The sequence below is a fragment of the Rhinolophus hipposideros genome, assembly GCF_964194185.1.
Source record: "Rhinolophus hipposideros genome assembly, chromosome: 13".
In the NCBI taxonomy this organism is placed as follows: Eukaryota; Metazoa; Chordata; class Mammalia; order Chiroptera; family Rhinolophidae; genus Rhinolophus; species Rhinolophus hipposideros.
The window spans coordinates 45,312,031-45,888,746 of NC_138059.1; the positions used below are offsets into that span (position 1 = coordinate 45,312,031).

The 576,716-nt window shown below is 38.1% G+C and overlaps 6 protein-coding genes and 2 pseudogenes across 23 annotated transcripts in view; 3 read left to right on the plus strand and 5 right to left on the minus strand.

Moving 5' to 3' along the window:
* SPIDR (scaffold protein involved in DNA repair) overlaps positions 1 to 63,548 on the plus strand; it is a 575,751-nt gene extending 512,203 nt beyond the window's left edge. For 5 of the 6 annotated variants that reach the window (XM_081070679.1, XM_081070676.1, XM_081070678.1 and 2 more), the window contains 9 exons: positions 25,385 to 25,469; positions 26,850 to 26,993; positions 27,083 to 27,142; positions 32,981 to 33,191; positions 33,927 to 34,076; positions 54,384 to 54,477; positions 55,540 to 55,654; positions 55,952 to 56,005; positions 61,968 to 63,548. In XM_081070679.1, the coding sequence (XP_080926805.1) occupies positions 25,385 to 25,469; positions 26,850 to 26,993; positions 27,083 to 27,142; positions 32,981 to 33,191; positions 33,927 to 34,076; positions 54,384 to 54,477; positions 55,540 to 55,654; positions 55,952 to 56,005; positions 61,968 to 62,123 (1,069 nt within the window). In that variant the 3' untranslated portion in view covers positions 62,124 to 63,548. The remainder of the gene's footprint in view (positions 1 to 25,384; positions 25,470 to 26,849; positions 26,994 to 27,082; positions 27,143 to 32,980; positions 33,192 to 33,926; positions 34,077 to 54,383; positions 54,478 to 55,539; positions 55,655 to 55,951; positions 56,006 to 61,967) is intronic. The other variant, XM_081070677.1, reaches the window with a different exon arrangement.
* CEBPD (CCAAT enhancer binding protein delta) lies at positions 63,542 to 64,927 on the minus strand. The gene has a single exon (XM_081070682.1). The coding sequence runs from the start codon at positions 64,761 to 64,763 to the stop codon at positions 63,942 to 63,944; it is 822 nt and encodes a 273-aa protein (XP_080926808.1). The 5' UTR covers positions 64,764 to 64,927; the 3' UTR covers positions 63,542 to 63,941.
* Positions 64,928 to 108,683: 43,756 nt separating this feature from the next.
* Positions 108,684 to 405,009, minus strand: PRKDC (protein kinase, DNA-activated, catalytic subunit). 3 transcript variants are annotated; one of them, XM_081070673.1, is made up of 87 exons: positions 404,821 to 405,009; positions 403,169 to 403,245; positions 402,974 to 403,066; positions 401,244 to 401,318; positions 400,401 to 400,509; positions 399,807 to 399,919; positions 399,604 to 399,703; positions 387,956 to 388,011; positions 387,843 to 387,873; positions 387,092 to 387,249; positions 374,790 to 374,936; positions 373,089 to 373,253; positions 372,470 to 372,638; positions 372,066 to 372,115; positions 371,322 to 371,447; positions 368,940 to 369,089; positions 367,366 to 367,481; positions 366,191 to 366,350; positions 365,391 to 365,477; positions 364,828 to 364,947; positions 364,293 to 364,452; positions 345,515 to 345,621; positions 343,381 to 343,471; positions 342,429 to 342,592; positions 341,603 to 341,755; positions 332,682 to 332,789; positions 330,121 to 330,347; positions 312,384 to 312,478; positions 310,760 to 310,859; positions 309,446 to 309,579; positions 302,787 to 303,041; positions 299,438 to 299,661; positions 298,539 to 298,747; positions 297,970 to 298,102; positions 297,346 to 297,504; positions 296,343 to 296,546; positions 285,489 to 285,674; positions 285,005 to 285,109; positions 283,875 to 284,042; positions 280,826 to 280,953; positions 270,078 to 270,282; positions 267,396 to 267,574; positions 265,622 to 265,790; positions 265,314 to 265,379; positions 264,061 to 264,133; positions 262,911 to 263,053; positions 230,509 to 230,646; positions 230,182 to 230,301; positions 226,251 to 226,394; positions 224,556 to 224,707; positions 223,830 to 223,961; positions 222,571 to 222,682; positions 213,437 to 213,561; positions 213,203 to 213,352; positions 211,881 to 212,054; positions 211,149 to 211,247; positions 209,880 to 210,087; positions 207,602 to 207,791; positions 205,962 to 206,177; positions 200,572 to 200,684; positions 198,331 to 198,462; positions 188,619 to 188,798; positions 183,572 to 183,777; positions 181,318 to 181,456; positions 179,904 to 180,092; positions 179,200 to 179,424; positions 178,441 to 178,549; positions 176,763 to 176,874; positions 151,318 to 151,507; positions 143,900 to 144,074; positions 141,026 to 141,216; positions 128,561 to 128,741; positions 127,845 to 128,005; positions 125,452 to 125,663; positions 122,870 to 122,957; positions 122,626 to 122,769; positions 118,828 to 119,032; positions 117,705 to 117,772; positions 115,633 to 115,853; positions 115,298 to 115,390; positions 113,025 to 113,114; positions 112,745 to 112,816; positions 112,468 to 112,669; positions 111,691 to 111,879; positions 111,433 to 111,564; positions 110,935 to 111,074; positions 108,684 to 110,337 (listed from the first exon to the last, which is right to left on the minus strand). In XM_081070673.1, exons 1-87 carry the CDS (start codon positions 404,972 to 404,974, stop codon positions 110,133 to 110,135), a joined length of 12,525 nt encoding a protein of 4,174 aa, XP_080926799.1. In that variant the 5' UTR covers positions 404,975 to 405,009; the 3' UTR covers positions 108,684 to 110,132. The 3 variants fall into 3 exon arrangements, with proteins under 3 accessions (XP_080926799.1, XP_080926798.1, XP_080926797.1); XM_081070672.1 differs by lacking the exon at positions 111,433 to 111,564; XM_081070671.1 differs by lacking the exon at positions 111,433 to 111,564 and having other exon boundaries at positions 372,000 to 372,115; positions 404,821 to 405,008.
* On the minus strand, positions 185,434 to 187,339 carry LOC308506874 (mortality factor 4-like protein 1; annotated as a pseudogene). The gene is made up of 2 exons: positions 187,330 to 187,339; positions 185,434 to 186,308 (listed from the first exon to the last, which is right to left on the minus strand). The product of its transcript is annotated as a mortality factor 4-like protein 1 (transcript).
* Positions 378,283 to 379,041, minus strand: LOC308506875 (small ribosomal subunit protein mS35-like; the record flags this gene model as incomplete). The annotated part of the gene is made up of 1 exon (XM_081070872.1): positions 378,283 to 379,041. The coding sequence occupies one exon, from the start codon at positions 379,039 to 379,041 to the stop codon at positions 378,517 to 378,519; it is 525 nt and encodes a 174-aa protein (XP_080926998.1). The 3' UTR covers positions 378,283 to 378,516.
* Positions 405,010 to 405,641: 632 nt separating the features above from the next.
* MCM4 (minichromosome maintenance complex component 4) lies at positions 405,642 to 423,205 on the plus strand. Of its 3 annotated transcripts, none has more exons than XM_081069771.1 (17): positions 405,642 to 405,756; positions 405,872 to 405,955; positions 406,336 to 406,500; positions 406,839 to 407,002; positions 407,103 to 407,204; positions 407,415 to 407,507; positions 407,585 to 407,680; positions 408,634 to 408,772; positions 411,407 to 411,627; positions 414,751 to 414,871; positions 416,934 to 417,193; positions 417,283 to 417,648; positions 418,002 to 418,129; positions 419,201 to 419,408; positions 420,437 to 420,665; positions 421,158 to 421,291; positions 422,111 to 423,205. In XM_081069771.1, exons 2-17 carry the CDS (start codon positions 405,886 to 405,888, stop codon positions 422,201 to 422,203), a joined length of 2,589 nt encoding a protein of 862 aa, XP_080925897.1. In that variant the 5' UTR covers positions 405,642 to 405,756; positions 405,872 to 405,885; the 3' UTR covers positions 422,204 to 423,205. The 3 variants fall into 3 exon arrangements, with proteins under 3 accessions (XP_080925897.1, XP_080925899.1, XP_080925898.1); XM_081069773.1 differs by having other exon boundaries at positions 411,407 to 411,495; XM_081069772.1 differs by lacking the exon at positions 405,642 to 405,756 and having other exon boundaries at positions 405,817 to 405,955.
* A 59,229-nt stretch (positions 423,206 to 482,434) lies between these two features.
* Positions 482,435 to 482,621, minus strand: LOC308506530 (cytochrome c oxidase subunit 7C, mitochondrial-like; annotated as a pseudogene). Its single transcript has one exon. The product of its transcript is annotated as a cytochrome c oxidase subunit 7C, mitochondrial-like (transcript).
* Positions 482,622 to 499,454: 16,833 nt separating this feature from the next.
* Positions 499,455 to 576,716, plus strand: part of UBE2V2 (ubiquitin conjugating enzyme E2 V2) — a 340,366-nt gene continuing 263,104 nt past the window's right edge. For 4 of the 7 annotated variants that reach the window (XM_081070685.1, XM_081070683.1, XM_081070688.1 and 1 more), the window contains exons 1-3: positions 499,455 to 499,498; positions 526,732 to 526,880; positions 531,167 to 531,292. In XM_081070685.1, the coding sequence (XP_080926811.1) occupies positions 499,483 to 499,498; positions 526,732 to 526,880; positions 531,167 to 531,292 (291 nt within the window). In that variant the 5' untranslated portion in view covers positions 499,455 to 499,482. Of the gene's footprint in view, positions 499,499 to 526,731; positions 526,881 to 531,166; positions 531,293 to 537,590; positions 537,748 to 540,215; positions 544,840 to 576,716 lie in introns of those variants that run through there. The other 3 variants (XM_081070687.1, XM_081070686.1, XM_081070689.1) reach the window with 3 other exon arrangements.

Sequence of the window (576,716 nt, forward strand, 5' to 3'; positions counted from 1 at the left end):
AATAGGAAATTTTTTTTCCCATGGGAAATATACTGAGTATTCAAAATCATTCATTTACAAACTTTCAGAAGCCACTCCTTTTTTAAATTGTGACTTAATATCTGATGCTTTTTTTTTTTGAGCTTGGGATTAATTTCTTTATCTTATATATTTAATTTTATTTGACATGCAATCATCCAAATAAATATTTAGAATTTTTTTTCTTTTGGAAGCTATATTCCTTCAAAACAAATTATTATCTCAGATGAGAGGAAGAGGTCTCGAGATCCGCCTGGAAGAGCGTGTTGGCTTCTTTGGTTGCGACTGGCAAACTTGCTGGGGCATCTTCCTCATCCCCAATGCCTCTGAATGAGGAAAAATAGATTTTAATTAATAAATCCGTTAGCTCTAGGCAGGCACAAGTACTAGAGTAGTTAATGCTTTAAGTGACTAGATCTTAACTGACTGATCTCAGAAGGTTTCATGAAAGAAGTGAGTGAAAACAAATGCTTTAAACACCTTGATCTGGCAGAATGAAAAGTTCTCCTCAAATTGGTAAAATGTTATCTGTGAAGACATAAAAGTAGGATTAGGAAAGATGTATGCAAAAGAGGAAGAAAGAGGGTTTATTGAAAAGATAATTCAGGGGGCCAGCCCGGTGGCTCAGGTGGTTGGAGCTCCACACTCCTAATGCCAAGGCTGCTGGTTCGATTCCCACATGGGCCAATGGGCTCTCAACCACAAGGTTGCCGGTTGGATTCCTCAACTCCTGCAAGGGGTGGTGGGCTGTTAATTGCCCTGCAACTAACAATGGCAACTGGACCTGGAGCTCAGCTGCGCCCTCCACAAGTAAGACTGAAAGGACAACTTGAAGCTGAATGGCACCCTGCACAACTAAGACTGAAAGTTCAACAACTTGACTTGGAAAAAAAAATCCTGGAAGTACACACTGTTCCCCAATAAAGTCCTGTTCCCCTTCCCCAATTAAATAAATAAATAAATAAATAAATAAATAAATAAATAAATAAAAGCTAGCTTAAGTTTATAAAAAATAAAAAAAAGAAAGAAAAGATAATTCACTTATTTTATCTATAAATCTTTAGTACCTCTTTGTGCTATGCCCCTGGCTAGTTGCTGAAGAATTGAACTATGTACTGGAATTTGGGGATTTATCCTAGACCAAAGTATATTGAGATACAAAGTCAGCTAGATAAAGCCTTAAATCCTATTATTAGGGATTCTATATTTCTCCAAGAGAAAATTAGGGCCACTATGAGTTTTTGAGACAAGAGGTAATAAAAATGAAAGTGAAGTTAAGATTATCCTACTGTTGAACCTGTAATAGATTTGACATAAAGAGAGAGATTGGGACAGGACTACAAGTTCGGAAACTTTTGCAGCACTGAGGGAAGAACCAATTGATTTTGAATTTCTGATACCTACAGACAGCTCTAGTGAGAGCCGTGGCAGATGCCAAGAGTATAAAATAGACCACTTCCTCCAAGAGCTCATAGACCAGCAGGAGAGCCCAGGAGGAGACCCAAAAAGGCACCAATGGGCAAGTGCTATGGGCTGATAGCAGCCATCTTTGAGAGAGCCTCAGAGAGTGGATTAAGATTTAGGCACCCTGGAGAGAACAGGAAAGGCCTGGGGCTAAGGACTACAATGTGGAAGGGAGGAGGACAGGCTCCATTGTCTAAAATCCTCCCCTGGGAGAAGGTTTGAAGACAAGGAGAGCACTGCTGTCTGGCCAGCTTTAAGAATAGAATAAGTGGTTGGGCACTTGGGGAGAGAGGTGCCCATTTCAAAAAATGATCCAATAAATAGTTATTGTTTAAATACCAGCTTTTGTTTCCGTGGTAACAGATAAAATACTGATAAATTTTATACTAGAAGCCAAGCTTGGTCAACGTGCTCAAAAACTAACCCAATGGTCAAGAAAAGAATGTCCCTTAGCCCTCAGACCAATCCCTAGCCACTGTACTTGTGGCCTTTGGACCCACCACTGGAGTATGCACCTAGGCCTAAAACACTTTTATTTTTTCTTGGGCCTTATTTAAGCCCCACCTTTCCATCACAGGCCAGTCTTCAGTACTCCTTCATTAGGGCTTGTATTGGCACTGTCTCCTTTGGGCTTCATTTGGCACTGTCTCCTTTGTCTCCTGCAGCAGTTACTGCTGGTTTGTCCTCCTCTTCTCCACCAGCGTACCCAGTGATCATAGTGCTGCTCACTTCAGTGCCTGTGCCCAAGGCTGTGTGGGATTTCCACCAAAGAGGTATATTTTATTGTAAATAAGAGTGACACCACAGACTTAAATTTGAATATGTCCAGTTATTTTTGTAATTATGCAAACATCAGCACTTGCATGAGGAGCCTTGGAATGGCTCCCCCACACTGGCCTGCACCATATGCCCCATTGCTCAGCTCGGAATCACCCAGACTAATAGACATACAGACCTTGTTTTGGTCATTGTTGTACCCCTTTGCATGGTATGGACAATCAGTAAAGTTTGACGTTGATGGGAAGCCTAGTGGCCAGGATTTCAGACTAGCCTGCGATCATTAGGCTCTGGAGGGCAGAAGCTGTTTCTTGCTCACCATCGTATTTCTTGTGTATAGACTCTTCTCTCACCCCCATCTTATGGAGGAGGGCTGAAACAGAGGTGAAGGTATTGGCCCAGGTTCCCCATCCAGTGTGACTGGGCATTGGACACCAAGGTGTTCAGTCACCTATGGAGACCCTTGCCTTCCTTCCAGCTGAGTATGACCCAGAGCGCACAGAAGTGCGGTAGAGGGAGTCATTAGGAATTGTTCAACACATGTTGACTGGGCTGTATTAGGGTTATCACTGAGGAGTCATTTCACATGCTCCTTTAACAGGTAATAGATGGTGGTAAGAGCTCTCCTTGGGTAAAAAATTTCAGTAGGTAATTTCCTTCCTTTGATTTTCCCTTTTCAAAAAAGTCACCATTTGGGGAATATAATCAATAATGTTGTAAAGATTTTGTATGGGGTCAGATGGACACTTGTCTTATTAGGGAGAGCACTTCATGGACTGTGTAGATGCCTGACTATTGTGCTGTACACCTGACGCTGACGCTGAATAATATGGAATGCCAGCTTTAATTTATATATTTATATATAATATATATAAAATATATAATATATAATAAATAATATATATATAAAATATATATAATTTATATATAATATATATTTTTTTAAATTATATATTTAATTATATATATAATTAAAATATTAAAATATATATGTATGTATATATATATATATATATATACATACATATACGTATATATACATACATATGGAGTGGATGTGGAGTACACAGCCACATCCACGTCACAGGATGTGGAGTACAGCACAGGGAATAGAGTGAATGGAATTGTAACAGCTGTATATAATATCAGAGGGGTAATAGATTGGGGGAGGGGGTTATCACTTTGTGAGGTGTGTAAATGTCTAACATTGTTTTGTACACCTGAAACTAATTTAAAAAGGGGGCGGGGGTATGGGAGGACACACACCAAACTGTTAAGCATGGTTGCAGTGATGATGGGATAAAAAGAAGGTAGTAAGGAGAGATCATCACGTTTTATCCTACAGGTTCCTATATTGTTTTGTTACCAGAGAGTGAGGCCTTCTTGGCACGATGTCCAGGTTCTCGGCATCTGGAGCAAAGAATTGAACGAGACACAGAAATAAAGTGCTGAAAGACTAGTTTATTAGGAGAGATAGTACACTTCAAAGAAATAGAAGCAGACCTGAGCAATAGAGAATGGCTCAACGGCCCAAGGTGGCTTTGTTACTCCAAAAGAGTTTGGAGTTGGAGCAGGCCGAGCAAAAGAAGAGGCTCAAATGGCAAAAAGGCCTAAAGGGCCAAAAGCCGGGGCTCAAAAAAGGGCTGACTGGTGAAGACTTGGAGTTTTTATCCTTTTTCCTCTAGAATGGGTGGTTCTTTTCTGGTTGTGGGACCACCTGATTGATACCTGTGATTGATAAGAAGCTATTACTGATGTAGGTGATGTTGGATCTGCTAGCAGTTACTGAGTGTGGGCCGGGATCGTGTCTCGTGAAGCTGAAGAATGGAAACGTGGACCAGGGAGAGGCAAAAAGTTTTTAAAAAGAGAATAGTTTATTAGAGGCAGGAGAAGAGGTTGTAGCTCCCGAGTGGGAGGGGGTCCCGAATGGGGGGTGCCCATGACTGAGGCAAAAACTCTTACTTTTGTACCTTCCCTTACCTGCTTGGGGAAGGGGAGCTGTTTGAAGAAAGGACTTGTTTGAAGAAGGGAACTGGCGTCTTCTAATGAAATTCCTCTACCAGGTTTGTTCTGCTTGTCCATCCTAAAGGAATTAGCAAAGTAACCCACTCTTATCTATCAGATCAGCTCTGTTTGTCAGGCCAAAAGGAATTTTATGATTAATCTCAGGGGCTTGTTACATTATGTCTTGGAGCGAAGGAGTGATTTCAAAACCTGTAGTTTTAGGATATGGCTGTCTTTTGTTTATTCCACCAGGGACCTCCCTGTCTACCTAGGGACAAGCTAACTATCCTGTATCATTACCTCATCTTTTTTAAACTGCGTAGGTGTGAGTGGCCCGTTTGATCTAGTTGGGTATCTTGTACCCATTTGTTTAAAATGAAAAGGGGAAGTTTTGGACAGTGAAGGGAGGTCTTTTGGGCAGCAATGCAGAGACCTGATGCCTATCTCTGCCTGTCTTGTTTTTCCCTTAAGAGACGTGATCCCCATGAAATGTCTATGGGAAGTTGAGGGACAAGAGGTCTGTTCTTCTGTATCTGCTTCCTGCTGGGCAGGGATGTAGAGCTGTTCCTACCTATTGGGGGAATTCATGGAACTCGCACCCTATCTGATCTCAGATGAGAGGAAGGAGTCTTGAGATCTGCCTGGAAGACCGCATTGGCTTCCTTGGCTGAGACTGCCAATTTTGCTAGGGTATCCTCTGCATCCCCAAAGCCCCTGAATGAGGAAAAATAGATTTTAATTAATAAATTCTTTAGCTCTGTAGAGCCTGTGACCATTCAACTAGTCATTTAAGTGGTGACAATTGTCCAGGAGTGGACCCAGAATGGGTTGGAAGGAACATTAGGCTTCAATTATTACAATCAACAACTATACTGGCCTGTAGGGTCCAGAATGGCTTGGGGGATATTGGGAAGTCACAGGCTTTTAAGTAGTTATCTGAGAGACATTCTGTGATTCAGGCTAGGAGCAATCTTTAGTTATAGTGAGGGAGGCTGAAAACTTTTGTAGAGAGGGAGCTCTCCCATATCTGTTTGATTTCTTTTTCAATGTGCATGTATTCGTGCCATATTAATTTAAAAGTTCTATATGGATATATGCAAACTAAATTAATCTAATTAGGAAAAATTTTAAGAGATCACCATTTCATATGTCCAGAATCTCTTTACTAATTGCTGTGGTTGAAAACCTTCTTTTACAGGGGACATTCTTAAGAATCACTCCATGATTTTGAAAAAATTGTTCCTGGTGGGTTCACGTAAGATTCTGCAAGGAGAATAAAATGTCACTGAAAGAGAATGTACTAAATCTTTAAATGAAGGATGCTCAAAGAAGCAAAAGGATGCTGCTCCTAAAGCGCACGCTATTAATTCAAGCCCTTAATCAGTTTAGAAGTACATTTTATGTTTCCCTATGGGTTTTATTGTTTTCTTTTTGCCAGCGTTTCTTACCATTAATATTTTAATTTAAAATTAAATCTTTCTATTGTCCTTTAACAGTAGGGTTCTTTATTGTCTCTTCAACAATTGTACAGGGAAGCATGTAAAACAGTAAATGAAGTTTAAATAAGCAACTCTTTTTCACGATTGTATCCCTTCATCTGATAATCAGTACTTGAACATCAATTTTTCTTGGCTGTTAATATTGCTTATGTGTTGTTTGTGTGTTCTGATGTATCTTTCTTTTGACATTACTTTTCACAGAATTTTTTATGTATCTATGCTACCCAGATACACACACCCACACCATTATTTTGCTGCTATGGTGTTCTCTAATTTAATTTGAGGGCACCTAAATGAGCACTCTGTATATAGTGGAAGTAGTCTTAACTTGTAATCAATAGATCTGGATTATACTACGGGCTATGCTGCCAATACCAGTTGCCCTGATTTGTCTGAAAATGAAAGGACTAGACTAAATAACCTTTAAGCCACTTTAGGTTTGAGGTTATTCCTTTCCCTTTCAGAGTTAGGATGGTAGGCTTTTATTTTTAGCTTTCTACACATATGTATTTTTTCCATCTGAACATTTTTCCTTAAAGGAAATAGTAAACCTGTTAATTAAATAATTTTCTTACAGATAAACTTGCAAACTTTCCATCTACATACTCAGTATGTAAGCATAATAAACATTGTCAGCATAAGAACGCCCAAACCTGTACAGAATTTTTTTTAACTTTTATTTATTTAACTGTATTTTTCCAGGACCCATCAGCTCCAAGTAGCTGTTTCAATCTAATTGTAGACGGCGCAGCTCACAGTGGCCCATGTGGGGATCAAACCGGCAACCTTGTTGTTAAGAGCACTGCATTCTAACCAACTGAGCTAACTGGCCGCCCTATAGCTTTCACTCTTACTTTAGGTCTGTGATCCATTTTTAGTTGATTTGTGTATGGTGAGAGTTAAGGGTCCAACTTCATTCCTTTGCATATGGATATTTGGTTGTCCCAACACTATTAATTGAAGATACTATCCTTATTGTGCATTTTTTTAAATATACAGATTAATTTTATTTTTTTATCATTATTATTATTTTTTAATTTATTACTTTCAGGTGTACAAGACAAGGTAATACTTAGACGTTCATCATTTATATCCCTCATACTGTGAACCCCCCTCCTCCCATCCACTATCCCTCCGACCTCACACTGAGCCATCACATTATATATATAAAATGATAGTTGGCATTCATTAATGTTTAGCTTCTGGTGTACAATGCCATGATCAGGCATCCACAGTATCCCTGAGGTGGTCTCCCAAATAGGACGCATGTCCATCGGATACCCAACAAAATCTTTACAACATTATTGAATACGTTACCCAAATTAATTTTCAAAAAATCCCTGAGGCCATTTTGTGGTTACAAGCTGCTTCCTAATCCCTTCACCTTTCCCCTTATCCCCAACCCCCCCCCTCCGCCCATCTAACAACTCTCGGTTTTTTCTTTGTGTCCTCAAAACTGTTTCTGATTAGTTCATTCACATATTTTTTTCTTTAGATTCCGCATATAAGTGAGATCATATGGTACTTGTCTTTCTCTTTCTGTTGTTGCAAATGATAAGATTTCTTTCTTCTTTATGGCTGCGTAATACTCCATTGTATAAATGTACCACAGCGTCTTAATCCAGTCATCTACCGATGGGCATTTCGGTAGTTTCCATATCTTGGCTATTGTGTAAAGTGCTGCAATAAACATAGGAGTGCATACAGATTTTTGAATTGGAGTTTTGGATTTCTCCGGGTAGATACCTAGGAATGGAATTACTGGATCATAGGGTAGTTCCATTTTCAGATTCCTGAGATACCTCCATACTGTTTTCCATAGTGGCTGCATTAATCTGCAATCCCACCAACAGTGCACTAGCGTTCCTTTTTCTCCACATCCGCGCCAGCATTTGTTGTTTGTTGATTTATTGATGATAGCCATTTTGAGTGGAGTGAGGTGGTATCTCATTGTGGTTTTTATTTGCATTTCTCTGATGGTTAGTGAGGTTGATCATTTCTCCATATGTCTTCTTGCCTTCTGCATGTCCTTTTTAGAAAAATGTCTCCTCAAGTCCTCTGCCCAATTTTTAATTGGGTTGTTTGTTTTTTTGGAGTTGAGTTGAGTAAGTTTTTTATAGATTTGTGATATTAATCCCTTATCAGATATATCATTGGCAAATATCTTTTCCCATTCAATAGGATCCCTTTTTGTTTTATTGATGGTTTCCTTTGCTGTGAAAAAACTTTTTAGTTTGATGTAATCCCACATGTTTGTGTTTTCTCTTACTTCCCTCCCGTAAGGGGATATATCAGTGAAAATCTTACTCCGGGTAATGTCCATGAAGTTTCTTCCTATATTTTCTTCTAGATATTTTATGGTTTCAGAACTTACATTTAAGTCTTTAAGCCATTTTGAATTTATTTTTGTATATAGTGTAAGGAGGTGGTCCAGCTTCATTTTCTTGCATGTGTCTGTCCAGGTTTCCCAACACCACTTATTGAACAGGCTGTCTTTACTCCATCGTACATTCTTGCTTCCATTGTCGTAGATTAGATGGGCATATAGGCATGGATTTACTTCTGGACTCTCTATTCTGTTCCATTGATCTATGTGTCTATTTTTATGCCAGTACCATGCTGTTTTGATTACTGTAGCCTTGTAGTATAGTTTGAAATCAGGTATTGTTATACCTCCCACTTTGTTCTTATTTCTCAAATTGCTGAGGCTATCCGGGGTCTTTTACGGTCCCATATAAATTTTAGGATTATATGCTCTATTTCCGTGAAAAACGTCGTTGGTAGTTTGATAGGAATTGCGTTGAATATGTATATTGCCTTAGGCAGTATGGACAATTTAACTATATTAATTCTTCCTATCCATGAACATGGAATGTGTTTCCATCTATTTATGTCTTCTTTCATTTCTATCTTCAGTATTGTATAATTTTCTGAGTACAGATCTTTTACATCTTTGGTTAGATTTATTCCCAGATATTTTATAGTCTTTGGAGCAATTGTAAATGGAATTGTTTTTTTAATTTCTCCTTCTGATATTTTATCATTGGTATATACAAATGCAACTGATTTCCAAATATTAATTTTATATCCTGCTACTTTACTAAATTCATCTATCAGTTCTAATAGTTTCTTGGTGGAGTGTTTAGGGTTCTCTATATATAGTATCATATCATCTGCATATAATGATAGTTTTACTTCCTCCTTACCAATTTGGATGCCTTTTATTTCTTTCTCTTGTCTGATTGCTGTGGCTAGAACTTCCAGCACTATATTGAATAGAAGTGGAGAGAGTGGGCAACCTTGTCTTGTTCCTGATCTTAGGGGGAATGGTTTTAGCTTTTCCCCATTGTGGGTTTGTCATATAGGGTCTTTATTATGTTAAGATATGATCACCTCTATTCCCACTTTCTTAAGGGTTTTTATCATAAAAAGTTGCTGTATTTTATCAAATGCTTTTTCTGCATCTATTGACATGATCATGTGGTTTTTATTTTTCATTTTGTTAATGTAGTGTATCACATTAATTAATTTGCGAATGTTGAACCACCCCTGCATTCCAGCGATGAATCCCACTTGATCATGGTGTATGATCTTTTTAATGTATTGCTGAATTCTGTTCGCTAATATTTTGTTGAGAATTTTTGCATCTATGTTCATTAGAGATATCGGCCTGTGGTTTTCTTTTTTTGTGGTGTCTTTGTCTGCTTTTGGGATCAGGGTGATTGTGGCTTCGTAAAAAGTGTTTGGGAGTCTTCCCTCCTTCTGGATTTTTTGGAAGAGCTTGAGGAGAATAGGTGATAATTCTTTTTTGAACGTTTTGGAAAATTCACCTGTAAAGCCATCTGGTCCAGGGCTTTTGTTTGTTGGGAGATTATTGATTACTGATTCAATTTCCCCGGTGGTAATCAGACTGTTCAGGCTTTCTGTTTCTTCTTGAGTTAGCCTTGGAAGGTTGCGCACCTCTAGAAAATTGTTCATTTCTTCCAGATTGTCAAATTGTTGGCATATAGTTGCTCATAGTAATTGCTTAAAACTTTTTTTTTGCAGATCCTTCCCTCTTAGGACTGCTTTCGCAGCATCCCATAGATTTGGGTCTTCGTGTTCTCATTCTCATTTGTCTCGAGATGTCTTGTGATTTCTTCTTTGATTTGCTGCTTGACCCATTCATTATTTAGTAACATGTTATTCAGCCTCCATGAATCGGTGTGTCTTCCTGGGTTTTTTTTTCCTGTAGTTCATTTCTAATTTAATAGCACTGTGGTCAGAGAAGACAATTGGTATGATTTCAATTTTCTTAAATTTATCAAGGCTTGTTTTGTGTCCTAACATATGATCTATCTTGGAAAATGTTCCATGTGCACTTGAGAAGAACGTGTATTCTGCAGCATTGGGGTGAAATGCTCTGAAAATATCGATTAAATACAAGTGGTCCAAAGTATCATTTAAGTCTGTTGTTTCCATATTGATTTTCTGTCTGGAGGACCTGTCCATTGTTGTCAGAGGTGTGTTGAAGTCCCCCATTATGATAGTGTTGCTGTTGATCTCTGTCTTTATGTCCATCAGTACCTGTTTTATATATTTAGGTGCTCCTATGTTAATGCATAGATGTTTACTAGGGTTATGTCCTCTTGTCGGATTGATCCCTTTATTAGTATATAGTGCCCATCTTTGTCTTCAATATGTTATTCATTTTAAAGTCTATTTTGTCAGATATAAGTATTGCAACTCCAGCTTTTTTTTTCGCTTCCATTTGCATGAAATATGTTACTCCAACCCTTCACTTTCAGCCTGTGTGTGTCTTTTGATCTGAAACGAGTCTCTTGTATACAGCATATACAAGGGTCTTGCTTCCTTATCCACTCAGCCACCCTATGTCTCTTGATTGGAGCATTTAATACGTTTACATTTAAAGTGATTATTGATAGGTACATAGTTATTGCCATTTTTAAATTTGTAGTAAATTGTTTTCATCTTTCTTCTATTTACAAAAGTCCTTTTAGTATTTCTTGCAATGCTGGCTTGGTTGTAATAAATTCTTTCAGTTTGTTCTTTTCTGGGAAGCTCTTTATCTCTCCATCAACTTTAAATGATAGCCTTGCTGGATAAAGCAATCTAGGTTGTAGGCCTTTGTGTTCCATCACTTTTGAGTATCTCCTGCCACTCCCTCTTAGCCTTCAATGTTTCTGTAGAAAAGTCATTTGATAGTCTTATGGGAGTTCCCTTGTATGTAACCTACTGCCTTTCTCTTGCTGCTTTTAAGATTCTCTCTTTGTCTTTAAGCTTTGCCATTTTAACTATAATGTGTCTTGGTGGGCCTGTTTTGGTTTATCCTGGTTGGAACTCTCTGCACTTCCTGGACTTATATGTTGGTTTCCTTCATCAGGTTAGGGAAGTTTTCAGACATTATTACCTCAAATATGTTCTCAATCCCTTGCTTCCTCTCTTCGCCTTCTGGTATTCCTATGATGCGCATGTTGTTGCGCTTGATGTTATCCCAGAGGTCTCTTAACCCATCTTCATTGTTTTTTATTCTTTTTTCTTTCTGTTGTTCAGTTTGAGTGATCTCTGCTAACTTGTCTTCTAAGTCGCTGATTCGATCCTCTGCTTCATCTAACCTGCTGGTCATTCCTTCAAGTGAGTTCTTAATTTCGGTAATTGTGTTCTTTAGTTCTAGCTGGTTGTTCGTTAAGATTTCTACATCCTTTTTTAGTTCTAACTGGTTGTTCTTTATGATTTCTACATCCTTCTTCATGTCTTCTCTAAGCTCCTTAAACATTCTTATCACCAGTGTTCTGAACTCTGTCTCTGACAGGTTGGTTACCTCTGCTTCATTTGGTTCCAGGTGTGGAGGTTTCTTCCGTTCTTTTATTTGGGACATGTTTTTTTGTCTCCCCATTCTGACTGACTCTCTGTGTTTGCTTTGATGTATTAGGAAGATCCCCTAGACCTCTTAGTTCTTGCTGGGTTATCTTATGTAGTATGTGTCCTTTATATTTGACTGGACTACTTCGTTCTTCTCCTCTGCATGTGCTCCACAGGTGGCTCATGTGTTTAGTATATTGTCCTGTTGAAGAAGAACTTTAATTGCTTTTTGCTTGTGACTAGGTGGGTTTAACTCCTAGGCAGTCTAGTGTGAAACTTGGCTCTGTCCACCGCAGGGTGTTCTGCTGGGTGAGGGTTGGCCACTTAAATGAGGTTTGGCCTCTATGGGCTCTTGTGCCTTCAGAGGATTCCCTCTGGGTATGTGACTTGTTGGTCAAACCCGGTAGTACTCTGGTTTGGTCCAGAGTTGGCTTCTGGATATGTTGAATCTTGTGCCTCTTAAGCTGGGCCCTGTTAGGGCAGTTTCAGCACAAATCAAGTTACCAAGTACAACAACAACAACAAAGAGAACAAATCAAGTACATTCACATATAAAATACAACCGACAATCCCCACTCAACATAGGCAAAGATATCAAAGAAATAAAGACAGAACAAAGCAAATCACAACAAGCAGAAAAAAAAACAACAACAAAAAAGAAGAACACCAAGCAAAGCAAAACAGAAAACAGCACCAGTCTTGGCTTAAGCCCACCAAGTAATCTCCAGGTTGTCCTCCGCTGTGCCAAAGAGTTCTCTGCCTATTGCGCAGGCAGCGCTGGTCACCTGGTGCCCAGAGTGAATTTGGGAGTGTAGATTTAAATGCGAGAGGCTGAGGGGTCTGGATGACAGTTTTCAGAGAGACCGTGCAGTTTCTGTCCTTTCCTGCACAAATGCACGCTGAGAGTAGCTCCACCAGCCCTGTGCCCAGTACTCCTGAGTCTTAGGGCCCTCCTTCCGTGGGTGTGTGGGAGGGGGCGGGTGGGAGATCTCTAAGCTGCTGAAAGCCGGGAGCTGTGTCTGCCGCTTACTGCTGAACTCAAGGAGTGCTTCCGCGGTTGCCCTTGCCCCGCCCCAGGCCAGCCAGAGAGGGTGGGGGCTGGGGATGGAGAGGTCTTCTCTCTCCCAGGCCAGCTAAGTTATACTCCTCCCGCAGGCCCGAAAAGGTGGTGGCTGGGGGTGTGGGAGTCTCCTCTCTCCTCTTCCAGCAAAAATCCCCTCCTCCCAGCCTCTTCCAAAGGTCAGAGCTGACTGCCAATCTTCTCAGCGCCTGAGCACAGACGCCCCTCTGTAATCTGACACTACTCCTCAGTTCAGGGGTCAGTTTAAGTCTCTGGAAGGGCGGGGGGAGGATTCGAAAAGTGGGGTGAGGGGCCCAGGTGTGGTGTCTGAGTTCTTTGTCTGCCCTAGGGCCCACGAGCTGCACGCCCCGGCAGGAGCGATCAGCTGTGGGACGCAGGGAAAGAGCCCACCTCCTGGACCCTGTGCTCTCCACTGTACCCTGGGCTCCCGTGGGACTCTAGAGCACCGGGTGCTGCCTGCCACTGCTTTTGTGGGCACGCTGCAGGGCCGTGGCTCTACCGTGGGGGGTGGGGAGAGCGCGGCGCGTTTCCTCTTGTCCTCCTCGCTTCTCCCCTCCTCGCCCAACTAGCGCACCCCAAAGCAAACCTTCCACGAGTCTGCGCTACATCCTGGGTGCCGGGCAGCGGTCGCCGTCAGGCCTCGGCTCGCCATGAGGGGGGTGGCGCGCTTCCACTTCGCTGTCCTGCCTCCTCCTCTGCTTGTAATCAGCGAGCACCTTCAGGTAATTCCTCCACCAGTCTCCCCGCTGTTCTACGTGATGAGCAAAGGACTCCTCAGGTGTTCTATATGTCCCTATTGACAGAAAATCTCAGGGAGGATTCAAAAAGAGCACCCTGCTGCCGCCATTCCCATGACGTCACTTCCTTATTGTGTATTTTTGTCAAACATCAGTTCACTGTGTATGCATGATGCACGGATTTATTTTGGGGCTCTCAATTGTATTCCATTGATAGGTATGTCCATCCTTATATAAGCAAAACCTTGATTACTGTAGCTTTGCTGTAAGTTTTGAAATTAAAAGAACTTGGTTCTTCTTTTTCATATTGTTCTGGCTATTCTGGGTTCCTTGCATTTTCATATGAATTTTAGGATCAGCTTGTCCATTTCTTCAAAAAAATAAGGCAATTAAAATTTTGAAAGGGGTGGTATTGAATTTGTAGAACAAATTTAGGAATATTGTCATTTTAACAATCAATATTAAGTCATCTTATCTATGTACATGGGATCTTTCCATTTATTTAGGTCTTTAATTTCTGTCAACAATTTTTTATAATTTTCAGTGTACAAGTCCTACAGTTTTGTTAAATTTAGACCTATGTAGTTTATTCTTTTATCCTATTATAACTAGCATTGTTTTACTTTTATTTTCAGATTGTTCTTTGCAAATGTACAGACATACAACTGGTTTTTGTATGTTGATCCTGTATCCTGCTGCCTTGCTGTACTTGTTTATTAGATTCAATAGTTTCTTTAGTGGATACCATAGGATTTTCGGTATACAAGCCCATGTCAACTGCAAATAGCAATAGTTTTACTTCTTTTTTTTTTTTTAATCTGGATGTCTTTATTTCGTTTTCTTGCCTTGTTGCCTGTTTAGAACTGCTAGTATAATTTTGAATAACAGTGATGAGAGTGGAAATCCTTGCCTTGTTCCTGATAAGGAAGAAAGTATTTAGTCTTTCACCATTAAGTATGATTTTAGCTACATATTTTTTATAGATGCCCTTTATTAGGTTGCAGCAGTTCCCTCCTGTTCCTAGTTTGAGTGTTTTTATCATGAAAGGTAGTTGGATTGTGTCTGTTGAGATAATCATGATTTTTGTTCTGTATTTTATTAATATGGTATATTATATTGATTGACTTAAAATATTCAGCCAACCTCGCTTTTCTGCAATAAATTCCATTTGGTTAAGGTGCATAATCCTTTTTGTATGTTGCTCAAGGTCACCCATAGGTGAGAGTTTATGGGCTTCTCAGGTCTTTCATGAGCCTGTGCATAGCCCTGTACAGGTGTAGTCTCCTAGATTCACAGGTCTATGTTTTAGAACTTTACCCTGTTATTGCCTCCCTAGGCAGCAGAGATGTTTAAACAGTTGACACTGATATAAATGCCGGGGGTGGGGGTGGCAGTTATGGTGGAGCATCGGCAGTACCCAGTGGGTGAGTTCTGAGGTCATATAAAGAAAAACCTCGTGAATAGCGTTTTCCAGGGAACTGCCAGATAGGTCAGGTGATGGCAGTTACCTTGAAATGAGGCTTTGAAGGAGATCCAAACCCATTTTATCAGTCTTCCACAGTGGAAGATTAATTTAGTACAGTGCGTAGAATACATTGGAAAGAAAAATCTCAAAGCAGAGATCAGGTTCACAGTTCTTTCCTAAATTCCAGTGGAGATAAATGCACAGATTTTTGGTAATAGCACTGGAAATGGAGAGGAACCTTCCAACCTTATTTCATCAAGAAGGAATTGGTAGGGGCAGCCAGGTAGCTCAGTTGGTTAGAGCGTGGTGCTCTTAACAACAAGTTTGCTGGTACCATCCCCAACATGGATCACTGTGAGCTGTGCCCTCCACAACTAAATTGAAACAACTACTTGCCTTGGAGCTGATGGGTCCTGGAAAAACACACTTAAAACAAATAAAAGTTTAAAAAAGAAGGAATTGGTAAATGTTTACAATGTAGCTATTTAATATAACGTTTTTTCTTTTCTGACAACCCAAGTTCACCACTCTGTAACCAACTGAGCTAACCAGCCACCCTGAGAATTTTTATACGAGTTTATTTGAGCCAAACTGATGACAGTGCTGGGGAGCAAGATCTCAAATGCTCTGGAGAAGCAGTTTTGCAGCTTCTTTTATACATTTGTAATTAAAAAGGGAATGTAAGGGAAGTTACATGGAGGTGGGAGTAGGCAAGGCGGGGATTGGATTACAGGATAGTTAACAAGATTATATACTCTCTTGAGTGTAGTTATGGCTTATTTCAAAGGTGTGTTAACCTAGACCACAGAAACAATGGACAGAGTTGCTTAAGGCAAAGATGAGCCTTTCACTAAAGAAGTTATATGCCTGCTGTGTGAGTACTCACCATAACCTGCCCAGTTAGGAATTTATGATCACATCACCTGTGAGGTTTCTTTCCATAGAACCCCTTTTTTTCATCCAAACCACAATTGAAGTATCTCCTTGTAAGTTCTTCTAATAACATGGGTTCTAATAATCTAGATTGTCATCTTTTTAACAGAGTATTTTGTAAGGTAAAATAAACTCTAAAAAAACTTTGGAATAGTTACATTTTAGGGAGATAAAATCTATTTTCCTAATTATTGTTTCCTCAATCACTTTGTTCCAGAGTGTCTTTGTTACTGTGAACTGTCAATTAATTTTATTAGTGATTCTAATCAAAGATAGAAATCATGACCTTCATTTTTATTTTAGAGGAAAAGTATTTTCTGAAATTTGAGATCTTAGTCCCAAGCATACAAATTATGACCAGGATTTATACTCTAAGACTTCAACTATTCATTTCCTTATATATTTAGTTGCTTTGCTTCAAATCTGCTTGATGGTAAATGACATTCACTGGGCACCAAGGGAAACAGGAAAATGTAAAAGTCACTTGGGTGGAGCTACCATTTTTCATATGCCATACACTGTGCTGTGTATATGTGTTATGCATAATCCTCAAAATAACTTCTCAGAGCATTATCCATTTAAATTAGAGGAGGAAATAAAGCTCATGAACAGTAAATATTTTACTCTGTACCCACTTTGAAATGGCCCTACAGCAAATTCTGCTTGTATTACAACATGCTGAAGACATACATAGTCTAGCTTGATGGTCCATGGGGTGGGGTTGGGGGCTATGGGATGTGGTGCCCAGTGCTTGATTAAGAAATAAACCATTATCCCTTCCCTTCTGTTACTCTCTTTGACTGAGGTGGGATGGAGGTTGGGGGAAGGCATGAGAACCTCCCCACTGCAGGTTGCTGCTCCGATGAGACATATGAGGTGTGAATTTTAAATTTGTGAACTCATTCTAGAAAAAGTGTTCCATACCTCATTTTTGAATATCACTATGGTCACATTCAAAGAACTCCCCTTGGGAAGCTATGCACTGACACCAGCAGCTGGTCCAACTTTCGGAGCAGTTTTGGAATTCTTTCTGGAATGGCCATCAGAGCTGTCATACTGTTACCCTTTATATTCTGAATGTCATCCGAATGTCTTCCTTTCAATATTTCCTTTATGTTGTCATGCAGCAGCCTAACCATCTGTCCCCTCGTGCCTATCCCTAAAGAAAGAAGAGTCTGTGAGACTGATCCTTTCAGGGACTTTGCTTCACCTTTGTGCTTACACCTCATATCTCTCTGTTTGGCCCCCAAAAGATGGTTGGTCAGCCAATGACAGGTAAGATTCCTCATGGAAGGAACAACCCAAGCCAGGCACAACCACACGGGGACCACCAGAAGAATTCACGAGGTCGATAGAGGTGGGCACAGCCCTCCACCTTCCCTCGGCTAAGGAGAGCTTCTGCCTATGTGGCTCTCTTCCTTCCCACAACCTGCTTGGGAAGTGAGTCAATGATGTGATAACATCAGTTCTCCTTCCATTCTTAACAATAAGTTTCAGCATAAAGGATGTGTCCCTGGGGAGGCACATACCATAATTGTTAAGAATACTGGGACTTTCAATTCCGGCTGTTTGCAGGCAAGGGTGATTGGTTTGAATCAGTTTTCTGGTATGATGTATGAGACTCACAGACCGTTGAGAAAACAATGCTACTTCCTTGTGTGTACATCAATAAAAGCCACAAGGTGGCCCAATTAGTGGCTCTCAGTCCTTTGAAGCTGGGAGACCCTTGGTCCCCTGTTTCATAACTTTCTTGATTTCTGTTTCTTTCTTAACCCTTCACCGCCCCTTCTCATTCTCTCACTGCCTGTGTTGTGCTGGATGGGACACCTTTATCCTCAGGTGAAGAAAGAAGTCACTGGGGGGTCAGATCAAGTGAGTAGGGAGGGTGTTGCAATACAGTTATTTGTTTACTGGCTAAAAACTCCCTCACAGACAGTGCCATGTGAGCTGGTGCATTGTCGTGATGCAAGAGTCATGAATTGTTGGTGAAAAGTTCAGGTCGTTTTCATCTAACTTTTTCATGCAGCCTTTTCAGCATTTGCAAATAGTAAACTTGGTTAACGGTTTGTCCAGTTGGTACAAATTTATTATGAATCATTTCTCTGATATCAAAAAAGGTTAGCAACATAGTTTTGAATCTTGATTTGGACTGACGGACTTTTTTGGTTGTGGAGAATCAGCTGACTTCCATTGTGCACTTTGACGTCTTGTTTCAGGGTCATATTCGTACACCCATGCTTCGTCACCAGTGATAACATGGCCCAAAACATCATCTTGCGTCTCCAAAAGGTCTTGGCAAACTTTGACTCTCCTTTGCTTTTTGTTCATCACTGAGCTCCTTCGGGACCATTTTTGCACACACCTTTCTCATGCCAAGAGCTTCAGTTAAGATTTTCCTAACTGTTTCACTATCGATGTTTACTTAGTCTGCTATGCTTCTCACAATCAGCCGACAATTTTGATGCACAATTTGACAAATTTTTGCAATGTTTTCATCAGTTCTGCACATTACTGGCCGCCCTGACCTTTCTTCATCACTGACATATTCTCTCCCCTCAGAAAAACATTTAATTCACTTAAACTCTGCTGTTATTCTTCATGGCATTATCCCCATAAACTTGGACTAACATGTCCCTGATTTCACTTCCACTTTTGCCAAGTTTAACAAGAAATTTAATATTTGTTTGTTGCTCTAATTCAAGCTCAGACATTCTTGCAATGGCACGCAAAAACACACAACAATAATGAACACCACTCAGCAAGACATCGCCACATGTCCACATGAACACAGCTGTGAGACACTGATACACCAAGGTCATGAAACCTTACCGAGATGTTAGTAGTGCTGCTAATGTAAACACATGGTGGCAAGTTTGCGTATGTTCAGAAAGACCTCGTATACTCAGAAATGAGTTTCAGAACTGGGTGCTAACCTTGCTTCCTGTCCAAGTAGTAGGTGGAAAATGTCCTGTGCTGCTGTCTTTCTATCATCATTGTTTTCTCCCTGAAGCCATTAATGAAGCAAGTACAGGTTGGTTTATTAATTAGGTTGAAGCCTAGTCACTTGGTAAAGGGTAGTTTGTGTTTTCTTCTTTATTATTTGACATGCCAATGTAAATTATTTTGATAGGACTAACAGGTTCAGTCTTTGAAAAAATATATATAAAGGGAGGCTACTTGATATGTGAAGTTGTGATAATAGAATAGATTGTAAGGAGGCAAGCTTTTTTTTCAAGTATCAGAGCACACTTGTAATAATGTTTGGTTAAAACAAAATTGTATATATCAAGAAATATGGCATTGGGCGGCCGGTTAGCTCAGTTGGTTAGAGCTCAGTGCTCTTAACAACAAGGCTGCCGGTTCGATCTCCGCATGGGCCACTGTGAGCTGCTCCCTCCACAACTAGATTGAAACATATACTTGACTTGGAACTGATGGGTCCTGGAAAAACACGCTTTAAAAAAAAAAAAAAAATATATATATATATATATATATATATATATGGAGTGACAGATTTTGTGTGGAAATGTGAGTGTTCCTACCTCTACACTAGTGAGTGAGTAGATCATGTGATACTTTTGAAATAATAGGTATTATTACCTGGGACATGAGAAAAGACCAAGAACTGTTTGCAAAGTACCAGATAGCAATACGTTGCAGGAGTTCCTTATTTCCAATGCAACTGTGTGTGTATGTGTAATTTCCTGATGAGGCAGCACTGTGCAAAACTACTACTGTGCAAAGAAGTAGTTTTATAGAAAGTTGTGCTAGAAAATATTTTTATATTCCAAATCTTGAGGATAGAGTTGAGATTAGGAAAGACTTTTTAAAAAAATATATAACTAGGAGGTATCCGATAAAATGTGAGGCATTCCAGAGTTACAAATTTACATAATTATGTAAATTTAAACAGTAATTCAAAGGAGTAGTGCAAAAGGCTTTATTTCAGATGTGTGTTGATTTCCTTTTTTTAGTTTTTCCAACTATCTACAATTTGAAAAGTGTTTTCCTGAAATTCAGTGAACTAACCTTGGGAAATGTTTAGTAGTTTTACACACCTATAAGGTAGTGTGGAGTCTTAGCAGAGAATGGTCTCTGGGATTAGAATGACTGTTTTTATGCCCACTTTGGCTATATGACCTTGGGCAAGGTACGTCTCCACACAGGTGATTAAAGAGCTTCTTGGGGACATGCTTACAAGTACTGAGATGTGGAGCCAGCAAGTGGTACATTCACAGTGAATATAATCATCCCAGCAGTATTATTGAAAAGCTGTTTTACCATATATATTCTGTTGTTTTGTAATATCTTGCACCATCACAATAAAAGGTTTAAATCTGAAATTGCTTCTCAAAATTCAACCATCAATCAGGACAGCCTGTTCTGAAAGCTGTCCACATCTTCATACAGATGTTTATCTAAACTCAGGTGAAAGTGACGTATTTTTCTTGGGTTTCTAAACGATGTTCTCTTTAGCTTCCATAAACATGGGGTGTCTGCACACAGACTTTTTGTCTCTGAAGAGCTGCTATGTAGGGCCGGCCTACTCAGGGCCATACACCTACTCCAATGTGTCAGCAGAGTTTGTCCAGGCAGCAGCATGCGTGGCTCAACCAGGGCATGGAGGGCACAAACATGGAGGGAACCTGGAACTAGTGTCCCACATCCTGCCTATCATGACTCAGGAAAAGGAAGAGCAGGTATACCAAAAGAGGAGTACTGAGGATTATCTAGCTTTCCCCTGGCCTCTCTTTCCTCCTTTCTTCCAGCCCTCATACTGCTTATTGGGTCCTGTGTAAGCTTTCCAGTAAAGATGATAGCATTACTATCAGATTGCAGAAGTCCCCAGTCTTGTTTCCTGACAGCTTGGAGATTCAACTGAATAAGACCTGCTAGGAAAGGGAATAAGGATAATGTTTGTTGTAGCAAAATCATTAAGCAGAGCTGAGGAAGGTATAACACTGGAAGTATTTCAAGTCAGGGTTAGCATTCTCCTTGCTAGAGACCACTGACTTAATTATACTTTTAAAAATAACAGCTTTATTGAGATGTAATTTACATATCATAAAATTTACCCTTTTAAAAGTATACTATTCTTTGGTTTTCATATTCACAAAGTTGTGCAACCATCATCACCATCTTATTCCAGAACACATTTATAACCCCATAGTGAAACTCCATACCCATTAGTCACTGACAGACACTAATATGCTGTCTGTCTCTATGCATTTGCATATAATGAGCACTTCATATAAATGGCAACATACAAACTGTGGCCTTTTGTGCTTGACTTCTTTCGATTAGCATAATATTTTCAAGGTTCATCCATGTTTCAGTACTTCATTCCTTTCTATGGCTGCCTGATAACCCATTATACCAGATTTGTTTATCCATTCATCACTTGATGGACAGTTGCGTTGTTTCCACTTTCTGTAGTACTGCTATTAATATACAAGCTCTAACAATTAACTTCGTGAACTTTCCACTGTGCACTTACATTGGCAGCACTTTACAAAGCTCAGTAAGGTTTCATAACCTTCATATATCAGTGTCTCACAGCTGTGTTCATGTGGACGTGTGGCAGTGTCTTGCTGAGTAGTGTTCATTATTGTTGTTGAGTGTTTTTGTGTGCAGTCGCGAGAATGTCTGAGCTTGAATTAGAGCAACAAACAAATATTAAATTTCTTGTTAAACTTGGCAAGAGTGGAAGCAAAATCAGGGACATCTTAGTCCAAGTTTATGGGGATAATGCCATGAAGAAAACAGCAGTGTTCAAATGGATTAAATGTTTTTCTGAGGGGAGAGAATGTGTCAGTGATGAAGAGAGGTCAGGTAAGCCAGTAATGAGCAGAACTGATGAAAACATTGCAAAAGTTCATCAAATTGTGCATCAAAATGCTGGCTGATTGTGAGAAGCAAAGCAGACTAAGTAAACATCGATAGAGAAAAAGTTAGGAAAATCTTAACTGAATCTCTAGGTATGAGAAAAGTGTCTGAAAAAATGGTCCCGAAGGAGCTCAGCGATGAACAAAAGTAAAGGAGAGTGGAAGTTTGCCAAGACCTTTTGGAGAGGCAAGATGATGTTTGGGGCCGTGTTATCATTGGTGATGAAGCATGGGTGTAAGAATATGACCCTGAAACAAGGCGTCAAAGTGCACAGTGGAAGTCAGCTGATTCTCCACGACCAAAAGTTCCCGTCAGTCCAAATCAAGTCAAAACTATGTTGCTAACCTTTTTTGATATCAGAGAGATTATTTGTAACGAATTTGTACCAACTGGACAAACTCTTAACTAAGTTTACTATTTGCAAGTGCTGAAAAGGATGCGTGAAAAAGTTAGATGAAAACAACCTGAACTTTTCACCAACAATTCATGGCTCTTGCATCACGACAATGCGCCAGCTCATATGGCACTGTGTGTGAGGGAGTCTTTAACCAGTAAACAAATAACTGTATTGCAACACCCTCCTTACTCACTTGATCTGGTCCCCAATGACTTCTTTCTTTACCTGAAGATAAAGGAAATATTGAAAGGAAGACATTCAGATGACATTTAGGACATCAAGGGTAATACGACGACAGTTCTGATGACCATTCTAGAAAGAGTTCCAAAACTGCTTTGAAGGGTGGACTAGGCACTGGCATTGGTGCATAGCTTCCCAAGGGGAGTTCTTTGAAGGTGACCATAGTGATATTCAGCAATGAGGTATGGAGCACTTTTTCTGGGATGGGTCCATAAACTTAATTGTCAGATCTCATATGCAATTTTTGCATGAACATAAGTTTTCAGTTCCCTTGAGTGGGATTGCTGGATCACTGCCAAACTTTTCCAAAGTGACTGCCAAATTTACCATCTCACCAGCATAATGATACATTTTAATCATTGATTATCTAATCTTGTTAGGTTCCCAAGGTTTCCACGCCTCCTACCAATTTGTTAATAATCTCCTGGTCCATTTGGTAATCTTTACTCTAGTAGACCAAACCTCTTTGAAGGAAATGCATTTCGGTATCAAGGCAAAAGCTTGATTAATTCAAAGCTGTATTTTGGTTGTATGAGGTGACATAAAAGTATACAAGGTGACATAAACTACCTTCTGGAAGACACTAATGTTTCCTCTTAAATTATATCTAAACTGTTTTTCCAACTAGCATAAAATCTGATTCTAGATTAATTAAATGAACAAGAGAGATTAGGCAAAATAAAAACCTGTTAGAAGCCATGGGTTCCTTCAAAGAAAAATAAAGGCTTATGAAAAATTCTCAAATGGAAGCATTGAGGGTTAACTTGCTGTGTGACAGATGCCAGTGTTGTGTGCTACTTCACTGCGTACTGTGCAGGGCAAAGTGAGACTGGGAGAGGAGTAGGTGGCCCTGCTAGCACAGCCTGCCCAGTCCCACATACCTTCACTCCTTTATCCAAGGGTTACGCACCTCTTTTGTGGCAGATCTGAATGCTAAGGATTCCACAGAGAACAGCCACACATAGCTTGCTCTCAAGAGGCTGGCATTCTTGTGAGAATACAAGCAACAGTAACCAAGCAAGCTGATTTCAGATGGCAATAGGCCCTGGGAAGGGAGGATGAGATGGGGTTTCTAGGTAGGCAGGAACCACCTCAGACTGACAGGAAAGACCCTTCCACCCCCTAGACATAGCCTGTGGCCCTGCAGGGATGTGATACCACACATGCAAGACTCTTGGTTCCAAGTGGATTCTGACACACGATAGGGCTGTTGGGCCCTGCTTGGACATCCAGGTCAGTGATGTGAGCCTCCTCCAGTCTTATCCCAGCAACAGGGAATCTTCATGACTAAACAGCCTATTAAATGATGAAAATACATATCTAATCCCAAAGATACTTGACAATCCCACAGAAGAGAAAAGCCTGGGAAAGGGAGGTTGTGAATCTTATTTTTATACATTCATTTTGGGTCTAGGACATGTGTAGTGATGGTTTAACATTTCGTTCTTCTCTTTGAGCATTTTCACCTGTACCAAATAAAAGTAGTCATGCTTAGAAAATGAACTGTGCAACATGACTTACACTCTTCCCTTTCTCCAAAGAGAGGGGATATACTGTTCCAGTTTTCTGTCACCTATCACTTGTAACATTAATAACCAATCCTATTGCTGATAACTATTCTGTCGTTTAGTTACTTTCACATTTTTCTTTCTATGATTTCTTTGATTCTCTAGTTTCACTTTTTTTCTTTTTAATTTCCAGAACCCCCCATTCAACTGTAGCCTCCCCTATGCATAAATGCAAAGCACCTTGGGGATGAGCCTAGGGTCCTGCAGCATGTCTGCACACACCCATTCCACCCCCTACCCCACCACATACCAGCCTTTTCAGCATCACTTTTCAGTATCCAGGACAGACCAAGGAGCTCTGTCGGTCAGGATGTGCCCAGACGCTCTCCAGCACAGCTCTCCCGGGTGACTCTTATTACCATTCTTTCAATATCTCCAAGAATTCTGTGATGCCCCATGCTATAGGAAACAAAAAGTAACTTTGACCCAGGTGATACCTGTTGTGAGAAAGTTTTAAAATATCACCAGGTTCTGGTGGGGTGGTTTGCTCTGGAGTTGGCTTCAGCCTTTCGTTCCTGGGAGTAGCCTCTAGAACATCTGTGCTCTCCCATGGCATGGTTTGTGCATGACATGGATGTTTTGTAAGGAAGGTGGTGACACTACAGTAAAGGGAGCCAGCTGTCTGTGGGCAGTGGAGGGTGTATGGTGGCTATATAAGGCCTCTGAAGAAATTCTTTTTATCTCTCTGAGTCTAAATTACTGTGTTACTAGAAAGTGTAACCTTGAGCAAGTCATTTAACTTGCTGTGATTTTTATCTATACAAATAAGGTTATCATAAAATTTAATACATATCAAATGCTTAAAACAGTCTTTGGCCCATAAAAAAGTATTAAGTAATCATTAACAAGTATTATTATGCTTATACCTGGATTTTCAAGAGTTAATACCTTCCTAGAAAAGAGGATTTCTTGCTTTTCTAGGGTGATTTTGAACACACATGTACAAGGTGTGATCAAACAATACAGTGAATATTTAAATTTTTTAAATATTTTAAATATTTTTTAAATATTTTAAATATTTAAATGTATTACAGTAAAAGACACATTGCCATTAATCCCCCTCAAAATACTCTCCCTTGTTTCAAGACTTATCCCATCATTCTTGCCACTTTCTGAAGTAGTTCTGGAAGTCTTCTTTCATGAGTAAGCATCTTTCCATCCTGAAATATTCTCTATATAACCACTTTAATGGCTGTATAATATTTCATTGTACATATGTATTATAATTGAACAATCTCCTTCCTATTCTTGTAGAGTTACTTTCAAAGGTCTGTTTGTCTGTGTGTGTGCCTCTGTCTTTTCCATCTGAATTGCCACTTATCCTGAATGGTGACTCTTTGGCACTAGGGATGTTGTCTGTTAAGTAGATCTATATATGACCAGCTCATTGACAGGTGTTTAATAAGTGATGTTTGATGCTGAATACTCTTGATAGCATCTTTTCTTTCTCCAGGACAGCAGGGCTTTTCAGTTTGATTGATACCATGTGGCCTCCAGTGATGCTGAAAGCACCTGGCTACAGCGAGGCCTGTGAAGAGGTAAGCCCAGCATCTGAAGAGCTCCTCCCTGGTTGCCACCTGGTCTGTGCCAGGTGCCAAGACAAACGCCATCTACACAATCCACATCCCCAAGAAACCCAGGTCCAGTAAATATAAGCCAGGACAGGGATTCAGACTGTGGGGACAAAGGCAGGAGTGCAGTTTCCAGGCTCTCGGCCTCACGTGGAAAGGTGCTGGCTCATCAACTGTGATTGGATGGCCATCAGCTGTGGCTACTTGGCCGTCAGCTGTAACCAGTGAGCCATTGGCCACGAATATAACTGCTGTGGCTATGCTAGCAGAAAATGGGGGCTAGCAAGATGGTGGCTGGCAAGCGCGGATTGCAGGTAGCACGGCGGAGTGCAGTTAACAAGGGGTTGGTTGGTTGGCAGAGAAGCGAACGGCAGGTTGTGGATCGTGTGGCTTCTGCTTCCTGTGTCTCCAACCCAGCCGCCAGCGAGAATATAGTGGTATGAACCCCCTATCTATGGCTCCGTGGGTGTTCCGTTTTGGCCTTACCACGTCCTGCATTCTTATCTGGGGAGCGGGACCAGAGACCCCGTAGGCCGCCCTGCATGACACAGACCCACTCATCTCGTTCCAGAGCCCAAGCTCTGGTTGCTTTCCCTGATGTGCTACAGTATATTCTTTTTGAGGTTAATTTATGATGGTGTTTTTAAACTACAATCTCCAGGGTCAACAATTAGGGTCTTAGTCTCATATTGATCAAGGTGTTTTCCCCACCACCTTTCAGTCACTAGTAGAACCAACACTCAGTTACCAGTTAGAGCAGAAACTCACATAACCTAATATATAAAATCCATGGATATTTACACAGCTACCAGTGTAGCCAGAAATTTTCATTTTCCTGCCTCATCAAATTATTTATGGTAGTTGCTCACAAGTAGCAAAATTAACTGGTTTAAATATGTCCCTCTTCTCCATCTGGAGCTTATCCACTAGGCTGGCCAGTGTTGCTTTGTGCCATAGTTCCCAAAGCTGAAAACTGGGAGTTGTCTTGTTTGTGTAGTAGCTGACTTCTTAGCAGAACACTAAATAAGACTATGACTACTATGCTAGATCAGCAAAATTGTTGTCAAAAATGCCTATTTCAAGATTATGTAAGAGGAAGAAGTTTCTAAATGGTATTTTCAGTGTGCTCTGAAGAACAAATTTCTAGAATGAAATCTTGAATTGGTAATAAACTTAAAAATACAAGCTTGGTCCCAGAGATAAACAACATAATCTATTTCTTACACCAATATTTCTTATAAGCTTTCCACAGATAGTATACACCTACTTATATATTAAAGAGTATATTTTATATTTGAGTTTTTTAACACTACATTCACTTTCTACCTTTTCTTTCATTTCAAATAGGTAAAAACTCAACTGCCTCCACCTGGATTCTGTTACATCCTTACTGCTCATCCAAATCTGGGACAAATTAATATAATTGAAGAAGACCCCATTTCTAAGCTTTATCAGCCTCCAATTCCCCGCTTCTTAAGAGAAATTCTCCAGGTAACATCTTTGTTTCTAACAAGGCCTTCCATTTTTCTGTATTTGTGTACTTTGTGTGATGTTATCAATCTTTTTCAATACCTTTCCAGACTGATGATATTGGTACCCGTTGCAGTTTCTATGCCAGAGTGATTTATCAAAGACCACAGGTAATCAATCTCTCTCTCTCTCTCTCTTTCTCTCTCTCTCTCTCTCTCTCTCTCTCTCTCTCTCTCTCTCTCTCTTTCTCTCGCTCGCTCGTTAAAGATGTCATAATAAATAAGATGTTATAAAATTTATTAAAGGATCATCTCTCTTATAAATTAATGGAGTACCACATTAGAAAAGCATTTTTAATATCCAGTTCTGCATGCTTTGTGCTAAAGAGGTAATAAATCCATTCCTTGAGAAAGTGTGGACTGCCAGTCACTGTGTTAACTACCAGGGTATAGAACAACCCAAGCATAACCTTGTCCCAAAAGATTCTCAGTTCAGTAATGCTAGTTCCTGTCTGACACATATGCAGGTTGTAGAAAGGAAAGAGAAGCTGAAGCCTCATTTGTGTGGTAAATGTAGGAACCTCAGGATTGAACTCAGCCACTTCTCAGAACTAACTCTTCAACAGTTCTGGGATCCTTCAACAGTTGAAGGAAACCCTGTGGTTCCTGTGAGGCCATGGGCTAGAGGAGCTTGTTGTTTGCTTCCTTCCCACTCAATAGATCAGCTAAAAGTGGACAAGGGCAAGAGTTGTTCTTGGCAAGTTCAACATATGATGTAAGCTCTGCAAGAAGCCTCTGCTGGCCATTATCTTAGAGAGGAACATCCGTGTCTCAGTCACCTGAGAGGTATATAGAACATCCCATTTTTTCAGTCCTTGTTTTCCTTTCCTCTGTTCACCTTTTGGTCATTTGACAGTGAATTCATGCCTCTCCTAAGGAATAACAGAGTGGTCAACATTACTCACTCAACAGTGGTCCTTCTGAGCCCTCCCAGCATCTGGTAGGGGACAGGCCCCTAATAAGGACAAGATCTAGGCACCTGACGTGTCTCTTAGTTCCCACGTCTGAGGCAAACTGAAGGCTGCCTATCATCTGCAAGACACTCAATGTGTTAAGACACACCTGGCACCTGGTACATAACTGTTATTCTGAAGTGCATTCTAGGTTGTGGGGATGTGACATCAAGTAGTGGTTCACTGTGCAGGTGCCATTTACCCTGCAGATAAAATGGTGTCCTCAGGGGCATGAACAGCAATCTCATGGCTACTATGCCATATGCTCCTGCCCACAGAGCCTAATATGCCCACAGCTTTGCAGTTGAGACCAGAGGCAGAAAGTAAAGAAAGCGGGTGTCAAATGCTCATACCATAGCCAGATTTCAGCTTCCCATCCCAATGGAGGGGAACCCTAAGGCAGAAAGAGACAAACTGCAGGCCATCAGCCTTACTTGGTGAAGGAGTGCTGCCTTGGGGCTGAGAACATGGGTCTCTTCTGTCCCGAGTTTTCTGCCAAAAAATAGGCTCCCATCAGCTCAGGTACAGCCTGCCTACAAACATAGCTGTCAGTGCGTGTGTGTACCAAGGGATTAGTGATACTTAGAAACAGTCAAGGACTCGGAACCCAACCAAACAGATTCCTTGATTCACTAAAATTCTTTATACCTCCAGTATTCTGCTTTTGTGGGAAAGAGAATCACCAAAAATCAACTTCCTCAGGGAGAGAATTGAAACCAGCTAAGTCCTGGTTTCACTATGTGGTTAAGCCTACACATTCTATTCTAAACTTTTAGAATAGCACCAGGAGTAACTGAAAGAACCTGAGTGATCAAAAAAGTTTCAGTTGTCTTTCCTTTATACTAATGACTAAGTCATGAAAGTGAAAGATATTTTTTTGTATTTAACTTTTATTCTGATTATTCAAAATTCTTAGATTCACAGTAATTATAGATTCACAGCAAATTGGAAAGAAATACACAGAGGGTGCCAAAAAACTGTATACACATTTTAAGAAAGGAAAACTGTATTAAAATTATAATACTCAATAAACACCAAAAACAAAAGATGAATATACAAGTCATATTTGACTTCTGCAATTATAAGAGGTGCTCAAAGTGGTTACCATCAGCGTCCAGACACTTCTGATTACAGTGAACTACTGCTTCAGCAATGTTGACCAAAGTGTCCACTTGTATACATTTTTTATTGGCACCCCCGGTGCATATGCACCCTCCTCCATGACAATATCCCATACCCACTGTAACCATAGTGCAATATCAAAACCAAGAAACAGCACAATCTATGGAGCTGTGTCAGATCTCAGCAGTCATACATACATGCACATGTGTGGGTGTCTACAGGTATATGTACCTTTATGCAATTTTGTCACATGTGTAGCCTTGTATAACCTCCACCACAATCAGTATACTTGACCATACCCCAGACTCCCTCATGTTCCCCTTATTGCCACACCCACCCCTTTCCTCATCCCTGACCCCTAGCAATTACTAATCTGTTCTCATTATAGTTATGTTATTTTCCGATGGTTACATAAATAGAACTATGCAGTATTAGTTTACTAGGCCTGCTGTGCAAAGCACCAAAAATGAGATGGCTTATGACTTCACTCACATGTGAGATATAAAACTGAAAACAACAAACGAGCAAGACAAACAAACAAAAACTCATAGACACAGACAACAGTTTAGTGGTTACCAGAGGGTAAGAGGGGAGGGTGGTGGTAGAAGAGAGTAAAGGGGGTCAAATATATGGTGATGGAAGGAGAACTGACTCTGGGTGGTGACCACACAATGCAATATATAGGTGATGTATTATAGAAATGTACACTTGAAACATATAATTTTACTAAACAATGTCATCCGATAAATTTAATAAAAATTTAAAAAAAACAGATTTATTGTCTCACTCTTCTGGAGACTAGAAGTCTGAAATCAAGGTGTCAGCAAGACCATGCTTCCTCTGACAGCTCTAGGGGATTTCTCTTTCTTTCCTCTTCCAGCTTGTGGTGTTTACTGGCAATCCTTGGCTTTCCTTGGCTTGTAGATGAATCACTCCAACCACATAGCCATCTTCACCCTATGTGTGATCATATGATATGGTCTTCCCTCCATGTTCAAATTTCTCCTTTTTATAAGGATATCAGTCATATTAGATTAGGGCTCACTGTAATGATGTCTTAACTGGTTAAATTTGTAAAGATCCTATTTCCAAAGAAGATAACATTCTGAGTTACGGGAGTTAATGTTTCAATAGATCTTTTTGGAAGGGCACAGTTCAACACATAACAGCTTCTTCTGAGATTGGCTTTTTTCATTTAACATAATTCTCTACAGATTCATCCAGAGAGTGAATAATGTTGAACATCTTTTCAGGTGTTTGTTAGCCATCTGTATATTCTCTTTAGTGAAACGTCTGTGTGTGTCTTTTACCCATTTTCTGACTGGATCGTTTGTTTACTGTTGAATTTTTAAAGTTCTTTATATATTAAACTATATAAAAAGCCTTTGTCAGATACATAATTTATAAATATATCTCAGGGTCTGTAATTTGTCTTTTTATCCTTTCAACGGGTTTTTGCAGAGCAAACGTTTTTAATTTTTGTGTGGTCAAATTTATCAACTTTTCCTCTTATGGAGCCAAGTTCTAGGTTCAGTTTATCTTTTATGTTCTTTTCTACAAGATTTAGAATTTTATGTTGAACCCATGATACATTTCAAGTTGATTTTTGTGTAAGGCGTGTGGTTTAGGTCAAGGTCCATTTTTTTTCCCCAGTGCATGTCCACTTGTTCCAGCGCTAATTGTTGATAGGCTATTCTTCCTCCATTGAATTGTTTTTGCAATTTTGTCAGAAATTAATTGGGTATTTTTCTGTAAAAGGCATCTGCTTTTAATAAAATTTTAACAGTAAGATTGATAGTACTGCTTTGAATTAATTGGTTATTTGTGTCTTTTTACAGAGGATATTATTGTCACTGACTTTGTTCATAACCCAATGGTAAAGATAATTTGATAGTTAATTTCAAAGGAAATTAGACCATTTTGGTTTCATAAAGAGATTGAAAAAGAGACAGTAGTTAATTCCAGGGTATTTATAAAGAATATCTAAAATCTTTTAAAGACTGTCAGGAGAACTGTCTACTTCAGATAATCTTATGGAAATACTCGTAAAACTTTGCCCTTTCTATCTACCATTTTTTAAAATGTGATTTTGCCACTTGTTCCCAAAAAATCCTTTATATCTCTATAGTCCAATACAGGATCATATATTACACTTAGTTGTCATGTCTCTTTCATTTCCTTCAAATGGAACATTTCATCATCTTTACTTATCTTTTATGACCTTGACATTTTTGAAGGACAGACGAGTTATCTAATTGAGTGTTCCTCCATTTAGATTTGCCTGATGTTATATCATGAATAGATTCAGGTTATGTGTTTTCAACAGGAACACCACATAAAAATACTATGTTCATATCAGGAGGCACAGAGTTGATTTATCCCAGTGCTGTGATATTTTATCAATTGATGAAGATGGTATTTTTCCGGTTTCTCCGCTCTAAAGTTAACTAATAGTATTTCATAATTATGAATTAATAACTAGCAAATATTTTTTGAAAGGTACATTGAGACTATATAAATATCCTATTATCAATCTTTACCTACTCGTTTTTAACATTCATATGATTCTTGCCTGAATTATTACTCTGATAGTGGTCAAATGGTAATTTTCTTATTCCTTTTACATTACATAGTTGGCATTTGGATCATTTTTCATTTCCCTTTTCATTTCCCTGATTTATCTATGTATTCACTTATTTATATCAATATGGATGAGTGGATTCAGTTTTTATTCAGTGAGTTATAATTTGTTACTGTTTATTTTGATGCTCAAATTTTCCCATATTCAGGTTGGCTAATTATCTCCCAAAGGTCCCACCTCCTATTACCATTACATTGCAGGTTAGGACTTCAACATATAAATTTGGGGGAGGGAAGACTTATAAACATTCAGTTTATAACAATTCCTAACCCTTAGGAAATTTACATCTAGCAGGAGAGAAAAATGTATATGTACTAAATACGACGTCAGACAATTAAGTTCGCAAACTTATCGTAGTAAAAAGTGCTCCATACCTCATTGCTGAATATCACTATGGTTAGCTTCGAAGTACTCTCCTTGGCAAGCTATGCACCGATGCCAGCACCTAGTCCACCCTTCAGAGCAATTTTGGAATGGCCATGAGTGCTGTTGTCGTATTACCCTTGATGTCCTGAATGTCAAAAAAATATCTTCCTTTCAATATTTCCTTTATCTTCGAGTAAAGAAAGAAGTCATTGGGGGCCAGATCAGGTGACTAGGGAGGGTATTCCAATACAGTTATTTCTTTACTAGCTAAAAACTCCTCACAGACAGTGCCATGTGAGCTGGTGCATTGTCATGATGCAAGAGCCATGAATTATTGGTGAAAAGTTCAAGTCATCTAACTTTTTCATGCAGCCTTTTCAGCACTTGCATATAGTAAAGTTGGTTGACTGTTTGTCCAGTTGGCACAAATTAATAATGAATAATCCCTCTGATACCAAAAGAAGGTTAGCAACATCGTTGTAACAAGTTCGTGAACTTCATTGACCTTGTATAAAACAATTCGGTAATTAGTATTGTAGGTGTACAAACATGGGACCAGGAGGCAAAGAACAATGAATTTGTCTTGAGTAAGTTAGAGGACAAGTACAATAGTGATGGGAGGTCAGATCGTATCACAGCAAAAGAGCCCTTTAAACAGGTGCAAGGTTGGAACTCACAGGGCACAGTCATGTAAGTGGGACCTAGTGACCAAGACGTGCAAAGTCTATTGTATGTTTTAAAATATTTGTTGAAATGGTATCTAATAATGTTACTATTAATAATAGTCATATAAGATTATAGCTTTTAGAAAATAATTTTGGATATAGGAATAGCTATTAAGTTAATAGTCTTGACTGTGTTTTGTAGCTAAACAGTTTGCTTCTTCTGGAGCGAAGGCAGATTTGGCTGACAGTGACTGATGTCACCCTACAAATGCAAGATGAAAATAACTCTGGCCTCCCGAAAACCATGCCGGTCTGTGTGACCTCCTCATGTGTGCTGGGCCAAGAAGTCTTAGAAGTACTAGCCGAGGCTGCCGTTCATAGCTTCTTCTTCAGAGATGCTCTCCGAGACAGCGGTATACTTTCTTCTTGACAGCTTTGATCCAGTGGCAACTGATAGATGCCATAAAATGGCATTGTGGCCTCTAGATATCTCTGTCTTGCTCTGAAACTGCTGACCCCTTCTCTAAGCTCACTGCAGACTGGCATGTGGAATGGAATAGCCATGATACCAGCCTCATGATACTAACCTCTCATGGCCACCTGGACAGAACTAGAACCCCTTAAAGTGTTGACATACCCTGTGAGAGATTTCATTAGTTACTCAAGGGCTGTCTTTTGGTAGCACAAAGGTACAGAAACGACTTAAAGCCATTGCCTGAAACATCACTTTTTAAAAGGAAAAAAGCTACAAATTATAAACATATACACTTAAATAAGTCAGTCCTTTTTTTCCAGGAATCAAACTAGGATCCTGCCTCAACTCTGTGTGTGTGTGTGTGTGTGTGTGTGTGTGTGTGTGTGTGTGTGTGTGTGTGTTTTATTTTGAGGCATAATTTATATACCACAAGATTCACCTTTCTGAATTGAATTTTAATCTAGCATGTATGATTTTTTTCAGCTCAGCACATTGGCGGCTTTGAGGCTTCCTTTCTACACAGTGGGTGTGACTATGGACACAACAGATGGACCCCACAGCTATGCCCCTTTGCCCACATGACTCATAGGAGGCTGGCAAAGGATACTGTTTACTGGCAGGAGAACTTGCTTTTGTCTTCAGTGCTTCAATAATCTGGTGTCTCTGTTGGCAGGTCAGATTTTTTGTGTTGAACGAACTGTCCTGCTTCCAAAGCCCATTCTGGATGTGACCTCTGGTGATCACTCCTGTGAGCTACCTGGCCCTGTGATGCTTGATGAACTGGATTCTGTCACTCGGGTCAACTCCATTTGCAATGTTCAAGGTGGGTAGTTAATCTTGTTGGAAATGGTATTTATATATTTTTAAATATCAAACTTATTTTATATTCATTTACTCATTTATTCAACAAGTATTTGTTGAATGCCTGACATGGTCCAGACATTGGATCTATAAGGAACCAAATCAGAAGAGGGATTTATAGTCTATATTGAAAGATATCAGTCAGTTACGCATAAGGCCACATATAGAATTATAGCATCCAAAGTACTCCAGATGCTGATTAACAGCACCTCAGTTTGTCTGGGAGGTCACCGAAGTCTCCCTCAATAGGAGCCTTGGGCCTGATCTGAAGGATAAGAGGCAGCTAATTAGGTGAATGGATGGGGGCAGAAAGAATGTCTGGTGAGAAGAAAAAAAAAGGACTCATAAAGGCTGCTAACAGGATAGAGTAGGTAAACACTAGAGTTTGGAAAGAGGCAAGAAAGTCATCTGGATGGAGAGAGTGACCTGAGAAGAGGCTGGAGGGGCCAGCTCATGCAGTGGAGTGGGCAGCATTGTCAGGAGTGTGCTCTGTCATCTTGACAGGGAGACCGCATAGCCTAATTTCAGTCTCTGCAGAGCAGAGTGGAGGGGCTGGGGCCTTGGGTAGTAGCCAATGGGAGGGAGAGCACCAGTCTAAAGGAGTGAGAAAAGGGAGGTTAACAAGTAAATCCAGGAGTAGACTTAGGTAAGAGAGCGTTTGACAGGTTGAGTAATGAATTTGGTAAGAGGGAGCAAGGCATACATGTAGGGTGAGAATGTACATGATGAACTCTAAGATTCTGGCTTAGATGAACAGGTAATGGTAGTGCTGTTCAATGAAGTGGGACATGGTGGAAGAGACCAGCTTTGAGGGGATAACCTTAGTTCTGTCGAGGAGAGTTTGAGAGGGAGATTTTTCAATAGCTGGTTGAATATAGAGTCTGGAGATGAAAATAGCATTAATACATTTTTCTAACTTTACAAATCTTTTAGTAATAAAAATAATACACGTCCATTCAAACTAGTGAAATATGAATAAAAAGGAAGGTAACAATCTACCACCACGCACCCACCATGTTACACCCTAAGCACAAGAGGACACATGTCTGCCCCCTTCAATGGGAACTTCTATGACTTTGCAAAATGGGATGGTTATTCTGTCACTTGCTTTCCTCAATACTCTTTGCAGGGATGACCATCCAGGTAGTAGAGAGAGATCTAACTCAAGATATTAATAGTCACATAATATTACCTCATATGAATAAACTGTCCCTCCAGTAATGGACATCCAAGGTGTTCCTCTGTTTTGCAATTATAAGCAAGGTTGAAAAGACATCTTTCCTTTTATCAGTCCCTATTTATTTCTGTGCAGGAGGATTTCAGGGTCATAGGGCTCATGTATTTTTTTAACCAACTTTATTGAGATATAATTTATGCTACAGTTCACTCATTTAAAATGTTTTGGTATAGTCACAGAGTTGTGCAACCATCACTACAATCTAATTTTACAACATTGTCATCATTCCAAAACTCAACCCCTTGACCATTGTTAGTCACTCCCCACTATGTTCTCCCCTTCTTTACTCCTCTACACCGTGGTCTTATGAAAGCACTGATCTACTTTCTGTCTCTATAGATTTGCCTTTTATGGATATTTCACATACATGAAATCATACATTATATGGTCTTTCGTGATTGGCTTCTTTCACTTAGCATAATGCTTTCAAAGTCATCCATGATGTAGCATGTATCAGCACTTCATATTTTTTTTATGGCTGAATGTTGCATTTTATGGATGTATCATAATTTATTCATTCATCAGTTGATGGATATTGGGTTGTTTCTACTTTTTTGTAAACAATGCTGCTAGGAATATTTGTGGACCAGTTGTTTGAACACCTGTTTTCAAATTTTGGGTATGTATCCAGGAATGGAATTGCTATGTTCAACCTTTTTGATGAAATGCTACTGGTTTTTGTATCCTTAATATTAAAAGATATTACTAAATTAATTTCCAAAACGTGTAAAAATTTACACTTCCAAAAGTAATGTCTAAGAGGACTTGTTTCTTCCACCCTTGCCCACCACTAGATTTCTGAATCTTTTATGATTTTTATGAACAGCAAAAACTGTGATCCTATTGTTGCTTTAATTCACATTCCACTGTGTATTTGTGAGATTTAGCATTTGTTTATTGTGTTGAGGTCATTTGGATTTTTTCCTTCTGTGCATCTCCTTTTAAGATTAGTACCAAACCATAAGGTTGTGATTTGATGTGAAGAAGTGAAAGCAGTATAGCCTGGCGGTCATGAAGAAAGCAGACTCTAACAAGTCACCTGTCATCTGGGCCTCCATTTTCTCATCTGTAAAACAGGAATAATAGTATCAAGCATTGTTGAGGATTAAATAAGATAATATACATGACTCTTTTGGGGTTTGAAGCACTCCACTAGTGTTAGTGGAGAAGATAAACATCTCAATGCTTCCAGTCCCACAGATAGGGATAGCTGGCTGAAGGCTAGATGGCTAGAGCCAGCGACAGCAGTGGGTGGGTGGCCTTGGGACAATCAGGATTTTCAGGCAGAATTGGTAAAGGCCTTCAGAACAGGTGGGAGGGCCTATGAGACAACCATAAAGGTGCCCAGAGCAGTTGTAAAAGCTTCATGTGCTGGCGGAAACGTAGGGCCATCATGGAACGGCTGGTTCTGTCTTGTTCTGCTTTCCCCGTCCATGCTAAGGAGGCTATATGATCAGATTTTTGTCTTAAATGAAGCAATTCTTTCAGTACCATAGATAGGCTATGATGCAAAGCAGGGATTGGTTGTTGGCAGGAAGATGAAGTGCTCAGACCAAGAGTCTATGGAGGCCGAACATCCAGACTGTGTGTGGCCACTTTTCTGAGCCCAGCTGCCCCATGCCCCAGAGTTGATGCACTGTGCATGGTCCTCAAGAGCTTGCCCACAGCCTGCTATCATAGAGACTTGCCTTCCACCTTCATTCTCCTAGTTGGTTGCTACCTGTTCTCCCATCCCCCTCACCTTTGTCAGCCCAGGTTTGTTCAAGGGCTCAGAGGAGAGAAAACGATGAGGAAACAGCACCCCAGTGGTGTTCTGTGACTCACATATGAAAGTCACTGCCATGCTCCACACCACTTAGGCTGTACGGGAGCCTGATAATTGTGAGAATCACCACCAGCTATAGGACCGTTGTATGAGAAAATACCATGTTTCCCCGAAAATAAGACCTACCCGGACCATCAGCTCTAATGCATCTTTTGGAGCAAAAATTAATATAAGACCCAGTATTATACATGTATCATATCATATTATGAAAGACCCGGTCTTATATTAAAATAATACCGGGTCTTATATTAATTTTTGCTTCAAAAGACGCATTAGAACTGATGGTCCGGCTAGGTCTGATTTTCAGGGAAACAGTATGTACCTGAAGAGCTAGCTTTCAAAGGAGAGTTTGGTACCTAACCCGTTCCTAACTATAGCCAGTGAGTACTGCAGAGATGCCAAAAGAGGAAAATGTGTAGATATTTGTGGGGAGAGAAGACCTGATTTTTCTAGTTTCTGCAGAACTTCATATTTTAAAAAAATAATTTAGAGGTGGGATTTACAAAACATAAAATTAACCATTTTAAAGTGAGCAATTAGGTGGCATTTAGTCCATTCACAAAGTTGTGCAACCACTTCCTATTTTATATTCTGTCTTTGACATCTTAATGTCTTTGAAAACAAAGTGTCATTCTAGTTTTTAATAACAGCTTAATTGAGATATAATTCACATATCATGAAATTCATTCTTTTAAAGTATACAACTCAGTGATTTGTAGTGTATTTACACAGTTGTGCAACTATCCCCACTAACTAGTTCCAGAATATTTTCATCACCCAAAAAGGAAACCCTGTGTCCATTAGCAGTCACTCCCCACTCTGCCTAGTCTATGGCAACTACTAAATCTACTTTCTGTCTCTATGGATTTGCCTATTCTGGACATTTCATGTGAATGGAATCATGTGATATGAGTTCTTCTGTTTCTGGCTTCTTTCACTGAGCAGAACATTTTCAAGATTCATCTACATTATAGCATTTTTCAATCAGTATACCATTCTTTTTATGGTGGAATATTCCATCATATGGACATACCACATTTTGTTGATCCATTCATCAGTCAGTATCTATTTTTTTGATATATTATTAACGGTGAATATTTATGTAAGCCTTCTGATTGGACATATATTTTCTATTCTTTGGGGTATATTTCTATTGTTTTTATATAGTTATCATATTGACCATCATCATAAATAGAAAATGGTGTAAAAGTAAAATTAGGAAGACTATATAACACCTCCATGCTTGAGGAAAGGCATCTACAGAAAGTAACCACATCCAAACAGAACTGCAACTAAACAGGTTTAGGCATTCTGAATCTAAACAAGATGACCAAAGGGCAATTTCAGGAAAATATAACCAAGATGAGAGAAATCCACTAGTCCATTGTAACCTCTCTGGAGAGGGCCACCATTAGTAGAGGATCTTCATGGAACCTTGAAAAGGGGAACTCACAGACAAGAATTTGGCTATTTTGCCAGTACTGCCTTTGAGGGAACACCTGGGCTTCTCTAGCTGCCAAGTACTCTGAGTTGTAGAGACAGAAAGCTCTCAGCTTTCTGGCTTCACAACATGGCACACTCAAAAATTTCCCATCCTCCCCTATTCTCTCAATCACCAGATGCACAGCTGACTCCTTAGTCTCAAGCATCTTGGTCATCAGGTAGAAAGCACCATCAGGAGAGGCTGCTGGTTTGCACTTAAACAGTGCTACTGAGACCCATTGCTGCATTTCACACATCATTCCCTTTATCCTCTCTCACGAAGGTGTGCCTGGGCTTAGCTATTGGAATACTGAAGGAGCTTTATTCTAGGTGGACAGTTACAGCCTTGCATGTCATTGCACAGTGGACCATGCCTGGTGGCAGCTGCCAGAACACTGATGAAGCTCAGGGTTCACTTCACTCCAAACAGAACCTTCATGTAGAGGATGAGGACTAAATATTTGTTAAGTAAACAATAGGCAATTTGATCTATCACAAAGCTCTATTTCTGGTAGCATGAGACAAACTTAAATGGCCCAGGGATAACAGGTTTTCAGCCTCTTAAGCACCTAAGCATATGAAGGAGAGCTGCCTAGGATCCTGTACATAGGCTGTGTACTGGAAATGATATCCTGCCTCCAATTCTTTGTGGACTTTACTAAATGTATCACTTCGCTAAAGTGAGGGATGCCCTGGGGACAGGGTCTGCTGTCATCAACCTTAATGGAAAACATCCGCATGGGTACTGGTGTGGTGCCCGCATGCCTGACACACTGAAGGAGCAGAGCAGCTGCAGCTTCCCATGCCCATTCCACCTGGCTGCATCACAAACACCAAAGTGTTGCTATCTGGGTTTGTGCTTTTATTCCAGGGCTTTATCAGTGTGTGTGCATTGCTGATACCATGGTTCTTGCTTCCATTATGCAGTGAAAAGGGCATATCAATTATAAATGACCTTCCCCAGCTGTCCATTGCTCATTCTGCTCTCATTCCAACTTAAAGCCAAGAATTCAGTAAATAGAGTGTTTTTTTCCTGTGGTTAGAATTTCCTAAGGTGTTATTAGTGGAGAAAGAGAATGGCATTTCTAAACAGTAGAGCAAACAGGTTCCGGTTGGCTTATGTATTTCCCTTGTATTAAGATGAAAAGTTATTTTCTTATAAATTGGTGGGATCACCATTTCTAATTAAGCCAGTTCTGTTAGGTACTTTTTCCTTTCTCAATCACGTAATAAATATATTTAAAGCATTTTATTTATCTTTAGGTCTTTTTAAATAGAGAACCATTGGAGTACCTCAAAGCTCCTTCCCATGAAAGTTCTGTGTGAAGATTGAGGGTGGTGAGCAGGGAGGAGGTGAATGCCAGGAGGGGAGGCAGCCTGCAGGGCACATGGTACTGAACACTGCACCACTGGTTTGTCAGTCGGAAGTTCTAGGCCTCTTGCAACAACTCAGTTAATAAATGTTCTAGGAAACACAGGTTGCTCCAGTGGCCTAAGTATTGTGGAAGGGCTTTAAGTGTCAGCTGTGCCCAGCTAGTCCAACTATGGCCATCAAGGCCAATATCAGGGAATTCACCTTCTCTAAGCAACACAGGGCACTGTGTTGACCAGGGGGAATTTCTCTGGAAATTCTAGCTAGAATGGCCAGGGTTACGGCCCAAGGGAGCCAGGGCCCTTAAACCCAGGGAAGCCAGGGTTCACGTCTTATGTTTTATAGTTCTGTTGGTTTTGACAGTTGTATACTATCATGTAACCACAACTATCATACAAGATAGTTTTGCCTTAAAAATCTCCTGTGCACCACCTATAATGCTTCCTTCCCTATCCCCCCCACCTCAAACCTCTGGCAACTACAATCTTTTTACTGTCTCCATAGTTTTACCTTTTCCAGAATGTGATATAGTTGGAATCAGACAAGCCTTTTCAGATTGGCTATCTTTCATTAGTAATATGTATTTAAGACTGGTTCTTCCGTGTTTTTTCTTAGCTTGATAGTGCATTTCTTTTCAGTGCAGAATAATAATATTCCATTGTTTAGATGTACCACAGTTTATTTCTCCATTCACCTACTGAAGGATATCTTGGTAGCTTCCATGATTTAGCAATTATGAATAAAGCTATTATAAACATTTGTGTGTGGGTGTTTTTGTGGACATATTTTCAACTCATTTAGGTAAATATCAATGAATGCAATTGCTGGATCATATGGTAAGACTATGTTTAGTTTTGGAAAAAGTTGCCAGCTTTATCTTCCAAGGTAAGGTAAGTATTCCATTTTGCATTCCTACCAGCAATGAATGAGAGTTCCTATTGCTCCACATCCTCACCAGCATTTGGTGTCTTTGGCCCATTTTTAATCAGGTTGTTCATTTTCTAATTGTTGAGTTTTAAGAGTTCTTTGTATATTTTGGTCCTTTATCAGATACTTTTTGCAAATATTTTCTCCTAACCTGTGACTTGTCTTTTCATTCTTTTACCAGTATTTTTTGCACATCAGAAGATTCCATTTTAACGAAGTCACACATCAATTTATTTTTTCATGAATTGTGCTTTTGGTTTGGTATCTGAAAACTCATTGTCAAACCAAGACCATCCAGACTTTCTCCTTACTTCTAGGAGATTTTTGGTTTTACATTTTACATTTAAGTCTGTGGTTCATTTTGAGTTAAATTTGATGTAAGGTCTTTTTCAAGATTCATTTTGTGTGCATGTATATCCAGTTCTTCCAATACTATTGTAAAGACTGTCCTTTCTCCATTGAAATGTCTTTGTTTCTTGTCAAAGACTATATTTATGTGTCTATTTCTAGGCTCTCTATTCTGTTCCACTGATTTATTTATTTCAACAGTACTACACTGTCTTGATTACGGTGGCTCTATTGTATGTCTTGAAGTTCAGTATTGTCAGTCTTCCAACTTTGTTATTTTTCTTCAGTATTGTCTTGGCTATTCTAGATCTTTTTGCTTTCCATATAAACTTTAAAATCAGTTTGCTTATATCCACAAAATAACTTGCTGGGATTTTGATTGAGATGGTCTTGAATGTGAAGATCAACTTAAGAAAAATTTACAGCTTAGTACTGTTGAGTCTTCCTATCCCTGAACATAGAATATTCATCTATTAATTTAAATTCTTGATTTCTTTTAGCAGAGTTTTGTACTTTTTGTAGTATAGATCTTGAAGGTATTTTGTTACATTTATACCTAAGTATTTATTTTACTGCTAATGTAAATGATGTTGTGTTTTGAATTTCAAAGTCCATTTTTTCATTGTTAGTATACAGAAAAGTAATTGACTTGGTATTTTACTTTGTAATCCTACAGCCTTGCTACAATTGTTTCATAGTATTAGTTTTTTTGTTGGTTCTTTGGAATATTCGACGTAGAAAACTATGCCATCTGTGAACAAGGCCAATTTTTCTTCCTTGTTTTCCTTTCCAATTTTTTCTGTGGTATATATGTATATATATATACCACATGTTCTTTATTCAATCATCTATCGAAGGACACTTTGGTTGTTTCTATGTCTTGGTCACCATAAATATGCTGCAATGAACATCAGAGTACGTACATCTTTAAGAATAAATGTTTTCAGATTTTTGGGTGGATATCCAGAAAGGGATTGCTGGGTCATATGGTAATTCTATTCTGAGTTTTTTGAGGAACCTCCACACTGCTTTCCATAGCTGCTGCACCACTCTACATTCCCACCAACAGTGTATGAGGGTTCTTTTTTTCTCCACAGTCTCTCCAACATTTGTTATTATTTGTCTTGTTCATGATAATCATTCTGACAGTGATATCATCTCATGGTGATATCTCATTGTGGTTTTGACTTGTACTTCTCTAATAGCTAGTGAAGATGAACATTTTTTTCATATATCTGTTGGCTATTTGTATGTTTTCTTATGAGAAGTATCTGTTCATGTCCTCTACCCGTTTTTTAACTGGACTGTTTGTCTTTGTGTTGTTGAGTTGTATAAATTCCTTAAATATTTTGGATGTTAGCCCCTTATCGGAGGCATTGCTTGCAAATATCTTCTCCCATTTGGTTGGTTGTCTCTTTGTTTTGTTTATGGTTTCTTTTGCTGTGCAGAAGCTTTTTAATTTGATATACTCCCATTTATTTATTTTAACTTTTACTTCGCTTGCCTTTGAGGTCAAATTCATAAAATTCTCTTTGACCCAAGGTCCATAAGTTTAGTACCTATGCTTTCTTCCATGCGGTTTATTGTTTTAGGTCTTATGTTTAGGTCTTTGATACATTTTGAGTTAATTTTGGTATATGGTAACAGCAGTCTAGTTTCATTCTTTTGCACATGACTTGCTAATTTTCCCAGCACCATTTATTGATGAGGCTTTCTTTTCTCCATTGTATGTTTTGGATCATTTGTCAAAAATTATCTGTCCATATGTATGTGGGTTTATTTTGAGTTTTCAATTCTATTCCATTGATTTGTGTGCCTGTTTTCTGCCAATACCATGCTGTTTTGATTATTGTTGCTCTGTAGCAAAAGCTGATGTCAGGGAGTGTGGTACCTCCAGCCTTATTCTTTTTTCTTAGGATTGCTTTGGCTGTTCGGGGTTTTTTGTGATTCCATACAAATCTGATGATTTTTTTGTTCTATTTCTTTTAAAAATGCCATTGGGGGCTATCATCAATAAATCAACAAAGAACAAGTGCTGGCAAGGATGTGGAGAAAAGGGATCCCTCGTGCCCTGCTGGTGGGATTACAGATTGGTGCAGCCACTATGGAAATTAGTATGGAGGTATCTCAAAAAACTGGAAATGGAACTACCTTATGACCCAGCAATTCCACTCCTCGGTATCTATCCAGAGAAATCCAAAACACTAATTCGAAAAACTTATGCACTCCTATGTTTTGCAGCACTATTCACAATAGCCAAGACATGGAAACAACCAAAATGCCCATTGGTAGACGACTGGATTAAGAAACTGCAGTACAAACATGGATGGATCTAGAGAACATTATTTTAAGTGAAATAAGTCAGAAAGAAAAAGACAAGTACCATATGATCTCACTTATATGCGGAATCTAAAGAAAAGAATAAGTGAATGAACTAATCAGAAACAGTTTTGGGGACAAACAGGAAAAAACCGAGAGTTTTTAGATGGGCTGGGGGTGGGGGATAAGGGGAAAGGTGAAGGGATTAGGAAGCAGCTGGTAACCACAAGATGGCCTCAGGGTTTTTGAAAATTAATTTGGGGAACGTATTCAATAATGTTGTAAAGATTTTGTTGGGTATCCGACGGACATGTGTCCTATTTGGGAGACCACCTCAGGGATACTGTGGATGCCTGATCATGGCACTGTACACCAGAAGCTAAACATTAATGAATGCCAACTATAATTTTATATATATAATGTCATGGCTTGGTGCGAGGTCGGAGGGATAGTGGATGGGGGTAGGGGGGTTCATAGTGTGAGGGATATAAATGATGAACGTCTAAGTATTACCTTGTCTTGTACACCTGAAACTAATAAATTTAAAAAAAAAAGAAACTGCAGTACATTTATACAATGGAGTATTACTTAGCCATAAAGAAGAATGAAATCATACCATTTGCAACGATATGGATGGACCTAGAGAACATTATGCTAAGTGAAATAAGTCAGACAGAGAAAAGACAAATGCCGGTCATGTGTTAGAAAACTGCCTCAGCTTCTGTATGTCTGGAAAGGTATTTATGCCTCCTTCTTATCTAAAGGATATCTTTGCTGGATATATTATTCTTGGTTCATAATTTCTCTCTTTCAATAGTTTGAATATTTGATTTCACTCCCTGCTGGCTTGTAGAGTTTCTGCTGGAAAAGTCTAATGACAGTCTAATAGGCTTTCCCTTATAGGTTACTGCTGTTTATTTCCTTGACTGCCTTAAGAATTCTTTCTTTGTCATTAATTTTTGACAGCTTCAACACAATGTGCCTTGGAGTAGGCCTGTTGGGATTGAGGTAATTAGGTGTTCTTTTTGCTTCTTGGATTTGAGGATCTAGCTCTTTCCAAAGGTTTGGGAAGTTCCCATCAACTATTTGTTTAAAGAGACTCTCTGTTCTCTTCTTCTGGTATGCCCATTATTCTTATATTGCTCTTTGTGATGGAGTCAGAAAGTTCTTGTAGAATTCTTTCATTTCTTTTAATTCTCAAATCTCTCTCTTCTTCCATTTGTGTCATTTCCAGATTTCTAGCTTTGATATCACTCATTCTTTCCTCCATCTGGTCAGCTCTATTACCTAAGCTGGCTATTTTCATTCTTCATTTCTTTTATTGAGTTCTTCATCTCCAAAATTTCTATTTGGATCTTTTATTTAATTTCACTCTCTTTGGTGAAATATTTATTTTGTTCTTTGATTGTGTTTCTGAGTTCATTAATCTACCTGTGTTTTCTTGCATCTTGTTGAATTTTTGCAGAATTGCAATCTTGAATTCTCTGTCATTTAAATCATATATTTCCATGTTTTTAAGTTCACTTTCTGGAGAGTTTTCATTTTCTTTCTGACCCATCGTGGTTATTCGTGGCAATTGATGAATTCTTATTTGTCTTCCTGGACATCTACAGAAGAGGGTTCTGTAGCAGATCAATATGAAGAGGTCTTTCTTTTAGGTGTTGCTGGAATGTTTTATTTTCTCTCCTGCTGCAGCTTTTTATCTTCTCTCACTCTGTAGCATCTTATTTTCTCTTTTGCTGTTTCGGCTTCTCGAGCTATGGAAGGTGGGCTTCTCTCCTGTGCACAGGTCACCTGGGTCTCAGGGCACTGCGTCCATGGGAGAGTGTGGAGTGTGATAGATTTCCGAGCTTCTGGAATCCTGTTGCTGCCCCTGCAGCATGATGCCTGTGTGTCTCAGGGGCTCTGGTTGTGCCTGTATCTATCCACCCAGAAAGGTGGGGGCAGGGTGGGCTGTGAGAGGTGGTTGGTGCATTTTTGGCTCCAAGCAGTGTCGACTACCAGCCCACAGCTGTCTCACCCCGAAAGCTCTTTCCCTCTCGCTGGAATTAGTCAGGCTATAGATATTCTGTTCTTTAATCTGACAGTGCTCCGGTTTCTTCTGGAGCCCACTTCTAACACCAGGAGGGTGAGGGTGGGGTGATACCTGGGAGGGTAGGGGGTGAGTCAGGCAGGCTCTGTTTTTTGTTTTCTGTTTTCTGCCTAGCAGTTAGGGCTTAAACCACAATTCTCATCCGAGGTCTCTGCCGGAACAGTGAGTTCAGCCATATTATATGCTAATCACTCAGGCAGGACTATGAGCCACTGGGAGTGTGCCTGCAGCCTGAATTCTTCCCTCTCCCAAAACTGCAACGAGCTCTGGACTGCGTCCTGCAGCCCACAACCCAAATCTCTGCACTTTTCCCTTCCATCTTCCCCTTCTCACCCAATTTGCTCACCTTCAGTTGATTTGATGCTTGGATCTCTCAGACGTGCTTGTTTGTTGCTTAAGTTATCCGTTGTTGAATTATAGCTGTTCAATTTGTTGTAATTTCTAGGGGAGATTTCAAGAAGCACTCCTCACACTGCAATTTCTGTGACATAATCCATCTCTCCCAATTCTTAATCATCACATGTGGATGTGGGGCTAGCCTGTTCCTCATCTCCACCCTTCCTACCAGTCTCCATGTGGCTTCTTCTTTATATCCTTAGTTATAGGAGTTCTGTTCAGCTAGCGTTCAGATGGTTCTCAAGAGTGGTTTTATAATTTAGTAATAATTTTGATATGGTGCTGGGAGGAAAGAAGCATGGTGTTTACCTATTCTGCCATCTTGACTGTAATAGTGGGTTTTTGTTTGTTACGTTTTGTTTTGTTTTTTAATCCTTCCTTGCTGTTCTATCATTTTGCTTCATATATTTTAACAGTCTGTTGTTAGGCTCATACACATTAAGGATTGTACATCTTCTTAGTGAGTTGATCCCTTTAACATTATTTAATGCCCTTCTCTATCCCTGATAATTTTCCTTGCTCTGAAGTCTGATTTATCTGAAACTAATATAGTTTCTCCTGCTTTCTCTTATTAGTGTTAGCAGAGTATATTTCATTCCCTATACTTAAAAAACAATTTTTTTTTTGTTATTAGTCTCAGGTGTACAAAACAACATAATGATTAGACATTTACACAGCTCACAAAGTGATTACCCCAACAAGTCTACCTCATTCCTTCTACTTTAAATCTCTGTGTGACTTTATATTTGAAGTGGGTTTCTTGTAGACAACATAGAGTTGGCTCTTTTTTATTTTTATTTACCCACTCTGATAGTCTCTTTTAATTTGTGTATTTAGACCATTTACATTTAAAGTAAATATTTATATAATTGGATTAATACCTATCATATAATTGTTTTCTATTCACTGCTCATTTCTTTTTTGTCTTTCACTCTCTGTCTTTTCTCATTTTAATTGAGCATTTTATATCATTCCAATTCCCCCTCTTTTTCAGTATATCAGTTATACTTATTTTTAAAAAATTTTAGTGGTTGCCCAAGAATTTGTAGTATGCATGTACAACCAATCAAGTCCCCTTTCAAATAACACTATCCTGCCTCAGTGTTAGTGCAGGTACTTTATAACAGGATTCTCAATTCCTCTCTACCATCCGTTGTAACATTGCTACCATTCATTTCACTTACCCATAGGTATAATCACTAAATACGAATACTTTGCTGTTATTATTATTTAAGCAATTACCTTTTAGTTCAATTTAGAGTAACAAATGTAAAAGATTTTGTATTACCTTCATTTATTTATTCTCTAATACTCTTCCTTTACTTTATGTAGATCCACTTCCTGACCTATATCATTTTCCTTCACATAATCATCATTTTAATGTAGAGTTCCCTATGGGTCTGTCTCTAAAGCTGTCCCATGGATGAATCAGGTAAATAGACTGTTATCACAGAACGATTTAACTAGGGATTAAGAGAAAACAAAGCCCCAGATGCAAAATATCAAAGTTTGGCCCAGCCTCCCATGCAGGACCACCCTAGCTATGACAGAGGCTCGGTGGTGACCAGTTCCCATTGATGGACAGGGACACAGATTCCCTTTTCTGCTCTTCAGCCACCTGTGGGCTAGTGAGACTAATGTCTTCTCTACTTTGTGAAGTAACAATGACAGACACCCCCTTCTCAGCCCATCAGCCTTTCCCTGCTTTGCCTGTCCCTGTCCCAGAAAGTTCAGTGATAGCTTGTCCAAAGTATAGCCCAAGCAGGTACTTTCACCATCTGCAGTAAATCAGCACTGGGAATTGTGTAGCGCTCAGCAGCAGCTAAATTAGCTGGGCATCAGGGTCTCTGGTAGTGGCCTGGACTTTGCAGAACATTGAGCATTTTCCCTGAGCAGCGCTTGAACAAATTCAGAGCATAACTCACTCACTGAGACTAACATCTGTCCATCTGCCCTAGTGGAATGCTGTAAGCGATCCTAGGAAATGGATCCTCGATGAAGAATGGCGCTCCCTCCTCTTTACTTCATTTCCCTTCCTTTCTCTTCCCTTCGCTTCCCTTCATTTGAGTTAACAGGCCTGCACCTCACTCCCCAAACACCGGCTTCGAGAGTATGTAGGGATTATTTCCAGTTTATTTTCCGGGTTGAAAAAGTTTTTCAGCATTGATTTTATCTTCTTTGCATTGTTCACCACTTTTTTATATGTCGCTTGCTAGTGGACGGTGGTCTCGCAAATACACTCCTTGGGAAGCAGTGGCAAAGTCCTGTCTTCAAACCAGGTTTCAGCCTCTAGCTAAAAGAAAAAATTTCTTTCAGTTAGCAAAAAGGGTGGAAGGGTGTGGCAGAGCTAACAGTCACTGAAGAAAATTTTAAACCAGGCTTACAGTGCCAAAAAACCCCAGACTGATCAGAGCACGTAGCAGCTGAGTGCCCCTGCTGGAAAAGAAGGAAAGACTGAAGCACTTCCCATTTGAAAGAAGCTTCTTAAAACATGTATTAATATGTGCTATATCTTTCCCAAACCTAGTTTTAAGAGATTTCTGTAAATAAGACAAGGAAAGTAAAGGGTTTTAATAGCAAATCAAGTCAAACGATGGCATCACACTCATCAAACTTTTAACAAAAATTGTTTTTGTTTTTTTACTTCTGATTCTCATTTAAGTGAATGGTCTAGTTACTAACAGTTTAATAGTACACTAGCCAATCATCCGTTGGAATTCATTTGGGTTACCAGAAGGGATTTCCAATGATGTGTAGATCCCAGATGAAATCTATTTCCTCAACACGTACACTAATTGGAAGGAAATTGCTTAATCCCATATAAATGCAAATGCTATTAACACTCAGGTATTTTAGGGTAAAAGGAAACTTTGCTTGATTAGTCTTCTTTTTATTAATTCAATTAGCAGGCACTGACCAAGTATTGCTATGAGCTGGGCTCTGTGCTAGGCATGGATGCCCGTGGGATGGGAGCCACTCATTTCTCCGCCTTGGCCTTATTTATACCTCTGCCTATTTTGAATTAGTCAACACTCCTTTCTGGCTGTATTAGAAGCACTTATTGACTTTTCATCGCTTTGACTCTATCTTGATTAGATTTGCAAGGATAATTAAATTAGCTGGGCAGCCTTTTCAAAATCAAGATCTATTATTTTCATTTTTAGAAAATCATTCAAGTATGCATTACATGAATGCATTTTAATAAATCAAACCAACTTAGTTCTCATAATTTTGTTTTATCCTTTACAAATAAATTTTTTTCTAACGCTTATTCTAGTGGGTAATGAAATTCTTTCTCGCTGCCAAGAGTGAGAAAGATGACTCTTCTATTTTTCTGGAAATTTAGGTCATATCTTACTTTTAAAAAAATGTCTAATTTCACCACTTTTCAACAAAGATGGTCTGATTTGACAGTATATCTAAATGATATCTAGATGATATCTATGTTTCACATTTCAAGGAAATTAGACCATCTCAATCACCTGTTAAAAATTTGTCACTAGCTTCTCATCCCTTCCAAAATCAAGTCTAAAATCCCTAGCAATATCCTGGATAATCCTAGTCTTTCAACTTCACAAACATTTCACCTGCCTTTCCTTTATGCCTGTTTGGTCTCCACCCCCACCGCAGGGTACAGAATTGGCTTGTGCCTCCTTCCCCACCTGCAGCCTCACCTCAGGTCCCTTCTTTTAGGAAGCCTTCCCTGACCCTCAAGCCAGCCTAGAGGACCTCTCTTCTGCACCTCTGTGGGTTCTTTTCCATTTCTCAATTTAGCATTTATTTTGTGGTAATTTTTAACAGCCTGTTTTCAGCATAGTTTTAGGTTCACAGCAAAATTGAGCAGAAAGTGCAGAGATTTCCTATATGCCTCCTGCCCCCACACATGCACAGCCTCCCCCATTGTCAACATCCCCACCAGAGGGTACATTTGTTACAACAGATGAACCTATTTTTACACATCATAATGGTCCAAAGTCCGTAATGTACATTAAGATTCACTGTTGGTATTTACTTTCTTTGGGTTTAGACAAACGTATGACATGTATCCATCATTATAGTATCATACAGAATAATTTTACTGACCTAAAAAATCCTCTGTGCTCCACGTATTCATCCCTCCCTCTCCTTTAACACCTGACAACAACTGATCTTTTTACTGTTTGTATGATTTTGCTTTCTCCAGAATGTGATATAGTTGGAATCATAGCTTTTTTCAAACTGGCTTCTTTAACTAAGCAATATGCATTTAAGTTTCTGCCATGTCTTTTCATGGCTTGATAGCTCATTTCTAGTGCTGAATAATAATCCATTGTCGGGATGCACTGCAGTTTATCCATCCACCTACTGAAAGACATCTTTGTTACTTTCATGTTTTGCCAATTATAAATAAAGCTCCTATAAACATCTGTATACAAGTGTTTGTGTGGACCTAAATTTTCAACTCATTTGGGTAAACACCAAGGAGTGTGATTGCTGGACCATATGTTCAGACTATGTTTAGTTTTATAAGAAGCCACCAAACTACCTTCCAAAATAGCTGTCCCATTTTGCATTCCCACTAGTATTGATGAGAGGTCCTATTGTTTCACATCCTCACGAGCATTTGGTGTCAGTGTTCTGTATTTTGGCCATTCTAATAGGTGTGTAGTGGCATCTCATTGTTGTTTTAATTTGCATTTCCTTGATGATACATGATGTTAGACATCTTTTCATATGTTCATTTGGCATCATTATATCATGTTTGGTGAGGTGTCTGTTAAGGTCTTTGGCTCATATCTTAATGAGGTTGTTTATATTCTATTTTTATTTTATTTTATTGGAAACAGTGTGTTTCTCCAGGGCCCATCAGCTCCAAGTCATTGGCCTTCAATCTAGTTGCAGAAGGTGCACTTCAGTTCCAAGTCCAGTTGTCGTTTTCAATCTTTAGTTGCAGGGGGCGCAGCCCACCATCCCATGCGGGGATTGACCCGGCAACCTTGTTGTTGAAACCACGTTCTCTAACCAACTGAGCCATCTGGTCGCCCCAGGTTGTTTGTATTCTTATTGTTGGGTTTTAAGAATTCTTGGTATATTGTGGATAACAGATATGTCCTCTAACAGATATGTGTTTTGCAAATATTTTCTCCCCTATTTCATGATATTTTTACTCATTATTTGTTTATCTGCTTTCCCAATCAGGTGGTAATGTCCATGACAGTAGGGATTGTAGCATTTATCTTTATGTTTTTACCACTACACAGTACTGGCCCGGTGACTCGGTTGGAGTACTGACCCGGAGGCGGTTGGAGCTCCATGCTCCTAACTCCGAAGGCTGCCAGTTCTATTCCCACATGGGCCAGTGGACTCTCGACCATAAGGTTGCCAGTTCAATTCCTTGACTCCCACAAGGGATGGTGGGCTGCGCCCCCTGTAACTAACAACAGCAACTGGACCTGGAGCTGAGCTGCGCCCTCCATAGCTAAGATTGAACTTAACAACTTGACTTGGAAAAAGTCCTGGAAGCACACACTGCTCCCCAATAAACTCCTGTTCCCCTTCCCCAATAAAATCTTTTAAAAAAAAAAAAAAGAATACATGGTTTGGCAATTAAGTTCACCACCATGTGCTTATATTAGCAGCACTGTACAAACAGCTCGATAAGGTTTCAGAATCTTGATAGATCAGTGTCTCACAGCTGTGTTCATGTCAACGTGGCGGTGTCTTGCTGAGTGACATTCATTATTGTTGTTGCGTGTTTTTGTGTGCCATCGCGAGAATGTCTGAGCTTGAATTAGAGCAATGAACAAACATTAAATTTCTTGTTAAACTTGACAAGAGTGGAAGTGAAAACAGGGACATGTTAGTCCAAGGTTATGGGGATAATGCCATGAAGAAAACAACAGTGTACAAATGGATTAAATGTTTTTCTGAGGGAAAGGAACTCGTCACTGATAAACAGAGGTCAGGGCGGCCAGTAACAAGCAGAACTGATAAAAAACATTGCAAAAATTCATCGAATTGTGCATCAAGATCATCGGCTGCTGTGAGAAGCATAGCAGACCAAGTGAACATCGATAGAGAAACAGGAAAATCTTAACTGAAACTCTGGGCATGAGAAAGGTGTGTGCAAAAATGGTCCCAAAGGAGCTCACCGATGAACAAAAGCAAAGGAGAGTCAACGTTTGCCAAGACCTTTTGGAGAGGCAAGGTGATGTTTTGGGCCGTGTTATCACTGGTGATGAAACATGGGTGTACCAATACGACCCTGAAACACAGCGTCAAAGTGCACAATGGAAGTCAGCTGATTCTCTGCAACCAAAAAAGTTCCATCAGTCCAAATCAAGATTCATAACAATGTTGCCTATCTTTTTTGATATCAGAGGGATTATTCATTATGAATCTGTGCCAACTGGACATTCAGTTAACCAAGTTTACTATTTGCAAGTGCTGAAAAGGCTGCGTGAAAAGGCTAAATGAAAATGACCTGAACTTTTCCCAACAATTCATCGCTCTTGCCTCATGACAATGCACCAGCTCACATGGCACTGTCTGTGAGGGAATGTTTAGCCAGTAAACAAATAACTGTATTGGGACACCCTCCCTAATCACCTGATCTGGCCGCCAATGACTTCTTTCTCTACCTGAATGAAGATAATGAAGATAAAGGAGATATTAAAAGGAAGACATTTGGATGACATTCAGGACACTAAGGGTAATACAATAACAGTTCTACCGGCCATTCCAGAAAAAGAGTTCCAAAATTGCTTTGAAGGGTAACTAGGCACTGGCTTCGGTGCACAGCTTCCCAAGGGGAGTACTTTGAAGGTGACCATAATGATATTTAGCAATGAAGTATGTAGCACTTTTTCTAGGATGAGTTTGCGAACTTAATTGTCAGACTTTGTATTTTTCTCTCTCCTTATCAAAACAGTAGAAATAAAGATAAGGAATCCCATTATGCCTATTAAGGAGGCAAATACCTTATTTTGCCGTGTATAATGTGCTCTCATGTATAATGCACACCTATATTTTTGGCCCAAACTTTCAAGAAGAAATCTTTCATTTTAATTTTTTAATTCAAATTTTTATTTGTTTACATTTAAGTACTTTTTTTTGTATTATAAAGGAATTTTAGCATTTATTTTTTTAACATATTATGGCACAAGAGATTTTAGGTAACAAATAATTACAAAACACAAGAACAGATACATGGTACAAGAAATTTTATGTACCAATAACAAATTTACGATATTTCCGCATCATAGAAGGCCAAGAACTTTTTGTCTTTGCAAGTTCGTCGTAAGTTCAACAAAACTGATTATCATATTCCCGTGTATTGTTTTGCATACCGATATTGTTATTGATTTCTAGAGTTACCTTTTAACTCATAAGCATAAATAAAAGAATTAAAAACATTTATATAGATACGAATTAGTACTACCCATGTATAATTCGCATCCTTATTTTTCCCTCACAAACTTGGACAAATAAGTATGCATTATACACTGCAAAATACAGTTCTTAAAGTGATGTCAGCAGGCAGTGCAGTGAAACTGGCACTCTATATGGTGACAGTGTGAATCAGAAAGACCTTGTGGGTAACATTAAAATACTTTTGTATTACAGTAACAGAGAGTATGTATTTTATAAGTAAATAAATATAAAAGTATGGAACAAAAAAAAAAAAAAAAAAAAGAAAGACCTTGTGGGAAACACCTTCTAAAAGGGTTTCTATGTCTGTAATACCCATACTCTTTGACACAGTGATTCTACTACCTCCAGGAATCTATCTTAAGAAAAGGGTCTCACTACAGAAAAGGTCTCATGTAGAAAGATATCTGCTGCCTAACCGCTAAAGGAATTTGGAGATCTAAATGTCCAATATGGAGAATGGCTGAGGGAACTGTGACATATCACCTAAATGGAATATGAATAAGATAGATAAAACAATCCTTACAGTAACGATACAGCAACCTAAAAGGTAGAATGGGACATTGCACTGATGGTTTGCTTGTAGTGACTTCAATATGTGTGCATCTGGAAAAAGACTAGAAAAGATCAGGAAAAATGAATACACTTGGTAATAATATGGGCAAGTTTTAAAACATTTTGTTGTAATATTTTTTCCAATAAATGGAAATTATAAAAATCTTAGGAACATTTATATAAACTCAAAGTGAGAAAAAAAATCTAAGGCACTTCATGTTATCATCTGTGTCCTCAGGAGCAAAGAAAAGTTGGGAGTTCAGACACTGTCTCTGAGACCTTAGTTTATCTTTTGCTTGGGCCTAGGCACTGTGATAGGCGTGGATGAGAGCACTGCTTTCTCGTGGCCTACGTGTGACCTGTGTGGCAATGAGAGATTGGAACAGAGCCCAGAAGACAGGTAAGGGGCAGTGACTGGACTGAAAAAGCAGCAGCAACCCAGTCCCAGGATCCCCACTACTTTATTGTCTCAGGCCAGCTTCCCCTGCACTAGGAGCCAGGCATGTGCTCCAAGGGGGAAACTGAGTCTGCTGAGCTGCAGGGAAGAGGCCTTGGTGCACGGTGTCTTTTTTTCTTCATGACAGGGATTTTAGCTGTTCTTTGCAGCTCCTCCTATTTTAAAAGAGAAAAGAGCCAGGTTTTTGTCTTCAGCTCATTTATTATTAGTCAGAAGAAAAGAGAAAAACTTAGGGTAAACATGAATAAATAAGACACAGTTGGTAACTGTATAGCTTGTCCTTTGAGGGGCTCAAATTTTTTCCAGAGACCAATGAATAACTACATAAATAGATATTTCTTCCCTGCCGGTGTTACTCACCCACTCCTGAGGGGCCCAGGGTCTGAGGCTGGGTATAGATGCAGTTCTCTGACTAGAGTTCTCTGGCCTCCCAAATTGACTTTGTCACATGACAGATAGAAAGGGGCTTACTAATTTTCTGCTTCTTAAAAAGCAAAGGGCAGATATCTCCTTGATGCCTCCTGTGTTGGTGGCCTTATGTATTAAACAAGTCATCACTGGATCATATTTAAGAGACAAGAAGAGTGTGAATCACAGGTTTCCTTGGTAGCTATAAGGAACATAGATACTGATGATTAAAAGCAAGTTTTCCTGTTCAGGCAGATGAGAAGCCCTGACTTCCCCTTGTCTGACAGAAGGCCTTTACTTTGCTTCATGGGACTTTGTTGTCATCCTCTATGCCCAGCTTGAACGAGGCTCCCCTGCCTGCCTAAGTGTCCCTTCCCGTTACAAAGCCGTTAGCTGAAAGTTGAGGAAGCTGAGATTTATCCCTCAGGACAGGCTGAGCCCATGGCTTCTTCTGGCCAATTTCAGGAACTTGGTTTCTAAAAGTAAATCCCCCTTTTCTACCCCAGCAATCATTCATGTTTAGAAAAATGTTTCTCTACTGTTAAACTCTTCTGATTTGTGCCTTTTCAAGTCTTGTCTTCCCTTTCCAAACAACAGAGGCGTTTTTTCCTGTGGAGACTGCTCCCGTGTGGTCACCTCTCCTCTTCTCAGAAGGCACCTGCAGGTCTTCTTAGACTGCCCCTCTCGACCCCAGTGCACAGTGAGGGTCAAGGTAGGAACTGGTACAGGAGCTCATGTGAATCCCATTTTACCTCGTGGAGCCCCTTTGACTCACTGACTGGGAGAGAGTTACATGTATTGCTCTTTCCCTGGGAAAAGAGGGAAGGACTCACTCTCAGGAACACAGTCTTTCCATGTCTGTGACTTAAAAAGTCACATTTGACTTAGGACTTTGAGATTGAAGCTACTAAAGAGAAGAGGTTGTTTAGATTTAGCATTAATTTTCAGGACATGAGTATTTTTAGCATGAGCACTTACTTTAACCCAGCCCATTTCACTATTATTGCAGCTGCTGCAGAACAGTATCTCTTCACTCCTGAGGTTTGCTACCTGTGAGGATGGGGTAAGTTTAGGGATGCCCAGTCCAGGTGTGTGTCCTTATACTCTTAAGCCTTAAGCGGGTCATCCCCCAGATGAAGACCCGTGTCCCATGTACTTTCATTTACAAACAAAGCCCCACAATATAATTGTGTACAGGCTGAGTGTTTAGACTACACTGAGACATGGATAAGACTTAACGATTCATTCACTGACAAATGCCTGTGCCTGCTAGTAGGATCTTTCCTTTTTGCAATTGAGGTTATTTCCTGATCAGTTTTATAGTAGATACATGAATCTGTCCCCCTGGTTTTGAATTATGGTAAGACAGTCTTGAGATTTCAAATTCTACTTCCATGGTTTCACAGCTTCACATTAGTAGAACAGAATTATCTGAGAGACACACGTGTTTTTTTTTTTTTAGTTCTAGGTATTTCAGAGTCTGAGTATCTGGAAACTTTACGATTATTTCTTAGATCTGGTTTATCTGCTTTGAGAGTTACTACAGTGAGGCTTAGAAAAATGGTGTGCTCCTCCAAGAAAACTATAAATATATATATATACAACTTATATTTATATTTATATGTAACATATATATAAGTTATATATATGATACATATTATATATAATAAACTTATATATACATAAGTTATATAAGTTATATATTATATATATTATATATAATAAACTTATATATACATAAGTTATATAAGTTATATATATATTATATATATTATATATAATAAACTTATATATACATAAGTTATATAAGTTATATATAATATATATTATATATAATAAACTTATGTATACATAAGTTATATGTTATATATATATATATAACATATATATATGTTATAAATATATATATAACTTATAGGCCAAAGATAGTTTTTCTTGTCGTGAAATTTAGCCCTCATAAACAAGAGTGGCCTATCCTTGAGATGCCACCTCTGTCTTGTCAAAACCATTTATAAGCACCACAAATTGCTAAACCCAAGAAGAGCCCTGGGGACTGACCACTGGGTGGTTGCCAGGGCACAGCCACCCCAAGTCACAATAGGTGTCTGTGACCACTTTTGGGGTCCACATTCAGGTAACAGACTTGGGCCAGCTCATGAGGTTGTGAAAGGGGAGGCTGGTCATCTACAAAACTTTCTGATGGGTTCCCACGGCCAAATTCCAGATCTGATTCTAGCCAGAATTTGAGGCTGATTTGATCCATCCTGCGGAGGATACCCTCTCCAGCCCCTTGACATCTCCTTTTCCAGCCCCTCCTGCATCTCAGGAGGGACTGGCAGCATCAGGATATGGAGCAGCTATTTACACTCTAAACCATGACTATCAGAGTTTGGTTTAAATTGGAATGTGAATAAATCCATGAACAGAATCTTTAAGGATCACTGGTCTGACTGCGGTTCCCAGCTCTGATTTCAGGGTAGAATCGCCTGTGGAGCTCTAAAAAGAGTTTCTGGTTCCCTCCCTGGGATAAAGCCTATTGGCCTGAGCATGTCTCTTTAAAGTAACTTAATGACACCATCCCCCTTCCCCTCACCCCAGTGCTGAACAAGTGCAGCAGCTGCCAACAGGGATTGATGTTTAGACCAAACTGCAGGAGGGTTTATAAACAAGTATTCCCTGATTGTTTAAAAGTAAAATGTAAGTAAATAATTGACAAGAACTGTGCTTACTACTTTTCTCACATGTTGCCTCATTTAATTTCCCCAACATCCCAGTGGGGCAGAATCCACATTTTACTACTGAGAAAACAGAGTGCAGGACTTATGGCCACTGTTTTTGTTGGATACAGAGACACCCCACAAAGGGAAAGTCATTGTTATCCCTACATGTGACCACCTAGCAGAGTTAGAGCCAGCCCAGATTGCAGGGTGGGGGTGTGGGTGACAAGGACACTTGTGTGTGTGTTTCTGTTCTTACTGAAGTTTATATGTTTAATGGGTGACAAGTTAGTCGTACCTGTTGACCGATTCCTTGTTGCCTCATCTTTTGGTCCTTGAGGGAAGAAGGGAGGAGGAAAGAAGGGCATAGTGCTGGGTAAGTCTGGTGGATTGGAGATTTCCAAGACGGGACTTTCAACAGATGCTTAAGATAACAGATCTGGGTTATCAGAAAACATTTCTGTGGAAAATGTTGGGAGTAAATGTTGGTAAAACTCCTGCTTAAGAAGAACACATATAAAAATGAAACAAACCCCTCCCCCACCCCAACTAACCAAACTAAAACCAGCAACATTTGAGGATGATGCTCAACTCACCTGTTATTCCATGCAGCATGAAGGAACAGTGCCTTCCCTGCAGTTCATCAGGTGGCCTTGGCAGGGCCCTACCTCCCACTGAGTTCCTACAGGCTCCCCAGCAGAGTAGCCTGGTGCTTGCTCTAAGAAACCTCCAGTGATAGACAGCCTTTGGTCACCCTACCTTAGGAAACCAGAGACCAGGAGGAAGCCCTGGCAGAAATCCTCCCTCATTCGATTTCCTTCTGGCTGAGGCTGGCTTGTACCTCTCACACATTAAACTTCTCAACTATGATGCTACCGTAGGTAAAACCCTACTTATAAAGAGCTAAAAAGGGCATGTGTGTGAACCTGTGTGTACTTAAGCATGGGCTTGTGTGCACGTGTTCATGTGTGTGCACATGTGCATTGTTTGATAGCTTCAGGTGCCAACTTTGTGAATGCTCTGTTATCAGAGCTTACACCAGTAAAATTAGGGTAAATTCCAAGCCTGAGGTGCATTTTAGTAAGCTCCTTACCCCTACCCCCAGCTTTACTCACAGTGGATAATCAGAGCTTTACATCTGACCTGGAAAGTTGCTAATGGAAGAGGGGTATATAAAGGACCTGTGTGTAGACCTCAGCTATGAGTTTTCCAGTCTGGATTGTATCAGTTTTCTAAGTAAGAATGTCCATTTGCCAAAATCCCAAAAAATCACATTAAGACTCTCTATGAGAACCATAACTCCATTCCCTAGAACAAAGGTACTGCTTCTGGTTAGGATATATGAGTGTTAAGTTTTATGCCTTCACATTAATGTGGTCAAGCTACAGATGTAAAACAATGGAATTGGCTGTTATGTATGTCAGTTCTCAAAGATAACTTTATAGTTATGTGAAATTTGGAGTTTGTTTCCTCAGCTTTCAGAAAAAGAAAAGTTAAAGGAAAATATATTGTGCCTTTAAAAAACAGAGACACGTTTTACACCAATGCACATATATATTCATATGAACAGTGCATGAGTTTGCTAGTGAATGTAATTGTTTAACATCTGTTAATTTCTGCCAAACATAAAATTTATAATTTAATATCAATTTATAAATGATAGTTATTATTCAAGACTATAGCATTCAAACCTGACTTTGTTTTCTTCCTTAATGTTTTTTTCAAGTCAGAATTTTGTGCTTTTACCCCAAGTATTGAAGGAATGCCTAGGCCATCTATTTCACACACACACACACACACACACACACACACACACACGCATGCACGCACACGCACAAGGCTAACTAAAATGGTAAGAGAAAACAAAGAAGTATCTAGCTGTCCTACCCCAATCTTCCCAGCCCTGTATCATGACCTGTCGCTCTGTACCACCCTGTGCTCTCCCTTCAGACTGGCAACCTTGCAGCTGTCTTGTTCACTGCCATCTCTTCAGTGTCAGGCCCTTCATGGGCTCATAATAAACCTTCAATGAATGATTGAGGGAGTGAGCCATAAAATCGACATATGTCGTTCTATGTCACATATGAACCCAAGCCAAGTAGGAACCCAAGTAGGAAGCCTTTAACCACCATTGTCAAGTCAGATACTTTTAGCTCATCTCTTTATCTGTCTTGACCAGCAACTCTTACTCCCTTTTCACTCCATTAAACCATTTTGTTAACCTTACACTAACTTCTTACTAATTTTTTACAAATCACATTGAATAGGCTAGGTATTCCGCACCATACCTGTTTTATAGACTGGAAAATTAAAGTATCACAGTGAATTGACATTAGAGTGGTATTCACATCCCAGATTGATCCTGATACCATTTCCCCGAAAATAAGACCTCGCTGGACAATCAGCTCTAATACATCTTTTGGACCAAAAATTAATATTAGACCGGGTCTTTAATATAATATAATATAAATAATATGATACTGGGTCTTATATTAATTTTTGCTCCAAAAGATGCATTACAGCTGATTGTCCAGCTAGGTCTTATTTTCAGAAAAACACGGTACTTATTGCTTCAAAACAAACCATCTCAAAGCTCAGTGGCTTCCACATTTATTCTGTCTGTACACAGACCTGCAGTTTGGACAGTTTGGACAGCTCCTCTCTGCTCCAATAAGCATCAGCTGGTGCCCCAAATGATGGGCTGGAGTCACAGAAGGCCCCTTGGTCCCCAACCTGCAATTATGTCCTGTTGACTGGGACCTTCCCAGGCTCTGGCCAGACACCCACATAGCCTGGACTCCCTCACAGCACATGTCTGGGTCCCAAGAGAGGCAGGCAGAAGAAGCTGTGCACCTTTCCTGACCGAGCTTGGGATGTAACTTAGTGTCCTGTCCATTGCACTCTGTTCATGAGAAGCCAGTTACTGAGCCCAGCCCTGACCCAGGATGAGGGCAGTGAAGAGCCCACATTTGATGGGAGGGTACCAAGGCAGGGCACCAAGGAGTTACAGACATGTGCCTGCTTTGGCCATGTTGTCTGACTCCTCCAGCCTCAATCTCCTTTGCCATGATATATTAAAGGTGGAAGGGGTGAATTAATACATACTGAACAGAACTATTGTAGATTTGTCAATGGTCTTGCACAGAGGAGGGATGTGAGATACCACTGATACTACTTTCCAGGTGGCAGCAAAGGAGTTTCTAAGAAAACACATTACCTTTTAGGGCTTCAGTCTCCAGTAAGGCCAGAGAGGTAATTTACACCAGTGCCTTTTAGCCTCTCCTTATTTTCAGCCCCACCCTCACTCCAGGAAGAAAATGTTCGGAGATTTGATCTATAGACTCAGGAGGGCACACCACTCCTTCCCAGCCTAGTCACTTTCCCAGCCTAGTACCCAGCTGCCCAGTGCCCTGTGTTCTCATCTAAAGATGAAACTTCCCTGAGATGAATCACCATAAGATATTCATCAAACAGAATGTGAAGAAAAAGCTTTCTACAACATACCGTGTTTCTCCGAAAATAAGACCCAGCCAAACAATCAGCTCTAATGCGTCTTTTGGAGCAAAAATTAATGTAAGACCCAGTCTTATTTTACTATACTGTAAGACTGGGTATAATACAATATAATAGTATAAAATATAATATACACAATATAAAATATAATGTAATATAATTTAATAATCCTGGGTCTTATATTAATTTTTGCTCCAAAAGACTCTTGAGAGCTGATTGTCTGGCTAGGTCTTATTTTCGGGGAAACAGGATAGAAAGGGATGTTTAGCTCAGTGTAGCTCTAGAAGAAATAGTATCATATTAAGGAGGGAAGTTTAGGGCAAAGTACCAGGAAATCCTTTGATCAAGTGTTGCTAGATTGGGGAAGTGTCCCAAAGGAAGTAAGAAACAGCAGCAAGCATAATGCAGCCCCCAGGATCTCAGCTAATAAACAGGGCATATCCCCTTGTAGGTCTTCCCTCTTCTCTCAGTTCCTCTCCTAGGACAGCCAGCTGGGAGATGCTTATCATTGCATCCACTGACTAACATCAGTAAAACATATTTTAAATGTTTTTGTGTAAAAACGGGATTCTGTTATCAGAAAAAATGTAGTTATTTCATTTACCATAATAAAGAGGGCCATAATAAAGACGACAGCCCCCCCCTTTTTTTTCCTCCTTACCATGTTCTCAAACATTTGAAGAATGAAAGGTCACAGACTGGGGAAAGGGCTTTCTACTCTGCTTTTTGGTGGTGTTGGGAACAGAATGTGCAGGGCTGTGTTTGCTTTAACCAGCATGCCTTTTATCGCTGCAGAGTTATGAAGTGAAGAGTGTCCTTGGAAATGAGGTGGGGTTGTTGACTTGTTTTGTCCAGTCTATAACCACCTACCCGACTAGCTGCATCGGATTGGAGGAAATTGAGCTTCTGAGTGCAGGAAGAGCCTCTTCAGATCACCGTCAGTTGCCATAGGAATCTGTGAACTTTGCATTGTGGCTGCAAGAGTGGTGGTGGAGGTTTTGGGTAGTTATTTTTTAACTACGGGCAAAGTGAATGTATTTTATGATCTTGAAATGGAATTTAAGATTTTTCTGGGGCAAATGTTAATAAATGGTTTTGTAAATTATAAATCAAAATATTTTTTCTACTGTTACATATATTTTTATTACCTTTTTACAAACTTAGGAACATAACTGTTAAAGCTTACATTGAGGTCTTCATTTTGTATTTATCTTAGGTAATAATATTAACGTAGCAGAAAAAATTTTTTCAGTTGTAATTTTAAAGTGTTTGAATACTCTGCAAAGCTTAAACCTTTGTCCTATATTGTGATATTACTGTTCTCCTACAGTAAATGTCCAACCTAAGCATTCTGCAGTTCAATATTTTTGGGAAAATATTCTAGGGAATATGTCAGAGGTAAAATTTAGTTCTTCATATAGTGTGGGTAAGTTAACCAGTGTGATTATTGCTATACTGAACAGAGATGCAGTTAGCTCACTCTAGATAAGCCTGTTTAATCACACTGTGCAGGAAGAGCCAAGATTACAGACTGAAAAGGAGTGGGTTGTTAACATTCGCTTTGTTGGCAGAGATTTAAACATAAAACCATGAGTGAATGATCTTTGGACACTAAAGATTTTGTTTCCTCCCTTATAATGATATAATGACAGGCTATTGTTAATTAACTACGTAATATAAAGTACTGACTGAGATCAAGGAGTGCCTCGTACCCACTTTCACTGGGGGAAGGAAAAGGACTTTATTTGTCCAGATTAAGCTTTGAAACATTAAATTTAAATTACTGGGAAGATATTCGGTTTTAAGTAGCTTTGTGACTGTCCTTTTCATCTACTACATGACTATTTTGCATTCATACGCACTTTGAAAATCTACCCGAAGTTGTCCATGAGACCGAGGAAAGTGAAAGCAAAGTCCCGCGAAAGCCAAAGATGATTCAGACTTTTAGGAGAACGTGAACCCTCCTCTACCCCCTCACCCTGGGAGCAGCCAACAAAAGTTAGGAAGCTCTACAGCTGTTCTCCATAAGGCCCCTCAGATCAGCAACAGGCCCAGTCCCCTCCCTAAGTCGAAGTACTTATTTGGGAGCACCTTCCACCGGAAGGCTGCCAGCTTAACATGAATTTAGCCGTGCTTTGCTGATCTTAGGCAAGTTAAATAAAACATTTGGAGATAGACTTTGACATGCTTCAAAAGCAAAGCAGACCCTCTCTTCTAAGATGCTTGGTTTCCCCTGGGGAGGGGAGAACCACACCTGTGTCCCGCGCGGACCCCCAGGTGCCAAGTTGCACACCTGGTATTGGAATGCGCCCTTTCCCCAGCGGGGTCCTGGAGCCCCCAGTGTGCAGGAATCACTGTAAATACAGGAATCGGGAGGTTTTAAATGCTTTATTCTTACAAATACTGTAAAAATTATTATAAAAAAGTGAGCATGCTCAGTGTTTTCCTCTTATCTACAATACAAAGGGTTGTATGAAAAGTCTTTAAAAAAAAACACAAATGTACCTTAGCTGCATCAATAGGAGTAAAATGTAGAAAAAGCTACCATTATAAAAATAATTTAAGGGAAAATAAACAAGTATAGTTTCTGTCGAAGTTCAGTGGCAGTAAGTCCAGGCTGTAGCTTCCTTTCACTCACGTCCCGAAGAAACTGCAGCCGGCGCCCTGCGGCTCTCGTGGCATACGGGCAGGGCTTCGGTCTGGGCCCGTCGGGTCTGAGGTATAGGTGGTTGGTGAGTCGCCCCTCCCTCCCCCCCCTTCGGCCGCGCGTTACCGGCAGTCTGCTGTCCCGGAGGCCGGCAGGAAAGGCGGGCTGGGAAGTTGCTTGAAGAACTGCCGGAGGCCGGCCAGGTCCCGCGTAAGCTGCTCCACGCGCTGGTGCAGCTTCTCGTTCTCGGCCGACAGCTCCACCAGCTTCTGCTGCATCTCCTGGTTGCGCCGTTTGGCCTTGTCGCGGCTCTTGCGCACGGCGATGTTGTTGCGCTCGCGCCGCTGCCGGTACTCCGTACTGCCGCGATCCGGGCCCCTCTTGCCGGCGCCCTTCTCCCGGGACAGGCCTGGCGCGGGACTCGGCCCCCGACTGCAGCGCGGCGGCTCCGGCGACGTGGGTGGTGTGGGCTGCGCGGCAGCCGTCAGGCTCACCACGGTCTGCGCGCAGGCGGCCACCTGCGCGGGTAGCAGCGAGCCGGGCGCGTCGCTGTCTCCCCAGTCGGGCTCGCGTTTGAGCGGTCGCGTAGCGGCGGGGCCGGAACCTGGGGGTCGCGCGAGGCCGCCAGGCAGCAGCTCCAGGGCGCCCGAGCCGGTGCCCGTCGCACCCACCTTGTGATTGCTGTTGAAGAGGTCGGCGAAGAGTTCGTCGTGGCACAGCTCCAAGGTGGGCACGGCGGCCATGGAATCGATGTAGGAGCTGAAGTCGATTGCGCTCTCGTCGTCGTACATGGCCGGGGCAGAGGCGCCCAGCTCGGCCAGGCCCCCCGGCTCGGTCACGCGGCTCGGCTTGGCCGCCCGGCCCGGCTCGTAGAAGGGCACGGGCTCCGCAGGCCAGGGCGCGACGCGCGCCGAGCAGTCCAAACTGAAGAGGGCGGCGCTCATGGCGGCGTGCGCCCGGGCTCTGTGTTCCAACGCTGCTGTCACAGCGCGAGGCCTGGCCCGCCGCTTTTTCTAGCCCAGGCCTACGTGCAGGCCCCGCCCCGGCACCAGAGCTGCGGGGGCGCGCCGGGGCCGCCGGGAGGGGTAGAGGCGGGCCGCGGCGCCCTACCTCCACCCGGTCTTGGAGCCGCCCCTAGAATCTTCCTCCGCCGCCCTCCTTGGTACACCCCAGAGCGCCCCCCAAGCCGGGGCGTAAGAGAGGGGGCGCATGCTTCCTCCCCCGCCCTCGGCTAGAGAAACTCTGCTGGGAATGACCCTCCCTCTGCCCGCACTCCGGGTCCTTTTCTCCGTCCTATTGGTGGGATTTGGAGCCTCTTCGTCTTTCGGAGTGGGGAGTGAAATCAAAACCAGAACTTGGCCGCGGCGCGCGTGTCCCGGGCCGGTTCCCATAGTCAGAGGATAGGAGGGAGGTCGGGGGAGGGCGACTGAGGGGGAGAACAGAGCACGGGAGAATGTGGCAGATGTCGTCGTGGGGAACCCGGTCCGTTCGGCTGGGAGGGCATAGCGGGGTCTGCCTCCACCCAATCGCTCGCGAGCCTCGCACATTTCAGGGAATTCGGGGGCTTATTTAGACTCCTCCTCGGAGTTCCTGGGGTCCACCCGGCCCTGGGGGTCGAGACTCGACCTCGCGGCTGGTGCTTGCTGATAGAGGGGATGGCAGGACAGAGCGAAGGGGGAAGAGGTGTCGCGTCGCAGTGTCCAAGCCGCCGGCCACCCGAAATGCAGCCGGCTCCAGCGCGCAGAGGATGGGTCAGGTCCGGCGGCTGTTTCCGAACCCCGCAAGCCCCAAGGGCCAGAGGAACCCTCGCAGCAACCAGCGTCCTGCCATCTTGTGGCGGTACCTTGCTTCAGTCCTATTTTTAGTTCCAGGCTCTTTTTTTCTCTGTTCAACATTCCAAAAAGAAATGCTTTAAATCTAAAGCAGTCAGGTCCTCGTTAGGAGAAAGATAAGATTTATACTAGTAGATCAGACGGGGTGTTAAGCTCTTCACATTGTAAAATGCATGAAAAGACAGTATGGATTGGTTTTGTCCCTTAAGTTCCCTGAAATCTGGGGCAGGCATTTCTGGTCAACTCCATTTATTAAATCACTGTCGCTATTCAGACCTGGGCTCCGTCTCACATCTGGTCTTGGCTTAGGCCTTTCATTCACCAGACTTTGGGTCCAAACACCAAATGCTCACAAACTGCTGCTGGAGTTTCTGCAGTCAATTCCAGAGGTAATTTCTAATGATGCTCTATAGGATATTTAATAGGTTTTCTAGGACAATCATATTGCTTTAGAATTACTCAGGGTACACGATGTTGATGTTATACTATTAATTACCTGTTAAAGGTAAAACTTAGGAACATATAGTGTGTGTTTGTGCACACCTGGAGAAAAGGCCTAGGACAAATTTCATAGATCTTATTTATTTAGGAAACCATAAAAACACTGTTAAAGCCTTTCCCAATTAATTAGAAAATGAAATATACATATTTATGCGGAAGAACCATATTCTCAAAAATAATTCAGTGAGATGATTAGTACATTCAGAATAATCAGAGTAAATATATTTACTAAGACGAAGTTAAGGTTACAAGGTAATGCTATTGAAGAAAAACATGCGAATGCTCTTTGATATTTTGGGATTGAGCTTGAAAAGATGCTAGGCCTACATTTTTATAATATGTTAACCAGTAATTAAACATCACGTTTCTTTTTTTTAAGATTTTGTTGGGAAAGGGGAACAGGACTTTATTGGGGAACAGTGTGTACTTCCAGGACTTTTTCCAAGTCAAGTTGTCCTTTCAATCTTAGTTGTGGAGGGCACAGCTCAGCTCCAGGTCTAGATTCCAGTTGTTAGTTGCAGGAGTCCACCATCCCTTGCAGGAGTCAAACTGGCAACCTTGAGTTGAACTGGCAGTCCTGTGGTTGAGAGCCCACTGGCCCATGTGGGAAACTAACCGGCAGCCTTCGGAGTTAGGAGCACGGAGCTCCAACCTCCTGAGCCACCAGGCCAGCCCTGAAAATCACTTTTAGATTTAAGAATTTTCTTCCTTTTTCCAGAAAGAAGGAGAGGAGAGGTCATAGATCTGTAAAAGTGGGTTTGCTGTGAGGGCAAATTAAAGTCTTTTTTTAAAAATAATAAAACGATTTAAAGTTTCATTTGTGTGACAGTAGTTGTTCATAGGCATTTCTTGAATGTCACACCTTACTATCTTTTCCTAACTCTACTAATAATTTATTCAAGAAAAATACAAAGTTGTTCTTAAACATTTCTCATTGTTAGAGATCTGTTTCAGTTTGCGACTTCTTCAGCATTCCAGTTGGAACCTTTTGATCCCTCCATGTTTACATGGACATTCCATGTAAAAGGTGAGTTGTACATGTGGACTTTCTAAACACATCAGTCTTTAAGGAGGTTCAAAATGCTTAAAATGTGCTCTACTATTGTTCAGTGCTATCAGGATTAGAAAGTCAATTTTGGTTTTTTCCTACTCATTCATAACTCAGTTCTAATGTGGGGTCATTTTTGGATCTTCTTATGGTGTGAGAACAGATCTCCCAATTAAAATCTAAAACAATGAAAATGTTTTTTGAGCAGTGCTTTCTAAAATTTAAAAATGGTGTTTCAAGAGGAGGAAAACTTTGTTGACTTTAGCGCTCTTTTCAGATTATTATTCTCACTTATCAGATTTATACTTTTATTAACTGTCTGCTTTAGGGCTAGTTTTAACTATGGTATCTTTTCATGTGTTCTTTGTCAGAGAATAATAAGGTTACAAATACAGACTTTTGGATACACCTGATTCCCAATATATGAGTTTGAAAAAGGGAAGACAAGGGCCAAAAGAAACCCAATGGGTATCCGGAGTCACCCATCCCTCGTACTGTTAAAGCCTGTATATTTTATTAAAAACCTACCAGATGGGTAAACATTTCTGCATTAGCTTCAGCCTCCGGAATTCAAGAGGCCAAGCCTCCAGATTACAAAGCTGCCAGAGCTGAGAACAGGTGATTCTGTGGGTCAGGTGTCCAACCTGCAAAATACTTGCTAACCTTCCCAGTAATAAAAACACAAAGGAGAAGCAATTTGTCTTTTCAGCCTATATTTTTGTCAAGTGGATTAATTCTTCCCTTAGCCCACACCTATCATCCCTGCTTGCTGCCTCCCTGCCACAGCCCAGGCACCTCCTAGGTGGCACTTCAATCATGCTTGCTCACCCAGGAAGGGCACAGCAGGTTTGCACTTTCACAGTCTGTTCTCTCCATCCAATCCTTTCCTCAGGTGGTTGCCAAGAGATCTCTGAAGAGGAAGGAGCCATCACATTACTCTGTTGTGTAAAACATTTGAACGGTTCTTTACCAAGAGAATGGAGTTTCAGTTTTTAAGTATGAGCCCTCCACAGCCCACTTCTTTAAATCCGTTTCCTACCACAAACAACTGATGCCCGACTTAACTCTGAATACCCCCACTAACAGCCCTATTTGGCTCTTATGTGTGATGGTGATGGTCCTGCTTAGAGCACTCTTCCTCCCCTCTGCTACTTGGCTGGCAGAAACCTTCCATCTGCTAAAGCCCTGCTCGAATGGTGCCTCTCTGTTGCTTTCTATTTCTTACTTTAGCCAAATGAATCATTTCCTCATCTGGTTTCACAGAAAAAAAATACATCTCATATATTACCAATTTTTAAATGCACATTTTTTTCATATTTTGTTAAAATTGGGATACATATGATAATCGCTTTGGCCAAGGTATCAGTTATGATGTTTGGTATTGCCTGCATATGGGTGTCATTGCCTGGGGATGATAGTGGAGAACTCTCTTAAGAAATTCTGCATTACCACCAACTCTCTGACAACAGAGAGCAGTATTGTGTATAAAACCCAAACATCAACAATTCTGAGTTTAAAATTCAGAGAAGTGAACATGAAGAAGTCTAGGAATATCTTAAGCAATATACCTGGCTTATATTTTCTTGTTTACATATGCATAAGAATAATATATTCAATGTCTATAAATCAACGTCTAAAGGATTTTAAGTTCTTTACATGATTACAAAAGAGTGATTTTAAGAAAATGAAAGGAGCATAGTCACCAAAATGGTGGAGTAGGACTCTGTCCCTCCTCAATAACAACTGACAAAAACTGTCAGAATCAACTTTCGTAGAACTCTGGAAACTAGCCAAAAACTTACAACCAGAAGAAAGCATGATGAGGAAAGAAGCTGCTGTATTGTAATAAAAGTTCTGTGGCATTTTAATTTGCCTGCTTGCTGTTCCCCATTCTCTAGATTACTGACAGTCGTGAAAATAGCAGTGAAATCATGGTGCAGGTTGCTAGTACCAGAGGGAGCAATGCAGACTCTAGTCTCAGCAAACAGGTTACATGTTTGGACCTGTCCAGTGGCTCCCTGAGGAACTAGAGCAAGGGGTGGCATTTGAGCATTTGCTGAAAGCACTAATGGGAAAAACTACTGACTGTAGAAGTCTAGGGCAAGCAACAGAAAAACCAAGAAACCTGGGAAGGAAGTGTTTGGAAAAGGAAGTATGTGAAGAATGAGGGCTTTGAAAAGCTACTTCATATACTGAGGAGTCATGAAGTCCACATGCATGCCCAAGTTGGACTGCATGCTTAGAAAAGGGCCAAGAGACCCTGATCTTTCACTTCTGGCTGACCTTAAGGCTCCACTCATCAAATGAAAGCTAATGCAGGATTATAAACAGCTTGGCTTTAAAGGAAAACCAGTCTGCAAAAACTGGAAGAGTATTCTTTTTTTTCTCCACATACATATATGGCTAAGCAACTGTATATGCATTTTAAGAAAGTAAAAAACGATTAAAATTGTAATGCTTGATATATATCGATAACAGAAGATGACTACAAGTCATATTCGACTTCTGCAATTACAAGAGGTGTTCAAAGTGGTTACTATCAGTGTAATTTTAATAGTTTTTTCCTTTCTTAAAATGTGTATACTTCTTTTTGTACCCTCTGTGTATATATATTTTGGCTTCCAGCTTTTAAGGTAACTCTATTGTAACACTAGTTGACCATCAAGCTAATGAGACAGATTTTAATGGCTACACACAACAAAGAATACATACATTATAAAAACGGTTTTGAAAAGTCACTAAACAGACAATAACAGTCCAAAGCAAACATCAATATAAAACCAAGAGGAGAGGAGAAAATCTGATTTCCAGAATTGCCACATTATAATATTCAAAATGTAACAACAAAAATTTATGAGGCAAGCAAAAAATAAGAAAGTATGACTCATTCACAGGAAAGAAAGAAAATAATAGAAAATGTCCCTGAGGAAGTCCAGATATTGCACTTAACTAGGCAAAGACTAAATCACTTGTTTTAAATGTGCTCAAACTATCGACAAAGAATTAAAGGAAACCAGGAAAATGATGTATCATCAAATAGAGAATGGCAATACAGGTTTAGATATTATCAGTAGGAACCAAATTCTAAAGCTGAAATTAAATTAAAACTTTGCTAAAGGCTTACAACAGCAGAACTGAACAGCAGAAGAAAGACTCAGCAAACTTTACTATAGGACAATTCAAATTATCCAATCAGAGAAACATAAAAAGAAAAGAATGAAGAAAAGTGAACAGAGTCTAAGGGATTTGTGACACACCATCAAACATACCAACATATGCATAGCATAATGAGAGTCCCAGAAAGGGAGGGGGAGGGAGAGAGAGAGAAATTGGCAAAAGAATATCTCAAGAAATAATGACCAAAACTTCCCCAAATTTTATGACAGACATGAATCTACACAACCAAGAAGCCCAACAATTACCAAGAAGAATAAAGTCAAAGAGGTCCCCAAGAAAGATCATAGTCAAATTGTGAAAAGTCAAACACCAAGAGAGAATTTTGAAAGTATCAAGAGTGAAGAAGCTCATCACAAGCAAGAGATCTTCAATAAGATCAACAAACAGCCAATTTCACCTCAGACACTATGGAAGCCAGGAGTAGTGTGCTTAAAGAAAAATATGTCAACAAAGAATTTATATCCTACAGAGATGAAGGGGAAATTAAGAGATTCCCAGATAAACAAAAACTGAGGAAGTATTTTGTAGGTCCACTCTACAAGAATCCTCAAAGGGAGTCCTTCAGGCTAAAATGAAAGGACACTACAGTAACTCAAAGACATATAAAGAAATAAAGACAGGTAATGGTAACTACAGAGGTAAATATAAAAGACAGTATTGTATTTTTGGTTTGTAAACCTTTCTTTAGTTTTGGTTTTAAAAGATAAAATGCATAGGAGTAACATCAGCAACATGATGACATAAGACATTTTTCCTTTTTACCTCCCTTTTTAATCAATCACACCAACAAAAACCGCAGGACTAAAAAAGAGTTTCACCCACCAGTGTAGCTGGTATGAGACAGACAAATCTCTCAAACAGGCTACAGAAGAAGCAAAGCCAGGGAAACAAACTAAACCCCTCTCACTACTGTCAGGCAAAAATTGGGTGAGTGCTGACCTAGGCAGTCACTCTCACATGAGAGAGAACTTCCAGAAGACAGCCATCCCACAGGGAGACACCACTGGAGGAAAAAAGGAAATAAAGATAAAAAATTGGTTGCAGTGGAGGCACTAAAAGAAACTTTCCCAGTATTGCCTCCCTCTATCACCACAAAAGAAACATTGAAGTAGGTGATTTGTCTGCAGAGAAAAAGAAAGCAGTGAGTGAATGCCTAGATACCCCAATCATGCAGGAAACAGCTAGAAAAACCCATCTCTCTACCAACATCAAGAGTAATAAGTGGGAGATCCAGGTGGGGTAGGTAAATGCTGTGCTCACCTCCTCCCATGACCACATCAAAATTACAACTAAATTACAGAACAGTCAACCTGGAGAACTATCTGAAGACAAGCTGAACAAAACTCCTATAACAAAGGATGTAAAAATGAAGCCATGTAGAGACTGGTACAAGGGGTGGAAAAGTGAAACAGGCTGGTTCTACAACCATGTGTGGTGTTTGAGAATCTGTAGGGCCATCTCAGCTGAAGAGCTGCCAGCTGAGGAGCGAGGGGTCCCAGCCCCACACTGGGTACCCAGCCCAGGACTCCAGTGCCAGAAAGAGGAGTCCCTACAACAGCTGGATAAGAAAATAAATGGGGGTCCCATCCCATCCTAGTGAGACAAGGGGCTGCTAGAAACTTAGGCATCCTTTTAAAGGGTTGCACACAGTTCACTCACTCATAAGCTCCAGCAAAGTGACAGTAGCTTAAAAGGCTCCAGATACATATGGGGAGAAACTGAATTGTGTGGCTCCAAGGTGAGGGCTACCATTGTCCTTGAGTTGAACCCTTGCCACACAGTCTGGAGGGGCTGGCAGGAGCCAAATCTGAATCTGCATTAACTTGTTGAACACTGTTTCCACCACACATGATTCCCTGAGACCTCACTACACCCAACTCATGGACTGCCCTTGGCTCTTTCAGTGGCTGCCAGCTTTCTTAAAAATTCTCTATGGTCTAAAAGTCCCAGGCAAGTGGCTGCCTCAATGTTCCCTGTGCCTTTTACTGAGTAGCCCCAAGCCCAGCACAGGTGGCAGCTGCCCTCAGGTCGAAAGTTCATTTCTTCTACATGCCTCCAAGAACAGCACATGCAGCTACAAACCACATGTAATAGTTTTCTGATTCCTATCAAGTGACTCTAGCCTGGAAACAGCAGCCTGCACCTGAGCCCCTCCCAAAAAGACCTATACACAACACACCTGGTGGCCGGCTTCAGAACACAATAGAGGATCACCCAATTAGCTCCACAAATGGCACACCCAAAAGGTAGCCAGCACCAGAGCCTCACTGGGGCAAATCCTGCTCTGAGGACAGCCTCCACTGTGGTCATGACCAGTCCTCATGGCCAGTCAGCCTGAACGTCAACACAATCCACTGATGAGCCAACAGCAATTATGGCTCCACTGCAAGAGGAGAACACAAACAATCCACACAAGGAACACTTCTGGAGAACCTGACACAGGTGACCAAAGAGACTGTGCCACTGGGCCCCATAAAACAGCTACTACATAAGGCCACCCCGCCAAGATTGGGAGATGTAGCAGATCTACCTAATACATAGGAACAAACATAGGGAGTCAGCCAAAAGGAAAGCCAAAAGAAACACAAAGAAACATGTCCCAAATGAAAGTACAGGACAAAACTCCAGAAAAAGTACTAACTGAAATGTAGGCAAGCAATCTATCAGATACAGAGTTTGAAACTCTGGTTATAAGGATGCTCAATGAACTTAGGGGAAGAATAAATCAACTAAGTGAGAACTTTAACAAAGAGATAGTAAGCATAAAAAAAAGGAGATAAGAGAAAAAAAGAACCAGTTAGAAATGAAGAACACAATAACAAGAATTAACAGCAGACACAATGAAGCAGAGGATCAAAACAGGGATTTGGATGACATGGTAACAGAAAACACCCAATCAGAACAGCTAGAAGAAAAAAGAATTTAAAAAATAAGAATAAGAGACCTCTCAGAAAACATCAAGCATACCAACATTTCGTCATAAAAGTACCAGGAGAAGTGAGAGAAAAAGGGATTGAAACATATTTGAAGAAATAATAATGGAAAACTGGTGAAGGAACTAGACTTACAAGTCCAGGAAGCACAGAGAGTCCCAAACAAGATAAACCCAAACAAGCCCAAACCAAGACACATCATAATTAAAATGCTAAAGGTTAAAGACAAAGAGAGAATCTTAAAAGCAGCATGAGAACAGCAGTTAGTTACCTACAAGGAAGCTCCCATAAGACTGTCAGTTGATTTCTTGATAAACTTTGCAGTCCAGAAGAAATTGGAACAAAATATTCAAAGTGGTGAAAAGCAAGGACCAACAACCAAGACTAAATACTCTGCCAAGTAAGACTATCATTTAGAAACAAAGGAGAGATAAAGATCTTCCCAGACAAGAGAAAGCTAAAGAAAGTCATCACCACCAAACCAGTATGAAAAAATTTTTTAAAGGGACTTCTTTAAGAAGAAGAAAGGGGGGTGGGGGAAGATCATAAATATGAATAATAAACTAGCAATAACTACATACCGATCCATAATCACTTTAAATGTAAATGGATTAAATGCTCTAATCAAAAGACATAGGATGGCTGAATGAATAAAGAAAAACAAGACCCATACATATGCTGTCTACAAGTCTCATTTCAGATCAAAAGACACACAGAGACTAAAAGTAAGGGATGGAAAAAACTATTTCATGCAAATGGAAACAATAACAAAAAGCTGGGGCAGTAATACTTATATCAGATAACATAGACTTTAAAACAAAGGCTATAGGGCCGGCCCGGTGGCTCAGGCGGTTAGAGCTCCATGCTCTTAACTCCGAAGGCTGCCGGTTCGATTCCCACATGGGCCAGTGGGCTCTCAACCACAGGGTTGCCGGCTCGACTCCTCAAGTTCCGCAAGGGATGGTGGGCTGTGCCCCCTGCAACTAGAAAATGGCAACTGGACCTGGAGCTGAGCTGTGCCCTCCACAACTAAGACTGAAAGGACAACAACTTGACTTGGAAAAAAGTCCTGGAAGTACACACTGTTCCCCAATAAAGTCCTGTTCCCCTTCCCCAATAATAAATAAATAAAAAACAACAAAGGCTATAGCAAGAGACAAAGAAGGGTGTCTGCATAATAATAAAGGGATCAATCCACAAAGAGGACATAAACCTGTAAACACTTGTGCACCCAATATAGGAGCACCTAAATTCACAAGCAAATATTGACATACACAATGGGCGAGGTCGACAGTAATACAATAATTGTAGGGGACTTTAACATCCATTGACATTAATGGATAAATCACCCAGACAGAAAATCAAAGAGGAAACAGCAGCCTTAAATGACATAATACACCAACTGAAATTAATTGATATTTTTAGAGCATTTTACCTCAGAGCAGCAGGATGTATGAGTATATTCTTTTCAAGCACACATGAAACATTTTCCAGAATAGACCACATATTAGGCCACAACAAATGTCTCAATAAATTTAAGGAGATTGAAATCATACCAATGATCTTCTCTGACCACAATGGTATAAAACTAGAAATCAATTGCAAGAAAACTGAAAAACAAAAAAACACAGAAGCTAAATAACATGCTACTAAACAATTAACAGGTTAACAAGATCAAGGAAGAAGTCAAAAGATACCTTGAGTCAAATGATAATGAAAACAAAATGACCCCAAATCTATGGAACACAGTAAAAGTAGTTCTAAAAGGGAAATTCACAGCAATACATGTGAAGAAATAAGAAAAATCTTAAATAAACAATCTAACCCTACACCTAAAGGAACTAGAAAAAGAACAACAAAGCCCAAAGGGAGCAGAGGAAAGAAATAATAAAGATCAGAGTGGATATGAAAAAAAGTCTTTAAAAAAAAGATAAATGAAATCAAGAGCTGGTTTTTTGAAAAGATAAACAAAATTGATAAACTCTTAATCAGACTTATCAGAGAGAGAGAGAGAGAGAGAGAGAGAAAGAGATAGAGAGAGAGAGGACCCAAATATGCCATCAGAAATGAAAGAGGAAGAATGACAACTGACACCAAAGAAATACAAAGGAATATAAGAAAATACTGTGAATTATTATATGCCAATGAATTGGACAAACTGGAAGAAATGGATATATTCTGAGAAACAAACAATCTTCCAAGACTGAGTTAAGAAGAAACAGAGAATCTGAACCAACCGATTACTACTAATGAAATGGAGTCAGTAAAAAAAACAACAACAAAAAAATCTCCCAACAAACAAAAGTCCTGTGCCAGATAGCTTCACAGGTGAATTTTACCATTCAAAGAAGAATTAACACTATCCTTATCAAACTATTCCAAAAATTTCAAAAGGAGGGAAGCACATTTTATGAGGCCAGCATTATCCTGATTCCAAAACCCGACAAAGACATTACAAAAATATTATAGACCAATACCCTTGATGAATATAGATGCAAAAGTCCTCAACAAAATATAAGCAAACCAAATTCAGCAATACAGTAAAAAGATTATACACCATGACACCTGGCATGTAAAGTTAGTTCACTATCTGTAAATCAATTAATGTGATACCTCATATAAACAAAATGAAGGATAAAAATCATAAGATAATTTCAATAAGGGCAGAAAAAGCATTTGACAAAATCCAGCATCAACTTACTAGTATGATTAAAAACTCTCAGCAAAGTGGGAATAGACAGAACAGAAGTCAAAATAATAAAGGTCATATAAAACAAACCGACAGCTAACATCATACTTAATGGAGAAAAGCTAAAAGTGTTTTCTTTAAGATCAGGAACAAGACAATGATGTCCACTTTCACAACTTTTATTGAACGTATTAATACAGGTCCTAACCACAGCAGTGAAACAAAAAAAAGAAATAAAAGGCATCCATGTTGGAAAAGAAGAAGTAAAACTGTCATTATTTGTAGATGTCATGATACAACATATAGTGAATCCTAAATATTCCACCAAAATACTATTAGAACTGATAAATGAATTCAGTAAAGTAGCAGGATACATTAAAATTCAAAAATTGGTTGCATTTTTATACACCAATAACAAACTATCAGAAAGAGAAATTAGAAAAACAATCCCATTTACAATTGCATTTGAAAAAAAAAAACTAGGAATAAATTTAACCAAGGTGGTAAGATATTAGTACTCAGAAAATTATAAGACACTGAAGAGAGAAACTGAAGAAGATGCAAATCACTTGAAGCATATACCGTGCTCATGGATAGGAAGAATTAACATTGTCAAAATATCCATATTATCCAGAGCAACCTATAGATTCAATACAACCCCTATCAAAATACCAGTGGCATTTTTCACAGACCTAGAACAAATAATCATAAAATTTATATGGAACCACAAAAGACCCCGAATAGCTACAGCAATCTTGAGAAAGAAAAACAAAGTTGGAGGTATTACGCTACCTTGTATCAAACTATACTACAAGCGTATAGTAATCAAAACAGCATGGAACTGGAATAAAAACAGACACACACAAGTAGATCAATGGAACAGAATAGAGAGCCCAGAAATAAATCCATGTTTATTTGGTCATTTAATCTATGACAAAAGAAGCAAGAATATACATTGGGGTAAAGATACACGGAATCTAATACAACAACAACAACAAAACTGAGCTCAGAGATACAAAGAACAGATTGGTTGTTTCCAGAGGTGGGTGGGAGGTGGCAGTGGGTGAAATAGGTAAAGTTAATTTTTTTGTACTATCTATGGTGCTAGGTGGGTGTCGTGCAGGGCGGCCTGCGGGGCCTCTGGTCCTGCTCCCCACATAAGAATGCAGGATATGGCTAGGCCAAAAATGAACACCAATGGAGCCATAGATAGGGGAGTCATACCACTATATTCTAACAGCCAGAGGAGACACACGCAGTAGTATACACAGATCCGCAGTCCGCCATTCACTTCTCTGCCTGCCAACCAACCAACCAATCAACACAGCCCTGAAGTTACATCAGTAGCCAATTGGCCAACCAGTCACAGCTGACAGCCAACCAATCACAGTCGACGGTCATTCACTACCGGAGCCAGCACCTCCCCATGCAAGGCCCAGAACCTGGAAACTGCTCTCTGGGACTCTGTCCCCACAGTGGGCACTAGACTTATTGGGAAATCACTTCATAAAGTTTATAAACATCTAACCATTATGCTGTACACCTAAAACTATTACAAAATAATATTGAATGTCAACAGTAAATAAAAATAAATAAAGTTGGAGCTCTACCACTGGGTGGAGGGAGGCTAGTGGGAAACAGGCACATAAGAATTTCAAAAGGCATTAATGGGATTGTACTCAGAGGGAAATCCACCCACAAGCCTCTGAGAGTAACACTCTTGATATCTCTACCATTTCCGAGAACACCCTCTATATGTCGAATGTTAAACCCATACCTCGCCCCACTCCGTTGTTGGCTCTTTGTGCACATTCCTGAATGTGATTGCAAGATGGAGTCTGGTAGACAGGGAGCATAGGCAGAAAATAGGTCACAGTTTGCTAGGAAGAAACTACAAATTTGAACTAAAGTGCCACCTTCTGGAGAACAAAAGAGAGGTTCCCAGTAGCTAGCTTGGTGAATGGTAAAAACCAGAGAAAACATAATAATTCTGCTATAAGAGAGCAAGTAGTGTGGAGCAGATTCACCTTTACAAACACCGATGTAAAACTCATAAAATAACAATACCACAGATCATCACACGCCATCTGCTGAAGTCAGTAAGCACAGAGTGTAGGAGGTGTCTGCTACTTCAAATGTGAAAGCTCTGATGCATAACCACAGAAATATGAAAAATCAAGGAAATACAGCATAAAAAACTGTCCAGCAACTGAGTTCAAAGGCGTGGGATATTATCATCTAACTGATGAAGAATTCAGAATAGTGGTATGAACAAATTCAGCAAGTTACAAGAAAATTCAGAAGTAACTCAATGAAATCAGGAATAAAATATACGAACAAAATCAGTTATTTTCCAAAGAGATTGAAATTATAAAAAAGAACCACGTACAACATACCAAAACCTATGGGTTTTGATCATACCTCGTATGTCTGAGAGTGCTGGATCATGTGGTAGTTCTAGTTTTAATTTATTTTTCCCCTTTCTTCCGCCTCTCCCTGCCACTCTAGTTCAAGCCATTGTTTCTCAGTCTAGTTGTGTGGGACACAGTTCCCTGGCCCATGCTGGTATTATGAGACTTGTGCTCCCCCCAGCCGAGGCAGTCGGTCGCCAGTCATTAGTTGGCCGCGAACAGCAGCTCACGGCAGCTCTCACCAGCTTCCAGCTGCTCACGATGGCTGGGGCCATTCATGGCAGCACATGGTAGCCCACAGCAGCCCACAGCAGCTCACGATGGCTGCCGGCCACTCATGGTGGCCACTGGCCACTCATGGAAGCACTGGTGGCACACAGTAGCCCACGGCAGCACACAGCAGCCTGCAGCAGCTCACTCCAACTTTCAGCTGCTCACGGCAGCCCAGCTCCAGAGAGAGCTATTGGTTCACAATCTTAGCTGTAGAGGGCTCAGCTCACTGGCCCATGTGGGAATTGAACCGGCGATCTCAGCATTTAGGAGCCCGATGCTCCAACCACCTGAGCGAATAGGCCAGCCCCTAGTTTTAATTTTTTGAGGAAACTCCATATTGATCAAAAATTGTGGTGAATGTTTAAATTAAAAAATATTACAGTAAAAGACACATTGTCATTGATCCCCCTCAAAAAACTTCCTTGCTTCTAACACACTTATCTCATTGTTCTAGCGACTTTCTGAAGCAGTTCTGGAAGTCCTCTTTTGTGTCTTTGTCGTGACTGCTGTGACTGCCTCTGTGTCCTAAATCTATTCAAAACGTGTCGGAAGCCATAGAAATCCCCAGGCCTTGCCTAGGCAGAACTTCCTGGTCACAAAACCCAAAGCCCGCGCGCGCCAAACCCAGAGCCCGCGCGCGCCAAACCCAGAGCCTGCCCATTTCCTTGTACCTCATACGGCATCGCCCTGTCCTAGCCTATCAGCCCGCGACAAGTACCTCGCCACCCTATGACATAGCATATCCCACCCCCATCTGACATAGCTATATATATAACCCGCCATCGTAATAAAATTTTGAGGCTTGATCAGATCCCTGTCTTGCCTCCATTCTTCGCGTCTCCTGTCTCCCCTTTTTTTTTCATCCTCAACAGGTTTCTTCCCCTCGTCCCACGTTGTATTGTCCTGCCGGTCGGGACATTTTGGCGCCCAACGTGGGGCCCGAGGTACGAAGATTCTATGAGGACACCTACTCTGGAAACCGCCGCGGCCCCCCCCCCTCCCTGAGCCTCCACGGGCTGGCTTCTTTCGAGCCCACGCAGTTTTCACTCGTGGGACAAGACTCGAGGGCCTCCCCGGCGCGAGTGTGGCTTGTTTCGAGCCCGTAAGGGACAAGACTCGACAGCCCCCTCGGCAGTAAAAAGGCTCGTTTGGAGTTCACGAGGTATTCACCCGTAAGAAAAGACTCCAAGTTTGCCCGACGTTGGAGTAGCCGCCCAGCGAAGGACGAGAGATTGGTGAGTAGGTGATTGACATGGGACAGGAGTTGAGTTCACATGAACTCTTCCTTAAGGGTATTAAGGAATCTCTCAAGATGCGGAGAGTTAAGGCTAGAAAAAAAGATTTACGTGAGTTTTTCAGTTTTGTCTCTGATATCTGCCCCTGGTTCCCCCAAGAAGGAACGATTGATCAAAAATATTGGAAGAGAGTTGGAGACTGTTTTAATGATTACTATCGGGTTTTTGGACCCAACAAGGTCCCTGTATCGGCATTCTCATATTGGAATCTGATTAATGATATCCTAAAAATACATTCCTCAGACCCAGATGTTAGAGAGATCTTACAGACAGGGGAAACAGTCCTAAAAGAGAGTTCCCGCCCCCCTTCTGTCTGCCAATCTGTTTCAATAGACATGCCAGAGGAACCTAAAAAACAAGCTGATAATCAGGAAGCCTCTGCCTTAGAGAATCACCCATTAAAAGACCCCCCTAAAATCTACCCTTCCCTTTTGGCCTTTAATAATCAGGACCAGCTCTCCCCAAGAGACCAGATAGATTTAGAGGAACAAGCTGCCCGCTATAATAAAAAAGAAGATCCCTGGGGCCTCGCCGCGCCAACCTTGCGCGCCCCTTCACAAAAAATACATACCCCTCCCCCTTATGTCCCCCCTCAGGAACTCCCAACATTCTATAACCCAGTCTTAAACCCAAACCCACCCCTATTCCCTCAAGACACCCTAGTTCAAAACACCCCATCCTTAACCGATCCCATTAGGCAGGCAAAAATATCTTTAACCCAAGAAATTTCTTCTCTTAGAGAGACACTCCAACAAAAACGCGAACATATGCAACTCCTAAAGGAGCTGCATGCCCTTGAAAAAGAACTTAAAACCTTAATGCCTAACCAAAACCCTGAAAAACCTCAAAAAGGCCCAATACTTAATAAAAAGACCCTAATGACCTTTCCAGTTACCCGCAGCCAAAACCGTGGCCCACCCTCTCAAGAGGATACAATGGAAGAGACTGACAATGAACCCCCCGACTCTCATAATCCCCCCTCGGCCGATGAGGCCTCTGACACAGAAGACCCAGAAGATAACACTCCCAACTCCAATGATCCCACTGGCCAAAAATATCACCGGCTAGGCATCAAACATATTAAAGATTTAAAAGGTGCAGTAAGCTCTTATGGCCCGACAGCGCCCTACACCTTGGCAATTCTTGAAGGTCTCAGTGACCGTTGGCTCACACCCAATGATTGGTTTAAATTAGCTCGTGCCACTCTTTCTGGGGGGGACCACGTCCTCTGGCACACAGAGTTTAAAGAAAACTGCCGAGAGATAGCACAGCGCAATAGTGAAAATAGAACAACAAGATCATGGACTCGGGATAAATTACTAGGAGAAAAACCCTATCATACCAATGAAATCCAGGCAACTTTTCCCCCGGGGCTGTTAGCTCAAATTCAGAACGCTGGTCTCAAGGCGTGGCGCCGCCTACCTCCAAGAGGCTCCGCTACCACCTCCCTGGCAAAGATTCGTCAGGGCCCCGAGGAGCCATATTGTGAGTTTATCAGCAGACTCACCGACGCCGCCGAACGGTTGGTCGGAGAAGGCGAGAACGACAGCGCCTTTGTTAAACATTTAGCCTATGAAAATGCTAACCCCACTTGCCAGGCAACCATTCGCCCCCACCGTGGAGGCAACCTTGCTGACTACATTAAACTATGCTCAGGGGTTGGAGCCTCCCATACCTTGGGACTCGCTATCGGAGCCGCCCTCCGAGACTTTGCCTCAAACAAGCCTCCTAATCAACAATCTAGATTATGTTTCTCCTGTAAACAACCTGGACACTTTAGTCGAGATTGCCCAATAAAAAATAGAGGTCCACAACCCCAAAATTCATCACAGCCCCCACCGACACCCTCCAGACCAATGCCTTCCACCGTGTGCCCAAGATGTCGACGGGGCAAACATTGGGCCTCTGATTGTTATTCTAAAACAGATATTGAAGGTATCCCCCTTTCCAGGAAACCGGGAAACCCCAGTCGGGGCCAGCCCCTGGCCCCTCCATCGGGACACAACCTAGGGGCTGTCAGGTTTGTTCCCCAACAACCAAGTCCTCAGATCCTCCCAGCTCAAGTGTCGGTTCCCTCCACCGGGCTACCCCCGGAAGCGCAGGACTGGACCTCTGTGCCGCCGCCGACTCAATACTAACCCCAGACCAAGGGGTCCAACTCGTTCCCACCACCACGACGGGACCTATGCCCCCGGAAACATTTGGACTTATATTGGGACGGGGCAGCTCTTCCCTCGCCGGCCTGAATATAATCCCAGGAGTCATAGATAATGATTATACAGGACTCATACAACTCTTAGCCTCGGCCCCTCTGGGCCCTGTATCCATAGTAAAAGGCCAAAGGATAGCACAGCTTGTGCTTCTCCCATTAGACACCTCTAATAAACAATATCTGACACCAAAGAGACGGGAGTCCGCCTTCGGCTCCTCAGATGCCTATTGGATACAACAGGTCACTTTAGAGAGGCCACTTTTAACCCTGTACTTAGATGGAAAAAAATTTCAAGGTTTAATAGACACGGGAGCGGACGCAACAGTCATCTCAGATAGATACTGGCCTTCAACATGGCCCTCTAAAGCCTCATATACCCATCTACAGGGCATAGGACAATCAGCCAATCCCAGACAAAGCTCTAAAATACTCTCATGGGAAGACGAAGAGGGCAATACTGGTAAGGTCCAGCCATATATTATTTCTGGAATTCCCATTAATCTGTGGGGCCGTGATATCCTATCACAACTCAAACTTATCATGTGCAGCCCCAACGAAATAGTTACTCAACAGATGCTTAACCAAGGCTATCTCCCTGGACAGGGACTGGGAAAAGCTGGTCAAGGGATAAAAAATCCCCTCTCTATAAAGCCCAACCCTAACCGACAAGGATTAGGCAGTCAGGATTTTTCCTAGCGGCCATTGATCCTCCTGCACCCCATGCGGAGAAGATAAAATGGAAAGATAATTCCCCCGTTTGGGTGGACCAATGGCCACTACCTGAGGAAAAGTTGTCCGCAGCTTCTCGGTTAGTGCAGGAACAATTAGCGGCAGGACATATAGAACCAACTACTTCGCCATGGAATACACCCATTTTTGTTATTAAAAAGAAGTCTGGGTCTTGGCGCCTCCTTCAGGATCTCAGAGAAATTAATAAAACCATGTTCTCCATGGGAGCCCTCCAACCAGGCCTCCCTTCCCCGACAGCTATCCCAGCTAACTATCACAAGATTATTATAGACCTTAAAGATTGTTTCTTTACCATTCCTTTACACCCCCTGGACAGAGAGCGTTTCGCATTTAGCCTGCCTGTAACCAACTTCAAGGGTCCTATGCAGCGCTTTCAGTGGAAAGTCCTCCCACAAGGCATGGCCAATAGTCCCACCCTATGCCAAAAATTTGTGGCACAAGCTGTGGATCCTGTTAGAACACAATGGCCCACTATTTATATTATTCATTATATGGACGATATCCTTCTAGCAGGAAAGACCACCACAGAGGTACTCCAATGCTGCCAACACTTAACTCACAATCTTACCACTTATGGACTCCAACTTGCCCCCAATAAGATCCAGCTCAAAGACCCCTACTACTATCTGGGATTTGAGCTACATAATCAGTCCATAACCACCCAAAAAGTCCAACTTAAAACTAGTCATTTATACACTTTACATGACTTTCAAAAATTTTTGGGAGATATTAACTGGCTTCGACCATACTTAAGGCTCACTACAGGAGACCTCAAGCCCCTCTTTGATATTCTTCAGGGAGACTCAGACCCTCTCTCCCCTCGAGAGCTGTCGCCTGAGGCAAAGGGCTCTCTTCAATTACTAGAAAAGGCAATTCAACAACAACAAGTCACCTTTCTATCATACAAACAGCCCTTCTCCCTCATTATTTGTGCAACCCCTCATACACCTACTGGGGTCTTATGGCAAGATAATCCCCTCTTCTGGGTTCATTTACCCTCCTCCCCGTCTAAGGTCCTAGTCACATACCCATCCCTGGTAGTCAAACTTATTAAGATAGGAAGAGAAAAAAGCCGACAACACTTTGGCAGGGACCCTGATCAGCTCATTCTCCCTTACACTAAAGAACAGCTTAATTGGCTAACCCAAAATAACGATGACTGGATCATTTCCCTTACATCATTTCAGGGCAAGATAGATAATCATTATCCCCCTAATAAACTCCTACAGTTCTCCAGACTACATCCCTTTGTTTTTCCAAAGATAACAGCCACTAAACCATTACAAAATGCCGCCTTGGTTTTCACGGATGGGTCTTCTTCTGGCGTAGCAGCATATGTCATTAACTCACAAAGATTTCAGGTGCAGTCTCCATTTCAGTCTGCCCAACTTGTTGAACTTTATGCCGTTATAAAAGTGTTTAAAAAACTACAGGAGTCACCCTTTAACTTGTACACTGATAGTGCCTATATCGCCCTGTCTGTGCCCCAACTAGAAACAGTGCCATATATCAAGCCCTCTACCAGCGCTGCCAAACTTTTTCAACAACTACAACATCTCATACTACAAAGACAGACCCCATTTTTCCTTAGTCATCTTCGGGCTCATACTGACCTCCCTGGACCTCTTTCACAGGGCAATGCTATAGCAGACAATCATACCCGCTTAGTATGTCCCTTAACCTTAGATCCTATAACGCGAGCCACCCAATTCCACAACTTACATCATGTCAATGCCCACACACTTCGCTTGTTATTCAAAATTACCCGAGATCAGGCTAGACACATTGTTAAAAGTTGCTCAGGGTGCATAACCTTTCTGCCTCTTCCTCACCTAGGAGTTAACCCAAGGGGCTTACTCCCTGGACAAATCTGGCAGATGGACATTACACATATTCCTGAATTCGGCCATTTAAAGTATGTACACGTAACTATAGATACCTTCAGCGGCTTCATGGTTGCCACCCTTCATGGGGGCGAGGCTACAAAAAACATCATAGCCCATACCCTCCAATGCCTTACCACACTAGGAAAACCTCAAACTATAAAAACAGACAATGGACCAGGGTATACCTCCCAGGCATTTCAAGCCTTTTGTGCTCAATTCCAAATCAAACACGTCACTGGCATCCCTTACAATCCCCAAGGCCAGGGCATTGTAGAGCGAGCCCACCAGACACTCAAAAACACCATCAACAAGTTAAAAACCACCACTGCCTATCCGACCAAAGGATCTCCTCGTAACGTTCTCAGCCATGCATTGTTTACCCTTAATTTCCTACAACTTGACGCTCAGGGAAAATCGGCTGCCGATCGCTTCTGGCACCAAGAAACAAAAAATCAATATGCTACAGTTATGTGGAAAGATCCATTAACCTCCAAATGGAACGGCCCCGATCCAGTCCTCATTTGGGGACGTGGGTCAGCCTGCATTTATGATTCTCAGGAAGGCGGCGCGCGATGGCTGCCAGAGCGTCTCGTTAAGCCTGTCAACACCCCAAATCCAAATAACACATAAAGACTCCAGGGATATCTTCCCTGAGAAAATCTCTCTCTCTTTTCACAGGACATAAAGTTCTTCATGGAGTCCTTCACTTTGACACTCTTCACATTCCTCATCATCCCCGTTTACGGAGGGTTTGGGCCCCCCGTAAGCCGCGAGCAGCTATACAGACAGCTCTATGGCAACCCATGTGACTGCCCGGGAGGCACAGTGCCCAGTGGATACCTCCGTGCCCACACCGAGGAGCCAGCCCCACAAGGACAGGTAGATTTAGCATACTTAGCATCCACTGATTGCGGTAATAAAGTAGCCTACCTCGCCTATAATCCTAATATAAAGGGGGGATTCGGACTAGGAATAGATGAAACACAATGGACCTGTACCAATAAGCCCCGCATTATTCCCCCCATTGCAGGACTACCACCGCCCTGCCCCAGCGAATGCAGCTATTTTGATCAAATGCATTCTTCCTGCTACACAACCACCCAAATTTGTACTGGCTCAGACAACCAAACTTATCTCACAGCCATGTTATTGAGACGTAGGTCCGCCACATTCGGAGGCGATTGGGACTCCACCTCCCTCTCTGACAATAACAAATATAGTCAGGCGGGCTGCAGTGGTACAATTGGAAATAAAGTCTGTTGGCCAACTAAAATGCCTGTTCACATTTCATATGGCGGAGGGCCAAATGACATATTACAAGAGACTCTTGTCACTGAGCACATTCAAAAAATACTCCACCACCTATTCCCCCCTTTAACTTACCACCCCTTGGCTCTCCCAAAATCCCGGGATATGGATTTAGACACACAAACCAACAACATTCTCGAATCCACCTTCTGGGCCTTAAATCATTCCAACCCTTCTCTTGCCCAGGACTGCTGGCTTTGCATGACTATGGGAACTCCCATACCTACTGCAATCCCCTCCAATATCACAGTAAACACACAAATCTCTAACTGTTCCCGTCTCTCCCTTCCTCTTAGAGTTCAACCTGTAGGATTTAATACCTCCCCCTGCTATCAGGGACGATTTCAAAACAACACTTTTGATGTAGATCTAGGGTTTGTCACTTTTACTAACTGTTCTGACATCATTCAAGTTAACGGAACCTTGTGTTCTAGCCCTGGACAAGTTTTCATATGTGGGAACAGCCTCGCTTACACCACGTTACCCACCAACTGGACTGGACTTTGTGTCTCAGCTAGTCTCCTCCCTGATATCTCTATTATCCCAGGAGACACACCTGTCCCTCTCCCCAGCCTAGAATTTGCCACCGGGCGCCACAAGCGTGCTATTACAGCCATTCCCTTACTCGTAGGGCTAGGAATTACTGCTGGAATAGCCTCGGGTACCGCGGGAGTAGGTGTTGCAGTCCAGTCCTACAATAAACTATCACGCCAGCTGATAGATGATGTCCAAACACTTTCTGGGACCATCAATGATCTCCAAGATCAGATTGACTCTTTAGCTGAAGTAGTCTTACAAAACCGTCGAGGCCTAGATCTTCTCACTGCAGAACAGGGAGGTATCTGCTTAGCTTTACAGGAACGCTGCTGCTTCTATGCTAACAAGTCTGGGATCGTCCGAGACAAGATCAAAAAACTACAAGAGGACCTAGTAAAAAGACGCAAAGAACTCTTCGAAAACCCACTCTGGACGGGTCTCAACGGACTTCTCCCCTACCTGCTCCCCACCCTTGGCCCCCTCCTATGCATCCTTCTCTTAATAGCCTTCGGGCCATGGGCTTTTAGGCGCATTACTGACCTCATTAAAAACCAAATCGATGCTGTTTTGGCCAAACCAATCCAAATCCATTATCAGCGGCTAGCAACAGGGGACGGCCTCGAAGAAGGCTATCTTGGCTTCCTCCCCACGGGGACGACATAATACTAAGGGTATGTCTACTCCCCCCACGAGTTGGGGAGGGGTATGGGCACCGAGGTGAGTGCAAAGCAAAGCATTTGCAAGGAAAGGGCTCGACTCACAACGGTCGGCTCCCTTTAACTTTCCTGAGAACATACCTGGTTTGCATAGAGGTTGGTATCAAAAAATCTCTACCTCTCCTCCACAAAAGATACCCAAAACCATCCAATAACGAGCTCTGCTCGTTGGAGGAACCAGGCCTCTGTTCCCTCACTCGGTCAAGGCCCACCTCCTTAAAACAAACAAAAAGGGAGGAGATGTCGGAAGCCATAGAAATCCCCAGGCCTTGCCTAGGCAGAACTTCCTGGTCACAAAACCCAAAGCCCGCGCGCGCCAAACCCAGAGCCCGCGCGCGCCAAACCCAGAGCCCGCGCGCGCCAAACCCAGAGCCTGCCCATTTCCTTGTACCTCATACGGCATCGCCCTGTCCTAGCCTATCAGCCCGCGACAAGTACCTCGCCACCCTATGACATAGCATATCCCACCCCCATCTGACATAGCTATATATATAACCCGCCATCGTAATAAAATTTTGAGGCTTGATCAGATCCCTGTCTTGCCTCCATTCTTCGCGTCTCCTGTCTCCCCTTTTTTTTTCATCCTCAACAGGTTTCTTCCCCTCGTCCCACGTTGTATTGTCCTGCCGGTCGGGACAAAAACGTTTTCCTTTCATGGTCATTTTGACTTTGAGGAAGAGCCAGAAGTCACACCATGCCAGATCCAGTAAACAAGGTGGAGGAGGACACACCATAATGGTTTTTAGTTTTGTTTGTTTTTTAAAAAATAAATTTTATTGGGGAATACTGGGGGACACTGTGTTTCTCCAGGGCCCATCAGCTCCAAGTAGTTGTCCTTCACTCTAGTTTTGGAGGGCGCAGCTCAGCTCCAAGTCCAGTCGCCATTTTCAGTCTTTTATTGTAGGGGGTGCAGCCCACCAATCCACGCTGAAATTGAACCAGCAACTTTGTTGTTGAGAGCTCATGCTCTAACCAACTGAGCCATCGGCCACCCCTTTGGAAGCTCAGCGGCAGCTCGTTGTCTTCAATTTAGTTGTAAAGGGCGCAGCTCACTGGCCAATGTGGGAATCAAACTGGCAACCCTGTTGTTCAGAGCTCATGCTTTAACCAACTGAGCCATCCGGTCACCCCATAATGTTTTTATTTGACAGAAATTGCTGTACCAGAAGCGATGTGTAACATGGAGCCTTTCTGTTGTGATCACAAAATCCGGTGAATGCTGCTGCTAAGTGCCATCTAATGGAAAGTCAGGGATCTTCAATATGCGAAGCAGCGTGTCGAACCTTCGTAACAATGTGTGACAAGTTTCAACTTGTTCAGAGCGGTCAGTCAGGTGTGAGCTATGGTTGAGAGAAAGTGTGTTTTAAAGCATGCCGTAAATCATCCTCCATTGTGACAATGCTCCATGTCACACATCGCTTCTGGTATACTGCCATTTCTGTCAAACAAAAACATTAGTTTGTCCTCATCCACCTTATTCTCTGAATCTGGCACTGTGCGACTTCCCCCAAAGTCAAAATGATTCAGGACAGTGAAGTAACCACAACAGTGCAATTAAAGACACTCACAAAAGAGGATTTCCAGAACTGCTTCAGAAAGTGGCAAGAAGATAGGATTAGTATGTTTGAAGTGAGGGGGATTAATGGCAATGTGTCTTTTACTGTAATATATTTTTATTTAAACACTCACCATATTGTTTGATCACACCTCATATATGCACTCCCATGTTTATTGCAGCAATATTTACAATAGCCAAGATATGAAAACAACCTAAATGTCCATCAGTGGATGAATGAATAAAGAAGATATGGACTATATGTACAATGAAACACTATTCAGCCATAAGAAAAAGGAAATCTTACTATTTACAACAACAACTATCTTGACATTATGCTAAATGTGATAAGTCAGACAGAGAAAGATAAATATTGTATGATATCTCTTGTATGTGGAATATAAAAAAAATTGAACACACGAAAACAAGAGAGTGGAATGGTGGTCTGTGCTCAGGTGCTGGGAAAATTGGCAACCAGCTCTGACCTTCAGAAGAGGCTGGAAGGAGGGGATTTTCGCTGGACCAGGAGAGAGGAGACTCCCACACCCCCAGCCACCACCTTTTCGGGCCTGCGGGAGGAGTGTGATGTGGCTGGCCTAGGAGAGAGAAGACCTCTCCATCCCCAGCCCCCACCCTCTCTGGCTGGCCTGGGGCGGGGCAAGGGCAACCGCGGAAGCACTCCCTGAGTTCAGCAGTAAGCGGCAGACGCAGCTCCCAGCTTTCAGCAGCTGAGAGATCTCCCGCCCGCCCCCTCCCACACACCCACGGAAGGAGGGCCCTAAGATTCAGGAGTACTGGGCACACGGCTGGTGGAGCTACTCTCAGCATGCATTTGTGCAGGAAAGGACAGAAACTGCACGGTCTCTCTGAAAATTGTCATCCAGACCCCTCAGCCCCTCGCATTTAAATCTACACTCCCAAATTCACTCTGGGCACCAGGTGACCAGCGCTGCCTGCCCAATAGGCAGGGAACTCTTTGGCACAGCGGAGGACAACCTGGAGATTACTTGGTGGGCTTAAGCCAAGATTGGTGCTGCTTTCTGTTTTGCTTTGCTTGGTGTGTTTTTTTTTTTTCTGCTTGTTGTGATTTGCCTTGTTCTGCCTTTTTTTCTTTGATATCTTTGCCTATGTTGAGCAGGGATTGTCGGTTGTATTTTACATGTGAATGTACTTGATTTGTTTTCTTTGTTGTTGTTGTACTTGGTAACTTGATTTGTGCTGAAACTGCCCTAACAGGGCCCAGCTTAAGAGGCACAAGATTCAACATATCCAGAAGCCAACTCTGGACCAAACCAGAGTACTACCGGGTTTGACCAACAAGTCACACACCCAGAGGGAATCCTCTGAAGGCACAAAAGCCCATAGAGGCCAAACCTCATTTAAGTGGCCAACCCTCACCCAGCAGAACACCCTGCAGTGGGCAGAGCCAAGTTTCACAACTAGACGGCCTAGGAGTTAAACCCACCTACTCACAAGCAAAAAGCAATTAAAGTTCTCTTCAACAGGACAATATACTAAACACACGAACCACCTGTGGAGCACATGCAGAGGAGAAGAACGAAGTAGTCCAAGTCAAATATAAAGGACACATACTACATAAGATAACCCAGCAAGAACTAAGAGCTCTAGGGGATCTTCCTAATACATCAAAGCAAACACAGAGAGTCAGTCAGAATGGGGAGACAAAGAAACATGTCCCAAGTAAAAGAACAGAAGAAACCTCCACAACTGGAACTAAATGAAGCAGAGGTAACCAACCTGTCAGAGACAGAGTTCAGAACACTGGAGATAAGAATGTTTAAGGAGCTTAGAGAAGACATAAAGAAGGATATAGAAATCATAAAGAACAACCAGTTAGAACTAAAAAAGGATGTAGAAATCTTAACGAACAACCAGCTAGAACTAAAGAACACAATTACCGAAATTAAGAACTCACTTGAAGGAATGACCAGCAGGTTAGATGAAGCAGAGGATCAAATCAGCGACTTAGATGACAAGTTAGCAGAGATCACTCAAACTGAACAACAGAAAGAAAAAAGAATAAAAAACAATAAAGATGGGTTAAGAGACTTCTGGGATAACATCAAGCGCAACAACATGCGCATCATAGGAATACCAGAAGGCGAAGAGAAAAAGCAAGGGATTGAGAACATATTTGAGGTAATAATGTCTGAAAACTTCCCTAACCTGATGAAGGAAACCAACATACAAGCCCAGGAAGTGCAGAGAGTTCCAACCAGGATAAACCCAAACAGGCCCACACCAAGACACATTATAGTTAAAATGGCAAAGCTTAAAGACAAAGAGAGAATCTTAAAAGCAGCAAGAGAAAGGCAGAAGGTTACGTACAAGGGAACTCCCATAAGGCTATCAAATGACTTTTCTACAGAAACATTGAAGGCCAGGAGGGAGTGGCAGGAGATATTCAAAGTGATGGAACACAAAGGCCTACAACCTAGATTTCTTTATCCAGCAAGGCTATCATTTAAAGTTGATGGAGAGATAAAGAGCTTCACAGAAAAGAACGAACTGAAAGAATTTATTACAACCAAGCCAGCATTGCAAGAAATACTAAAAGGACTTCTGTAAATAGAAGAAAGATGAAAACAATTTACTACAAATTTAAAAACGGCAATAACTATGTACCTATCAATAATCACTTTAAATGTAAACGGATTCAATGCTCCAATCAAGAGACATGGGGTGGCTCAGTGGATAAGGAAGCAAGACCCTTGTATATGCTGTATACAAGAGACTCATCTCAGATCATAAGACACACACAGGCTGAAAGTGAAAGGTTGGAGGAAGATATTTCATGCAAATGGAAGTGAGAAAAAAGCTGGAGTTGCAATACTTATATCTGACAAAATAGACTTTAAAATGAAGAACGTATTAAAACACAAAGATGGGCACTATATAATAATAAAGGGATCAATCCGACAAGAGGACATAACCCTAGTAAACATCTATGCACCTAACATAGGCGCACCTAAATATATAAAACAGGTACTGATGGACATAAAGACAGAGATCAACAGCAACACTATCATAGTAGGGGACTTCAACACACCTCTGACAATAAGGGACAGGTCCTCCAGACAGAAAATCAATATGGAAACAACAGCCTTAAATGATACTTTGGAAAAAAAAAATTTAAATGATACTTTGGACCACTTAAATTTAATCGATATTTTCAGAGCATTTCACCCCAATGCTGCAGAATACACGTTCTTCTCAAACGTGGAACATTTTCCAAGATAGATCATATGTTAGGACACAAAACAAGCCTTGATAAATTTAAGAAAATTGAAATCATACCAATTGTCTTCTCTGACCACAGTGCTATGAAATTAGAAATGAACTACAGGGAAAAAAAACCAGGAAGACACACCAATTCATGGAAGCTGAATAACATGTTACTAAATAATGAATGGGTCAAGCAGCAGATCAAAGAAGAAATCAAAAGATATCTTGAGACAAATGAGAATGAGAACACGACGACCCAAAATCTATGGGATGCTGCGAAAGCAGTCCTAAGAAAGAAGTTCATAGCACTGCAGGCCTACCTAAAGAAACAAGAAACATCACTAATTGACAGTTTATCTTCACACTTGAGGGATCTGGAAAAAGAACAGCAAAATAAGCCCAAAGGGAGCACAAGGAAGGAGATAATAAGGATCAGAGCAGAAATAAATGAAATAGAAACCAGAAAAACAACACAAAAGATCAATGAATCCCAGAGTGGTTCTTAGAGAAGATAAACAAAATTGACAAACCTTTAGCCAGACTCATTAAAAAAAGGAGAGAGAGGACCCAAATTAATAAAATCAGAAATGAAAGAGGAGAAGTGACAACAGACACCACAGAAATACAAAAAATTTTATGAAATTACTATGAGTAACTATATGCCAACAAATTTGACAATCTGGAAGAAATGGACAATTTCCTAGAGGCTCACAACCTTCCAAGGCTAATTCAAGAGGAAACAGAAAGCCTGAACAGTCTGATTACCACCAGGGAAATTGAATCAGTAATCAATAATCTCCCAACAAACAAAAGCCCTGGACCAGATGGCTTTACAGGTGAATTTTTCAAAACATTCAAAAAAGAATTATCACCTATTCTCCTCAACTCTTCCAAAAAATCCAGAAGGAAGGAAGACTCCCAAACACTTTTTACGAAGCCACTATCACCCTGATCCCAAAAGCAGACAAAGACACCACAAAAAAAGAAAAGTACAGGACGATATCTCTAATGAACATAGATGCAAAAATTCTCAAAAAAATATTAGCGAACAGAATTCAGCAATACATTAAAAAGATTATACACCATGATCAAGTGGGATTCATCCCTGGTATGCAGGGGTGGTTCCACATCCGCAAATCAATTAATGTGATACACCACATTAACAAAATGAAAAATAAAAATCACATGATCATATCAATAGATGCAGAAAAAGCATTTGATAAAATACAGCAACCTTTTATGATAAAAACCCTTAAGAAAGTGGGAATAGAGGAATCATATCTTAACATAATAAAGGCCATATATGACAAACCCACATCTAACATCATACTCAATGGGGAAAAGCTAAAACCATTCCCCCTAAGATCAGGAACAAGACAAGGTTGCCCACTTCTCCACTTCTATTCAACATGGTGCTGGAAGTTCTAGCCACAGCAATCAGACAAGAGAAAGAAATAAAAGGCATCCAAATTGGTGAGGAGGAAGTAAATTATCTCTATATGCAGATGATATGATATTATATATAGAGAACCCTAAAGACTCCACCAAGAAACTATTAGAATTGATAGATGAATTTAGTAAAGTAGCAGGATATAAAATTAATATTTGGAAATCAGTTGCATTTGTATATACCAATGATAAACTATCAGAAGGAGAAATTAAAAAAACAATTCCATTTACAATTTCTCCAAAGACTATAAAATATCTGGGAATAAATCTAACCAAAGATGTAAAAGATCTGTACTCAGAAAATTATACGACACTGAAGAAAGAAATGAAAGAAGACATAAATAGATGGAAACACATTCCATGTTCATGGATAGGAAGAATTAATATAGTTAAAATGTCCATAATGCCTAAGGCAATATACATATTCAATGCAATTCCTATCAAACTACCAACAACGTTTTTCACAGAAATAGAACATATAATCTGAAATTTATATGGGACCATAAAAGACCCCGGATAGCCTCAGCAATCTTGAGAAATAAGAACAAAGTGGGAGGTATAACGATACCTGATTTCAAACTATACTACAAGCCTACAGTAATCAAAACAGCATGGTACTGGCATAAAAATAGACACATAGATCAATGGAACAGAATAAAGAGTCCAGAAGTAAATCCATGCCTATATGCCCATCTAATCTACGACAGTGGAAGCAAGAATGTACGATGGGGTAAAGACAGTCTGTTCAATAAGTGCTGTTGGGAAACCTGGACAGACACATGCAAGAAAATGAAGCTGGACCACCTCCTCACACTACATACAAAAATAAATTCAAAATGGCTTAAAGACTTAAAAGTAAGATCTGAAACCATAAAATATCTAGAAGAAAATATAGGAAGAAACTTCATGGACATTACCCGGAGTAAGATTTTCACTGATATATCCCCTTACGGGAGGGAAGTAAGAGAAAAATTAAACATGTGGGATTACATCAAACTAAAAAGTTTTTTCACAGCAAAGGAAACCATCAATAAAACAAAAAGGGATCCTACCGAATGGGAAAAGATATTTGCCAATGATGTATCTGATAAGGGATTAATATCACAAATCTATAAAAAACTTACTCAACTCTACTCCAAAAAAACAAACAACCCAATTAAAAAATGGGCAGAGGACTTGAGGAGACATTTTTCTAAAAAGGACATACAGAAGGCAAGAAGACATATGAAGAAATGCTCAACCTCACTAACCATCAGAGAAATGCAAACAAAAACCACAATGAGATACCACCTCACCCCAGTCAAAATGGCTATCATCAATAAATCAACAAACAACAAATGCTGGCGCGAATGTGGAGAAAAGGGAACACTAGTGCACTGTTGGTGGGATTGCAGATTAGTGCAGCCACTATGGAAAACAGTATGGAGGTATCTCAGTAATCTGAAGATAGAACTACCCTATGATCCAGTATTTCCACTCCTAGGCATCTACCCGGAGAAATCCAAAACTCCAATTCAAAAATCTGTATGCACTCCTATGTTTATTGCAGCACTTTACACAATAGCCAAGATATGGAAACAACCAAAATGCCAATCGGTCGATGACTGGATTAAGAAGCTGTGGTACATTTATACAATGGAGTATTACGCAGCCATAAAGAAAAAAGAAATCTTATCATTTGCAACAACAAGGATGGATCTAGAGAACATTATGTTAAGTGAAATAAGTCAGAAAGAGAAAGACAAGTACCATATGATCTCACTTATATGCGGAATCTAAAGAAAAGAATATGTGTATGAACTAATCAGAGACAGTTTTGGGGACACAAAAAACCGAGAGTTGTTAGATGGGCGGTGGGGAGGGGGTTGGGGATGGGGGGAAGGGTGAAGGGATTGGGGGGCGGCTGGTGACCACAGGATGGCCTCAGGGTTTTTTGAGAATTACTTTGGGGAACTTATTCAATAGTGTTTGGGGATTTTGTTGGGTGTCTGATGGACATGTGTCCTGTTTGGGAGACCACCTCAGGGATGCTGTGGATGCCTGGTCATGGCATTGTACACCAGAGGCTGGACATTAATGAATGCCAACTATAATTTTATGTGTATAATGTGATGGCTCGGTGTGAGGTCGGGGTGGTGGTGGATGGGGGGAGGGGGGTTCACGGTGTGAGGGATGTAAAAATAAAATAAAATAAAATAAAACTTAAAAAAAAACAACAACAAAAAACAACAACAAAAAAAAAGAAAAAAGAAAAATATAGTAGGAAAATATAGAAATTAATGGAAAATGGTGTGCTTTGTTAACCACCTGTAAGAATGTTACAATGAAGCTACCTCAATTGGTCAGTTTCCTTCACTGAAAGAGCTGATTGGGGGCAGTGTTCAAAGTACATTGACTAATTTTAGCATACACTACTGTGTCAATAAGGCATTCCTATCAATGTTTGAAGAGGGGACTGGATGGAAGATGTTTATTCTGTATGGCCAGAGAAAATATTATACTAGGAAAAACCATGGACTAGGAGTTAGCAGACGGGAGTTCAGATCTAAGACCTCTTAATTTTTTGACGTTGTATATGTCACAAAGGTTTCGAAATATTGGTTTCCTAATCTGCAAACAAGAATATAATTCTCTTATTTTATAGATGTGATAAATGGGTGGCATAATATAATGTGTATCACTTCTGATGGTTTAGTCATTTGAAGTAATATCAGACTTTCACATGACTGTATATTTTTATGACTGCAGGGCCAAATGAATTCCTCCATGTCTAAAAAAAAAAAAAAAAAAAGATTAACCAAAAATGACAAACATTTAGTTAGACTGACCAGGAAAAGATAAAAGACTCAAATTACTAAAATCAGTAAGAAAGTGGGAAGGTTTTGGACATTACCAAGATGTCAGAGTATGAAACCTTGGATCTCTTTCCCTCCATAAATATACCAATTTAGCAATAATCCACGGACAAATTCCCTATGTGAAGAAAGGCCCTTGTATCCCAGGAGAATAAAAAAAACAAACTCAGTATGGAGATTTAAGACTATCCTTTGCTGGAGATCCTGCCCTTGGCACAGCACCGTATGCTTAGGAAGAGATCTCTGACTCCCAGATTTATCCAGTTAAGAAAAAAATTTGATTCATGTATTCAACGCCCCAACTTTTCTGAATAAATTCTCAAGAAGATTGCCTTCTGTAGTGCCTATCTTCGAATGCTGAAGAGTCAGGAACAGTCTAGGAGTAGAAAAGTGGTGGTTGTTTGGGTTGATAGACATCATTGATCCTCCCTCCACTCAGCACAGAGTGAGAAAATAAAAATTTCTAGCTCTCAGCTCACCTCTTGGGGAGGGAAATCCTTGACCTATGCATCCAGCACCCCAAATTCTCTGATGCATCCTAAAGAAATAGCATTTGTCTCCCCAGTCTTGCAGCTCTGAAGCATCTGAAAAAGTCTACACAACTAGGGGAGAATGGAGGTAGGAGCTTGGGCTTGTAAACACCATAGACACTACCTCTCCCAGCTCAGTACAGAGGGAGTAGAAAAATACCACAGATGCCACAGAAGGAGTATGCAAAAATGCCTGTCTTTCAGTTCTTCCTGGAAGGTGCTAAACTATATACTTTTCCAGCCTAGCCTGGGTGTCTAGTTTCTAATGTGCCTGCATCTAGGTGCTGACTGCATCCTTCTGTTTGGGACACTGACTGGTCTTGTTATACTCTCAAATATTAGGAGTCACTAAGAAAAAAGGAGGCATGGACAGTAACAAAACTTTGAGAGACAACTATAAGCTTGGGCTGAGCTGACCACTGAGGTTCATCTCCTTCATGAAACCATTCTGTAAAAACAATGAGAGGTGGCTCTTCTGTCTAATGCACAGAAACAAACATAAAGTCGAGAAAAATGAAGAAACAAAGGAATATATTCCAAATAAAAGAACAAGATAAATATCCATAAATAGATATTAATGAAATGGAAATAAGTGCCTTACCTGATAGAGAATTCTTAGGAACAATTATAAAGAGGCTCACTGAGGTCAGGAGAGCAATGCATGAACAAAGTGATAATTTTAACAGAAAAAAATTAAAGTATGAAACAAAAATCACAAATTAGAATGTAAGAACTAAACTAAAAAAGTTCAATAGAGGTATTCAAAAAACTAGATCAAGCAGCAAAAGTGATCAACTAATTTGAATACAGGACAGTAGAATTTATGCGAACAGAAGAGCAAAAAGAATAAAATGAAAAAGAGTCAATAAGGGACCTATGGGACACCATCAAACAAAGTAATATATGTATTATAGGGGTTCCAGAAGGAGAAGAGAGAAAAGGGCAGAAAGATTATTCAAATAAATAATAATTGAAAACTTCACTAAACTGAGGAAAAACAGACCCCCAATCCAGAAAGCCCAGCCATTTCCAAATAGCATGAACCCAAAGAGACCCACACCAAGATATGTTATAATTAAAATGTCAAAAGTTAACGACAAGGAGAGAATCTTAAAAGCAACAAATGAAAAGCAACTTGCTACATACAAGAGAATCCCAATAATATTATCTGCAGATTTTTCAGCTGAAATCTGAAGGGAGTAGTTCAGTATATTCAAAGTGCTGCAATAAAAATACTGCCAATCAAGAATATTAAATGCAGCAAAGTTATCCTTCAGAATTGAAGGAGAGATAAAGAGTTTTCCACTCAAACAAAAACTGAATGAATGTATCACCACTAGACAAGCCTTACAAGAAATGTTAAAGGGTGTTCTTCAAACTGAAACAAAAGGACACTAATTAGTAACAGGAAAACACATAAAGTATAAAACTCATTTGTAAAAGTAAATATATAGTTAAATTCAGAATTCTCTAATGTAATAGGGATTTATAACTGTAGTATAAAGGTTAAAAAACAAAAGTATTAAAAATAGCTGTAAATACAATAATTTGTTAATGGATAACAATGTAAAGTGATGTAAGTGGTGACATCAAAAACAAAATTTGGGGGTAAGAGAGCTTTTGTATGTCTTTGAAGTTAAGTTATTATGAACTTAAAATAGACTACTATATTTATGTAAGCCTCATATTAATTACAAGTCAAAAGCCTATAGGTTCATAAGTAACCAAACTTTACACCTCAAAATACTAGAAAAAGAACAAACTAAGCCTAAATTTAGCAGAAGAAAGGAAATACAGATCAGAGTGGAAAAAATTGAAAAAGAGACTAAAACGTCAATAGAAAAGATCAATAAGCTGACGGGTTTTTTTTAAAGATAAAATTGACATATTGTTAGCTAGACTCACCAAGAAAAAAAGAGCACTCAAATACATAAAATCAAAAAAGAAAGAAGAGACATTACACCTGATATCACAGATATACAAAGGATCATAAGAGATCATTATGAACAATTACACACCAACAAATTGGATAATCTGGAAGAAATTAGTAAATTCCTGAAACATACAACTTACCAAGACTGAATCAGGAAGAAATAGAAAATTTGAATAGACCAGCAAGGATACTGAATTACAGGTAACCCCCATATAACATGGCTGTTAGTTTCCTAAAATGCTGTGTTATCGAATCCGTGTTATGCAAAACAAAGAACTAGTACAAAAAAGGGGATTAGGTTCCAAAAATTTTAAAAACATACTATTATATTTTTATAATTAAGAGAAATATCTTTATTAAAGCAATCAAATTTCATCAAAAGTATAACGTTAATATGTATTAAATAATGTTTTCTTTGTCATCACTACTAAGCATCATTAATCGAGGTTGTTTTCTTTTTGACAAAATATCTTCATCCTCTGATCTTAATACTCCATGAGCAAAATGGATTTAAAATTCTAATAAATTTTAAAATTCTGCAGTCAAATCTGATACAACATCCATGCTTGAATGAAAAATTTCAAATGAGATATCTTTTGCTCTTAAAAGCTCTTATTATGCTCAGTGTTGTTCAGGGATTTCTCTAATTCTCAAACCTTGTTAGAGTGAAACTGTATTCTAGGATGCTGTGTTGTTTGAGGGTTTTCCCCAATTCTCAAATGGTGTTATAGAAATGCCATGTTGAGGGTAAGGGGGTGGGGGGTGGGTGATGAGGGTAAGGGGGATCAAATATATGGTGATGGAAGGAGAACTGACTCTGGGTGGTGAACACACAATGGGATTTATAGATGATGTAATACAGAATTGTACACCTGAAATCTATGTAAATTTACTAACAATTGTCACCCCAATAAATTTAATAAAAAAAATGAAATGCCGTGTTATACGGAATTACCTGTATTAATCAAAAATCTCTCAACAAATAAAGTCCAGGACTGTCGCGTCCAGCGCAACACGGGCAGTGAGGGTGAGAGAAGAGGCATCTTGGGTTAAGTTTTTAAGAAAGAAACAAACAGAGACTTAATGCAGTTAAATCTCTCCGAAGGCCAGGGGTCTCTCAGTCTCAGAGGACTGGAGCCCAGAATAAGGCCGACTGAACGTTTTTATTGATAGGTATACAAATACAAGAAAGGAACATTGTTTCTTACATGGTCTGTGAGACTCATACATCATAGCAGAAAAATGTTTATTCCAATCACCCTTTGTCTGTAAACAGCCGAAGCACAAGGTCCCATGATGTCTTATCTAAGGTATATACCTTCTCAAGGTCAAGTCTCTCATATTGTAACAGCTCCGTTGAGATAAGTGGAGAGAACTGATCTTTGTTGTCCTCGTGACTTCTCTCACAAACAGGTGCAAGGGAAAAGCCAGAGCCGGCAACAGACTTTCCCAGGCAGGGGGAAGGGGAAACAAGGCCCCTTCCCATATTTGTCTAAGGCAGCTCATTGGGGTTCCGCCTGGCTTAGGTTGTACCTCCCGTGAGATATCTTACCCGTCTTTGGCTGCAAACGATCTTTTGGGGACCAGACAGAGAGACATAAGGTATAAACACAAGGATGGAACAGAGTTCCAGAAAGGCACAGTCTTACAGACTCTTCTTTCCTTAAGGAAAGACACGGGGGGACAGTTGGCTAGGCTGTGTGTGACTACACAGGACCAGATGATTCACTAGTGAATTCTACAAAATATTTAAATGAGAATTAATGCCAATCATTCTCAAACTATTCCAAAAAGTAGAAGAGAGAATATATCCAAACTGGTTTTACAAAGCTAGAATTACCCTGATAACCAAAACCAGACCAGACAAGGACACTACAAGAAAAGAAAGAAAGTTATAAGCTAATACCCCTGATGAACATAGATGCAAAAACTTCAACAAAATATTAGCAAACCAAATTCAGCAGTGTATTAAAAGGAATATATTAAAAATCTTTTTAAAAAAAGCAAAACATAAGCTTTTTTTAAAATTTATTTATTGGGGTGACAATTGTTAATGAAATTACATAATTTCAGGTGTACAATTCTGTATTACATCATCTATAAATCCCATTGTGTGATCACCACCCAGAGTCAGTTCTCCTTCCATCACCATATATTTGATCCCCCTTACCCTCATCTCCCTCCCCGCACCCCCTTACCCTCTGGTAACCACTAAACTATTGTCTGTGTCTATGAATTTTTCTTTCTCATTTGTTTGTCTTGTTCTTTTGTTGTTTTTGGTTTATATACCACATATCAGTGAAATCATAGTGTTTTCTGCTTTTTCTGTCTGACTTATTTCGCTTAGCATTATACTCTCAAGATCCATCCATTTTGTCACAAATGTGCCTACATCATCTTTTCTTACCGCCGAATAGTATTCCATTGTGTATATATACCACAACTTCTTTATCCATTCATCTATCGAAGGACATTTTGGTTGTTTCCATGTCTTGGCCACCGTAAACAAAGCTGCAATGAACATTGGAGCACACGTGTCTTTATGTATAAATGAAAATATAAGCTTTTAGTAGCCTAAAAGGCAGTAAAAAAAAAAAAGTCATTTAATTTTGAATGGATGTTACCTTTATCCTAAAACACACCATCCATCCTTGCTCTACTCTTTGCTCTTCCTCACCACTGGCTTTGTTTATACTAATGACCAAAACTAGTTCACCACTCCTTGTAGTGATGCTGGAAACCTCTATAGTACCTCTTTTCAGGAAACTTTCAAACTTGCATCCAAAAGAAAAAAAAAGATAACTGTGTTAATGTACTTTACTATGTCTGGTCTTTTAAAAAAGCCTTCTTGGTTTTTTTTTTGTGTGTGGTTTTTTTTAAATGCAAATATGGAGGTAGCTGCCTGTAGCCTGAGAAACAGTAGGCTAATGTGGATTTCTGGCAATGCAACTTTGACACAAATAAAGTGATCCATTTACATAGCTGTTGTCATGGAGTCAAAGGAGTTTATTTGAACAATGTGGAGGAATGAAAATCAAGATTCCCCCAAACTGTCAGCATTGTGCTTTCAGAAGTTTCTATCTACATCATTTCCTAAAGCATTTTGTGAGCCATTTCACCCACTCAAAGTCCCTAGAAAGAGAAATCTGTTAGCACTTGAAGAAGAACTCTCAATTCCCTTTAACTGAGTAGCAGGGGGACAACAGTAACTTAGATTAAAAATTGGGGTGTAGGACAGAATTAATCCAATAAATTCTTTTAAGTCATAGTCAGAGATGAATTTTACACCTAATGACTTTTTTATGTGACAATAAGAGGTTGGAGTACCATGAAACTAGTGTAAATCTTAATTTTACTATCAGAATTTCAAAGGTTATTCTATATCATTTTCTTAATAAATAAAATACGTTCATTCCCAAGAACCCTAAATGAAACATATTAAATTCTATTAATCTGTCAACAGATTATAATATAACGCAATATAAGAAAACTAAATGCAATTGAGTAACCCCCAAAATACAGAAAAGAAACCCAAATTGGTGAAAACAAGGAAGCAGAGAGAACATCGTATTTTGCACCTAACTCTCCCTTTTCCCTGTGATTCTCAAATGCTTGATAAACTGTAATAGCAAACACCTGTGTGGTCCCAGAGGGATAACAATTGTGTATTGTGACTGTACCATAGAAAGGTCTCAAAGGCCAAGTTAAATTCATGCCTTGATTCAGTAAATCAATGAGGTGATAGCCTTGTTGACCTACATTGTTTTCAACCTTTGAGAACTAGTCAACCATTAAGTGTCCATCATATTATTATCTACCTGTGACCAAAGACAATTCTTTTCAGAATTGCAGTCAAAATAGATACAAGTACAAGGAGGTGAGAAAGCTGTTAAAGGAGTTATTGTAGAGAATTTGTTTGAGCTCTGCTGTCCAGTATAGTAACCACTAGCCTCATGTGAATAGTAAAATTAACTATAGTTGATCCTCATTATTTGAAGATTTTGTAAAAATTCAAAAATTCACTTACTAAAATTTATTTATAACCCACATATTAATACTAACAGTGCTTTTGTGGTCATTCATTCACACACAGAGCAGCAAAAAATTTGATGTGCACATGTTCCCAGTAGAGGTCGAACAAGACGAAGCTCTGCCTTATTGTTTCACCTCTTATACTGTGAAAAAGTGTCTTTTTTTTGCAGCCTGTTAGCACTTTTGTTGGTGATTTCACTGTTTAAAATGGCCCCCAAGCATAGTGCTGAAATGCTTTCTAGTGTTCCTAAGCACAGGAAGAAGAAAATGCATGTGTTAGACAAATTCTGTTTAAGCACAGTAATAATGTTTTTGGCCATGAGTTCTAGGTAAATATTGTATATATATAAATATATATTTCATATATTTATATATTATACATATTTTATATACATATTATACATATTTTATACACATTATATATATATATAGTATATATATAATGGTACCAAAAAATGTACACACATTTAAAAGAAAACTATACTAAAATTGTAATACTCAATATATACCAATAACAAAAGATGATAAAAGTCATGTTTGACTTCTGCAATTACAAGAGGTGCTCCAAGTGGTTACCATGAACGACCAGACACTTCTGATTATGGCGAACTACTGCTTGAGCAATGTTGAAAAAAGTGCCCACTTGTATACTTTTTTTTGGCAACCCCAGTGTATGAGGTATGACAATTGTTCACGAACTTTCCACCGTGCACTTACACTGGCTGAACTGTACAAACAGCTTGGTAAGCTTGATATAACCTTGGTATATCAGTGTCTCACAGCTGTGTTCATGTTGATGTGTGGCAGTGTCTTGATGAGTGGCATTCATTATTGTTGTTGCATGTTTTTGTGTGCTGTCGCAAGAATGGCTGAGCTTGAATTAGAGCAATGAACAAACATTAAATTTCTTGTTAAACTTGGAAAGAGTGGAAGTGAAATCAGGGACATGTTAGTACAAGTTCATGGGGATAATGCCATGAAGAAAAATGGCAGTATACACACGGATTAAATGTTTTTCTGAGGGGATAGAATGCATCACTGATGAAGAGAGGTTAGGGTGGCCAGTCACAAGCAGAACTAACAAAAACATTGCAAAAATTCGTCAAATTGCGCATCAAAATCATGGGCTGACTGTGACAAGCATAGCAGACCAAGGAAACATTGATAGAGAAACAGGTAGGAAAATCTTAACTGAAACTCTTGGCATGAGAAAGGTGTGTGCAAAAATGGTCCTGAAGGAGCTCAGCGATGAACAAAAGCAAAGGAGAGTTGAAGTTTGCCAAGACCTTTGGGAGAGACAAGACGATGCTTTGGGCCATGTTATCACTGGTGATGAAGCATGGGTGTACCAATACAATCCTGAAACAAAGCCTCAAAATGCACAATGGAAGTCAGCTGATTCTCCATGACCAAAAAAGTTCCATCAGTCCAAATCAAGAGTCAAAACGATGTTGCTAATGTTTTTTGACATCAGAGAAATTATTCACTATGAATTTGTACCAATTGCACAGTTAACCAAGTTTACTATTTGCAAGTCCTGAAAAGTCTGCATAAAAAAGATGAAAGCGACCTGAACCTTTCGCCAATTCATGGCCTTTGCATCCAGACAATGCACCAGCTCATACAGCATTGTCTGTGAGGGAGTTTTTAGACAGTAAACAAATAACTGTATTGGAACACCCTTCCTACTCACTTGATCTGGCCCCCAATGACTTCTTTCTTTACCCAAAGATAAAGGAAATATTGAAAGGAAGACATTTTGTTGACATTCAGGATATCAATGGTAATACGATGACAGCTCTGATGGTCATTACAGAAAAAGAGTTCCAAAATTGCTTTGAAGGGTGGACTAGGCACTGGCATCGGTGCATAGCTTCCCAAAGGGAGTACTTTGAAGGTGACCATGATGTTATTCGATAGGCAATGAAGTATGTAGCACTTTTTCTAGGATGAGTTCAGGCACTTAATTTGTGACCATATGGTCACATATGGTCTTCTTGATTGATTATCCCTTTTATCATTGTATGTCCATCTTTGTCTCTGGTTTTATGTCTATTTTGTCTGCTACAAGTACGGATACACCCACTTTCTTTTGGATATCATGTGCTTGGAGTATCATCTTCCACCCCTTCACTATGAACCTACGTTTGTCTTTGGAGCTGAAATGGGTCTCCTGAAGACAGCATATATTTGGGCTTTGTTTTTTAATCCATTCAGCTATTGTGTGCTTTTTGATTGGTGAGTTCAGTCCACTTACATTTAGGTTATTGATATATGTGAATTGACTACTGCCATTTTGTCTTTTGTTTTATTTGCTCTATATCACCACTGTTTCTTTTCCCTTGTGTTTCCTGTGCTGTTTTAGTTTGGTAGTTTTCTGATGTTTTCCTTTTTCCTCCTTTTTTGTTTCTTGTCTCTGATGTAGATTTTTGTTTTGTGGTTGTGGTTACCATGAAGTTTATGTAAAATGTCTCACAGATAAAAGTCTTTTCTTCTGAAAGCATTTTATCTTCACTTGCCTACAAGCTGTGGGTATTTTTCCTCCTTCCCTTTTATGTTTTCATTCTCATTAATTATCCCTTTTACTGTGTTTGTTAACAAATTGAAGTAGCTATAGTTATTTTTAATGATTTTTTCCCCTTTAACCTTTATGCTATAATTGTTTAACAGTCTATTTTGTAATAGAGTTGCAGCTGTCTGATTCTATCACCTTACTAAGAGTTTTTATACTTTTGCCTTTTCATTTCTGGTAGAAGAGTTCATTTCAGCATTACATGCAAGGTAGGTCTTCTGGTGGTGATCTCCTTCAGCTTTTGTCTAGAAAAGTCTTTATTTTTTCTTCATATCTAAAGGACAACTTCTCTGGATAGATTATTCTTGGCTGGAAAATTTCTTTTAATATTTTGAATATGTCATTTCATTCTCTTCTGGCTTATAGAGTTTCTGATGAGAAATCTGATGATAGCCTGATGGGGCAGTTCCTTTATAGGTTGCTAACCCTCACCCCCACTCCAGCGCCTTCTAGAATTCTTTATTATTGATTTTTGACACTTTTAAAATAGTTTGTCTTGGAGAAGGTCTTTTTGCATTGTTAGCATCTTGTACTTCTATGTCCAGTTTCTTCCCCTGATTTGGGAAGTTCTCGTTTATTAGTTCTTTAAGTCGGCTCTTTTCCCTTCTTCTCTTCTCCTTCTGGGATACATATTATCTTTATAATGTCCTATCTAATGAGCTGGATGGTTTTAGTAGAGGGTTTTCTTTTTTCCTTTGAATCTTAGTTCTCTCTCCTCTTCTACTTGAACCATTTCTGGATTTCTATCTTTAAGTTTGGTAATTCTCTCTTCCATATAGTCTGCTCTATTTCCAGTGCTTTTTAATGCACTCTTCATCTCATTCATTGAGTTCTTCAGCTCCAGATTTTTTGTTTTGTTTTGTTTTAACCTCTTTGGTATAGCACTCCTGTTCATTAATTTTGTTCCTGAGATTAAACTGCCTTTATGAGTTTCCTTGTATCTCACTGGGTTTCTTCATGATAGGGATTTAGAATTCTCTATCATTTAGATGAAAATCTTGTGACTTTGAGTTTGGTTTCTGGCAGAAATTTTTAGTTTCTCTTACTGGAGTTAACTCTAGTTACGTTTGAGAGTCATCCACCACTTTCCACTATCTCTGCCAGAGGTGTTGCAGGTGCCCTTTTCCTTGCTGTTTTTGCCTCTGGGGTTGCTGGCACCTTGCTGATGCATATTGCTGGCATTGCAGGTATCGTTGCATTCTGCATTTCTGTCAGGGTTACAGGGATGGGTGTGAGACTTAGGAAACTCTTGTGGCAGGAGGATGGGGTGTGTGGGGGGAAGCTGGTGTCCTGAGCCCTACCACTGCTGTTGCCTGGTTCTCTGTGGCTGTTGGCACTGCTGTGGCCAGGAGGCTGGAGTCACATGGAAGACCTCTACTGTAGTTACCAAGCTCTCTTGTGGTGTGGCACTGCAGCAACAGAGGGAGGAACCCAGGTACAGGAGCCAATGCCACTGCTGTCCTTTGCCTTCACTGGGTCCATGGCGTGGGGGCTGAAGTCTCAGCCCCATCTTCAACACTGCTACGGCATTCACTAGGGCTTCAGGCTCATCTGCCACAGCCACCAAGGAACTGGGTTTATAGTCACCATCCCTTGCCATTTCCCCAATTTCGCCTCCTCTATGCATTCCAATCCAGCCACCTTCAGATGCACAGATGTGTGGATATCTCAGGCACCCTATTATGATAAGCAAAGCAATCTTTGTTGAGTTGTAGATGTCCCACTCTTTGAAAAGGAAAGAAAAAGGGAGCACCTCATTCTGCTGATTCTGATGTCACTCATAAAGTGTTGTTTTAAAGAGTTAATCTAGAGAATAACTCCTGATCCTGATCCTGAGGGCCTGGTTACAGGCACTCTCTCCTAGTACCAGTGACCTTCTCACTGAACATTGTGGACTGTTGTTTACAAGTATTACCTTCCTCAGTTGTAAACTCTTTGGCAGTTGGGCTCTCATACAGTGCATCTTTGCACCTTGCCCAGTGATCTGCAAATAGTAGACATGATTTTATCGTGTTGATTGTGTGTAATAGTGCAGGCACTATTAGATAGTCAGACACAGTGATTATGACATTGCCCTGTCCTAAAGGAAATCATGACAGAGTTACTTTTAGTTTGATAAACTATTCAAATTAATATTCGTAAGCATGGATTTATTCAAGTCTTCTTCATTGAGTTTAAATATGAACCTTCCTGGATTATTTTGGGGTTGAAAATGAAATGTTTGTTTCATATGCAACCTGAATATGTCAAAATATGTTTACAGTGTAAATATTACCATTCAATATATTTGCAAAACTTAATAGCTGTACCTAATATAAGCATACATATAAGTAAGTCCAATATTACACAGTGCATTTTAAATTTACTTGTTATGTTTTAATAAAACTTCGCTCTCTTTTTCAGGCCTGTCTCGCCTCCTTGGGATATAGCACTAATAATGTACTTGAGCCACATTGCTCTATTTCTGTAAGATGTGGTGTGAGGTAAAGAAAATCAATCAATCTGTCCACCTCTGGGAAAAAACTCTCTGCTTGCCTTTGAACTCTTACATTTCTGATAAAGTATGTGGCTCCTACCTTTAAAAAATGCTTAATAATTTAATAAAATACCTAATAAAATATTAATATTATTCATATTTACTTATAATCAGTAGAGATGTCTTCTTTTATTTTTTGGTTTTCAAACCAAATATTTTTTTAAAATATTAAATTTGGGGTGACATTGGTTAATAAAATAAGTTTCAAATGTGCAATTCTATTATACGTCATCTGTATACTGCATTGTGTGCTTACTACCCAAACTCTAGTCTGTCACCGTATATTTGATCCCCCTTACCCTCTTCATCCTCACCTCAACCCTTCCCCTCTGGTAACCATCCTTCTGTCCTCTATGAGCCAATACAATATCTTTTTTTCAGCAAGAATCACAGGGTTGAAGTTTGGACTACAGGTATGATTCAGACATGCAGTCCCTAAGTGTGTGATAAGGACATTTACCATCCTGATTAATTGTGCAAATATCTTATGAATGCTGTATACTGTAACTTTCTTTTTATTGCACTCTCATAGGTTCTGATGGAATTTTCAAGCCAACAGCTTTGAAATCAGACTCATACACAGTCATATGATAATAATGAACTTTTACTGACAAGAAAAGTAGTTGTTAAAAAACAGGGTTTCCCATGACATGGGACTCTAATTAATGAATATATCCCACATTATCAGGATTCAAGTGAAAATTATGGTTAATCAGTTGTTACAGAAAATGACATATTACAATGAACTCAACTCCAAAGTTTGTTTGGTTGTTTTTATGCTATAGAAAAAACCCCACAAAACTTGTGTATATTGGTTTTCATATACATGATCACTTATTTTTCCTTAAAGATGAAATTTCTTTGGTTGAATAGATACCATTTGTTGAGAACATCAAGGTTTATTTTTAATGTCATAATGCATTCAACCTGTAATTATCAGAATAAATTTGCCAAGTAATATAACAAAATATAAGATGAACATTTTGCTTTTGAAACTGCGTAAGAGCTTTCACACCATTTTGTGAAAAAAAAACCTTTAATGTTCCATATTCTTAAGATTATTATTTCTCAAAATCACACAAAAGTTTCCAAATATAAGTGTTTGAAGAAAACAATAATAAAAAGTTCAAAGCCAACCTGAAAAACGTTCCAGGTGTGTGGAAAATTAAAGGAAGGGCATATTTACACTTCGTAATTTGATCTTGCTGTTTTAGAATGCATCTTTTTTCTTCAAATGAGGGATTCATTTCAAATAGGGATTTATTTGGTTTTTCTAGAATTGAAACGCTTAGTGTTATCCCTATATTATACCTGGAATTTGTGAAGTTACCCTGACTCTATCTATCTTCTTGTTGTGGATCAAAGTGGCAAAAGTGAGTTCTAAGACCAAGTTTTTGAAAAATCTCTCCTAAATAGTTTTTCTTCTGGAGAACAGTTCTATCATAAAACGTTAATACTAGAAGAGAATAAAATGAAAGGAAAAAAATCTACAAAAATATCCTAAAATATCAAATGCAATCATTTCTAAATATAATAAGCCATAATCATAGTTTTACCTGTTATTATTCTGTACTAATATAACGTAACAACATATCAGTTAAGCTCTTTGCTTTATTCTCACAAAGTCTTAGTGATGAAGTCTGGGTGTTATTTCCAATGTGCCATGATTACCAACGAGGACACTGAGTGGAATGTTCACATTTATAACATTTATTTTAGTATATGTGCTGCCGAAGCGAGCACTCATTTATAACATTTATTAAGATAGCTGGTTTACCTAATCTTTATAGCTGTATAAGCCTGGATATATATTTTTCTATTAAAATTCTATTATAACCCTAACCTAATCTTTGATTATAACCTAATCATTCATTCATATTGATATACATGTATTCGTCATGATGTTGATTAAACTTCTGCTAGAAGATTGTATCACTAAATAGACTCTCTTTAATGCTTCAGGAAAATCAACTCATTGAAAATTTAAGAGATTCTTTGAACACTTTCACGTTTTTTATCTTCTGACTTCCACGGATCTCACATCCAGGGCTCCCATCCTTCCCAAGTCCTGCCAAGGATGTTAGGGTCTGTTGCCTGGTCAATCAAGCACTTCACTTGAGCCTCTTCTGAAAGTCCACTCTCTGGTTCTTGGGCACGAATGTTGTCATCTTTGTTTCCTCGTGCTACAGCCATATAATCTTCAAAGGCAAGTACCTTCTCATGGCCCAGAAATAACTCATCACTGGAAAAAAAAATTAAACAAGAACAAAAACACAAATCATGCATTATTTTTCCTTCTTTGCCTGCATTCCTAGTTATCAAACATTCCGTCTCATCACTTATAGAATATTTTCTGCTGCTCATAACCTTGAAGTCAAGAGATTCAATTTATAGAGAAACAGAACATGAATAATGCTGCTATTAATGTTTGTCTACAAGGTTTTGTGCAGACATTGTTTTCATTTCTCTTAGATGTATACTGAAGGCCAACTGCTAGGTCAAATGATAATTCTATGTTTAACTTTTTGAGAAACTGCCATTGTTTTTTCATAGCAACTGCATGATTTTACATTCCTACCAGGAATGTATAAGGGCTCCAATTACTACACATCCTCACCAACACTTGTTATATTTTTTTATTAATGGGTGTGAAGTGGTACTTCATTTGCATTTCTCTGATGACTACTGATGTTAAGCATTCATTTGTAAAATGAGAATAATAGTTCTAACATCATAGGCTAAATGTAAAGTTCTCAGTACTTTATACAGCATTTAGTAATTCTTCAGTAAATGGTACCATCTAGTGTTCTGATTGTTTTTCCACAAATAATAATCTTACCAAGTAATAACTGCTGGATTGGCACCTGCTAACTTTCTTTTAGCATAATATATTTTCTGCCGGGGATACCAATTTTTTTCGGTTACATTTATTTCTTGAATCCATGATCCCCCTTTTTTCAGCATTTTCTGTTCAAAATTCTAAAGGAAAAGAACATGATTATTTCTGCTTACTGTAACAGTATATATGATCACATTCAAACAGATTAAACAAGTAATGATCTTAAACAACTATCTCTATAACTGGGGAGAACTCAGTAGCTTTTTATACAAATTCTAATGGTAATACACACAACAATGACCATGATCTTGAGGGACTGCAGTTAGGCTTCAAATATCACTCCCTATGTAAAGGACACTACTGCTAGGCTTCGTTCTTTTGGGCTGTATTATGAAAAACTCTTTGAGATTTAAGAAAACACTGTCTTTATGATCACGAAAAACCTCATGCAGAACAGATTTAAAAATAAAAGTTGTCTCCACGAGAGATGGAATCCACCATCACCAATAGGTCCATATTTCCTCTCCTAGTTAGAAACACATTCAATTGAAACAAGTTTTCTCCAAATAAAAGTATATTCCTTATCTGGCTTTTAGGCCAAATGACCCCAAATGTTAATTTCAAGAAATGCTGTAAAAATAAAGTAAATATTTTAGGAAACACAATTTGATGCATTTCCATCATATAAAAGTAGATGCCAGATCAATTCCTGGTACACTGTAATAAAAGTAAAAAAGTACATATAAACAACCCTACTTTCCAGTCGAAGGAAGGTTCCTTTACAAATACGTCCATGGTGGTAGTAAGCAGGTCAGGGTATGAGCGGAAGGCTCTCAGTGCATGCACCATGACACTGTAAATAACACCTGTTTCTTTCATTGGTAACATCAGATTGATAAATTGGCGAGTTAGACGAAAAGGCATCAACTCAGGGACTGGCAGAAACTAAACAGAAAAAAATTCATGCAAGAAATAGAATATGTGAAGTAAAAATCTCAAAGTAACAGGCACAAACAAAATATCCTCCCACAGTTATAATTCGTGAGAATATGAACTCCTCTTTTCTTGAAATCAGCTATACAGATATAAATTTACTATGTATAAGAGTAATTACACAATCATCCTTGCAATGCAAAAACCTATGTGCATAGGACCACACAGCCTGCAGAGATTTAGAAGTGCAATTTAAAACACTCAAGAGTTTAATGTCAGAGAAAACATTTGTATTATATATACAAGACATTTTGCTTATGGGGTTTCATAAAAACTTCCATATAGTTCTCCTTATAGGAACACATTTTATACTTAGCTTTGATTAAATAACCAATCACACCCTCCATAAGCTGACTGAAAAAAATGAAGTTGAAGTTGAGAATATCCCTTTCTGCGAGAATATCAAATTTAATGACCATGACAAAACTGACCTAACTGACATGTCATTTCTTCTTTAAAACTATTCATTTCCAGAGGGTGTTACAAAGTCCTATGACAATTCCAAACTAGCCAAGAACAATGAGAGCAAGAAGAGCATACCTGAGTAGCTGATCCAAATGCATGTCCAAAGTCAATTCCGATCATTCCGCCTGTCTCCATGCTTATCATGAAGTTGTTCAGATGTCTGTCTCCGATACCCAGAATCCAGTGGCTAATGCACATCAGAGCATGAGAGCTAGCAAAGTGGGTGCGGAGCACCAGAAAGGCCTCAGGGCCCATGCTCATCTTCAGAAAGGCCCGCCTGGGAGAGGGAGACACAAACTCTGTGGTCTGTGCTATGCAACCAGCTGGCTGATAAAGTCAGAAGTATACTTACTTTAAAAGACCAGCAGGCACTTTACTTTCTCTTTTTCTGAAAGATGTGACTGTTTCAGTACGACTAGCTCCCCTATGATTTAATTACAGGAAACATCTGATTACAATAAACTTCTCATGATTGGAAATTTAAAATTCTTTGTTTATACTGAAACTCAAATAACAAATAACTAGATTTTGATGATCTCTCTGAGGCAAAACTTTCTAAGAAACAAAAGTATATATGCAACTTTGAGAAGCATGAACTAATCAGTAAAAAGAAAAAATCAAAACAAACTTACTTATACATTAGCATGTAAGCACCAACACCATACTTTCCAGACATCTTTGTCAGCCAGTCTCTATATTCAAACAGTGGTGCTTTGGGATTACTAACCAATAGGAAAAAGGGAATAAGCATTAGGAAGATATTTAGCATGATGATTTCAGAAACAAAGACCATCAAGAAAAATAGTGAAGAGGCAGGGAAAAATAAATATGACTTTTAATTGTATTTAGTATTAACGCTGAACCCATGTTACTCTGGATCTAGAGTATCAATATATCATTATTAATTCTTAATTACTACTAAAGAAACCAAAGCTATTTCCTATGTAAAAATCCAGGTACAAAACAATCAGATACAATAATTTTCCCATTTCATACAGAGAGGAACAAGATGACCTGAGCATAAGTGTTTATGACTTAGGCATATGGTTCTAAAAATTTGATCCTAGAAAAGAACCATAACAGGATGACAATACTACATGCAACTTCTTTAAAGTAGGCAAGAAATGTTAAGCCATAGTACTATTACAAACAAAAAGACCACAAATTATATAGAAGACAGATTAAGTCTGCTCTTGTCATTACTTAAAACATTGCCATACTCTTTTTAACTGTTTCCAGTATGCAGATACATACAAAATCTATGTTAAGAATATTTTCTTAGATGACAATGGATTTGAACTGAATTTAAAAAGCTGTTCTTAATAATGATTCATAGGCAAAAGGCAGTAACTGGGCAGTTAGAAACAATGTGATACTTGTTTAGCCACTTTTGAGTTTATATAAAAAGCTTTAACAAATTTTTCTTAAAATCTAAAGATAGAACAATTTCACAACATATTACTTAGCAGTTCAATCACTTAAGGTGAATCTTTTCTGAGGTGCTACTATGTTAATTTCACAAATAGGCCACTTGATTTTCACCTAAACTCTCTACTTTCAACTGGGATGAAAATCTTTAGTTTGGAGAACTACATGTAAATTAAGAAAAAAATAGCAATGTTTATTAGTAATGGAGGTTAGAAGTGCTTTGTTTTAAAAAGGTAGTGTGGAAGTAATTTATGAAATTCTGTATTTGAAAAGCACCTTAAACTCTATTGATACTGTTTATCTTATGCATTTTACATTACTATCCCATGTTGCAAATAGAGGCATGAGAACAAGGGAAAGACAAGTCACTTGTCCACGATTCCCCTTGTGAGTTAGGACCACTGTGAGTTAGCACCAGACCAAGCTCTGAATTTTCTGACTCCGGGAAGTACTGTAGATCAGTTTCCCTGTCTTCCAGAGAAGGCAGAAACAATTCTAGGCAAAGGAGTCAAATGACTGGAATTAAAAGTTGGTAAACATTGTCCTATTGAGCAAACTCCACAAATAAGAGTTTGAAAAGAATATGATTAATTTTACAGAAATCATTCCTGACTGATGAAAATATCACGTAAATACTTTCAGGAAAGAATGAGTACAATGAAGAGAAATAGGCCTTAAAGCTATTTGTTAATATTTCCCCTTCCTTTATTCTATAGCTTGTCATTAAAACTTGTCGACTCCTTCTATAGCTTGTCATCAAAACATGTCAACTCCTCCTTTAAAATGTCTTTCAATCTTGTGCTTTTTTCTTTACAGAAACAAAAAACCCTTCTGATTAAAAAATACATGTTCATTGGAGAAAAGTTTGAAAATATAAAAGGATAAAGAAAAATAAAAAGCACCTATATCATGACTTAAATTAATCACTAATAATCCTAGTTATACCACTTAGATGCTGGGTGACTTAAGACAAGTTACTTAACCTTTCTGGGCCTCAGCTTCCTCATCTGTACAGAGGTGATCTTACCTTGTAGATTTTTGTAAGAAATACAATGACTTCATACATATCAAGAACTGAGACTAGTGTCTAGCACACAGAAAATGTTTAATGAAATGTTAGCTATTTATCTTATTATCTTATTAGTTACTTGTATGTTCTATTTTCTTCAAGGTTTTTTTTTTTTTCCCCAAAGTTAATACTTTTTTAAACATTGTGGTAAAATATATGCAACTGCTGTTTAGAACCTGCTGTTTAGGTGAATTAGTTTATTCACCTAACCAGAAGCACATTAAAGACTAGGCCAGGATTTGGCTGAGAGCACCAATTAAAAGGGGCTCTAAGATGTCACCGGAAACATGAGGTGGAGGAAATTGAATTTCCAACAACTCTCCTCAGAGAATGTTAAAACTAGGCAGCAACAGGCTGGCTGGAATGGACTTGGGCAGAACTAGAGAAAATATTTAGACTCCATATTACCTTAGGTAAGCTGCTTTCTCCTCTTGTGACATGTTACTCAAAAGAAGTTCCTTTAAGGTAAGAGTATTTTCAATCCATTCAATTAATCCTAATCTGAAAAGGAGAATAAAAGGTATATGAATACAAACCTAAACTGCTTTCTTTAAGATAAAAACCGTTAAGTTTAGTAGTGTTTATCAGTTCTGTTTAGTCTGTGTTATTGTGAAACCTAAACCACTAAATTGTCAAGTAACCGCCAACCTCATCTTGACAAAACGAAACAAAGGATTTGGCCTAGTGTAAAATTTCCATTCATATAAATTTACCCTAAAATGACAATGCCCATGTGGTCATACCTGGAGGTCATGGGTATTACGTGGTATGTCTTTAACTGCATGTTTCTCTGACTACAGGCGGCATCTCGGGAAAGAAGGACATTCATGACCTCAAAGAGCTGCTCAATGCGTTGGTCCTGCCGCAAATCTTCACCCCCCTTCACAAGGAAAGGATATTCTCTCTCATCATGGCCTCGGATGATGATACGCTTTGGTTTTCGGATAGAAGCCATTATTTTTATCTTTAACAATTAAAAAAAAATTTTTTTTAGGTGCAGCCTGAGAAATTAAGAGAATAGCCCATCATATCATCATCAAAAAAGTAAGGCTGGTTGGCACACATTCCTCAAAGAGACCGCTCTTTGAAGACAGTCAGGTGACAAAAAAATAGAGAACCTAGTCAGTGAAATATTTCTGTAACCTGTTCATACCTGTAATGTGTGCCCACAGAATTTCATACTCCTGGTTACAAATAATTCCTTATAAATGTAGATATCCTTAGCAACAAGCAACATACAACATTAACTTTCTACTTAATTTTACATATATTTTATAATAGATACACACACATATAGTCTACTCTTCAAGTTTATTATATCCTTAAATATAATTGATGTTAAAATATTGGAAACATACTAAGAAATTCAATAACAGGATCATAAAACTACATGAGGTCTGACAATTAAGTTCGCGAACACATTCTAAAAAAAGTGCTACATACTTCATTGCTGAATATCACTGCAGTCACCTTCAAAGTACTCCCCTTGGGAAGCTATGCACCAATGCCAGTGCCTAGTCCACCCTTCAAAGCAATTTTGGAACTTTTTTCTGGAATGGCCATCAGGGCTGTCGCTGTATTACCATTGATGTTCTGAATGTCAACAAAATGTCTTCCTTTCAATATTTCCTTTATCTTCAGGTAAAGAAAGAAGTCCTTGGCGGCCGGATCAGGTGAGCAGGGAGGGTGTTCCAATACAGTTATTTGTTTACTGGCTAAAAACTCCCTCACAGACAGTGTAGTGCGAGATGGTACACTGTCGTGATGCAAGAGCCATGAATTAATTGTTGGTGAAAAGTTCAGGTCGTTTTCATCTAACTTTTTCACGCAGCCTTTTCAGCACTTGCAAATAGTAAACTTGGTTTGTCCAGTTTGTACAAATTCATAATGAATAATCCCTCTGGTATCAAAAATGGTTAGCAACATCGTTTTGACTCTTGATTTTGGTCATGGAGAATTGGCTGTGCACACCTCCGCTGTGCACACCTCCATTGTGCACTTTGACACTGTTTCAGGGTCGTACTGGTACACCCATGCTTCATCACCAGTGATAACATGGCCCACAACATTGTCTTGCCTCTCCAAAAAGTCTTGGCAAACTTCGACTCTCCTTTGCTTTTGTTCATCGCTGAGCTTCTTCAGGACCATTTTTGCACACACCTTTCTCTTGCCAAGAGTTTCAGTTATGATTTTCCTAACTGTTTCTCTGTTGATGTTTACTTGGTCTACTATGCTTCTCAGTCAGCCCATAATTTTGACACACAATGCGATGAATTTTTGCAATGTTTTCATCAGTTCTGCTTGTTACTGGCCACCCTGACCTCTCTTCATCAGTGACACATTCTTTCCCCTCAGAAAAACATTAATCCATTTTGTACACTGCTGTTTTCTTCATGGCATTATCCCCATAAACTTGGACTAACATGTCCCTGATTTCACTTCCACTCTTGTCAAGTTTAGCAAGAAATATGATGTTTGTTTGTTGCTCTATTCAATCTCAGACGTTCTTGCGACGGCACAGAAAACCACGCAACATCAATAATGAATGCCACTCAGGAAGGCACCGCCACAATCAACATGAACACAGCTGTGAGAGACTGAAATACCAAGGTCATGAAACCTTACCGAGCTGTTTATACAGTGCTGCCGATGAGTGCATGGTGGAAAGTTTGCAAACATAATTCTCACACCTCGTATATTTGAGAACAACAGGGGAAGTTAACTGCCTTTAAAGACAAATATTCTCATAAGAAGTAAATGCCACATACTAAGAATCCTAACTATGGTGACCAGGGTCACAAACACCAGCACCTACCCGCTCATCAAATCCAGCGATTCGTGCATGGTATTCTGGCACTGGCTTTCCTTTGCCATCATACTGACCTAAGACAAAACAAAGAAGCCTTACTTAGATAATAGTTTGTTACAGAACCCTGTATTTTAAAACATATGTGCTGACCTAATTAAGAAAAGCTAACCTAACATGATAAAATGTTTTTCCCTAAAAGTTTTCATTTAAAGAAAATGGACTTTTAAAAAAGTGCTATTATTTCTCAATTTGACTAACGGAAGTTATCTTTTTATTCTAATGGAGCAGACAAATTCCAAACAGGAAAAATAATGCATTGAGCTAGAACACTGTATTATTTCAGAGAATCAAACTACATATTGGGAGGCTTACATTTTCAATTTTTTTTTTTTTTTAGTAAGAGTTTATTTGAGCCAAATTCATGACAATTGCCGGGAAGCAAAGTCTCGACAGACTGAGAAAATGCTCCCGACATTTTCAATGTTTTTATCGAAATGACCTGTGTATGCAATGCACAGCTGTTAATAATAAGAAAAGTGTTTTTCCAAATATGTTTCTTTATATACACTGGAATGAGAATATGAGTAATGACAATGAAACATTTTTTCTGTCTGGCAAATTACAGGGCGATGAACATGGAATACAGAATGAATGCCTTTGAAAATTCATGCTGTGTTCACGTCTGACAACTTGCTGTGTGTCTCCATTCTTTATGTCACAATTCTTTTTCATGAAGGTAAGTCATTTACCTTGTCACTGTAAATGTGACCAACATGTACATCCCAGGAAATGATTTGCATCTATACCTACATTATATTTCCGAGGAAAAGTTATTCAGGAGCAAAGCATGAGTATGTTTAGAGGAAATTACAAGTTACCTTTATTATTAGAAATCTGAATACTTGTTGTCATAATCAGGAATATGGAATCAGGAATAATTAAGAAAACTATAATCTAATTAGACATTGGGTAAAGTATACTAATTCACAGTAATGATAAAAAATATAGTGAAATTTTAAATCTTTTAAAAAAAAAATAACAGTAACTGTCAAGATCCTGAAATTATTTTAGAAATCAAAAGTTCTTGCAGTATTCTCCTTAGTTTTGTCACTCCTAAAGGTTCACTTACCAGGAATCTCCAGCTCATTTCTCAAGAATTCTATTCTGAAGTCACTCATCCAAGGTGAGCATTCTTTCAGATTCCCAGGTGGCTTTGAGTCTTTGCACATTTTTAAAAGTAGTGAGTTGGCAATGTTGTTGAAGTCACAGAGCTTCATTCCAGGTAGCTTAGAACCTCTTCTCCCAAAGTGTTTATCGAATTCTTTTCCAAAAGCCTGAAATTAATAATAATTTACCTTATAATAATGTAATAATAATTTACACTTACCTTAATATTAGTGTTTACGGGAAATTTGAACTTTGGAAAAGTTTCTAGGCTTACGAATGTTTATAATAAATAAGTATCCAATTATGTAAGTTTTTCCTGTGCTTTCACAATTTATAGTTTTGCTTTCCTTGAATGTTTCAGTACTCTAAAACACCCGAAGCCTGTCTTTTGTTTGTTTGTGTTTCTTTGAAAAGATAGAAAGCATATAGTTGGTAGTGACTTCTAGCCATAAATTATAATAAGTGCTTTAAAAACCTGGAAAAGTCATTTACCCTTCCTGCGCCCATTGTCTAGTTACTGAGCTACATCATTATGATAGCAGGGGTAATCAGGAACCAAGCACACACACAAATGGAGTAATTCAGTTAAAAAGAAGAGTCCATAATTATTTATCACAGCTGACGAGAAAAATATTAGAATGCTACTTTCCTTAGTAAGCCATTATTTGGATCATAATCCAGTACAAACATTATAAAATTACACAAATTTATATTTCTAAAAGCAATTATTAGAAGTACTTTATCTTGGAACATAGCAAATATTTCTTCGTATTAGTCTCTACTCAAATATTTAAATTATAATACCGATATAAAAATAATAAACAAAAAATAAAACTCAAGAGTATTAACAGTGACTTAAATAGTTATCAAGAATTATCCAATCATCTTTAATTAGAAATGTTTACCAAATTTAGAACTAACTCCACAACATAAATCTGGTATAAATGAAATATATGTTCTACGTTAAGTCAATCTACTACAGGAAAACTGACATATATAAAACAAATTTCTTCTTTAGTCTATAAATGAATTGAAAGTACAAAAACAATCTGAAATTTTTAGAATATGTGGACAGATTGGCTATTTCCCAAACATAAACAGCACAAACAATATATCTGAATGGCATAATGCCCTTAAAGATTCTTGAAAGTGAAATTTGGGGCAATTCTGTTTTGGTAGATTATTTTAATTAATGCGAATTGTGTGTTGATTTGGTACAAAGCATAAAGTCCTGGATTGATTTTCCAAGGCACTAAAAAGTAACCTCAAGATAAGTATCATGCCTGGGAGGAATAATGGAGGTAGGTTTCCACCTCTCTGACACTGTCCCTTGATTAGGGTTGGATGCAGCTGTGCTCAGCAACAGCTGGGAAGAATAGTGGTCTATACTAATAGATTTTCACCCCAGAGCCTTATGGTATCAGCATGCAGGAAAAGGAAGTGGCCATGAATTCAAAGGGACAACATGCAGACTTTTCTAGGGGCTATGCATAATTGCTCAACATGAGACAATGAAAAGGATTGCTGCAGACATTCTCACATTGGTTGAGAAGACAGACAGGTAGCAAACTACCCTGTTTCCCCGAAAATAAGACCTAGCCGGACCATCAGCTCTAATGTGTGTTTTGGAGCAAAAATTAATATGAGACACGTTCTTATTTTATTACAAGACTGAGTCTTACAATAATATAATATAATGTAATGTAATATAATGCCGGGTCTTATATTAAAATATAAGACCTGCAAAGCTGAAAATCTGGGCCTTTACAGAAAAAGTGTGCCTAGAAGTTTCTTAAACCACTGGTTTAGGGAAAAAAAACCATGAACACCTTTCCAAATATAGTATTCTATAATTTTATAAATTTTATTAATACTAGTACATTTACAGCATGTGTATTTCCTGTTCTGAGACTCTTGCATACTTAATGTGTATAGTACTATGAAACAGATTTGATATGTTATACATGTCATAAAATACATGTCATAAAATGAAATACAGAGGCTTATGGTTTTATCATCTCTTTTAGGATACATTGTTGGTCACATTTAGGTAATGATAGTCCTATACATTCCTACATTCATTCATACCTTTAAAACTACCTTAAGTACGCATGACCCAATAAAGTCTACCTGTACTTCATCTAATACCATTCATTCATCTAATTAAAGATGCCTGTTTCACACTAGGCAGTATGCAAGGTGGAAAGAAAAGATGAGTAAGACAAACTCCCTGTTCACAAGTCTGATTTGAGAGGCATAAATGAAAGGGAAAGTTATAAACATGGTTTTCCACTCCTGATTTCCCCACAAGCACTTGTACACTGATATTCACAGCAGCACTAATTATAAGAGCTAAGAAGTAGAAACACCCGAAATGTCCACCAGTTGATGAAAAGATAAACAAAATGTGGCATATCCACACAGTGGAATAATATTCAGAAATAAACAGGATGAAGTACTGACATTTTACAACATAGATGAACTCTGAAAACATTATGCTGAGTGAAAAAAGCCAGGTCACATATTGTACGATTCCATTTAAAGGAAATGTCCAGAACAGGCAAATCTATAGAGACAGAAGTAGTTTAGCGGTTGCTTGGGGATGGCAGGAGAGGGGAATGAGGAGTAACTGCTAACAGGTGTGGGCTTTCTTTTTAGGAGTGATGAAAATGTTCAAAAATTGATGTGTTGATGTTTGCACAACTCTGTGAATATAATAAAAAGTATAGCAGTGTACATTTGACATGTAGGGTATGTGAATTATATCCTAATAAAACAATTATTTAAAAAAAACACAAAAAAAACAGAAGGGACAAATATCCTCTTTTGCACTAGAGACTGTGCAACTTGAGAACTCTAGCAATATTAGTATCAGGACTTCTTTATGCTCTTTAACTTCCTGATGTTTAATGAACACAGGTCGTTTGATCAAAACTGGAAAAAAACAATCAGTGTGATGGATGCTAAGAGAGGCGCATCAGTGCTTAGGCAACAGAGAGGAAGGAGCTCCTAATTCTTCTTGGCCACAGTTAAGGAGGAGGTTCAGAGAAGGATCTAAAGGAGAAATGACGCATAAGCCACATCTCTAAGGTTGAGTTCTCCAGATGGACAAGGGAGAAAAGATAAACTTATACAGAGGGAGCAACAGGGATAAGGAATGGCGGTGTAAAGCCTGGACATTTCCAGGCTCATTTAGATCTCCACTTGTTCCAAGAGGCTTTTCCTGATTCCTTCCAAACTGAGGTGTATTCTCTTTCTTCCCACTCTAGAGCAACTTTAAAAATAGATCTCACATTTATTACATTTTTCCTTATGCCACAGTTCTCTATATAGTATTTGTCAGAAATCCCTTTGAATTCAGGAACTGGGTCTGTCTTCTCTCTGTATTTCCTGTAGCAACCAGGAGTGTGTCTTGAACAGAGAAGGGCTCATAGCATAAATAGTTAACTTATATAAAAAACACATATTTTCTTGATCCAATATTCAAATCACTGAGAAAAACATTAAATTATATGTAACCTTCATATCTAAGAATCTGAGCATGAAGGAATGTAATAAACCCCCAAGGTTTTACCTATTGCCCCACTTACCACTACTTGACCTAAAAATATGCCATTAATATCTCATAGAAACCATCAGATCTAAAGGAAGTTTACAAATCCGACATTTAAAACCAGATTTGTTAACAAACCAGCAAATATAAGTACAGATCTTAACTATGATTCTGTTATCATAATGGCAGGTTGATATTCACCCATACCTGAATAAACTTCCTTCTAAAAGCCCCAAGGCCTGGAGCCTTTGGGTCTCCCAAGGCTGCATACATTCTTTCATACATCTTCTCAATGTTGTTTTTATTTACAGGTTTTTTTGCTAATTCAATCTTGATGTCATCAGTCCAGTCCTATGCCAAAAAAAAAAAAAAAAAAAAAAGAAGAAATCAAGCTAGACTGTAAGAAGGTTTTATCCAAGTTCTATGTTTTATTTGCTAGAAGGTATATTACCTTAAAGAGCATTTCAGGATTTGAGAGTTGTTCTAGGGCATTGATAAAATCTTGAATCACTCCTCCTTGATCCAACTTAATTTTAATCCTATAAAAAATTACCAAGTTTAGGTCATCAAATGTCTTCCACAGATCAAGGCCTATAATTTGTAATTATTTTATTTATAGTTATATATAAAACTATATGTAACCAATTACATAGTCTAGGAAGGAGCAATTTAAAAATTCTATCCAATATTAGATGAAGGACAAAGTATGTACAGTAGTATTCCCTCTTATCTGCAGTTTCCGTGGTATAAGTTACCCATGGTTAACTGCAGTCTGAAAATATTAAATGGAAAATTCCAGAAATAAACAATTTGTAAGTTTTAAATTGTATGCCATTCTAATAGTGTGATGAAATCTCGTGCCATCCTGCCCGGGACATGAATCATTTGTCTCCAGCATATCCTCCCCACTTCATCTCATCACTTAAGCATTATATGAGTATCATCTCACATTATCACTAGAAGAAGGGTGAGTATAGTACAATAAAATATTTTGAGACCATATTCACATAATCTTTATTACAATATAATGCTGTAACTATTATTTTGTTATTGTTGTCAACCGCTTACTGTGCCTAATTTATAAATTAAACTTTATTACAGATATTTCTGTACAGGGGAAAAAAATACAGGTAACCCCCATATAACACAGCACCTCTATAACATGGTTTTACTCTAACACGGTTCAAGAATTGGGGAAAACCCTCGTACAACACAGCATCCTACAACACGGTTTCACTCTAACATGGTTTGAGAATTAAGAGAAATTCCCGAACAACATGGACCATAATAAGAGCTTCTAAGAGCAAAAAATATCTCATTTGAAATTAGGGTAATCCTCTAATAACACGGAACGTAATAAAAGCTTTTAAGAGCAAAAGATATCTCATTTGAAATTTTTCATTTGAGTGTGGATGTCGTATCAGATTTGAGTGCAGAATTTTAAATTATTAGAATTTTATTTTCTTTAATTTTTTTTATTTCTTTATTTTGGGAAGGGGAACAGGACCTTATTGGGGGAACAGTGTGTACTTCCAGGACTTTTTCCAAGTCAAGTTGTTGTCCTTTCAATCTTAGTTGTGGGGGAAGCAGCTCAGTTCCAGGTCCAGTTGCCATTGTTAGCAGCAGGGGGCACAGCCCACCATCCCTTTTGGGAGTCGAACCGGTAACCTCGTGGTTGAGAGCCCTCGCTCCAACCAACTGAGCCATCTGGCACTGGCCCATGTGGGGATCAAACCGGCAGCCTTAGGCATTAGGAGCACAGAGCTCCAAATGCCTGAGACACAGGGCAGGCCCCAAAATTAGAATTTTAAATCCATTTTGTTCGTGGAGTATTAAATTCAGAGGATGAAGATATCTTGTTAAAAAGAAAACGCCCTCAGTTAATGGTGCTTGGTAGTGATGATGAAGAAAATATTGTTTAATAAATATTAATGTTATACTTTTGGTGAAATTGCTTTAATAATTTCTCTTTATTATAAAAACATAATAGTATGTTTTTAAAATTTTTGGAACTTAATCCCCTTTTTTGTACTAATTCTTTGTTTCATATAACACAGATTCACATAACACGGCAAGTTTTAGGAACCTAATAACTGTGTTATACAGGGGTTACCTGTAGTATGTATAGGGTTGGGTACTATGTGCAGTTTCAGGCATCCACTGATGGTCTTGGAACATATCCCTCATTGATAAAGAGGGACTACTATATATTCTATAAAGATAAAAAATAAACCTTGCAAATAATGTCAACATTTTGATGTACATAATTTGATACATACAGTTCCTGAAGTTACATTATGAAAGAAAAGGGCCACTTTCTTGATACACTTTCAAACCTTTATCTTTCTTTAAAAAAAAAAAAAATCAATTACGTTGCAGTTGACTCTGTTGAGAGACCAGGGGGTAGGCAGGGCACCAGCATTGGCAGATGGTGTGTGCACAGCCAACCCATTGATAAACCGTGACAAAAGCTATGCCTTACTCTGTTATCTTCTCAGAAACAAAACACTAAATAATAAGGCAAATCAGCTCATGACAAAAAAAGCTCTTGTCAGAGAATGTCAACTAAAATACCGTGCGTTTACAAAGTATTCTTGCAAAAGTAATAGACCATCGCTAGGTGTGTCAACTATCTGTTTATAAATCAATTGAAGAAGTGAAAAGGATGACACTTCAGGCAGTCTACTGAATTCTAATTAAGAGAGGGGCTTCCCATATATTTTCAATTAAAGAAAAATATCAGGAACTCATTTTGAAAAGCGTCTCATCTAGTTTGTTTCAACCAACAAATTACTATTAGCATAAGGGTAGTAGGTTTCATGAATATTCTCAGATGAAATGTTATTTAAAAACAAAATTCTATAATAACATACCCAGGTTAGACACATTCAGCAAACAGATGTCTACAATTTTTTATTCTACAGTGACAGCTCTAATTAATTTGAAGACAAATATAAACTTCCATGAGTTTGCTTTTACCATACACATTTTTTATAACCTGTAGTATTTTATCAACCTAATTTCTAATATCACCTTGCCACAAACTCCTTATTCTTCTGACCAGCAGAAGTATCTTTGAAGGAATAGCTTTCACTGCTTATTATGAATGGGTAGACAATCGCCTGTGGATAGTTATCAGCAATCTCTTCCACAGTGTGCTGGATGGCGACAGCTTCATCTTTGTCCAGTAAGGCCACCAGGTGGCTGATCCAGCCAATGAATTGCCAGCAAGGAATGGAAAAAATCTAAAACACAGAGAGCTGTAACTTAATAACGAACAAAACATTTAACATTGTTTTATTATAAAAGTAATGTGTCCAATATAAATGTGTGTGTGTGTGTGTGTGTGTGTGTGTGTGTATATATATATATATATATATATAAAATTAGAAGTATGAAAACAGACAGAAGTATAAAATAAACTCTTTTCTCCTTCAGCTTTCTCAGTTCCTATTCCACTGAGAACCATTCAACTCTTCCAGATGTTTTCTATGCATGTGCACACATATCCTTTCTTTATAAGAATGGAATCAGAATAAACATACTATTGCTGGTTTTTCTTAGATTTACCTCATTCCTTTTAACAGCTTTTTAGTATTCCATTTTATTTAACTACTGCTTTATAATGAAATTTTAGGGTATTTTCCAATTTTTGCTATTATAGATAACGCTACAGTGGACATCCCTATGTTTATCTCTTTGTACTTGTGCTATATACACATAGGGTAAATTCTTAGAAGTAAAATTACTATTTCAACATTAACAACTATAAAAAACATTGCTAGGTTTCCTTCCAAAAAGATTTCTCAAATTTTCACTTCTAAAAGTGAATCAGACTAACTACTTTCCAAAATCCTTTCCAACACTGAACACCATCAATTTTTTAAAAATTCATTGTCAATCTGAGGAGTGAAAAATATCTAATTTTAAATTTTCATGTTTCATTATTAATGAGGCTCAACAGTCTGTTTATTTGCCTTACATATGTTAATCACGTATGAATTCCTTTGACCATTTCTACTGGTCTATTTATTTTGTAGAGCAGAGGTATCAACTCTGTCTCTAATATGTATTGAAAATATTTTTCTCTTAGTTTTTTTTTTTTTTTAACTTTGTATATAGTATATATTTTTTCTGAACAGAAGTGTCAAATTATTTTCCTTTATGGCTTCTGGTTTTTGTCTCTTTACTCCAAGAACAACTTCAACATTTGTTCTTATTCTCCTCTAATGCTTTTTAAAGTGTTAATTTTAAGATAAAATCTGATTTACTTGGAATATTGGTATAAGGAGTGAACTTGAGAAAGCTTCCTAACTTCATCTGTAAAATGAGGAAAGAACAGGGTATGTGAGGATAAAATCCATCAGTCCACATAGCTAACCAGGGGCCTCAATAAAGGTTAGCTGCCCCATCTCAAGTGTCTCCCTCAGTGTCACAATAACATTGACTGAATATTCTTATTTTTTCACAAATTTAAAATGCTATCTTTTTATATATATATAAAATATTCAGAAAAAACAAAAATGAAGAAAAACATATATTACTGCATTTCTGAATTTACTTTAATTTTCTAAGAGCTACTGAAAAAATCCCCACCATTCCAAATCCACAAGAGGGTCAGAGCGTGGTAAAGGCCTGACAGGCACTGAATCTCCACAGCACGGAGATCAGCATTGTTTAAAAACGTATTATATAAAGCTAACAGAGTACTACATCACCCTTTTTGAAATATTACATTACCAAGTCAAAGCTTGGCCCTATTTTCCAGTTAAACATCTATAAAAGTCATTAAGGAGCCTTTCAGATGGCATTTATGACAGGAAGGCCACTTTTATAGAAGTGGCCTAAGTGACAGGAAGGCAGCAGGGGGAGGCAGTCCTGTGTGGGGTGAGGACAGCAGGGACATACAAGGGGTGGGCAGAACATGTGGGAGACTGCGGGCTGCTCCTGAGTGCCCCCACACATTAGCTGCTCACTGTGAATTTGGAGACCTCAGGTTCCCTGTGGACATGGTGCTGTTGGCAGGCATTACAGTCACTGGGGAGAGGATACCAGCTGAAACATACCCCTTTCTCCCTGGGTTAAATAATACACTGAGCATAGATAGGTACTAACAGATGCTACAGAATACAGTTTAGTCTTTATGGATAGCAAACTGCTACACAAAATTCCCAAATATATCTCCTCTTCTATTTCTTGGAGTCCCTATTCAGACATAGCATTATCAACACTTATTGAGGAAAATGGGTAAATATGAAAACTCCTTTATACATGTTTTAAATTACATATGTTCTTGGAATACAGCAAAATTCATTGCTGGTTAGGAAAAGCTATAATATATGCATTACACACATTAATGTGGATATAAATAGGAATATGTCTTTAAGTTCTGTAAAGTTCCCTTTCACTAGAATAAAAATACTAACCTCTTTAGTCATTAGGCTCAGGGTCTCCTCTGGATACTGCTCTATAATCTGCAGTAGTCTGGGAAACTTCAGCCTGGCTTCATTGGAATGTAATTTTAAAGATTTCAACATTTTGTCCACCACAAGGACTGCGTATGTCTGTAGTTCTAAGGACTCGATAACTAACAAGGACAGGAAAAAAGAAAATGGTCAACATATACACTAAGACATAAATTATAAATTTAACAAATGATTATATTTTTGCTTGTATCCTGAGTACATCATTGTTTTTTTCAGATCAACACCAGACACAATCTTGGACTATATGTAAAGGTTTCTATCTTAAAGCTAAACTTTTCTATTAGATTATCCATTTTGCATGAAGCAGTTTGTTTCCTGGGTTGGTAACAAAAGGGGCAAATGCTGGTTATTGAATTTATTCCAAGGCAGGAGGCGCAACACGTAAGTTGAATATCAATACCAATAATACCAAAGCAACAAGCAAAATATGAAAGTATAAATTAAGCAAATGGAAAGACTGACAATAGCTTGACTCCTGGATAGAAGAGATAGCACGTCATGTTGCTTGTAGAAGTCATCCCCTTCTTAAAAAGACGTTTCTCAGAATTTGTCATTTAAAACAATCACACAAGTAGGAAACCAAAATGTGTGTAAAATTCATTAACACTTTATGCTAACATACTGTGGCAAACTAATTTTTTTCTTTTGTGATTCACCTGATGAAGTCTCTTCTTCCTTGCGGAGCTGTTGGTCACAGAAATCCACCAGCGTCATATAAGCATTTATTACTCCAGTTGCAGGCTGCTGGCCGCCAGTGGAAGGCCAAGCCTCCTCCTCAACTGTCCGCACGGCCTCGGTAAAGTAATGGAATGCTCTCTGGTTCAGCCCAGTGACGACCTAGAATTCACAGAGATCTCAGAAAACCTGTCAGTATGACTGAAGCTTTCTGTAAGAACTCTATTTTCTACTTATGATGATAAAGGAAGAATATTTGTGATTTGTTAGCCATAAAATAACACAGAAAGCTGGCTAACTGGAAAAGGGAGTCTGCTCTGATTGTGAAATAGTAAGCAATTCCAGTAAGATCCTGAGCATGTAAAATACAACCAAACAAAAAAGAATAAACCAACTGCGGAGCAAACAGTCCGCTAGTCACACAGAGCTGGCACCAGTAGATCATGCATCCCTGTAAAGAATTTAAAGAGTTGAAGTTGGCACCTTATGCACAACATCCTGCAGAGACTGGAGGAAGAAGGCAAGGCTACATAACTAAAGTGAGGTGGGCCATAGTCAGATGAGAAGCTGGTAACTATGAAAAATACAAAATCATTTTTAAAAGGTAGGCAAAGCAGGAGCTAAACAGAAAAGTGAGAAAGGCTGATTTGTCCCACAAACTAGTCCCACCATGTCTGAATGGTGACCGCTGGTGAAATTCCATTAATAAAATTCATTCCAATAAAAATTTCTCATTTTTAATACTAAAAAAATTTGTATAATTCAAATAAACAGGAAACACATGGAGGATGTCAATTTTCCAAAGAATAAACTTGACTGTGAATACCTGTCAAACATATTTTAAAAACACTAATGCCCATGATTTTCTTTAATTATCCCTTTTTAGTCTTCAAGGTCCAGGTTAAACTTGACCCTGCCTAGGATCCAAAAATGATAGCTCTCTCATCTTCGTTGCCCTCGAGTATTTAGCCTTATTCCTTACATGTAGTAAATGAAGTCATCAACAACTATTTTCAGACTGGGAGTAAATTTCCACAATGTATTCTTTTGTAAACTGTTTATTCAAACAACATACTGTATTATAAACCGTTGAATAAATCTTCATTTTAAGTAATTGTTGAAAAGTAATAAAATGAAACAAAGCAGAATAAAGGAATTTCAGAGCTTTATACTTTCCCCCAAAGCTGTAATATCTTTCTTGTTTGGTGCTTCACTTAACAGCTTGAGAATACCCCAATATTGGCAATCAGACATTGTCATTTGTAATCAAGCAAAAGGGACAACTATTGAGAATTCCCACAAACTGGAGTGTATCACAAAACTAAACCTTAAAGATTTAGTTTAAGATTTAAACTAAAAATCTTAAGATTTAGTTTAAGATGAATATATGCAAATGTTCATCTTAAAGAATGTACACCTTTCCCTTTGCAAATATCTTTTTCTGCAGTTTTGATTCAATGATTTTTCTGATCTCTGATTTTTAAAATTTTATTTTCCTACTTTTTAAAGATTTTATTGGGGAAGGGGAACAGGACTTTATTGGGGAACAGTGTGTATTTCCAGGACTTTTTCCAAGTCAAGTTGTCCTTTAAATCTCGGTTGTGGAGGGCATAGCTCGGCTCCCCGTGCAGTTGCCCTTGTTAGTTGTGGAGGGCATAGCTCGGCTCCCCGTGCAGTTGCCCTTGTTAGTTGCAGGGGGCGGAGCCTACCATCCCCTGTGGGAGTCAAGGAGTTGAACCGGCAACCTTGTGGTTGAGAACCCACCAGCCCATGTGGAAATCTAACCGGTAGCCTTCAGCATTAGGAGCACGGAGCTCCAACTGTCTGAGCCACTGGGTGGGTCCTATCTTTTTTTTTTTAAGTGTGTTTTTCCAGGACCCATCAGCTCCAAGTCAAGTAGCTGTTTCAATCTACTTGTGGAGGGAGCAGCTCACAGTGGCCCATGCAAGGATTGAACCGGCAACCTTGTTGTCAAGAGCACTGTGCTCTAACCAACTGAGCTAACCGGCTGCCCTCTAAAATTTATTTTTCAATTACAATTGACATACAGTATTATGAGTTTCGGGTGTATAACAGTGATTAGACATTTATATACCTTTCAAAGGGATTGCCCTGATATGTTGACTGCCCACCTGACACCATACATAGTTATTACAATGTTTCAACTAGATTATCTATACTGTACATTACATCCACATGACTATTTTGTAACTGGCAATTTGTACCTCTTAATCCCTTTAACCTTTTATGTCCATCCTCCCAACCTGTCAAATCTGGCCAGTACCAGGTTGTTCACTGTATCTGAGTTTGTTTCTATTTTGTTTGCTCATTTATTATTTTTTTTGGATTCCCCATATAAGAGAAATCATAGGGTTTTGTCTTTCTCTGACTTACTTCACTTAGCATAATGCCCATGAGCTCCATCCACGTGTACAAATGGAAAGATTTCATTCTTACTTATGGCTGAGTAATGTTCCATTCTGTATATGTACTACATCTTCTTTATCCATTCATCTATCAATGAACACTTAGGTTGTTTCCGTGTCTTGGCTATTATAAATAATGCTGCAATGAACATAAGGGTGCATATACCTTTTAAATAGTTTTCCACAGTGGCTGACCAATGTACAATCTAACCAACAATGCACAAGGGTTCGCTTTTCTCCACATCCTCACCAACACTTGTTTGAGCCATTCTGACAAGTGTGAGGTGATATCTCATTGTGGTTTTAATTTACACTTCCCTGATGATTAATGATGTTGGGCACCTTTTCATTAAGTAAACTGGCCATCTGTATGTCCTCTTTGGAGAAATGGCTATTCATATCCTCTGACCATTTTTAAATAAAATCGTTTGTATTTTGGTGTCAAGTTGTATGAGTTCCTTATATATTTTGGATGTTAAGCCCTTATTGGATGTATCATTGGCAAATACCTTCTCCCATTCAGTAGACACTTTTATTTTGTTGATGGTTTCCTTTGCAGTGCAAAGCTTTTTAGCTTGATATAGTCCCATTTTTGCTTTTGATGTATTTGCCCTAGGAGACATATCCAAAAAAATATTGCTAAGACCAATGTCCCAACAACCTTTATTGAAGACTATTGTTACCCCACTGTATATTCTTGCCTCCCTTGTCATAGGTTAATTGAACATACAGGTGTGGATTTCTGGGCTCTATTGTTTCACTGATCAATGTGTCTGTTTCTATACCAGTACCATGTTCTTGTGATTACTACAGCCTTGTAGTATAGTTTGGTATCAGGTAACATGATACCTCAAACTTTGTTCTTTCTCAAGATTGTTTTGGCTATTCAGGGTCTTTTGTGGTTCCATATAAATTTTAGGATTACTTATTCTAGTTTGTGAAATGTGCCATTGGTATTTTGATAGGGATTGCATTGAATCTACAGATTGCTTTGGGTAGTACGGATATTTAACAATGTTATTCTTCCTCTCTATGAGCATGGGATAGCCTTCCATTTATTTGTATCTTCTTCAGTTTCTTTCTTCAATGTCTTAGACTTTTCCGAGTACAGGTCTTTTACTGCCTTAGTTCAATTTATCCCTAGGTATTTTATTCTTTTCAATAGTTATAAATGGGGTTGTTTTCTTAATTTCTCGGATAGTTTATTGGTGTATAAAAATGCAATTGATTTGTGAATAAATATTATGTATCCTACTACTTTACTGAATTCATTTATTTGTTGTAATATGTTTTGTGTGTGAAATCTTTAGCATTCTCTCTATATAGTATCATGTCATTTGCAAATAATGACAGTTTTACTTCTTCCTCTTCAACTCAGACGCCTTTTATTTCTTTTCCTTGTGTTTGCTGTGGCTAGGACTTCCAATACTATGTTGAATAAAAGTGGTGAGAGTGGACATCCTTGTCTTATTCCTGATCTTAAGGAAAAATCTTTCATCTTTTCACTGTTGAGTATGTTACTTGTGGGTTTGTTGTATATGGCCTTTATTATGTTGAGGTATGTTCCCTCTAGCTCCACTTTGCTGTTTTTATCATAAACGAATGTTGGATTTTGTCAAATGCTTTTTCTGCATCTATCAATACAATATGATTTTTATCCTGTTTATGTGGTGTACCACCTTAATTAATTTACAAATAGTCAACAAATGTTGCATTTCTGGGAAAAAAATCCCACTTGATCATGGTGATGATCTTTTTAATGTATTGCTGAACACATTAATGTATTTGGTAATATTTTGTTGCCAATTTCTGCATCTATGTTAATCCGGGATATTGACCTGTAATTTTCTTTTTTTGTAGTATCTTTGATGTTGGTATTAGGGTAATACTGGCCTTGTAAAATGAGTTTGGAAGTTTTCCTTTTTCTTAAATTTTTTTTTTTTGGAATAGTTAGAGAAGAATAGATATTAATTTTCTGGATGTTGGTAGAATTCACCAACATGAAGCAATTTAGTCTAGGACTTTTTTTTAAAGATTTTATTGGGGAAGGGGCACAGGATTTTATTTGGGAACAGTGTGTACTTCCAGGACTTTTTTCCAAGTCAAGTTGTCCTTTCATTCTTAGTTGTGGAGGGCGCAGCTCAGCTCCAGGTCGTGTTGCCGTTGCTAGTTGCTAGTTGCAGGGGGCGCAGCCCACCATCCCTTGCGGGAGTCGGTTCTGGCAATCTTGTGGTTGAGAGGATGCACTCCAACCAACTGAGCCATCCAGGAGCTCAGTGGCAGCTCAGCTCAAGGTGCCGTGTTCAATCTTAGTTGCAGGGGGAACTGCCCACCATCCCTTGCGGGACTAGAGGAATCGAACTGGCAACCTTGTGGTTGAGAGCCCACTGGCCCATGTGGGAATCGAACCAGCAGCCTTAGGAGTTAGGAGCATGGAGCTCTAACCGCCTGAGCCACCGGGCCAGCCCATGGTCTAGGACTTTTGTTGGTTGGAAGTCTTTTCATTACTGATTCAATTTCATTACTAGTTATCAATCTGCTCAGATTGTCTCTTCCTGATTCAGTCTCAGAAGATGTATGCTTTTAAAATTTATCCATTTCTCCCATGTTGTCCAATTTGTTGGCACATAAATGCTTGTAGAATTTTCTTATAAACTTTTTGCACTTCTGTGGTGCAAAAAGTTGCATTTCTGTGGTGTTAGTTGTCACTCTTCTTTCATTTCTCATTTTATTTATTTGGGTCCTCTATTCTTGATGAGTCTGGCTAAAGATTTATCAATTTTGTTCATGTTTTCAAAGAACTAGCTTTTAGCTTCATTGGCCTTTTCTATTGTTTTTGACTATTTCTGCTCTGATCTTTATTATTTCCTTCTTTCTAATCAGTTTGGCTTTATTTGTTCTTTTACTACTTCCTTTAGGTTTAAGTTTAGCTTGTTCACTTACGGTTTTACTTGTTTCATGAGGAGAGTTGTATTGCTATGAATTTTCCCCTTAGAACTGTTTTTTTGCTGTGTCCCCTAGTTTGGGTCACTGCATTTTCATTTTCTTTTGTCTCAAGGTATCTCAATTTCCTCCCTGTTGTTAACCCATTATTTGGCAGCATGTTGTTTAGACTACACGGTGTTTGTGTTTTTCAGTTTTCTTCTTGTATCTGATTTCCTGTTTCATACTATTGTGATTACAGAAGATGCTTGATATTTCATCTTAAATTTATCGAGACTTGTTTTGTGGCTAAACATAAAGTCTATCATGGAAAATGTTCTATGTACACTTGAAAAGAATGTATATATTCTGCTATTTTAGGGTAAAATGTTTTGTTATTAATCCATCTGGTTCAACGTGTCACTTAAGACCACTCTTTTTTTTTTTTTTTTTTTTTTTTTTTTTTTTTTAAATTAATTTTATTGGGGTGACAATTGTTAGTAAATTTACATAGATTTCAGGTGTACAATTCTGTATTACATCGTCTATAAATCCCATTGTGTGTTCACCACCCAGAGTCAGTTCTCCTTCCATCACCATATATTTGATCCCCTTTACCCTCATCACCCACCCCCCACCCCCTTACCCTCTGGTAACCACTAAATTATTGTCTGTGTCTATGAGTTTTTGTTTCTCATTTGTTTGTCTTGTTCTTTTTGGTTTATATACCACATATCAGTGAAATCATAGGGTTCTCTGCTTTTTCTGTCTGACTTGTTTCACTTAGCATTATTCTCTCGAGATCCATCCATGTTGTCACAAATGTTCCTATATCATCTTTCCTTAACGCCGAATAGTATTCCATTGTGTATATGTACCACAACTTCTTTATCCATTCATCTATCGAAGGACATTTTGGTTGTTTCCATGTCTTGGCCACCGTAAACAAAGCTGCAATGAACATTGGCGTACACGTGTCTCTATAGAGAAATGCTTTTATATTTTTGGGGTAGATACCCAGGAGAGCGATTGCTGGGTCATATGGTAATTCTATTCGTAATTTCTTGAGGAACCTCCACACTGCCTTCCATAGCGGCTGCACCAGTCTGCATTCCCACCAACAGTGTATGAGAGTTCCTTTTTCTCCACAGCCTCTCCAACACTTGTTACTATTTGTTTTGTTGATGAAAGCCATTCTGACTGGGGTGAGGTGATATCTCATTGTGGTTTTCATTTGCATTTCTCTGATGATTAGCGATGTTGAGCATTTTTTCATATAAGACCACTCTTTCAGTGTTCATTTTCTGTCTGGGTAATCTATCCATTGGAGTCAGTAGGGAGTCTCTACTGTTGCTATAATACTGTCAATCTCTCCCATTACATTCTCAATATTTGCCCCTACATTGGGTGCATAGATGTTATACCCTCTTGTTGGATTGATACCTTTAACATTATGTAATGCCCTTCTTTGTCTCTTGGTATAGACTTTAAATCTATATTGTTGGATATAGTATTGGAACATTAGCTTTTTTGTTTTCATTTGCATGAAATCTTTTTCCATCACTTTTACTTGTAGTCAGTGTGTGTTGTGTCTTTTGATTTGTATCGAGTCTCTTTTACACAGCATGTATATGGATCTTATTTTTGTACCCATTCAGCCATCCTATGTATTTTGATTGGCACATTTAGTCCACTTACTTACCTTTAATTAGTGATAAGTATGTAGTTATTAGCATTTTAGTAATTAGTCTGATTATTATTATATTTCTGTCTTTCTTGTTCTTTCACTCTCTTCTCTTGTGTGTTGATTACTTTTTATAGTGTTATTTTTGGATACCTTTCTGTTTATTCCTTGTATATCTCTTATAGATTATTGGTTTGTGGTTACCATGTACTTCATATATAACAAACTATGCTTATAACAGTCTACTTTAAGTTGATACTTACTCAAGTTCGAACACATTCTAAAATCACATTTTTACTCAACCCCACGTTTTTGTCATCATATTTTACCTTAGTGTGTGTATATCCCTAACAATAATTTGTTATATTTACACCGTTATATTTCCTACCTTTGTACTAGCTTTATAATTGGTTGATCCGGAGTTTTTACTAAGCGCTTGCCTTTGTCAGTGAGATTTTTTTCTGTCCTATATTTTGTATTTATTTTTTATCTTTTCTACTTAAAGAAGTCCCTTTATCATTTCTAGGAATGCTGGCTTAGTAGTGATGAATTTATTTAGCTTTTGCTTACCTGGAAAACTATCTATCCTTCTATTCTAAAAAATAACGTTGCTGGGTATTGTTTTGTTTTGTTTTCTCATTAAACTTTGTTTGAATGGGTCTCAAAATTCTGTGACAGAATTTTGGTCAAGTTGTTTCCATTCAAAAGTACTAATTTTAAAAACTAATAATTTCAAAAGTCACACACAAAAAACAAACGGCCCACAAAACATTCTCTTTTCCTTCGAAGGATTTACGATGCACTGTCATCATTAACCTGTCTTTTACTATTAAACTTAAATGGCCAATTGAAATAAACAGTTCTGAAACTGTTTTTCCACCACTGACTAAGACTGGCATGGCAGGTATTGGGGATAATATTCATTTAGCCTTCTGAGCTTTCTGGGCAGACTTTGCGACCTTACCAGATCCAGTTGCCTTCTTGTCCACTATTTTGATGACACCCACAGCAACTGTCCGTTTCATGTCATGAACAGCAAAATGATCCAGAGGAGGGTAGTCAGAGAAGCTCTCAACACACTTAGGCTTGCTAGGAACCACATCAATGATGGCAGCATCACCAGAATTAAAAAAATTTGGGTCACATTCCAGTTTTTCCCCAGGCTAATGATCAACCTTCTTCAGCTCAGCAAATTTACAAGCAATGTGAGGTGTATGCCAATTGAGCACAGGTGCATATCTGACACTGATTTTGCCTAGATGGTTCAGGATGATCACCTGAGCCGTGAAGCTAGCTGCTTCGATTGGTGAGTGATTTTTGCTGTCACCAGCTACAAACATCTTTGACTGACACATTCTTGACAAATTCGCCATTATGAACATCTTTGACAGACACATTCTTGACATTCAAGCCCAAACTGTGCCCAGGAAGAACTTCACTCAAAGCTTCAAGGTTTACTCCAACAGACTTTACTTCGGTTGTAATGTTGACTGTGGCAAAGGTGACCACCATGCTAGCTTTGAGAACACCATTCTCCACTTGGCCCACAGGGACAATACCAATACCACCAATTTTGTGGATATCCTGAAGGGGCAGACACAAAGGCTTATCAGTTGGATAAGTTGGTAGCAGGATGCAATCCAGAGCTTCAAGCAGCATGGTTCCACTGGCATTGCCATCTTTACGGGTGACTTTCTGTCCCTTTAACTAAGGCACGTTAGCACGTGGTTCCAGCATGTTGTCACTATTCCAACCAGAAATTGGCACAAATGCTATTACGTCATGGTTACAGCCAATTTATTCTTTAAAGTAGATGCTGACTTCCTTAATGATTTCCTCGTATCTCTTCTGGCTATAAGGCGGCTTAGTGGAATCCATTTTGTTAATGCCAAAAATTAGTTGTTTCACACCCAGTATGTAAGCCAGAAGGGCATGCTCACAGGTCTGCCCATTCTTGGAGATACATGCTTCAGATTCACCAACACCAGCAGCAACAATCAGGACAGCACAGCCTGAGATGTGCCTGTAATCATGTTTTTGATAAAGTCTCTGTATCCTGGGACATCAGTGATGGTCACGTAATACTAGCTGGTCTCGAATTTCCACAGACAGATATCAATAATGATACCACACTTACGTTCAGCTTTCAATTTATCCAAGACCCAGACATACTTGAAGGAGGCTTTTTCTATCTCAGCAGCCTTCTCAAATTTTTCAACGGTTCTTTTGTCGATCCCACCACGTGTAGTTCAGATGACCAGTAGTGGTAGACTTGCCAGAATCTACATGTCTAATGATGACGATATTGAAGTGTGTGTTTACTTTTTCCATTTTGGTCAGATTTAGTGGTGGTTTTCATTGTACCTGTGTTCTGGAGGCAAACTTGTTGGGAAACAACTGAGTAGAGCAATTGTGGTTTAGGTTTTGACTTTTCATCACTTTGAATATTTCGTGTATTGTATTTTGCCATGTATAATGCACTTTTTTTTTTTGCCCAAATTTGTGAGGGAAAAATAAGAATGTGCATTATACATGGGTAGTACTAATTCTGTATCTATATAAATGTTTTTAATTCTTTTATTTATGTTTATGAGTTAAAAGTGTAACTCTAGAAATTAATAGTGATTATCTGTATGCAAAATAATACCCTGGGATATGATATTCGGTTTTGTTGAACTTACGATGAACTTGCAATGACAAAGAGTCTTGGCCTTCTATGATGTGTAAATATTACAAATCTGTTACTGGTACATACAATTTCTTGTACCTTATATTTGGTCTTGTGTTTTGTAATTATTTGTTACATAAAATTTCTCATACCACAATATGTTAAAAAATAAACGCTAAAATTCCTTTATAATACAAAAAACAAGTACCTAAATGTAAACAAATAAAAATTTGAATTAAAAAATTAAAACGAAAGCTTTCTTCCCTGAAAGTTTGAGCCAAAAACATGGGTGAGCATTATGCACAGCAAAATATGGTAATTCCCTTTTGGCTCGCAAAGTTTGTCAAAAAAATCATCTGATGGTTTCTATGGGCACTACCTTGTATATAAATAGCTGCTTTTCTCTTGCTACTTTATGATTCTCTTCATCTTTATTTTTTGCATTTTAATTATGATGTATCTCGGTGTGGAGCTCTATGGGTTCATCTTATTTGGAACTATCTGCACTTCCTCAACTTACATGTCTATTTCCTTTACCAGGTTAGGGAAGTTTTCAGTCACTATTTCTTCAAATAGGTTTTCATTCTCTTTCTCTCTCTCGTCCTTCTAAGAACCCTATGATATGAATGTTGGTTCCCTCAACATTCTTCGTTGTCCCAGAAGTCACTTAAACTATCCTCATTTTTTAAAAATTCTGTTTTCTTTTTCACTGTGTCAAATGGGTATTTCCTGCTACTTTCTCTTCCAGATAACTGATATGATTCTTTACTTCATCTAATCTGCTGTTGATTCCCTCTAGTGTATTCTTCATTTTAGTTATTGTAGTCTTCAGTTCTGAGTTCTCGTTGGTTCTTTTTTCTCTTCTATATCTTTGTTGAAGTTCTCACTGAATTTACCTATTCTTCCTCCAAGTTCACTGAGCATCTTTATAACCAGTGTTTTGAACTCTTTACCTAGTATACTGTTTCCATTTCTTTTAGATTTGTCTCATTTTGGCTGACTCTGTTTGTTTCTATGTACTAGGTAGGTCTGCTACATCTCCCATTCTAAAAAGAGTGGCCTTATGTAGAAGGTGTCCTGTGAGGCCCAGTGGTGCAGTCTCCCTGAACAAGGCACTCCAAGGGTGTCCACTGTGTAGGTTGGGTGTGCCTTCCTGTTGCAGTTGGGCCTCAATTGCTGCTGGCATGTTAATGGGTGGACTGACCCTCAGGCTGACTGGCTGTGAGGGTCATCTGTGACTCTAGTGGACAAGCTATTGTGTAGGGGCTGACCCATCAAGTAGGAGTCACTTTAGTGACCAGTGCCAGCTGAGGTTGCCCATAATGTATGTTGGTTGTTGAGCAAGTTGGTTGGGGCTCTGGCGAAGTCTGAGGCTGGTCACTGGGTGTGTCAGGTCTGGAGCCTTTTGGGAAAGCCTCTGGTGTGGGAAAAGGTCAACCACAGCTTGTGCTAGGCTTGGGCCTGCTTGGTAGGAGCTACGAATTGGTCTGCAGTTGGCTACTGCTTGTGCTGGGCTTGGAGGTGCTTTGGAGAGCTGAGCCAGCCGTTTCTTGTGCTGGACTTGGGAACTTTTGTTGGGCACTGTGAAGTAGGCTGAGGATGGCTGATGCTTGTGTTAGGCTTGTGGCCTAGCTGAAGCTATGCTGCAGCCCAAGACTTGCCACTGCTTATGCCAAGCTTGGGGCCACCTGGGAGATACAGTGTAAGCTGAAGCTGGTCACCACTTGTGCTGGGCTTGGGGCTGCTTGGCAGGAGCTACAATACACTTTGAGGTTGGCTGCTGCTAGTGTGCAGCATGTGTACTTTTGAGAGTCTTCTGCATGAGCTGAGGCTGCCAACAGTCTTGTGAGATTTGCAGAATTTTGGGAGACTGCAGAGTGAGCTAGGCAGGCTGCTGGTGTAGAGGAGCTGTTGGAAGAATCCAGATCTGGTAAATGAGCTGGGTGGGTCCTGGGGTCACGGGGAAACACTAGGATAGGGAGAATGTTCTTAGCCGGGTGAATGGACAGTACAGATTTGGCGTCCGCCTGTACTGGGCCAGTTGGGTGGGAGGAGAGTTCAACAAAATAACAATGGCATGCCTACCAGTGCTTCTGTCCCCTGAGAGAGTTCCCCATTCCCCACCCTTCCAGTTCTCGCCCTGAATTTAATCAGTGTAGTCCCTCCCTATGTATCTCTGGCACTTTTTGAGCTGCTGCCCCTGCGATGGAGTTTACAGCAAGTTTGTGCATGAGCCCTTAAAAAAGCATCATCTTAATCTCCCACAGCCATTTGTCTCTCTCAACATAATCCCCTCTGCTTTTCAAAGCTAATTGTTATGGGGACTCCTCTTTCTGGCGCAGCTGCCCCAGGTTGGGGAGCCTGGTGTGGGACTGGGACTCCTTGCTCCTCAGGGAAGACCTCCGAAGCAATCTATCCCTCCCTCCCTCCTATTTATTAATGGCCATACCATTAAGTATATACCTGCCTCATCTCCGTCCCTCCTATCTGTCTTGATGTGGCTTTTTCTTTATATCCTTAGTTACAGAAATTCTGTTCTGCTAGTCTTCAGGTGGTACTCAGTGATAATTGTTCTGTAATTCTGTTATAATTTTGATGTGATCATGGGAGGAGGCGAGCTCATTTTACCTACTCCATTATCTTTACTCCACTTTCTATCCATTATTTCTCTCATGTGGCCAGAAGTTTGCACATTAAAGACATATAAAACACAAACATAAAAAGCTCATTCTTCTGGTATACATACCTTTTCTGTATTCTCTGAAGTGGCTCCAGAAAGCTCCAAGATTCTTCTAGCCTTGCTTTCCTCGATTTCAGCAAGGCAGGTTGGCTGACTGTTGAGAGCATTAGCTATGATCTTGTAAGTTGTACCCAAAAGAATGCTCTGGTCACAGAAAGCCAGAATATTTTTGCTTAAGTAGCTTGATGTGTTCTCACCTGTTGGATTAAAAACACACATACACACACACAAGATTTTTTCAGAAATAAATTAATATCGTAAATGAAAAAAAAGCAATCCATAGTATTCAAAGGTTGTTTTCTATTAAGAGATTAACTAAAGTAAATCTTGAAGGTAGAAGAACTGACTTCAAACATTGGTTAGGGAATTTCTTGAACTCACATTAATGAAAAATATGCTTTGTTAGAAGTGACCATATCAAAATTCACAGAGGCTAAGCAATTAAAACACTGATTAATTTTTGTTCGATCATCATTCTGCATTTTGTCAAACCACCTAATTCTGTTACAAATAATTGAAAATGGCTCTTTTTAATGCATTTTTAACACATTAATAACCCAGAGAGAATTTTTAAATTGATACTGTTACCTGTTACTGATAAAGCAACAGAGATTTGTGCCTTTAAAGTTTTGGTTCTTCCCAGACAAGAAAAGCTGAAGGAGTTCATAATTACTGAACCAGTATTATAAGAAATTTTAAAGGGATTTCTTTAAGAAGTAGAAGAAAAAGAAAACCCCAAAAATATGAATAAGAAAACATCACAAAAAAACCCACCTCTCCCTGACAAAGGCAAACATGTAATAAAAGCAGGACACTGACAAACACTAAAGCTAGTATAAAGGTTAAAAGGCAAACATAGGAGAATCACAAAGTAAAAAGTAACGAAAAAAACATAAACAAGGAAGGGATGAGTAAAAATGGTAGCGCTTTTTAGAATGCAGTTGAACTTAAGTGACCATTAACTTAAAATAAACTGTTATAAACATAGCTTGGTATATATATATCTATATATCTATATATCTGTATCTATATATCTATATATCTATATATCTGTATATATAGATATCTATCTATATATGTGTCTGTGTATACATATATATATATATATACTATAGACATCTATATCTATATACGTGTATAGATATAGATATATAGCACATGGTAACTACAAATCAAAAATCTGTAAGAGATACACAAGAAATAAAGAGAAAGGAATCCAAACACAACACTACAGAAAATCATCAACATAGAGGAAAGCAAGAGAATAAGAAAAGAACAGAGGAGAACTACAAAAACAATCAGAAAACAACAAAATGGCTATAAGTACATACCTATCACTAACTACTTTAAATGTCACTGATTAAATGCTCCAATCAAAATGGATATGCGTTTGATAATGGATATGATAAATGAATGGATAAAGATGTGGTATGTATACACAATGGACTATTATTCAGTCATAAAAAATGAAATCTTACCATTTGTAACAACATGGATAGATGGTATTATGCTAAGTGAAATAAGTGATAGAGAAATACAAATACTGTAAGACTTCCCTTATGTGTGGAATCTAAAAACCAAAACAAATGAAAAACAAAACAGAAACAAACTCACAGATAGAGAATAAACTGGTGGTTGCCAGATGGGAGCAGGGTTGGGAGGCTGGGTGAAAAACGTGAAGGGATAAGAAGTACAAATTGGCAGTTACAAGACAGTCATGAGGATGTAAAGTACAGCTTAGGGAATATAGTCAATAACATTGTAATTAGATATGGTGTCAGATGGGTACAAGACTTATGGGGGGCGATTACTTCGTAAGTTATAGAAATGTCTAACCACTATGCTGTACACCTGAAACTAATATGATATTGAGTATCAACTGTAATGGAAAAAATAAAATTAAAAAAAAATGTCCCGTTTTACATCTTACTGTGTGGCTCTGGGAATAGATATCGCCCAGCTCTGGTCAAGTCTGAATCTTAGCTTGAGGAGGTGCGAGAAGGGGTCATAAAAAAGAAAGAGCAGTCTCTTAGCAAGTCCCATCAACCACACCACCCTGCTCATTCATAGGATGTCATAGGATGTCATAGAATTGTCATGGGATGACAATTTTCTGCCAGATTTCTCTGAGATACATGATTGTAACTACTGGCTCTGCTTATTTCACAGGGTGTTACGAACAACAAACATACTATAACTGTTATAACTACTGTAACAATAGAATTGTTTTTGAGTATTGTTATGTTAATATCAGCACACTCCTGTAAAATAATTTAAGGAGTTGTAACAGTGATTTTCTGATTCTGGGTTGAATATGGAAAGACTGCTTCTCCTGTTTGCATATTTACTGAGGCTAATACTCTGATGTGATGCCTTGTCCCGCTGAGGAGTCAAATTTGGGGATATGGCTGGGAGCATGTTCAATAATGGCTCTACTATGTACCCTTGGACATGGCAACAGAGCAGGCGTACCAGGTCCAAAACCCACACAAAAAATGTTTTTCTCCCCTCAGTGGTAAAGTCTGCATCATTATAAAAAGAAAAGAACTGAGAAGGAAAGAGATTTTTCATGTTTAATTTTTTACAATGTAGTTCTGTACGTAAACATCAAGTTTTCAAAATAATTAAACTATTAGACTCATAATTTGGCTAAGTATTAAATTATTTTTCAATTTTATAAAGAAATAAAAACTCCAATGTCATATTCAATAGTAATACTAGGATACAAAGTAACTTGGCTCCAAATACTTAATGTAATTATAAGAACATAAAGATTTCATTCCCAAATGTTAAAGAAGCACAAAGCATAGTTTTAGAAGACAGACAGATACAAAATAAAATAGCATTCTTTAACTTATATAGATAAGAACAGTCTAATACCCAATAAAGAGATTGTTTTCAACACAGTAAGAATCTGCTCAGGACGATTCTGGGTCTGGCACCGGCTGTGGCTGAGTCGACAGTAGCTCTGCACCCATTTTACCTGCCAATCATCTCTTGTTTTTGACTCTTTATGTAGCTCCTTCAGTAGTTTCATGGCAAGAGAGAAACTATTCTGTATGATAGGAGACAAAATAGCACGATGTCATAAAAAAGATAATTCTAAAAATACAATTTTTTACAAAACAAGTGTTATTTTTAAATTGGTCTGCTTCCCTTTGTGTATGAAACAATTCACCTTAGAGCAGCTAATCCATGTCCTTAGTTTAAATTATGTGGATGTCTTTTTATTTATCATGGGGCTATAATTCACATAAAGTGTACAACTCAGTGTCTTTCACTATATTCAAAAGTTGGGCAACCATCACTACTGTCTAATTTGAGGACATTGTCATCACTTCAAAAAGAAACTCTGTTCATTAGCATTAATTCTCCATTCCCCCTAGCCATTGGAAACCACTAATCTACTTTCTGTCTCCATGGATCTGCCTACTCTGGACATTTCATATAAATGGAATCAGAAACTATGTGGTGATTTTGTGTCTGAATTCTTTCACTTAGCATAGTATTTTCTAGGTTCATCCATGTATAGTATGTATCAGCACTTCATTCCTTTTTTATGGCTGAATAATAATTACATGGAAATACCTCATTTCATTCATCCATTCATCTATTGATAGACTTTCAGATTGTTTCTACTGTTTGGTAATTTTGAATAATGCTACTACATGAATATTTGTGTACAAATTTCTTCATGCACGGATGCTTTCATTACTCTTGGGTTTATATCTAGGAGTGGAATTGCTAGGTCAAATGGTAATTCTATGTTTAACTTTTTGAGGAACTGTCAGACTTTTTTCCACATTGGTTTTACCATTTTACATTCCCACCAGCAATGTATGAAGTTTCAATTTTTTCCATCTTCTTACCAACACTAGATATTGTTTCTTTGATTACAGCCATCCTATTGGGTGTGAAGTGGTAGCTCACTGTGGTTTTGACTTGTATTTTCCCAGTAACTAATAGTGTTGATCATCTTTTCATGTGTTTTTTGTTCATTTGTATGTCTTCTTTGGAGAGATGTCTATTCAGATCCTTTGCCCATTTTTCATTTGGGTTGTTTGACTTCCTGTCATTCATTTGTAAGGAGTTCTTTATGTATTCTGTACAGTAGATCCTAATCAGATATATGACTTCCAAATATTTTCTCCTATTTTTTCCCATACTTTCTTGAGTGTCATTTGAGGTACAGAAGTTTTTAATTTTAATGTACAATTTATCTTTTTAGTTTGGTTGCTTGTTATGTGAATATCTTTTAAATCTACACCTCTAATTATCTCCCAAGCTTCAAAAGACATTTTTATCAGACCTGTGCCTTCCTAATTACTACCCTTTCAGCCATCCAGGCTAAAAATCTGAGTCATCTCCAACTGCACTGCACCCTCTCCATCATTTCCTATCATTGCAGGTCTTCTTGTATCTACTTTTATAGAACATCTCTCATTGGTTTCATTCTCACCACTTCTCTAATTTAAGACTTCGTAGTATGTCTGTTTTTTTCCCTTAGCAGTTAATGTTCCACATAACTTTTAACTTAATCGGCATGCTTGAAAAACCTTCAATGATTTTACAAGTCCTACAGGATAAAGTCTTCAGTCATTACTTCAAAATTGAAATGCTTTATGATCTACGTCGCACCAGCTATCAGGAGACCCCCACAATCTCTCTACTGAGAGCAGACTCTGCAATTCCCAGTTTGTCACTTTTATGATTTTGTTTGAATATATCTTACACCTCTAATACCCTTGTAACCTCTCTTAAGTCCAAATCCTACCATTTCCAGAAAGTCCAGTCCAGATGCCTCCTTCTCCATGAAGCCTTTCTAGTCCAGGCAGAATTTCTTTTTTCCTTGTGCTTTTCTAGCATTGTTAACATCTCTTCTTCACCCATCTCATGCTGTTTTTGGTTACTAGTGTAGTTCTTGCTCTGTCACTAGACAGTGATCATGAGGGCAGGGACAATATCTTTCACCCTTAGAATGGTGGATACAGTTTCTTAGCTACACCATGATCCTTATCATTATCCAAAATTCCCTCACCATCAAATTCTTAAACTCAAATCATCCCATTCTGACCACAAACTTGCTCTTTTACTCACCAAATTCCAGCTATGCTTGCTTTATAACCTACTTAAGATCTCTGGTAACTTTACCTGCCTTCTTTGTGCTTTCACTTCCCTCCATGTCCAAATAAGCAAGCCAATCATTCCCACCATTCTCTTAGCAATATTTTTAAATCATTAGCCTTTAGGTATCATTTGTCAGGTGTCACATTTACCTGGAAAAATGACACTCTGGGTTAATCATAGAGCATGCCTTCTCTGCTCCTACACTTAGAGATTCACTGGAGACAACACCAACCAGGTTCAGTGCTGTCTGACAATCCATTTTTAATGTGTTGGTCAGCTTTTCCCACCACAGTCCAGAATAATCTCCAGCCTCCTCACGTTCCTCAATTCTCCTTCCTGCTCAGTCTCTGCAGTTGACTTCACTTCCCACTTCTCAGAGAAAACAGATGAGATTTCCTACTCTTCCTCACATTGAAGCCCATTCTTCCTTCCTGCCCTCTATTATGATAGAAGATTCACCTTTGCACTGAGTCCTGTCTCCGCCATCCTCCACAAGGAATCTCATTTCACCAATGATTCCTCCTCTGTATGTCCAATCTCTTCCCATCTATTAGTTCCTTTCACTAGGATTTAAACATCTCCTGTTCTTCTATTCTAAAAAAAATAAAATTTTTCCCTGAACCCCACTTGCTCCTCCTTGTCATGGCTTTTTCAGGAGTGGCCTGTGCTCACTGTCCCCATATCCTTACTTTCATCCATTCCTCTATCCACTATAATCTGACTTCTTTTACTCCATTGAAATGGTTCTTACCAAAGTCAACACCAACCTCCTTCTTTTAAATGTAAAAACACTTTTCAATCTTTTCACACCTTCACTCTCTTTGGTAACTGACACTGATGATTTCTGGCCCCTCCCTTTTGGTCTCACAGTCCCTTGATCATCCTCTAATCTTGTTATTCAGTTTCAGTTCCTTTGCAGTCCCTCCTCCTGTGCTCACCCCATAACTGTTGGTCTGTTTTGGGAACTGTCCCTGGTTACCTTATCCACTCCCGTGGTTTCAATGACTATCTACATGCTGATCACATTCAGATCTCTACTACTAGCATAACTCTTTTTATTCAGAGCTTCAAATTTTTTATGCACAAATTATCTAATGGAAATCACAACTTGCGTGTCTTAAAGGCCTTGCAAAATCAACATGTCTTGAACTGAATGTATCACCTCCCCCACAAACTACTCTTCCTCCTGCATTCTCATCCACCCAGATACTCAGGTCAAAACCTGTGCTGTAGATCACACTTTTTCCTCCCAAACAGAACTAGTCACCATGTCTCATTTGAGCAAGGTTCCTCATTTTCCTTAAATCTGTCCACTTAGCTCCATTTCCTTGACCTTTAACCTAGATATGGCCACCATCATCTCTCACATGGATTATATAAAAGCTTGCTTTCTCAGATCCTTTCTTCTTATTACAACCAGAATACATTTTAAAATTGCCATCTGATCACCTTGATCACAGGGTTTTCTTGCACAAAGGTGCACAGCCCTTTAGTAGGGGCTAAAATTCAAACTTCACTCCACTTAGGAAATTAAGCACTCTAGGTCATTGCTGGGTTTTGTATGTTATTCCCTCTACCCTATTTCACCTTTCAGTTCCCAACTTAGACATTACCTCCTACTGCAGGAAACTTTCTTCCCATAAGGCTGGGTCAGGTGTCCATCCTATGTGATTGTCTTTTAACATTATGTATTATAATTGTCCATTTGTCTATATTTTGTTCAATATGGTATCTCCAGCACCTAATGAAGTGCTTGGTAACAAAAAGAGGCAAAACTCACATTTCAGTTCTGCTACTTTTGAAGTTTTGAAGAGTATGGGCAGTAAATTCAAATAAACTAAGTTTTATGTCATTTTCAGACTTGAATTATTCTTCTCTCCACCTCCAACACTACTGGTATTGAATAGCTATTTACCCATATTTATATGTGAATATATTGTTGAAAATCTCTGAAAAGCCAATGTGCTATATGGAATTTTGGCTATCCTGATGATTTTCACATATTTCTATGTACTCGAAATCCATTTTTACCCTTCTCCTCTCTCATCATGTTCCCCTTGAATCCCAGTTTGGAGAACTTTGAGCAGCAGTAGGGAGCAACCTTTGTCTCTCCATCCAAAATGAATATCCTCATAGAAACGGCACCAGTGAGGTGGGCTTCTTCTTGAGTTATCCTCTGGAACTTACCACAAATTGAACATCTATAATTCAACAAAGGATTCTCTGCTCATCACACAACAGCTAAGAGAAACGCAGGAGGATTACCTGAAGGTAGGCAAACTGGGCGAGCAGGGGAAGAGGGAAGGGAGAAGTGTGGAGACTGGCCCGCATCCCTGGCTGTGGAAACGTGGGGCCCCAGGACACAGACAGCAGATTGCAGCAGCCAAGTGTGGGCTCCCTCCCTGCACCCCACAGTCCTGCCGAGAGATCAGCATAGAGAACAGCAGTGCCCAGGGTTCAAGGCAGAAACCTCAGCTAAGAACTGCAGCAGTGCTCTCTCAGTCAGACAGAAAGCAAAGAAAACAACATACCTAGACCCCCTCCCCGCACTCTCCCACAGCTCTCCCACCCCCACCATTCCAGAGCTTTAAGCTAGTCCCAGATCAGGAAGGAGTAGAGTCAGATTACAGAGGAGCTGCAGCCCTCAAGAACTGAAAAGAGCTGGTTTGCAGCTGTGACTTAGGGAAGAGGCTGGGATGAATGTGACACTGTTGGTGGGCTGGCCAGAGAGACAAAAACCACTGACTGCCTACCCAGCCTGCACCTTCGCTGGGCGGCTCCCCGCAGGACAATTAGAGCTGCTGGCTGAGACACATGCAGTGGTCATTAGCATCTGGCAGAGGCAGCCGTGGGCTTTCAGAAGCTTAAAAATCTTACGCCATTTACATCCCCTGAGGGGAAAGGTGCCCTAAGACCTCGGAGACCTGCGCACAGGGAAGAAGTGCACCTCCCGGCGGCTGGCTGTGGTGCTTTCAGCATGTGCTTTGTGCAGGCAAGAGCAGAAAATTCACTGACTTGTAAAAACTACCAACCACACCCCATAGCCTCACCCATCAAGAACTGCATTGCCAACGGCACCTTGAGCTGAGCTGCCGCTGAGCTCCCGGATGGCTCAGTTGGTTGGAGTGCGTCCTCTCAACCACAAGGTTGCCGGTTCAACTCCCACAAGGGATGGTGGGCTGCGCCCCCTGCAACTAGAAACGGCAACTGGACCTGGAGCTGAGCTGTGCCCTCCACAACTAAGACTGAAAGGACAACAACTTGACTTGGAAAAAAAAGTCCTGGAAGTACACACGGTTCCCCAATAAAGTCCTGTTCCCCTTCCCCAATAAAGTCTTTAAAAAAATATTTAAAAAAAAAAAAAAAAAAAGGACTGCATTGCCAGTGTCACTCTGGGTACCAGGTAGCCAGCTCTGCCTCCACAAGACGCAGAGGAGTTTTTGCACAGCAGAGGATAACCTGGAGGTAGCTTGGTGGACTTAAGCCAAGACTGGTGTTACTTTTTTAATTAGTATAATTTTTTTTAGTCATATGTATGTATGCATTTATATATATATATATTCCCCCCTTTTTCTCTCTTTTCTTTTTTCTTTTCCTTGCTCTACTTTTCCCCCTTCTTTCTATTTTTCTGTATTGATTTTTTTTTTTGGTGTTGCTATTTTTTGGGGGGATTGTTTTTCGTATTTTTGAGTGTGTTAAGTGTTGGTTGTTTTCGTATGTGAGTGTATTTTGGTTGTTGTTGGTATTGTTGTGCTTGTTGGTTTGTTTTGTTCTGAAATCACCCATGAGGGTCCAGCCCAAGAGTCACCAGAATCAACACACCCAGAGGCCAACTCCAGAGCATTGCTAGGTTTGACCTACAAGTGACAGACCCAAAGGGATTTCTCTACAGACACAAGAGCCCATAGGGGCCAAACCTCATATGAGGGGTCCACCCTCACACAGCAGCTCAATCACTGTGGGCATAGCCAATTCTCACAGCTAGTCAGCCTAGGAGTCAATCCCACCCACTGAGAAGCCAAAAGCAACTAAAGTTCAACTTCAACAGGAAAACACACACAGCACAAGGGATACCTCTAGAACACATGCACAGGAAAATAGGGAGCCTGTGCAATTCAGATATAAAGGACACACATTACATAAGTCCACCTAGTAAAATGAACATCCTGACTTCCTTCTGAAAGTCACATGTACCCCTCCTTAGCTGTGTGCCTTGGATGGCCTCTCCTGCTGCAATCAGAACTTATGAGACAGTGGGAGACAATGGCTGGTGCCTTCTGGGGAAAAAGAAAAAAAATTTTTTTGGTAGGAATTAGAGAGAAACTGTACATAATTAATTCCTGGAAGATGTGGTGTGGAAGAAGATATAAAACATCCACATTCATTTCCAACAACGAAGAGTGAGCATGGAGCTGCCAGAGAATGCCGCTATGTAGAATCTGAGGACTTGAACCAATACGGTGGAAGAAAGAACCAAAGGAGAGAAAGCAGGTCCTTGAAAGCTGGCTGCTTTAGACTTCACATTTATGGGTACTGATAAATAGCCTTTATTCATTTAGGTTGCTTTGGGTTGGATTTTCTATTATTTGTAATATAGAGATTCCTAACTGATACGACACCCATCTCAAAGACAGATTTATAAATGAGCACTTAAACTTACAAGGCCGAAATATTAATTATTTATACTAGAATAACATTCTTTGCTTTATAACAGCATTCAATATAGGGTCACTAAAAGAGCAAGCTCCCCTAAAATATTCAAATATGATTTGATAAATTTAAATAGTTATATGCAGCTTTTAAGCAAAGCATAGTAGTTATATTAATAAATAATCTTATTATCAAATGATAGTTTTCCACAAACTAAACCTCAATATAATTTGTAATCAGCTGGCAAGCATTCATTTTTGTTAAAGAATATCAAATATATTAGGTTTATTTTCTTTTTCAATAAGAGAAAAATAACCATTTTGAAATGATTAACAAATAAATAAAAACTTTAGAGGCTTTCTGAATAATTTTAAGTAAGTGTTTCCTTAGTTTATTTTCTGATACAGAGAAAAAATACAACTCAATTATCCTAACGCTTCAGATTTTAAAGAAAAGCTAAATTTTAAAAAGCTAATTTAAGAAACTACTGTGGTACAATAAACATAAATATGAGTACCTACCTGCTTTCTTGCACTCTCTATCATCTTCATTTTCATGGAAAACTTACAGCTCTTAACCAGAGAACAAACATTTTCTTTCTGCTCCTGTACTTCCATCCTGTCATTGGAATCTCCATCTCCATCGATGTTCATACTATAATCATCTGGAAGAAGAGCAAGTTTCTCCTCTATTTTACTAAGAAAGAAACATCTACACAAAACAAAGAAGAATGAGAATTAACACCTCATGAAAGAAATTTTTGACATATAGGAAACTACGGAATAGCATTCACAGACAGAAATTCTACAGTTAGAGTTTTGCTCATTTTTTGGACTGTAAATGTACACTGTAGGCACTGGATTTAATCTCCATTTTAATTAACTAATTCTTTAAACATAATCAAGGATATTTCAATGGAATTTTCCAGATATCATTTATTGCCTTCACCTCCACAAAATAAAGCCTTTAAACTCACAATTTTCTCTCATCATGAATGGGTAATACACTCTGTGTTGGGTCAAAAACCATTTTTTTCCTTATATCTCCAAATCTAAAGACCTATTCCCAAAGATAAAAAATGTAAAGCAGCAAATAGGTTATAGTTACTAAAAATATTACAAGATAAGGCTACATTGCTATGCAATTATTTTATTTATATAATAATTTACATATGACTTTGTTGTAGTGCTTTTATTTTAATTATTTCCATTGTCAGTAACACAAGCAAAGGACCTTAACACACAAAATTCACCCTTGATCAAAAATCAACTTACTTTCTGTTCATCCAGGAACTAATTTCAAACTAGCATGTCTCATATATCTTTTTCTTTTGTTTCTTAGGTCATTCCAAAGATACAAGCCTCACTAATGATCTGTCTGGTTCTGTGATCCTCACCCCCTATGCAACACACAAGGGGCCCCTCCCTCCCAATAGCTGCTACTGTTTTTTAAGCTTTCAATTTTTAATTGTAAGAATAAACAAGCGAAAGTGGTATAAAATCAGCACTTAATAAATATTTGAAGAAATAATTAATGAATGAAACATGTTCTACTACCAGTATGAATTAAGTGCCTGGGCTCAAAGAAAGGGAAGGTGGGATAACGAGGGGATGTGGATAAGCTTTTGCAAAATGAGGTGGACTTTTTCCTGGGCTTTGAAAGATGTACTCAATTTCAGGTGGTAGAGGAGGTTAAGAAAGTTTCAGATAGAAGGAACAAATTAAACAAAGGTAGAGAAGTCTTATAGTAAGTACATAGCATGTTCTTGTATCAGATTGAGGAGAATGGAGTCAGGAAAAGAATCATCTCTCTAAAAAAACAAGAGTTCTGGTTCTAGTGTGAGCCCCCTACAGCCTGTCTTTCTGCTGAAAAAAAACAAGAAACTCTGGATAAAACACAAAATACAACCACCGAGTAACTCTGAGAGAAAATAAAAAAGCAGACTTTATGTACAGGGAAGTCAAAATTGGGAGATAGTATTGCTATTGGGATGAGTTTCCTGTATTTTCTTTCATTTTCCAGTTTTTCCATGAGAGTAAAAACACTCGGAGAGTGGTGTGGCAACCTGAGTAACTAAAATTCTGGATAGAAACCCTATTGCATTGTGTCTAGAGAAACCTGGAAAGCTTAGGCAGACCAAAGATTATAATGGGAGTCTTGGAGCGGAAAAAAACCATAGAAGGGATCCTTTAATTCTGTATATGAAGCCACACAGTTTTCAGTTTACCTGGAAGTATGCATATGCAGGACTGATCAAAACAGTTGAAGGAAAGGCTTGAAAACGGAACTGAAATTTGAACCAACAAAAGCAAGACAGAGTCTACTATGCAAATCTAAGTGGGATCATTGCTTACTAAAGTAAAATAATCTACATTCTCCTGAGAATTATAAAAGAACTCAGAGACTACACGAGATAATATTCACACTTTCTAAGACACAACCCAAAATTAACTGATATACAAAGAATGAGGAAATCATATCCATTGTCAATGGAAGACAGTCAACGCATGCCGACTTGAAAATAACCCAGATGTTGGAATGATCATATAAGGACCTTAAAGCGGTTATTTTAACTATACTACAAGAGGTCAAGACAAATACACATGATAAATGAAAAAGCAGGTATCTCAGTAAAAAGTATAAAAAGAGCCAGATGGAAATTTTACAACTAAAAAACACAATACCTGAAATAAAAAAATTCACTAGGTAAATTTAAAGAGGAATGAAGACAACAGAGAAAAATGACAGTGAATTTGAATACAGATCAATAGGAATGAATTAACCTGACAAATAAAGAGAAAAAAGACTGAATAAAAATGAACAGAGCTTGGGGTGGCTGGTTGGCTTGTCTGGTTAGAGCACGGTGCTTTTAACAACAAGGTTGCCAGTTCCATCCCCACATCAGCCACTGTGAGCTGTGCCCTCCACAATTAGATTGAAACAACTACTTGCCTTGGAGCTGATGGGTCCTGGAAAAACACACAAAAAAAAAGTTAAAAAAAAAAATCTTAAAAAAAGAAATGAACAGAGCTTAAGAGATCCAGGGGACAAAGTCAAAAGGTCTAATATACATGTAACTGGCATCCCACACAAAGAGAGAAATTGTGGCAAAAAAGTTTTTTGAAGAAACAATGACAGATTTGTCCCAAGTCTGGTGACATAAATGTACAGATTCAAGAAGCTCAGTGAACCTCAGACAGGACAAATCCAAAGAAAACCATACCTAGACACATCATAATGTAAACAGTGATAACGAATGATAAAGAAAAAAACATCTTGAAACCAGATAAAAAAATATAATACATCACATACAGTTTGAATAATCATGACGTTCTCTTCAGAAACTTGAAGGCAAATATACTGCTGAGGCGGAAAGGGGATCCACCCTGAATTCTATATCCAGAGAAAACATTCTATATCCAGGAATGACAGTAAAATAAAGATATTGTCAGATAAAGGAAAACTAAGAGAATTCATCACACACAGACCTGCACTATAATAGCTACAGGAAAATTTTCAGCTGAAGGGAACTATCAGAGGAAATCCTGGATATTTAGAAACATGAGCATCAGAAATGATACGTATAAGAATTTTTTCAAGGACAACCAAGATGGTGCAGTAAGTAAATATTGTTTACCTTCTCTCACAACCACATCAAAATTACTCTGAGGGGTGGCCAGATACCTCAGTTGATTGGAGTGCGTGCTCTCGGCAACAAGCCTGCTGATTTGACTCCCAGAGGGGATGGTGGGCTTTGCCCCCTGCAACTAAGATTGAACAAGGCACCTTGAGCTGAGTTGTTGCTGAGCTGCCGAAGGGCAGCCAGGTGGCTCAGTTGGTTAGAGCACCGTGCTCTCAACAAGATTAATGGTTCGATTTCAGGAACGGATGCACCTCCTATCTGCACCTACGATAGAAGATGGCACCTTGAGCTGAGCTGCCGAAGGGTTGCTGGATGGCTCAGTTGGTTCGAGTGCGGGCTCTCAACAAGGTTGCTGGTTTAACTCCCACAGGGGATGGTGGGCTGCGACCCTGCAACTAGGATTGAACATCGCAACTGGACTTGGAGCTGAGCTGCACCCACCACAATTAAGATTGAAAGCACAACTTGACTTGGAGCTGATGGGTCCTGGGGAAAAACACACTGTTCCCCAATAAAGTCCTGGAAATACACACTGTTCCCCAATAAAGTCCTATTTGCCTTCCCCAATAAAAATCTTAAAAAAAAATTACAACTAATCTACAAAACAACCATTATTGAGAATTTCCTAAAATCAAGCTAAACTTGATTTCAACCCCATAGCAGTTGAAGGCTTTCAATAAGGACTTGCAGAAAAAGCCACCTCCAGACTGGTAGGAAAGTCAGAGACGTGGCACAGGGTGGTCTCACACCCACATGTGACCATTAAAGATCGGGAGGGCTATTTTGGCTGTGGGGGATCCCCCAATCCCTAAAGGAGTGAGAGATCCCAGCCCCACCCCAGCCCAGGGTTCCAGTGTAGGGGAGAGAAGTCCCCATAGTTTTTGGTTGTGAAAAACAGCAGAGATTGTGACTGAGTGAGACAGTGTGGCTACACTCAGAGGCACTCCTCTTAAAGGGACTGCACGCAGACTTACCCACCAACGGAATCACTCACTTTGAGCTCCAGTGCTGGGGCAGCTAGAAAGGCGGCAGGTACATATGGTGGGGAACTGAGTTGTCTGGCTGGGATGGGGCCTGGAGAGGCAGCTTTCTCCTGGACAGAGCAGCTGGCAAAGGCGATTGTTTCTTTGTTGTGCCCTCCCCCTTCCTGGCATGAGAACGCAGGTGACCGCCATTTCTGAGCCTCCGCCATTCATTCGCCCTGCCCTGGCAATTTGAGACCTGGCCCTGCCCAACTTTTGGGCACTCAGATTGCTTGTAGTGGCTTTTTCATGCAGACCATTTGCCTTGGCTCAAGCTGTTTCCTAGGGTCTCTCAAAGGTTTGCGGAATCCAGACAAGCAGCATTTGGCTTGAGCATGTCCTATACCTCTGGCTGAGCAGCTCTAAGCTGGCACTAGTGGCAGCTGGCCTTGGTTAGTGGCTTGGCTTCTCAAGGCGCTTCCAAACACAACATGAGCAGCAGACATCTGCAGATTTCTTTCCGGCTCCTGCTAGGTGGCCCCGGGTAGGGTACAGGCTGTGGCTGATGTAGACCTACAGCGGATCCCATCCAAGGTGGTCCTGGAGTTGGCGCCCCCAGTGGCCAGATTCAAAATGAGCTGGAGCATCACCTAGCCATCTTCAATTCCAACACACCCAAGGGGAGGATTGGGTAGGTACCAGAGCCCTGCTGATGCAGATCCTGCTCTGTAGGATCAGCCCCTGCACAACTCTTCCACTGTAGTCAAGGCCAGTCCTCACAACCAGTGAGTCCAAAGATCAGTCCCTCCCACTGATGTACTGTTATCAACCAAGGCCCAACTACAAGAGGAGGGCACACGCAACCCACACAAGGGATGTACCTGGAGAGCATGGTCCAGGTGACCAGAAAGACTGTGCCACTGAACCCCAGAGCACAACTACTACATAGGGCCACTCTACTAAGACTGGAAGACATAGCAGCCCTACTTATACATAGAAACAATACAACCAAAATGGGGGGACAAAGAAACATGTCCCAAATGAAAGAATAGAACAAAGCTCCAGAAAAAGAACTAAGTGAAATGGAAATAAGGAATAATCAGACATAGAGTTCCAAACACTGGTTATAAGAATGCTCAATGATCACATAACATGGAGATTGAAAACATGAAAAAGAACCAGTCAGAAATAAAGTATACAACAATGAAAATGAAGACTATGTTACAGGGAATCATCAGTAGATTAGATGAAGCAGAGGATCTAACCAGCGATATAGAAGATAATGTAGCAGAAAACACCCAATCAGAAGAGCAAAAAGAAAAAAGAATCCAGAAAATTGAGTAGAGTTTAAGGGGCCTCCAGGACAATATCAGGCGTACCTACATTCACATTATAGGGGTACCAGAAGGAGTAGAGAGAGAGCAAGGAATTGAAAACCTATTTGAAGAAATAATGACAGGAAACTTCCCTAACCTGGTAAAGGAACTGGATATACAAGCCCAGGAAGCACTGAGAGTCCCAAACAAGATAAACCCAAAGTGGCCAAAACCCATAGTGGCCAACACCAAACACATCATAATTAAAATGCCAAAGGTTAAATACAAAGAGAGAATCTTAAAAGCAGCAAGAGAAAAGTAGTTAGTTACCTACAAGGGAGCTCCCATTGTCAGCTGATTTCTCAATGGAAATTTTCAGGCAAGAAGGGAGTGGCAGGAAATATTCCAAGTGATGAAAAGTAATGCCATACAACCAAGACTGCTCTACCCAGCAAGGCTGTCATTTAGAATTGAAGGACAGATAAGGAGCTTCCCAGACAAGGAAAAGCTGAAGGAGTTCATCATCACCAAACCAGTATTACGAAGACTCTTAGAGGGACTTCTTTAAGATGGGAGAGGTTAAGGACGGGTGAAAGGGAAAGGGATTAAGAAGAAAAAATTGGGTGTTATGCAGTAGTCATACGGATGTAGGTTACAGCATAAGGAATATAGTCAACAATATTGTAATAACTAGGTATGGTGCCAGATAGGTACTAGATCTATCAGGGTGATAGATGGGAACAGGGTTGGGGTCAGGGTGAAAAAGGTGAAGGCATTAAGAAATATAAATTGATAGTTAATACAGTATGAGGAATATAATCAACAATGTTGTAAAGATCATGTAAGGTGCCAGATGGGCACTGGACTTATCAGGGGGATCATGCCATAGATGGTGTTGATGCTTGACCAATGCACTATACACCTGAAGAGTTGAAGTTGAATAATATCGAATGTCAACTATAACTACATATATAGGTATACATAGTCACGGGATGTGGAGTACAACATAGGGAAGATAGTTGATGGTATTGTAACAGCTATATAAGATGTCTTCCAGCTTGGGGGTGGATTACCATTTTATGAGGGGTTTAAATGTCTAACTATTACGTTGGTTTGTACACCTGAAACTAATACAAAAACAAAAAATGAAATTAAAAAAATAAAAGACTTTTTTCTTCACAAATTCTTTCAAATACCTCAGGTACCAAAAAATGTACACAAATTTTAACAGATGTTATATATGTATTACTATTTGAAGTTGAATTGAATTACGGTAGCAATGTGCAGTATGACGTTCATTCAAAAGATGGCATTAATCAGTTGAATGCTAGCGACACCATGCAACAGGCAAGACAGTCAAAGAAAATGACGGAAGTATGGCTGTCTTTTGCACTTCCACGAATAGCTTGCCTCGATGAGGTTTTGCCAGGACAATGCGCAGGACAAAGAGGTGCAGTTGAGTTTTCCCCACATTCTCCTGACTTAACCTTCCTTGACTTCTACTTATGGGGGACCTTAAAGAATGTGTTGTACCATAGAAAACCAGCTACACTGGCATGACTTTGGGAAACTGAAATGGCATGCACAGCTATTCAAGTGGACATTTTGGTCAACGTTGCACAAAAGTAGTTTGCCGTAATCAGAAGTGTCTGGACGCTGATGGTAACCACTTTGAGCACCTCTTGTAATTGCAGAAGTCAAACGTGACTTGTATTCATCTTTTTTTATTGGCATATATTAAATATTACATTTTAATAGTTTTTCTTTCTTAAATATGTGTATACATTTTTGGGCACCCCCATATATAAAGAACTATTTAAAGCAAAAATATAATATTATCGATCAGTATTTTCACTATATGTTACTTCACACACACACATGTTATATGTTATATACATGTTACTTCTTATACACACACACACACACACATATATTCCACACTCACACAGAGGCATACCTCATTTTATTGTGCTTTGCTTTACTGTGCTTTGTATAAATTAAAGATTACAATATTTTATTAATTTCAATGGTACAACAGTGATACAACATTTATATGCCTAACTAAGTGATGACCACAAGAAGTCTAGTACTCATCCGTCATTGTAGACAGTTATTGTATTTATTGACTATATTCCCTATGCTGTAAATTACATCCCTGTGACTTATTTTATCACTGCAAGTTGGTACTTCTTAATCCATTGCCCTATTTCAGCTCATCTCTGCACCCACCTCCCCTCTGGCAAACATCAGTTTGTTCTTTTACATATCGAAGGTTTGTGGCAATCGTGCCTCAAGCAAGTCTATCTATCAGTGCTATTTTTCCAATAGCACTTGCTCACTTCGTGTCTCCGTGTCACATTTTGGTAATTCTCCTAATATTTCAAACCTTTTCATTATCATCATATTTGTTATAGGATCTGTGATCAACTGATCTTTGATACTACTCTTTTAATTGTTTTGGGGAGCCATGAACCATGCCAATATAATAAGTGGCAACTTAATAAATATGTGTTCTGACTGCTTTCCCCCATCTTTCTCCCTCTCCTCAGGCCTCCCTATTCACTGAGACACAACCATATTGAAATTAGACCAATTTATAACCCTGCAATGGCCTCGAAGTGTTGAAGTGGAAAAAAGAGTTGTACATCTCTCACTTGAAATCAAAAGTTGGAAATAGTTAAGCTCAGTAAAGAAGGCATGTAAAAATCCAAGACAGGTCAAAAGCTAGGCCTTTAGTGCCAGTTAACCAAATTGTGAATAGAAAGGAAAAATTCTTGAAGGAAATTAAAATGCTACTCCATGAACACACGAATGATGACAAAGCAAAACTACCTTATTGCTGATAGGGAGAAAGTTTCAGTAGTCTGGGAAGATCAATCTTCAACATACCCTTATACCAAAATGTGATCCAGAACAAGGCACAAACTTCTGTTCAATTCTATGAAGGCTGAAAGAGGTAAGGAAGGTGCACATGAAAAGTTTGAAGCTAACAGAGGCTGGTTTATAAGATTTAAGGAAAGAAGCGACCTCCTTAACATAAAAGTGCAAGGTGAAGCACCAAGTGCTGATGTAGAAGCTGCAGCAAGTTATCCAGAAGATCTAGCTTAGATAATTAATGTAGGTGGATACAACAGACTTTCAAGGTAGACAAAATAGCCTTATATTGGAAGAAGGTGCCATCTAGGACTTTTATAGCTACAGAGGAAAAGTCAGTGCTTGGCTTCAAAGCTTCAAAGGACAGGATGACTCTCTTCTTAGGGGCTAATGCAACTGGTGACTTTAAGTTGAAGCCAATGCTCATTTTCTTTTTTTTCTTTTTTTTTTTTTTCATAAATTTATTTATTTATTAGTTTCAGGTGTACAAAACAAGGTAATACTTAGACGTTCATCATCCATATCCCTCACACTGTGAACCCCCCTCCCCCCATCCACCATCCCTCCGACCCCACACCGAACCATCACATTATATATATAAAATTATAGTTGGCATTCATTAATGTCCAGCCTCTGGTGTCCAATGCCATGATCAGGTATCCACAGCATCCCTGAGGTGGTCTCTCAAACAGGACGCATGCCCATCGGATACCCAACAAAATCTCCACAACATTATAGAATACCTTCCCCAAATTAATTTTCAAAAACAAACAAAAAAAACAAAAACAAAAACAAAAACAAAAACAAAAAAAAAAACAAAAAAAAAAACAAACAAACAAACAAAAAAAAACCCCGAGGCCATCTTGTGGTCACCAGCTGCCTCCAAATCCCTTCACCTTTCCCCTTATCCCCAACCCCCTCCCACACACCCATCTAACCACTCTCGGTTTTTTCTCCGCGTCCCCAAAACTGTCTCTGATTAGTTCATTCGCATAGTCTTTTCTTTAGATTCCATATATAAGTGAGATCATATGGTACTTGTCTTTCTCTTTCTGACTTATTTCACTTAACATAATGTTCTCTAGATCCATCCATGTTGCTGCAAATGATAAGATTTCTTTCTTCTTTATGGCTGCGTAATACTCCATTGTATAAATGTACCACAGCTTCTTAATCCAGTCATCTACCGATGGGCATTTCGGTTGTTTCCATATCTTGGCTATTGTGTAAAGTGCTGCAATAAACATAGGAGTGCATACAGATTTTTGAATTGGAGTTTTGGATTTCTCCGGGTAGATGCCTAGGAGTGGAATTACTGGATCATAGGGTAGTTCCATTTTCAGATTCCTGAGATACCTCCATACTGTTTTCCATAGTGGCTGCACTAATCTGCAGTCCCACCAACAGTGCACTAGCGTTCCCTTTTCTCCACATCCGCGCCAGCATTTGTTTTTTGTTGATTTATTGATAATAGCCATTTTGACTGGAGTGAGGTGGTATCTCATTGTGGTTTTTATTTGCATTTCTTTGATGGTTAGTGAGGTTGAGCATTTCTTCATATGTCTTCTTGCCTTCTGTATGTCCTTTTTAGAGAAATGTCTCCCCAAGTCCTCTGCCCATTTTTTAATTGGGTTGTTTGTTTTTTTGGAGTTGAGTTGAGTAAGTTTTTTATAGATTTGTGATATTAATCCCTTATCAGATATATCATTGGCAAATATCTTTTCCCATACAGTAGGATCCCTTTTTGTTTTATTGATGGTTTCCTTTGCTGTGAAGAAACTTTTTAGTTTGATGTAATCCCACATGTTTATATTTTCTCTTACTTCGCTCGCGCGAGGGGATATATCAGTGAAAATCTTACTCCGGGTAATGTCCATGAAGTTTTTTCCTATATTTTCTTCTAGATATTTTATGGTTTCAGATCTTACATTTAAGTCTTTAAGCCATTTTGAATTTGTTTTTGTATATGGTGTAAGGAGGTGGTCCAGCTTCATTTTCTTGCATGTGTCTGTCCAGGTTTCCCAACACCACTTATTGAACAGACTGTCTTTACCCCATCGTACATTCTTGCTTCCATTGTCGTAGATTAGATGGGCATATAGGCATGGATTTACGTCTGGACTCTCTATTCTGTTCCATTGGTCTATGTATCTATTTTTATGCCAGTACCATGTTGTTTTGATTACTGTAGCCTTATAGTATAGTTTGAAATCAGGTATCGTTATACCTCCCACTTTGTTCTTATTTCTCAAGATTGCTGAGGCTATCCGGGGTCTTTTATGGTCCCATATAAATTTTAGGATTATATGTTCTATTTCTGTGAAAAACGTCGTTGGTAGTTTGATAGGAATTGCGTTGAATATGTATATTGCCTTAGGCAGTATGGACATTTTAACTATATTAATTCTTCCTATCCATGAACATGGAATGTGTTTCCATCTATTTATGTCTTCTTTCATTTCTTTCTTCAGTGTTGTATAATTTTCTGAGTACAGATCCTTTACATCTTTGGTTAGATTTATTCCCAGATATTTTATAGTCTTTGGAGCAATTGTAAATGGAATTGTTTTTTTAATTTCTCCTTCTGCTATTTTATCATTGGTATATACAAATGCAACTGATTTCCGAATATTAATTTTATATCCTGCTACTTTACTAAATTCATCTATCAGTTCTAATAGTTTCTTGGTGGAGTCTTTAGGGTTCTCTATATATAGAATCATATCATCTGCATATAATGATAATTTTATTTCCTCCTTACCAATTTGGATGCCTTTTATTTCTTTCTCTTGTCTGATTGCTGTGGCTAGAACTTCCAGTACTATGTTGAATAGAAGTGGAGAAAGTGGGCAACCTTGTCTTGTTCCTGATCTTAGGGGGAATGGTTTTAGCTTTTCCCCATTGAGTATGATGTTAGCTGTGGGTTTGTCATATATGGCCTTTATTATGTTAAGATATGATCCCTCTATTCCCACTTTCTTAAGGGTTTTTATCATAAAAGGTTGCTGTATTTTATCAAATGCTTTTTCTGCATCTATTGATATGATCATGTGATTTTTATTTTTCATTTTGTTAATGTGGTGTATCACATTAATTGATTTGCGGATGTTGAACCACCCCTGCATACCAGGGATGAATCCCACTTGATCATGGTGTATGATCTTTTTAATGTATTGCTGAATTCTGTTTGCTAATAATTTGTTGAGAATTTTTGCATCTATGTTCATTGGAGATATCGGCCTGTAGTTTTCTTTCTTTGTGGTGTCTTTGTCTGCTTTTGGGATCAGGGTGATAGTGGCTTCGTAAAAAGTGTTTGGGAGTCTTCCTTCCTTCTGGATTTTTTGGAAGAGCTTGAGGAGAATAGGTGATAATTCTTTTTTGAACGTTTTGAAAAATTCACCTGTAAAGCCATCTGGTCCAGGGCTTTTGTTTGTTGGGAGATTATTGATTACTGATTCAATTTCCCTGGTGGTAATCAGACTGTTCAGGCTTTCTGTTTCTTCTTGAGTTAGCTTTGGAAGGTTGTGCGCCTCTAGAAAATTGTCCATTTCTTCAAGGTTGTCAAATTTGTTGGCATATAGTTGCTCATAGTAATTTCTTACAATTTTTTGTATTTCTGTGGTGTCTGTTGTCACTTCTCCTCTTTCATTTCTGATTTTATTAATTCGGGTCCTCTCTCTCCTTTTTTTAATGAGTCTGGCTAAAGGTTTGTCAATTTTGTTTATCTTCTCTAAGAACCAACTCTTGGATTCATTGATCTTTTGTATTGTTTTTCTGGTTTCCATTTCATTTATTTCTGCTCTGATCCTTATTATCTCCTTCCTTGTGCTCCCTTTGGGTTTATTTTGCTGTTCTTTTTCCAGATCCCTCAAGTGTGAAGATAAACTGTCAATTAGTGATGTTTCTTGTTTCTTTAGGTAGGCCTGCAGTGCTATGAACTTCCCTCTTAGGACTGCTTTCGCAGCATCCCATAGATTTTGGGTCGTCGTGTTCTCATTCTCATTTGTCTCAAGATATCTTTTTATTTCTTCTTTGATCTGCTGCTTGACCCATTCATTATTTAGCAACATGTTATTCAGCCTCCATGAATTGGTGTATCTTCCTGGTTTTTTTCCCCTGTAGTTCATTTCTAATTTCATAGCACTGTGGTCAGAGAAGACAATTGGTATGATTTCAATTTTCTTAAATTTATCGAGGCTTGTCTTGTGTCCTAACATATGATCTATTTTAGAAAATGTTCCATGAGCACTTGAGAAGAACGTGTATTCTGCAGCATTGGGGTGAAATGCTCTGAAAATATCGATTAAATCCAAGTGGTCCAAAGTATCATTTAAGGCTGTTGTTTCCATATTGATTTTCTGTCTGGAGGACCTGTCCCTTGTTGTCAGAGGTGTGTTGAAGTCCCCTACTATGATAGTGTTGCTGTTGATCTCTGTCTTTATGTCCGTCAGTACCTGTTTTATATATTTAGGTGCTCCTATGTTAGGTGCATAGATGTTTACTAGGGTTATGTCCTCTTGTCGGATTGATCCCTTTATTATTATATAGTGCCCATCTTTGTCTTTTAATATTTTTTTCATTTTAAAGCCAATGCTCATTTTCTGTTCCTAGGGCCCTTAGGAATTATGATAAATCTGTTCTGCTTATAAATGGAACAATGTCTAGATGACAGCACATCTGTTTATAACACAATTTACTGACTATTTTAAGCCCACTATTGACACCTACTGCTCAGGAAGAGATTCCTTTCAAAATATTACTACTTAATGACTGTGCACCTGGTCACCCAAGAGCTCTGATGGAGTTGTGCCATGAGATTAATTTTGTTTTCATGCTGGCTAACACAATGTCCATTCTGCAGTTGATGTTTCAAGGAGTAATGTCAATTTTCAATACTTATTATTGAAGAACTATATTTCATAAGCTATAATTGATATAGATAGTGATTTCTCTGATGGATCTGGGCAAACCAAACTGAAAACCTCCCGGAAAGGACTCATCATTATAGATGCCATTAAGAACATTCATGGAAAGAGGTTAAAATATCAACATTAAGAAGACTTTTGAAAGAGACTGATTCCAAGCCCGATGAGTGATTTTGAGGGATTCAAGACTTCAGTGGCGGGAGTAACTGCAGATGTGGTAGACATAGCAAGAAAACTAGAATTAGAAGCAGAGCCTAAAGATGTGATTAAGATGCTCAAATCTCATCATAAAATTTTAATGGATTAGGAGGTGCTTCTTATAGATAAGTAAAGAAAAAGGTTTCATGAGATGGAATCTACTCCTAGTGAAGATGCTGTGAAGATTGTTGAAGTGACAAAAATGACTTAGAATATTATATAAACTTAGTTGAGAAAGCAGTGGCAGGGTTTCAGAGATTTGACTCCAATTTTGAAAAAAGTTCTACTGTGGGTAAAATGCTGTCAAACAGCATGACATGTTATAGAGAAATCGTTCATGAAAGGAAGAGTCAATTGATGTGGCAAACTTCATTGTTGTCTTATTTTAAGGAATTGCCACAGCCACCCCAACCTTCAGCAACCACCACCTTTATCAGTTAGTGGGCATCAGCATTGAGGCAAGACCCTCCATCAGGAAAAAAATTATAACCTGCGAAAGCCTTAGATGATGGCTAGCATTTTTAGCAATAAAGTACTTTTAAATTAAGGAACGTACATTGTTTGTTTAGACATAATGCTATTGTACACTTAATCAACTATAGTATAGTGTAAACGTAACTTTTATATACACTAGGAAACCAAAACATTCATGTGACTTACTTTATTGCAATATTCGCTTTACTGCAGTGTTCTGGAACTGAATGCAGTATCTCTGAGGTTTGCCTGTATATCAATATATTATTACTTTGACCAAATGACAAAAAGAACATTTCATCATGAAGATATAGCAATTATCAATGTATACGTGCTTAATAATAGAGTTCAAAATACAGTAAGGAAAAATATACAGAATTAGAGAAAAACAAAATGCATAATTGTAGGAGGTTTTGAAATCCCTGTCTCAGCAGTTGATGGAAGTAGGCAAAAAAAAAATCAGTAAAAATATAGAAGCTCTGAAAAACACCAGACCATTCAATCTAATTAAACTTATCGACATTACTTCTAAGAACTGCAAAATATACAGTATATTCAAGTGCACATTCTACATTTATTAAAACAGACCATACACTGGGCCATAAAACAAGTCTCAATAAACTTAAAAAGATTGAAACCATACAGAATGTGGTTTGTGACCGCAATGTAATTAATTTGGAAATCAACAATAAGAGGGACAGAAAATTCACCTACTGGGAAATTAAAACAGTTCTAATGTTTACATGGATCAAAAAGAAATCACATGAAAATTAGAAAGTATTTTGAACTTAATGAGTGTAAACAAAACATATCCAAATTTACAATACGTAGCTAAAGTGGTGCTCAGAGAGACATGTATGACTTTAATGTTTATACTAGGGGAAACAGTATAAAATCAATGATTAAAGTTTCCACCTTAAGAAATTAAAAAATAAGAGCAACATAAGTTTAAACAAAATAGAAGGAAGAAAATGGAAATGGATGAAATAGAAAACAGATAAATAAAGAAAATAAGCAAAGGCAAAAGATGGTCCTTTGAGAAGATCAATAAAATCGACAAACCTCTATAGCCTGACTGATCGAGAAAAAAAAGAACCGAAATCAACACTATCAGGAATGAAAAAGGGGTTTCCACCATAGATAGTACAAATAATAAGATATGAGCAACATTATGCCAACAATTTGACAACTTAGACGAAATGGAAAAATGTAATGAAAAATACAACTTTAAAAAACTGACAAAAAATAGAAAATTTAAATAGCCCTGTATTTATTGAAGAAATTACATGTATTACCAAAAATAGTCCCCAAAGGAAAAACTCCAGGCCTATATAATTCCACTGGTGAATTCTTTCAAATATTCAAGTAAGAAATAAGAAGGATCTTACATAAACTTTTTTTAAAAAAGAGAGAAGGGAATATGACTGAACTCATTTTATGAGGATGGCATAATCCTAATACATAACAAAACCCTACAAAGACACTACAAAAAAGGAAATTACAGACCAACATCCCACTAGAACATGGATTTTAAAATTCTTAACAAAATGTTAGCAAATTCAAGAATGCATATAAGGGATTATTATCACCACCCATAGTTTACCCCAAGAATGAGATATTTGTTTCATATTCAAAAAGCAATTAATGTAATCCACCATAAACACAATAAAGAAATGACATCAAAATGAAGAGACACGGGCTGTTCTCGAATTCAGTTCCCCCCCACAAGAAAACCAACTAACAACTACTCATGAACAAGACACTATTGTCAAAAGTCCTAGAACACAGTGGGTAAGGCTTAACCACACTTAAGGCTTAACCACTCTTGTACCACAGAGACTGAGATGGCCTATGCCCCAGGCTGTCAAAGAACTGCACTCAGAGCCCCTCACCCCACCCAAGCCTACAGTTTCTTAAGTGAAAAAAAGAGAGCCAAAGATAAACATCCAGCTATACCTCAGTGGTGTGAGTCATTATCTGGTAGGCCCACTTAGATCTAGGGCTCCTATCTTGGCAGACTGATTGCCCAAGTAGAAATCCTAAGCAATAGCTCTATTCATTTGCATAGCCAGGATGGTGGCCCATTCTGTCCAGGGAACTTGGCAGGGTGTAGATCTGCCTGATTTGAGAACCCAAAGAATGAGACTTGCTAGCCTTGGAGCTAGCCTTGGAGTGTGTTTTACCGCTCTGTCCAGGCAGGGAAGCTAATTTATAGTTCCACCTATTGCTGATTGTAGCTCCTGGCCCCCAACTGACCCGCAAACCTGGAGCACCTTGGAAGCTGCTTAGCCCAGTAGCCCTAAAGCAGACAGCCTAGCCAGTGAACATAAGGTACCATATACTAACAAAGGGGTCAATTGATCAAGAAGATATAACATTTATAAACATTTATGCACCCAACATCAGAGCACCTATATAAAGCAAACACTAACTGAATTACAAAAAAAAAAAAGAGAAAGAAAAAAATAAGCAGCAATACAATAATAGTTGAGGACTTTAATATCCCACTCTCAACAGTGGATAGATCATCCAGACAGAGAATCAGTAAGGAAACAGCAGATTTGAATGACATTGTAGACCAAATGGACCTAACACACATATACACAATAAAGGAGGAAAACAATACGATCAATTAAATAGACAACAAAAGCATTTGACAAAATTCAACACGCATTCATGACAAAACAAAAATCATTCTCAGAAAACCAGTATACGTGCAGCAAATAATTGGAAAATACAACTGAAAAAAACAACCCTCCACAAACAAAAGTGCCGAAAATGATAAAATATTTAGGAACAAATCTAACCAACAAATCTAAGATATCCATATCGAAAAAGTACAAATCATTGAAATTAAAAAGGACTTAAATAAATAAAGACATATTACATTCATGATTTGGAGAACTCTATATTGTTAAAGTGGCAATTCCTGAAGTTGATATACAGTCAATAAAATCCCAAGCAAATTCTCAGTTTTTGTTGGTGAAAATTGACAAGCAGAATCTAAAATGTATATATAAATGTAAATAATCTAAAAACAAAGTAATTTTCATAAAAAAACAAAGTTGGAGAACTCACCCTATCTGATTCAAGTTTTACTATAAAGCAATAGTAATGAAGAGAGTTCATTATTGTGAAAAGATATACATACCGTGTTTCCCCGAAAATAAGACCTAGCCAGACCATCAACTCTAATGCGTCTTTTAGAGCAAAGATTAATATAATACCCCGTCTTCTGTAAGACGGGGTATTATATTACATTATACTATATAAGATTGGGTCTTATAGTAAAATAAGACGGGGTCTTTTATTAATTTTTGCTCCAAAAGACGCATTACAGCTGGTGGTCCAGTTAGGTCTTATTTTCGGGGAAACACGGTATAAATGAACACAACAGACTATTCAAAAATAGACCCTACACAAATACTGTCATTGATTTTCAAAAAAGGTGCCAAGGCAATTTCATTATGAAAAGTAAGAGTTTTGAATAAATGGCACTGAACAACTAGATATCCATATGGAAAAAGTGAATATCTACTTTACACCATCTACAAAAATTATCTTCCACTGGATCATAGACCTAAATGTTAAGAACTAAAACATTTCAGAAGAAAACATATGCGAATAATTTTACAAGATGAGTCTGGAATTATCAGTTTGAAGGAGATCCTGTTAACCAAATCTGAGACAATTTGAACATGAAATAAATTAGGACAATAATGGATTACATTCCATTAAATAACATTGGAATCCATGATTCTATATTATTAATTAAAATTGAAGTAAATGAATAAATAAATAGATGGGGGAGAAGGAAGGGCTCTTCTTTATAAGATATAGACTGATAAACATGGAACAAGTGGGAAATTCATCATCTTGCAACCAATCATTGACAACACTGGTTTAAGCAAAGACTCAACAACAGATATGAAAATACAGAGAGCTAAGTCTTATGACAAGCAATATATATATGCACGTCTCAAAGCATCTCCCACACTGTTTATTAGTTGCAAAGGAAAAAAACAGAAATTTCCACTGGAGAGACCAGACAGTATTTTACTTAGACAATCAAAATTACTGTCACCAGTAAAAGGAAGATGGACACTGTGCTTCAAGATGTGATATCCTGAGAAGAATACTTCACTTAAGTAGTATTATGGCTACGGATGTATTATCTGAATCTAATAGTGAGGATATATAGACAAATCCAAACTATGGAACCATCCTCAAAAGTGTCAATGTCATGCAAGATGGCCGAGGAATTGTTCCAAATTAAAGGAGACTAAAAAGATGTATCAACTAAATGCAGTGTATAATTCTGGACTGGATCCTGTCTTAGAAGGGGAGAAAATACTTTAAAGAACATTAACGGGACAACTGACAAAACTGAAATTGGAACTGCAGATTAAAAATGAAAACAGTCAAGTTATTACTGTACTGTACATTGATAAATTAAGAGGTAAGGAGATGACATTTATGCAACTTATGCTCAAATAATTCAGAAAATAAATATGTATATGTGGAGAGAGATAATCAAAAAGCTAATGTGGCAGAACAGTGGGGAGACTCATGGAGGAATTACCTGAAGGTGCGCGCTGATTGCGAACAGGGGAGGAGGCAGGACAGCAAAGTGGAAGGGCGTCCCCCACCCACGGCGGAGCCGAGGCCAGACGGTGACCCGGCGGCTCCCAGGACGGAGTGGAGACTCGTGGAGGGTTTGCTCTGGGGTGCGCTACTTGGGCGAGCTGGGGAGGAGCGAGGAGGGTGAGAGGAAACGCGCCGTGCTCTCCTCACCACCTACGGTAGAGCCGCGGCCCTGCAGCGTGCTCACGGCAGCAGAGGCGGGCAGCACCCGGGGCTCTAGAATCCCACGGGAGCCCAGGGTCCAGGAGGTGGGCTCTTTCCCTGCGTGACACAGCTGATAGCTCCCGCCAGGGCGGGCAGCTTGTGGGCCCTAGGGCAGACAAAGAACTCAGACATCACACCTGGGCCCCTCCCACCGCTTTTCGAACCCCCCCCCCCCCCCCCCCCCCCCCCCCCGTCAGACTTAAACTGACCCCTGAACTGAGTAGTGTCAGATTACAGAGGCGGTGACCCAGCTGGCCTGGGAGAGAAAAGACCCCTCCATCCCCAGCCCCCACCCTGTCTGGCTGGCCTGGGGCGGGGCAAGGGCAATGGCAGAAGCACTCCCTGAGTTCAGCAGTAAGTGGCAGACGCAGCTCCCAGCTTAAGGACACATACTACATAAGATAACACAGCAAGAACAAAGAGCTCTAGGGGATCTTCCTAATACATCAAAGCAAACACAGAGAGTCAGTCAGAATGGGGAGACAAAGAAACATGTCCCAAATAAAAGAACGGAAGAAACCTCCACAACTGGAACAAATGAAGCAGAGATAACCAACCTTTCAGAGACAGAGTTCAGAACACTGGTGATAAGAATGTTTAAGGAGCTTAGAGAAGACATAAAGAAGGATATAGAAATCATAAAGAACAACCAGTTAGAACTAAGAAAGGATGTAGAAATCTAACGAACAACCAGCTAGAACTAAAGAACACAATTACCGAAATTAAGAACTCACTTGAAGGAATGACCAGCAGGTTAGATGAAGCAGAGGATCAAATCAGCGACTTAGAAGACAAGTTAGCAGAGATCACCCAAACAGAACAACAGAAAGAAAAATAATAAAAAACAATGAAGATGGGTTAAGAGACCTCTGGGATAACATCAAGCGCAACAACATGTGCATCATAAAAATACCAGAAAGCGAAGAGAGGAAGCAAGGGATTGAGAACATATTTGAGGTAATAATGTCCGAAAACTTCCCTAACCTGATCAAGGAAACCAACATACAAGCCCAGGAAGTGCAGAAAGTTCCAACGAGGATAAACCCAAACAGGTCCACACCAAGACACATTATAGTTAAAATGGCAAAGCTTAAAGACAAAGAGAGAATCTTAAAAGTAGCAAGAGAAAGACAGAAGGTTACATACAAGGTAATTTCCATAAGACTATCAAATGACTTTTCTACAGAAACATTGGAGGCCAGGAGGGAATGGCAGGAGATACTCAGAGTGATGGAACACAAAGGCCCACAACCTAGATTGCTTTATCCAGCAAGGCTATCATTTAAAGTTGATGGAGAAATAAAGAGCTTCCCAGAAAAGAACAAACTGAAGGAATTTATTACAACCAAGCCAGCATTGCAAGAAATACTAAAAGGACTTCTGTAAATAGAAGAAAGATGAAAACAATTTACTACAAATATTAAAATGGCAATAACTATGTACCTATCAATAATCACTTTAAATGTAAACGGATTAAATGCTCCAATCAAGAGACATAGGGTGGCTGAGTGGAAAAGGAAGGAAGACCCTTGTATATGCTGTACACAAGAGACTCACCTCAGATCAAAAGACACACAAAGGCTGAAAGCGAAAGGTTGGAGTAAGATATTTCATGCAAATGGAAGCGAAAAAAAAGCTGGAGTTGCAATACTTATATCTGACAAACTAGACTTTAAAATGAAGAACATATTAAAAGACAAAGATGGGCACTATATAATAATAAAGGGATCAATCTGACAAGAGGACATAACCCTAGTAAACATCTATGCACCTAACATAGGAGCACCTAAATATATAAAACAGGTACAGATGGACATAAAGACAGAGATCAACAGCAACACTATCATAGTGGGGGACTTCAACACACCTCTGACAACAAGGGACAGGTCCTCCAGACAGAAAATCAATATGGAAACAACAGCCTTAAATGATACTTTGGACCACTTGGATTTAATCGATATTTTCAGAGCATTTCACCCCAATGCTGCAGAATACACGTTCTTCTCAAGTGCACATGGAACATTTTCCAAGATAGATCATATGTTAGGACACAAAACAAGCCTTGATAAATTTAAGAAAATTGAAATCATACCAATTGTCTTCTCTGACCACAGTGCTATGAAATTAGAAATGAACTACAGAAAAAAAAAACCAGGAAGACACACCGATTCATGGAGGCTGAATAACATGTTACTAAATAATGAATGGGTCAAGCAGGAGATCAAAGAAGAAATCAAAATATATCTTGAGATAAATGAGAATGAGAACAGGACGACCCAAAATCTACGGGATGCTGCGAAAGCAGTCCTAAGAGGGAAGTTCATAGCACTGAAGGCCTACATAAAGAAACAAGAAACATCACTAATTGACAGTTTATCTTCACACTTAAGGGATCTGGAAAAAGAACAGCAAAATAAACCCACAGGGAGCACAAGGAAGGAGATAATAAGGATCAGAGCAGAAATAAATGAAATAGAAACCAGAAAAACAATACAAAAGATCAATGAATCCAAGAGTTGGTTCTTAGAGAAGATAAACAAAATTGACAAACCTTTAGCCAGACTCATTAAAAAAAGGAGAGAGGTGACCCAAATTAATAAAATCAGAAATGAAAGAGGAGAAGTGACAACAGACACCACAGAAATACAAAAAATTTTAAGAAATCATTATGAGCAACTATATGCCAACAAATTTTACAATCTGGAAGAAATGGACAATTTTCTAGAGGCGTACAACCTTCCAAGGCTAACTCAAGAAGAAACAGAAAGCCTGAACAGTCTGATTACCACCAGGGAAATTGAATCAGTAATCAATAATCTCCCAACAAACAAAAGCCCTGGACCAGATGGCTTTACAGGTGAATTTTTCAAAACGTTCAAAAAAGAATTATCACCTATTCTCCTCAAGCTCTTCCAAAAATCCAGAAAGAGGGAAGACTCCCAAATACTTTTTACGAATCCACTATCACCCTGTTCCCAAAAGCAGACAAAGACACCACAAAAAAAGAAAACTACAGGCCGATATCGCTAATGAACATAGATGCAAAACTCCTCAACAAAATATTAGCGAACAGAATTCAGCAATACATTAAAAAGATCATACACTATGATCAAGTGGGATTCATCCCTGGTATGCAAAGGTGGTTCAACATCCGCAAATCAATTAATGTGATACACCACATTAACAAAATGAAAAATAAAAACCACATGATCATATCAACAGATGCAGAAAAACCATTTGATGAAATACAGCAACCTTTTATGATAAAAACACTTAAGAAAGTGGGAATAGAGGGATCATATCTTAATATAATAAAGGCCATATATGACAAACCGACAGCTAACATCATGCTGAATGGGGAAAAGCTAAAATCATTCCCCTTAAGATCAGGAACAAGGCAAGGTTGCCCACTTTCTCCACTTCTATTCAACATAGTGCTAGAAGTTCTAGCCACAGCAATCAGACAAGAGAAAGAAATAAAAGGCATCCAAATTGGAAAGGAGGAAGTAAAATTATCATTATATGCAGATGATATGATAGTATATACAGAGAACCCTAAAGACTCCACTGAGAAACTATTAGAACTGATAGATGAATTTAGTAAAGCAGCAGGATATAAAATTAATATTCGGAAATCAGTTGCATTTGTATATACCAATGATAAACTATCAGAAGGAGAAATTAAAAAAAACAATTCCATTTACAATTGCTCCAAAGACTATAAAATATCTGGAAATAAATCTAACCAAAGATGTAAAAGATCTGTACTCAGAAAATTATAAGACACTGAAGAAAAAAATGAAAGAAGACATAAATAGATGGAAACACATTCCATATTCATGGATAGGTAGAATTAATATAGTTAAAATGTCCATACTGGCTATATATTCCAATATACATATTCAACGCAATTCCTATGAAACTACCAACGACGATTTTCACAGTAATAGGACATATAATCCTAAAATTTATATGGGACCATAAAAGACCCCGGATAGCCTCAGCAATCTTGAGAAATAAGAACAAAGTGGGAGGTATTACGATACGTGACTTCAAACTATACTACAAGGCTATAGTAATCAAAACAGCATGGTATTGGCATAAAAATAGACACATAGATCAATGGAACAGAATAGAGAGTCCATAAATAAATCCATGCCTATATGCCCATCTAATCTACGACAATGGAAGCAAGAATGTACGATGGGGTAAAGACAGTCTGCTAAATAAGTGGTGCTGGGAAACCTGGACAGACACATGCAATTAAATAAAGCTGGACCACCTCCTTACACCATATACAAAAATAAATTCAAAATGGCTTAAAGACTTATAATGTAAGATCTGAAACCATAAAATATCTAGAAGAAAATATAGGAAGAAACTTCATGGACATTACCTGGAGTAAGATTTTCACTGATATATCCCCTTGCGCGAGGGAAGTAAGAGAAAAAATAAATAGGTGGGATTACATCAAACTAAAAAGTGTTTTCACAGGAAAGGAAACCATCAAGAAAACAAACAGGGATCCTACTGAATGGGAAAAGATATTTGCCAATGATACACCTGATAAGGGATTAATATCACAAATCTATAAAAAACTTACTCAAGTGAACTCCAAAAAAACAAACAACCCAATTAAAAAATGGGCAGAGGACTTGAGGAGACATTTCTCTAAAAAGGACATACAGAAAGCAAGAAGACATATGAAGAAATGCTCAACCTCACTAACCATCAGAGAAATGCAAATAAAAACCACAATGAGATACCACCTCACTCCAGTCAAAATGGCTATCATCAATAAATCAACAAACAACAAATGCTGGCGCGGATGTGGAGAAAAGGGAAAGCTAGTGCACTGTTGGTGGGATTGCAGATTAGTGCAGCCACTATGGAAAACAGTATGGAGTTATCTCAGGAATCTGAAAATGGAACTACCCTATGATCCAGTAATTCCACTCCTAGGCATCTACCCGGAGAAATCCAAAACTCCAATTCAAAAATCTGTATGCACTCCTATGTTTATTGCAGAACTTTACACAATAGCCAAGATGTGGAAGCAACCGAAATGCCCATTGGTAGATGACTGGATTAAGAAGCTGTGGTACATTTATACAACGGAGTATTACGCAGCCATAAAGAAGAAAGAAATCTTATTATTTGCATCAACATGGATGGATCTAGAGAACACTATGTTAAGTGAAATAAGTCAGAAAGAGAAAGACAAATACCATATGATCTCACTTATATGCAGAATCTAAAGAAAAGAATAAGTGAATGAAGTAATCAGAAACAGTTTTGGGGACAAAAAGGAAAAAAAACGAGAGTTGTTAGATGGGCGGGGGCGGGAGGGGGTGGAGATAAGGGGAAATGTGAAGAGATTAGGAAGCAGCTGGTGACCACAAGATGGCCTTAGTGTTTTTGAAAGTTAATTTGAGGAACGTATTCAATAATGTTGTAAAGATTTTGTTGGGTATCCGATGGACATGTGTCCTATTTGGGAGACCATGTCAGGGATACAGTGGATGCCTGGTCATGGCATTGTACACCAGAAGCTAAAGAATAATGAATGCCAACTATTATTTTATATATATAATGTGATTGCTCGGTGTGAGGTTGGAGGGATAGTGGATGAGGTTTGGGGGGTTCACAGTGTGAGGGATATAAATGATGAACGTCTAAGTATTACCTTGTCTTGTACACCTGAAACTAATAAATTAAAATAAAAAACAAAACAAAACAAAAAACAGTAACAAAGTCATAGATACAGAGAACATTTTGATGGTTGCCAGATTAGGGGTGGGGGGGTTGGAGGTGTGTGAAAAAGGGGCAGGGATTAAGAAGTACAAATTGGTTGTAAGAAAGTAGTCATGGGCATGTGGGTTATAGCATAAGGAATATAGTCAATAATATTGCAATAACTACGGATGGTGTCAGGTGGGTACTAGATTTATTGGGATGAGAGATGGGAAGGGGGTTGGGGGCAGGGTGAAAAAGGTGAAGGGATTAAGTACAAATTGGTAGTTACAAAACAGTCATGGGGATGTACAGCACAGGGAATAGTTAATAATATGGTAATAACTATATATAGTGCCAGGTGGGTACTAGGCTAGTCAGGGGGATCACTTCTTAAATTATACAAATGTCTAAGCACTATGCTGTACACCTGAAACTAATATAAAATAACATTGAATGGCAACTGTAATTGAAAAATTAAAAGGGGAGGGTGAAAGGTGAAGGGAAATAAGAGGTTCAAATTTCCACATCTAAAACAAATAAATCATGGGGATGTAATGTACAGCATAGGGAATATAGTCAATAAGATTGTGATAGCATGGTACAGTGTCAGAAGGTTGCTGGACTTATCATGGTGATCACTTCTTTAGGGATGTAAATGTTGAATAACTATTTGTACGCCTGAAACTAATATAATATGTTAACTATATTTTAATAAAAATCTTTTTTTAAAAGAAAAAAAAAGCTAATGTGGCAATATGTTAAAAAACAGTGAATCTGGGTAAAAGGTACACAGGAGACAAAGTGAGGACAAAGGACACATTGTTAACATGGAGATTATTGTTAGAACAACTTAACTCAGAAATTGTCAAGATGAGAGATAGCTAAATCAGACTTAAACGCCACATTTTTCTAAACCACAGTTTCAGAGAAAAATCATTCTGGCAATTTCGGAAATTAATCCATATTCAACTCAAAAGGATCACATCTTACCGATTTGTGATTATGTCATCCCAGATGTTCATTGGGTCCATTTTAGCATCCGGATATCTGTTTGTCCAGGTTTTCAGAAGTTGCTTAAGGAGAACTTGAGAAGATAAATTACCTAAAAATAATATTAGAGGCTGACTATATGCACAACTCAATGACAAGACCAACTTAGGAGGGCTTCATTAGTAAACAGAAATTTAATTCAAATTTCTTGTCCAAATTAAAAAACTTCCTCTGTTCTTTTACAACAGGAACACAAAGCTACGATATTAAATGTAATAAGTATATTCTGACATTAAAACTCAGTTTCTTAAGGACATAAAGTAAATACGGGAAAATAAACATACAACTTTTACATTTAGTAAATATTCACTTTATGTACAATTCGGAAATCAAAAAAGCACTGAAAACTGAAAAGGGTTTCCTGGGGTTGCAGCCAATTTTCTTGGCAAAATCTGACTTGAATGGGCCTAGGGCACAGTCTCTGTTTGTGCCATTCATATGAGTATTCACCACTTAAGCTAGAGATACATTCATTGTATTTAATTATGGAATACTGCCCCAGGCCCTGGTGTGTGCACTAGGTTACATCACCATTATCATCATCATAATATCCAAAACTATCTGACCACAAGGATTTTATAATAATAATTCCCATGAAATTTAAATTTCACATTGCTAATGTTTAAAGCTATAGTTTTCTCTTTCTGCTTGTGGAAAGCAGTGGTTAAGAACAGAAGCTTAAATCACAGTTCTAGGTGCAAAATCTGGATCTTTCACTTAGTAGTGTGGGAAAAATATTTATTCTCCAAGCCTCTATAAAATGAGGAGAAAGAATCTACATCTCATAAGGCTGTTATAAAAACTAGGTAATATAGAAAAAAGAGATTTACATAGCTCCTGGAAGATAGAGCATTTAATGAATGATAGATCATTAACATAATGTGTACTCGAAAAATAATTCACCAAATTTAAAATGGAGAACAATTAGATATGAAAACCAACTTTCATTAGCACTCTGAAAAGTATCTTTCATATTGTGTTTTCATTATTTGGGACAAAAATTAAAATTCAGATTTATAACTACGATTCGTTACTGTTACCAAGATGTACTCTCCCTTTGACTTTGGGTGGTTCCTTATAAGCACCAGGATAAAATCCACTCCTTGGTTGCAGAAAGACTTTCATAATCTAAGCACTATGGCCTGCAGCCTCACCACCCCTCAGGCCAGGACTTTCGACACCTTAGGGGATGCTGCAGCTTTCAGTCAGGCAGGCACTCTGCAAGCCCCTTTCCCTAGTACACACTCAACTCAGGCCCATCCTCCAGGAGCTTTGTGCACCCCTCTGTCCAGGGCAGGTTCTATCATGTGTTTCATGTGGGATCCTGTGCATGCTTCTGCTTAAGCAAGTATCAGATTGTGTTGGAATTAGCCCACTATTTTGAAAGCTTCTTCAAGCTGGGCAATATGTCTTATTTGGCTTTGCAACCCCAATGCTTAGAATAGTACTCGACCATTCACATTTATTTCAATAATCTCAAAATACGTATTTGTAGAATGAACTCAAGGCAGTTTCTAACCCATACATTAAGAAACACATACTTTCACTAAGCAAAAAAAGATGCTGAAACTCTTCTATAAATATATATATATATAAAATGGTAGGTTAAAAAAGTTACCTTGTTTACTTATAAAGCTGATGAACTCCTGAATTTCTATTAAAGTTTGTACAGACTGCAATTTGGTGAGTCTACTTCTGTGTAAAAGCACATCAATACTAGAATAGTTCTAGAAAAAAGGTATTTAGCATTGTTTATAAATCAACTTACTAATTTAAATTTTAATACAGTTTTCTAAAAGGTGAAATACAACAACCATACAAACACATCAGTTACACAATGTGGCTCAGAATGATTAATAATTAGGTCATAGAAGCAATTAATAAATGGTTTATGTTTTTAAAATAATTTAGGTTTTCAACTGCATTTTAGTTCATCAAAATCAATAAAATCAATACAAATGGGCTATCATTGCCTTTATTTGCCAACACTTTAAAAAAAAAAATCACAACATCCTATAATGTAAATTGCAAAGTATAGAAGCCAATTCTTCTATAAACATTCTTTTGAGTGTACTGATCAACTTCCAAAAAGTTTAAAAATAATGAAGGACAATAAATGAGTATGCTTCTATGATCAACATATGCCAATAATAAATGTTAATATATTCTATACAACACATTGATGTGAGAAAAAAAGCATTAAGATAAAAAACAGTAAAGAGAGATATCAGAAGACACTGGAAAAAACAGAATGAAGGAAATGGGTGGTATCAAATAACAAATGAAACTTTCTCCTGTTGACTTTTTTACTCATGAGTTTACTGACTCTAAAAATATCACAGAAATGGTACATTTCAGATTGGTATATCTGTATTACCTGTATAAAAATCTGAATGCAATTTTCGATATAATATTTGGCTCTCTCAACATCATTTTGTAAGATGTAAAGAAGGCTCAATTCCTGACTATAATGAAGCTCTATAATATCCTTCTGGAGCTCCTTGTTCACAGCCTCATCAATAAATGTTAGAAGGGACTGGTCATCCTCTCCTTGAAGCAGTAACTTCAGCTTGCTGCGGATCATATAAGGTAGATAGGTCTCCTAGGGAATATAAGAATATACTTGTAATTTCAGAAAGCCAGTTTTACTATGCCTAATTATTTTATTACTACCGTGTTTCCCGAAATGAGACGTAGCTGGACCATATGCTCTAATGCGTCTTTTGGAGCAAAAATTAATATAAGACCTGGTACCACGCCACGTCACACCACGCCACGCCACACACACCACGTCATATGACACCCGGTCTTACAAGGAGAGCAGCCTTGGTCAGGAATTTGTGTGACCCTGTGAGTGGGGAAGCTGTCCAGCATGCCATTTATTTTGAAAGGGTTAGATAAAAGTGGTAAGAGATTTAACAAAACTATGGAGTTTGTGAGGAGAGTCAGGTTACATAAGCATCCGAATACTTCAGAACTACTACCTCATTTTTGAAAAGTTTTATTACAACTTCATTAATTAGAAAATACCTGACTATCTAAAATATTTATTTCAGGGTCCTCAAAAATAATTCTACCCACCTGATAAAATGGTTTACTCCACATTTTATTTAGGTCTGGAGGGTTGTTACTGTCAACACTGACTATAGAACAATATGCCAGTGATTTCCACTCAGCAAGTTGGTTATAACAGTCAAGGGATGCAAGTCCCCAAAAATCTTTCTCGGCTTTTGTGGGCGCACCATCCACCCACACTTGTTTATTGAGAGCCTGGCAAAGAAAAGTTCCTAAGATTATTTTACAAAGTTGGAAAGAATACAAATGAAATATATCTGAAATAATGTAGGTAGTATAGTATTCATACTAAGGACAAACATTTTTAGGTTTATGACAAGAGGAGAGAGAAAGGAAAATAGAATTAACACTGAATGGAAAAAAAACGAAAAGAATATTATAGTAACAAATAAATATAAAAACCCTAACCAAGTTTCCTCCTGGTTCTCCTACTGAGAAACTCACCAATGAAAGCCAGTTAACAAAATGAAGACTTTAAATGACACATAATTTGATTTAAATCGATACTATGGGTTATGTACTACTTAAAAAGTTCTTAGAATGAAAATTAGAAAATAGGACATTTACAGAAAATTGCAGAGAATTTTACAACCTGAATTGCAACTACTTGCTATACATTTACACTTGGATAGCTACTGACAACTCAAAACACAAAATGTACAAAATTGAATTTATAGTTACCTTCTTCAAAGCAATTTTTGCATACCTCTTTATAAAGTTTTTACTTATTAAAGGAAAACAATCTACTCAAATAGAAATTATATAATACTAGCAAATACTGATATTACCTTACAGTTTTATAGTACTTGGTAATTTATGAAATGCTTCCTTTTATTAAATGATGTTTTCTTGGGCTGGCCCGGTGGCTTAGGCGGTTGGAGCTCCGTGCTCCTAACTCCGAAGGCTGCCGGTTCGATTCCCACATGGGCCAGTGGGCTCTCAACCACAAGTTTGCTAGTTTGACTCAAGTCCCGCAAGGGATGGTGGGCTGTGCCCCCTGCAACTGGCAACTAGATCTGGAGCTGAGCTGCGCCCTCCACAACTAAGACTGAAAGTGCAACAACTTGAAGCTGAATGGCACCCTCCGGAACTAAGATTGAAAGGACAACAACTTGACTTGGAAAAAAGTCCTGGAAGTACACACTGTTCCCCAATAACATCCCCCAATAAAGCCCTGTTCCCCTTCCCCAATAAAATCTTAAAAAAAAAAAAATGATGTTTTCTTAAAAAGAGTAAGAGATACAATAATAATTATTTCAAATTTTGGTTATTATGAAACCAGAAACCATTCTCTGCTATTTGTGTAAAATCTAAGGAATAAAGATGAAACATTATGAAGCTCTAAATTTTAAAGCTAAGTATTTCCATCCAGAGAACAAAACTGTTTAAGCAACTGACATTTGCTAGAGATCAATTTTACCTCATTATACTGCTTAGCAGCTTCAGAATAATCACCTCTGGCTTCTTCTAATAATGCATTCTGAGTGAATTGCTTTGTTCCTATCTCACTGCTAAAAATGCCACGGAGGACATCATATTCTCCAATTGATCTATATAATCTATAAAACAAACCAAAGGGAAAAAAAAGTCCAAATTAACGAACACCCAATATTTTAAAAATATTTATTATAATGAAATAATATTTAATCAAGATATCTCACATTATTTAACTAAAAGATATAGTGGGTTTTTTTTAAATAAAAATACAAAATCTTAACAATTTTGAAATTACCATTAGATTTTACTACTTTAGTCATACAGCAGGCAGAAATTAGTCTAAGGTGCATTTAAAGTGTACCTGAAATTACAGGTTCACAATGTATAAATTTTGTCATTAAATAAAATTCTTCCATGTTAATGGTACCATTACAGTAACATTGCACACATCTGTGGGTGACCTATTTGGAATCCTTGTCTGGCTCTAAAATTTGGAAGGTAGTCAAGAACCCAGAAGTGAGGAAAAATTAATCCAGTACTTAACTTATGCCATGTTTTAATCTTTGTTCTATGGACAATCTCGATTCTATTGACAAGTAATTTTCTTACAGCCTTAGTATTTGCTAGAGCATTCTTTCATCTTTTCACATTGACACAAATCTGCTTGACCCCATCAATCAAGCTTCCTCCTTTAGAATATTCTAAAGTAAGTGTTTAATGAGTTTGGTTCCTATTCATTGTAAAATTTTTTCCTTTTAAGTCTTAGCACAAATGTCATCTCTTCCTGAACCTGTAGTCACCTGACCAGCCAGAAGAGAATTGCTTCTTCTTTGGTTTTTCTGCAGTTTGGTCCCTTCCCAGATATGGAATCTCATGTATTTATATCAAAAGAACCACATCAGCTCTCTCTCAGAGCCTACTGTTCCAAATTTGGATAAAAATCTAACACATATGGCTCTTTTATTGCCCCAACACATTGAGGGTTAAAGGAAACAAATTAGAGGCAGAGGTGGGGAAGTAGGTTGTAGAATAACAGCTCACAGCCCAAGAGCCCAAGGGAAGATAGCTACAAACATTTTTTAGGAACTCAGAATAGAAACCAGCTTCGCACCCACCCTATACTGGCCCAAATTCCCTGGAATACGTATATTACAACGTGGGGAAAACAATGACTGTGACATCAAGAAAAGGGTAAATTATGTTCTCAAAACTGAAATTTTGCAAAAATAATATATACAAAAGTATGAGAAAGTATTAAAGTTTGAAAACAATGTTTAAAGTTTAGGGCTTAAAAGTGTGTGCTTACTTACTGTTCACATACATCTGAAACAATAAGATGTAAAAGCCAAGAGGCACTTTCTGAACTGCCCTAAAATTTATCTTGCTTCTACTTCATATCATGGTTAGTCATGCATATAAGTAAATACATTTCCTTCTGGTTGGCTAAGTTTTGTGAGTCTGTGAGAAATGTCTAACTCATATTTTAATTCTTCTCAGCACCTGTCACAATGCCTTACTCACTCATATTGCTCAATTAAGAAAGAAAGATACAAATTACTATAAAACAGAGAAAAGTGCAATGATTCCTGACCCTTTTACTTTTATCCCCTAGAATCTGAAGATCTAAAAATCAGCACTATAAAGTAGGTTAAATGAAATTTCAACCGAATTACATTTCAGACCAGCTACTGGCTTTAGCCAACCGAATCTAATAGGCTTCTCAGAACCAGGTACTGGCTTTCTTATGATAAAACCACAGGTAAGGGAAGAAGCGGATATAATGCAAAATGGCATAACTATAAAACAGAATTTGTTTTTCCCTAATAAATACAGTAATTGGACTAAATTGTTCCTAAAAGTTTGAATCCTGTTGAAAATAAATTTCCTCTATTCAGTTTAGCAAACCAGCAAAAACATACAAAATACGAGGAACTGTAAGTTACAGCCACACTAACAGGAAACTAAACTTAGTGGCTAATACCCTTTGCCCAAAAAGATTGTATATTGAAAAAAATTAAGGGGTGTTAAGAAATCTCTTTCCTTGTCAAGACATTCCGTGTCATGGCAACTACTCTTGACTCATGGAATGGTACACAACCTGAAAGGTTTTTCAAAAAATTTTGTAAGTGTTATTATCAACTTTATTTGTTCATTTTCTGCCAAAATAAAGCCAAGATTTTTCTGTTACTTTGGTGAAATTCTACTTTCTCCCAACAGTATGTGATGATAGAGCTTACTTAGCAAGTTCCATCCATCTGAGGACATCAGGAGGGAGGCAGGGTCTCCCCCTAACTCGTTTGGCAGGTGGTTCTTTAGGCATCAGGTGGAGCAGGGCCTCCTCAAGAAGGTGGATACCTATGGGCTGCTGCAGACTGGCCAGACAGCCAGCACTGACAGAGGCTGGATCCAGGCTCAGCAAGTCTGTGTGCTGGCAACTGATTTCCTGTGAAACCATAAACACACGTAGCTATTTAGCCTCTGATACTCTGACCATATCTTTACAAGTGAATAATTCATTTCACTAAACATAAAAGAAAGTTTAAATGTAAGTAGTGATATAACCAAAAGTTTCTCTCTGTAATTCTATTAAATGTTCCTCAACATTCAATTGGCTCAGAGGAGGAAATGACCTTTTATTTTTACACTTCCAATTCAGGGATTAATTTAAAACAAACAAAAACCACTAGCAAAATAAGACGATTTTTATCTATACTCTATATATTCAAACAACAATTGCAGTTTCCAGGAATACTAATCTTTAACAGGTGAGAAAAGTAGCTGAAACACAAAGATTTCTTGTTCAATCACCATAAAGTATGTACACTCATTTCCGTTATTCTATTCAACAGCTTTTTTTCCATCTCTTTCCACCCACTGGCTAACTTATTCGATAATATTGAATAGAGGATTTCAGGAATTATAGACCTTTACTTTGTAACTCGCAGTTTGGGAGTCCTACATACACCAAAATAATGAGGAATAAACCCCAAATCAATATAGAGAATATGAATAATTCCTCCTCAACCCACCCACATCCACATCAACCTCTTCCCATCCCCCTCACAGCTGTGCCATGAATGGACCACTTACTAAAGCCTGACCGAGTTACCACCAAAGCAACTTCAGTTCTACATGAAGGGTCTTGGAAGGATACATGTTGTCCAAAGCAAGCAAACAAACAAAAACATTTGACACTTAGAAGGAACCAGTGGTACAGGAAAGAAATCCAAATAAAATTCTATTTTAATTAATAACATAGCAAATGATCCTAAGAGTCAGATTTTGAGATAACACCATTCTAATTTGGACAGGGAAGCCCAGAATAAGTACTATTTAAAAATATAGATACGAGGTCAGACAATTAAGTTCGCGAACTCATCTTAGAAAAAGTGCTCCATACCTCAATGCTGAATTATCACTACAGTCACCTTCGAAGTACTCCCTTGGGAAGCTATGCACTGACGCCAGTGCCTAGTCCACCCTTCAAAGCAATTCTGGAACTCTTTTTCTTGAATGGCCATCTGTGCTGTTGTCATATTACCCTTAAATATCATCAAAGGTCCTGAATATCATTGAAATGTCTTCCTTTCACTATTTCCTTTATCTTCGGTTAAAGAAAGAATTCATTGGGGGCCAGATCAGGTGAGTAAGGAGGGTGTTCCAATATAGTTATTTGTTTACTGGCTAAAAACTCCCTCACAGACAGTGCTGTGAGTTGGTGCATTGTCGTGAATTGTTGGCGAAAAGTTCAGGTTGTTTTCTTCTAACTTTTTCACACAACCTTTTCAGCACTTTCAAATAATAAACTTGGTTAACTGTCCAGTTGGTATGAAATCATAACGAAAAATCCCTCCGATATCAAAAGAGGTTAGCAACATTGTCGCAACAAGTTTGTGAACTTAATTGTCAGACTGTGTGTGTCTACATATACATAGAATGTATTTTGAGCTGTGACCCCTTTAATATACTCTGTTTAAAATCAAACAGAAAACAAACAGCAACTCTGTTACACATAAAACATTTTCAAAGTATAGCATTTGTACAAAAGAAGGACTAAGAACAGCATGTTTACAGAGATCCAAGAACAAGGGTAAGTAAGCTAAGTAAGCACCTCACACAGCTTTCTCTGGTACTCAGGAGGGGCCACTTCAAAATCGCTGGCACTAAACAAAGTAACAAAATTTACCAAGTATTTTAGGAAATCATGAACATAATTTAGTAACAAAGCAAGCTCTTCCAATCCATAGGTATATAGGCCAACATTGCTCCAATTCGTACAAATAATCTTAGTAGTTGTAGTGCTCCAAACACCTGGGATATGGGTGCACCAGGGTGATCTGTGAGGATTTCAGCATACTGCGGCATCTCGTTTGTAGATTAGCTGAGTGCTCATCATCACACTGAAGTATTCCTTTATCCCTGCCACAAATTCATTAATAGCATACTCCTTGTCTGTTTCCTGGAGATTTCTTGTTAATTCGCATAATCCTATAGAATGGAATCCACATTTTTCTAGGCAGGAAGATAAAAGAGCTGTTTGTGTTGGGTAATTAAGTCCAAGTCTTCTTTACTTTAACTTCAACTCTGTTCATGAATGTTTCCTCATTTTCAACAGGCTCTTCTTCTAGGAGGCTGAGGTTTCTCACCGGTACGGTCACCATCTCCACTTCCAGGTGTTTTGTGTTTGTTCTTTTTTGTTTTCACTTTAACATTTTTCTGTTGCAGACCAGATGTCCTTTCCTGGAGCAGCCCCTCTCATCTTCCCCTCTGCATATTGCTCCTGATTAGCCTTTTGAAGTTCTCGCTGTTTCTGCATATTGGTGTCTACATATTTGAGTCCTTTGCTTTCTGGAAACCATTCATCCCAATTTTTATTCCAACCACTGTAATGTATACAGTATTTCACTTGTTTGCCCCTTATGGCAACCTTTACACACTTTGCTTCATAAAGAAGAGGCCCATGAAAACACAGACCTGAAGCTCACTGGGCTTCAGGTCTGCTTCGGTGCCATTTATAGGGATTTACTGCAGCCTCCTCGTTCTCCCACCAGATGGACTCTAAAATTAATATATTTTTAATACATGAGGGGACTGAGTAATCCCCTCATTCTGCAAATATTTATTGAGTGCCTTCTACGTTCCAGACACTATGGTGAACAATGTTGTTTCTGACTGCATGTACCTTAAGATTTATTCTATTTGCCCATGAGAACTTTTTCATGAAGTGGCTCTAATGAATAAACAACTATTATTGGGATTATCATTCCTTTGTATTTAAATGTGTACTCATAATTTAAATCAATCCGGTAAATCCATTTTCAAGATTGACTATTCTGTATGATATTGTTGAGATAATTATTTCACTTTATAAATGATTTACTAAGCAAAAAACTTGAGCCAACCAACCAATTTTACTTCTCATAAATTCCAAAACAGAAAAAAAGTAATGAAGCCTAATTTTTAAAATGTTGACTGTCTACTGGAATTAATAACAATACTTCTTGTTTTGACCTTTATCTCATTGTATTAGGTAAAGGTAGGGGCCATTTCTTTGTTTCAAATATTCCATAGTTCTTAAATAGAGATTTGCAGATAGAATATTCTCTACAAGTGTTTTTGTAAAACAATTCAAAATTTTCTACAAAGTTCAAATAAACAATGAATAGCATAAATGCAGGGCACCAAATTCATGTGTTTGCCAATCACTGACTGTGTCATGGGAAAATGGCTGAATGAATTTTTCTTCCAGTTTGAAGGATGTAGTTAAGATAGTCTGCCAAATACAGGATATGTCACACAAAAGAAACGCATTGTGGCAAGTTCTGGTAAAGCGTTGGCATCTCAAAGAGATAGCCATCCTTGCTAGAAAAATAACTAATGTGAATGTTATGCCAAACGTTAGGATTCCATGGAGTGAGAAAACAAATCATAGTTTCAGATATGAACCACAAACAGAAAGTCATAACAGCAAATGCTGCAAACTGTAGGCACTGACTTGCATTCATGTTGCTTTTTCCATGGTCAATGTCAAATAGCAAGCTCTATGGTGAGTACAAGATGTCATTTATTTACTTGGTGACAGTTAATGAGTCTCCTAAACAACAATGGAAAAAACTTGTTTTTTTAAACAAATATAGAAACAAAACGGAATTGAGATTTTAAAAATCACCTCAGAATACAATGTAAAGAGAAACTTTTTAATACTGGTTGATTCAATACAGTTACTCAAATCTTACCTTTAGTGTGGCCAGAAGAAAAACAATAAGAGAATTCTACTTGCAAATTATAAACCCATAAAAACAGAACTATTAAAAAACCCCACTATATTAATAGTTTCATGATACATCAAAAACAATAAAACAGAAATACCAAGTAGTACCTCATCTCAGGGAATCATTAACCAGTTAGTTTGCAAACTAAAGCTACTAATAAATAATATTTAAAAAATAATTTTTCAATTACTTCAGAGAGGTTACTAGTTACAAAAATACTAAAATGAACCGAAAAGATTTTGACTGAGGACTTAGTAATGATCCACATTTTGAGTGGCAAAGAAAACATTTCTTACATGAAAAGGTAGTCTTTCAGTAAGTATGTTTCAGTAGTAACTGAAAGTATGCCTACATTAAGTTCTCTGCTCAAACCATAGTCTTAGAAAGGCCTTTTCTGACACTCCATCTACGCAGTATCTATAATGGTGCACATACCTCACACTGACCAAAAGGCTGTCTTACCTGCTTCATTACTACCCTACATTACTTTAGTACTTCTATATCACTCAAGCTCTATGACATCTACTACTACTACCTCATGTTATATTCTGTATTTATTATCTGTCAGTCATCTAGAATATTCTTGGGAGGGCAGAGATCTGTGCCTCTTCATCACTGTGTCCCCACCACTTAGAACAAAGTCAGGCATGTGCTCAATCAACATCTCTTGAAGGCAGTTAGGAGGCAGGAAAGAATATGGTGAAATACTACATAAGGAAATATAACATAACAACCTGCAGGGTTTAACCAAAACACTGAAGGGATTTGTTATTAAAACGCAGAACACTTTAATACCAAGTTTGACTTCTGATTATTCTATCACATATAAGATTTTTTTAAAGTATAAACAAATTACATCTACCCATTGGGAAAAGGCAATCAAAACAGAGTAGTCTACTCTGTTAAATACCTTGTGTTTGAACTTGTGAAACAAATGGAGTTATTTTGACATAGTCACAGGAAGGCAAAGTCAACAATGCATATATTATGAAGTATGTGTGTAGACTTTTACCTGGATACAAGAGATAAAAGGTGGAAAGAAAGAGACGGTGGTGTTAAGAAAATGATTGAAGTCCTGGAGCAACTTTTGAACAATGTTGTTTTTTTCAGACATAGTCTTATATTTATCCATCTCTTTTATAATTCCAGAAAATAAGCTGCCAAAAAGCTGCTTTGCAATTATTGGGTCTCTCTGTAAAACAGTCAAAACAAAGACAAATCAGGATTTGAAGTTAAAATGCTGTAATTTACCAACTACCAGAGCTTTAATTGAAAAGTCAAACTGTTGCAAACATATCTACTAAACATTTCAATCCTATTTAGAAAGTTTTAACAGGTTAGAGTATTAACAAGGAGAGTATTTGGAATTTAACCAAATACATCTGCTTGACATATCTTTAAAAAGGCTTGATAGCGGGCCGGCCCGGTGGCTCAGGCGGTTAGAGCTCATGCTCCTAATTCCGAAGGCTGCCGGTTCGATTCCCACATGGGCCAGTGGGCTCTCAACCACAAGGTTGCCGGTTCAACTCCTCGAGTCCTCCGCTCCCTGCAACTAAGATTGAACACGGCACCTTGAGCTGAGCTGCTGGGAAGTACACACTGTTCCCCCCCAAAAAAAGTCCTGTTCTCCTTCCCCAATAAAATCTTAAAAAAAAAAAAAAAAAAAAAAAAAAAAAAAAAAAAAAAAAGCTTGATAGCATGGATTTGGGGTCCAGAGACATGAACTCAAAAGCTGGCTTTGAATGAGCCTGGGCCTTCAAATTCTTCATCTTTAAAATGGGAAAAACAGAACACATCTCATAGGGTTGTGGTAAGGATTAGCCAAGATAATGAATGCCAAGTGTTCAGTGAAGTAACTGATAAAATCCTGGAGAAAGATTAGATTTTTAGGGATTACCCTTACAACAGCATCATTGTAAAGCTTAAGATAACTGATGAGGGTGGCTGATTTGCTCAGTGGTTGAAGCATAGTGCTCATAACACAAGGTCACTAGTTTAATTCCCACAGGGGCCAGTGACCTGTGACCGCATAACTAGACTGAAAACAACAACTTGACATGGAGCTGATGGGTCCTGGAAAAACACACTGTTCCCCAATAAAAATAAAAAACAAAAAAGATAAGTGATGAGTTTCAATAAAACACCAATTGTAATTTTCAAAGTCCCATTATTATGACAATTTAAACTGTTAAAACCATCAGTAGCCATTTTTGTGTTTTTCATGTTTGGGGTACTCATCTCTAACAACACACTACCTGATCTTTTATGATTTAACCCTCACACTTCATGATCACAGGTACATTGCCCTTTATTTATGTCTGTAACACCGGTATTAAGAACAATTTCTGGAATGTAATATAGATATTTTTTTAATGAAGGCATGACTACATGAATAAGTAAAATTTAAATTACTTTGAAAAAAGCTACAACTGAATAAAAAGTGGAATCTGACTTGTTCTTTGTTTAATAAGTAATGGATTTGGCTTATAAAAAGTTATACTACTTGCTACATAAAATTTCAGAAAATACGGATTAGAAAAAGCAAAACTAGGAGACGAAAAAAAATGGCGGCGTGAGGTGAGGCTCTGTAACGCTCCCCTGGAATTTACAACGAATCGGACAACAATAACTCCACAAAGGACTCCTTGCACAGCAGACAGGCAAGACGAAGAGGCCGACTACTGAATTCACCTCCAGGTGGGTGAATCGCGCGAGCGGGGGAGGAGGGAGAGGAGAAGTGCGGAGACGGAGCTGCGCGGGCGCAGGACACAGACCTAGCTCAGTGCTTGGAGCCCGCTGCGCCCGGATCTTCCGCAACTGCGGGAGAGGGAAGGACTCGGACTGCTAGGGCTCCGCTTACGGCCCACAGGGCTGAGGGGGCAGCATACAAAACCGCTGAACCCAACGCTCGCTCATGGCAGACCTCGGAGCAAAGACTGAGGGAAGAGGGCTGAAATCGGTGGTTTAAGCCCTCACTGCCGAGCGGAGAACGGAAGCCTTAGGCACGGAGACTAGCCGCCCCCTCCCTACCCTCCCAGAGCTCGCCCCGACCCCACCTGCCCAGTGCTAGAAGCGATAAAGTAGCAGTGTCAGATCAAAGGACAGAATATTTGCTGCTCTGAGAACTGTGGACCGCAGACACAGATTCGCAGCTCAACTAGTTCCGGCAAAGGGGAGGGAGCTGTGGAAGCAGGACTGGCTGTGGTGGTGGTCGCCGCCATTGCTCTGGGCCACCTCTCACAACTCACCCCGCCCCTGGCCCCACCTATCTGGGCGGATCCCTGCAGGAGTAAACAGAACTGCTGAAACAAATGGGCTCTGAATCTGGTGCAGAAAGAGCTTTGGAACTCCAAAAGCTCTTCGCATACCTATCAACCTGTTGCAGAAGACACTTCTGTAGATGTCTAGGAAGAAAAATAGTAAATCAGTGATTGCCATGAATAACCAAGGCAACAAGATAGCTCAGAAAGAAAGTGAAAAGTCTCCAGAAAAGGAACTTAGAGATATGGACCTTTGTGATTTAAATGACAGAGAATTCAAGATCGCAATTCTGAAAAAACTGAACGAGATGCAAGAAAACACAGAAAGGCAGTTTAATGAACTCAGAAACACAATCAAAGAACACCATGAGCATTTTACAAAAGAGATTGAAATCTTGAAAAAGAACCAAATAGAATTTCTGGAGATTAAGAACTCAATAGAAGAAATTAACAATAAAATATCCAGCTTAGGTAGTAGAGTTGACCAGATGGAGGAAAGAATCAGTGACATCGAAGATAGGAACCTGGAATTTACACAGAGGGAAGAAGAAAGAGACTTGAGACTTAAAAGAAATGAAAGAACTCTACAAGAACTTTCTGACTCCATCAGAAAGAGCAATATAAGAATAATGGGTATACCAGAAGGAGAAGAAAGAGGGAAGGGAACAGAGAATATATTCAAACAAATTGTCGATGAGAACTTCCCAAACTTGTGGACAGAACTGGATCCTCGAATCCAAGAAGCAAATAGAACACCTAATTACCTCAATCCCAACAGGCCTTCACCAAGGCACATTGTATTGAAGCTGTCTAAAATCAATGATAAAGAAAGAATCCTCAAGGCAGCCAGGGAAAAGAAGACGGTAACTTACAAAGGAAAGCCCATTAGATTATCATCAGATTTTTCAGCAGAAACTCTACAAGCTAGGAGGGAATGGAACCAAATATTCAAACTATTGAAAGAGAGAAATCATGAGCCAAGAATAATATATCCAGCAAAGATCTCCTTTAGATATGAAGGAGGAGTAAAGACCTTTCCAGACATCCAGAAGCTGAGGGAATTTTCTAATACACGACCTGCACTACAAGAAATACTAAAGGAGGCTATTAGACCACCATCAACAGGGACAACTTGTGGCAACCGAAACATAAAAAGGGGGAGCGTAAAGGCCTGAACTGGAATATGGGAATAGAGAAAGTAAGCGTACTGAAGAAACTGGAATACTCTAAATATCAAACTTTCTTTTACATAAACTCAAAAGTAACCACTCAAAAAACATCCAAATCTGAAATATATACTGTAATAAAAGAAGAAACAGAGGGAAACATCATAGAATACTACCACACAGAAATAACAGACAACAACAAAAAGGCAAAGAAACAATGGAGACACAGCCTTACCAGAAAACTAAAGACAGAATGACAGGAAATCCTCACATATCAATAATCACCCTGAATGTAAATGGACTGAACTCACCAATAAAGAGACACAGAGTAGCAGATTGGATCAAAAAACTAAACCCAACCATATGCTGCCTACAAGAGACACATCTCAGCTACAAGGACAAGCATAGACTCAAAGTGAAAGGGTGGAAATTGACACTTCAAGCAAATGGTACCCAGAAAAAATCAGGTGTAGCCATAATGATTTCCGATGAAACAGACTTCAGGGTGAAAAAGATAACAAGAGACAAAGATGGACATTTCATAATGGTAAAGGGGACTATACAACAAGAAGACATAACAGTCATCAATATTTATGCCCCCAATCAGGGAGCACCGAAATATACCAAGCAACTACTAACAGAACTAAAGGGAGAAATTGACCAAAACACAATTATACTAGGGGACTTAAATACATCATTGACAGCTATGGATAGATCATCCAAACAGAAAATAAATAACGAAATCGCAGCCCTAAATGACACATTAGAGGAATTGGACATAATTGACATATATAGAGCACTTCATCCTAAAACATCAGACTATACATTCTTTTCTAGTGTACATGGAACATTCTCAAGGATAGACCATATATTGGGACACAAAATCAGCCTCAGCAAATTTAAGAAGATTGAAATCATACCAAGCATATTCTCTGATGACAAAGCTTTGAAATTGGATATCAACTGCAAAAAGAAAGCAGGAAAAAACACAAATACATGGAGATTAAACAACATACTTTTAAAGAACGACTGGGTCAAAGAAGAAATTAGAGGAGAGCTCAAAAGATACATAGAAACAAATGACAATGAAAATACATCCTACCAAAATTTTTGGGATGCCGCGAAAGCAGTTTTAAGAGGGAAATTTATATCATTACAGGCCTATCTCAAGAAACAAGAAAAATCCCAAATAAATAACCTCATGTTACACCTTAAAGAACTAGAAAAAGAAGAACAAGCGAAACCCAAGGTCAGCAGAAGAAAGGAAATAACAAAAATCAGAGCAGAACTAAATGAAATAGAGAACAAAAAGACAATAGAAAAAATTAATGTGACAAAAAGCTGGTTCTTTGAAAAGATTAACAAAATCGACAAACCCTTGGCTAGACTCACTAAGATAAAAAGAGAGAAGACACTAATTAACAAAATCAGAAATGAAAAAGGGGAAGTTATCACGGACACCACAAAATACAAAGGATTATCCAAGAATACTATGAAGGCCTATATGCCACCAAATTTAATAACTTAGAAGAAATGGACAAGTTCTTAGAAACATATAGCCTTCCAAGGCTGAATCATGAAGAACTGGAAAATCTTAACAGGCCGATCACCAGTAAGGAAATTGAATCAGTCATCAAAAACCTTCCCAAAATCAAAAGTCCTGGACCAGATGGCTTCACCAGTGAATTCTACCAAACCTTCAAAGAGGATCTAATACCAATCCTGCTCAAACTCTTCCAAAAAATTGAAGAAGAGTCAGTACTCCCTAACTCATTTTATGAGGCCAACATTACCCTGATACCAAAACCTGGTAAGGACAACACAAAAAAAGAAAACTACAGACCTATATCTCTGATGAATACAGATGCTAAAATCCTAAACAAAATTCTAGCAAATCGAATACAACAATGCATTAAAAAGATTATTCATCACGACCAAGTGGGGTTCATCCCCGGGGCACAAGGATGGTTCAACATTCGCAAATCCATCAATGTGATACATCACATAAACAAAATAAAGGACAAAAATCATATGATTCTATCAATTGATGCAGAAAAAGCATTTGATAAGATACAACATCCATTTATGATTAAAACACTTACTAAAATTGGTATAGAAGGAAAATACCTCAACATAATAAAGGCCATATATGACAAGCCCTCAGCTAACCTCATAATTAATGGTGAAAAGCTGAAGCCCTTTGCTCTACGTTCAGGAACACGACAAGGTTGTCCCCTATCACCTCTGCTTTTCAACATAGTGTTGGAAGTCCTCGCCAGAGCTATCAGGCAAGAGAAAGAAATAAAAGGCATCCAAATTGGGAATGAAGAAGTTAAATTGTCACTCTTTGCAGATGACATGATGCTATACATAGAAAACCCTAAAGACTCCACCAAAAAGCTATTAGAAACAATCAATGAATATAGTAAAGTTGCTGGCTACAAAATCAACGTACAAAAGTCCATTGCTTTCCTATATACCAACAATGAAACCTCAGAAAAAGAGATAGAAAAAACAATTCCTTTTGCAATTGCAGCAAAAAGAATAAAATACCTAGGAATAAACTTAACCAAGGATGTGAAGGATTTATATGCTGAAAACTATAAGACATTTTTGAAAGAAATTGAAGAAGACACAAAGAAATGGAAAGACATTCCGTGCTCATGGATTGGAAGAATCAACATAGTTAAAATGGCCATATTACCCAAAGCCATATACAGATTTAATGCAATCCCCATTAAAATCCCAAAGGCATTTTTTAAAGAAATAGAACAAAAAATCATCAGATTTGTTTGGAACCACAAAAGACCCCGAATAGCCAAAGCAATATTAAAAAAAAAGAACAATACTGGAGGTATCACACTCCCTGATTTTTCCTTGTACTACAGGGCTACAATAATCAAAACAGCTTGGTATTGGCGGAAAAACAGACACATAGACCAATGGAATAGAATTGAGAACCCAGAAATAAAACCACATAAATATGGACAGATAATTTTTGACAAAGAAGCTAAAAACATACAATGGACGAAAGACAGCCTCTTCAATAAATGGTGCTGGCAGAATTGGATAGCTACGTGCAAAAGAATGAAACTGGACTGCTATCTGTCACCATGTACCAAAATTAATTCAAAATGGATCAAAGACTTAAGCATAAGACCTGACACAATAAACTGCATTGAAGAAAACATAGGTACTAAACTTATGGACCTTGGGTTCAAAGAGCATTTTATGAATTTGACTCCAAAGGCAATGGAAGTAAAAACTAAAATAAACAAATGGGATTATATGAAACTGAAAAGCTTCTGCACAGCAAAAGAAACTATTGACAAAATAATGAGGCAACCAACTGAATGGGAGAAGATTTTTGCAAACAGTTCCTCTGATAAGGGGCTAATATCCAAAATATACAAGGAACTCATGAAACTCAACAACAAAAAAACAAACAACCCAATTGAAAATGGACAGAGGACCTGAAGAGACATTTCTCCAAAGAGGATATACAAATGGCAAATAGACATATGAAAAAATGCTCAACATTGCTAATCATCAGAGAAATGCAAATGAAAACCACAATGAGATATCACCTCACCCCAGTCAGAATGGCTTTCATCAACAAAACAAATAGTAACAAGTGTTGGAGAGGCTGTGGAGAAAAAGGAACTCTCATACACTGTTGGTGGGAATGCAGACTGGTGCAGCCGCTATGGAAGGCAGTGTGGAGGTTCCTCAAGAAATTACGAATAGAATTACCATATGACCCAGGAATCGCTCTCCTGGGTATCTACCCCAAAAATATAAAAGCATTTCTCTATAGAGACACGTGTACGCCAATGTTCATTGCAGCTTTGTTTACGGTGGCTAAGACATGGAAACAACCAAAATGTCCTTCGATAGATGAATGGATAAAGAAGTTGTGGTACATATACACAATGGAATACTATTTGGCGTTAAGGAAAGATGATATAGGAACATTTGTGACAACATGGATGGATCTCGAGAGAATAATGCTAAGTGAAACAAGTCAGACAGAAAAAGCAGAGAACCCTATGATTTCACTGATATGTGGTATATAAACCAAAAAGAACAAGACAAACAAATGAGAAACAAAAACTCATAGACACAGACAATAATTTAGTGGTTACCAGAGGGTAAGGGGGTGGGGGGTGGGTGATGAGGGTAAAGGGGATCAAATATATGGTGATGGAAGGAGAACTGACTCTGGGTGGTGAACACACAATGGGATTTATAGACGATGTAATACAGAATTGTACACCTGAAATCTATGTAAATTTACTAACAATTGTCACCCCAATAAAATTAATTAAAAAAAAAAAAAAAAAAAAGAAAAAGCAAAACTAAATAGCACCCATAATTATACTATATGATAGTCACTGTCATGGTTGGTCTCTTACTGTCATTTACACTTTCTTATATGGTATCTAGTGTTTGGTAACCTGCTTTTTTCACTTAACATGGGGCAGACAGATCTCCATGTCTACAACCCACTGATTTTTTTAGACTTATGTACAAATTCCTTCATTTTCGAAGGAGCTCCAAATGCTCATTCTGTTACAATAACTGCAGTAATCAAGATAAATAATGTCTTCAGAGCAATAAGATGCTGATGTTGGACATATCCTGTAATGGCTAGTTTACACGCTCCTCTTTAATTCTTAATGGCAGTCCCAGGAGAGCAGAGGAGGCCTCATCCGTTTTATTCACAATTGCATCCCACTGCTTAGAATAATCCCTGGCATACAGGAGAAGTTACTCCAGATATTAACATTTGTTGAATAAATAAAGCATTGGAATTTGAAGAATTAACAAAAATTTAAATAAACACATTCTTCCTTAAAGAATAGAAAAAAATGTAGTCATGTTTTTTCAAACAATGTTTACCATCTTATTTTTTCCAAGTACAAATGAAATCAACTGACTTGGACATGGGTTTCACAATAGTCTCAGGGTTGCTAACCTACTACTATCATTATGTACCATATCTCTCTCCAGTGTGGACAGAAATAAATCACGCTTAGGAGAGCAGGTGTCAACATTATTTTTGAGACAGTGGTATGAGCACATGTATGCAAGGCATCATAAAAACTGGGAAATAGTAGAAACAGAAAAAGCACTGGACCAGGCATCAAAACACAGAGGGCATTATCCTTGTTCCACAACTGGTGAGACATATGGCTGTGGCCATATTATCCATTCTTTTCTATCTTTCAGTTCTTTATCTGTAAATGTGTCTCATAACTGCATTAATGTCACAAAATTATTGGGAGATTCTAATAAGGGAATGTGAAAGCACTCCATAATAACCCATAATAAATAAAGGGCTGCTGTGTGATGGCAGTTACATGAAACTATACATGGAATAAAACTGCATGAAAATCACACACACACACACACAAATGCAGCAGAAAATGAACATCTGCAGTCTAGTTAATACTGTTGTACCAATTATTATAGGCCTTAATAATGTACTACAATTGTTTAAGATATCACTATTGGGGAAAGCTAGATGAAGGGTACATGGGACACTGTATTAGTTTTCTATAATTCTTTATTCCTGTCAATCTATAATTATTTATATTCAACAAAAAGCTTAAAAAACAGAAAGGGCTATGAAGATATAACCTATCATCACAATCAATATTAGTATTGAAAACTTAAGTACAATAAGATATAAGACATTGTATTTCAGTACCTAGCATAATGCTATATATTACATATTATAATACTCTTTAATTTAAAAAACTATTTCAATAAAGTCAAAGGAATCTCAATCAGGCTTTTGGGGGATAAATATCCTGTGTTTGACAAAGAATTTAGCTAGAAAACTTCATTCACTCTCAATACTTTTACATACTAATGACAGAAAAATATTTCCAATCTTCTGCTATTAAGAGAATTAATAGAGAAGTATACTGATCCTGCTGATAAACTGATAATCTGATTCCACGCTTTCCCAAAAGGATTTTATGTAAGCAATGGTTTAAGTGGCTTAGTACCTTAAAGTTTACAATGATTTTTTTACACATTCTTTTATTCTAACATGTTTGGTAAGAAAAACAGATTTCACTCTCTGACTTTATAGATGAAAACACTGTGGCTCTGAGTATTAGATCTTTTAACCAAGTCCACTGTTCAGGACAAAACAACATCTCATTTATGACATAGTGTAGCCTCAACCACTTTTCCTTGCACATAGTAGACCCCTGTTAAAACAGTTAAAAACCGTTAAAACAGTTTTTATCATTGTCAATAGAAAATGCAGTGTTTAAGGACCAACCTGGGCCACAGCTTGCAAAGGGGTGATCAGACTGCTGTATTTAATCTGAATGTCGGGAAGGTCTCCTTGGCGGTAACTTCTGTACAAAATGACTTGGGCATCGTGCTTCATTTTTAACTCACTCTTGATCTCCTATAATCATTAGAACCAAAGAAGGAAGATTTAAATTCTTACTTAAGAAAATCAGCAGTACATGAGTTATGAAACTGTCAGTACCCATTTTTAACATAAAGGTGAATTAAAGACAATTTTTTTCCAAAATGGTTTAGTCACTATGCTTCACCAGTCTATGGTAAAAGATAAATCAAAAAGAATAATCACTATGGCAGATGAACACTGAAAAGATTATTTAAACATTTATTACAAAGTAATCTGGGTATCTGTAAAATTAAGAGAACTTGATTAAAACTTTTTAAAGCCATGAATCTGAGAGCTGTATTTCCTTTTAATTACCCTTAGAATAAACGTTGGCTATAAGACCCAGCGTGATCACTACAGCCCTTCAACGTCCCAGTCCTCCAAGCCTTTGCTCCTCTACTCAGGCCAGTCTGGGCCTTCTACCTGCTCCTTAATCAGTGCCCAACCCCTGATTCTCCCCCATGCAAGGCCATGGGTACCCTTCTCATCTCTTTGCCTAAAATGTCTTCCTACAGCTTTACACTTATCACCTGGTTCCCATCTCAGATATCATCTCTTCAAAAAGGTTTCCCTCACTATCTCTTTTAACAGTTCTCTCCAGATGTGCTCATCACTTGGTTAATTTCTGACACTACATGTTACTATCTTAACTCATCTCTTTTTTTGTCTGTTGTACACACTCTACTGTAGCCTCATCAGTGCTTCTATTACACTCACCTCTATACCACCAGCATTTAGTGCCAGACATTGAGCACAATGCTCTTAACAAATAAATGACCACAAGTACATGGCCTTCGGATGCCCGATTATTTCCATTCCATTCTTAATGAGTGGTCAGCCACTTCAGATTAGAACATCTGTGTCAGAGGGAATGCACAGACTCACACAGTAAGCCATTCTGAATTTCTTAATGACTAAAAAAACCTTCATATCAGGCCAAAATATCTCCCTGCGATTTCTATCCAACAATCCTGGTTTTATCTCTTCCTTCTGCTGCCTAGTTATTGTTATTTCCTTCAGGTATGCCTATTTCGTTTTTAGGGTTTAATTAGGGGCTACTTTTGTGAACGGGCAAAACAGAAGGTCCTCCAGGTGTGGTGGGGCCAGTGAGAAGAAGTGTGAGATAATCTTGGGACAGTGATTTTGGACCCTAGTCCTCAAAAAAATAGTTGTAGTTACAGAGACAACAGAAAGATGAAAAGTATATTTTCCTTCCACAGAAGATAAAGTGAAACCATTCAAACACTTCATACTCAGATTTGGAAGTTAATTAAGTGGTTAAGGATTTAAACTGAATTAGAACAAAGATAGGGTTTTTTACTAACAATCTAGTCTTCCTTCCTTGAAAATTTTGTTGTTAACTATTGATTTGTAACTAAGATTGAAGCTATGTCTAAACAAATTATTTCACTGTTTCCACATTTTGAGAAATGTGTCTATTAATTCATAGCACACTTGTGCCTCAAATCACTGCTTTTAGCGGTTAGTTCTGGACTGTTTGCCTACCCTGCCCACCTTTTCTTTTGGGACGAACATTCCCTTCCCATCCAGGTACCTCCAGTAGAGTGGCTGGTTATAATGTGTCTTCACCGCTTCGACCATAGCTTATTGCTCTCACAGTGGCCCCTGACCTGAGGAGGATCAAGGCTCTGGCCTTGAGGTAGAGAGTGGGGCAATCCCTTCCCAGCAGCTAAAGTTGTAAGATGTAAAATTCAAGAATAATTGGTGGTCATGGTTACACCACATGGATAAAGGCAGTCTGTTCAGAAAGAAGAACAAAGCCAAGCTGCTGTGAGAGGCTAAAAGAAGGGGCCGAGATGGGGTCCTGCGAGTGCCTGTGAGCCAGGACACACCACAGATTCAGAGGATGACCCACACATTTTATTCCAAGATCCCACAACCTCATCAGTGAGTCACGAATGCCCCTTACATCTATATTAGTTGAAGGAGACATTGGTTCATAAATAACTTTAAGTTATATAGTGCTGCTTCTGTGATTTTGGTTTGTAGACCAATACTGGAACCAATATCTGGGAGGAAGCTTATTTCCTTAGTATATATATCATAGATATTTATAACCAAAATTTTAAAAAAGATACAAACCTTCTCTCGTTTTTGTTCAACAACACCTTTTTTTGCATAAATCAAACTGAGCTTTTCTTGGTCCTTTAAAAATCGTCTGCGTAATCTTAATATTTCTGTCTGATTGTCTGTACCTGAAGAATATAAGGCAGGTTTGTTACAGTTGGCCAGCTTGACAATTGCAGTTGACTTTGCCTCTTTCCCAGAATCCCCTAAAACAAGTGAGATTGTTTGCTTATCATCATTTTTCACTTTTATTTAGTTTTTCTTTTTTCTTTTTAAATAACACAAGCCTATAAAGAACTGAGAACAGCAGAGATGATAACAACTTTTGGAAGCTAGAGAACAGAAAGTTATAACTAACTCAATCCAATCCCAGTGCTGTGATGGAGACAATGGGGCCAGAACAGTGACAGCGGAGACTTGAAGCGCTCAGAGCCTGGCAGAGGCAGAGGAACTACAATGACCATGAAAACATTTGGAATTGGGAGCTGCCTTCTCCCACTTGGCCTCCTGAGTGCTGGCACCCAGGCCGTTAGCCTGCAGGCAGGAGATTGGAGATTGTGCTGCTGGATAATCAACCAGCACAAAAGAGTAGACAGAGATATAGACATATCAGGGGTTTCAATGTTTCGGTTCAGCTCGGTGAAGACCACAATAAGTACAAACTCCCAATTTGTAGCTATTCCTAATTCTTTCTTAGTGCCGCACCTGGGAACACATGCAAAAAGCCAAAAATAATCAGATAGTTTGAACAAAGCTTTCAATATGAAAAACACAAACCAAAATAAATAGGACAAGAGCAACTGTTAAAATCAGGTCATGTAGGGAAAAATTTTTTTTAAGTTATCATTTATCAGGAAGATAAGAGTAGACATTGCAACTGTGGATCAAGTACTGAAAGGATGTTGAGAGAACAAAAAAAGTGCATAGAATGTAAAGATATAACATCACAACATAAAAGCAAGGGTTAGAATATAAGGTTGAAGTTATTTCTCAGAATACAGAGCAAAAAGGAAAACAAATAGAAAATTAGGAGGATAATCCAGAAGAACTGACCTCCAAGCAATAGGATTCCAAAAAGAGAAAACTGAAATGAGGAAATCATCAACAAAATCACGCAAGAAAACATATTCCAGGACTGGAAAATATGAGTTAGCAGTTTGAAATGGCCCTAGAAAAATGGACTAAAATAGACCTGAACCAAAAAACACGTTTGGGAAATTTCCTAAAACTGGTTTAAAGAGAAGATCCTAAGAGTGTCCACAGAGAAAAGGTCCAATTCTTACAAAGGATCAACAAAGAGAATGACATCAGGTTTCTCAACTGCAACCCTGTGGAATAGGAAACTTTGATGAATTCACACTCAGAATTCTACAGCTAAATTACCTATTAGGTGTGAGTGCCACCAAAAGCAATGTATGGCATCAAAGTATCAAAAAAAGCTTACTGCTTTTGACCCCCTTTCTTAGGAAGCTATTTGAGGAGGTGTTCTACCAAAAATGAACTAAACCAAGGAAGAGGACTAAGACCCAGGAGAGGTAAACAGACCCTCAGGATGTGGAGGTGGTCTCTAGACGATAGCTAAACAGACACCTCAAGACTAAGTAGCCTAGAATGAGACAGCTCAGAGACTCCAGGAAAGATTTCTCTAAGAACCTGAAACATTTATATGTTGGGATACAATAAAACACAACTGTACAACTCACAGGAAATTTGGTGATAAATGTGTAGAAATGTAAGCATCTAAACCAAAATAATTAATGCCCTGGAAAAATTATACAAAAAGGAAAAATAATGATAGAATCATTCATAGTTCAACCACAAATAATAATTATGTATTAAAAATAAAAGGAAACTGAGAACTGATGAAATGAAGACTAAGACATAATTATATCAGAGGATGAAGGCATAGGAAGAATTCATCGTGAGTGTGTGTATGATAGATGGGAGTAAGGAACAAGAGAGGGAGCCAAATCTTCAATGTCCATAATGCGAAGCCAAAACAGAATGACTGAAAGAGGGGCTGGCCCGGTGGCTCAGGCAGTTAGAGCTCCATGCTCCTAACTCCAAAGGCTGCCGGTTCGATTCCCACATGGGCCAATGGGCTCTCAACCACAAGGTTGCCAGTTCAATTCCTCAAGTCCCCCAAGGGATGGTGGGCAGCGCCCCCTGCAACTAAGATTGAACACAGCACCTTGAGCTGAGCTGCCTCTGAGCTCCTTGATGGCTCAGTTGGTTGGAGCGCATCCTCTGAAGCACAAGGTTGCCAGTTCGATTCCTCGACTCCCACAAGGGATGGTGGGCACCCCCTGCAACTAGAAAAATGGCAACTGGACCTAGAGCTGAGCTGCGCCCTCCACAACTAAGAGTGAAAGGACAACAACTTGACTTGGAAAAAAAGGCCTGGAAGTACACACTGTTCCCCAATAAAAGTCCTGTTCTCCTTCCCCAATAAAATCTTTAAAAAAAAGAATGACTGAAAGAAAAAAAAGGTCGTAATATAAAAAGACTCATTGGAGAGATAGAAGTAAATATCAAAAACTGGCTAAAAGGGTGTAACTGGTTGCCTCTAGGATTTGGGAAACAGGTACAGAGGGTTGCCATTTCTTCTAGCAAGCTTTGGAAAAATATTTGATTCTAAACTGCATTCATATATCACTCTGATTCAAATAACTAAAGGAAACTGAAATAAAGAATTAAGTAAAATAATGCTTGAAAAGTGGTATTTTAATTAGGTTATAACTTCAAGTTTTAAAACTGTATTCCCTTTCAATGATAATAAATAGTATCATAGTAAGTATTAATTCACCATATTTTATGAACCTCCAAATGTTCTTCTTTAGGCAAGAAAATAAACACACATACTTCAAAGAAGATAGGATGTGAAATATTTTAAATCTACAAAGGTACACGGGGAGACTTAAATATATTAATTGAATTGCTATTACCATTTATTTACCTACTCAGTTTGATGACTGAGATTTTTCAAATCCTTATTAGAACTTTCAAGGAAAATGATTTGAAAAGTAGGTTTCACCTCTTTCTTAATTTCTATACATGGTCTCCCAATTCTACCTACATCATCTGTGACATTTTAATTATAAAAATGTAGACAGGGTAAAACTGTGCAACAATTTGTGCTGTGGACAATAACTGCTATCATCCCAGCAATAATTTATTTCTGAGTCTCATTTCATTCAATAAAAAATAGACTAGCCCAGAGTCAGTCACTAGCAATCACCATTAAGTTAGTTGACTGTAGACTGCCCCAAATGCACACCAGTTTTTAACATTCTACAGAAAGCTGCACATGCCGATAGGTTTGAGATGAGCAGGTGTAAAGGTCAGAGACAATTTATAAGCAATGGGAAGGTGACAGTCACCTTGGGACTTCATTTTAACTTTGGGACTTTCATAATCAAAGTTACATGAAGGACAGAGCCATGCACTCTTAGTGGATCATACACCAGTTTGATGGAAAATCCTCCGTCAAACTCAAGATTTATGAGCAAAAAAGAAGGCTAGATACATTTACCTCTCTATATTAAATTCAGAGAATTGTGCATGGCCACAGGTTTGCAACATAAAAGTGTGAAAAAGAGTGGCTGGGAGTAAGAAAACTATTTTATGTGTGTTTTTTTAGTTCCTACAATTAAATAAAAAGGAATATACCCTTGTTCCTAATTTTACTTCTATCTAAATTCATATGTTGGCATTTACCCAAGATTCTGTCTTGGGACCGTTTCTAATTTTGCATTTTCTTCCTCTGGGCTTTCACTCACTCCTAGAGCTGCAATTCTCTTAAGGAGCTAACTTTCAAACTGACCTATACCCCAGCCCTCTCTGCACTGGATCTTCGAGCTCTGCCAGCACTTCCCACTCAGCCCTCTTGGCATCTCCCCTCCCCTTTCCCATCCCATCTTCTTCCTGCCTTGATCCCAGGTCAAAGGCAGTTAGTTGCCTTTGACCTCCACCGTCAGTCCTCCTCAGGCACTCCAAATGCTGTTCCACACAAACCTCCCCAACAGAAGATCATTCAGAGACCTTGTGCTTGTCTCTGCTGGGTTAATTACCTAAAGCTTTGGTTCATTCCTAAAGCTATACCCCCACACCCTCAAGTCTGTTTTCCCAGCATTCTTTATCTTTCTTCCCAGTATGTCCTCAGCATCCGTTTAATTGGACAGCTACAAGGCACCGAGAGTCAGCTCTCAATAAATGTTCACTGAGCTGCCCTGAGTCCCTTACCCCTCCCAATACATTCCATACTTCTCTATGTCTGTCCTTGTTCATCTTCTCCCTTCCCATATGCTAAACCTCCAAGGCTAGTCTCAAAGGCCACTCCTCTTACCAGGTCTTCCCTGAGACTCTCTCTTCATTCTATACCAGGATTTAAACTCTCTGAGACTTCGCGTACACATTCTGACTCATCAAGTGATCACCTACTTATCGTCTTACTGTAAGGAGTAGAATATATGAAGGTGTGCCTCGGAACATTTGGGGATGTAAACTCTCACAGTGGCTGGGGTACGTGCTTGGCCTTGGAAGGATTGGCTACCCTCCCAAGGACCAAGAAAATATTTACAGGATGTAGAGCCTGGCCTTCTCCTTGGTACAGGTGGGCCAAGCTCTGATACATCTAATCTCATACCAAGGACTAGCCCCGGCTCCTAGCCAGATCCGAGACCAGTTCCTTGTGTTGTTAACACGTATGCTTATTGGCTCCTTGCCGCTGTTGTTAGTGAAGTCCTCAAAACCCCAGAAAGTGGAGGCGAGGAAGTAGCAGTAGTTATTGTTCCCCGGCCGCCTGGGCTGCTGCAAGGTGTTTCGCCCATGCTGATGAAGGGCTGGTGCTGTTTCTGCGCATGATGTTTCGCCCGTGCTGATAACTTTACTGGAGTGGGATTTTGCCATGCTGATGAAAGGCCGTTGCTGTTTCTATGACTCTAATTGACTGGGCCCTGGTGGTATGATGAATTGCCTCCTTGCTTGTTAGTGGTATGATAATATATTCCCATAATCTCTGTCTTGTCTTACTTTCACTTTGTAATGAAACTCTTTAACCCCTTCATCCCATCTTGTGGTTGTGTGTCTTGCGTATCGGGCCTTGAAAATAAGTCTGTGCACAGCAATCGATAATACTTATCGATACACTTACTCACCCTTATTATTCTGGAAAGTCACTAAAATAAATGGACTGAGAGCAATTTATTCAACAACTTTTCTGGAACACATAAAACTATGATTTCAACATGAGCAAAGACAATATCTACTGAATTAAATTTTAATGGGTTTAATTTTAGGTTATAAGGAAATGTGAATACCGTCAGAAGTGTGCTTTCTTTATCTAATCCTCTGCACTAATCTAGGCAGTAGGTCATTTTAAACATGTTTCAGCAACCTTACTTTACCTTTTGCTTTGTTATCCACTTTGTCCCCTGGTAGGTTCAGGTTTTTTCTCCCAAAATCAGGTCCCACTGACTTCAAGGGTGCTCTCTGTGATGTTTCACTTCTCTTGTGGGCAAACAGTAAGGAGGAAGATAAGGAATCAGATGATGAGGAGACCATATAATCCACCAGTGGGTCAATACTGCTCCCAGTAAGCCAATTAAAGGAGTTTCTTCCATCTGAAAATAGGCATGACCACAGCATGTCAGAGCATACTCAGCACTGCACAGCCCTGCCAAGTCCACCCCACACTGGGGCAGTACCAACTGAACACACAGTGAGAGAGAAGGGGGCTCATCATCCTGGCAGCACCTGGAGTGTCCACATGTTCACCTGCAATAAGTGACTGGCGACAGCTCCTCTAAGGATACAGTCATGTCACAGCAGAAGGATACCAGGTGGAGGCTCCATGAGGTTACCAGTGGGCGACCTGAGGCAGCTCAGGCGTCCAAGCCTTAGTGTCTCATTTATAAAGTAGAAAACACATCACCTGCTCCTTTAAGCAGCTGTGATCATTACAGGAATGTTTTATATCTACTATAAAGTACTAAGATCCATGATTTCTAATATTACTGTCATAAAATTTCCATTGTAATTGTTCAAATTAGTCCTACTTCTAGAACCAATAGAATGTGAAAAATTTTATATTAGGCAGGTACAAAAGTAATTGTGGTTTTTGCAATTATTTTTCACCTTTAAAACCACAATTACTTTTGTACCCACATAATATAAATGAAACATGTTGAAGTGTTTCTATAAAATGATTTAGATATTTTACTCTACAACTTGGTACTTTGATGATCAAAGGAAACAGAACCATTTCAGAAAAAGAAGTTTAATAAACTATAAACATAGTAATATTATTGGTTTAACTCTAATTGGCTTCTGAGATATGGGGTTTTAAATTTGATGCACTAAACGGATTTTTCTGTACAAAACCAAAACAGAATACACATGTACTGAAATTTTCCTGTGTTTCACAGTCAGAAATAACCCTTTTCTACTGTTTTTAAAATTGTGGTAAAATATATGTAACATCAAATCGACTATTTTAACCATTTTTAAGTATATAGTTCTGTGGCATCAAGTACATTTACATAGTGGTGCAACCATCACTACTATTCACCTCCAGAACATTTTCATCTTCTCACAACTGACTACATACCCATTAAACATAAATTCCCCATTGCCCCCTTCCCCAGACCCTGGAGACCACCCTTCTACTTTCTGTCTCTAAGAATCTGACTACTTGGGTGGCTGGTTGGAGTAGTGGTTAGAGCACAGTGCTCATAACACCAAGGTTGCCAGTTCGATTACCACATGGGCCAGTGAGCTGTCCCTCCACAACTAGATTCAAAACAACAACTTGACATGGAGCTGATGGGTCCTAGAAAGACACACTGTTCCCCAATAAAAATTTAAAAAAAAGAAAAAGAATTTCGACTACTCTAGGGACCTAAATCCTTTTCTCCTTTGACTGACATATCGTTTTTTGTGGTTCTTATCACTTTTTCCTATTAGCATTTCACTTCTCAACGATCTTACAGTAGAGGCTGCTTCCACACCTGGTGCACAGCAAGTAGGCATTTGGGTTGACTGTTACCTGTGTTTTGTGTAGGTGTGAAATCATACTGCTGTTGGGTGGCCCGTATTTGCTTCACCATTGTCCCTCGAGCTGAGAGAAATCCTTCCTGGGTCGAGGTCGGGAGAGCACCTTGGGAAGCCTGAGTCTCAATAAACATTGGAGTGAGAACAGTACTTCGCAAACGCCAGTCAGAATCAATAGTGTATTCCTGCATGTAAGAGTTTCAAATGAAATAATGGTCCTTCTTTAGCAACATGGAAATATTGCAATTTAAAATCCAATGGTACTATCAGCAAGTATGTACCATAATTTCACATATCTTTGTGGGAGGCAGCTGAAGAACATTTTCGAATTTACAAGTTTTAACTAAATAATTATTTGCCAACTAGAAAAACTAACTGGTACTAGGAGCGAAAAATCATTTTTCTACTCCTTAACATTGTGCATTACAAATAGCTTAATGACATACTCAATAATAGCACCACAATACAACTGCAACAAGTTAAATGACAACTCTTTCCTAAGTACTCACCATGTGCCCAGCACTGTGAAAGATACTAGGAAAACAAGTGCAGGCAGAACAGGGTCAGGCTGTGCTGCCCAGCAACTTGGATCAAGATAAAGTGAACTCATTTGTAAATCAGTTATTAAGGCTACTAGGAGAAGGCACAAATTGGGCATGTACTGAGTGGGTAGAAGGAGTGACAGAAGGGGGGAAAGACATTATGGAGAAGGGAAATTTAAATGAGAAGTGTGAACCATGTGAAGGGAGTGTGAGCAGAGGAGGGTATAGCAAATGTGAATGTTTCAGAAAGGAACATAGGAGTATTCCAAGTAAAATAAAAAACCCAACATCACTAATCAGTGAAATGCAAATCAAAAAACCACAATGAGATATGACCTCGCAATAGTCAGAATGGCTATTATCAGGAAGACAAAAAATAGTAAGTGTTGGTGAGGTTGTGGAGAAAAGGGAATACTTGTGCGCTGTTGGTGGGAATGTAAATTGGTACAGCCTCACTATGGAAAACCCTATAAAAGATCCTCAGAAAATTAAAAATAGAACCATCATATTCTCTAGCAATCCCACTTCTAGGTATTTTTCTGAAGGAAACAAAAATAGTAAGTCAAAAAGTTATCTGTACAGCATCTTCAATGCAGTATTATCTACAACAGCCAAGACGTGGAAGCAATCTAACTGTCCACTGATAAAGAAAATGTGGTGTTTATGTATACAAAGGAATATTATTCAGCCATAAAAAAGAAATCTTTCCATTTGTGACAACATGCATGGATCTTGGAAGGCATTATGAAAAGTGAAGTAAATCAGACCCAGAAAGACACATACCACCATACCTCACTTACAAATGGAGTCTGAAAAAAACCAGACAAAACAAAAAATTCAAACTCATAGATACAGAGAACAGATTGGTGATTGCCAGGGATGGGAGTGGGGAATGGGCAAAATGTATCAAGGAACAAAAGACATGAACCTTCAGCTATATAATAAATAAGACATAGGGATGTAATGTACAACATGGTGACTATAGTTAATACTGTGTTTCCCCTAAAATAAGACCTGGCCGGACAACCAGCTCTAATGCGTCTTTTGGAGCAAAAATTAATATAAGACCCAGTCTTATTTTACTATAATACAAGAATATAATTTTTTTCCTTGCAATGAGAACTTTTAAGATCTACTCTCAGCAGCTTTCAAATATACATTATTACCGTGTTTGCCCCGAAAATAAGATACCCCCAAAATTAATGTAAGACCCAGTCTTTTATATTATATTATATTATATTATATTATATTATATTATATCCGGTCTTATTTTACTATAATAGAAGACTAGGTATAATATAACATAACATAACATAACATAACATAACATAACATAATATAATATAATATAATATAATATAATATAATATAATATAATAAATACTGGTTCTTAATTTTTGCTCCAAAAGATGCATTAGAGCTGATTGTCCGGCTAGGTCCTATTTTCGGGAAACACGGTAATAATATATATTTGAAAGCTGCTGAGAGTAGATCTTAAAAGTTCTCATTGCAAGGAAAATAATTTGTAACTATGATGGATGTTCACTAGACTTATTACAGTGATCATTTCACAATATATACAAATATCAAATCGTTATTTTGTACCCCTGAATATGTCACATCAATTATATCTCAATTTAAAAAAAGCCATTTTAATACTATTAGAAAATGTCTGTCGACTAACAGACGGAAAGATTACAATATTTATTATTATAGAGACAAGTACTTTACCTGAAATTCACATTCTGACAGAGGATGCTCAAACACAGGGTTTAGATAATCTGGACTCATGCTGGTCATTTCAAGCAGAAAATCTGTTGCTAGACTTAAAAAGTGCATTTCTATCTTAGGAGAATATAAGGAATTTAGTGCCAACAATCGGTCCAAAGTATTTGAAGGTAACCTAGTTTCATGACTCCAGAAATTCCGAATAATTAATCTGAAAACCAAAGAAAAAAGCATATTGTTTAAATATTGGCAAACGACAAACCTACAGTGTCATGTGGAGAAGGCACAGTTTTCCATTTATATAAAGCTTAACATAGACGGGAACCACATTCAAAATTTTACAAGCAGTATAATCTGAGTTATGAATAACAATATGCATTAAAGGAAGGAAATACTTTAAAACGTTGGCATATTTAACAGATGGTGGGGACCGGGTGATTTTACTCTCATCTCTATTACCTGGGAAGTTTTCAATGATGATTATGTAATATTAAATATTCTGAAACTGAGAAAACATCTTAAGAAATTACGTATGATTCTTTACTGCATTGCTGAAACAACTGACTCTAGAAATGAGTGCCATGAAATATTAAAAATTTACACCACTTAAGAATCAGTTTATGCTTTAAAATTTATACATGCTTATAAAATCCAAATACAATTTTTAAAGGCTCAATGAATTTAAAATTCATCAGCATGGAAAATTGTTATATATTATCATACAAAAAGTTTATGGTCCTTAAATAAGTAGTACTTGGTAAAACACTCATATAACTGACTTAGGGTAGGCATTTTAGAGGAGAACAATTATCATTCATATTTCCATGTATAATTAATATTGTTTCCTTCTATTTCTAAGGTTTCAAACATTTCATTCAATATTAATATGTTTTGTCACATTAATGTTTTGTCACAATATGTTTTGTCATTAATATTAATATGTCACCTATTTGAGTTAAATGGGAAACATAATAATTACCATTACAGATTTTCTTTTTATTTTGAAATGCTTTAATTCACTGCATTAGCTGCGACAGTTTTAGCCATACCAATTTTCAAGACTTTTATAATTAATGTTACTTGTCAGGATTTGTAAGGCTCATGTGATTTAAAACATATTTTGTTAAACATTATGAATGCAATAGGCAGAGAAAATGCTAATGCCACAAATGAATTTCTATAACTGCTGAAAACTGCACTATGCGAGTCTAGAAAAAAAAGTACCCCTAAATTTATTTGTCCTGGCCTAATTATTCCAGGAGGAATACATACTGAAGCCGAAGGTTCTCATCAATCAGTCCTTGAATCAACACATCTTTCGCCAACTTAAATATTTCCTGGGAGCCATCATCTGCTTGACTTTCAGGATCTCTGGGAAAAGTAACAAAAGAACAAAACATTAATACTCCCTTGTATTACTTTTTTCCAAACCCAGGGACACTGTCCAAACTTAAAGTAAAAAAGTCTGGCTTCACCCATGGACCTTTAACTTCCAAAAATCACAGCAGAACCCATTCTCACAGTGTGTATCCTCTAAAACCCTCCTTTAGTGCCTCTGTGAGCCCATCGCCACCCATTCCTCACTGACAATATGAAGGGGCTCATGTGTGGGACAGGAGGAGTAGGTGGTGAGAGGAGGGCTTCAGATGGCTCCCTGGGAATGCCAAGAGGTCCTAGGATGGGCCCAGGTACTATGAGAAGTGGTTTAATGGTGGTCCTGAAGTATGAATATATCTCAACAGAGTTCATTTCTTAAACTTGTCAGATCTTAAAGGGATAACTATGAAAACAAATTACACTTTTAACTGAACCAATAATTTCATGCTCTGAATATTTCCCCCACATATGAGTTAAAATAAAGAAACATTTCAACATAGTAAAATACACTTGTTTTAACTGTTAATCATATGTTAAAAATATTTTATTATAATCTGTTCCAGATTGTTAAAGGCACCCAAATTCTCCCTTAAAAAATGTAATACAAAATGTCATTGTAGAGCTTACCGGTAATTATCATGAATCCACATAAGAATATTATACATTTGTTCCCTACATACTGGAGAAGGATGAGAAATAAATTCTATAACAGGATTCAGAAGTTCTAGGAGTTCTACTGGTTTCAATTTTGCCACCATCTTATAAATTATGTCCAAACACACTTTCTGTCTTTCATCATCTCTATAACAAGGGAGATTTTTAAAAACATACAAATTTAACAATTTTTATTATTATACTTTCAGATATGAACAGGTTAACTTTTTCATATTTGCGCTATTCTGCATTTCATAATTTGTTGTAATAGTTAGTACTACACTTACATAAAAATTATATTCTTAAAAGTAATTATCATGGGTTACATTATTAAAAATAAACAAATTTAACGTGATATCCTGGATTGGATCCTAGCATAGAAAAAGAACATTAGCTGGAAAAATGGAAATCCAAATAAAGTCTAATTTATTTAATAGTAACATACTAATGTTAATTTCTTAATGTTGACAAATGTATCCTGATTATGTGAGATAGGGAATTGGGTAAAAGGTATGCAGAAACTATGTGTACTGTCTTTTAACTTTTCAGTAAATATAAGATTATTCCAAAATCAAAAGTTCACTTTTAAAAAAACCCTGAAAATGTTAAACAAAATAGCTAAATATAAAAACGTTCATGATTTAAAAAATGATTTCAAGTTTTAGGCCATCTGGCATGTCACATAGGGGGACTAAATGTAGTCTGGGTCCCAGATAAGGCATACAACCTGCTTCCTTATTTTATATCTTTTCTTCCTTAAAGCACTTTACACAAAGTAGGTACTCAGTTAATGTTTAAAGAAGGGTATCAGAACACAATGACACACATTCTTTCTTACTGTCACATCACACATTTATCAGCAAATTATCACTATGTAAAAAATATGTATACAGACAAACTGGAAAAGAGTACAGAAAAATAAAAATATTGTAAGTGATCAACAGCATTCTCTTTTAACATTTACTAAAAGATTGTAATTTTGAAAATAAATGAACAATTTTAATAACAACTAAATAATGAAGCCCCTTACCTGGCAAAATAAGTACAAAACTCAAAACCATGCATTTTACATTTGATCCTTAGATAATCCCTCAGATGTAGTCTTCCAAGGTACCAGGTTAGAGGAGGCAGGATGACCAGGTTCTACCCCACCACTTTTTCCTCTCAGGTTCAAATTTAACAAATACATATGTCATGAAAACCTGTGAGTTCTTTCTGAGTTGAAGGAGACAGCTGAACAAATCAATGTTTTATGAGCCTGCTGCATCTGAAAACGAGGCTGGTTTCCTACTCACCTATGTTTCATTATTTGAATGAAATCCTTACTCTTTAACTGTAAATACAGATCTGTTATTTCCTCTGAACGACACAGCACCACTTCCAGACAGAGTGTCTTCATCACACCATGAAATTTTGGCAGCAGGAAAAACACAGTGTTCATAAACCTAACCAGTGGACACAGCCAGTGAGTAGGAGGGCAGTCTTGACCATCTCCCACAGCATGATGTTCACCAAAATCAACACCTTACCTATCGGCAAGAGGAGGGAAGTTCTTCACAACTTTATTCAAGCACACGATAAATTTGTCCTCCATTGTATTCTGATGTTGCTTCAGCTGTTTTACAATCAGTTCACATACAGATTCCGCCAGTATCTGAAACATTAAGTTTCTTTTAAAATATACAAAGGTAGAAACTTACGTTAAGTTTTTGGGAATTGGTTTATCTTGAATATTTAAGTACATTCAAAGAAGTGTTCAGTGCTATCATCCACAACAGTGTTCACAAGGTGAAGCGCCAGGAGCCAAGGGTTTGCGTTAGCCACTGAGTACCACCAGAGGTTCTGGAACTGTGAGTTCCTATGAGGCAGGCCATGGCCATGTGTGCTTTGTGCTGCTAGCACTGGAGGTATCTGGCTCACGTCTGATATCAGATCAAAAAAGATTAGTGCTTCCTTCTGACATTGAAACACTGCCAACAGGTCATTTGAGAACTTGAATTAAAATTAGTGATTAAATACTGTTCAAGACACATTTTATGATGCCAGTGTTCACGTCTCTGGTTAAATATTCACACAAACCAGAATTTTCAAGCAATTTTATGTTAACAGTCCCTATCACTGTCAATCTCCCTATACCCTACTTTCTCTTGATCACGTATTACTACCTGTTATGATAGATTTGTCTCCCCTCACCAAATGCCAGCTTCCTGAGGATGGACTTGGCCTGTCCTGTTCCCAGCTGTATGAGAGCAAAGAGGCAACCAGTGAATACCCAGCACACATAGGTGACCAACATCCGTTAAGTGTCAAAGTTATACGCGTAAAACAAAGTGAAACTAACAATATGGATAAAAGAATAAAGACAAACGTATGCACACACAAACTGATGACTAGAGTCTGTCGTAGGTGCCAAAAGCAGTTTAGTGGTTAGAATATAAGTGACTGTTACTTCTTTATGTTTTTTATTGTTTTCCCAAATTTCTACACAAAATCAACACCATTTGATATTCAGAAAAGAATTATGTGAAGCAAGTGTTTCTCATTCCTATAACACTGGAATTTAAGTCAAGAGAGATTAAACCTGTGATCTGTTGTAATTTGCTCCATACATGGTGGAAATTCAGTATATTATGAACTGATACACAACATTTATGGAGATTAGAATTATGTCATAACAAGATTATTCTGAATTTTTACAATGGTTTATTTTACAAAAATACCTGGTAAGCCCTAAAACAAATAAGTGAAGCTTGATCTTCTCAAAAGGGTCTGTTTCCTTTTAGCTTTATTTTCCTTCAAATCCAAATAAATGCCTAACTGGTGAAATGAGCGCAGTCCAATACGCTGTGTTGCAGTACCCTCAGGACCGCCTGACTTCCCCTAAGTTCTCCTCATCCAGCCTGATAGTGAATGTAGCCCAAACTTCACTTTCTTTTCTTTCAGAAGAGGAAGTGGACTGGAGATACAAATCTGGGAATAACAAACCTATAGGCAGTTTTCTTTTTATTAGGTTCAGGTGTACAAAATAACATAGTGATTAGACATTCATATACCTCAGAAAGGGTTAACCCCCAATAAGTCTATTACCCATCTGATACTGTACATAGTAATTACAATATTACAGACTATATTCCCTATGCTGTACTTTACATCCCATAACTTTTGAAATTAGTGTTGACATTCAATGTTACTTTATATTAGTTTCAGGTGAACAGCACAGTGGTTAGACATTTGTATTATTTATGAAGTGAGCCAGTAAGTCTAGTACCCATCTGACACTATACACAGTTTTTACAATGTTATTGACTATATTTCCCATACTGTTCTTTACATTCCTATGACTATTTTGTAACTACCCTGTTTCCCCGAAAATAAGACCTAGCCGGACAATCAGCTTGAATGTGTCTTTTGGAACAAAAATTAATACAACACCCTGTATTATATTATATTATATTACATTACATTATATTATATTATTAGATCTGGTCTTTTTTTAAAGACCTAGTCTTATACTAAAATAAGACCTGGTCTTATCTTAATTTTTGCTACAAAAGACGCATTAGAGCTGATTGTCCAGCTAGGTATTATTTTCAGGGAAACACGGTATCGATTTTTACTTATGTACACTTCAACTTTCTTATCCAGCAACACGACCCCCATCCAATCTAGTAACTATCAGTTTGTTCTCTGTATGTATAAGTCTATTTGTTTTGTTTGTTCATTTATTCTGTTCTTTAGTTTCCACATATAAGTGAGATCATATGGTATTTGACTTGATTCTCAGTCTGACTTATTTCACTTAGCATAATACTCCTTCGGTCCATCCATGTTATTACAAATGGTAAGATTTCATTCGATTTTATGGCCAAGTAATATTCCATTGTATATATGTACCAACTCTTCTTTATCCAATCGTCTGCTGATGGGCATGTATGTTACTTTGATTTCTTGGCTATTATAAATAGTGCTGCAGTGAACATAAAGTGGTGTATATATCTTCCAAATAAGTGTTTTGGATTTCTTTGGATAAATACCCACAAGTGGAATTGCTGGGTCATAAGGTAGTTCTGTTTTTAGTTTTTGTGGAATCTCCATACTGTTGTCCATAGTGACTGCACCAACTCACAATCCCACCAAGAGTGAACAAACGTTCCTTTTTCTGCACATCCTCGCCAACACTTAGTGTTTCTTGACTTATTGATGATGGCCATTCTGACAGGAGTGAGGTAATACCTCATTGTGGTTTTAATTTGCATATTTCTGATGATTAGTGATGACACCTTTTCTTATGTCTATTGGCAATCTTTATGTCCTCTTTGGAGAAATGTCTATTCATGTCCTCTGCCATTTTTTTATCCGTTTTTTTTTTTTTGTGTTGAATTGTATGAGTTTTCACTAAATGTTGAATAATAACCCCTTATCAGATGTATCATTGGCAAATATCTTCCATTCAGGAGGGTGTCTTTTTGTTTTGGTGGTTTCCTTTGCTGTCAAAAACTTTAGTTTGATGTAGTCTTATTATTTTTTCTTTTGTTTCGCTTACCTGAGGGGAGGTATCAGCAAAAATCTTACCAAGAGAAATGTCTGAGAGTTTACTTACTGTATTTTCTTTTAGGAGTTTTATGGTTACAGGCCTTACATTTAAGTCTTCAATGCATTTTGAGTTTATTCTTGTATATGGAATAAAAAGGTTGTCCAGTTTCATTTTATTGCATGTATCTGTAGTTTCCTCAGCAACATTTATTGAATATCTATCTTTACACTATTATGTGGCTGTTTTTATGCTAATACCATGCCGTTTTGATTACTATAGACTTGTAGTATGATTTAATGTCAGGTATTGTGATATCTTCCACTTTGTTCTTATTTCTCAAGATTGCTGTGGCTATTCGAGGTCTTTTATGATTCCACATAAATGTTAGGATCGTTCTAGGTCTGTGAAAAATGCTATTGATATTTTGACAGGGATGCACTGAATCTATGTATTACTTTGAATAATATGGACATTTTAACTATATTAATTCTTCCTATCCATGAGTATGGTATATGTTTTCATTTATTTGTATCTTTTTTAATTTCTCTCTTCAACATCTCATAATTTTCGGAGTAGAGGTCTTTTACTTCCTTGGTTAAATGTATTCCCAGGTTTTTTTTTTTCTTATGCCATTGTAAACAGGATTGTTTTCTTAATTTTGCTTTCTGATAGTTTCTTAATAATGCACAAAGATTCAACCAATTTCTGAATTTTACTTTTGTAACCTGCTACTTTACTAAATTCATTTATCAGTTCTAACAGTTTTCTGGTGGAAATTTGAGGTACTCTATATAAATTGTTACCCCGAAAATTAGACCTAGCTGGACAATCAGCTCTAATGTGTCTTTTGGAACAAAAATTAATATAAGACCTTAACCCTAATATAATAATATTATATTATATATTATTATATTACATTAATTATATTGTATTGTATTATATTATACCTGGTCTTATATTATAGTAAAACAAGACCTGGTCTTATATTAATTTTTGCTCTAAAGACGCATTAGAGCTGATTGTCTGGCTAGGTCTTATTTTCGGGGAAACATGGTAGTATCCTGTCATCTGCAAATAATGAGTTCTACTTACTCCTTTCTAATTTAAATGCCTATTTCTTTTTCTTGTCTGATTGCTGTGGCTAGGACTGCCAAAAGTATGCACTATGTTGAATAAAGGTGGTGAAACTGGGCATCTGTGAAATGTTCCTGATCCTAAAAAGACCATGTTAGTTTTTGCCTATTGAGTTTGATGTTACCTGTGGGTTTGTCATATACAACATTTATTATGTTAGATATGTTCCCTTTATTCCCAGTATTCTGAGTATTTTTTAAAATCATAATTGGATGCTGGATTTTGTCAAAAACTTTTTCAGCATCTATTAATATGATTGTATGTTTTTTATCTTTCATACGGTTTATGTGGTGTACCACATTCACTGATTTGTGAATATTTTAGCAACCTTGCATCCCAGGCATGCCACTTATCATGGTATGTGATCTTTGTTAATAGATGGCTGAATTTGGTTTGCTAATATTTTGTTGAGGATTTTTGCATCTGTTAACTAGGGATATCAGCCTTGACTTTTCCTTCCTTTTGTTTTTTGTTATTAGTTTCAGATATGTAAAGCAACATAATAGACATTTACACCCCTCACAAAGTATTACACCCCCAATCTACCAGGCTTCTAACATCGAATATAGCTGTTATAATACCACTGACTATATTTCCTATGCTGTACTTCACATCCAGTGACTATACGCTTATGAGATCGGACAATTAAGTTTGTAAACTCATCCTAGGAAAAGTGCTCCATATCTCCTTGCTGAATATCACTATGGTCAACTTCAAAGTACACCCTTTGGGAAGCTGTGCACTGATGCCAGCACCTAATCCACCCTTCAAAGCAATTTTGGAACTCTTTTTCTAAAATGGCCATCAGAGCTGTTGTAGTATTACCCTTGATGTCCTGAATGTCATCAAAATGTCTTCCTTTCACTATTTCCTTTATCTTCGGATAAAGAAAGCATTCATTGGTGGCCAGATCAGATGAGCAGGGAAGGTGTTCCAATATAGTTATTTATTTATTTACTGGCTAAAAACTCCCTCACAGACAGTGCCATGTGAGCTGGTGCATTGTTGTGAAAATGTCTGTAAAAAATGTCATTGATAATTTGATAGGAATTGAATTGAATGTATATATGCGTTAGGTATTATGGACATTTTAATAATATTAATTCTTCCTATCCATGAGCACGATACATGTTTCCATTTATTTATATGTTCTTTAATGTCTCTCTTCAATGTCATAATTTTCTGAGTATGGGACTCTTACTTCCTTACTTCCAAAAGTATTTTACTGGTTTTGAAGCAATTGTGAATGAGATTGTTTTCTTAATTTCTCCTTCTGATAACTTCTTTTTAATGCATAAAAATATGACTAATTTCTAAATATAAGTTTTGTACCCTGCTATTTAACTAAATTCATTTATCAGTTCTAATAGTTTTTTGGTGGAATCTAATAGTTTTTTAATTTCTAAATATAAGTTTTGTACCCTGCTATTTAACTAAATTCATTTATCAGTTCTAATAGTTTTTTGGTGGAATCTAAGCGTTTCTATATAGTATCATGTTGTCTGCAAATAAAGACAATTTTACTTCCTGCTGACCCATCTGGATACCTTTTTCTTGTCTGACTTTTTCTTGTCTGACTGCTAGTACTGGGTAGAACTTCCAGTACTACGTTGAATAAAAGTGGTGAAAGTGGACATGCTTGTCTTGTTCCTGATCTTAAGGGAAATGCTTTTAACTTTTCCCCATTGAGTACGATGTTACCTGAGGGTTTATTCTACATGACATTTATTACGTTGAGACTTGATCCCTTTAGTCCCAATTTAATAACAGTTTTTATCTGTTTAAATGGATGTTGGGCTTTGTCAAATGCTTCTTCTGCATCTATTGATATGATCATAAGATTTTAAAAAAAAAATATTTTATTGGGGAAGGGGAACAGGACTTTATTGGGGAAGTGTGTACAACCAGGTCTTTTTCCAAGTCAAGTTGTTGTCCTTTCAACCTTAGTTATGGGGGGCACAGCTGAGCTCCAGGTCCAGTTGCCATTGTTAGTTGCAAGGGGCACAGCCCACCATCTCTTGCAGGAATTGAACCGGCAACCTTGTGGTTGAGAGGACGCACTCAAACCAACTGAGCCAACTGGGAACTCAGCGGTTTCTCAGCTCATGGTGCCGTGTTCAATCTTAGTTGTAAGGGGCGCAGCCCACCATCCCTTGCGGGAGTCGAGGAGTCGAACTGGTAACCTTGTGGTTGAGAGCCCACTGGCCCATGTGGGAATCGAACCAGCAGCCTTCAGCATTAGGAGCACGGTGGTCCAACCTCCTGAGCCACTGTGCCGGCCCCTATCCATACAATCTTTTTCATTTTGTTAATGTGGTGTATCACATTAATTAATTTGTGGTTACTGAACGAACCCTGCATACCAGGAATGAATCTCACTTGATAGTGGCGTATCATCTTTTTAATGTATTGCTGAATTCGCGTTGCTAATATTTTGTTGAGGATTTTTGCACCTATGTTCATCTATGTTCATTAGGGATATCAGCCTTTAACTTTATTTTTTTTGTAATGTCTTTGTCTGGTTTTGGAATCAGGGTGACAGTGGCCTCGTAAAATGAACTTTGGAGTGCTCCCTCTTCTTTAATATTTTGGAACAGTTTGAGAATAGGTGTAAATTCCTTCTTTTGAATGTTTGGTAAAATACACCCCAAAACCGTCTGGTTCAGTACTTTTTTATGTTGGGAGCTTGTTGATTACTGATTTTATTTCATTAGTAGTAATTGGTCAGTCAGATTTTCTGTTTTTTTCCTGATTCAGCCTTGGAATATTGTATAGTTCTAGGAATTAATCCATTTTGTCCAGCATGTCTAATCAGTTGGCATATAGCTGCTCAAAGTATTTTCTTAAAAGTTTTGTATTTCTGTGGTGTCCATTATCGCTTCTCTCTCATTTCTGATTTTATTTATTTGGGTCCTCTCTTAAATTTGATGAATCTGGTTAAAGATTTGTCAATTTTCTTTATCTTTTCAAAGAACCAGTTTTTCATTTCTGATTTTTTTGTATTGTTTTATTTCTTCTATAATCTTTATTATATCCTTCTTGTATTCACTTTGGGCTGTTTACCGTTCCTTTTCTACTTTCCTTCCGTGTAAAGTTAGGCTGTTTATTTGAGATTTTTTTCGTTTCTTTGAGGTAGGTCTGAATTGTTATGAATTTCCTTTTTAGGACTGCTTTGGCTATGTCCCATAGATTTTTGGTCATTGTGTTTTTATTTTTGTTTGTCTCAAGGCATCTTTTCATTTCTTCCTTGATATCACTGTTGACCCATTCATTACTTAACAGCATGTTATTTAGCTTCCGTATGTATATTTTAGTTTTTTTTCTTGTAATTGATTTCTAGTTTCATAACACTGTGGTCAGAGAAGATGCTTGATATGATTGCAATCTTCTTAAATTTACTGAGACTTTTTTGTGGCGTGACATTTGGTCTATTTTGGAAATGTTCCATATGCACTTGGAAAACAATGCATGACATGATAAAAAGAAATACAGTGAATGTTTAAATTTTAAAAAATTTATTACAGCAAAAGACACATTGCCATTAATCCCCCTCACTTCAAATACACTTTCCCCGTACGTCTCTGGTGCCTCTTGAGTTGCTGCTCCTCCACCACAGCCCAGGTGACTGTTTTCAAGCGAGTGTGTGTATGGGTCCTTAAAGAGGATGTCTGGGTTTTCAGCCACCTTCTGTCTCACCTGGACACACAGACAGAGTCCTCGCTAATTTTCAGTGCCAGATACTGTAGGGACTCCTCTTCCTGGCATAGGATGTCTTGGCTGGGAAGCCCAGTGTGGGGCTGTGACACTGCCCTCTTCAGCGTGGACCAGTGCCACCAAGCTGTCCCTCCCAGTGCTCAACCACTACCTTTGGATTTGAGGTCAGCTGGTTTCATGTCTCTGCCCCACACCAGTCTCGATGTGGCCTCTTCTTTATATCTCCTAGTTATATGTGTTCTGTTCAGCTAGTCTTCATATGTTTCTTGAAGTTGATTGTCATAATTTAGGTATAATTTTAATGTGATCCTGGGAGGTCGCAGGGGTAGCATTTACTTATTCCACCATTCTAGACCTTCTCCTATAATCAGTTTTTAAAGCCATGATGCTGTAGGATCATCAGGGGAACAGTGAAATAGAAGACCACTAAAATCAGAGCTATGGAGGTGGCCCGGGAAACACATAGCTAAGGGAGAAGAAACTGTCACGGAAGTAGGACGAAAGCTGAGAGTGTCCTTGAAAATGTGACAAAAGGGAATCAAGGAGGACTTATCAACTGAGTCATTGTAAATGAACTGCAACAGAGAGACCTAGCATAAGCACCTTCTACAATGAGTGACATTGTTTTTGGAGGCTCCAAAATATATAGCATTCTATTAACATGTGAGAGGAGAGTAATGTAGCACTATACATTCTGTGACACTATTTTCAAGTGTCATGACATGTTATTTCCATGCAGTTATATATACATCTTTAATAATTATGTTTCATCGAAAACTATAGTATTCTGAATGTGTACTACGCTTAATAGTTCAATTCGGTTCTTCTCACAATGCTATAAAATGGACAGGGAATAGAAGAAGGAAAATGGTTCTCTTTAAAGCAAACTCTCCTGTTTAATAGCTGTATGAGGCCAAAGATTGGAAGTAGAAAATTTCACTAGTTTAACATAGCCCTAACAGCAGCAGGTATCTACCTGGATAATTTTCTCAAAAAAAGGAAATGCAGAGACAAGTTGAAAGGAATAAAAGCTGGTTAAATACTCATATCCTGACTTGTACATAAACAGTAAGTTACCAATCTTTAAATGTTTACCAAATTTCAAAGTGTTTAAAAAAGTCATACATCCTCTAAAACACTGAACACTGTACAGTAGAAAAGAGAATAAAATATTAATGCAGAATGCCCACTTTAGTTTCTTACAGTATAGAAGATATAAGTGTCAAGTATCATGACAAATCAAAATTGAAAAAGCATTTTAAAATTGCACAACATACTCACATTTTTTTTCTCAGTAATGTATCGAAGAATAAGTCCCAGAACTTCTGCCGCTGCTGCATATACCTCTTTATACTTTGCAAAGGACATATTATTGACCAAAGCTTGAAAGTATCTATAACAAATATAGAAAATTAATATGCAGAAAATCCACTGTTTGACATCAAATTATAAAAAATTTACTCCTCGTGACATATTAATAGCACAAACTGAGAAAATATGAAACTTAAAACGTGTTTGAATTATTTGTGTGAATATATACATGAAGATGTATTTAAGGCTCTGCTGTCATGACCAGAAAGGCACATGATAGTTGATTGACTCATACAGAACCTGCTGTAGTCAAAGCAAAACACATGCTGAATATTATAAAACTATAGTGAAAAAGGAGCTATTATCTAAGCTTATGACTTACAGACTCCCTCTTAAAGCCATCTACTATAACAGAAGACAATAAAATAAAGAGAAAGAGAGGAGCATGAGCCCACAGACTTCACAGAGGGACTTTTAACTTTGAATCCCCCAGTGGCTCTATAAGGTTTTCCCTGGAGAAAATCAAAGCTCAAACACATAACTTATGTAAAAGTAAGTGGGTTGAGCAACACATTTGTCTATGATACTAGGCGACTAGTGGGGAGGACCAACCAGACAGCGTGGTACACTTTCAAAGAAATGCAAAAAGCATGGAGGGGACATGCTAAAATTTATAAGTAACCATGATGTGAACACAGACTTTTCAAAAATCCTAAAATAGTAGGACAATGACTAGTAGGACACCTTTTAGTGATGTTACAAAATTATCTCATTAAGTCTCCTCCCTTTCACACGTCATGTCTGTATCCACTCCTGCCTCCGAAGGATCCTGATGGAGGGGAGCAAGGTGACTGCAGTTATGCCAAGGAGCGCAGTAACAGGGCAGACAGTACGAGTCCCAAGGGGTTCCTGTTCATGGTCATGATCCTATAATATATGGTCTCAAGGAGCTCATGTTGTTTTTAAGAGATAAATGTTAAAAATGTCAGTTTAGAAAATAAGAAAATATTTAACACGTCTTATTTGCCAAAATGTACATGAAAAAATTACACTAATTAAAAAAAAAACTTACCTACCTCATTCACTCCACTACTTATTAAATTTAGGTAAAAATATTTTTAACATGGGTTCTGGCCCTTAAATGTACATAATTGAACCATACTCCAGTCTGTTTCCAATTCAGAAATACTTTAACGTAAAAAGAAATCAAAGCAAAAACTGATACTTACTTTATACTCTCTATGCCACATTTCGGGTCATAGGGAGGCAAGTTATTGGCCATTACAATGCCTAATAATTGAATTCCTACTGAATTGTCTTTAGAATTAGGATCTTTACTGGAAAACTTTTCGAATATTAATCTGAAACATAAGAATAAATGTATAGATTATCGTATAATAAAGTAAGAAGCAGGAAGACAAATATAAAAATTTCTACAGCTAATTTTCAGGGTAAGAAATACTTTTTGTTTTCCCATATCTAACACTCTTCTTGCTAATACTCTGTTCACATTCAGGTTATTCTAGCTTTGGAGCATAGGCAGTTTTCTATCTTCCTATAATTATTTGACCAAACTCCCCCTTAGTTGGTAGTAAAATCTTTTGAAAGTTTTAGTTTGCCTCAGGCAGTACTAAAAGGGATCAGAGAAAAGTTCTACATTCTACTCCTGGGCTAGTACAATAAAGAGTGAAGTGTGTCCCACATGCCCAGAGGTGAACCTAGAGACAGGGCAGGGGCTACCTGGAGGCAATGACATGCTCAGAAATGCTTCTAGTGTCAAACTCTGGATGTTATGATTTTATGAATAGCAATATTATACCCTTATAAATGAATTCTATTTCAAATTATATTATTCCTTCTGTCATTTCAAGCAATTAAATTTCATTGTAATCATTATTTACAACATTTTACATTTTAAAGTTTTAATAATACTGTAAAATCTAGTAAATTTATACCTGTAAGGGATGGATAAACAATCCTTCCAGCATTCAACAAGGGTTTTTATAATTTCAAGGTTGTGACTAAACACAGCTCTTCTTTGATGAAAAACATGCTTCATTAGGAAATGAAGCAATCGATTTGCTAACACTTCATCTTTAGGAATCCCCTGAAATGGTACAGAAATTCTATATTAATATGTAGCATTTCATTCTGAAAAAGCATTGTTTAATCCAAAAGTTCATTATAAAAACAATGTGACATTCTACTGAGGAGGCTGTCTCCTTGTTAAAAACCTATGTGTGATTTTTCAGGTTCAACCTTCGGCCATTACAAAGGTGTTACCCAATAGGTCTCATAGGGGAAAATTGGTTTCCTTACACCAGGCTTGAAACACAGCCAGGACACTGCAGTCTCAAAGGGTAGTTGCAGTCAGACATTCAGGCCCCCTATTTGGTCATGCTCTTGCATATATGTGCATTCCTAGCCCAGGCACCTTCACTCCTGGGTACCTCTGCTGAAAACCCCTTAATGAGGGTAATAAGGGCAACCTTGAAAACACGCTTCCCCACTCTGACTCAGTACTCAGTGCTTTTTGACTCCTCACACTCCTTTTGTCCCTCACACTCCTTCCAACAGCAGGGTCCAATAAAACTGCTGGAACCTTTAGTGTGTGGTTCCCTCAACAGGAAGATGACCCCCAGATCTGGTGCTGATTCACTTGACCCTTGATCAGTATGCTATTTCATGGGGGGAAATGGAACACTGGAGTCAGCACTTCCTCTGGTTTTTGCCTCTTGCTTACACTATTGCAATGAGTTTTTTGATTAAAGTCTTCACTGTGACTTTCATTTTGGCTTTAATCAGCTATTCTGCCACCTAAGCAGTTCAGCTTTGTCAAGCTTAACTGCTCTCCTGACATCTAAATGAATCTTTTCCAGTGGTTCCTAAGTTAAACTAAACAGTCTCTTAATTTTTTTCAGGTTATTAAGCAGCCTATAAATTATTTTATCACATTAAAGCTGAATCTAAATTTAGTTTACTGCAAAATGAGAGGCACACCTTGACACAAACACATGTAAAAGCTCTATGTACATACATTATGTTTAATAAGGACCGTTTCCAGGATATCCTTACATGAAAACTTTTACACATTACTGTTAATGTTTTCAAACGAACAGGCAAAATTCCAACACACACAAATCTATACTGGTGAATGTCACAAGCTTGCTTAAGTAGAACAGTGTCATTCATCTAAACAAGTGTGACAGCAATCTCAACCATTATAGATCAGTCAACACTGTGTAAGTAGATAGGCTGGTAAAACAAATGCCAAAAAATCCAGGGACTTTACTCACAGCAGTTTTCAGAACCTCACATTCAGAATCTACTGACATTTATTCAACACATACTTTTAATAAACCAATTAGCTAGTATTCAAGCTCATAGCAGGTGAAGAGCAACAAACAAAACAAATACCCAAGAGCTTAAAAAAAAGTTCAGAGGAATTATTAAAAGCAGACAAAAGAGAACTAAAGCAATATGAGACCATTTAGTACAGCAGTACCAAAGCAACATGCAACATAACAATTAATGCTAAAAATGAAGACTCTAAGTCATTAAGAGGAGCTTGAATTATTTATTATATGCTCTACTTAGGATATCAGCAAAGAACTGATAGACTACTACATAAAAGATGTATCCATTCTTACTACAGGAGTAGCTAATCCTGTCCATGAAAGAACAGTAACCACTATCTCAACCACCATATAGTGAATTCCTTCTCCTCCATTGTTTTCAGAAACAATCAGCTGTAGCAAGGGGCTAAGCCAGTACTTCGCATAAGGACGAAAGACCTAGAAGAGAATTTAAAAGTCAAATATCAAAGAACTGTTCTGAATAACCAAAATATTAATCCAGAAACATATCCTCCATCAGCTAAAATTTTATATTATGAAGTGACCTAAATCCAAATTTCAACAATTACCCTGCTTAATCAGATCAGATGTTCTGTTGAATTTTCTTCTCATGGGTTCTGGAAACCACAATTCAACGGAAATGAATTCATTATTGCTGTTTTCTTTGCTTAAAACCTTTCTGATATAACTATGCTCATAGAAATCAAAATCAAAGTATTCTATATCAACTTTGTCATATCTGAATAAATGCAGCTCTAGAGAATTCTAATTTTATTTTATGCCAATGCATCAAATATATGAAAAATGAGAATATGCAAATTAGGTAGATACATGTGGCTATTTTTTTCATTTCTTCTTGTATTATGGAAATCATTCTCTTGTAGACTTCTTATACCCAAGACTCTAAAATCTAAATGAAATGTATCTATATACTAGATTCCATTTAATTTATTTTAGAAATTGCTATTCTGATGCAAAAGAACAGACTAAAGTATAAATCAAGCTATTTATTTTCTTAACCTTTGCCGCCTTGTTTTTTAAAAAAATTACGTTTCCTCAGGGATTGCTCATCTACTTTCATAGCTTAAATTGGTGTTGTATCAAGTCTTTTGTTTATCACCCATAAGTAAAAATGTTTGAACACTCTCAATGTGTGTGTATTGATTTTTCTGTCAATTATAAATACAAACTTCTTTACTATATTATTAAAAATAACTAATAGATAAATTTAAAGGTTGAAATTTGAAACAACCAAAATATCCTTCAATAGATGAATGGATAAAGAAGTTGTGGTATATATAGACAATGGAATACTATTCGGCGTTAAGGAAAGATGATATAGGAGCATTTGTGACAACATGGATGGATCTCGAGAGAATAATGCTAAGTGAAATAAGTCAGACAGACAAAGCAGAGAACCCTATGATTTCACTGATATGTGGTATATAAACCAAAAACAACAAAAGAACACGACAAACAAATGAGAAAGAAAAGAAAGACACAGACAATAATTTAGTGGTTACCAGAGGGTAAGGGGGTGGGTGATGAGGGTAAGGGGGATCAAATATATGGTGATGGAAGGAGAACTGACTCTGGGTGGTGAACACACAATGGGATTTATAGACGATGTAATACAGAATTGTACACCTGAAATCTATGTAAATTTACTAACAATTGTCACCCCAATAAATTTTTTTCTTTTTTTTTATTAAATTTATTGGGGTGACAATTGTTAGGAAATTTACATAGATTTCAGGTGTACAATTCTGTATTACATCATCTATAAATCCCATTGTGTGTTCACCACCCAGAGTCAGTTCTCCTTCCATCACCATATATTTGATCCCCCTTACCCTCATCACCCACCCCCCACCCCCTTACCCTCTGGTAACCACTAAATTATTGTCTGTGTCTATGAGTTTTTCTTTCTCGTTTGTTTGTCTTGTTGTTTTTGGTTTATATACCACATATCAGTGAAATCATAGGGTTCTCTGCTTTGTCTGTCTGACTTATTTCACTTAGCATTATACTCTCAAGATCGATCCATGTTGTCACAAATGCTCCTATATCATCTTTCCTTAACGCCGAATAGTATTCCATTGTCTATATATACCACAACTTCTTTATCCATTCATCTATCGAAGGACATTTTGGTTGTTTCCATGTCTTGGCCACCGTAAACAAAGCTGCAATGAACATTGGAGTACACGTTCTCTATAGAGGAATGCTTTCAGATTTTTTGGGTAGATACCCAGGAGAGCGATTGCTGGGTCGTATGGTAATTCTATTTGTAATTTCTTGAGAAACCTCCACACTGCCTTCCATAACGGCTGCACCGGTCTGCATTCCCACCAACAGTGTATGAAGGTTCCTTTTTCTCCACAGCCTATTGAACACTTGTTACTATTTGTCTTATTGATGAAAGCCATTCTGACTGGGGTGAGGTGATATCTCATTGTGGTTTTCATTTGCATTTCTCTGATGATTAGCGACGTTGAGCATTTTTTCATATGTCTATTTGCCATTTGTATATCCTCTTTGGAGAAATGTCTCTTCAGGTTCTCTGTCCATTTTTAAATTGTCACCCCAATAAATTTAATAAAAAAACATTAAAAAAAAAAAAGGTTGAAATTTAAAAAATAAATGTAAACCCAAGTTCTAATCTTTCTTCACAAGACAACAGAATGTTTTGAACATCCCCTTCTGGAAACCATTGCCCATTCTCAAGCTCCAGATATCATTCTCAAGCTCTAGATATGCACAATGATATGCACAATGATGATGATCATTCTCAAGCTCCAGATATGTACAAAACTCCAGGGACATCTCTCAATGATGTCTGAGAGGCACCTCGTATCCACATGTATGAATACATTCAGCAGGCTTAGTTGTCAAACCCAGCTACCAAGAAATCATCCAAAAAACAAAGACACCAATTCCTTTTTCGCTAGCCATCAAGTAAGCACTTAAAAGAATGTGAGCTAGAAATCACATGTGACCCTGAGTGTGATGGGTTGAACTGAGTTCCCCAAAAGAATGTTGAAGTCCTAACTCCCAGTAGCTGTAAGTGTAACCTTACTTAGAAATGGGATCTTTGAAGATTATCAAGAACAGTCAGTGAGGGCCTTAATTCAATGAGTGTCTTTATCAAAAGGGTAAATTTGTACTTATGAAGACAGACGCAGAGAGGGAAGACAATGTGAAGACTAATGGAGAACACGATCTACATGCTGAGAAATACCCGAGGCCACTATAAGCTGGGATAGAAGCCTGAAACAGATTCTCCCTTACAACTTTCAGAAAGAACCAACCCTACCAACACCTTGATTTCAAACTTCTGGTTTTCAGTTTCTGTTATTTAAGCCATCTGTTTTTGTGGTACCCGTTATGGCAGCCCCAGAAGTTAGAAATCAAGCATGACCCTGAGGAACATAGGCTCTACTGCGGTTTCAGGTCAGCACTCTCAACCATTTCTCAATGGCCTTGTGGCCTTCACTTCACATCTGCAGTGCTGCCTAGAAGGACTTTCTGTGGAGCCAAGTGGATCATGTCACTCTTCCTAGCACCCTTCAGTGGCTTCCTGCCACTCAATGAATGAGCTGGACCCTGAAGGCCTGGCTCAGCTTCCCTGCCCCTCAGACATGTAGCCACGCCATTCCCACTTTCCCTGTGGACCTGTGTCCATGTTCTGTGCAGTCAGTGCAGCTGTGTTTGGCTGTCAGTGGCTGTCTCTGTTCACACTGCTGCTTCCATGTAGAACGTCAACTCACACTGCTACTTTACAACACTTAGCTCACGGGCTTTCTAGAAAGTCTGTCCTAACTCCCACCAGTGGAAGAGGCTCCTTACCATCACAGTGCTACACGTAGGCCAACATATAAATTCAGCAACTATCTAAGATATTCAGGTAATTTTCATATAGAGTCAACGGGAATAATTTTACCACCTTCTTTGCTACTATGAGCCAAGAGAGTTGGCAGCTATAATGAAGTTGCTAACACATATACTTAGAAAAAGATCACTTCTAACACAACAAACGTCAATTCACATATTTTAAATGAAAATGATAAAAGAATGATGTTGAACAAATAAATAAATATGGTTGGCTAATTTATTTAGAGGAAAAAAAATGTCATGCTCTGTTCTTTTACGTCTTTCTTTGTTGTGGGTTTAAGTAGATGCATATAACTGCAAAGAATATTTAAAGACATAATAAATTACTTACTTCTTCCGTATTAATAACAAGTCTTGCTAAGAAGAGACGAATATTTAATGATACCGATGAATTTCCTAGTTTGTCATGAAGAAATTTCATCCACGGAGGAAGATTTCTTGGCACTGAACCCTGAAATGATACTCTCAAAATTACCTTTAAAAGAAGCATAAAATAACTCCATATTTTGATGAGACAATAATGACAAAGTAAAACAAGAACAACAAAATCATGCTTATTTGACATGGAATTTGATTTAGTCTTCGATATTAAATATTCATTCTTAATATGATACCAATGAATAGTTTTGAGACAATATAAGATTAGCAGAAGAAAGACCTCTTCTCCTTTAGGTAGAATCTGATTTCTCTGCATGTGCTTAATAAGGGCTGTCATGGTTGCCATACATTCATGTTGATTGAGTTCATCCATCTCTAACTCCAGGATATCATCTTGAATCATGGGGTCTTTATGCTCCTAGGAAAAGGGAAGAATCCGATTATGCAGAGTACACTGTTAAAATTTCAGTGTACATGACATTCTGATTTTTTGGGCAATATCATTAAACACACACTTAGGTAACAATGATAATTTGATAATACTATCAACTACACTTGGAATGTTTTCTTATTAAACAACTAAAAATAAACAGGACCTCATATCTTCTTTATATTCTAGGAACGTATTTCCCACCTGACCTTGTCCATGTGGTCACTCCCTAGGGGTTATACTGAAGTCATAGCATCCACGCAGACATGTGCTGCTTTGTATAAACACCAAGATCTTTTCAAATGTGCATGTCTTGGAGTTCCCAGAACCCTTAATACCTTGAAAGCAATAGTCTCATGATTCTGAGTTGACACTTGATGGAAAAAGTAGAGCTACTGAAGTATAATTATAAATGTTTATTTTTCCCTCAGCAAACTGAAAAAAGTTTTCCTTGAAAATCTTTGTAAAGTCCTTAGTTTGCCTCGAAATTTTAATTAATAGAACAAATCTCTTAAACCATTCTTGATCCTCAAATTCTCAGAAAATATAGCAGCGATAATCATTTTATAAAGGTAATGATAAACTGATGTTTGCCATACATTTACAGTAAATTAACACACACACATACACCCTAGGGTTGAATGCAATCTGTCTGGTATTTTCTAGTACAGATCACTCCCAGGAAAAAAACGACTTGAGAAATCCTAAGAGGAAATTATTGGAAAGTTAAAAGTTAGCTTGGAGCTATTAAGAGATTGCAGAGATTTAATAGAAAAAGGAATAAAAATAGCCCTAGAAAATTTTGTAATTCTATCTGCCCTGGTAGTAGGAACTATTCCAGAATGTCACTTCCCAAGATAAACAGTATTTGAAAATGTAAACTCCTCTTACAACCATTATGCCCATGGTCTATTCTCTGAAATATAATGGATAATTTCTATAAATTAGGGATTTTAGAAATTATAGGAAACAGTCATATTTTAAAAAAAGAAAAACTAAGTAACATTGAAAGAGCAAATTTTATATATAATCAGGGTTATGACATACTCAGTGAGACATAAAATCAATCATAGCAATTTTAATGTCCCTTTTTCCTTACAACTGGTAGGGTGTCAAAGAAGTTAATCACGATATTTAACTGTATTTAGATGTACTCAACATTTTTACTCAGAATCATTGTATCTCAAGATGCTCCTCACAACCAGATAAATTTTAAACTGGAGACTCAGGTCATGCAATCAGATAGAAGGCATAAGGAGTGAACCCAAGATGTGGTGATGTAAATGGCCTATAATGAAGTCTCACTGGACAATGCAACCATAATAGAACAAAGTCACACATTTTTATTAACCAGCACAGATGCATGACATAATTTTGGTGAAACTAATGAATGGGCTCCCTTTGAAGCATTCATTAAAAAAGAGAAACCAACCTTAGGCGCAACATAAAGCACATCAAATTCAACTTTAAAAACACATGACTCCTCCCTCCATCCTCAGGCAAAAAAACCACTGGGCAGATTGCAGTGGGGAGAAAGATATCTGGCAATGTCTGGGAGGCAGAGGAGAAACAGAGTGGGGTACCCACCATGTATTTGAGGGCTCACTCCAGGAACGCATCAGTATATGGTGGAGGGCAAAAGGGTCAAGGTGAAGAGGGAGTGAGTCAGTGAATATCAGAGAAACTGGAAAGGGCCAAAGTTTGAAAGAACCCTGGATGGGAATCAAATGTATCTGTGAGACCTTGTGATGTGCATGTATGGACTACGTGAGTAAATAGGTGAGTAACACAGTTCCCATCTATGTCCGTGAGAAGGCTTGCAAGCAGCTGTCTGCTATACTCTACCCACAGGAGCCAAGGCCCCTTAGAGAATCAGCCCATTCCAAGGCTGGGGCAGGGAAGAATTAGACCACCTATGAACATTACCTTGTGCCAGCAAGTTAGGAATTGCACAAAGAATGACAAGAACATGTCAAAAGAACAAAGAAGCAAGCATGAAGGGATTCTCACAGGCCAAACCTGGCACAATCTGAGCATTAAAATAAATGATAACTCACTGAATAAAATAAGAATCCAGATCACACTGATAAAAATTAAAACAAAATAAATGGGAAGAAGAGAAAGCTCTTCAGTATGGTAGAAGGCCACCTAATAAATGAAGATGTAGAGCTGGAATTAAAAAATAACCATTTTACAACTAGCATAGTAATAACTAATTTAGAGAAAAGACACCAATGAACATTAAAAACTAGTGGGTGAAAGTGGGATGAGGAATGACATCTCCCACCAAAAGGAGGTCAACATCTCTCTCACAAGAACACAGCATCGCTTTGTCATATTCCTGCTCAAATTCCTAGTCTACTATTACTAAGGAAACATTGGATAACCACTATTGTACTACAAGGCGATGGCAACTGGGTGCATGTTGTGGGATCTTCGCGCTAGAGAAGACTTTATCAGATAACAGGCAAACCCTGAGTGACATCTCTGGGTGAAGGATGCACAAGAATTCTTTGTACTACTCCTGTAAATCCTGTCGATTAGAAATTTTCCCAAAATTCAAAAACAGCATGTCACTTGTCAATGAAAAAACATTCAGCCTAACCAAAAGGTCACAAGAGTTTATTTGTGCCAAACTGACAACAGTTGCCGGAAAGCAAAATCTCAATGGATTGAGAAAATGCTCCACAAAATGGCAGTTTGCATCTTGTATTATATGTAGAATCAGAGGAACAGGGTTACATGAAATTCATTCGTGGTAGCTTAAGGGGGTGGAAGAAAGCAAAATGTGGACATCTCTGGGATTGAATAAAAGTAAATTGGAGAGACAGGTATGTATTTTATACAGCTGAGTACAGGACAGTCAAAGGTTCACTTTTTAAAGCAAATAGAGATGGTAATCAGGGGACAAGAATAATCATGAAGGATTCTGTAGTTTCCTGCTCTGGACCTTAAAAGGGATTACTGACATTCCAAGGATGTTATCTTAGGTGCAAAAAGACAATAGACAGGCTAACTTAAAGTAAGGATGGACTTTATCAAGAAAGCATCACATTACCATATAAAAACGGCTACATGAGGTGAGCTCTTGAAATCTCCCCTGGAATTTACAAAAAATTGAACAACTGTAATTCCACAAAAGACTCCCTGCACAGCAGACAGGCAAGACTAAGAGACATGCAACAGAAATTACCAAAAGGTGGGAAAATTGGGCGAACATGGGAGGTGGGAAAGGGGAAGTACTGAGAAGTAGGTAACACGGACAAAGAACACAGACCTAGGTTGGGGCTCTGAGCTCACTGCGTTCTGGAACTACCGCAGCCACGGGACAAGGAAGAACTGGGACTGCTAGTGCTCCACTTATTGCCCCAAGTCCGGACTAAGGGATCAGCATACACAGCTGAAACCAACGCTCATGGTGGCTCACAGCAGAGACCTCAGGGAAAATACTGGCGGAAGAAGGGTGAAACTAGCAGTTTAAGCTTTCACTGCTAAGCAAAAACTGGAAGGTTTAGGCACTGAACGTAGCTGCCCCCAACTCACCCTCCCAGTGCTAGAAGCATAATGGTAGCAGTGTCAGATCAAAAGAACAGAAAATTTGCAGTTCTGAGAACTGGTGCTAGAGCCACTGACTCCCAGCCCAACTACTTCCAGCAAAGGGGAGGGAGCCTTGGGTGTAGGACTGGCTGTGGTTGTGGTTGCAGAGATTGCTCTGGTCCATCTCTCACAATCCAACACACCCTTGCCCCCAATCTATCTGAGTGGATCCCTGCAGGAGTAAACAGAGCCACTGAAACACACAGGCTCTGATTCTGGAGCAGGAAGAGCTTTGGAACTTCAGAAATTCTCCACATCCCCCCATGGAGGCGGTGCCCTGTGACCCAGGCGAACTGTTCACAGAAGAGAAGCTCAGCTTCCAGTGAATCCTGCCATGGTGTGAGAAGCCAAAACAGTGCAGAGAAAATAAAACAATACAGCCTGAGAGAGAATAAAAGGTTGCAGTCGGAGAGAAAATAAAACATCCTACCAACACCTACAAGAAAACAACAGAAAGACCACTTATTTTCAACCTGTGGCAGAACCCACTCTTGTAGATGCCTAGGAAGATCATTAACTGTCAAGGCAACAAGTCAATTCAGAAAGAAAATGAAAAGTCTCCAGATAATGAACTTAAACACAGGGAAATATGTGACTTAAATGACAGAGAATTCAAGACTGGAGTTCTTAAAAAACTCAACGAGATGCAGTAAGCCACAGACATAGCTCTCTGCTTTCAAAAGCTCAGAAATATCTCCCTCCCGCCACACACACACACACAAGAAGTGCCCTAAGAATCAGGAGAACTGGACACAGGGCTGGTGGTGCTACTCTCAGTGTGCACACTTGCAGAGAAGAATAGAAACTGCACTGACTTTGTAAAAACTACCAACCAGACCCCTCAGCCCCATGCATCTAAATCTGCAGTCCCAAAGTCACTCTGGGCACCAGGTGACCAGCTCTGCCTGCACAATACACAAAGGACTCTTGGGTATAGCAGAGGATAACCTGGAGATTACTTGGTGGGCTTAAGCCAAGACTGGCGCTGCTTTTTGTTTTGCTTTCTTTTGTTTTGTCTTTATATCTTTGCCTGTGTTGAGTGGGGGTTGTTGGTTGTTTTTACATGTGAATGTATTCGATTTTTTCTTTGTTGTTGTTATTGTTGTGCTTGGTTATTTGCTTTGTTCTGAAATTACCCTACCAGGGCCCATCTTAAGAGGTACAACATTCAAGGAATCCAGAGGCCAACTCCAGACCAAACCAGAGCATTACCCGGATTGACCTACAAGTCACACACCCATAGGGAATTCTCTACAGGCACAAGAGCCCATAGAGGCCAAACCACATTTAGGTGGTCAACGCTCACATAGCAGAACACCCTGCGGTAGGCAGAGCCAAGTCTCACAACTAGTCAGCGTAGGAGTTAACCCCGTCTACTCACAATTGAAAAGCAATTAAAGATCTTCTTTAATAGGACAATATACACAGCACAAGACTCACCTTTGGAGCACACACAGAGGAGAATAACGAAGTAGTGCAAGCCAAATATAAAGGACACATACTACATAAGATAACCCAGCAAGAACTAAAAACTCTAGGGGATCTACCTAACACATAAAAGCAAACCCAGAGAGTCAGCAAGAATGGGGAAACAAAGAAACATGTCCCAAGTTAAAGAACAGAAGAAAATTCCAGAAGTGGAACCAAATGAAACAGAGGTAACCAACCTGTCATAGACACAGTTCAGAACACTGATGACAAGAATGTTTAAGGAGCTTAGAGACGACATAAAGAAGGATAGAGAAATCATAAAGAACAACCAGTTAGAACTAAGAAAGGATGTAGAAATCTTAACGAACAACCAGCTAGAACTAAAGAACACAATTACCGAAATTAAGAACTCACTTGAAGGAATGACCAGCAGGTTAGATGAAGCAGAGGATCGAATCAGCGACTTAGAAGACAAGTTAGCAGAGATCACCCAAACAGAACAACAGAAAGTAAAAGAATAAAAACAATGAAGATGGTTTAAGAGAACTCTGGAATAACATCAAGCGCAACAACATGCACATTATAGGAATACCAGAAGGCGAAGAGAGGAAGCAAGGGATTGAGAACATATTTGAGGTAATAATGTCTGAAAACTTCCCTAACCTGATCAAAGAAACCAACATACAAGCTCAGGAAGTGCAGAGAGTTCCAACCAGGATAAACCCAAAGAGGTCCACACCAAGACACATTTTAGTTAAAATGGCAAAGCTTAAAGACAAAGAGAGAATCCTAAAAGCAGCAAGAGAAAGACAGAAGGTTACATACAAGGGAACTCCCATAAGTCTATCAAATGACTTTTCTACACAAACATTGAAGGCCAGGAGGGAGTGGCAGGAGATACTCAAAGTGATGAAACACAAAGGCCTACAACCTAGATTGCTTTATCCAGCAAGGCTATCATTTAAAGTTGATGAAGAGATAAAGAGCTTCCCAGAAAAGAACAAACTGAAAGAATTTATTACAACCAAGCCAGCATTGCAAGAAATACTAAAAGGACTTCTGTAGATAAAAGAAAGAAGAAAACAATCTAACTACAAATTTAAAAATGGCAATAACTACGTACATATCAATAATCACTTTAAATGTAAATGGATTAAATGTTCCAATCAAGAGACATAGGGTGGCTGAGTGGATAAGAAAGCAAGACCCATGTATATGCTGTATACAAGAGACTCATTTCAGATCAAAAGACACACACAGGCTGAAAGTGAAGGGTGGGAGTAAGATATTTCATGCAAATGGAAGCGAGAAAAAAACTGGAGTTGCAATACTTATATCTGTATTAGAACTGATAGATGAATTTAGTAAAGTAGCAGGATATAAAATTAATATTCGGAAATCAGTTGCATTTGTATATACCAATGATAAAATATCAGAAGGAGAAATTAAAAAAACAATTCCATTTACAATTGCTCCAAAGACTATAAAATATCTGGGAATAAATCTAACCAAAGATGTAAAAGATCTGTACTCAGAAAATTATATGACACTGAAGAAAGAAATGAAAGAAGACATAAATAGATGGAAACACATTCCATGTTCATGGATAGGAAGAATTAATATAATTAAAATGTCCATACTGCCTAAGGCAATATACATATTCAACGCAATTCCTATCAAACTACCAACGACGTTTTTCACAGAAATAGAACATATAATCCTAAAATTTATATGGGACCATAAAAGACCCCGGATAGCCTCAGCAATCTTGAGAAATAAGAACAAAGTGGGAGGTATAACGATACCTGATTTCAAACTATACTACAAGGCTACAGTAATCAAAACAACATGGTACTGGCATAAAAATAGATACATAGATCAATGGAACAGAATAGAGAGTCCAGACGTAAATCCATGCCTATATGCCCATCTAATCTACGACACTGGAAGCAAGAATGTACGATGGGGTAAAGATAGTCTGTTCAATAAGTGGTGTTGGGAAACCTGGACGGACACATGCAAGAAAATGAAGCTGGACCACCTCCTTACACCATATACAAAAACAAATTCAAAATGGCTTAAAGACTTAAATGTAAGATCTGAAACCATAAAATATCTAGAAGAAAATATAGGAAGAAACTTCATGGACATTACCCGGAGTAAGATTTTCACTGATATATCCCCTCGCGCAAGCGAAGTAAGAGAAAAAATAAACATGTGGGATTACATCAAACTAAAAAGTTTTTTCACAGCAAAGGAAACCATCAATAAAACAAAAAGGGATCCTACTCTATGGGAAAAGATATTTGCCAATGATATATCTGATAAGGGATTAATATCACAAATCTATAAAAAACTTACTCAACTCAACTCCAAAAAAACAAACAACCCAATTAAAAAATGGGCAGAGGACTTGGGGAGACATTTCTCTAAAAAGGACATACAGAAGGCAAGAAGACATATGAAGAAATGCTCAACCTCACTAACCATCAGAGAAATGCAAATAAAAACCACAATGAGATACCACCTCACTCCAGTCAAAATGGCTATTATCAATAAATCAACAAACAACAAATGCTGGCGCGGATGTGGAGAAAAGGGAACGCTAGTGCACTGTTGGTGGGACTGCAGATTAGTGCAGCCACTATGGAAAACAGTATGGAGGTATCTCAGGAATCTGAAAATGGAACTACCCTATGATCCAGTAATTCCACTCCTAGGCATCTACCCGGAGAAATCCAAAACTCCAATTCAAAAATCTGTATGCACTCCTATGTTTATTGCAGCACTTTACACAATAGCCAAGATATGGAAACAACCAAAATGCCCATCGGTAGATGACTGGATTAAGAAGCTGTGGTACATTTATACAATGGAGTATTACGCAGCCATAAAGAAGAAAGAAATCTTATCATTTGCAGCAACATGGATGGATCTAGAGAACATTATGTTAAGTGAAATAAGTCAGAAAGAGAAAGACAAGTACCATATGATCTCACTTATATATGGAATCTAAAGAAAAAACTATGTGAATGAACTAATCAGAGTCAGTTTTGGGGACGCAGAGAAAAAACCGAGAGTGGTTAGATGGGTGTGTGGGAGGGGGTTGGGGATAAGGGGAAAGGTGAAGGGATTTGGAAGCAGCTGGTAACCACAAGATGGCCTCAGGGTTTTTCTTTTGAAAATTAATTTGGGGAAGGTATTCTATAATGTTGTAAAGATTTTGTTGGGTATCCGATGGACATGCGTCCTATTTGGGAGACCACCTCAGGGATACTGTGGATACCTGATCATGGCATTGTACATCAGAAGCTAAACATTAATGAATGCCAACTATAATTTTATATATATAATGTGATGGTTCAGTGTGAGGTCGGAGGGATAGTGGATGGGGGGAGGGGGGTTCACAGTATGAGGGATATAAATGATGAACGTCTAAGTAAAAAAAAAAAAAAAAAAAAAAAAATACTTATATCTGACAAAATAGACTTTAAAATGAAGAATATATTAAAAGACAAAGATGGGCAATATATAATAATAAATGGATCAATCCGACAAGAGGACATAACCCTAGTAAACATCTATGGACCTAACATAGGAGCACCTAAATACATAAAACAGGTACTGATGGACATAAACACAGAAATCAACAGCAACACTATCATAGTAGGGGACTTCAACACACCTCTGACAACAAGGGACAGGTCCTCCAGACAGAAAATCAATATGGAAACAACAGCCTTAAATGATACACTGGATCACTTGGATTTAATCAATATTTTCAGAGCATTTCAGTTGAATGCTGTAAAATACATGTTCTTCTCAATCGCACATGGAACATTTTCCAAGATAGACCGTATGTTAGGCCACAAAACAAGTCTGGATACATTTAAGAAAATTGAAATCATACCATTTGTCTTCTCTGACCACAGTGCTATGACATTACAAATGAACTACAGAAAAAAAAACTGGAAGAGACACCAATTCATGGAGGCTGAATAACATGTTACTAAACAATGAAAGGGTCAAGTAGGAGATCAAGGAAGAAATCAAAAGATATCTTGAGACAAACAAAAATGAAAACACGAAGAACCAAAATCTATGGGATGCCGCGAAAGCAGTCCTAAGCGGGAAATTCATAGCATTGCAGGACTACCTAAAGAAAAAGAGAAACATCACTAATCAGCAGTTTATCTACACACTTAAGGGATCTGGAAAAAGAACAGCAAAATAAGCCGAAAGGGAGCACAAGGAAGGAGATAATAAACATCAGAGTGGAAATAAATGAAACCAGAAAACCAGAAAACCAGAAAAACAATACAAAAGATCAATGAATCCAAGAGTTGGTTCTTAGAGAAGATAAACAAAATTGACAAACCTTTAGCCAGACTCATTAACAAAAAAAGAGAGAGAGGACCCAAATTAATAAAATCAGAAATGAAAGAGGAGAAGTGACAACAGACACCACAGAAATACAAAAAATGTTAAGAAATTACTATGAGCAACTATATGCCAGCAAATTTGACAATCTGGAAAAAATGGACAATTTTCTAGAGGCGTACAACCTTCCAATGCTAACTCAAGAGGAAACAGAAAACCTGAATAGACTGATGACCACCAGGGAAATTGAATCAGTAATCAACAATCTCCCAACAAACAAAAGCCCTGGACCAGATGGCTTTACAGGTGAATATTACAAAATGTTCAAAAAAGAATTATCACCTATTCTCCTCAAGCTCTTCCAAAAATCCAGAAAGAGGGAAGACTCCCAAATACTTTTTACGAATCCACTATCACCCTGTTCCCAAAAGCAGACAAAGACACCACAAAAAAAGAAAACTACAGGCCGATATCGCTAATGAACATAGATGCAAAACTCCTCAACAAAATACTAGCAAACAGAATTCAGCAATACATTAAAAAGATCATACACCATGATCAAGTAGGATGTATCCCTGGTATTCAATGGTGGTTCAACATCCGCAAATCAATTAATGTGATACACCACATTAACAAAATGAAAAATAAAAATCATATGATCTTATCAATAGATGCAGAAAAAGCATTTGATAAAATCCAGCAGCAATTTATGATAAAAACCCTTAAGAAAGTGGGAATACAGGGACCATATCTCAACATTATAAAGGCCATTATGATAAACCCACAGCTAACATCATACTCAATGGGGAAAGGCTGAAACCATGCCCCCTAAGATCAGGAACAAGGCAAGGTTGCCCACTTTCTGCACTTCTATTCAACATAGTGCTGGAAGTTCAAGCCACAGCAATCAGAAAAGAAAAAGAAATAAAAGGCATCAAAATTGGTAAGGAGGAAGTAAAATTGTCACTATATGCAGATGATATGATACTATATATAAAGAACCCTAAAGATTCCACCAAGAAACTATTAGAACTGATAGATGAATTTAGTAAAGTAGAAGGATACAAAATTAATATTCGGAAATCAGTTGCATTTGTATATTCCAATAATAAAACATCAGAAGGAGAAATTAAAAAGCAATCCCATTTAAAATTGCTCCAAAGACTATAAAATACCTGGGAATAAATTTAACCAAAGAAGTAAAAGATCTGTACTCAGAAAATTATAAGACACTGAAGAAGAAACAAAAGAAGACACAAATAGATGGAAGCACATACCATGTTCATGGGTAGGAAGAACTAATATAGTTAAAATGTCCATACTGCCTAAAACAATATACATAACGCAATTCCTATCAATCTACCAACGACGTTTTTTACAGAAATGGAACATATAATCCTAGAATTTATATGGGACCATAAAAAACCCCGGATAGGTTTGCAATCTTGAGAAATAAGAACAAAGTGGGAGATATAAGAATACCTGACATCAAATTATACTACAAGGCTACAGGATATCAAAACAGTATGGTACTAGCATAAAAACAGACACATAGATCAATGGAAAAGAATAGTCTAGAAATAAATCCGTGCCTATATGGCCATTTAATCTACGACAATGGAAGCAAGAATGTACGGTGGAGTAAAGACAGTCTATTCAACAAATGGTGCTGGGAAACCTGGACAGACACGTGCAAGTAAATGAAGCTGGACCACCTCCTTACAACGTATACAAAAATAAATTCAAAATGGCTTAAAGACTTAAATGTAAGATCTGAAACCATAAAATATCTAGAAGAAAATATAGGAAGAAACTTCATGGACATTACCCGGAGTAAGATTTTCACTGACATATCTGTTCCAACTCATCATAAGGTACAAATAGCAGTAGATGAGGGAGGGAGACATTATTAGCTTAATAGAAAATTATGGTAATGCACGTAAAGGGTTCTTTAGTTGGCTAGGATGTTTGCTCCCTTCAGACTCATACGTATCTAATATTGGGCATTTTCTACTCCTAATGTGTGTTACTGCTTTGATGTTACTTCTCTTGGTCCTAATTTGTAAGTGTTTATACTAGATGCAAAAAAACAAAAGACAGAAAAAAATTCGGATCATGATAGGTCAAAGATTAGAAATGATCCAGGATATATTTAATGAAGACATGGAGGATCTGACTGCCTCTCATTAGCTTAGCTTTTCTTATAAATTAATTAATAATTTGTCCTCGGCCGCCATCTAAGGTTGTATGGTCTTAGAACCATACCACTGGGGTTGGAACCATCCCCAGTGGTTCCAACATTCTGCAAGACAAACGCTGACACTAAGACTTCCTAGAGGGGGCAGCTGGTTAGCTCAGTTGGTTGAAGTGTGGTGCTCTTAACAATAAGGTTGCCGGTTCAATCACCTCATGGGCCACACTCACAGTGTGAGGGATATAAACGATAAACGTCTAAGTATTACTTTGTCTTGTGCACCTGAAACTAATGAAAAAAAAAACACAAAAAAAACTCAACCCAACCATATGCTGCCTCCAAAAAACACATCTCAGCTACAAGAACAAATATAGACTCAAAGTGAAAGGGTGGAAATTGACACCCCACGCAAATGGTACCCAGAGATAATCAGGTGTATCCATACTGATACAAGATGAGACAGACTTCAGGATAAAAAAGTTAATAAGAGACAAAGATGGACATTCAATAATGATAAAAGGGACTATAGAACACGAAGACATAATAGTCATACAATATTTATGCCACAGTCGAAAAGCACATATATATTCCAAGCAATTACTACAGAACTAAAGGGAATAATTGACTTAAACACAATTATAGTATGGAACCTAAATACATCATTGACAGCTATAGGTAGATCATCCAAACGAAAAGTAAATAAAGAAATATTAGCCCTAAATGACACATTAGATTAAATGGACATAATTGACATTTATAGAGCACTTCATCCTACATCATCAGACTATACATTCTTTTCTAGTGTACATGGAACATTCTTAAGGATAGACCATATATTGGGACATAATACTAGTCTCAGCAAATTAATGAAGACTGAAATCATACCAAACATATTCTCAGATCACAAGGCTTTGAAATTGGATGTCAACTGCAAAAAGAAAGCAGGAAAAAACATAATTATGTGGAAAATAAACAACGTACTTTTAAAGAAAGACTGGGTTAAGAAGAAATAAGAGAAGAGATCAACAGATACATAGAAACAAATGACAATGAAAATACATCCTACCAAAATTTTAGGGATGCAGCAAAAGCAGTTTTAAGAGGGAAATTTATATCATTACAGGCCTATGTTAAGAAAGAAGAAAAATCCCAGATAAATAACCTCAGGTTTCACCTTTAACAACTAGAAAAAGATGATCAAATGGAATCCAAAGTCATCAGAAGGAAGGAAATAATAAAAATCAGAGCAGAAATAAATGAAATAGAGAACGAAAAGACAACAGAACAAATTGATACAAGAAAGAGTTGGTTAGACTCACTAAACCCTTGATTAGACTCACTAACATAAAAAGCGAAGACACAAATAAGGAAAATCAGAAATGAAAGCAGAGAAGTTATCACGGATACCACAGAAATACAAAGGATCATCCAAGAATAGTATGAAGGACTATATGCCACCCAATTGAATAACCTACAAGAAATGGACAAGTTCTTAGAAACATATTGCCTTCTTAGGCTGAATCACAAAGATCTGAATCACAAAGAACTGGAAAATCTAAATAGACTGATTACCAGTAAGGAAATTGAATCAGTCATCGGGAACCTTCACAAAAGCAAAAGTCCGGGACCAGATGGCTTCACTAGTGAGTTCTAGCAAAGATTCAAAGAGGATATAATACCTGTTCTACTCAAATTCTTCCAAAAAATTAAAGAACAAACAATACCCCCTAACTCATTTTATGAGGCCAACTACCCTCATATCAAAATCTAAGGTAAGGATAACACAAAAAAAGAAAATTACAAACCGATATCTCTGATGAACATAGATGCAAAAACCCTAAACAAAATTCTAAAAAAATTGAATGCAGCAATGCATTCAAAAGCTTATACATCATGACCAAGTCAGGTTCAACCCACAGGCACATGGACAGTTCAATATATGCAAATCTATCAATGTTAAACACCACATAAACAACAAAAATCATATCAATAGATGCAGAAAAATCATTTTACAACATACAACATCCATTTATGGTTAAAACACTTAATAAAATAGGTATGGAAAGAAAAGACCTTAACATAATAAAAGCCATATATGACAAACCCTCAGCTAATCTCATAATTAATGTTGAAAAACTGAAGCCCTTTGCTCTACGTTCAGGAACATGACAGGCTGTCCCCTATCACCTCTGCTTTTCAACACGCTATTGGAAGTCCTAGCCAGATATATCAGGCAAGAGAAAGTTATAAAAGGCATCAAAATTGGGAATGAAGAAGTTAAATTGTCACTCTTTGGTGATTACATGATGCAATATATAGAAAACCCACAAAAAACTATTAGAAACAATAAACGAATACAGTCAAGTTGCCAGCTACAACATCAATGTACAAAAGTCCATTGCATTCCTACATATTAAAAATGAAATCACACAAAAAGAAATAAAACAAACAATTCCTTTTGCAATTACAACAAAAAGAATAAAATACCTAGGAATAAACTTAACCAAGGATGTGAAAGAGGTATATATTGAAAACTACAAGACATTTTTAAAAGGAATTAAAGAAGGAAAAAGTATGACATTCCGTGTTCATGGATTGAAAGATTCAACATAGTTCAAATGGTCATATTACCCAAAACAGATTTAATGCAATCCTCATGAAAATCGCAATGGTATTTTTTAAAGAAAAAAGAAAACATCATCAGATTTGTATGGAATCACAAAAGACCCCAAATAGCTAAACAATCCTAAGAAAAAGAACAATGCTGGAGGTTTCACACTCCATGACTTTAGCTTGTACTAGAGGGCAACATTAATCAAAATAGTGTGGTCTTGGCAGCAAAACAGACACACAGATCAATGGAATAGAACTGAGAACCCAGAAATGAACCCACATAAATATGGATAGATAATTTTTGACAAAGAAGCCAAAAACATATAATAGAGAAAAGACAGCCTCTTCAATAAATGGTGCTGGGAGAGCTGAAAAGCCCCACGCAAAAGAATGTAACTAGACTGCTATCTGCCACCACGTACCAAAATTAATTCAAAATGCATCGAAGACCTAAACATAAGACCTCAAAAAATAAACTGCGCAGAAGAAAACACAGGTAATAAATTTATGGACTTGGGGTTCAAAGAGCATTTTATAAATTTGACTACAAAGGTAAGTAAAATTTAAAAAAATGAATGGGAGTATACTAAACTAGAAAGCCTCTGAACTGCAAAAGAAACCATCGACAAAATAAAGAGGCAACTAACCAAATGGGAGAGGATTTTTGCAAACGCCTCCGATAAGGGGTAATATCCAAAATGTATAAGGAACTCATACAACTCAACAACAAGATAACAAACAATCCAATTTATAAATGAGCAGAGGACCTGAAGAGACAATTCTCCAAAGAGGACATACAAATGGCAAATAGACATATGACAAAATGCTCAATATCACTAATCATCAGAGAGATGCAAATAAAAACCACAGTGAGATATCACCTCACCCCAGTCAGAATGGCTATCATCAAGAAGACAAATAGTAACAAGTGTTGGAGAGGCTGTGGAGAAAAAGGAACCCCCATACACTGTTGGTGGGAATGCAGATTGGTGCAGCTGTGATGGAAGGCAGTGTGGAGGTTCCTCAAAAAATTACAAATAGAATTACCATATGACCCAGTAATCCTTCTCCTGGGTATGTACCCAAAAAGTCTGAAAACACTTATGCATAAAGATATATGTGCTCCAATGTCACTGTAGCTTTATTTACAGTGTCTAAGACATGGAAACAACCAAAGTGTCCTTCCATAAATGAATGGGTAAAGAAGTTGCGGTATATATACACAATGTAATACCATTCGGCCATAAGAATAGGTAAAATAGTAGTACCATTGGGACAACATGGATGGATCTTGAGTTTATAATGTTAAGTGAAATAAGTCAGAGAATCATATGATTTCACTGATATGTGGTATATAAAACTGAAAAAAAAAACAAAAGAATGAGATAAACAAATGAAGAAACAAAAACTCATAGACACAGACAATAGTTTAGTGCTTACCAGTGGGTAACGAAAGAGGGAGTGGGGTGTGTAGAAGAGGGTAACTCCATGGTGATATAAGGAAAAGTGATTCTGGGGGGTGAAAATACATAATGTGATATATAGATGATGTATTACAGAACTGTGTACCTGAAATCTATGTAACTTTACTAACAATTGTCACCCCAATAAACTTTAATCTAAAAAAAAAGAAAGCCTTAGGCCAAAGATGTTACTTTCTGTCGTGGCCCACCTTAGTTAGGAATTTTTATGTTCACGCCACCCTATGAGGTTATTTTTCAGTATCCTGAACTTGTCAGATTTAACCTGTGGCCCCTTTTCTGTCCACAGTTTCTCCTTTTGGTCATAAATCAATCTGAAGAATGCATTGATGACCAATCTTTTGTTTGGGTAGTGTGGTCTCAAGGTGCTAGGAAGGCTCATGTGTAGGAAGTCTTTTTATTTTTTTATTTATTTTATTTTTGAAGTGTGTTTTTCCAGGACCCACTGGCTCCAAGTCAAGTAGTTGTTTCAATCTAGTTCTAGAAGGAGTAGCTCACAGTGGCCCATGAGGTGATTGAACCGGCAACCTTATTGTTAAGAGCACCACACTTCAACCAACTGAGCTAACCAGCTGCCCCCTCTAGGAAGTCTTAGTGTCAGCGTTTGTCTTGCAGAATGTTGGAACCACTGGGGATGGTTCCAACCCCAGTGGTATGGTTCTAAGACCATACAACCTTAGATGGCGGCCGAGGACAAATTATTAATTAATTTATAAGAAAAGCTAAGCTAATGAGAGGCAGTCAGATCCTCCATGTCTTCATTAAATATATCCTGGATCATTTCTAATCTTTGACCTATCATGATCCGAGTTTTTTTCTGTCTTGTTTTTTTGCATCTAGTATAAACACTTACAAATTAGGACCAAGAGAAGTAACATCAAAGCAGTAACACATATTAGGAGTAGAAAATGCCCAATATTAGATACGTATGAGTCTGAAGGGAGCAAACATCCTAGCCAACTAAAGAACCCTTTACGTGCATTACCATAATTTTCTATTAAGCTAATAATGTCTCCCTCCCTCATCTACTGCTATTTGTACCTTATGATGAGTTGGAACAGATAAAAGAAGATTCTATTATTTCATGATCTAGAAGTTCTAATTTTTCTTCTGGCCAATTAATTACCATAGAAATGAATTCACGGGGAGGATTAGTTCAATTTACTAATACATTGCATTTTCAGTATCAATATTATAATAGGTTTCATTAACCTCAATTAATTTCCCGATGATTTCAGTATTACATCATATTCCCATTGCATTTACCGTAAATCTGGTATCATTATAATAGAAATCAGTATGACAGAAGAATTTTTTTACCGTTCCCAACAAAAACGTCTCCATCCCATATAAAATATTGTTATTGTCGGAGTGGATACGACAGGCCAGGATTGGGTGAATTCAAAATTCCGTATAGATTGGAGACATAATCATTCACCTTTTCGATTTAATATGGCCTATCTACTTTACATTGGAAGCACTCAAGTGTCTTTTGAGATTTCCAGTCTCAAGAAATATCTACTGATATTGTGAAGTGGGTTGAAGTGTGCTGCTTTTGGGCTGAGGTCCAAGGTGCTGTCACCTCCCTCGTTGCTTCAACCCTCTTACATACCTTGGTTTCTCTCTTGGGCTATCTAGTACAACCCCGAGGGCTTAGAGCACTAGATAACCAATTTTTATGTACGTGTCCCCAGATGAGTCAAATATTTAATTATAGTTTTGTTAGAATTCCCTATGGGACCACTGCACATTTAGAGGAGTACCCTCAAACACCTACACATAGATTCTTAGTCATCTAAGATTATCCCACATTCAGGCTAGAGGGAGTAGTAAATGCCCCTTATCTTCGGTGTTGAACAAGTTCAGACTCTCATTTATCCACCAAAAGGTTTTGTTCAGACTTGTAGTAAGCAATTTCATTTGAAAAGCCAAAATTAAAAACTAGCCACTCATTCTTTCTCCTGTCGCTGAGTTATCTCAATCTTGCCCTTAATCTGGGTTATCTCAACCCTTAATCTTTAATGCCACTTCCAGGACTTAAAAAAAACAAAAGAAACAAACAAAAGCAGCTCAAATAAAGTCAGGGCCTCCTACCTTAAAACCGAGAGGTCTGGAATTCCAAAAAAACTCACCCAAGTTCACCTGATGCAAAGCAGGGAGCCAGTGAGGCACAATGGGCCCCTGCTGGTACCTAGCACTGAATCCAGGTCCACAGGGTGGTCGTGGGTGGGCTTCTTTGGAATGCTGCCCACTACACCAAGTGATGGCGACGAAAAATCATCCAGTCTAAGAGAAAGCTTAAGAGAGTTTATTTGAGCCAAACTGATGACAATTGCCAGGAAGCAAAATCTCAACAGATTGAGAAAATGCTCTGCAAACTGGTGGTTTGCAGCTGACTTTACACGTAATGAAAGGAGGTGAAAATCCACTGGTGGTTGATTAAGGGGATGGGAGAAACCAAAGCTGGGAAGTCTCTGGGATTGGATAAAAGTAAATTGGAGAGACAGGCACGTGTTTCCCCTAAAATAAGATGTAGCCGGAAAATCAGCTCTAATGCGTCTTTTGGAGCAAAAATTAATATAAGACCAGGTCTCATTTTACTATAAGACGAGGTATAATATTATTAAATTAATATAATATAATGTAATGTAATGTAATAAAATAAAATTAAAAAAAAAAGAAATATAATGACACCGGGTCTTATTTTTGTTCCAAAAGACACATTAGAGCTGACAGTCTGGCTAGGTCTTATTTTTGGGGAAACAGGGTACTTATTTTACAAAAGTGGGTGCAGGATAGTTAATAGTTTGCTTTTTATAGCACATAGAGATGCAAGTCAGGGGACAAAAATATCAATGTGGGTGGCATTCTGTAGTTTCCTGCTCTGGTCCTGAAAAAGGGATTACTGACTTTCCAAGGATATTGTCTTAGGTGCCGAATGAGAATAGACAGGCTCACTTAAATTTACCTTTGTCAAGGAAGCTACAGGCCAAAGATGTGACTTCCCACCATGGCCCACCTTAGTTAGGATTTTTTATGTTCACGCCTTACTATGTGGTTATTTTCAGTTTCCTGAGATTGTCAGGTTTAACATGTGGCCTCTTTTCTATCCACATGATATGGTGCTAAGGTCCAGCTGCCTGCCGCTTGAAAAATTTAAAAATCTAGAGACAAGTTTGGTGGAAAGAAAAGCAGGTTAACTACCAAGGGATGGGATCGGACTGGACCCAGAATTGGTGAGTTCAGTCCCTCTCTCCCCAGGGAAGGTGCGGGGATGGAGCACTGCAGCCAGTCTGATCCACAGCAGCTTGTGGCAGGCTGGCCCTGGGGAGGGAATTACTGGGACCTCCCAGTAGCTGCCAAGACCTCGCTGGTCTTCGGGATTTTCCCGACTCTACCCTTCCTGATGTTGGCTGCCTATAAACGTTTAAGCTGGTGGAAAGAAAATGGTTATCTGGTTCTGGAAACAGCGGGTCAGTAAGTCTGGGAATTGTCAAATCGGAGAGCACACTGGAACTCCCTTGTCTCTACTGTCAGAGTGTCATGCAGGGTCTCAGCTCCCACTCCCCGCCCAAGAACGCAGGACACGGTAAGGCCAAAAAGGAACACCCATGGAGCCATAGATAGGGAAGTCAAACCAATATATTCTCGCTGGCGGCTGGACTGGAGACACAGGAAGCAGGATCTACATAATCTGCCTAACAGCAGTCCGCGCTTGCCAGCCACCATCTTCTTGCTAGCCCCCATTCCATTCCTGCTAGCGTAGCCACAGCCGTTATATTAGTGGCCAATGGCCTACGGGTTACAGCTGACGGCCAACTAGCCACAGCTGCTGGCATCTGATCACAGTTGATGGCCATTTACTACCCGAGCCAGCACCTTTCTATGTGAGGCCGAGAGCCTGGAAACTGCTTTTTTGGGGTTTTGTCCCCACACTCCACCCCTACAGGGTCTCGCCTCACAATCTACGCGACAAGCGTCTTCTGCGAGGGGCCCTGTGCAAGGAGCCTGGAGGTGAATGCACTATCCTGAACACAGCCAGGCTCTCTGGGCACAGCCAGGGTTTCTCAGGGCACCACCACAGTACTTCTGGGCACAGCCAGACATCCTGGGCTTCTTAGGGTACCACCTGTCTCCCCGGGCACAGCCAGGTTTTCTCAGGGGACCACCACAGTACTTCTGGTCACAGCCAGACTTCCTGGGCTTCTTAGGGTACCACCTGTCTCCCCGGGCACAGCCAGAGTTTCTCAGGGCACTGCCACTCTCTCTGGACACAGCCAGACTTCCTGGACTCAGCCAGGGCCTCAGGGCACTGCCACTCTCTCTGGGCACAGCCAGACTTCCTGGACACAGCCAGGGCCTCTCAGGGCACTGCCACTCTCTGGACACAGCCAGACTTCCTGGACACAGCCAGGGCCTCAGGGCACTGCCACTCTCTCTGGACACAGCCAGACTTCCTGGACACAGCCAGGGCCTCAGGGCACTGCCACTCTCTCTGGACACAGCCAAACTTCCTGGACACAGCCAGGGCTCTCAGGGCACTGCCACTCTCTCTCTGTGCCTCTCGGGGTACCGTGCTGGAACAACAGCGGCTCACATCAAGGTGCTTACATATTATCAATGGCGGCCAGTCAAGACACAAAAGCAAACATCAACCAGTCCCACTACATGATGGTATGTTCCCAAACAGTCAAGCGTCCATTAAATTAGGGATAGAAGGCAATTCCCCATAGTCCATAGTCATTCGCCAGGGCTGTCCTGGGGGTGAGGGATGACCTTGACCTCACCCTCATCTCCCACGGAGGACTCAGCAAGCGTTTCCTCCTGGGACTAAAAGTCCTGCATCCGGGCTGCCTCAGCAAGCAGTTCCCAGCCCACAGGGCGGCAACAACCTTCGCTTTCTCCGCTTTCTCCGGCCTCTGCTGGTTGGGGAACCATCCACGTCTTTCCACCCCTCCACGGGAATCGAGCTCTCCGGCAGCTGCTCCTCCTGGTCTTCCTCAGACTGAGCTTTCATACGCACAAACTGCTCCACTGCCCTTCGGAAAGCTTTGGCCAGCACCGTATCCTGCCGACTACGCCATGTGTCAGGCGGGGGACCCTGCTCGCTGCGCCATTTGTCGTGCAGGGTCTCAGCTCCCACTCCCCGCCCAAGAACGCAGGACACGGTAAGGCCAAAAAGGAACACCCATGGAGCCATAGATAGGGAAGTCAAACCAATATATTCTCGCTGGCGGCTGGACTGGAGACACAGGAAGCAGGATCTACATAATCTGCCTAACAGCAGTCCGCGCTTGCCAGCCACCATCTTCTTGCTAGCCCCCATTCCATTCCTGCTAGCGTAGCCACAGCCGTTATATTAGTGGCCAATGGCCTACGGGTTACAGCTGACGGCCAACTAGCCACAGCTGCTGGCATCTGATCACAGTTGATGGCCATTTACTACCCGAGCCAGCACCTTTCTATGTGAGGCCGAGAGCCTGGAAACTGCTTTTTTGGGGTTTTGTCCCCACACAGAGCCTCTCTGAGGCTAATCACCCGTATTGGTTCTGGGCGTGCTGTCTGGGCTTCGTGCCAATCTGGGCCTCTTGGAGGCCAATCCACGGTGCTGGGTTGGTTAGAGACAGATTTTACCTCTGTCTCTCCCATCGGAGTCTCTCTTAGGCTAGCACCAGTTCTGGGCTTATATGCCGTCTGGGCTTCGTGCCAACCTAGGCCTCTCTCTCTGAGGCCAATCTGTGGTGCTGGGTTGGTTAGAGACTGGGTTTTGACCCCCAGCTCCTCCTTTCAGGACGATTCGGTCCTGTGAGTACTCATCTGGTTCTGGTTTATTTGTGACTTGTTTGTTTTCTTTTAGCCTGTGTTTTCCCTTTTTTCTTTTCATTTTCTATTTGTGTTTTAAACACCAAGCTGATGTGAAGCTCTGTATCTAAACGTTCTGCAAGTCCCCTGGGTCATATATCGCCAAACGGGTCAACCTATGGTTATAAGCCAATGACAAAGCATAGTGTTTTAGTATAACACTGGTTGGCCCATGTATGTTCTGGATTCTGAGGTAAGGTAGCCTCTCAATAGGTCTTTGAATTAAGAAAATATTTGACACTAAGAAAATATTTGGTTTAATTTTGGTTAAATAAACATGCCTTTTAAGGTTATTAACATTAAATATGGTATCTTTTGTTTTACCTGAGTTTACCAAAATAAATTTGTTATCTTTGTTACAGAATTTGCCAAGATAATAGTTTGGGTAATAATTAACTTTAAAATCTCATAGAGTTAAGAACTAATAAAATGTTAACTGAAATGAGGTTCAGATAAAACTTTTCAGCAGTAATTATATGATATAGATGCTTAGATGTGGTTTCTCAGCATCTGTTGGTAACTTAAGATTTCAGTTTTACTAAGCTGTGTTAAATGACAAAAATTAGGTATTTGAACATAATGAAATGCTGAAATATTAATTATAAGATAGGTCTGAGTTCATCTATTTTTGGCTTTGTCACAGGAAACCTAAATGATAGATTAAGATCCATTAATAAGTATACCTTGTATTTTATTACAAAAGCCTTGCTTTTAAGGTTACAAAATATGTTCCTGGATTTGCCAAAGGAAATGCTAATTGCTTGCTTTGAGTTGTCAGTAAAAATTAAGGTTCTGAATTCTAATTAATATGAAAGAAAATGAGGTATGTTTTCAACGAAGATGTAAGGTATAGAAATATATTTTTGAAGGACTTGAAAGAAGTTTGTCCTAAGGACGGTTATTTATCAATGAGTGAAAGGAGACAAACAGGGACTGGGAAGTTAGAGAAGGTTTGTAAAGGAAAATCTTGAAAGAATTTTATGTATGTCTAAGCTAAATTTGATTAATTAAGTTTAAATATCAAAAATAAGCTGGTACAAAATTAGTTTTTTCTCTCTGCTAAATAAGACAAGGTTGTTAGAGTATTGGTCAGCTACTGATATTATGAAAAAGTTTTCTGCCTGAAAAGCAAAGATTATATGTATCATCAAAATAAATTTCCATGTTTTATATTGTCTTAATTATTAAGTCCTTGGTTACTAAAAAAAAAAAAAAAAAAAAGGAAACCTAAACTTAAGAACTAAGTTTTGCTAATAGTTATGTAAACTTCTGTACTTTAGGACTGCTAGAGTTCATGTGCCCTCCTGGCATCAGAGTATAGACCAGTGTAAGGAAGGTTAGTCTAATGTCTTCCCTTACCTGACAGGCTATTATAATGGTTCTGGCCCAATGTTACATCCTTGATAGAGGTCAGATTCTACAGAAGGCCAGGGAATTTGTTTAAATGTCTTTAACAACCGAGACAGGGAAAGCGAGAAAAGACAGGTACAGTGAAACTAGAGACAAGGTCAGAGACAGGCCAGATTTTTGGCTGCAGTTAATAGAAAGGCCAAAGCTAGGGTTACCTGAGGGCTACCCCGGATGCCCCAGAAGAGGTCCTCCAAAACAGTTGTTAACACCTATGCTAAACTAAAAGGGCACCGGAAGAGGGATTGTCTCTTTTTCTGAAGGGAGCAGGGACTAACTCCTTCCCTGTAAATGGCTGTGACCGAGACAGGCCTAAGTGTCCCAGCAATCCCCCAGGAGAAAGAGACCAATCTTATTACAGGGGAGGAAGTGCGGTTACCCTTGCCGTTGCGTTTAGCCTGTTAGCCTGTTAAACTTCCTGATTGATATGGGAGCCATTTATTCTGTCTTGACTGCTCACTCTAGACCTGTTTCTCTAAAACCTGCTCAGTTGTAAAGATAAATAGAGCCAGTAGATTTGGGCTCCTTTTACTCAGCCTGTTCCTTACCGTTCTTCTATACCTTAGAGGAAATGTAGAACGAGCAAATCAAACTTTAAAAAGGACTCTGGAAAAGTTTTGTCAGGAGACCTCTAAGCCCTGGCTCTCAGTGCTTTGAATTATGACCTCAATTCTGTTATTTCCTGTTATTAACTTGGAAGAGGTTCAGCAGGCACTTAGAAAATATAGGGGACCGGCACCTCCCCCAGGCCAACCCCTCTATACATGTAGTCCCAGAAAGACAGGGGACCAAGTACATTTGAAGGTCTAGAGGGGGAGGGTTCTCTAACAGACCAGTTAACTCCTAAATGGAAGGGACCCTTTACAGTTCTTCCTGAGCACCCCAATGGTTGCCAGGCTTCAGAGAGTCTGTGGCTAGGTCTACCTCCCTCGAATCAAACCTGTTTCATTTAAGTCTCCACAAGACTCCCCAGAAAGGAAGACTTGTGGAGAGCAGGATTTACGCTGACAAGGACCTTACAGCCTGCAACGTCATTCAAGGCAGGCCTCGTCTCAACATGGTCTTCCAGAAAGAACAAGGTAACACAATTACAGCCACAGATATACAAACTTGCATATTCACAGAACAGTATATTCTTCTAATACTTGCTTGTTCTACTAATACTAGCTTTTACAGGCAATTGTTCTAAGACTTTATAAAAACCGTGTGAGAAAAACCGCGCCACTGCTCTGCCATCCGTGGACAGTGGACCTCCTGATCCCAACTTTCCTGTCTCTGTGTTTTTCTTAATCTCCCAACCTTGGCCCTCAGGACTATCCCTCCTGCCTGCGCTGGATGTGGACACGGCAAAGACTCTCACCCCTGTTCCCATGGGCCAAACGAAGACCTTAAGCTCCTCTTCAAACAGAGAAGTTTATGTCATCTGGAACACAGCAATTCTCATCTACAGATGGTTATCCACCAAGGTTTCAACTTGTCCCTCCTGAGGGCTGATAACAAGCAATAACAGCAGCTATTTGACCAACTTTAAATGAAACTTTAAAAAGGACTTCTCTTGAAGTTCTTCCATAGCCCTCTCCCCGCTGTAACTGAATAGGAAAGAACTCTGGTACTCATAGGCAGGGACTATGCCTACTATCAGCAGGAAGTAGTGAGATCAGTCGTTGCCTGTTTACCTGGATTTAAAAATTGTCTTAAATAATATAGTTGCTTTGCTTTCTTTCTAGCCTTACTAATTTTATAGAAATAAAACGAACATATGATGGGGAGAATGTAAGTGAAATTCGGGAATCAATAATGTAATTAGACTTAGCTAGTTTACAGTTTGACTCACCACGTTGCTCCCTATCTAGCCACTTGTAGTTAGACTTAGTTTGCAGTAAGACGATCCTGATATTCAGCTGTTTCCTCTTTGTTTCTCCCCTCACTGATTAGCTGAAGAACTCTGTTTTGTTCCCTTTCTCAAGGCTACCTTTGTTAATCTATTTAATCAACAGAATCCTAACCTGAAAAGAACAATTTTTTAATCCTTAGGCACAGGAATCCAATTTGCAACTCCCTTGCAGTTTTTACTGGTAACATTAGCACGGTATACACACACACTTTACAAAATAAAGAATAATACGAAAAATGGACAAAGGGCACACATGGGTAAAATAGTTCTACCTACCTGCAATATCAAAACAGGTCATTTCAAAGAAAGCTAGAAAAGTCATAAAGAAATGTTGGAGAACGAGTTCCTATTGGGATGCTGATAGGCCCTTAGATGATAAAAAAGAACTTTAGAACATACACAGACTCTTGAAAGCTGGTAAAGAAAGATTAAGAGATTAGAGTACAGAGACGGAGAGAGAAAGAAATGGGTAGGGGGAGAATCAAAAAAAATGGCGGCGTGAGGTGAGCCTCTGTAACGCTCCCCTGGAATTTACAACGAATCGGACAACAATAACTCCACAAAGGACTCCTTGCACAGCAGACAGGCAAGACGAAGAGGCCGACTACTGAATTCACCTCCAGGTGGGTGAATCGCGCGAGCGGGGGAGGAGGGAGAGGAGAAGTGCGGAGACGGAGCTGCGCGGGCGCAGGACACAGACCTAGCTCAGTGCTTGGAGCCCGCTGCGCCCGGATCTTCCGCAACTGCGGGAGAGGGAAGGACTCGGACTGCTAGGGCTCCGCTTACGGCCCACAGGGCTGAGGGGGCAGCATACAAAACCGCTGAACCCAACGCTCGCTCATGGCAGACCTCGGAGCAAAGACTGAGGGAAGAGGGCTGAAATCGGTGGTTTAAGCCCTCACTGCCGAGCAGAGAACTGAAGCCTTAGGCACGGAGACTAGCCGCCCCCTCCCTACCATCCCAAAGCTCGCCCCGCCCTCACCTGCCTGGTGCTAGAAGCGATAAAGTAGCAGTGTCGGATCAAAGGACAGAATATTTGCTGCTCTGAGAACTGTGGACCACAGACACAGATTCGCAGCTCAACTAGTTCCGGCAAAGGGGAGGGAGCTGTGGAAGCAGGACTGGCTGTGGTGGTGGTCGCCGCCATTGCTCTGGGCCACCTCTCACAACTCACCCCGCCCCTAGCCCCACCTATCTGGGCGGATCCCTGCAGGAGTAAACAGAACTGCTGAAACAAAGGGGCTCTGAATGTGGTGCAGAAAGAGCTTTGGAACTCCAAAACCTCTTCGCATACCTATCAACCTGTTGCAGAAGACACTCCTGTAGATGTCTAGGAAGAGAAATAGTAAATCAGTGATTGCCATGAATAACCAAGGCAACAAGATAGCTCAGAAAGAAAGTGAAAAGTCTCCAGAAAAGGAACTTAGAGATATGGACCTTTGTAATTTAAATGACAGAGAATTCAAGATCGCAATTCTGAAAAAACTGAACGAGATGCAAGAAAACACAGAAAGGCAGTTTAATGAACTCAGAAACACAATCAAAGAACACCATGAGCATTTTACAAAAGAGATTGAAATCTTGAAAAAGAACCAAATAGAATTTCTGGAGATTAAGAACTCAATAGAAGAAATTAACAATAAAACATCCAGCTTAGGTAGTAGAGTTGACCAGATGGAGGAAAGAATCAGTGACATCGAAGATAGGAACCTGGAATTTACACAGAGGGAAGAAGAAAGAGACTTGAGACTTAAAAGAAATGAAAGAACTCTACAAGAACTTTCTGACTCCATCAGAAAGAGCAATATAAGAATAATGGGCATACCAGAAGGAGGAGAAAGAGGGAAGGGAACAGACAATATATTCAAACAAATCGTCGATGAGAACTTCCCAAACTTGTGGACAGAACTGGATCCTCGAATCCAAGAAGCAAATAGAACACCTAATTACCTCAATCCCAACAGGCCTTCACCAAGGCACATTGTATTGAAGCTGTCTAAAATCAATGATAAAGAAAGAATCCTCAAGGCAGCCAGGGAAAAGAAGACGGTAACTTACAAAGGAAAGCCCATTAGATTATCATCAGATTTTTCAGCAGAAACTCTACAAGCTAGGAGGGAATGGAACCAAATATTCAAACTATTGAAAGAGAGAAATCATGAGCCAAGAATAATATATCCAGCAAAGATCTCTTTTAGATATGAAGGAGGAATAAAGACCTTTCCAGACATCCAGACGCTGAGGGAATTTTCTAATACACGACCTGCACTACAAGAAATACTAAAGGAGGCTATTAGACCACCATCAACAGGGACAACTTGTGGCAACCGAAACATAAAAAGGGGGAGCGTAAAGGCCTGAACTGGAATATGGGAATAGAGAAAGTAAGCGTACTGAAGAAACTGGAATACTCTAAATATCAAACTTTCTTTTACATAAACTCAAGGGTAACCACTCAAAAAACATCCAAATCTGAAATATATACTGTAATAAAAGAAGAAACAGAGGGAAACATCATAGAATACCACCACACAGAAATAATACACAACAACAAAAAGGCAAAGAAACAATGGAGACACAGCCTTAACAGAAAACTAAAGACAGAATGACAGGAAATCCTCACATATCAAAAATCACCCTAAATGTAAATGGACTGAACTCACCAATAAAGAGACAGAGTAGCAGATTGGATCGAAAAACTAAACCCAACCATATGCTGCCTACAAGAGACACATCTCAGCTACAAGGACAAGCATAGACTCAAAGTGAAAGGGTGGAAATTGACACTCCAAGCAAATGGTACCCAGAGAAAATCAGGTGTAGCCATAATGATTTCCGATGAAACAGACTTCAGGGTGAAAAAGATAGCAAGAGACAAAGATGGACATTTCATAATGGTAAAGGGGACTATACAACAAGAAGACATAACAGTCATCAATATTTATGCCCCCAATCAGGGAGCACCGAAATATACCAAGAAACTACTAACAGAACTAAAGGGAGAAATTGACCAAAACACAATTATACTAGGGAACTTAAATACATCATTGACAGCTATGGATAGATCATCCAAACAGAAGATAAATAACGAAATAGCAGCCCTAAATAACACATTACATGAATTGGACATAATTGACATATATAGAGCACTTCATCCTAAAACATCAGACTATACATTCTTTTCTAGTGTACATGGAACATTCTCAAGGATAGACCATATATTGGGACACAAAATCAGCCTCAGCAAATTTAAGAAGATTGAAATCATACCAAGCATATTCTCTGATCACAAAGCTTTGAAATTGGATGTCAACTGCAAAAAGAAAGCAGGAAAAAACACAAATACATGGAGATTAAACAACATACTTTTAAAGAACGACTGGGTCAAAGAACAAATTAGAGGAGAGCTCAAAAGATACATAGAAACAAATGACAATGAAAATACATCCTACCAAAATTTTTGGGATGCCGCGAAAGCAGTTTTAAGAGGGAAATTTATATCATTACAGGCCTATCTCAAGAATCAAGAATAATCCCAAATAAATAACCTCATGTTACACCTTAAAAAACTAGAAAAAGAAGAACAAGCGAAACCCAAGGTCAGCAGAAGAAAGGAAATAACAAAAATCAGAGCAGAACTAAATGAAATAGAGAACAAAAAGACAATAGAAAAAATTAATGTGACAAAAAGCTGGTTCTTTGAAAAGATTAACAAAATTGACAAACCCTTGGCTAGACTCACTAAGATAAAAAGAGAGAAGACACTAATTAACAAAATCAGAAATGAAAAAGGGGAAGTTATCACGGACACCACAGAAATACAAAGGATTATCCAAGAATACTATGAAGGCCTATATGCCACCAAATTTAATAACTTAGAAGAAATGGACAAGTTCTTAGAAACATATAGCCTTCCAAGGCTGAATCATGAAGAACTGGAAAATCTTAACAGGCCGATCACCAGTAACGAAATTGAATCAGTCATCAAAAACCTTCCCAAAATCAAAAGTCCTGGACCAGATGGCTTCACCAGTGAATTCTACCAAACCTTCAAAGTGGATCTAATACCAATCCTGCTCAAACTCTTCCAAAAAATTGAAGAAGAGTCAGTACTCCCTAACTCATTTTATGAGGCCAACATTACCCTGATACCAAAACCTGGTAAGGACAACACAAAAAAAGAAAACTACAGACCTATATCTCTGATGAATACAGATGCTAAAATCCTAAACAAAATTCTAGCAAATCGAATACAACAATGCATTAAAAAGATTATTCATCACGACCAAGTGGGGTTCATCCCCGGGGCACAAGGATGGTTCAACATTCGCAAATCCATCAATGTGATACATCACATAAACAAAATAAAGGACAAAAATCATATGATTCTATCAATTGATGCAGAAAAAGCATTTGATAAGATACAACATCCATTTATGATTAAAACACTTACTAAAATTGGTATAGAAGGAAAATACCTCAACATAATAAAGGCCATATACGACAAGCCCTCAGCTAACCTCATAATTAATGGTGAAAAGCTGAAGCCCTTTGCTCTACGTTCAGGACCACGACAAGGTTGTCCCCTATCACCTCTGCTTTTCAACATAGTGTTGGAAGTCCTCGCCAGAGCTATCAGGCAAGAGAAAGAAATAAAAGGCATCCAAATACGGAATGAAGAAGTTAAATTGTCACTCTTTGCAGATGACATGATGCTATACATAGAAAACCCTAAAGACTCCACCAAAAAGCTATTAGAAACAATCAATGAATATAGTAAAGTTGCTGGCTACAAAATCAACGTACAAAAGTCCATTGCTTTCCTATATATCAACAATGAAATCTCAGAAAAAGAGATAGAAAAAACAATTCCTTTTGCAATTGCAGCAAAAAGAATAAAATACCTAGGAATAAACTTAACCAAGGATGTGAAGGATTTATATGCTGAAAACTATAAGACATTTTTGAAAGAAATTGAAGAAGACACAAAGAAATGGAAAGACATTCCGTGCTCATGGATTGGAAGAATCAACATAGTTAAAATGGCCATATTACCCAAAGCCATATACAGATTTAATGCAATCCCCATTAAAATCCCAATGGCATTTTTTAAAGAAATAGAACAAAAAATCATCAGATTTGTTTGGAACCACAAAAGACCCCGAATAGCCAAAGCAATATTAAAAAAAAAGAACAGTACTGGAGGTATCACACTCCCTGATTTTTCCTTGTACTACAGGGCTACAATAATCAAAACAGCTTGGTATTGGCGGAAAAACAGACACATAGACCAATGGAATAGAATTGAGAACCCAGAAATAAAACCACATAAATATGGACAGATAATTTTTGACAAAGAAGCTAAAAACAGACAATGGAGGAAAGACAGCCTCTTCAATAAATGGTGCTGGCAGAATTGGATAGCTACGTGCAAAAGAATGAAACTGGACTGCTATCTGTCACCATGTACCAAAATTAATTCAAAATGGATCAAAGACTTAAGCATAAGACCTGACACAATAAACTGCATTGAAGTAAACATAGGTACTAAACTTATGGACCTTGGGTTCAAAGAGCATTTTATGAATTTGACTCCAAAGGCAATGGAAGTAAAAACTAAAATAAACAAATGGGATTATATCAAACTGAAAAGCTTCTGCACAGCAAAAGAAACTATTGACAAAATAATGAGGCAACCAACTGAATGGGAGAAGATTTTCGCAAACAGTTCCTCTGATAAGGGTCTAATATCCAAAATATACAAGGAACTCATGAAACTCAACAACAAAAAAACAAACAACCCAATTGAAAAATGGACAGAGGACCTGAAGAGACATTTCTCCAAAGAGGATATACAAATGGCAAATAGACATATGAAAAAATGCTCAACATCGCTAATCATCAGAGAAATGCAAATGAAAACCACAATGAGATACCACCTCACCCCAGTCAGAATGGCTTTCATCAGCAAAACAAATAGTAACAAGTGTTGGAGAGGCTGTGGAGAAAAAGGAACCCTCATACACTGTTGGTGGGAATGCAGACTGGTGCAGCCGCTATGGAAGGCAGTGTGGAGGTTCCTCAAAAAATTACGAATAGAATTACCATATGACCCAGGAATCGCTCTCCTGGGTATCTACCCCAAAAATATAAAAGCATTTCTCTATAGAGACACGTGTACTCCAATGTTCATTGCAGCTTTGTTTACGGTGGCCAAGACATGGAAACAACCAAAATGTCCTTCGATAGATGAATGGGTAAAGAAGTTGTGGTACATATACACAATGGAATACTATTCGGCGTTAAGGAAAGATGATATAGGAGCATTTGTGACAACATGGATGGATCTCGAGAGAATAATGCTAAGTGAAATAAGTCAGACAGAAAAAGCAGAGAACCCTATGATTTCACTGATATGTGGTATATAAACCAAAAAGAACAAGACAAACAAATGAGAAACAAAAACTCATAGACACAGACAATAATTTAGTGGTTACCAGAGGGTAAGGGGGTGGGGGGTGGGTGATGAGGGTAAAGGGGATCAAATATATGGTGATGGAAGGAGAACTGACTCTGGGTGGTGAACACGCAATGGGATTTATAGACGATGTAATACAGAATTGTACACCTGAAATCTATGTAAATTTACTAACAATTGTCACCCCAATAAAATTAAAAAAAAAAAAAAAAAGAAATGGGTAGGGGGAGGGGAGGAGAAGCAAACACATGGAGGGCCTTCTCTTTGAATGAATGGACAACAGTGAGATTAATCCAAGCTTAAAAAAAAAAATAGTGTGAGGTGCAGGTAAAACTTAGTGAATGAGGAACTGAAGGAGACTATTATAAGCTGCTGGGACCCAAAAAGAAAAAGACTGAATTCTACTTCCAAAAATAATAATCAAAACCATTCCATACTCTACACCCTTGGTCACCGAGAATTTACTCTTTAAGAATTAAGAAAAAAAAAGAATTAAGCTATCACTTGTGAACATTGATGCAGTCAGTTGTCTTTGGTAACATCAAATATCTGAATAGCTCCTTCACTCTCTCCAGAGACTGCAACAGTCACATCAACATGAACATCCAAGTCTTTAGGGCCCTTATCTTTCTCATTGGAAATATTTAAATGTGGCTCAAATTTAAAACTCTAATCTCAGGGAGACTGGCTAATGTGAGTCAGCCCTTGGAGAGATCCTTCCTTCCTGTATTGATGAAATCAGATTGCTGATTCTACCATAAGAAAGGCTAGGGCTTAGATCTTGGAATATTCTCCAAACTAACACTATTTGCTGAGGACGACTGACAAACAGACAACTGGCTTCCTCTGTAACAAGGAAGCCCCTCCTCCTTTATAAATGCTAACAATATTCTTTAATACATAAAATATGATAACCTGTCTTCGAAGTCGACCAGTGGTAGATTTAGGGTCTTGGTATGAATAGCTCTGAACTCCAGTTGAGAAATCAAATTGACTCATTTCCTCACTCAGGCTACTGTCTGCCAAATATGACAAGGAAGATATATAATGAGGACCACCTGAAATACAAATAAAAAGAAAATACCTTTATTTAAGTATAGTAAGAAATGTATTTCTCTAAGCTCAAATGATATTAAAGGATACTGTTAACGTCCTTTTGCTTTTCTCATTATTGAACAGTTATTTATTGTCAATTTATTGCAATGGACAAAGAAATTAAGTTTAACTAGATCCAATTTTTGGATATATTAACAGAACTTCTTTCATTTAAAATTTTGATGATGTACATTTTGCCCATAAATGTGGGAAGATATTACAGAAAAATAAATAACCCTACATATGTAAGAAATTGAGAAAACTGGTCCAAAGTTTTCCTCAAATCAAAAAAACAAAGTTATCCAGAAAAAGTAAGCAGAAAATTGAAACAAAGAGTATGTGAAGAAAAAGAGAGTTAAATTTAAATAGGAAGGCCAGGGAGAAATTCCTTCAGGAATGGCATGAGACAAAATGTCATGAGTCACGGTGATATTCAGGACCAAGATTATTCCAAGATAAGGGAATATCCCATGCAAATGCCCTGTTGCAAAAGTTAGCCTGGGTGGTGCCCACAGGAACTGGCAGGGAGCCTGGTTGCTAGAGAGGAGTGAGCAGGAAGTAGTAGCAGGGAAGTGTCTAGGGGCCTTGGGCAGCTCTGTCCTGAGAGAGGTGGGAGCTGATGGGAGGTTTGTAGCAGAGGAGTGGCAGGATGGGAACTATATTTTAACACAGATTGCTAAATATATCTAAATAACATACAAACATAATCCATATGCAAACAAATAAATATCAAGCCAATCTTGCAGTTAAAAAACAAAAGTGTACCATATCTGAGCCCCCCTTGGCCACTTACAGATCTTCCCATGCAATTAAAGTTTCGCTAATTGCATTTCTTTCAAGATACAATTCCATTCACCATTTAAATATTTTTTAAACTCTGTTTCAATGGTTTTGGGTACTTAAAGTATTGTCTATTATGTAACAAATACCCACCATTAGAATCTTTCTTATAATGTTGAAAACATCCTACCTGAATCTCCATTTGCTGCTTCCCTGGCTTCTTTCCTAATTTCAATATATTTTTTCTTTCTTTCCATAGGAACCTATTAAGTAAAACAACACATAATTTAAAACTTTTTAGAATTATGCCACACGTTTTTTATTTTAGTAGCTATCTGGCCAAAAAAAAAAAAAACACCAATTATTAATTTTTAAACAAAATTTTATCAAATTTAAAAGTATTCAATTAATATCCACAATGAAAGACAGGTGAGAGACCCCTTCAGGAAAGCTTTTCCTATAGATTCCCACAGAACTCCACAGAGGCACATATCTCCTCGTCTGGGCTCTAGGACACAGTGTGTGTGTGCTAAGATCTTACAGCCTCATGCCTCAGTTATCAATAGTTTGTGCTTAACCTGTGAGCCTGTTTCCTCAACTATATGGTTATGATGTATCATAGCATCTTACAGTGCTGTTTTAAAGCTTAGAAGTAACATACAGCAAGTGTCTGAATGCTTAAGAAACTAGTGATATTATTTTTTGTTAGTTCTTTGACCATACACCTAGAAAAAAGTCTCCAATCTTGTGCCAAAAGGGCATAAGGCAGTAAGCAACCATTTATGTGAACTCGTGAACCACTAAGGCATGTCAAAGTCAGCAGCTGTGCAGAGGTACGTGAACGACAGCTCCTGGTCCAGCTCTGTTCTGCAAGCCATGGCATATGAGCTGTGGCATGCTGCCCAACTTCACATTTCCAATTGGCTGTGAAAGACTACAGCCACAATCTTTCTACCAATAGCCTAGATTGGCAGATCAAACTTTGCTTGGCTAAAATCCAGCTCGTCACATTTGCCAGAGCAAGTTTTGCAATTATCCCCATGACTTTTGTGCATGGCACCCCCATTATCCTGCCAAATAATCCAACCAGGACCAAAGGGTCATAATTCTGTGTCCAGATGGATCTCAATTTCATTGACTAGAAGAATTTACTCAGAATACAACTTCTGGGATATGTCCTAAGAGCTTATTTTATTGGCATTTTCTTTCCTTTACTAGTCAAGAAAGGGAAAATCAAGTTTGATGAATTTTGTTGTAGTTGCCTGAGATTATATCCCAGGTTGAATTACTTGAAACTACCATTTTTTTGTAGTTCAAAGCAGACTTGAATACTGGAAATTTAGTATGTTCAGCATACTATATACATTTTTTTCTTTATAAGAACTTGGTATGTTTTTTCTTTTTTATTATAACTTAGAAACATCATTGAAAAATTTCACTCACCTCAACTTCTACAGGAAATGTATAGCAGCGCTTCAGGTCTATCAGATTTTCAAAGATAAGCAAGTTCTGTTAATCCAAAGAATCACATAAATATCTGAATGGTGAAGAACATTACTGATGCTACTACAAAAATAACAGTACTTAATAACTCATGGAGAAGCACTTCAGCTTTAGGTATAAATGACGAACTAAAAGAACTACATCTACAATATTATAAGAAGATACATATTATGACATAACTTTAATTGATGTAATCTAACTTTTTAAATCCTATGATAGCAAGAGTGAACACCTTAGGAAAGGCCTACCTTTTCTGGTTTTTCACTAAAGAGAAAACCTTGGTAGAATTTTAATTCGTTGAAAACGCAGCAGATAACAGAAATGGCACAATTGTATGCAGCACAATGGTAAAGTCTTCTCCTCTCCAGCAACTGATTCTCACCAGCCATGTTCTCTGTAAACGCATCATAGCACAATCTGCAGTGTAGATCCAGGTTAAAAATTAATTCATGTAAAAGTAAAATCATTGCTCAAGTTAAACAATGCCAGACAACAGGACCTCAATTCAATTCAGTTTTTGAGTGCCAGGTTGGTGCCCAACATAGTACTAGGCACTGGGAATAGAAGACTACCAAGTCACTATATCCATTCACATATCAAGACAAAGGCCATGTCCATGGATTTCAACATAGTGCAGTAAGCATAGTGATAGCAACAATCACAGTAAGGTAAGAGATGGAAGCAAGAAGACACAAAGTAGTCCAACCTAAGGAGCCAAGAAAGGTTTTAAGAGAAAATACCAAGTTTCGAATTATAAGTTAGCCAAAGGGAAAATGTACACAGGCGTTATAAGCAGAGAGAAGAATGTCATTTATAAAAAAGGATAAGCCACATGGTGTGTTCAGAGGATGAAGTGGGAAGAAGCAGTGGTTAGCAGTGAGTGAATGGTGCAGAGAGATGCATTCCTAAAAGAGTTCGCCTGCCATACTAACAGCTTGGACTTCGTTATGTAGGACAAGGTCACCAAACCATGCCTTTGGTGATCAACTATTTTTGAAAATAGTTTTCTTGGAACACAGCCATGACCATAAGTTTACATACTGTTTATGGCTGATTTCTCAGTATAGTCTGGTAGTTGCAACTGAGACCAGATGGCCCACAAAGCCAAAAATAGTTACTATCATCAGGCCCTTTGCAGAAAAAGTTTGCCCATTCTGGTACTGTAGATGAGGGAAGTTAAACAATCAGGTATTGCAGATGTATAATCATTCTGGCAGCAGTATGACAACTCAGAGAGACAAGCCTAGCAGCAGAGAGAATAATTATGAAGCAGAGTACTGCAGTTGTTTACCAAAGACCACTAGATACTACAAAGCTGATGAAGGGGAATGAAATAACAACATTGGTTTCAGGAATACTGAGGAGATAAAGTGCACCTGATCTGGTGACTAATAGGATGTGCATGGAGGTTGGAGAGGTGAAAATGAAGGAAGAATAAAATACAATTCCCAAGTCTCTTATTTATGCAAATGAGCAGACAGTGATGTCCTTCATTGAGGAGGTAAAGTAATGATTAGGGTAGGAGGAAAGTAATGATACATTTGTTCTGGATATGCAAAATGATACACAGCAATGTCTGTGTTCAGTATGTATTTACTAAGAGGGAACTTCATTAGAAGGCTGGTTTTAGAGAAAATATATTTGATTACTTTGTGTTTTATAGACTGTCTGCTTAAAAATATTTTAAAACTCCTTTAATCTCAAATGATAGAAAAATAAAATATACTCAATCCCTTCTTACTGTAAATCATACCACTAAAAACATATAAAACTATTGAGAGGGAAAATGGTAGGAAAATGGTGAAAGGGAAAAAGGATTTTCATTCTTTATGAAAGATGCGTACAGGATAAAATGTTACCCAATAACATGCTAAATTAAAGCTTATTTAAATAGTTTGCACATAAGAAAAAACAAGAAAATTACATTACATTTAAACATTTATTCACATTATATACATGCAGAAGAATATATGTATCAAAAATTTTAAATCAAATACTCTCCAAAATTAACCAAAACCTTACTTAATAAGTGTTTTTGTAAGTTCACTTCCTTCTGTAATACATGAGCCATGGAAAACTTGATTAATTTTGGATTCCTTAGAGTGAACATCATCTTTTGGAAGACGAGAATACATCACATCTATCATCTTATAATAGCCCATCTTCTTGGTGATTTGAGTATCAAAGGTAGATTCATTTAGCTAAGAAAAGGTGTAACAAATGATTATCTTTGCTCTTATCAAACATGAAAAATATTTTATTGAATATATCAAATTTAATACTCAATGCCCTTCACATAGGAAGTAATTTTAGCAAAGACGTTAAATCACTTCAATAAGAGACAGACCAGGGTTTAAAACATGGAAATAAGTATTGATGTGTTATTCTGAGTGTGGCAGGAAATAATGCACAACGTTCAAAGAGTGAGGGTATAATAATAGCAGGTGAAAATTCAATGTTTAAAAAACAAAAATTTTCAAGTATATTAATAAATCCATATTAATAATGTGCCATTTCAGTATTTACAATATTCCCAACAACATTCTCTAGAATGTGGAATGATGCTCCCACCCACAAAAGATATCTGTGTCTCAATCCCTGGAATCTATGAATATAACTTCATAAGGCAAAAAGGGACTTTGTAAATATGATTAATGGGGAGATATATCTGGACCCTAAGTAAAATGTAACCTTGTAATAGGGATAAAGAGGGAGATCAGATAAACAGAAACAGGCAAAATAATAATGGAGGCAGAGGCTGGAGTGATGATGCAGCCACAAGTAAAGAAAGCCCAGCAGCCACCAGAAGCCTGAAGAGGCAAGGAATGGATACTCAGAACTAGTGGGGCAAGGTGGCCCTTGCAAGACCTTGATTTTGGCTCAGTGAAACTGATTTTGGACTTCTGGTTTCCAAAACTGTTAGACAATAAATTCCATTGTTCTAAGCCACCAAGTTTCTGGTAATTTGTTACAGCAGATTCAGGAAGTACACATTTTGGTACCAAGAGTTAGAGGCTACTATAACAAATGTCAAAAATATGAAGGGGCTTTGGAATTGGATGATGGGTAGAGGACAATGAATTTTAGATATACGACAGGAAAAGCACTGATTGCCTTGTAGAGACTATATAAATATCAACATAAAAGGCACTGGTAGTAAGGGCTCAGAAGAAGTGAAGAGCACGTGAGAGAAAGCAAATAGTGCCTTACAGAATAGCTCGATTGTCATAAATATCTTTTTGGTAGCAATACGGACATTAAAGTAGTTGTTGGTGAGTTCTCAGAAAATAAACGTATTTTTGCAAACTGAAGGAAAAGGGATGCTTGTTATATAGTGGTAGAAAACTTATCTGAAGAGTGTTCTATAGTTGTGCAGAAAGTAGAACTTAGAAACTATACAATTCAATATTTAGCTGAGAAGATTTACAAACAAATTTGTTGGAGGTGCTGCCTGGTTCCTTTTGTGCTGCTTATAATAAAATGTGAGGTGCCAGAGATAAACTGAGGTAAAAACTGTTAAGCAAAAAACACCAGAACTTGAAAATTTGGGAAATTCTCAGCCTATCCAGCTTGTAAAAGATGTTAACAATAGGAGATTCACTGTTAGGAAAGAGTGCTCTAGAGAGAAGACTAAGGGTATGGCTGAACAATCTTTAGCTTGTGCTGAAAAAATTAAGCATGTGACTCATGGATGCCCTCAACCATTTCAGCAGAAGCCAGGACTAGAGATGAAATTATCCACCATATACCCGTGGATGACTCTCTTGTCTAATGGAATAAATCTCCAGACATATGTAAGGGAGCCATAAGGTTTTTGAGAATGTTATACCGGAGGAAACACTGCCAGATGAAATGAAACAAGGCTGCTGTACTCCCCAAATTCTAAAGGCAAGAAACACAATAAAACTACTCAACTGTAAACATATGCTACCCTTCTAGAAAAAAAAAGGATGACTCCAAGGATAGAGCCTTTGGTCCAGAGAGCAGAGCATCAGGCCACAGAGTATTTTTCCATGGTCTTGAAACCTAACAGAATTTGCCTGGCTGAATTTTGAGATTATTTTGGAACACTAACTCTTTTCTTCCATTTTCTCCTTTTTGGAACAGGAATGTGTATAATTGTCATCCTATGCCAGTCCCACCATTATATAATGAAAGCAAACAATTCATTTTCTAGTTTCACATGTCCACAAATGGAGAGAATTTTGTCCCAAGATGGATCATACCCAGAATCCCACCCATACCTGATTTATAAGATTTGGATGATGAGATTTGGGTCTTTGAGCCGATGATATTTAAATTGAGATTGTGAACTTAAAAGTTGCTGCTGTAGTGAGTTTAGACTTTGAAGGATATTGTGATGGGATAATTCTAGTTTGCAAGCAGAAACATTTGGGTAGGTGAATTGTGTTAGGCTGGAACATGTTCTAACCGCTGGAACCTGTCAATGTTATTTTATATGACAAAAAGGAATAGACAGATGAAATTAAGTAAAGGATCTTGAGATGGGGAGATTATCCACTTGGGTCCTAAATGCAATCACATATTTATGAGATTTAACTACAGGTTGTTATCTAAAAGTAGAGGTAATGCTTCTCATGCAATAGAAACCCCTTGACTAAACACATGGCAGTTTCTAATAGCACTGATCAAGGAGATCTGTCAATTCTTATTAGTATTTAACTTAGAATAGATGCATAATACCTTTATAAATCTGGACTTCAATACATCAATGGCATCAACCACAATTTTACTAAAAAATTCTCTTAAGGCATCTAGGCTACAGTGCCACAGCAGAGTGAGGAGAGAACGGTCTACAAATGCTTGGCGAATATTTGAAAGTAGGTCATCCCTCCTGAACATTCTGTATACACTTTCCAGAAGACTGAATTGTGTGGCACAAGAGCTCCTAAGAAAAAAATAAAGTATATGAACATTCATGCTCTGAACAAATACTTTGAGTGCCTACTCCATAACAAGCAAAGTGAATACCAATGATTATGAATTCAAAAAAACTTGACAGGTTTCATCTATTTATCTACACACACAGTTTTCATCTATTTACACACATACACACACGTATATATGTATATAAATAAACAAATCATGAAATATGAGACATTTCTGTACAAACCATATTAATTTAGTCATGCCCAGATATCTTCACGACAAATTTAGGCATTAGGAAGAATTTTATTTTCATTACTTCCAAATCTGGTCTTGTTTAGAGAACATCTGGAAGGTTTTAGAAGAGTCTCAGGCCTAAAGACGGTCACATTCACAGAATCTGAAACTCATGAAATATGACTTAAAAATTCTAGTCGCTTCCTAGCAGTTGAATTACCACTCCTATTTCCTATATAGAGATATATTTATTTGGCCCTTTATTTTCTAATCTGGGAAATAAGATATTTGAATGAGGACATATAAGAATTTATCTACAAATCTATAAATCAAGATGACAGAATTAGTTTCCCCACCTATAAAAATTCAGAGGTTAGGACTAAATGATCATTAAAATCCTTCCCAGTTCTGAAATCCTGATGCTCAGAAGTGAGATATGAATTAAGGCAAAAATATTAGATTCAGAAGGCAATTCAATCATAAAATTTTAAGATTGCAGGACACTATTAGATGCTACATGGGCTTTTATAATATTCGTTTGGATACTCAGATTTAAGTTTTCTTGAGGAGCTTTCTGCTTTTGAGCACAGTAGAGATGCACAGCCCTGAAACATCCAACTAGCATAGAAAGCTAAAAGGAGGAGAAAAAAAGATTTAAAAAATCTGATTTTAAATATGGGCCAACAAATGGTTTATTGAAATGTAAATGCAAATAAGCATTAAATGTATGAATATATGCTCTATTTAACTCATTACAAAAGAAACACAAATTAAAGCAACGTTGAGAAATCCTTCCTAATCTACAATATTGGAAAAACTCCAAATATTTGACAATATACTGGCAAGACAGTGACCAAAATTACAAATTCATTTAACTGCTGACTTATGTTTAGAAATCCACTCCAAAGATATACTGACAAAATACAAAATCACATATACACAGGGATATTCACTATGTCATTATTTTTAATTGCAAAAGATTGAACACAAAAGTTCATCAGAAGACTGCTTCAAAACATTATGATACTTCCATGCAATAATGATACAGTTGTTTAAAAAAAAGGAATGAGGAGGATGTCTATGAACTGATATGGAGTGATCTATGAAGATATGAAGTGGAAAATAAGGAAGGTGAAGAGGCAGAAAAAGAATAGGAGAGGGTACAGAGAGAGAAGCAAGACTCTTGAATAGAGCTCATTATATACTTAACAACGTTGAGTCATAACTATTGTCCATATTCAAAAACATTAAGTCGAAAGAAACAATTTCTAAAATTCGAAAATTAAAATGAGCATATCTAATTGGTTTAATAATCACACATCGAGAAAACTGTATCAAGTAAATTAGGAACACAAAATTTAATGGTATGTATTTTCTAAGTAAATTATAACTAAAATGAAAATTTAAACTTCATCCTGCTGTCATTATATATATTGTAGGATAAAGCAATAAAGTTTCATGGAATGTTACTGGAAACACTATAAAAAAAAAGAAAATGAGAACTACAGTTTTTAAAAAAAGAATAAGTTAAATAATAAATCCCCATAATATTAAGATTGAAAGGGAAATATTAGTATGTTTTTCTTCCTTAAAACCAACCAAACAAACAAATAAAACACCTCTACTCTTCAGTTGTGTAAACGAGTTGTAAGAGCAGTGCGATCCAGCAGCATTAAGTTCACCTAGGACCCAGACTGTGGCCTCTAAATACCCATTAAAAAAGAACCAAGGCTCTTTGGAAAAATGGATGATTCTAGGTCAAGGTGAGCCTGAGATAATCTGTTGAGCCAAAAAGCAAAGAAAAGATACCAAAAATTAATGGATTCACGTCAAAGAACATGGAAGCCAGTGTGCAAGAACACCCACCGGCCAAAGATGAAATAATGTGAACAGCAAAAATAATAATGGCAACTGACTGAAACTTATTATATTTTTATTTTTAAAAGTTATAAAAATTAAAAAAATAGAAAAAAAATGAACCAATTTTCAGAGACAAAAGCAGCTTTTCAGTTTTCAAATTAGGGTGTAAAAGATCCTATGCATACTTTTCTTCCCTTTTTCAAAATTGTTTCTGCTTTCAAGCGTGTATTACATTTCCATATAAATATTAGCAACTGGTTATCAAACACAAAAAGAGTGTTGCTGGAATTTTGATAGAGATTGCATTAAATATATACAACAAACTGGACAGAGCTGTCATTTTAACAGTATTTAATCATACAATTCATTAGTATGGAATGGCTCTCCATTTATCTAATCTTTACTTGTTTAGTTTCCTTCAGCAGTGGGTTATACTTTTTAGTGTGCAAATCTTGCACTTCTCGTTAATCTATTCCTAAGTATTTTATTATTTTTGTTGCTATTGCAAATGGAAATTGTATTCTTAACTGTTAATTCGTTCTAATAGTTTTCTGTTGATCTTTAAGACTTTGTACATGATGCTATCTGTGAATAGACATCTTTCTTACCCAATTGGTTGCCTTTTATTTCTTTATTTAGCCTGACTGGACTGGCAAGAACCTCCAATGCTATGGTGAATAAAAAACAACAGAACTCCTTGCCTTGCTCACAAACACAGGATAAAAGCATTCAGTATTTCACAATTAAATATTTTGTAGGTCACTAGTTTGTACACATGACTTTGAGTCAGTTTTATTATAAATGGGTGTTGGATTTAGAAATAAATTTATCTGCATGATAAGTTTATCTTCATACACAGGCACAAAAATGTGGTTTTTGTCCTTTATTCTATTAATATGGCATATAGCAATTGATTTCTGGATGTTAAACTAGTAAGAAATTCGTAGGACAAATCCTAATTGAATATAGCGTGTAATACTTCTTATATATAGGTGGGTTTCTGAAGACTTTTGTGTCTATATTCATGAAAGATATCTATCTATACTTTTCTTCTGACGTTTTTATCTAGCTTTTGTTATCAGGGAGGTACTGGCTTCAAAGATAGTTGGGAAGAGTTCCTTCTTCCTCTATTTTCTTAAGACTTCATAATATGTTATTTCTTCTTTAAATATTTGATAAAAATTCACCAATAAAGCTATCTCAGTCTTCCACTGTGTGAAGATTTTAAATTATTCATTCAACTTATTAACTTGTTAAAAGTATATTCACATATTTTATTATTTCTTTAATCAGTTTTGGTAACGTGACTTCACGAATGTCTCCATTTAAATTGCTAAATTTGTTGGCAAAATGCAGGTCCTAATATTTCATTACACTTTTTTAATTTCTGAAAGGTCAGTAGTAATGTTGTCTTTCGTTCCTAATTTTCATGACTTGTACTTTCCTTTTTTAAAAAATTAGAGTTGACAATTAAGTTCAGTATGAATCTGATCCATAGGCATTACAATGTTATTGACTATATACACTATGCTGTACTTTACATCCCCATGACACTTTTAGTAACTGGCAATTTCTATTTCTAAAACCTTTAAACTTTCTCACCCATCCCCCCAAACGCACTCCCATCAGGTGACCACCAAGTGGTTCTTAGTATCTATGAGTTCGTTTTGTTTGTTCATGTTTTTTAGATTCCAAATACGCTCCTATAAGTGTAACCACACTGTATTTATCTTTTTCTCTGTCTGACTTATTTCATTCAACATAATATCTTCTACGTCCATCCATGTTGTCACAGATGGTAACATTTCACTATTTTATCGCTGAGTAATATCCCGTTGTATATATGTACCACATATTCTTACTTCATCATCTACAAAGGACACTCAGGTTACTTCTTCGTTTCCAATTCAAATGCCTCTTATTACTTCATTTTGTCAGAATGCTCTGGCTAGGACGTCTTATACTATGTTCTATACAAGTGGTTAATGTGGACGTTCTTGTCTTGTTCCTTCTGTCAAAGAAAAACCTTTCCGCTTTTCACAATTCAGTGTGTCAGCTATGGGTCTATCATATGTAGCTTCTATTATGTTGAAATATGTTCCCTCTTAATCCACTTTGTTGAGAATTTTTATCATAAATGGATGTTGAATTTTCTCAAATGATTTTTCTGCACCTATCAATATGATCATATGATTTTTAGCTTTCCTTTTTTTTTATGGTGAATCCTTCCTTTTACAAATAGTGAACCAACCGTGCATCCCTGGAATAAATCCCAGTTGACCATGGTATGCTATATTTTCAATATATTGCTGAATTCGATTTGGTAACGTTTTGTTGATGATTTCTGCATCCATGTTCATCAGGGATACAGGTGACGGTGTGCACACACACACATAATGTAGGGCAATTAGGTTTGGGAACTTGTTGCAACAACGTAGATAACTTTTATTGATATCAGAGGGATTCTTCATTATGAATTTGTACCAATTAGACAGTTAACCAAGTTTACTATTTGAAAGTGCTGAAAAGGCTGCGTGAAAAAAATTGAACACCTGAACTTTTCTACAATTCATGACACTTGCATCACGACAATGCACCAGCTCACACGGTACTGAGGGAGTTTTTAGCCAGTAAACAAATAACTGTATTGGAACACCTGCCCTACTCACCTAATCTGGCCCCCAATGACTTCTTTACCCAAAGATAAAAGAAAAATTGAAAGTAAGACATTTTGATGACGTTCAGGACAAGGGTAATGCCATGACAGCTCTGATGGCCGTTCCAGAAAGAGTTCCAAAATTGCTTTGAAGGTTGGACTAAGCGTTGGTGTCGGTGCATAGCTTCCCAAGGGGAGTACTTCGAAGGTGGACATAGTGATATGCAGCAATGAGGTATGTGGTACTTTTTGTAGGATGACTTCACGAACTTAATTGACGGACCTTTGTATTATGTTTTTTATATTACATATATGTTATATATAATATATAATATATATGTATATATTAAATGTCTTGGTATTGTTTGATATCAGGGTAATGCTAGCCTTGTAAAATGAGTTTTGGAGTCTCTGTCCACATCAATCTTTTTGGAGTAGTTAGAGAAAAACAGGTATTATTTCTTTTTTGAGTGTTTGGTAAAATTCACCGTTGAAGCCCTCTGGTCTAGGAATTTTGTAGTTTAGGGGTTTTAGATTACTGATTTGATTTCACGAGTAGTTATCCGTCTGTTCAGATTTTGTTTCTTCCTGATTCAGTCTTGGAAGGTTGTATGTTTCTGTCGATTTCTTCCAGGTTGTCCAGTTTGTTGGCATTTAACTGTACGTAGTATTTTCATACAGGCCTTTTGTATTTCTGTGGTGTCAGTTGTCACTTCTTTCTTGTCTGATTTTATTTCTTTGGGCCCTCTCTTTTTTCCTCAATGAAACTGGATGAAGGAGTATCAATTTTGTTTATCTTTTCAAAGAACCAGCTCTTGGTTTCATTGATCTTTTGTATTTGTATTTTTTGACTTATTTCATTTATTTCTGCTCTGATCTTTATTATTTCCTTCCTTCTACTCACTTTAGGCTTGCTTTGTTCTTTTTCTATTTCCTTTAGGTGTGAGGTTGACTTCTTTTTTGAGATTTTTCCTGTTTCTTGAGGTAGACCTGAATTGCCATCAATTTTCTTAATAGAACTGGTGTGGCTCTGTCCCATAGCTTTGGAGTTGTTATGTTTTCATTTACATTTGTCTCAATGTATCTGTTGATGTCATCCATGATCTCATTGTTAGCACACTCATTGTTTAGTCACTTGTTATTTAGCCTCCATGGGTTTGTGTGTTTTTCATTTTCGACTTGTAATTTATTTCCAGTTTCACACCATTGTGATCAGAGAAGTTGCCTGATACGATTTCGTTCTTAAATTCATTGATACATTTTTCTGTGGCCTCACATATACTCTATGGAGAATATTTCACGTGCCCATGAAATGAATGTATATTCTGCTGTTTTTGGATGAAATATCAATTAAGTCCATTTGGTCCTATGTGTCATTTAAGGCCACTGTTTCCTTGCTGATTTTCTGTCTGGATGATCTATCCATTGATGTCAGTGGGGTGTTAAATAAAGCCCCCTACCATTATCGCCTTACCGTCAGTCTCTCCCTGTATGTCCGTCAATATTTGCTCTATATATTTAGGTGTCCCTTAGGTGGGTCCACAGATGTTTACAAGAGTTATATCCTCTTGCTGGATTGATCCTTTTATCATTATGCAAGGCCCTTTGTCTCCTGTTACAGCCTTTGTTTAAAAGTCTGCTTTGTCTGATATAAGTATTGCTACCCCAGATTATTTTTTGTTTCCATTTGCATAAAATGTCTTTTTCCATTACTTTAATTTCAGTCTGTGTATTTTGATCTGACGTGGGTCTCTTGTAGGGAGGAAATGTACGGGTCTTGATTTTTTGATCCATTTAGCCACCCTGCATCTTTTGACTGGCCCGTTAGTCCATTTATATTTAAAATAACTGTTGATAGGTATGTAGTTCTTGCCATTTTATTGTTTTCTGATTATTTTTGTAGTTCATCTCTGTTCCTTTCTTATTCTCTTGCTCTTTCCTCTTGTATGTTGATGACTTCCTATCGTGTTATGTTTGCATACCTTTCTCTTAATTCTTCTGTATTTCTTACCGATTATTCATTTGTGGTTACCATGTGCTTCATACATACCAAGGTATGTTTATAGCAGTCTATTTTAAGTTCATGGTTGCTTAAGTTTGAACACATTGTAAGATCACTATAATCTTTACTGACCCTCTCCCTGTTTGTTTTTTTTTCATTCTGATTTACCTTTTTTGTGTGTGTTTGTGTGTATCCCTAAGTTCATTGATATAATTACACATGGTCTCCCTAATTTGGTCTTTTAACCTTTGTGCTGGGTTTATAGTTGGATGTGCTACTGCTTTTACTACGTTTTTGCCTTTGTCAGTGAGAATGTTTTTCTTTCCTAGATTTCTTATTCACGTTTTTTATCTCTCCTTTTGCTCTTAAAGAAGTCCCTTTAACGTTTCTTGTAATACTGGTTTAGTATACTGATGAACTTCTTTGGCTTTTTCTTGTCTGGGACACTATCTCTCCTTCAATTCCCGAATGATAGCCTTGCTGGGAAGACCCATCTTGGTTGTAGTTCCTGGCTTTTCGTCATTTTGACTATTTCATGCCAGTCTCTTCTGGCCTGCAAAGTTTCTGTTGAGAAATCATCTGATAGTCTTATGGCAGCTCCCTTGTAGGTAACCAACTGCTTTTTTCTTGCTGCTTTTAAGATGATCTCTTTGTCTTTAACCTTCGGCATTTTAATTATGGTGTGTCCTGGAGTGGGTTATGGTATGCCTCTTTGGGTTCGTCTTGTTTGGGACTCTTTGCACTTCCTGCACTTGTATGTCTATTTCCTTGGCCAGGTTAGGGAAGTTTCCAGTCATTAATTCTTCAAGTAGGTTTTCAATCCCTTGCTCTCTCTTCTCCTTCTGGTACCCCTATGATGCGAATGTTGGTATGATTGATGTTGTCCCAGAGGTTCCTTAAACTATCCTCATTTTGGGGGATTCTTTTTCCTTTTTGCTGTTCCAATTGGGTGTTTTCTGCTACTCTGTCTTCCAGATTGCTGATTCGATCTTCTGGTTCATCTAAACTACTGTTGAATCCCTCTAACGTATTCTGCATTTCAGTTACTGTATTCTTCATTTCTGACTTTTAAAAAATGTTTCAATCTCCATTTTTATGTTTCCTATCTCTACGTTGAAGTTCTCACTGAGTTCACTTATTCTTCTAAGTTCATTACGCATTCTTAAACCATATTTTGAACTCTGCATCTGGTGATTGTTCTCCATTTCGTTTAGTTCCTTTTGGAGTTTTGTCCTGCTCTTTCATTTGGGACAAGTTTGCCTGTCTCCTCATTTTCACTGACTCCCTGTATTTGTTTCTATTTATTTGGTAGATCTGCTACGTCTCCCAATGTTGACAAAGGGGCCTTATGTAGAAGGTGTCCTGTGGAGCCCAGTGGTGCCGTCTCCCTGGTCATCTGAGCCTGGTGCTCCAGGGGTGTCCACCTTGTAGGTTTGTGTTCCCTCCTGTTGCAGTTGAGTGTCAATTACCGTTGGCATGTCAGTCGGTCGCGTTGACCCTCAGGCTGTCTGGCTGGGGACTGGTTGTGACTACAGCGGACAAGCTCTGATGCGAGGACTGACCCCAGAGAGGGAGTCCCTTTAGCCATCGAGTCCCTGGTTCCATCGAGTCCACCTTTTGGGTGTGTCGTTTGTGAAGCTGCCTAAGTGGTGCTCTGGTGTGATCTGAAGCCTGCTACTGTGTGTGTTGGTTCTGGAGCCTCTTGGGAGTTGCTCTGGTGCAGGTCAAGGTCAGCCACTGCTTGTGCCAGAGTTGGAGCCTGTTGGTAGAAGCTACAAAGTGATCTGCGGTTGCTGGCGCTTGTGCTGTTCTTGGAGGTGCCTGGGAGAGGCTATTCTGCAAACCAAAGCCGGCTGTCACTTATGCTGGGCATGGGCCCCTTTGGTAGGCACTACGATGTGAGCTGAGGCCAGCTGCTAATTGTGCCGGGCTTGTGGCTGCTTCGTTGAAGCTATGTTCCAGACCTAGACTGCCCGATGCTTATGCTTGGGGCCTCCTGCTGGGAGTTACAGTGTAAGTTTAGAGTGGTGGCCACTTGTGCTGGGCTTGGGCCACTTAGTAAGAGCTACAGGCATGCCAAAGCCGGCCACTGCCCGTTTGGCGTTTTGGACCTTGAGAGATTTCAGGAAAGTCTGCAGCCCAAGCTGAGGCAGGCCACTTATGTGGAGGAGCCCCTGGAAGAGGCTCCGGCTAGGTGAGCTAGTTTAGTGGGGTGGGGTCTCAGGGAGCCACCAGGGCAGGGCAAATGATGTTAACCAGGTTGTTGCAGAGCTCCAATTTGATGTCCGCCTGGGTGGGAGGAGAGCTCCACCAAGGAGCAATGGCGCCTGTTAGTGTTTCTGTCCCCAGAAAGAGCTGCTCCTACCCCTGCCCCTCCAGCACTGACCCTGAAGTTAGTGAATTTAGTTCTTCCTCGTATACCCCTGGCATTTTTGGAGCTGCTGCCCCTGCTCTAAGCTGGAGCTTAGAGTGCGTGAGTTTGTGATGGTGTGAGTCTGTGTGCAGTCCCTTTAAGGCCTGTGCCTCAGTCTCCCGCCGTCCTTAGTTTTTCTCGGATGAAATCCCGTCTGGTTTTCACAGCCGCATGTTACGGGCAATGCCCCTGGTTGTGGAACTCAGTGTGGGGCTGGAACCCCACAGTCCTGAGGGGGTACCTCTGCACCTGAGAAATTACTTCCATTTCTTAATACCACATCATGAGTGTGAATCTTGCCTGTTCAGCGTGTCTGCCCCTCCTCCAAGTGTAGAGGTTCCTTCTTTGTTCTGTCCTCAGTTATTTGTTGTTCCCTAATTTAGTTATAATTCTGATGTGGTAGGAGGTTACTAGCACAGAATTTACTTATCCTGCAGTCTTGACTTGTACTTTCTTATGAACTGTGCTATCTCCTTTTATTTGTGATTATCTAGCTAACAGTTTTTAGTTTCATTTTACTTTTCCAAAGAACCAATTGTTCATTTTATTCATTTTTGTCTGCCATTTTTCTGATTTTTATTTTACAAATTTTCACTCTATTATTTCATTCCTTCTGTTTGCTTTTGGTTTACTCTTTCCTAGATCTTAAGGTGAAGATATAGACTACCGATATAGAATCTTTCTTAAGGCATTAAAAGATATAAATTCTCCTTAGCACTGCTTTAGCTGCACATCACAGATTTGGATATGCTATAATCTTATTTTATTCATATCAAAATACTATTGATTTCCTTTATTTCTTATTTGATACAAGGGTTACTTAGAAATGTGTTGTTAAATTAGTTGCTGATTGAGAAATATTTCTGATTCCTAATCTTCCTTCTGTTGTTGAGTGCTAATTTAACTTTATTATAATGAGAGAAAATGCTTAGTCAGATTTCACTCTTAAATTAATACATGTTTAATTACCTATGATATGGTCTGTCCTAAAGTATGTTCCATATGTACTCAGAAAGAATGTATATTTCCTGTAGTTATATGGAATGCTCTATAGTTGGTTAATTGTGACATTTTTTAAACATGGCAATAAAAAAGGAAGAAACTACTAAAGTCATCATGGATGAACCTCAAAAACATGGTGAAGCAGCAGCCAAATGCAAAAGGGATGATGAATTGGAAAGTGTTGATGCTTGTTTATTCTGGTTTCATTTATAGTCTTAGATTTGAAAATGTTTGAAACTTTCAAGATGAAAGTCTTTTTTTCTTACAAAAAGAAGACAGAGTTGTAAGAGTCGAATACAGTTGCCACTCAACCTTTTTTGATACAGAGAAGACAATTTTCCACATAAGTAAAGAGTATTGTTCCTGGCATCCCAAATTAGAACAGAATGACTTACTTTCTGGCAATCTTTTTGAAAGTGGATTGAAATAATTCTTCCATAATATGTTGCTGTTCCCGACAAAGAATTTCTGTCATCAACTGCAACAACATGGGACTTTGAGATAATTCCAATGCATCTAGAAACTGTATATAAAATAAAAATAATAATTATAATTTTGTTGGATTTCCATTTTTGTTTTGTTTTTAACAGTTTGAATAAAAAATAGAAAATTATAACAAATTTCTCCGATAATTAACTAATGTTAATTCTTCTGTCACTTTTATGTGCCTTCAGTGAGGTCATTTTCCTTTACCATTTCTGGCTCTTTTCTTCTGAATATTTCTGTCTTTTCTACATGATCTTCACTGATCAACAAATATCTAGGCTGCTCATCTAACACTCTCATCTATACTCTCCCATTTTTCATTTCAATGTCTGTTTGTTCTACTTTCTAGGAGATACACACAATTTTATCTTCTGTGAATTTGTTTTTTAAATTTTGCTTTTATGTATTTAACTCCAAAGAGCTCTTATTTGTTCTAGTTCATGAACACAATACCTTCTCCCATCTTTGAAGTTACTCTGTATAGTTTCTTTGATGTGTCCTAATCGCCCTTTGTTTACTCACTTCCTTTTCCTATTGGTTTGTATCATTCTTAGGGTAGAAACTTTTTGCAATGTTCAGTGACTGTATGTACATATATGTAAAGGCATTTATATTAAGAAAAAGTACTAAAGATTTAGAAACTTTGTGGATGCTACAACCATTAAGTGACAGATTATTGGGGAACATGATATTTAGATGGTACCAACATGATGGTTTCAACCCATCCATTACTTTGTAATTGCAGAAAGAACACATCATTCAACAGAGAGATGAGGTAGTTACCATCTTAACCAGGCCACAAGACTTGAGGTCACTAACAATAGGACAGTGACACTGATTGCCTCCTGATGTGCTATTGTTGTCAAAAAGATTTTCCTGAAACTCATGACTAAGCTTTAAGCTTCACTTTCAGTTTTGAGGAAATGCAGAGGTTTAGGGACAAGTTAAAAAACATCCCAAGGAAATACTCAGACAAATAGAGGACAACATCCAAGAGTAGTACTCTGGTTTCTGCCAAAATTCAATGTCATGGCAAATAAAAGGGGAAAGCGTTAAGTAGTTCTAGATTAAAAGATACTAGAGACATGACAATCCAGTGCAATCATTAATTAGACACTGGTTTGAAAAAAAGAATAGCTGAACATGGCGGCAAATGGAGAAATGTGAACATGGACTACATAAGATATTAGAGGAACATTAATTTACTCAGATATGATAATAGTATTGTAGCTTATTCTTAGGACATGCATGCTGAAGAATTTAGGGATGAAGGGCCGGCCCGGTGGCTCAGGTGGTTAGAGCTCCATGCTCCTAACTCCGAAGGCTGCCGGTTCGATTCCCACATGGGCCAGTGGGCTCTCAACACACACATACACACACACACACACACACACACACACACACACACAAAAAGGCAAAAAAAAAAAATGTAAAAAAAAAAAAAGAATTTAGGGATGAAGTATCATGATGTCTGAAACTAACTTGCAAATGTTTCAGGAAAACACACACACACACACACACACACACACACACACACACACGCTCGCATGCACCCCAAAACAAATGTAACAAGATGTTAACTGTTTTCTGTAGGAGTTGGTAACATGGATGCTTGTTGTACTATTCCTTCAATTTTTCTGCATGTTTGCAAAATTGTATAAAAAGAATACAGAGGAAAGAATCTGTGTGGAGCGTGGTGTTTATAAACTGGTCTTTCCATATGGCTGCTTGGCTTCCTCAGTGGGTCCTACACAAGAGACCTGGGAAAGTCAGAATGAAGCTGTAAGCCTTTTAAAACTAGTCTTAGAAGTCATGTAACATGACTTCTATTGCATTCTTTTTGTTGTGAGTCTTTGAAGTCCAACCCATACACAACAGGAGGAAAATCAGACTTTGTTTCTCAAAGAAAAAGTTACAGTGTATGAAAAACATGTGAGACGGGATATATTGGTATAGCCATCTTTGGAAAATACAAACTGCCACACCTATACCATATATTTATCTTTATTGTAGCATTTAGTAAAGTGTGTTTTAATCATCTGTTTTTTTCTGTTTCTTCCTTGCCTTTCTATAAGCTCTTTGAAAACAAAGATAATATCATTATTTTTACGTATTCAGACTTGGCCGAGGGCTGAATGATAGGCCACTATTCCCCCTCCAATGGTCACTGTCCTAGTTTTTCTTTGCTGGGTGAATCCCTGAATTTTAGCTGAGTATACAGTTGCCCTAAATGACAACATTTACAGCCATGCTTACAGATGTATGTGGCAAATTCCCATTTGATAAAGTCACATATCAAATTAGTAGGATTAATATGTGAAAATTCTGGATTAAGTCCTTAAAAGGAAGGAATGTATTGCCTACTACACTTCCCTAACTCTTGTTGGTTGGAAGGGAAAACAAGATAGTAGGACCTACAGCAGCCATTCTGTACAAGATAGAAGCTATGTATGAGAAATGAAGGAGAAAAAGGTAAAAGGAGACTGGGTTCTGTTTACTGTGGAGCTTGCTTAAATTGCCAATCTAGAACTATATAGAAGAGAGAAATAATCTACCACTTTATTTAAGCCACTGGTATTTCAGGAAACTTTAACTGTATATTAAATGATATGGGTGATATACACTGAATGTATCTCAAATAACCAGTACTCAAATTTTAGAAACTGAAACATATTGGCAATATTCTATTTCTTAGCTCTTTTTGGTATTATTCTGTAAGACTTATATATTATACATAAAATATTTAACAATTTAAAATTAGGGGGAAAATGAAATCCAAAAGATTTAGGTATGCATCTACGTTCACAGACATTAAGCTTTCAAAATGAATTAAATTGAATTCTTAAATTGAGAACAATTCTCTGATTTTGAATATTTCACTTAGTTCTCTTCATTAAGAAATGTAACACAAAAACAACACCATTGTTTTAATTTTACTTGGTACTACTAAAAACTAACTTTTTTCATGCAGTCCACGTAATTATTGTACCGCAGAGTTCCTGGGGGAAATTCTTCAGACTTCATAGGGAAATTAGAAACGATGAGCTTATCAAGAATCTGCTTAAGGTTCTCAAGACTGCCTCCAGTAAGATTGGTGAAGAATGGAAGAAGAATTACAGCTTGACCCTGTGGAGCAATGCACATGTATGAAATTGCACTAGTCATGACTTACAGATCCTACAGAATAAATAAAATTAGTGTTTCTAAAGATTTTGCAAACAAAGAACTGTGTAGATTCAATGAAAGACTTCAGAATGTTTTCTAAATTACATCAAAAAACAACCTAAATGCAAAGCTGTATCATGGCTTTTACTCTAGACATAAGTGGGGACCAGTCAGGGCTATATACATGTAAATAAAAAGGACACTGTATGATGGTTCTGTACGTTATTTTCCTAAACAAATACTCTAGTAGAAATATACTACATAAGTTTTGAGTGGAAAAAACATCCTGAATAACCTATGTGGTAATTCACAAATATTCCTTGCAGAACTAACTCAGAACTTCATACAGAGCTTAACAAAAACTAGGTGTTGTTTCCTGTCCCCCGAGTGGCAGGTAAGTTCCCAGATTCCCTTATACTGATATATAAGAAACTTGATAAATAACATAGAGTGGAATATTGCAAAGAAAATCCTCATGACAATCCATTAAAGACAGTTTTCAGTAAGGTCACATTTTATTACAATGTACAATCTAATTATTAAAGAACTTTAAAATTAAAGTATTTATTTTAATTATTTTCTTGACGTTAAAAATTACCAAGATATTTTATATTAAAGTATGGTAATCTCATTGTGGTTATACTTAACTTTTGGAGAGACATACTACAGTATGTGCAGATCAGATAACATGACACTGGGGGTTTCCTTCAAAGTGATGGGTGGGAGTGACTGTACAAATATACCCATGACAGATGGCTACTGAGGTTGGATAATAGGTACATGAGAGTTTACTGTGCTAGTTTCTCTGCTTTTGAATGTTTCAAATTATTCATCATAAAAAATAGAAAACACAAATATGCAAAACTATAAAACGGGAAAACAATGAAGAATGTGATCTGAACATGCATGTGTTTAATACGTACCTTTAAATGTAGACCCAATTTTGAATCATCAAGTAGAGTAGCATATGTTGTAAAGACTTCAGAGAATGCACTGTGATTTATGTTAAATGACACAAATGACTCAATCTGGAGGGGAAATAAAAACATGATACATTTCTATACTACGCATCTAATTTCCTTTAACAGTTTTCAAATTTTTAAATTATGAAATTATCTACAAATTTGTTCTTGGGCTTCAACAATGTTTCAACAAATCTTTTTCTAAAATATTTTAAACCTATCTGGTAAGACAATGCATGTAAAGGTACACTAAAAAAATAAAGTATAAGAAATGATGAGTATAAATAATGAAGTAAAATAATAGAAAAAGTATCAAGTGTAAGATAATCAGCAATTGTTCAGTAAAAATATTTTTTATTTATAAAACACCCATCAAATTTGAAAGATACAAGCTACAGAGTACAAACCAACAAACACAATTTTTTTTTAAGGTTTCTCAAAATACCTGCAAAACTTTTCCTAGTAAGGTCAGCACTGCCATTTTACTTTCAGGGGCAGAATCTCTGGCCCACCACCCATCACACTTCCTCCAGTTTTGCAGAATTGTAGTCGCAAGTTTCAGTCCTTGGTATTTCTGATTGGCCCGATCTCTGAAGCTCTGATCTAGCATACCATTCAAAACGGTGCTCACCTGAAACAATTGTGTGGTGACTGAGGAAAAAGTCTTAATAACGACTGACATACATAATTTACTTTCATTTCAAGGCTATTCTCGAAAAAATGAAGATGTTATTTCTATAATAGCTGTTAACTTCACAACTCCTCAAATGTGAGAACATGTAAATTTTCCCATAAAAGCATAATGTGGTCTCATTTATGAAATCATGTTCATATTGCTATTTCTTGTTTTCTTAGTTGGGGGCATTCTCGATGGGAAGAGGAATTGGCTCTCTTCTGTCCTCATCACCAGTATATGTGCATGTGCACATGTACATATACACATTTCCAGTCCCATCACCTTTTCAATAGTGCTTTCTATTTGGTTGGATTAATATTCAATATTCTTATCATTACGACAATGTAAACATTTTTCACAGATCATCCAAGTTGTAGTACCCATACTTTTCCTTTCTTCCATTTTGATCTCCCTGAGGTTAATACTTGTTTGCTTACTTCGCTGTTTTCAATGTGTCCATCATTATTCGTCATCAGATTCTCCCAAATTGATCTCCTCAAGACATCTAAACATATCAAGAAATCTATCAGCTCCATCTCTGTAGCAACATAGCTCCAGCTCTGGAATGTTAGTGACCTCTACCCTCTGGTTCTCTATTTAACACCCTCCAGGAGATTCATCCACTTCTCTGTGTTCAGGCCAATTTCCCAGATCCAACATCATTCCCTTTCTTGGCTCACTGCCTTATTTCAGTGAAGTATTTCCTACAGTAGCTTCCTAGTAAGAAGCAGGAAATACATTCCTTTGAGATCTGCCACAACTGAAACATTTGTATTCAACATTAACACGTAAGTGATAATCTCACCAGATTCAGAACTCCAGGTTGGAAGTCTTTCCTGAATTATGAAGAAAATTTGGCTCACGTTCCTCTAGCATCCACTTTGCTACCACAAAGACAAAAGCAATCCAATTTTTTGGTCTTTTTAATGTAATCAGGTTTTCTCCTATAGAAACTTTTCAAAATCTTTTCTAATGTAAACCCCAAACCCCCAGGGTTTTCAATTTTCAAGAAATGTGCTCCATGTGGAGCTATTTTCAAACACTATGCTGGACACTCAAAAGCCCTCTTCCATCTGAAAACTCAAGGCCTTCATTTCTTTGAAACTATCTTCAGCTGTGTTACTCAGAAAGCCCTGCCTTACCTCTGGGGCAGTGGCCCTGGTCCTGGACCTTGTAGATTGATTCCAAGATTCCTCATCTTTCTCTCCTGTTTTATCTTTTTCTTCTATTTCTGTGATAGTTCCTGAATTTTTTTCTTCTAAACCCATTTCATTTAAAATTTCTGATGCCTACAATCAATTCCCAAGAATTCTTTTTTGTTTTCTGATGTTATTTTTCAGTAGCAATTCTTGCTTCATGGATACAGTATCTTCTTTCATCTTTCTGAAGCTTTTCTTTCTACATTTCCATCTCACTGAATTAGTCTCTGCTTTAAGTGGCTTTTTCCCTGTGTGTCCGCTTTAAAAATGCTTTCCTCAGGTCTTGGTTCTCCTTGGCTGTTGGTACATATTAAAGAACTGACTAGAATCACTGTGCAGTGGGCAGGGTGCAAACTGATCTGATTGGGCAGTGATGACAATATTTTTATGTTCTCATAGGCTTGTTAACATATTCCAATATCCTGCCTGAGAGTATATACCTATAACAATCTTGTGGAAGCAATATTGGGGGAAAAGAACTAAGCCTTAAAGATCAGAATTTAGGCAGGCTTTCATTTAACTTCCCTGTATTCAAGAAGTTATCCTTACACCACAGAAACACAAAGGATCATCAGAGGCTATTGTGAACAATTATACATCAACAAATATGACAACTTAAAAGAAATGTATTCAGACAATAGTTTAGTGGTTACCAGAGGGTAAGGGGGTTGGGGGGTGGGAGATAAGGGTAAGGGGGATCAAATATATGGTGATGGAAGGAGAACTGACTCTGGGTGGTGAACACACAATGGGATTTATAGATGATGTAATACAGAATTGTACACCTGAAATTATGTAATTTCATTAACAATTGTCACCCCAATAAATAAATTAAAAAAAGAAATGTATAAATACTTAGGAAACATACAACCTACCAAGATTGAATCAGGAAGCAGCAGATATCTGAACAGACCAATTACCACTAAGGAGATTGAATCAGTCATCAAAAACCTCCCAATACACAAAAGTCCAGAACAAGATGGCTTCACAGGTAAATTCCACCAATTTAAAGAAGAACTGATGATGGTAACAGGGAGATCCAAGATGGCGGAGTAGATAAATGCTGTGCTTGCCTCCTCCCATGAACACATTAAAATTACAACTAAATTATAGAACAATCAACCTGGAGAACCATCTGAAGTCTACCTGAACAGAAGTTTTATAACTAAGGATACAAAGAAACCACATTGAGACTGGTAGGAAGAGAGGAGATTTAGAATGGGCCGGCCCCAAACCTCTCAGTGGCAGATGATAATTGAGTATTTCACCTGTGAAGGTTCTGCCTGGGAGAGTTAGGATTCCCATCCCGTAGTACTAGCAGTGCCAGGAAGAGGAGCCCCCACATTTGGCTGTGAAAAACAGTAGGGATTCCGACCATCTAGGTGAGACATAAAGCTGTGGGAAATCCAGACATCCTCTTAAAGGGCCCATTCAAGACTCACTCCCAGGCACTTACCCTAAGCTCCAGTGGAGGGGCAGTGACTCAGGAGGAGTCAGAGATATACAGGGAGAGACTGACTTGTGTAGCTACAGGGCAAGAGTTAGAGTGACAGTCACCATTTTCCCTGTGGAGAATCCTCCTGCCATGCAGCCTACAGGCAGGAGCCATCTTCCTTGTGTTAAACCCAACTCCCAAGCCCAAGGCCAAATCTGAATCTGCATTGGTCTGGTGAGCTTCTTGGGATGCGGCCCAACCCTACTTGTTCAATGCTGCAGGCACTTTATTAAGGAGCAGCCAGCTCTATTAGTATTGCACTCTTTCTTAGACAACTCTCAGGGATCTGTGGGCCCACAGTAAATGGCGACTGGTTTCAGTGTGTTCTGAGACTTTGGTTGAGTAGCTCTAGGCTCAGTACTGGCACCAAACCAAAATTTACATTAATGTGGTGAATAAAACTCATCTCACCCTGGTAACTTGAGATCCTGCCTCATTGAACTCACCTAATGCACAAGGTTTTATCAGCAGCTGAACCTTAAGGAAGCTAGCAGGTGACAGCAGGCCTTGGTGTGTCCTGGCTTTTGAGGAGCTACCACAAGCCCAGGACTGGTGGCAGTCAGCCTCAGTTCGCAGCGTAGCTTCTCCCATGCACCTCCAAGTCCTTCACAGGCAGGACTAACTGCAGATAGCTTTGAAACTCCTACCAGGTAGGCCCCAGCTGATTGTAGGCAGTGGCTGCCCTGGGCCTACATCAGAGCCCCTCTCAGGAGGCCCAAGAACCAACATACCCTCAGATCACCACAGAATACCACACAATTAGCCCACAGCAGCACATCCAAAGGGCAATCACAATAGGCACTACAGCCCACTGGGGTAAATCCTGCTCCATGGGGTCAGCCCATAAGCTGTGGACATGATGAAAAACCACAGCCAGTCAGGCTGAGCATCAATTCCACCAACTGATGTGCCAATAGGAATTAAGGCTTAAATATAGCAGGAGGGTATACGCAACCCACACAAGGGCCACTCCTGAAGCACCCAGCACAGGAGACCAGGGAGTCTGTACAGTGGGGGCCCCATAGGGCAACTACTACATAAGGCTACCCAATTGAGACTGGGAGAGATAGCAAATCTACCTAATATATAGAAACAAACTCAAGAAACAGTCGAAATGAAGAAACAAAGAAATACATCCCAAATGAAAGGAGAAAACTCCAGAAAAAGAACTAACCAAAACAGAGGCAAGAAATATATCAGATATACAGTTCAAAACAACAGATACAAGGATGCTCAAGGAATTCAGTGAAAACTTCAACAAAGAGAAAGCAATCATTAAAAAAAAAAAGGACATAGAAAGTGTAAAAAGAGCCACTCGGAAGTAGAGACTATGATGACTGAAATGAAGAACGTACTAGAAGGAATCACAGCAGACTAGATGTATAAGAAGATCGAATCAGCGAAGTGGAAGACAAGGTAGCACAAAATGCCCAATTGGAATAGGGGAAAAAAAGGACCAAGAAAACAAAATGAGGATAGTTTAAGAGACCTCTGGGATATCAAGCATTACAACATTCACTTCATAGGGGTACCAGGAGAAGAGAAAAAGCAAGAGATTGAGAACGTATTTGAAGAAATAACGATTGAAAACTTTCTTAACTTCGTGAAGGAAATAGACATACAAGCTCAGGAAGTGCACAGAATCCCAAACAAGATGAACCCAAACAGGCCCACACCAAGACACATTATAATTAAAATGGCAAAGGTTAAAAGACAAAGAGAGAATCCTAAAAGCGGCAGGAGAAAGGCAACTATAAGGTTATTTATAAGGGAGCTCCCATAAGGTCAGCTGATTTCTGAACAGAAACCTTCTAGGCCAGAAGGGATTGGCATGAAATATTCAAAGTGATGAAAAGCAATGACCTACAAACAAGAGTACTGTACACAGCAACACTATCTTTTTAAATTGAAAGATAAAGAACTTCCTCAAAACAAGAAAAAAAACTAAAGGAGTTCATCACCAATAGACAGACTTCTTTAAGATGGAAAAAAAAGATCAAAAACAAATAAAATGGCAGTAACTACCTATTGATCAACAATTACTTTAAATGTAAATGAACTACTAATGAATGCTCCAGTGAAAAGCTATATGGTGGTTGAACTGATAAGAAAACAAAACCCTTATGTGAGTATGCTGCCTAAAACTCACTTCAGACTGAGGGACACACACAGAGTGAAAGTAAAGGTATGGAAAATGATAGTTAATGAAAATCAAAATAGACAAAGAAAGCTGGGGTAGCAACACTTATACCAGATAAAACAGACTTTGAAACAAAGGCTATAACAAGGAACAAAGAAGGACCCAGTAATCCCACTTCTATTTATTCAAAGAAACCCAAAAATGCCACAGCAAGGGGACATGTGAAACCATATGTTCACTGAAACACTGTTTACAATGGCCAAGATGTGGAGGCAAGCTGGTGTCCGTCGATAGATGAATGGATAGAGAGAAGGTAGACGTGCAGGATGCTGTGCTGAGTGGAGTATGTCAGACAGAGACAGATACAATGTGATTTTGCTTATATGTGGAATATAAAGAACAAAATAAAACAACAAAACAGAAACAAACTCACAGATACAGAGAACAATTAGATGGCTGTCAGATGGGAGGGCGGTTAGGGGGTGGTGAAAAAGGAGAAAGGATGAAGAAGTACTGGTTGTTACAAAGTAGTCATGGGAATATAGGGTATAACATAAGGAACATAGTCAAAAATACTGTAATAACTTTATATGGTATCATACTGGTAGTAGATTTACTGGGGTGATAGATGGGAGGTGGGTTGAAGAAATGGTGAAAAAGGTGAAACGATTAAAAAGTGCAAAATGGTGTTATAAAATAGTCATGGGGATGTAAAGTAAAGCATTGGGAACATAGTCAATAATATTGTAGTAACTATGTATGGTGCCAAGTGAATACTAGACCAGTCAGGAGGATCACTTCTTAAATTATATGAATGTCTAATCCCTATGTTGTACACCTGAAATTAATATAAAATAATATTAAATTTTAATTGTAATTGAAAAACTAAAAAGGGGGGAAGGTGGATAAGAGGTCCATATTTGCAGGTATAAAATAAGCCATGGGGATGTAATGCACACCATAAAGAATATAGTGAATAATATTGTGATAGTGTGGTATGGTGTCCGATGGTTGCTGGACTCACTTCTTTAGGTATATAAATGTAATATAACATAGGATGTTAGCTATATTTTAATAAAAATCTTAAAAAATAAATAAAGAATCCCAATACCTTCTCAAACTCTTCCAAAACTCAGAAGAGAAGGAAACACTTTCTAACTCATTTCATGAGGTCAGCATTACCCTGATACTAAAACGAGATTAAAAAAAAACAAAAAAAAGAAAATTACAGGGAAATATCCCTGATAAACATAGATGCAAAAATCTTCAACAAAATATTAGCAAAGCAAATTTAGCAATACATTAAAAGAGTCACACACCATTACGAAGTGTGATTTATTTCGGGGACGCAAGGAAGGTTCTAGAAATTAAAGTAAACAATGAGACACACATTAATAAAATGAATAAAAATCACATGATCATCTCAATAGATGCAGAAAAAGCATTTGATAAAAATTAACATCCGTTCATGATAAAAAGTCTCAACAAACTGGGTATAGAGGGAACAAACCACAACATAACAAAAATCATATATCTCAAGTCCACAATTAACATCATGTTCAATGGCGAAAAGCTCAAAGTTTTCCTATGAAACAGGAACAATATAAGGATACTCACTCTCACCACTTTTATTCAACACGGTACTAAAAGTCTTGCCAGAGCAATCAGACAAGAAAAATAAAAGGCATTCAAATCAGAAAGGAAGAAATAAAACTGTCTCTATTGGCGGTTGACATATTATATATTATATAAAGACTGCACCAAAACCTATTAAAATTAATCTATGAATTCAGTACAGGATACAAAAATCCATTATGTTTCTATACACCAAGAACAAACTATCTAAAAAAGAAAGTAAGAAAACAATCCCATTTATAATTGCATCAAAAGGAAAATACGCAGGAATAAATGTAACCAAGGAGGTGAATGACCTGTACATCCAAAACTGGAAGACACTGATAAAACAAAATTGAAGAAGACACAGATTCCATTCTCATGGAATAGAAGAATTAAATTGTTAAAATGTACATATTACCTAAACAAATCTGTAGATTCAATGCAATCCTTATCACAATTCCAATGTCATTTTTCACAGAAAAAAAAAAATCCTAGAATTTGCATGGAACCAGAACAGACACCAAAGGAATCTTGAGAAAGAAGAACAAAGCTGGAGGCATCACACTTTCCAATTTCACACTGTTACAATGCTGAAGTAATCAAGACAGTATGGTATTGGCATAAAAACAGATACATAGATCAATAAAACAGAACAGAGTCCAAAAATATACCCACACAAAAATGGACAATGTATTAAAGAATATGCAATGGTGAAAGGATAGTCTCTTCAATAAATGTTCGGAAAAATGGACAGCCACATATAAAAGAATAAAACTCAACTCCTATCTTAAACAAAAATCAACTAAAATGTATTGAAGACTTTAATGTAAGACCTGAAGCTACAAAACTGCTAAAAGAAAAGTTAGGGGGTAGACTCTTTGACAATGAGTTTTTGGGTTTCACATCAAAAATAAACAAGTAGGCCTACATCGAACTAAAAAAGCTTCTGCACAGCAAAGAAAATCACCAACAAAATGAAAAGGTAAGTTACAGAATGAGAGGAAATACTTGCAAATATATATCTGATGAGTTAATACCAAAATTATATGAACTCATAAACTGAACAGCAAAATACCAAACAAACCAATTAAAAAATAGGCAGAATTCAATAAATCTTTTCCTAAAGACATATAGATGACCAACAAGTGCATGAAAAAGTGTTGAACATCACTAATCATCAGAGAAATGCAAATAAAAACCACAATGAGATACCACCTCACACCTGTGAGAATGGTTATTATCAGAGACAACAAATAACAAACGTTGGTGAGGAATGTGAAGAAAAGGGAACCATTGTGTACTGTTGGTGAAAATGTAGATTGGTGCAACTACTATAGAATACATTGTGGTGGTTCCTCAAAAAATTAAAAATGGAACGATCACATGATCCAGCAATTCCACTTTGGGGTATACTCGTATACCTCAAGAAAACAAGATCACTATCTAGAAAAGGTATTTGTACCCCAATGTTCACTGCAGCATTATTTACAATAGCCAAGAAAAGAAAAAAATGTAACTATGTGAATAGATGTTAATTAAATTTATTGTGGTAATTAATTCACTATATATATTAAATCAGCATGTTGTACACCATAAAGTTGTACATATATTAATTATGTACAACTGAAAATTAATTATGTTACTTGTCAATTGTGTCTCAATAAAACTGGAAAAAGAAAAAGGTATTCATTAATATGAATGGTTACAAAATAAATAAAATCAATAGCTTTCTGATATACCTCATCTTATAAAGAAAATATTAAGGGAAAATATTACACTTACATATACGTATAACTAAATAGTATCTAATATCTAAAATAGTCTTAATGTACAGGCAAGAGATAAATAAAATTATAACATTCTACATAATAGTATGACAAAAGGATTTTAGAATGTATGATTTGAATAAATGGAAACATATATCATAGAAAAAGTGGGCTTAATATTTTTTAAGAGGTCAATTTAGTTTAAATTTACTCGTTATGTAGTATATTATTAATCAAAATCCTCATATATTGTGGGAAGGGTGGTGAGAGAATTGAGAAAATGATTCTAAGTTTCACTTTGAAGAATAAACTTTCAAGTATACCTGGAAGAATTCTGATAAACAAAAATATGAAGAAGGAACACTGTCTTACTAGATGTTAAAATGTATCTTAAAATTGCTGAAATGAAAACAATGTGGTACTGGCTGAGAAGTAGATGATTATGTAACAAATTAAAATGCCCAATCTTAGAGAAATAGCATTTGAAAAAGTTAGAATCTTCAATTGGTGAGGAAAATATGCATTAGAAAATAAATGTTTGTCCAATATGTAACCATTTGGGGATAAAATGTCTTTTCTACAGTGCTCTTTGTATGATTTACATTTGTTACAAAAAGAAATTGTAAAAGTAACAAAAGAAAATATGAGCAGATTTAAAAGACAATATTGGGGTAGAGAATGCTTTTGTAAGTATGACATAAAAGACGTAAACAATGAAAAAGAAGGTAAGTTTAACTATAAAAGTTTAATTACTTCTGTATTATTAAAGAAACACTCCAAGTGAGACTGAAAGACAAATGTTCAATGAAAAAGAAGGTAAGTTTAACTATAAAAATTTAATTACTTCTGTATTATAAAAGAAACACTCCAAGTGAGACTGAAAGATAAATGGTCAATAGGAAAAAGTACTTTCCTTATACATGATAGAGAGAGATCTACTATCCTTAATATATATAAATCTCTAACAAATTAATAAGAATGTACATTCCCAACAGAAAAATGGGCTAAATAAAAAAATATAGCATACACTAGAAATACTTTGGTTTTTAAAAAAAAAATTAGTGGGAGACTACAATCAGTAAAGTTGGAGAACATGAAACTTGAGAGATAAAAGTACAAAATAAAACTGTCACTAGTATAATAACAAAATTTTTTGTTATGGTGCAAAGTATTACAAACTTTACTACACTGCTTAAAAAGAGATACTTGTATTGTGTAATAAATGGGATTCTAATCTTCACTAAAGGAAAAAAGAAAAAGAGCATCCTTGCACTCTACTACGCCTAGGGTCCCTCAGTCCAGAGATGTTTCTCCTGTCCAGAGAATCAGCCACCTCCATTCTCAAGTGGGGAAGAATGAGTTCCCCTAACCACAGAGGATGGCTAATGTTCAACTAATCCTCCACACCCTGCTCTCTCTGTACTCTAGAAGCCCAGTCTCCATGGCCTGACTCCTTTCTGAGTTCTGCAGCACAAATTAGATGCCCATCTTCCCACTGCTAAGGTCATACTGCAGCTTTCTTGGACTCTGAAGTCTGTTACCATTTGTCCTTTTGCTTTCTATCTTTCAAAGTGTTGTCACTCTTGTCTTTTCTCCTTTCCTCTGTGTCCTCTAAGATGTGCTTTTTGTTCTTAAACTGTGTCTGTCATTGTAGAGGGATTTGGGGAGGTGGAGGTAAATGCACATGGCTTTTATGCATCATCTTCAGTAGAAGTCTGAACAGTTTTAAAGTCCAAATTGTTACATTTCCTGAATGTTTGGGTCTACTACAATTTTATTTGTAACTTTAAAAAATACAAATTCCTAGTGACTAACACAAAATATTCCCATACAATGACAACAAGCACTGTTTGAAATAAAATCTTAACTCAATAGTAAATTACACAATCGTCACTTAAAAAGGTCATTCTAACAGTTAAGTTTCTTATTGTCGACAGACCAGGTTAAATTTATAAGTTTTTATAAAATCAACTGTATATTAAATATTGATCTCCAAAGGTTTAATGTAAGGGCTATAGCAGGAACATGCACAAAGTGATATCAGAATGTACAGGGCCAGCTCATGGCTGGTGGAAAAGCAAAGGCAGGCTTGGGCCTCAGGACAGCTTTATGAGCTTCAATGCCAAGTCTTGACAAAAGTCAATATTCTACATAGCTGTGTCTTGTAATATTAGGCTTAGAGATTTTTTTTGATGGGGGGGGGTCGGGGGCGTCTGAGAGATTAGAAAAAACAAAGTTTCAACATCCATTATTAAAGGATTTGTTTTGTTTCCTTTGATCTTATTTTTAAACACTGGCAAGAGCTTTAAACCTTCCAGGAAGCGACCTTGATTTGTTTTAATGATATATTTCAGGAACATAAGCATTATATTAAAAAATACTTTATTTAAAGTAAAATTTCATTACCATTTTGGGATTATCCACAGATGATTTCATGAGCTCCAATACAGCAAGATCTAAATCTTTCAACAATTCAGTGTTGATTGTGTTTGAGAACAAGCTATAAAAATACTCTCCATGACAGAAGCTGACAATGTTTCTCTGGGAGCCTCCTGTGGATGGCATGAACACCACTGCTGTGTCCAGAAGAAGACTCACAAGGCACTCACACTAAGAAGAAAGAAAAGTGTGATAAAAGACATACATACCTTAAGTGTTAAAGAAAGACTCTTTGGGTTGCTATTAATTTTGAAAGTGGAAAATCATACAGAGCCTGATATTTAAAAGCCTGGGTTCAAGTTTGAACTGTATACACTTCAATGAGCCTCCATTTTCTACGTTGCATTTTGGGAAAGAAATGTTCTCTGACTCACGTTTCTCCCAAATTTCCAGAAATCTTGTTGTTTTGAGGGGAGAATCTAGTAAGGGTGCCTTTTTAGAAATTTAAGTATGTAACTTGTTTACCTTAAGTGGACAAGGGGGCAAAGAGGTTTCTGCAACAAGAGAAAAGATGGGTAAAATGGAGTGAACACACAGTACTGGCCGGCAGGTCTCTGCTATAGCAGAGACTGTTTGAGGCCAGATCTGCAGAGTTCAAACAACGAAGACATTTTTTGTGGTGCCTCTGGAATTATCCTGCAGGGGCTCTCCCTAATCAACCACTTGAAGAATCACTAAGGATAGGGGAAGAAGAGACCACTGTGTCAACACAGTTCAGCTGTTCTCTGCCTAAAGTACTTTTGAAATCAAAACGGGATTGACAAAACCCCAACTTAAAGGAATGCTGTTCTATTCTATTAAAAAGACAACAGTAAAAAAAACAAACCTTTTAGAAAGTCAGCTTACATAAATTAAAGTACTTGTGCATCTGAGAACTTACCAAACTAAATTCACGTTTTTAAAGACACAATGCATGTGAATTGTATATTTACATCATGAAGATAGCATAGCATGTAGCTGTTTTTCCTACCAGTCCTCCGAAAGCAAAGGCCAACTCCAGAAGTCCACTGGCCAATCGCTTACAACTGGGGTCTAGTGATGGAAGGCACTGTCGTTCATGTCCAGGTGCAATGCTTTTATAAACCAGGGAAAGAAGTTTTGTGCCAATAGAATGACGCTGATCTACAGACTAAAATAAAGTCAACAATGAAATATCCAGCAATAGATATTTCATAGAAAAACAATTTTACACTCTTCATTAATTAAAAATCCATGTGAGTTAACACTGACAACTGCCTTTCAATTGTCAGGAAATTTTTCACTCAACTTTGCTTTCTGTGCTATATTTTTAATTAACGTCACCAAGCCACAAAGACACAATAGCAGTTAGTCCCTAAAGTTCTTCAGAAGGCTGCTGGAAATACTCAAATGTCCTTTATTTTATTTTCATTTATTTATAAATTTTTTATATTTACTTTCATATTTATATTCCTGGTAATACCTACATGCCTGGAGCAAGGATTTCTGTAATTCCCATTTCAGCATACTCTGTACATTAAGGATGTTTTAAAAAGACTATAAATAGACTAATATAAATAGAATAATTAGCATAATGAAGCTAAAAGAAATGTAAAAACAAACTGGCTGTGGTTACCTGAGATGGTAATATAACATGCAAAAGACCAGCTTTATGAAGTTGTTTACAAGCTGACACGATAGAAGCCAGCTCGGCCCTATCCACATAAGCATCAGGGCCACACAGGTTAACAGCACAGAGCTTCTCAATGCTGGCCATGTGAAAAAAGCAAAAAAGAAAACTTAGATAAGTGCTGATCTTATTAAATTATCAGGACACACTGAAAATACATGTGTTCTACTATAAATGTATCTACTATAAATGTATTTACCTGGCACTCAAATTCATGACATAGCCTAGAAAGCAAACACAGGCTAACACCAAACAAGGGGCCCATGCACTAATCCAGCTGTGGAAATCAACACGAGGCTAAGCCCATCCAAGGCTTATGTACTCTTAAGGTGCAGTGAAGGCAGTTGCTAAATAGATAAATTTCAAACAGATGAAATCCTCTGCACCAAACACCCACTGATGAGATCCTTTACTTGAAAAAATGGGGCTACAGAAGCAACACACATGGCTGCCAGAGCATGTTGCAACCTTAATTTCACTACAACACTGACCCTGAGCATGATCCGAATGCCCACCTCTGTGCTGTTATTTTTTCCTTGAGGTGCACCTCTAGGATGTCTTTGTATTGGGACTTCTTCAGTGCTCTCATCAGGTTCACACAAACATCGGGAAGATGATCCATAACGGGGACATCACCAATATTGAAACCTATGCTCGAGGGCTCACAAAGGGTTTTCACCAAGAGTCTCATAAGGTTTGTGTTACATAAATACTTCTCAAGATGCTGTAAAAGATGGATCGGAATAAAAACACATCTATTAGTCAAGATTTGGAGTTTCACTAAAGTATAAGGTCCATGAATCTGGAAATTTTTGCTTGGCAAGGGCGAAGATTGGCAAACTTTCTCTGTGAAGGGTCAGACAATAAATGTTTTTGGCTTTGTGGGCCATAAGGTCACTGCTGCAACTACTTAACTGCCATTATAGCATGAAAGTGGTCATGGACAATATATGAACAAATGAACCTGGATATATTCCAAGGAAACCTTCTTTACAAAAGCAGGCAGCAGGTACAATTTAGCCTATGGACCAGTTTTCCAGCCCCTGGTTTATTAGGGCAATGCTGTATCTGCCCGCAGGACAGGGCATATAGTAGGTGTTTAGTATATATTAACTGGATGTATTGACTGGAGTTTGTTTATATAACAAGCATCACAGATACATTTATAAATATTTGCTAATGCATGTTTCCTAAGGTGGATCATAGTATAAAATGCAATATCAAACAAAAATTTAGAAAAAGTATTTTGTATTTTCTTCACACAATGAGCAGTTTTATTATTTTCAAGAACAGATAACTCCCACAGCAATGGGAAGTTCTAAGACAGCAAAAACCACTTCTAATAAGTACTTTATATGTTTTTCCAGTGCCAAGTACTGACCTCAAATTAATAAAGCAGCAGGAGTGACCCTACCTTCCAGCCTTCTGGATAGATGCTGAGCAGTGTTGTGGTAAACTCCATCATACGAACGATAATTGTGCATTTGCTATAATTATATCTTTCTTCCTCTTGTGGGCTGGGTTTGTTACTTGTTGCCCCAGTGCCAAAGCACTTTTCTGCTGCCATAATATCATGCATAGCAATGCTTTCTAAAAAGAAAGCCACCGCTTTCCAAAGTAAAGACCGTGTGTCAGTACCTAGAAAACAATTACATTAAAATATTAACATGTGCTTCCTTCTAACTTCACCAAGGTTAATGTAAAATTTCTTCTTTAAATATAGGCATGATATACTTTTAGTCAAAATTTCAAAATTTTTCAAAAAAAGATCAATAAAAACTGAATAAAATGGCAGTAATTTCTTCTCATTTCAAAATTTCAGAATTAATTCCACTCAAATAGAATTCACCTTTAGACTCCTGTAATAAGAACACATTTATGGACAGTTAAGTCTTGCTTCTCAAACACTACTTGTGGGAATATAAATTAATATGATCTTTTTGAAGGGCAATTTGGCAAATCATACCAAAAGCTTCAAAACTTATGCTAATTTATATAAAATGTTAAAAAGGTTTTATGCTTTGATCTAGCACTGAAATTTTATCTGAGTGAAATTGCAGAATTGTAAAGATGTGTTTGTAAGGATGTTTATTTTAGCATTGTTCTTAACAATAAAAAAGTAGAAACAACTTAAATGTCCTTCAAAGGGGCAACAGAGAGACCAATTGTGGCAGTTATTTTCAAACAAGTGTGTATGGGCACTGGTCATCTTATACAATCAATTTCAGATCAACTCTCATATGGACTTTTTCATAAAAGTCATCAATCTGAAAACATGATTGTGCTGGTGCTCCTTTCCCATCTCCACCTCTTTCATGATTACCCTTCTCCTGTTTAACAAAAGAAAGAGATGCACCTTTCTCTTCTGCTCAATCTTACTGCAGTTTATTATCTCAGGGTATAATTAAAGTTAAAGACCTTTGGAGCCCCAAAGCAACAATTTAAAACAGTGACAAAGATGTTGAAAGAATGACTAAACGTAATGACTAAGAAATCCTTTCACAAGTCTGATGGTTTCCAAGCCTTTGTTTTCATAAAATTTAAAGAAAGTTAAACTGTCAACTGATGGATCACCAAAAATAATTTTGATGACAAGTCACCATGTATTCAAAGAACTGAGAGAAAATACATTAAAAATTAATCCTCAAACACCAAGTATCTTTGAATACAACAGACCATGGGCTGCATGACTCATTCCAACCACAAATATGTTAACTGTGCGAAAAATATGTTAACTAGGCAAAAAAACTGTGCCCTGTCGAATTATTCAAATATAGCTCTTGTTTATATGAACAAGTTTTTTTAGTAGTAAAATCTAAATAAACAAACAATAAAATTCTAACCATTTAATTTTCCTTTATATGTAACGATTATAAAAATGTTTATTATACTTATGTTGCGGTAGTAATGAATATAATGTGCTCTAATAATAAATGCAATGGTAACACATAAGAAACCTTTAAACACAGACCCTTTATTACAAAGACATAGGTAGAGTTATAAGGAAAAACACAAGCATAAAAGCATGACACCTTAGGTTAAAAAAAATGTAAGGGTGATGGAACAATAATAATAATGAGGGACTGCGCAAAATTCTCCATAAAGAAATTGTATTTTAAAGCTGATGATGTTAAATATAAAACTACTATAGTATTTAGGTTCCAAGGAATACTTTTTTTCAAGTAATGTTAACAGTTTTATATTAAAATGTCAACATTTACAACACACCAGAAAGCTATGCGGAAAACAAATTTTGGGGGTCAACTTTAAAGTTTGAATGAAGGTACACTGTTTTTAATGTCTCCCTCTCCTCACAGGGTAAATGAATAAAACTGGTTTAAAACTACTTAAAGTAATACAGACACTGATTTAGTAATATGTGTATATTTAAACTACATCAAGCTATATATACCAACATAAAAAGATGTCTAATATGTTGTTTCTTTTTAAAAAGTAAATTACAGAAAAGCACACATAATGATCCCATTAACTAAAAAATGAAAATCAGAAAAAATACACAATATGTATAACAAAATTTAGAAAAGTAAACACTAAACTACTATAGTGTTTATCACTAGGGAATGTGATTAGGGGAGAGGTTTGGCATATATTCTATGCTTTCTTGTTTAGATTTTCAAAATGAGGATATGAGATCTTCTTAAAACAATAAATTTAAGGTACTATTTGAAACTGAACAGCTGTTATTGCTGTTTTTAAGGTTTCACAAATTTTTGACCTAGCCTTCTGATAATCTCATGCTAGAATCACTATGGAGTCAGATTTTCTCAGAACAGTATAAAATCTGTTTTCCTGAACTTTAGTTTGTGTACATGTGCACACATTATACACTCCCCAATATGCCTGGCTTTATCATCCTCAAGCTAGAAGGAAAATAGCCCTAATCCTTTCTCCCAAATTTCCATAATATGGACCTTATCTCTGATGGAATTAAAGAGAGCATGGTAGTTCCTTTAGTCAGCCACCACCACCACTAGTATGGATTCCCCTTCTATATTAAAAAAAAAAACATTCTAATAAGAGAACATGTTCTGAGTGGCAAGTCTGAGGTTCAGCTCATGAGAGAGGATTTAAGTGAAACTCCAGAAAATTAACATATGCCTGCTCAGAGAATTGCAAAGCAGAGAGCACATCGGTCAGCTCCAGATGCTCTACCCTTGGAAAAATGCACCTCCCAAAAGCCATCTCCTATCCTCAGTCCCATTTAGGTCACAAAAAGGATGGAGACTGCCTACCTTCTTCTTCCCAGCATGGGCCAAGGAACAAACAGATATTCTACCTTATGTTCTGCTTCTCTGCAAACAACACTGTTATTACCATATTATAATAAAAATGCTTAATAGGAAAATGTAAGAAAAACAAAGATATGCTACATAGAAACACAGAATAAGATCCTAAAGCTTTAGGTCAAGAAAGACTCTTTTTAATATACTATGTGCAAATGAAAACCTTAAAAGGTTATTTTCATAAAAGGGTCAAGAACCTGTGGACAGGGCAAAAAGGAAGAATAGACTTTGTTTTTGTAGCCTTACTTGTGTCATCTAAATCATACTAACATCCTCATTTTGAGATTAAGTAAGAATGCAGGTAAAGCACTTTGCACAATACTAAATGATGTTGTCACCATTGTTATTGTTATTTTTGGGCAGCAGCAAACTGCCTCATCAAAAACACCACTGGCATTTTCCCCACAATGACTACAGGCAGAACTGAATACCACTAACTTAGGGGTAAGTGTTACTTACCCAAGACCTCAGGTGCTTCAAAGGTTTTCTCTTTAATGAATGTGTTGTAACACTCCAGAGCTGCCAGAAGCAAGTCCATCCACTGCAGGGCAGCTCTTAGACTGAACGGTCCTTGCATATGGCAGAGGGTTGGCTGAGCAAGGATGCCTGATGGCGGATCACAATCTCTTCCCCCACCCTCAAATATGTTTATGAGAAAGGAAGTATCTTCTTTTTTGATAATTTCTTTCAGCCATAAAGAAGGGCCTTTGTTGCCTTAAAAATGAAACAAGATTAAAACATACATATAAATAACTTACATGTAATTAAAATTATTTCATCGAATCACTATGCCTAACTAAAAACAGCATCCCTCAATAATAAAATAATAAAAAATAAAAGTCTGGTAAGTTAAAAAATGTAACCAGGGCAGAACAAGACTGGCACTACACAATATTTCAAATATAGTTTTCAATAAAAGTCCCACATAAACTATCTACTAGAGTAGTAAAATTTCAAAATGATACAGGACAATCTTTTTTTTTAACCACAGTACTCACAACTTGTTTCACTATAATTACTGCCAAGAAGATATTTCTATCAAAAACCATTTTCTTCAGTTTCTTTAAACATTATAAAAATAGTTGGCTACCATTTAAATAACTGTAAACTTCCTGGCCTTTTTTCTTCCTTTTATCTTAAATACTATTATTAGTTTTTTAAAGGAGTAATTTAAGAGAGAAACACAAAAAGAGCACTGTGAATCTTAAGTTCCTATCCTGGCTGTGCTACCGCCCAGCTGTGGTGACCTGGCCTCTCATGTCCCAGTTTCCTCATCCGTAAATGAGAATCATAATAGTATCTACCGCTGAGGTTATTACAAAAATTAATTAGTTTATATTTGAAAGTGCTTAGAGTAGCATCTACCACACAGTAAGTGTAGGGTTTATTAAATAAAAGAGTCAAATGATCTGCTTGTTAAAAGGTACTTTTCTTTTAGGTAGTCATCATTTTCTAAATTAAAGAGAAAAAAAAAATCACAAAATTTTATTTTATATTCCCTGAAATGAGAGGCTCTGAAAATGCCAAATCATTTTGAGTCTAACGAAGTTAGTGAATAATCCAAAATAGTAATGTAACTTTGACATCTTAAGAAGAAACAGTTTTTCTATTGTGTCAAAAAATACTTATGAGAAGTTCTATAAGTGAAGGATTAACATCATGTTTTCAGGGTTTGCTTTAGAAAGAAATGTTAAATGTTTCATTATTTTCACTAAGAACAAACAAAGAAAATAAAACTCTAACAATGAGTGAAAATAATAACATATTTAAATTCTATATCAAGTACTAGCTAAGAGTGATAGAATAGAAAGTAAGGAAATAAAGGACACAAAATGACTCAGTTGGTTAGAGCACGTGCTCTGGACAACAGGGTTGCGGGTTCGATTCCTGCATGGGCCAGTGAGCTGTACCATTCACAACTAGACTGAAGACAATGAGCTGCCGCTGAGCTTCTGGAGGGGAGGCTGGATGGCTTAGTTGATTAGAGCATGAGCTCTCAACAACAAAGCTGCAGGTTCAATTCCCACATGGGATGGTGAGCTGTGCCCCCTGCAACTAAAGACTGAAAATGGTGACTGGACTTGGAGCTGAGCTGCGCCCTGGAGAAACGCATTGTTCCCCAATATTCCCCAATATAATAATAATAAAAAAAGATATGCATCTCCATGTTCATTGCAGCATTATTATTTTTTTTAAAAAAAGACAGATCTAGACAAAGAACAAGACAAGGGAACACGAGTAAGGACAAAGAAAAGCCTAAGAGAAATAGGAAAGTACATTTGGAGAGCTTGGAATCTTCCCAGCTCTCTACTTCTTCTCACTCTCCTCCTCACGAGTGTGGTAATCTGTCACTCTGGCTTGTTGTGCAACATGTTCCCATTCACTGATCTCAGAAGCCCCTGAAACATGTCATAAGGACATACCTGCAGTTGGGTGTTGATGTGCCCAGCACCCCCTCTAATAGTGCAGGACCTCAGGACATAAGACCTCTGATCTAAAGAGACGCCTATCGTATCTCTTAAAAACCATTAGAGGAAAAGATACAGGAAATGTAGATGCACCACTGGAGGACACTGAAAAGGTAAGTCAAGGAATGCTCATTAATTTTATAAAAACTTTATGTTGGTAGCAGGGCAAGTTCATCTACTACTTAGTACCCTTAATTTAACAAAAACAATTCTGAGAAGTAGAGCTCATTTACTTCAATGAAAATATATGAGGTCTCAATTAGAGGCAATTGAAAGGAAGGGCAATAGAAATGTCTTGAGTCAGTCAAGTTGACATCACTAGAAATTATGTGGGCAAGAGACAGCCAAAGACCCAAATGTGAGGAAGAGTTTGCCAACAAGTAGTTCTACCCATGTAAAATATCCGGGCCTTAGTTTCCTTTAAAAATAATGGAAACATGCCCACCCCTCCACCCCACACTGACTTTACAGGACTGGTGGAAGCAAACTTTCCAAAGTTGCTTTGGAACACACAAAACAAACAAACACAAAACAAACACAAAACAAACTTTCAAAGTTGTAACCAAATATAAAATACTAATTATGCTTTTTAATCAATTCTCAAAGTTAAAAATACAAATATATATTTCTACTATATAAATACAATTATAGAGCAGTAGATAAATATATTCCATATATGATACATACTATGAATATAATGTACCGGTGGTGCCAAAAACATGTATACACATGACTTGTATTCATCTTTTGTTATCTGTATATATTATTACAATTTTCATACAATTTTTTCTTTTCTTAAAATGTGTATATATTTTTGGCACCCTCTGTAGTATGTAAAATATATATAGTACATAACATTATAATAAATTCCATAGTATAACAAAATGTAGAATTCCTTCTAAGTTTTAGAATTACATGAAATAAGTTTTACTCTTCTTCCATGAAGAAAAAGCCCCAAAGTAGTACTCCACCCATTTTCCAAAGAGAACTGGTTCTCTGTCATGATTTGTAGTGAGTGCACTATCACCTTTCTAACCCAGACACATATGCCAGAGCGTGCACTGGTTCTGGCCTAGAGCACAGTGCACTTGAAGAGAGCAAGCAGGTTCATGGGTCTGTCCTAAAGCACAGCTTCCCATGTGTAAGCGACAGAACCTGGGGTTGAACTTGCTGGAAAAAATAAAACAATACATTTATTCCTAAGAAATTTAGTAATTATCTCTAGCCTACAGGTACAGTTTATTGAAAAGCCTGGGTTCACTTCTTTCCTTTAATATCACAATGATCTGAGATCATTCAGACTTAGGAGACCAGCAATTTCTTATTAGTTATATACTGAAATAAAACAACTACATTATTTCTTTAAATATTAATAAGATTTGTAAATCTTAATTGAAAATCATGTTAACAACAATGGTGGTCATCCAACTCTTCTTTATTTCTTTTAAATGGACTAGAAAAATAAAAATATAGTGAAATAAAAAAAGATGCTGGGAAATTCCAAATTTACTTCTTCTATACCGTTTGACTATCATTTTTTTTCTTTCCTTCTGTAAATCTTTGAAAAATGTATAGCCATAAATTACCACTGTCACACAAACGATCTGTAATGATTAATGAACATTTTTTTGCATGTATTAAAAACATATTGGGCAACTCTGCCTGCGGTGTGGTGCGGAGCGGGGGCACCGGGTGGCCACGCCTCGGTGGGACCATGGAGCTTGGAGCGCAGCCCTGGTGTCGGCGGTGGCACCGTGGACCGGTGAGTGCGGGCTGCGGCCGCCCGGGCTCCCCGGTGCCGGGCCCTTCCCTGCTTGGCTCCGGGCCGCGCGGCTGCCCGGGGGAGGGCAGGCGCGGGCCGGGCCCCCGCAGCCCCGTGGCTAAGTGAAGTTGCTGCATCGCGCCTGGTGAGCTCGGGCAGGCGGCGGGGCCCACTGCGGGCCGCAGCGCCGCCCCGCGTCTCGCCGTACAGCCCCGCTGCACCCTTCTTGCTGGCTCCCAAGCCGACCGCGGCTTACCGCCGTCGCGGCCCGGCAGCCGTTCTCACCCGCGCGGTCTCCTGGCCCTCCGGCCGCGGCGCTGCCGGTTGCACGCTATCCCGCTGCGGGGCAAGCGCCCGCCATCCCGGATGCAGGTGGCGCCGGGGCCTCTGCTCAGGCGCCACGGACGACGCCCGGGGCTGCCCTGCGTCCGGCACCTTCACATCCCTCCTGGCTTCGCGCGCCTCTCCCGCGTTTCTCCCAGAACCGCGTGCCCGCCGCCCTGGGGTCCGGCCCTCTCCATCCTCGGCCTTCCCCTCCCCGCGCCTCTGCGCCCCAGGGCCCCCCGCGCCTGGTGCCCCCTCCTCCAGGGCTGCGGGCCCGCGAGGCTCCTGGCCTCGGTAGACAGGTTCGGCTCTCCGAGTGCAGGGAAGGGGGTCGGGAGACGGCGAGGGGCGCGCCGCAAGACGGGACAAGGCTGCGTGCCTGGGAGCCGCGTTGCCTGGATGGATCGTCCCCGGGAGACTTTCCTGGGCGCGGCGGCGGGGGCCGTGGCGCCTGGCTCTGGAGCCTCCTCCGCGTCAGAGCTTCAGCGAGTGGAAAACCTTTTCCTCTCTGTGATACTTACAGACAATGGCGATTTCTTCTTGATTTAGCCTCTCTGCAAGGGACAGTTCCCCAGTGGAGACCAGAGACCTTAATTATTAAGAAACTACGCGATGGGTTTAAAGATGAAGGATCATCTCATTGTCTTAGATGCCACGGGGAGGCATAGGAATTCTTTCTCACTTGGCGATTCATTTAAAATGCGCAGTTACTGCCAGCATTAATTGGTCTGCTACAGCTTCTAGGCCTTGACTCGGAGTTCAGCCTCCGGGACCGTTTCTCAACTTTTTCCTTGTGAAATGTTCCCATGGGCCAGTTCTTAGGATGCCCTCTGACCTCCTGCAGCAGTGAAATCGATCTACAGATGGCTTCTGTTGGTCCACAAATGTTTGACTGCCTTACTCTGCATAATTGCAGTTACTGGTGATGACTGTTGGTAGGACCACGTTCCTGTTGTCACAGAGCTGGAGAGGTAAACCAGAGTCCGCTGTCTGCTAACTGATGGTGAACTTGTTGCCCGGGAGCCATAGAGCATGTGCCGTGTAGCCATGCAGTGCTCACAGGTGTGTCCCAGCTGTGGCGCGCAATCTTTTACATGTCCTGTAAGCACTGTCGTTAGGTCACGGCCTTTGCCCTCACGATAGCCATCCACGCCGTCTCTGCGCCTGCTGGCCACCGTCCCGTGGATTTCGTCATCTTTGGTCTTTGAGTCCTTTTTTCTAGCACCTGGAAGCTCTGTTGGATTTTTAGAAGTTGTGCTCACTGAAGATTTTATTGCCACGCTAGAGAAGTTCCGTTTTACTTCCTCTCATAGCAGCCTCTTGCTGAGCGCCGTTACCCATCCTGTGGATGTCAACAGTCCCATGAAATTACACTGCATTATAAACGAGTGGGTGTCACTGACTGAACTGGAATCCATGGGGCTGTGTTTTATCAGTGAGATGGATGAAATGGTGTGTGTTCTTTGCACATACTAGATCCTCAAATAGTTTTTCATTGACCGCGTGTTTTGATCCAGGACCATGTAATCAGCCCAACACTATCACTATGTAATTGAAAAAATGGTCTGAGTCATTTTGCGCTACTAACATCATCGTTATTTTTCAGCTTCCCCCAAATCTGTACGTGACACATTTGCTTTTGGGTTTTGTTTGTTTTTGTTTTGCCGGTTTTGCTATGTAGTCTCGAGTTACCTAGGCAAGTTTCAGCTCTGAATTGGCTTTGTAACTCTTTGCTGGGCCGTATTCTTGCCTCAATTGAGAATTAATGCTTATGGAGAGGCACATGAATTTAAATTGCTCGCTGTGGTGCAGGGAAGGAACAATGTCTAAACACTTAGGGAAAAAAGTATCTAGTCCAAATTGAAGGATGACGTTAACCAGAAAGGTTGAAGCAGAGCGAGGGAGCAACTTATGCTTATGTTGTACCATTCTGAGGGGCTGCTGCACAGCTAAGAATGAACAGACTTTTTCATCTCTTCAAAAGTGAGATCTTAATTTGGGGGAGGGATTGTTATTTTCCAATACAGGATACAGGTCCATTTTCAAAAGAAATACAAGAACACATTTTGTGTTATAACCAATCCTATAGAATTTAAAGCGTATCTTGGTTCTCCATAATATTTGTGTCCCATTTTTGTACATCGTTTAGAATTAATTATCCTGGTTTTTGACTTAAAACCCAGAAATATACAGAAACCCTCAAATTCCTCAGTTACCTCTCTTCAGATTTTAATTGCACACAGCAAACAACATTGTTTCTAAAGGCTTTACTAAAATGTGAACTGTTCTTTGAGATTGTTTTCAGGGAGGAAATTTATTAAAATGTTACTCCTTTTAAAAAATTGGCATTGTAATTTTGAATGGTTACAAGGCTTATCAATGATAATGAAGTTCATGCCTGAGACGTAATTAAAATTTTCATAGTTTCAAAAAAAACACAAAAAAACATATTATTTGTTACATTCATCTAAAAGATGGAAAGATCACATTTTAAATTAATTATGCATGTCTAAACTACTGGTAAAGCAAAACCCATTATTTATAGGACATAAAGATCACCATACCTGGCAATAAAGGAACAAATTTATAAAAGAGTTCTATGGATTTGTGTCGACATTCTGTCTGGGGCCTCCCACAATGGGCTAAAAGCCACTGGACCACATCCAGTAAACACAATGATGCCGCAGGTGGAAATCCTCTATATGGAGAGAACACACAGTATATAAAGTGCCCCCCAATAATTCACATTTAAGTGACCCAAGAGTCTATAAACCATAAACTCAATATTGCCACACTGATATATGTGGAAACCCTATTAAAAAGCATTTAATATCTTTTTTTAATGTGTCATCATTAGAATACAATCAAAATGTCACAGGTTAAATAGGTTCTAAATACTGCTTAGCTTCATTTTCTTTTTTGGGGGGGAGGGAAAAATTTACAAGCATTTCTTAAAAGAACAACACCAAGTATTTTCATGTTTCCTTTTCATTGTACTTCAAACAAAAAGAGGTTTAAGATCTAAAGCAGTGCTTCTCAAATTGTGGTCTCTAGACCAGCTGCATCAGTATTATCTGTAAACTTGGCAGAAACACAAATTCTCAGCCCCACCTCAGACCTAATGAAACAGATTCTGACGGCAGGGCCTAGCAACCTGTATTTTAACTAGACCTCCAGGTAATTCTGATGCATGCTGAAGTCTGAAAACCAATGATTTAAAGAGATGTCACAAATTAATGTTAGAATCTGGAAGAAGCAATTTTTAAAGAGGTCATATTAATATCCAGTCCACATGGGATAATACTTTTGCAGAGTGGCAGCCACCAGCAGACACCAGAGTTCCCTGCACAGATCTGGAGAGGCTAATGCAGGGCACATTCCCATCGAGTCTGAGAATGAGAACTTGCTGGGATGGAAATGAGAGCAAAGACTGGAAACCACCGGTCAATAACACAGCCTTGGTTTTGAGCAGCTTCATTTCATAATTCTGTAATTCTATGTCTGTCAAAATCCTACTATTTCAGTATTTCAGTTCTTATATTTCAAATTTACTCCATAATAGTTCATGCATGTTGCAGTTAAATAATTCCATGTCAAATCTGTATTCGAATTACTTCAGGTAAAATAAATTCTCAGATACAAAACTAATTTCCAAATTGTATCCACTATCCCAACTGAAACAAATTCTTATCTTATGTGAGAGTTTTTCAAAAATAAAGCTTTTTTAAACATCTTTAGAAAACTTACTCTTCATACTTCCACACATTCCTTGTTCAGAAAATTAATTCTTACACATTCCTCCCAGATTCTCCTTTTTTAACTGAGAATTAGGTGTACATTGGGGGAAAATAAAAGAGAACTGAAGCAATATCACCTACCGTGGCCAACGTCGTTTTTTTGCTTCATTTAAAGAAATATGCTTTTTTTCAATGATACGCCTTAGGTGATCAATGGTATCACAACACTGTTGAATTGTACCTGTTATCAAGTACAAAAATATTATTTCCAAAGAAGACATACAACAGATTATTACTAAATTAGTATCATAGGTGTTTGATCTAATTTTTTAAATTAGAGGTAATTTTACAATGAGTTAATATATTTTCATCCCTCAGAATATAAAATTTAAATAAATGATTTACATTGCACGTCCAAACCCAAAACAAAGCACACATTTAAGACTACAGGATAGCATAGGGAACACTCACCCATACAGCAAATACCACAACTAATGAAAAACTGTTCCATCAGCGCCTCCAGCCCACCAAAGCACAGCCTCATGTAATAGTTTTGCAACGGAAGAGACTTTGCAGGTATTACAAAACCCTGTGCACTTGAATTTAAGGCTATTATTTAAGGGGTGTAAGTTACTTGACCTCCCCTTCTTCTCATGTAGGTTAAACTCTACAGCTTAATAACAAAGCTACTGTAGAAGGAGAACAGAAATAAAATAGTAAAACCATCTACAGATGTCTAGGGTTATTTAGGAAAGGAGCCTCACACAACTTATTTTAACCTCTGTTAACAGCAGTTTCCTTTCTATGTTTTTTAAATATGGCAGTGATTTTTAAAAGAGTAAATTTTCACTTGTTGAGAAAATTCACCTATATAAAAAATCTAGACAAACAAAGCAATACTAATTTATTTGATGGACTAAATTTTAAGCATTTTTGCCCATAGTAGGGTATCAAAAAGAATAATGGAGCTCAACTTGTCTTTTTAAAAAATAAACAGAAACCAAAATCTGGTAAGTGAAAGAGAAGTTCTGCCAGCACACAGCTATGTGACCTAGACCAGTTGCTTACATTGTGTGGGCCTCCGTGCCTTGACTAGTGTGGAGACTGAATGGGAAGATCTCTAAGTCTTCCAGCTCAAAAACTCCATGATGTTCCTAAGAGCTTCTGGACAAAATTTAATTATAAGGATCATCATTTATTATTTTCTTGGTTATTTTAGCCTATTTCTAACTGAATACATATTCATTACAAGATTATGATAAAGCTATTTTGACCATAAATGAAGAAATTATATATATTTATGGTCAAAATAGCTTTATCATAAACCTTATTTTCTATTTTCTAAATTATCATTTGTGAGTTGAGAGACACTAACTACATTTCAGTGGTTATTACATCCAGCGTTTTTTATGTTGTACAGTATGTATACACTTTCACAAGTGTCAATACAGCAACTGGCTGGCTTCACTGGAACTGACAATAAAATTGTCCCACCTGCCCTGGGTGGGATCACTGACTAACCAGGGATCCAACCTCAGTGGCCATCAGGGATATATGGTCTTAGAAGAGGAGAGCATGGCAGACTATTTTACAAACTGGATTTGAGGCACTACAGGGGCATATCTCCCCTTTACATGTATCACCCTGAATGGGAGACCTGAGGAAAGTACACCATCTTGGAAGGCAACAGGCTTAAACCTTGAGTGAAAAAGACTTGTGAAGCAAACAAAATTGGCATGCACTCCAAAGACCACATAAGACCTACCTAAGGATTTCTCATCTGTGTGTGCTAAGGCCAGACTTTCCATATACGTGACCAAGGCTTCAAATACAAACTGTTCTACCAGAGAGTCTTCTTCCCTGTAAAATAAAGAATAGTGATCCTCACATACGAAAACAATAAAGCAGAAATGACAAGAAAAAAAAAGGAATGTTATTAAATACATTAATTAATTTTGTTTTGTAAAATGGTTCAAATGCTTTAAAACATAGAACAACCAAAAATACTTCTCAAAGAAAACTTAAGAGTAGACCAGACAATATAAACCAAAAGAGGCAGCACTGGCTTTTTCTCTGTACATAAGTATCCCTCCCTCTACCTCCTACATCTGTGCAATTGCTCATAGCACATAACCTTACAACTGCTATTCTGACCACACTTCCACACAATTCATTCAAATTAAATGTATAGAAAAGGAGATCTGATACTGCATCCATATTCTTTTAATATAAAAGGAATATTCAAAGCTCTCAACCTATCCAAAAATAAGTCAACACCAACAGTAAACTTGAAGATTTTACAAGCATATCCAGTACATGTAAATAATTAATTCAAATAACAACATTCGTGGACCATCCATTTATACAGAGTAAACTCATGGGTAGGCCAAGGAGAGGTTAAGATCTCTCACTGAAAAATGTGTTCCTTAATAACATAAGACAGTAAATGATTAAGTACAAAATGACAAAATGACAGGTATAGGCACTAAGTCTACAGGAGTTCAGAGAAAACAAAGAGTTAAATGTTCTATTTGTGTGAAGGGCTAGGTCACTGTATCACCCACTGGGAAGGAGCACTTCTCTGTAAAAAATAAAACTAGAGCATGGTGTTGGAGGACTTAGAACAGGAATTGAAAACTGGTATTGGGTTTGGCAGGAACATTATCCTAATTTGTTTTTTAATTTGAATACCAGGAGGGGCAAGGCCTCTCAGAGTTCCACAAAGTCCACATCTACCACAATGTTGGACACCCAAATCTGACACTGAAAATAAAGGCTGTTACCAACAAATATGGAAGCAAGATGAAAAACATAGCAGGCAAACCAGCAAATCTGGAAGGTTTGTTTGGAAGAGCAATTTACAATAAGACTACAAATGTTAGAGTTGAAATGTAGAGGTCTGCAAAGGTCAAAGTACAAGTGTTTTTATCTTAGATACCAAAACCAGTTAATGTAGGGAGATAGACAAATGAAATGACAAAATGATACTCTAAAACCGTGCTCTCCAAAGAAAGGTGTGCAAAAACAGTTCTTTAGCATGCAGAAAGGAAACATAAGAACTTGCTTTTATATTATCCAACATGTAAGATCTCAGAAGATTTATCTGTCATGAAATTTTTGTCGAAGAGCCACTTAGAAAGTAATCTAACAAATTAGAGTATCCAAGAAAAAAACAAGAGAAAATGAAATCAAAGTCCAAAAAAAGAAAGAAGTAAAGGGGACACGCAAGAGGAATGTCAACGAGATCCAATTATGGAAGGCAAGCAAAAACCCAAGAAAGAGACTTATTGATAGCTATCTCCACCAGGATACACAATATAGGTTTTTCAACCTAGACGGAAGATCCAGGTAAGCCTGACCCAAATTCCTCTATTTAGGAATTTAGCCTATATACCAGGCTTACGATGATCATGTGCTTGAAGTTTTTCTACAGTTCATGTTAAGCCTGGGTCAGCTGACAGTGCTCATTTATCCCACAAGAAATAGTGCTCTGACCTGCTCCTGACAGGCAAGGTAAGGGCACTGAGAACTGAGAAGCAGAAATTAAAGGGCAGTCCCCACCCTCTGATATTTCTCCACCATTAGCTGCTGGTCTACTTCACACCATTTCTGGACAGCTCTGCTTCCTAGGACTAATGATAGACCTGGTCAAAGAAATATAATTCCTTGGAACGGGCTCCTGTAATCCTTCAGGAAAGCTGAAGCCAGTCTCCATTCAGCAGAGTCTCCCAGGTTCCTTCAATGAACAGTGAAAACACACGGCCACATCCTTTTCACAGTCTTCTCTATGCTTACTCTCTACTTTCCAAACTCAGAATTATTCCATATAGGGTACATTTTAAAATAATAAAACAAAAAAGACGGGGAATGGAACAAGTAATTTAAAACTCAGGAGAATGATTAACTCAGGCAGGGGAGGTTCTAAAATACAGAAAATACTCTATTTCTTAACCTTGGTGGTAAGTATGCAAACATTTCTTTTATCGTTTTCCATTAAATTAACACATCTTTTTAAATAAAAGTATAATTGATATATGACATATTAGTTTCAGGTGTCCTACATACTAATTCAGTATTGTATAAAATAACAAAATGATCACCACAATAAGTCTAGTTAACATCCATCACCATACAGTTACAAAAATTCTGTTCATTCTGATGAGAACTTTTAAGAACTACTCTCTTAGCAACTTTCAAATATGCAATACAGTATTCACTATAGTCACCATGTTGTTCATTACCACTGTCGTAAATTTGTTTTATAAATAGAAGTTTATACCTTTTGACCTTCTTTATTCATTTAACACAAACCCCTACTACCTGCCTGTGACAACGTTGGTGTTCTCTGTATCTGATCTCTGTATCTATGACCGCCACTTTTTTTTTTTAGATTCCACATACAAATGATATAATACATTACTTGTCTTTCTGTCTGACTTATTTTATTTAGCATAATGCCCTCAAGAGCCATCCATGTTGTCACAAATGTAAATATTTCCTTCTTTAGAGCTGAGTAATATTCTGACATGTGTGTGCGTGTGTGTATAAAACACATCTTTATCCATTCATCATCCATCAATAGACGTGGCTTCTAGGTCTCGGCTATTGTAAATAATGCTGCAGTAAACATAGGGGGTGCAAATATCTTTTTGAGCTAGTGCTTTTGATTCCATTCGCTAAATACCTAGAAGTGGGATTGCTGAATCCTATGGTACATCTATTTTTCATTCTTTGAGAAACCACAATACTGTTTTCCATAGTGGATGCACCAAATTACAACCCCACCAAAAGTGCACAAGGGTTCCATTTCTCAACAATCTTGCTATCACTTATTATTTCTAGTCTTTGTTGATAGCAGTCACTTTAACAGGTATAAAGTGATATCTCAATGCGGTTTTGATTCGCATTTCCCTGATGACAAATGATGTTGAATATCTTTGCATGTACCTACTGGTCATATATCTCTTCTTTGGAAACATGTCAATACAGATATTCTGATCTTTTTTAATCGTGTTCCTTCTTTAATTACTGTTTAGTTGTATGAGTTCTACATTAAATACATAAATTCCAAATATTTTCTTTAAGTTGTCTTTTCATTTTGTTGAATGGTTTCTTTCCCATACAGCTTATGGTTTGGTGTAATACCCCATGCTCAGTTTTAATTTTGAAGTCAGATAAAAAAAATCATTCCCAAGACTGATGTCACCCAGCTTATCATCGAGTATGTTTCTTCAAAGACTTTCATGATTTTAGATTTTGCATTCAACTCTTTAATCCATTTTGATATAACTTTTGTGTAACTGTATAAGAGAGTGATCCTGTTTCATTCTTTTGCATGTGGCAGTCCAGTTCTCACAATACCATTTACTGAAGACATTATCCATTCTCTATTGTATATTCTTGGCTAATTGTCCTAATTTAATTGACCATATATGGATGGATTTCTTTTGGGGCTCTCTGTACTCTTCTATGGATCTACGTGTCAGTTTTTACGACAATATCATACACTTGAAAATACTATACCTTTGTATTACACAGTAGTACCTCGGTTTTCTAATGACTCTGAAGACAAACATCTCAGTTTATGAATGCTGTAAACCCGGAAGTAAATGCTTCGGTTTTTGGACACACATCAGAAGACGAAATTGTCATGGGGCTTCCACTAATTGCAAGATCCTGAGGACTACCTGTTGGCTGTTTTCGAATGTTTCAGAAATCGAACACTATTCCGGATCGGATTATGTATGAAAACCGAGGTACCACTGTAGTTTGAAATTAGGAAAGTGATACATCCAGATTTATTCTTTGTTCTCAAAATTGATCGAACTATTCGAGATATTTTGTAGTTCCATACACATATTAGGACTGTTTGTTCTATTTATGTGAAAATTGTACTGGACAAATCTCTTGCAGTCAAAATAGCACATTAGGTCAACTAGGTGCTAAGCTCCTCAAAAGATCCAATCAGAATTACAAGAAAATTATGGAAAAACTATCACTGAGAACTACCTGAAGATTAGGTGAACACAATTCCTATAGCTGAAGGCCTAAACAAGAAGCCACATTGACACTTGGAGGAAGGGCACACACGCTGAACAGGCAGGATTCACACTCATGGTGTGGTATTAAGAAATGGAAGTAATTTCTTCCTTTTTTATTGCCATGTTTAAAAAATGTCACAATTAACCAACTATAGAGCATTCCATATAACTACAGGAAATATACATTCTTTCTGAGTACATATGGAACATACTTTAGGACAGACCATATCATAGGTAATTAAACATGTATTAATTTAAGAGTGAAATCTGACTAAGCATTTTCTCTCATTATAATAAAGTTAAATTAGCACTCAACAACAGAAGGAAGATTAGGAATCAGAAATATTTCTCAATCAGCAACTAATTTAACAACACATTTCTAAGTAACCCTTGTATCAAATAAGAAATAAAGGAAATCAATAGTATTTTGATATGAATAAAATAAGATTATAGCATATCCAAATCTGTGATGTGCAGCTAAAGCAGTGCTAAGGAGAATTTATATCTTTTAATGCCTTAAGAAAGATTCTATATCGGTAGTCTATATCTTCACCTTAAGATCTAGGAAAGAGTAAACCAAAAGCAAACAGAAGGAATGAAATAATAGAGTGAAAATTTGTAAAATAAAAATCAGAAAAATGGCAGACAAAAATGAATAAAATGAACAATTGGTTCTTTGGAAAAGTAAAATGAAACTAAAAACTGTTAGCTAGATAATCACAAATAAAAGGAGATAGCACAGTTCATAAGAAAGTACAAGTCAAGACTGCAGGATAAGTAAATTCTGTGCTAGTAACCTCCTACCACATCAGAATTATAACTAAATTAGGGAACAACAAATAACTGAGGACAGAACAAAGAAGGAACCTCTACACTTGGAGGAGGGGCAGACACGCTGAACAGGCAAGATTCACACTCATGATGTGGTATTAAGAAATGGAAGTAATTTCTCAGGTGCAGAGGTACCCCCTCAGGACTGTGGGGTTCCAGCCCCACACTGAGTTCCACAACCAGGGGCATTGCCCGTAACATGCGGCTGTGAAAACCAGACGGGATTTCATCCGAGAAAAACTAAGGACGGCGGGAGACTGAGGCACAGGCCTTAAAGGGACTGCACACAGACTCACACCATCACAAACTCACGCACTCTAAGCTCCAGCTTAGAGCAGGGGCAGCAGCTCCAAAAATGCCAGGGGTATACGAGGAAGAACTAAATTCACTAACTTCAGGGTCAGTGCTGGAGGGGCAGGGGTAGGAGCAGCTCTTTCTGGGGACAGAAACACTAACAGGCGCCATTGCTCCTTGGTGGAGCTCTCCTCCCACCCAGGCGGACATCAAATTGGAGCTCTGCAACAACCTGGTTAACATCATTTGCCCTGCCCTGGTGGCTCCCTGAGACCCCACCCCACTAAACTAGCTCACCTAGCCGGAGCCTCTTCCAGGGGCTCCTCCACATAAGTGGCCTGCCTCAGCTTGGGCTGCAGACTTTCCTGAAATCTCTCAAGGTCCAAAACGCCAAACGGGCAGTGGCCGGCTTTGGCATGCCTGTAGCTCTTACTAAGTGGCCCAAGCCCAGCACAAGTGGCCACCACTCTAAACTTACACTGTAACTCCCAGCAGGAGGCCCCAAGCATAAGCATCGGGCAGTCTAGGTCTGGAACATAGCTTCAACGAAGCAGCCACAAGCCCGGCACAATTAGCAGCTGGCCTCAGCTCACATCGTAGTGCCTACCAAAGGGGCCCATGCCCAGCATAAGTGACAGCCGGCTTTGGTTTGCAGAATAGCCTCTCCCAGGCACCTCCAAGAACAGCACAAGCGCCAGCAACCGCAGATCACTTTGTAGCTTCTACCAACAGGCTCCAACTCTGGCACAAGCAGTGGCTGACCTTGACCTGCACCAGAGCAACTCCCAAGAGGCTCCAGAACCAACACACACAGTAGCAGGCTTCAGATCACACCAGAGCACCACTTAGGCAGCTTCACAAACGACACACCCAAAAGGTGGACTCGATGGAACCAGGGACTCGATGGCTAAAGGGACTCCCTCTCTGGGGTCAGTCCTCGCATCAGAGCTTGTCCGCTGTAGTCACAACCAGTCCCCAGCCAGACAGCCTGAGGGTCAACGCGACCGACTGACATGCCAACGGTAATTGACACTCAACTGCAACAGGAGGGAACACAAACCTACAAGGTGGACACCCCTGGAGCACCAGGCTCAGATGACCAGGGAGACGGCACCACTGGGCTCCACAGGACACCTTCTACATAAGGCCCCTTTGTCAACATTGGGAGACGTAGCAGATCTACCAAATAAATAGAAACAAATACAGGGAGTCAGTGAAAATGAGGAGACAGGCAAACTTGTCCCAAATGAAAGAGCAGGACAAAACTCCAAAAGGAACTAAACGAAATGGAGAACAATCACCAGATGCAGAGTTCAAAATATGGTTTAAGAATGCGTAATGAACTTAGAAGAATAAGTGAACTCAGTGAGAACTTCAACGTAGAGATAGGAAACATAAAAATGGAGATTGAAACATTTTTTAAAAGTCAGAAATGAAGAATACAGTAACTGAAATGCAGAATACGTTAGAGGGATTCAACAGTAGTTTAGATGAACCAGAAGATCGAATCAGCAATCTGGAAGACAGAGTAGCAGAAAACACCCAATTGGAACAGCAAAAAGGAAAAAGAATCCCCCAAAATGAGGATAGTTTAAGGAACCTCTGGGACAACATCAATCATACCAACATTCGCATCATAGGGGTACCAGAAGGAGAAGAGAGAGCAAGGGATTGAAAACCTACTTGAAGAATTAATGACTGGAAACTTCCCTAACCTGGCCAAGGAAATAGACATACAAGTGCAGGAAGTGCAAAGAGTCCCAAACAAGACGAACCCAAAGAGGCATACCATAACCCACTCCAGGACACACCATAATTAAAATGCCGAAGGTTAAAGACAAAGAGATCATCTTAAAAGCAGCAAGAAAAAAGCAGTTGGTTACCTACAAGGGAGCTGCCATAAGACTATCAGATGATTTCTCAACAGAAACTTTGCAGGCCAGAAGAGACTGGCATGAAATAGTCAAAATGACGAAAAGCCAGGAACTACAACCAAGATGGGTCTTCCCAGCAAGGCTATCATTCGGGAATTGAAGGAGAGATAGTGTCCCAGACAAGAAAAAGCCAAAGAAGTTCATCAGTATACTAAACCAGTATTACAAGAAACGTTAAAGGGACTTCTTTAAGAGCAAAAGGAGAGATAAAAAACGTGAATAAGAAATCTAGGAAAGAAAAACATTCTCACTGACAAAGGCAAAAACGTAGTAAAAGCAGTAGCACATCCAACTATAAACCCAGCACAAAGGTTAAAAGACCAAATTAGGGAGACCATGTGTAATTATATCAATGAACTTAGGGATACACACAAACACACACAAAAAAGGTAAATCAGAATGAAAAAAAAACAAACAGGGAGAGGGTCAGTAAAGATTATAGTGATCTTACAATGTGTTCAAACTTAAGCAACCATGAACTTAAAATAGACTGCTATAAACATACCTTGGTATGTATGAAGCACATGGTAACCACAAATGAATAATCGGTAAGAAATACAGAAGAATTAAGAGAAAGGTATGCAAACATAACACGATAGGAAGTCATCAACATACAAGAGGAAAGAGCAAGAGAATAAGAAAGGAACAGAGATGAACTACAAAAATAATCAGAAAACAATAAAATGGCAAGAACTACATACCTATCAACAGTTATTTTAAATATAAATGGACTAACGGGCCAGTCAAAAGATGCAGGGTGGCTAAATGGATCAAAAAATCAAGATCCGTACATTTCCTGCCTACAAGAGACCCACGTCAGATCAAAATACACAGACTGAAATTAAAGTAATGGAAAAAGACATTTTATGCAAATGGAAACAAAAAATAATCTGGGGTAGCAATACTTATATCAGACAAAGCAGACTTTTAAACAAAGGCTGTAACAGGAGACACAGGGCCTTGCATAATGATAAAAGGATCAATCCAGCAAGAGGATATAACTCTTGTAAACATCTGTGGACCCACCTAAGGGACACCTAAATATATAGAGCAAATATTGACGGACATACAGGGAGAGACTGACGGTAAGGCGATAATGGTAGGGGGCTTTATTTAACACCCCACTGACATCAATGGATAGATCATCCAGACAGAAAATCAGCAAGGAAACAGTGGCCTTAAATGACACATAGGACCAAATGGACTTAATTGATATTTCATCCAAAAACAGCAGAATATACATTCGTTTCATGGGCACGTGAAATATTCTCCATAGAGTATATGTGAGGCCACAGAAAAATGTATCAATGAATTTAAGAACGAAATCGTATCAGGCAACTTCTCTGATCACAATGGTGTGAAACTGGAAATAAATTACAAGTCGAAAATGAAAAACACACAAACCCATAGAGGCTAAATAACAAGTGACTAAACAATGAGTGTGCTAACAATGAGATCATGGATGACATCAACAGATACATTGAGACAAATGTAAATGAAAACATAACAACTCCAAAGCTATGGGACAGAGCCACACCAGTTCTATTAAGAAAATTGATGGCAATTCAGGTCTACCTCAAGAAACAGGAAAAATCTCAAATAAGAAGTCAACCTCACACCTAAAGGAAATAGAAAAAGAACAAAGCAAGCCTAAAGTGAGTAGAAGGAAGGAAATAATAAAGATCAGAGCAGAAATAAATGAAATAGAGTCAAAAAATAAAAATACAAAAGATCAATGAAACCAAGAGCTGGTTCTTTGAAAAGATAAACAAAATTGATACTCCTTCATCCAGTTTCATTGAGGAAAAAAGAGAGGGCCCAAAGAAATAAAATCAGACAAGAAAGAAGTGACAACTGACACCACAGAAATACAAAAGGCCTGTATGAAAATACTACGTACAGTTAAATGCCAACAAACTGGACAACCTGGAAGAAATCGACAGAAACATACAACCTTCCAAGACTGAATCAGGAAGAAACAAAATCTGAACAGACGGATAACTACTCGTGAAATCAAATCAGTAATCTAAAACCCCTAAACTACAAAATTCCTAGACCAGAGGGCTTCAACGGTGAATTTTACCAAACACTCAAAAAAGAAATAATACCTGTTTTTCTCTAACTACTCCAAAAAGATTGATGAGGACAGAGACTCCAAAACTCATTTTACAAGGCTAGCATTACCCTGATATCAAACAATACCAAGACATTTAATATATACATATATAATATAGATTATATATAACATATATATAATATAAAAAACATAATACAAAGGTCCGTCAATTAAGTTCGTGAAGTCATCCTACAAAAAGTACCACATACCTCATTGCTGCATATCACTATGTCCACCTTCGAAGTACTCCCCTTGGGAAGCTATGCACCGACACCAACGCTTAGTCCAACCTTGAAAGCAATTTTGGAACTCTTTCTGGAATGGCCATCAGAGCTGTCATGGCATTACCCTTGTCCTGAACGTCATCAAAATGTCTTACTTTCAATTTTTCCTTTATCTTTGGGAAATAAGTCACTCGGAGCCAGATAAGGTAGTAGGGAGAGTGTTCCAATACAGTTATTTGTTTACTGGCTAACAACTCCCAGACAGTGCTGTGTGAGCTGGTGCATTGTTGTGATGTAAGAGCTATTTATTGCTGGCGAATAGTTCAGGTCTTTTTCATCTAACGTTTTCACAAAGCCTTTTCAGCACTTGCAAATATTAAAGTTGGTTAACTTTTTTCCAGTTGGTACAAATTCATAATGAATAATCCCTGATATCAAAAAAGGTTACCAACATTGTTGCCAGAAGTTCTTGGACTTAATTGTTATACATTGTGTGTGTGTGTGTGTGTGTGTGTGTGTATGTATAGAGTGTGACAAAAGAAATGTATGCACATTTTACGAACGGAAACAATTGTATTTAAATTGTAATGCTCAATATATACCGATAAGAAAAGATGAATACAAGACACGTGTACACATTTTCTTGATACCCCCGGTATATATGCCAGTATCCCTGAGGAACACAGATGCAAAAATCGTCAACAAAATATTAGTGCACCGAATTCAGCAATATTTTGAAAAAGATCATACACCATGATCAAGTGGGACTTATTCCAGGGATGCAAGGTTGGTTAACTATGTGTATAAACAATAGGACTCACCACATAAAAAAAAGGAAAAGATAAAAATCATATGATCATATCAATAGGTGCAGAAAAATCATTTGACAAAATCCAACATCCATTTATGATAAAAACTGTCAGCAAAGTGGCCTTAGAGGAAACATACCTCAACATAATAAAAGCCACATATGACAAATCCATAGCTAACAACATACTCAATTGTGAAAAGCTAAAATCCTTTTCTTTGACCTAAGGAACAAGACAAGAACTTCCACATTCACCACTTTTATAGAACGTAGTATAAGTAGTGCTAGCCAGAGCAATTAGACAAAATCAAGTAATAAAAAGCATGTGAATTGGAAACAAAGAAGTAACCTTCATCGGTAGATGAAGGAATAAAGATGGGATTCATATATACAACAATGGAATATTAGTCAGCCATAACATAGAGAAATGTTACCACCTGTGACAACATGGATGGACTTAGAAGGTATTAGGCATAACGAAATAAGTCAGACAGAGAAAAATAAATGTTATGTTATTTCACTTATATGTGGAATCTAAAAAAATACATGAAAAAACAAACGAAGAAACTCATAGATACTTAGAACCAGTTGGTGGTCGTTTGATGGGAAGGCATTTGAGGGGACAGGTGAGAAAGTTTAAAGGTTTTTAGAAATACAAATTGTAACTAAAAGTGTCATGGAGATGTAAAGTATTGCATAGGCTATATAGTCAATAATATTGTAATACCTATGGTGTCATATTCATACTAGATTTATCAGATAGATGCATGTAAAAAAGTGAAACTAGATTAGTTTCTTACACCATATCAAAAACAAACTCAAACAAATTTAAAGCCTTAAATGCAAGACCTGAAACTCTAAAATTCCTAGAAAGGAAAAAAAAAGGCAGCAAACTCTTTGACATTGCTATAAACCGTGTTTTTTTAAACATGTCTTCCCAGACAAGGGACTACACCAAACAAAAAAATTTTTTCATCAGTTAGGGAAACTATCAACAAAATGAAAACACAACCTACTGAATGAAAGAAGATACTTGCCACTTATATGTCTGATAAGGGGTTAATATACGAAAAGCATAAGGAACTCATATAATGTAACACTAAAAATTCTAACAATCTGATTTACAAATGGGCAGAGGATGTGAATAGACATTTCTCCAAGGAGGACATACAGTTGGCTGAATAGATATATGAAAAGATGCTCATTTCCCCATGAGGGTAATGCAAATAAAAATCACAATGAGATATGACTTCGCACAATCAATAAAGCAACAAACAAGTTTGGCAAGGATGTGGAGAACAGGGAACCTTTGTACACTGTTGGTGGGATAGCAAACTGGTATAGCCACTATGGAAAATAGTACAGAGGTTCCTCAAAAACTAATAATAGAACTACCACAAGACCCAGCAATTCCACTTCTGGGTATTTATCCAAAGAAATCCGAAAAACTAACACTATATTCACTGCAGCATTATTTACAATAGCCAAGAAACGGAAGCAACCTAACTGTCCATCGATAGATGAATAGATAAAAAAATGTGATACATATATACAATGGAATATTACTCAGACATAAAAGAGAATGAAATCCTACCATTTGTGACAAGATGCATGGACCCAGAGGGTATTACACTTAGTGAAATAAGTCAGACAGAAAAAGAGAAATACCATATAATTTCACTTATATGTGGAACCTAAAAAAGAAAATAAATGAGCAAAGAAACAGAAACAAATTTGTAAACACAGAACCAATTGCTAGTCGTCAGATGGCAGGGGTGCTTGTGGGGTGTGTGAAAAAGGTGAACAGGATTAAGAAGTACAAATTGCCAGTCATTAAAATAGTCATGGGAATGTAAAGTAGAGCATAGGGAATATACAGTCAGTAATACTGTAATAACTAGGTGATACTGTCATAAGTTCTATAAATGTCTAAACACTATGTTGTACATCTAAAATTAATATAACACTGTATGTCAACTATAATTTTAAAATAAATTTCATAAAAGAAAAATGCCATTAGAATTTTGATAGGAATTGAATTTAATCTGTAGATTGCTTTGTGAAGTATGATCATTCTTCTTCAATGTCTTTTATTAATGTCTTGTAGTTTTCACATACATATCTTCCACCTCCTTGGTTAAATTTATTCCTAGGTAGTTTGTTTTTGATGCAATTGTAAATAGGATTGTTTTCTTAACTTCTTCTTCTGATAATTATTAGTGTATAGAAATGCAATAGATTTTTGTACATTGATGCTGTATCCTGCAACTTTACTGAGTTCGGTTATTAGTTTTAACAGTTTTTGTGTAGAGTCTTTACAGTTTTCTATACACAGAGGGTGCCAAAAACATGTATACACATTTTAAGAAAGGAAAAAACTGTATTAAAATTGTAATACTCAGTATATACCAATAACAAATGATGAATACAAGTCACCTTTAACTTCTGCAACTAAAAGAGGTGCTCAAAGTGGTTATCATCAGCATAATTTTAATAAAGTTTTTTCCTTTCTTAAGATGTATATACATTTTTTTGGCACTCTCTGTATAATATGTCATCTGTAAATAGTGACAGCTTTACTATGTTTTAAATCATCTTCTGTACATATAGGTGTCACAATTTCAAAAGATTTAAAAAATAATGAAGTGACTTCAAATTCATCACTTAATACAAATGTGCATGTACATACTCAAAGCGAAATAGAGACTCTGTCTGTCTGTCTATCTATCTATCTTATTTTATAATTGCTCCCATCATCTCTATCAATTTCCACTTCGTGAGAGAAGCAATAGTGACCAAAGTCAGGTTTGTCATTATAAAATTACTTAGTAATCTTGTACCACTACTTAAAAGACCTAATTTCAGGTATAAATTTTACATTTACCTCTGTGATTATTATCTATCTCTCATTCTTTTTTCTTTTTTTTTTTTTAACAGAAGGAAGATTTATTAAAGTAAGACAAAGGTCAGCTGGGCAGAGTCTACAGGGAAACTACTACAAACTACTGCATTGAGTCTTTGGTCTCAAATTTTTTGTTTTCCTGTAGTTGGGGGTGGAGGAAGGTGCTGTAAAGCTGGTTACCTTTGCATATGTTATGTAGATCTAAGTTGGAGCCAGGAGAGTGGATCCCATACAGATGCAAAACCTCTCCAGGTCACTGCCAGGCATGCAAAGGCAAAGTAAATAGAACCACTGAAACTGGTATGCATAGTAAATGTATAGTAAACAGTCCTTAAGGTTTGGTGGAAAGGAGGAAAAGAAGGAAAAGAAAGATTTCAAAAAGTCCCAAACTAAATTATGCTTGTTAAATCGAATTATACCAGAGGTCCAAATCTCAAAATAGATTTAATGCCACCATTACAATCCCATCTTATCAATTAGGACAAGGATAGCCGGGGTGTGGGGCATTATTCAACCCACCAGTCTGCCTCTGGTCCCCAGATTCACATTGGTCCATCATGTAAAATAGTCACCCCATCATGTAAAATAGTCACCCCATCGCAAGGTCCCCCAAAGTCTCAACTCATTACACCATCATCTCAAGTCCAAATGTCACCCAAGTCTCACCAGCTCAAAAGTCCCAGATATCATCATGGAAATCACCAAAATTAGGTATAGTTGAGGTTCTAGCTAAGTAAAAGGATGGGTAGGAAGAAACTGGCATTTGCTACTCCTGTCGCTAAGGGCAGGGGCCTAATTTGCTGCCTTCCCCACCCCCATTAGACACTTCCCCATCAAAGGCCATTCTGGACTGGGGGGCACAGAGCCCCATCTGCCCTCACGCCCACCCTTGCCCAGGACTGTGAGGGCCTCAACTCGTTCTGCACAGGATTCCAATCATCACAAAACCCAAGACTCCAGTCACCCCCAGGCCCTTGCTACAGACGGACAAGTCGAGGGTAAGAGCCCGGGCAGAGGCCATCGACGCCCATCCTCGGTTGCCCTGTGGTCTCCCCTGCATCTCTACCGCCTTCTGCCGATCTCTCATTCTTAAATGCAACCCTCAAGAATGGCTGTTATCTTTCTATCTCCAGGATTTGGCACAATGTCCAGCACATAATCTTTTTCTTAAAAATTTTTTTATTAAATTTATTAGGGTAACATTGGTTAATAACATATGTTTGAAATGTACAATTTTATACTACATCATATGTATAACTGCATTGTGTGCTCACCACCCAAAGTCTAGTCTCCTTCCGTCACCATATATTTGACCCCCTTTAACCTTTGACGTCTCCCACCCACTTCCTCTCCAGTAACGACCATAATGTTGTCTGTTTCTATGAGTTTGTTTTGCTTGCTGCTTTCTGTTTTATATCCCACACATAAGTGAAACAATATGGTTCTTGTCCTTTTTCTTTCTCTTTTTTTTTTTTTTTAGAATTGGGGCTTTATAAAAAGACGAAACTTAATCATTAATTTTTAACCATTTGTACTCCTCCAAACAACCACAAAAGCTTTATTCTAATCTGATGTTTATTCCCAAAGATTACGAAATCTTGTCCTTTTTCGTCTGACTTATTTCATTCAGCATGACAGTCTCAAGATCTATGCAGGTTGTGGAAAATGACAGTATTTCACCTTTTTTCATGGCTGAGTAGTATTCCATTGTACTTCTATGCATGTACCACCTCTTCTTCTTTATCCAATCATCCACTGAAAGACACTTCAGCGGTTTCCATGACTTGGCTACCATGAATAATGCTGGGGTACATATATCTTTATAAATAAAAGTTTTCAAAGTTTTTAGGTAGATACCCAAAAGAGAGTTTGCTGGATCAATATGGTAGCTCTATACTTCCTTTTTTGAGGAACATCCAGACTGTTTCCATAGTAGCTGTACCAATTTACACTCCTACCAGCAGTGCATTAAGGGTTCCTTTTTCTCAACATGTTCTCCAACACTTGTTATTTATTGTCTTATTGAAAATAGCCTAACAGGTGTGAGGTAGTATTTCATTGTGGTTTTGATTTGCATTTCCCTTATATCTAGTGAAATTGACATCTTTTCACATTACCTGTTGGCCATTTGTAGGTCTTCTTGGGGAAAGTGTTTAGGTCCTCTAGTCAATTTGTAATAAAGTTGTTTTATTTTTATTAGATTGTATGAGTTCTTTATGTATTTTGGATATTAGCGCCATATTGTTTGCAAATACCTTCTCCCATTCAATTGGCTGCCTTTTTGCTTTGTTGATAATTTGTTTCTGTGCAAATCTTTTTAGTTTGATATACTCCCAGTCATTTATTTTTGTTTTTAATTCCCTCTCCTTTGAGGTCAAATTTATAAAACTCTCTGTGAGACCAAGGTCTGTAAGTTTAGTACTTATGTTTTCTTCTATGGATTTTATTGCTCAGGTATTGCATTTAGGTCTTTGATTCATTTTGAGTAAATTTTTGTATATGGTGTAGGATAGTGGTCTAGTTTTGTTCTTTTGCATGTGGTTTTCCAATTTTCACAGCACCATTTATTGAAGAGGCTTTCTTTTCTCCACTGTATGTTTTTGGCTCTTTTGTTGAAAATTCCTTGCCCGCATATATGTGGGTTTCTTTGCGGGTTCTCACTTCTGTTTCATTGGTCTGTGTGTCTGTTTTTCTGCCAGTATTATGTTGTGATTACTGTAGCTTTGTAATATAATTTGAAGTAAAGGAGTGAGATACTTTCGCCTTTCTTCTTTTTTCTCAGATTGCTTTGGATATTCACGATCTTTTGTGGTTCGATACAAATTTGATGATTTTTTGTTCTACATCTTTGAAAAATGCCATTGGGGTTTAATGTGGATTGCATTAAATTTGTATATTGCTGTGGGTAATCTGGCCATTTTAACTGTTGATATTTCCAATCCATGAACACGGAATATATCTTTCCATTGCTTTGTATCTTCTTTAATTTATTTTAATAGTATCTTACAGTTTTAAGTGCATAGGTTCTTCGCATCCTTGCTAAGATTCTCCCTAGATATTTTATTCTTTTTGTTGCCATTGCAAATGGAAATGTTTTTTTCATTTCCTTTTCAGTATACAGGAATGCATCAGATTTTTGTACACTGATTTTTTCTTCTGCAACTTGACGGTACTTATTTATTGTTTCTAATAGTTTTTTGCTGAATCTTTAGGGTTTTCTATATAAAGAATCATGTCATCTGAAAAAAAGATAATTTAACTTCTTCATTTCCAATTTGGATACCTTATACTTCTTTCTCTTGCCTGATTGTTCTGGCTAGGATTTCCAATACTATGCTGAATAACAGTGATGTGAGTGGTCATCCTTGTTTTGCGCTTGACCTTAGACAAAACACTTTCAGTCTTTCCCAACTGAGCATGGTATTATATGGCATATGACATTTTTAATAAGTAATGCTAAGTGTATGAAAAAACGACTGAATAAACACCACTATCATCTTAGGTCAAAGACTAATTATCTTTTCTTGAACTTTTTTTTTTTTTTAACTTTTATTTATTTGTGTTTTTTCAGGACCCATCATCTACAAGTCAAGTAGTTGTTTCAATCTAGTTGTGGAGGATGCAGCTCACAGTAGCTCATGTGGGGACAGAACCAGCAAACTTGTTGTTAAGAGCATGGCGCTCTAACCAATTGAACTAAATGGCCGCCCCTCTTTTCTTGAAATTTTGAGACAGCCTTTTCATTGTTGTCCTGGACATAAGTCTTATTCCACTCAAATCCACACTTTATATAGCCATCAGCTATTGAATTTTAGGAGGAAATCTAACCATGCCACACCCTGCTCCTACTACTCCAGGGACTTTTCATCAGTAGAGGTGACCCATGTTTCTTAAGTTGACAAAGACTCCTGGCTGGCCTCACTACGTTCCCTTCTAAGCATCAAACTCCAAGGTCTATACAAATATAAAACGTCCTTATCTCCTTATGTACATTCCTATTTATCTTTACCCCATCCCTCTGATCTGAAAAGCTTTGGCTGATTTCTATTAATCACTGAAGTCTCATCTCAAGTATAAATACTATTGGAAGCCTTCCCTAACCTACTCACACTTGGTTACATATTTCTCTTCTGTGATGCTTTTATGTATTTCTCAGCAGTTTCTGAGGTTCTTGACTGCAAACAGAATTTTAATTCATTTTTTAACCCCCCCAAAATAGCACAGCACCCAGCACACACTTACTAAATGCTTGATATATAAACATATGGACATACAAACGCCAACCCACTTTTCCAAATCACCACTAATTTAAAGAACTTGTTTTACACTCTCGTGTTATGTGCTTTACTTACCTGAATTCCCTGTAGATACTATTGAAGGCAAGTGATGCTCCTAGCCTCTTGAAAGCATTGGGATGAAGTGCAAAGCTGTATAGTCGCTTGAAAAGCGATTTGGTGTTTACGGAACTTCTTTCCTGCTGTTGCGGTGTTGTCTGCTTAATGGACCACTTGAGGAATTCTCGAATGCACCGACCACAAAAATCTCTCAAAGTACTGTCATCGGGGTCCACAATTCCATCCTAAAACAAAGCATTAAATGACAACTGAATATCCTGGCCTGTCTTGGAGCATAACTAAAATATGTTATAAAAATTTACTTAGAACACTATTCAAAAAAATAAACATTAGTAATACTAATCGGATCACCTAGAATCTAGACTAATAAATTCTTTTTGACATATCAAAAACACTATCTTTTAAAGAAATCAAGAAACTGAAAAAGCTATTAAAAAAAGAGAATAATTATGTAACAAAGTAGTCTCCCCTTTCCCTGAAGAAACAAAATGGCTACATGATAAGAATTTTTGTGGTTTATTTGACCTCATAACAGTATCTGAGATGCTTCACTTAACTGATGTTAAAGAGAATAAGACCCTTGCAAGTTCCAAAGAAATTGTACTGCTACATAAAGACAAATAATATAGAGATGTGGTTTAGAAAATATAACTTTCTACAAGAGCAGTCTGCACAAAGGTACAGTCTCTAAATACCTGAGAAAAAAACAAACAGCTCAGGACATCTGAACGTGTTTGTTTCCCTCTAGGCATCATTTCCTCTCAGAGCTATAATGAAAAAATAACATGAAAAGTGCACTGAATACTGAACTAGGGGTTCTCTCTGCCTAACATCCTTAGTTATTTGTTACTTATGTAATGCAATATCTTTCATTACAGTGTTAATTAGAATTCAAAAAAGTTAAAAATCATGGAAATGCAAACAGGTGCTACTTACTGCTTCTCAGAGCAGAGGTATATAACGTATATGTTGACATTAGGGAAATAGCAATTCTTATTAGGAGATTGATAGATGCTCTTTCACTTCAGAGTGCTGTACTACCAATTTCAAATTTTCTTCTTCACCGTTTCTTGTTTATATGCCCATATGTTTATATATCAAGTCTCAACTATCTCATTTTATGATACCATTATCTTACCTGATTTCTTTCTTTCTTAATGCTACTTTCAAGGTTTAAAAAGGGAAAAGAAATAGTGAAGACAGAAACTTCAGAATACAAACATTATGTAATGTTTGTTTTCTTGATTTATTCAGATTGAATGAGTCAATCTGCATTCAAATAAACCACAACTTAAATGTGTGTATTATAGGTAGGATTCATGGGTAGACACTGCAGAGAATTAAACCACAGACATAATTGTGTCACCATTCTAATAAAAAATGTTTAGTAACTCCTCACTGCCCCACAACATGATATGCAATTAGGGTCAATCTAAGAGTGAAAGGAGTACTGTTAATAATTACATACACACCAGGCATAATCTGGACTCTCCTGGTCAAATAGGAATGTATGGTTACCCTATATACAATGTTCTCCTATTCTGTCCCAATACACCTTTCCCAGCCATGCACAGTGCTCCAATGAAAGCAAAACTCAAAACAGACCTATTCCTCACAAACACACCAAGCACTTCGTGCCTTTATTTCCTCTATATAGATAGACGTCCCTGTCAAATTCCCTATTTCCTCTGGCTCATCTCAAACTTAACAGAAAGTAACACACAGATTCGAATTGGAATCAATTTGCAAATCCATACAAGGACTTTGGACAAACCTAATAGGTGTTTAACTGGGGCTTTTGATTCCGAAGTCAATATACAGCAAAACAAAATTATAGGATGAAATAATAGGTAAAATCAAACGATATTTAAAGGGATCAAATTTAAAGTTATCTGCACAGATTCAGAAAATTATAATAAAAAAAATGTCAAAAGACACTAAGGCTTTAGCTGACCTCACTTTTTTCTGCTCTTAGTGAACCTGTGACCAAATCCTAACAATTCTACCTCTACAGTCTAGGATACTTCTACATAAATGGTGAGCTACTGTTTCTAGGGTCCTTTAGTTCAATCTAATTGCAGGAGAAACCGGGATAAGCTCAAAATATTTCTTTTTCTCTTATTATACTATAGATATTTTAAAAAGAAGGATACTACAACTTTGATAAAAGTCCAAGAACATTCTTATTCACTTCTTCCACCCTCAACACACACACACACACACACACACACACACACACACACACACACCCTTAATACAGACGAACGAAGTCTGTCAAATTTATAAAAATTCTCCCAAAAAACAGAAAAGAAACAAAAATATGAATATTTGCGTACAGATACTTAAAAGTATCACTTAAGTAAATAAATACGGAATTCTGACCGTTAAATTACCATTTCACCAATTCTCATAAAACAAAAGAAAAAACACAGTACGATCTAGCTAAATAAATACTACATTTTGATTATTTTGACAGGTAACTTTTCTTAAAGAACTAAATATAAATCAAATGTAACTAGTCAATGGGAATAGCAGGAAAAGATTCAACCATTACTCACCAATATCGTTTCTAGTAAAGCAACAGTATCCTGACTTTCAAATTTCTTATTGTTAGTGAACCAGTGAATCAGTTGCATAACTAGTGGCGCGTATAGTTGCCTTGTCACCTGAGGAAAAAAATACATCTAGAGTTTTTCCTCATATTAAAGCAAGTTTATACTGGAAAAGAGTTCCCTTTAAATGGCAGGGGCAAAATTAAGGACAATACTACCATGGTTATATTAGTTTCCTTTCCTAATTAAATTCTATGATGAACATGTTCTTTCTATTTTCTCCTTTCTAAAAGTCCAGAAAAGGAAAATACGCATACTAAAACTCATTATTCCTTGATTAGGAGGGCAATTGGGGTAATTTTCGTTTTCTAGTATTCCTCTTTATTAATTTGTTCCTGAACGTGCATGTGGTATTCTGGATAGAGACATTACTATTACTCAACTAAAAAGTAAATAATAACTTCGTGGTTCCCTATACACTGATTTACACCCTTGCAGTGACAAAATGAAAGCCAGACCAAAGTCCTACGCATATGAATTTCAAAGCCTGTGTAATAAAAAGAAGACATTCAGGACAAAGAGGCAGCTGATTCTCCCACCCCTGCCAAAAGAACAAACTTTACAACTTGGAGATAGGATGGAAAGGATTCTGAGTTCTCAATCTAACCTTCCAGAATGTAAATAAAGTCTCTTCAGGGGCCAGATAGTACTGTGGATCTCTGACGTTTACAAACCAGGGTGTCTTCCAGGCCAGAGCTCCTTCCTTCTGAAAGGAAATACGCAGGGAAACAGAACTCACCGTTCTGGAACCTCGGGAGCTTACCCTACTGCCCTAGTCTGGTGTAACCATGTGATTATCTTGAAGAAATAAGGCAAGTTTTATTATCCTTTTTGGATCAGAGCAATTACCCAGGCAAATGTTTACAGATGTAACCATTATATATGAAGAGTAAAATGTTTGAAATGAAAGTGATGGGAAACGTACCCTATCTTTGCATCTTATACATTTCTGTGTCTCACAAGGATAGGGCTCCTACTGGAGGACTGAGAAATACAGGAGAGTTTTATTTCCCAAATGATACTCAACAATAAAGCACCTTGATATGAATTCCACCACATCAAAAATCATGTAAAATGTCTCAGTACTCCAACCAAACAACACAGAGTCCTCTTGCACCTAGATATTTTTCGATAAAAAAAAAAGTATCTTTCTAACCTTTGAAGTGATTCTCAGGATTAAACAAAATAAGAGTCTTACCTTTCAGTCTGAAAATTTAAACCGGTCTTAAAGCATCATTTTTTTTATTCAAAACAATTATAATGTTTTATTCTTAGTACGTAAGTTATGTGTGTATATATACAAACACACCTTACAAAAATAGTGTAAAATGTAGAAAACCGTCCATCTATAATCCTATATTTCAAAAGTATTAACTTTCAAAAGATTTTATTTACACACATTTAAGTATATATACATGTGTAAAAATAGACACACTATTTTGTAAACATTTTCATCTTAATTTTAAATATTTTCCACATAAATACATAAGCTGTATCAATACTTTTATGAGCTGCCTGGTATGTCATACCGTGTGTCCCCAAAAATAAGACCCAGCTAGAAAATCAGCCTAATGCATCTTTTGGAGGAAAAATTAATATAAGACCGGGTACAGTACAGTACAGTACAAGACAACACAATACAAATGTATCGGGTCTTATATTAATTTTAGCTCCGAAATATGCTTTAGAGCTGATTGTCCGGCTAGGTCTTATTTTCAGGGACACATAAGTATACGCATACACCATGATCCACTTACTCAAATCCTGTTGTTAGAATTGCAGGTATTTCTAATTTATAACTAATTTAAAGAAATCACATAAATCAGCCTCAGCTAATTTAAGAAGACTGAAATCATACCAAGCATATTCTCTGATCACAAGGCTTTGAAATTGGATATCAACTGCAAAAAGAAAGCAAGAAAAAACACAAATACATAGAGATTAAACAACATACTTCTAAAGAATGACCGGGTCAAAGAAGAAATTAGAGGAGAGATCAAAAGATACATAGAAAAAAAGGAGAAGGAAAATACATCCTATCAAAATTTTTGGAACACAGCAAAAGCAGTTTTTAGAGGGAAATTTATATCCTGCACGCCTATCTCAAGAAACAAGAAAAATCCCAAATAAATAACCTCATGTTACACCTTAAAGAACTAGAAAAAGAAGAACAAGCGAAACCCAAGGTCAGCAAAGAAATACAAAAATCAGAGCAGAGCTGAATGAAATAGAGAACAAAAAGACAATAGAAAAAATTAATGTGACAAAGAGCTGGTTCTCTGAAAAGATTAACAAAATTGAAAACCTTGGCTAGACTCACTAAGATCAAGAGAGAAGACACTAATTAACAAAATCAGAAATGAAAAAGGGGAAGTTATCCCAGACACGACAGACATACAAAGCATAATCCAAAAATACTATGAAGGACTATATATGCCACCAAATTCAATAACCTAGAAGAAATGGACAAGTTCTTAGAAACATGTAGCCTTCCAAGGCTGAACCATGAAGAACTGGAAAATCTAAACAGACCGATTACCAGTAACGAAATTGAATCAGTCATCCAACACCTTCCTAAAAGCAAATACCACCACACAGAAATAATACACAACAACAAAAAGGCAAAGAAACAATGGAGATACAGCCTTACCAGAAAACTAAAGATGCCTAAAATCAAAAGTCCGGGACCAGATGGCTTCACTAGTGAATTCTACGAAACCTACAAAAAGGATCTAATACCAATTCTGCTCAAACCATTCCAAAAAATTGAAGAAGAGACAGTAATCCCTAACTCATTTTATGAGGCCAACATTACCCTGATTCCAAAACCTGGTAAGGACAACACACACAAAAAACACTACAGACCAATATCTCTAATGAATACATATGCAAAAATCCTAAACAAAATTCTAGCAAATCGAATACAACAATGCGTTGAGAAGATTATTCACCACGACCAAGTGGGATTCATCCCCAGGGCCGAAAGATGGTTCAACATTCGCAAATACATCATTTGATAGGTATATCACATAAACAAAATAAAGGACAAAAATCATATGATTATATCAATTGATGCAGAAAAAGCATTTGACAAGATACAACATCCATTTATGATTAAAACACTTAATAAAACAGGTATAGAAGGAAAACACCTTAACATAATAAAGGCCACATATGACAAACCCTCAGCTAATCTCATAATTAATGGTGAAAAACTGAAGTCCTTTGCTCTAAGCTCAGGAACACGACAGGGCTGTCCCCTATCAGCTCTGCTTTTCAACATAGTGTTGGAAGTCCTTGCCAGAGCAACCAGGCAAGAGAAAGAAATAAAAGGCATCCAAATTGGGAATATAGAAGTTAAAATATCACTCTTTGCAGATGACATGATGCTATATGTAGAAAACCCTAAAGACTCCACCAAAAAGCTATTAGAAACAATCAACGAATACAGTCAAGTTGCTGGCTATAAAATCAACGTACAAAAGTCCATTGCATTCCTATATACTAACAATGAAATCTCAGAAAAAGAAATACAAAAAACAATTCGTTTTGCAATTGCAGCAAAAAGGAAAAAATAACTAGGAATAAACTTAACCAAGGATGGGAAGGACCTATATCCTGAAAACTATAAGACATTTTTGAAAGAAACTGAAGACACACAAAAATGGAAAGACATTCTGTGCTCATGGATTGGAAGAATCGACATAGTTAAAATGGCCTTATTACCCAAAGCAATATACAGATTTAATGCAATCCCCATCAAAATCCCAATGGCATTTTTTAAAGAAATAGAACAAAAAATCATCAGATATGTTTGGAACCACAAAATACCCCAAACAGCCAAAGCAATCTTAAGAAAAAAGAACAATACTGGAGGTATCAAACTCCTTGACTTTAGCTTGTACTACAGGGCTACAATAATTAAAACAGCATGGTATTGGCAGAAAAACAGACACATGGACCAATGGAATAGAATTGAGAACCCAGAAATAAAACCACATAAATATGGACAGATAATTTTTGACAAAGAAGCTAAAAACATACAATGGAGAAAAGACAGCCTCGTCAATAAATGGTGCTGGGAGAATTGGATAGCCACGTGCAAAAGAATGAAACTGGACTGTTATCTGTCAGCATGTACCAAAATTAATTCAAAATGGATCAAAGACTTAAGCATAAGACCTGACACAATAAACTGCATAGAAGAAAACATAGGTACTAAACTTATGGACCTTGGATTCAAAGAACATTTTATAAATTTGACTCCAAAGGCAATGGAAGTAAAAGCTAAAATAAATGAATGGGACTATATGAATCTTAAAAGCTTCTGCACAGCAAACGAAACCATCGACAAAATAAAGAGGCAACCAACTGAATGGGAGATTTTTGCAAACAGTGCCTTCAATAAGGGGCTAACATTCAAAATATACAAGGAACTCATGAAACTCAACAACAATAAAACAAACAAACCAATTGAAAAATGGGCAGAGGACCTGAAGAGACATTTCTCCAAAGAGGACATACAAATGGCACATAGACATATGAAAAAATGCTCAACATCACTAATCATCAGAGTAATGCAAATAAAAAGCACAACGAGATATCACCTCACCCCAGTCAGAATGGCTATCATCAACAAGACAAATAGTAGCATGTGTTGGAGAGGCTGTGGAGAAAAAGGAACCCTGATACACTGTTGGTGGGAATGCAGACTGGTGCAGCCATTATGGAAGGCAGTGTGGAGATTCCTCAAAAAATTACGAATAGAATTACCATATGACCCAGCAATCCCTCTCCTGGGTACCTACCCAAAGAATTTGTAATCATTTATACATAAAGACACGTGTGCTCCAATGTTCATTGCAGCTTTGTTTACGGTGGCCAAGACATGGAAACAACCAAAATGTCCTTCGATAGATGAATGGATAAACAATTTGTGGTATATATACACAATGGAATACTATTCGGCGTTAAGGAAAGATGATATAGGAACATTTGTGACAACATGGATGGATCTTGAGAGTATAATGCTAAGCGAAATAAGTCAGACAGAAAAAGCAGAGAACCCTATGATTTTACTGACATGCGGTATATAAACCAAAATCAACAAAAGAACAAGACAAACAAATGAGAAACAAAAACTCATAGACACAGACAATAGTTTAGTGGTTACCAGAGGGTAAGGGGGGTGGAGGGTTGGTGATGAGGGTAAGGGGGATCAAACGTGATGATGGAAGGAGAACTGACTCTGGGTGGTGAACACACAATGGGATCTATAGATGATGTAATTCAGAATTGTACACCTGAAATCTACGTAATTTCACTAACAATTGTCACCCCAATATATTTAAAAAATAAATAAGTAAAAAAGGTAAAAATATTTAATCAGTTGGAGTACGTTTTCTAATTTTCTTCCCAAAAAGCGTACTCAATTGAATATTTCCTTAATTTCTCTGTCTAAAAATATTATTCTAATATCGTAATTTTTCAAAGTGTTTCAGGTTAATTTTAAGTGAGATTTTGATATTTCTAAATATTTCTAGAAAATCAATGTAAAGAGCTTCCATAATCTAATGGCATTTGGAAAATTTGTTCCAGGGGGAAAAAAGATGCCAAATTATAACTTTGACCTATTAAGAATATTTTTACTATTAGTAAAAAAAAAAAAAAAGAATAAGAAAAATAAAGAAAACTGTGAGTACAGCATGCTATTTATCCCAAATAATTATTTTTAGTAGGTTATCCTCAAAATTATAATATGCATACTTAATTTTTCAAAGACATGTTAATAAAGAATTTTACCCTTCTAGATACTACAAAAACCATTAGATATTTTAACCTCTTTTTTCTTACTGTAGTAATTGTCCTATTCATATTGTCCTATTCATAAATGTGTAATTGTCCTATTCATATTAATTTAACTCTTGCTCCTCATAGTGCTATACCACGTTTCAACTGCCAGCCCCTCCAAGTCTGCTTGAGGACTTTCTCTGGGCTCCTGCTGGGTAGTCAGTCCATAAGTGTTCAGAAATAGATGCACTCCAGGACCATCCCTTAAACATCGACTAATAGGAACTAGAAATATGCCCAGCTCATTTACCTCTCTGAAATTCTGAGACATGTGCTGCTTCCCAGACTTTCTCAACAGGTTTGAGCTGCAGATGCCCCGAGTGATAACTTGATCACACAACTTCATTGGTTCCCACACCTTCCCTCACTCACTTCTCTACTCCCTACCATTGTTTCCTGATCTCGCCTTCCAAATAAACTACTTATATTAAAAAAAAAAAAATAACAGTGAAAAGTGTAATATACATTACTCTGAGTACATCACTAATAATGAAACTGTGAGATAATGGTGCAGGTCACCAAGCGTTTTGCTCTGCATACAGAGAGCCTATGCGAATCCACACTCCCACAAGCCAGGACATATAGGGCCCATTCTCCACATGCTTGAGAATAACAATACTATCAGTTTTCTAAATATTTGGCAAAAGCTGCAAAGAATATTTTAATTTTAATTTTTTTTACCAAAAAGGATGAATATTAAGTTAATTGGCCATATACACTTCTTTACGAGCTGCCTATTTTTGTTCTTTATCCATTTGCCCATTTTTAGATTTTATATCTTCAGAATGTTGCAGAAATAATTTTCCCACATTATGAATTTTAAAATTCTGTTTTGTATCATTCAGTAGTTTTATATATTTGTTAAGTTAAAACTATTACTATATTAGCATATTCTGTATGTCTGTCTTCAATATCTTGTAGGAAAATGTCCCTTCCTATGCAAACTTTACAGAAAAACAATTTTATGGATGACTTTAATGTAACAGTAACAAAATCCATCCAAGTAGCAGAACTTGAACGTTGTATACAAAAGAAAGCATTTTTGAATGCTATGATCCAACTTTACACAAATAAAACAATAAATATGCATGTTTGTAAAAATGTGTTTTGCAAAGATCTGGGGGTATATTATTTGCAGAGGATAAAGTGGCTTTTCATAAGGAATAAGAGTGGGAAAGATGTGATGATATGGATATTCACTTTAAGCTTCATGTTTCTATATTAATTTATGTACTTTATCAATGAAAAAGACCACTCTAATCCAGAGACACGAATGCTAAAATTCATCACATTTTTCTGTAATGTATTTATAGTTTGTTTTTCCTTCTAAATCTTTTTAATTTGAATTTAATTTCTCATGTTAGTCCATTACCTGATATGATTTATTAAATGATCCATTTCTTACTAACTTAATGCCCTTTCTAATAAATATACAATTTTTACATACACATGAGTCCACTTCCTAACTACTAGACACTCCCCACTGCTATATCTGTGCACTAGTTCAACCTTGTTATAATTAACATGGTTTCTTTTTAACATGTTATGGCAAGACTCCCTTTAGCACTCTACCCTTTCAAAATTTTTCTTGGCTAAGCTCAAGCAATTATTCTTTCAGATTACTTTTTATGTTTAAAATGTAATTAATTCTGGACTTTTTGCTGGGATGCTACCAAAGGCTGACTGATTTGGGAAGAGCTAGCATTTGTTCAATATTGATTCTTCTAACTCAGTTATACAACATATTCATTTTATATTCATAAAATACGTTTGCCTGGCATACTGAATTTTATTCCTAGGCATTATATATACATATTTGATGCTATCATGAATGGGATGTTGTAGACACATTTTCCAAGTGGTCAATATTAATACATGACATATATGAGAATACAGATACATGAGAATTCACCAGCTTCTCCCTTTATGAATGCTTATGGTTTATCAGTTGATACTCTTTGGCTTTCCAGATTTAAAAAAAAAACTATAGTCAAAATAATAATCCTTTCACCTTCCTTTCTAGTGTCCCTGCCCTCATAAAAATGACAGCTTGGTGAGAAGATCAGATACTAACCACTATAAATAAATAACTAAATACAGGTGAAGCTATACTGAGCAACCAACTACTCTAAGTCACAGGCACTGTTCCTGGTAGGTAATGGAGCCACTATCAACAGGTCTAACTGCTTCTCATCAAAAGCTTCTGTCCTGTCCAAAGCACAGGGCAGCATTAGTACTTCATGACTGGGAATGACTTGGCTCTGACATTCAGATAGTCATTCTTTATCATATTCAGATAATATTAAACTAATGCTAGTTTACCAGGAGCTAACAAATGCCCTTTAGGCTCACTGCTTCTGAAATCCATTTCTGTGGTAAATTTCCAGTTTTATAAAAAAATCCTATCTAATAATGATGTATCTCAATAGACTGCTGAATTGTATTCATTCGTATATATTGAAGAATTTTTCATCTATACTTATGTTTTTCATTTCATTTTCGTTTTTGTGCATGCAACCTGATATAAGGGTTATGCTAGCTTCATAAAATCAACTGAGAATTCTGTTTTTTTCTGCATCATGACACCCATAAGAATTTGTCCATAAAGTCATCAGTAATAGGCCACTTGCCAACATTTCCAATCTCTTCCATGACTACTGGCCATGGTTACATCTCTTCTTCACCCCATGAAAGACTGAGTCCCTACATGTGAGGGCGTTAGCTAACTCAGCTTTTGATGAGTATCTTAGACTCTCAGTAACCCTTAACTAGGACAGTGATTTCCAAATTTTATGGCAAATTAAAAATCACTAGGACAGCTTTTAAAAGTCACCATCCCCAGATCATATCCCTGCGGAATTAAATCAAAGTCTGGGGACAGCAGCGAGGCAGCAGTATTTTTTTAAAGCCTCCCCAGGTGATTCCAATATGAAGCAGGCTTTGATGATCACTGAACTAGACAAAACTTCAAAAAAAAAATTTTTGCAATTGTTTCAGATTCAAAATCATTCACTTACCTGATCTACATCACATGCAAGTCGAAGTAGCACAGGAAAAATTCGCTTATAGAGTTGGTACATGGGTGGGGAACCCTGACCACTTTCAGGCATTTGAGTGGCTTTTCCCAACATAAACATAACCACGCTATGTAAAAGTTCACAAGCTGCGACCTGAAATAGGCCAAAAGTTCAACAAAGTTTAAGTTTTCATGTTTACAAGAGAAGAATATTTTGAAATCATATTCAATTTAGTCCTTTAAAAGCGATCGTACTCAAATGTAAATTAACTGGAAGTAGCACTTCTTGTATAAAATTAATGCTTCTCTTCATTTTGATCTTTAACCAAGTTAAGAACTGAAACTTAAAAGCTTTAGACATTGGACTAACAGATTCATAAGAAATATATTTGAATGCTGCCATATTATAGAACTTTGCTTGATTTGTTAGTACATTTTCAACTATCTCTACTTTAGTGAATATTTGAAACACTGAAAATTTACAAATTAATATAAAAACTTGAGATTATCTGTTTCTAATCTCCCAGATTGAGGAGCTAATCAAGCACAGATTGAAAATCATTTTTAAATGCCCTTTTACAGCATTTTCTTGTATGAAGAGCTTTTGGTATATTAATGTTTTGCTTGGTTATTATCTGTTAAGATGATTTATGTTTAACTTTTATTTATCAATGACATCTACTTCTGCTAATTAGTTTTCTAATTACTATATTACAGAAAAAAAATTACTGATATTCAAATGGCTGAAATATATTATCTATTTCCTAACAAATATTATGTCTTAAAAAATAGACTCTAAATAATGAGTGAAATGAAAAATAAAGTACTTTAGTTTGTCTGTCACTAGCTGAAAGAGATAATTCTGTGACCCGAGGTAAGAATATATCCAGGTAAATGACAGGCTTCATATCTATAAATGGTACTGCAAAACTGAGTCTTTTTTCTGTGTCCCATGCTACACATTTCTTCATCATTTCATCCAAGGATGCAGCTGTTAAAAAGATTAAGAAGAATGTTTTTTTTTTCCCCATTCAAAATCTAATTGCTTTACAATTCACTTAGTGAAACCAGGGTACTTTACTATACTTTTAAGTTAAGCACTTTATTCATCTTTCCTTTTTTGCTTTATTTCAGACTTATAACTATAACATTAGAAATCACTGATACTATTTCTTAATTTAATTTAAAGTAAAATTATTATTAAACAAGTCTAACAGTCTGGGATAATTTCAAATTTCAGATAAGAGTTATTTACTAAGCTATTCTGTGGAAAAATGATACACAGTTTTATTTAAAAATCTCTTTATAACAATTATTTTCCCAATATAGTCTGTAACTTCCTAAATAACCCAAAGTTACTTGTTATTTAATATGAAATTTCAAAAGTAAAAATAAACATGAATTTCAAAAATGTTAATTATCAACAAAAACAATGTAAAAATATCCAAACATTAACAACATAAGGTTCAAAAAAGATTGACTTTGAATTCTTGACACATTTAATATAGAAAAGAAAGTCAAACTGGATTGTTTCAAGATGGAAAACATGCTTAAGAAACCAAACCAGAACATTTTGCCTTCTAGTGTACTGAATTACTCAGATTGCAGGGGCATAGTCAAAGCACTTCACTAGGCAATTATTCTTTGTAATCTTATTTGAAAATATATAAATCACATGTAAGAGCAAATATCTAACTATATCATGATTTTTACACATCCAAATTAAAGTACAAATATTATGTACAGAGGTTAATTTATTTTAAAGAAAAGTTTATTTACCTGTTACAAGATTTTTGTTTACTTGTCCTCCTAGAGTACCAAGCATTTGTACCACTCTAATCCTTATTTCTTCTAAGGATAGTGCTTCATTCTACAAATGTGAACAATTGTATTATATATGATGATAACTACGTTAAAAAATTAAAGAGAATTATGAAAGGAAAGAAAAACTATTTTACAACCCTCTCTAATGCTGATATCTCCCAATGGTTCATTATATCCCACACAATGCTGCTGTTAATTTTATTGCAAATTCATGAAAAGATGTCACATCTGTTCTAATTTCAGTTAGATGTCCATTTCCTAGGGCCAACAATTCCAAAATTTTATTAGGACACTTAACGTCTTTAAAAGACACTAAAGATCCCTAAAGATTTTGTGTGGGTTGTATTTATCAATATTTACCATATTAGAAGTTAAAACTTAGAAATTATTTAAATAGTTACTTTATTTAAAAATACTAAACTCATTACATGTTAACAAGAGAGATATTTTTAGGAAAAGTAACTATATTTTTCAAATAAATGAAAAACCTCAAAAAGTAGCACTGTTTCATATCTGTGCAATTTCTTTATTGTCTGGATCACTAGAAGACAGCTCTTGTGATCTTGTTAGGGCGGTAGTTGAAATCCGTAGAAGGCGGGAGGAGTATTTTGATAGTCTTTTTTTAGATAACTGTGATTATTCTTGATACTACACCAAAACTGAACAAGTGATAGTTTCTTAAAGATTAGTTATGTGCAATCTGAAATTTTAATTAATTTTATATACTCTATTACATTAAAATCCATTGGTTTATCTGAGTGTTAACTTTTTTTTTACCCATGCATGATTTGGTAATATATTGCTCATCCGAAATTATTGGCTCACTGTGTTATACAGACCTACCAAATATTGACTCATTTCATCATATATGCAAAAAAAATTGTTAATACTAAATGTCATCAGAAAAAAATCTAAGTATTGAGGAGCTGTCAAGTACAGGGTAATGGTTACAAGTTTTTCAAAATTTTAATTTTCACTTAACTGTTTGGGTTTTGTCATGGGCAACAAATACTCTCAGATGTTTTATTAGAAGTGACAGGCTCACTGTTTATTTTACAGAAAATGTTTGCCAAATATTGAATAGCTAATTTGTCTGCCATTTGTTCTTTCAAGTAAATACGGTGTTCAAGAAAAAAACAGATACATTAGTTCATAGCTCAAAGCATTACATAAGTGCTTTCCCTGAGGACAACTGTCACCCTTCACTACGCAGCAGACTGCATCACAGAATATTAAAAATATGTGTGTGAAAGGGTCAAGATTTAATAAAGTGCTAAGGAACAAACAGTGTTACCCATCATTATATCATAGTGCAAATGTCAACAACTAAAAATAGTTTTGGCCTTGTACAGTGACACTCAAGGGGTCCACACTTTGAGAACCACTGTGCTAGGGAATAGGGTGTTACATCTGTAAAGAAATTTTATTTGTAAAACTGGAGATATACTCAAGTAATTTTATCTTGCTTTACCATTTCTAGTTTCATTCAAGTCTCTCAATCAAATACTGTCAAAAATAATTTTTGACAATTTTTGAAGCAGGAAGAATTTATCTAGAGTTTGCATTATCAGTTCTAGGCATCACAAGTTTTTCAAATTTTAATCTTCACTTTATACCTAAAAGTTATTTTCCCTATACCAATTCAGTTTTCTCTGTTTACATAAATTAGATGCCACATCTGAAAAAACTGTCTCAAGCAGTTAACATCTAAAAAAAAAAAAAAAAAACCACAAAAGTTGGCCTGAATTGAACTTGACAAAATGATAATACTTAAGATCCAATCAGTAAATGACTCAGTCTTACATATCCATAATATCAGTATTCCTACTGCTTATTAAATATGAACCAGCTTATTTTTAATTATCCACTAAATATATTTCAAGGTAGAGATAAACAGGAAAATAAAATCAAGACAATAAACTAAATAGTTAATTTAGCTACAATTTTTGTTGATAAAAATGTATTCTACATTGTATTCTTAATTTATATTTTAAGACTAACATATTTAATGAAGACTTTTACTTTTCACAAACATTAGAATCTGATCTTTGCATTATTTAAGGTAAAGAACATACAAAGGATTTCTTACTGATGAAATGTTCTTTGTCTTTTTCAAATGCTTTAACACAACTTTACTAAATCCTTTTTGGGCAGCCCGAGAAAGTGCTGACACTTCCCAGTTATTCTTGTTCTCATCTGTCAACAAGAAACAAAAATTAATTTTAAATAGCATTCATTCATTTACTTGATGACTACTATGGTGAACACACTATATTATGGAATAAAGACAGAAAAATCCTAATTTTAATTGTGATTAAAAATTAACTTTTTAGAACAAAAATGTATTAATAGTAGTTGTCTTGGTTTTAAATATCATTATCTATAAATAGAAATATTTTTCCTTGAAAAAGTAGCTAATTACAGAGACTGGGCAGGCAACACATACTGAAAGCAATAATCAGAGGTGGTGAGGCAACAGGAAAGAAAAGTTTTGTACTCTATTTCCAAATAGTCTATTAGTTTATGATTATTTTAAAAAAAAATTTCTCCTATTTAACAGCTACACAACTATCCAAGTCAGGACACTGACCTGGAGACATTTACCCACGTTTAATCCTCAACCCCATTCAGGTTCCAGTATTGATCCCAGTAATGTACTTTGTTCAGATTTATATTACATTAGGTCTCTGTCTCTTTAGTCTCCTTTAAACTGAAACAGTTCTTCAATCTTTCCTTGAATTTTATGATTTGAACATTTTAAAAATTATACGCCAGTAATTTTGTAGACTGTCCCTCTATTTGAATTTGTCTAATGTTTTCTCATGATTAGATTCAGGTTACTTGAACCAGTTGTAACATCCTACCAGTTCCTTTATTAACTATTGAGTTGAATAAAATCTTTAACACATGTTCACTTATAGCAGAATAGTCATAATTTTACAGCTATACTGTCATTTTTCAGTAGTTCTGGAGGTGCCCAGTGGTTCTGCTGACAGAGCCAGGCAAGGTGCAATGCTGGAGAACACCTTACAGGTGGTTTAATCCCAGTCCTTCCTTTCTTGCCTCCCAGTAATGAATCCCAAGTGACAACAGAACCTTACCTAGCTTTCTGTTACTCTTGTTCCTGTCCTTCATATAACTTCATGTTTTTATTTGCTTATACCCAATAAGCTGGTCCCCGTGGATGGGAGCAATGACTGAGAATTTGGATTTATGGTCTCCTGACCATTTGGTGACCTTCTGTGGGTAGATGGTTAGAGATCTATTCTCTAATGCGCCAGAGATGAAAAGAGGATCTGGTTTTTAGGGTTTTTGTTAATTATTTTTTTGGAGCTCAACAATGTGAAGAGCCTCAAAGAAAAGACTTACCAAGAGTTTTCAGGTCAGAGCCTAGCCCGGCCAAGACCTTAAAGAAATTATGAGACTGAACAGAAAACCAGCTGAGCCCCACCTGTACTTCTGACCTACAGAAGCATGCAATAATAGATGGCTATTGTTTTAAACTGCTAAATCTGGGGTAATTTATTTCACGGCAACAGAAAAAAACACTATGAAACTTTCCATTTACTCATTTTATTTACATCTGTACACAGTCAATTTTTCCAATTTCATTCACTGGATTAAAATCTCTTTCTAGAATGATTTATTTTGATGCTGAAATAATCCCAAGTTTGCCTGACACTTTCCCATTATTCTCTGAACACTTCTTTGCTTTGTGGATGATTCAGAAAATACAATACTCTAGGTTCATCTTGTCTTTCCCCTGTCCCAGGTTACAATTAGTCATTTCTCCAAGGATTTCTGGTTCCTTTTAATGGAAAACTGACATTTAGAAGTCACAATCTGGGCGCTAACTTTGATCACTACTATTAAGGTATCACTACTTCCAAGCAGGCCCTTTAAATGGACAGAACTAGAATATATATGTGTGTTACATATACATACACACCCATGCTTCCATCTCTATTTCTACATTTATTTTTATCCATATGTGTGTGTTTGTGTATAAAACTGTTACCATTGTCACCCTGCCTGGACCCGCATATCCCACAAGGCTGCCCCATGTTGATGCCTCCCACTTTGCTCCAGCTCTGACCCAAAAACCAGGCCACGCCACAGAGCTGCCCACCTCGTGCTCCTAGGGCGCACCACAGCTACCCCAACACCCACCTTCCTATGCACCACCTAAAGGCATTAGGACTAAATACTTCAAAAGAAGAGTACGAAAGGATCTCAAATGACTCATTCACACAAAGAGAAAGCCATTTTACAACTACAAAAAGACGGAGTGGACACTTGCTAACGAAATGGTCAGAATGAATATGACTGGTAATAGCACCAACTGCCATCACGATGCTGTAAGGAGGACAAAACATCAGTTCTGGTGCTTCTGCCAAAAGACATAACGTGAATTTCATCATAAGAAAACAATCGGACGAGTCCACACTGTAAGACATTCTATAAAATAACCGGCCTGTAATCTTCAAAAATGTGAATGTTGTGAGAACTAAGAAAGGTTGAAAAATTATCCCCCATTATAAGAAGCTGAAGAGTTATGACAATTGGATGCAATGCATGGTCCTAGATTGACTTCTAGACCAGAAAACATACAGCAATAAAACAAATTAACTACACAACTGAAAAATTTGCATATGGACTCTAGATTAATGTATCCATGTTATTTCTCCTGATTTTGATAATGATACTACGGTTATGTAAAATATCCTTGCTCTTAAGAAATATACACTGGATTATAAATATCCATGATGCCTGCACCTTACAAACGGCTTAGATAAAAACATCATGTGTGTGTGTACACATACTAACACAAACACACAATCATACACACAATATATATACAGAGAAAGTACATGCAATGATATAGCATATGAACAAAATCTTAACTACTGAATGGGGGTAAGAGTATACAGGAATTATTTTTACCTACAAATGCACTGTTCTGGAAGTTGGATATGGCAAATAAAATATTAACTAAAAAAAGTGATTGTCTTTACAATTATGGACTCTGTTACTTAATTTTACTTACTCTCTGTTTTCCCTATCTTCTAATCATCTATAGCTACACATATTTATCAACAAATGAATCTTTTCCTTAAAAGAATCGTAGTAATTTCCCTCATTAATTAAAAAAAATCATCTCAAAGAGCTAACTGACCAAACTAAATTCTAAACAGCAAATAAAAGTATAACAAAAATATTTGCTACTAGTTATATTATTTTTTTAAAACTAAGTCCATGTAACTTTAATGAACTACTCAATAAGCACCATTCCTTACAGAATGTGAATTTTTTTTTCAAATTATTATTTTATTATTTGTGAACTTTAAAAGCCTAAGTAGGCTATAAATATTAGGAGATATAAGGAGTTCCAGATAGTTAAGGCCTTACCCTAAAAGATTTCATAAAGCTTGGTAGAATGAAAATGAGTAAAATGAAAAAACAGGCTTAATGCCTCATGTTTCCTATGTACCAATTATACTGAAATGAATTGGAAAGAGTACAAAAAAATCAATCAAATATATTTTGAACACGTTGGGTTCAAATTTCAGAAGTGATGACGTCGTAAGATTGCAGCCTGAGGTGACCCCATTGAAATGTTCCCTAAAATTTACAACAAATAGCACAACTATAATTCCACAAAGGACTCATTGTGCAGCAGCCATTCAAGACTATGAGACACACAACTGAAATCATCTAATGGTGGGCAAATAGGGCAATCAGAGGAGAAGTTATGGGGGAAGTGCAGAGACAAAGTAGGCGCGAGCCCAGGAAACAGACCGAAGCTCTGAGCTTCCTGCATTCCAGCGCTACCACAGACACAAGAGAGGGAATTCTAGGATTCCTCTTATGGCCTACAGTCCTGCCTGAGGGATCAGTATATAACACGGCTGACGGCACCACTCATGTTAGAGGCCTCGGAGCAAAGACGGAGGGAAGAAGGGTTAAAACAGCAGTGTAAGCCCTCACTGCCAAGCAGAGGATGGAAGACATAGGTACAGAGCCCAGCCATGCCCCCGCCACTCACCCCATCCTAACCAGCCCAGTGCTAGAAGCAGAACAGTAGCAGTGTGAGATCAAAAGAACAGATTATTGATAGTTCTGAGAACAGTGGCCTGCAGCCACCGACTCATAGCCCACCTTGTTCTAGCAAAGGGGAGAGAGTCGTGGGTGCAGGACTGGCTATGCTGGTCGTCACTGCCATTGCTCAGAGCCACCTCTCGCAACCCACCCGGCCCCTGCCACCACCCATCTGGGCGAATCCCTGCAGGGAAAACAGAGCCACTGAAACACACAGGCCTTGAATCTGCTGCAGGAAGAGATTCGGAACTTCGGAAGCTCTCCACATCCCCCTCGGAGACAGGCCCTGAGACCAAGGCCACGTGCGCACAGAGGAAAGGCCCACCTTCCAGGAAATCCCCCCACTGTGTGAGAAGCTGAAACAGTACAGAGAAAAATACAACACTACAGCATAAGAGAGAATAAAAGACTGTAATAAGAGAGAAAATAAAGCATTCTACCAACATCTCCTGGAAAGAAAAAGAAAGATCTCTTCCTACTAACCTGTTGCAGAACCCACTGCTATAGATGCCTAGGAAAAGAAATAGTAATTCATTAATTGTCATGAATAACCAAGGTAAAAGGCAGCTCAGAAGGAAAATGAAAACTCTCCAGAAAATGAACTTAACTTAAAGACATGGAATTATGGAGCTAAACAATAATGAATGCCAACTATAATTTTATATATATAATGTGATGGCTCGGTGCGAGGTCGGAGGGATAGTGGATGGGGGTAGGGAGGCCCACAGTGTGAGAGATATAAATGATGAACATCTAAGTATTACCTTGTCTTGTACACCTGAAACTAATAAATAAAGAAACAAACAAACAAATAAAGACATGGAACTATGGGACTTATATGACTTAGAATTCAAGATTGCAATTCTGAAAAAACTCAACGAGATGCAAGAAAACACAGAAAGGCAATTTAATGAACTCAGAAACACAATCAATGAAAAAAATGAACTTTTTACCAAAGAGATTGAAATTTGACAAAAAGAACCAAATAGAATTTCTGGAGTTAAGAACTCAACAAAAGAAATGTAGAATAAAATAGCCAGCTTAGGTAGTAGAGTTGGCCAGATAGAGGAAAGAATCAGTGATACCAGAGATAGAAACCCAGAAATGACATGGATGAAAGAAGGGAGAGACTTGACAGCTAAAAGAAATAAAAACTTTCTAACTCCACAAGAAAGAGCAACGTAAGAATAATGGGCATACCAGAAGGAAAAGAAAGGGAGAAGGGAACAGAGAGTATACCCAAAAATATAGTTGATGAGAATTTCCCCAATGTGTGGAAAGAACTGGATCATCAAATCCAGGAAGCAAATAGAACACCTAATTACCTCAATCCCAACAGGCCTTCACCAAGGCACATTGTACTGAAGTTGTCAGTAATTAATGGCAAAGAAAGAATCCTCAAGGCATCCAGGGAAAAGAAGACGGTAACCTACAAAGGAAGGCCGATTAGATTATCATCAGATTTTTCAGCAGAAACTCTACAAGCCATGAGGGAGTGGACTTAAATATTGAAACTACTGAAAAAGAGAAATTATGAGCCAAGAATAATATATCCAGCAAAAATAGCCTTTAGATATGAAGGAAGAATAAAGACCATTCCAGACATAGAGAAGTTGAGGAATTGTCTAACACACTACATGAACTGCAAGAAAAACTGAAGGAGGCTATTCAACTTGAAACAAAAAGGCAAAAGAATACAAAACTACGGGTAGTATTACGAAGACCCAGGAAATGGCAAGCCTACATGAAATAAGACACTATACATTTAACATGCAGAGAAAATTAGAAGAAAATAAAACCTCTTAAAAAAAATGGAGGAAAACAACAACTAGGTACTGCAGTGCAGAAATGAATTCACAGCATGAATAAGGATAATTTTAAACTACAAAAACATAAAAGGGGAGTAAGTAACCATCTGAACCAGCACAAAGAAATAGAGAAAAGAAGCATGATGGAGAAAAAGGAATACTGTAAATATGAAACTTTCCTTTACATAAACTTAATGGTAACCACTCAAAAAAAAAATCCATAACTGAAATATATAACATAAAAACAGAAACAGACGAAAAAAATCATAGAATACCGCCACACTGAAATAATGGAAAGTAACAAAAAGGCAAAGAAACAATGGAGAAACAGACTTACCAGAAAACCAATATAGCATGTCAGGAAATTCTCATATATCGATAATCACCCTAAATATACATGGACTGAACTCACCAACATAAAGGCACAGAGTAGCAGACTGGATCAAAAAAACTAAACCCAACCACATGCTGCCTCCACCTCTCAGCTATAAGGACAAATATAGACTCAAAGTATAGAGTGGAAATTGATTCTCTAAGGAAATGGTATACATAGAAAAGCAGGTGTACTCATACCAATACCGGATAAAAAAGATTTCAGTATAAAAACAGTAACAACAGACAAAGATAGACATTTCATAATAATAAAGGGGACTATATACAAAAAGAAGACATAACAGTCATCAATATTTATACCCCTAATCAGGGAGCACCGAAATATACCAAGCAACTACTAACAGAACTAAAGACAGAAATTAACCAAAACACAATTATAGTAGGGGACCTAAATACATCATTGACAGCTAAAGACAGATCATCCAAACAGAAAATAAATAAAGACATACCAACCCTAAATGACACATTAGATGAAATGGACATAATTGACATTATAGAAAACTTCATCCTAGAACATCAGACTATACAATCTTTTCTACTGTACATGGAACATTAAAAAGATAGACCCTATATTGGGTCATAAACCTAGCCTCAGCAAATTAATGAAGACGGAAATCATACATCTCTGACCACAACACTATGAAATTGGATATCAACAGCAAAAAGAAAGCAGGAAAAAAGCACAAATATGTGGAGATTAAACAATATACTTTTAAAAAAAGATGTCAAAAGTTACACAGAAACAAATAACACTGAAAATACGTCCTACCAAAACTTTCAGGATGCAGCAAAAGCCCTACTAAGAGGGAAATTTTTATCCTTACAGGCCTATGTCAAGAAAGAAGAAAAGTCACACATAAATAACCACACGTTACACCTTAAAGAACTAGCAAAAGAAGAACAAAGGAAACCAAAAGTCAGATAAAGGAGGAAATTATAAAAATCAGTAGAACTAAATGAAATGGAGAACAAGACGACAATAGAAAAAATGAATGCAACAAAGAGCTAGTTCTTTGAAAAGAATAATAAAATTGACAAACTGTTCGCTAGAGTCACTAAGATAAAAAGAGAAAAGACACTAAAAAACTAAATCACAAATGAAAGAGGGGAAAAGTTACCACGGATGTCACAGAAATACAAAGGACTATCCAACAATACTATGAAGGGCTATATGCCACCAAATTGAATAACCTAGAAGAAATGGACAAGGTCTTAGAAACATATAGCCTTACTAGGCTGAGTCACGAAGAATTAGAAAAACTAAATAGACTGGTAAACAGTAAGGAAATTGAATCAGTCATCTGAAACCGTCCCAAAAGCAAAAACTGGGACCAGACGGCTTCAGTAGTGAATTCTACCAAACATTCAAAGAGGATCTAATAACTGTGCGACTCTAATTCTTCCAATAAATTGAAGAAGAGACAATGTTCCCTAACTCATTTTATGAGGCCAACATTACCCTGATACCAAAACCTAGTAAGGATAATACAAAAAAAGAAAATGAAAGACCAGTATCTCTGATGAATAAGATGCGAAAACCCTAAACAAAACTCTAACAAATTGAATACAACAATGCATTAAAAAAATTATTCATCATGACCAAGTGGGGTTCATCCCCGGGCCACAAGGATGTTTCAACATCCGCAAATCCATCAATGTGATACATCACATAAACAAAATAAAGGACAAAAACCATGTGATTCTATCAATTGATGGAGGAAAAGCATTTTAGAAGACACAACATCTATTTATGATTAAAACACTTAATAAAATACATATAGAAGGAAAATACCTTAACATAATAAAGGCCATATATGACAAACCCTCAACTAATAACATAACTAATGGTCAAAAAATGTAGCCATGTGCTCTACCATCAGTAAAAATACAGGGCTGTCCCCTATCATCTCTGCTTTTCAACATAGTACTGGAAGTCCTAGACAGAGCAATCAGACGAGAGAAAGAAATAAAAGGCATCCAAATTGGAAATGAAGAAGTTAAATTTTCACTTTTTGCAGAGGACATGATGCTATACATAGAAAACATTTCTAAAGACTCCACCACAGAGCTATTAGAAACAACAAACGAATACAGTAACGTTTCTGGCTACAAAATGAACAAGCCATTGCATTCCTATATACTAAGAATGAAACCTCGGAAAAACAACATTAAAAAACAATTCCTTTTGCAATTGCAATGAAAAGAATAAAATACACAGAAATAAACTTAACCAAGAATGTGAAAGACATGTACACTGAAAACTGGAAGACATTTTTAGAAGAAACGGAAGAAGACACAAAGAAATGGAAAGACATTCCATGTTCACGGATTGGAAGAATCAACAGTGAAAATGGCCGTATTACCCAAAGCAATATGCAGATTTAATGCAATCTAATCAAAATCCCAATGGCATTTTTTAAAGAAATAGAACAAAAAATCATCAGATTTGTATGAAACCAGAAAAGACCCCAAATAGCCAAAACAATAGTAAGAAAAAAGAGCAATGCTGGAGGTATCACACTCCCTGACTTCTGCCTGTACTACAGGACAACAATAATCAAAACAGTATGGTACTGGCAGAAAAACACACACAGATCAATGGCACAGAATCAAGAACACAGAAAAAAACCCATATAGACAGACAATTTTCAACAAAGAATCCAAAAACATACAATGGAGAAAAGACAGCCTCTTCAATAAGTGGTGCTGGGAGAACTGGAAAGCCATGTGTAAAACAATAAAACTAGACTGCTTTCTGCCACCATCTACCAAAATTAACTCAAAATGGATCAAAAACCTAAACATAAGACCTGAAACAATAAAATGCATAGAAGAAAACATAGGTAGTAAACTTATGGACCTTGGATTCAAAGAGCATTTTTATGAATTTGACTCCAAAGACAAGGGAAGTAAAAGCTAAAATAAATGAATGCGCTATATAAAACTAAAAAGCTCTGCACAGCAAAAGAAACCATCGCAAAACAAAGAGGCAACCAACCCAATGGGAGACAATTTTGCAAACAACGCCTCCGATAAGGGACTCATATCCAAAATATATAAGGAACTCATAAAACTCAACAACAAAAAAAACAAACAATCCCATTAAAAAATGGGCAGAGGACCTGAAGAGACATTTCCATATGACCCAGCAATAGTTCTCTTCGGTATCTACCCAAAAAACCTGAAAACATTTATCCATAAATATATATGTGCTCCAATGTTCACTGCAGCTTCATTTACACTGGCCAAGACATGGAAACCAAAGTGTCATTCAGTAGATGATTGGATAAAGAAGTTGTGGTATGTATACACAATGGAACACTATTCTTCCATAAGAAAAAATGAAATATTGCCATTTGTGACAACATGGATAGATGTTGAGATTATAATGCTAAGGGAAATAAGTCAGACTGAAAAAGTAGAGAACCATGATTTCACTAATATGTGTTATATAAAGCTGAAAACAACAAAAGAACAAGAAAACAAATGAAAAAACTAAAGCACAGACAGACAACAGTTTAGTGGTTACCAGAGGGTAAAGGAAGAGGGAAATGGTAGATGAGGGTAAAGGGGATAAAATATGGTGATGGAAAGAGAACTAAGTCTGGGTGGTGAACACACAATGTGACATGCAGATGATGTATTACAGTATTGTATACCTGAATTCTATGTAACTTTGCTAACAATTCTCTCCCCAATAAACTTTAATTAGCAAAAACAAACCTATATAAAACTTCTAGAATGTAGGTTAAAAAAAAAATCATAATACTGTAAGAGACTGTTAGCCTGAGAACTGCTATCTTAAGGTCAGGGTTAACGGCCCCTGGCTTGAAACACAACCTAAGTGTAAACACAACCTGACTGTAAATTCCAAGATGTGGGCAGTGACAGCGAGGAGACAAGCGGCTCTGTAGCTTATCTTATACTCTTTGAAGCTGTGTAAATCCTGTAGTTTATCATATACTCCTTAAAGCTGTGTAAGTCCTGTAGTTTAATTACTCTGTGCCTTGAAGATGCTATATAAACCCTGGGTTTTTAGTGTTTGGGGTCCTTGTTGAAACCCGCTGTGTCGGGCAGATACTCGGACTCCAGCTAGCTGGAAATAAACCTCGCTGTGTGACTTGCATTATCGTGTGACTTCTGTTCACTTGAGGAGGGGTTGACTCCGGACCCTAACATTTGGGGGCTCGTCCGGGATCTTAGGACCCTACCTCAGGGGAACAGGACTCCCGATACCGAGGTTTATTCTGGAACCACGGTAGGAGGTTTGGCCACCTCCAATCAGGGAAGGGCTGAAACAGGCCCTCGGCCGGAGAGACTGAAACAGGTCTCTGCCCGGTCATCAGGGAAGGGCTGAAACAGGCCCTCGGCCGGAGAGACTGAAACAGGTCTCTGCCCGGTCCCAATTGAGAATTCTCACGGGAAGGAAGGAGCGGTTACGACCCTGGAGCTTCCATTACTAGAAGTCGTGGGAGACGTCCCAGACGAGAAGGTGGCTCAGCGATGTCCGCAGTGGACGCCGTTTGGACGAGCCCCCCTGGGTAAGGATCCTGAGTGTGGTGTGACTGGTGTGATTGAAACGGCGCCTGTGAATGTGGTGTGGTTGACCGGCCGGTGGGTATTGAAAAGTCCCGTGCGAAGTTGTGTATTTGCTGGTACTGTGTCTTTCGTCCTTTCCTTTGCCTTTTCTTGGTTTCTCTTTGTGACCGTTATGGGACAGGCTCAGGTAACACCTAAGACCCTGCTCCTGAGCCACTTTCCTGAAATCCGCACCAAGGCTCGTAATAATGGCATGGAAGTGAAGAAAGATAAGTTTGACACCTTCTGCTCTGCAGAATGGCCTACTTTTAATGTGGGCTGGCCTCCCCAGGGGACTTTTTCCCTAGGCATTATTAAGAAGGTCCGAGATATTGTTAATCGGCGCCATCCGGACCAATATCCCTATATCTTGATGTGGCAAGCCTTAGTAGAGAGTCCTCCCTCCTGGCTTAAACCCTTTATCCCTGAAAAGCCGGAAGATCCCCCTAAGGTCCTGACCGTTTCGGGACCCTCCCGCCAGCCAGCAGTGCCCACGGCCGGCCCGAAACCCCCGGAGAAGCCGACCCAAAGACCCATCCTGCAGGAAGGGTCAAGCATATATCCCTCCCTGATAGACTTAGATTTTGAAGGGACTCCCCCTCCCTACGCGCCTGTGGCGCTCCTCCAGCCTGAGGCGGTTGCCCCTCCCGCATCTGCTCACTCCACCACCTCCCCATCAGCTCCGGCCCCAGCTCCCCCTCCCCCAGCTCCGGCTCCAGCTCCCCCTCCCCCGGCTCCCTCTGCCCCAACCCAGAGACCAGCGAGGGGATTGAGGTCCCGCAGACACCGGGAAGAGACCCCAGAGGAGGAACCGTCTTCCTCCACCTCCGCTGAGGCACCGATTCTCCCCGTGCGAGCCCTAGGAGGGGCTGGTTCAGATGGGGAGCGAGCCTACCAGTATTGGCCCTTTTCAAGCAGTGATCTGTACAATTGGAAGGCCCAAAACGCCCCTTTTTCTGAGGATCCGAAAGGCCTAACTGACCTGTTCGAGTCTGTTATGTACACACATAGCCCGACTTGGGATGACTGCCAGCAGCTTCTTAAGACTTTATTCACCACTGAAGAGCGCGAGCGGATCCTCACCGAGGCCAGAAAAAATGTCCCTGGCGACAACGGGCAGCCAACGACCTTGCCGAACCTGATCGACGAGCGTTTTCCCCTGAATAGACCGGATTGGGACTTTGGGAACGCAGAAGGTAGGGAGCGTCTCCGAGTCTACCGCCAGACTCTTATGGCAGGTCTCCGAGCGGCGGCACGCCGCCCCACCAATTTTGCCAGGGTAAAAGCTATAATGCAAGGGGAAAATGAAAGCCCGGCCGTGTTTTTAGAACGCCTCTATGATGCTTATAGACAGTACACCCCGTTGGACCCCCTGGCAGAGGAAAACCAGTCGGCTGTAATTATGTCCTTTATAAACCAGGCTGCCCCAGACATTAGGAAAAAATTGTACAAACAGGAGGGACTGGGAGAGATGTCCATTCGGGATTTGATGAAAGTAGCAGAGAGAGTCTTCAACACTCGAGAGACTCCCGAGGAAAGGGAAGACAGAATTAGGAAAGAAAATCAGGAGTTGCAGGAACGGATTAGGAAGGAAGACAGAGAACATCAGAGTAGGGAAAACAGGAGGCAGCAGAGGGAGATGGCCAAGATCTTATTGGCAGGCGTGCAAGGCACAGTTGGGGCGGGACCGGGCCTAGCCGGACCAGCCCGACCGTGGAGATCGCGGCCCCAACTGGATAGGGGGCAGTGTGCATACTGCAAAGAATATGGACATTGGAAGAGGGAGTGCCCCAAGCGCCAAGGCCAGACCGGGCAAGGCACACGGGTTCTGCTGGCGGGAATGGACAGTGACTAGGGGGGATGGGACTCGGATCCCCTCCCCGAGTCTTGGGTAACTGCGTATGTGGAGGGGAAGCCAGTGGGATTCATGGTAGACACTGGAGCCCAGTATTCAGTTTTGAATAAGCCTACAGAGCCCTTATCTAAGAAAACCAGTTTGGTGCAAGGGGCAACTGGGTCTAAGGCTTATCGGTGGACCAGTAGGCGCCAAGTGGACTTAGGCCGCCACCAAGTGACCCACTCCTTCCTAGTTATTCCTGAATGCCCTGCCCCTTTGTTGGGGCGCGATCTCCTGACCAAGATCAGGGCCCAGATCCACTTTGAGCCAGATGGCATCAAGGTATTGGATGGCCAGGGACAGCCCCTCCATATTTTGACCCTGTCTCTTGCAGATGAACATCGCCTGTTCACTCTGCAGGACAACCCCTCCTACTCTCCCTTTACAGAATGGCCCTGTGACATGGAATATTGGCTTAAAATGTACCCTCAGGCATGGGCGGAGATAGCGGGTGTGGGACAGGCGGCCCACCGAGCACCAGTAGTGGTCGAACTTAGAGCCTCGGCCCAGCCTATCCGGATCCGCCAGTACCCCATGTCCACCGAGGCGCGGATAAGGATTGCCCCACATATTAACCGTCTACTGAAAGCCGGAATACTGAGACCTTGCCATTCTGCCTGGAACACCCCACTTCTCCCCGTAAAGAAACCGGGGGGGGAAAGATTATAGGCCAGTCCAGGACTTGAGGGAAGTGAATAAGAGGGTCGAAGACATCCACCCTACGGTCCCCAACCCTTATACTTTGCTAAGTCACTTACCCCCTTCACATGTTTGGTACACTACACCTTAGACCTGAAGGATGCATTTTTTAGCATTGCCCTGGCACCCAGCAGTCAACACATTTTTGCCTTCGAATGGCATGATGGCAATACGGGAACCCCCGGGCAGCTGACCTGGACCAGACTACCACAAGGCTTCAAAAACTCTCCTACTGTTTAATGAAGCCCTGACTCAGGATTTGGACTCGTTCCGCCAGAGCCATGATTCAGTTACGCTCCTGCAGTATGTAGATGATTTGCTCCTGGCAGCCCCCTCCGAAGCCGAGTGCCGACGGGCCACTGGAGACCTCCTCCAGGAGCTGGGGCAGTTGGGCTATCGGGCCAGTGCAAAGAAGGCTCAAATATGCAGGCAAACAGTCACCTACCTGGGATATAAGCTGAAAGAGGGAACCAGATGGCTGACAGAGGCCATGAAAGAGACTGTTCTTAGACTTCCAGTCCCGACCTCCGCCAGAGAGGTCCGTGAGTTTTTAGGAACGACAGGCTACTGCCGGCTGTGGATTCTGGGGTATGCTGAAATAGCAAAGCCTCTGTATGAGGCAACCAAGGATAAGGTCTCTTGGGCCTGGAGGCCAGACCAACAGAAGGCCTTTGACGAACTCAAGGTCGCTCTCTTGAGAGCCCCGGCCCTGGCATTGCCAGACCCCCTGAAGCCTTTTACTCTCTGTTGATGAAAAAAGGGGAATAGCGAAAGGGGTGCTAATGCAGCGTCTGGGGCCCTGGAAACGTCCGGTTGCCTATTTATCCAAGAAGCTAGATCCAGTTGCAGCAGGATGGCCCTCGTGCCTAAGGATAATCGCGGCAGTAGCCCTAATGGTGAAGGATGCAGATAAACTCACTTTCGGGCAACATTTGAAGGTGGTGACCCCCCATGCGATTGAGGGGGTCCTGAAACATCCCCCTGGTAAGTGGATGACCAATGCTCGCCTAACCCATTACCAAGGTCTCTTGCTAGACACGCCCCGAATCATCTTCGCTGAACCCACTGCTTTGAATCCAGCCACCCTGCTGCCGACCCCGGACTTGGAAGCTCCCTTGCATGATTGCCAAGAAGTCATGGCAAGAGTCACCCAGGTGCGCCCCGACCTCCAGGACACCTAACTTCCCAACAGTGAGTTGGTATGGTACACTGATGGAAGCAGCTTCATTATAGATGGTGTGCGGAGGGCAGGCGCAGCAGTAGTAGACCAAGGCGGGAACATCATTTGGAGTGCCTCGCTCCCCCGGGGACCTCAGCCCAGAAGGCAGAGCTGATCGCGTTGGCGGAAGCGCTGGAATGGGCCGAGGGGAGACGAGTGACTGTCTACACCGATAGCCGCAATGCTTTCGGCACTGTCCATGTGCACGGTGCTATCTACCGGGAGAGAGGCTTTGTTACAGCGGAAGGAAAGGTTCTGCGCAATCTCCCGGAGGTGCAGAGACTGCTGATAGCCGTGCAAATGCCCCGGGCAGTTGCTGTTGTCCACGTCTCCGGGCACCAGTCTGCCCGGACCCTGGAAGCTGAAGGAAACCGGCGAGCGGATGAAGCCGCCAAAGCAGCGGCAGTAGCTTCATCATCAGCTTTAGCACTCACCCTGCCCGCACCTGAGCTCCCGCGCCTGCCCCCGCGACCTGACTACACTCCGGAAGACCTGCGATGGATCCAGAGCCACCACTGCCCAGAGTCTGATCGGCATGGGTGGCATCGGGATGAAGAGGGAAGATTGATACTGCCGGCACAGCTAGGACTGTTTCTCCTTTCCAACCTGCACCAAGCCACCCACTTGGGAAAGAAGAAGTTGCTGACAATTCTTGAGTCTGCCCGCCTCCGTTTTCCTCGACAAGCAGCTCAGATCCAAGAGATCGTAGATCAGTGCGTTGGGTGCCAGGCCATGAAACCCAGTAGGAAAGGACCCCTACATACAGGTACAAGGGTACGGGGGAGAGCGCCGGGACGGAATTGGGAAGTGGATTTTACTGAGGTAAAGCCTGGGAGGTGTGGGTACAAGTACTTGCTAGTCATGGTTGACACATTTTCAGGCTGGGTGGAAGCCTTCCCCACGAAACGGGAGACTGCCCAGGTTGTTGCTAAGGCGTTGCTAGAGGAAATTATTCCCAGATATGGAGTCCCCGAGGTTTTAGGCTCCGACAACGGCCCAGCTTTCATCAGTAATGTCCTACAGGGACTGGCCCGAGCGATAGGGACCAATTGGAAGTTACATTGTGAATATAATCCCCAGAGCTCAGGGCAGGTAGAGAGAATGAATCGGACCCTGAAGGAGACCTTATCCAAACTGGCCATTGAGACTGGCGGGGACTGGGTGACCCTCCTAACCTATGCCATCTTCCGGGTTCGGAACTCACCATATGTACATGGGTTGACACCTTTTGAAATTCTGTATGGGGCACCGCCTCCCATTATTGTTCGTACTCTTCCAAATCATGACCCTAAGGTGGCCCCAAGTTATCTGACCAGTTTAAAGGCCCTGCAGGGGGTCCAGCATGAGATTTGGCCCCTAGTGCGTTCCCTGTATGAAATTAAAGATGCACCGAACCCGGAACATGGCATCGTTCCCGGGGATTGGGTATGGGTGAGGAGACACAGGTCCCGGACACTGGAAGAAAGGTGGAAAGGTCCTTATGTGGTTATTCTGGTTACTCCCACCGCCTTAAAGGTTGACGGCATCGGGCCTTGGGTCCATCACTCTCACGTACGCCGAGCCAACCAGCTGGAGCAGACACAAGCTGAGGAGTGGACCGTGCGGCGACACCCTGACAACCCTCTAAAGCTGCAGCTCTCTCGACCTCGGGGAAGCGCCAAGCCCCTTGCCTCAGCCGACGATGGAATGGCTGCTAGCCCTAACTCTGCTCAACATCTGGGAGAGGAGCCACGCAGGGATCAACCCTCACCAACCCCATAAGCTAACATGGACCCTAACGGACGGACAAACCCACACAACCCTTAATAGCACTACACATATTGCCCCAGTCAATACGTGGTGGCCAGACTTGTTTTTCGACCTGCGTGACATTTTTGGCACCAAACGTGGACGGCAGTATGACTACTCAGTCATGTCCAAGAGGGCCGTAATCGACACCTCTCAAGGACATAGTGCGCAAGGGTTTTGGGCTTGCCCAGGGAACTTAAGAAACAATTGGAAAACCTGTGGCGGCCCAGACCGCTACTATTGTAGTAGTTGGAGTTGTGTCACCTCCAATGACGGGCCCCAACGGTGGGACGTAGAGAACAGGGATCTAGTCAAATTCTCTTTTAGGGACCCCCACAACCGGGTACCCCAGGTACGTGTCCAATTTAACCAAGACGCGGCACGAAAAGAGCATGGTTGGTTATCAGGATTAACTTGGGGGTTCCAATTATATACAGGCCGTTGGGCATGGGCAGGCCCTCATCCCGGCGGTCTTCTAACTATTCGACTATCGGTCGAAACAATCAACACTCAGGTAGGTCCAAACAAGGTTCTGGCCCCTCTCGTCCCTACCAAGAACCCAGGTATATCAAGGGATAAGGACACCGCAGGAGGGATCGCGGGACCCCAGCCAAAGACCTCTGTAACTCCTTCGACACCTGCTACGCAGGCAACTGAAGACTCCTTGCGGAAGCTGGTGCGCACTGTATATGAGACCCTTAATGCCACCAGTCCTAACCTCACGACCTCCTGTTGGCTGTGCTATGATGTAAGGCCCCCGTTTTATGAGGCAATAGGACTTAACGCCACCTACAACGCCTCTAACAGTAAGAACCCCTCTCAGTGTTCATGGGGGGTCGTAAAGTTGGCTTAACCCTGCAACTAGTGAGCGGCAATGGGACCTGTTTAGGGAAAGTGCCCCAAGCTAAACAAAGTTTATGTGCCTCCATGAACAGCTCCCCTAGTTGGGAACGTGACACTAAGTGGTTAATCCCCAGAACTGATGGACGGTGGATATGTTCAAAGACTGGCCTCACCCCGTGCCTATCTACTTCGGTCTTTAATGCCGCCGATGAATTCTGTGTCCTAGTAACTGTGTTGCCCCGCATCCTCTATCACCCTGAGGAAAGCATATATTCGCATTGGGATGGTGACACAAGTATGAGAAGTAAGAGAGAACCCATCACTGCTCTAACCATTGCCACCCTATTCAGCTTGGGGATAGCTGGAGCCGGGACCGGCATAGCTTCCCTGGCCACTCAACAATCAGGAATGACCTCCCTAAGGGCGGCCATAGATGAGGATATAGAAAGACTAGAAACCTCTATTAGTCATTTAGAAAAGTCGCTCACTTCTCTATCTGAGGTTGTACTCCAGAATAGAAGAGGACTTGATTTATTGTTCCTCCAACAAGGGGGACTGTGCGTCGCGCTAGGAGAAGAATGTTGTTTTTATGCTGACCATACTGGTGTAGTAAAGGAATCCATGGCTAAAGTAAGAGAAGGGTTAGCTAAAAAGAAACGGGAAAGAGAAGCTCAAGAAAACTGGTTTGAGGCTTGGTTTAATAGATCCCCCTGGCTCACCACCTTAGTATCTACCTTAGTGGGCCCGATTGTCTTGCTTGTACTCATTTTAACCTTTGGCCCTTGTATATTGAACAAGCTTATTAATTTTGTAAAAGAGCGCATTAATACCGTCCAGCTCATGGTCCTCAGACAACAGTATGAGAGAGTGGCCGCCCCTGAGGACCTCTACGGCTGGCCCGCACATGAGCAAGATTGCTCATTATGAATAACAAACAGGGGGGAAATGTAAGAGACTGTTAGCCTGAGAACTGCTATCTTAAGGTCAGGGTTAACGGCCCCTGGCTTGAAACACAACCTAAGTGTAAACACAACCTGACTGTAAATTCCAAGATGTGGGCAGTGACAGCGAGGAGACAAGCGGCCCTGTAGCTTATCTTATACTCTTTGAAGCTGTGTAAATCCTGTAGTTTATCATATACTCCTTAAAGCTGTGTAAGTCCTGTAGTTTAATTACTCTGTGCCTTGAAGATGCTATATAAACCCTGGGTTTTTAGTGTTTGGGGTCCTTGTTGAAACCCGCTGTGTCGGGCAGATACTCGGACTCCAGCTAGCTGGAAATAAACCTCGCTGTGTGACTTGCATTATCGTGTGACTTCTGTTCACTTGAAGAGGGGTTGACTCCAGACCCTAACAATACTACAAGGTATTAAAGTAAAATAGTAAGATAATAAAATTGTCTTGATTCAAGAAAAAAAAATCCAAAAAAAAAACAACAAAAAAAAACAAATTTCAAAAGTTACAAACATACAAACAGTAGTACTATTATAGTTACTACATTGCCATTGTATTTAAGATATACATCACAACTCTTTTAACCTTACCGGATAAGGCTGGAGTTTTCAGATATCCATCAAGTCTGGGTAGAATGTCCTTATAATAGGGCTGAATTACTTGTTTGCTTATGTAAGCCGACCATTCCTCTAGGGCATTCAGGCCTATTTCTGCCAAAGGAGTATAGCTCAGGCCCAGATGAAAAGCCATCTATATGTTAATACAAACAAGGTTAATTGAAATGCAGGGAATTAAAGAGTTAAGAAAAAAAAACACCACCAATTAATTGTGGTTTCTCATGAATAAGCCTTTGTACTGCTAGAATGCCAGACACTGCTACAGAGAAATGGGTATATCCCAGGTCATTATTAGAAAAACAAGCACCACTACTCAATATGGTTGGTGATACACTGTAGACTTTCAACACATCGAAGGTTTAATCATCACATCCACCAGTAAGGGAAGTTCAGAGAGGCCAAAGCAAGTGTCCCTAGCACCTACTGTTACTGCCATGGCAAGACCTTGATATTATCATATTTTCTAGGAAACATAAGATTGCATGAAGATATGGATTTGCTCATCTACCTGCAATGCAGGAACATAAGCTCTAACATCAAGTTCAATGATGTCATGTGGCAGGGATAGAATAAAGGTCAAACAGGAGGCCAAAAGTTCATCCTTGTACTGCTTCATTTTAACTGATACCTTATAACAAGAAAGAAGAAAAAGACAGTGCTGTGTATCTGAATAGAGCCTATTCATTGAAAATCAATTAAAAAATACCCAATTCTCAAATACAAAAAAATGATCATGTACCCTTTATTTGACATGACCATGGTCATTTTCAAATTAAACACTGACCCCTGGGAAAAGTTCATTTGTTCAAGTACTTAATTCCCATTATATGGAAAAGCTAAAGAATCTATTAGTTTTGAGTTTTCATCACACAAATTATTTTAGAAAAATTCAAGGGACTTTTATAACATAATGGTTTCCTGTTAGTATTTTTCACTCCTTTAATCCTGAATAGAATTAAGCAAACCAATTTTTAAGTAATTAGATCATTTTTTATCACTAGGAGTTTTTCCCAACATATATTCAATTTTAAATAGCCTATGATAACACTGAATACATCATGTTAAAATTACCTCTTTACCAAATTTTGCAAATAAAGCAAAGCAAGTATACTTTTCTGGGTTTTCAGGAGACTGTTTCTGACTCTTCAAACAAACTCCCTGTCAAATAAAATAGTTAATTAGGACAATGAACAATAATCAGGTAATTCTGTATCCTAAACCAGCAGTTCCCAACTTTCCTTCTGAGGGATAAATCCATTTTCAGTTTGCCAAGGTCTTGTGCAGAGGAAAACTTGGCTCTGATAACATTTCAGGCGGAGACCAGTGAGAAACAGAGCGTGAGGTGGAAAACGGATGACTGATCAAGAGCCATAGGCCTGGCTAAGTCCATTCCCCTTTCCTCATCTTCCAATATACCCACTTAGAGCACTGAGAACTGCTCACCCTGTAATTAACCAGTCAGACTGCTCTTGACTGACTGGAGCCTTAGGTACGCTAATCCAATTATTTTCAAACTTCACCAGCCACCAGAAGGTTGAGCCATGCCCCAAATGTTTCCAATAAGTCTGGAGAGGGCATAAGATTTCCCAAGTAATGTTTGTGCTGCTGGTTCTAGTACCACACTTTGAGAACCTCTGTTAATCTAATATAATTAGCCAGGTGCTTGTAAATCAGAACAGGAAATACTATTAACTTTGTTAAGAGTATCACCCAATTGCCACTCACATTATCAGTTTTTAAAAATACAGACAATAAAATTAGATTTTCAGAACTGCAACATGCTATAATCTCATACTTTAAAATGCATTTATACATATTCATGCAATCTAAAAAAACAAAGGAATATTCAACATCTTACAAAAAACACTTACCTCAAAGTATTTTATTTTCTTGGCATTACTCACAACTATAGAAAGCAATTTGTAGAAACCACTAATGAGTGGCAACCTTGTACACTGCAAAATTAATTCATATGCTAATGAGTATACCCAGGGCTCAAAAAATTCTACATGTTTCTCAGGAAGAATCTCTCTGTAAAAACAAATTAAAAGTTCAATGTAGAAATTTTTATCATACTATTTTTACTCGTCTTTGAAATTTTAAGGGACATAATTAAAAGGTCTGATTCCATTATATAACATTTTTAAATATATGTGTCACCACGTAACAGCTTAACCTTTTGTTTCCGTCTACCTGCCCCTAAAAGAAAGGAGTCTGCAAGAAGGATCCTTTCAGAGACTTTGCTAAACCTTTGGGTTTGCACATTAGGCCTCCCTGTTTGGTACCAGAAAGATGACTGGACAGTCAATGAGGAGTAAGATTCCTCATGGAAGGAACAACTCAAGCCAGATGCAGTCATGGGGACCAACAGGAGAACCCCTGGGGTTCACAGAGGTGGGCACAGCCCCCCACCTTCCTCAGGCTAAGGAAAGCATCAGCCTCTGTGGCTGCATTCCTTCCTGAAACCTGCAAGAGAAGTAATTCAATGAGGTGCTCTCCATCTATTCATATGCATATAGGTTTTGTCCCTTGGGGAAGTTGAGACTTAGGGTCCAACTGTCTGCAGGCAAGGGTGATTGACTTGAATTGGTTTTCTATTACAATGTATAGAATTCACAGATCTTGAGATTGACTTGCTTTATTTCCTTTGCTTCCTCACCTAACTAATAAAAGTTAGTGCGCAGGTACAACCAGGTGCCACAGCCTAGACCAGGTGCCACAGCCTAGACCTTGAGGCTCTGGGTCCCTGGGCCTCTGCATTTAAATTCTATTCATGGCTACTGTCTTTTCTTAACCCTGTGCAGCCCTCCTGGCTCCCCACAACTCTCATATATTCCTTTTATTCCCTATCTGATGATCTGTAACATATAAGAATAATAACTCTAAACTGGTACATTTAGATATATTTTAAAGGTTCATATAAGAGATTTTAGATTGTAAGTCTATTGCTATTTCATTTCTTACATCTTTATAAGTGTTTTTTCCTGTATTATAGCAAGTAATTGACCATTTTCACTCTTAAATAATTAAAAATTTTTTAAAATACCTGCAAAATTCCACCAGGTTAATGAAGGCTAAAAAATCTTTGGGTTTAACAGGATGCAAATTAGCAGCTGGATCTGAAGTCGGGATCACCCAAACACCAGTAGCTCCATTTTCATCCTTAAAAATTAATTGCACCATAACATACATTGTACCATTCAATCACACATTTATTTAAGAAACAAGTGACCAAATGACTTCATAGCCGAGGCCTGATGCTATGAGGAAGGAATGCAAAAGGGAAAAAAGTACAAGTGGGTCCTGAAGAACTTATAGTTAGATAAAAATGATGGGATTTGCAGAAAACATTAAATAAAAGGATACATGGGAAGTCATAAAGTGATAAAAAAAATACAAATACAAAAATACAAAGGGAGGGGGATCATTTCTTAAAAGAGGTAGCAACGATGACTTGACAGAGGTAGAATGTCAAACCTTCCAGTTTGTAGGAAGAATAAAGACTCGGAAGTTTCAAACTAAGAAACAGAGGAATAATGAATAGTATTAAGTAATATTAATGTTAACTTAATATTAACATATTAAGTTTGTGTTATCAAATTCAGGGGTACATTTTAAACAAGTAGTTAGAAATGCAGAGCTGGAAGCTGTAAAGGAGGATAAGGTTGGAGACTAGCTTTATTTGGGAAGTGCTAACAGGTGACAAATGAGCAGCTGAAATGAAGCAAAAAAGGGCAGGAAACAGGGGAGAGCAGAAAACAACAGAAAGCACCAGGAAAGCCACTGAAGACAACGATAGACGTGTGTTCTAAAAAACAAGTTTTGTGGCTGACACAGTTCCGGTTAATTAAGTCCCTTTTGGTAAGTTTTTAAATGAAATTATTTTAGACATACACAAAGCATAAAAGGCATTAAAATACACATTGGTGTTCCCATCAACCAGCATAAAAAGTTAAACATTACAAAAGCAATAAAGTCAATGTGACAAATGGCCTTTTCCTATTTTATCCTGTTTTTAACCTCTGGAAAAACGAGATGTTCTCCACTGGGATTCGAGCCCTTTAACACCGACTAGTCTCATTACTACAGTGTTTTACCAAAACTCCTCAGAGGAGAAGAGAGCAACTCCCAGCGGGCAGCCTAAAGCCATAAAAACTGGGTATGGGAAAAATGAAGGGTGCATTACTCCTTTTCTGCCTATTGTCTATATTCTACTATCTGAAGAACACATTTAATACTTTGCACCCAGAATTTGGAATTCCTTACCTATAAATAAGAGGAATCCCAGCCTCCCCTATCCTAATACAAAGCGACCTCTGCACAAAATAAGATTTGACTCTTTACAATTGCTAAGTAATAAATAACAAAACAAGCCTGGGAAACAAGTTATACAAAAAAATTGTCTTAACATATTAAGCATATAAATTAATTTTTGAAAAATCTAGTGATGACATTTTATACACATTAGGCTATTCCAATAGAAAAGTTATCAACAACACGTATTAATGCTGAAGAAACCAGTTTCCTGCAATTCTCTACAAATCTGCTATTTTCCCCTGAATATTCATCAACAAAGAGAATGGTATAAAAATTATGCAAAATAATTATGAAAATTCTAACCTGTTGTTCCCCAACGTTCTGTTTTTCTAGTGTAAGATCCAATTTCTCAACAATCTTCAAAATAGATTTTACAAATTCATCATATAGCAAACGATTCAGAGTTTGAAGGGTGGAATTCACAAAGAATGCTTCATCCGCTAAAAGAGAATCCTTTAAATAAAGAAACATCATAAACTTAAAAATTTGTACAAATAAGTACCAGAATGAGTATTAAATAAGCATTAAAATGTACATAGATGTACATGAATATTTAGGAATTATGAAAACTGCTGTGTAAACTATAGTAGGTTTACCTGGTAGATGTCAAGATAAAATTGTAGACACCATCCTCAATTATTATTTCAGTCAGATGGTATGACTTATCAAGCCATGTAGCAAACACTAAATAAATAGTATTGAATAATATTTAGGCCAATCCTTGTCAAAACATTTACCCAATTAATTTGTGTGTCTGTGTTGTAGACTATACACACACTCTATATACGTCTATATACGTCTATATATGTGCATACGTATACATAGACACACGCACATTATACATACATACATACATACATCTGGATAAATGTCTATCTATTTAAAAGTATAATCTATCATTTCTTTAAAAGTGAAACTATTCTATCAATTCAAAAATATAGGCCAGTTATATTGCCTTTACTCAGTTAAATATTCTACAGGACTTAGCCCGAAAATATAGGGATATCTAACATCACATACCTAAGGAACAAATATTTTAGGTAAAATTATTAACATTGCTATTTTACTCAACAAGAAAACTAAAAGCGGGGCCGGCCCGGTGGCTCAGGCGGTTAGAGCTCCATGCTCCTAACTCCGAAGGCTACCGGTTCGATTCCCACATGGGCCAGTGGGCTCTCAACCACAAGGTTGCCAGTTCGACTCCATCGCAAGGGATGGTGGGCTCTGCCGGCTGCAACTAGCAATGGCAACTGGACCTGGAGCTGAGCTGCGCCCTCCACAACTAAGACTGAAAGGACAACAACTTGACTTGGAAAAAAGTCCTGGAAGTACACACTGTTCCCCAATAAAGTCCTGTTCCCCTTCCTCAATAAAATCTTTAAAAAAAAATAAAGAAAAAGAAAACTAAAAGCTTCTAAGATTTTTCACAGGACAAGAATCATCTATTGATAAAAATTGCTTTTCCTAGGCAATTAATGCTTTGTCAAAGTCTATGTTAAAATGGTGACCCTGGGCAGCTAAATGAATCAGTTGGTTAGAGCGCGAGCTCTGAACAACAGGGTTGCCGGTTCAATTCCCACATGGGCCAGAGAGCTGCACCTCCCCACACACAACTAGACTGAAGACAACGGGTTGCTGCTGAGCTTCCAAAGGAGCGGCTGGATGGCTCAGTTGGTTAGAGCGCGAGCTCTCAACAAGGAGGCTGGTTCAATTCCCTCATGAGATGGTGAGCTGCACCCCCTGTAACTAAAGATTGAAAACGGCAACTGGGCTTGGAGCTGAGCTGCGCCCTCCACAATTAGACTGATGGACCACAACTTGGAGCTGATGCGGCCTGGAGAAACAAACTGTTCCCCGATATTCCCCAATAAAATTAAAAAAAAAACAACAAAAAACGATGATAGGAACTCCTGGAATTTGGATTGAACTTACCAAAAAAAAAAAAAAAAAAAAAGGTGGCCAGAACCTGGCTTAAAAAGCAGATATTAAAGAAATATCTGCTAGAGGGGCGGCCAGTTAGCTCAGTTGGTTACACAGCGGTGCTCTTAACAACAAGGTTGCCGGTTCAATCTCCACATGGGCGGGCAACTGTGAGCTGCACTCTCTACAACTAGTTTGAAACAACTATTTGACTTGTAGCTGATGGGTCCTGGAAAAAGATACTTAAAAAATAAAAGTTTTTATTTTTTTTAAAAAAGAAACATCTGCTAGAAACATATTAGGCATAAGACATTATTCTAATCATAAATAATGTAAATAATAGCTATGCATCAATCTCCTTCATACCTATTAAATCAATTGGATTTATCTTCATTTAACAAATAAGAAGAGAATAGCTCTTTCATGGTGATAATACTGTTATATTTTTGTTTCCTAAGGGGTTGGATCTGTTAGAACAACTTAGCATCAACTATACTATACTGCTACTTGAAGCTAAAATGTGGACTCAACTACAGTAATTAATTTTAAATGAGTTCTAGGATTTTGTTCCTTTTAATTGACCTTTTTCTAGTTTCACTTTAATTATATTAATTTACACTTGATTTTTTATTACTTGAAGTACTTTTTAAAGAAACTATTTAAAGTCAGTAAAATATAGTTCTGAAATAAGACTAAAGTGTAAAATTATGCAGACTAATAAAGAAGAACCAGAGTATTTTATGGCTTTAAAATTGTCATTTTTACCATCATTTGGTCACAGCTCAGAAGATTTCTAAAAAGATCCAAATAGTCTTTGTATGTGGGAATTTTCCATTTGCCAATTCTAACTTCCCCGGATGCATTATAGTCTTCAGATTCAGACAGAGTTACCTGGGCAGGAAGACAACATGCCAAAACTTACTGATAAATTCATCACAAAATATGTACTGCTGTCATAGCTTTCTGATTTTGAAAATTTTCTAAGCTAAAAAAACTACTAGTAGGAGACTACAATTTGATTGAGGAAGACAGTATATTATGAAAGCATAACAAAAAAAGCTGAAAAAGTCATGATTCTTCTAACTAGGACTAAAACAGCGATGTGCTAACAATTATTTCAAAAACAATATCCATGGAATGTGTTGTAAAGTATTTATCTCACTTTCTTCCACAGATCAAATCTCTCATCCTATTTCCTGTAATTTCAAGTAACTAAGATATTCCTCCCATAATACACCTATTTTGTCCTAGAGTTTCAAGAGAAAACATTCCCTTTTTGTAAACAGGTATGTATAATATTAAATATATGTTTAAGGATACTTCATAACTTCGAAGTTTATTCACCTGAAAAAAATATGGAGGTATTACATCCTACATTTATCAAAATGTAAGTCAGGGCTAATAACTAAAAAGGCCACCTTTATATATTTACAGACTACAAACCTCAGCAACATTTCTAACTTTCAGTGACGAAGGACTTATTTTCAGAACATTAGCTTCAGAATTTACCTTTTGAAGTATCACTGGTTTAGAACATATTCTGATTAAACTCTGATGCACTGAAAAAAAAAATGAAAAAAGGAAGGAAACACTACAAATTACCATAACTCAACAAAAATGATAGCCATTATTTTTTTAACATAAACCTCTCATTTTTTTCTCTCTAAGTTTGTTAAAATCTTTAGTTTTACATTTTGGACTATTAAGATTAAGAAGCACAAGGAAAAGAATAACAAGATTCAAAAAAAGGATAGAAAAAAAAGGTTTTGGTCCACCAAAATATTAGGAGTTCTCCAAGAGGCATCAAAAACTACAAAATAATTTGGCAAACAGATGTTCTTTGTCTGTATCATATAACATGTTAAGCATTCATTATTCATTATCATAAAAACAAGAATGAATTCCAAACTTACCCACAGCACTAATGCAATTCCAGAGAACTGGTCCTTTTTCTGCTAAGGCTAGGAAAACTTTCACTATGGATCTACAACATACCAACTGCATTTTTGGACTATACTTTGGGAAACTGTCTATCTGTACCACCATGAGATGTTCCAGAACTGAAGTATACACCTCAGGAACCTACCAGAAATGGAGAGCAAACTAAAAGTTAGGGGAAGAGAATAAATAAATTGGGAATACAAATATTCAAAGTAAATACAACTCAATTAGACACAGATAAATGAAAAACCTGATTTGTCACTTCAATCTAAAAACTTAACATATATTATTAACATTATGATAGCATAAAAAAAGTATTAGAGTAAAACTGTCCGAATGATACATAAGGTGCAATTCTATTCCAAGTAGGAATCTTAATCTTTTAGAAAGACAGAAAAAGTAACAAATAATTTTTCCTGCTTTGGGTAATAAAAACTCAAGTTTCACGGCTCTAACTTTATTGACACAAAATACTAATTAAAAATGTCACCTTGATCATAACAGGGCCTATACTGAGTACACACAATTCCATCAAATTATTTGAAGAACTGAGATTAAATTGTGCTTATTTTAATTAACTATTCCACTTACTGAATCAAGGTAAAGCAAGACACTTGCAATAGACTGAAGGAAACTTGGCATCTGGTAAACATGGTCATCAACAGTGTCCATCTCGGTGAGGAACAGCTGCTTGCAGCGCTGAATGAGCTCTACATACATGAAGTCGACATCTTTTGCATTTATAACCTTGCAAGGCTTTAGAAAGGTAAAATGTAAATCTTTATCAATCTTATTGTTAAGCCATGTAATTACAAACTGAACATTAACAAGCTTTTTAATGGAGAAGAAATAAAGATATACAGTATATCTTGTAAGATACTTTTTAAAATAATCTGTAAAAACATTCTAAATATTTATTCATACACAAAACATCTACAGATTTTTCAACTACATTCTAGGCTCTGTTTAGATAGTAGGTATCAAAGACAAATAAGATGCAATCCCTGACTCCATGAGGCTATTCATTAAGAGGAAAAGACTGAGAACTAAATTCAAAGTTGGAATACTCTACTATACCACACTGAACACTATGCCCAGAGACACATTTATAACTCACAACCTAATAATGCTACTATCCAGCTTCAGGTTTTCCAAAGGCTCCTTTAGACTTTAGGTCTAGTCTAGCCTCCTTCAGGATCTGACTAGTTTCTCTTTTTAGAGTCCTCTCCCCTTTTCCTTGTCTATCATGCTCTAGCTACACTGTGAACAACCATAGTGAAGAAATAGAAGTTGGTCAGATCATAGTGTATGAAGTTAAAAATTCCATGCTCTCATTTACCTGTGAGCCTTCTCACATACTGCTTCTTCTGCGCTAAGTATTTTAAAGGAGCCAACAGAGACAAATGGAGATGAAGATTTTTTTTTAAAGAAAGGGGGACGGGATAATTTGGAAGCAAATGAGGAAATATCAGGGATGGAATGATACTGAAAAGCAGGAAAGAGGAACTCTGAAACAAGAGAGCAGCATTGATGGATACATTTGTAGAAACAGAGGTAGCAAATGATTTTCTCTGTAAAGGGGAAGTCACAGAGATCCACTAAGAGAGAAATAACTATAGTTATTCTCATTATTCTTAAAACATACCTTTCTGTCATTAGAATTTCTCTTTCTAAAATGTTGAGTGCTATCAACTAGAATTTTACTTAATAAATAAGAGGCAGTAAAGCACAGTGGGAAAAAAATAGTGTTTTCATTCTTCACATTTGAATTTATGTCTTGGTTCTGTCAATTATTAACTGTGTGTCCTTTAACAAGTTACTCAATGTTTCTGGGTCTCAGTTTTTTCATCTGTAAAGTGGAATACTATTCCTAAAAGCTTGTATGACAGTTATGAGGATTTGAGATAATACATATACAGAATCCTAGTACCGTGTTTCCCTGAAAATAAGACCTAGCCGGACAATCAGCTCTACTGCATCTTTTGGAGCAAAATTAATATAAGACCAGGTCTTATTTTACTGTAATATAAGACCGGGTATAATTACTATACTATACTACACTACACTATATAAGACTGGGTCTTATATTAATGTTTGCTCCAAAAGATGCAGTAGAGCTGATTGTCTGGCTAGGTCTTATTTTTGGGGAAACATGGTACATAGTAGACACTGAAAAAAAAAGTTAATAAGCAAATAATAAAATACTGACACAAGTGTGAGATGCTTAAAAATGCAATAAATTATATTCCTTTAAACATTCAAATAAAATAAGAGAAAATTAATGAGCCATACTCCCGCAAAAAGTCCATATCCACGAATTGCAATGGATAAATCCTTGCTGTTTGAATCCATGTTCCTGATGATTCCATAGAATTGCTCCATAAAGTACTGCAGCTTACTCTTATGCGTTTCTGCATCTTTTGCCACCAAAACAGAAACCTGCAATTGTATATTTACTTTTTAAAAGTATTTTAATGGCAAAACCAAGTAGTCTATACAAATGTGAAAAAGCTAGAATTATTTTATTAGATATTGTGTTTTATAGTTCATTACAGTCTCTTTCCTAAAGAACCACTGATTCAATTGCTTAGTCTCTATCAAGTTCAGGAAAGACATTCTCTTAAATAAGGCTTTATTATATATGACATATTTTTCTTAGAGAAAAGAGACTGAAAATGACCAGAGAAATGCAGAAAGAAAAGCAGATTTTGAATTAAGCCTTCCTCTTAAGAGCTCATCCGTGATTCATAAGGTGACATAGAGTTGTTGCAGGCCCAGAGTCCAGCAAGTTCAGAAGTCATTAACAGCCTGAGAGCCTCATTAAGGCAACACAAAATACAGTTCAGAACTAATAATCAGAAAGACAAATCATCTCATTTTTCAAAAAAATAGGCCACAAATGGTAAGGCTTAAATTAGGTGAGGCAAGGGAAAAAGTACTTTGACAAGCAAGTAGATCACTATTTACCAAACTGATAAGAACCTAAATGCGAGAACACAAGTGTTCTAAAAAGCATTCCTAATTTCAGCACAAAGACTTCCAAGATAAGAATGAATAGGATCCAGATAACTATCAAAGGCAGAAAAAAGGTATCTACCTTTCATTACCAACCTATCAATACATACCCTAATCCCACACAAAGCCCCACAGGTCTTAGAATATATTACTCCCATTTATTTTAGAAGGATAGGATACATACTACTTCATAGGTTTTTAAAAAGATTTTTACTAAAAAATATAGCTAACGTACAACATTCTATCAATTTCAGGTGTACACCATAGTTGTTCAACATTTATATAACTAAAAAAGTGATAACCATAAGTCCAACAATCTGACACATACCATGCTATCATAATATTATTGACTACGACTATATTCCCTATGTTGTACATCACATCTCCATGACTTATTGTTTTATACCTGGAAACCAGGACCTCTTATTCCCCTTTACCTTTTCACCCACTTTTAAAATTTTTCAATTAGAGTTAACATTCAACATTATTTTGTATTAATGTCAGGTGTACAACATAGTGGTTAGATATTTGTACGATTTAAGAAGTCATCCCACTGACTAGTCTAGTACCCACCTGGCTCTACACACAGTTATTACCGTATTATTAACTATATTCCTTATGGTTTACTTTACATCACTATTTTGTAAATACCAATTTGTATTTCTTAATCCCTTCACTTTTTTCACCCTGTCCCTCAACCCCCATCCCATCTATTACCCTGGTGAATGTAGTACCCATCTGACACTATACATAGGTATTACAATATTATTAATTATATTCCTTGTGCTATACCCTGCATCCCCATGACTACTTTGTAACAACCAATTTGGACTCCTTAATCCCTTCCTGTTTTTCACGGACCACCTCAAACCTTCTCTCATCTGTCAAACGTCAAAGTTTTCTCTGTATCTGTGTGTTTCTCTTGTTTGTTCGTTTGTTTTTTAGATTCCACATATATGTGAAATCACATTTCATCTGTCTTTCTGTGTCTGACATACTCCACTAAGCACAATACCCTCCAGGTCCATCCTTACCACCGCAAGATGGCAAGAACCCATTTCCTTCCATAGCCAGGCAACATTCCATTGTATATACAGAAGGTACCAAAAAGATATATACACATTTTAAGAAAGGAAAACTGTATTAAAATTGTAATACACAATATATACTGATAACAAAACATGAGTACAAGTCACGTTTGACTTCTGCAATTACAATTGTTGCACAAAGTGGTTACCATCAGTGTCCAGACACTTCTGATTACGGCAAACTGCTGCTTGAGAAAAGAAGACCAAAGGGTCCACTTACATACATTTTTTTTGGCACCTCCGGTATGTACCACCTCCTTTTTATCATTCATCCAAAAATGGATACCCAGGCTGCTTCCATATCTTGACTATTGTAAATAATGCTGCAATGAACATATAGACACACACATCCCTTCAAAGTAGCATTTTGGGTTTCTTTGGATAAATAACCAGTAGAATTACTGGATCCTTCTTTGTCTCTTCTTATAGTGTTTGTTTTAAAGTCTATTTGGTCAGGTATAAATATCGTTAACCCAGCTTTTTATTTTCCATTTTCATTTCCATTTTAGTCCGTGTATGTCTTTCAATCTAAAGTGAGTCTCTTGCAGGCAGCATACATATGTAAGGGTTTTGTTTTCTTATCAATTCAGCCACCCTATGTTTTTGAATGGAGCATTTAATCCATTTACATGGAAAGTAATTGTTGATATATATGTAGTTATTGCCATTTTACTATTCATATATAATTTTATTTTTCATTTTAAAGAACTCCCTCTAACAATCCTTATAGTACTGGTTTGCTGGTGGTGAACTCTTTTAGCTTTTTCTTCTCTGGGAAGCTTTTTATCTGCCCTTTCATTTTAAATAATAGCCTTGCCGGGTAGAGTATTCTTGGTTGTAGGTCCTTGCTTTTCATCACATTGACTATCTCCTGCCAATCCTTTCTGGCCTAGAAAGTTTCTTTGAGAAATCAGCTGACAATTTTATGGAAGCTCCCTTATAAATTACTAGTTGCCTTTCTCTTGCTACTTTTAGGACACTGTCTTTTTTTTTTTTTTTTTTTTTTTTTTTTTTTTTTTTTTTAATCTCAATAATTCCTTTATTTTGATTTTAAATTAATCATTTGTGGACAACTCTGGAAGTGGTTAGAAATGACTTACAGATATACTTTAAAATACTAAATTGACAGCTAAATAGAATAGAATGTTTCTTAGAGCACTCCTCATTTTGTCACTTACTCCAATTAAACTCAAGATCCTTATACCACATGTCTTTCCCAAGCTGTTGAAGTTCTAACTGGGGAATCGAGAGATGAATATATTTAAATAAGTAATCTCCATTTCCACTTTTCTGCAAATTTGGGTTTAGAGAAATATGCCCTAGCAAATTGAAAGTAGGATACTAAACAGACTTGAAATCAATATAAAGTGATCCCAAAATTGAGGGATGGAACCAACTTTTTAGGTTAGAAAATATTCCCAAGGAGCTGTTTCTAAACAGAATTGGCATCTGGGAAAATGCATTGGGTAGACAGCAGTTATGTAAACAAAACACTGGGTTCTAGTCCTAGCTTCCCAAGTAACCAAAATCATAACTCACAAGCAACCAGTAAGTGCTAACTAGGAGGAAAACAAATGTAGCAGTTGACATAATAACTACAAATATATATATATATATATATATATATATGATGATATATATATATAATGTATTATATGTAAATACTAAAGTTATGACAGAAATAAAATCAAAACACTTTAGAACCAGAAGAAATCAGAGATCTGATCAGTCTAACTGCCCCAGGGTACAATAAGAAATTTGTGAATAATCATTGCCATTGTGCATTAGTACGAAAGGAATTTTAACTCTGAAGTAAAACAATGTTTTTTTTTAACATTTTCAACTTTATATCAAATTAGGTAACAACTACATATAGATCATAAAATCAATAAATCAAGCAGATTTTTCTACATAATTCATGTCAGATTTAATAGTCTCTTCACTGATTCTTTGTACTGAGAAAGGGTATTTTCATTGTCCCCCTCACTTTTAAGACTAACAACAGACTTTTTGTAATCTTCCACTTCTTTAGTACCAAGGAGCTCTTCTTTATTTACTTCCATATTTTTGTCTGCAGCTTTAATTTTGAGAAGTGTTTCCAGGATATTTTTTTCTGAGGAGCTATTTTTCCATATATACTCTTCCATGTCTTCTTCAGTCTTATTTTTTTCCCATTCTTCAGTTTTCCAAGATTCATGGTATAAAACTGTTAGCAGATACATTGCATAATCATAATTCTGTCTCTTTAAAGGGCACCTATCTGTCCTGATGGTAAGCACATCTGTGGTCTTGCAGTATCGCTCTCCTACAAGTTTAATAAGTTTCTTCTTTGCATGATCATCTAAATTCAAACTGGAAAGTTTAACCCTTAAGGTTACTACTCGTGCTTTGGGGTTTCGAACAGATGGTAGGACACTGTCTTTGTCTTTAACCTTTGCCATGTTAATTATAATGTGTCTCGGTGTGGGCCTGCTTGGGTTCTTGTTTGGGACTCACTGCACCTCCTGGACCTATATATCTATTTCCTTTACCAGGTTAGGGAAGTTTTCAGATTTTATTTCTTGTGTAGTTTCATATTTTATTTCTTTATGTGTGCTTTCCTGTTATATCTGAGCATTGATTGCTAGTGGCATGTCAGTGGGTGGGACTGACCCTCAGGCTGATTGGTGTGGGGTTTGGCGATGTCTAGAGCTTACCAGCTGCTGTGAGGGGGTGCTTAACCACATGGAGCAAGATTCGCCCCAGTGGGCTCTGGTGCCTATTGAGACCACCCTTTGGTGTGCCACTTTTCGGGCTAACTGGGTAGACTATCAGTGGATGAAGCTAACCTCCAAGTATGTTGGTTCTTGGGTTTCTTAGGAGGGACTCTGGTGTATGCCCAGGTCAGCCACTACCTGTGACTGGCAGGGGACTACCTGATAAAAGTTACAAAGAGATCCACAGTTGGCTGCTGCCTGTGCTGGACCTGAAGGGGCGTGGGAGAGGCCACGATGTGAACCGAGGATTGCTGCCACCGGTACTGGGTCTGGAGTAGCTCTGAAAAAAGCCAGGACACACTGAGGACTCCTGCATGTTGCTGGCTCCCGTAAGATGCAGCCTCTGATATATAGTTGGGAGTGGCGGGGTCTCAGTGAGTCACCAGGGTGGAGCAAGTAGAACACAACAGACCAGTTCAGTTTCAGATTTGGCCATCTGTATGGGAGAGGGCTCAACACAGAGCCCTCCCAGCTGCACAGCAGTAGATCCCCACGCAGGTAATGTGGCAACTATCTTCCAGCCTTTGCTGGAAGCCACACACTTCAGTCTGCACCCCCCATATGTCTCCTACGCACAATCCCTCCCAGTCATTGTTCCTCCGCTGGAGCCCAGGGTGAGTGCCTGTGAGCAAGTCGGTGCACACCCTTTACATGGATGTCTGGGTTTCCCACGGCCTTCCATTCCACCCTGACAGTAAGCATCGCTAGCTTTCTTCATAGCCAGATGTTGTAGCGGCTCCTCTTCCTGACACAAGTACTTCAGGCTGCAGATCCTCGAGAGGGGCTTGCTCCTTCCTTGCTCCTCCATAGGGTACCTCTGTGGCCAAGACATCCCTTCCAATTTTTTTACTTGCCACATAAGATTTCGGGCCAACCTGTTTTCTACCTCCACCTCTCATACCAGTCTTATCATGGCTTCATCTTTATATCCTTAGTTTTAAAATTTCTGTTCAGCTAGATTTCAGATAATTCAGCCAGTTGATTGTTCTATAATTTAGTTGTAATTTTGATGTGTTCACAGGACGAGCAAAGCACAGTGTTTATCTACGCCACCATCTTTGATCATTTCCCCGTAATTTCTTTTTTCCAAACATATAAACAATATTACTCAAAAAGTAACCAACCATCTTATTTAATCAAAGAACAGTTTTTCATTTTATGAATACACTATATTTATGAATTTAAACTGTTTCTAATTTTTTATCATCGTACTTTGAACAAGCATCTTTTTTGTGTATTTTTATCTAATGTTTTTTGCTTATAATAGCAAAAACTTAGAAATACAATTACCAACAGTAGAGAATAAGTTAAAACACTCTGGCTCATGAACATGATATACATCAACTATGTTGCCATTGAAAATTAATCTCACTGTGGTATCAGGAAAACATTCAACACAGTGGAAAACCTTAAGGCTCCTGAAATTATTAATAATACTCCTTTATGTCAAGAAATCATTCTTTCTACCTCCTCATTCCTTCCTTCTGAGTAAGGAGAAAGCAAAAGGGAGACAAGAGGGAGGGACAGAGAAAGGGAGGTGGGCCTAAAAGCATCACCACAAAAAATCGTGATTTTTGTCTTGGTGGTAGGATTTCAGAAGATTTTAATAGTCTTCTTTGTACTCTCCTATGTTTTAATTATACCGTGTTTCTCAGAAAATAAGACCTAGCCAAACCATCAGCTCTAATGCGTCTTTTGGAGCAAAAATTAATGGGTCTTACATTAATTTTTGAACCAAAAGACGCATTAGAGCTGATGGTCCGGCTACGTCTTATTTTAATAAGACCAGGTCTCATATTTTTGGGAAACATAGTATGCAACTAACCTATGATGTTCTTCATAAGAATTTTATATAAAGCTATTGAATGAAAAAGTAAAAATGTCTTTCCCATAGGAGTAAGGTTTAAATTTAAAAATGCAGCACATGTACAGTCAAAACAATAATGGAAAAGAAAAAATGGCTGGAGTACATCCACTACCTAATTTCAGGATTTAACATAAAGGTAGAATAATGACTATAATGAGGTATGATTTAAAGATAGACAAAAAGATAAATAGAACAAAAATAAGAGTGCATAAATAAATCCCCACATATATGGTCTATTGACTTTTAACAAAGGTACCAAGATAAGTCAATGGAAAAAGAAGAGGCTTTTGAATATGTGATACTCAAACCAACAAAACAGGAAGGGAAACTCAACTTCAAACCTTACTTTACACCATACACACAAAAAAATTCAAAATAGATTACAGACCTAAGTGTAAATGCTAAAAACTATAAACTACAAAACGTCCTGAAGAAAATAATTTTTAAAATTTCTGCACCCATGGGTAGGGAAATATTTCTTAGGGCATAGAAAGGAGGAATTAGTTGGAAAATTGGTAATCTAGACTTAAGCAAACTTTAAAACTTCTGCTCTTTGAAAGATGCTGTTAAGAAAATGAAAAGATGAGCATCATGAGAGTGAGACCACTGCTTTCAATTTCCGATAAATCTGTAACTAGTCAAACATCTATAATCCAAGAAACATCACTCTGTTCAACATACTAGGACACCTAGGAGACCCACACATTGGTACACTGAAAGATGAGCATATTGGAACACATAGGGGAGGCAGGATGAGGGAAGGACAGGGATAGTGCCTGTATATGTGCTCCTCTGTCCACCATGGCTGAGCCCATGGCCCCAGTGAACAGAGCAGCGGTGGAGGAGAAAGGGTGTGGTCCCCACAACATGAACTATGGAGGACGGTAAGGGGGCAGCAACTTTTTTGGCACCTGTCAATCTGGCTCCCACCCCAATCATGGCAGTGCTCACATCACCAGAAAGATTGGTAGCAGTGGTGGAGAAACACACAGTGCAGTTCCAATGGCCATAAGGAACCAGGTAGCAGCATGATTAGCTTGTGAATCGGGCTCCCCCCTCACCTGCTACATCCCCCCACCAAGATGGTGGTACCCCAAGACCCAGGCGAACCAAACACAGCAAAGGCACCCACCACAGCGGTCACCAGGCAGCAACTCCCAGGACCACAGCGATGCCCCTCTCATCCTGATCCCGAAGGCACAAGCAGCACAGGTTAGATACAACAAAAATGTGCACTATTGCACCCAGTAACATATGGTCCTGTACACAAAGACCTGTACACAAAACAGGTCTCAATACATTTAAGAAGAATGAAATCATATCAAGCATCTTTTCTGACCATAATGGTATGAAACTAGAAATCAATTACAAGAAAAACGATGGAAAAAAATCACAAATACGTGATTAAACAACATCCTACGAAACTATTGGGTCAATGAAGAAATAAAAGAAATCAAGAGGTAAATGAAAATGAAAACAGGATATACCAAAATCTTTGGGGTGACGCAAAAATGAAAAGAGGAAAATTTACAGCCATATAGGCTACCTCGAGAAATAAGAAAAATCTCAAACAAGGTAACACTGCACCTTAAAGAACTGGAAAAATGTCAATAGAATAATAAAATTCAGAGTGGAAATAAATGAGCCAGAATAAAAATAGAAAAGATTAATAAAATGAAGAGCTGGTTCTTTTATAAACAAAACTTACAAATCCTTAGCTAGACTCACAAAGGAACAAAGAGACAAGACACAAATAAGTTAAATCAGAAATGAGAGAGAAGTTACAACAGATACCACAAAAATACAAAGAACCATAAAAGAATAGTATGAAAGGCTGTCACCAAATTAAACAATCTAGGAGAAATAGACAAGTTATTAGAATCATACAATCTTCCTAGACTGAATTACGAAGAAATAAATATCTTGAGGATACTGATCGTCAAGGAAATTGAAATACTAATTAAAAACTTCCCAAAAAGCAAAAGTCCAGAACCAGACTGCTTCCGTGGTGAATTCTACTAAACATTCAAAGAAGATTTAATACCTATCTTTCTTAAACCCTTCCAAGAAACTGAAGAGAAGGGAATGCTTTTCAATTCTTTCTACAAGGCCAACATTATTACCCTGATACCAAAACCAGACAGGGACAACACAAAAAACAAATTACAGGCCAACATCTCTGATGAACATAGATGCAAAAATCCTCGATAAAATACTAGTAAATCAAATACAATGATGCATTAAAATGATCATATGCCACAATGAAGAGGGATTCATTCCAGGGATGCAAAGATGGTTCATCATCTACAAATCAATTGTAATAAACCACATTAACAGAATGAAGAATAAAAAAACGCACATCATCATCTCAATACATGCAAAAAAACCCACATTTGACAAGATACAACATTCATTTGTGATTTTTTTTAAAATAAGAGCTCTCAATTAATGGGTATGGAAGAAAAGTACCTCAACATAACAAAGGCCATATTAACAAACCCACACCTAATCATATTTAACAGTTAAAAATTGAAAGTTTTTCCTCTAAGATGAGGAAAAAGACAAGGATACCAATTTTTGGCACTTTTATTCAACATAGTACTTGAAGTCTTAGCCAGAGCAATTAGGCAAGAAAAATAAATAAAAAGGATCCAAATTTGAAAGGAACAAATAAAACTGTCACTATTTGCAGATGACAAAATTTTACACATAGAAAACCCTAAAGAGTCAGTCCACCAAAAAAATATTAGAAATAATAAACCAATACAGTAAATTTGCAGGATACAATACCAATATACAAAAACCTGTCATTTCTACATGACAATGAACTATCTAACAATGAACTACCAGAAGGAGAAATGAAGAACATTCCATTTATAATCACAACAAAAAGAATACTTAGGAATAAACGAAGGTGAAAGACCTGTACACTGAAAACTACAAAACACTGCTGAAAAAAATGGAAAAAGACACACATAAATATAAAGATATGTCGTGTTCACAGACTAGACAAATTAACCTTGTTTAAAACGGCTACATTACCCAAAGCAATCTACAGATTCAATACAATCCCTATCAAAATCCCAAGAGTATTTTTCAAAGATGTAGAACAAAAAATACTAAAATCTACTAAAATACTAAAATAATAAAACCACAAAAGACTCCAAATAGCCAAAGAAATCCACAGAAAAAAGAACAAAGCTGGGTGTACCACACTCCATGATTTCAAATAATACTACAAAGCAGCACAAAAACAGACAAATAGACCAATGGAACAGAATTGAAAGCCCAGAAAAAAAACCACACATATATGGGCAGCTATTCTACAACAAAGGAGCCAAACACATACAATGGAGAAATGATAGTCTCTTCACCATACACAAAACTTAACTCAAATGAATTAAAAGCTTGCATGTAATGTCTGAAACAATAAAATACATAGAAGAAAACATTGGCACTAAGCTTCTGGACATCAGTCTCAGTGGGCTTTTTGTAAATTTGACTCCAAAGGCAAGGGAAAGAAAAAGTAAACAAATAAGACTACACCAAACTAAAAAGCTTTTGCCCAGCAAAAGAAACCATCAACAAAAGAAAAATGCAACCAACTGAATAGAAGATTTTGCATATGATATTTCTGATAAGGAGTTAATATATAAAATACAAGTATAAGGAACTCATACAACCCAACAATGAAAAAACACCCCAAGCAACCCAAATAAAAAATGGGCAGAGGATTGGAATACACATTTTTTTAAGGAATCCACATACAGACATATGAAAAGATGTTCATCACCAGTTACCAGGGAAATGCAAATCAAAACCACAATGAGATACCACATTACACCTGATGGCTATTATCAGAAAGACAAGAAATAACAAGTGTTGGAGAGGATGTGGAGAAAAAAAAACTCCTATATACTGCTGGTGGGAATGTAAATTGGTACAGCCGCTATAGAAAACAGCATGGAGGTTCCTCAAATATTAAGAATAGAACTACCAAATGACCTAGCAATTCCTCTTCTGAGTATTTATCTGAAGACTATGAAAACACTAATTTGAAAAGATTTATGATCTCTATATGTTCATTATAGCATTATTCACAACAGCCAAGTTATGGAAACAACCTAAGTGTCCACTGACGAATGAATAGATAAAAATGTGGTATATATACACAAAATGGAATACTATTCTACCATAAAAAAAGATAAAATATTGCCATTTATGACTCTACCATAAAAAAAGATAAAATATTGCCATTTATGACAACATGGATGGATCTTGATGGTATTATGCTAAGTGAAATAAGTCAAACGTAAAAGGACAAAAACCATGTAATTACAACTCATGTGGAATAAAAAACAAAAAGCAACAAACAAAACAAAACAAAAACTCAGAGATACTGACAACACAATGAGGATTACCAGAGCATAAGTGGGAGAGTGAAATGGGTGAAGGGGGTGAAATATATGCTAACAGATGGAAAGTAGACTTTTGGTGGTAAGCTTGCAAAAAAGCACACATGTATCAAATTATAATGTTGTATATCTGAAATTAAGATAATGCTCTTAACCAATGTTACCCCAATGGAAAAAAAACAAAATGAAAAGGCAACCCACAGAAGAAAAACTATTTCCAGTATTTTTAGAACAGGACTTGTATCCAAATTATGTAGAGAACTCTTATAACTCATTAATAAAAAAGACATACAAATAATTTTAAGATGAGCAAAACATGAATGAATACTTCACAAAATAAGATATAAGTATGGCTAATAATCACAGGGGAAAAAGATAATCATCAACTGTCAGCATGAAAATTCAAATTAAAACCACAGTAGGATAACATCATACACCCAATAAAAGGTCTAAAATTAAAAAGACCAACAATACCACGAGTTGATAAGGATTTGGGGTGAATGGAACTCTCATGCATTACTGATGGAAGTTAAAACATGGAACCAACTTGGAAAAGAGTTTAGCAGTTTCTTATAAAGTTTAATATATACCTACGATGTGACACAGCAATTCCACTTCTAGGTTTTTACTCAAGAGAAATGAAAACATATGTCCACAAAGGTACTTGGTCATGAAAGTTCTTAACTTAAAATAGCCCAAAACTGGAAACCACCAAACATCCAAAAACAAACAATGATATGTCCCTAGAATGGAACACTATCTGTGCCACACCTCAAATTGGTCTTCATGGACTAGCTTGTGAATTTAACTACCATTTATAACATTGCTCCAAAAAAAATTTATATTGTGAATCTTCAATGTTTTCCTTCAGACAACCCAAGCAGTTTAATTCCATAACACCTATCCTGAACAGCAGGTATTTCCAGATACCTTTGGATGCTCAGAACCATAATCACGAACACATTCTCATTAGCCAACTGTGAAACGTTTCCAAATTTGCAGGCTCAAAATCTGCAATCACATCCTATCTAGATGGAAAATACACAAAAGCAAATAGACTCTCCTTGTTCTTGAAGTAATATGAAACACAAGCATCTTATCTTAACAAGACAGCTGACCCTCACCTCTAAGAGATATGTTTTCTTACCCCCACCTGGCTGCCACTGGCCCAAAGAAACCCTGATCTCCCAGGCCTTCCTTCCTTCCATCTAATCACTGTCACTTCTGTCGAATCTTGGATCTTAGGCCCTAATGAGATCTAGTAGTATCTTCATAGCTTTCTTTCAGTCCTGCTGTTATCCACGCAGTTGATCAATAACCAAGCTTTTTTCTTTAAATACTACAGAAGCTAATGGGTCACCTTTTATTTATTTTTCAAATGTGCAAGCACAAGATTAGAATTTAATATTTTGCATGGAAAAAATATTTTTAAATGTAAGTGAAATTTTAGTACCTGTTTCAGAAAAGATTCCAGAGCTGAATTTGCACCTCTTTTCAATTCTATGTTTGTATGGTTACACCATTTTGACAGTACTTCAAATAAAGAAACGTAGTTTTCCAAAAGGCAGGTGCTAAATTGAGCTGCATGCAGGGTAAATAAGCACAAGCCAGCTGCAATTGCAAAACCCATTATATTTAAACTAGAAACACAAAAGGCACAACAAAGAACTAAGAAAGCTTCAGGCATATGTCAAAAATAAAACTGTTCATGAAGATATACAGTATAATTACACTGTAATGACCTAGGGATCCTAATCAGAGCTTTAATGCCACCATCCCCCATTTGAATCAATAGGCTCATGATTTGGCAAATGAATCCCCAAAGTTCAAAAACAGGACCAGAGTTTATTTAGATAAAGTCAGAATCAAATCTTCTGGATCCCCTAAAGATGCTCTAAAGCAATATTTTTTAAATCATGTAATCTAAGTGTGACCATCTCCACCAAAATTTTTGTGCTACAAAGTCTCCAAAAGCCTCCCTGCAAATAGCTGCGAGTGACACATCACAGATGTTATCACACTTACTTTTTTCTGTTTTTTAGTTAGACAAACAGCTTTATTGCCTCTTGGCCTCTGAATCAGGACATGTGAGCCACACTTAATGTAACTTTCATTTGCAGTTTAAGCAAATTTACTCAAGACATTAATTTAATCTACCTCAATAAATATAGAAATATTCTACCTCAATAAATACAGAATCTTACCTAAGGGCACTGCATATCTCTTCAGATCAATCTATTTAAAAAGAAAATGTATCATTAATGTTTGACAATCACAAGTCTCAATTGCAAAAGAATTAGAATAATATTGATCCCACCTGAGGACGAATGGCCTTTAATGCAAAATCAAAAATCTCCCTTGAAGTCTGGGGATCTGAGAGAAAAAAAACACCAAAAAGAAACCTATTACAACTCATAACAGTATCACGTGACTTGACAATAGCTTTATTTCAGACAGCTCGACATCTATATTTAACCCCAACAGTTGTGAATTCAGGAGTAACGTCTTCTATCATTCAGTTCAGCTAGAGAGCTGTAAGGTATTAATGCCACAATTATTACTGCAGTAAAATAGGAAGAAAGTCTGGAATAACAAAGATACAAATTTATATTCAACTCATCACTCAAAAGCTCTGTTAGATTCTCTCAGTCTCAGTTTTCTTATCTGTAAAAAGAGGCACATATACTTTCTTTTAGAGTTGTTTGGAGGATTAAACAAGGCCAAACACATTATTATTCTTTCAACACTCCGAAGCATTTTATTCGTATTTGTAATTCCCATAATGTGGCATATACTATCATCACATAGTATATGCCACATTATGGGAATTACAAATATGAATAAAATGTGATCTTTGACTTAGTAAACTTATTACCTAAAAAGGAAGATAGAACAGGAAACCAACTATAATCTGAGGCTCTTATCCTGGCCTGAATGACATCACAATTACTTACATAACTGTCTCCCACCAGTATTTACTGCAGCTGTCCAGAAATTATGCTTTATTCATCACTGAGTTCTCTGCCCTTCCTTGTAACAGTGACTTGCAAACAGCAGAGGTTAAAGAATTATTTGCTTGATTGCCAGGATCAATACATTTGAAAAAACAGGACACAGAGGCAGAAGGGGTAAGAGAGAGTTTAAGATTAGAGAAACATCAGCATGTTTGGAGGTTAATGCCATAAAAGAGATACAAGAAAGCTACTCTGGCATTCAATACACAGAAAGATTTCTTCTGACTGTCAGTATTCCAGACAGGCTTTACAGACACCCTAGCACTTGAGCTGGGCCTAAAAGGATAAGTACTAATTGGGGAAAAGGTCATTCTAATATAAAGTGACACTGTAAATATAGGTGTGCAGACACAAAAACACCAGGCACCTGTCAGTGCACAGTTGTATTGGAATGAGTGGACTTGGTGGACCCAGTGAAGCCCAGGTATTCAAGGGCCAGAGCTCTCAGTAGTGGGAATGTACAATATCCCAGCTTCACACCTTTTCCCAGGTTCTGGCCACCCACAGTCCACTTTCCTGTGTCCACCTCTCCTTTCCAATGGAGAGCTCCCGACAAGCATGCGCTTGTATCTATTTTTTCAATGTGGTAAAATACATGTAACAACATTTATCATTTTAACTACGTGCATAATTCAGTACCATTAAACATAGTCACATTACTGTGTGCCACTACCTATACCCAAAACATTTTCTTTATCTCCAACAGAAAGGCTGTCCCCACTAAACACTAACTCCCCTCCACACTTCCCCCCAGCACTTGGTAACCTCTATTCTATATCAGACAAAGACACTACAATGAAAGAAAACTACAGGCTGATATCTCTAATGAACATAGATGCAAAAATCCTCAACAAAATATTAGTGAACAGAATGCAGCAATACATTAAAAACATCACACACCATGATCAACTGGGATTCATTCCTGGTATGCAAGTGTGGTTCAAAATCTGCAAATCAATTAATGTGATAAACCACATTAACAGAATGAAAAATAAAAATCACATGATCATATCAATAGATGCAGAAAAAGCATTTGATAAAATCCAGCAGCCATTTATGATAAAAACTCTTAAGAAAGTGGGAATACAGGGAGCATATCTAAATATAGTAAAGGTTAAATATGATAAACACATAGCTAACATCACACGCAATAGGGAAAAGCTAAAACCATTCCCCTTAAGATCAGGAACAAGGCAAGGTTGCCCACTTTCTCCACTTCTATTCAACATAGTGCTGGAAGTTCTAGCCACAGCAATCAGACAAGAAAAAGAAATGAAAGGAATCCAAATTGGTAAAAAAGAAGTAAAATTGTAATTATATGCATATGACATACTATATAGAGAAAACACTAAAGACTCCACCAAAAAACTATTAGAACTGATAAATGAATTTAGTAAAGTAGCAGCATAGAAAAGAAATATTCAGAAATCAGTTGCATTTGTATATAACAATAATAAAATATCAGAAGGAGAAATTATGAAAACATTCCCGTTTAAAATTGCTTCAAAGACCAAAGAAGTGAAAGATTATAAAGACACTGAAAATTATAAGACACTGAAGGGAGAAATTAAAGAAGATACAAATAGATGGAAACACATAGGAGGCTCATGGGTAGGAACAATTAATATAGCTAACTATCCATACTGCCTAAGGTAATATGCAGATTTAACACAATTCCTATCAAACTATCAAGGACATTTCTCACAGAAACAGAACATATAATCCTAAAACTCATATGGAACCATAAAAGACCCCGGGTAGCCTCAGCAATCAAGAGAAATAAAAGTGGGAGTTATAACGATACCTGACATCAAATTATACTACGAGGCTACAGCAATCAAAACAGCATGGTACCAGCATAAAAACAGACACATAGATCAATGGAACAGAATAGAGAGTCCAGAAATAAATCCATGCCTATGTGGTCATTTAATCTACGTCAATGGAAGCAACAATTTACGGTGGGGTAAGGACAGTCTATTCAATAAATGGTGCTGGAAAACCTGAATAGACACACGCAAAAAAATGAAATGGACCACCTCCTTACACCATATACATATATAAATGGGACTACAAACCTTTCTCACAGCAAAGGAAACCATCAATAAAACAAAAAGGGATCCTACCGAATGGTAGAAGGTATTTGCCAAGGATATATCCAATAAGGGGTTAATATCCCAAATTTATAAAAAAATTCACGCAACTCAACTACAAAAAAACAAATAACCCAATTAAAAATGGGCAGAGGACACGAAGAGACATTTTTCTAAAAACGACACACAGATGGCAGACAGACATGAAAAAATGCTCAACCTCACTAATCATTAGAGAAACGCAAATAAAAACCACAATGAGCTACCACCTCACCCCAGTCAATAAATCAAGGAACTACAAGTGCTGGCAAGGATGTGGAGAAAAGGGAACCCTTGTGCACTGTTGGTGGGATTGCAGATTCATGCAGCTACTATGGAAAACAGTATGGAGGTATCTCAAAAATCTGAAAATGAGACTACCTTATTATCCAGCAATTCCATTTCTAGGCTCCATCTGGAGTAATCCAAAACTCTAATTCAAAAAAATGTATGCACCCCTATGTTTACTGCAGCACTATACACAATAGCCAAGACATGGAAACAAATGAAATGCCCATCAGTAGATGAATAGATTAAGAAATTGTGGCACATTTATACAATGGAGTATTACGCAGCCATAAAGAAGAAATAAATCTTACCTTTGCAACAATATGGATGGACCTAGAGAACATTATGTTAAGTGAAATAAGTCAGACAAAGACAAATACCATATGATCTCACATACATGTGGAATCTAAAGAAAAGAATAAACGAACTAATCAGAAATAGTCTCAGAGACACAGTGGAAAAACTGAGGGTTGCTAGATGGGAGGCGGGGGTGGGGATTCGGGGGAAGGTGAGAAGATTAGAAAGCACAGTCATTAACCACAAGATTGCCACAGGGATACGAAAGTCAATTTGGGGAATGTAATCAATAATGTTGTAAAGATTTTGTAGGGTATCCGATGGACACTTGTCTCATTAGGGAGACCACCTCAGGAATGATGTAGATGCCTGATCACTGCACTGTACACCTGAAGCTGAACAATAATAAATGTCAACTACAATTTATGTATATATGTGCATATGTATGTGTGTGTGCATATATATACGTGTGTATATATATATACGGTTACAAGAAGTGGATTACAGCATTAGGAATAGAGACAGTGGAAATGTAATGGCTGCATGCGATCAGAGAGGTAGTGGATGGGGGCAAGGGGTTGTCACTGTATAAGGGATATAAATGATAAATCTCTATTACATTGCATTGTACATTTGTACACCTGAAACTAATAAAAGAAATGTTAAAAAATGATTTTTCGTAGATACAAATTTATTCTAAAATTTATACAGATAAGTACAGGTCTTGTAATACTAAAATGATTCTAAAAACAAGACAACAATGGGAGGACTCTACTCAACATTAATGCTTACTATATAGTTAACAGCGCAAAGACAATGGTGTTGGCAGAGGCATAGCTACATAGACCAAAGGAATAGAATAGAGAACTCAGAAACAGTCCACACAAAGGCACAAAAACAATTCAGCAGTGACTTGGCAATAATTTCATGGATATGACACCAAAAGCACAGGCAACAAGAGAAAAAAAAAACATACACTAGACTTCATCAAAATAAACTTCTGCATATCAAAGGACACAATAAACAGAGTGAAAAGGCAACCCATCCAATGGGAAAAACTAATTGCAAATGATGCATCTGATAAGGAATTTATATCAGAATATACAAAAAACTCCTACAACAAAAAGTCAAACATTCAAATTCAAACACAGGCAAAGGGCTTGAAAAGATATTTCTCCAACAAAAATATATAAATAACCAATAAACAGGGGCAGCCGGTTAGCTCAGTTGGTTCGAGAGCGGTGCTCTTAACAACAAGGTTGCCGGTTCGATCCCCACATGGGCCAGTGTGAGCTGCACCCTCCACAACTAGATTGAAACAACTACTTGATTTGGAGCTGAGGGGTCCTGGAAAAACACACTTAAAATAAATAAAAGTTTAAAATCAATCAATCAATCAATAAACAAACAAACATAAAAAAAAAAAAAAAAAAAAAAAAAAAAAAAAAAAAAACCAATAAACACATGAAACGACACTCAATATTACTAGTCATAAAGGAAAAGCAAATCAAAACCAAAGACTCCACTTCATTCCCACTACTATGGCTATTATCAAAAAAACAGAAAATAGGACAAAGAGGGTCCAAAATGGTGGATTAGGGAAACGCTATACCTACTGCATCCCAGGTTCACACCAAAATTACAAATAAGTTACAGAAGAATCAACTTCAAAAATCATCTGAAGACTAGCTGAACAGAACACCTATAACTAAGGACATAAAGAGGCAGAGACATGGTAGAAGGGGCAGACACATGAAATGGGTTGACCCAAATAGACAGATAGTGGTTGAACACTGGAGGGACACCTCAGTGGCAGAGATCCCCCTGGAAGGCAGAGGGGTCCCATTCACACACCGCAATCCCCAGCCCAGGGGACCTGTGTCAAGAAGAGGAGTTCCCATAACCATAACATCTGGCAATGAAAATCAGCGAGGATGCTGTCTGCACATGCCAGTGAGACGGACACCTTCTTGAAGGGCCTGCACATAGATTCATTTGCTTACAAACATTTACCTGGTCTCTGGTAAAGGGGTGGCAACTAAAGAGGCACCAGAGACAAAAGGGGAAAGGCCGAGTTGTGTGGATTCAGAGAGAAAGCTGGAAAAATAGCAGCCATTATCTTTGTGTGGAGCCAGACGCACGTGTAGCCTACAGAAAGGCGCCATCTTTTCTGTCTTGAACCCTTCCCCAAACGGCGAAATATGAGACCACACTGTTCTGGTAAAATCCATGCATGTACATCACCTTGGTTATACCCCAGGTACCCAACCCACAGAACCAGTACTGCATCTCCCAGTGCACTCAGCTACAGAGTGAATGGCCCCGTGCATCAAGCTGTGGAAGGCTTTTACAGCAGTGTAAGCCCACGCCAGACCAGGGAACTTTTGGTGGTGGAGAGTGAGCGACAACCTGCTTCACAGCCTCTCCTGGGCAACTCTCAGAGATCTGCGAGCCTGAGGCAAGCAGTGGCTGGCTGAGGTGTCCTCAGAATGTTTTGAATAGTCACAGGTCAGGCACTGCCTCAAAATAAGCAGTGGCAAGTGAATCTGCATTAAACTTGTAAAAAGCACAGGCCACACGTCGTGACTACCTGAGACCCAGCCCAGTGAGTCACGCATCACCAAAGGCACTCTCAACACAAGATCAACCAATCTGGCCTGCACACCTCAGGAAGCTCTTTCAATGGCTGCTCCTTACAGAAAGCTCCCAGATAGCAGTAAGCCTAGAAGGCCATGGGCCTTTTGCTAAGCTGCCCCAGGCCCAACACTGGTGGCAGCTGGCCTTGGTTCACAGTGGGTCCACCCCAAACACCTCCAGGCCCAGCACAGGCAGCAGCCAACCACATATTGCTTTGTGACTTCTACCAGGTAGCTGCAGGCCAGTAAAAGGCAAGGCTGAAATTGGCCTGCACGGGAGCCCCTCCTAAGAGACAACAGAACAACACACCCATAGGCCAGCTTCAGACCACATCAGAGCACTACCTGGTGAGCCCAACAAGCGGCACATCCAAAAGGTGGTCTCAACAGGCACAAGAGCCTGCAGGGGAGAATCCATTTCTGATGGATCAGCCCACACACAGCAGCTCATATACTGTGATTGGAATAGCCAATCATCACAGTCAAACTGGGAGTCAATCCCACCCACTGACATGCCTAAAGCAATCAATGCTCCACTACAACAGAACACACATAACACACTCAAGAAATACTACTGTAACACACGCACAGTAGACAGAAAGACTGCACCATTGGACCACAAAGAACAAATACTACGTAAGACGACCCAGCAAAGACTGAGAGACATAGGAGATCGACCTAAGATACAGAAGCAAACACAAAGAGGCAGCCAGAATGAGGGAACAAAGAATCATGTCCCAAATAAAAGAATAGGAGAAAACTCGAGATATAGATCTTAATAAAATGGAGGCAACCTACCTACCAAAGACACTTTAAAACACTGGTTATAAGAATGCTTAAGGAATTTAGAGAGAATTCAACAAAGAGCAAGCATAAAGAAGGCCATAGAAACCATTTATAAAAGGTCAGAAATAAAGAATACCTAACTCAACAACAAAGACAAACAATCCAATTAAAAAATGGGTAGAGGACCAACACACATTTCTCCCAAGACATATAAACGACCAACAGATATATGAAAAATGCTCAACTTCACTAGCTATTAGGGAAATGCAAATCAAAACCACAATGAGCTATCACCTCACAGCTGTTAGAATGGCTATCATCAACAAGACAAATAATGGCAAGTGTTGTAGAGACTAAGGATAAAAAGAACCCTCATATACTGTTGGTGGGAATGTACACTGGTATGGCCGCTATGGAAAACAGTATGGAGGTTCCTCAAAAAATTAAGAATAGAATTACCATATGACTCAGCAATCCCTCCTTGGTGTCTACCCAAAAAATCTGAAAACATTGATCCATAAAGATGTATGTACTCCGATGTTCATTGCAGCATTATTGACGAAGGCCAAGACATGGAAACAACCAAAGTGTCCTTTGACAGAAGATTGGATAAAGATGTGGTATATATACACAATGGAATATTACTCTGCTCTAAGATGAAATACTGCCATTTGCAAAAACATGGATGGATCCTGAGATTACTATGCTAAGCAAAATAAATCAGACAGAAAAAATTGAGAACCATATGACTTCACTCATATGTGGGATATAAAACTGAAAGCAACAAAGGAACAAGACAAAAAAACAAAAATTCATAGACAGACAACTGTTTAGTGGTTACCAGAGGGTAACGGGGAGGGGGATAGTAAAAGAGTGTAAAGGGGGTCAAATATATGGTTATGAAAGGAGAACTGACTCTGGGTGGTGAGCACACAATGTGATATATAGACGATGTATTATAGAATTGTATACTTGAAATCTATGTAATTTTACTAACGATTGTCACCCTGATAAATTTAATCTAAAAAAAGGTAATTTTTAAAATCAGTAATCTAAGATTACATTTAGGAAAAAAAACTAAAAAAAGAGTAAATGAAACCCAAAGTAAGCAGGGGGTTAAAAAAGAATACCTGAAATGAAGAACACACTAGAAGGAATCAATAGCTGATTTGATTAAGCAGAAGATCAAATCAGTGAATTAGAGGACAACACAGTAGAAAACACCCAATTGGAACAACAACAACAAAAAAGAACTAATAAACAAAAAAAACCAAAAACAAAACGAAAATAGTTTAAAGGACTTTTAGGCCAACACAATTTATATTGTAGGAGTGACAACATTTATATTGTAGGAGTATCAGAAGGAAGAAGAGAGAGAGCAAGGGATCAAGAACCTATTTGAAGAAATAATATGTTAAAAACTCTTACCTAAAAGGGAATAGAGGGGACATATATCAACATAATAAAGGCCAGATATGACAAACCCACAGTTAATATCACACTCAATGGGGAAAAGCTAAAAGCATTTGCCTTTAGATCAGGAACAAGACAAAGATGCCCACTTTCACCACTTTTATTCAATATAGTACTGAAAGTCCTAGCCACAAAATCAGACAAGAAACACATAAATAAATAAAAGGCATCCAAATGGGAAAAAAAAGATGTAAAATTGTCATTATTTGTAGATGACATACTATATAGAGAGAACACCAGATTCCACCAAAACACTATTAGAATTGATAAATGAATTTAATAAAGTAGGAAGATACAAAATTAATATTCAGAAATTTGTGGCAGTTTTATACACCAATAACAAAAACAGAAAAAGAAATTTTTTTTAAAAATCCCATTTACAATTGCATCCAAAAAACTAAATTTAATCAAGGAAGTAAAAGACTCATACTCAGAAAATTATAAGACACCGAATAAGAAATTAAAGACAGAAATAAATGGAAATATATACTATGATCATGAATAGGAAGACAATATAGTTAAAATATCCATACTTCCCAATGCAATCTATAGACTCAATGCAATCCCTACAAAATGCCAATGACATTTTTCACAGAACTAGAACAAATAATCCTAAAATGTATATGTAACTGTAAAAGACCCCAAACAGCCATGGCAATTCTGAGAAAGAAGAATAAAGTTGGAGTTATCACGCTACCTGATATGAAATTATACTACAAAGCCATAGTAATCAAAACAGGATAGTACTGTCATAAAAACAGACACATAGATCAATGGTACAGAAAACAAAGCCCATAAATAAATCCATGTATATATGGTCATCTAATCTACAACAAAGGAAGCAAAAGTTTACACTGGGGTAAAGACAACAGTCTATTCAATAAATGGTGCTGGGAAAACTGGACAGACACATAAAAATATAAATGAAACTGGACAACACTGTTACGTCACATACGAGAAGAAACTCAAAATGGATTAAAAACTTAAACTTAAGAGCTGAAAACATAAAACTCCTAAAAGAAAACATAGGAAATAAACTCTCAGACATTTCTCTGACTAGTATTTTTACCAATATATCTCCTTGGGCAAGGGAAATAAAATAAAAAATAAATAAATGGGACTACAAACCTTTTTCACAGGAAAGGAAACCATCAACAAAACAAAAAGACATCCTACCGAATGGGAGAAGATATTTGCCAATGATACATCTGATAAGGGTTTAATATCCAAAATCTATGTTAAGAAAAAGCTCACATAACAAAAAACACAACCTATCCAATTAAAAAATCGGCAGATGACCTAACTAGACATTTTTCTCCAGACACACAGATGGTCAATGGACACCTGAAAAGACGCTCAACATCACTAATCATCAGAGAAATACAAATAAAAACCATAATGAGATATTACCTCCCACCTGTCAGGATGCCTACCATCAATAAATCAAGAGTTGGTGAGGATGTGGTTAAAACGGAACCCCTGTGCACCTTTGGTGGGAATGCAAATTGGTGCAGCCACTATGGAAAACAATATGGAGGGTCTCAAAAAATTAAAAATACAGCTACCTAATGACCCAGCAATTCCACTTCTGAGTATTTATGCAAAGAAATCCAAAATAGTAATTGAAAAAAATATATGCACCCCTATGTTTACTTCAGCGCTGTTCACAATAGCTAACACATGGAAATAACCGAAATTCTCACCAATAGATGACTGGATAAAGAAATACTAGTACATTCATAAAATGGAGTATTACTCTGCTATAAAACAGAATGAAATCTTACCATTTGCAACAACAAGGATAGACAAAGAGAATTTTATGCTAAGTGAAATAAGTCAGACTGAGAAAGACAAATACCATGTCACTTATATGTGTAATATAAAGAACAGAATAAACAAATTAAAAAAACAGGCATAGACTCATAGATACAGACAACTGATGGTTGCTAAATAGGAGGGAATTCAGGGAATGGGTGAGAAAGTTGAAGGGATTAGACAGTATAAATGTGTATTCACAAAATAGTCACAGGGATGTGAAATACTGTATGGAAAATATAGTCAACCAGGCTGTAAAAACTATGTATGGTGTCAGATGTGTACTAGAATTATCGCAGGAATCACTTAATAAATTATATAAATTTGTAATTCACATAATTTATATAACCACTGTGTTGTATACCTGAAACCTATAAAAGAATATTGAATGTTAACTTAAAAAAATATGTACATATATATATATACATACATACATATATACATACACATATACATATAGTCACAGGATGTAAAGTACAGCATAGGGAGTATAGTAACTAGTATTTTAATAGCTATTTAAGGTGTCAAATGGGTAGTAGACTAATTGGTGTTATCACCCTGTGGGGTGTGTAAATATCTAATCACTTATGTTGTTTTGTATAACTGAAACTAATTAAATTAAAAAAAAAAAAAAACAGAAACAGAAAATAACCCGTACTGGTGAGGATGTGAAGAAATTAGAACCCTCATGCATTGCTGGTGGGAATGTTAACACAGTATAGCTGCTGTGGAAAACAGGCAACTCCTCAAAAATTCAATATAGAATTACCAAATGATTAAGCAATCCAACTTCTGCATATATACTCCCCCCAAAAAGAAAGTAGGGACTGCAACAGATATCTGCACGCCCAATTTCCAGCAGCATTATTCACAACAGTCAAAATGAAGCAACCCAAGTGTCCACCGATGTATGAATGGATAAACAAAATGTAGTATGGTCATACAATGGAATATTATTCAGCCTAAAAAAACGAAAGAAATTCTGACACACATTACAACATAGATGAACCTTAAAACATTATGCTAAGTGAAACTACATAGAAAATTACATATTATGAGTCTGTTTTTATAACCTTGAAATGACAAAAGTCGAGATAGAGATAGATCAGTAGTAACTGCAGGAGGAGCGGGGAGAAAGAGAGGAGAGGTGAATGTGGCTATAAACAGTTAGCAGGAAGGATCGTTGTGGTGATGGGACTATTCACTATCTTGACTGTGGTGGTGCATACAGAGACCTACACATGATAAAATAGCACAGAACTAAATACACACATAAATGTATGCATAAAAACCTAGCAAAATCTGAATCAGATCGGTAGATTTTATCAATGTCAATATCCTGGTTGTGCTACTATACTATATCACCAGCAGAAATAGATAAAGGACATATGGAATCTCTCTGTATTATGTCTCACAACTGAATGAGTCCAAAATTGGCTTAAAAGTTCTAAAAATAAACAAGCAATTCATTTAGATCTACAGTTTTTGAATAAAAAAAGAAAATCAAGTGGAATCAAGCAATACCTTCTTCCATGGATTTAGTAAAGTTACACATAAGTGATGACAATCCCTTTAGACATCCTGCCACAACAGGTAGTTTGGGCTCTCTTACTGTTGATGTCATCTAAAAGGAAAGTTTTATGAAGTTACCATTAAAAAAGAAAAAAGGAAAGTTCTATGAAGTTACCATTAAAAAAGGAAACACAATATCATAAAGCATATCATACCTGGGTCTTAAGTTCACCCAGAAAAGCCCGGAAGAGTTTTTCTGAATTATTTATCATCTCAGTAGGTTGAACTTCCCCTAATACTCCTAGGAGCTCATATATTTTTTCTAAAACTGAAAAATAAGTTAAATAAATAACGGCCTAAAAGTACGTTTAAATAAATTAAATAAACAAAAAATGCATAAATAGGAAAATGAGCACATGAAACTAATATAAAAATAAAATAAAAATTAAAAACAAAGAAAAGGAGAGGATGTTTATTTCAACAGTAATTTCACAATAAGACATACAAAATATCTAGTTTTATACACTGTAATCTTTCTTGTTAAATTTTATGAAAATCTAGTATTATAAACTAAATTATACTTGACACATGGTATGAGATTTATATTTAAAGAAATCATTTTGTAAACATTAAAATTTTTGGACGCAACATTGTTTTTGTTTGGTTTCATTTTGGCTTATTTTCAGCAAAAAGGATTCATCTGTAAAACATAAATACCTTGGTAGAGAAAAACATAAGTTTCACACTAGTAATTTTTCTAATGTTAATTTGTTAAAACATTTTTAAAATAACACTTAAATACATCTCACCTGTATCTGGTATTCTTGTTTTCAATGCAAGCTCTTCATAGAATTTGCTAAATAATTCTCCAACTCTAAATTCATCCATGTGTCTAGAACTTCTCAAAAGTTGAAGTAACTAAAAGAATACAAATTATCATTGTCTAAAGAGAAAAATAATGAAAAGGCATTATCTACCTAAGTGACTCTGTATACAGCAATGTTCCAGAATCATGTGTCTCTAAAGGATTTATGCTTGGTGTCTCAGGACTCTTATCTAGCCCGATTATTTGGGAGGTAGATGGTAAGGTGGATAGTGGGAGAAAAGAGGGGTTACGAAGCAAGAGAGGTTGTAAACTTAATTTTACTTTCCCAAGAAACCAATAACATGAGTAGAACAATTCTCTTGGACACGCTTAAGATAAGGACTAACAAGACCCAAAGGAATTCTAAAACAGAGATGCAGCTGAGAGATACAGGTAAGAGTGAATCCCAGTGACCACTTAAATAAAACATACAGAGCCATCCCCGTAGTAAGGTTTTAAAAAAAATCTCAGAGACATAATGAAGTGAATTTTGGCAATTCTCAGTAATTTTAAGAGTAAGTGTAATGAGACTAGGGAGAAGCAGTAAATTTCTTAGTTATATTTCCCCTTCATTCCCATCAAGGGGATGAACCCAAAATTCTTCATTTGCTATCCAGAAGAGTCTGAAAGCAAAATACCAAAGTATTGTTGGGTGATGATTGGAAAACGTGCATCTTATCCACTCATTCATGTGATTAGAGCCTATCATCCAATATCTCTCAACCCTAAATTCCAATTTTGTTTTTTTAAGTTATGTTTAATATATGTACTTAGAATATTAAATTACCTTAATAAGAAGGTCTAGGGCCGGAATTTTACATTTAGCAGTTTTATCTTTTGTGTAAACACTGGTACAAGTATTCTGGGTTTTAAAAGAAAACATAGCAAAATCATCAAAGAGATTTTAGTTCTCATAACTAAGACTTAACAATAGCTAAAACTACATCTCTGAGAGGAGCAATACCAATACATGACACGACAAAATATCTAGCTGTTAAAAGTATAACTTTAGAGTATATAAACATACAGATTAAAAATTACTGAAAACATTGATGCAATATGCAATGATAATATCAACAATAATCACACAAACACAAAGTAAACAGAGACTTCAGCAGGATAAAAAAAAAGTAAAAGTTACTCCTCCTTATATACTTCCCATAGCACTTGTTGCCATATACCAAGAAAGAAAGAATGAAGAATAAAAAAGGTAACTAAATCAATTCGGAGAAGAATGTCTGGAACTTTATAAGAAAACAGTGTAATCAATCAAGCAGGAGCTTTGAACGGAGGCAACCTAGCTCCAAGACTGAGGTGCGTTTCTTAACTTCTAAGTCTCATTTGTAAACTAGAGATGAACAACACTTAACAGAGACTTGGTAAAAATTAAATGACAAACTGTACATTAAAGAACTTTGTAAACTATGAAATACTCTATAAATGTGACTCCTACCATTAAGATAATGTTATCAAATATTAAGATTCCAATCAAAAAAGATCAGAACTCAAGAGAATAAAATCAAACCCATTTAAAAAGACTGATTATAATTAAAATGCTTTATATGTTAGAGCTACTTAACCAGTATGTTAGATCTAATTTATAAAATAACTTCCTATTAAATTACCTCAAATTGAATACATACTTATTCTTCTTCAACTCTTAGCATCCAAGAACTAGAAGCAAATTTAGGACCAATAAACACAACTTACCTTGAGATATGGCAGTTGTTGAAAGTAAAAATAAGTCTGAGAAAGAACAACTTAATTTATGAGTACTAGTTCTATAGTAAGTTATGAAGAAACCAGTGGAGGGGAGGCTGAAAGAAAATGGGAGGTACAGGAGAAGCAAACTTTTAAGACTGCTATCAAAGAGAACACATGAACTACAGGAAATGTTAATCTTACCCAGCCGACATTTCTTTAAGACTGTTTTTTAATTACCAGATGGGGTGGGGGGGTAGGGTGAAAAAGTTGAAGGGATTACAAAGTAAAAATTGATAGTTACAAAATAGTCACAGGGATGTAAAGTATAACAAGAAACGTAATCAATAATACTGTAATAACTATGTATAATACCAGATCGGTACTAGACTTATGGTGGGAATCACTTCATAAATTATATAAATATCTAATTAATACAATATACACCTGAAATTAATAAAATATTGAATGTCAACTATAATTTAAAAATTTAAAAATTATCATAATAAAATTAAAAAATAAAACTTTTTAAAAGTATTCTGAAATCTCCCCACAATTCAAAATTCCAATTTATTATGACTTTTAATAAAAGGTCTTATTTATCCCATGTGCAAAAAGTTATCAAAATAGTTACATAAAAGTTATCAAAATAGTTTGACAAGGGCCAAAAAAAAGCCCACTTCATTTCTAACACCATCAAGCAGAAATAAACTCCCCAATGAGAAAGGCAGAAATAAAATAAAAATCTAAGTTTAACTTACACCATAAGTTAAAGTGGATATTGGTATATAATGAGGTATGTTTTTTCCTCCTTACCTTAATATCGAGAGAATAAGGTATAATCCTCTGACCAATTTTTTCTAAGAAAATACATAAAAATTTTAGGACTTCTTCTCTACAATCACGAAACTACAATAAAAGAAATATACATTGTAGTAAATATGGGTAAGAATAAGTCACTCCAACAAAAAGGAATATACAAGAAAAGCAAAATGAAACTCTTCAACTTACTTCATCAATGCCTAGTGATTTCCGAACAAATCCAAGCAAACCAAAATCTTTGGAAAAAACTAAGGAAGTCTGTAATGCTAGACAAAAAAAAAAAAAGAAAAAAAAAGTAAGAGAGCTACCAAAAAGCACTCCATAAACCCACCCTAAAGGGAATGCATGTTTCTCAATTGAGAAAGCTTTATAAATGATAAAACGCAAACCTAAGGCTGTCGTATTTACACAAGGAAAAGGGGGAAATTCTAGATGTTCCACAGAGATGCATGGGTATATCACAACTGTAAATTTGCTAACTTTACATGGCAAATAAAATTAAAGTTGTAAATAGAATTAAGATTGTTAAATCCGCTAACCTTAAAATGGGGATATTATGAGGTGGGCCCAATATAATCACAGGAGGCCCTTACCACAGGAGGGAGGAAGAGATATGGGAAGACGAGAGGAGAGATTCCAAGCAGAAGAGTTTCCATGACTCCCTATTGCTGGCTTTGAAGATGGAGGAAGGGGGCTGTGATACAAGAAATGTGGGTGGCTTCTAGAAGGAACATCAGCAAGGAAAAAGGGACCTCTGTCCTACAAATGCAAGGACCTGAATTCTGCTAAAAACCTGAAGGAAAAAGAAAATGAACTCTCCCTCAAAGTCTTCAGAAAGCAAAGTAGCCCTGCCTGATACCTTCGTTTTAGCTTGGTGAGACCAGTGTTGGCTTCTGACTACAGAATTTTAAGATTAACAAAATTGTGATGTTTTAAACCACTAAGTTTATGGTATTTGTTACAGCAGCATTAGAAATCTAATGCATTCCTCTATAATCTCTCAAGTGAAAGGACATACTGAATATTCAGAGTAAACTTGGAACAGCTTTACAAACAAGTTACTAAAGGAACAATAAGGAATGCTAACTTAGAAACCTTGAGGCTAGAAAGCATTTACATAATGTTGTTAGTTTTTAAATTTTTTCCCCATTAATATATCCTTGACAATAGATAGGTAGCATATATATAGCATATTGTTTGAGGTGTTGTTTACATAGTATCTCCACATATTCAGCAAAGACCTCTTAAGAAGACAATTTCTCTTATCTTTATGACAAGACACAACATGGAGGTCTGCATATTTGTGCTTTTAAAAAGGAATATCGGAGTTTTCAAACAGTGATCTACATTGAAAGTGCTGAAAACAGGCACTTTTACTACAGAGAGGAAAAAAACTTCTTTTAGGCATTGCTAAAAGGTTAAAAGAACAGCATGTCTTTCCAGTTACATTTCTTCAATGCTTCTCAAAACCAGGAACAGCAAAAATAAGGGTTTGGAAAAGGTACTGGTGGGTTTAGACGAGATTAAGGGGAAAGAATACTTTCCTCTTGTTCTGTCTCCCCGCTTGGTATAGCAATGGTTGACGAACCTAGGGTATTTTCACCAACTTTGGTTTTAAAACCTTTTCCTGTGCTGTTAAAAAAGGCAGTATAACAAATCACTTTTTATACACAGCCACAAAAATTATGATGACCCAGAATCAAATGATTGCACTTCAAAATACCGTTAAATATACCCACTGTTAGAGAAACACTGGGCTGTTAAGCTCCAGCAAACTCGGAAACCCCGAAATGCGCACACGCCTCGGGACCCTCCTCGGCGCGGCCCGGCCCGATACCCACCCAGCACCGCGGGGTCGGTGTTCAGCACACACTCCTGCCCCACATCCCGGATCAGCCGATAACTGGCCATCGCAGCGCTGCAACGGTCGGCAGCAGACAAGGACTCCTGTAGCTGCAGCAGGGAGCCCTGCACGCCTGACCTTGAATCAGCCATGACGCACGGCACCACGCGAGCATACACTCGGCTTTGGCCCGGAAATACCAGAGGTAGGAATCGCGGGAACAGGGACAGGGTTCCGGGGGCGGGGACGGGGACGGGGCTTGCGGGGGCGGGAACCTTCCATGACACTATCGCTGGAGGGTCCTCCCTGTAGGAACAGCAGCTTAGAAGTGAATTAAGATACTGGCAGGTTTATGAATGTGTTGCAAATAATACACTTAGCATGCATAAAGTGAAGCTTAGTGAAAAAGGAATGCGACGGTTTGACCACCGGAAATAGATGGGGCGGACAGTGGGAGTTGCTTTACTAACGGCAGAAAAAGTTAGAGTCTTGGGTCGAGATCTACAGTTTCTACCTTGATAAAGAGTGAAAAATGCACTTGGGATGTCTTTAGAAATGAAAATGCTTAAGTGGTAAAGAACTACATTTTCCTTGGCCAACACAACAATGAAAACCAACCTCAGTGAATATGGTCTGGTTAGACTCCCCAGATTTCCCGCGAAACTACGGTCCAGTAGGGGATCAAACCAACTGAACGGAGGCGGGCACCCAGAGAGGTAGGAGTTCCTGTTCCGTCCCCCCTGTCGGTGGGCTGTGGCACCTTCCGGAGGAGGAGCCATGCGAGAGCGTCGCTTTGATTGGTGGAGCGCCGCCGAGGGCGGTGAAGAAGGTGCCGCCGGCGCGAAACCTGGGCTTCACTGTTGCAGTCTACGAGTGGGACCTACCGAGTGCATCGAGGAGCTCCACGTGCGACGGAAACAGCGGCCTTTCTCCGGTAACTGCGCGCGGGTGGGGAGGGCGCAGCGCTGTGCCCTGCAAGAATGTCTGTGCGGCGGAGTGGAGGAAGCCGGGAGCCGACGCGGCACGAGCCTGTACTCTTTGTCGTGCAGGTATCTAGAGCACCATGTCGTCCCCAGCGTCGACCCCTGGCCGCGGTGGCAGTCGGCGTGGTAGGGCCACGCCAGCGCAAACACGTAAGTCTTCTATGGCATGTCCGTCCCGCCACTCAACCCCCCCTTAAGTTTCCGTCTTCTCTGGTCATTTCCCGCCATCGCTGAGAGACCTTGGCCAATGCGCAAGTCTCCAGGTCCCGCCCTCTTGCGGACTGCGAGAGGCCTTGTTCATGGCCCTGCCCATGCCCTTCTCGTTCTAGTGTGCAGAGACTTTCTTGTGAGGCAGACATCGCTGAACGCCCATTAAATTTTGATTGATTAAACATGTCTGTCCTCATTTGCCTCGGTTTTGTTTGATTTGTATTTGTTCGGTACTGAATTAAACCATCCCAAGAGAAAGACAAATCCAGGATGATGAACAATGGGAATTGATGATCTTTTTCTGTTTTGTGTGTCACAAGCTCGAAGTGAGGATGCCAGGTCATCTCCAACTCTGAGACGTAGAGGCGAGGATTCTACCTCCACAGGAGAGCTACAGCCCATGCCTACCTCACCCGGAGCTGACTTGCAGACACCTGTCGCACAGGACACATTGTTTTCCAGCCCTCCTCAGATACATTCTTCAAGTGTGTTTCTGAACATCAGTATACTGTTCCTAATAACAGATGATGCTTCAGCTGGTCAGATTGCTGGTTTGTTGATGGGTAGTTGATGTAACTACATGAGCTAGTATGTTCACCAGTAGAACAGTGATAGTACACGTTAGGACTTAGTGAGCAAAGAAACTTGGTTCTTTTTTTTATACAACATTTAATATGCCTCAGAATCTTAACCTCCATGTTACAATAAACATTCAATTTGCTATTGTATTTAGTTGACATAAATTATCAGCTAACATGCTATAGTTTCAAGATTGATGTGCTACCAGAATTTCATTGTAAACTTTAAATTTTTGTTTTTATAGCTATTCCTCTTGACTTTGATGCTAGTTCACCACTGACATATGGCACTCCCAGCTCTCGAGTAGAGGGAACCCCAAGAAGTGGTGTCAGGGGCACACCTGTGAGGCAGAGGCCTGATCTAGGATCTGCACGGAAGGGCCTGCAGGTGGATTTGCAGTCCGAAGGGGTGAGTGAGTATACAGTACAGTCTTCTGATAGCTTTATTTTGGGAACATAAAATTGGTAATTCCCCATTAACATGGTTCTGTCATATTTTTTCTGTATAGCCAGCAGCAGAAGATATAGTGGCGAGTGAGCAGTCTCTGGGCCAAAAACTTGTGATTTGGGGAACAGATGTAAATGTGGCAACATGCAAAGAAAATTTTCAGGTGACCTATATATGTTTAAATTCATATGCTTCAGGCTGAAAATACTGGGAGAAAGTGTTTATAACCTATGTCTATGTAGCCATGATAAATACGTAAGGGTAGGTTTTTAGATGGCTTAGAATTGTTGATGTTTTTCTAGTTTTCAATAGTGACATATTCGTAATATATTTTGAATAGTTGCTTATTCCTAAATGCATTTCTCTTATCAAGAGATTTCTTCAGTGTTTTACTGACCCTCTGGCTAAAGAAGAAAATGTTGGCATAGATATTACTGAACCTCTGTACATGCAGCGACTTGAGGAGGTAATCGTATATTCTTTTAAATTCAAATTATGCATTTCAAAACAATTAGAATGTAACTTGTTCATTTTATCTTACAGATTAATGTTATTGGGGAGCCATTCTTAAATGTAAACTGTGAACACATAAAATCATTTAACAAAAATCTGTACAGACAGCTCATCTGCTACCCACAGGTAAGAATTTGGCTTTGATGAGTTACAGTAAACATCTACAACATCTGAAGAGTTTTTGGATAGCAAAATTTCCTGGGTGGTAACAGGGAATTTGCCTCCAAAGCAAAAGAACTTCTTTAGAAAATCATGTGTATTCTCCTTTAAGGTAAGCATTTTTTCACACTTTAACATTTCTAAAATTGAGATGTGTGTTACTGTCAGTAATACATCCTAGTTTAATTGGCAGTGTTTCTTCATAGTACAAAAAGTAATGGTGAATCTTTCAATTGACAGCTTTTGGGGTTTGATGAAGTAATGCATCTTAAGTGGAAATATTTTATAACTGCATCACATACTTGTGCCATCTCTAACAGAATACTGTTAGACCATAACCATACGGTGGTCTTTTTTGGGGGTGGAGGGGCTTAAAGTTTTATTGATGATGTATCAGCTATGTTAATTCTAGCTATAGGCTTTGGAGGCACGCTGACTTGGTTTTAAATCTTGACTTTTCTGTTTAATAGCTATGTAACCTGGGTCAAGTTGCTTAGCCCTCCCAGAGACTGTTTCTTCACCTGCAAAATGGGGAACAAGTGTTAACAAATTTGAATAAAATGATTATGATTTAATCTATTTTGGCATTTCATTGTGGAGAAAAAGTAAGACATGAAAGTATGTGCTCAAAATCCTTGTTACGAATTATTAATAAAAACCTAAAATATGCCAGTACATAGTGAAGGCACTTTCATATATATAATCACATTTAACCCCAATGAGAGCATACAGAGGTAAGATAAGATAGTTCACTGTGCCCAAGGTTTGTAAATGGCATATGTGCGATTGTATAGGGTAACGCTTTTGGATTATGCCATGTGTTTTAGCTTTTACACTTTGCTCGTATGAAATGCTTTATTTGTATTTAACCCTAAGAGGGGAATACAAACACAGGTTGGAATCATCATTCATTTCTACAGGAGGTTATCCCAACTTTTGATATGGCTGTCAATGAGATCTTCTTTGACCGTTACCCTGACTCAATCTTGGAACATCAGATTCAAGTAAGACCATTCAATGCATTGAAGACTAAGAATATGAGAAACCTGAATCCAGAAGGTAATATTTTTAATAGCAGGAAAATACCTTACATAAAAACAAACAAGACTTTATTTCATTAAGAAACTTGAAAAGAATTGGTGATGGATTAGAAATTGACAAAATAATAGCAGATTCAGTTACCACTGTATGATTATAAACCCACCATACCTTTTTTAACTTAACTGAAGTTATTACTGTATAATTATAAAGTCAGACAATTAAGTTCTCGAACTTATCCTAGAAAATGTGCTACATACCTCATTGTTGAATATCACTACGGTCACCTTCGAAGTACTCCCTGTGGGAAGCTAGGCACCAACGCCAGCGCCTAGTCCATCCTTAAAAGCAATTTTGAAACTCTGGAATGGCCATCAGAGCTGTGGTTGTATTACCCTTGATGTCCTGAATGTCATCAAAATGTCTTCCTTTCACTATTGCCTTTACCTTCAGGTATTGGGGGCCAGATCAGGTGAGTAGGGAAGGTGTTCCAATACAGTTATTTGTTTACTGGCTAAAAACTCCCTCACAGAGAGCACCATGTGAGCTAGTGCATTATTGTGATGCAAGAACCAGGAATTGTTGGTGCAAAGTTTAGGTCATATTCATGTAACTTTCACACAGCCTTTTCAGCACTTGCAAATAGTAAACTTGGTTAACTGTCCAGTTAGTAAAAATTCATAATGAATAATCCTCATATCAAAAAAGGTTAGCAATATCATTGCAACAAGTTCATGAACTCAATTGTCAGACCTTATATATACTTACATAAATATGTAATTATTGACAATTCTCTATCTTAAGGTGAATTTATTCAAATATAATAATTTTACAGTTATTAAGTAGGTGCTTTTTCAGAACCACTGTAGGAAACAAATACAAATATGATCCTTGCTCTAGAGCTTAATCAAGAAATAAATCTAGTTGGGAGTAAAAAAAAGAAGAGGTAAAATAACTGAAAACCAATGCAGGAGATGTCTAAGCCCAGGGAGAGAAAGAAAGCACTGGGCCCAAATGGGAAGAGTTCATGGTGAAATAGAAATTGGGGTTACAGTTAGGATTTAGAAACACATGAAGTAATTATCTCCAGACAGCAGACTGAAGGAGTCTAAAGAGCTTTGAATTCCAACTTAATCTAGACATTTTTTTTTTTTTATTTTAAAGTCAGTAAGGAGCCACACTGGAAAAAGATTTGCCACTCTTGAGAAGTTCATGGTGGGTCTAGTGTGCAAACTATGTTGTGGTTCAGTTAGGAGACTTTAACAGCTCAAATATGGGGCAGCAGAATCCTAAGCTAGATAGCAGCCATAGGAGTAAAAGTATAGAACAAACAATGTTTGCCTTCATATGCCTCATATGAATAATATGCCTCATATGAAGATTGAGGTATAAAAGCTGTAGAGTGAATATTGCTCTAGGTAAGTGTGTAAAAGACACAAATTTCAGTAAAAATAAGATAGCCAATAAACATGAACAAATAGTATTAAACTATTTATTAAAGAAGTGTAATTTTTGTTTTTCTCTTATGAAACTGGCTCCAGACATTATGACAGGGATTTCTGGTGGGGACACTGGAAGAGGTAGAGCTCTTTGGGTAAGAGTGTTGTAGTTTTCAGAGACAGCTTTGTTACACAGAGAATTCCAGAGTAAGATGAGAAATTACTAATTGCCACGTACTCAACTAATTTCAAAATTGTTAGCTTTTACATTTATTTTGTAATCTGTTACAAAAGTTACATTTTAAAGTTAAAGGATTAGTGGAAAGAGGAGCAAAGAAGATTTATGGGAGGACAAGATCAAAGGAAAGGCCTTGGGAATCACCAGTGCTTAAGAAATGGGATGATCTACAAGGCCAGCAATAGCTAACTACATGGCATGTTGACTATAAATAGCAGTGTAACTTCTTTAGAACCAGCAGTGGGAATTAGTTGGGGAAAAAGTTGTCAGGAAAGGTCCAAATTATAGAGGAACCATAAACAAGAGTGCAAAATACTCCACGTAGGGCCTTTCTTATATAGATGGTGATGATTGGCTACGTTATATAGTGCTCATTCTCTGTCAGGTACTGTTATTAGGCTTGATGTATGCTGACTCTTAATCCTCAACAACTCTATGAGGTATGTACTCTCGTTACTCCCATTCTATAGATGAGGTACAGAGAGGTTAACGGTGTCCCCAAGGTCACAGAGGTTCTTAGTCCAGTCAATGTGGCCCTAGAGCCCATGCTTTTCACATAGACTGCGATAGCAGGACTTACATGAGGCACAGTAAGTCAGCTATGAAAGGCCATGGGACAAAATAGGCAAAAGCATAGAGTTTCTAATCCAAAAACAGAAAGTGAAGCCAGATAAGAGGTAGATAAGAAAGAAGATGGTGGGATGCCTGTGGGTCAGGGGCCCACTGGGTTTGAGAGGAAGGCAGACCTGGACACGGGAAGGGCATTCTAGTCCAGACCCAATGAAGTGTTCATGCCCTGGCCACAGCACCTACCTGTGACCCCACCTAGTCCCGGGTACTCTGCACCTCCAGATAAGGTTTTTCTGGGCTTGACAGCAGACCCAGACCTGCCCTGACAAATCCAGCTCTGGGCGATACCGTGTCTGCCTGCGCTGTGGACAGTAGCTAACGGACAAACCTACCTCTCTCCCCCCACAGACATTGACCAACTCATCGCCATCAGTGGCATGGTAATCAGGACGTCCCAGCTGATTCCAGAGATGCAGGAGGCCTTCTTCCAGTGCCAGGTGTGTGCCCACACAGCCCGGGTAGAAATGGACCGCGGCCGCATCGCCGAGCCCTGTGTGTGCGAGCGCTGCCACACCACCCATAGCATGGCACTGATACACAATCGCTCTGTGTTTTCCGACAAGCAGATGGTATGTGGCCTTCCTGTGTGTGCTGACTGGCCGCCTCTGTGGCATGTTTTGCCTTTTTTTCTGCCTCTCTGGACTCTCAAAAAGCTAAATATAACTTGTCCACTCTTGAGGCCCTAAATCCTTGCTTCCTAAGTGGCATTCAATTACTTCATTCCTTCTCTGACCGTGTAGGTTTTGTTAAGAGGGTTGTGGGCTGGATACTTGGATCACTCCTAAGGCTTCGGCTTTGGCATGGTAGTGTCCCTGTTTTATTGCCAGTGAGCACCAGTTCATTTTATACTCAGACAGAATGCATTCTTCCACTATAAACAACTTAAGTTTAATGTTTATAAGTTAACAGATCAAATTAGTCTCTGATTTATTAAAATTTAACATGAGATGCCTCTATAGGAAATATGTAAGGTTGTAAATTTTTAACATGTCAGATTAAGAGTACATAAACATTTAAGATCTGTAAAAATTATTTAATTAGGTTCTGTAATTTTGCAACTGTTCCATTGGTAAAGAATGGGTTGATAAATTTTTCTCACAAATTTTATTTGTATAGGAACTTTGACCTTTTACCTCTCTAATCACGAAATTTTTATTATGAAATTATTAAAATAACAAGTGGGGAAAGGCAGACAAATCATGTATTTACTGTGATTGTAATGGTGTAAAAGTATCCATAAGGATGAGGACTTTTTTTGTTGCAATGTTTAAAAATTTTTTTTAATGTTAAGTAGCAAGAATGTGGTCAAAATACTGCAAAAGGTAATTTCCCTTATTGGGGGTTAATAAAATTACTAGCAAATGTAAAAACATGTTGTAATGACAAGCAGGTAAAAGAAAGGGGAGGGACATGCTAGAATAGGACTTAATGAATTTATTTAGCTGTATCTAATCTATTGAGCAATGTGCAATAGCAAAAGACAAAGGTACTTGAGAGAATGTGCTAACGACAGAATGTAAAGGTGGTTAAGACTGAACTATATATCGATAACAATGTCATGTCAAAGGAGTATACATACATATAAGTTTAAGAGATCTCAACTATGTTTACTATTGATAAAAAAATCACTTGACTAAATACACAAATAACATCAATAAGAATATCCAAAAGCAGTAATAAACTTTATAGGATAGCAACTATTACTGTAGATGCCAAAAGCTCACCAAACTGTAGGAAAAACAATACTGAAACAGTCAGGAATCAAAACCTTGCCAGGTCTGCAGCAGAGAGAAACTCAGGCATCTTCCACTGCTGCTTACTAGTTCCCCAGAATGTTGCTGTTTTTTCTGGAAGTTAGGGCATCTCTTGATGCTACAAGCTTCAAGCTGCATAAAAGTTTCCAAAATGCTAACAAGTTCTTAAGGCTAACCATGGGGAACAACACTGGAGAGGTTGGGAACCAGCCAGACCTCACCAGGTCCGCAGCTGGAAATCAAGGCTACTCTGAGTGATGTAAGCTGCATGTTTTATACGAGTCTTCAAACTGTTAGAATGAAGAATCACCAATCACAAATGACGAAGTTACACTGCCACCTGAGATCTGTCTTATATATTTTTTCAGATGTACCCTAGAGCCAAGCTCCTTGTTCCTGCCTCCCCTTCCAGGAATGGCCAGTTCCTGTGATAAGAATATTACTTATCCGCCTGAAGGGCCAGTTCATTCAGACAAACAACACCTGCTGTTCTCACCTGGGACCATCAGCCCAAGGCCTTCCAGTCTGGCAACATACCTATCACATCATTCTAATATAACTTAGTTACTTCTCCACCTCATTTGCTGATGTGGGCAAAACAGACAGAAAGCAGCATCCTCCCATATCTCTCCTGATGGGAACGAAACAAGGGAGACATTTTCTTAGCCCGAAGCTAACCAATACCTCACATGCAGTCTGTCATGGGTGGGAACCCCATATGCAGTCTCATGTGGGAAAAGGAACAAAAGCTAACCAATACCTCACGTGCAATCTCTCGTGGTGAAACAAAACCTAACAGACAAAAGCTTACATCAGCCAATGAAGGCAAATTTTCCACAACATATTCCTACACATGTTCAGTGTTAATACCAACCAAATAATTGCAAATAAAATTAACATGTAAATGTTTAATATTGGTACAAATTATTGGAACAAATGTGTCTCAGCTCATGCCAGCATGGTGCTATGAACTGGACATAAAAAGGTTCCCAAGGAGCTTGTAGTGTATATTCTTTGAATGCTCTAAAGACTCCCATACTGACTTAGAATAAAACCTATATCTTAGAGTAGTCTCCAAGCCCGCATGGACTGTCATTACCCACAGCACACCCTTGTACCCACACATCTTGCTGGCATTGTCTCAACTATTTCTTTGTTCATGGATCATCAGCCAAGCTCAAGCCTGACTCAGGACCTTTGTACTTATGTTCTTTCCATTGAGAACACTTCCTTCTTTCCCAACATCCTTAGTCCTGTGCCCAGAGGTCACCTGATTTAAGAAAGGCCTTCCCTAACCTTGCTTTATGAAAAGCATCTCCTGCACATCCATTCCCTGTACTGCTTACTCTTCTGTGTTGCATTTGTTACTGTCAGATCTGTTACATGCTCACTTGTGTGTTATCTGTCCCTCCACTCTGACAGAAGAAACTTTGTTCATTGCATAGTCCCCAACATCTAGAACAGTACTCAAAAGAGGTGGTCAGATGAATGGATGTAATTAGGTAAATAGGCAGGTATTTGTGAGGTGCATGCAGTGACTAGCAGAGATGCACAGAAATGCTTAACCATGAACCTGAAAAATGTGCTTCCCACCTAGGAAATCTACTAGAAGTAACTTCTAAAATAATTAGAAAGTAGATAAACATTTATGCAAAGATAACCCACTACAACCTTAAAAATGGTATTTTAAAAAAGCACTTAAATTGTGCCTCCCCTCCCCCAAATAGGGATATGTTTAAATAACATCCTCACAAAAAGCATGTTCATGTCACATTAAAAGCTTTTTAAACTATCTGGAGATTAAAACAACGTTTTGAAAAGTAAAGATGCTAAGCATCAAAAATAGTTATTTCTCATTGGTACAAAGACTTGCAGCTTTTGTATCCGTTAGGCTTTCTTCATTTCCTGAGTTCCTATTTTTCACTGCTCTTCTTTCAGATCAAGCTCCAAGAGTCTCCTGAAGATATGCCTGCAGGGCAGACACCTCACACTGTCCTTCTTTTTGCTCACAATGATCTTGTTGACAAGGTTCAACCTGGGGACAGAGTGAATGTTACTGGTAAGAATGTAGGTTGTATTGATGCCATAATCTTGCTTTTAATGACAACTTTTAGTCAGTTCTTTGACTTTGTCATGAATTCATTGGCATGGGGCAATGTCCTGCCTCCAGCATCATTTCAGGGCTTGAGAAGATGGGGTGTAGTGCTTTAATCACCTTTTTAACATCAACACAGAATGTTTCGGTGCATTGTTTTTGCAGTCTTGCTATCGGTATTCCAAAGATATGTGTGTATCTTGACTTGATAGTGTTGGTATCTTGAGAAAACAGCTTCAGACAAGGTTGGTATTGGCAGGATTTGAGCTTTGCCAACAGCTCCAGGAAGTAGCACTTACAACTCTAGAATTTTAAATAATTTTCTACTTATTTCCTAAATGCATAGCTAAAGGTTAAATTTTATTATAGGAAAGAAAAGATCATAGCACCTTGCTTCCAAACTAGGAGTTTATGATATTTTTAGAGATGAGGAAGCTGAGATTCATAGAAGTGTATATTAACATATCTAAGATTCTGGTAATTTGTGGCATTAGGAGTCATCCTCTCATCTTTTTCCACTGCACCACATGAATATGCCAGTGTTTCTTTCCATGCTTCGTAGCAGTGTGGGCATTTGGTTTCGTGGGAGTGGGAATAGTTTGTGTTTATGAGGATTGTAGTTCTTTGTTAGAGGGCACTACGAGAATTGAATCCACAGAGTGGCTAAGGCTTCTGGGGCAGTCCATCTGTTCCATTCAGTGAGTCAGGACTTCTTATCCTGTGTCTTCCCCAGTATGAAATCCAGCAATTGTCACTAGCAATCTCAGTTATAGAAGTTAAAAATTTGAAAGATTTGTCATCTTTAGTGAAAGAGATATGCAATCTTTATTCTGCCATCCTACTGCTCCGAAAGCCTCAATAAAGTATTTAACCCAATATTTTAATTTCCTCAACTGCAAAGTGGAATTAATGTGATGATACGTGTAAAAGTATTTGTGGGAAAGGGGCTATGAAAAATGCTGTATACGTGTAAAATAAGTATTAGTGCCGTTTTGTGAATATAAATCCTTGTAGGCACCAATAAAGATAGCTGCTTTAAACATAATAAACATAGTCATCCATCTTCAATCTGTCTTGGCGTGAAGAATAGTGTGTATTCTAAGATTGTTACATATGTTTTCAAAAAGAATTACATTGACCTGTTAAACAAAAGGACAAGTGATATCTGGTGGCATGTTGTGAAAGCTTTTAGGGAAAGATTGGATATTTTCTCCTCAAAAAGCAGTAGGAAACCGAATTGTCCTGGAGTTCAAGGGTTCTAATTTGAAATTCAAAAACGGTAAACATCCGGCATCAGTTTTGGAAATTTTTGTTCTTGGAAAACGGATGAGTTGTTTCAGTTGAAGGGTTGATTGTTCATCTATTTCTTATAATGTCCTTAAATTACATTATTTGGAAAGCAAAGAGAGGCATGAGCATTCACCTAGAAATACCTCCTATTGTGAACAAAATATAGTCATTTTTCCATTACCATATCTTCACCTTTGACTCAGTAGATTGTCTTATTGTGTGTGAAATAATTTGTGAGTGATTTTTTAAAAGTTTTTGCGATAGTATTTTAGTAGCATTTTGTTCCAGTCAAATAATTGCTAAGTAGATTCTATACACTCAGCTTAAGGGAAATGAAAGTATTTCAAAATACTATTCACTCTACACAGCCATGAGCCAAGCATTGTGCTGGAAGCAAAATAATTTGATTTAAACCTCAAAATGATTATGTGCAATGTGATTATTTATGTTCATATAGGTGAGCAAGGTCACAGAGCTAACAACTGGTCCCAGGCGAACACATTTTTAGCTCTGTCTTTTTCAGAAACCTGTGTTCTTTCCAACTTATTCTGTCCCCTTTAGCAGAGAACCTTACAATGTAAGCCTAAGTCCTTCACTCGAGGAGTTCCATGAAGACAATGTGTGTGGAGCTCACCTCCAATGCCAGCTGTCAGCTCTCAGAGCTGCCTGTTTTCTGTGCTAGTTTGCTGAGCCTGTCAGTGGAAGATAAAAGTATGTTTCTTGGTTTTGCCCTCAGGCATCTATAGAGCTGTACCTATTCGAGTCAATCCAAGAGTGAGTAATGTGAAGTCTGTCTACAAAACCCACATTGATGTTATTCATTATCGAAAAACTGATGCAAAACGTCTGTATGGCCTTGATGAAGAAGCAGAACAGAAACTTTTTTCAGAGAAGCATGTGGAATTGCTTAAGGAACTTTCCAGAAAACCAGACATTTATGAGAGACTTGCTTCAGCTTTGGCTCCAAGCATTTATGAACATGAAGATATAAAGAAGGTAACAATGGATTTTTATATTTAAATTATATTTTAGTCTGTAGTAATATAGTTTAAACAATGTCTGTTTAAACATGTTTGTTTGTTTAGGGAATCTTGCTTCAACTCTTTGGCGGAACAAGAAAGGATTTTAGTCACACAGGAAGGGGCAAATTTCGTGCTGAGATCAACATTCTGTTGTGTGGTGACCCTGGGACCAGCAAGTCCCAGCTGCTTCAGTATGTGTACAACCTGGTCCCCAGGGGCCAATACACATCTGGGAAGGGCTCCAGTGCGGTTGGCCTCACTGCATATGTAATGAAAGACCCTGAGACGAGGCAGCTTGTCCTGCAAACTGGTGCCCTTGTCCTCAGTGACAATGGTATCTGCTGTATTGATGAGTTTGACAAGATGAATGAAAGTACAAGATCAGTATTGCATGAAGTCATGGAACAGCAGACTCTTTCCATTGCAAAGGTAAGTCACATTCTCCATCCATAAACATGGACACATTTAAAATGTGTGGACACTTGAAATAAAGCATTTGTGGAACTGTGCAGTATTATCTTAATTCTAAACTGTAGGAAACTGGCAAATACCTTCCATTAGATTTCAGCTAAATCTGAGTATTTTCTACAGGATACTCTTTGATCTTTTTTGTTGAACTAACCCACTAATGTGAGGTTTTCATTGAACTTGAGTTTGTCCTAAATCTCATGGTACTACTTGGTGACTAGAGACATGGCAGAGGCCATGCCAGGCAAAGAAGACTCACACAGTTCCTGCCAGCATCCAGGTGAGGCTTCTAACTGCACTGTTTTCTCTGATAGGCTGGGATTATTTGTCAGCTCAATGCACGCACCTCTATCCTGGCAGCAGCAAATCCTATCGAGTCTCAATGGAATCCTAAAAAAACTACTATTGAGAATATCCAGCTACCGCACACATTATTATCAAGGTATGAAAACATTTTTATAAAACAGATGTTCTTACTTTGATCATTTGTAGAGTTTTCAGGGTGAGATTAAGCAAAGGAAATAATAATATTCTGCAATTGATACTATATACTCTTTACTCTTAATACAAAAGTTTTCAAATTTGGTTGGTCAAGTGTTTTCATTGCAAGGACAGTGTGTTTCTCTTCTCAGCTATGGGTAGCACCTTAACATTCATTTGTTTTTTGAAGCAATTAGGACATTCACCTTGACATTATTTTCAGAAGCATGTCACTCACTACTTACTCGATCTTAGTCTTAAAGCCACTATTGAAAACAAACCGCTATACTCTGTTCTACAGAGAATAGCTTCACATGGTAGATAAGGTTTTAAAAAATTAAATTTGTTCAAGTGGAATCGTAACCCACAGTTTCTCATCCCACTGCCCAAATACTGATGTATTTCACAAAATTAGTTTAGATTTTAATTACTTCTTTTTAACCAAATACAGAAGGTGCTAAAAAAAATGTATATGTATTTTAAGAAAGAAAAACTATTAAAATTGTAATTTTCAATATATACTGATAGCAAAAGATGAATACAAGTCACTTTTGTCTTCTGTAATGATAAGAGGTGCTCAAAGTGGTTATCATCAGCGTCCAGACACTTCTGATTACGGCGTACTACTGCTTGAGCAACGTTGACCAAAGTGTTCACTTGTATACATTTTTTTGGCACCCCTGGTAGTTTTTTTCCCCAAACAGTTGAACATATTTTCATTTGTATCGTCTAGCCTTCAAAATTATATTAACATTTCCTTCAGGGGAATTCTAATTCTTAGACTCAGCTGTTCAATGACCACCTGTTTTCTGGGCAGACCTAAGGGCCAGGAGAGCGGTCGCCTGCTGGGGACAGCAGGGTGGATTACAGTGATCTGTAGGCAAGCTGACAGAAGACACTTATTCTCCCTCAGCAGCCCTGACTGAACACATGTTCACTGTACATGCCTAGGTGGTCCAAGAGACATAAATTATGTTTGTCGGTATATTGGTGTCCCAACTAGGAAAACAGTGTTTTTACAATATTTTCTCAGGTTTGATTTGATCTTCCTCATGCTGGACCCTCAGGATGAAGCCTACGACAGGCGTCTTGCACACCACCTTGTCGCTCTGTACTACCAGAGCGAGGAGCAAATGGAGGAGGAGTTCATGGACATGGCCGTACTGAAGGACTACATTGCTTATGCTCATAGCATGGTCATCCCTCGGTTGAGCCAGGAAGCCAGCCAAGCTCTCATCGAGGTAACACACATCCATGTTTAAAGCATGAGAAAATGTTTTACTGAGCCTGTCGCCAAAAGCCTTAATGTAACTAGCCAGTCATCCTCTTAAAACAGTAATTATTTTGTTAATACTGTTTTGTATAACTACTTTTCCTCCTTTATTGCAAAATTAACTTTTCTGAATGTAAAAATGGGTAAAGGATTTATTTCTGTAGGTTGTACACATTTTATATTAAATCCTTATAAGCATAGTGAATTTAAGATCAGAATTAGGAGTTGAAATATTGGTGATATTATTTAGTAACTCTAACTCGAGATAAGTCATCCAATTTCTCTGAGTTTCCGATTGCTTGTTTCTAAATAATAAAATGAATTACAGTATTTTATGTTTACTTTTCGGCATCCTTTTACATGGGCAGCAGTGCATGATGACACATAATTAGGTTATTCAAACCTTGTGATAGGAAGGTTTGCTGGTGTTTTGATGGGCTTTGCATCATAATGAAGCTCCCAAAAATTGCTCAGATGAAAGTTAGATAATAACATTTTTTATTTTTGGTTTTGATTTTCCATATTTGATTTTCCATTGTATCATTTTTGAGGATTGCTCAAAATAAAATTTTACTACCTATATATAAGTTTAATAAAACTTACTTTTGTATCGTCCCAATAATCCTTTTTGTGTACAGTACCTTGTTAAATGGATCCCCAGCAGGGATAAACACCAGTCGGTACCTGAGGACCTTTTTCAGAAGGGCACCCTGATTAGTCCTCTGCTCTAACTGTAGCCTGCGCCTTTTCCAACACACCATATCCTCTTGAGGGCCAGGCTCATGCACTTCACTGCCCATTCCCATTCTTCATTCTTCAAAGTTACGTCAGATATCGCCTTCTTGATGAGTTTCAAGGCACAAAGCTTGATCTTACTAATTCTGCTCTGTATCTACACATGGCAGCCACGCAGGAGTCTGTTAACCTAAATGTTCAAAGTTCAACCATGAAACAAGTTATTACCAAAGAATTTTGGTTTTTTCCTACCTACACTAGGCTTATGTAGACATGAGAAAGATTGGTAGTAGCCGAGGAATGGTTTCCGCGTACCCTCGACAGCTGGAATCATTGATTCGCTTAGCAGAAGCCCATGCTAAAGTACGATTTTCAAGCAAAGTTGAAGCAATTGATGTCGAAGAGGCAAAACGCCTGCATCGGGAGGCTCTAAAGCAATCTGCCACTGACCCCCGGACTGGCATTGTGGACATATCTATTCTTACTACAGGTTTGTTATTTGCATTAAACATAAAAACATACGAAAATTATTTAATATGTAAATAATTGATATTTCACATTTAAACTAACAATTCAGTCATTTGAAGCAGAGGTTCTTAACCTTTTTTGGATCAGAGCACCTTTGAGAATCTGATAAAAGTTGTGAGAAAAACACATAACAACTTACGAGAAAAATATACACTAGTGCACATACAGTGTTGTATCTAATTTCAAAGGTATTCTGTCTTCTCTAAGCACTCGTGTCATACCATTTTTAAGAAGTGATTCGTTTCTTAATGAGTACGGTCTGCTATTCAGATTATGTGGACTATGTTTCAGTGGAAAGTAGCAGCTATTGGCTCATAGAAAATTGGAAACAATTCAGAATTCGTGATTTTGAATGTGTTTTGGCATTCAGCCACTGTCCCCTAACCTTTATATAAATTTGAAACATTTCACTTCCTTATAGCAGAAATATTTTCATTAATATCTTTTAAATCAGGAATGAGTGCCACCTCTCGTAAACGGAAAGAAGAGTTAGTGGGAGCATTGAAAAAACTTATTTTATCTAAAGGCAAAACACCAGCTCTAAAATACCAGCAACTTTTTGAAGATATTCGAGGACAATCTGACATAGTAAGTATTTATATGTATTTTTTATGTAATAGAGTTTTTTCCTTTAATATTGCTTTCAAGGTTTTTCTTATTTTTTCTTTCATTTATTTAAGTAATAAATGTACATAAAGATAAAGAAGAAAAGTAAGATCATCCATAAAACCATGATCAAGAAATAATCATGATTAAAATTGTGTTAATACTCCTTTCGTAATTTTTCTATGTGTAAATGTACACATGTAGTCTTTACTTTGAAAAATGGACATAAATCAGTTACATTTATATTGTGTTGTAACTTGCTGTTTCTTTTTAAATTAACAATTAATACTGTTTCATAACATTCATAATGGTTGAGTAACATTCTATTGTATACATGTTCCATCATTTACTTAACGGGTTGTTGGATATTTAGGATTTTTGCAGTTTTTTGCTATTATAAATAGTGTTGCGATCACACATCTTAATAACTATCAAATTTATTATATAAATTTGGGGGATAAAATACTCAGGTGCCCTTTTGTGAATAAGTAAAATTGAGTTGTTCAGTGAAAAGAACTCCAATGGCCAAAACCAGCCCTTTGCCTGCTATCATAATGCTCCTTCACTTACGTGTTGTCTGTAGCTGCCTTGGCACAGTAGGGGCAGAGTTGAGTAGTTGCCAAGCCTATGGAATTTATCATCAGGCCCTTTACAGGAAATGTTTGCCACTCCTGAGTTAGAATATAAGAAATGAATGTATAACTGTGATGACTTCAGGTTCTTTAAATTGAAATCATTGTATGTATACCAGATAAGGAAGTACTTGGCATGTAAAATATTTATTTCTCCTCTTCCCCAAAGGCAATAACCAAAGATATGTTTGAAGAAGCATTGCGTGCCTTGGCTGATGATGACTTCTTGACAGTAACTGGGAAAACTGTTCGCTTGCTCTGAAGCTCTTGTGAGCAGTGCTGTGTGTTCTGCTTGTCTGCACTTCCTTGCATACATGTGTGGCATATGAGCTTCCACTGCTGCCATTACTGGAAATAGATTCTTTAAAGTCATTATTTGGCTCCATAAAAATTTTCTAACCTGGGTACAATTTTAGTAGTGAAGTGTGTATAGTCATTTTCTAAAACATTTTAAGTAAAAATACCATGCCAATTTACAAACATACAGTAGAGATTATTTTCTTGAAGTGCCATTTCTTCATCAGAATTTTAGTGTGTATTTATATGCAGACAGAAGGATGTCAGTCTTTTTTGAAGATGAAGTCTGAGTCATACATTTTGTGCTAGACTTTCTAATGGCAATCATATGCTTTAGGTTATTATAATATGCAATAAGACTTAGCCAGGGCACATCATTCAGAGTGAGGTAATGAAAGACCAGAGCCTTCTCTCTGTTACACCTCTCAAGCGTAATTACCTCTAGAGGCTAGTTCTCATGGCTACTATAAGATCAAAAATGGATGGTTGGAAAGGATTACATTCTAGGTTAACTTTTACTACTTTATCCTAATGTGTTAAACTTTTTCGTAAATAAATGACAGACTAAGTAATAAATACTTGTTTATCAGGCATTATTTTTAATTAAGTAAAAAGCTTTAATAAATACTATATTCATGGAAATTCATGATTGTAAATACTTGGTAAATCATCAAAGAAAGTATATGATGAATTCCATTTTATTCAAAAATTATTTCAATCCTAGTAGTCATTCTTATAAAACTATAATCTGAAATTTTATATGGAAATACTACTATAATAAATAATCCCTGAAACATTTAAGTCATTGTATGAGTTAAAACTTTTTTATAACTTAGAGTCAACATTCACGGGTAACATTCATAGAAAATCATAGATCTAATTGAATGTTTAAATAGCATTAAAATGTTATTTTATTAAATGTATTAGGGTGACACTGGTTAATAAAATCACACAGGTTTCAAGTGTACAGTTCTGTAATATATCATCTCTATATTGCATTGTTGTTCACCACCCAAAGTCAAATCTTCGATCAGCATGTTCTACCTTACACACCACCCTTTTCCTCCTGGTAACCACTATACTATTGTCTGTATCTGAGTTTTTGTTTGTCTTATTCATTTGTGGCTTTCAGTTTTATATCCCACATATGAGTGGAATCATACGGTTCTGTAATTTTCTTTCTGAATTACTTAACTTAACGCATGATAATCTCAAGATCCATCCATGTTGTCACAAATGGCAGTATTTCTTTTTTTTTTTATTTATTTATTAGTTTCAGGTGTACAAGACAAGGTAATACTTAGACGTTCATCATTTATATCCCTCACACTGTGAACCCCCCTCCCCCCATCCACTATCCCTCCGACATCACACTGAACCATCACATTATATATATAAAATTATAGTTGGCATTCATTAATGTTTAGCTTCTGGTGTACAATGCCATGATCAGGTATCCACAGTATCCCTGAGGTGGTCTCCCAAATAGGACGCATGTCCATCGGATACCCAACAAAATCTTTACAACATTATTGAATACCTTCCCCAAATTAATTTTCAAAAAAACCCTGAGGCCATCTTGTGGTTACCAGCTGCTTCCAAATCCCTTCACCTTTCCCCTTATCCCCAACCCCCCCCCCCACACCCATCTAACAACTCTCGGTTTTTTCTTTGTGTCCCCAAAACTGTTTCTGATTAGTTCATTCACATAGTCTTTTCTTTAGATTCCATATATAAGTGAGATCATATGGTACTTGTCTTTCTCTTTCTGACTTATTTCACTTAACATAATGTTCTCTAGAACCATCCATGTTGCTGCAAATGATAAGATTTCTTTCTTCTTTATAGCTGCGTAATACTCCATTGTATAAATATACCACAGCTTCTTAATCCAGTCATCTACCGATGGGCATTTCGGTTGTTTCCATATCTTGGCTATTGTGTAAAGTGCTGCAATAAACATAGGAGTGCATACAGATTTTTGAATTGGAGTTTTGGATTTCTCCGGGTGGATGCCTAGGAGTGGAATTACTGGATCATAGGGTAGTTCCATTTTCAGATTCCTGAGATACCTCCATACTGTTTTCCATAGTGGCTGCACTAATCTGCAATCCCACCAACAGTGCACTAGCGTTCCCTTTTCTCCACATCCACGCCAGCATCTGTTGTTTGTTGATTTATTGATGATAGCCATTTTGACTGGAGTGAGGTGGTATCTCATTGTGGTTTTTATTTGCATTTTTCTGATGGTTAGTGAGGTTGAGCATTTCTTCATATGTCTTCTTGCCTTCTGTATGTCCTTTTTAGAAAAATGTCTTCTCAAGTCCTCTGCCCATTTTTTAATTGGGTTGTTTGTTTTTTTGGAGTTGAGTTGAGTAGTTTTTTATAGATTTGTGATATTAATCCCTTATCAGATATATCATTGGCAAATATCTTTTCCCATACAGTAGGATCCCTTTTTGTTTTATTGATGGTTTCCTTTGCTGTGAAAAAACTTTTTAGTTTGATGTAATCCCACATGTTTATTTTTTCTCTTACTTCGCTCGCGCGAGGGGATATATCAGTGAAAATCTTACTCCGGGTAATGTCCATGAAGTTTCTTCCTGTATTCTAGATATTTTATGGTTTCAGATCTTACATTTAAGTCTTTAAGCCATTTTGAATTTGTTTTTGTATATGGTGTAAGGAGGTGGTCCAGCTTCATTTTCTTGCATGTGTCTGTCCAGGTTTCCCAACACCACTTATTGAACAGACTGTCTTTACCCCATCGTACATTCTTGCTTCCATTGTCGTAGATTAGATGGGCATATAGGCATGGATTTACGTCTGGACTCTCTATTCTGTTTCATTGATCTATGTGTCTATTTTTATGCCAGTACCATGCTGTTTTGATTACTGTAGACTTGTAGTATAGTTTGAAATCAGGTATCGTTATACCTCCCACTTTGTTCTTATTTCTCAAGATTGCTGAGGCTATCCGGGGTCTTTTATGGTCCCATATAAATTTTAGGATTATATGTTCTATTTCTGTGAAAAACATCGTTGGTAGTTTGATAGGAATTGCGTTGAATATGTATATTGACAAATGGCAGTATTTCATCTTATGTCTATGTAATACTCAGTTGTATATACCACATCTTTACCCAATCATCTGTAGAAGGACACTTCAGTTTCCATGTCTTGACCACTATGAATAATGCTGCAACGAACAAGAGAGTACATACATCTTTATGGATAAATGTTTTCAGATTTTTTGGGGTAGATAGAAGAGGGATTGCTGGGTCATATGGTAATTCTATTCTTAATATTTTGAGGAACCTCTATACTGTTTTCCATAGTGGCTGTACCAGTTTACATTTCCACCAGCAGTGTATGAGGGTTCCTTTTTTTTGACCTCTCCAACAACACTTGTTATTACTTCTCTTGTTGATAATAGCCCTTCTAACAGATGTGAGGTGATACCTCATTGTGGTTTTGATTTGCATTTCCCTAATAGTGAAGTTGAGCATTTTGTCACATGTCTCTTGGCCATTTGTATGTCTTAATGTTGAGGTCATCTGACCAAACTCTTACATTTTTATGAATCATTATCTGTGCTGTCCTTGGCAAGTGTGCAAAAACATATTTTGAAGGAGATAGTGATTAGGTTCGGGCGTCACCAAAGGTACAAAGCCGACAGCCCACCAAGTGGCTTTACTAGTGAGGTTTCCTCAGTGAATTTACTGTGTAGGAGATGCTTTTATATATAATCCTTAACCACTATAGGATCAGTTCTTTCCTTTTTACAAATGAAGAAAGCAAGAAGTCTCATATCTTGCCTGAAGTCCCAAAAAAAAAGCAAGAAATTAAAACAGTTGCATCATCTGACTTTAGAACTTAATTTAACTATGCCATGCTCAGGCTGCGCTCAGGCTACAACTTGGGTTTATAACTGTTTAATGCTTTTGAATATACTGCTTACACATCCAAAATCTTGCAGAAAATGTGGTCTGGTGCCTGTCACATAGGGTGCACTTTATAAATGTTCCATTGAGTAGAGAAGTTTGTTGAATTAGTCTTCCAACCACTTGGTTTTCAGATTTGAAATCAGTTGTTTTCACAACTCTGGAGTTTCTGAGAGATAACTGGCCCTTAAGTCATATTTGAGCTTGCCACTGACAACCTGTGAATAGCACACAATATGGAAATCACACATTATGTAGGGTTTTGTGAGGCCAAGTTACATGAAAGTGATTAGAAAATTCCTATGGCCACAATGAACAAGAGCTCTCCTGAGTTAACCTAAATTGCATATTGAATAATGTCACCAAAAAAAGTCCCTTCCACAGTTTTAAAACTTCTAATTTAAGAACAGCATTGCTGCTACTAGGCAGCTAGAAGTAGAGGTGTCAAAGTTCTAGAGCTGATTCCTTAATACAGTACAGTTCTGTAGAGTTACAGAATTGATGCAGAAATTAAAGATGGCTTTTGTTTTCCCTCCAGATTAAATTCTTAGCATAGAGTAATGGCTAGAATGTTGGAAGCTATCTTTGAAATTTAAAAATGTAAATAATATCCGAAACTGCTTGGTAAGTAGCATATACTCAAATACTTGTTGACTAAGATGTTTTCTCCCTGAAGTTTATACATTAGTAATATTTTTGTAAACCTTGCAATTCAATTCCAAGATGGAAGGTCTACATAACTACAAGTGAAGTGTATGTATAGTTTGAATTTAAGGGAAATTTTAATTGAATGAAAATAATGTGGCTGTCTTGTTGCTGGCAGGTTCCATTGTAGTGAATCTCAGTTTAATTTGATGAATTTCGTGTTCACATTTGTAACCTGCCCAATGGTCTGTAGGTCTCCAAGAGCAGGGACAATAATATCCCCTCAGTGCTGTGCCTGGGCATAAATGATAGTTGTGCAGAGAATTGACTCCTATGAAGGGAGAGTTAGGGATATAGGAGTTACGAGGGCATTCTTGAAACCTGAAATCTCAGGATGCGGAGTGGAAGAATAAGAGGATGTGTTCAAATTAGAGCTCTGCCCCCTAAATTCATGTTTCCTTTGATGGTGTGCCACATGACTCGGAGCACACCACATACTTCAGGAGTGCTGGACAGGAAAGATGGACAGCCTCTGCCTTGGGCTGAAGATCATCTTATCCATTTGTACAAGGTGGTTTATGGTGTAAAGAATCACAAATACCTGTTTCTGAATTATTTCTGATGGTGATGCCTGCATTTCCAGAATACAGTTTTTTAAATACATACTTTTGTAACAAGTGAAATGCTTGCCCTCTCTGACTTCATCTTCTTCAAGCCTGCTTTGTTCCCATGGCCTTCAGGTTAATAGCTTCTGCTTAGTCTTACATATAGACATGCTAACCATTAGAGGAATTCTGCTAGCAGCTTGAGTTTTACGAAAAAAAAAAACAACAAACAAAAAGAACCCTTACCAGAAGGTGCCTCTCCCAAGAATATAAGGAACGTGTGTGCAAAAATAATGATTGTTTATCAAAGATATGCAGGGACCTATGACAAGACTCACATCAAGTAGGAGTCAATAGACTAAGAACAAAGGTTTCACAATTTCCCTTGCATGTTTATGGGTGCCCAGATGTCTGGTCATCAATCTTCTCTTGCCTCTCCTATTTCCCGCTTCCTTTGACAAAAGAAGCCTGAATTCTGTAATCTCTTAAAATGGTTCTTGAGGATGCTAGTCCTACATCTCAGCTTGCTAGCTTTCTGAATGAAATAACTTTCCTTGCCCCAACACCTTGTCACTTCTCTTACTGGCTGTTGTGCAGTGAGCAGTATGAGCTTGGACTTGGTTACACTTTTATGCAATAGAATATGCCTTTATTTTAGTACTTTATGAGAGACTGAGTATACAAAAGGACAGTAGCCAGACCGTATATAAAAGAACTTTGCAGCAACCTGCCCCAGAAACCAATTTCTCATCTGTAATAAACAGCCCAGGAAACCAGCCTGGTGTAAATCTGACTTGGAGAAAGCCAGATTGCTATTTCTAGTTATAATCCAGGAAACTAAACAATAACTTCTGTAACAATCAACCCAAAATGACCAAGACTTGAGTAATAACTGCTATCTTCCCTAATTTTTTTCCTGATTCCAACTTAGGACCAACAAGAGAAAGTCAAATATGCTCCCCTAATAAATCACAGCTCCTCTATAGCTTCCCCTCACCAACAGCCTCCAGTCAGGGCATAAGTAGCTGAACTTTCCCCTTTTTTCCATCCTTCCCTTTTCTTCCTCTGCCTGCTTTTGAGTCTCTGCCAAAAGAAAGTGACAGTGGATGACTCCCCTGCTATTGACCAGAGAAAAATTCTGAGCTCTTCTAAATTAAATTACAGCAGGCCAAAGAGTGAGAGAAAAAGTAGTTAGCCTATGTAATAGCTGTGGGCCAATTAACAAAAGACTGCTCACATTCCTAAATGTTTATTGGAGCCTCGAATCAATTTCCAGTCTTCTATTAGCAGACTACTAGATGCTACTGCATCCTGCATGTGTATGAACTTTCAGGACTTGCCTGTAACCAAATGTAAATATTTCTTACTGTGTACCTACACCATAGAACTGCCCCTGCTTCACCTTTTTCTATACCCCGTATCTTTAGCCAATGTAAATTCTTTCAAAACATCTTATATCTTTCTTCCCCAAAACATGTATGAGAGCACCCATTAACTTCAGGTGGTGTGTTTTGCCTTTGGATACCCCTGGTCATTCGCAGAACGTGAAAGAATTCACAAGGCTCAAAAGGAATTGAAGTTAGAAAATTCAAGAAGAAAGGCACCAGCAGAGAGGTTGCTGGAGGCAGACAACTGCACCTAACTATTGTATTGGCTAGCTTTTTCTTACATAGGAAAGGGTAAGTAAATTTCCTTACAGCAGGAGATGTAATGTATAGATTTAGGTCATTTGATTGACATGTTGGTTATATAACTAATTTTTCCTTTGCATGCTCTTACCCAGCATACAGAAAAACAGACAGGGGGCCAACCCATAATGTTAATTTTATTTTAATTGTGTTATAATGAGGCTAAAGTTCAGATAGTGGCTAGGTTTCAGCAGTTTGTGCATGTGTTTAAACTAGATCATTCCGGTTAGGATTTTATCTCCTCTTTCTAAGAGTGTTTGGGCAGCTTGATTAATCTCTAGGGACTGAGCCTGGGTGGTTCCTGGGGAGGGGATACAAGCCTGGGCAGTCGCCCTTTGGACTCACTTTTATTAACTCTTTTTTGCCTCATCATGGTGTATGTATGCACTAGTCTTTTCCACTCAGTCCTGTTGCTGGTGGTTTGGACTTCATCCCCCAGGACCTGGTCCTTTTCTGGCTAGCAGTTGGCTCAACAAAACTTTTCAATAAAACATTTTTGGCATTAAAAGTTTAACACTAGAACAATCTCTGAATAACCTTTGCCTTTCTCGTTTGGTTGGTCTTTGCTTATTTCCACCTATTATTTAAAGGCTCACATAATTTGCCTTTTGAAAAAAAGTTAAAGTATGCTATTTTTCTTATTCATAGAATTTAATAGACTCCATTTTAATGGAACTTATTACAAAAACTACAAGGGCAAAAGGGAATCCTACACATATTCTTGGTGGAGGGGAGTGGGGGTGAGAATTACATAAATATGCCATGTTTGTATTTGGATTATAATTTTAAAAACATTTAAACCCACATGCACATATATTTAACCAATATACTTATTCATATAGGTGGATACATTTACAGTAATGTATGATTCAAAGACATTTTATAGGGGCGGACGGGTGGCTCAGTTGGTTAGAGTGCAAGTTCTGGGCAATGGGGCTGCCTGTTCAATTCCCACGGGGTCCAGCCAGCTGCGCCCTCCACAACTAGAATGAAGTCAATGAGCTGCCGCTCAGCTCCCGAGTGTCCAGATGGCTCGGTTGGAACACGGGCTCTCAACCACAAGGTTGCCGGTTCAACATACACACTTCCGGAACAGTACAATAAAGTTCTGTTTCCCCTCCCCCAATAAATAAATTTTTAAAAGACATTTTACAGAAAAAGATTATTTTTAGTTCAAGGTGACAATGAACCCAGAGCCTTTAAAAGGTCAGACTGCTCCCTCTGGTTCCTTTCCTCTGAGTGGCCTCAAAGTGTAAATTTCCACACAATGGTAGTTCATTCTCCACAAGCTCCCAGAGCCTACCCTGGAAGCATGTTCAATGGTGTCTTTTTAGATCCCTTCATCCTCCCCTGGGACTCATCTTCTGTCCAATCCCTTTCTTCCCAATTCCTTCCTGTCTTGTACCTCTCTTCTCTTCTGCCCTGTCTCCACAAAACTCAGGTGCTGGGAGGGTTGGAGTGATATTCCAGTTCATTGGAATTCCAACTCGTTGGACCGCTATTCCATCTCATTACATTGAAGTAGCTGATTGCCTCCCTGTCCTGCTCTTTCTTTGCTGTGTCTCATATTAACAATTACAGTGTAAGAACGATTTCTAAAACAGGCTAAAATGTTGTTTGTAGTGAAGTCCCCAGTCTTTGGTAGTATTTGCTATATTTGAGATCAATTAGACAAGATGAGCCCCCTGTTTTTCCCCAATAAAATAGCTTCAGCCTTTAGATTGTAATATCTAATTAGGTGAAATTTGCTGCTGGTAAAACTCAAGAGTCTTCATTTCATCTTCTACCACTTAGATGTCTTATTACTTCTAGCATGGCCTCACTGTTCTTTTATTGGAATTTCAAAAGAAAGTGTGCAACCTAATGTTTTTGAGCACTCTAAACAATATGCATAATTTTGCAAAAATGAAAGTCTTTTCTTAGAAAATTATATTGTCGTAAACAGATGAAAAAAGGTTTTAAAATCAATTTAAAAATTGCAGATAGCATCTGTCATGACAATTTTTATAAGCTATCTACTGTGATTACTTGGACTTAAAGATTACAGTAAAAGAATTTCTGGAACATGATAGTTTCTATTTTATCAGAAGCATTCTGAACATTTGAGATACCAGAGGGTCAAACTCAAGCTCATTGAAGCTTTATTATGAAACCTATTCTCCCTGAATCATGGAACTTTGGAAAGGACTAAAAGCTGTAGAGAATGAAACAATTGTTTAATTGGCAAAATGCTCCTTCTCAGGACTTTTTGCATTATTACACTGAAACCATATTAAACTCAAGAATAAAGTTTAATGACTGTTTTTATAAGACTTTTGAATATTAATAGAGAATACAGGAAAGGCAGGCAAAGAAATAAAAATTATGGACAATCATAAAGAAAAAAATTAGAACCAGATACTGTACATATTTTTTTATTCAGTAAATGACCAGAAATATAACAATGGTACCTTATAACCCAAACCAAATGGCTCTCAGTGGCTTTATCACAGAACCTAAAACTACCAAGTCATTCATGCATAAGTAAAACATTGAAGTTTGCTGTCAAAATGCAAAATATCTCGAAGGGGTTATACATCAAACCACTATCAAATATGAAATTTTACTTTGAGTTTCTAAGTTAGATGAGGCTAAAGAAGAAAAGATACCAGACGGGCAAATTTCCAAGTATGTTAAACAATTTGCTTACTTATTCTCAATACAAATTTTCAGATTCTACATAATCATATGTAAATTCTAATTCTCATGGACAAGGAATCAATAGTGTAATTAAATGGGCTATAAATGTGGAGTAGCAGGTGCTTTTCAAACTTCAGTGATTCTTTTTAAACAAAGGTTAATGTGTTAAATTATTCTATTGCTTAGTTGCTGTTACGAAAGAAAACAAATTTATCCACAAAGGAAAGACTTATTCATGGTGTTGATAAGCCTGTTTGGTTAAAATAATATTACTTAGTTTTTACATCTTGTATCCTTTGCATACTAATATTATAACTAGATATGAAGGTGGCTTAGATAAACTGAAATACATCAATAAAGACTGAAATGCATATTAACTGAAATACATCAATAAAGTCTAAAAATTACTGAAATGCATCAATAAAGAGCAAAATAGAATCTTTTTCCACTTTGTTCAACTCCAGTGCCATTTAGAAGTAGAGCTCTATGTCCCCGAATTACCAAATAATACTCTGGGTAGCAGCTGGAGCAGTCTAAGAGAGATGAGGCATCCAAATAGCACATAGGGGGCGGCTGGATGGTTACAACACAAGCTCTGAACAACAGGGTTGCCGGTTTGATTTCCTCATGGGCTAGTGAGCTATGCCGTTCACAACTAGATTGAAGACAACGATCTGCCACTGAGCTTCCAGAGGGATGGCCGGATGGCCCTGTTGGTTAGAGTGTGAGCTCTCAACAACAAGGTTGCTGGATCAATTCCCACATAGGATGGTGGCCTGTGCCTCCTGAAACTAAAGATTGAAAACAGTGACTGGACTTGGAGCTGAGCTGCGCCCTTCACAACTAGATTGAAGGACAACGACTTGGAGCTGATGGGCCCTGGAGAAACACACTGTTGCTCAATATTCCCCAATAAAAAAATTTAAAAAACAAAAAATCATGTAACGCTTAGAAGACTTCTCAGTCAGCTGCACACTTTTTCCCCTTAAGCCAGAGTAAGGGACATCATCTATTGCCTGCAGAAACATTTATTTCTGTTTATGTAGCTGCCCACTTACAGTCCTTTGACAACTCCCACAGGCTTCTTAATAAGATCCGGTGTTCTTAGCATGGCCGAGACCCTCACCCAGTTCTCCAACTCTATATTCTGTATGTTTGTGTTCCTCTAAAATTCATATGTTGGAAACTTAATGCTCAAGATGATAGTACTTACAAGAGAGACATTTGGGACATGATTGCACAGCCCTTGTGAATGGGATTGTGTCCTTATAAAGGAGAAATGTCCTTGCCCCTTTCTACCATCTGAGAACACAGCAAGAAGTCAGCAATCTGCAACCCAGAAGAGGGCCTTCACCAGATATTGAATCTGCCAGTGCCATGATCCAGGAATTCTCAGCTTCCAGAACTATGATAAATAAATTTCAGTTGTATATAAGCTACCCACTCTGGTATTTTGTTATAGCAGCCAAATGGAGTAAGACACCTACTTTCCCTCATGTACAACCCTCCCCCGCACCCGCCCATGCTTCTGGATGTGTGGCAGTACCCTAGACTCACAAAGCTCCCCCTCACTCTATGCTTCTGTGTAAAAATGCCATTCGTCCTCTCTGACAACTATTGCCTTATTTGTCCTACAAGATACAGGCCAAGATGCCCTCAGGGACCTTCTCTAGGTGCACAGGTCATCCTGCACCTACTTCTACAATGACCCTTTCTCTGCATTGCAGTGCTTTATTTATCTGCTACTGTGGCATCTTTTCTCCCCAGAGCCTAGTGCAGAAAAAAGAGTCTGTGTCATCAACAAAAGTGGAATAAATACATAAATACAACTATAACACACATGTAGTCTCATGAACTTTACTGAAATTCAGCTCAAAGAATATAAACAATGCTTCATGTTGTTAAAATGTAGCTTTTCAAAGAGGGTATAATCAAGACACTGACAATATGTGTTGGGATCTGATGTCACAGAAATGGCAGCATGAGGAGTGCTTCTTGAAATCACCCCTGGAAGTTACCACAAATTGCACAGCTATAATTTAACATAGGGTTCCCTGTACAACACACATGTGACAGACCCGCACATCGAAACACCTGAAGGTGGACAAATTGGGCAAGTGGGGAGTGGGGTAGGGGTAAGTGCAGCGACTTGGGCTGCAAGGCTGGCAGGCCACAGACCCAGCGCTCACTGCAGTCCGAACCTTATGATAATCTTAGGAGAGAGAAGAATTCAGGCTGAAGGCACATCCCCTGTGGCCCACAGTCCTGCCTAAGGGATCAGCATATAAAACGGCTGAACCGACCATTCACAACAGATATCTTGGGTGAGAACTACGGTTTCATCTCTCACTGCGAGGCAGAAAACAGAAAACAAAGACATGGAGACTGGCCGCCTCTCCCTCAACCCTCCCAGAGCTCACCGCACCTCCACCCTCCTAGTGTTAGAAGAGGGCTCCAGAAAAAATGTGAGCAGTGTCAGATTAAAGAACAGAATATCTACAGCACTGAGAACTGCAGCATCAGTACTGCAGCCACAGACTCACAGAGCAAATAATTCCAGCTACAGGAAAGGAACTGTAGGGGCAAAACAATAGTGGGCTGGGAGTTGCCATTGTTCAGAGTTGCCTCTCACAGGTCACCTATTTTACCCCTCCCCTTTCTGGGTGGATCCATGCAGGGGAAGCCAGAGCCACTGAGACACACAGGTTCTACATCAGGCTGCAGGGGCAGCATTGGGATTACAGAAGTTCACAGCTCTTATCACCCAGCACATCTCTCAGAGGCAGTGTTCTGAAACCCAGGTCCACACAGAGGAGAAGCCCACCTTCCAAGGAACCCGACATCACATAAGAAGCCGGAACTGTACATGACAAAAAAAAATAATAACACTACAGCGTGAGAAAAAACAAAAGGCGGCAGCAGGAGAGAAAACATTTTAGCAACGCCTGCTTAAAGCAAAAGAAAGCCCTCTTCCTAGCAACCTTCTGATATTGCAGAACCAACTTCTGTAGATGACCAGGAAGACAAATAATAACACATTAATTGCCATGAATAACCAGAGCAACAAGTCAGCTCCGAAAGAAAATGAAAACTCACTAGAAAAAGAACTTGGGAATATGTGATTTAAATAGAGAATTCAAGATTGCAGTTCTGAGAAAACGAGATGCAAGAAAACACACATAGGCAGAAACAATAAAAAATGAACTCAGAAACGCAATCAAAGAACAAAACGAATGTTTCACTAAAGAGACTAAAATTTTAAAAGAGAACCAAATAGAATTTCTGGAGATAATAAAAGAGATAAAGAATGAAATAGCCAACTTAGGAAATACAGCTGACCAGCTAGAAGAAAGAATTACTGATATTGAAAATAGAAATCTGGATTGGTGCAGCCTCTATGGAAAACAGTATGGAGGTATCTCAGTAATACCTCCATACTGATCCAGTAATTCCACTCCTAGGCATCTATCCGGAGAAATCCAAAACTCCAATTCAAAAATCTGTATGCACTCCTGTGTTTATTGCAGCACTATACACAATAGCCAAGACATGGAAACAACCGAAATGCCCATCGGTAGATGACTGGATTAAGAAACTGTGGTACGGAAAAAAAAAAAAAAAAAATGGCGGCGTGAGGTGAGCCTCTGTAATGCTCCCCTGGAATTTACAACGAATCGGACAACAATAACTCCACAAAGGACTCCTTGCACAGCAGACAGGCAAGACGAAGAGTCCGACTACTGAATTCACCTCCAGGTGGGTGAATCGCGCGAGCGGGGGAGGAGGGAGAGGAGAAGTGCGGAGACGGAGCCGCGCGGGCGCAGGACACAGACCTAGCTCAGTGCTCCGAGCTCGCTGCTCCCGGATCTTCTGCAACTGCGGGAGAGGGAAGGACTCGGACTGCTAGGGCTCCGCTTACGGCCCACAGGGCTGAGGGGGCAGCATACAAAACCGCTGAACCCAACGCTCGCTCACGGCAGACCTCGGAGCAAAGACTGAGGGAAGAGGGCTGAAATCGGTGGTTTAAGCCCTCACTGCCGAGCGGAGAACGGAAGCCTTAGGCACGGAGACTAGCCGCCCCCTCCCTACCCTCCCAGAGCTCGCCCCGCCCCCACCTGCCCGGTGCTAGAAGCAATAAAGTAGCAGTGTCGGATCAAAGGACAGAATATTTGCTGCTCTGAGAACTGTGGACCGCAGACACAGATTCGCAGCTCAACTAGTTCCGGCAAAGGGGAGGGAGCTGTGGAAGCAGGACTGGCTGTGGTGCTGGTCGCCGCCATTGCTCTGGGCCACCTCTCACAACTCACCCCGCCCCTGGCCCCACCTATGTGGGCGGATCCCTGCAGGAGTAAACAGAACTGCTGAAACAAACGTTCTCTGAATGTGGTGCAGAAAGAGCTTTGGAACTCCAAAAGCTCTTCGCATACCTATCAACCTGTTGCAGAAGACACTCCTGTAGATGCCTAGGAAGAGAAATAGTAAATCAGTGATTGCCGTGAATAACCAAGGCAAAATATAGCTCAGAAAGAAAGTGAAAAGTCTCCAGAAAAGGAACTTAGAGATATGGACCTTTGTGATTTAAATGACAGAGAATTCAAGATCGCAATTCTGAAAAAACTGAACGAGATGCAAGAAAACACAGAAAGGCAGTTTAATGAACTCAAAAACACAATCAAAGAACACCATGAGCATTTTACAAAAGAGATTGAAATCTTGAAAAAGAACCAAATAGAATTTCTGGAGATTAAGAACTCAATAGAAGAAATTAACAATAAAATATCCAGCTTAGGTAGTAGAGTTGACCAGATGGAGGAAAGAATCAGTGACATCGAAGATAGGAACCTGGAATTTACACAGAGGGAAGAAGAAAGAGACTTGAGACTTAAAAGAAATGAAAGAACTCTACAAGAACTTTCTGACTCCATCAGAAAGAGCAATATAAGAATAATGGGCATACCAGAAGGAGAAGAAAGAGGGAAGGGAACGGAGAATATATTCAAACAAATCGTCGATGAGAACTTCCCAAACTTGTGGACAGAACTAGATCCTCGAATCCAAGAAGCAAATAGAACACCTAATTACCTCAATCCCAATAGGCCTTCACCAAGGCACATTGTATTGAAGCTGTCTAAAATCAATGACAAAGAAAGAATTCTCAAGGCAGCCAGGGAAAAGAAGACAGTAACTTACAAAGGAAAGCCCATTAGATTATCATCAGATTTTTCAGCAGAAACTCTACAAGCTAGGAGGGAATGGAACCAAATATTCAAACTATTGAAAGAGAGAAATCAGGAGCCAAGAATAATATATCCAGCAAAGATCTCCTTTAGATATGAAGGAGGAATAAAGACCTTTCCAGACATCCAAAAGCTGAGGGAATTTTCTAATACACGACCTGCACTACAAGAAATACTAAAGGAGGCTATTAGACCACCATCAACAGGGACAACTTGTGGCAACCGAAACATAAAAAGGGGCAGCTTAAAGGCCTGAACTGGAATATGGGAATAGAGAAAGTAAGCGTACTGAAGAAACCGGAATACTCTAAATATCAAACTTTCTTTTACATAAACTCAAGGGTAACCACTCAAAAAACATCCAAATCTGAAATATATACTGTAATAAAAGAAGAAACAGAGGGAAACATCATAGAATACCACCACACAGAAATAACAGACAACAACAAAAAGGCAAAGAAACAATGGAGACACAGCCTTACCAGAAAACTAAAGACAGAATGACAGGAAATCCTCACATATCAATAATCACCCTAAATGTAAATGGACTGAACTCACCAATAAAGAGACACAGAGTAGCAGATTGGATCAAAAAACTAAACCCAACCATATGCTGCCTACAAGAGACACATCTCAGCTACAAGGACAAGCATAGACTCAAAGTGAAAGGGTGGAAATTGACACTCCAAGCAAATGGTACCCAGAGAAAATCAGGTGTAGCCATAATGATTTCCGATGAAATAGACTTCAGGGTGAAAAAGATAACAACAGACAAAGATGGACATTTCATAATGGTAAAGGGGACTATACAACAAGAAGACATAACAGTCATCAATATTTATGCCCCCAATCAGGGAGCACCGAAATATACCAAGCAACTACTAACAGAACTAAAGGGAGAAATTGACCAAAACACAATTATACTAGGGGACTTAAATACATCATTGACAGCTATGGATAGATCATCCAAACAGAAGATAAATAACGAAATTGCAGCCCTAAATGACACATTAGATGAATTGGACATAATTGACATATATAGAGCACTTCATCCTAAAACATCAGACTATACATTCTTTTCTAGTGTACATGGAACATTCTCAAGGATAGACCATATATTGGGACACAAAATCAGCCTCAGCAAATTTAAGAAGATTGAAATCATACCAAGCATATTCTCTGATCACAAAGCTTTGAAATTGGATATCAACTGCAAAAAGAAAGCAGGAAAAAACACAAATACATGGAGATTAAACAACATACTTTTAAAGAACGACTGGGTCAAAGAAGAAATTAGAGGAGAGCTCAAAAGATACATAGAAACAAATGACAATGAAAATACATCCTACCAAAATTTTTGGGATGCCGCGAAAGCAGTTTTAAGAGGGAAATTTATATCATTACAGGCCTATCTCAAGAAACAAGAAAAATCCCAAATAAATAACCTCATGTTACACCTTAAAAAACTAGAAAAAGAAGAACAAGCGAAACCCAAGGTCAGCAGAAGAAAGGAAATAACAAAAATCAGAGCAGAACTAAATGAAATAGAGAACAAAAAGACAATAGAAAAAATTAATGTGACAAAAAGCTGGTTCTTTGAAAAGATTAACAAAATCGACAAACCCTTGGCTAGACTCACTAAGATAAAAAGAGAGAAGACACTAATTAACAAAATCAGAAATGAAAAAGGGGAAGTTATCACGGACACCACAGAAATACAAAGGATTATCCAAGAATACTATGAAGGACTATATGCCACCAAATTTAATAACTTAGAAGAAATGGACAAGTTTTTAGAAACATATAGCCTTCCAAGGCTGAATCATGAAGAACTGGAAAATCTTAACAGGCCGATCACCAGTAACGAAATTGAATCAGTCATCAAAAACCTTCCCAAAATCAAAAGTCCTGGACCAGATGGCTTCACCAGTGAATTCTACCAAACTTTCAAAGAGGATCTAATACCAATCTTGCTCAAACTCTTCCAAAAAATTGAAGAAGAGTCAGTACTCCCTAACTCATTTTATGAGGCCAACATTACCCTGATACCAAAACCTGGTAAAGACAACACAAAAAAAGAAAACTACAGACCTATATCTCTGATGAATAGAGATGCAAAAATGCTAAACAAAATTCTAGCAAATCGAATACAACAGTGCATTAAAAAGATTATTCATCACGACCAAGTGGGGTTCATCCCCGGGGCACAAGGATGGTTCAACATTCGCAAATCCATCAATGTGATACATCACATAAACAAAATAAAGGACAAAAATCTTATGATTCTATCAATTGATGCAGAAAAAGCATTTGATAAGATACAACATCCATTTATGATTAAAACACTTACTAAAATTGGTATAGAAGGAAAATACCTCAACATAATAAAGGCCATATACGACAAGCCCTCAGCTAATCTCATAATTAATGGTGAAAAGCTGGAGCCCTTTGCTCTACGTTCAGGAACACGACAAGGTTGTCCCCTATCACCTCTGCTTTTCAACATAGTGTTGGAAGTCCTCGCCAGAGCTATCAGGCAAGAGAAAGAAATAAAAGGCATCCAAATACGGAATGAAGAAGTTAAATTGTCACTCTTTGCAGATGACATGATGCTATATATAGAAAACCCTAAAGACTCCACCAAAAAGCTATTAGAAACAATTAATGAATATAGTAAAGTTGCTGGCTACAAAATCAACGTACAAAAGTCCATTGCTTTCCTATATACCAACAATGAAATCTCAGAAAAAGAGATAGAAAAAACAATTCCATTTGCAATTGCAGCAAAAAGAATAAAATACCTAGGCATAAACTTAACCAAGGATGTGAAGGATTTATATGCTGAAAACTATAAGACATTTTTGAAAGAAATTGAAGAAGACACAAAGAAATGGAAAGACATTCCGTGCTCATGGATTGGAAGAATCAACATAGTTAAAATGGCCATATTACCCAAAGCCATATACAGATTTAATGCAATCCCCATCAAAATCCCAATGGCATTTTTTAAAGAAATAGAACAAAAAATCATCAGATTTGTTTGGAACCACAAAAGACCCCGAATAGCCAAAGCAATATTAAAAAAAAAAAACAATACTGGAGGTATCACACTCCCTGATTTTTCCTTGTACTACAGGGCTACAATAATCAAAACAGCTTGGTATTGGCGGAAAAACAGACACATAGACCAATGGAATAGAATTGAGAACCCAGAAATAAAACCACATAAATATGGACAGATAATTTTTGACAAAGAAGCTAAAAACAGACAATGGAGGAAAGACAGCCTCTTCAATAAATGGTGCTGGCAGAATTGGATAGCTACGTGCAAAAGAATGAAACTGGACTGCTATCTGTCACCATGTACCAAAATTAATTCAAAATGGATCAAAGACTTAAGCATAAGACCTGACACAATAAACTGCATTGAAGAAAACATAGGTACTAAACTTATGGACCTTGGGTTCAAAGAGCATTTTATGAATTTGACTCCAAAGGCAATGGAAGTAAAAACTAAAATAAACAAATGGGATTATATGAAACTGAAAAGCTTCTGCACAGCATAAGAAACTATTGACAAAATAATGAGGCAACCAACTGAATGGGAGAAGATTTTCGCAAACAGTTCCTCTGATAAGGGGCTAATATCCAAAATATACAAGGAACTCATGAAACTCAACAACAAAAAAACAAACAACCCAATTGAAAAATGGACAGAGGATCTGAAGAGACATTTCTCCAAAGAGGATATACAAATGGCAAATAGACATATGAAAAAATGCTCAACATCGCTAATCATCAGAGAAATGCAAATGAAAACCACAATGAGATATCACCTCACCCCAGTCAGAATGGCTTTCATCAACAAGACAAATAGTAACAAGTGTTGGAGAGGCTGTGGAGAAAAAGGAACTCTCATACACTGTTGGTGGGAATGCAGACTGGTGCAGCCGCTATGGAAGGCAGTGTGGAGGTTTCTCAAGAAATTACGAATAGAATTACCATATGACCCAGCAATCGCTCTCCTGGGTATCTACCCCAAAAATATAAAAGCATTTCTCTATAGAGACACGTGTACGCCAATGTTCATTGCAGCTTTGTTTACGGTGGCCAAGACATGGTAAAAACCAAAATGTCCTTCGATAGATGAATGGATAAAGAAGTTGTGGTACATATACACAATGGAATACTATTCGGCGTTAAGGAAAGATGATATAGGAGCATTTGTGACAACATGGATGGATCTCGAGAGAATAATGCTAAGTGAAATAAGTCAGACAGAAAAAGCAGAGAACCCTATGATTTCACTGATATGTGGTATATAAATCAAAAAGAACAAGACAAACAAATGAGAAACAAAAACTCATAGACACAGACAATAATTTAGTGGTTACCAGAGGGTAAGGGGGTGGGGGTGGGTGATGAGGGTAAAGGGGATCAAATATATGGTGATGGAAGGAGAACTGACTCTGGGTGGTGAACACACAATGGGATTTATAGACGATGTAATACAGAATTGTACACCTGAAATCTATGTAAATTTACTAACAATTGTCACCCCAATAAAATTAATTAAAAAAAAAAAGAAAAGCAATATATATATGTACATATATAGGGTTTCAGAAACCTTTTCTTATTAAAAATTTCGGTCATTTTCAATATAGTTTTGACTATTTAGAGAAGTCTATAAATCGTTCTTTATTCAAAATATCTGTAATTTAACCATGTTATTTTAATGCCAATAGGTTGTAAATTCCCAATACAATAACAAGAGGGAAGGCTATAACAGATGTTTTGGCAGCTCATGTGATTTCATCCGAGACAAGCATTCATCACGCTTAATCTTCATCAATTGAAATGTACTGATTTTCAATAATGTGAGTTCTGCAAATTCAAAAGGCTTCTGATACTTAGGAAGAAAAAATTTTGACTGGGATTTTTTTTTTTTTTTTGTATAGTGACTAATCTACCCCAAGGATTTCTTTATCCCTTATTGTAAATAATTTTGTTTAGTTGTTTGTTATTTTCATGATTACTTGATTAAAATGATGGCTATTGTTTTCTAAAAAAAAAAAAAAGAAAAAAAAAAGAAACTGTGGTACATTTATACAATGGAGTATTACTCAGCCATAAAGAAAAAAGAAATCTTACCATTTGCAACAACATGGATGGATCTAGAGAACATTATGTTAAGCGAAATAAGCCAGAAAGAGAAAGACAAGTACCATATGATCTCACTTATATGCGGAATCTAAAGAAAAGAATAAGTGAATGAACTAATCAGAAACAGTTCTGGGGACAAAGAGGAAAAACTGAGGGTTGTTAGATGGATGGGGGGTGGGGATAAGGGGAAAGGTGAGGGGATTAGAAAACAGTCGGTAACCACAAAATGACCTCGGGGTTTTTGAAAAATAATTTGGGGAATGTAATCAATAATGTTGTAAAGATTTTGTAGGGTGTCTGATGGACACAGATCCCATTTGGGAGACCACCTCAGGGAAGATGTAGATGCTTGATCAATGTACTGTACACCTGAAGCTGAACAATAATGAATGCCAACTATAATTTTATATATATAATGTGATGGCTCGGTGCGATGTCAGAGGGAGAGTGGAAGGGGGGATGGGAGTGGGGGGGATCACAGTATGAGGGATATAAATGATGAACGTCAAAGTATTACCTTGTCTTGTGCACCTGAAACTAATAATAATAATAAAAAAAAAGAGAAACTAGAAATCTGGAAATGACAGATGGAAGAAGAGAGAGACTTGAGAGTTAAAAGAAATGAAAGAACACTGCAAGAACTTCCTGACTCCATCAGAAAGAGCAACATAAGATTAATGGGTATACCAGAGGAGAACAAAGGGAAACAGAACAGAGAGTATATTCAAACAAATAGTCGACAAGAACTTCCCATACTTGAGGAAAGAACTGGACCCTCGAATCCAACAAGCAAATAGAACATCTAATTGCCTCAATCCCAACAGGCCTTCTCCAAGGCACATTGTATTGAAGCTATCAAAAATTAACGACAAAGTAAGAATCCTCAAGGAAGCCACAGAAAACGGTAACCTACAAAGGAAAACACATTAGATTATCATCAGATTTTTCAGCAGAAACTCTACAAGCCAAGAGGGAGTGGAATCAAATGTTTAAACTATTGAAAGAGAAATTATGAGCCAGGAATAATATATCCAGAAAATATATCCTTTAGATATGAAGGAAGAATAAAGACATTTTCAGACATACAGAAGTTGAGGGAATTTTCTTACACACGACCTGCATTAACAAGGAGTCTGAAGGAGTCCGTATGACCTGAAACAAAAAATCAAAAGAATAGAAAAACATGAGTAGTATTACAAACAGACAGACAGAAGCAGGAAATGACAGCCCTTACACAAAATAGGGCACTATATACTTAAACATAATGTAAAGGATAAAGATGAAAAAGGAACATTAAAAATAAAGGAAAAAGAAGAAAAAAAATTGCTACTGCAATTCAGAAATCAACTCACAGCATAAGTAGGAATAACTTCTGACAATAAAAACATAAAAGGGGAGAGAGTACAGGTCTGAATCTGCAAACGGGAATGGAGGTAAGAAGCATGCTGAAGAAAAAAGACTATTGTAAATATGAAATTTTCTTTTACATAAACCTAATGGTAACCACTCAAAAAAAAAATCCAGGACTGAGATATAAAACACACACAAAAAAATAAGAAACAGAGGGTAAAATCAGAGAATACCACCACACTGAGCCACCAGAAAAAAAAAGATAGGATGATAGGAAATCCTCATATATCAATAATCACTGTAAATGTAAATGGACTGAACGCACCAATAAAAAGACACAGAGTAGCAGACTGGATAAATATATATATATATATATATATATGTATATGTGTATATATATATATATATATGTATATGTGTATATATATATATATATATATATATATATATATATATATATATATGTATTTTTTTTTGACTCCAAGAGACGCATCTCAGCTCCATGGACAAATATAGACTCAAAGTGAAAGGATGGAAATTGATACTCCAAGCAAATGGTATCCAGAGAAATTCATGTGAGATGAAACAGACTTTGTGATAAAAAAGGTAACAAGACACAAAGATGAACACTTCATAATAATAAAGGAGACAATAAAACAAGAAGACATGACTCTCATCAACATATATTCTCCCAATCAGGGAGCACTGAAATATACAAAACAACTACTGACAGCTAAAAGGAGAAATTTACCAAAGCACAATTATAGCAGGGAACCTAAATACCAGGTCGAACAATTCAGTTTGCAAACTTTCCACTGTGGAAGAACATGGTAGAAAATTCGTGACCTTAATTGTCAGACCTCATACATCATTGTCAGCTATGGATAGGTCATCCAAACAGAAAATAAGTAAGGATATATCAGCCCTAAATGACACACTAGAAAAAAACGGACATACTTGACATTTATAGAGCACTTCGTCCTAGAACATCAGACTATACATTCTTTTCTAGTGTACATGGAACATTCTCAAGGATAGACCATATATTGGGACCTAGCCTCAGCAAATTTAAGAAGACTGAAATCGTACCAAGCATATTCTTTGATCACAGAGCTTTGAAATTGGATATCAACAGCAAAAAGAAGGAGGAAAAACCACAAATATGTGGAGGTTAAACAACATGCTCTTAAAGAGAAACTGGGTCAAAGAAGATATAAGAGAACAGATCAAAAGATATGTGGATCAAATGAAAATGAAAATGCATCCTATCAGAATTGTTGGGGCACAGTGAAAACAGTGATAAGAAGGAAATTTATATCATTACAGACCTATCTCAAGAAAGAAGAAAAATCCCAGATAAAGAACCTAATATTACACATTAAAGAACTACAAAGAGAAAAACAAATGAAACCCAAAGTCACCAGAGGAAAGGAAATTATAAAAATTAGAGCTGAACTAAATGAAACAGAGAACAAAAAGACAATAGAAAAAAATAATGAAACAAAGAACTGGTTCTTTGACGAGATTAATAGAATTGACAAACCCTTGGCTAGACTCACTAAGATTAAAAAAAAGACACAAACAAACAAAATTAGAAGTGAAAGAGGAGACCTTACCATGGGTACCACATAAATATAAAGGAACATATAACAATACTGTGACGGTCGGTCTACATGCTACCAAATTCAATAATCTAGAAGAAACGGACAAGTTTTTAGAAACATATAGATTTCCTAGACTGAATCACAAAGAACTGAAAATCTAAATAGACCGATCAACAGTAAGGACATTGAATCAGTCATCCAGCACCTTCCCAGGACCAGATGGCTTCACTAGTCAATTCTATCACATTCAAAGAGGATCTAACAGCTGTCCTCCTCAAACTCTCCCAAAAAATTGAAGAAGAGGCAATGCTCCTTAACTCATTTTAAGAGGCCAACATTACCCTGATATCAAAACCAGGTAAGGATTACACAAATAAAGAAAAGTATATACCAACCTCTCTGATGAATACAGATGCAAAACCCTAAACATTATTCTAACAAATCAAATACAACAATGCATTAAAAAGATTATACATCACAATCAAGTGGAGTTCATCCCAGGGTACAAGGATCGTTCAACATATGCAAACTGATCAATGTAATATACCACATAAACAAAATAAAAGATAAAAATCATATCAGTATATCAATAGATGCAGAAAAAAACATTTCACAAGATGCAACATCAATTTATGACTAAAACACTTAATAGAATAGATATAGAAGAAAAATACCTTAAGAAAATAAAGGCCATATGTGACAAACCCTCAGCTAACATCGTAGTATGTAACGGTTAACAACTGAAGCCCTTCACTCTGCGTTCAGGAACACAATGTAACAGTCCCCTATCACCACTGCTATTCCACATAGTATTGGAAGTCTGAGCTAGAGCAATCAGGCAAGAGAAACAAATAAAAAGCATCCAAATTGAGAATGAGGAAGTTAAATTGTCACTTTTTGCTTTATATAGAAAACCCTAAAAACTCCACCAAAAAGCTATTAGAAACAAAAAACGAATACAGTAAAGTTGTTGGCTATGAAATCAACGTACAAAAATCCATTGCATTCCTATATAACAACAATGAAATTTCAAAAGGAAATAAAAATGTAAAAACCCAGTTCTTTTTGTAATTAATTGCAACAAAAAAAATAAAATACCTACTAATAAACTTAACAAAGGACGTGAAAGACCTATACGTAAACTGAAAACTGTAAAGACATTTTTTTAAAGAAATTGAAGAAGACACAAAGAAATGGAAAGACATTCTGTGTTCATGGATTGGAAGAATCAATCTAATTAAAATTACCATATTACCAAAAGCAATATACAGATTTAATGCAATCCCCATCAAAATCCCAATGGCATTTTTTTAAAGAAACAGAACAACAAAAAAAATCATCGGATTTGTATGGAATCATAAAAGACCCTGAATAGCCAAAGCAATCCGAGAAAAAAGACAATGCTTGAGGTATCACTCTCCCTGACTTTATTTATACTATAAAGTGACAATAATCAAAACAGCATGGTACTGGCAAAACAGACATACAGGCCAATGGAATAGAATTGAAAACCCAGAAATAAACCCACATAAATATGCCCAGATAATTTTTTTTTATTTTTATTTTAAAATGTTTAATAATTGTTAATGCAGTTTACTTCAACAGCACTCTGTATAATCATTTGGTAATGATTATTCAAATAGTACCTCTAGCCAAGTAAACTGTTTTATGTATACATTTTATACCACTTGTGTCAAAGTGCTGGCACAGATAATTTTTGACAAACAAGCCAAAAACATACAATGGAGAAAAGAAAGACTCTTTAATGAATGGTGCTGGGAGAATTGGAAAGCCACATGTAAAAGAATGAAACTAGACTGCTATCTGTCATCATGTACCAAAATTAATTCAAAATGAATCAATGACCTAAATATAAGACCTGAAACCATAAACTGCATAGAAGAAAGCATAGGTACTAAACTTATGCACCTTGAGTTCAAAGAGCATTTCATGAATTTGACCTCAAAGGCAAGGGATGTCAAGGCTAACATAAATGAATGGGACTATAGCAAACTAAAAATCTTCTGCACAGCAAAAGAAACCATCAACAAAACAAAGAAGGAACCAACCGAATGGGAGAAGATATTTGCATACAACACCTCCAATAAGGGGCTAATATCCAAAATATATAAAAAACTCACACAACTCAGCAACAAAAAAACAAATAATCTAATTAAATAATGGGAAGAGGACATGAACAGAAACCTCTCCCAACAACACATACAAATGGCTAGCAGATATATGAAAAAATGTTCAACTCCACTAGCCATTAGGGACATGCATATCAAAACCACAATGAGATATCACCTCACACCTGCTAGAATGGTTATCATCAAGACAAATCAAACAAGTGTTGGAAAGGCTATGCAGAAAAAGGAACGCTCATACACTCTTGGTGGGAATGTAAAGTGGTATGGCTGCTATGGAAAACTGTGTGGAGGCTCCTCAAAAAATTAAGAAGAGAATTACCATATAACCCAGCAATCCCTCTTCTGGATATCTACACCAAAATAACTGAAAACATTTATCCATAAAGTGATATGTACTCCAATGGTCATTGCAGCCTTATTTAAGGTGGCCAAGACATGGAAACAACCAAAGTGTACTTTGATAGATAATTGGATAAAAAAAGATGTGGTATATATACACAATGGAATACTACTCTGCCATAAGAAAAGATGAAATATTGCCATTTATGACAACATGGATAGATCTTGAGATTATTATGCTAAGTGAAATAAGTCAGACAGGAAAAGTTGAGAACCATATGACTTCACTCATATGTGGGATAAAAACTGAAGGCAACAAAGGAACAAGACAAGCAAATAAAGAAACAAAAACTCATAGATGCAGACAACAGTTTAATGGTTACCAGAGAGTAAGGCGGTGGATGATAGAAAAAGGTAAAGGGGGTCAAATATGTGGTGATTGAGGGAGAACTGACTCTGAGTGGTGAACATATAATGCAATATATAGATGATGTATTACAGAATTGTACACTTGAAATCAATGCAGTTTTGTTGATAATTGTCACCCCAATAAATTTTTATAATAAATAAGTAAATAAATAAATGGAAAAGATTTTACTTAACTCATTATTTAATCAGGAAATCAGTAAGAAACTAAAACTGGTTCAAATTAAAAAACTGAAGAAATACTGGCATGAATGTACAAATTGAAGCAAAATGGGACTATACACAGGGAATAATCAATTGCAATCCACTAGACATTATCAGTTTGTATTTCTATGGACAAGAATCATTGCCATTGTTATCAGTTTTCTTAAACTTAAAGAACTGTAAAATAGCTCAAAGACAGCAAAAGAAGCAGAGAATCCACAGGACCAGGAAATGCAGTCGATACCCAGTTTCCATCATATATGAGTATGCCTAGAAGGCTTCTAGGTTCATTTCAAAGTCTTTTACAGTTTTTCTCAATACTGTGCTAAGTTTGAAACTGTAGAAGCATTAGAAAAATTAGGTTTGTTATAAATGGCAATGGCAGGGAGACAGAACCAGAAACACCTATTTCAACCATCAGAAGGTACATTTAGTCCTACATATGTATAAGTAGTGTGTGAAAAAAAGTACTCTATTTTAGATTAAGGTGGAAAACAAAAAGGAAACAGTGAATTCAATGTAAGTTTAAGTATATCTAAAATAATTAGATATGCATATAAATGAACACTATCAAAATTACTTATAAATTTGAATTTAATCTAAAATGTATTTTATAAAAAAAAAATAGTCACTGGGATATAAAGTACAGCATAGGGGATATGGTCACTAATGTTGCAACAACTATGTACAGTGCCAGGTGGGTACTGACTGATTGGGGGATCACTTCGTAAATTACATAAATGTCTAACCACTGTGCTGTACACCTGAAACTAATGTAAAATAATGCCGACTGTCGACTGTAACTGAAAAAAAAATTTTTTTAAATGGTCAGGGAAGATGGTAATACATATCCATGTACACATCGCCTAGAATTAATAAATGTTAAGCATTTTGCCAAAAAAAAAATAAAATAAAATGTATTTTATAAATCCTGATGATATCTCTTCAAGTACAAAATTATGAATAGAAAAAAGAGTTTCTCTGCAAAGCAATATGATGAATGTCCTTATCTTTTGGACTGAATTTCTGATACACAACAGTTATGCAATGTATAGTAAAAGTTAGAACACAGTCCAGTTTAATCTTACTTGAAGCATTCACATACTCCTGATTTGTCAACAGACTATTTAGTTCTTAGGTTATAAATATTCTGTATCTGTGGTAGTTTTAGTCTATGTCAAGTTGGTTAAGCTGGAACTATATTTTGTGGAATTCCTCTCCCTGTATGGTTTATGGGTTAGAGGCGGCTACAAATTTGCAGATGAGGAAGGTGCAGTAACAAAGCAGCTATTCTATCTGCAGGTTTTCCTCCCTCCCAGGGTGCAGAGCTGTGGATCTCCTGAAGGTTGGAGAAAGTCCTGTCTTTCAGGAGCAGCTGTGAGCACAACCCCACGGCGAAGGGCATCACCTTCTTGTCAGGTCCTCAAGATTGGCAAGACACAGCACAGGACCCCTGTCTGTCCTGGCTCTCCCCTACATCATACACAGCTTCCCTGCCTGCTGACCTGCAGCAACTTCAGTAGTATTTTCATCTTAACAATGTTAAGTCTTCCTATCTAGGAACATGAGATGTCTTTCCAATTATTTATGTCTTTCGAAATTTCTTTCAGCAATGTTTTATAGTTTTCAGGGTACAATCTTTTTCCTCTTTGGTTAAATTTATTCCTAAGTATCTTTATGCTATCACAAATGAAATGGTTTTCTTAATTTCCTTTACAGATTGTTCACTATTAGAGTATAGAAATGCAACTGGATTTTGTGTGTTAATTTTCTTTCCTGCTACTTTGCTGAATTCGTTCCTTACTTCCAAAAGTTTATTTTGTACAACCTTTAGGGTTTTCTACATGAATGTCATCTGCAAACAGAGATAATGTTATCTCTTCCTTTCCAATTTGGATGTCTTATATTTATTTATCTATTTATTTATTTATTTATTTATTTATTCATTCATTTATTTATTAACGTTTATTTCCCCCCCTTCTTCCACCTCCCCCGCCATACCGGTTCAAGCCATTGTTTCTCAGTCTAGTTGTCTAGGACACAGCTCCCTGTCCCATGCTGGTATTATGAGCCTTGCACTCCCCCAGCCTGAGGCAGTCGGTCATCGGTAGACTGCTCTCAGCAGCTCATGGCAGCTCTCGCCAGCTGCCGGCCACTCACGATGGCTGCTGGCCACTTACCCTGGCCACCATCCATTCCTGGCATCACACGGCAGCCCACCGCAGCACAGCAGCCCTCAGCAGCTCTGAGGTCACCGATCTCTGGCTGCTCACGGCAGCCCTGCTCCAGGGAGAGCTGTTGTTCACAATCTTAGCTATAGAGGGTGCAGCTTACTGGCTCATATGGGAATTGAACCGGTGACCTCGGTGTTAGGAGAATGGTACTCCAACCGCCTGAGCAACTGGGCCTACCCTTATTTTTTATTCTTGTCTAATTGTTCTGTCTAAAACTTTTAATACTGCATTGAATAGAAGTGGTAAAGAGGGCATCCTAATCTTGTCGATCATATGGGAAATGCTTTCAATCTTTCACCACTAAAAATGATGTCAGCTGTGCGTCTTATATATATGGTCTTTTGATCTTAAGGAAGTTTTCTTATATTCCTAGATTGTCCAGTGTTTTGATCATGAAAGGATGTTGAATTTTGTCAAATGATTTACTGCATGAATTGAGATGACCATGTGTTTATTTTTTTCATTCTATTAATGTGGTGTATAATCATGCTTGATTTTCCTATATTGAACAAACTTTGCATTCCTAAAATAAATTCCACTGTTCATGGTATATAATATATATGCATTTTAATATGCTGCTGATTTCAGTTTGCTAGTACTTTGTTGAGAATTTTTTTGCATCAATATTCGTAAGTGATATTGGTTTATAGTTTTCTCTTTTTGTAGTGTCTTTGGAATCAGGGTAATGATGACTTCATAGAATGAATTAGGAAGAGTTCCCTCCTCTTCAATTTTTTGAAGAGTTTCAGAGGGATTGTCATTAATTCTTAAATATTTGGTATAATTCACCAGTGAAGCCATCTGGTCCACAGCTTTTCTCTGTTGAGAGATTTTTGATTACTGATGCAATCTCCTTACAAGTTAAAGGTCTATTCACATTTTCCATTTCTTCATAATTCAGTTTATGTAGATTACGTGTTTTATGCTTTTGTCCATATCATCTAGGTTATCTAGTTTATTAGTGTACAATTATTCATACATTTTCTTATGATACTTTTTATTTTTATGAAATCATTAACAATATCTCAACCTTTATTTCCTTTGTATTTCTGTGGCATACGTGATAACTTCCCCTCTTTAATCTCTGATTTTATTTATTTGAGTATTTTCTCCTTATATCTTACTGAGTCTAGACAAGGGTTTGTCAATTTTATTAATCTTTTCAAAGAATCCACTCTTTGTCACATTAATTTTTTCTATTGTCTTTTTGTTCTCTATTTCATTTAGATCTGCTCTGATTTTGATTATTTCCTTCCTTCTGCTGACTTTGGGTTTCATTTATTCTTCTCTTTCTAGTTCTTTAAGGTGTAACATGAGGTTATTTTATCTGGGATTTTTCTTGTTTCTTGAGATAGGCCTGTAATGATTTAAATTTCCATCTTAAACATTTGTGACAACATGGATGGATCTTGAGAGTATAATGCTAAGTGAAATACGTCAGAGAGAAAAAGCAGAGAACCCTATGATTTCACTGGTATGTGGTTTATAAACCAAAAACAACAAAAGAACAAGACAAACAAATGAGAAACAAAAACTCATAGACACAGACAATAGTTTAGTAGTTACCAGAGGGTAAAGGGGGTGGGGGGAGGGAGATGAGGGTAAGGGGGATCAAATATATGGTGATGGAAGGAGAACTGACTCTGGGTGGTGAACACACAATGGGATTTATAGATGATGTAATACAGAATTGCACACCTGAAATTATGCAATTTCATTTACAATTGTCACCCCAATAAATTAAAAAAAAAGTTTCCATCTTAAAACTGCTTTCGGTGATTCCCAAAAATTTTGGAAGAATGTATTTTCATTGTCGTTTGTTTCTATGTATCTTTTGATCTCTCCTCTTCTTCTTCGACCTAGTCTTTCTTTAAAAGTATGTTGTATAATCTCCACACATTTGTGGTTTTTTTATGCTTTCTTTTTGCAGTTGACATCCAATTTCAAAGCCTTGTGAACAGAGAATATGCTTGGTATGATTTCAATCTTCTTAAATTAGCTGAGGCTAGTTTTATGTCTCCATATATGGTCTATCCTTGAGAATGTTCTATGTACTCTAGAAAAGAATGTATAGTCTGATGAGCTAGGATGAAGTGCTCCATAAATGTCAATTCTGTCCATTTCATCTAATGTGTCATTTAGGACTGATATTTCTTTATTTATTTTCGTTTGGATGATGTATCCATAGCTGTCAATGATGTTTTACGTCCCCTACTGTAACTGTATTTTGGTCAATTTCTCCCTTTAGTTCTGTTAGTAGTTGCTTGGTATATTTTGGTGCTCCCTGATTGGGGGCATAAATATTGATGACTGTTATGTCTTCTTGTTGTATAGTCCCCTTTACCATTATGAAATGTCCATCTTTGTCTCTTGTTATCCTTTTCACCCTGACGTCTGTTTCATATTATATAATTATGGCTACACCTGATTTTCTCTGGGTACCATTTGCTTGGAGTGCCAATTTCCACCCTTTCACTCTGAGTCTATGCTTGTCCTTGTAGCTGAGATGTGTTTCTTGGAGACAGCATATGGTTGGGTTTAGTTTTTTGATCCAATCTGCTGCTCTGTGCCTTTTTATTGGTGAGTTCAGTCCATTCACATTTAGGGTGATTATTGATATGTGTGGATTTCCTGTCATTCTGTCTTTAGTTTTCTGGTAAGGCTGTGATTCCATTGTTTCTTTGCCTTTTTGTTGTTGTCTATTATTTCTGTGTGGTGGTATTCTATGATGTTTCCCTCTGTTTCTTCTTTTATTACAGTATATATTTCATTTCTGGATTTTTTTTGAGTGGTTACCCTTAAGATTATGTAAAAGAAAGTTTGATATTTAGAGTATTCCGGTTTCTTCAGCACGCTTACTTTCTCCATTCCCATGTTCCGGTTCAGGCCTTTATGCTGCCCCTTTTTATGTTTCGGTTGCCACAAATTGTCCCTGTTGATGGAGGTCGAATAGCCTCCTTTAGTATTTCTTGTAGTGCAGGTCGGGTATTAGAAAATTCCCTCAGCTTCTGTATGTCTGGAAAGGTCTTTATTTCTCCTTCATATCTAAAGGATATCTTTGCTGGATATATTATTTTTGGCTCATGATTTCTCTCTTTCAATAGTTTGAATATTTGGTTCCACTCCCTCCTGGCTTGTAGAGTTTCTGCTGAAAAATCTGATGATAATCTAATGGGCTTTCCTTTGTAGGTTACCGTCTTCTTTTCCCTGGCTGCCTTGAGGATTCTATTCTTGGTGTTAATTTTAGACAGCTTCAACACAATGTGCCTTGGAGAAGGCCTGTTGGGATTGAGGTAATTAGGTGTTCTATTTACTTCTTGGATTCGAGGATCCAATTCTGTCCACAAATTTGGGAAGTTCTCATTAACAATTTATTTGAGTATATTCTCTGTTCCCTTCTCTCTTTCTTCTCCTTCTGGTATGCCCATTATTCTTATATTGCTCTTTCTGATAGAGTCAGAAAGTTCTTGTAGAGTTCTTTCATTTCTGTTAAGTCTCAAGTCTCTTTCTTCTTCCATCTGTGTAATTTCCAGGTTTCTATCTTCGATGTCACTGATTCTTTCCTCCATCTGGTCAACTCTACTACCTAAGCTGGTTATTTCATTCTTAATTTCCTCTATTGAGTTCTTAATCTCCAGAAATTCCATTTGGTTCTTTTTTAAAATTTCAATCTCTTTCGTAAAATGCTCATGTTGTTCTTTGATTGCGTTTCTGAGTTCATTAAATTGCCTTTCTGTGTTTTCTTGCATCTCTTTGAGGTTTTTCAGAACTGCAAGTTTGAATTCTCTATCATTTAAGTCACATATTTCCATTTCTGTAAGTTCCTTTTCTGGAGACTTTTCACTTTCTCTCTGAGCTGTCTTGTTGCCTTGGTTATTCATGGCAATTACTGATTTATTATTTCTCTTCCTAGACATCTACAGGAGTGGCTTCTGCAACAGGTTGATAAGAAGAGGTCTTTCTTTTGTTTTCCAATACTTGTTGGAAGAATGTTTTATTTTCTCTCTTACTGCAGCCTTTTTTTTTCTCTCTGACACAGTAGTGCTATATTTTCTCTGCACTTTTCCAGCTTCTCACACAATGGGGTGATTCCCTGGGAGACGGGCCTCTCCTCTGTTAACAATACACCTGGGTCATAGGGCACCACGTCCCTGTGGGGCTGCGGAGAGCTTTTGAAGTTCCAAAGCTCTTTCTGCACCCGATTCAGAGCCCGTATGTTTCAGCAGTTCTGTTTACTCCTGCAGGGACCCGCCCAGATAGGTGGGGCCATGGGCGGGGTGAGTTGTGAGAGGTGGCCCAGAGCAATGGCGGTGACCACCACCACAGCCGGTCCTGCTTCCACAGCTCCCTCCCCTTTGCTGGAACTGGTTGGGCTGCGAATCTGTTTCTGTGGTTCACAGTTCTCAGAACAGCAAAATTCCTGTCCTTTTGATCTGACACTGCGAGTTTATCGCTTCTAGCACGGGCAGGTGGGGGCGAGGCGAGCTCTGGGAGGGTCGGGAGGGGCGGCTAGTCTCCGTGCCTGAGGCTTCCGTTCTCCGCTCGGCAGTGAGGGCTTAAACCACAGTTTTCAGCCTTCTTCCCTCAGTCTTTGCTCCGAGGTCTGCCGTGAACGTTGGGTTCAGCCGTGCTATATGCTGCCCCCTCAGCCCTGTGGGCCATAAGCGGAGCCCTAGCAGTCCGAGTTCTTCCCTCTCTCGCAGCTGCAGTAGTTCCAGGATGCAGTGAGCTCAGAGCACTGAACTAGGTCTGCGTCCTGCGCTGCGCGGCTCCGTCCCGCACTTCTCCCTTCCCTCCTCCCCCGCTCGCGCGATTCGCCCACCTGGAGGTGAATTAAGTAGTGGACCTCTTCATCTTGCCTGTCTGCTGTGCAGGGAGTCCTTTGTGGAGTTATTGTTGTCCGATTAGTTGTAAATTTCAGGAGAGCTTTACAGAGGCTCACCTCATGCCGCCATTTTGATCCGCAGTCCACTGTCGTTAATTTTTGACAGCTTGAATACAATGTGCCTTTGAGAAGGCCTGTTGGGATTGAGGTCATTAGGTGTTCTATTTGCTTCTTGGATTTGAGGATCCAATTCTTTACTCAAGTTTGGGAAGTTCTTGTTGACTATTTGTTTGAATATACTCTCTGTTCCCTTCTCCCTTTCTTCTGTTTTGTTACCTTGGTTATTTATGGCAATTAATGATTTATCATTTCTCTTCCTAGACATCTACAGCAGTGGGTTCTGCAACAGGTTGATAGAAACAGGTCTTTTTTCTTTGTTTTCCAGTAGGTAGAATGTTTTATTTTCTCTTAAACTACAGCCTTTTATTCTCTCTTACACTGTAGTGTTATATTTTCTCTGTACTGTTCTGGCTTCTTACACAATGGGGGTATTTCCTGGAAGGCGTGCTTCTCCTCTGTGAACAGTTCACCTGGGTCATAGGGCACCGCCTCCGTGGAGGGATGTGGAGATCTTCTGAAGTTCCAAATCTCTTCCTGCACCAGATTCAGAGCCCATGTGTTTCGGCAGCTCTGTTTCCTCCTGCAGGGATCAGCCCAAATAGGTGGGGAGAGAGGCAGGGTAGGATGTGAGAGGTGGCCCAGAGCAATGGTGATAACCACCACCACAGCCAGTTCTGCCTCCACGGCTCTCTCCCCTTCGCCAGAGCTAGTTGGGCTGTGTGTAAATCTGTGTCTACAGAGCACAGTTCTCAGAACTGCAAATATTCTGTTCCTGTGATCTGACATTGTTCCTGTTCCACTTCTAGCACTGGGCTGGTGGGGGCAGGTCGAGCTCTGGGAGGATAAGGAGAGGGAGGCTAGGCTCAGTGCCTAAGCCTTCCATTCTCTGCTCAGCAGTGAGGGCTCAAACTACCATTTTCAGCCTTATTCCCTCAGTCTTTGCTCTGAGGTTCTACCATGAGCGTTGGGTTCAGCTGTGTTATATACTGACCCCTCAGCCCTGTGGGCCATAAATGGAGCCACAGCAGTCCATGTTCTTCCTTCTCCTGCAGCTGCAGTAGTTCCAGAAAGCAGCAAGCTCAGGCACCGTGCGGGCATACTGTGCTCACGCAGTACCATGTCCGTACTTCTCCCTTCTCTCCTCCTCCACTTGTGCAATTTGCCCACCTTTACATAATTTCAGTAGTGAGCCTCTTAATCATGCCTGTCTGCTGTGCAGGGAGTCCTTTGTGGAGTTATAGTTGTTCAATTTGTTGTAAATTCCAGGGGAGATTTCAAGGGACTCACCTCACACCACCATTTTTGTGACATCCTTTCAACTAGCTTTAATACCAAATAGTTTCCCAGATCACCTAAACATAAAATTTGTTTGTGTTAGTTTCTATTATGTTTCTGGGAATTTAATTCACATAAAATTTAAATTTATTTAAGCCAATTAAATGGAGCTGTATTATAAATTAAATTTGGCAATACCATTCAAAAGTAGAAAATTCCACACATCTAACACATACACACACACACACACACACACACACACACACACACACAAGAACAGATGTAAACAGAAACCTGATAGCTCCCATTCTAAAATTTCATCCATGAGATGGTTATGATGAAGCAAAACTCACTAGTTGTTTTTTTTTAAGTTGAATCTCTTCAAAAGTTGGATCTATTTTCCCTTTTCTTTCTCCTTGTAATAAGAATCAGCTCCCTGATGTTTGTGTTTTCAATAGGTAACCTAGATAAGCATTATCATTTACATCTCACAGACACGGGGGAAGTACAAGTTTCTCCAAAAAAGACATTTGTTCCCTAAGGCCAGAATTTTACCATACCTGCTAGTCTTTGAGAGAAATAGGAGAGGTCCTGGGTTTCATAAAGATTTGGTGGACTTTGAACAGTTTTTTTGGAGCTACACTTCTGATACTATAAAGATTATATTTGTAAAACTAGGACTCTCAAAGAATTGGTTTGTCACCTAAATGATATCAATGTTCTGACACATTATCCACTTATGTTGGAATGGTTTTCTTTTCCTCTGGGAACATTTGGCTTAGGGGAGAAGGCGTGAAAAGGCCTATTAATCTTTGAATATCAGCTTCCTATTTAGGCAATTTTTTGTCATAAAACTATTAAATTATCTCAAATATCTTGTCAGGTTTCATCCGGGACAAATAGTAAATATTTCTGGCAGTGTTAAACAATCTCATGGATTTATGATGTATCCTCAAAGAAGGTGGAAACATATTATTTTCCCAAGATCTAGAGTCATTTCCAAAGACAGTAGGAGGAATAAAATCAAAAACCTGCATGCACCAGACAGGCAGAATGCCAAGCAAAATTCTTTGGACTTAAAATTTGACAAACACAAGGCAATAGCTATCCCTGGTAGAGAAAATATTAATAACCAATTAGTCTGTATTTGGAAAGGTAAGGACAATTGTCACACAGCAGCCTAGCCGACTGTCGCCCTGTGTCTTTCCTTAAGGAAAGAAGAGTCTGTGAGACTGTGCCTTTTTGGGACTTTGTTTTATCATGATGTTTACACCTCATGTCTCTCTGTCTGGTCCCCAAAATATGGTTTGCAGCCAACGACAAGTAAGTTTCCCCACAGCGGGGGGACAACTCAAGCCAGGCAAAACCATGTGGGGACCCCCAATGAGCTGCCTTGGAAGATCTGGGAAGGAGCCTTGCCTCCCCTTCCCCCTGCCTGGGAAAAGCCACTGCTAACTCTGGCTTTCCTCTCTCATCTGATTGTGAGAGAAGTCACGACAGCAATAAAGATCAGCTCTCTCCACTTAGCTCAACAGAACAATTTCAACATGAGAGACTTGTCCCCGGGGAGTTGCATACCTCACCTAAGTCATCATAGGACTTTCACCTCTGGCAGTGGACAGGGCTGCTAGTGGACAGGGATGATTGGTTTGATTCACTTTTGTGACATGATGGATGAGTCTCACAGACCGTGTAAAAAACAATGCTACTTCCTTGTATGATTATCAATAAAAACCACCAGTCGGCCCGATTCGGGGCTCCAGTCTCTTGGCAGGCTGAGATTTAACTGCATTAAGTCTCTGTTTCTTTCTTTCTTAAATTTTAACTTAACGCCACCCCTTCTTATTCCCTCACTGCCCTTGTTGTGCTGGACGTGACGGACAATGTAAAATTTTATTCCCCTCTGTCAACTACACTAAGGAGGTAATCTATCTACAAAAACTTTTGAGGATTCTCCCTGGGTTTAAGAAATTCATTAATAGAAAGATCCAAGACTGTGGAGTAGATAGACACTGTGCTTTTCTCCTCCTGTGACCACATTAAAATTACAAATAAATTATAGAACAATCGACCTGAAAAAGTAACTGAAGTCTAGCTGAACAGAAGTCCTATAACTATGAATAAGAATAAGAAGAATCGAGAATGGTAGGTGGGGCAAAGACTCAAAATGGCCAGCCACACATGGGAGGGTGGTGGTAGAGAATCGGGATGGATATCTCAGCTACAGAGGTTACCCTTGGAGGAACAAATAACACCAATCCCACACGAGGCTTCCCAGACCAAAGTACCAATGCTGGGAAAATGAGCCTCCAAACATTTGTCTGTGAACAACAGTGGGGTTCCATACATTCAGGTGGGACAAAAAGTTGTGAAAAACCCCAGAGATTTTCTTAAAGGGCCCACACACAGACTCACTTGCTCGCAGGCACTCATCAAGGGCTCCCCGGCAGAGGGACAATGACTCAGGAGCTGTCAGAGACATCAGGAGGAGACTGAGTTGCGTGCTTCAAAGAGAGAACTGGAGGGACAGTCACCATTTTCTTTGTATAGATTCCTCCTTCTGTGTAGCCAGCAGGTGACTGACATCTTTCCTCTATTGAGGACTCTCACACACCACCAAATCTGAATATGAATTGGCCTGGTGAACTTCCATTGCTCTACCCTGCTGACTTCCTAGGACTCTACCCCACTCAACTCACACAATGCCAGAGGTAATTTCTTGATCAGGAGTCAGTCCTGCCTGGTTGCACTCTTTATTGGAAAACTCTCAGGAGTCCACAGGCCACAAGGGGGTGGTGGCTGACGTTGGTGTGTTCTGATACTTTTGCTGAGTAGCTTCAGGCTCAGCACTGACACCACACTAGAATCTAACCTATTGAACACCACCTGACCCACCCTGGTGACTCCCTGAGACCTTGCCTCACCCAAATAGAGTACTACATGAGGTGCTATCAGCAACTGAATCTTATGAGAGCCAGCCAGCAGCAGCAGGCCTCAGGTATCCCTAGCTTTTTGCAGAGCTACCCTGGCCCAATAATGGTGGCAGCCATTCTCATTTCTCAGCATGGCCTCTCCCATGTACCTCCTGGCCTAGCACAGGCTGCAAGTAAACACTAATAGCTTTGTAGGTCCTACCAGTCCTGCAAAGGTAATCCAGTGTCAGTCACAGTCAGTGGCAGACTTGGGCTTGCACTGAAGACCCTCCCAAGTGACCCCAGAACTAACATACTTCGAGGTCAGCTTCTGTAGTCGCACAGCAGCCTAGCCAACTGTCCCTCCATGTCTTTCCTTAAGGAAAGAAGAGTCTGTGAGATTGTGCCTTTCTGGGACTCTGTTCCATCCTTGTGCTTACACCTTATGTCTCTCTGTCTGGTCCCCAAAAGAAGGTTTGCAGCCAAAGACGGGTAAGATATCTCACGGGAGATACAACCTAAGCCAGGTGGAACCGACTGGGGACCCCCAATGAGCTGCCTTAGACAAATAAGGGAAAGGGCCTTGCCTCCCCTTCCCCCTGCCTGGGAAAGTCTGTTGCTGACTCTGGCTTTTCCCTCACAGCTGTTTGTTAGAAAAATAATGAGGAGAACAAAGACCAGTTATCTCTAATATATGAGAGACTTGACATTGAGAAGATATATACCTTAGTTAAGATATCATGGGACCTTGTACTTCTGCTGTTTAAAGATTAGAATAATTGGCTTGGGATGTTTCTATAACGTGATAAGTGAGTCTCACAGATCGTGCCAAAAAAAGAACACAACACTGCTCCTCCCTTGCATACTCATCAATAAAAGCCTCCAGTCGGCTTTGTTTGGGGCTCCAGTCCTCTGAGATTGAGAGACCCCTGGCCTTCGGAGAGATTTAACAGCATTAAGTCTCTGTTTGTTTCTTTCTTAAAAACTTAACCCAAACTGCCCCTTCTCGCACCCTCACTGCCCTTGTTGCGTGGGACACGACAAGCTTCAGACCACAGCAGAGCACCACTCAATTAACCCCACAAGCAGCACACCCAAAGGATGGTCTCAGCAGGCACCAGAGCCTACTTAGCTGAACACTGATCAATGGAGTAAGCCCCCAGCACAGCAGCCATGAACTGTAGATGTGGGAAACCCCACAGCCAGTCAGCCTGAGGGTCAATTACACATATTGGTGTGCCAATAGCAATGAAGGCCCAATTATAACAGGAAGACACACACAACCCACACAAGGGACACTCTTGGATCACTCAGGGCAGGTGACAAGAGAGACTGTATCATTGGGTCCTACAGGGTACCTACTACATAGGGCACTCAGCCAAGACTGGGAGATGTAGCTGATCTACCTAATACATAAAAACAAACAAAGAGAAGTAGACAAATGAGAAAACAAAGAAATATATCCTAAAAGAAAGAAAAGGAGAAAACTTCAGAAAAATGACTAAATGAAGTGGAGTGAAGCAACTTACCAGATACAGAGTTTAAAACAATTGTTATAAAAATGCTCAATGAAAGTAGCGAAAGGATAGATGAACTCTGTCATGTCCAGCATAACATGGGCAGTGAGGGTGTGAGAAGGGGTGGCATTGTGTTAGGTTTTAAGAAAGAAAGAAACAGAGACTTAATGCAGTTAAATCTCAGAAGGCCAGGGGGTCTCGCAGTCACCAGAGACTGGCACCCCAAATCGGGCTGACTGGTGGCTTTTATTGATAATCGTACTAGGAAGTGGTATTGTTTTTTACACAGTCTGTGAGACTCATCCATCATGTCACAAAAGTGAATCAAACCAATTATCTTTGTACCCAAGCAGCCAGAGCAGAAAGTCTTATGATGACTTAGGTGAGGTATGTACCTCCCTGGGGGGGAAGTGTCTCATGTAACTGTTTCATTGAGACAGTTGAGAGAGCTGATCTTTATTGCCCTCATGACTTCTCTCACAATCAGGTGAGAGAGGAAAGCCAGAGCCAGCAATGTCTTTTCCCAGGCAGGGGGGAAGGCGACGCAAGGCTCCTTCCCGGATTTTCTAAGGCAGCTCATTGGGGGTCCCCACTCGGTTCTGCCTGGCTTAGGTTGTATCTCACATGAAATATCTTACCCATTTTTGGCTGCAAACCATCTTTTGGGGACCAGACAGAGAGACATAAGGTGTAAAACATTGAGATAAGCAAAGTCCCAAAAAGGCACAGTCTCACAGACTTTTCTTTCCTCAAGGAAAGACATGGGGGGACTGTCGGCTAGGCTGCTGTGTGACAATAGAACTCAGTGATAATTTCAATAAGAAATAGAAAGCATAAAAAGAGACATACAAACTATTAAAAAAAAAGAAAGAATACAATAACTGGAATGAAGAATGAACCATAAGGTGTCACCAGCAGACTAAATGAGACAGAGGATCAAATCTACTACTTGGAAGAAAAGGTAGCAGAAAACAACCAGCTGGAATAGCAAAAACAACTGTTTTAAATGAGAACATGTCTAGGAGATTCTGGGTCAACATAAAGCGTAGCAACATTCGCATTATAGTTGTACCAGAAAAAGAGAGAAAACAAGGGATTGAGAACCTATTTGAAGAAATAATGACTGAAAACATTCCTAATTTGTTGAAGGAAATAGCCATAAAAGTCCAGAAAGTACAGACAGTCCCCCAAAAGATGAATCGAAAAGGCCCTCACCAAGACACATTATAATTAAAATGGCAATGATTAAGTACCAAGACAGAATCCCAAAAGCAGCAAGAGAAAAGCAACTAGTTACTTACAAGGGAGTTCCCATAAGATTGTCAACTGATTTCTCAACAGAAACTTTGCTGGACAGAAGGGAATGGCACTAAATATTCAAAGTGATCAAAAGCAAGGCTCTACAGCCAAAACTACTCTACCCAACATGGCTAGCATTTAAAATTGAAGAAGAGATAAAGCGATTCCCAGACAAGAAAAAGCCATAAGAGTTCATTACTACAAAACTAGTATTACAAGAAATGTTAAAGGGACTTCTTTGAGAAGTTGAAAGGGGAAAAAAACCAAGAACATGAATATGAATAATAAAATGGCAATAACTATGTATTTATCAATAATCACTTTAAATGTAACTGGATTAAGTGGTCTGATCAAAAGACATAGGGCAGCTCAAAGGATAAGCAAACATTACCCATGCATATGTTGTCTACAAGAGACCCACTTCAGATCAAAAGACACAAACAGACTAAAAGTAAAGAGATAGAAAAAAATATTTCATGCAAAAGGAAACAAACAAACAGCTGGGGTGTCAATGCTTATATCAGACAAAAGAAACACTTTAAAAGAAAGATTATGATAAGAGACAAAGAGGGACATTACATAATGATAAATAGTTGAATCCAATAAGAGGATATAGTCCTGTAAACACTTATGCACCCAGCAGAGGAGCAGCTATATATATAAAACAAATATTGTCTAACAAAAAGGGAGAGATCAAATCTTTTTTTTTTTTTATTTATTAGTTTCAGGTGTACAAGACAAGGTAATACTTAGACGTTCATCATTTATATCCCTCACACTGTGAACCCCCCTCCCCCCATCCATTATCCCTCCGACCTCACACTGAGCCATCACATTATATATATAAAATTATAGTTGGCATTCATTAATGTTTAGCTTCTGGTGTACAATGCCATGATCAGGTGTCCACAGTATCCCTGAGGTGGTCTCCCAAATAGGACACATGTCCATCGGATACCCAACAAAATCTTTCCAACATTATTGAATACCTTCCCCAAATTAATTTTCAAAAAAACCCTGAGGCCATCTTGTGGTTACCAGCTGCTTCCAAATCCCTTCACCTTTCCCCTTATCCCCAACCTCCCCCCCCCCACACCCATCTAACAACTCTCGGTATTTTCTTTGTGTCCCCAAAACTGTTTCTGATTAGTTCATTCACATAGTCTTTTCTTTAGATTCCATATATAAGTGAGATCATATGGTACTTGTCTTTCTCTTTCTGACTTATTTCACTTAACATAATGTTCTCTAGATCCATCCATGTTGCTGCAAATGATAAGATTTCTTTCTTCTTTATGGCTGCGTAATACTCCATTGTATAAATGTACCACAGCTTCTTAATCCAGTCATCTACCGATGGGCATTTCGGTTGTTTCCATATCTTGGCTATTGTGTAAAGTGCTGCAATAAACATAGGAGTGCATACAGATTTTTGAATTGGAGTTTTGGATTTCTCTGGATAGATGCCTAGGAGTGGAATTACTGGATCATAGGATAGTCCCATTTTCAGATTTCTGAGATACCTCCATACCGTTTTCCATAGAGGCTGCACAAATCTGCAATCCCACCAACAGTGCACTAGCGTTTCCTTTTCTCCACATCCACGCCAGCATCTGTTGTTTGTTGATTTATTGATGATAGCCATTTTGACTGGAGTGAGGTGGTATCTTATTGTGGTTTTTATTTGCATTTCTCTGATGGTTAGAGAGGTTGAGCATTTCTTCATATGTCTTCTTGCCTTCTGTATGTCCTTTTTAGAAAAATGTCTCCTCAAGTCCTCTGCCCATTTTTTAATTGGGTTGTTTGTTTTTTTGGAGTTGAGTTGAGTAAGTTTTTTATAGATTTGTGATATTAATCCCTTATCAGATATATCATTGGCAAATATCTTTTCCCATACAGTAGGATCCCTTTTTGTTTTATTGATTGTTTCCTTTGCTGTGAAAAAACTTTTTAGTTTGATGTAATCCCACATGTTTATTTTTTCTCTTACTCCCCTCGCGCGAGGGGATATATCAGTGAAAATCTTACTCCGGGTAATGTCCATGAAGTTTCTTCCTATATTTTCTTCTAGATATGTTATGGTTTCAGATCTTACATTTAAGTCTTTAAGCCATTTTGAATTTGTTTTTGTATATGGTGTAAGGAGGTGGTCCAGCTTCATTTTCTTGCATGTGTCTGTCCAGGTTTCCCAACAGCACTTATTGAACAGACTCTCTTTACCCCATCGTACATTCTTGCTTCCATTGTCGTAGATTAGATGGGCATATAGGCATGGATTTATTTATGGACTCTCTATTCTGTTCCATTGATCTATGTGTCTATTTTTATGCCAGTACCATGCTGTTTTGATTACTGTAGCCTTGTAGTATAGTTTGAAATCAGGTATCGTTATACCTCCCACTTTGTTCTTATTTCTCAAGATTGCTGAGGCTATCTGGGGTCTTTTACGGTCCCATATAAATTTCAGGATTATATGTTCTATTTCCGTGAAAAACGTCGTTGGTAGTTTGATAGGAATTGCGTTGAATATGTATATTGCCTTAGGCAGTATGGACATTTTAACTATATTAATTCTTCCTATCCATGAACATGGAATGTGTTTCCATCTATTTATGTCTTCTTTTTTTTTTTTTTAATTAATTAATTTATTTATTAGTTTCAGGTGTACAAAACAAGGTAATACTTAGACGTTCATCATTTATATCCCTCATACTGTGAACCCCCCTCCCCCCATCCACTATCCCTCCGACCTCACACTGAACCATCACATTATATATATAAAATTATAGTTGGCATTCATTAATGTTTAGCTTCTGATGTACAATGCCATGATCAGGTATCCACAGTATCCCTGAGGTGGTCTCCCAAATAGGACGCATGTCCATCGGATACCCAACAAAATCTTTACAACATTATAGAATACCTTCCCCAAATTAATTTTCAAAAGAAAAACCCTGAGGCCATCTTGTGGTTACCAGCTGCTTCCAAATCCCTTCACCTTTCCCCTTATCCCCAACCCCCTCCCACACACCCATCTAACGACTCTCGGTTTTTTCTCTGCGTCCCCAAAACTGACTCTGATTAGTTCATTCACATAGTCTTTTCTTTAGATTCCATATATAAGTGAGATCATATGGTACTTGTCTTTCTCTTTCTGACTTATTTCACTTAACATAATGTTCTCTAGATCCATCCATGTTGCTGCAAATGATAAGATTTCTTTCTTCTTTATGGCTGCGTAATACTCCATTGTATAAATGTACCACAGCTTCTTAATCCAGTCATCTACCGATGGGCATTTTGGTTGTTTCCATATCTTGGCTATTGTGTAAAGTGCTGCAATAAACATAGGAGTGCATACAGATTTTTGAATTGGAGTTTTGGATTTCTCCGGGTAGATGCCTAGGAGTGGAATTACTGGATCATAGGGTAGTTCCATTTTCAGATTCCTGAGATACCTCCATACTGTTTTCCATAGTGGCTGCACTAATCTGCAGTCCCACCAACAGTGCACTAGCGTTCCCTTTTCTCCACATCCGCGCCAGCATTTGTTGTTTGTTGATTTATTGATAATAGCCATTTTGACTGGAGTGAGGTGGTATCTCATTGTGGTTTTTATTTGCATTTCTCTGATGGTTAGTGAGGTTGAGCATTTCTTCATATGTCTTCTTGCCTTCTGTATGTCCTTCTTAGAGAAATGTCTCCCCAAGTCCTCTGCCCATTTTTTAATTGGGTTGTTTGTTTTTTTGGAGTTGAGTTGAGTAAGTTTTTTATAGATTTGTGATATTAATCCCTTATCAGATATATCATTGGCAAATATCTTTTCCCATACAGTAGGATCCCTTTTTGTTTTATTGATGGTTTCCTTTGCTGTGAAAAAACTTTTTAGTTTGATGTAATCCCACATGTTTATTTTTTCTCTTACTTCGCTCGCGCGAGGGGATATATCAGTGAAAATCTTACTCCGGGTAATGTCCATGAAGTTTCTTCCTATATTTTCTTCTAGATATTTTATGGTTTCAGATCTTACATTTAAGTCTTTAAGCCATTTTGAATTTGTTTTTGTATATGGTGTAAGGAGGTGGTCCAGCTTCATTTTCTTGCATGTGTCCGTCCAGGTTTCCCAACACCACTTATTGAACAGACTATCTTTACCCCATCGTACATTCTTGCTTCCATTGTCGTAGATTAGGTGGGCATATAGGCATGGATTTATGTCTGGACTCTCTATTCTGTTCCATTGATCTATGTATCTATTTTTATGCCAGTACCATGTTGTTTTGATTACTGTAGCCTTGTAGTATAGTTTGAAATCAGGTATCGTTATACCTCCCACTTTGTTCTTATTTCTCAAGATTGCTGAGGCTATCCGGGGTCTTTTATGGTCCCATATAAATTTTAGGATTATATGTTCTATTTCTGTGAAAAACGTCGTTGGTAGTTTGATAGGAATTGCGTTGAATATGTATATTGCCTTAGGCAGTATGGACATTTTAATTATATTAATTCTTCCTATCCATGAACATGGAATGTGTTTCCATCTATTTATGTCTTCTTTCATTTCTTTCTTCAGTGTTGTATAATTTTCTGAGTACAGATCCTTTACATCTTTGGTTAGATTTATTCCCAGATATTTTATAGTCTTTGGAGCAATTGTAAATGGCATTGTTTTTTTAATTTCTCCTTCTGCTATTTTATCATTGGTATATACAAATGCAACTGATTTCCGAATATTAATTTTATATCCTGCTACTTTACTAAATTCATCTATCAGTTCTAATAGTTTCTTGGTGGAGTCTTTAGGGTTCTCTCTATATAGTATCATATCATCTGCATATAATGATAATTCTACTTCCTCCTTACCAATTTGGATGCCTTTTATTTCTTTCTCTTGTCTGATTGCTGTGGCTAGAACTTCCAGCACTATGTTGAATAGAAGTGGAGAAAGTGGGCAACCTTGTCTTGTTCCTGATCTTAGGGGGAATGGTTTTAGCTTTTCCCCATTGAGTATGATGTTAGCTGTGGGTTTGTCATATATGGCCTTTATTATGTTAAGATATGATCCCTCTATTCCCACTTTCTTAAGGGTTTTTATCATAAAAGGTTGCTGTATTTTATCAAATGCTTTTTCTGCATCTATTGATATGATCATGTGATTTTTATTTTTCATTTTGTTAATGTGGAGTATCACATTAATTGATTTGCGGATGTTGAACCACCCTTGCATATGAGGGATGAATCCCACTTGATCATGGTGTATGATCTTTTTAATGTATTGCTGAATTCTGTTTGCTAATATTTTGTTGAGAATTTTTGCATCTATTTTTATTAGAGATATCGGCCTGTAGTTTTCTTTTTTTGTGGTGTCTTTGTCTGCTTTTGGGATCAGGGTGATAGTGGCTTCGTAAAAAGTGTTTGGGAGTCTTCCTTCCTTCTGGATTTTTTGGAAGAGCTTGAGGAGAATAGGTGATAATTCTTTTTTGAACGTTTTGAAAAATTCACCTGTAAAGCCATCTGGTCCAGGGCTTTTGTTTGTTGGGAGATTATTGATTACTGATTCAATTTCCCTGGTGGTAATCAGACTGTTCAGGCTTTCTGTTTCTTCTTGAGTTAGCCTTGGAAGGTTGTGCGCCTCTAGAAAATTGTTCATTTCTTCAAGGTTGTCAAATTTGTTGGCATATAGTTGCTCATAGTAATTTCTTAAAATTTTTTGTATTTCTGTGGTGTCTGTTGTCACTTCTCCTCTTTCATTTCTGATTTTATTAATTTGGGTCCTCTCTCTCCTTTTTTTAATGAGTCTGGCTAAAGGTTTGTCAATTTTGTTTATCTTCTCTAAGAACCAACGCTTGGATTCATTGATCTTTTGTATTGTTTTTCTGGTTTCTATTTCATTTATTTCTGCTCTGATCCTTATTATCTCCTTCCTTGTGCTCCCTTTGGGCTTATTTTGCTGTTCTTTTTCCAGATCCCTTAAGTGTGAAGATAAACTGTCAATTAGTGATGTTTCTTGTTTCTTTAGGTAGGCCTGCAGTGCTATGAACTTCCCTCTTAGGACTGCTTTCGCAGCATCCCATAGATTTTGGTTTGTCGTGTTCTCATTCTCATTTGTCTCAAGATATCTTTTGATTTCTTCTTTGATCTGCTGCTTGACCCATTCATTATTTAGCAACATATTATTCAGCCTCCATGAATTGGTGTATCTTCCTGGTTTTTTTCCCCTGTAGTTCATTTCTAATTTCATAGCACTGTGGTCAGAGAAGACAATTGGTATGATTTCAATTTTCTTAAATTTATCAAGGCTTGTTTTGTGTCCTAACATATGATCTATCTTAGAAAATGTTCCATGAGCACTTGAGAAGAACGTGTATTCTGCAGCATTGGGGTGAAATGCTCTGAAAATATCGACTAAATCCAAGTGGTCCAAAGTATCATTTAAGGCTGTTGTTTCCATATTGATTTTCTGTCTGGAGGACCTGTCCCTTGTTGTCAGAGGTGTGTTGAAGTCCCCTACTATGATAGTGTTGCTGTTGATCTCTGTCTTTATGTCCATCAGTACCTGTTTTATATATTTAGGTGCTCCTCTGTTAGGTGCATAGATGTTTACTAGGGTTATGTCCTCTTGTCGGATTGATCCCTTTATTATTATATAGTGCCCATCTTTGTCTTTTAATATGTTCTTCATTTTAAAGTCTATTTTGTCAGATATAAGTATTGCAACTCCAGCTTTTCTTTTTTGCTTCCATTTGCATGAAATATGTTACTCCAACCCTTCACTTTCAGCCTGTGTGTGTCTTTTGATCTGAAATGAGTCTCTTGTATACAGCATATACAAGGGTCTTGCTTTCTTATCTCTCAGCCACCCTATGTCTCTTGATTGGAGCATTTAATCCATTTACATTTAAAGTGATTATTGATAGGTACATAGTTATTGCCATTTTTAAATTTGTAGTAAATTGTTTTCATCTTTCTTCTATTTACAGAAGTCCTTTTAGTATTTCTTGCAATGCTGGCTTGGTTGTAATAAATTCTTTCAGTTTGTTCTTTTCTGGGAAGCTCTTTATCTCTCCATCAACTTTAAATGATAGCCTTGCTGGGTAAAGCAATCTAGGTTGTAGGCCTTTGTGTTCCATCACTTTGAGTATCTCCTGCCACTCCCTCCTGGCCTTCAATGTTTCTGTAGAAAAGTATTTTGATAGTCTTATGGGAGTTCCCTTGTATGTAACCTTCTGCCTTTCTCTTGCTGCTTTCAAGATTCTCTCTTTGTCTTAAGCTTTGCCATTTTAACTATAATGTGTCTTGGTGTGGGCCTGTTTGGGTTTATCCTGGTTGGAACTCTCGGCACTTCCTGGGCTTGTATGTTGGTTTCCTTCATCAGGTTAGGGAAGTTTTCGGACATTATTACCTCAAATATGTTCTCAATCCCTTGCTTCTTCTCTTCGCCTTCTGGTATTCCTATGATGCCCATGTTGTTGCGCTTGATGTTATCCCAGAGGTCTTTTAACCCATCTTCATTGTTTTTTATTCTTTTTTCTTTCTGTTGTTCAGTTTGAGTGATCTCTGCTAACTTGTCTTCTAAGTCGCTGATTCGATCCTCTGCTTCATCTAACCTGCTGGTCATTCCTTCAAGTGAGTTCTTAATTTCGGTAATTGTGTTTTTTAGTTCTAGCTGGTTGTTCGTTAAGATTTCTACATCCTTTTTTAGTTCTAACTGGTTGTTCTTTATGATTTCTATATCCTTCTTTATGTCTTCTCTAAGCTCCTTAAACATTCTTATCACCAGTGTCCTGAACTCTGTCTCTGACATGTTGGTTACCTCTGCTTCATTTGGTTCCAGTTGTGGAGGTTTCTTCTGTTCTTTTATTTGGGACATGTTTCTTTGTCTCCCCATTCTGACTGACTCTCTGTGCTTGCTTTGAAGTAGTAGGAAGATCCCCTAGAGCTCTTAGTTCTTGCTGGGTTATCTTATGTGTTATGTGTCCTTTATATTTGACTTGGACTACTTTGTTCTTCTCTGCATGTGCTCCACAGGTGGTACGTGTGTTTAGTATATCGTCCTGTTCAAGAAGAACTTTAATTGCTTTTTGCTTGTGAGTAGGTGGGTTTAACTCCTAGGCCGTCTAGTTGTGAAACTTGGCTCTGCCCACCGCAGGGTGTTCTGCTGGGTGAGGGTTGGCCACTTAAATGAGGTTTGGCCTCTATGGGCTCTTGTGCCTTCAGAGAATTCCCTCTGGGTGTGTGACTTGTAGGTCAAACCCGGTAGTACTCTGGTTTGGTCCAGAGTTGGCTTCTGGATATGTTGAATCTTGTGCCTCTTAAGCTGCGCCCGGTTAGGGCAGTTTCAGCACAAATCAAGTTACCAAGTACAACAACAACAACAACAACAAAGCAAACAAATCAAGTACAAAGTACATTCACATGTAAAATACAACCGACAATCCCCACTCAACATAGGCAAAGATATCAAAGAAATAAAGACAGAACAAAGCAAATCACAACAAGCAGAAAGAAAAAAAAAGAAGAAAAGAAAGAAAGAAAAAAAAGAAAAAGGAAAGAAAAGAAAAAAAGAGAAAGAAAGAAAAAAAAGAAAAAGAAAAGAAAAGAAGAAACGAGAAAAAAAGAAAAAAGAAAGAAAAACAAACAAACAAACAAACAAACAAACACACACACACACACAAAAAACAAACAAACAAAAAAAAAACCACCAAGCGAAACAAAACAGAAAGCAGCACCAGTCTTGGCTTAAGCCCACCAAGTAATCTCCAGGTTGTCCTCCGCTGTGCCAGAGAGTTCCCTGCCTAGTGCACAGGCAGCGCTAGTCACCTGGTGCCCAGAGTGCGTTTGGGAGTGTAGATTTAAATGCGAGGGGCTGAGGGGTCTGGATGACAGTTTTCAGAGAGACCGTGCAGTTTCTGTCCTTTGCTGCACAAATGCCCGCTGAGAGTAGCTCCACCAACCCTGTGCCCAGTACTCCTGAGTCTTAGGGCCCTCCTCCCATGGGTGTGTGGGAGGGGGCGGGCGGGAGATCTCTAAGCTGCTGAAAGAAAAAGAAAAGAAAAAACGAGAAAAAAAAGAAAGAAAAAAAAACACAAACACACACACACACAAAAACAAACAAACAAACAAACAAACAAACAAAAAAACCACCAAGCAAAGCAAAACAGAAAGCAGCACCAGTCTTGGCTTAAGCCCACCAGGTAATCTCCAGGTTGTCCTCCGCTGTGCCAAAGAGTTCCCTGCCTAGTGCGCAGGCAGCGCTAGTCACCTGGTGCCCAGAGTGAGTTTGGGAGTGTAGATTTGAATGCGAGGGGCTGAGGGTTCTGGATGACAGTTTTTAGAGAGACCATGCAGTTTCTGTCCTTTCCTGCACAAATGCACGCTGAGAGTAGCTCCACGAGCCCTGTGCCCAGTACTCCTGAGTCTTAGGGCCCTCCTTCCATGGGTGAGTGGGAGGGGGCGGGCGGGAGATCTCTAAGCTGCTGAAAGCCGGGAGCTGCGTCTGCCGCTTACTGCTGAACTCAGGGATTGCTTCCGCGGTTGCCCTTGCCCCGCCCCAGGCCAGCCAGAAAGGGTGGGGGCTGGGGATGGAGGGGTCTCCTCCCTCCCAGGCCAGCCACTCACACTCCTCCCGCAGGCCTGAAAAGGTGGTGGCTGGGGGTGTGGGAGTCTCCTCTCTCCTCGTCCAGCGAAAATCCCCTCCTCCCAGCCTCTTCCGAAGGTCAGAGCCTGCTGCCAATCTTCCCAGCGCCTGAACGCAGACCGCTCCTCTGTAATCTGACACTACTCCTCAGTTTAGGGGTAGTTTAAGTCTCTGGAAGGGCGGGGGTAGGATTCGAAAAGCGCGGTGAGGGGCCCAGGTGTGGCGTCTGAGTTCTTTGTCTGCCCTAGGGCCCACAAACTGCCCGCCCCGGCGGGAGCGATCAGCTGTGGGACGCAGGGAAAGAGCCCACCTCCTGGACCCTAAGCTCTCCGCTGCACCTGGGCTCCCGTGGGACTCTAGAGCCCCGGGTGCTGCCTGCCGCTGCTCCTGTGGGCACGCTCCTCTTGCCCTCCTCGCTCCTCCCCCGCTCGCCCAACTAGCGCACCTCAAAGCAAACCTTCCACGAGTCTCCGCTCCGTCCTGGGAGCCGCGCAGCGCAGCTGTTGCTGTAAGGCCTGGGCTCTGCTGTGTGGGGTTTAGTGTTTTCACTTCGCGCCCCTCTCTCCTCCCCCGCTTGCCTAACTAGCGCACTCCAAAGCAAACTTTCCACGAGTCTGTGCTCCGTCGTTCTGGGCGCCGTGGGGGCGGTTGCCGTTGGTCTCGGCTCCACTGGGGTGGGGGTGCGGGGGCGCGCTTCCACTGCGCTTTCTTGCCTCTTCCCCTGCTTGCAATCCGCGCACACCTTCAGGTAAATTCCTCCACGAGTCTCCCCGCTGTTCTGCGTGTTCTATATCTCCCTGTGTCTTTAGAGCTGCGGTTTACCGCCGCTGCCGCAGCCTCCGCCGCCGGCTTGATTCCACCACGAGACCGCGCGTTTCCTCTCCGCTCCCTTCTTTCTTCCCCTGCTCGCCCAATTTGCGCACCTTCAAGTAATCCTTCCACAAGTCTCTTAGGAGTCTCTTAGCTGTTCTGCGTGATGAGCGAAGAGTTGTTTGATGGGTTATATGTCCCGTTTTTAATAAAATCCGGAGGAGAACTCAGAAAATGTGCCCCGCTGCCGCCATTCCCGAGATCAAATCTTTTTGTAATAAAAAATTTTATTGTAATGAAATCACAATAGGGAACTTTGACACCCCACTGACACCAATGGACAAATCCACCAAACAGAAAATGAACATAAATCAGAGGCTTTAAATGACACACTAGATCAGTAATTGATATTTTCAGAGCATTTCATCCTAAAGCAGCAGAATATATGTATTTTTAAAGTGCACATGGAACATTTTCCAAGATAGGCTGCATGTTATGCCACAAAACAAGTCTCAATAAATTTAAGAAGATTGAAACATATCAAGCATCTTCTCTGACTATGTTATGAAACTAGAAATCAATCACAAAAAATAAAAACTGAAAAACACATAAACACCTGGAGGCTAATTAACATACAACTAAAAATGTATGGGTCAACAATGAGATCAAAGAATAAATCAAGAGAACTTGAGATAAATGAAATTGAAAACACAATGACCCAAAATCTATGGGACACAGAGAAAACAGTCCTAAGAGGAAAATTTGTAGCAATACAGGCTTACCTTAAGAAACAAGAAAAATCTCAAATAAACAATCTAACCTTACACCCAAAGCAACTAGAAAAAGAACAGCAAGTAAAGCTGAAAATGAGCAGAAGAAAAGAAATAATAATGACTAGAGTGGAAATAAATGAAATAGAGCAAAAAAAGAATACAGAAGATTAATTAAACCAAGAGGTGGTTCTTTGAAAAGATAAACAAAATTGATAAACCGTGAACTAGACTCATCGAGAAAAAAAGAGATAAAACCCAAATAAATAAACTCAGAAATGAAAGAGAAGAGACATTGGACACTACAGAAATACAATGAATTATAAGATAATATTACAAACAACTGTAGGCTAAAAAGTTGGACAATCTGAAAGAAATGTACAAATTCCTAAAAACAGACAATCTTCCAAGACTGAATTAAGAACAAACAAAAATCTGAACTGACTGTTTACTACTAATAAAATTGAATCAGTAATCAAAAAAGTTCTAACAAAGAAAAGTCCTGGACAGGATTGTTACACAAGTGAATTTTTCCAAACATTCAAAGAAGAATTAAGGGGTGGCCAGATGGCTCAGTTGGTTAGAGCATGAGCTCTTAACAACAGGGTTGGTGGTTCAATTCCTGCATGGGAAGGTGGCTGCGCCCTTCCGCAACTAGATTGATAATGGTGACTGGACTTGGTTGGAGCTGAGCTGCACCCTCCACAACTAGATTGAAGGACAACGATTTGACTTGGAGCTGATGGGTCCTGGAAAAACATACTGTTCCCCAATAAAAAATTAAACAAAGAAGAATTAATCCCCATCCTTCTCAAACTATTCTAAAAAATGCAAGAGTAGAGAAAGTTCCCAAACTCATTTTATGATGCCACCATTACCTTGATTCCAAAATCAGGCAGACATTTTAAAAAAAGGAAATTATAGGCCTATATCCCTGATGAACATAGATGCAAAAATCCTCAACAAAATATTAGCAAACCAAATTCAGCAATATATTAAAAAGATCATACATCGTGATCAAATGGGATTTATTCCTGAGTTGCAAGATTGGTTCTGTTTCTGCAAAGCAATTAATGTGATACACCACATAAACAAAATGAAAAATAAAAATCATATGATCACATTAATATACGCAGAAGAAACATTTGACAGAATTAAAAACCCTTTTATGATAAAAACTCAATAAAGTATTATAGAAGGAATATATCACAGCAAAATAAGGGCCATACATAACAAACTTATGGCTAATAACATATTCAGTGGTGAAAATCTAAAAGTCTTTCCTTTAAGATATGGAACAAGACAAAAATGCCCATTCTCACCACTTGTATTCAACATAGTAGTGGAAGTCCTAGCCACAGCAATCAGGCATGTAAAAGAAACAAATGGCATCCAAATTGCAAAGGAAGTAGTAAAACTGTCATTATTTGCAGATGACAAAATAGTATATATAGAAAACACAAAAGATTCCAAGAAACTATTAGAGGTGATAAATAAATTTACTAAAGTAACAGAGACAAAATTAAAATTCAGAAATCGGTTGCATTTTTATACATAATAATGAATTGTCAGAGAAATTTTTAAAAATCCCATTTACAATTGCATCTAAAAAAATAAAATACTTAGGAATAAACTTAACTAAGGAGGTAAAAGACCTGTACTTGGAACACTATGAATATGACACTGAAGAAAGAAACTGAAGAGGATACAAATAAATGGAAGCATATACTATGCTCATGGATAAGAATTAACGTCATTAAAATGTTCATACTACCCAAAGCAAGCTATAGAATTCAATGCAATCCCTATTGAAATACAAGTGGCACTTTTCACAGAACTAGAAAAATTAATCTTAAAATTTACATGGAGCCACAAAAGACCCCAAGCAGCCAGAGCAATCTTGAGAGAAAGGAACAAAATTGGAGGTATCATGCTATCTGATATCAAACTATAGTACAAGGCTGTATAATCAAAACAACATGGTACTGGCATAAAAACAGACACATAAATCAATGGAACAGAACAGAAAATCCCAGAAATAAACCCATGCCTACATGATCAATTAATCTGTGGCAAAGAAGTCAAGAATATACAATGGGGTAAAGACAGTCTATTCAATAAACGGTGTTGGGAAACTGGACAGATACAGGCAAAAAATGAAACTGGACCACTTTCTTGTATGACACAGAAGAATAAACTCAAAGTAGTCTAAAGACTTAAATGTAAGACCCAAAACCATAAAACCCCTAGAAGAAAACTGAGGAAGTAACCTTTCTGACTTTGCTCTTAGAGATATTTTCTCTGATCTATCTTCTCAGGCAAGGGAAACAAAAAATAAAAAATAAACAAATGGTATTACATCAAATTAAAAAGTTTTTGCACAACAAGTAAACCATCAACAAAAAGAAAAGACAGTCTAATGAATGGGAAAAGATGTTCACAAATCATATATCTGATAAGGGGTTAACATCCAAAATTTATAAAGAACTTATACAATTCAACACACACATAAAAAAACCAATCCAATTATAAAATGGACAGAGAACCTGAATAGGCATTTCTCCAAAAAGGACATACAGATGGCCAACAGACATATGAGAAGATGCTCAACATCACTAATCATCAAAGAGTTGTAAATTAAAACCACAGCAAGATATTACTTCATATCTGTCAGGGTGGCTATCATCAAAAATCAACAAACAGTGTTGGTGAATGTCTTAGCATAGAATTAACCCCTGGTTGTTCACAGAATGTAGAAAGAATTCTATGAGACTAAAGAGTAAGACAATTTATTGAAAGTCTTAGAAAGTCAGAGAGAGAGAGAGAGAGAGAGAGAGAGAGAGAGAGAGAGAGAGAGAGAGAGAGAGAGAGAGAGAGAGAGAGAGTTCTGTTGGTAACTGGCAGAAGTTTTGCCAGGGCAGTTTGAGAGAGAGGGAGAGTTGCAGAGACTGAGGGGTAAGACAGAGATACTGCAAATGGAGTTGTGCCAGGGTAGATTCTAACGAGGGACAGCTGCACCAATGAGAAGGAGTGCTGGGATTTTCTATTTTTCCAACCAGGATGTAGGGTGCTTGTCAGCTTGCAGAGGGGCTGCCATTACAATTGTCTTCTTCTAAGATTGTCCTGTTCCCATTTATGATGGATGTCAGCTTGCATGGGATTGCTACTGAGATTGGGAACTGTTGTGTTCCAATATATGATGGATGTAAGGAGTTTGTCAGCTTGTTGGTGCAGTTCTAGCCAGGGCATTCGGAGCCAACCAGTTAATGTTTAAGCTCATTCCTGTTAGCCCACAAGCTCCCTCCTATTAACTCTTTGCCTGTCCCATCTTGCCAGCTCACAAGCCCACTCTCATTAACTTTACTTGTCTCATCAGTGAGGATGCAGAGAAAAGGGAACCCTCATACACTGTTGGTGGGATTGCGAATTGGTGCAGTCACCATGGAAATCAGTTTTGAGTTCCCTCAAAAAATTAAAAATAGAACTGCCATATGACCTACTAATCCAACTTCTGGGTGTTCACATAAAAGAATCCAAAACACTAATTTGAAAAGATATGTGTATCCTTATGTTTATTGCAGTGCCATTTACAGTAGCCAAGCTACAGAAGCTACCTAAGAGTCCTTCAGAAGATGATTGGATAAAGAAGATGTGGTACATATATATGATGGAATGTTAGTGTGTCATTAAAAATAATGATTTTTATCTTTCATTTTTTATTTGATTTGCATATATTGAACTAACCTTGCTTCACAGGAATAATCCCTCTGGATCATAATGTATGATCTTATTAATGTACTGCTGAATTTTGTGTGCTAATATCTTGTTAAGGATTTTTGCATCTATTTTCATCATGGGTATCAACCTGTAGTTTTCTTTTTTTGTAATGTCTTTGTTTGATTTTGGAATCAGGGTAAAGATGTCATCATAAAATGAGCTTGGGAGCCTTCCCTCTTCTTAAATATTTTAGAATAGTTGGAGAATTCTTAAATATTTTAGAATATTCTAACTATTCACCCAGAATAATTAGAATAGTTAGAATATTTAATAGAATAGTTAAATATTTTAGAATAGTTGGAGAAAAATAGTTGTTAAATCTTCCTTGGATGTTTGGTAAAATCTATCTGTGAAGCCATAGATTGGGACAGGTCATAGATTAGGGACAGGATTTTGTTTGCTGGGAGTTTTTTTGATACTGATTCAATTTCATTATTAGTAATCAGTCAGTTCAGATTTTCTGTTTCACGTTGACTCAGTTTTGGAAGATTGTATGTTTCTAGGAACTTATCCATTTTCTCCAGATTTTCAGATTTGTTGTTGTATACTTGCTCATGGTATTTTCTTATAATTTTTTGTGTATTTCTGCTGTATCTATTCTTACTTCTCCTGAATTTATTTATTTGGGTCCTCTCTTTTTTCTTGATGAGTCTGGTTAAAAGTTTATCAATTTTGTTTATCTTTTCAAAGAACAAGCCCTTGGGTTCATTGATCTTTTCTACCATTTTTTAGCCTCTATTTTATTCATTTCCAACATGATCTTTATTATTTCTTTTTATCTATTCACTTTGGGCTTTTTTGTTGTTCTTTTTCTAGTTCCTTTATAAACAATTTATAGTTAGATTGTTTATTTGACCTTTTTTTTTTTTTTTTTTTAGTAGACCTGAATTGCTATGAATTTCCCACTTAGGACTGCTTGTGCTGTGTCCCATAGATTTGGGGTCACTGTGTTTACATTTTCATTTGTCTCAATTTTTTTAAATCTCATTGTTAATCCAGTCATTGGATTAACATGTATTAACATGGATTAACATTAGTAGCATGTTATTTAGCCTCCATGTCTTTGTGTGTTTTCCAGGTTTGTTTTTCTTCTTGTAATTGACTTTTAGTTTCATTCCATTGTGGTCAGAGAAGATGCTTGATATTATTTCCATTGTATTGAATTTATTGAGACATGTTTTGTGATCTAACATGTATTCTATCTTGGAAAATGTTTCATGTGCAGTTGAAATATATATGCTTTCAGGTTCAGTGCTCTAACAATATCAATCTAATCCATCTGATACAGTGCATCATTTAAAGCTGTTCCTTTCTTGTTCATTTTCTGTCTGGAAATTCTGTCTATTGTTGTCAATGGGGTGTTGAAGTCTCCTACAATGACTTATTACTGTCTATCTCTTTATATATATGTACATATATATATCTACATATGTATAAATATGTACATATATATATTTAGGTGCTCTTATATTGGGTGCATAAGTGTTTACACAGCTATATCCTCTTCTTCTATTGATTCCTTTATCATTATGTAATGTCCCTCTTGTTTCTTATTATAAACTTTGTTTTAAAGTCTATTTTGACAGCTTTTTTTAACCCTATTTGCATGAAATATCTTTTTCCATCCTTTTACTTTTAGTCTATGTGTATCTTTTAATATACAGTGGGTCTCTTATAGACAGCATAAGTATGGGTCATGTTTCCTTATCCATTGAGCTACCCTATGTTTTTTTTTTAAAGATTTTTTATTGGGGAAGGGGAACAGGACTTTATTGGGGAACAGTGTGTACTTCCAGGACTCTTATTTTCCAAGTCAAGTTGTTGTCCTTTCAATCTTAGTTGTGGAGGGCGCAGCTCAGCTCCAGGTCCAGTTGCCGTTACTAGTTGCAGGGGGCGCAGCCCACCATCCCCTGCGGGAGTCAAACTGGCAATCTTGTTGTTGAGAGGATGCGTTCCAACCAACTGAACCATTTGGGAGCTCAGAGGCAGCTCAGCTCAAGGTGCCATGTTCAATCTTAGGTGCAGGGGGAGCTGCCCACCATCCCTTGTGGGACTCGAGGAATTGAACTGACAACCTTGTGGTTGAGACCCCACTGGCCCATGTGGGAATTGAACTGGCAGCCTTCAGAGTTAGGAACATGGAGCTCTAACTGCCTGAGCCACTGGGCCGGCCTACCCTATGTTTTTTCATCAGAGTATTTATTCCATTTATATTTAAAGTGATTATTGATAGATACATAGTTATTGCCATTTTATTATTCATGTTTATGTTCTTGTTTTTCCCCCCGTTTATCTTCTTAAAGAAATCCCTTTAACATTTCTTGTAATGCTGGCTTTGTTTTAATGAAGTCCTTCAGCTTTGTCTTGTCTGGGAAAATCTATCTCTACTTCAATTTTAAATGATAGCCTTGCTGGGTAGAGTAGTTTTGGTATTAAGCCCTTATTTTTCATCACTTTGAATATTGAACGTCACTCCCTCTGGCCTGCAAATGTTCTATTGAGAAATCAAGTGATAGTCTTATGGTAGCTCCCTTAATAACTAGTTGTCTTTTTCTCCTTTTAGAATTCTCTTTGTCTTTAACCTTTGTTAATTTAATTGTGTGTCTTGGTGTGGGCCTCTGAGTGTTCATCTTGTTTGGAACTCTCTGCCCCTCTTGGAATTTTATGTCTATTTTATTTGCCAGATTAGGAAAGTTTTCAGTCATTATTTCTTCAAATCAGTTCTCAATTCCTTACTCCCTCTCTTTTCCTTCTGGCACTCCTATGATGCAAATGTTGTTATGCTTGATGTTGTCCCTGAGACCCATTAAACTATGTTGTTGTTTTTGTTTGTTTGTTTGTTTTATTAAGGAGGGTGCAGCTCACAGTAGCCTATGTGGGGATTGCACAGGCAACCTCAGTGTTATTAGCACCACACTCTAACCAGCTGAGCTAACCAGCCGCCCCCTAAACTATGTTTTTAATTCTTTGTTCTTTTTGTTTTTCCTATTGGGTGTCTTCTTGTATCCTGTCTTCCTAATCATGGAGTCAATCCTTTGCTTTATTTAATTGCCTGTTGATTTCTTCTAGTGTATTTTTCATTTCAGTTATTGTATTCTTTATTTCTTACTGGTTATTTTTTATGGTTTTTATGTACTTCTTTATCTTACTATCTCCTTGTTGAATTTCTAACTTCCTTGAGCATCCTTATAACCAGTGTTTTGAACTCTGACTTGGTAAATTGTTGCCTACATTTCATTTAATTCTTTTTCTGGAGTATTCCCCTGTTCTTTTACTGGGGACATGGTTCTTCGTTTCCTCATTTTGGCTCTTGTCTGTGTTTGCTTCTAGCTATTATGTAGGTCTCCTATGTTTCTCAGTCTTCACTGAGTAACCTTATGTAGTATGTGTCCCATATGGCCCATTGGCACAGCATTCTCTCTGTGCTCTAAGTTTGTCCCTTGTGTGGGTTGTATGTGCCCTCCTCTTGTAATTGAGCCTTGATTGCTTTTGGCATGTCAGTGCATGTGACTGTGTCTTAGGCGGACTGTCTGTGAGAATTGGCCACACCCATAGCATATGAGCTGCTTTGTAGGGCTAACCCACAGGGGGCCCCTGTGCTTGTTGTGTCCACCATTTGGGTGTGTCACTTGTGGTGTTAATTGGGTAGTGCTCTACTGTAATTTGAAGACTTCTTCCAGCTGTGTGCTTCTGAGACCTCTTGGGAGGGGCTCCACTGCAGGCCAAGTTCAACTGCTGCCTGTGACCAGCCCAAGGCTACCTAGTAGGAGAATAAAAGGTATCCACAGTTGGTCACTGCCTCTGGTGGATCTGGAGGCATGTGTAGGTGGCCATGCTGAGAACCGAGGTCAGCTGCCACTAGTATCAGTCTTGGGGCAGCTTAGCAAAAGATCCAGGGCATGCTGAGGCCTGATGCCACCTTTTTGTAAGGCTCAGACACTGAAGTAGCCTCCTGAGGTGGGCAGAACAAGGCTGGTTTCCCCATCATCAAATATGCCTTTAGTGGTGCTCCTCAAGTTTGGTGGGGTGGGGTCCCAGGAAATGACCAGAGTGTGTGGGTGGTGTTCATTGTGCCAAGTTGTGGTCACTCTACAAAATGTCCAGAGCACACTGAGGCTAGCCACCACTCACCTTGGGCCCAAGTTCCCTGAGAGTTGTCTAAGAAAGGCTGTAGTGTGAGTTGGGGCTGGTTGCCCACCACCAAAATTGCCTCATGCAGCAGCACAAGCTGCTGAGAGAACTTCTTCAGTGTGCAGGGCAGGGTTGATTGCCCAGACACTGAAAGTGCCTTTGGCGATGTTACTTGAGTTGGGGGGCAGGGTTACAGAGAGTTACTGGGGTGGGGAGTGCCAAGTTCATCACGTCAATGCAGTTTCTGATTTATCTGTGTGAGAGAGGGCTCAATACAAGAAAGATGGCACCTGCCTGTAGACCACACAGGGATAATGGAGGCCTACATCCACACAACTCAGTCGTATCCTGTAGGTCTCTGGAGCCTTGTGAGTTGCTGCCTTTCAGCTAGAGCCCAGGGAGCCAGACTGTGAGTGAATGAGTTTGTGTGCATGCCCTGTAAGAGGACATCTGTATTCCCTACAGCTTTCTGTCTCACATGGATGGTTGTAATCCCCACTGTTTTTCACAGCCAGATGTTGTGGGGGCTCCTCTTCCTGGCACCAGTACTCTGGTCTGGGAAGCCCGGTGCAGGGCTGGGATGCCTCACTCCTCTGAGGGGGACCTCCACCACTGAGATAGTTCTCCAGAGCTCAACATTATCCGTGGGTGTGGGACCAGTCCATTTCATGACTCCCTCCCCTCCTACCTGTCTTTTTTTTTTTTCAGAGAGGAGGCATTAAGGATTCATGCCATACGTTTATTTACAAACATTTCTAGTATGTTGAGTTCAACAGTTTGATCCATTTTTCAAAGTGACTGCACCTCTTAAAATGCTCCTCTTCATATCTCTTTCATGGATTAAGTAAAAGATCCTTATTTTTTAAGCAGCTGGTGTCTTACTATAAAGAAAGGTGCGGCAAATCCAGATCCAAAGTACAGAGTCATTATAACTAGCAACCGCCGCTTGTTTTCCACTGAAAATGGCAAATTCTTCCCACTCCTCATAGTGGCTTCTGTGGACGACAGAGGTTGTGAACCTCCGGATGCTCTGTCCCAACATTGTGTTGTTGGGAGGCCTGCAAAAAGGCACAGAGACCGAAAACGGAGGAAATGGCAGTTCCTCCTTTTCTCTCAACCTCCTCCTACCTGTCTTGATGTGGCTTTTTATTTAAATGATTAATTATATAAGTTCTGTTCAGGTAGTCTTCAGATAGTTCTAGAAATTAACTGCTCTACAATTCAGTTGTAATTTTAATGTGGTCAAGGGAAATGGCAAGCAAAGTGTTTACCTATTCTGCCATCTTGGAAAACCTATGTTGTGCCTTCTTAGGTGCTTAACACCTCTGTAGATAAGGCCAGCCAATATCTCTTTGTTTTCACATGGGAAGGACAACAATACAAGTTCTTTCAATTAAGTTCGCGAACTCATCCTAGAAAAAGTGCTACATAACTCATTGCTGAATATCACCATGGTCACATTCAAAGTACTCCCCTTGGTAAGCTATGGACCAATGTCAGAATCTAGTCCACCTTTCAAAGCAATTTTGGAACTCATTTTCTAGAATGGCCATCAGAGCTCTCATTGTATTACACTTGATATCCTGAATGTCATCAAAATGTCTCCCTTTCACTATTTTCTTTATCTTCAGGTAAAGAAAGAAGTCATTGGTGGCCAGATCAGGAGAGCAGCGAGGGTATCCAATACAGTTATTTGTTTACTGGCTAAAAACTTCTTCACAGACAATGCTGTGTGAGCTGGTGCATTGTCATGATGCAAGAACCATGAATTGTTGGTGAAAAGTTTAGGTCATTTTTTTCTAACTTTTTCATGCAGCCTTTTCAGCACTTCCAAATAGTAAACTTAACTGTTTGTCCAGTTGGTACAAATTCATAATGAATAATATCCCTCTGATATCAAAAAAGGTTAGCAATATCATTTTGACTCTTGATTTGGACTGATGGAATATTTTTGGTCATGGAGAATTGGCTGACTTCCATTGTGCACTTTGACACTTTGTTTCAGGGTTGTATTGGAACACCCCTGTTTCATGACCAGTGATAACATGGTCCAAAACATCATCCTGCCTCTCCAAAAGGTCTTGACAAACTTCAACTCTCCTTTGCTTTTGTTCGACAGTGAGCTCCTTCAGGACCATTTTTGTATATATGTTTCTCATGCCAAGAATTTCAGTTAAGATTTTCCTGTTTCTCTATCAATGTTTAATTAGTCAGCTGATGATTTTGATGCGCAGTTCGTCGAATTTTTGCAATGTTTTAATCTGTTCTTCTTGTTACTGGCCGCCCTGAACTCTCTTCATCAGTGATGCGTTCTCTCCCCTCAGAAAAATGTTTAATTCATTTGTACACTGCCTTTTTCTTCATGGCATTATCCCCATAAACTTGGACTAACATATCCCTGATTTCACTTCTACTCTTGTCAAGCTTAACAAGAAATTTAATGTTTGTTCATTGCTCTAATTCAAGCTCAGACATTCTCGCGATGGCACACAAAAACACGCAACAACAATAATGAATGCCACTCAGCAAGACACTGCCACACATTAACATATACACAGCTGGCAGACACTGATATACCAAGGTTATAAAACCTTATCGAGCTGTTTGTACAGTGCTGCTAATGTAAGTGCACAGAGGGAAGTTTGCAAATGTAATTGTCAGACCTTGTATACACAATAAAATATTACTCAACCATAAGAAATGGTGAAACATTGCCATTTGTGACAACATTGATGGATCTTGAGATTATCATAATAAGAAAATAACTCATGGGCCGGCCCTGTGGCTCAGGCGGTTAGAGCTCCATGCTCCTAACTCCGAAGGCTGCCAGTTCGATTCCCACATGGGCCAGTGGGCTCTCAACCACAAGGTTGCCAGTTCAAGGGATGGTGGGCTGCACTCCCTGCAACTAGGAACTGGCAACTGGACCTGGAGCTGAGCTGTGTCCTCCACAACTAAGATTGAAAGGACAACAACTTAACTTAGAAAAAAGTCCTGGAAGTACACACTGTTTCCCAATAAAGTCCTGTTCCCCTTCCCCAATTAAAAAAAAAAAATCTTTAAAAAAAAAAAGAAAATAACTCAGACAGATAAAGTCGAGAACCATATGACTTTATTCACATGTATAAATCTGAATATAAATCTGAAAGCAACAAATAAACAAGACAAACAGAGAAACAAAAACTTAAAGACACAGACAGCAGTTTAGTAGTTACCAGAGGGTAAGGGGGTATGGTGAGGGTAGAAAAGGGAAAAGGGGGTCAAATATGTGGTAATAGAAGGAGAAATTACTCTGGGTTGTGAACACACAATGCAATACATAGGTGATGTATTATGGAAATGTACACTTGAAACCTATATAATTTTACTAATCAATGTCACCCCAATAAATTTAATTTAAAAAGCAGATTTAGATGATACAAAATTTCCTGGAGGTTCTGCCCTATTACAAACACAGATGTCTAGTTTCTATGTTCCCTTTCCCAAGGAGGACAGGATCCACCTTTAAAAATTTTTAGCTTTAGAGGGACACAAGGTTTCTAAGAAAAAAGCTGTAGTTTGTTAAAACTCAGGTTCATTATTTAGGGCACCAGATCTTAAAACAAGGGCTGCATCTAGATCCAATTAGGTTTCATAGCATCCTGAACCTTCCCAAACTCAAAACTAAGCATCAATTATGAGGCTTTCTTGGGATAGCTGGTTGTCGTGCGAGGTGACCTGTGGGGTCTCTGGTCCCACTCTCCACATAAGAACACAGGATATGGTGAGGCCAAAAAGGAACACCAACGGAGCCATAGGTAGGGGAGTCATACCACTATAGTCTCGCTGGCGGCTGGGTTAGAGACACAGGAAGTAGGAGCCACAGGATCCTCTACTTGCTGTCTGCTTCTCTGCAATCCACAATCCATACTCTGCCTTTTGCTAGCTCAGTCACCATCTTCTTGCTAGGCCCCATTTCCTGTTAGCGTAGCCACAGCAGTTATATTAGTGGCCAATGGCTCACTGGTTACAGCTGACGGTCAACGAGCCACACCTGATGGCCATCCAATCACAGTTGATGACCATTTACTACCTGAGCCAGCACCTTTCTATGTGAGGCCGAGAGCCTGGAAACTGCTATCTGGAGCTCTGTCCCCGTACTCCACCCCATACAGGGTCTTGCCTCTCAATCTACGCAACAAAGGTTTTTCGCGAGGGGCCCTGTGCGAGGAGCCTGGAGGTGAATGCAATATCCTGGACACAGCCAGGCTCTCTGGGCACAGCCAGGGTTTCTCAGGGCACAACCAGTCCTTCTGGACACAGCCAGACTTCCTGGGCTTCTTAGGGTACCACCAGTGTCCCTGGACACAACCAGGGTTTCTCAGGGCACCACCACTCTCTCTGGGCACGGCCAGACTTCCTGGACTCTGCCAGGGCTCTCAGGGCACTGCCACTCTCTCTCTGGGCCTCTCGGGGTACTGTGCTGGAACAACAGCGGCTCACAGTCAAGGTGCTTACATATTCTCCATGGCGGCCAGTCAAGACACAAAAGCTAACATCCGCCAGTTCCACTACATGGTGGTATGTTCCCAAGCAAACAGTCAAGAGGTCCATTAAGGTAGGAGTGGAAGGCAATTCCCCATAGTCCATAGTCATTCGCCAGGGCTGTCCTGGGAGTGAGGGACAACCTTGACCTCACCCTCATCTCCCATGGAGGATTCAGCAAGCATTTCCTCCTGGGACTACAAGTCCTGCATCCAGGCTGCCTCAGCAAGCACTTCCCAGCCCACAGGGCCGCAACGACCTTCGCTTTCTCTGGCCTATGCTGGTTGGGAACCGTCCACGTCTTTCCACCCCTCCACGGGGGTCCAGCTCTCCAGGAGCTGCACTACTTTTCCTGTGCTGGTGGGAGAACCGTAAACATCTTCCCACCCCTCCACAAGGGTCCAGCTCTCTGGCAGCTGCTCCTCCTGGTCTTCCTGAGACTGACGCACAAATTGCTCCACTGCCCTTTGGAGAGCTTTGGCCAGCACCATACCCTGCTCTCTGCGCCATTTGTCGTGCGAGGCGACCTGCGGGGTCTCTGGTCCTGCTCCCCACATAAGAACGCAGGACATGGTGAGGCCAAAAAGGAACATCCATGGAGCCATAGGTAGGGGAGTCATACTGTGGGGACAAAGCCCCAAAAAAGTTTCCAGGCTCTCAGCCTCACATAGAAAGGTGCTGGCTCGGGTAGTAAATGGCCATCAAATGTGATCAGATAGCCAGCAGCTGTGGCTAGTTGGCCATCAGCTGTAACCTGTAAGCCATTGGCCACTAATATAATGGCTGTGGCTACGCTAGAAGAAAGAGTGGGGGATAGCAAGCGCGGACTGCTGTTAGGCAGATTACGTAGATCTTGCTTCCTGTGTCTCCAGCCCAGCCGCCAGCGAGAGTATATTGGTTTGACTCCCCTACCTATGGCTCCGTGGGTGTTTCTTTTTGGCCTCACCATGTCCTGCGTTCTTATGGGGGGAGCGGGAGCAGAGACCCCGCCGGAAGCCCTGCAGGACACATACCAATATAGTCTCGCTGGCGGCTGGGCTGGAGATACAGGAAGTAGGAGCCACAGGATCTGCTACTTGCTCTCCGCCTCTCTGCAATCCGCAATCCACACTCCGCCACTTGCTAGCTCAGCCATCATCTTCTTGCTAGCCCCCATTTTCTGCTAGCGTAGCCATAGCAGTTATATTAGTGGCCAATGGCTCACTGGTTACAGCTGACGGCCAACTAGCCACGGCTGATGGTGATCCAATCACAGTTGATGGCCCTTTACTATCTGAGCCAGCATCTTTCTATGTGAGGCTGAGAGCCTGGAAACTGCTTTCTGTTGCTCTGTCCCCACACTGGTATTATTGGAATTGGTTTTAAAGTTTTCTCTCATGGCCCAGCTTTTATATGCCTTACTGAAGAACACCAAACCTGACACTATTACTTGGGAAGATGAGGATGACCTAACTTTTAATACCTTAAAAGAAAGCTTAATATATCCCCCTGCACAATTTCCAACTCCCTTTGATCCTTCTAGTATGCAAAAAGGAAGGGAATGCCTTGGGGTACTCACCCCCACCCCCAAAATCAGAACCACCATCGACTCACAGGGTATCATAGCCAACAGCTAGGCCATATGGCAGAAGGCTACTTCCTATTACCTACGCCATTCTACTGTAATTTTGGTTAAGGCCAGAAAATAATCATATGATCTCTTTTAACCATCTTTGTGCCACATTCTGTGGAAGCTTAACTCCCAACTTAAACACAACACTTTTCAGTCAGTCATCTCACCTCCTATAAAATCCTCTTGCTAACCTTTTGTGGGGACAGAGCCAGGAGAGAAGTTTCCAACCTCTTGGCCTCCCGTGGTAAGGTGCTGGCTCGGTTATTAGATGGCCATCAGCTGTAACCAGTTAGCCATTAGCCTACTGCTTAGCAATTAACCACTAATATAACTACTGTGGCTATGCTAGAGGGTTGGTAGGCAGAGAAGCAGACTGGATTGCAGATCATGTGGCTCCTGCTTCCTGTATCTCCAATCCAGCCTCTAGTGAGAATATAGTGGTATGAACCCCCATCCATGGCTCCATTGGTGTTCCTTTTTGGCCTCACCATGTCCTGCGTTCTTGTGTGGGGAGTGGGACTAGAGACCCTGCATGACACATGGCACAGTGAGCAGGGTGCAGTGCCCTCCAGAATCCCTAAAGGGGTAATGGAGCAGTTTATACATATGAAAGCTTAGTTTCTCGAGCAGGGTATGGAGTTGGCCAGAACTCTCTGAGGATGGTGGAGCAGTTTGTGCATATGAACACTCAGTATCAGGAAGCCTGTGAGGAGCGGCACTGGGAACAGGAAATGTGATCTGCTTGGGAGAAACATGACCCCTTGGTGAATTGGTGGTCCTCTCAAGCTTCCGGATGGCATGCCGCCCCGTTGGCCAAAGCAAGTGTTGTCTTCCTTTTGGTGTTCTGCTGTGGGCTCCTAGAGTAGTGGATATCTGACACAGAGGCCTCCACCCAATCAGACTCCTGGTGCAGCGAACAGGATTCCAGCCAGGTAGGGAGGGTGTCTGACTCTGGCCAGGAGGACAGGTGGCCCCCACACTGTGTGTGGTACCCGGTAGCCACTGTTCTCAGGAATTGGACTCCCAAGGAGGCGTGGGAGGACATGGATGGCTCTCCGGCCAGCATCGAGAGAGCCCTGAAGGTTCTGGCTGAGCAGTTGCCGGAGGAGGTAAAAGGTATAGCTGGCCGTGTGGGCTAGATGTTCCTTGCTGCGTTGCATTGCATTGTAACACGGAAGACACGCTTAATGAAATAGCCCAGGGTCAGGACCAGCAGTCCCGGTGGGAGGCACTGGAAGCTCAGGTCTGCCTGTTAAAGGAGGAGCCCCACAGTGGAGACTGAGGCAGAGGTGGACAACGCGAGTGGAAGCGATGTAGCTCCCCACCCCCATGCCTGGCCCATTGTACAGCAAAAGGTGAAGCATGAGCAATCTTTGGGCCATGGGGGCTTTGCTGCTGGTAATGTAGCTGTGACTGAGTTCACAACCTACACCCATTACACTCCCACTGATTTGCAGTAGCTGGGTATGCAGTGCCAACAGCGCATGGAAAGCTGCTCCCAGCTTGGCTGCTGTGATTATGGCATGAAGGGGCAGACAGCATTCTCTGCTCCCCAGGCGAAATGGAAAAGCTCCATGACAGGAGCTTCCATGACAGGGCAACAGGGCATTCGTCCCTGTGACAAAGGTTACACAATTGCCATAGGTTGGTGGAAGACCAGGGCAAGCACACTCTAATGGAGTAGGCTCACCACTGCAGTATGCACAGTATGGGGAGAAGCTGGCGAGCTGCCAGACACTGTGAATCAATGGAAATCGTATACAGAACTTACTCAAATCATCTGTGAAATGGGTATGAGGCATACTATGTTCAACCCTAATATGTGGGGCCCAGATGACGAACATTTTACAACCAGCATGAGAGATCTGGTTTTGGATACTGCCCCTGCAAATGCTTTTGGATTGTTGGTTGCCATTCTTACGCCCTATGTGGGGTGGTGGATTCATGAAGTTACCATTGCCATAGCCACCCTAGGGGATGTTGAAAGCCGGTGGCAAAGGAAATTAAGACAGGAGGTCTAAGAAGTCAAGGCCTGGAAGGCCAAGTCAAAAGTAAGGGGGCCAGGTCGCAGTCCTCAGAAGGTAACACGCACGCAGATGTGGCATGATCTTTTGGCAGCAGGGGTTCATCAGGAAAAACAGACGAAAACCAATGCACTCTTGTTGGAACTTTGGAAACAGCTGTGTTCAGAACAGCAATGCTGGCGAAGCCTAAAGGAGAAGTCCGAGAAAGTGTGACCCGTGTCCCTCCAGGATTTCATGCAGCTGCTTGAGGCCGACTCCTTTCAGTTTGATTGGGGGGAGGCCAAGGTACCTGGTCAGAGGGGACGAGCAGGGACCGGAGGCCCCATGTGGAACTGTCCATCCATTGGTCCCTTCTAATGTGCAGAGGGTTTTGGACCTAGTTGACACCGGTACAGACTGCAGTCTTATTTATGGGAACTCAGAACTGTTCCGCAGACAAGCAATCTGCATTGATGGCTACGGGGAAAGACTGTGACTGTGAAAGCTGTTTCCTTACCACTGGGTATAGGAAGGCTTCCCTCCCCCTCCCCCCCACATACCTACATGGTGTATGTCTCCCCCATCTTGGAATATATTCTAGGAGTGGATGTGCTAAATGGCCTCAGTTTACAGACATCAGTTGGAGAGTTCTGTCTCTGGATCCGGGTGATGAAAGCAGTGACATGTGGTCATGGTCACCACCCTCCTCAAGTGTTGCCGCAGCCCCAGCGTGTGGTTACAGTGAGACAGTACTGCTTGCCAAGAGGACAGGAGGATATTGGTCATACAATTTTGGAGCTGGAGAAGGCACATATTGTGAGGCCGACACATAGTCCCTTTAATTCCCCAGTATGGTCTTTCAAGAAGCCAGATGGGACCTGGTGAATGACTGTGGACTATAGGGAGTTAAATAAGGTGATGCCACCTTTGCACGCTGCGGTGCCTTCAATTCACAATTTCATGGATCGTCTGACTGTCCGCCTGGGAACATATCACTATCTAGTGGACTTGGCAAATGTTTTTTCTCCATTGACATTGCACCTGAGTATCTAGAGCAGTTTGCTTTTACTTGGGACAGACGGCAATGGACTTTTCAAGTCCTTCCACAAGGATACTTGCATAGCACAACTATCTGCCATGGGCTCATATCCCAAGACTTGGCACAGTGGGATCGCCCGTCCTCTGTGATCTTGTTTCACTATGTTGATGACATGTTGCTAACTTCTGATTCTCTTTCAGATTTAGAGCAAGCCGCTCCCTCTCTTCTCGGCCACCTGAAGTCACGTGGCTGGGCGGTGAATGAGGAAAATGTCCAAGGCCCCAGCTTATATGTCAAGTTTTTGGGTGTTGTGTGGTCGGGTAAGACAAAGGTCATACCTGAGGTGATTATCGATAAAATACGAGCATTTTCCCGGCTGACAAAGGTCTCCCAATTGCAGACGTATTTGGGTCTGCTGGGGTATTGGCGGTTGTTTGTACTTCATTTAACACAAATGGCAAGGCCTTTGTATAACATGATTAAAAAAAAGGGGGCCTCATGGGATTGGAGAGAGGCTATAGAGCAAGCCTTTGTTGCCACAAAATGGGCAGTGCAGCAGGCACAGGCTCTGCAAGTGGTAGACCCTAGTCGACCATTTGAATTTGATGTTCACGTAACCCAAGAGCATTACAGTTGTGGCCTCAGGCAACAGCAAGAACATCTCCTCTTGCCAGTGGGATTTTTGTCCCAACTGTGGAAAGGAGCGGAAGTCCGCTACTCTCTAATAGAGAAACAACTGGCTGCTGTTTACGCAGCCCTAGTGGCCACAGAAGCCATCACAGGAACTGCACTGGTTTTGGTTTGAAGAACCTATCCCGTACAGGGGTGGGTCCATACGTGGACCCAGGGACCCAAAATGTGGGTGGCACAAACCACCACCCTCGCCAAGTGGAATGCCTACTTGGAGCAATGTAGCACCCTTAGTTAAAGCTCTTTGAGCACAGAGCTACTGTAAGTCTTCGGACTGTTGAGCTTGTAGCCCAGGCTGAGCCAAGCACTCCGCCTAGAGGGGAGGACTTGGAGCCCACGCCTTACAGAGAAGGACATTCCCCAGTACCTGAAGATGCCTAGTATACGGATGGCTCTAGCCGGGGAGTTGCAGCCATTTGGACGGCTATTGGTGTGCAGCCCAATACAGACACCATTTGGTTTGATACCGGGATGGGTCAGAGTAGCCAGTGGGCTGAGCAATGGACTGTGTGGATGATAATTAGCTATGAGCCCGGGCCCCTAGTTATTTGTACTGGCAGCTGGGTGGTGTTCCTGGGCCTAACATTGTGGATCCCTACATGGAAACACCAAAACTGGTTGGTAGGACACCATCCACTATGGGGTCAAGCCATGTGGCAGGACCTCTGGCACCTAGGGCAGGGAAAGGAGGTGACCCTAATGCATGGCATAGGTCACTCTCCCTTGGTGTCCCCAGGTAATGATGAAGCAGATGTCCTAGCACGGGTCCGATGGTTAGAACGGGCCACTGCCACTGATGTGTCTCATTGGCTGCATAGGAAATTGTAGCATGTTGGAAGCTGAACCATGTGGCAGGTGAGCAGACGCTGGGGTCTGCCTTTGAAATGGCAGGAGATAGCAGATGCCTGGTATGACTGTGCCTCCTGTGCCCAGGACAGTCCCCAATGGCGGAGGCTGTCCTGGGAAACACAGCAGATTAGTTGAGGGAGGGTGCCCCTCACTCGCTGGCAAGTGGATTACATCGGACCCCTGCCCAAGGCCTGCAATGCAATGTATGCGTTCACAGCAGTGGACACTGCTACAGGGCTGATGTTTGCTTGGCCGAGTCTGGCTGTGGATCAGCGTCATATAGTGGTCACTCTTACACGGCTGTGAGCCCTCTATGGGCTTCCACAAGTCATTGAAAGTGGCAGAGGTACTTATTTTATGGGGCAAGAAGTGCAGCCCTGGGCTGCCAGTATGAACGTACAATGGTTGTTTCATACCCTGTACAATCCACAAGCAGCTGGTATGATTGAACGCTACAACGGTCTTTTGAAGCAAGGCCTCTTGGTGTCAAAACACCCTCCCACGATGCGTAACTGGGCCTCACGTCTATGGGACATCTTGCGAATCCTGAATGAGAGACCACAGAAGGGACGGCCCGTACCAGTAGAAACTCTGCTACATCGAAGGGCCATTCCCATTCAGTTACAGGTTACCACAAGTGAGACTCTGTTAAAGCCAGGCAATGGCAGAAATGAAAACATTTTGCTGCCAGCACCCACATGCTTGAAACCAGGGGAATGGCAGCAATGGACTTGGCCTTGGCAGGTCAAAAGCCCCCACTGTTGGTGGTTGGGCTTGATAGCTCCATGGGGGGCCGGTTTGACCCATGAGTTGTAAGTGACACCAGAGGTGGTGGCTGAGTGGCCACCACAAGTGACTGTGGTATACGGAGGTCCCGATGCTGGGATGATTTTGCGGGGAACCTCTGTGCTCTCACTATGGCCTATTATGGGGTCCCGTTCTGCTACATGTTGAAACCACGCAAGAGACCGACCCCAAGCACTGCCATAAAGGTCTGGTAGTACAAATCAGGAAAGGTGCTGGTGGCAGCGACCCTCCTTCTTAGGACAAAACACTAGCATATATCCTCCCAGATGGAAGAGATTTGCCATTGTTGGTCCCTATGACTACTATTTCTTTCCGCCCATAGGTGCCTGTAGGCTAATATGACTCAGGGCCCCTCACGGAAGATGCTTGTTGTGTAGATTGTGAGGCGAGACCCTGAAAGGGTGGAGTGTGGGGACAGAGCCAGAAGAGCAGTTTCCAGGTTCTAATAAGCTGCTGGCTCGCTTATTAGATGGCCATCGGCTATAATCAGATGGCCATCTGCAGTGGCTAGTTGGCCATCAGCTGTAACCAGTTAGCCATTAGCCTACCAGTTAGCAGTTAGCCACTAATATAACTGCAGTGGCTACGCTAGGGGGTTGGTTGGCAGAGAAGCGGACTGTGGATTGCAGATTGTGTGGCTCCTGCTTCCTGTATCTCCAATCCAGCTGCTAGTGAGAATATAATGGTATGAACCCCCTGTCCTTGGCTCCATTGGTGTTCCTTTTTGGCCTTACCATATCCTGCGTTCTTGTGCAGGGAGCGGGGCTAGAGACCCTGCATGACACCTTTCCTCGTATAACTCTTTCTCATTGCAATGACCTTAACCCTACCCTTCTTCCTTCTTCTATGGATGATATTCCTCATAGTGTTTGATTCTAAAAGATCATCTTCTGCCTCCCCATTGTAACTTACAAGAAACTCCTTGGATAACACTGACTTCTCACGGTTCACCAACGGTTCTTATTTAAAGGGTAAAAGTGGTATATATTGTGCTGGATATGCAATATTAACTCCTTTTGAAGTACTTGAAGTGGCACCTTTGCCTTTGGCTACTTTGGCTTAACAGGCTGAATTATACACTTATACTAGGGCCAGAATTTTAGCCAAGGACAAACCTGACATTTACACTTACAGTAATATGCTTTTGGAGTGACTCATGATTTTGGAATGTTATGGAAACAGCAGAACTTCTTTACTTCTAGCAGAGATAAAATTAAAAATGGTCCTTATGCCCAGGAATTATTAGATGGCATGCTCTTGCTAGCTACTTTGGCTATCATTAAGGTTGTTGAACATTCTAAACTTGACTCCCTGGAAGCAAAAAGAAATTACCTCACTGATATTTCTGTCATGAACACTTCTGTCAAAGAGCCCAATAACCAAATTTCTATTATGATCCAAAGGGATGTTTTCCCAAAAGACAATCTAGAAAAATTAACTAGGATGCATATTAATTGGTCCCAGAAAAGGAAAGATAAAATGGAAAGTCTAATAACTGTTAGTTAGATAAAAAGAGATAACTTTGGTTTGGGCCAAATAACAATCTAGTCTGCTGGAGACTCTAACATTCCCATTATTGACCACTGTACATGCAGTAAATCATTGGTGTGTTGATAAAATGATAACCTTTGTGAATCAATACTGATGGGGAAATATTAATAAACTTGCAAAAAACGTGCCTACTTTGCTTACCTCACCCACCCAAAATAAAATCTTGGGAAACCTGTCCACACCACCCTTGGACACTTTAAATTACCTACTGAACCATTCGAAGTTTGACAAATGGATTTCATAGAGCTACTCCTGTCTCACAGATATACCTATGTTTCAGTCCCGGCTCATATGTTTTCTGACTAGTCTGAAGCTTTCTATTGTAGGGTGGCTATAGCCTCTTCTGTGGCTAAAATTCTATATGAGAAGATCATCTCTACCTGGGGAACCCCCTTTCTCGGCCCCCTTGCAAATTTTATAGTGATCAGGAAACTCATTTCAACCAATCAGATGATTTGACAGGTCTATGATTTGGGCCAGCTTTACAACACTCTCACTGTTCTTAGTACCCTCAATCCTCAGGAATAGTTGAATGCACTAATGGTATCCTTAAGACTCAAGTCAAAAATTTATAGATAGCCTTCAAATACTCTGGCCAAAGGCTCTGCCACTAGCTCTTTTAAATCTCAGGTCTACCCCTTTTGGGAACCATAAACTCTCACCCATTGAAATAATCACAGGCCACCCAATGCAATTGACTACTGCTCCTTGTGATCCACAGCTAATAAAAGGGATATACTTCAATACAAAAGGACTAAGTGCTTCTGTTGAAAATAATCACACTTTAATAAAACAATCTTTCCACGACATGCTCCTGGAATTCAAAGACCTCAAGCATCATTTCTTACTATCGATAGATTTTATCTATTGGAATACACATCTCTGGAAAGACTCTGTTCAACCGCATTTGAAAGGCCTCTATCAGGTACTATTAACTAACCCTTGTGCTAGTGAACTCCAGGCAGACCCTTGAATTTATGTGTCACGTCTAAAGGAAGCATGACACCATGACACTTGTGAACTAACAATAAAGATTTCCAGAAATTGAAGCAGACGACAGCTGATATCTTTCCCAAGATGATGAGAGCAGGCCTCTGTATCTTCTTCCCCTAATTCATTATTATTTTCCCTTCATTTCTTTCTTGGAACAACAATACCCTTATCTGCATTTCCCAATGCTTTGTAAGAGGGGGAAAACTTTCTGAATGTTTGATCCATCATCAAAAATTTTGGTTTGGATAGGGATCCAAGATAGTGGAGTAGATAACCACTGGTGCCTGCTTCCTTCCATGATCACGTTAAAATTATAACTAAGTTATAGAAAAGTCAACCTGGAGAATCATCTGAAGTGTAGCTGAACAGAAATTTTATAACTAAAGATATAAAGAAAAAGCCATTTGCTGTTATCCATCTAGTCTGCTAGAGACTCTAAAATTTGCCATTACCCATCAGTCTGTCCTAATAAAATGATAAATATATGTCAATAGTGATTCATCAACAGCCAGGTGTAATTGGGTTGGATGTTTGTCAAAAACATATCATAATGCTTACTAAAACAATATAAGATTAGCTAATATACGATAACAGTAAGTGGGGAGAGTGTTAGTTTCCTATTGCTGCATAACAAATTATCCTCAAACCTAGTGGCTTAAAACAGTAAGCATTTGTTATCTCATTTTTCTTGGGTCAGGAATCTGGGCATGCCTCAGCTGGGTTTCTCTGCCTCAAGCTCCCTAGCAGAGTGGCAGTCAGTGTGGACCAAGACTACAGTGTCATCTGAAGACTTGACTGGAGGAGGATCACTCCCATGATTGTTGAGGATTTAGTTCTAGTTGGCTATTGAACTAAGTGCCTCAGTTAGACACAGATAAATCTCAGTTCCTTGCCATGTGGGTTTCTCTATAGGGCAGCTCTCTATATAGCAGCTGGCTTCTCTCAAAGGGAGCAAGAGAACACTGAAGATGGAACCCAGTCTTATTAAAACACAATCTTAAAAGTTATGCTCCAGTACTCCTGACTAATTTTATTCATTTGAAGTTAGTAAGTTTGGTCCACACAAAAGGCAACAGGATTATAAAAAACAAGGGCATGAACGTCAGGAGAGGATCACTGGGAGCCATCTTAGAGGCTGCCTACCACAGAGAGTGAAACAAATATTAAAAGAATGCTGGGTCGTATGGTAATTCTATTCGTAATTTCTTGAGGAACCTCCACACTGCCTTCCATAGTGGCTGCACCAGTCTGCAATCCTTTTTCTCCACAGCCTCTCCAACACTTGTTACCATTTGTCTTGTTGATGAAAGCCATTCTGACTGGGGTGAGGTGATAGCTCATTGTCGTTTTCCTGGGTATCTACCCAAAAAATGTGAAAACATTTCTCTATAAAGACACGCGTATTCCAATGTTCATTGCAGCTTTGTTTACGGTGGCCAAGACATGGAAACAACCAAAATGTCCTTCGATAGATGAATGGATAAAGAAGTTGTGGTATATATATATACACAATGGAATACTATTCGGCGTTAAGGAAAGATGATATAGGAGCATTTGTGACAACATGGATGGATCTTGAGAGTATAATGCTAACTGAAATAAGTCAGACTGAAAAAGCAGAGAACCCTAGGATTTCACTGATATGTGGTATATAAACCAAAAACAACAAAAGAACAAGACAAACAAATGAGAAAGAAAAACTCATAGACACAGACAATTTAGTGGTTACCAGAGGGTAAGGGGGTGGGGGGTGGGTGATGAGGGTAAGGGGGACCAAATATATGGTGATGGAAGGAGAACTGACTCTGGGTGGTGAACACACAATAGAATTTATAGATGATGTAATACAGAATTGTACACCTGAAATCTATGTAAATTTACTAACAATTGTCACCCCAAAAATTTAATAAAAAAAATAAAAATAAAATAAAAAAAACCAATTAAAAAAAAAAGAATGCTATATAGTGTCATTTCATATTAGGGGACATACCTGGGAATACCTGGGAAGAAAAAGCAGTTGACACTCCAAATTCGTAAATTAAGAATAAGGTCTTTCTTTTCCCAAAGCTTCTTACATGTTAAGAGATAGGGTAAGTGTTCAGGACTTAACTAAGAATCCCCACCTCAGATGTAATTACTCCTCTCTGCATAACAATTACCACTACCAGTTAAAGTTTCAGACTAGTGAGTACCACTAAAGCAGCATCAGCATTTACTATCAGGACAATCATTGTGAAGAAAACCAGGAATGAAAAGAATATTGACTTTGGAGTCAGAACTTTGTTAAAAATCCCAGCTCTGTTGTAACTATTGGTATATGTGCTCTTAGGAAAGTCATTACAATTCTTTGAGGTCCAGTTTCATATAAAATGTGGAATGATAGTATTAAATGCTACTATCTATATTTGTGAAGCAGCTATTGGGAGCTATGATGGTTACATAGTAACATTCTACTGTGTTGCTAGAGTGAAAACTAAGGATGTAAAATCTTTGCTTTTTTGAATGACATAATTCTTCCTAATTACTTAGAAATTTTATTTTATACTCTTTGAAATTGAAGCAGAATAGCCTAGGAAATTGACATCCCCTCCAGGGTACAACATGAGGTGCTTCACTAGTTACATATGTAACAAGTGATTGTATCCAGTATCTGTAGCTGGAGGAAAAACAAGAACCAGTTTCATCCAGTTAGGCTGATCGCAAAGACCAGGACCTGAACTTCAGCTAATTATGTTATTATAATCTCATTTACATTGCAGTTACTACGACTCCCATCATGTCCAATGCCATGACAATTAAGGAGAGCCAGTGAAGGAAGAAAAAGGGGGAAACGGAGAGTCCAACCCAGGGGGAGGAATGAATGAACCACAGGGATGCTACATCACCAATTCCCACTTTGAGAGGGATAAATACCACTGATCGTGACTTCCTCAGGGAAAACTCATTCTAAGTTCACCTGTACTTTCCTCTCAAGTGTGTACTTTCATTTTTAATAAATCACTGTAGCTTTCCTGCATCTGTCTTGCTCTTGAATTCCTTCTTGCATGGAGATAAGAACTCAGTCACCACTATTCCGGGTTGAGTCCTCTCTTGGATATCCCTGACGAAAAAATAACTTTTAGACTTACACATAGATTTTAATCGATTCACTATTATGCATATCTTAAAAGTAAAATATGAATAATTAAATAGGTTTTAATTCTTAGGGCTTCTTGAAATTTTTTTGTACAACTCTATTGAATCATTTTTCAACACACAATTGTCAATGCCCATATTTTGTTATGGCTCTTATTTTAATAATGTACTTTAACATATTAAATTATTTTAATATTTAATCAACATAAAACATTTTGAGATTTTACATATTAACAAATATATATTATATGTAACAAATATTTGATGTATATTATATACATATTTTAAAATGCACTAAGTGTTTGAAAACCAGCGCTTCTCTTACAGAACATCTCTGCGCGTGCGCTTGTAGCACAGGCTGCTGAGGTATTGGAGATCAAAGTCCCACTCCAATGCACATGACTTTTAAGTAATATTTTCTCTGTCTTTTGCTCTACATTACGGTGATTGACTCAACTTTGTCTCCCAACCCTTCTAATGAACTTGTCCTTTAACGCTTTAATTCGAATTAATTGTAAAGTCTCAGGAAGTTGCCCAAACGGCGGCAACCCCCTTGGCCCAGCTAAAGAGACCACCGCCGGGGGCGGAGTCCATGGTTACACCATAAAGAAATCTGCGAGGCTGGCGGGTCAGCGCGTTCCCGGAAGTGACGCACTACTTTGCTCTGCGTACAGACGTCTGCGTTGGACTGCAGGAGAAGATGGCGGTCTCCACAGGTCGGTTCCCGGGCCGGGCTGTGTACTTTCCCATCCCGACCCAGCTCTGACCCTTAGCCTGCTGCTAGCAGCCGGGCGCTGACCGTGTGGATGAAGCCGGAGTGCGCCTTCTCGGACGCCGGGCTCCTGTCCGAGCGAAGCCCGGGACAGGGGAGGGTACAGGCTTGACCGGCGCGGAGGGGCCCGGGCGGCCGTCGGGGGCAGCGGGTCGTGCTCGCTCATCGGTCGCGCGTCCGCGGTCTAGGGGCGGGGTGACGCAGACGCGGGTGCACACGTAGGGTCTAGCGGGTAACTGTCCGAGTGTTGAGAGGAAGGCAGTGTGAGAGTGAGGCGAGAGGGCCCTAGGTGGGCGGGTGTCGACCTCCGACAGGCAAGGTGGGATCTGGTTACCCAGCGTTTTGGGTCGAGTAGGGGTCCAGACTCGTCTTGACATGGGTGCAGGAAGAGAGGACTAATGAGAAGAGGACTGTTGCTTTATGAATTACGGAGAGATGACCATTCATATCTCATTGAATACCTGGTATCTTTTTTTCATTTAAGTGAAAAACTGCAGTGCAAACAGAAAAAGGTCAGAACAAGTTGAAAGCTAACTGAACAAAAACGTGGTTTCTTAGCTGTTTAACTTCTCTGTGGTACTGAATACAATGTTCGGTTTTCTATTAGCACAGACTTTGAAATTAAGTTTTAACGCTGAAGTTTTAGAGATTTGAACATTTGAAAAATGTTAAATTGAAAATGAAGTTTTACTACTTAAAAGTGTTAATGCGTATGACCTTTGGAAACAGGATTATAGAACAGTGATTTAATATTTCATGTCATCACTGCATAATAAAACGAATTTTCAAATCTCTGTGCTAAAATGGAAGGCTTCAGTGTTTATTCTGATTGGTACTTTTAAGGTAATACTTCAGGATACATTCTACACATATTTTAACGAAAGAGTGTGTCATAATAATATCATTTATTATGTATAGGTGCCATAGATGATAAGATCTGTAATGATTTTAGCGTTGGGGGAATATTTCAGTGTACTCGGGGTCAGAGCTAACTAATAAAGCAAAGATTATTTAAAAAGTGACTTTTTAGTGTTAACAGCTTTAATTACTGTACCTGATAGGTATTTGAAGTCTAGTGTGCTTGTGAATGGGGCCATATCTTTTTAAAGAGGTGTACTTAATATCTATAGGTTCTTGAAAATTTAGTAACAAAATGGTGCATTTAATTTAATAGTTTTATTTTGTGGATTGCATTGATTATTTACACATGATTTTTTCTCACATACATATGAGGGTGAAAATATTTTGAAAAGACCAAATACTAGATGATTTTAATGGCAGATACTTTTTGTTAACCACGTGTAGTTATTTTCTGAAGTCAAATATAAATACGTTGCTGATAAATTATTAGCATATTATACATTGGGAGCCTGCATTTTCTATAGTTTATATGTTTTATAAATTATAGTTTATATGTTCTATAGTTTATATGTGTGTATAGTTTTTCTATAGCTGATATTTATCTTTCTAATTGTTACAGTTTCATTCTGTTTTTAGATTTATGAAATTAGAAACCTTAACATAATTACAAAGAATGTGTTTTAGGCAGTTAGTTGATCTTTCTTAAAGAACTGAAATTTGTTTTGAAACTTGCTAAAAACTTGCCCTGATCAGTTTAACATTATTCCATTTATCCATATTCTGTGCTTTATGTTATTGATAGTATTGTTGAATTGGGAGAGGGATGAGTGCCGAAGCAGCTTTGGGGTATGTTTTGAAACTTTAAATTTTACTTTTTATTAAACTTTGTATTGTTTGCCTCTCGGTGGTATCACTTTGAAATAAATGTGATACAGCTTGTAATTTAAAATTAGATGAGCCAGATGGATGTAATATATGTTTTTTTATTTAAGTCAAAATAATCTCAATAAAAATAGTTTGATAATAGGCCCCAAAGGAAAAAAAAAACCCTGACAATTATTTTGTCATCTTTTTTAAAGCATTATATTTTAATGTGCATTATCTAAGTCATATATTTTATCCTTTCTCTTACTAGAAGAAAAATTTTTGGAAACAATTCTAATTATACTGAGATGTTTAAGCTGAAACATTTTCCCATTCCAGTTGGTCCTCTTATTTTGCAGATGAGAAAACTGATGCTTGGAGAAATGAAACGTTTTACATAGGTGGTTACTAATGGAGTCAAGATTAGAATCCAGTTTTTTTTTTTAAAATCCTTCGTCTAGTGCTCTTTCTGTTATGAGGAAATATTAATTTGGAATATTCTTCAAGTCGTGAATCTTACTTCCTTTTAGGCTAGAGAGTGGCTTTCACACTTCCTAGCAGAATCCTTGTTTCAGACTCTTAGATGCTTTCGGATGGATGTAGGGCTGTCGTGGAGACCCTACTCTTTTCCAAGAGGCAGAGTCACCTCTGGGGGTCAAGAAGATTCCATAGGACATAGCTTTTAAAAAAGCTATGGGAAAAACTATAGGGAATAGAAATTAGTACATTTAGTACCTGTGATTAAAAAATTTTGTTATGTACTAGTGCTAATAAAAAATTAGCGTTAGATAAACAAGTACGTGCAATAGTTTTCTTAAAAAACTTTTTATTCTAGAATAGTTTTCGATTTACAGAAAAGTTGTGAATATAGTACAGAGTTCCCTTATACCTCATATTCATTTTCCCCTGTTAACGTCTTACATTACTGTGGTACATTTGTCACAATTGTCAACCAGTATTGACACATTATTAACTAAAGTCCACACTATATTTAGATTTCCTTAGTGTTTACCTCATGTCCCATTTCCGTTTCAGGATCCCATTCAGGATACACTGCAATGTGAAATGTTAAAATTTGCTATTAACTTAGTTATACTTAATTACTTAAGTGTTACTATGGGGCTATGAATGTACATGATTCTAAAATGTCAAAGTACTGAGAGATCAAAAAAAAATGGAGTATTTTTTCTTTCATAGGTTTATGTAAGCCGTATGGGTGGAAAACAAAATCGAAATAAAACCTAATTACCCTCTTCAGAAGTGGGCATCATTGTGTATACTAGAACAAGAACTATGTTTTAATTCCCCTGCTTCCCCTAATAGATTACTGTGCTATGCTTGGCATGCCATTGAATCTCTTAAGCCTTGCTTTCCTTATTCCCTCTATGCAAAGATTGGACAGGATTTTGTTTTCCCCATCTTCAAGTTGAGGACACTTATATATGGGTGGAACTTTGGAATAGTAATAGAACAGATTTGCATGCATACATCATAACATGGAACCTGAGAACTAAACAATAGAAGAGCTGAACTGTAGTAGTTTAGTGTATTTCCCTCTTGAGACTTTACTAATTGGCCTGGTAGTGTTTTCTAGGTCAGTTAAGAACCTGGATGTTCTTGATATACATTTGCTTTGATAATATGATTAAATAATATACAGGTAGTCTTTGCACAGTATTACGGGGTGGGGGAAGGGAATGGAGGGTAAAAATGACCGTTCAAACTGAAACTGCAATCTTACTAAGTGAGAAAAATTATGATTATTCTGGGGTATTTGATAATGTTTGCTAAACCATTAAAAACTTCTTGTGGTTACAAGTATGTAGGAAAGTGAATAAAATAGTAAACTAATATTTGTTTAGTACACTATAATTTAAACATTAGTGACATTAAGAATTAAAGTGTTTTATTTCTTTATAAAAAGCTTGTCAAGAGTAGTTTGAACAATGTTTGCCTTTTTTTTTATGTATAACTTACGCGGCACAACCATCTTTTCTATGCTTTGGTGAATTCTCATCCTAAGTTTGGATCAGCTTCCAATGTTTTATCCTTTCTGCCTTGAGTGTTAGGAAATCTCTCTGGGAATTTCTTTATTGTGAAGTTTTTCACTTCCTTTGGGACATTGTCATCCTTTCCTCATAGTCATTTTCCTCATTTACATCAATAAGCTCATCTTCACAAAAGTCCTTTGGTTGCTCATCTAGAGCCTCTTCAACATTTTCATGGTTGGGTATTTCTTCTATGACTATTTACATTTGATTCAAATTTCACTTCCACTGTTACCTGTTTCTTTGTTACACTTTCATCTTTGTTGGCTAATTTCCTATTTTGATTATATTTTTATAGACTGTCACATAGGTTTACCACTGGTAGACAAGGAGACAACAGTACTGTATGCTATCTGTAAGAGAACTGAGTGACAGATATGTACTGACCTATCACCAACAGACTTTGAAAGATGTGAAGTGATTGGCCACTGATAGAATGCTCATCTCTTATTTATATAGTGATTTGTGAACTGAAGAATTAGCAGCAAAGTTTGTACTTTAGGCAATTATTCATAGTTAATATCTGTAGTAACTGAAGTTTGAACTGTGTTGTTGGGGGACTGATGTTATTAACTAAACCATGGTAACCAAAAACCATGCATACGAGGTGTGACAAGTTTGTGAACTTGTTGCAATGATATTGCTAACCTTTTTAAATTTTTTTTTATTAGTTTCAGGTGTACAAAGTAATATAATAGTTAGACATTTAAACCCCTCATAAAGTGATAACCCATCCCCCAAGCTACTACCCCTCTGACATCTTATATAGCTATTGCAATACCACTATCTTCCCTGTGTTGTACTCCACATCCCATGACTATATATATGTATATATTTAGTTGCAGTTGACATTCAGTATTACTCTACTTAGCTTCAGGTGTATGGCATATTGGACACAGTCTATGAAGTGATCCCCCGATAAGTCCAGTGCTCATGTGGCACCTTACATGATCTTTATGACACTGTTGATTATATTCCTCATACTGTATTAACTTAATTTGTATTTCTTAATACCTTCACCTTTTCACCCTTTCCCCAACCCCATTCCCATCTGTCACCCTGATAGATCTAGTATCTATCTGGTACCTTACCTAGTTATTACAATATTATTGACTATATTCCTTATGCTATACCCTACGTCTCCATGACTACTGTATAACAACCAATTTGTACTTCTTAATCTCTTCCCCTTTCACCCATACTGACCCCCGCCCATCTTAAAGAAGTCACTCTAAGATTCCTTGTAATACTGGTTTGGTGGTGGTGAACTCCTTCAGCTTTTTCTTGTTTGGAAAGCTCCTTATCTGTCCTTCAATTCTAAATGATAGCTTTGCTGGGTAGAATAATCTTGGTTTTATGTCGTTGCTTTTTCATCACTTGGAATATTTCCAGCCACTCCCTTCTTGCCTGCAAAGTTTCTGTTGTGAAATCAGATGACAGTCTTATGGGGGCTCCCTTGTAGGTAACTAACTACTTTTCTCTTGCTGTTTTTAAGATTCTCTTTGTCTTTAACTTTTGGCATTTTAATTATGATGTATCTTGGTGTTGGCCTCTGGGTTTATCTTGTTTGGGACTGTGCACTTCTTGGGCTTGTATGTGTATTTCCTTCACCAGGTTAGGGAAGTTTTCTGTCATTATTTCTTCAAATAGGTTTTCGATTCCTTGTTCTCTCTCTTCTCCTGGTACTCTTATAATGTGAATGTTGGTACGCTTGATATTGTCCCGGAGACCTCTTAAACTTTACCTCAACTTTTTGGATTCTTTTTTCTTTTTGCTGTTCTGGTTGGGTGTTTTCTGCTGCCTTATCTTCTATATTACTGGTTGGATCCTCTGCTTCATCTAATCTACTGTTGATTCCCTTTAATATATTTTTCATTTCTGTTATTGTGTCCTTTATTTCTGACTGGTTCTTTTTCATGGTTTCCATCTCCACTTTTATGCTTCCTATCTCTGTTGAAGTTCTCCCTGAGACCACTGAGCCTTCTTATAACCAGTGTTTTGAACTCTGTGTCTGATAGATTGCTTGTCATGGTTTTGCTTAGTTCTTTTTCTGGAGCTTTGTTCTGTTCTTTTATTTGGGACATTTTTCTTTGTCTCCCCATTTTGGCTGCTTCCCTGTGTTTGTTTCTATGTATTAGGTAGGACTGCTATGTCTTCTAGTTTTAGTAGAGTGGCCTTATGTAGTAGCTGTACTGTGGGGTTCAGTGGAGCAGTTTTTCTGGTCACCTGAGCCACGCATTCCAGGTGTGGCCCTTGTGTGGGTTGTGTGTGCCCACCTCTTGTAGTTGAGCCTTGGTTGATAATTGCACATCAGTGGGAGGGACTGACCCTTGGGTTCCCTGATTGTGAGGACTGGCCTTGAGTACAATGGAAGAGTTGTTCTACAGGGGCTGATACTACAAAGCAGGATCTGCCTCAGTAGGACTCTGGTGCCTGTTCAGTCCACCCCTTGTGTGTGTTGTTCTTGGAGGCTGCTGGGTAATACTCCAGCTTGTTTGGAAGTTGCCCACTGCGGGTACCAGCTCCAGGACCACCTTGGAAGGTATAGCTGCAGATCAAGTCTAGTCACAGCCTGTGCCCCAGCCGGGGCCACCCAGCAGGAGCCACAAAGAAATGCACTGATGGCTGCCATCCTTGCTGTGCTTGGAAGGTCCTCGAGAGGCCAAGCTGCAAACCAAGGCTGGCCGCTGCTAGTGCTGCGCTTAGGGCTGCTCACCCAGTGGCACACAACACACTCAAGCCAGGTGATGCTTGTTTGGGCTCCGCAAACCCCTGAGAGACTCTAGGAAAGTCTGCAGCTTGAGCCAAGGCAGGCGGTCTGCACAAAAAAGCCACTGAAAGCAGCCTGGGGTGTGCCCGAAAGTTGGGCGGGGCCAGGTCCTAAATCGCCAGGGCATGGCATACAAATGTCGGAGACTCAGATATGGCGGCTGCACACATGGGGATGGGGGAGGGCTCAGCAAAGAAACAATGGTCTCCACCGGCTCGCCCATCCTGGAGAAAGCCGCCTCTCCAGCACCCCGTCCCAAGCCAGACACCTCAATTCCCCACCATCTGTTCCTGCTGCTTCTCCAGCCGCTGCCCCAGCACTGGAGCTCGGAGTGAGTGATTCTGTTGGGAGGTGAGTCCGCCTGCAATCCCTTTAAGAGGAGGGCCTGAGAGTGCAGCCGCCCTCAGTTTCACTCAGTCACAATCTCCTCTGGTTTTCACAACAGAAATTACAGGGACTTTTCTCCCTGGCACTGGAATCCTTGGCTGGGCTGGGACTGGGACCTCTCGCTCCTCTGGGGATCGGAGGGACCCCCCCACAACTGCAGTATCCTTCCCAGTCATTAATGGTCACATGCAGCTGCAGCTGTGGGACATGCAGCTGTGGGACCAGCCGGTTCCGTGTCTCTACCCTTCCTACCAGTCTAGGTGGCTTCTTCTGCATGTCCTTAGTTGAAAGGCTTCACTTCAGTTTGATTTTAGGCAATTCTCAATAATGGTGTGTTGTGGCCCACGCGACTAGGAGGGCTCTGCCTGAGGGGGAAGGGTGAGAAGATTGAGAAAAGACACAGAGACAGGAAAGCTGGGATCGGTAGGTCCACCGTCCATGGATGGCGGAGCAGTGGCGCAGTTTTTATTATTCACACAGTTTTTTACTGTCTTAGACCAATAGTCTACACAAGTAAGTATTAGCAGAACAAGTACGTATCAGTAGAACATTCCATTCTGTACATTGGCAAGTTTGTATGCCTGTGGCTGCATTAGTGTTATCTTGTTCTTCCTGGGAAGATTGCTGAGGTGAGGCTTCCCATGAGAATGACCTTGCAGGCTGCAAGGCCCTTGTCAGCTGAGAGCCTGCTCTCCATGATGGTGGTTTTGTAGATTAGTTGTAATTTTGATGTGGTTGTGAGAGAAGGTAAGTACAGCGTATACTTACTGTGCCATCTTGGTTGTCCCGATGTTGCTAACCTTTTTTGATATTAGAGGGATTGTTCATTATGAATTTGTACCAACTGGACAAACAGTTAATCAAGTTTACTATTTGGAAATATTGAAAAGGCTGCATGAAAAAGATAACCTGAACATTTTGCCAACAGGTCATGGCTCTTGCATCACAACGATGCACCAGCTCACAAGGCACTGTTTGTGAGGGAGTTTTTAGCCAGTAAATAAATAACTGTTGGAACACCCTCCCTACTCACCCAATCTGGTCCCCAGTGACTTCTTTCTTAACCAGAAGATAAAGGAAATATTGAAAAGAAGACATTTGGATGACATTTAGGACATCAGGTGTAATATGACGACAGTTCTGATGGCCCTTCCAGAAAGATTTCCAAAATTGCTTTGAAGGGTGGACTAGGAGCTGGCATTGGTACATAGCTTCCCAAGGGGAGTACTTCAAAGGTGACCGTAGTGATATTCAGCAATGAGGTATGTAGCACTTTTTCTAGGATGAGTTTGCAAATTTAATTGTCCAACCTCATACAGAAATCATGGAAAAAGCAGAGATTGCTCTAATGTGAAAATATCCACTTAGTAATTATTTGGGGAGCTGTTTGACACAAAACTTCAAAGAAGCAGATATGAGGCATGTAGACTAGAAAAAAATAGAATAAAATTCAGTGTTCAAAGTTTGTTAAAGTAGTTGACTTTTAAAGAGCCAATGTATTTATTAAAAAATCTTTGAGATAATAGATGGGACTTCAGGACAGGGTTTGAAAATGATTTATTCTTGTTTATAAATTCTTAGCTGATTTGTGTAAGAGCAGATATTATTTACAGTTTTAATTGGAACGCAGCAAAGTTTCAAACCATAGAAGGAGAGAAATCTTTATGGCCTTATATTGGTCTATATATATTGAAATAGTTTTTTCTAATGGAAAGTACATTATGGGTCATCTAGACTATAGGCCATGAGCAGTGGCAATATAGATATGAAGTGACTTTCACAAGATTGTTTAGCTAGATGAGTCCAGAGCTTGTTACTTGATTCTACATTCTTTGATGCTCTTTCTGTATCACACTATTCTATAAACTTTTTGGTTGCTTTCATTTAGTGGGAACCCAGTGTTATTTATAAATGCCATGAAGGATCAAGACACCTTGATAGAGTCTAATGGCATTATAAGTAAATAAAACTACGTGTTCTTTTAAAGAGTGAATGTGTTGAAAGAATAACAAAAAATTTAGGAAGACTGATCTTAGTGGCTAAATATTGGTACACATTTATACAAATCTTTTTTGTGTGCACACACATTTGGTATTGCAGGCAAATACATATATATATTATATATATATTATATATATACATATTATATATATATATATATACATATTATTTGTTCCCTTAGTGATTCTTATAAATCAGATTTTCCCTCAGATTTTATTTTGGGGAGGGGACGGGAGTTTGTTGGCATCCCTGTGAGGGGGTTTATAGAAACTCATCTCTATATCAGAAGTAGGAATCACCACCTGATGAGTTATCTTAAACATTTCCAGTATTGCTCATAAGGTGACCCTTTAGGACATTAAATACTGATTCTTTCTGCCCTTTTCTATCCCCGTTTTTCTTCTTTCCCGAATAGGGTGCCTCTGGGTAAGATTGTATATGTTTTTCAGATAGGAAGAACTTGGTGCCAAGATTTGTGGGCTTGGGAAGACTGGGCAACTGCTGTGTAACCTGGCCTCCTTATTCTCTCCCAGGGTTTTGAAATAGTTACTAGGATCCTGTGGAAAAAGTCCAGTCCTTTTCACAATGTCCTTGATTACACCTTTGAGTGATGGGTCATAAGAAATATGAAGCTTCTAGGAGATGGAGCTGTAAATGAATATTGAGTTTGGTTTCAGGGAGTTACTCGTTTCTACTTTGCTTTTTAAAACACATTTATTGTGATATAATTTACATACCATATTTTTAACCTATTGAAAGTGTACATACAACTCATTGGTTTTTGTATATTTACAAGTGTGTTCAATCATTACCGCAATCATTTTTGAATATTTTTATCACCTCAAAGAAATGCTGTACCTGTATCTAAGATATAGCGGTGAAAATCCTCCCCCTTTTATCCCCTGGCAATCCCTAATCTACTTTGTCTCTATAGATTCTGAACTTTCACATGAATAGGATTATATAGTACAATGTGGTCTTCTGTGTCTGGCTCCTTTCACTTAGTACAATGTTTTCAAAGTTTATCCATGTTGCAGCGTGTATCAGTATTTCAACCCTTTTTATGGCTGAATAATATTCCATTGTTTATGTATACCACATTTTATTTACCCATTCATCTGTTGATTTGGTTGTTTCCACCTTTTGACTAGTATGAGTAATGGTGCTATAAACATTTGTGTACAGGTTTCTGTATGGGCTTGTTTTATTTTTGGGGGTATATACCTAGGAGTGAAATTACTGGGTCCTATGGTAACTGTTTAATTGAGAAAGTGCTAGACTGTTTTCTAAAGGGAAAATATTTTATATTTCCACCATCGGTGAACAAGAGTCCTGTGATTTCTCCACATCCTCCAACACTTATTGCTTGACTCTTATTCTAGCTAGCTATCCTAGAGAGTGTGACATGGTATTTCATTGTGATTGACATTTTGATTTACGTTTCCCTCATGAATGTTTTCTGAGCATCATGTCATGTGCTTATTACCTATCTGTATATCTTATTTGGAGAAATGTCTGTTCAGATCCTTTTTTCATTTTTTAATTGTTTTTTTTTTTTAGCTGTTGAGTTGTCAGAGTTTTTTTTTTTAAGAGTTCTTTATATTCTAGATGCAAGTTTGTTATCAGATATATGGTTTGTAAGTGTTTTCTCCCATTCTGTAGGTGTTTTTCATTTTCTTGGTGGTGTCCTTTGAAGTGCAAAAAAATTTTTAGTTTTGATAAAGTTCAATTTTTTTTCCTATTTTATTAGGATGCAAATTCAGGCTTTTGATATGTACTTCATCACCTAGCTGTTTTAAAAATATGTTGACATAATGTATGTTCTCATTGATGATTTGGTTATTATTTTACATGATTACCATTATGATAGAGGGTAGGTGTTTAAGCTCTACCTTGCCAGGTGTGAGGTTTAACCTTACATTAAAAAAAGGTATATAGTCAGATATCATGCATACTCCAAGCAGATTATTCTTTGTAAGTACTGTGATTATGCCATAGATTTTTCAGTATAGTAACTAGAATGTTATTGAAAAATGCAAGCAATGCATAGCTTGGTGTTCTCTTTGTTATTCATGCTAGTGTCACTTGCTACGCAAATTATAAATTTTGGTTTACTCAACAGTGTTGATGTAGGTAGTTATTTCCTGAGAGGAAGTACTTATGTTATGGAAAAGTCTTTAATTTTCTGAAGTGTTTGCCGTACAAGCAGTGAATTGGAGGGATTTTTGTTTAATATGATTTGGAGGGGTATTTACTCATTTTGTTTCATATGATATTCTGACTTTGGAAGCTAACTGCAGCATCATAGACTCAGAGGAGAGCATACTCATTTAAGTGTTCTCTGTAAGAAGACCTCCCATCTTCCAGAGTGTACAGGTTTTGCACTCCAGATTCACCCTTTTGCAAATCAAATTCACCCTTTTGCAAATCAAATCCATCCTTTTGCAGATCAAAAATTTCCACAAAAATGTTTTCTTAATCTTTGTAATAAAAATAAATCTAATGTTAAGTTATTGTTAAAATTAAACATTTTATTGCATGTATTTAATAAACAAAATATTTAACATCAGAAATACTTATAGCTTCATTTATAATGTTTCTGCTGCTGCTCATGGTAATGCCATGTGCATATTCATAAAATAATTATGACGATCTGTAGAAGTAATAGTTGCAATGGAATGAATAATAACATCTACTAAATGTTCGTGGTTTGATGGATCAGCCAAAATATTTCTTGGGCAGAACTTAATTTTTGGAAAACGAAGGTGCAATCTAAAGTTAATACACCTGCTCGTGTGACAGTGCAAACGATTAGAGGATGAAATGTTTCTCTCATTGCAGCAATAAACATTCAGGGAATGGTGTGGCATGAAGTAATTGCACATTCTATGGTTACTTTAAATATTTTTTGCAAATTTCTTCAGAGATTATTGCAGAAATTGGATGAAGATAATCTGGAAGAAGTGTGGTTTGTTTTGGCCAATGTAACCCTCCACAAAATCCAGGAAGTGCGTGATCTTGTTGGTCAGACAAGATACACTTTATTATTTCTACTGCTATACTCTCCAATGATGAACTCCATTGAAGAAGTTTTTTAAAAAATTAAGTTCTGTGCAAAAAATATTTTGACTGACCCATCAAACCATGAATATTTAGTAGATGTTATTAATCATTCTGTTGCAACTATTACTCCTACAGATTGTCATAATTATTTTATGAATATGTATATGGAATTGCCATGATCAGCGACAGAAAAACCATTATAAATGAAGCTATAAGTAAATAAGTATTTCTGATGTTAAATAACTATTTTATGTTTATTATTAAATACCTGCAATAAAATGTTTAATTTTAACAATAACTTAACATTGGATTTATTTTTATTACAAAGATTAAGAAAACATTTTTGTGGAAAAAAATTTGATCAGCAAAAGGATGAACTTGATTTGCAAAAAGATGAATTTGATTTGCGAAAGGGTGAATTTGATTTGCAAAAGGATGAATTTGGAGTGCAAAACCTGTATGCCATTCCTAATTTTACTTAAAAATTTGACTAGAAAGGAACAAGAGTATATTGTACATTACCTAATTTTCCTCCACTCCCTAGTTTATTCTAAGGGACTTATCCTTTCCTAGTTCTCTAGCAAACATTGTTAGCTGATTTTCTGGAGAATTTTTAAGTATCTTCTGTATGCTCCCTTGGTCAGGGAGATACGAGGCCTGATCAAAAAACACAGTGAATGTTTAAATAAAAAAAATTATGGACCGGCCCGGTGGCTCAGGTGGTTAGAGCTCCGTGCTCCTAACTCTGAAGTCGTCCGGTTCGATTCCCACGTGGGCCAGTGGGCTCTCAACGACAAGGTTGCCATTTCAGTTCCGCGATTCCCATAAGGGATGGTGGGCACTGCCCCCTGCAACTAAAATTGAACACGGCACCTTGAGCTGTGCTGCCGCTGAGCTCCCGGATGGCTCGGTTGGAGCGTGTCCTCTCAACCACAAGGTTGTCAGTTTCATTCCTCGACTCCCGCAAGGGATGGTGGGCTGTGCCCCCTGCACCTATCAATGGCAACTGGACCTGGAGCTGAGCTGTGCCCTCCACAAATAAGACTGAAAGGACAACAACTTGACTTGGAAGAAAGTCCTGGAAGTACACACTGTTTCCCAATAAAGTCCTGTTCCCCTTCCCCAATAAAATGTTTTTTTAAAAAATTTTTCCCCCAATAAAATCTTAAAAGAAAAATTATTACAGTAAAAGACATTGCCATTACTCCCCATTAAAATACTCCCCCTCAGTTCGAACACATTTATCCCGTCATTCTTGACACTTTCTGAAGCAGTTGTGGAAGTCCTCTTTCATGAGCTTGTTTAATTGCGCTGTCATGTCTGCCTCGATGTCCTGAATTGATTCAAAACGGTTTCCTTTCGTGGTCATTTTGACTTTAGGGAAGAGCCAGAATTGCACGGTACCAGATCTGGTGAATGAGGTGGATGAGGACACATTGTAATGTTTTTATTTGACAGAAAGTGCCATACTCTGCAGAAGCAATGTGTGACACGGAGCAGTTGTCATGATGGAGGATGAAACTGTTTGCCCACTTCATGTTAATGCATTGTTCGTGATCCATGATTTACGGCACACTTTAAAACACACCTTCTCTTAACTGTAGCTCCCACACGACTGACTGCACTAAACAACTTAAAACTGTTACTAAGGTTCGATGCTCCGCGCAGCTTCCCATATTGAAGATTCCTGCCTTTCTGTTGTCGGCACTCAGCAGTAGCATTCACTGTAGTTTCTGATCCCACCTCACGTAATTATGTACAAATATAATTTTTCCCATAGTTCTGCTACCAGCATTGATTGTGTTTAGTATGTTTGATTTTTTTTTTTTTTTAGATTTTATTGGGGAAGGGGAACAGGACTTTATTGGGGAACAGTATGTACTTCCAGGCCTTTTTTCCAAGTCAAGTTGTTGTCCTTTCAATCTTAGTTGTGGAGGGTGCCGTTCAGCTTCAAGTTGTTGTTCTTTCAGTCTTAATTGTGGAGGGCGCAGCTCAGCTCCAGGTCCAGTTGCTATTTTCTAGTGCTGAGCCATCTGGGAGCTCAGAGGCAGCTCAGCTCAAGGTGCCGTGTTCAATTTTAGTGGCAGGGGGCAGTGCCCACCATCCCTTGTGGAAGTTGAGGAATTGAACTGGCAACCTTGTGGTTGAGAGCCTGTGCTCCAACCAGCGGAGCCCCCCATCCCTTGCCGGACTCGAGGAATTGAACTGGCACCCTTGTGGTTGGCAGCCCACTGGCCCATGTGGGAATCGAACCGGCAGCCTTCGGAGTTAGGAGCATGGAGCTCTAACCGCCTGAGCCACCGGGCCGGCCCCTAGTATGTTTTTATTATTTTTTGATGGGTGTATAATAACATCATAACTCTTTTAGCTTGCGTATTTTTCGTGTTTGGTTTATTTCCCTGTGAAATTAGCAGTTGTATTTCAGATCTATGAAACATATATTGTCCATTTACTACTTGTTCAGTGAAACTGATTATTGATATTATAGGGTTTTTCATAGTTTAAAAATTAACTTGAAAATTTTATACCTTATATTTTATTTTGCCTTTTGTTTTGACTTTTTTTTTTTTTAAACTTCTTGAGATGGAGTCATGTCTCATGCTCTGAATCAGTGCTCCAAATGCAGTGAAGGGCACTTAAATGGGGAGGAAAATTAAATTCCACCTTTCAGTGCAAAAAATAGCAAAAAATTACTGGCTGTCTTTAATCTGCCACAAGATATGAATCTTGACTATTTTGATTGAGAGTTAATACATAAAAGAATCATGACTTTTTAAGAGTAAAACAATGTAAATTGCACAACACTAAACCTGCATTTAACCTTTAATTCAAAAGACATTTCAGGCATCAGTAAATAGGTTGTTTTGCTTAAAAATCTGTTTGTGGTAACTTGTTTTCATGGAGTTGAAGAATCCTAAATTTAGAAGGAGCTTTAGAAATATTGTGGTTAAGTGGGGATTCTGAACCAGAAGATAGAGATAGGGGGCAGAGACAAGGCAACAGGATTTCTTCTTCCTGCTCCTTTTTTTTTTTTCTCCCAGTGCAGTAGATCTCCCTCCTATACTATGCTCCTATGTGTTGGTCATTAAGATATGCTGAAATGGACAAAATGTCATACATCGTTGGTGTAATTTAACTTAGTCCCACATTTTACATCGAAGTAGGCAAAGTGGAAAAAGAAAACACTATTTGCCCAGATTCATCTGACTAGTTTTGTGGTAAAGCAAAACTACCACTTTATGAAAATTTCATGTTGCCTTTTTCTTTTTTTCTTAGCACTTCTCTTATTCTAATTGATTTCTGTGTCTTGCTTCCATTTTAAACTGTAAGCTCCATGAGGGTCGGGACATGACTATCAGTGGTAGATCCCATTGACCTACCACAGTTCCTGGCTTGTTAACATTTAATGGTTAATTGGAAATAACTAAAGCCACAAAATTAGAATAAGAAAACGAACCACAATTTTCTTACTTGAAGCACTTAACATTGCTTCCTTTATTGTTCCCTTGATTAATCTTTCATCACAACTCAGGTTATTCTCCCTATCTTTCTTTCAAGTCTATGAATTTATGTTTAAAACCCCTTCCTGGAAAGCAGTAAGAGGGAAATTCATAGCACTGCAGGCCTACCTAAAGAAACAAGAAACATCACTAATTGACAGTTTATCTTCACACTTAAGGGATCTGGAAAAAGAACAGCAAAATAAGCCCAAGGGAGCACAAGAAAGGAGATAATAAGAATCAGAGCAGAAATAAATGAAATAGAAACCAGAAAAACAATACAAAAGATCAATGAATCCAAGAGTTGGATCTTAGAGAAGATAAACAAAATTGACAAACCTTTAGCCAGACTGATTTAAAAAAAGAGAGAGAGAGGACCCAAATTAATAAAATCAGAAATGAAAGAGGAGAAGTGACAACAGACACCACAGAAATACAAAAAATTTTAAGAAATTACTATGAGCAACTATATGCCAACAAATTTGACAATCTGGGCGAAATGGACAATTTTCTAGAGGCGCACAACCTTCCAAGGCTAACTCAAGAAGAAACAGAAAGCCTGAACAGTCTGATTACCACCAGGGAAATTGAATCAGTAATCAATAATCTCCCAAGAAACAAAAGCCCTGGATCAGATGGCTTTATAGGTGAATTTTTCAACACGTTCAAAAAAGAATTATCACCTATTCTCCTCAAGCTCTTCCAAAAAATCCAGAAGGAAGGAAGACTCCCAAACACTTTTTATGAAGCCACTATCACCCTGATCCCAAAATCATGGAAAAACACCATAAAAAAAGGAAACTACAGGGCGATATCTCTAATGAACATAGATGCAAAAATTCTCAACAAAATATTAACAAACAGAATTCAGCAATACATTAAAAAGATCATACACCATGATCAAGGGGAATTCATCCCTGGTATGCAAGGGTGGTTCAACATACGCAAATCAATTAATGTGATACACTACATTAACAAAATGAAAAATAAAAATCACATGATCATATCAATAGACGCAGAAAAAGCATTTGATAAAATGCAGCAACCTTTTATGATATAAACCCATTAGAAAGTGGGAATAGAGGGATCATATCTTAACATAATAAAGGCTATATATGACAAACCCACAGCTAACATCATACTCAATGGGGAAAAGCTAAAACCATTCCCCCTAAGATCAGGAACAAGACAAGGTTGCCCACTTTCGCCACTTCTATTCAACATAGTGTTGGAAGTTCTAGCCACAGCACTCAGACAAGAAAAAGAAATAAAAGGCATCCAAATTGGTAAGGAGGAAGTAGAATTATCATTATATGCAGATGATATGATACTATATATAGAGAACCCTAAAGACTCCACCAAGAAACTGTTAGAACTGATAGATGAATTTAGTAAAGTAGCAGGATATAAAATTAATATTCAGAAATCAGTTGCATTTGTATATACCAATGATAAAATATCAGAAGGAGAAATGAAAAAAACAATTCCATTTACAATTGCTCCAAAGACTATAAAATATCTGGGAATAAATCTAACCAAAGATGTAAAAGATCTGTACTCAGAAAATTATAAGACACTGAAGAAAGAAATGAAAGAAGACATAAATAGATGGAAACACATTGCATGTTCATGGATAGGAAGAATTAATATAGTTAAAATGTCCATACTGCCTAAGGCAATATACATATTCAATGCAATTCCTATCAAACTACCAACAACGTTTTTCACAAAAATAGAACATATAATCCTAAAATTTATTTATTTATTTTTCTAAAACTTATATGGGACCATAAAAGACCCTGGATATCCTCAGCAATGTTGAAAAATAAGAACAAAGTGGGAGGTATAACGATACCTGACTTCAAACTATACTACAAGGCTACAGTAATCAAAACAGCATGGTACTGGCATAAAAATAGACACATAGATCAATGGAACAGAATAGAGAGTCCAGAAGTAAATCCATGGCTGTATGCCCATCTAATCTACGATAATGGAAGCAAGAATATACGATGGGGTAAAGACAGTCCGTTCAATAAGTGCTGTTGGGAAACCTGGACAGACACATGCAAGAAAATGAAGCTGGACCACCTCCTTACACCATATACAAAAACAAATTCAAAATGGCTTAAAGACTTATAATGTAAGATCTGAAACCATAAAATATCTAGAAGAAAATATAGGAAGAAACTTCATGGACATTACCCAGAGTAAGATTTTCAGTGATATATCCCCTCGCGCGAGGGGAGTAAGAGAAAAAATAAACATGGGGTATACATCAAACTGAAAAGTTTTTTTTCACAGCAAAGGAAACCATCAATAAAACAAAAAGGGATCCTACTGAATGGGAAAAGATATTTGCCAATGATATATCTGATAAGGGATTAATATCACAAATGTATAAAAAACTTAACTCCAAAAAAACAAACAACCCAATTAAAAAATGGGCAGAGGACTTGAGGAGACATTTTTCTAAAAAGGACATACAGAAGGCAAGAAGATATATGAAGAAATGCTCAACCTCACTAAGCATCAGAGAAATGCAAATAAAAACCACAATGAGATACCACCTCACCCCAGTCAAAATGGCTATCATCAATAAATCAACAAACAACAGATGCTGGCGCGGATGTGGAGAAAAGGGAACGCTAGTGCACTGTTTGTGGGATTGCAGATTAGTGCAGCCACTATGGAAAACAGTATGGAGGTATCTCAGGAATCTGAAAATGGAACTATCCTGTGATCCAGTAATTCCACTCCTTGGCATCTACCCGGAGTAATCCAAAACTCCAATTCAAAAATCAGTATGCACTCCTATGTTTATTGCAGCACTTTACACAATAGCCAATATATGGAAACAACCGAAATGCCCATCGGTAGATGACTGGATTAAGAAACTGGTACATTTATACAATGGAGTATTACGCAGCCATAAAGAAGAAAGAAATCTTATCATTTGCAACAACATGGATGGATCTAGAGAAGATTATGTTAAGTGAAATAAGGCAGAAAGAGAAAAACAAGTTCCATATGATCTCACTTATATGTGGAATCTAAAGAAAAGAATAAGTGAATGAACTAATCAGAAACAAAGTTGGGGACAAGAAGGAAAAAATCGAGAGTTGTTAGATTGGCGGGGGTGGGGGGTGGGGATAAGGGGAAAGGTGAAGGGATTAGGAAGCAGCTGGTAACCACAAGGTGGCCTCAGGGTTTTTGAAAATTTGTTTGGGGATCATATTCAATAATGTTGTAAAGATTTTGTTGGGTATCCGATAGACATGTGTCCTATTTGGGAGACCACCTCAGGGATGCTGTGGATGTCTGATCATGGCACTGTACACCAGAAGCTAAACAATAATGAATGCCAACTATAATTTTATATGTATAATATGATGGCTCGGAGCGAGGTTGAAGGGATAGTGGATGGGGGGAGGGGAGTTCAGAGTGTGAGGCATATAAATGGTGAACGTCTAAGTATTGTCTTGTACACCTGAAACTAATAAAAAAAAAAAAAAGTAAAACCCTTCCTGGATCCTCAGTGCTGCTAGTAAAGTTTGAATTTGTAAGCGCAGTTGGCCTTCCTTTGTTGAGCCCTGACTTCCAGGCAATTTTGGGCTTTTTGCTCATTTCCACTGTGCTACCCCCAAACACTCATTGCCTACTATTGTACCATTGTCTCTATTTTTTTATTTAAATTTTTGGTAATGTTCCCCTTTTATTTTGAATTGAAAGATTTTAAACACCAGAAAAACGTGTGAATACACATGTACCCACCGCAGCTCTCTCAAGTTCTAATAAATTATTTTTGCTTCAGGTTGTTTTTTGAAGAAATAAAACATTACCAGTATCCTTCCGAGTACTAGGCCCTCTTCTCTTTGTCCAGATGTGATCACTGTCATGATTTTGGTGTGTGTTTCACAAACTTCTGTATGCTTTTGCTACAAGTGTATGTACTCATGAACAGTATAAAGGTTTTTATATACAATCATCCCCCACTTAGTGATGGGGATATGTTGTGAGAAATGGGTTAGGCAATTTTGTCACTATTCAAACATAGAGTATACTTACACCAACCTAGATGATACAACCTGTCACTAATTTTATGTGCTGTGTTTTTATACAGTTGGCAGCACAGTATGTTTGTTTATGCCATTATCACTACAAACACATTACACACTGTGATGTTAGATTGTTATGACCTCACTAGGTGTTAGAATTTTTCAGCCTTATTATAATCTTAAGGGACTGTCATCATATATGTAGTCTGTCATTGACTGAAGTGTCCTTATGCTTGACTGTAAAGCTTTTTTGGTTTATTTTTTTTCTTTTTAATTGTGGTGAAATATGCACAACATAAAATTTACCATGTTAAATGCCTTTAACTGTACAATGCAGTAATGTTCAGTATATCCACATTGTTGTGTAACCAATCTCCAGAACTTTTTCATCTTATAAAACTGAAGCTATACACTCATTAAACAACATGTTTTAAAATTTTAGCATTGATTAATACTTGTAGCTCTAATTCTTTGATTTTAATTGCAACAGTATTCTTTCATTGATTATACCATGTTATGCTTAGATTTTTTTTCCTAAAATTTTACTATTAGAAATAATGCACAATAGTTTGGTGGTTACCAGAGGGTAAGAAGTGGTAGGTAACGGTAAAAGAGATCAAATATATGGTGATGGAAGGTGACTGGGTGGTGATCCCACAATATGTTATATAGATGATGTATTACAGAATTGTACACCTGAAACCTATGAAACTTTACTAACAATTGTCTCCCAAATTAATTAAAATAAAAAAAAAGGAATGTTTAGTTAGCATTCTTGTTCCTGCCTTCCTGGGAGCACTCACATGATTTTGTCTTGCTTTATGCCTGGATCTCTGTAATTATTACCAATTTTCTCACAAAAGTAGTTGTGCCAGTTTAGCATTAACCTCAGCAGTGAATGAGTTTCCAATCTCTATACCCTTGTTAAACCAGGCTTAATATTTGTCAATCTGATGGATAGTCATGGTTTTAATTCATGTTTCTCTGATGACTGTTTAGGTTGAGCATCTTTTTATGCTTATTGTCATTCCTGTTTCCTCTACTGTGAACCTTCTTAATTCTTTTGTCTTTTCCTTGTTGATTCATAGGATGAGTTCTTTTTATATTTTGGATGCTAACATTTTACCTGTTATGTTACTCATGCCATCTTTCAGTCAGTGGCTCTTTTCATTTGTCTTTTATTGAGCTTTTTTTTTTAGTTTATCAATTTTTTGGTTTGTGCTTCAAAAAAATTTTTTATTTAAGAAATCCTTTCTTAGAAAAACTCATAGACACAGACAATAATTTAGTGGTTACCAGAGGGTAAGGGGGTGGGGGGTGGGTGATGAGGGTATGGGGGATCAAATATATGGTGATGGAAGGAGAACTGACTCTGGGTGGTGAACACACAATGGGATTTATAGATGATGTAATACAGAATTGTACACCTGAAATCTATGTAAATTTACTAACAATTGTCACCCTAATAAATTAAAAAAAAAAAAAAAAAGAAATCCTTTCTTATATCCCAAGGTCATAAGGATATGTCATGTTTTCTTAAAATTTATGTTTTGTTCTTCATATTTAAGCATTAATCTGCCTAGAATTGATTTTTGTGTACACTGTGAGAGATCTAATTTTATTTTTCTATGTGGATAAAAATGTTCCAACACTGCTAACTAAACAGTCCATTCTCTTCTAATTTTTCTTTTCCTTTTGAATTAATTTGGGATTTACAGAACAGTACATAAACAGTACAAAAAAATTCCTATATACCTTTACGCAGATTCATGACATGTTAATATTTAATGTTTTTGCATGCATTTGCGTGTGTGCTTTCTTCCCCTTTTCCTCTCCCTCCACATAGAGACTATTTTTTTCTGAACCATTTGGGAGTAAGTTATAGACATAATGTCTTTTTCCTCCTACGTACTTCACTGTATATTTACTGAAATACAACAATATAATTCTCTGTGTATGTACTGAAAATACAACAATGTAATTCTCTTCCATTACAGCAATGTAATTGTCAAAATCAGGATATTAACATCGATACAGACTTTTATTTATAGGCCCTATTCAAATTCTGCCAATTTTCCAACTAATGCTTTTTAAAGCAGAATAGTAATTGTTTTTTTTCCCCTGTTACATAAGTCAGGTTTACATTTGGTGTTTCTAGTCCCCTTTAATCTGGATTTCTGCTGACTTTTAATGCCTTTATTGTATATATTGTTCTCATATATGCATATATTAATAATATCTGTTTTGAGGCTTTTCTTTCTCATTAGTCTGTTTGTCAGTTCCTGACCTAATTTCGCATTATCTTAATTTTTTTGGTTGAAGATAAAGTCTTAATATTTTCTCCAAACTCTTGCCTCTTAGGTCTTCTGTAAGAATATTAGTCAAGTTCTAGGAACAATGCTATTGGAATTTCAGTTTAAATGGAAAGAATCTGTAGGTTAATTTGAGGAGAATTTACATCTTTGTAGTGAGTTTCTCATGTAGCTAGATTGCCCTGTTTATTCAAGTTTTTGATGTTCTTAAATTATGTTTTGTAATTTCTCTACTGACATCTTACATATTTTCACCCACTCTTCACCTTGATGGTTTTTATTCTTTATGGTGTACTTGGAGAATTGCTTCTTTAAGGAGACCTTGTCTTCTTTTGGGATTCTCCTTTCTAGGTGTTCCCATAATACTTTTCACATTGTAGTGCTCTCTTTAATTGTCCTCCTCTCATAGATTGTAAATTTCTTGAAGGCAAAAAGGGTTTAGTCCTCCTGGTATTAAGTGCCTAGCATAGTAATTGCCTCTAGTAGTAGTCAAATGTTTACAGAGTGAAGGAATGAATATAAAAGTAAATGGATGACAAAATATATGTCTCCCAATATTTTGCTGCTTAATGTGTGTCCCTCTGCATGGGTGTTTCCATAATTTTTTTAGGAGATAACATTAAAAATAATTTGAGTATTAAATTTCTGAAAAGTTAGGAAATATTACAGAGAAATTTTATAACTATTTCTATTAAGATGATTTTAAGCACTGTAAAGCCAGAAGATAAGTCCCTATTTCTGGGGCTTAAATTTTAAAACCTTCTTTAGTGTTTTTGTTTATATAGCAAATTTTAACAGTTTTTTTTTTGTATGTACTGTATTTTAAGTTGTACATATTATGTAGTCTCCCTGATTTTTTTCCTCCTGGATTTTGAGATGTGGTATACAGTAACGAAAAGAGTGTTGTACCCAGGTTGGGAAATTTGATTTTAGTTTTCACTCAGCTGCTAGTTTGCCATGATCTTAAATGAGTTACTTCATGTCTTTGGTCTTTATAAAATGTGGCTATACCTGCTCAGCATTCCGCAAAAGATTTTTCCTGTATTCAGATGGATGGCTGTATGAGAAAGTACTTTGAAAACTATAAAATAATGTTTGTGTTATTTCCCTGGATAGAAGTATTTTGCTTTCAATACACCCAGTAAGTGTTATATGGAAATTTTTTTAAGAGAGTTCAGAAAAGGATTTATTTTGTCAGAGTTGCTCCCACAGTTGGTCAGGGTATGTTCCTCATCTTCATTAGATTTGCAATGACTGGGGACAATTTAGCAGGAGCTATAATAGTTAGGGAAGTGAGTGCTATCCAGGACTAGTTGGGTTCCATGTGGAGGCATTGGAGAATAAATGACTCCCCCATAGATTCTCCATGTTGTTAGATTTAACTTTATGAAATTATTGTTTCTGTTGGTTAAAAGGATGCCTGAATATCAGCAGTTTCTTTCATAAGTTCAACCCACTAATTTAAGTCTTAGTTTTCTTACCTTGTGAAATGGTGATGTTAATAAGTTACAAGGTGAAATTTAACGAAATGCTTTTACTTGTAAAACTTACTGCAAATGTCTGTCACATAGATGCTCGATAAATACAAGGTATTTTTAACCAAGGCAGCTTGTTGGAGGTTTGAGGGGAACTCAGTGTTCCCAGGGTGCAGCCGGAGGGACTTTTCACCACTTCTATCTTAACAACGCCGCTTACGTTTATTGAACAGTGACAGAAACCCATATGCTTGAGAGAACTCTGTAGGGGGCAGGTAAGCAGGCTGGCCAACCCATAAGCTGGTTGTGAACCTGGAAGGGCCACTGTTCCCACGGCATATGTGTTCCAGATACTGTCTTCCGTAGTTCCTCAGACACTCTGGGCAGTGGGGTGAGGGGAAAGGGACCCATAACCTACCTGCGTGTTCATAAGGACCAGCTAATGTAGGGTTTGCTAAGCCAGAAAAATATTTATTCCATTCCTATAAGTGTTCCTTTAATTTTTGAGTAGGTGATGATTCATCAGGTCCAAAACTGTGTGTCCCTATCTGTGTCTTCCAACAAGATTCTTCCGAATCTACACTGCCCTCTTCAAAACTGTATTACCTCTCATCCTTTTTTAAGTGTTCAGAACTTTCTTAAAGATAATTAGTTGCAAACTGATAATAAATTTGCTTTGCTATTGTTTCTCATATGTTTATATGGATAGAATGACAGATTTATTACTATTCAAGGTCTTATTAATGCTTTTTTCCCCTATAAATGTTTAAAGTTATAAAATTTATAACTAAATTTGTACTAAAATTTATCAGTTAAAATTGGGAAATTCTTATTTCTAATAAACACATTCTAATGTTTGTTTGCAATCTTTGCACATTTATTTGGCATTGTGGGAATTAAAGGCAAATGATTAGGCATCTGATATCCTTGAGATTAAAAACTGGAAGCATGTTTTCTAGGTTGTTTGCATTCATAGTTTATCAGTTAATTTTGTCTTATCTCTTATTAGTGGAAGTTCATTGTAATGGTAATGTAAAGGGGAGGCTAGATTAGTGGGAAGCCTGGAGACTTGGGTTTTTGACTTGGTTTGGCGACTAATTAGTAGCTAAGTGACTTTAGGATTATCACCTAACATTTTTTGGTGATAATTTTCTTTCCTCGACTTGTTAGGTTTTGGACTGGATGATCTCTGAGGTTTTTCTGGACTTAAAAAATTGGTAGCATTTAAAGAGTTTCAGCTAGAAAGGGGTGTGTATATGAAGGTCCCAAACTAAAAGTATTAAAATATTTAAAACTATTAAAAAATAACACACACACGTGACAAGCAGAACTATAGAAAAATCGTCATAGATTCAAGAGATCTAGAGGGCAGCTAGTGTACACACTGCAGCTTTTGTGGAGCAACATCCCCATCTTGTAGCTTTGTTTTCTTACAGGCATTAGTGGTTGGTTGAAATAAAACCAGAATGTCCTAGCCCTGAATTTGAAAATATAGGTCATAATTTTTTTGTTTGTTTGTTTTTGAGTCTTATACTTTGAAAACAAAATAGTCTTAGCTGCTATAACCTTTTAAATGTTATCATTGCCAATAATTGGTCAATTAATCTTAGAACTGTTTTCCTAGAATGCTATATAGAGATGATGAAAAGTTTAGGAGTAACTAGGCTTATCACTTTTATGGCACTGATATAAGGAGGAACATTAAATTATACATTGTTTACTTTGTAGTTTTGGATGCTTGTAATGGTTACCTGACTGAATTGGTTATAAAAAGGAGGCAATGAAATTCAACATAAGTTTAGAATCCTTGGGGAATGTCTTCATAATTGTAAAGGGTAATGAAGCTCATTTAAGATTACTTTAAAAAGCAATTCAATAGCAATATATTGTGGAGATCGTAACTATACAGCTATAGGAAAATAGCAGTTGACCCAATGTTATGTGTATAGAAATCTCCAGCTTAGGATAAAATTTCCAGGGGCCACTCTACAGGGTTGTACGAAAAGCTTTTATTCTCACACGGTTTAGATGGCGGTAAGTAGTTTTATGTAATTCTACTTAATATGGACACTAAAATGATTATAGCCAACATTTATTGTTTCAGGTAGATTACCGTTAATTTTCACAGTGATTCTGTGAGGTAGAAACTATGGTTATCTCAGTTTTACAGATGAGAAAACTGCTGTGGGTCACATGTCACATGGGCAGTAGAACTGGACACTGGACCTGAGCAGTCTGACTCCTATATCTGCGACTCCTAGATCTGACTCCTAGAGGCTGCCTTTGAAGCTTGTATTACATAATACTACAAGCAATGGTTAATGGTTAAGAGTGACTGGTCTAGAAACTGGTAGGTCACATAACTTCTTCAAATGTCAGTTTCCACAACTGTAAAATTGTTGCTTTTAGGATTAAGTGGGATAATTTATTTAAAATAGCATACAATGTATGCTAAACAAATGGTTATTAATAATCACAGTAGTTATAATAATGACTACTCTTGTTTGGTGATCCATAACAGCTCCATATTTCTGTGGCCCAAGATTTTCAAGCATTTTTTGTGAAGCCCAGTGTATAAAGTGGGTAGTGTTTTAGTTTTAAGTTACAGTGATTATTGGCTTTTCATTGTATGTCCAAAAGGATTACTGTGAATTAGTAGGTGAAAGAGATGTTTTGGTTTCAGCAAGACAGAAGTACAAAATGACAGTCTTTTTAAAGATGTCACTTCTTTGTGCCTCAGTTGTGTGTGTGTGTGTGTGTGTGTGAGAGAGAGAGAAAGAGAGAGAACGCTCATGCAAGCACATGCTACAGAGCCAAAGAGAGGATTCTGAGGGCATTTACCTAATTTTTTCAGGACTTGTTCAGTGGGGCTGGAGGATGTTTCATGTTGGATGCTGTTGTGAACAGGGAAGACCACAGGGTCCATTTTTGGAGAAGCCAGTAATTCTAGGAAAGGTTGTGATAAATTGGAAGAATCATGGTTTGATTCCAGGAATTGGAGGTCAAAATGATGCCAAACACCAGGGTTAGTGAGAATGAGGGAATGGGAAACTGTGAAAGGCTAGGAGATTCTAGGCAAGAAGGATATCTGTGTTAAGATTTTAGAAATAAAGCAGGGAGTGATAAAGTTAAAAGTTAGAGATGTACAGGTGTGCGAAAGGTTTGTGGATTGTGTATAGTTTGCTAGGGTTTGGGCAAACAGGTGAAGGACGTGTCCTAGGAAAATGTTATATTCATAAGGATATTTGTTCTCAAATCAGGTAACTACCCAGTGAAGATTAATGATTATGTACTTGTGCTGACATAGGAGAGGTAGGACCCCATTGGTTAGGGATGAGAATAGGAAAAAGACTGGCTGCGGACCGTGGGTTGGGCTGCTTTAGCATTCTAGAAGATAGTACCTTTTAGTGCATTTTGAAAGATTAACATAATTCTATGCTTTAAAAATCATTAGAGACTATATTTTAATGAAATTGAACTTTTATGAACTTACTGCTCCTTAATTTGTTGCAATGTTCTTGGCTAGAACAGAAATCTCAACTATTCACTCACTATATAATGATTTCCTTATGATTAACCTATGTCAGCATAAAATTAATTAGAAATTTGTATATATGTTTTATACTTCTATTAATGTATGATACAGTGCTTTCTTTAGTGTTTTCATTTTAAGATATTGTTAGATTCAGCATTTTCTGGGGCACAATGTTTTTTAGAGGCAATTTAGTCTTTTGGGGTAATAATTTATAAAGATTAACTTGGAAAAAATTGAATTTGAATATATGTAGCACTTAAAATTATGACGTTTTTACATTTACATTGACATTCTTTTGTATAGGAGTTAAAGTTCCTCGTAATTTTCGCTTGTTGGAAGAACTTGAAGAAGGCCAAAAAGGAGTAGGCGATGGTACGGTTAGCTGGGGCCTTGAAGATGATGAAGATATGACACTTACGAGGTGGACAGGCATGATTATTGGGCCACCAAGGGTCAGTGCTATAAATTACATGTTTTTTTTCTGTTAATATTTATCTTCATTTTAGAGTAAGCATTTTATAATACTGATGTTAAAATAATTATGACAACTGAAAGTTACTCCTTTTTTATTTTATATACTTTTATTGATGCTTCCCATGTGCAGGGTATAATACTTGACTTTCTGGAGGATGGGGGGGAAAGATTGATATGGTCATTGCCATCAAGGTGTTTGCAGTTTAGTAGAGAAGAAAAAAATAAATACAAATGACAGATTCTAAATATGGCAGAGAAAGTTCACTATGGGACTTTAGAATATGTTTCTTCTAGCTGGAATAATTGAGGAAGGCTGAACAGTGGAGGAAGTTGCCTTTGGAATGAGCCTTAAAGAACTGACTGGTAGGATTTCAGAAGGTGGTGATGGGGATGGAGAACATTCCAGATAGAGAGGAGAAAAGGTGAGGAAATGGAGGGGATATTTGGGAAAAGCAAACAGTATTTTGACATAACATATTACTAACCCACTATATATAACAAAGAGTTTCTAAATTGGTTTCTATTGAGTGCACATTGCTATTTGCTCTCTGCCATTTGACTTGACATGTAAATGCTATAGGGCTCAGTTTCTTCATGTATAAAATATATTGAAAAGTCTGTTATTCTTACAATATTTTCTAGTGTTGCTGGCAACATGCCCATTGTATTTTATTCTCAGGTCTTTCTCAAGTTTATGAAGTTTTATTTTTACTCAAAATGTTTTCAGATTGGGAATGTTTTTTCTACATTCCATTGCTTATTCAAAGGTCCCATTTACTGCGCTCCCTGCAGTGAGTCTTTGAAATATGTATTGTGTAATGTTTTGACTTGCTGGGAAGAACACAAATTTGAAAGTTGTTGTTAGTCGGGTTTTGTTTACTACCTTGTGATGAGAACATTTCACCTGTTTTCCTGTTGGGTGGAATGTTTTCCTATTGATTATTACAAAAGAAAAATGGATCAGTTAATTAGCAATGTTAACTTTAAAGAGTAAATTAATGTATGTTTTACATTTTCTGGTATTCCTTTGCAAAATTTGTGCACACTGTTGAACTAACAAACTCTCCCCACCCCGCCCCACTCTGATTTTTCCATAAGACATTGAGAAAGGAAATAAAATATTGATGGTTAGAATTTTTGATGTGTTGTATAACTTGTTATTTGTAATGACAACCTTGATTTTTCATTGCCTGTGAACATTATTACCATGGTCTGTTTGGTAAAAAAAAAAGAAGTTCTCATAATTTACAAACATTTTTACTTAATAAATAGTTTGAACATTTGACAGTCTAAACTTGATGGAGTATGAATTTGAAATTATTTAGATTTTTTATTTCCCCAGCCTACCTCTAATGGACTTTAAACTTTAAGAATGTATTGGAGCTTGTGTATGAGTTCCTTAGTGATTGTTATGGGCTGTTTCATAGCAGTTCCCAAATGTGAAGAGCCGCTCCCATTGATCTCTCATCCAGTTGTGGACACCAGCAGGACGGTCCAGACTGGGCCCTCTCCTAGTGTTGCTGAACTGCAGGAAGCTCCCAAGTCCAGGCTGTGCCCGTTGTGGTGCAAAGGCTGTTCTAACTTGTACAGAGGGCAGGGCCTGCTCCGCAAGGGGGACATAGAGCAGATGCTGCCAACTTCTGTGCAAGGCTTCTCTTCCAGTGGGTCCTCCGCTTTCTATGGGTGGTAGTCTTGGAGCACCCTCTCACTTTTTTTGGGTAACAGAAAGAGGCAGGAGGGAAGTAACTTGCAAAGGCACAGTATTCTTCCCAAGCCAGACTCTTCACCACCCAATGATTTTCTGCTTGGCATCCTTTCTCCAGTTGTATTCCTCACTGAAATGTGTGGGACTGAGTGAAGGTGAGTGGCCACAGCAATCACTCATTTGCCATTTAATAACACCTGCTGAGGTTGGTGTCTCACTTTAGTTGTTTTCTCTTTAGAAGATGCCATATTTAGAGCAATTTTGTCTCCAGCTTTAGGTATCTACATCCAGCCAGGATAATAGGACAATTCTTACCATGACATAGTGTTCCTTGTGAGCTGTTTATTTTTTATGTATTTACTGATTAAGATTCCTGTGTTTTTGTGTTTTCCTGTATCTGTTTGGATTTATATGATTAGCAATTCTGTTTTTCCATATGTTTGTGTGTGAAATTTTCTGAAGAATTTAGCATTAGAGGTTTAGTTACTTACATGTGTGTTAAGTTTCCTTATATGTAAATAGAAGTACTATACCCATCTTCAGAAGTTTTGAGAATTGAATTAATAATTAGATAATGGGTGACTACCTGACTAGAGTACATACTTAGTACATATTAGTTCCTTTTACTACTCTGTTTTTTATTTTACTCTGTTGTTAGTTAATAGAAAGACTTGGCTGTTAACTTAAAATTTAGAGGTGAAAAGAAAAATTAACCCAAAGGGTCAAGTTAGGATGATGTTTGCTGTAAGCACTGAATTAGATCAGTAGGCTAGCTTAGAGTTTTTTAATGTTTTTTTTTTTAAAATTGAGGTATAATTTACATATAGTGAAATGCATAGATCTTACCAGGAGTTTTGACAAATGTACTTTGTTACTCACACCCTTAACGAGATATAGAACATTTCCATCACCCCAGAAAGTTCCCTGTGCTCCTTCCCATTCCCATCCCCACTGTAACCAGTATTTTGTACACCCTAGAATAGTTTTGACTGTTGTAGAATTTTGTATAGGTGGAATCATGCAGTGTGTGCAATTACCAGTCTACTTCTTTGACTCAGCATGTCTCAGAAGTTCACTTATGTTGCTTCATGTGGTAGTAGTGTTTCTTTTTATTACTGAGTATTATTATACTGTATGTATATACCATAATGTGTTCGTCAGTTCTGTTCATGGGCATTTGGATTTTACCTACTTTCTGGCCATTACAAATAAAGGTGGCATATGATTACATTTAACATTATGGAATTTCTCGGGGGCTATAATAATAATTATTAATAATAATAATAATAATTAATAATTATTGTTATTGTTATCTTTTTTTAAAGAAAATTTTCTAGAGATGCTGATGTGCATCCAAATTCAAGAATGATAGACTAGATGATTTCCTTGAGCTCTGTCTGATTTTAGTCCTTTTTATACATATCAAAGGTGCTGGTCATATTATTAATATGTTTGCCATTAAACTTGGATGAGCTTTATACAGCTGTTTCTTTTTTTAAATATTAAAATATTTACTATGTATACAAGATTGTTGAATACATTTTAAATTACAGTAGTTTAATATCCCAGTTCTGACCTCTACTTGGGAATAACTCTTACTTAAGGGAAAGGAAACTATAGGTCAGTTTTGGCAAGTGAAATCTGTAGGCAAATGGTTCCCCCACTCCAGGTTTATTATAGAAACCAACAGGCATTACATTTGTTCCTTTTATTTTATACTTTCTTGTTTTAATTGTATACCAATAAGTTAATCAAGTGAACAAAATCCATAAGAATAAAGAAGAATTAGTTATAGGCATGAAAGTAAGCCCTGAATAATCTAGAAGCAGTTAATTCTGGTAGCTTTAAAATGGCTTTTTAATAATGGTAATGTTAAACTTATCGATTAAGAAACCCCATTTAAAAATGATCTGGAAATGTAAAGTTTGCTATTTATCTCAGAATTCAGATAATAGAATTTAATGATCCACAAAATTCATGAAATTGTAATGTAAGTATAACTAATAAGTGGCATGAAATAATTGTTTTATTGCTGTAAGATGGTATAATATAGTGTTTTCCCTCTTGCTAGAAGTTACTGATTACCATATAAGTGGGTAGCCATATAATTTATTGTCCAACCAGACCATTTTGAGAATAAAAAGAAGCACTATTAATAAAAGAAGCATTAGAACAGTAGGAATAAATAGAATTCTCCTAGATGAATGGGAACCGTTATGTATGCGTGACACAGTCGTCGTCCCTCCTCCGACAGTGTGAACTTTTTTAGTACAACCTGAATTTAAGTGGTTTGCTTTTTCCTTTTAATTTGTTACATGCATTGATTGTATCACAAAAAGCAAGTTATGATCATTTTGATATGACTTTGTAGGATTATTTTATAAAATCTCTACTTTTAAGTATGCTTGCTGCATTTTTTTCTAACCATGTAGGTCAAATAAATTTGAATATAGAAAAGTGAATTCTTGATCACATACACAATAATATCAAGTACATTCACATTGTACTTTTCCTTTTTATTAGCACTTGAATATTATTATTATTATTTTTGCCTTCCAGACAAATTATGAAAACAGAATATATAGCCTGAAAGTAGAATGTGGACCTAAATACCCAGAAGCTCCTCCATCAGTTAGATTTGTAACCAAAATTAATATGAATGGAATAAATAATTCCAGTGGAATGGTAAGTTAAAGTAGTTGTTTTTTTATTCCTTATATAACCTATAATATATAGTGAGGAGAAAGTTAAAGAAAAAAAGAATCTTTGTTTAGCTGAAAGTCTAAAGAAGTTTATCTTATATTCTTTTTCTTTCATAAATCAATCTATCCTTAAAAACCTTCATGTACCAGCCAATATAGATGAGATAGTAACACTTCACTTAGGGTTTTATTAATTGCGTCAGTAGTCCTGAATCCTTATTTGGTGAAAAGATGACCATTATTATTACTTTTAATGTTGCTTTTCTTTAGGGTTAAGTGAGCTTTGGTGAGCTTAAAAGGATGAGTATTCACGAAGAGGAGCTTTTCTTTGAGTAACAAGTATGTCTGTATTGGAACACACAGTCATAGTTGAGCACTGTTTATTTAAAGCAAATAAAACTGATACAGTCTATCTAACTCACACAAGAAAGTTAATGGAAATAGCTCAATTCCAATATGAATAGATTGCTAGGTTCAGTTAAGACTTTTAAAGTTCAGGCTCTCAAGGTGTCATGTTGAGAACACACTTAAATGCAAAATAGGCGTACGTTTTGGATAGCATTATAACATCATAATAATAAAATGAACATCAGACATCTTAGGAAATAGAATGTTACCAATATCCTTAACTTCCTCTGTGCTCCTCCACATCCCATTTTGTGTTGTTCTCCTTTTCCACCAATGGTAATTAACATCTTGAAAATGTTCTTTTATATTTCCTTCTTTATAGTTTTACCCAATGTATCTCATATGTACACCTGTCCTCCCGTACTCTTTCCTTCCTCTCCTCTCTCTCTCTCTCTCTCTCTCTCTCTCTCTCTCTCTCTCTCTCTCTCTCTCTCTCTCTCTCTCAGAAACCATGAATTTATACCAGTACCTCCAATTCCAACAGTACAGGGTTTGTTCCACATTTCAACCTTCCCATATTTATAATTCCTTTCTCCAACAGTGAGAAACCTGGCTGCCAATTGTCCCCAATATATTTACTTAAATTTGCTCAATTCTCCCTGTACATAACCACACTTCTGGCAACAGGTTGAGTTCTGGACACACAGGTAGCCCCAACCCCAGTCTAGTATGCAGGCCCAAAGCTGTGCCCTAGATAGACTCAAATCTCCCTGCTGGGTGCATTGGCTGAAAGCATGACCCTCACAGAGGAGGAAGGTGGAAAGATCATTAGAAATCTCAACCCTACATCTGCTGGGTCACTGTCAAACTCCCTATCTGGTATGTGCCAACTCAAAGCTGGACCCTGAGGATCATCTCTGTCTGTCAGTCTTTGTAATTTACCAGGATGTTTAGTCCATTTACATTTAATGTACAATAATTATTAATTCATTGAGGTTTAAATAAGTCATCTTATTTTATGGTTTTTGTTTTTCCATGGTTTTGTTTTTCCATGTTTTTCTTGTTTTTGCCTACTTTTGAAGCGGTTTTTCTCAACTTTTTAATTCCGTTTCTGTTCTTCCAGTGGGTATTCTAGAAATTACGATATGGATACCTAACTATTTCTATGTTAGTTAGGTAGTATTAAGAGATATGATGGAGGCAGGGTTAAGAAACATTTTGAATTTACAGAAAGGATATTATTTAGGGAATTTCTTTTATGACCCAGCATTACCTTTATGAGGAATATATTTTTGTTAATTTTTTCGTATCAGGTGTAATTTTTCTTCTCAACTGTTCATTTGTTTTCATATTATAGACTCTGTGAATTAAGTAATTAATGGTGGATTCTGCACTATTGTGGGAACTAGGAAATTTATAAATCAATTTCAAACCGACCTTTAATAATCTGTAACAAACTTTTAACAACCTTTATCTGATCTCATGGGCTTCTTGTCTACCTTTTGACATTGTGCCTCCCTTTCTTCTCTATTCCTCTTCCATCAACCTATCTATCATTAAGTCCTGTCAGTCTTTGTTGAAAATGTAACTTGCATCAGGTCTTATGTTTCTGTTTACATTGTTACTAAATGAATGTTGATCGCCATCTGTTGTCTGGACTCTTACAGCAATCTCTCTGATTCTACTTTTTTCATCCCCTCTGATCTTAACAAAGCAAGCTGCCAGAGAGAGCTTTTCTAAAACACAAATTGTAGCTTGTCACTTACGTGCTTTAAATCCTTTAATGGCTTCAGTCACAATGGGCATACTTCTTGCTATAGCTCAACAGGAACTCACAGGGTGCACACTGCCCTGCACACCTTTCTTTGGTTTTAGGACTTTTGTACTTTCTGTTATTCCTGTCTTGATATCTCCCCCACTCTGGCTAATCCTCACAGATTATCAGTGTAAATGTCACTTTCTCTGAGAGGTCTTAACTGATTCCCGCATCTGAATTATGTCTCTTGCTACTGTTACAATCACATTGTTATTCCTTTCCTTTGTAACAGCTACTGTGAATTATCACTTTTTGCTTGTTTTTATTTTTGGTGTTTTTAAAAGAAATATTTCTAACATACACAGACCATTTTTAGAGAATAATATAACTCACATCTTCCACCTAACTTTGTCATATCTTAACATTTTTGTCTTATTTGTAATAGACCTTTTTTAAAGACTGCATTATAAATAGTTAACTCTGTGCCTTTCTCCAGTTTCTCCCGTTTTCTTCTTTCTTCAGAGGTAGTCCCATTTTGAATTTGGTGATTATAATTTCTGTGCATGATTGTTGTGCATGTGTGTGTAAACTTCTATATTGTATCACTTTTGTGTGGAATTGTATGTCAGTGATTTTTGAGATTCACCAATGTTGAGTCATGCAAATTAGATTGTTTCTTTTTATTGTTTAATATTCAGTTTTTCACTTGCTGGGCATTTGGGTTTTGTTTCTTTTCAGTTTTCACTGAAAAGATTGCTATAAAGAAATTCTTGTACAGTATTGTTATACCCTAAGGCAGTGCTTTTCAGGACCTGGTATTTGTTTATTGGTTCCAATATGTTGTGGATAAATGCTTTTGTAAAATATAATAAAATCTCATTACTAGAAAAGTGAAATAAAAAAGACAAAATACAAGCTCAGAATTTTTAAAATAAAAAATTCTCTGTCAAACTATTGTAGAACTCTCTCAATGTTTATTTTCAATTTCTGTGTTTATCTTGTCATGGATGAGTAAAATCAGTTCAAGGTCTGGCACTGTTCCATGGAACATACTCCGAATAGCACTTGCTCTAGAGCATATATCTAGAAGTGGAATGTCTGTTGAGTGTGGGGCTTGTCTTGAGCTTGATTGAGAATTGCCAAGTTCTCCACAGAATTATGTTCATGTCTGTCCCTCTAGCTATATGTAAGATTACCCTCTGAATCTACATTCCCACCAGCAGTTCATATTGCCAACCTGGAATGGGGATTTGAAATCAGAAAAACAAATACTGATTTTAATTATTAGAATGTTGGTGTTTATAAAGTGTTGAGGTGAGGTAAATATATTGGACATCAGTTTTTCTCTTGATTGATAGCTAAGAATTTAAATTATTACTTTTATAAGTAGTAAATAGCATGGAATTTCACATTGCCCATTGGTGATTGTGCCAGCATAATTTTGTATATTTTGAGGTTATTTAAGTACCGGATGAATTATAGGTATTGCTTTAGTCATTTTGGTTTATATTTATTTAATACAACTAGTCAAAATTTTTCCTTGTGGGTGGTTAGCATTGTAAAGCATAAATTACAATGCTTTATGCTGTGAGGTCTCAAGTTTTAGAAGTTATTGTATATTATAGACTGATAAGATACAGATTTGTTCTGACATAATATTTATTTCCCCATGCTCTTTTCTCCCTACTCCCTTTTCATCTATTCCCCCCCCCCCACATTTTTTATGCACTTTGTTGGTGTTTTACAGGATTTGCAGTCACTTATGTTTATTTTATTCTTTTAACTTTACAGCTGGAAGTGTTTTCTTTTGCTTTGGAAATAACTTGTTATTCTCTCAACTTATTGTATAAACTTGTTCAGTTATGGAGTTTATTTAAAATAGGATAATGGGGTTGCTACTCATCTAAGTTAAAACATTGGAGGAAGCATTTTAAAATACATCTTAACATTCTTATCGTTTCAGTTACTTGTAAGAGAATTATAAAAATTATTGTTCTTTTCTATTTTTAAATAGTTTTATTGTGATATAATTCACATACCATATAATTTACTCATTTAAAGTGTGTAATTCAATGTTTTTTAGTAGTCACAGGGTTGTGGTGGACCCATTAGTACAATCCAATTTTAGAACATTTTTGTTTCTCTGAGACCCTTACCCATTAGTTGTCACTTTCTGTGTCACTTCCCCCACCCTAAATAACCACTAATTTATTTTCTATCTATATAGATTTGCCTATTCTGGACCTTTTGTGTAAATAGAATTATGCATATGTGTTCTTTTGTTACTGGCTTCTTTCACTTAACATAATATTTTTAAGGTTCATGTTTTAGCAGTACTTGGTTTCTTTTTATTGCAGAATACTATTCCATTATAAGATATATCACATTCTGTTTATTTATTCATCACCTGATGGATATTTGGGTTTTTCCACTTTTAACTATTGTGAATACTGCTGTGAACATTGGTGTACAAGCTTTTGTGTGGGCAAACATTTTCATTTCTCTTGAGTGTATACCTAAGAGTGAGATTGCCGGGTTATATGGTAATTCAGTGTTTAACTTTTTTAGGAACTGCCAGACTGTTTTTTCAAAGTGGACATACCATTTTACATTCCCACCAGCATTACATAGGGGTTCCAACTTTTCCACATTCTATGTCTTTTTTATTATAGCCATCCTAGTGAGTGTGAAGTGGTATTGCATTGTGGTTTTGATCAGGCTAATATTGAGCACATTTTCAAATGCTTATTGGCCATTTGTATATCTCCTTTGGAGTAATGTCTATTCAGATTCTTTATGTATTTTTTAAAGCAGTTTAACAAAACAAGGATTTATTATCTCACAGTTTCCATTAGCCATGAGTGTAGGTGCAGCTTCGCTGGTCCTGTGACTCAGGGTCTCTCACAAAATGTCAGCCTGTGTTGTAGTTTCATCCAAATGCTTGACTGAGGAAAGATCTAATTCTAACCTCAGTCTTTTGGTTGTTGGTAGTATTCAGTTCTTTTTGGGTTTTTGGACTAAGGGCCTCAGTTTCTTGCATGTTGTTGCGTAGAGACCACTTTCAGTTGCTTGCTGTATAAGCCTCTCTTCAGGGCAGTTCACAGCATGGCAGCAGACTTCCTTCTGCGAAGCAAGGAGTAAAAGCAAGAAAGGGCAAGATACAAGCCTGAATATTTTTGTAACTTACCAGAAATGACATCCCAATTAGACATTAGAAGCAAATCACTAGGTCTAGCCCTTACTCAAAGGGAGGGATTACATAGAACATGAATATCAGGAATTGAAGATCTTCGGGAACCATTTTAAAAGCGTCTATCTTAGTTTGGGCAGCTATGACAAAAATACCGTGGACTGAGTGGTTTAAACAACAGAAATTTATTTCTCACAGTTCTGGAGGCTGGGAAGTTCAAGTTCAGGGAGCTAGCATGGTTGGGTTTTTGTGAGAATTCTCATCTTTGTTGACTATGGGACTTCTTGTTGGATGTGAGAGCGAGCTATAGTCTCTTTCTCCTCTCAAAAGGATACTAATCTCATAATGGGGGGTTCCACCTTTATGACCTTATCTAAATATAATTACTTCCCAAAGACCTCAGCTCCTAATACCATTCCTGTTGGGGTTGGGTTTTGTTTGTGTTTTTTTTTTTTTTTTTTTAAGGAGGGTGCAGCTTGCTGTGGCCCATGCGGGGATCGAACCGGCAACCTTGTTATTAGCACTGTGCTTTAACCAACTCAGCTAACCAGCTTCCCCTAGGTGTTAGGGTTTTAACATAAGAATTTTGAGGGGAACACAAACATGTAGTCCATAACAGCTGCTACCACAATCGTCCTTTGCCCATAGTTTAACTGAGATATTTAGCCTTTTATTACTGAATTGTAAAAGTTCTTTATATACTGAACAAGAGCTCCTTATCTAATATGTGATTTGCAAGTACTTTTCCATTCCATGGATTGTCTCTTTGGTTTCTTGGTCTCTTTGGTTTGCAATGCAAAAATTTTTAAGTTTGATATAGCCATTTTATTATTTTTTCTTTTGTTGAATGTGCTTTAGGTATTATATCTAAGAAACCATTACCAAATCCAATATCAGGAAGATTTATTCCTGTTTTCCTCTAGGAGTTTTATAGCTTTCACTCTTTTTTTTTTTTAACTTTTATTTATTTTAAGTGTGTTTTTCCAGGACCCATCAGCTCCAAGTCGAGTAGTTGTTTCAATCTGGTTGTGGAGGGCGCAGCTCACAGTGGCGTATGTGTGGATGGAACCAGCAACCTTGTTGTTAAGAGCACCGTGCTCTAACCAACTGAGCTAACTGGCCGCCCTATAGCTTTCATTTTTAGGTCTGTGATCCATTTTGAGTTAATTTTGTGTATGGTGAGAATTAAGAGTCCAACTTCATTCCTTTGCATATGGATATCTGGTTGTCCCAACACTGTTAATTGATGATACTGTCCTTTCCTTATTGTGTATTCTTGTCAAAGATCAGTTCACTGTGTATGCATGATGCATGGATTTATTTTGGGGCTCTCAATTGTTTTCCATTGATAGGTATGTCCATCCTTATGTAAGCAAAACCTTGATTACTGTAGCTTTGCTGTAAGGTTTGAAATTGGAAGAACTTGGTTCTTCTTTTTCATATTGTTTTGGCTATTTTGGGTTCCGTGCATTTTCATGTGAATTTTAGGATCGGCTTGTTCATTTCTTCAAAAAAATAAGGCATTTGAAATTTTGATAGGGGTTGTATTGAATCTGTAGATCAATTTGAGGAATATTGTCATCTTAACAATCAATATTAAGTCATCTGATCTGTGTACATTGGATCTTTCCATTTATTTAGGTCTTTAATTTCTGTCAACAATTTTTTATAATTTTCAGTGTACAAGTCCTACACTTTTGTTAAAGTTGTACCTATATAGTTTATTCTTTTATCCTGTTGTAACTAGCAATGTTTTACTTTTATTTTCAGATTGTTGTTTGCAAATGTACAGACATACACTCGTTTTTGTATGTTGATCCCATATCCTGCAGCCTTGCTATACTTGTTTATTAGCTCAAATAGTTTTTTTTTTTTTTTTTTTAATTGGGGAGTACTGGGAACAGTGTGTTTCTCCAGGGCCTATCAGCTCCAAGTCAAGTCACTATCCCTCAATTTAGCTGTGGAGGGCGCAGCGCAACTCCCAAATCCAATCGCCGTTCTCAATCTTAGTTGTAGGGGGTGCAGCCCACCATCATCCCATGCGGGAATCGAACCAGCAACCTTGTTGTTAAGGGCTCGTGCTCGAACCAACTGAATCATCTGGCCTCCCCTCCAATAGGTTCTTTAGTGAATACCTTGGTATTTTCAGTATACAAGCCCATGTCAACTGCAAATAGCAATAGTTTTACTTCTTCTTCTTTTTTCTTAATCTGGATGCCTTTATTTCGTTTTCTTGCCTTATTGCCTGTTTAGAACCTCTAGTACAATCTTGAATAGCGGTGATGAGAATGGAAATCCTTGCCTTGTTTCTGATAAGGAAGAAATTAGTCTTTCATCATTAAGTATGATGGTAGCTACATATTTTTTATAGATGTTTTTTACTAGGTTGAGGCAGTTCCCTCCTGTTCCTAATTTGAGTGTTTTTATCATGAAAGGTTGTTGGATTTTGTCTGTTGAGATAATAATGGTTTTTATTTTCTATTAATATGGTGTATTACATTGATTGACTTAAAATATTCAACCAACCTCGCATTTCTGTGATAAATCCCATTTGGTTAAGGTGCATAATCTTTTTTTGTATGTTGCTCAAGGTCACCCATAGGTGAGAGTTTATGGGCTTCTCAGGTCTTTCGTGAGCCTGTGCATAGCCCTGTACAGGTGTAGTCTCCTAGATTCACAGGTCTATGTTTTAGAACTTTACCCTGTTATTGCCTCCCTAGGCAGCAGAGATGTTTAAACAGTTGACACTGATATAAATGCCAGGGGTGGGGGTGGCAGTTATGGGTGGAGCATAGGCAGTACCCAGTGGGTGAGTTCTGAGGTCAGATAAAGAAAAACCTCGTGAATAGTGTTTTCCAGGGAACTGCCAGATAGGTCAAGTGATGGCAGTTACCTTGGAATGAGGCTCTGAAGGAGCTCCAATCCCATTCTATCAGTCTTCCACAGTGGAAGATTAATTTAGGACAGTGCATAGAATACATTGGAAAGAAAAATCTCAAAGCAGAGATCAGGTTCACAGTTCTTTCCTAAATTCCATTGGAGATAAATGCACAGATTTTTGGTAGTAGCATTGGAAATGGGGAGGAATCTTTCAACCTTATTTCATCAAGAAGGAATTGGTAGAGGCAGACAGTTAAGTTCAGTTGGTTAGAGCGTGGTACTGTTAACAACAAGGTGGCCAATTTCATCCCCACGTGGGCCACTGTGAGCTGCGCTCTCCACAACTAGATTGAAACAACTATTTGACTTGGAGCTTATGGGTCCTGGAAAAACACTTAAAATAAATAATAGTTAAAAAAAAAGGAATTGGTAAACATGTTTACAATGTAGTTATTTAATATGAGGATTTTTATTTCTGAGAATCCAAGTTCACTACGTGTTTATTTGTAAAATATAGAAAAGCACACAGACAAGACACAGATTATAGAAAACACCTGATAAAGAAGGAATATTTTTTCAAAATATTATATGAACCTGCAGTCATAATGTTATCTTTTGTGAAAATAGAGTGAGGCAATGAATTTTTAAAAGGACTTATTAAAATATGTTTAATAAATTGGTGCCATAGTACTTGAAGCTTCGTAGTTAATTTTACTTTTTCCCTCCTTTCAGGTGGATGCACGGAGCATACCAGTGTTAGCAAAATGGCAAAATTCATATAGCATTAAAGTTGTACTCCAAGAGCTAAGACGTCTAATGATGTCCAAAGAAAATATGAAGCTTCCACAACCACCAGAAGGACAAACATACAATTAAATTTTGGATCTCAAACTTGTCTTAAATCAACAGTCTTCTACTCATGTTAATGTCTTGATTGAATATCACAATGCAAAATACCCACACATTAAGTAAAAGAATTCCAGCTGGTAAACATGACTGGGACATTTGTAAGAATATATTTAATATATATACACCTATTATGTTTTCAGGTAACAGGAGGAAAAATGCAGCACAATTTTTTTTTTAAGGCACTGTCATTTAAACATAAACCTGGAGTATTCAAAATAGAATTAAGGCTTACAAGATGAAAGTGTGGTGAGAAGTGTCAGATAGCTGTGGAAGCATGTGTATTTCTAGAAAGTAAAAAGCTCAAGAAGGAAAAGGAAATGGCATGCTTTATCCCTCTCTCTTAGGGAAGCAGTTTTCATTTTAAATTGTCTAGTAAAGTAACAGGTACAATGAATATTGTCACAAATTGTTTTAATTTTTGAAGTGGTGTGGGTGCTGACTACTAGTAGTATCAAAAGTATGTCCAGAATTGTTTTGATACCTGTATTTATAATAAAAAAATGTTGTGGGGAAGGTCGATGAATTTCTGTTAAGAGATGTTCCTGTGTGTTACATGTAGCAGACATGGTAAATATTTGTTTACAGTCTTTGTTTGACAAACCATGCATTTAAGTTTAAGTGAAATCAACGAAAAGGAAATAGGTGTATGGATATGTGATTTTGAGATTAAAGTTAGTCTTAAAATGTAAATAAAACATGGATCGTGTCCTCAGAAAGTGTGCCATTTCTATTATATTGATGTGGTATATGTACAGTATCTTGCTATCAAAAATTGGAATTATTGTAGCTTTTCATCCATACACACCTTTTACTATTTGCCCTATTTTGTATACTTCTTGTAATTGGAATTTGCGGTGTATTTCAGAGAACAAATTACCTGATTATTTTAAGTTTCTTTAGTGAGGGAGGAATTCCAGGTATTATATTTTGACTTTGATTTCACCAGGAATATATTAAAAATATGTTGAAATTCTAGCAATTTTTATTGAATTATAATTGCAAATCATCCAAATATACATTCCACTTTTTCTTCTTCTTTTTTTCTTTGTTTTCCTGTGACATTTCTTCTATCAATAATTTAATACTATCTGGGAATAATTTTATCCATTTCACTTAACTTCCACTTTGGCATATATATAATTCTGAACTGATAGTTTCTTGTATGTTCTGCTTTTACCCACGTGATGTGAGGTGTTTGGTCACTTTTTCATTTCAAACCACTAGATATACTGTTTTGGTGAAGATTCTCTTTTCTTAGGGAATTCACTGAAAACAAAATAGAAAGGTGATTAGGTAACAAGGACAAATTTCTCAAACATCCCCTGACAATATTTTTATCAAGTTCATTGAAATTTAAAGCTTTGAGCTATTGTTTCTTAGTCATTGTTAATTTGTCTAAACTTTTAATTTCAACATGGCTATTCTAATTTTCAAAGATGTTTAAAATGCTTTAAATTGACACAGAATATGTAGATAAAAATTAATGCATGTATAATTTAAAATAAGTTTGAAATGAACTATTACCTTGGAATACATTCTTAAAATTTTTAAATGGTTGAAGGAGATTAAATTGAATTCCACTGATGTTATATATAAGAGTCTGATGGTTACTGATGGTCTAAATCAGTCTCTTTAATAACTTCTTTTCCACGTGGAATACGTGATGTGTCATACTTTGGAGCTAGTAACCATTTGAATGCTGTTAAATTACTTATATGTTAGTTGTCTGAGAATCTGGATACCTTGATCATTTTTCCTCTTTCCCCATATTCACTATTGTGAAGAGTTTTATTCCCCACCCAAGTGTATGTTGTTTGAGTTGACCTTATAATGTTTATTTCTCCTCTTTTGTTTTCGGGACAATGGCTCTCTGCATGGAATTCTGCATGCCAATTAGCCAATTTCCAAAGCAGGATCTATTTTGCATGTCACAGTCAAGATGTACATAGCAATTAAGACACACTGGTTGATTGTAAAAGGAGTTAATATAGAGCCACTTTTTTTTTTTTTTTAAAACTGATAGCGTCAGATTTTTTTTAAAAAAGATTTTATTGGGGAAGGGAAACAGGACTTTATTGGGGAGCAATGTGTATTTCCTGGACTTTTTACTGGGGAACAGTAGTTGTGTTTTTCCCAGGACTCAATAGCGCCATCCAAGCTGTCCTTTCAATCTTAGTTGCAGGGGCGCAGCTGAACCACCAACCTTGTGGTTGAGAGGACGCGCTCCAACCAACTGAGCCATCTGGTAGCTCAACAGCAGCTCAGCTCAAGGTGCCATGTTCAATCTTAGTTGCAGGGGGCACAACCCACCATCCATTGCAGGAGTCCAACCGGCAACCTTGTGGTTGAGAGCTGGCGCTCCAACCAGCTGAGCCATCTGGCCACCTGGGAGCTCAGCAGCAGCTCATTGACTTCATTCTAGTAGCGGAGGGTGCAGCTCGCTGGCCCCTGTGCAATTGAACCTACAACCCCGTTGCCCAGAGCTGGTGCTCTAACCAACTGAGCCACCAGTCCGCCCATAGAGCCACTCTTAATTGTAATATTTCTACTGTGTTTTTCCGAAAATAAGACCTAGTTGGACAGTCAGCTCTAATGTGTCTTTTGGAGCAAAAATTAATATAAGACCCAGTGTTATATTAATTTTTGTAAGATAGAATTTTTTTTTTAAGACTTTTTTTTTTTTTTTATTAAGGAAGGGGAACAGAACTTTATTGGGAAACAGTGTGTATACTTCCAGGACTTTTTTTTCCAAGTCAAGTTGTTGTCCTTTCAATCTTAGTTGTGGAGGGTGCAGCCCAGCTCCAGGTCCAGTTGTCGTTGCTACTTGCATGGGGCACTGCCCACCATCCCTTGTGGGACTCGAGGAATTGAACCGGCAACCTTGTCGTTGAGAGCCCACTGGCCCATGTGGGAATCGAACCGGCAGCCTTTGGAGTTAGGAGCACAGAGCTCCAATTGCCTGAGCCACCAGGTTGGCCCCAAGATAGCAGTTTTGAAGCTGTTTTTCCTTTGTTTTATAAAGTGGCTAAGGTTGTAGGATGTGTGATATTAACTTAAATGAATTGTAAATTTGCCTTTGAAATTTGTTTAAAAGGGTAGCAGGTGAGACCCTAGGGGATGATCTTAATAAAGATTACAAAAATAAAATTCTTGTCCTGTTAGGTCAGTGTTGTTATGCTTTAATTTACTAATTTTCATAATTGTTAATTTAAACTTTTAAAAAAAAGTATTTTTAAGTAATTCTATTTGGTTTGGAGTTTTAGAATTTTGGAACATAAACATTTGTAAAGCTAGTTAATGGTATTTAAGTCTTTGGGGTGTACGATACAATTTTATAATTTTAAATTATCCTTTAAAGGAATTTGTCATACTTCATATTTGGATAAATGATTGGAGAGTGAATTAGTTTGACTCTCATATAATTTATTAGTCTGAATTAATATCAATTCACTGATTTATATATTTCCCACTAAATATATGTTGTTATTGACAAATACATGTGAAATTCATATTGTTTTGAAAATTTAGAGGGCACAGCTGGAAAATATTAATGCATTTCCTTAATAGATTTGGAGTGTATGACTTTGGGTGGTTCTGGTCAGTGCATCAGGAAATTGTAGACTTTGGTCAAAACTTTGTTCACTCTTGTAATGAGCACATGACTGTGTTCTCACATACATTTTTAAAGACTATAAGTCCTATTGATAAACTCTAGTATTGTGAATAATTGGACTTTGGGAGGTATTTAAGGAATTTTTTTCAGATTTCCTTTTACAAATATGTGTTTTGACATATGTGGAATCATAGTATCATTTATTGCTGGTAAGGATCTAAAAGGCACTGGTTTTACTTTTCTGATAAATATCTATGTAATTTCCCAGTGCCAACTTGATTGACTTTTAGTTATTTTCACAAAAAAGATTGCAACTCTTAAGATTTTGGGAAGTGTATATATTTTGTATATAAAATAGAAACATAAAAAGGAATGGATGTGTTGTATTACAGAATTGATTGGAGCATTAGCAGTAAATTCCCACCCAGTACTGTGTTTACTAAAAAGCAGGAAAAGCATGGAAATAGAATATCTTTTATGCTAAAATTAATATGCCTTATAGATGTTATAAAGAGTAGATGTAAATCTTACAGTTCATACTGAAAATGTTGGCTATTTAAAAAGTATTGTGGAGCATTGAAAGTAAAACACCATAAGCATTTTCTGAAGAGAAAATTAATACAGGTATTTGATGATACTAAAAACAAATGACAATTCAAAACCATTTTGTCAATAAGGGAGTTTGGGGAACTCATGGAATGAGTACACGATAAAAGAAAAAAATAATAGGATATGAAGAGGTTGCCATGCTGTTTAAATCCTTAGTAGGGTATTCTCATCTAACAAAATTCCTAAGAGTTTACAGTAATTAAAATGTGAAATAATGTAATATTCAGGATATTTTGTTTAATCTCTCCTTGAAATACAAATATTGGTGTTGCCTCTTCTTGGCTTTTTTCCCCCTATGTCTATACTATGGTGTGCTTTTGGACCTCAAATTTTATCTTTTTTCTCTTGCCAGACTGCTACTAAAACATCTTTGTCATGTTATTTGAACTTCATTTGGTATAAATAGAATTATAAGTCCACCTCTGTTCGTTTCTATTAGCTAGAGACAGTACCTGCAGAGAACTAAAACTTCCTAGTCTTTTGATTCCACCTTGAGACTAAAATTGTCTTAAAACCTTGACTATAAAGAATTACAGTGGTAATTCATTTTGTGGTTGTGGCCCTGTATAAGAATAAAAATTATCTATGGTGATGGTCGATAACTTGATATATTAATAACATTTTGAACTAGGGTAACACATTTTAATGATATTATGAAGCTAAATGGTGTGATTCCCCAAGCTCAATGGTAAGGGAGGCTGAATGTATTTATTGGTTTAGAAAGTAAACTGCAGTCAAAAGTGGCCCCTCCTTCTCTGTTCATGACTCCTGTGCCATCATTTTTGTGGTGAATCTCGTTTAGCTGTAATCTCTCTATCTCTGTTTCTATCAGCTTATGGTCACCTCTGTTTTTCTTGTTACCAACTCTGTTTTGTTTTCTGTTGAGTGAATCCTTCCTTTAAACTCCCTTAAGATCTTTCAGTTTTGTTTTCTCCATTATCTTGAATGTGATCCCCTTCATATTCCTTTTACATTAACACTAACCAATAATTTGAAAGGTACTCATGAGAATTACCAGGTTGAACCATTTGCTGTGCTCTGACTCCTTTCTACCCCTGTGCCCTTTGTTTACCACCTCTGTTATGTAATGCTTATTATTCTTGTTCCCTTTATTAACCAGGGTACTCTCCTAATTTCTTTATCACTCTGATTTGCAGATCTTTTTCTCAACCTATCACTGTTACTCTCGTTGACAACAGTGTCCTCATGTTTTTATCTAGTCAAAGTTAAAATGTAGATTATATTAATAATATTTGCTAATAATTTCCCTGCCATGTATTAAAAGATTGGCCTTCAATCCTGGCTTCACCATTTGTGTGATTTTGATCAGTTAATTTCATTCAAAAATATTAGGTTCCTGTAGTCCACTAGGCATGTATACAGTGGTATAACACAGCCTCTTCTCATGGGTTATATAGTCTAGTGGGGCTTAGTGGTATGCAAATAAGCAATTTACTTAGTGACAGATGCCAAGAGAGGTAAAGTATTGGTATTCGGAGAGCATTCAGAAGGAGCACCTACCCTCTTAGGACTAAATTTCTAAGGTTCTTGAACATCTACAACTATTAAAATTGATAGCATGTCTTTTAAAGTGAATATAAACCATACCTAAATACTGATTTTGCTCATCATTCCTGTTTGGCAAATTTTTACATAGTTATATTGTCATTAAAAAATCTATTAGATTTTGGATAGCTCACCATTCTTTGTAATGGTTTTTTGATCCACAAAAAGGAAATTGGAGTAGACGAGTTCTGAGATACCTTCAGTGCTAAGTTCTTTGATTTTTCAGTCACAAATGTGTGTTTTAAACAGCATAGAATACTGTGTATCGAACATTGCTGGTCCCGTGGGGTCACACAGAATGAGTTTTATTCACATGTAGTGTACAGTCTGTCTTTTGAAAGGATTTAATTCAGTGGCATAGACCAGTGCTCAGATTTTTTTTCCTCCCACTGTGTGAACCCCCCTCCCTGCAAACACTATCTGACATCGCACAGAGCCATTACATTTCCACTGTCTCTATTCCTAATGCTGTACTCCGCTTCTTGTAAGTATATACATACATACATACATACACACACACACACACACACACACACACACACACACACACAAACACAAACTTGTAGTTGACATTCATTATTGTTCAGCTTCAGCTTCAGGTGTACAATGCAGTGATCAGGCATCTACATCATCCCTGAGGAGGTCTCCCTAATGAGACAAGTGTCCATCGGATACCCTACAAAATCTTTACAACATTATTGATTACAATCCCCAAATTAATTTTCAAAACCCCGTGTCCATCTTGTGGTTACTGACTGTTTTCTAATCCCCTCACCTTCCCCCTTATCCCCACCCCCCGCCCATCTAGCAACCCTGTTTTTCCTCTTTGTCTCCAAAACTGTTTCTGATTAGTTCATTTACTTATTCTTTTCTTTAGATTCCACATATACGTGAGATAATACTGTATTTGTCTTTGAATTATTTCACTTAACAATGTTCTCTAGGTCCTTCCATGTTGTTGCAAATGGTAAGATTTTTTCTTCTTTATGGCTGTGTAATACTCCATTGTATAAATGTACTGCAGTTTCTTAAACCAGTCATCTACTGATGGACATTGCAGTTGTTTCCATATCTTGGCTATTGTGTAACGTGCTGCAATAAACATAGGAGTGCATAAAGTTTTTTGAATTAGAGTTTTGGATTTCTCCGGATAGATAACTAGGAATGGAATTGAAGGATCATAAGGGAGTTCCATTTTCAGATTTTTGAGATACCTCCATACTGTTTTCCATAGTGGCTGCACCAAACTGCAATCTCACCAACAGTGCACAAGGGTTCCCTTTCTTCCACATCGGAGCCAGCACTTGTTGTTTGTTGATTTATTGATGACAGCCATTTGACTGGGGTGAGGTGGTATCTCATTGTGGTTTTTATTTGCATTTCTCTGATGGTTAGTGAGGTTGAGCATTTCTTCATGTCCGTTTGCCATCTGTATGTCCGTTTTAGAAAAATGTCTCTTCATGTCCTCTGCCCGTTTTTTAATTGGGTTGTTTGTTTTTTTGGAGTTGAGCTGAGTTTTTTATAAATTTGTGATATTAACTCCTTATCAGATATATCATTGGCAAGTATCTTTTCCCATTCAGTAGGATCCCTTTTTGTTTCATTGATGGTTTCCTTTGCTGTGAAAAAACTTTTTAGTTTGATGTAATCCCACCTGTTTATTTTTTCTCTTACTTCCTCCCGCGAGGGGATATATCAGTAAAAATCTTACTCTGGGTAATGTCTGTGAAGTTTCTTCCTATATTTTCCTCTAGGAATTTTATGGTTTCAGATCTTACATTTAAGTCTTTCAGCCACTTTGAATTTATTTTTGTATATGGTGAAAGGAGGTGGTTCAGCTTCATTTTTTTGCATGTGTCTGTCCAGGTTTCCCAGGACCATTTATTGAATAAACTGTCTTTAACCCAGCATACATTCTTGCTTCCATTGTCATAGATCAAATGGCCACATAGGCATGGATTTATTTCTGGACTCTCTATTCTGTTCCATTGATCTATGTGTCTGTTTTTATGCCAGTACCATGCTGTTTTGATTACTGTAGCCTTGTAGCATAATTTGATGTCAGGTATCATTACACCTCCCACTTTGTTCTTATTTCTCAAGATTGCTGAGATTATCCGAGGTCTTTTATGGTCCCATATAAATTTTAAAATTATACGTTCTATTTCTGTGAAAAATGTAGTTTGATAGTTTGGTGGTTGAATAGGAATTGCGTTGAATATGTATATTGCCGTAGGCAGTGTGGACATTTTAACGATATTAATTCTTCCTATCCATGAACATGGTATGTGTTTCCATCTATTTGTATTTTCTTTCATTTCTTTCTTCAGTGTCTTACAATTTTCTGAGTACAGATCTTTTACTTCTTTGGTTGAATTTATTCCCAGGTATTTTACAGACTTTGAAGCAATTGTAAATGGGATGGTTTTCTTAATTTCTCCTTCTGATGTGTTATTATTGGTATATACAAATGCAGCTGATTTCTGAATATTAATTTTGTATCCTGCTACTTTACTAAATTCATCTATCAGCTCAAATAGTTTCTTGGTGGAGTCTTTAGGGTTCTCTATATATAGTATCATATCATCTGCATATAATGACAATTTTACCTCCTTACCGATTTGGATGCCTTTCATTTATCTTGTCTGATTGCTGTGGCTAGAACTTCCAGCACTATATTGAGTAGAAGGGGAGAAAGTGCGCAACCTTCTCTTGTTCCTGATCTTAAGGAGAATGGTTTTAGCTTTTCCTCACTGAGTATGATGTTATCTGTGGGTTTGTCATATATGGCCTTTATTATGTTAAGATATGATCCCTCTATTCCCACTTTAAGGGTTTTTATCATAAATGGTTACTGGATTTTATCAAATGCTTTTTCTGCATCTATTGATATGATCATGTGATTTTTATTTTTCATTTTGTTAATGTGGTGTATCACATTAATTAATTTGCGGATGTTGAACCACCCCTGCATACCAGGGATGAATCCCACTTGATCATGGTGTATGATCTTTTTAATGTATTGCTGAATTCTGTTTGCTAATATTTTGTTGAGGATTTTTGCATCTATGTTCATTAGCGATATCGGCCTGTAGTTATTTTTTTTGTTGGTGTCTTTGTCTGATTTTGAGATCAGGGTGATAGTGGCTCCGTAAAAAGTGTTTGGGAGTCTTACCTCTTTCTGGATTTTTGGAAGAGCTTGAGGATTATAGGTGATAATTCTTTTTTGAACGTTTTGAAAAATTCACCTGTAAAGCCATCTTATCCAGGGCTTTTGTTTGTTGGGAGATTTTGATTACTGATTCAATTTCCCTGGTGGTAATCAGTCTATTCAGGTTTTTGTTTCTTGTGAGTTATCATTGGAAGGTTGTACGCCTCTAGAAATTGTCCATTTCTTCCAGATTCTCAAATTTGTTGGCATAGTTTGTTTGCTCATAGTAATTTCTTAAAATTTTTTGTATTTCTGTGGTGTCTGTTGTCACTTTTCTTTCATTTCTGATTTTATTAATTTGGGTCCTCTTTTTTTATGACTCTGGCTAAAGGTTTGTCGATTTTGTTTATCTTCTCTAAGAAGCAACTCTTAGATTCATTGATCTTTTGTTTTTCTGGTTTCTATTTCATTTATTTCTACTCTGATCTTTATTATCTCCTTCCTTGTACTCCCTGCTTCTCAGATTTTAATGGCATTCCTGGGGGTTTGTTAAAAATGCGTATTTTAATTCAGTAGGTGTGGGATGGGACCTGAGGTTCTGTATTTCTAAAAAAAAGTTCCAGTGATCTCCTCACTTAGCATGGAATGTGTTCTGCCCACTGTCACTACCAACTTTGCCCTTCTAATGTTGGCATAAGCACTGAAGGAATGGTCAGGTATGCAAATTATTGGACAATGTCACAGAAATGCCAGCTTCCAGTAGAAGAGGGAAAAGAAGAGTGGGGCCTCCTTAGTTCTCACTGTTGCTAAAATGTTGAGGTTTGTTTTTTTTTTAAATATGTATTTCTCAAATACTTTTAAATAATGGGGCAAATTGATACATGAGAGATACAAATAGACACATAATAGGTATTTGTCAGTATAATAATTTACTATATAGTTAAGTGATTTTCAATATTGTCTATTGAATGATCTTTATTTTCATTCCTTTTTTCTGGTTCTGAACTTTAGCACCTACATTGTGGGATTGGTAGAAAGCCTCTTAATGCATTCCAAGTACTACGGGCATTTCTTTTTCTGAGGTTGTATTGTTATTTTATCTAAAGCCTCCTTGTTAACACTTTTGGGTGACTATAACTGTTCTGTAATTTTGAAACCATTTCTTTTTTTTTTTAACGGGGTGACAATTGTTAATGAAATTACATAATTTCAGGTGTACAATTCTGTATTACATCATCTATAAATCCCATTGTGTGTTCACCACCCAGAGTCAGTTCTCCTTCCATCACCATATATTTGATCCTCCACACCCTCATCTCCCACCCCCCAGAAACCATTTCTTTTGAGAAAAATTTCTCATGTAAAAATGATGGCTCTAAATATTTGATTACCACTGAGTTTCAAGATGTGTTCTCTGGACAAGGGAGAAGTTAGCTACTTGTCAGGAGTAAGCTATGTTAAAGGTGAATCGTACTAGAATCAAAGATGGGGAATAGTTACGTCATGAGCCACCTTTGTGTGAGAAAGTATTTTAATCACTGAAAATTATTTCTGTTATTAAATATACTTGTTTTCTGCATTGTCCTTAAGCAAAGGATAAAGGTGCAAATTAAAACCTTATAATGACTTCCAGAAATTTCTCATCAGCTCAGTTTCTAAATAGTTACGTTCTAATCTGGATTGAAATTTTAATGAGTTAGTATAATTTGCAACAAAGTTTGAAAAGCAATGTGGCAGGCAGCCATTGCCTGACTCTTTAAGGAGTTGACATTGGCCGTTTTCCCCTTGGTGGCAGATGTTTGTGATACAAGGAAGGTGGAGAGGCTATGGACCGTAATTCTCACTGAGGGAGAAACCAGTCTGGGACGACAAGCTGGCCTAGAGAGACAGACGTAAGAGATGGTCAAACAGGACAGTTGTGTTTATGTTGCCTCGCTCATGTTGCCTCTGAATCCGAGCTTTACTCCTGCCCTTTCCATGGTCATGTGAGTATTAATATTTATAATTATTTGCTTTGTTTTTCTACCCTGATACAAGTTATACATTAGACGTGGTGTTGATGTAATTTATTTATGCATTCATTCAACGTACTTATTGCCACACTCACTGACCTGCTGGAAATACAGACTTTTTTTTTAATTAAAGTTTATTGGGGTGACAATTGTTAGTAAAGTTACATAGATTTCAGGTGTACAATTCTGTGATACATCATCTATATATCACATTTTGTGTTCACAACCCAGAGTCAGTTCTCTTTCCATCACCATATATTTGATTCCCTTTACCCTCATCTACCAACCTCCATCTCCCCCTTACCCTCTGGTAGGCATTAAACTATTGTCTATGTCTATGAGTTTTTGTTTCTTCACTTGTTTGTCTTGTTCTTTTGTTTTCAGTTTTATATACCATGTATCAGTGAAATCATACGGTTCTCTACTTTTTCTGTCTGACTTATTTCACTTAGCATTATAATCTCATGATCCATTCATGTTGTTCCAAATGATACTATTTCACCTTTTATGGTAGAATAGTATTCCATTGTGTGTATACCACAACTTCTTTATCCATTCATCTATAGAAGGACACTTTGGTTGTTTCCATGTCTTGGCCACCGTAAATGAAACTGCAGTGAACATTGGAGCACATGTCTTTATGGATAAATGTTTTCAGATTTTTTGGGTAAATACCCAGGAGAGTGATTACTGGATCATATGGTAATTCTATTTGTAATTTTTTGAGGAACCTCCCCGTTGCCTTCCATAGCGGCTGCACCAGTCTGCATTCCCACTAACAGTGTATGAGGGTTCCTTTTTCTCCACAACTTCTCCAACACTTGTTACTATTTGTGTTGTTGATGATAAGCATTCTAACTGGTGTGAGTTGATACCTCCTTGTTATTTGCTGATTTGTTGATGATAGCCATTCTGACCAGAGTGAGGTTGTATTTTATTGTCGTATTTATTTGCATTTCTCTGATGATTAGTGATGTTCAGCAGTTTTTCATATGTCTGTTGACCATTTGTATGTCCTCTTTGGAGAAATGTCTCTTCAGCCCATTTTCTCCTCTGCCCATTTTTTAATTCGATTGTTTGTTTTTTTGTTGTTTAATTGGATGAGTTTCTTATATATTTCAAATATTAGTCCCTTATCGGAAGCATTGTTTGCAAAAATCTCCCATTCAGTTGGTTGCCTCTTCATTCTGTTGATGGTTTCTTTTGCTGTGCAGAAGATTTTTAGTTTGCTATAGTCCCATTCATTTATGTTAGCCTTGATGTCCCTTGCCTTTGAGGTCAAATTCATAACTTGCTCTTTGAACCCAAGGTCCATAAGTTTAGTACCTATGTTTTCTTCTATGCAGTTTACTGTTTCGGGTCTTATGATCCACTTTGAGTTAATTTTGGTACATGGTGACAGATAGCAGTCTTGTTTAATTCTGTTGCTCATGGCTTTCCAATTCTCCAAGCACCATTTATTGAAGAGGTTGTCTTTTCTCTAGTGTATGTTTTCTGCTTCTGTGTCAAAAGTTATCTGTCCATATTTATGTGGGTTTATTTCTGGGTTCTCAATTCCACACCATAGGTCTGTGTGTCTGTTTTTCTGCCAATACCTTACTGTTTTGATTATTGTTGCCCTATAGTGCAAGCTGAAGTCAGGGAGTCTGATACCTCCAGCATCGTTCTTTTTTCTTAGGATCTCTTTGGCTATTCGGGGGTCTTCTGTGGTTCCATACAAATCTGATGATCTTTTTGTTCTATTTCTTTAAAAAATGCCATTGAGATTTTTTTAAAAAGTTTATTTGGGTGACAATTGTTAAATTGTTCATTTATTTCTGCTCTGATCTTTATTATCTCCTTCCTTGTACTCCCTTTGGGCTTATTTTGCTGTTCTTTTTCCAAATCCCTTAAGTGTGAAGATAAACTGTTGATTAGTGATGTTTCTTGTTTCTTTAGGTAGGCCTGCAATGCTATGAATTTCCCTCTTAGGACTGCTTTCACGGTATCCCATAGATTTTGGGTCGTGGTGCTTTCATTTTCATTTGTCTTGAGATATCTTTGGATTTTTGCCTTGATCTCCTGCTTGACCCATTCATTATTTAGTAATAAGTTATTCAGCCTCCATGAATTGGTGTGTCTTCCAGTTTTTATCCTGTAGTTCATTTCTAATTTCATAGTACTGTGATCAGAGAAGACAATTGGTATGATTTCAATTTTCTTAAATTTATCAATACTTGTTCTGTGGCCTAACATATGGTCTATCATGGAAAATGTTCCATGTGCGCATGAGAAAAATGTGTATTTTGCAGCATTGGGGTGAAATGCTCTGAAAATATTGATTAAATCCAAGTGGTCCAATGTATCATTTAAGGCTGTTGTTTCCATATTGATTTTCTGTCTGGAAGACCTGTCCCTTGTTATCAGAGGTGTGTTGAAGTCCCCTACTATGATAGTGTTACTGTTGATCTCTGTGTTTATTTCAGTCAGTACCTGTTTTATATATTTAGGTGCTCCTATGTTGGTTGCATAGATGTTTACTAGGTTTATGTCCTCGTGTTGGATCGATCCCTTTATCATTATATAATGCCCATCTTTATCTTTTAATATGTTCTTCATTTTGAAATCTATTTTGTCAGATATAAGTATTGCAACTCCAGCTTTTTTCTCATTTCCATTTGCATGAAATATCTTACTCCAACCCTTCACTTTCAGCCTGTGTGTGTCTTTTGATCTGAAATGAGTCTCTTTTATACAGCATATACAAGGGTCTTGCTTCCTTATCCATTCAGCCACCCTATGTCTGTTGATTGGAGCATTTAATCCATTTACATTTAAAGTGATTATTGATAGGTACATAGTTATTGCCATTTTTAAATTTGTAGTTAGATTGTTTTCATCTTTCTTCTATTTACAGAAATCCTTTTAGAGTTTCTTGCAATGCTGGCTTGGTGGTAATAAATTTCTTTAGCTTATTATTTTCTGGGAAGCTCTGTATCTGTCCATCAAGTTTAAATGATACCCTTGCTGGATAAAGCAATCTAGGTTGTAGGCCTTTGATTTCCATCACTTTGAGTATCTCCTGCCACTCCCTCCTGGCCTTCAATGTTTCTGTAGAAAAGTCATTTGATAGTCTTATGAAAGTTCCCTTGTATGTAACCCTCTGTCTTTCTCTTGCTGCTTTTAGGATTCTCTCTTTGTCTTTAAGCTTTGCCATTTTTAGTATAATGTGTCTTGGTGTGGGCCTGTTTGGGTTTATCCTGGTTGGAACTCTCTGCACTTCCTGGGCTTGTATGTTGGTTTCCTTCATCAAGTTAGGGAAGTTTTCGGACATTATTACTTCAAATATGTTCTCAATCCCTTGCTTCCTCTCTTCACCTTCTGGTGTTCCTATCATGTGCATGTTGTTGCGCTTGATGTGATCCCAGAGGTCTCTTAAACCATCTTCATTGTTTTTATTCTTTTTTCTTTCTGTTGTTCTGTTTGGGTGATCTCTGCTAACTTGTCTTCTAAGTCGCTGATTTGATCCTCTGCTTCATCTAACCTGCTGGTAATTCCCTCAAGTGAGTTCTTAATTTTGGTAATTGTGTTCTTTAGTTCTAACTGGTTGTTTGTTATGATTTCTACATCCTTCTTTATGTCTTCTCTAAGCTCCTTAAACATTCTTATCACCAGTGTTCTGAACTCTGTTGCTGATAGGTTGGTTACCTCTGCTTCATTTGGTTCCAGTTGTGGAGGTTTCTTCTGTTCTTTTATTTGGGACATGTTTCTTTGTTTCCCCATTCTGTCTGACTCTCTGTGTTCGGTTTGATGTATTGGGTTGATCCCCTAGAGTTCTTAGTTCTTGCTGGGTTATCTTATGTAGTATGTGTCCTTTGTATTTGACTTGCACTTCTTCGTTCTTCTCCTCTGCATGTGCTCCAAAGGTGACTCTTGTGTTTTGTATAGTGTTCTGTTCAAGAAGATCTTTACTTGCTTTTCGCTTGTGAGTAGGTGGGGTTAACTCCTAGGCTGACTAGCTGTGAGACTTGGCTCCCCCCACCGCAGGGGGTTCTGCTGCGTGAGGATTGATCTTAAATGTGGTTTGGCCTCTGTGGGCTCTTGTGCCTGCAGAGAATTCCCTCTGGGTGTGTGACTTGTAGGTCAAACACAGTAGTACTCTGGTTTGGTCTGGAGTTGGCCTCTGGATATTTTGAATCTTGTGCCTCTTAAGCTGGGCCCTCCTGGCTTTTGTATTCTCTGTTCCGCCCTGGGGACCCCTGTGTCTTTAGAGCTGTGGGTTATTGACGCCGCCACCGCTGCCGCCGGCCTCGATTCTACCACGGGCCTGCGCGTTTCCACTCCGCTCTTTTCCTTATTCCCCTGCTTGCCCAATTTGCGCACCTTCAAGTAATCCTTCCATGAGTCTCTTAGCTGTTCTGCGTGATGAGCAAAGAGTTCTTTGATGGGTTGTTTGTCTGTTAACTTTTTTTATTATCTTGAAGTCTATTTTGTCAGATATACATGTAAGCATGGCTACATCTACTGTTCTCGATTTTAGTTGGTTCAAGCATCATTTTCTACCACTTCACTCTGAGTCTATATTTGTCCTTGCAGCTGAGATGTGTGTCCTGAATGCTGCATATAGTTGGGTTTTAATTTTTGATTTAAGCCACTACTCTGTGACTTTTAATTGGTGAGTTCATTCCATTTACATTTAGGGTGATTGTTGATATATGAGGATTTCCCATAGGTATTTTATCTTTTGTTTTCTTGTAGGTCTGGGTGTCCATTATTTCTTTCCCCTAGTATTTCTGTCGTTATTTTAGTTTGATAGTTTTCTATGTTTTTTTCTTGTTTCCACTTTTTCAATGTTATGTGTCTCTGTTCTAAAATTTTTTTTGTAGTTATCATCAGGTTATGCAAAAGGAAATTTTAGGTATACAGTAGTTTTCCTCCTCCTCCTCCTCCTCTTCTTCCTCATTCTTTAAACGGGAAAAACAAATTTAATTTGGCAAATACAGAAGCCCCACAAAGACATGAGAGGCTCCAGTCCTTTTTCTTCTTATTCAATCTTATCTTCATTCATCCATGCAAGTTCAATCCTTTTCCTCTGCTCCTTTTATGTTTTTGTGGTTACAAATTATCCCGCTTTATGCTGTGAGTTTATTTCTGAGTTATAGTAGCGATTGTCTTTTTTTTAAAAAAGATGTTCTTACCTCCTTTAACCTTTATGTTATATTTAAGTGTATAACACCCTATTCTGAATAAGGGTTGCAGCTTCCCGATTCTGTCTTAGTCATCTTGCTTATAGCTTTGTATTTTCTTGTCGTTAAGTTTAGTGTAGAATAACCTCCTTCAGTATTTTCTGTAATGAAGGTCTTGTAAATTCCCTCAGGTTCTCTATGTCTGGGAAAGTCTTTATTTCTCCTTATCTAAAAGATAACTTTGCTGAATATAATTATTATTCACTGATCATTTCTCTTTCAATAATATGGATATTTGATTCCACTCTCTCCTAGTTTGTAGGGTTTCTGTTATAAAATCCAATGATAATCTAATGGAATTTCCTTTATAGTTTGTCTTTTTCTGGTCTGCCTTGAGAATTCTGTCTTTGTCACTTATTTTGGAGAGTTTTAACATAATGTGTCTTGGTGAAGGCTTTTTTTGGATTGAAATAACTAAGTGTTTACTTCTTGGATTCGCGGATCCATTTCTTTCCATAGGTTTGGGAAGTTCTCTTCCACTATTTGTTGGAAAAGGCTCTTTGTTCCCTTCTCCCTCTCTTCTGCTTATGGTATACCCATTATTCTTATATTGCTCTTTCTAATGGAGTCAGTTCTCATAGTAGTGTCTTTCATTTCTTTTACTCTTGATTCTCACTCTTCTTCCACCTGACCCATTTCTGTCTTCTATGTCATTAATTCTTTCCTTCATGTGGTCTGCTTTCTTTTCTAAGATTGCTAATTCATTCTTCATTCTTTTGGTGAATTCTACAGCTCCAGAATTCCTGTTTGCTTCTTTTTTTATAGTTTTATTCTCTTTAGTGAAGTATTCTTTTTGTTCATTGATTTTATTTCTGAGTTTTCTTGTGTGTGGTTGAGTTTTCTCAGGACTGCAACCTTGAATTGTGTCATTTAAATCACATTTACCCCGTCTTTATTTACTGGGTTTTTTATTTTCTTTCTGAGCTGCCTTGTTACCTTGGTTATTCATAGTGTTTGATGGATTATTTCTTTGTTTGGGAATTTATAGGAATGAAATGTGGGATTTTTTGTTTGTTTTCTAGAATTTAACACTTCACTGTTCATCAGATTGATAAGTAGAGATCTTTCTTTTGTCTTCCAGTAGGTGGAGCTGAAGCACAAGTTTTTATTTTCTCTAACCTGTATTACTGGGGCTTTTGGGGTCTTTGTGGGGTGGTGTTGCTTAGGCTGGAAAATACTCCATATTCCCCAAGGATATGGGCGTACTTTTTACCACCTGGTCACCTCAGTTTCAGGCTACCATTCCTATGGACTATGGCAGTGGCAGGCTATGGGTCTCCTGTGTGCTCCTGGCACTGCTTTCCTATAGCCAGAATTGCTAGCAGTGCTGCTCTGAGTTGACCCAACAGCCTCTACCGGGTTGCACCTAGATAGTTGGGGGATGGGTGAGTCGGGCTAAGTGGGTTCAAGTGGCCATGGTTTTGCCCTTCCTTGTGAGTTTACCTGCAATGAGTACAAATGACTCAGGCTAGAATACTTTTCAAAAAATTTTTTACAGCCCTTTTGTGATCTGATATGAGGATTTTACTTCCTGGAGTACCACAGGGGGTGGGGTAGGCAGGTCCCTGAATCTGCTGAATCTTTTGTCCAGTACTGGTGGGCTTTGGAGCACCGCTATTTATTTATTTTTTTTGCACCATTTCTCTGCCACTGACCCTGGGTCTAATCTCAATATGTGACAGCCACTCAGGCCTGATTTCTTTCTCTCCACCTCCAGTCTGGTATGCCCATGGAGGCTACACCCCAGCCCTTTGCTGGTAGCATGTTTGCTGGGGCCATGCTGAGTTTTAGGCTATATTTGGCTTCTGTCTGTTTTTCTCCCTCCCTGTCCAATCTCTGTTGTTCACTCAGATATGCCCACCTTGAGATGTTTTAGTGCATGATGTCTCAGACATGTTTTTGTATTGAGCAATCCTTTTTTGAATTATACCTGTCCCACTTGTAAATTCAAGGGGATTGATCTGGAGGTCCTCTCATGCCACAATATGGCTCACGTCACTTTTGTGTGTTTTAATTTTTATATGAATGGGATGAGTTTTCTAAATCACAGGGTGGAGCAGATCTGAATCCTTGGACATCCTGGCAATTCCTGTGCAGTTAGCCAGTTAAATTTGCACAATTTGAGGCAGCAGGCAGGGGTGAGAGGTCTTCCACACAATCCCCAATTCCATATCACCACTGGCCCAAGTCAGGAACCCTAAGTAAGAAATTATCTTGGTCGGCATGATGCAGAGAGAGAGAGGCAGGCTATGAGGTTATTGCTAAAATTGGATCTGATTGGTTTCTGGAATTGGGAAGTGGCAGAGACATCTAAAAGTTAAACTAAATAAAGAAAATCTGAACAAAATTAAAAATCTGAATATATTCCGTTATTGTGGTTAACAGCCTGGGCAATTCTGAGAAAACATTAACCTGAATGAGAAATAGAGTGACTTGGCAGTGCTCAGGATAAAGGATTACTTAAAAATCATCTCTGTTTCTTCTGTTCTGTTGATGAATGTAATAACAGAACATGAGCACACTGACTTGAAAATAAGCAGGCTAAGCAGGACAGCCATATGGGGAAATTCACCAGGGCTGACACAAGACTCACAGAGATAAAGGAGCATGACATAACCCATTTTCATGTATTACTTTCCAGAAAAGCTTTCTCTCCTACTTATAGGCACATGTATTACCTTGGTGATCTGAGAGCAAAAATTCATGTTTGTCCAGAAGAGTTTTGTTTCTAGGAAGTTCCTTAAGTGAACTAGGACATGTGTTTATTTGTTTTAGCAACATAAAAGGTGAAATTTTGCAAAGACTAGAGTTGTTTAGTATCAGGCACTATGTAGATGGAAAAATGTGTGGATGTGTTTTATTGCAGTGTATTGTTACTATACAATACAGTAGAAATCAGAGTAGCCCACAGGATTCAGTGCTGTGTCCAGTGAAGGGAGTCTGGATTGGGTGAAGGGTATTTGTACATAAGAAAACAAAGTATACTGAAAGAAGACTAATTACAAGCCAAATTAATGTCCTCAGAGCATTTATATGCTTTTCCTTTTTGACTCTTCTGAAGAACTTACTTTTTATATTATGATATGTGAGCACATAAGTGCAGTCTAGATAGTCCTGAAGTCCATTTTTTCTTCTCCACTCAGCAACATATGTTACCTCAAGTATGACTCACTTCCCATCTAGGTCTGAGTTTGCTGATGAAGATTTGAGCTGATAGAGTCAGCCTGACTGGGATTTAGGGGAGGGAGTGGTCAGAAATCTAAGAAAGAGAACATTCTCTACTCCTTTTATTGAACTACTACTACTCCTAATGTATGTGGAAACAATGTTCCAAAGAAACCATAAATCATGTTTCTTCAATTGATCCTGGCAGTTTTAAAAATAAAACCTGGGAGACATCATCAAAATGGTGGCATGAGGTGAGCCTCTGGAAATCTCCCCTGGAATTTGCAACAAATTCAAAAACTATAACTCCACAAAGGACTCCCTGCACAGCAGACAGGTAAGACGAAGAGGCTCACTACAAAATTTACCTAAAGGGACGTGGTGCCCCATGACCAAAGTGAATTGTTAACAGAGGAGAAGCCTGCCTTCCAGGAAATCCCCCCATTGTGTGAGAAGCTGGAATAGTATGGAGAAAACAACAATACAATGTGAGACAGAAAGGCTGCAGTCGGAGAGAAAATAAAACATTCTACAAACATGTTCTGCTAAACAAAAGACAGGTCTCTTCCTATCAACCTGTTGCAGAACCCACTCCTGTAGATGTTAGGAAGAGAAATAATAAATCATTAATTTCCATGAATAACCAAGGCAACAAGACAGCTCAGGAAGAAAGTGAAAAGTCTCCAGAAAAGGAACTTAAAGATATGGAAATATGTGACTTAAAGGACAAGAATTCAAGATTGCAGTTCAAAAAAAATCAATGAGATGCAAGAAAACACAGAAAGGCAGTTTAATGAACTCAGCAACACAATCAAAGAACAGCATGAACAATTTACCAAAGAGATTGAAATTTTGAAAAAGAACCAAATGGAATTTCTGGAGATTAAGAACTCAGTGGAAGAAATTAAGAATGAAATAGCCAGCTTAGGTAGTAGAGTTGACCAGATGGAGGAAAGAATCAGTGACATCGAAGATAGGAACCTGGAATTTACACAGAGGGAAGAAGAAAGAGACTTGAGACTTAAAAGAAATGAAAGAACTCTACAAGAACTTTCTGCCTCCATCAGAAAGTGCAATATAAGAATAATGGGCATACCAGAAGGAGAAGAAAGAGAGAAGGGAACAGAGAGTATATTCAAACTAACAGTTGATAAGAACTTCCCAAACTTGTGGACAGAACTGGATCCTCGAATCCAAGAAACAAATAGAACACCTAATTACCTCAACTCTGACAGGCCTTCTCCAAAGCACATTGTGTTGAAGCTGTCAAAAATTGAAAACAAAGAAACAATCCTCAAGGCAGCCAGGGAAAAGAAGACAAAGGAAAGCACATTAGATTATTATCAGATTTCTCAGCAGAAACTCTACAAGCCAGAAGAGAGTGGAACCAAATATTCAAACTATTGAAAGAGAGAAATTATGAGCCAAGAATAATATACCCAGCAAAGATATCCATGAGCTATGTAAGAGGAATAAAGACCTTTCCAGACATGTAGAAGCTGAGGGAATTTTCTAATACACGACCTGCACTACAAGAAATACTAAAGGAGGCTATTCGACCACCATCAACAGAGACAATTTGTGGCAGCCAAAACATAAAAAGGGGGAGAGTAAAGGCCTGAACTGGAATATGGGAATGGAGAAAGTAGGCTTGCTGAAGAAAATGGAACACTCTAAATATCAAACTTTCTTTTACATAAACTTAAGGGTAACAACTCAAAAAAAAAATCCAGAACTGAAATATATACTCTAACAAGGAAGAAAAAAAAGGGAAATATCATAATACCACCACACAGAAATAACAGACAACAACAAAAAGGCAAAGTAACAATGGACACAATCTTACCAGAAAACTAAAGATAGAATGATAGGAAATCGTCACATATTAATAATCACCCTAAATATAAATGGACTGAACTCACCAATAAAATGTCACAGAGTGGCAGATTGGATCAAAAAACTAAACCCAACCATATGCTGTCTCCAAGAGACACATCTCAGCTACAAGAACAAGCATAGCCTCAAAGAGAAAGGGTGGAAATTCACACTCTAAGCAAATGGTATCCAGAGAAAATCAGATGTAGCTATACTGATACAAGATGAAACAGACTTCAGGGTGAAAAAGGTAACAAGAGACAAAGATGGACATTTCATAATGGGAAAGGGGACTATACAACAAGAAGACATAACAGTCATCAATATTTATGCCCCCAATCAGGGAGCACCGAAATATACTAAGCAACTACTAACAGAACTAAAGGGAGAAATTGACCAAAACACAATTATACTAGGACACCTGAATACATCATTGACAGCTATGAATAGATCATCCAAATAGAAAACAAATAATGAAATAGCAGCCCTAAATGACATATTACATGAAATGGGCAAAATTGACATTTATAGAGCACTGCATCCTAAAACATCAGACTATGCTTTCTATTCTAGTGTACACGGAACATTCTGAAGGGAAGATATGTATATTGGGGCATAAACCTAACCTCAGCAAATTTAAGAAGATTGAAATCATACCAAGCATATACTCTGATCACAAGGCTTTGAAATTGGATATCAACTGCGAAAAGAAAGCAGGAAGAAACACAAATACATGGAGATTGAACAACATACTTTTGAAGAATGACCGGGTCAAAGAAGAAATGAGAGGATAGATCAAAAGATACATGGAAACAAATGAGAATGAAAATACATCCTACCAAAATTTTTGGGAATCAGCGAAAGTAGTTTTAAGAGGGAAATTTATATAATTACAGGCCTATCTCAAGAAGAAAATAGAAAAAATAAATGTGAGAAAGACCTCGTTCTTTGAAAAGATTAATAAAATTGACAAACACTTGTCTAGTCTCACTAAGATAAAAAGAGAGAAGACACTAATGAACAAAATCAGAAATGAGAAAGGGGAAGTTATCACAGATGACAGAGAAATACAAAGGATCACCCAAGAATACTATGAAGGACTACTTGCCACAAAATTCAACACCCTAGAAGAAATGGACAAGTTTTTAGAAACATATAGTTTCCTAGGCTGAATCATGAAGAACTGGAAAATCTAAACAGACTGATCACCAGTAACGAAATTGAACCAGTCATCAAAAACCTTCCCAAAAGCAAAAGTCTGGGACCAGATGTCTAAACTAGTGAATTCTACCAAACCTTCAAAGAGGATTTAATAAGAATTCTGCTCAAAGTGTTCCAAAAAATTGAAGAAGAGAGTACTCCCTAAACTTTTAGGAGACCAACATTACCCTGATTCCAAAATCTGGTAAGGACAACACAAAAAAGAGAACTACAGACATAATGTCTCTGATGAATACAGATGCAAAAATTTTAAACAAAATTCTAGCAAATCAAATGCAACAATGCATTAAAAAGATTATTCACCACGACCAAGTGGGGTTCATCCCCAGGGCACAAGGATGGTTCAACATCCGCAAGTCCATCAATGTGATACATCACATAAACAAAATAAAGGACAAAATCATATGATTATATCAATTGATGCAGAAAAAGCATTTGACAAGATACAACATTCATTTATGATGAAAACACTTAATAAAATAGGTATAGAAGGAAAATACCTTAACATAATAAAAGCCATATATGACAAACCTTTAGCTAATCTCATAATTCACGGTGAAAAACTGAAGCCCTTTGCTCTACATTCAGGAACATGACAGGGGTGTCCCCGATCACCTCTGCTTTTCAACATATTGTTGGAAGTCCTTGCCAGAGCCATCAGGCAAGAAAAGAAACAAACGGCATCCAAATTGGGAATGAAGAAGTTAAATTGTCACTCTTTGCAGATGACATGATGCTATATATAGAAAACCCTAAAGACTCCACCAAAAAGCTGTTAGAAAAAATCAACGAATACAGTAAAGTTGCCAGCTACAAAATCAATGTAGAAAAGTCAATTGCATTCCTATATACTAACAATGAAATATCAGATAAATAAAAAAAACACAACTCCTTTTGCAATTGCAGGAAAAGGAATACAATACGTAGGAATAAACTTAACCAAGGATGTGAAAGACCTATATGCTGAAAACTAAAGACATTTTAAAAATAAACTGAAGAAGACACAAAGAAATGGAAAGACATTACGTGCTCGTGGATTGGAAGAATCAACATAGTTCAAATGGCCATATTACCCAAAGCAATATATAGATTTAATGCAATCCCCATCAAAATCCCAGTGGCATTTTTTAAAGAAATAGAATAAAAAATCATCAGATTTGTTTGGAACCATAAAATATCCCGAATAGTCATAGCAATCTTAAGAAAAAAGAAGAATACTGGAGGTATCACACTCCCTGAGTTTAGCATGACTACAGGACAACAATAATCAAAACAGCATGGTATTGGCAGATAAAAAGACACTTAGACCAATGGAATAGAATTGAGAACTCAGAAATAAAACCACATAAATATGGACAGATAATTTTTGACAAAGTAGTAAAAAAATACAATGGAGAAAAGACAGCGTCTTCAATAAATGATGCTGTTAGAATTGGAAAGCCACATGGAAAAGAATGAAACTGGACTGCTGTCTGTCATCATGTACCAAAAGTAATTCGAAGTGGATCAAAGACTTAAGCATAATACCTGACACAATAAACTCATAGAAGAAAACAGGTACTAAACTTATGGACGTTGGCTTCAAAGAGCGTTTTATGAATTTGACTCCAAAGGCAAGGGAAGTAAAAGCTAAAATAAATGAGTGGGACTATATCAAACTTAAAAGCTTCTGCATAGCAAAAGAAACCTTCGAGAAAATAAAGAGGAACCCAACTGAATGGGAGAAGATTTTTGGAAACAGTGCCTCCGATAAAGAGCTAATATCAAAAATATACAAAGAGCTCGTGCAACTCAATAACAAAAAAAGAAACAACCCCATTGAAAAATAGGCCAACACTTGAGGAGGTATTTCTCCAAAGAGGATATACAAATGGGAAATAGAAATATGAAAAAATGCTCAACATCACTGATCATCCGAGATATGCAAATGAAAACCACAATGAGATATCACTTCACTCCAGTCAGAATGGCTATCATCAGCAAGACAAACAGTAACAAGTGTTGGAGAGGCTGTGGAGAAAAAGGAACATTCATATACTGTTGGTGGGAATGCAGACTGGTGCAGCCGCTATGGAAGGCATGGTGGATGTTCCTAAATTAATTACGAATAGAATTACCATATGAGCCAGCAATCTCTGTCTTGGGTATCTACCCCAAAAAAGCTGAAAACATTTGTATGTAAAGACAAGTGTGCTCCAGTGTTCATTTCAGCTTTATTTACAGTGGCCAAGACTTGGAAACAACTGACATGTCATTCGATAGATGAATGGATAAAGAAGTTGTGGTATATATCCACATTGGAATATTATTTGGCAGCAAAAAAAGATGAAATAGGACAATTTGTTACAACATGGTTGGATCTTGAGATTATAATGCTAATCGAAATAAGTCAGAGTGAGAAAGTAGAGAACCGTATGATTTCACTGTTACGTGGTATATAAACCAAAAACAACAAAAGAACAAGACAAACAAATGAAAAACAAAAATTCATAGACACAGACAAAAGTTTAGTGGCTACCAGAGGGTAAGGGGGTAGGGGGGTGGTAGATGAGGGTAAGGGGTATCAAATATGTGGGTGATGGAAGGAGAACTGACTGGTTGGTGAACACACAATGGGATTATAGGTGATGTAATACAGAATTGTTCATCTGAAATCTATGTAACTTTACTAACAATTTTCACCCTCATAAATTTTAATCAAAAATAAATCAATCAATAAATAAAACCTGATGACGTTATAGAAATGGCGGTGTGATGAGCCTCTTGAAATCTCCTCTGGAATTTATAACAAATTGAAGAACTGTAATTCCACAAAGTGCTCCCTGTGCAGCAGAGGCAAGATTAAGAGACGTAAAACTGAAATTATATAAGATGGGCTATTAGGCAAGTTCGAGAGAAGGGAAGGTGGAAGTGCAGAGAGGCGGGCCGTGCAGGCACAGGACACAGACCTAGCTTGGAGCGCCAAGTTTCCTGCATTCTGAGCTACCTCAGTCATGGGAGAGGGAAGAATTTGGACTGCTAGAGCTCCATGTATGGCCCACAGTCTCGCCTGAGGGATCAGCATATACCATGTTTCCCCCAAAATAAGAGCTAGGTGGACCATCAGCTCTAATGCATCTTTTGGAGCAAAATTAAAATAAGACTCAGTCTTATTTTAATACAATGTAAGACCAGGTCTATAATATAATATAATAATATAATAAATATAATATATAATATAATATAGTATATAATATACTGGTTCTTATATTAATTTTTGCTCCAAAAGGTGCATTAGAGCTGATGGTCCAGCTAGGTCTTATTTTCGGGGAAACACGGTAATGTGGCTGAACCCAACCCCTCACGGCAGAGACCTCGGAGCAAAGACTGAGGAAAGAAGAGTGAAAAAAGAGGTTTAAGCCCGCACTGACAAGCAGAGAATGGAAGGGTTAGGCATGGAGCCTAGCCGCCCCCTCCTCACCCTCCCAGAGCTCACCACACCTCTAGTGCTAGAAGCAGAATAGTAGCAGTGTCAGATCAAAAGAACAGAATATTTGCAGTTCTGAGAACTGTGGCCCATAGCCACGGACTTGCAGCTCAACTAGTTCCAGTGAAGGGGATGGAGCCTGGGTGCAGGACAGGCTGTGATGTAGGTTGTAGCTATTGCTCAAAGCCAATTCTCACAACCCACTCTGCCCCTGTCCCCACATGTCTGGGCAGATCACTGCACAACTAAACAGAGCCGCTGAAACACACAGGCCCTGAAACTGGTGCAGGAAGAGCTTCAAAACCTCAGAAGCTCTCCATATCCCCCCAGGGAGGGAGTGCCGCAAGACCCAGGCAGCCTGTTCATAGGCAAGAACCCCACCTTCCAGGAAATCCCCCCATTGTGTGAGAAACCAGAACAGTGCAGAAAAAAAATAACACTACAGCGTGAGAGAGAATAAAAGGATGCAGTTGAGAATAAATAAAGCATTCTACCAAAACATACTGGAAAGAAAAAGAAAGACCTCTTCCTACCAACTTGTTGCAGAACCTACTCCTGTAGGTGCTTAGGAAGAGAAATAATAATTCACTAATTGCAATGAATAACCAAGGTAACAAGGTAGCTCAGAAAGAAAATGAAAAGTCTCTAGAAAATGGACTTAAAGTCATGGAAATATGTGATGTAAACAACAGAGAATTGTAGATTGCAGTTCTGAAGAAACTGAACAAGATGCAAGAAAACACAAACATGCATTTCAGTGAACTCAAACACAAACAAAGAACAAAATAAACACTTATCAAAGTGATTGAAATTTTAAGAAGAATGAAATAGAATTTCTGGAGGTAAGAAACTCAATAAAAGAAATGAAGAATGAAATAGCCAGCTTAGATAATAGAGCTGACCAGATGGAGGAAAGAATCAGTGACATCAAAGATAGAAATCTGGTAATGACACAGATGGAAGAAGAAAGATTTGAGAGTAAAAAGGAATGAAAGAACACAACAAGAAGTTTCTGACTCCATTAGAAAGAGCAATATAAGAACAATGGGCATACCTGAAGGAGAAGAAAGGGAGAAGGGAATAGAGTATATTAAAAAACATAGTCTATGGGAACTTCCCAAACTGTGGAAAGAACTGGATCCTCAAATCAAAGAAGCAAATAGAACATGTAATTATCTCACTCCCCACAGGCCTTCTACCAGGCACATTGTATTGAAGCTGTAAAAAATTAACAACAAATAATCCTCAAGGCAGCCAGTGAAAAGAAAACAGTAACCTACAAAGGAAAGCCCATTAGATTATCATCAGATAATAACAAGAGACAAAGATGGACATTTCATAACGATAAAGGGGAGTATACAACAAGAAGACATAACAGTGATCAATATTTATACCCCCAATCAGGGAGCACTGACATATACCGAGTCAGTATATACCATATACTACTAACAGAACTAAAGGGAGAAATTGACCAAACACAATTAGAGTAGTGTATGTAAATGCATCATTTACAGCTATGGATAGATCATCCAAACAGAAAGCAAATACAGAAATAGCCCTAAATGACATAGTAAATGAAATGGACATAACTGACATTCATAGAGCACTTCATCTTGGAACATTACACTATACATTCTTCTATAGTGTACATGGGACATTCTCAAACATAGGGCATATATACAGACATAAAACTAACCTCAGTAAGTTTAAGAAGATTGAAATCATACCAAACATATTCTCTGATCACAAGTCTTTTCAAAAAGAAAGCAGAAACAAACCACAAATATATGGAGCTTAAACAACATACTTTTAAAGAAAGACTTGGTCAAAGAAGAAATTAGAGGAGCGATCAAAAGATACATAGAAACAAATGAGAATGTAAATACTTCCTTACATAATTTTGGGGATGCAGCGGAAGCAGTTTTAAGAGGGAAATTTACATCATTAGAGGCCCATCTCAAGAAACAAGAAAAATCCCAGATAAATAAACTCACATTACACCTTGAAGAACTAGAGAAAGAAGAAAAAATGGCACCGAAAGTCAGCAGAAGGAAGAAAACAATGAAAAACAGAGCCGAACTAAATGAAATGGAGAAGAAAAAGACAATAGAAAAAATTAATGTGACAGAGAGCTGGATCTTTGAAAAGATTAATAAAATTGACACACTTTGGCTAGACTCACTAAGATAGAAAGAGAAAAGACACAAATAAACAAAATCAGAAATGAAAGAGGGGAAGTTATCATGGATGCCACAGAAATACAATGGATCATTAAAGAATACGATGAAGGACTACATGCCACCAAATTCAATAACCTGGAAGAATTGAAAAACTTCTTAGAAACATATAGACTTCCTAGGCTGACTCACGAAGAACTGGAAAATCTAAATAGACCTTTTTATTTTTAATATACTGGGGTGACAATTGTTAGTAAAACTACACAATTTCAGGTGTACAATTCTGTATTACATTATCTATAAATCCCATTGTGTGTTCACCACCCAGAGTCAGTTTTCCTTCCATTACCATATATTTGATCCCCTTACCCTCATCTTCCACCCCCAACCCCCTTTACCCTCTGGTAACCACTAAACTATTGTCTGTGTCTATGAGTTTTTATTTATTTATTTATTTATTTATTTTATTTATTTATTTATTTATTGGGGTGACAATTGTTAATGAAATTACATAATTTCAGGTGTAGAATTCTGTATTACATCATCTATAAATCCTATTGTGTGTTCACCATCCAGAGTCAGTTCTCCTTCCATCACCATATATTTTATCCCCCTTACCTTCATCTCCTTCCCCCCACCTCCCTTACCCTCTGGTAACCACTAAACTATTGTCTGTGTCTATGAGTTTTTCTTTCTCATTTGTCTTGTTCTTTTGTTGGTTTTGGTTTATATACCACATATCAGTGAAATCATAGGGTTCTCTGCTTTTTCTGTCTGACTTATTTCGCTTAGCATTATACTCTCAGGATCCATCCATGTTGTCACAAATGTTCCTATATCATCTTTTTTTAACGCCGAATAGTATTCCATTTTGCATATATACCACAACTTCTTTATCCATTCATGTATTGAAGGTAATTTTTTCCGTGTCTTGGCCACGGTAAACAAAACTGCAATGAACAGTGGAACACACATGTCTTTATGTAGAAATGATTTCAAATTTTTTGGGTAGATACCCAGGAGAGGGATTGCTGGGTCATATGGAAATTCTATTTGTAATTTTTTGAGGAACCTCCACACTGCCTTCCATAGCGGCTGCACCAGTCTGCATTCCCACCAACAGTGTATGAGAGTTCCTTTTTCTCCACAGCCTCTCCAACACTTGTTACTATTTGTCTTGTTGATGAAAGCCATTCTGACTGGGGTGAGGTGATATCTCATTGTGGTTTTTATTTGCATATTTCTGATGATTAGTGATGTTCAGCATTTTTTCATATGTCTATTTGCCATTTGTATGTCACCTTTGGAGAAATGTGTCTTCAGGTTGTCTGCCCATTTTTCAATTGGGTTGTTTGTTTTTTTGTTGTTGAGTTTCATGAGTTCCTTGTATATTTTGGATATCAGCCCCTTATCGGAGGCACTGTTTGCAAAAATCTCCCATGCAGTTGGTTGCCTCTTTATTTTGTCGATGGTTTCTTTTGCTGTGCAGAAGTTTTTAAGTTTTACATAGTCCCATTCATTCATTTTAGCTTCTACTTCCATTGCCTTTGGAATCAAATTCATAAAATGCTCTTTGAACCCAAGGCCATAAGTTTAGTACCTATTCTTCTATGCAGTTTATTGTGTCAGGTCTTATGCTTAAGTCTTTGATCTATTTTGAATTAATTTTGGTACATGGTGACAGACAGCAGTTCAGTTTCATTCTTTTGCATGTGGCTTTCCAATTCTCTCAGCATCAATTATTGAAGACTGTCTTTTCTCCATTGTAATTTTTTACTACTTTTTCAAAAATTATCTGTTCGTGTTCATGTGGTTTTATTTCTGTGTTCTGAATTCTATTCCATTGATCTAAGTGTCTTTTTATCTACCAATATCATGCTGTTTTGATTATTCTTGTCCTGTAGTCATGCTTAACTCAGGGAGAGTGATACCTCCAGTATTGTTCTTTTTTCTTAAGATTGCTTTGAGTATTCGGGGTATTTTGTGGTTCCAAAGAAATCTGATGATTTTTTGTTCTATTTTTTTTAAAAAATGCCACTGGGATTTTGATGGGGATTGCATTAAATCTGTATATTGCTTTGTGTAATATTACGAGTTGAACTATGTTGATTCTTCCAATCCATGAGCACATAATGTCTTTCCATTTCTTTGTGTCTTCTTCAGTTTCTTTAAAAAATGTCTTTAGTTTCCAGCCTATAGGTCTTTGACATCCTTGGTTTTTTAAGTTTATTCCTAGGCATTTTATTCTTTTTTTTTGCAATTGCAAAAGGATGTTTTTTAAATTTCTTTTTCTTAGATTTCATTGTTAGTATATAGGAATGCAATGGACTTTTGTACATTGATTCTGTAGCCAGCAACTTTACTTTATTCGTTGAATGTTTCTAATAGCTTTTTGGTGGAGTCTTTAGATTTTCTACATATAGCATTATGTTATCTGCAAAGACTGACAATTTAATTTCTTCGTTCCCAATTTGGATGCCTTTTATTTTTTTCTCTTGCCTGATTGCTCTGGCAAGGACTTCCAACACTATGTTGAAAAGCAGAGGTGATAGGGGCCAACCTTGTCGTGTTCCTGAACGTAGAGCAAAGGGATTCAGCTTTTCACCATTAATCATGAGATTAGCTGAGGGCTTGTGGTATATGGCATTTATTATGTTGAGGTATTTTCCTTCTATACCAATTTTATTAAGTGTTTTAATCATAAATGGATGTTGTATCTTATCAAATGCTTTTTCTGCATCAATTGATAGAATCATATGATTTTTGTCCTTTATTTTGTTTACATGATGTATCACATTGATGGATTTGCGAATGTTGAACCATCCTTGTGCCCCGGGGATGAACCCCACTTGCTTGTGATGAATAACCTTTTTAATGCATTGTTGTATTGGATTTGCTAGAATTTTGTTTAGGATTTTAGCATCTGTATTCATCAGAGATATAGGTCTGTAGTTTTCTTTTTTTGTGTTGTTCTTACCAGGTTTTGGTATCAGGGTAATGTTGGCCTCATAAAATGAGTTAGGGAGTAATGACTCTTCTTCAATTTTTTGGATTGAAGAGTTTGAGCAGGATTGGTATTAGATCCTCTTTGAAGGTTTGGTAGAATTCACTAGTGAAGCCATCTGGTCCAGGATTTTGCTTTTGGGAAGGTTTTTGATGACTGATTCAATTTTGTTACTGGTGATCGGCCTGTTTAGATTTTCCAGTTCTTCATGATTCAGCCTTGGAAGGCTATATGTTTCTAAGAACTTGTCCATTTCTTCTAAGTTATTGAATTTGGTGGCATATAGTCCTTCATAGTATTCTTGGATAATTCTTTGTATTTCTGTGGTGTCCGTGATAACTTCCCATTTTTCATTTCTGATTTTGTTAATTAGTGTTTTCTCTCGTCTTATTTTAGTGAGTCTAGCCAAGGGTTTGTCAATTTTGTTAATCTTTTCAAAGAACCAGCTTTTTGTCACATTAATTTTTTCTATTGTCTTTTTGTTTTTATTTCATTTAGTTCTGCTCTGATTTTTGTTATTTCCTTTCTTCTGCTGACCTTGGGTTTCACTTGTTCTTCTTTTTCTAGTTCTTTAAGGTGTAACATGAGGTTATTTATTTGGGATTTTTCTTGTTTCTTGAGATAGGCCTGTAAAGATATAAATTTCCCTCTTAAAACTGCTTTCGCGGCATCCTAAAATTTTGGTACGATGTATTTTCATTGTGATTTGTTTCTATGTATCTTTTGATCTCTCCTCTAATTTCTTCTTTGACCCAGTCATTCTTTAAAGTGTGTTGTTTAATCTCCATGTATTTGTGTTTTTTCCTGCTTTCTTTTTGCAGTTGATATCCAATTTCAAAGCCTTGAGATCAGAGAATATGCTTGGTATGATTTCAATATTCTTAAATTTGCTGAGGCTGATTTTGTGTCCCAATATATGGTCTATCCTTGAGAATGTTCCATGTACACTAGAAAAGAATGTATAGTCTGATGTTTTAGGATGAAGTGCTCTATATATGTCAATTATGTCCATTTCATCTAATGTGTCATTTAGGGCTGCTATTTCGTTATTAATCTTCTGTTTGGATGATCTATTCATAGCTGTCAATGATGTATTTAAGTCTCCTAGTATAATTGTGTTTTGGTCAATTTCTTCCTTTAGTTCTGTTAGTAGTTGCTTGGTATATTTCAGTGCCCCCTGATTGGGGGCATAAATATTGATGACTGTTATATCTTCTTGTTGTATAGTCCCCTTTCCCATTATGAAATGTCCATCTTTGTCTCTTGTTATCCTTTTTCACCCTGAAGTCTGTTTCATCGGAAGTCATTATGGCTACACCTGATTTTCTCTGGGTACCATTTGCTTGGCGTGTCAATTTCCACCCTTTCACTTTGAGTCTATGCTTGTCCTTGTGGCTGAGATGTGTCTCTTGTAGACAGCATATGGTTTGGTTTAGTTTTTTGATCCAATCTGCTACTCTGTGTCTCTTTATTGGTGAGTTCAGTCCATTTACATTTAGGGTGATTATTCATACGTGAGGATTTCCTGTCATTCTGTCTTTAGTTTTCTGGTAAGGCTGCATCTCCATTGTTTCTTTGCGTTTTTGTTGTTGTCTATTATTTCTTTGTGGTGGTACTCTATGTAGTTGCCGTCTGTTTCTTATTTTATTGCAGTATATATTTCAGTTCTGGATGTTTTTTGAGTGGTTACCCTTAAGTTTATGTAAAAGAAAGTTTGATATTTAGAGTATTCCATTTTCTTCAGCACGCTTACTTTCTCTATTCCCATATTCCAGTTCAGGCCTTTACTCTCCCACTTTTTAGGATTTGGTTGCCACAAATTGTCCCTGTTGATGGTGGTCTAATAGCCTCCTTTAGAATTTTTTGTAGTGCAGTTCGTGTATTAGAAAATTCCCTCAGCTTCTGGATGTCTGAAAAGGTCTTTATTCCTCCTTCATATCTAAAGGAAATCTTTGCTGGATATATTATTCTTGGCTCATAATTTCTCTCTTTCAATAGTTTGAATATTTGGTTCCATTCCCTCCTAATTTGTAGAGTTTCTGCTGAAAAATCTGATGATAATCTAATGGGCCTTCTTTTGTAAGTTACTGTCCTCTTTTCCTTGACTGCCCTGAGGATTCTTTCTTTGTCATTGATTTTAGACAGCTTCAATACAATGTGCCTTGGTGAAGGCCTGTTGGGATTGAGGTAATTAGGTGTTCTATTTGCTTCTTGCATTTGAGGATTCAGTTCTTTCCACAAGTTTGGGAAGTTTTCATTAGCATTTGTTTCTATGTGTCTTTTGACCTCTCCTTTTATTTCTTATTTGACCCAGCCATAGTCTAAAAATATGTTTAATCTCCAATATTTGTGGGTTTTCTGACTTTCTTTCTGCAGCTGATATACAATTTCAAAACCTAGTGATCAGAGAATATGGTTGATATGATTTCAATCTTCTTAAATTTGCTGAGGCTAGTTTTGTTTTCCAACATATGGTCTATGCTTGAGAATGTCCCATGTATGCTAGAAAAGAATGTATCATCTATTGTTCTAGCATGAAGTGCTCTATAAATGTCCATTATGTCCATTTCATTTAATGCGTCATTTAGGGCTGATATTTCTGTTTCTTTTTTTATTTTTTTCTGGGAGTTTTAAAATATTTTAATTAAATATTTTTTAATGTTTTTTTTTCTACAATAATATACAGAGGTTATGAAGTCAAATAGGGCTGCTTCATGTCCCTTCCATTATTATTATTATTTTTTAATTTATTAGTTTCAGGGGTAGAAGACAAGGTAATACTAAGACGTTCATCATTTATATCCCTCACACTGTGAACCCCCCTCCCCCCATCCACTATCCCTCTGACCTCACACCGAACCATCACATTATATATATAAAATTATAGTTGGCATTCATTAATGTTTACCTCTGGTGTACAATGCCATGATCAGGCATCCACAATATCTCTGAGGTGGTCTCCCAAATAGGACGCATGTCCATCGGATACCCAACAAAATCTTTACAACATTATTGAACAAGTTCCCCAAATTAATTTTCAAAAAACCCAGAGGCCATCTTGTGGTTACCAGCTGCTTCCTAATACCTTCACCTTTCCCCTTATCCCCAACCCCACCCCCCCGCCCATCTAACAACTCTCGGTTTTTTCTTTGTGTCCTCAAAACTGTTTCTGATTAGTTCATTCCCATATTCTTTTCTTTAGATTCCGCATATAAGTGAGATCATATGGTACTTGTCTTTCTCTTTCTGACTTATTTCACTTAACATAATGTTCTCTAGATCCATCCATGTTGCTGCAAATGATAAGATTTCTTTCTTCTTTATGGCTGCGTAATACTCCATTGTATAAATGTACCACAGGTTCTTTTTTTTTTTTTTTTTTAATTAATTTTATTGGGGTGACAATTGTTAGTAAATTTACATAGATTTCAGGTGTACAATTCTGTATTACATCGTCTATAAATCCCATTGTGTGTTCACCACCCAGAGTCAGTTCTCCTTCCATCACCATATATTTGATCCCCTTTACCCTCATCACCCACCCCCCATATACCACAGGTTCTTAATCCAGTCGTCTACCGATGGGCATTTCGGTTGTTTCCATATCTTGGCTATTGTGTAAAGTGCAGCAATAAACACAGGAGTGCATACTGATTTTTGAATTGGAGTTTTGGATTTCTCTGGATAGATGCCTAGGAGTGGAATTACTGGATCATAGGGTAGTTCCATTTTCAGATTCCTGAGATACCTCCATACTGTTTTCCATAGTGGCTGCACTAATCTGCAATCCCACCTACAGTGCACTAGCGTTCCCTTTTCTCCACATCCGCGCCAGCATTTGTTGTTTGTTGATTTATTGATGATAGCCATTTTGACTGGGGTGAGGTGGTATCTCATTGTGGTTTTTATTTGCATTTCTCTGATGGTTAGTGAGATTGAGAATTTCTTCATATGTCTTCTTGCCTTCTGTATGTCCTTTTTAGAAAAATGTCTCCTCAAGTCCTCTGCCCATTTTTTAATTCGGTTGTTTGTTTTTTTGGAGTTCAGTTGAGTAAGTTTTTTTATAGATTTGTGATAATCCCTTATCAGATATATCATTGTCAAATATCTTTTCCCATTCAGTAGGATCCCTTTTTGTTTTATTGATGGTTTCCTTTGCTGTGAAAAACTTTTTAGTTTGATGTAATCCCACGTGTTTATTTTTCCTCTTACTTCCCTCGTGCGAGGGGATATATCAGTGAAAATCTTACTCCGGGTAATGTCCATGAAGTTTCTTCCTATATTTTCTTCTAGATATTTTATGGTTTCAGATATTACATTTAAGTCTTTAAGCCATTTTGAATTTGTTTTGTATATGGTGTAAGGAGGTGGTCCAGCTTCATTTTCTTCCATGTGTCTGTCCAGGTTTTTCAACAGCACTTATTGAACAGACTGTCTTTACCCCATCGTACATTCTTCCTTCCATTGTCGTTGATTAGATGGGCATATAGGCATAGATTTACTTCTGGACTCTCTATTCTGTTCCATTGATCTATGTGTCTATTTTTATGCCAGTACCATGCTGTTTTGATTACTGTAGCCTTGTAGTATAGTTTGAAATCAGGTATCGTTATACCTCCCACTTTGTTCTTATTTCTCAAGATTGCTGAGGCTATCCGGGGTGTTTATGGTCCCATATAAATTTCAGGATTATATGGTCTACTTCTGTGAAAAATGTCATTGGTAGTTTGATAGGAATTGAGTTGAATATATATATTGCCTTAGGCAGTATGGACATTTTAACTATATTAATTCTTTCTATCCATGAACATGCAATGTGTTTCCATCTATTTATGTCTTCTTTCATTTCTTTTTTCAGTGTCTTATAATTTTCTGAGTACAGATCTTTTACATCTCTGGTTACATTTATTCCCAGATATTTTATAGTCTTTGGAGCAATTGTAAATGGAATTGTTTTTTTCATTTCTTCTTCTGATATTTTATCATTGGTATATACAAATGCAACTGATTTCCGAATATTAATTTTATATCCTGCTACTTTACTAAATTCATCTATCAGTTCTAATAGTTTCTTGGTGGAGTCATTAGGGTTCTCTCTCTATAGTATCATATCATCTGCATATAGGGATAATTTTACTTCCTCCTTACCAATTTGGATGCCTTATATTTCTTTCTCTGTCTGATTGCTGTGGCTAGAACTTCCAGCACTATGTTGAATAGAAGTGGAGAAAGTGGGCAAC

What these genes read in the sequence shown, in the direction of transcription:
- CEBPD (XM_081070682.1), bottom strand. Translation starts at nt 64,763, where the DNA reads ATGAGCGCCGCCCTCTTCAGTTTGGACTGCTCGGCGCGCGTCGCGCCC.
- PRKDC (XM_081070673.1), bottom strand. Translation starts at nt 404,974, where the DNA reads ATGGCTGATTCAAGGTCAGGCGTGCAGGGCTCCCTGCTGCAGCTACAG. An exon ending in AATAAGGAGTTTGTGGCAAG is followed by an intron (nt 122,958 to 125,451) that starts GTGATATTAGAA and finishes AATTTTTTATAG; the next exon opens with GATTAAAATTAAGTTGGATC. An exon ending in GCTTACATGCTAATGTATAA is followed by an intron (nt 112,817 to 113,024) that starts GTAAGTTTGTTT and finishes ATTAAATCATAG; the next exon opens with GGGAGCTAGTCGTACTGAAA.
- MCM4 (XM_081069771.1), top strand. Translation starts at nt 405,886, where the DNA reads ATGTCGTCCCCAGCGTCGACCCCTGGCCGCGGTGGCAGTCGGCGTGGT. An exon ending in AGCTCATCTGCTACCCACAG is followed by an intron (nt 407,681 to 408,633) that starts GTAAGAATTTGG and finishes TCATTTCTACAG; the next exon opens with GAGGTTATCCCAACTTTTGA. An exon ending in GGACAGAGTGAATGTTACTG is followed by an intron (nt 414,872 to 416,933) that starts GTAAGAATGTAG and finishes TTTTGCCCTCAG; the next exon opens with GCATCTATAGAGCTGTACCT.